This window comes from Sciurus vulgaris (genome assembly GCF_902686455.1).
Source record: "Sciurus vulgaris genome assembly, chromosome: 7".
NCBI lineage: Eukaryota > Metazoa > Chordata > Mammalia > Rodentia > Sciuridae > Sciurus > Sciurus vulgaris.
The window spans coordinates 53,957,399-54,513,188 of record NC_136467.1 but is presented as its reverse complement, the minus strand read 5'-3'; the positions used below and the strand labels follow the sequence as shown (position 1 = coordinate 54,513,188).

At 38.3% G+C, this 555,790-nt stretch overlaps 8 protein-coding genes and 2 long non-coding RNA genes across 15 annotated transcripts; 5 read left to right on the top strand and 5 right to left on the bottom strand.

Annotated features, from left to right (window-relative positions):
* Positions 1-10,557: 10,557 nt before the first annotated feature.
* DDO (D-aspartate oxidase) lies at positions 10,558-30,525 on the bottom strand. 4 transcript variants are annotated; one of them, XM_079146604.1, is made up of 5 exons: positions 30,396-30,525; positions 28,654-28,829; positions 23,892-24,000; positions 19,870-20,046; positions 10,558-12,440 (listed from the first exon to the last, which is right to left on the bottom strand). In XM_079146604.1, exons 2-5 carry the CDS (start codon positions 28,823-28,825, stop codon positions 11,873-11,875), a joined length of 1,026 nt encoding a protein of 341 aa, XP_079002730.1. In that variant the 5' UTR covers positions 28,826-28,829; positions 30,396-30,525; the 3' UTR covers positions 10,558-11,872. The 4 variants fall into 4 exon arrangements, with proteins under 4 accessions (XP_079002730.1, XP_079002731.1, XP_079002733.1 ...); XM_079146605.1 differs by having other exon boundaries at positions 28,654-28,850; positions 30,396-30,493; XM_079146606.1 differs by lacking the exon at positions 10,558-12,440 and adding an exon at positions 12,447-12,637.
* An 8,610-nt stretch (positions 30,526-39,135) lies between these two features.
* SLC22A16 (solute carrier family 22 member 16) lies at positions 39,136-103,752 on the bottom strand. 3 transcript variants are annotated; one of them, XM_079149126.1, is made up of 8 exons: positions 103,713-103,752; positions 75,175-75,654; positions 63,012-63,129; positions 57,039-57,567; positions 53,050-53,177; positions 50,386-50,504; positions 46,520-46,619; positions 39,136-39,416 (listed from the first exon to the last, which is right to left on the bottom strand). In XM_079149126.1, the coding sequence occupies exons 1-8, from the start codon at positions 103,733-103,735 to the stop codon at positions 39,216-39,218; spliced, it is 1,698 nt and encodes a 565-aa protein (XP_079005252.1). In that variant the 5' UTR covers positions 103,736-103,752; the 3' UTR covers positions 39,136-39,215. The 3 variants fall into 3 exon arrangements, with proteins under 3 accessions (XP_079005252.1, XP_079005251.1, XP_079005253.1); XM_079149125.1 differs by lacking the exon at positions 103,713-103,752 and adding an exon at positions 83,594-83,815; XM_079149127.1 differs by lacking the exons at positions 46,520-46,619; positions 50,386-50,504; positions 103,713-103,752 and adding an exon at positions 83,594-83,815.
* Positions 97,265-98,335, bottom strand: LOC306665850 (large ribosomal subunit protein uL10-like). The gene has a single exon (XM_079147450.1). The coding sequence runs from the start codon at positions 97,963-97,965 to the stop codon at positions 97,315-97,317; it is 651 nt and encodes a 216-aa protein (XP_079003576.1). The 5' UTR covers positions 97,966-98,335; the 3' UTR covers positions 97,265-97,314.
* A 93,297-nt stretch (positions 103,753-197,049) lies between the features above and the next one.
* On the bottom strand, positions 197,050-352,292 carry CDK19 (cyclin dependent kinase 19). The gene is given in 14 exon segments (XM_079149154.1): positions 197,050-201,445; positions 209,886-210,077; positions 210,079-210,153; positions 210,834-210,912; positions 211,624-211,721; positions 212,113-212,185; positions 216,618-216,687; positions 216,917-217,060; positions 221,402-221,533; positions 227,268-227,325; positions 257,434-257,574; positions 259,362-259,472; positions 307,649-307,724; positions 352,063-352,292. Coding segments are annotated over 14 exon segments (1,509 nt in total). The 5' UTR covers positions 352,191-352,292; the 3' UTR covers positions 197,050-201,313.
* LOC306666868 (dnaJ homolog subfamily B member 6-like) lies at positions 315,812-317,272 on the top strand. Its single transcript, XM_079149172.1, has one exon. It carries the CDS (start codon positions 315,911-315,913, stop codon positions 316,610-316,612), a length of 702 nt encoding a protein of 233 aa, XP_079005298.1. The 5' UTR covers positions 315,812-315,910; the 3' UTR covers positions 316,613-317,272.
* On the bottom strand, positions 350,202-351,722 carry LOC306666878. The gene is made up of 2 exons (XR_013765424.1): positions 351,441-351,722; positions 350,202-350,611 (listed from the first exon to the last, which is right to left on the bottom strand). It is a non-coding gene; the product is annotated as an uncharacterized lncRNA (long non-coding RNA).
* A 23-nt stretch (positions 352,293-352,315) lies between the features above and the next one.
* LOC306666877 lies at positions 352,316-422,786 on the top strand. The gene is made up of 4 exons (XR_013765423.1): positions 352,316-352,830; positions 361,374-361,442; positions 419,965-420,211; positions 422,413-422,786. It is a non-coding gene; the product is annotated as an uncharacterized lncRNA (long non-coding RNA).
* A 4,325-nt stretch (positions 422,787-427,111) lies between these two features.
* AMD1 (adenosylmethionine decarboxylase 1) lies at positions 427,112-447,993 on the top strand. The gene is made up of 9 exons (XM_079149164.1): positions 427,112-427,547; positions 441,014-441,100; positions 442,426-442,552; positions 442,757-442,859; positions 444,302-444,344; positions 444,449-444,593; positions 444,841-444,933; positions 445,015-445,170; positions 445,555-447,993. The coding sequence occupies exons 1-9, from the start codon at positions 427,438-427,440 to the stop codon at positions 445,693-445,695; spliced, it is 1,005 nt and encodes a 334-aa protein (XP_079005290.1). The 5' UTR covers positions 427,112-427,437; the 3' UTR covers positions 445,696-447,993.
* Positions 447,994-483,386: 35,393 nt separating this feature from the next.
* Positions 483,387-490,514, top strand: GTF3C6 (general transcription factor IIIC subunit 6). The gene is made up of 6 exons (XM_079149173.1): positions 483,387-483,590; positions 483,953-484,033; positions 484,577-484,640; positions 484,741-484,785; positions 487,101-487,214; positions 490,103-490,514. Exons 1-6 carry the CDS (start codon positions 483,528-483,530, stop codon positions 490,399-490,401), a joined length of 666 nt encoding a protein of 221 aa, XP_079005299.1. The 5' UTR covers positions 483,387-483,527; the 3' UTR covers positions 490,402-490,514.
* Positions 490,515-498,875: 8,361 nt separating this feature from the next.
* RPF2 (ribosome production factor 2 homolog) lies at positions 498,876-551,351 on the top strand. The gene is made up of 10 exons (XM_079149186.1): positions 498,876-498,999; positions 503,010-503,142; positions 506,171-506,208; positions 507,944-507,983; positions 511,123-511,204; positions 512,732-512,808; positions 537,822-537,921; positions 544,486-544,588; positions 548,874-549,018; positions 549,927-551,351. Exons 1-10 carry the CDS (start codon positions 498,977-498,979, stop codon positions 550,104-550,106), a joined length of 921 nt encoding a protein of 306 aa, XP_079005312.1. The 5' UTR covers positions 498,876-498,976; the 3' UTR covers positions 550,107-551,351.
* The last annotated feature ends 4,439 nt before the right edge of the window (positions 551,352-555,790 follow it).

Here is a 555,790-nt window from a genome sequence, read left to right as displayed (position 1 = left end):
TAAAACTGACCCCTCTCTTCAAGTTGCTTCCATATTCCACAATTTCTCACTTGTTATCAGCAAAAGATTTTGCTTCCCATTGTGCAGGGAAAAATCAAGGTCATCGGGGTCCTTACCAGCACCTATGATATGCACACATGGACTGCCTGCCCCCTTTGCCAGCTATATCAGTGGAGATCTCTCTACCATCCCCTCCTCTGCCTTCCCAGGAAACTTGTATATCAATCAACCTTCTGTGGCTTGAATCTCCAATTTTCCCCATTCAAAGGCCTATTGTTCAGCATTTGAGCATTTCAGGCCTCTCTCATGTTAAATGCTGTCCTCTGCCATACATCCTTTAGAGACTAGGAGACAAGCTTCTTGAAAGCATCGTCTTGTTTGTTGTCTCCATTTCCACACAACATATTCGCTCCTCAGTCCTTTCATTTTGATTCTCACTGGTAATCCCCCACTGAAATTGCTCTTAGCAAAGTCCCCAAAGTTCTCCTAAATATAAAAAATAGTGAATTCTTTTATTTTTATTTTATTCTTTTTGAGTTATTTAATTATAATATAAAATATCATTATAAGTCTATATACAATAAAAAATAAACATGCTCCACAATTCTTCCCTAAAACAATTATGGCTTACATTTTGTGGATATCCAAGGAGAAAATAGAATGGAAGAGAGGAAAATACTTTGATGAACATTGACAGAAAATCTTCTAGGATAATAGTGATATAAAAACCTTAGATTGTAACCAAAGAGGTGAAAGATCTCTACAATAAAAACTACAGAACATTAAAGAAAGAAACTGAAGAAGATCTTAGAAGATGGAAATATCTCCCATGTTCTTGGATAGGCAGAATTAATATGATCAAAATGGTCATACTTACAAGGCATTATGCAGATTTAACACAATTCCAATTAAAACCCCAATGACATTTCTCATAGAAATAGAGAAAACAATCATGAAATTCATCTGGAAGAACAAAAGACCCAGAATAGCCAAAGCAATCCTGGGCAGGAAGAGTGATGCAGGAGGTATCACACAATACCACACCTTAAACTATACTACAGAGCAATAGTAACAAAAATGGCATGGTATTGGCACTAAAATAGACAGGTTGATCAATGGCACAGGATAGAAGACACAGAGACAAACCCACATAAATACAGTTATCTCGTACTACACAAAGGTGCCAAAAACATACAATGGAAAAAACATAGCCTGTTCAACAAATGGTGCTGGCAAAACTGGAAATCCATATGCAGTAAAATGAAAGTAAACCCCCTATCTCTCACTCTGTACAAAACTCTACTCAAAATGGATCAAGGTTCTAGGAATTAAACCTGAGACCCTGCACCAAATAGAAGAAAAAGTAGGCCCAAATCTTCATCATGTCAGCTTAGGACCAGACTTCCTTAACAAGACCCCCATAGCACAAGAAATAAAAGTAAGAATCGATAAATTGGATGGATTATAATTAAAAAGCTTTTTCTCAGCAAAGGAAACAATCAATAATGTGAAAAGAGAGCCTAGAGAGTGGAAGAAAATCTTTTCCACACACACTTCAAACAGAGCACTAATCTCCAAAATTTATAAAGAACTTAAAAAACTTTACATCCAAAATACAAAGAACCCAATCAATAAATAGGCTAAGGAACTGGGAAGACAATTCACAGAAGATATACAGGTGATAAAAGTGCTCATCATCTGAGGTAATTAGAGAAATACAAATTAAAACCACCCTAAGATTTCATCTCACTCCAGTTAGAATGTCTATGATCAAGAACACAGGCAATAATAAGTGTTGGTGTGGATGTGGGGAAAAGGCACTCTTACATTGCTGATGGAGTTGCAAATTAGTGCAGCCACTCTGAAAAGCAGTATGAAGATTCCTCAAAAAACTTGGAATGGAACCACCATTTGACCCAGTCATCCCACTCCTCGGTTTATACCCAAAGGACTTAAAATCAGCATACTACAGAGATGTAGCCACATCAATGTTCATAGTTGCTCGACTCACGGTAACTAGATTGTGGAGCCAACCAAGATGCCCTTCAATTGACGAATGGATAAAGAAACTGTGGTATATATACACAATGGAATATTAGTCATAAAGAAGAATAAAATTATGGCATTTGCTGGTAAATGGATGGAGATGGAGAATATCATGGTAAGTGAAATAGGCCAAGCCCAAAAAACCAAAGGCCAAATGTTTTCTCTGATAAGTGGATGATGATACATAACAAGGGGGTGAGGTGGGGTGGGAGAAGAGAAGAATGGAGGAACTTTGGATGGTGTAGAGGAAAATGGGATAGAAGGGGGTGGGGGAAGGAAAGATAGTAGACTGAGACAGACAGTATTACCCTATGTACATGTATAATTACATGAATGGTGTGAATCTACATTGTGTACAACCATAGACATGAAAAATTGTACCCCATTTGTGTACAATGAATCAAAAAGAAAACCTTAGATTGAAGAATCAGGATAGAAAAAAAAAAAAAAGATGGATCCGCACCTAGACACATTAAATAATGTGAACTTCAGAATGAACACCAAAGACAAAGAAAAAATATTTAAAAATCAACCAGAATAGAAAAGTTCATTACCTACAAAAAAGACTGAAGGCGTACTTTTCTATAGCAATAATGGGAGCTATAACAAAATGGAAAATTATCTTCAGGATGCTGAGGGAAATAAATTCAAATTCATTACACTATTAATCTATCTTAGAAATGGTATCAACCAAAGAATTTTCAATGATCAAGCGAGTTTAACAGTCATATATCCCTGAAGAAAGAAGGATACACTTCAAGAAGGGCATTTAACTTGGATATAAGAAGCAATGAACATCACATATATATTTAAACGTATGTACTATATATTTTAAACATATATGTTTATGCATGTGTATATATAAGCAAATATATAATTATATCTTAATAGTTACTAATTTTTAAAATCAATAATAACCACAGAACTAGGGGACCTTAAAGACAAGTTGAAATAAAGCATGTTAGTAACTTAGAAGGTGGGAGAGGTGCTTGGAATTATAATATTCTGATTTTTGTATTGATTGGGAGAAAATGGTGAGGTTGATTTTATCATTTTCAAGTCAAATATGAATGCGAAAGATTTTAGGTTAATGCCTAAAAAAAGGAAGGAAGAAGGGAAGGAGAGAAACAGGAAGGAAAGAAGGAAGGAAGGAAGCAAGGAGTTTTACTACTGTATAAGGAAACCTTCCTATATAATGGAGGGATAAAAAGAACTAAAAAAAGTTTCATCAACCGAAGAAAATCGAGATAAGAGACGGAGGTTAAAAAAATAAGTACTTAGATAAATTCTATGGCATTACACCTCAGAGACTGTGGGCAAACCCCAGTGGAAAGGGGTGTGATTCATTGAGGTTGAATATCTGTTGGACTGGCAGTTCAGATGAGCAGTCTAACTGGTGCTGTATGGCAAAGGGGCTCTGGGTTTTTTGAGGTGGGAGGGAGAGTGAGGGAGGGGAGACTGGATCCAAACAGATAGAGGCAGGATTTCCAACCACCCCCTTTTTTTCTCATCAGAAATGCTTGCAGTTTTTTCAACATACCAATTTGTGAGCTCTGTTTTGGACCCAATAATCAGAATTTTGGGTGGTAGAACCTAAAATATATATTTCTAAAATTTCCTCTGGTGCTTCTCTGTACATGAAGGGAGTCTGAGTTGGAAACACCTAAGTAGGGACTCAAGTTCACAAAGGAACAAGCTGGGGTTCAACATGGCTCCTAGTTCTGGCACAGAAACAAGCAATATATCCGGACACTCAGGCAAAAGAGAAACCTCAGAGTGTGCCTCAGCCCTGCTGGCTGGTAGGAGCTCAGGCCTTCCACACACCAGTCTCATGGCACAGACTGGCTCAATGTCCCAGGCAGGGAGAGGGATGGGCCTCTCGCACACCTTCAGGTTTGGACAGGACTGGTTCTGGGACTAAGGCTGAGCATCCAAGTCAGAGGTCTCTGGGATCAAGCTGGGTGGGCTGGACTGCAACATGGGCAGGGCAGAGTTCACCATCCACTTTTGATCGGATCCAGATTTTCTTCCCTTATGGGCTCAGGTGGTTGCAGTTCCAGTAATGCTTATGCCCAAGTCCAAGTCACAGTATGTGCTTGGCATGGCCTAGAACCTGATACCCAGTCCTGGCTGTTCATCAGGAAGCTCCCAGAGAAAAATACCCATCCCTAGTTCCACACCCTTTTGACTTATGAAGGCTCAGTGTGTGTGTGTGTGTGTCTGTGTCTGTGTCTGTGTGTATATATGTGTGTGTGTGTGTGTTTATGCATGCGCACCCATTGAGAATGGAACCCAGGACATTGTGCATGCTAGGCAAGAGCTTCATCAACTGGAGTTAGAAATATAGATCTGTTGTCCCCCATCGTGGAGAGATATTTAAAGCATAAAGGGGTAAGCAGATATTTTTAAAAATACTGATACCTGTCATCCCCATCCTAAAGATTCTAGTCCTATTGGTCTGGGGGTAGTCCTAGATATCAGTTTTTGATTTTGCTTTTATCTCCCTGAGTGATTCTAATGCACAGTCAAGGGAGATCAAACACATGGCAAATGCTATACTGGTGGGCCAGGTGGACATCAGGACCCAGGGATCAATGTGGGAAGGACTGGGCTTAGACAGAATATCAGCTTCACCTGGAGGCTTTCTGGCCAAAGAAGTTTCCTGACATATTTCGGATATGTTTACCATTATTCTTATTCCTGGGGTAGTAGAAGCAAATACCAGGTACAAGAGGCCTAGAGGCTACAGAGGACACAAAAGCAGGAAAGAGGCATACCTTTAAGCTGCCCTTGTTCCAGAAGACAGCTGCACCTCATACTCCATGATCCTGACTTGGTAAACTACTCCCAGGATACGCAGCCCTGGGTGGGGCACGGACATGGTGGCTTTACTCCCAAGGGAGTCTTCTTTGGCCTGTTACTTCTACTTTGTTAGATAATTTAGTTGCCTGAGTCTAGGCCATGAAGGTGTTATTTTCTGTAGTATACTCAATCTATGAGAGTTTAGTAGTAGGTTGATTTTTACAGTTTTTAAGAACAATCAATCCGAAGGCCAATAAGAGATCTTATTGAATGGAACTCACTACTTTTTTATTATTAATTTTAAGCTTGGAGAATCCATCCATCGATATTTCATTAATAGTTCTTATTCAGTCATTTACCAAATGTTACCAAATGCCAGACTTAGTGCCTCCTGCACCAAGTGTTAAACAAATCAGACATATCCCCGCCCATATGAAGGCTATAGTCTAACATAGGAAAATTAGCCCTCAGGTCAACTATGGCCCTTTGTGTGTTTTTGTGAATAAAGTTTTATTGGAACACAACCATGACTTTTTGTTCACACATTATCTATAACTGTTCTTAGGCTACCATGGCAGAATTGAGGAGTAGAGGAGTAGAGTGATTGTAACAGAGACGTAAGACCTACTGAGTCTTAATTATTTGCTTAGTAATTTGCCAACCCCAGGTCTAATGGAAAACTGACCTCTGTTTTCCATCACAGTGATCACTTGTTTTTTTAACAAGCTGACTTGGACACAAGTTTTTGGTTGAAAGGAGAGAAAAGGAGAAAGATAATGGTGATAAAATATTTCTTCTAAAATTCATGGCAGGAAATTAAATACAGGTTTTACTCCTCAGGTATGTTTTGGCCATAATGCAATTCTATGAAAGAACAAAATCTGCATTACTAAGGTCGTCATTCCTTATAATAAGATCTTGACAGGAACTAATAATGTTCTCATGAGTTAACACCCATATAAGAAAACAGGCCACCCAAGCTGCACAAGGGCTTCATCAGGGTAGATGTGGCTTCGTTTACTCCTAACAGTGGGTGATAACAATCACAAGGAAGATAAGAGTAAAAGGATATATAAAACATCTCACTTTGGTTATAGGAAGAGAAGGAATAGATTTTTTATGCCAAAGTGGAGTCACCAAGTGGTGGATTTGATGTGTGATGTTTAGATTTTACTCTTCAATTATTGTTGACAAAAATACAACAATTTGGTTTAATGATCTTAATTAGCTTTATTTTCAATTCTAGAATCAGGCAACACTTCATTCCATGAAATGGAATAAGTATTCCAATGGGCTGAATAGAAAAGGTTGGTTTTATAGACAGAGAAAAACTGAAGAGAGTGGAAATAAAAGAACTCAAAGCCAATTGGTCATTTCATAGTTACTTTCCTTATAAGGTGAGGCCAGTGAGGCAGAACAATAGGAAACTGACTGATGGGTTAACATTAGTTTACTTTAGGGTATTCATTTTGTGTTAGGATTAAGGCAGAGGGAACTTCATTATCATGCCAGTTAAAACTGACCTGTCTGGAAACTTTGTTGTTCTTCTAATCCTGGTTTCTCTGAAGGTCAAATCAATATGTTTCAGCCTAGTGACCTGGAACTTTAGTGTAAGTGACTCCATTTTGATTTTCAGGGTCATCTGATGGGGTCTAGGGCAGGAGCTTAGTCCAAGACAATGGCCATCTGTAATTTTTAGTTAACACCATTTAAAAGAGCATTCTCATTATTTAAATTATTACAGGAAAAACAACTTCTTTGGGGGAGAATCTAAAATTCTTCAGCTCTCATTCCTTCTCCCTGCTTGAAAGATTTTTTTTATGTGAAGTTTCTGAGAAATGCAGAATTGACTGTCTGGTCAAACCTCCTGAGAAATGGGTCAGAGGCAGGACCTAAGGCTGTTCTTGATACCTCCTCTGACATATGTGACCCCTTGTTGGACTTCCTTTCTCTTGCCTGGCTTTATCTGCATAAACTTGGCAAATTAGACCATAAGCTCCAGTCTACATGTTTCTAGAGCCAAGAAATCATTGTAGAATCCTGAGCCAAGATCATTATAGGATTCATATTGAATCAATATGAAATTATAGTACGGATTCTTAATCTGACTTAACTCACTTTATAGTTTGATACTTTTAGCAGAGCTAAAAGCTTGACCTTTACATTGCCACCAAGCCAAAAGACTACATTCCCAGCTTCTCTTGAATCCCAGTGTAACCCTGAGATTAAATTCTATTCAATGATTTATCAGTGAAAATATTACATGAGTCTTCTGGGACATTTCCTCCTGGGGAAGGGGAGTGGTGAATGTGATGGCTGGAGCTCATACTGCCATTTTGAACCATGAGCACAAGGGCCACACTCTTGGGGTAGCAGAATATTAGCAGGAAGGAGCCTGGTCAGTGATGATCATGAAGTCCCCACATTATCCCTACACTGCCTATATCCAGGCTTATTTTATGTGGGAGAGAAACATATGCCTGTCTTAATTAAGTAAATATTTGGAGGGTTTCTATCATTTGCAACTGGAACCTAAACCTAACTGGCAGTTGTCTCTGTCCAAAGAGACCAGGACATAGGAGATACTGCCTATAAAATGAGCTTTCTCCACTAGGTTTCCCAGGAAAGACAGCTGGGCAGAGCAGACAGACCATTTGAAGTATCCACCACAGTGGCCAAATTCCATTGCTAGACAACATGTGTTTGTATGCAAGGGAAATATGAAGATTCATAAAAAGTTTGGGTCTGAGTTAATTCCATACAACATGCACCAGGGTAAAAAATATAATTCAAGTGGAACAAGGTCTGAGAGGTGGCATTGTGAGTACCATGGATGCGGGCCAAGTTAGCAGGTGCCCTGAGCAGATGAGAGCCAATTGTCCTGCTAATAATTGAAGAAACATTGTTTATATTTTTAAGGGATCTGGTTAACTCATTCCCTTTGGCCACTTCGGGCTGTGATTTATAAGCTGCAAAGTCACTTAAGATAATAAAGCCCCTAGGCCTGGTGGCAAACTGCTAGGATTTTTCAAGACAAAAGGCACTGTTTAAACATCTCAATCAGTTTTTCTCAAGTGAATGATATCCTAAGGAAACAGGTTTCAAACATATCTGCATTCCTCACACCCTCAGGAAGAAAGATGAGAGGAATCAAGAAAAAAATATCATCAGTGTTCTGCTCATGTCAAATATTTGACAAATTACGAGTGCCCTGGCACAGATTTCCAGGAACTACAACTCCCAGCAGACATGGGTCCCACCGTCCTTTTCTTCCTTCTCTGTAAAAGTTCTTAGTTGAGGGAGAAAAATTGGTTCAAATATTGACTTGAATGCATCTATTCCATTTCAAGGAAGAATATGTGTCATTTTTTGAAATAGCTTTTCTTCAACATGACCATGTCCAACTGTGCTATGGCCTTTCTGTTCAGTTTCTTTTCTTCCCAAGAGGGGAAACAATCCTAAAAATCTGTGCATAGCCTTTGTCTGTTGAAGAAGCGCCATGCTGGCAATGACAGTGCCTCAAAGCAGCCTCCTTCCCTGGGTCACAAGCACAGCAGGCGCGAACTTAGCCACAGAGACCACACACTTGAAAGCAGGGGTTTAAGAAGGAGATTGGTTGTTCTCCATGTTCAGGAAAAAAATAAAAGATGTTCCGAAATAGAAAACAAGACAGAAATTTTTAAAAGAAGTTCATTCTCAGGCAGTAGCACAGATCCCCAAGGAAGATCTTAACTTAAGTAAACATGAAATCTTTGTGGGAATAAACAAAGACCAAGTTTGATGGTTAATTTTATGTGTCAACTTGACTGGGTTAAGGGGTGCCCAGATAGCTGGTGACATGTTATTTCTGGATGTGTCTGTGAGGATGTCTCTGGAAGAGATAAGCATCTGAATCAGTCGATTGGGTACAAAAGATCGTCCTCCTCAATGTGGGTGACATCAGTCAATCTATGAGGGCCTGAATGGGACAGAAAGGTGAGATAGGGCAGATTTGCTCTCTGCTTGAGCTGGAGCACCTACTTGTCTCCTCTCCCTAGGCATCAGCATTCTTGACCTTTGCGCTCAGACTGGGACTTACTCCTCTGACTCTTGGGCCTTTGGGGTTGCACTAGAAGCACACCACGGCCCTTCATCTTGCAGATGGTGTATCACAAGATCCCTCAGCCTCCGTCATCATGTAAGCCAACCCTCATAATAAATCTCATTCAATATATCTGTAAACATCCTATTAGTCTTGTTTCTCTGGAGAACCCTTACTAAAATATGAGCCAAATGAGAAAAAGCAAAGCCTATTTCTTTAGAGCTTGATATAGCAGGGCCATTAGCCACATCACTAGAATTTGGCAAAAACTCGAAGCCAGGCAGAGGGTGGGATGGCTTTATAGGAGAAAAGAGGGAAGGCTTCTGATATGCCCTGATGGGAAATCTCTGGCATGAGGAGACTGTAGGCAGGGCATCCCAGTGAGGGGTGCATAATTTGCTCTCTCTGGTTGGTCTTATGTGGCCAAAAATTAGAGAAGCTATTGGATATTAATCATGTTCTGGCTATTTTGTGCCAATCATTACACAAGTTATCATTTAGCTTTCTGGATTGTTGTTAGAGACAGTGATTTAGCTTCCTGCAAGTCTGACATATAGCAGGTTGGTTTCCTGTATTGTTTATTACATATAAGGAGATGGGTTTCCTGGGCAGGATGCTGCAGGTTGTGGATCAGTGCTCTATTTTTATATATGGTCTGGCATTATCTGTCATATAGTCAGTCTCTTACGGTTGTGTCTTTCAGACAGACAGACAACTGTCTCTGGGCAGCTGACCTATAGCCCTCAAGGTGATTGCCAGTACTTCTGGAGAGACACTTTGGAAGACAGCTAATTCCTGTCAGCCACCTTGCCCAGAGTGTTGAAGAGCACACCTGCTTAAGTGAGCACATCCCTCTTAGCTCGATGTGCCCAGATGGCGAGGAAGGAAGGGGAGCGTAGCAGTGGAGCTCATGAGAAGTGGGCGGGTGGGGGGAAGCAGTGCTCAGTGGTTCTCAGCCAGGCTGTCAGAACCCTGGGGACAGCTCTGAACAAATACAGAAGCGGCAGCTCCCCGCATCCCCAAATATGCTGACTTAATAAAGCAGGGCTGGGCATCAGTATCTCTTCAAACTTCCCAGGTGATTCTAAGGTGCATCCCAAATTGACAGCTAATGACCAAAATGAATAACCTTTGAGAGACACTTGGAGCAAATGTTTAGCAATTAGTGAGAATGAAATCAGGGCATGCAGCCAGGAAGCCTCCAATCTTTCAGTCTTGTGATGTTGAGCTTTAGAAATATAAAATGCAGACTGAAGCTAATCCAGAGGAGCAAACAGGCAAAGGTCACAGCTTGTGGCCCTGCCTACACCCAAGGAGAATGCTGCAGCATTGAAACCTCAGGCAGAAGGAATAAATGATCATGCTTAGAACTGCTGTGCATCGACTGAGATGCTACCTATTCTGAGCAGTATTCTTTGTTTTTATTTTTAAGCATTAAAAAAAAACTTAAGTCCTCCTTTAAAATGCCAATTTATCATAACATTATTTTTCATGTATTTTACATGATAGGTACATGTGTTTTCATTCTATGGAAACTCAGCCATTTCTCACGTACTTTAAACAGAATAATCGAATTTTGACCATATAAACTCTGAAACCTCAAAAAATTGCACACACACTCCCCACACTTTGTATCTATTTTCTTATTTCTAGTCGTTTCTAAAATTTCCTATGTACCATTTGTCTGAACTTGATGCAACACCACCCCCTGGTGGACATTTTAGACAAGGTCTCATATTTGATTTAACTTGAGAGTTTTTAATAGACTACTGAATTCATGGGCACCTCTGTGCTTCCAGCAGAATGTTCATTTTGAATAAAATCATATGCAAAAACTCAATGAACAAAGACGTCAAATCATAGATTTCTCTTCTCTTTCCCGCATTTTCATGGCCAACTCCATATCTCCCCCACAATATCTAAAATAGAATTTATTATCACTAAATGTAAGACTTTCCCCCAAAATTAAAATTAAATTCATTTCTTCTCAATATTCCCCACCTTGATGAATAGCACCTCCTTTCACATCCACCCAAGCCAAAAGACTTCCTGAGGATTCACAGTACACACAGATCCATTAAAAGATCTGGGTCAAAAGTCAGGATACATTTATTTAACTCAGAAATTCCCAAACTCATTCTGTGACACACACTCCCCTCCTCCTCCATACTTTTTAAAGCCTGAAAAATACTTTTTGGCTTTATTTCATTCAGAATGATTATTCCATCTCAATTAGCAAATTAGCTCTTTGGCTGTATGTATTATTCAATCTTCAAAAATGCTGAGGCAAAGTGAACCATACAGTCTGGCTGTCAATCATGTGTGGTAATGAAACACACAACCCTTGGGTGATGGGCCCCAGGCAGTTACTGAACTGATGCCATATCCATGGGCAACTGCATCTGTCTTCCACCACCGTTACCAGCAGAGAGGAGGAGAGGTTGCCAAGTCCTAACAATAATCATGCTTTGTCTTCAGTTAAATGTACCAACTCTGCAGTGGATGATCACCATGTCATTTTATTTAGAGGGATTATAATGCTCACTTGGCTATAACCTAGGAGGATCATGTGCAGCTCTGCAATCAACAATGACTTGTTTTCCATACATTATCTCCTCTTGTGGATTTATGAGCCAAAAGATATCAAAATCCCTGTAACTTCTGACTTTCATGTAAATCAGCATAAATCCTTGAATATCGGTTCCAAAAATGATCTTAGCCTACAGAATAAGTACTTTTTAAACAAAAATAGTTCGGTGCCCTGTGTCGTTAGTGGTAGACTTCCTAAGTCTATGGATACATGCTGCATCCTTTCTAATTTTAAAAACAAAGAATGTCTAATTAAGCTTTGATGCAATTGAAAAGTTATTTGAACCTGTTCTGGAGTTCAAATTGTGCTTTGATCAATAGTCTCTGGGGCTATTTGCTGTCTTTTTGTGTCATCTATAGCTTTGATGTAGGAGATGGGGTCCTGAGGGCCTGAACACACTCACTGACCAGTCTGGTGGCCTCCAGAGCAGAGCCCCAGTGCATCGAAATGCCCCCACTCCCGTGGCCATAGTGGTGAACCACAGGCAACCTCCATCCCCCCTGGGCTAGGAGCTCTTTCTGCAGCCGCACACCCGGCCTGACGGGCCTCAAGCCCACCTTCTCCTTTATGATGAAGGCTCTGTGGAGGGAAGGCTCCAGCGCACAACATCGGGAGAAAATATGTCTGCTAATTTCTGCATCTGGGGACAAATTCCAGTCTCCTTTTTGCCTAGTTCCACCCAGGGTTACATGGGATGCACCAGGGTAAATATATGTCAGCCCGCTCCCATCTCGGATAAAATGCTTCACCCAGGGGGCCTGAACTTGGAGCACTTGGCCCCTTACAGGGGAAATCGTTGAGTCTCCTGCAAGCTGTTGGCTTCCCAGGCCTGAACAGTTGACCACGATGTCGAAGGACGGCTGAAGCTGCCACAGGTTTTCCACTCGTCTGGTGAGTAGCAGACCTCCACTTTCCTTTACCCTGGAAAGAAGAGACCACCAGGTGAGCCTCAGTAGCCACCTGCTCAATCACTTCCAGGAAATGGACAGAAACACGGGAACAAAAGAGATGCAATGATCTGACGGACAAACATGACAGCTTCAAATCGTAGCCATCGACAGTTGGATGCCTTACATCTTGGAAACCAGGGATTCCCATGGTTGATTTTAAGTGAAAACCTATTTCAAAAAATACACAACAAAGGAAATTATGTGCCTTGCCATTTTTACATTTTGTAGAGTTCCTATGTCATTCGAGATGCAAAATAAATACCAAGCTGATCTGGTATTTTAAATACCCATTTGTTGTTTATACCATATTTAACACCTAAATTTACTGCCTTTGAACATTTTAGCTCATATTGTTAGCTCTTGTATGTCCCTTGGTATTAGTCTGCCCTCCTTCATTAGAGGGTTGGTACTAGTGTGACATATACCCTCTCCTCCCACCCTTATGTTTACAGGGATGTCGGCACAAGAGGAACACAAAATATTTGCAGCTGATGAACTTAATGACAATTGTGGTCAGTAATTTTTTGGACCAAACATATCAATAATGGAAAGAGTTCATCCAGGTCCTATGATCCTTTTTAAACTGTGGTGACATACACATGACATGAAATTGACCATTTCTAAGTGCACGAGTCAGTAGCACTAAGCACATGCATCTGTGCATCCATCACCACCATCTATCACAGAACTTTGTTCACTTTGCAGAATAGAAACTCTGAAGCCATTAAGCAATAGCCCCCTGTAATCTTGTCATCTTAATCTTAATCCTTCATAATCCTGTAATCTTATTCATAGGTCCCTTGTAGAATATAAAAGGTTTAATATAAAAGACTCTCAGCAGTTTTGTTCACAGATTCAGGTTGAATATCTAGAAGTGAGGCAATGCTAAGAGGGACAAAGGTGGGGGGGGAGGCACAGTGTCCTTCCTCAAGGACTGACAGTGTAAATAACTGGCAGAAGGAAGTTCTAAACACACACACACACACACCTTCCATTGGTTCTCTTTCTCTGGAGAATCCTGACAAATACAAGGTGGTAGGGTACCACAAAGGAATCCTCTCTCTACAACTGCAACAATTCCAGCACATTCCAGGGAGAAGAGATGCCACCGGCAACAGAAGCCCAGGGCTTATTCTCTCCTCCTGCTCTTGAGAGAGCAGAAGCGGCCTTGCCAGCACTTCTGAACACCACCTGCCCTCGAGGTCCGATGAACAGGTTTCATGAGATGGAAAGCATAAGAAAAGACAGAGACTTCCACAGCACAAAGAAGACATGGCTGAAACCATGGTGAATGGTGGTGTGGTTTGACCACTGACTTTAATTGAGCCAGAAGGGAGTCTTTTGAAGTGATTCCAGTGTTCTGTCCCCAGTTCCTGGTTAGAAAGTTCAACTGAAACTTGTACCAAGAGCTGTAGGAAACTGGCCCTCTGACGCCGGTCCCCATTTCCAGAAAATGCCACAAGTTGATGAGGGTGGCACATTGCTGCCCAAGTGCGCCACAGACCCTGACCCCAGCAGCTCAGCTTCCATCTCTGTAAAATAGCGGCTTTTGTCAGTGGGTTCCAACTTCTCCTCAGAGGACCTGTCTCCATCTCCTCAGTTTTCACACTCCCACCCTCACAGAGACCTCTGAAGTATCTCCATGGAGCCACCTGAAGAACAGTTTGAAAACTCTGGATTAGATTTATTATTCAACAAATATTTGCAGAGCACTCTGCCAGGCTGGTGGGGCTAAAAGGCCACCTCTTGCTCTAAGATGCTCTGAACCTGCCGTATGCTTCCCTTTCAACACAAGCGTCTCCAGCGCCAGTGCCCCAAACGGCAGCATTTAATTAAATTCTAGTCACTGGCATTTTTACCCTATACATTCTCATTTGTTATTTGAAAATCTGTGACACAGTGTGTTCTTAACCTGAGAAAGCCAAAGGAAAGAATCTGGCCAAAACCCACCCTTCACAGCCACGGAGAGCGAATAAAGCCTTTGGTGTGACTAAAAGTGGTTACAAGTGGGAAGAATGAGGCCAGGGCTTTGTTTTTATCTATTTATTTATTTTGTTTAGTTTTGTTTTAGTAAAAAAGCTCATAGATAAATGTACTTAATATAACAAATTCTATGGGCACAAGTTTTCGTTTATTTCAGTGGAACAATTTGGGGGCTTAGGTGGTTCTTTAAGTGTTTAATGATACATGAGTATTTTCAAAGGTAAAGTGGCTCTGCAAAGCTTTTTTCCCCCTAACACTAGAATAGAAAGAAAAGTAAATTGGGATTTTTGTGACAATACTGAACAACACATTGCCATGTGTTTACAAGTCTTTTAAAAAGCAGACAACAAGAAAAAGTCTTTAAGGAAGGGTGGAGAGGAGATCTACCCTTTAGCTCCTCAAATTCTCTGAGCTATAATCCTTCCTCCATAATGTGGGAATGATAATACTTCAGAGGCTCATTGTGAAAATTAAATGAGACACCATCTGGAGAAGGTCTGACACAATGTGTAACACATTGCAGTTGTTCAATAGAGATTTTTTATAAAGAAAAATAAAGGGCTTGGGGCTTTGTCATGCCACTGTAAAACATAGGACCTACTGTGCCTACTCAGAGGATGTCAGACCTTGGCAACTACACATGGTCTGGGCTTAATTTTGACATTGGATTTTTAAAAATCCATCTTGGTTGATCATTATTTGGATGTTATTTTGGTTTTGCTCCTATTTCAACAGATTATAGATCCCAGGGCTGATGTTTGGACATAATGTTCTGTGCTCCAGTCATTCTGATTAGAATTCAGAATTATTGTCCTCATTCAGGGAAATAAGAGAACTTATCAGTCTTCGGACTGAAGCAAATTTCTTAAAGTCACTGGATTTGTTTCCTTAACTATAAGCTAGGGGTAAGAGTACACTGTTCATAGAGTTACTATGATATATAAGAATTCAATAAATGCAAATGTCTTTCTCTTCTATATCAATGGTCCCCTGCTGGAAGCTGCTGATGAAAGACTCCCTGGAGACTCCCTGGATGGTCTAGGCGAATGGGCTATTGGAAGCCCCTGTCAAACTTGATGTGCAGGGTCCCTCCCAGGCCTTGTATCCCAGGAAACCTCCTGAATATGTGCAGAGACTGGTCATCTCTACACAGTTGCAGTGATGACCAGTGATGACCAATCATTATTAAGCATTTCACCAGCACATAGGAGGAAACTATGCTAACTTAGCTGATCAGGAATCTACAAGGTGGCTTTCACAACCAGGTAAGGTAGCTATTCTGGAAGTTTGGCATGACATGGTTGGGGGATATAAGAAGCTCAGTGACTTTCCTCTCAGAGTGTCCTGCAACTAAGCAAGACCCCATCCTGGAGAGAGAGAATACTATTATTCCAGCCTCCCATAAGGAAATACAAGCTCGGTTTATTAAATAGCTCCAGCCCACCGTCCTCTGGTCTTCACCCTAAAACATAAAAGTGCCCATTTTTGCGAAGCCTAACAGTCAGTCTTCTGCTGCATGGCATCAGCCTGATCATGCATGATATAGGAGGTGACAGGCAAGGACCTTCCCTCCACTCTCTGGAAGTTTCAGAAAAGGGAGATTGAGTGGGCTGTGGCCAACAGGATGGACTCACTAAGTGCTTCTCTCTCTTTCTCTCTCTCTCCCCTCCCACAATCCCACCTCCCACCTCAATCTCCTCTGTGCTCTTGGGACTAAAGGTAATTCCCCCTCCCACCTCCCATCCCTTGCCCTGGTGAGCAGGGAATCCCTGGTGGCACTGAGCAGGAGGCAGGGTTCTGCTGTGAAGGCAACCTTGGGGACAGTGGGGACTGCACGAAGGAACACAGACCTTCCAGCCTAGGTGTCACGGCCAAGGCACAGCTAAACCAGTAGAGCCAGCATAGTGACCTGGAACACACAGACTGGGACCCATTCATTGGCTGAAACTAATTGTTTTGGAACTTAATGAATAGAAAGTGGACAAAAACTGTTTTTGTTACTTAAAATTTTGGAGAGGGCCAGGGCTTCTACAGTCAAAGGTAGACATTTTAACAGACTGCACCTGATTTTGAGAATATTATCCACATAGGCCTCAGGGGTATGCAAAAATAAAGTGAAAACTCCCTCCTAAGGACCTAAGCCCAAGCTGGGGAGAGAAGGTTGCTCCTCTGCAGACCAGAGACTTGGGAAACTGCCCTGTGGCTCAGCCCAGGAGGAGGGAGTGGCACCATGCCCTTCCCCAGCTGGCCTCTCAGGCCTGCTCAGCATCCTGCCTGAGAGATTAAGGGCACCCGAGCTTAGAGAATTGTTGAGGCCCCAGCAGGGCTGCTTGAAGCCAGGGCTTCAGAGCTGGAGGGGAATATTCCTCTCCATCCTCACAAGAAGCCAGCCGCACTCTGACCCCAGGAAGGACTGGCACCTACCAAGGTGCCTCTATATCCTCAAGTTGGTTGTAATGAGGAAAACAGCAAGATTTCAAGTCACTGTGCGAAGATGGGTTGGAGAGGGGAGGTGAGGACCACTGAGGGACTTGGAAGTCACTGCTGAAGACACAGAAAGATGCAAAGATGGCCAGCGCCAAGATCAAGGACTGAGATTGAGGATGGGAAGGGCAGGGCGGACTCTCTGAATTACTCATGTGACAACCATATTAGATGTAGTCATGTTGGCATGTAATGTAAATGTACAATTAGATGTAGTGAATTTTTAAGATTACTCCTTGCTTTCAACCTGAGGAATAACACCTTATGAATAGTGATCAGAAGATTAAAAATGTTAAGTCTATTGATCCAAAACCAAGAAAACTAATTTAAGATCTCAGTTTGCAAACAATACTATGCATACAGATTTACAGAGGAAACAAACACTGCGTCTTTAAGGCGACACTTAATGTAGCTGTGCTCAACATTACTTCTCATAGTTGGAATTTTTAAGTGTATTTTAAGTTCACAATGCAACTAAATGTGCATGGTGTCATTTTAACCCAACCAGCTTACCTCATCTGCTGATCATAGTCCTCACTTGTCCCTTCTCCAATAAAATAAATCATATTCAATTCCACACTTCTCTGAATACACATCCTGGCCTCATCTGCTGTGCACTCACATTGAACACTTCAAAACCCCATTCAGGCACAGCACAGCCTCTAGTGCCTTCAAGGAAGAGGACTCCGATGAGGCCCAGGGCTTCTACAGCCAGAATGGTCATGGAGGGGAGTGGCCACACACCCCTGGTCCATATAGCAGGTGGGGGAAGAAATTCACCTCTGCAGTTGCAGAGGTTCGTTTGCTACGGAAGCCCTAGTGGAAGTCCCAGGTTACTGCACCCCACACAGCCTCCATCTATTCCCTGGGAGCCTTATGGTTCATGAGAAAAAATAAACATTGTCCTTTATCTATCTTCTTGCATAATGCCCTCTCACCCCCTTCTTACCTAATCAGGGACAAAGGGGAGTGCTCCCCTGGGGCCTTTTGCCTCCAATTGCACTAGGGCCTGGGGTGGGCCTGCGGGAAGGGGATGGAAATCCCTAGGGGGAAGAAATGCCCAGGGCACTGGAAAGGAAGCCTGGCTCTGGCCGCTTAGTTTGTACGGAGCAGGAGGAATGGGGGTGCAGCACTGGAAGAGACCTTTGCAAGTCAGACGGGTATAAGGCTGGGACGACCTATCTGGCTGTCGAGGTACAGTAGGGATACATACTTCTACGTAGCTGTGGAGGAAGTCACAGGGGTCAGGGCAGATGAGAGAACACAGCACACATAAGAAGAAGACGGGAGACAGAGCGTTCTCCCAGAGAAAGTAACAGAGAGGCCTTATCAGAGAGTAGGAGGGAGATGTGGCCCACGCTGTGGTCAGCACAGGCCTCAGAAAGCGACGCTCCAAGTGGCAAGCTCCCAGGACAGGAAACGGCCACCCTGCTTTCTGGATGGCATCAAAGGCAGGATGACTCTGGTCCTTGCAGGATAATTTATTTAGGTTGACTGCCTAGTGGACTTACTGCTGCTATGATTCATTTCCTGAACAGAGCAAGTTAAAAAGCAGCAGAATACGACTCCACTGTCCAAAGATATAAAATATGACCTGCGTGGGTGACTAAACCTCTGTGGGTATTTTGTTTGTTGGTTTGTTCTGGAAATTAAAGGGCATTGTTTGAGCAGACGATGCTCTCTTCTATTCTTTGAAAAACACTAAAAAATCTAAGTTGTAATAAAATATACTTTTCCTGGAGTGGGTATAATTTCAAGAGGACTGTGCTGAGGTAGAAACCATTGCTGTGTGGCTTGCCAAGTGAAATGCTCATTTTCGAGTCAGAACACTGAAAGCTAAACACTTACATTGTGTGGAAGAGGCGTAGGAGGCAACAGAATAGACTCTGAGTGTGAGGAACAGGCAGGATTGTGCAGCTGCCCATCTGTGTCTGGCCCCAGGAGGCATGTGGTGGCAGCCCATGCCCACACCGCCGCCCCCGCCCACACCACCACCTGCCCTGCCTCCCAAGGAGGAAATCCTCACATGAATGCTTGTCTTGGGCCAAGAGTCCCTGCCCTGCAAAGCCTCCCCTGGGACCAAATGGGACAATGTGGCCTTCTTCCTCCACCAGGTTGGCCATCTGGTCAGATGCCAGGCATGTACACATTCCAAAAGTAAGAAAAAATCCAAAATTCAAAATGCTTCTGGCCCTGACCATTTCAGATCAGGGATATTCAACCTGTACACAGACTTGGGAAACAAAAGAGCCTATTTTTCACAACACTCCATCTGCCTGCAATGTCCAGGCTAAATGAAAAAGAGATTTATTGATGTGTCTTAAAAAAGACACTCTTGATGTGTTTCCTAACTAGAAACAGGAAATCCAAAATGCAAATTCAAGGTATGAAGGGCTAAACTTAGTAAGGAAGCAATTATATAATTTGGATGAACTCTCAATTTTAGAGATTTTACTCATGACAAAAGAAGATAATGAACCCTTTTTTTTTTAACTGCAAGTGAGAAAAAAAATTCAAAGATAAATTCTAATAAGTATAAGATATTCTCATCCAAAGAACTAAAGTAAATCATATGATGTTATAACTGAAAAGTAGTCTCCAAATTTCTCCAGGTTACAGCTCAGGAAACTAAGACACTGTTTGCTTTTACCTGGGAGTTGGAAGGACAGGGGACAAATTGGACACAGGCATCACAGTGCATGCTATAAACACAGAAAACACGTTACTAAGTGCATGGTGTGAACTTGGTCCTAGTGACTAAAACACTGTCTTCAGACTGTTTTACAAATCTCCAGACATTTGTGAGTAACAAGACACAATGTAAAAGAACCCAAGGGGACCCAGAGAATTCCCAGCATGTTTGCTGAAGAGCTATGCATTTACTTATGGAGGTGACAGATAAAGTCAGCTTCCCCAGAGCCATTTCAACCCACCTTTTCTCCAACCACCGGAGGTAGGCAGAGGTTTCACATTTCAGGGTTGTAAAAGCCTGACCAAACACATGCTGAGGGAATTTCTTCAGCTCTGCCTCTGTCATCTTTCGAAATCCCAGAACCACATCAGCCCAGAATGGCACTTCTTCGGTAGGAACGCTCCGAAATATCTGCCAACTAAAACATAGTAAGTGGAAATTTTTCCTGAAATTTTGCAAAAAAAAAAATATTTCCAGTAAACCCTATGTGACATCCTCTAAATAATTTAAACAATTTTCTTTCTATAAACACAAAGAAAAAAGATCTATTCTTTCATTCTCTTGGGTTCAGATAGTGAAGTAACTAAATTTCAAATGGTCATGGTCAGAAGAATAAGATGTTTTAGAAGTAATCTTCCAGGCAGAGGGTTTAGCTCAGTGGCAGAGATTCTGGGTTCAATCCTTAGCACCACAAATAAATCAACAATTAAAAAAAGTATCCTTTGAAGATTGAATTTAATCACTTTTTCTAAAATGCTTTCACCCAGATTTTCTTTACTTATGAGCATGCTTTTTAAAACTTTTTTTAAATTTTTTTTTTTAGTTGTAAGTGAATACAATTCCTTTATTTTATTTATTTCTATGTGGTGCTGAGGATCGAACACAGTGCCTCACATGTGCTACTAGCGCTCTACCACTGAGCCACCCTAGCCCCACGAGCATGCTTTCTTGAAGAAAGGTTTTTCTGTTGTGCACAATGCTTTACTAAGCAAAATGCCAAATTTTAAACCTTGCCAGGCATGGTTTGCATGCCTGTAATTCCAGTGGCTCAGGAGGCTGAGGCGGGAGGATTGCAAGTTCAAAGCCAGTCTCAGCAAAAGTGAGGCACCAAGCAACTCAGTGAGATCCCATCTCTAAATAAAATACAAAATAGTGCTGGGGATGTGACTCAATGGTCAAGTACTCCTGAGTTCAATCCCCAGTAAATTCCACCCCCCCCAAAAGTTTAAAGGCTAGCCTCAATTTGGAAAAGATCTCTAAATTGGAATAACTTGCAGCCCTTACTTCCTGCACACTCTACGAGTACAAATTATGAGTTAATTTTAGGTCAATCAAGTTTAGCTCTAGGACTAGCGAGAAGCCCGGAGTTGTCATTAGGAGTCCTGGTGGGTCACAGCGTGGTTAGGGCCAATGAGCCTGGAATGATATTCGTTGATAATGAGAAGCTTGAAATAGTGCTACCCATAGCTGCCCCACATAAATTTACATTTATAAATATTGGATTTTTTTCCATCAGTATATGCAACCATCTTTGCTCTAAAACAGCAAAGAAATATAAACTTAGTGCTAGTGATGGGGTCATTAATGTACTAGAATTCCTATCTGTACATAATGCAGTCAAAGCAGTTCCCAAGGGAGTACGTAAATGAGGCTTCCTGAGTGGCCATACACTGGTCCTCCCCCTGTGTCATTCTGTATACTCCCTCTGGACTAGAAAGCCCTCTTCCACAGCTCCACCACCATCTGTAGGCCAGACACGCAGAGGGCTATACCTCTAAACTTGCTCTCTCTCCTGAGCTCCAAAACCAGACGTAGACCCATGTTCAGGTCGCTTACTTACTCCTCGCTGGGTTAATTACTCAGAGCGCTCTCTCTCTCTCTCTCTCTCACACACACACACACACACACACACACACACACACGCACACACGCACACACTCTCTCCCCAGTGTTTCCCAATTCAGAAAGTGGCACCTATCCACATGAATCCTTACACCAGAAACCCGGAATCATCCTTGATTTTCTTTCTCCCCTCACCCACCACATGCCATCAACTATCAAATCCCAGCATATTTCCAAAGTATTCTCAAACCTGTCTACTCTCTGTCCCTGTTACCAAACTTAATCTATCCTACCATCATCAATCTTCCCACAAATCCATTCTCCAAACTACAGATCAAATACTTTATTTATTTATTGAGATTAAACCCAGGGGCGCTAACCACTGAGCCACATCCCCAGATTCTCTTTTCTTTTCCTCTAAATTGTTGAGATTGACTTTGAATTTATAATCCTCCTGCCTTAGCCTCTGGAGCCGCTGGGATCACAGGCATGCACCACCATTGCCTGGCCAGATAAAATACTTTTGAAATGCAAATATTATTGGTTATTTCAATGTGTAAAATCCTTACGTGACTTCCCGTTGCCCTGGACTTTCCTCAGTCCCTCCAGCACAAGACTCAGGTCTGTGTGTGCTGTTCCCTCTACCTGGAAGGCTATCTCTCTCTCCCATCTTGTCTCTGCCTCATTCACCTCTAAACATCACCAGACTAACTTAACACTCATTCTGAGGGCCCCAGACAAATCTCTTTTTTTCTGCATTGTTTGTTTTACCTTCCCAGAGCAAATCTCTTCTCCAGATATATGCTTCCATGGTTTATGTCTTCTGCACTCTTATTTTTGCCCACTCATATCTCATTTTAACTCATTGAACTTAATATATTCCCTGATGATCATAAGCTGTATGAGGGCAGAACTGTATCTGTCTTACTTAAAAATCTACTTTACTCATATTTATTAAGCGTCTACTATATGCCAAGCACCGAATTGTTTATTGCTATGTCCCCAATACCTAGGAAAACACTTGGTACTGGTGATTGCTGAATAAGGTGATTTCGCCTTATTCTGAAAGAATGAATACATGAATAGGGCTATATACTTATAACAAAGATGCACAGCTCATTTGTAAAGTCTTACCCTTGAAAGGACATAAGAATTGTGGATGTGGCTATTTCCAAAAAGTACTGAGAGCCAGAGTTTGTGAATTAGGCTGTGTTCATATTAGTTTTGGACAAAAATTAAGTATGACCATAACTCCTGAGAATAATTTTTCTATGTGGCTCATTGACTGATTCTGGAGAAGAAAGAATCGAGAGCTTGATAGAGAAGCAAAAGCTGCAACTCTGGATAGGAGCTTCTGGAAAATTAGTGATGTTGACATCATCTTGGCAGTTTCCATGGTGAGAGAAGGCAAGAAGAGGAAAAGGGTAGAAATCCTCCCAACAGAGGTGTCTACACAGAAGAAAATGTCAGTGAGAAGCCTGACATCAAAAGAAGAGATGGGCAATTTTTTCAACAGTCCTAATGGTACAAAGATGTAATGGTTTTGAGAATTAATAAAGGTCTTTGCCCTTCTGAAGGTTGCAGGGCATGAACCGTGTCTGTCCCATAGGACAACACAGACAACATGTCTTCTGTCACACAATGACATTAAAAAGGATAGCAATTAAAAGGGATAGAGTGCTTAGCGACCTTCGTTTAGGAAGATATTGAAAGACATTGTCATATGTACAATGCTTAGTTTGTGTTAGAAATGTTAGGATTCATTTTCAAACTTTCATTTAATTATGCATGTCTCCTATAATCAGATATTCAAAATCAAATAGAAATGTGCTGATTATTTCAGAAAAAAATTTTTTTTTCCCCAAATAGCTCTTGGAAAGGAAATTTCAGTGACTGACAAAATTAGCTCCTTTGTAACATCTCATTCTCCAAGGACACCAAATAAATATCACTTTACCTTCTGTTTCTATGTCTAGTATCATTCTAGTATCACACCTGTTTGCTTTCTATCAGGGATACCATATAACCCAAACGCAGGGTTTACCTGCTATGTGGACTTTCTGGTTTTGTTTCTGGTTTGGGAGGTTTTGTTTGTTTGGTGGAGAGTTTTTTTGGGGGGGGCTGGGGTTTTGGGGAGGCATATTTCCAAACCACTGCCTATGCCCTGAGGAAACTCAAAAAAGCTTTTGTGAAGAGAAACTGATAATTGTCACTTATTGTTAAAAAAAATCTAATACTATAACTTGTCTTTCTCGAGTTCCTTTGAGTGAAGCCTAGAATGTTCTTTCTAAATCCTCCTACTCTTTCTAAATCCTCAGCACGATGCTCACAGCAAAGATTCAATAAATGTTTTATGTCAAAACTCTAATATATGCCCAGATTATTCTCAATTCTAAAATAACTTCATGTTCTTTCTCTTACCCTGACACCAGATGAACACCAGCATCTACCGCTTCTGCAGAACAGGCGATTGTAGACAGGTGATCGAAGGTCTCTCTAAACCACTGCTTCAGGGTGTGAATAGGCGTGTCTGTAGTCATGGAGAAAAGCAGTGAAGAGCAGAAAGGAAAATGATGATTAGCAGCAACATTCTGATAAGCTCCTTTCTAGAAAGTGGGGAGGGGAAACAGGGAGCCAGGGAGGAGCACTAGTTAAAGTACCCCATGGTGGTGGAGGATGGGTCAGTGGTCAGAGGACAAAAACAAGTGTCCAGTGTAGGCACAAGAGCCAGCACAATCCAGAGGACAGAAACTCCAACTGTGACAGAGTATCAGGACATCTGATTCCTTTGGAAGGCTGACGAGGGAATGCCCAGGATCAGGCCAGAGACCAGGGAACAGTAATTGCAAGGGGCCACTACCAATAGCCACAGAGGACATGTGGACACTGAGGCAAAGAGGATATTGGGTGGATTCCACTTAAAGAGGGGTCCCTGGAAATCACGGAATAGATGGAAAGACCCTTGGAGACATCATGCTCCTCAGTAAAAGCCCCAGTAAAAGGTCAAGGAGGACAAATCAGTCACAGGATTTTTTAAATATTCACTTGTTATAGAACCAATAAATATTTCTTTAATAGTGGATCTATGGGCCTGGAGTTGTGGCTCAGTGGTAGAGCGCTTGCCTAGCATGTGTGAGGCACTGGATTGGATTCCCAGCACTACATAGAAATACACAAATTAAATGAAGGTCCATCAACAACTAAAAAATACTTTTAAAAAAATAGTGGATTTACACTGTCTTCATTAAACTTATGCCTATGTGAACTCGATACTGTATTCCAAGATTGCAGACGGGGTTGCTGGTTTAAAAATAGCAAGAAATAAATGATAAGCTGCAGAGAGAGCTATGGTAGACCTTGTTATGGCTTGGATCTTAAATGTCCCCCAAAGGCTCATCTATGAAAGTCTTTGTGGGGTGATTGGATCCGAAGCATCCTGACCTCATGAATGGATTAATCCATTTACGGATTCATAGGTTAATGGGTTTGGTGGGAGAGGCTTTGTTATAAAAGCAAGTTCTTTCTGCTTCCTGCCCTCCTTGAGGTGAGCAGCTCCATCATGTGGCTCTCTGCCAAGATACTTTTTGCTTTGTCACAGGTCCAAAGTGATAGGGCCAAGTGACCATGGACTGAAACCATGGGCTAAAATAAAACAATTTCTGCACTTAAAGTTGATTATCTCAGATATTTTGTCACAGTGATGAAATCTTACTAACACAGACCTCAGTTGAAGTATCCCCAATGATCTATGCCAATGTGGAGAGCTTCTGTGGAAAGGAGTCTCCCCTTCCCATCCCAAACCTTACAAAACAAAAAGGCGATTGAGATTCACATGTGCAGAGGTTATCCCAAAAGAACAGACAATTCCAATTGAACAGGGGTGAGCAAACCTGATAATCTGACTCAAATTCAAGTGTTGGTAAAACAAAACTCTAGCTGGAGTGGCAGGAATAACAGCAAATGCTGATAGAGTCCAACTGTGCACCAAGCTCTATTCTGAATGCTTTGTTTAATTCTCATAATAATCCCATGGAATAGATATGGTCCCCATATGGTATTGAACATTTGTGTGTAAAGGAGATATTTACAACTGGGGCTGATGTGAATGGTGTTTAGGGAAGAACCCCAAAAAGAAGACCAAAGTCTTTATCTAGCAGTACTAGAGAAAGACCCTGGCGCAGAAACCCAGACATCCCAGCCATAGAGACAACTCAGGCCTCAGTAGTCTGGAGGAATTCTCAGACGAACTTCCTTCTTTGAAGATGATTCCATGACTACCAGGCCTGATGCAAGCAAGAGGGCTCTGGAAAATGCGTATGACTTCTATTGTGATTGACTGACAGATCTGGCTCCATGAGAATGTTACAGGCCAGACTCTAAGGGAAATGACTAAACAGACTCCATTTTGCTCTGAGACTCCATGTTATGTAGGAAATAAGCTTCTCCCATGGGAACACCCCGCCTCTGTGCCCATCATCAGTTACTTGGTGTGACATGTTTAATAATATACAATGGCTACTCCTATGTAGTAAAGAATTGTTCTCTTTTGATTCCTATTGCTCCTAAACAATGTACCATGTGAACAGTGATTGTGTGGATGTTAGTAACCATTCTTTAGTTTGTACCTAGGTAAGGGTCATTCTGACCCACTTCCCCCTCTGTCGATGATCTCATGATGTTAATGTGTAATTTCAGATCATAGCAACAGACACTTATGATTAATGTGATTTTTGGTATAAGAACCCCTACAACCCTGTGGTGGGGGCTGCTCTCCCAATAGCCATTTTTTGGGGCACTGTGTGAGACAGTCAGCTGGCCAGCTTAATAAAGACTCTCAAATTTAGACTTCTCAGTGGTGATCGGTCTGTTCTTAAGTTGCGCCCCATAACACTATAGTCACAAGACCGACCCCTCTTGTGAACTAGTATCTAGCAAACTAGGCTCCTGCGTTTGTTATCTGTGAGGCAGCTCCCAGGGGTGTAGTGTCATGTGTCGACACAGAGAGTTCCTAGACCTATAACACCAAGGCCACTGTCTTCCCCACTTCTAGAAAAAGATGGGTTGATTCTCTGTTAGGTGAAACAGGTGTCCAGACCAGGAAATGCCAAATGCCGGCAAAGGGATGCCTTGCGGAAAAGAGGAGGGGAGAGGAAAACACATGTAAACCAGATGCTAAGGCCTGTCTCTTTTCCCTCACCTTCTAGAAGGCTAGTACTCAGGTCTTCACCTTTCCCAGGCAGAAGACTGGAAGCCTCTTTTCTGGGGAATATGACCCATTGAAGAATAAAGACTTAAAGATAACTACCTCAGAGCTTCCCCAACTAAATGTCCCTGTCTTCTCACTCCAGTGAGGCTCACAGATGACAAGCCCTGTGCAAGCCCTGAGAATCCCCTCCTGCTATTTTGAGTCCCACCCATAAACTGTCCATGAAAAGGAGAACATCAAACAGAAAAATCTGACTTGAAGCCAACAAAAACTACTCAGGGAGAAAAAATTTTAAAACTATTACGAGTATCTTCAGAAAGATAAGATACTGCAACCATATACTACAAATGGTAGCAAAGGAAAATTCAGAGAACAAAAAGAGTGCTGGAATAGTAAACCTGTTATAGTAGAAACAAAAAAATTCAATAGCAAGGTAAAAGGTAAACTTGAGAAAATCTTCTAGAAAATAAGTAAAATAAAAAGAGAGGAAGATAGAAACAGGGATGGGAGGAATAAAAGAATTGGAGACCAAGGGCAGGAGGCTCCCTAATAGCAATTCCAGAAAGAGGCAAAGTCATCAAAGGGGGGCAAATTAACAATTGAGTAACTGAAAGACTGCACCATGGACTGAAAAATATGAGCTTCAGGATTAAAAGGACAGGGAAATTTTCACATTCCAAATTGCTGAGTTTTAATTGTTATGGTTTGGATGTGAGGTGTCCCCCAAAAGCTCATGTGTGAGACAATGCAAGAAGGTTTAGAGGAGAAATGATTGGGTTATGAGACCCTTAATTAAACACCTGCTGGGATTAATTGAGTGGTATTTGAAGGCAGGTGGGGTATGATTGAAGAAGGTGGGACATTAGGGGCATGGATTTGGGGTATTTGTTTTTATTTGTCCGGGGAGATTTCTTTTCTCTCTCTCTCTCTCTCTCTCTCTGCTTCCTGATCATCATGTGAGCTGCTTCCCTCTGCCACATTCTTCCTCCATGCTGTTCTACCTCACCTGGAGACCCGAGGAATGGAGCCTACTATCCAGGGACTGAGGCCTCTGAAACCGTGAGCCCTCAAACTTTTTCTCCTCTACAATTGTTCTTGTCAGGTCTTTCAGTCATAGCAGCCAAAAAGCTGACTAAAACAGAAATCAATCTTATAAACTATTTGACTTCTTAAATGATGTGCATAGATAACTTTGATAAAAAAAAATAAAAGGGAGAAAAAAGAGAAGTGAGGAAAAGGAAACTGAGTATGAACCTCATTAGCTGCAAAGTGATTTGGGTTTCTAATGATAATCCCCCCCCTCTCTTTCTCTCATTTCGCATGAAGAAAACAGAATGGAAAAGAAGCATGAACATGTGCAAAAATTAGTGCATCTTCAGGCCTAAATCTATATTGCTTTTATACTGGCTTAGAAGCTAGGAGAATTTGAGTCCTGTTACAGGTCGTTTCTGAATTGATGATCACTACTTGTATCAGTGTCAAGACTTAGAATCACAACTGTGCAGTTTCTATTGCTACTCATTGACTAGCTCTGCTCTCCATCTTCTAGGAGCCTTGTAGAATTGCATCTCCTGGTGTCCTGCAGAGGGGTGGGGAGACGTGAATAGCTCTGCCAATGAACTGTCACGAGAAATCAAAGTCACTTCCTGGCTAGTGTTTGATCACAGAGGTAAGACCCTCTGGAGCTCTCCCGCTCCAATGTTTAGGTACTAAGGACAATCAGGGTGATGTCTAGGCTATTAGTTTAGGTCCCTGGGATGCATTGAACCCTTGCTGAGGCTCAGTGGAGACTCAGTGTAAGCTGCTGAGATTCAGAGATTGTTTTATTCTGCTGAGTAACTGAGCTCTTCCCAACAGATGAACAAATAGGACATTGAAATAGCACAAGACACTGACATACACAGCTAGACTTCTTGGTGGACAGAATTCCATGAACTTCCTTCATATCTGACTAAGGAGCTGAAGTCCCTCTCTCACCTGGATAAATATGAGGAATAAGCATCCCAGCCGCCACGTCACTGGTGGTATCAGGAGTAAACTTGTCTGAGATGACTGTAATGGAGCATCCGGGAACCAATTTGGAAATGCACACGGCAGTAGAAAGCCCTATCACGCCTGCTCCAATAACTGCAATCCGCACTGTGTCCATGGGCCTGCGAGGAGGGAAATGTGGGCTGCACACCTGTTTGTTGGATGATTCTATTCAGACGAAGTTTGGTCCTGAGGGGTCTTTCCCTTGTTCAGCAGTCTTTCATAATAAGACCTTTCTGATTGGTGTTTCTTGTGGGATAAAGTAAAAATACCTGTAAACTCTCTTTCCATTAAAAAATGGGGTCTGGACAATGAAGTGTCTATGGGCATTTAGATAGTAGTGTAAAATCAGCCTTGGTTTGCCTTCAGCACACACCAACAGTAAGTTAGGCTGTGTCTGGGGGTAGATTTCTGCTCATTCTGCCCTTTCCTGAACCATGGTCCTCTATGGGAAGACCAGAGAAGGTTGGTGAGGTCAGCAAGGCAGGAAAAGCAACAAAGTTTTGGTCTCTGCTCCCAGAATCCCATCCCATCCCCAGGAGCCCTCATGAGAGGGCAAGACTCCAAAGCAATTTAGAACTCAACTCTTGTTCTTTGCAGATTTGTTTTGAATGAAAATGACATTACAGGAACTCATCACCTCCTCTCCCACTCTTCACTCCTCCCAGAAAACCACCCTCTCTCACCCTTCACTGGAAATGCAGGAGGCCCACATTCCACAGCCTGAGCCAGGCATCCTGAGGCTGGTGCTAAAGAATGGCTGAGGGTCCAGCACCTTCTCACCCCTGGCCCTGGGCAGCTGGCCCTGGGCTGTAGGAGTCCATGGCACCATGCTTCCCATCAGCCTCTCTGCCTGCCTTGGCTTCCCTGTTCCTCTAACCATTTCTGCTCCTGCTGTCTCTCTCTCTCTCTCTGTCAGGTTCAGCTTCAGACTCCAGAAATGGAAAAAGCAATTGTTCCAGTTGATCATTTCCACCCCTCTTGGGCAACGTCCTGTCACCAAGCATGCTGATCAGTCTAAATCAGCCTATAAAGTTTCCCTTGGCATAATCACCCTTCTCTGTCCAAAGAGAAATGGCTGGGGTACCTGGTCACATGACACAAACCATGGTTACCTCAGATAGAGGCTCACCTTTACTCAGGAGGGGCTGTAAGCAGAGCAATATTTGTGAGACCCTGCTGTCAGTGGTCTCTGCTGTCTCTCCTGGCTTTCACACTATGACCGTTTAAAGCCTACATGAGGCTGGTTTAAAGCCAATGAGGTTAATTGGGTGTCCACATATGTCCACATATGTCAGCTACATATGTGGGCTGGCCAAGAAGGAGAAGGACTGCCAGAGCAGAGGGAGAGTCTAGGCAGTGCAGCAGGAAAGGCGAGGCACGTAGCCCTATGCTTGTTTTCAGAAGCAGGAGGCAGTCGCCTATGCCCTGACCAGCTTTGCTATTTCACACTGGCACCCCCATCCAGCAACTTTCTCAAAATAGCTCTAACAAATTAAGAGGGAAAAGTCATCTGTGGCTAAGGTTAACGAGCTGCCAGAGGGGAGAGGAGTGAGCCAGCAAGATAGGGCGTGTCCTGGCACAGTAACCCTTCAATCCCTGTCCCCTGACCCCCGACTAAGACACAGCCCCAAACTCAGGGTGTGGACAGAATGGACCCTGAGCCAGAAGCAGTAAGATTCAAGTACCTGTCTCTGAAAAGCAGCCTTTCAGCCCACTGAAGGCTCTGGCACCAAAACTTGTTTTCCAGCGACTGCTTGGTCTAGAGCCCTGAGACACAGAGGGAGAGCAAAACTGCTTCCCATTGGGGAATTTATTAAGGACATTCCTTCTAATCTTACTTGCCATTGGTCCATGTAACTGGGTGTTACTGATTTCCCAGGAGAAACGAGCAGGTGACCTCATCTTGCAAGCTCCGCAGAGCTGAGTGTCTGCCAAGACCCCAGGGGGATGGTCCACCCTCAGCAGCCCCTCCTGTCTGGTTCACAAGCCCTCCGTCTCACCACCAGCCTTAGATTCTGAAAGCTGATTGATGTGTGTGGTAAATAACGGGCGGCCCGTGCAGCTTACAGCAAGCTCCAGCCAGAAGCAAACACCCCTTATCTCACTGGGCTGCCCAGAGGTGGCCGCCATCTCCCGCGGGGTGCCTGGCTCTGCTAGTCAGCAGTGGAGGGAGACGTGAGCAGGGGGTGAGGGAGGTATAATGGTGTGATCACTAAGATGCCAGACAACCTGATGGCAGCTGGAAAACCGATTCCAAAGATAATCTTGGACAGAACTCAAATATTTAAAGGGAGCCAGTGTACACTGTGTGCAAGGCACTGGGCACTCTGCAGTCAGGTTTTTCCAGGGAGGCAATTTGATGTATCAAAATGTGGATAATAATGTTTAACTAATATGGAATATTAAGCATTAACCTTGTGCTGGACAGTATGTAACACAACTGCCTATAAGGTAGGAACTAGTTTTACTCACCCCATTCCATAGATAAGTATGTTGAGGCTCCAACATACACACACACACACACACACACACACACACACACACACAGAAAGGGCCCAGGGTCTCTTACGTAGTAAAGATCATTCCAAGTAAAGATCATTCCACGTATATCAGATTCCAAGGTCCGGGCTCTTAATTCGTACATGCACTTTGGTGTCAGGAATCCCATCTGTCTTACCTTAAATGAGTAACCTAACTTAGGAGTTTGTTTTCCCATCTGATAACTAGAAATGAACTAATGCTTGCGAGTTGTAAGCATCTGATGAATTAAGCTATGTAAAATTCTTTATAAGGTGGTCTTAAAGGTAGAGTTGTGGGGGCGGGGACGGTTTATCTCCTCCCACTCTCAGTACTCACACAGTCACTTAATACAGAACACGGCTGTGTGGGGTTATTTCTCCACACACCAAGCAATCAGTTCTGCAGATTCTCCAGCAGACGTCAGCTGTGTTCTCTAATTCAATTCAGTTCCATTTGGATATTTTAAACCTGGAGATTGCATTAGATTCCACAGGTGGAGGACTCAGTCTCCAGGACAAACACCCTAACATCCCCGCCCCCCCCCCCATACACACACACACTTCAGATTAAAATTGCAGATCTCACATTTTGCCCTGTGACCTTCTGACCATTTATCCCAATTCCCATGATTCCCTCCTCGAGTTCAAATAATTTTCTAGAGACATTCACAAACTCAGGGAAACACTTTTTTATTTGTGTTGATCAGTTTATTACAAAGGATGCAGATGAACAGGCAGATGGTTGAGATGCATGGGGCAAGCCACATGGAAAGGGGCATGGCATCTTTCTGCCTCTCTGAGCACAACACCCTCCAGGAGCCCACGTGTTCAGCTATCCAGAAACGTCACAACACTGTCCTTTGAGGGTTTATGGAGGCTTCATTACATCGGTGTGGTTGATTACCATTGATTGACAGCCTTTTGTTATTAGTTCAACCTTCACCCCCTCTCCCCTCTGTGGAAGTTGAGGGTTGGGGTTGAAAGTCTCTACCCTCTAATCATGTCTTGGTCTTTTCTGTAACCAGCTCCCAACCTAAAGCCACCTAGGGACCCTAGTCCACCCGTGAGCTCATCAGCATACAAAAGATACTCTTAGCCCTGCAGAGATTCCAAGGATTTTAGGAATTGTGTGTCTAGGAAAAAGACCAAATATATATTTCACAAATGCACAGGCAGTGTCCATATTTTATTGAGCATTACTACAAAATCAGTCAAAAAAAAATAAACAGAGCAGTCCCTCTGCCCACGGCACACTTCAAGGGTTGTTAGAGACTTAGGGATTTCTAAGATGGTGTGTTCTCTCTCCAGGACAAGACAGAGTGAGTTAGTCTTCTAATTAATAGCTGAGCTGTGTGCTCAGAAGGGACAGGGGAGAGGATGGGAAGTTGGAAGACTCCAAAGAATTAGTGGCATTGGAGGGTCAAAGAAGAGGAGGGAAAGAGATCTCCTGTCTAGGGGTACTGGGTTCATCGTCTCCATTCAGCAAGAATGAAGAACAAGACACAGAGATAGCAAGCAAGAAGTAGGTTTATAGCAACAGAGATATAGAGATAGACTTCTCCTAAGAGAAGGGGCCCCAGCGCTGGGAATCCAGTGGAGGAATTTTGACCTGCTCTTTTTCTGGTCTCTGGAGTGTCCTCCTCTCCTCTCCTCCCTGTCCACATGCTCCTCACTGTTATTGATTGGTGCCCTTTCAGTTCACACATCGGCTTTAGTTTTTCTAACGGATCCCCCACTTAGGAACATGAGTATGGAAGAGTCTGTCTGACTGGGTCTCCCGCTGGGTCCAGGAGCACTTTCATGGAGCGGAAAGTGGACCTTCTGAGAAGAACCTCTCTAAGCACCTTGGTTCTGCCCTGCCCCCCACCGCCTCACTGGCCATCTTGCCCTGGCTGCCTAAGCCCTTCTACATCTCCCTCCCTCCAGGGGAAGCTGAGGCAAGGGCGGGAGGCCACCTGGGGAGGTGTGTGCAGTAGCAGTGTGTGGAAGTGTGGGGACTCTGGCTAGGATAGAGGACTGTATTTGGAAAGTAGCGGGAGCCAAGGAAGATAACTAGAGTGTCCCTTCTTCCTCCTGTCCAGGTCAGAACTCTACTCTCCTGCGACAAGACGAGAAGGAAACATGTAGTTAGAAATGAAAACCAGAAAGTTGTATAAGACTAATAGGTCCTTTATTTTCTTCATCACTACAGAGTAGTAGCAATGTAACTTGAATGACAGGTCATTCAATAAACGGGTAGGAAAACCAACTTAGGTATCAGTGAAGGTGAGACTATAAAAGGAACCTCAGAGGCTCTACAGTGGGCTCTAATGTTAGATTTTAGAAGTGAGTGGCTGACTGCAGGTGAGCTCAGCTTTATTTTTCCCCAACACTTTTTCAGAAGATTTTACACCTTGGGTGGCAGAGGCCCCCATATCCTCACCCCTGCAGTGCAGGTAGGGCCTCCTCGCCTGCCCAGCCTCTTCTCCTCTGCTCTCCAGGAGTATTAATGTGGTGTGTAGGCCTTCCCAGGATGTCTGTTGCCAGTAAATGAAAGGCCTCCAACCAATGGGACTTACAGTCTTCAGAAAGCTGTTGAAGAAGCAAGGTTCAGGGGCCTTGCCTCAGAAAAAAGGTTGGGCAGGGAGGCAGGGAGGCCGGGAAGGAGTGAGCTGAAGACAACTCAAGTTGACAAGTTGGGTAGTAGCCCTCATTCCAGACTCAGAAGTAAAGGACAGAGCCTGTCCTTGAAACCTTTCCTCCTTGTGAACTAAGACTTTCAAGACTTACTTATTGGACATCCATATGAAACTCTCTAAGATTGGTACCTGTCAGGGTGGGCGAGCCCAGAGAGAGGAGGCAATGAGTGATAACAATTAATTTACTTAGATACCTAGACGTTCCTGGTAAAATAGTGTTGCACTGTGAACTTAGAGATAAAAATAGCAGCCATTACTTGACTTGAAGCAAATTCAAATAAGACAACAAACACCCACAATTCCCAGACCCTTCACTGGGAAAACTTGCAAAGTTTTTGACCTCCATCATAATCTTACATAAGAAAACATACCTTTTGCCATATACAAGAATTTATTAAGTAACCCTGACACATATCATTTTACAGAATGAACCCTTTGCCTTTAGTATGCTCTTTGATAGGAATGAAAAAAAAAAAAAAAAAAAAAAAAAAAAAGAAGACAGGTAACCCCTTCCAAACTGGTCATTCAATTAAATGTAATCTGAGCATATATTGACATGAATTTCTCTGACAGCATGCCTTTTGACAGTTATTCAGGGGAGCAAAGTCGGCTATGGTCTGACATTTATACAGTTTCGAAATCCCTCTTCAAAGGAAAAAAATTTAGAGAGAATTATGAAAGGAAAAAAAGGCCTATATCCACTGGATGCTGAGAGGGAGGTGAAATGTGATAAAAAGGAAAAGAGATGGGAAAAGACAGTGGTCTTAACTGATTGCAATGAATATGTCTTACTTTTGCAAAATTTTATAAAGACTTATGCCCAAGTGAACCCACTACTAAGGTCCCTCATCAGAGCCCATGCAAGTGAGGGGGCCTGAAGTTTATGTTTCGTTAGCTTTATGGTTAGTCTTCCCTGTAGGTCTCATGGGCCCAATGTAACCACCAGTGCATATATAAATTGCAAAGTCCACAAAGGAGGAATCAGTGTGTGTTGTAGGGCGAAGTCACTCAGGACAGTGACTATATGGTGGAACACTGGGCAGACTGGGCTCCAAATGCTCATTGGCCAAAAGCAAGACTAGTCAGGACACTTATCATACTCTCACTGATCAGGTGTCAGAATAGTATACAGAGTTAGGAGAATATCAGCTCTGCACAGAAGCATTAAGTGATGTAGATATGTTATTTCATGTAATCTCCACATTCCCATTAGAGACATTTTATTAGGGTCCTAAATTTTCAAATAAGAAGACAAAGGTATAGAGAGGTTGACTCACATATGTGGGAGGATTAAAGGCAGACTTTTTAAATCACAGGCCTTTACAACTTCACTTTTCCACTGCTTGTCAAGGTCAAGTTAGTTGACCTCGATTAAATAGGATTGAGTAACAAGGTTTTCAAACTGAAGTCTACTCACTTTCATGTGGTTTGGTCTCTGAGATTTACAATGCTGGGGCAAAGTACTCCTTGAAATATTTACAGAGATCCACCTGATGTGCTGCTATGGCTAAGTTCCAACTATTACAGATATCAAACATCACAATTTTCCAAGTATAAAGTCAAAAAGCTGCACATGCTATGAAATGCTCAAGCAGAAGAGTATGTTTGGCTTCTGCATAATGAATATTTGTGAACTGTTAAAATGAAAAGTCATTAAAGAAAAAAATTCCTTTTCAATTAAAACCACTTATCAAGTTGCTGGATATAAGATTAACATACAAAAATGAAACAAATTCCTTTATGTTAGCCATATGAATTTAGAAAACATTATTATTAGATGTTTGGCATCTCTAATTGTTGAGGAAATTTATACCCAGGAATAAATCCAATCAAAAATATGTCTGACCTTCATGGAGGAAATTATACTTCATTAAAACATATTAAAATTTATAATAGCCAAGCTATGGAACCAATGTAGGTGTCCTTCAACAGATGAATGGATAAAGAAAATGTGGTGTGTGTGTATATATATATATATATATATATATATACATACATACATACAGTGGAATATTACACAGTCATAAAGATAAAATTATGACATTTGCTGATAAATGGATGGGACTGGAGACTATCATGCTAAGTGAAATAAGCCAATCCCAAAAAACCAAAGGCCAAATGTTCTCTCTGATATGTGGATGCTAACACACAACAAGTGAGGATGGAGAGAAGGAGAATAGAAGTCCACTGGATCAGACAAAGAGGAAGGAAGGGAAGGGAGGGGGAGGAGAATAGGAAGGACAGTAGAATGAATCAGACACAACTCTCCTATCCTCATATTTGAATATGCCACCAGGGTAACACCACATCATGTACAACCACAAGAATAGGATCCTCATTAGAATAAGCTATACTCTATGTATTTTACAATATGCCAAAATACATTCTACTATCATGTATATTTAAAAAGAACAAATAAAAAATATTAAGGATGATTCAAGTGAATAGAGATCAACCATAATCATAGATTGAAGAGCCAGTTCCAGAATAAAGGGTAAATTTTCCCTCAGTTAATCTAAAAACTCAATTCAATTGAGGCTGAAAGTCTGCCTGCAGTTTTGGTAGCATCACCCGGTCAGCGGGCTCCTGGGCTTCTGGTCAGCAGCAGAAATGCAGCTTCAGCGTGGGCAGTGCAAGTACAGAGTGCAAGCTCGAGGGCGCCCAAGTCAGCAATGGTAGCAGCTTCCTGATCTCTGGGCAACCTCTGCTGCTCATCCTGTGCCACAGTCCTTTCTACACCTCTGTAACTGATTCCTCCATAAACTTTCTCTGTGCCTGAAATGTCTCAGATGATTTCTGCTTTTCTGACTGGTCATGGACTGATACAGAGATCCATAAGTGGACGATAAGGTCTGTATGTACCTTCAAATACACGGTAAAGCCTTAACCCCAGTGTGATGGCGTTTGGAGGTGGGCCTCTGAGAGGTGACTGGGGCTAGATGAGATGATGAGAAGGGGTCTCACGAGTGTCCTTATAACAAAGAAAAGCCAAAGAACTTACATTTGCTCTTGCTTCTCTCTCTCTCTCTCGTTCTCTCTCTCTCTCTCTCTCTCTTTCTCGCTCTCTCTCACTCTCTCTCTTTTTCTCTCTCTCTTGCTCTCTCTCTCTGTTCCCCGCCCCCCGCCCTGCATGTACACAAAGAAGAGTCCACGTGAATGCACAGTGAAGTGGCAGCCACCTATAAGAAAAGAGAAGGGGGTCTCATGATGAAACTTACCTTACCAGAACTTTGACCTTGGACTGATATATCCTCCATAACAGAAATAAATTTCTGTTGGTCAAGCCACCGATTTATAATATTCTGTATGGCAGCCCAAGGTCAACTAAGACTATGCACAGCAAAAACGTAAAGAAAGGCTTTAATAGCCATATGTTAAAATTCCAACTCTTAGAATGGAGATGAAATCTTTAAAGAGATGATTAAATTAAAAATGCAGCCATTAGGGCGGGACCATAATCCAATAAGACTGGTGTCCTTATTACAAGAAGGAGAGGCCCTGGGGTTGGGCATGCACCCAGGGCCAGTCAGGAGAAGGGCCCGCAATAGGGTGGCCACCCTACAACCAAAGAGAGGCCTTGGGAATCCAACCCACAGGTACCTTGACCTTGGACTTGCATCCTCCCCATCCTCCAGAACTGTGTGAAAATAAATTTCTGTTTAAGCCACCCAGTCTGTGGTACTTTGCTGTGATGGCCCTGGAAAACAAATGAAAAAAAAAAAAAAAAGTTTCAAGGAAATAACAAATATTAACTAAGAGGAGAAAAAAACGACAGTAGAAAAACAGGCTGATAAAGAAGGAAAAAAACGAGACAAAAATAGATGAGAAAGGTTGGAGAAATGTCACTGTTCTCTCTTCTCATACCCTCCTTTTATTTTGTTTTGCAAAAAGAGAAAAGTTGTTTTGTTTTGTTTATTTTACAAATGGAAAGACCAACTGAAGAACTGGAGCAATTACCCAGGGAACTAAATTAATATAAACAGTCTAAACAATTCAGGTCAAATGCCTCCTTTATTACTCTTAGCAGTGCTTTTTAAATTCACAGCATCTATATAATTGCCCTCTTATACTTGCCTCTGCAGATAATTCCTATATTTCATCAGTACGAGACACAAGATAATATCCAAAACCAAAATCCCAAGAGCAAAGGAAAAAAATAAAATAAAATAAACTTAAAATAAAACAATAGTAAGGAAAAACCCAACGCCTCCAGGAAACTTGTAAATCTGAAACACATGCTTCTGACATATTATGACATAATTTGCAGTTGAAACGATTGAGATATTAAACTGTCTTTGAAAGACTGCAGTTTTTAGTGAAGCTGGGAAAACAAAATTGAGTAAGAAAGAGTAAAACCTTCATGTGAAATATTTTTAAAAGACAAGAATCTTTGCTAAATACTTGAGATTTACAGACAGAATTTAAAATCAGTTTCCAAGAGGGTCTGCTAACTAGAAAAGTTTACAATGCACTAAAATTCCACAGCTTCTCTGTACGGCAAAGGAGGCTTATAGACAGAATTGAGTCAATTTGGAAAAAATAAGGTCAGACTAAAAACCTAATCCCTGGCCCCTGGCAGGCATGTGTCCATTAACTGAACCAAACACCAGTTCCCTGGTCTGCACATTCCAGCCTCTTGGCTCAGGGTGCTGGAAAGCAAGACATCTTTCTAGAAGCTCTAGTTTCTTAAGGGTTAATTATGCAGACAAACATCTTTTGACAGGGCTTTCTGAATAAGACTTGTATTTAGAGTTATGATTCTCAAAAGAAGGAAAAGATTATCAGAAATAGAACCTTCAAAGGGCTTTGAAAAAGAAACACTCTCCCACGTCCCCTTCCCAACTGACAGTCCCTGGGTGATGGGGAGGATGGGGCACGGATACCAATGGGAATATGAATATGTGGCACCCTTCTGGCCTGCCTCCACAGTCCCTCCCCTCCCTTCACTCCCCTCTGCTTAATCCAAAGTAACTCTCTTCTTCCCTAGCCACTACCCCCCTTATTGTGAATTAGCATTCTCAAAATCCCCATTATGAAAGAAAGAGAAAGAAAGAAAGAAAGAAAGAAAGAAAGAAAGAAAGAAAGAAAGAAAGAAAGAAAGAAAGAAAGAAAGAAAGAAAGTTAGTTTTAAAAAATGAGAATTCTCATCTTGCTTTTTATTCCATTTACTTTTACAAAACAATTGTTTAAATCTTTCTTACAAAATTTTTTGAAAGACACAAACAGCATGCAGGAGACGAATAATGGTCCTATAATACAAAGGCATTCACATAAACAACATGTCAGGTGCTGCGTGCACTGGGCACGCTCATTCAGCAGCAGCAGCAGAACCCTCAAGGTCAGTCGCTTCCTCTTTTCCCAGCCCAGTATCTTTAGTTTGGGGAAGTGATGTCTTTTCTGCCTCCAGTTGTGCCATTTCCTCCCAAGTAGTTACCAGTGGCTTCCCGACAGTTTCTGGAAGCTGTACGGCTAGTAGTAAACTCAGAAGGGCCATAATCCCAAGGGATAACTAGAAGGAATTAAAATAATAATAAGTGCTAGGCCAAGAAAGAAATGTGCCCTTCACAATGATCAAAATACAAGCAATAATAAATGTTGGTGAGGATGTGGGGGAAAAGGTACACTCATACATTGCTGGTGGGACTGCAAATTGGTGCAGCCATTATGGAAAGCAGTATGGAAATTCCTCAGAAAACTTGGAATGGACCCACCATTTGACCCAGCTGGCCCTCTCCTTGGCCTATACCCAAAGGACTTAAAATTAGCATACTACAGTGATGCAGCCACATCAATGTTTATAACAGCTCAATTCACAATAGCCAAACTATGGAACCAACCTAGATGCCCTTCAACAGATGAATGGATAAAGAAACTGTGGTATATATACACAAGGAATATTACTCAGCCTTAAAGAAAAATGAAATTATGGCATTAGCAGGTAAATAGATGAAACTGCAAAGTATCATGCAAATGCAATAAGCCAATCCCAAAGAACCAAAGGTCAAATGTTTTCTCTGATATGCAGATGCTAATTCACAATAAGGGGGGTAGTGGCTAGGGAAGAAGAGAGTTACTTTGGATTAAGCAGAGGAGAGTGAAGGGAGGGGAGGGACTGTGGAGGTAGGAAGGATAGTAGAATGAATCGAACATTGTTTATATGATTACACGACCAGTGTAACTCTCTACATCATGCACAACCAGAAGGATGAGAAGTTGTACTCCATTTATGTGTGGTGTGTTAAAATGCATTCTACTGTCATGTATGACTAATTAGAACAAATTTTTAAAAAAGGAATTACCATTCAGAGAATAGAGTTGAATTTGACATTTTATTCCCTGGCAAGACCTTGGGTTACTTGTGCTAGACCAGAGTTCTTTAACTCATCAACTAGGTTTAATCTAGTCACTCATTCATTCAAGGATGGTGGCAGACCATCCACCCAATAAATGCCAGCCTCTCCTGTATTATTCTTCTTGCAGGCACTCTTCCAAGAGCTATGGTCACAGTGGGGAGAGAACTGCACCATCTTCCCAGAGTCTTTGGAACTGACCCCTGAGCTGGAACTTGGCAGTCAACCCTATCCCTGCTCCAATAATTGATTCGCTGCCAGTATTCAGTAAATGATGGAGAACAAATGAATAAACAAAGAAGTAAGTGCAAGTTTCAATGAGCCTACAGACTTTATAGAGAAACAAAGCAAAAGAAATGGAAGCTAAATAACTACTTGGCAGTGGAGTAGGAGGTGTTGGGGGTGTTCATCTGATTTCCTATAAAAGTTCAGTATAATTTCTTTACTTTGTAGATTTTTGACACATAAAAGGCAAGCTTTCCACCTATGCCAAGGTGCTCTCTTTTAAAAATTCAAATCACATTAAAAATTAAAATCTGCATAACTATTCTGTCAATCATTATGAAGATGTTGGGTGGATTTTAAGAACTAAACCTGAAGATGGTCTGTATAAAATATGGTCCTTCCTTACACGATTTAAACTCCTTTAGAAAAAAGAAAAACTTGCTATAAAGACCCCATAAAAATAAATTATGGCATGGATTTTCTGATAAATCTACATATGTGGTATTCTTACAGTTCTGGGAATGAAAATTGTAAGATACATAGTGCAACTGTGAAGTGGTGCAAGACCTCATCCATAACAGATGAGACCTGGGAAGGCAGTTTCTTATTTTATTTTGCAGAATTCCGATGACCTAATTCTTAGAAATACATGAGAAAGCTTCATCTAGGAGCAGAAGCAGAATTTAAAGTGACATTCCAAAAGATTTTTAAAGGCTTTTTCTGGTGTCTCAGGACATAGGAGGTATAACCATTGATCAAGGAAAGCCTTATGTCAGGGTCTGAAAAACACTGAATATGTCTAAATGCAAAATAGAATCAAATAGAAGATTCAAGATAGAACTGAATTTTTCTCCTTGGCTTGGTAGTAAGAATAGTCAAAACAGTAAACAAGCCTAAGACTCCCCAGCTCCTACTTAATCCTGCTATCCTGGCCAGCTCCCCAAACCCCAAACCAAATATCCCAACAGGCCCCACCTGCCCCACCACCCCGACCTCTCAACCTCCTAGCCAGGCTGATCCCTTCCCTCTGGCCAGACCTCACGGCCTCCCACCCCTCCTCAGAGCCCTCCCTGCCTCTCTCCACCAAAGGTCTCCCTCCCTCTCACAGACTCGTGAACTTGACCTTTCTACTGGCTACTTTCCCTCAATAAAAACAAAAGTTCTTGAGCTCTGATAATCTCTGGAGCCATTCTGCCTGGGCTCTTGCCATTTGCTACCTGGGTGACCTTGGGCAAGTTCCTTAACATCTCAGCTCAGTGGAAATTTCTGGCACCTGCCTCAAAGGACTGTTGAGAGGCTGAAATTAAATAATAGCTTTAAGGCTTAGAACAGTGCCTCCCTCACATAAGTAGCCAATAAACCCTAGCTATCATTATTGCTAACATGTCTTGAAAAACAAGATGCTTTTAATATTCTATCGTTACTGCTGTGCTGTTTGATTTTTTAAAACAAGATGCTCGAACCTCCCTAGCCACCCTGTCCCTGACTCTCCCTGAGTCCTCCTTCTCGGCTCTCTGGCTGCCCTTCTTTAGCTTGACCCTCTCTCCTACCTCTGCAGGAGCTGCTCTCCCAGGCACAGCTCTCCAGCCAAGGGACAGTTTCCTGTCCTGCTCCTTCCTGGCCACTATCCTCTCCTGCCTTCTTCACCTCCTCTCCTCCTTTAGAATCCTGGTCATCCACCTCCCTGGCTGCTCCGAAGTCTCAGTCACAGATCCCTCCTTCCACCACACCTAATACCACTGCTCTAGGGCTCTGTTCCTCGGTCTCCCAGGGCTGCACCTCCTGCCCAAGCTGTTCCCTGAGTCCACACCTGGGGGAGTACTCCCTCCTCTATCCGTCCTACCTGTCCAGCAGGCGCCTGCCACACCACACTGATGGTACTGCCCTTCCCCTCCTCCAGCCTGTTCTTCCTCCTAGGATCCCTTCTGACCCCCACAGAATGACTCTCCCCTCTGTGCCACACCTATCAGGTCGCCAGGGCCTGTGTTATAACTTGCCCATTCTGTCCTCTCCAGCCCACTTTTGAATGCTCTTCTCTCCTGACCTTCTCAGATCCTTGCTCCTCTCTCCAGACTCCCCACAAGGAATGTCAGCCATACTGCCCGCATCAAGCCCTAACTAGACATGTTCCTCTTTCCCTTGGGGCCTTTGCTTTTCTGTGCCCTCTGCCTGAAGTTCCCTTCTCTCCTTCCCCACTCAGCACTTACTGGTCCCCAGATACAGAGGAAAGGCCTCCTCTTCCAGGAAGCTGCCTTCTGAACCTAGCCTGGGTGAGTATCCCTGGATAAGCTGATAACCCAGGGCTTATCCAGGGCTTGTGATGTTTGCTCTTCTGGCTGCCCCTTCAGAACTAGTGATCTCTCAGGACAGAAGCTGTTGCTTTCTTGTCAGCTCCTTAGCACCTAGCAAGGTATTAGTTCAAAATCAACACTCAAAAATCTTTGCTGGGTTGGGGAGGTAGCTCAGTGGTAGACCACTTGCCTAACATGTTGGAGACCCTAGCTCCATCCCCAGCCCTTCAAAATAAATTTTTAAAAATTTCTGTCAAAATTTCCTTGTGAACAAGGAAAAATGAATTCTTGCCTACCTTTTCTTTCCATTTAGATTATAATAATGGTTGATAATGAAAGCATCAAACAAATTATTTTCATGGGCTTCTTTTCAAAAAAGGAGGTAGAAACTTCTAGATTAATGTTTCCATTCCTCAAAATGAAAACACTGGTTCCCTGGGTAGTTTGACATTCACATCCAAGCTGGATGGGAAAATTAATCTTTACTTACTTATTTTTACTCATTAAAAACGACAAGGAACATCTGTTGCATCCAAAGGAAATACATTCGCAAACTATTTCTGCAAATATACAGATCCTGGGGCCGGAGGTTGTCCTGGAGACAGGGCCTGGACCGCTGTGGTCTTCAAGGAGCTGACTGCTCTACCTTCCCTACAGCACTGTCCAGCTTCTTTACCTGTTTAACCTTACATAAAAGGAGGCTTGTGTTTGTGATGGAATCTTAGCTCTGACATCTTTAAGGTGAAAGATCTGAGACTAATAATTACTTTCTGTACATCTGTCTCCCCATCTGTAAGTGCAGGAAACAATAGTGTTGGCGTTATATGAAAACTAATTTCTGCAAAGCACTTAAAATAGAGCCTGTTTAAGTGTCTGTTAAATAAAATAAATGATCCCTTTTAACTCCATAGTGCTTAGTGAGCCTTTATAGATATCCTTTAAAACATTTCTTTTAATTTGGTTTTAGTCAATTTATAGCAGTTTTCTTTTTATGGGTACATCTATTTTCTTTTGGTGAGTGTCAGTTTCTTCTTTTAAAGACCATCCGTCCAATTGTATCAGTTTTTTATTTTTTTATGAGGAACACAAAGTGCTAGTGCACTTTGGGAGGGAAGTGCTTCTAGAAAATCCCATGCCCTAAAAAGGGTGATAGACTTGCCCAAAACACCTCCTTGTGTAGGCCAGATAGCCCATGTTATCCCCCACCCTTTTTTAAAAACAAGCTCTGGCAAATCTGACTGGAGAAAAAAATTGCATATCTTACTTTTTCTCCAGTCTGCTTGGGCCTACTTCTAATGATTTGAGAATCAACTGGATCAATGGCAGCCAGGGTATATGCTCACTCTATAGTATTTTCTGTACACTGTGCACAATTCAATATCATTGCCATTGTCATCATGGACACCACCTTTGTCCAAAATGGCACAGTACTCTATTTCAAACATCCTGGCAGTTACTGGCAAGGATGACCAGTTTCACTTTGCCTCATCTGATTTTCTCCAGAATTCTCTTTGACCTGTAGCATGTACTTTCTGCCTTTCATAACACATTGGAGTCCAGAGTAGAATGACTCCAGGAACTTTTCCATCTTCTTTGTGACCTCCACCCTCTTCCATCAGGCACAGGATGGCCCCCAATTAAGAGCAGCTGCCAAGATGACGAGAGAGCAAGACAAACAAGCTACACAGATCAATAACACTTCTCAACTTGTGTCGGCCTGTGAAAGAGGCTGAGGCCCTCATGCCACAAAGAAGCAGGCTTTACTGAGCACCTGCTACTGGCTGTGGAGTCACTCTGGTAGGACACTGATCCCCAAGAGTAATCTGCACACCACTCACGTGGACAAGATGACTCATGCTGGGACCAAACACTTTGTTTCCTTCTTTGTGAGGTTACAATAGTGGATTTTACAGAAATATATAAGAAGTATGACACTCACAAATTCACTGATGCTATCCTTTAGGACAAAGCTAATTTCAAAAGGCCAACCTGATTGATCTAAGACACTAAGGCAACTATAGTAGAATTGCACACAAGGCAAGGGCATGTCCTACCCCATAGCAGTGCCACAGTCTAACAGGGCAGACACAGACACATGCAAATAATAAAGCCAGAATGTGTTGGCCCTCAAAAGAGACACAAGCTCAATGCTGTGCAGATGTGCGTGGGGAACGGAAAGGTTGGTCATGGGATCCGAGGGGACTCTTTGGAAGGAGGACACTTGGAAGATATGGGGCTGTTTGGTGGGGGAGGTGGGAGAAAGGAGCATTGTCTTTGTGGGGGGTGGGTTTAGGCAGAGACATGGAAGGGGAGTGGGAGGTGAGCAGAGGCTGGAAGGACTACAGTGGGTGATGGGGGTCGGGGTTGTGTGAGGAAACCAAACAGAACAGAAGATGGGCAGGTGGTCTGCTCTGCACATTGACTGAGTTTGGGTTTTATTCTGAAGGTGGCAGGGGTGGTTGGGGGTCACAGCTGTGGTGCCCTCTGGGCTCTTCTGATGAGGGGGTTGGGGAGCCAGGAGAAGAACCTCCTCTCAGTGGAATCTGGCAGGAGTTGATGAGGAACTAACTGAGTTGGGGCCCTGGAAGCAGGCAACCAGGGAGAATGTGAGGGAGAATGTGAGGAGCAAGAGGAAGAGGGAAGAAAAGAGCTGACAAAAATCCAGTGCTTAAGTGTTGCACTTGAGGCCATCCACTTATCCTTGACCAACTGTGGGAGACAGAAGAAGAAAATTTAAGCCACTGTCCAGTCCCACTTGGGGAAACATTGAATTTACTGTAAGACATTCAAGGACAATGACCACGAGGTTCAGCGGGAAGGTGGGTCTGCAGCTTGGGAGAGAGAGAATTTAGGTAGGGTCACTCAGAGAGCCATGCAGAGAGCAGAACAGAGTCAGGATGGAACCTTGGAGAATGAATCTGTTTAAGGGACAATCAGAAAAAGAGGAGGCACTGAAGGAGACCAAGAAGGTACCACCTAGAGGGAGCAATTGTAAAGAAATGGGAAAGGCAGATTGGAGGAGGAAGGAGAGGCTGAGGGGGCTCCACGAGTCACTGCTAGGAACGGCAGCACCACGTTCCACCACCACAGCCCTGTGCCTCTCCCTGGCTCCCATCTTCCTCCTGACCAGAGAGGTCAAACTAAACCCAAGAGTAACAGTGCTCCACATACCTTCCCAACCTCTCAGTCCCTGAATGAGGCAATGTGCAAACTAAGCATGAATGCTGTCCCTTGCTAAAACCAGGCAAATGGCTCACACTACCAGAGCCAGGGCTCCAGGCAGACTTGCCCACAAAGAACTTGCCCACAAGTTTCATGTCAGCCAAAGACCACAAATATTCAGTCTCCCCATCAGGCACCATGGAAAGGTACGGAGAGCAGGCAACCTCCAGACGTCACCCAGATCTGCAGACCAACACTGGGAACACACGGGGCCAGGACAGGGCCAGGTGATGGGCAGAGAGGGATAGCAACACTGTCTCCACCACTGTGCCGGTTTCATTCTAAGGGTGGGGAGAGGCCCTTTTCTGGCAGGTAGGATCAAAACGACATCAGCGGTGATGGAAGGCAACGGGCGGAAATAAAACAGTCGCCTCCGCCCCACTTGCTGCCTGATGAGCGCGTCTTGTTTCCCTAAATCCCCACGATTAAATGACAAATTGGCTTCCACCTAATAAAACTAGAGAAGGCAATTGGCTGCTGTGCCTCTCTGACATCCCAGGAAGGTTCCGTGAACTGATGAAGACCTGTGGTATGAGGATCCAGGTTTTGGAGATTTCTTTGGAGAGCGGAGACATGATGCTCACCACTCGGCACACCATGCTGCCACTGCCCACAGCCGTTGACCTGAAAACACCAAGAAGATAAGACAGCAGCAAGGACAGGAGACGAGCAGAGGGTGATGGGACTAGTCTCCAGAGCCCTCTCCCACCCTCCCAGAAGGAGGACAAATGACAAAACTTAATTTCAGAAGTAACTCTCATTTTTCAAGAATTGCCCATGATTTATATCTACAGTCTATGAAACCATGTGTAGACAAGCCTGCAGAGATAATTCAAGAAGAAGAAGAAGAAGAAGAGGAGGAGGAGGAGGAGGAGGAGGAGGAGGAGGAGGAGGAGGAGGAGGAAGAGGAGGAGGAGGAGGAGAGAGGAGGAGGGAGGAGGAGGAGAAAGGGAGCGGGGTAAACCATTTTTCTTTCTGTAGGTAGATGAAGCCAGGTGCCTACTAATCCAACTTAACATTGAGGATAAGCTGAGTCTCTGAGAGCAGGAATTAGTTTAGGGCTGGGAGTGGAACATTGAGAGAACAAAGTATTTGCATATTTGTGGACTATTTCATTTTTTTTTAAAGTCAAGGGATAACTTCATGTGCTTTTCTTTAAAGGTTATTTGAAGACTACTTCAAGTGTGCTTGTTAGTAAGGAAAGATTGCTTTCAGTATGCACCTCTGTAAGTGGGGTTGCATCATCTCTGTGCTGAGTCTAATATGTCCCAGGCATTGACTGGATCTTATTCAGTGTGGATTTGGAACTGGAAAAATCTGAGCTTCTCCAAACTGAGCATAAATCCACCCAAGAGCCCAGCAGGGCCCCACCAGCCATGGCAAAGTTATTTTCCCTGATTAACAGGGTGTTCATTGCCTGGGTATTAACAAGATCACAAAGCCATAGCCTGAGTTGGCGAATACACAACTTCCATGCTGTTGTGCTAGTCTCCCCTGTTGTCACCCTTTAAGTGCTGTTCTGTCAGTGTACATTTGCACAAGGCTGCCACTTTCACAATATGATCTGAGTCTAAAAAGCCCTTATCCAAAATACCTTATTCTACTCCTAAAGTTCTACTGCTAGTAACTCATCTCTTGCTAGTGTCAAGCACTGTCTTCCATGAAAATTTGTGTGTATTTCACTGAATGACAGAAAGAGCCAAAATATGTGGATCTGAGTTCTGATCTGGTGCCTTTGGCCAAGACCCTAATTCTATGGGAGACTCAGCTAACAATCTGCAATAATCTCAACAGAATTGTTTTGATGATTAAGGAAGATATATTTATTATTTGATTGCTCTCCCCTCCACATGCTCTGGATGATCTGGAGCAGAAATAGGGAAAAGAAAAAAATTCATTTGTACTCTCAGACAACTTGGCTGACAATGGCATGAGCAGATATTGTCAGTTCTGCTATTTTATATCCCTGGACACACAGTAATCTGGAATGTTTTTCTTAGATTTTTTTTCTATCATCTATCTATATCTATTTATATCTATATAACTATAAATATATATATATACCTTGCCTACCTATCCAGGCAGCTAACCATCTATCTACAGCCAGCACAAGAATATTTACCCATACTTGAATGCACAGGGCTACACTGCCCAGGCAGGTGTATAGTCATGATCAATTCCTAAAGAAGGACTTAAGCTTTCTCTTGACTAATGGATTTTCCAGGCCTTACATCCCTCTTGCTTATGGAGACAAGGAGAAACACCTGTGGGCTGGTGTTACGTGGACTTATCTCCACAGAAAGTTATTTGCCTTTCACTTCTGTAACAGATGGCAAATAATAGACTCTTTAAATGATGTACACCACTAGATGAGCAATTAGGTATTTAAAAACCAGCTCTTGTGCAAAGAGCTTGATACATTGTCCCTGTTTATTTGTTGCCATCAAGACTGGCTCTTTCATAGGCTAAAAGATTATCCAGCCTCACTAACTAAAAAATTCTTCTCCTAGAAAATAATAACTGCTGTTGGATTAAGTAGGTAGTAGGAAAGGACTTGGGGGAGGACTGTCAAGAGGAAACTATTACAGAACTTCAGAAAGGGAAATCTGGGACACAAAACTCTTGTGGCACTAGTGTGACACTAATCACTATTTAAACTTTAAAACACAAGGTCATTTTGCAAACAAAGAGCTAAAAAGTTGGCTGCAACACTGGAGAAAGGACCCCTGTTATCCCTGGGGTCCCAGCCGTGAGTCTTGCATGGGGTATTTGATCTCCCTGGTTCCAGCAATATTGTCCACACATGAGGGGCTGCAGAGAGAATCGCAGTTTCAAATGCTGCTCCTCTGGGGCCCTGAGGTTCTGCTGCAGCGAGAGGTGGGAAGAGGGGGAAACTGCAGATCTACCCACAGAGTTTCCAGAATACTTCTATCCTCTTCGCAGCATAAAGGGTTTTCAAGTGAAATGTGTTTGAAAAGGCTTTTAAAAGACTTGAAGTTCTTTCTTTCTTTCTTTCTTTCTTTCTTTCTTTCTTTCTTTCTTTCTTTCTTTCTTTCTTTCTTTCTTTCTTTTTTTTTTAGCTATGTAAAATACTTAGATTACAAAGCCAGGTAAAATTGGGTTAGAGAAATAGTTCTTAAACACCCCTGACTCTGGATCTCTTTATAATGTTAAAAATAATCAAAGACCCAAAGATTTTGTTTGCATATGTGGGATATTTGCCATCTTAAAACTGAGAACTTTAAAAATAAAAAATAAAAATAAAAGTAAAAGACTTGAAGCCCCTAGATCAGTGAGATTCACTTCAGAATTTCCCAATGATGGCCGGTGGCAACTCAAAATCACTTGTTAAAAATCTCCACTCTGGTCCTTAGAGTGACCCACCAGGTCTGTTGTGGGAAAGAGGACTAATATTCTGTACCAAATGTCTCAGGGATTCTGAGGAGCTTCCAGCTTTGGGACCCTTTGGATGAGGTGATCTTCTCGGGGAGTTTAATGACTACTGATGTTATGTGCATAATTGTGTCCCCTCCAAATGCTGGTTTTGAAGTCCCTACCCCTAATACCTTAGAATGGAACACCATTTGAAGATATAATCTTTAAAGAGATCATTAAGTTAAAATGAGGCCATTAGTGGGAGGCCCTAATCCAACAGGACTTGTGTTCTCAGAAAGAGAGAGAGAGAGACACCAGGGATGCAAACAGATGTAAGACCATGTGAGGACACAGTGAGAAGACTTCCGCCTGCAAGCTAAAGAGAGATAGCTTCAGAGAAACCAAACCTGACTTTTTTTTTTTTTTTTTTTTTTTTTAATAACCCCAGAGGCACTTTACCACTGAGCTACATCTCTAGCCCTTTTCATTTTTCAATTTGAGACAGGGTCTCACCAATTTGCTTAGGGCCTTTCTAAATTGCTGAGGCTGGCCTTGAACTTGTGATCCTCCTGTCTCAGTCTCCTGAACCCGCTGGGATTACAGATGTGCACTACCTCGCCCTGCAAATTTCTATTGTTAAGCCACCCAGTATGTGCTATTTTATTCCAGCAGCCCTAGCAAATGAATATAGGTGACATCAGAGCATTAAGAGACACCTTCTGAGAAAATTAGCCTTGACTCATACAAAGAGCCAGTGGGAGTCTATTGTATTTGAGATTTTAAATGGTGTTAGGATAATAGAGTGTTATTTCAAAATCATTTCTTTAATATCTTTGCTAAGGAGATAGAAACAAAGCCTCAGATTCAGAATTAGCATCATCAGTCAATATTCCCATATTTCAAAGTTTCAGATAATTTCTAGGGGAAGAAAGTATTTGTATTTAGGGGTCAAATATAATCTACTGACATGAAAGTGAAAATAACAAGAAAACAGCAGAACAATAGTAACCCTTACCTTATAATGGTTGGATACAGCTCTGCTGTATAAAGGTAAATGAGACCAAATGCTGACCCTATTGCAAATTTCCCAATCATAACTACCACTATTGTCCAGATAGTGCCATTCTGGTTTTCCTGGGGGGGGGGGAACAGTAAAATAAATCATATAAGTAATATTTTTTAAAGGAAAATATAAAGTCATTAAAATTATTATTTAAAACTTTCTAATTCTTTCAGTATTTTTCAAAATAATGAAGAGTTTTATTTTTATGTTTGAGCTTATTTTGCAAACAACTCACGATCTACAGAAGCTTTCCATCTTCATGAAATTTAAGAGGAAATAGTCTTGTGTCTCCCACTCCTCAGGAGGGTTTGAACTGTGAAATAAGAAAAACCCACTGGGAGGAGGGCTCACCAGGACAGTGCTGACTGCACCAGTAATTGACCTGCTCCTTCTGGAATTGATCCAGCAAGTGTGGAGCAATGGGCCATCCAAACAAATTGTGCCCTTAATGGCAGTAATTCCTGGCTTGTAAATTATCTCCAGAAAATAATTTGAAAGAGCTAACAGAACTACTTACTAACAAAGACCTTCCATATTCTGAAATTTTCTCTCTCCTGCCACATCTGCCAGCTGGATGCACAAACACTGACCTTGGTGTTCATGCGTTAAGGATGGTAGTGCTTAACATGGAGGCAGATACCCGCTCCCCACCCTCACTGCAGCCAACCAGCTCCACCCATGTGAACATTCTATGAGCAAGAAATAAACAACTGCTGTGTTAAGTTACGGAGGCGTTGGGCTGTTTCTACTGAAGTTGCTAGTGTTACCTTATTTGCTATTGCAGACAATATTTATGGCATGAATTAGTGTGTGCATTGTTGCTATTGTTTTGTTGTTTGCACTACCGAGAATCAAAACCAGGGCCTCACATATGCTAGGCAAGTGCTCTATCCCTGAGTTACACCCCTAGTCTCAATTAGTGTGATTTTAAAAAACATAAAAATTGTGTTGTTGACATTATCATTAGAGAAGAGAGATTTGTAGTTGTGAGTTAGTGTTCTATTTCTAGAATAGAGTAAAATAATAGAACGGAATGGAATGGAATAGAATAGGATACAATAGAAAGAATAGAATAGAATAGAATAGAATAGAATAGAATAGAATAGAATAATAGAATAGAATTCTCCATCAGCCATTCTCCTGTCTTTCCTATTACTGTAAAATGTGAAAGTCTCAAAGACACCTCCCATCAACTCAACTAATATAACTACAAACAACTTTGTTGCCTTATTTTTTAAACTGTGACTTCGCTTTTACATATTTCTGGTTGGTGAATTATAGTTGTACATAATGGTGAGATTTATTGTTGCATATTTGTAAATGCACACAACAGAGCAACACAATTTGGACAATATCCTTCCCAAGTGCTTCCCCTTTCCCTCTCCCCTTGTTCCTACTCCACTGAGCTCTCTTCATAAGACATTCATACACACCTCTTTCTTTTGCAAACTACATTTATAAAGGAATGAATGCAATTCTTTCAAATTGGCAGTCCTGAGTAGTTTCATCCATATTCATTTTACATGGATCACCTGGAAATTTCAGTGACATAAAACACTTGGTTCACCAAGCCTTGATATTTAAGTGAAGTGTGACTATAAAAGGAAGTCACTCATTAGTGTAAATTAAATTTCAAACAATCAACAAAACTTAAAATGGTTTGCTCTAAACATTGGTACACTATTGCTTAATAACTATACAAACCCTGGAGAAAATCACATACAATATTTTGAAGTATTGTTTTAGAAACCAAATTTTCCACATTGAAAATTAAAACATGGACTCTGCTAACAATTTTTTTTTCTGTTAGAGGGAAAGCTCTTCAGTGTTCCGGGTTGTATAGTTTGCCAAAATGTAGGAATGGAAAAGCTGCTTCAGTATTCACTGCGATGTTTCTAAGAAACTGCATTTTAAAAAACAAGCCCATCAGAAACTACTAGTCTGCAGCAAGGAAAAGGAACAGTATTTAAGTTGAAACAATCTGAATACTTGACTCATGATACCCTTCAGATGTTCCCATGGCTCCCTCCCTCAGCCAGGTTTCTGATCTTCTGATCCTGTCACCTTCTCTGTGAGAGGCACATCATCTTGAATCACACAAAATGAAACAGTACACAAGGCAAAGCCCCCTTTCTAATTTACACACTCCACACACACACCGAAGTCATTCTCCCCTCCTCACTCTGCTTTGTTTTTCTTCCTTGGCTTGTATTGGCTTGTAGAAACTTGATTCTCCGTGTGTCTTCAACCCCTGGCACATAACAGATGCTGGATATATCCTTGTTGAATGAATCCCTGAATGAGTGAATGTTCCATATGGTGATAATCCCTGGAAGTTGTGAACAACTTCTCTCACACAAGATTATTCGTTTTACAAGGCCATTTTTAGGAAGTAGAATTATTCTCTCTCTCCACTTTTTTCTTAACTTTTCTACAATGAAGATGCATTGATTACACAATAAAGATTTTTTTTAAGAAAACACATTTTAAAATATTATGTACTTTATCCATATATCCTAATTGGTCTTCATACTTACTGTGAGAGGCTTAAAGTCTTCCCATCAAACTGTTACCATATAACTAGCTATTCCTTAAATAAAACATAAAGTAACTCACCTGAGGGATCACCATCAACATACCACAGACCAGCACAGTGCAGAGAAGGGAGCAGATTAGAACTTTTCTTCTCCCCACTCTGTCTAGCACAATGGACACAAAGGAGGTGGCAGCAATTTCCAATGAACCTGTCAGTGAGTAAAGGGGCCCTCTATGAGGCTTGCTGCCCAACTGCACAGGGACCCCACTTTAAAACCCAAACCCAAAAGGAATGATCTTCCCTCTCCCTGCTTCCAGGAACTGTTAAGAGCTATCTACTTCCTGAGAGGCAGTGAGTCCTACCGTTTTTAAAACTCACTGGAGTGAGGACATACATTTCCTGTGAAATACACTACAGCTTACATAACCCACTCAGCCCTTACACCTGTCCTAGGAATGGTGCTCCCCAGGCAGGCCTCCTGAATGTATAAATAAGGAAAGTAAGAGACAACATTGTTTCTGATCTTAGGTTTCTTATCCTTGGCAGAACTAGGGGGAAATTTTAGTATCCATAACTTTGAACTTAAAAACTGATCAAGACCCATAAAAATGGAGACCATAGTTGAGGTAGACAACACTCACAAGGCCAACCATCCATAACCAAGTCACCAAAGCCTAAGCCATCCTGATTTCCCTGATCTATCTCTAATCATAAATGAAACACAAAAGGACAGCTTTACTTAAATTCTTGAAAGCATGATTCAGTAAAATTAACCAATCAGCTATGGATAAATCAGCTTAAACAGCTCTGCTTGCCCTAAAGAGAAGGTTGGTACATACCAACCAATCACAGAAAAGGTTGAGATGCTTCCTCTTTTATGCTTTATAAATGATGCTGCAAGGCGAGCTTCTGACCACTTGTTCTGAGGCCTCCCAGTTCATGAACTGTCCTTTTACATGCACAATAAGCTGTAATTTTTTAAAAATTTGATATTGTTTCATTTTTGACAAAACTAAAGTAGAAAGTTCCATATCAATCAGGCACATTAATCTAGTGATAATCAGTCAATAGATTGTAAGCCTAAGTAAACCATTTTTAAATCTTATGCAAATCCTCTAGAACAGGGACTTTGTCTTGAACCTCTTTTCAGCTCCTCCACAAGAAGGAAAAAAAGAGCTGAATTCATAATTCTGTAAATCCATTAACATAAAAGCCCTTCCCTTGTAGAATCAAAGTTTGACTCTTAGATCCAGAACAAAAGAAAGCCTTATAGCTATCAACCAGAACCAAATAGGAAGCAAGCTGGAAGATCTCCCAGCAGCACCCTAAGCAAACCCAGCAGTCTCTTCTGGGAATTTTTCACTGTTTTCCAACCCAGACGTTGGCCATCATTCACAGTTCTGTAGTGTTATAAGCACCCTGAGAGACAGGTCTTGGTATATATGTCTCACATATATATATATAGACTTATTTTCTGAGTAAACATTAAACTCAGTTGCATCTGCTCAAAAAAAAAAAAATTAGCTTAGGAAAAGGTAAGCATTCACACTTGAAACACCATTGGAAAGAAGGTCTCTCCTGCCCTTGATCAACTGAAAAGCTAACAACTCTGGAGGAAATGCCTCCCTGTTAGAGGTCTTCCACACTCCAAGATAGAACGTTTTTTTTTTTTTTTTTTTTTTTTTTGCGGTGCTGGGGATTGAACCCAGGGCCTTGTGCTTGCAAGGCAAGCACTCTACCAACCGAGCTATCTCCCCAGCCCCTACTCTACTTTTTAAAGAGTTTATCAAGCACTTTTCAAGATCGAATAAGACAGTTCAAAAGAACTTTCTCAATACAACTATGAATAAATGATTTGAGCCACATGAGTAATGATAGCTCAGGGCCTAGAAGTGAGGTCTTTGGGTGTCCAAATGCAGTCACCTCTATGTCTGGTTCCAGGTTTTTCCTCAAACAGCACTGTGTACAGGGTCACCCATCAACTTCCTAGAGTCTTGCAAAGCCGGGTCATGATTTGAACTATTTAAAGTGTACTACACTGGTTTTCTTGATTTGGTGTTCCTATACCAACTGATCCTATATCTGTATTGGGCCTGAATAAGCCTGGATATAAATGGTGCAAGCAAGGAGACCCAAACCTTTTGGGATTGGGACAATGTGCCATGAGTTCCTTCATTTTATGAATCACTTAGACCCCATCCTACTGCCCTTCTCATCACACAATTCCAAAAGTATGTATGTCTTGAAGCATCTGAAGTGTTTATCACCTGTAAATGGCAGAAAGTCACGGCTGAAATTTCCACCAGTCTTAATCCATCTCAGGAGATGGAAACTTGTTCAAAAAAATTTTGCAACAGAGAAACATTGACTATAAGAACCTGTGAGCAAGAATACTAACAGGAAGGGTAATGACATGAAAAATTGAAAGTAGTCAATGACATAAAAGATGCATATTTTGTCTTTGGAAACATTTTTATATTTATGAGATCCTCCAGTTAGTTGGTGGTTTTGTTTTGTTTTGTTTTGTTTTGTTTTGTTTTGTTTTAAGTCAGGGTCTTGCTATGTTGCCCAGGATGGTCTCAAACTTGTGAATCAAATGATCCTCAGCCTCCCAAGTAGCTGTGACTACAGGCATGCACCACAGTGTGTTCCCAGCTCAGTTTCTTGAGAATTTAAATTTCCATTTGCTATAGCTTCAAGGTTAAATGTCCCCCAAAGTCTTGATCCCCAGGTTGGTGCTGCTGAGAGGTGGTGGAACCTTTAGGAAGTAGGGTCTAGTAGGAGAAAGTTAGGTAATTGGGGGAGTGCCCTTGAAGAGGACTGTGGGATTCCAGCCCCTTCTTCTCTCTCTGTTTGCTTCCTGGCCATGAAGTGAATGGTTTTGTTCTACCACATGCTCCTGCCATGATATGTTTCACCATAGGCCCAAAGCAATGAGGCCAATAGTTCATGGACTAAAGCCTCCAAAACTGTGAACCAGAATAAACATTTTCTCTTTATAAGCTGATTATTTCAGGTATTTTGTTACAGTGATAGAAAGCTGACTTACACACCATCAAAATGTACCATGAAGACCTAGACCTCCAGCTTTCTTAAGCTTCTCCATACACACTCTATGCCACTTGCTTCTCCTACCATTTGCTGCTCTATTCTAGGAAAACTGCATCATTTCTCAAACTGATATAGAAAAGATGTTTGAAGTTAAGATGAGCTCTTTCTACATGTTATTTTTCTCTCCAAAAGACTAATTTTCCTTAAAACAACTTTTCTCATAATTCTTCCTGAGCCATAATAAATAAAAACAGACATGTCATCAGAACACTTTGATAAGAAAGGGATAATGTCAATGCACAAAATATAAAAGCAAGATTTTTGAGCATAATATGAAATTCAGGCAGCCTACACAAAAATAATCAGGAATTCAGACAGATGGATAAATGCAGATTTCTAACATTTCTCTCAGGTTTAGTTACATTTGGTTCACATAGTGAGTTATAGTTTAAGCCATCTAAAACCACTTTTAACCTGCACCTAAAATTAAAGAAGCATGTCAGCGTAAATTATAGTTGCTTGTATCAAAGCTATTTTAACCATCAAAACTTATAAATTAAGGAAATTTGAAGGTAAAAAGATTCCACACCTCCAAGATATATTAAATTGTAAAAGAAAAGCAACTTACAAAGAACAATATGTAGTGAATGATCTCATTCTGCTATAATATAGAATAATTAATATACACAAATATATGAAAATGCACAGAAAGAGAGTTGAAAGGGTACAAGCCAAACATTCTGTAAGTGATCTCTGAGAAGGATTCTAGGGTAGTAATAAATATAAAGGAAAGAAGCAAGTAAGGAGAGAGGAGAAGAAGGAGACACTAATTCTTCTAACTCTCGACCTTTTCCTCAAAATGTGTGTGTGTGTGTGTGTGTGTGTGTAATACCAAAACATATCATAATAATATGGCTAGCAGTATTGTTTCTGGTATAAAAAGACAATAAAAGCACACTAAAAAACTCCACAGAAATTTCACTTCACTGCCACATTTAAAAACATTTTAATTACTTACCCACTAGGATGAGCTGTAAGGATTCATTGTTTATTATATTGAAAGCATTCAGGTTGAGAGAGAAGAATCCCAAAGAACATGTAAACCAAATGATCCAAAGCATAAGTGTCCTTGACGCAATATTCCAGTCAAAAAACAGATCTGTTATATTGTGCTTCTTAGCTACAGAAGCATTACTGACAGGACCGTTTAGATCCAGTGAAAAAAGTTCTGACAGGTCACAGTGCCTACCATGATTACCCTCGGCCATAATATCAACTAGAATTTGTGCTTCTTTATATTTTCCTTTTGAGAAAAGCCAGAAAGGTGTCTCTGGGAGCATCCAACAGCACAGGATAAAGGGGACAGTCACAGTGGAAAGAATCATCTGGTAAATCCACATGGTTTTGACTAATTGGCTCATCAAAGACACTGTTATTATCCCAATAGCAAAGGAGGTATGTAAATGGATGGACACACACGTGCGAAACTTCATACCAATGAATTCCATCACATAGATGAACACTACCACATGATAGCCACTTGCACTCTGAAAGACAAAGAAGGGGCGGGGGTACATATTTAAGGTCACATTTACATCCACTGAGAGATCTTATCTCTTTGCAAATCACATTTAGGTAAGAAAGAAAATGATGATGGTTTTCTGAAAACCCTTTCACATTTGTAAAATGGCATTCAGTCTGATCATCTTTCTTCTTCAAATGGCTCCTTTTATCTTTCCACACCCTTCCCATCCCAAATGGCAAACTTGAGACAGTGTTATATCACTGCTGACACAGCTTCTTGTTTCATTTAAATGGCCAATCATAATGTGCATGTACTTCTCAGTTCTGTCTAGATGCACATATCTATTTATCTACATACATAAGGTCTTTATTGTTAAATTCTAATTGTTAAATAGGGACAAAAATTTATGGTAACTAGTGGGAAGAAAAACAGATTTGGTTAAAACTTTTTTTTGACAGGCAACAACAAAAAAAATTGACAAATTGGACTTCATGAAAATTAAAATTTCTGTGCATCTAAGGCTTCTATCAACAGAATGAAAAATATTCATTCATTCACTACAGAACAGAGAAAATATTTAACAAATAATTCAGTTCTAACAAAGGCAAAAGACTTGAGTAGACATTTCACCAAAGAAAAAAACCCAAGTAGTCAAATAAGCACATGAAAAGATATGCAACATAATTATTAGGGAAATGCAAATCAAAATCTGGAGCTACCACTCCATAATCATTAAGACAGGTACTATCAAAAATAAAAATTAAAAGACAGAAAATAATTGTTGGCTGGATGTAGAGGAATTAGAACTCTTGTGCACTGTTTATAAAGAGTGGTAAATGGCATGTAAAAAGGTATAGCTCATATGGAAAATAATACAACAATTTCTCAAAAAATTAGAAATAATATTACCATATGATCCAGCAATTCCACTTCTGGAAATATACCCACAGGAATTGAAAGCAAAGGGAGGTATCAAAGAGGTATTTGTACAGCCTTTTCAATAGCAGTTTATTAACAATAGCTAAAATGTGGAAGTAGCCCAAACATATTTCAACAAATGAATGCATAAGGAAAATGTGGTGTATATACATATATACACACATACCACTAGATAAAAGTCTGGCTATTCAGTCTTGAAACTGAAAGGAAACCTGATATTTCCACAACATGGATGAGCCTTAAGGACACTACACCTAGTAAAACCAGCCAGGCACAAAACAACAAATACTATATCATGGTTCCACTTAAATGTGGTACCTATAGTAGTCAAAATCATAAAGACAGAAAGTAGGTGGTGGTTATTAGGCAGTGGGGAGAGGAGGAATGGGGAGTTATTGTTTAATAGACACAGAGTTTCAACTTTGCAAAATGAAGAGTTCTGAAGATGCACAACAGTAATGGCTGTAAAACAAATGAAACATATTTACTCTCACTGAGCTGTACATTTTAAATGATTAAGATGATAAATTTTATGTTATGTGTATTTTATCACAACAACAACAACAAAAAGTCGAGGGTGAAACTTGTGGTTTAAAAATATACCTATCATGCCAGGTACACACCTGCAATCCCAGCAGCTGGGGAGGCTGAAGCAGGAGGATCACAAGTTCCAAGCTAGCCTCAGCAATTGAGCAAGATCCTGTCTCAAACTAAAATATTTTTAAAAGGGCTGGGAATGTGACTCAGTGGTTAAGTGCTCCTGGGTTCAATCCCTGGTACAAAAGTAAATAAATAAATAAATAAATTTTATATATATATATATATATATATATATATACATACACATATATATACACATTTTATTTATATATATATAATTTAGATTATAATAACCATATCTGATCACTCTTGGGATAAACAAAGAATAAACCAAACGATGGATATTGGGGGGATGCAAGGTTGAAGGAATTAGAATTTTTCCTACAAAATCATTTCACATTTGACTTTCACTGAACATATCACAAAGTAATTTTTTTGTGGAATTATCCCAGAGCACCACTGATTTGCCCAAAGACATCTCTTCATCCTCGGATACTTCAATCACACTTTTTGGAAGACTCATCATGTCATTATCCTCACAGGTGTTCATTTCTCCACATGTTAACTGGGCTCTGCCAGATCCAGAATCTGATCAAGGTTTGGGGGTAGGATTCAGGCATTTTTGCCATTGCTTCTGAAGACTTCTTGTTATCACACATGCCTAGTAAAAGCTGCGTGTTCACCTTGGCTCCATCCCACAAGGATTTTCCAGTGATGACAGAGGACTGAGTTACTAGGAAGCAGCAAAGTGCTCACTGGAGACTACTACATCAATGGTCAGTTTGATATTTTCATGACAACAACTTTTATTTCCCCATGCAACCTTGAGTTGGCAAGCCTCAGATAATAAACCTTGATCATCAGATCGCCTGTATCTAAGAACCTAGAAGTTGCTTGGTATTTGCTCAGTTACAGCAAACAAAGGTCATGGTAGCTACAAATACCACAAAGCACCCAGCTAATTAAGCTGTGACATCAGTCCCTGTCAGTTTTTCAGTGCTAATTATTTCTCGAGTCTATTCCCACTTCCTTCCTGGTTACTTCTGTCACTGGATTCACAAGATCCACACACAAGTGTCCAAATAATTTCAAAGTACTCCTTGAATCCTTTTGTACCCATCACCTCCACCGACAACGCTACTCCTCACATCTGCTCTGATTCTGTTTCCCCACAGCAACCAGTGTAACCACTTCACCCCCACCTACACCCCACCTTCAGAACCCATTTCTCTTATCTAAATTTCCATTGCCTTTCGGAGACAGACAAAAATCTTTACCATCCTACAAAGTCCTGTCTTGGACCCCCCAAGCCCTTTGGCATTATCAGTGCATCTCACCTCCTCTCCGTTCTCCACACATTCCACCTTTAATTCTTTCTCATCCCAGGACATTCTCACCTGCTGCTACCTTTGCTGAAATGTTCTTTTACCTTCCCTCAGAACTAAACGGCCCCTGATCTTATAGACTCCAATGGGATTCCTTACTATTGATGTTGTAGGTATATATGTAGGTATGTGTGTATTGTTGATTACATAGTATATTTTGTGGAAATTCAGCAATTATTATTTATTATTTGTAATTTGTGCACATTTTTGTATATTATTTAACTGACAGAAAAATTTCATATGCATGGGGTACATTAAGGTGACACTTCACATTGTACAACATGTACACATGTTCAAATCAGGGTGAGCCTATCTATCTCCTCATTTATCATTTCTGTTTTTGGGAGGTGGGGAGTACCAGGGATTGAACTCAGGGGCACTCGACCACTGAGTCACATCCCAACCCTGTTTTGTATTTTTATTTAGAGACAGGTCTCACTGAGTTGCTTAGTGCCTCACTGGCTTTGAACTCTCGATCCTCCTGCCTCAACCTCTGGAGTCCCTGGGATTATAGGCATGTGCCACCATGCCCGGATAACATTTATCATTTCTTTGTGGTAAAAACATTCAAAGTCCCTTCCAACTTTCTGAAGTATTCAGGACATTATTGCTATCTAGATGTTATTGCTATCTATCGTCACCTTACTGTACAACAGCATGCCAGAACCCATTTCTCTTATCTAAATACAACTTAAAGCCTGCTGACCAACCCTTTCCCATATCTGCCTCTGGTAACCACCATGCTACTTTCAACTTCTATGGGATCTATTTTATTAGATTTCACACATGAATGAGATCGTGTGGTATTTGTCTTTCTGTGCCTGGTTTATTTCATTTAATATTATGATGTTCCAACCATGTCGTCACATATGATAGGATTTCTGTATTTTTTTTTTAAAGATGGCTGGCTGATCAACATCTTTCCTATCCTCTCAACTGTAGAATGATTGACACAGTCAGGTCTGGTTTATTTAGCACTGTACTCTGTAGATCGATAAATATCTGAGTAAATGAATCTGTCTGCATCTCCCATACTTGCAATTCTATCACAGATTTATTTCCCATGAAAATCAAAGAAAAGAGTTCCAAAAATTAAGGCCACATTTCACAGATGTGTTCAACAGGTGCAGCCTCATGTTCTTGGTTCTGTGAACAAATGCAGGGTATTTGCAAGACTGAAACAGATACCTTTAGAATTATTCTCATAAGTCTTCCAAAAGGGACCTTCAGACCTTCTCGATACCTGTGCCTCTGCAGAGCCATTAGTCCCTCCAAAAGGTCTCTCTCAACAAATCTGACCCTGGAATTACAGATCCATGTCTTCAGTAGAAACAGAACTACTGGTTGCTATATTTCATAGGACAAACTCTTTATATTTCTAAATATATGCATTTACTTTTATTTAGGGTGCAACACCTTCAATTTTCCTATACTTGTACATCTCTCCAGCCCTTGACCATTCCTTTCTAGCTACCAAAACCAAACACACCACCTTGTTCCCTAAGGGTCCTGAGGACCTCTTCTGAGGCTGAAGTCCTTGGCTTGTCTCTGGACCCTCATCATCCACCCTGCCTAGAAGGGCTTTTATGCATACTCTGCTCTGATTTTATTAAGATCACAAATTCTTCCCCCAGATAAAAACTTCGCTCATTATTATTGATTAGCAACCTCAAATAAAAAAAAAATCACTGCTGCGGTTGTTTGATAGTTTGGAAGCCTGTCTGGAAGCCTCACTGATCATGGAAACAGCTTCCTTGCTTGCTGGCCCACTTCCGGTAATAATTGCCATTGTGAGGTATGCCTGCTCTGTGTATTGTAACTGCCAGTGTTTACATTGAGTCTCACCAAATCCTGATAACAACCCATGAAATGAGTATTATTTTCTATAGTTTGCAGACTAGAAACCACAGCTCAAAGAGGGCAGCATATTTGCTTAAGGACATACAGCTATCATACCAATATATGACAAAAATGGTTTTCAAACTTGTAATGTGTCCTCATGACATAAAGATTCAATGCCTTGGGCTGGGGGTGTGGCTCAGTGGTAGAGCTCTTGCCTAGTATGTGTGAGGCACTGGGTTTAATCATCAGCACCACATATAAATAAATAAATAAAATAAAGGTCCATCGACAACTAAAAATATAGTAAAAAAAAAAAAAAAAAGATTCAATGCCTCATTTTCATTCTTCTTTACATTATACAAACCACCTTGACAATACGTTTTGTTGGTTTGGTTTGTGTATACAGGCCCTGACTAGATCAGTGAAATGTCTCAGAAATAAAACAACATCTTTTTAATTTGGTGACATGGGCAGAGTCGAGCAAAAAAATTCTGCCTAGTAAGTGGCAATTTTTCATGTTAATGAGTTCCATTCTAAATGCAAGTCATTAATATGCCACAGTAAGACTTCTGCAGTAGCGTGAATAAAGATTAGCCAGTCCTCAATGTCTCTCACTAGATTCTAAATGAGCAAAACTAAATAGAGTTAAGGTTAATATGGAAATACTGCAGCAGAACTAACGTGGTAAAAAACAACTCACCACAGCAAGAAGAAAGCGTGAGGCCAAGAAGCTGTAATAATCAAACGTAAATACTGATGTTATTCCAAACAAAAATACGCCAATGCTTGTGCACCACAGGACCATTCGCCTTCCTATTCTGCAAAATAAGAATCACACAGTGGAAGGAGCGAAGTCGGGTTGTAACAGTTCAAGCATGCACTCCGGCTCATTAAAGACAGTTACCTATGTTTCTAAGAGCTTATGGTAGTTATTCATACATTTATTTTGGGCAAATCATGAGTTAACGCACGATTTATTCAAGAGACCAGCATTTCCGTGGGGAAGGGGGCTAAGCTGCTAGTCCACACACACAGTCACTCTGGGTCATCTCACACAATCTGCATCTGCATTCAGTCTCTCTTCTTCCTGCCTCTTTTCCCTCCAAAATCCATTTTGCAAAGAGGGTGCGGCCTTGTTTTCTTGGCTCTGTGAGGCTCTTGGATCATGCCTCTTCCCACCTCCTCTGAGATCTTAACCTACCCATTACTTCTTTTCCCTCTCTTTCCCTTTCCTTCTTTTCAGTTAAGTCTCTCTCATCCAAAAGATGAGAATCTTCTCTTGACCCCACGGCTCCTTTGCCACCTCACATTTCCTTCAGAAAGGAATACCTGCTTCCTCCACTCCTACTCTTCCTCGGCTGATGGTGGCCAGGGGCAATCAATTTTCCTAAGCTCACTTTGCAGTCACCAAGATCCCCAAATTGCCCATCTTGGTCCTCTTCTGCCTGTCTTTTCTGGTGGCACTGACCCTACCTATTCATCAGGGCCCTGTTGTCCCATGGCTTACAAAATATCACTCCCACTTGTGCTCATACCTCTCTGATGGCCCTGTCTCAAGGCCAGCCTCTCCTAATGCCCTCTACTTCCCACACTGCCCTTGTGGTTACATCTACTCCCTGGCTCGGATTCCTGAGCATGTGCTATTGACTCTCTTTCATGTCCTGCACAGCTGCAATCTCTCCTCACTGTTGTGGCTGGTATTAAGTTTGAATATATCCCTCTTTCCCCCCCATAATCCAGAGATAGTACAAACTTACTGAAAAATATCCAGACATGCTTCACTCTCTTTTGGAGCTGCTCTCTCCCTGTCATCCAGGCTCCTGACCCTTATCCTATACCTCTGCCGACTGCCCCTCATCCCCTTGCATACTGGTCACCCAACACGTCAGTTCAGAAATGCTTCCTAAATAGGTCTTTGTCTTTCTCTCCCCACTTCTCCTGCTTTGGCTCTAGCCTTCATTTCTTCAATGGTCTTCCACCTGGTTTTGCCACCCTCCCACCAATGAACCTCCACACGCTTCTGGGAAACAAAGTAAACCTGGTCAGGGTTTTGCCTCGTCATTTCCTTTACCCATCCTATACTTCCGTGGCTGCAGGCTTCTGTATACTTGCATTTCCTCTGCTGCACCAAGCAAACCTATTGGTTGGACCGATCATTTTGCCTGAAGGGTGCCAGGCTCTCTCAAGAGAGTTGGCTCCTTCCCCTTTGGAAAGCCATCTCTTCTGATGACTCACAGAGCTTTGAAAACTCAGGTCAAATGTGAAGTCCTTCCTTCATCTCCTGGGGGTTCATGGCAGGAATTAAGACACAGGTGGTGCAGTAGATATGCACACTGGCCTGGGCCCAAATCCCAACTCCACACCCTCCTTCCCAAGGGAACTTTCTATGCTTTCTTTTCCTCATAAGAAAAAAAATAAAATAAAAAAATAAAGACAATGCTGCCTACCTCACAGACTTCTTTAATAATACTGCACAAGATATTTAGAATAGTAGATCATACTTAGTTAATTGTCCATAAATGTCAATTGTTGTTATTATTATTTTTAAAGTATTAAACACATTTCACTAAAATTACCCATTTAAAAGCCTTGTCCTAGGGCTGGGGATGTAGCTCAGTTGGTAAAGTGCTTGCCTTGCAAGCACAAAGCCCTGGGTTCAATCCCCAGCACAAAAAAAGTCTTGTCTTTTCTATTGTTAGCTCCATAAGAATGAGATCAGATCTTGTTTCTTTCATTTTTTGTAATAATATATAATGCATGCATAGTATATATAAAGAATAGAGAATAACAAAGAATCAAACACCAAAAAATCACTACCCAAAACAAGTAGGAGATCACTGTCAGTCACTCAATAACTTCCTGTACCACCCTCTGAAATCACAAACCTCCTGCCCAATTCCAGCAGGAGCCTTAACGTAATTTTGATGATAATCAATTCCTCAATTTTCATTCCACTGAACCATTTTTATATGCAACACTAAATGATACAGGTTATTGTTTATAAACAATATAGGTTAGTATCACTTTATGGTTTTAAACATTCTATAGCAGAATAATACCATGTGTATTAATGTATGCTTTGCTTCTTTCTCTCAAATTGTTTGAGTAATTCATCTATGTTGTTTAATGTAGCTGTGGCTCATTCATTTTCATGGCACATATTCTTCCTACTCTAAGAATATACTATAATGCAGGCATCATGACACAGTTAAAGGATATTCTAATTGTTCACAGTGCAGGGCAGTCAGGAACAATACCGTCGGAGCATTCTTATGCATGTACCCACGTGGACATACACAAGAGCATGTCCAAGGTACCCACACTAAAGCAAGTGAACTATGCACATTACTAACTTCTCCACATAATACCAAATCGTTCTTCAAAGTTTTGCCAATTTGCATTCTTGATTTGCATTCAAACCAGCAGGAGAGGAGATTCCAGTATTCCATATCCTCACCAAAAGCATTAAAAGAACTCTTTCTTTTAGCAACTGGTCAAAAATAAATGGTGTGGTTATATATCACTGATATCCTTTTTCATCTTTTCATTAGCCATTTGGATTTTCTCTTCCATAAAGCAACTTCAAATCTTTTCTCCATTTTTCTAGCGGGTCTTCTTTTTCCTATTGGTATGAGTCCTTTGACTATTCTAGATAGTAATCCTTAAGTTATGTGTAAAGCATATCTCTCTCTCTCTCTCTCTCTCTCTCTCTCTCTCTCTCTCTCTTCTTCCCTCCCTCCCTCCCTCTCTCCCTCCCTTTTTCTTCCCCCTTCAAGAGTCTTTCCTCTTTCACGGGTGTCTTTTGATGGGTATAATGAAGTCAAATTTATCCATCTATTCCTTTATTGCTAGGCCTGTTTGTTTTAATGATTTCCCTTCCCTTAATTTCTGAAAATATTCTCCTGTATTATCTTCCTGAAGTTGTATAGTTTTGCCTTTCACATATGAACCTTTAATCTTTCCGGAACTCATTTTTCCAGATGTGAAGAAGGCAATTCAACTGTATTTTCTTCTTTATAGATAGATAGCTGTCCCAGCACCACTAACTGATACTTTTCCGATGAATATACAATGCCTTATTTGTTCCATACTCAATACTTATGAATGCAAAAATCTGTTTCAAGATTCCCTAAGAGATCACACACCTGTTTGTCTGAAAATATATCTATATACCTTAATAATTTGATTCTTAAATCCTATAATTTTCTCCATAGAGGAATTACTTTTTGCTAGATTTATCCATACGTTTCATATTTTTAGACTTCTATAATTTAAAAATGTTTGTATTTGTTATCAGGATATAAAAACACAACTAATCTTGACATTGATAATATGTACTACCTTATTGAATGCTCATTAATTCTAATAGTTCAAAGGGGTATTTTTCATACATAATTGTACAGTTGTAATGAATTCTTTTATTCTTCCTCTCCAATTATTTTACCCTTCTACCCTCCTTTCTTTTCTCACTCTTTCTCCCCTCCATCCCTCATCCTTATAGCACTGATTAGAATCTCCAGCACAATGGTAAGTAGAGGCAGCATTACACATCCTGGTTTGTTCCTGGAAAAGCTTTTGATATTTCACAATTAAGATGTTGCTATAAAGCCAGGCATGGTGGAGCACAGTCGTAGTCTCAGGTACTTGAGAGACTGATGCAGAATTGCTTGAACTCAGGAGTTTGAGGCCAGCCTGGGCAACATTTCAAGACCCTGTCTCAAAAAAAAAAAATAGGAGGAGGAATTGGAGGAGGAACCGGAGGAGGGGAAGAGGAGGAAAGAGAAAGGGGGGAAGGATGGAAGGAAGGAAGGAAGGAAGGAAGGAAGGAAGGAAGGAAGGAAGGAAGGAAAGGGGACAGGAAAGGGGGAAGGGAAGGGAAGGGAAAGAATGGGAAAGGAAGATAAAGAAAAAAGATGTTGCTAGAGTTTAGAAGTGTCCTCCAAAAGCCCATGTGTTAAAGAAGTCCCCAACCTGTGGCACTTTTGGAAGGTGGTGGAACCTTTAGGAGGTAGGGCCTAAGGGAAAGAAGTGAGATCACTGAGAGGGATGCCTTAAAGAGGATATTGGTACTCCAGCCCCTTCCTCTCTCTTTTGATTCTTGGCCACTACCAGGTAAGCAACCTCACTATAATGTATTATGCTGCCGCAGGCCCAAAGTAACAGGGCCAAGTGAATGAACTGAAACCTTTGACACAATAAGCCAAAATGAACCTTTATTATCTCAGGTTTCTTTTTCTACAGTAACAGAATGCTAACCAACACTTATATTCATGCTAAATCTTATTATGGTAACTTTTATGAGGTTAACAATATTCTTTTCAGTTTTTATCATGAATGGGTTTTTTAAATTTATCAAATGTTTTCCTGCATTTATTGAGTTAATCATATAAATTTTGTTCTCTAATCTGTTGTGGTAAATTGCATTAATTAATTTCTAGTATTAAATGTGTTTCAGGCCTTTTCTCTCTGCCTCCATGAATTTTAATTTCTCATATTTTCTCTTTGTCTGAGTTTTATTATTGATAATTTTTCTGTAAGCTACCATCCATTTCACTACAACTTTCTTTAGCTGTGTACAATAGATTGTTAAAATTATACAGAGGATTTTTCATTCATTTGGTTTTTATCTCTAGATATTCTGGGTATTCTTCAGTTTTAAGTCGTTTTTAATACAATTTTCAGTTTTTAGTTGATATTTTTGAGTTTATCTTCTGTTTCTTTAAGTATGCTCAATATATGGGTTTCATTATTTGCACATGATAATTCCAGTAAAGTCTTTGTATAGAAGTCCACCTCTGATGGGTATTGCTCATGCTGATTCTTACTCATAGTGCCTTTAATCATGTGTTCTGGTTTTGACTGAGTTATTTATATACCATGAAAAATAGTTCTAAGAATCCTCTCAGGCTGAAGACATACAAGCAAAGGGTGATAAGCAAAGAGTCTCAAATTTAATTTTGCTCTACCTTTAAATTAATAAGTTAATCTTTTGCTATTTAATGGATACTGGCAAAAAAAAAAAAAAAAAAAAAAAAAAAAAACCTCTGGATCAGAGGTTTTGCTTACGACATCACAGAAAGCAATCAAGCATTTGCATGTTTGTGATAGTTCCCTGACCTATAAGCCTTGCAGAGGTGACACCCACATCTCCCCACACCTGCATTAGAGAAGAACACTGGATTTGAGGAATTCGCTGCTTTTACAGTAAGCAGTTAGCAGCCTAGTCCTTGCGACAGAGAGGGAACATAACCTCAATTTTAAGGTTATAGACTGCATGAATAATTCTAAGAAATGGTCTCTGGGAAAGAGTGGTCACAGACCTGTAGTCTTGGCACACCCAGCAAGAGGTGCAGAAGTGGAGAAACCTGAGGAGGACTGTCCCTCTCAAGAAGTTTTCCTGGGAGTATATTAATTTCCTTCTTCCATTGGCCTTAAGACACTACCGACCTGGGGCCACATTTGCTGATTTCTTAATTGGAGGATTTGTTGGAGTTCCCAAGCAATGTTATTTTGAGCTACACATCCAAATGAGGACTGACTTGTGGTTACAACTTCCTAAGGACCTTTAAAAACATAAAGCCTGATCTAGCAAAGTAACTGGTGCACAGGAGGTGTTCAACATGTTTCTGTAACTATTCTAAGTTTAAATATGATGGAACTCAAATTTTCTTTCAGTTAGCATATTTTGTACTCCGAGTTCTTTTTTAAAGCATTTGTTATATCCTACTTTTTATCGGAGAATTATATTTATACATAGTAGTTGGGTTCATTTTGACAGAATCATACATGCAAGGAATTTAATTTCAATCCCCCGTCCCCTTGCCACCCACTTTTCCTCCCTCCTCTACTCTACTGATCTTCCTTTTGCTCTTTTATTTTTGATGGGTACTTTCTACATATACATATACATAAAGGTGAAATTCCCTTTGGTACATTTGGTACATTTATATATACAAATAACATGATTTTGCTAAATTTATTCCATATTTCTTCCCATTTCCCTTCCTCCCTCCCTCCCTCCTTCCTTCTATTCTCCTTCTTCTACTGCTACTTCTACTTCCATATGTATTTGTGATATAGAATCCTCTCCCACTGCCTTCTTCCCCTTATTTTGCTTCAGATTCCACATACGAGAGAAAACATTTGGGCCTTAGTTTTCTGAGTCTGGCTTATTTCACTTAGGATGGTGTTCTCCATTTTCATCCATTTCTTGGCAAATGCCATCACTTTATTCTTCTTTATGACCAAGTAAAACTCTAATTTGTTTACATGCCACATTTTCTTGGTCCATTCATCTACTGTTGGGTACCTGAGTTGATTCTATAATTCGGCTCTTGTGAATTTTGCTGCTATAAACATTGGCATAGCTGTATCACTGAAGTGCTAATTTTAGATCTTTTGGATACACACAAATGGGTGGAAAAGGTGGGTCTTATGGTGGTTTCACTCCTAGTTGTTGTTTTTTTAATGTCATTCAATTTTTATTTTGCTAAGGGGTCACCAAATTAATACATCATAAATTAATATCTCCAGGTACTTCAGTTCTCTAATTCTTATACTACTTACATATAAATACATGTTTCTGAAACTCTGTGATATTGTACTTAGATATGTTAGCTACATTTGCTAGTTCAGTTTACATGGTAGGCAATAGAAATAAAATGAAAAGAAAAAAGACTCCACAAAGTACCTTGATACCTTAAAAGAAAAATATTAAAATGCAATTATCATATAATACACAAAATTTTCTATTTCAACTTACATATTTTTAAATGTCTTGCTATGCAAAATTACAGCCTAAACATCCTCTCTTACCTAAAGATTCAATAATTCCTAAATGTATATCAACATACTCATCAATTAATAGGCAATCTTTTTTTTTTTTTCAAACAATCTTTTGGAAGATTTAATGGAAGAAAAGATTTCATATAACAGTAACAAAATATATTAATATGTTTGTCAATAGAAATGTGAGATCTATTATAATACCACTGAAGGCAAAAAAAATAGTCTTTCTAAAAATAGAAGGACCAGATTATTTTGTAAATTAACTTGTAAATTTAACAAAAAAATCAGTGAAAATGGTTTTAAGCTATATCACCTGATGCTACATTTTAGTAGAAAAAAATAAATAAACATAGAAGTGGGACAAGCACTAAAACACATTAAGGCATTTTTAAAAAACTAATTTAAGAATATCATACTGGTATATTAGCAAAACAGAATGCCCAGAAGTAAGTACACTCTGATACATATAGAAATTGAATGTATAAAGAGGACATCATCTCAAATCACTGGAAAAAAGAAGTAGTCAAGAAATGTTATAGGGATAAGTAAAGTAATATCCCTGCCTTACCTCATATACCATGATAAATTCCACATTTACCAAAAATATTTTTTAAATAACACAACCACTAAATAATAATAAGAAAACTTGAAAATTTTTTGTTTACAAAACTGGAGTTACAAGAACTATCTAATCTTTCATGACTCAAAACCCCAAGTCATAAATTATTTCACTGGTACTTATTGTTACATAAAAATATATTTTTTATGGAAAGAAGCCCCGTGAACAAACTTTAAAAAGACAACTAAGGGAGATAGTTACAGCTCATATCACAAAGAACTATCCTTCCTAACATGTAAATTGACAAAATCACACAAAACACAGAAAATGGAAATAAAATTTGCTATTAATAAACAAGAGCACTGGGGAGATAGCTCAGTTGGTAGAGTGTGTGCCTCACATGCACAAGGCCCTGCCTTCAATCCCTAGCACCACAAAACAAAACACAACAAATAAACAACAAGATAGTTAACTTCACTCATTAAAAAAAAAAGAAATATAAATTAAAACTGTGGATGAAAGACTGTTTTCTCTCTCTTCATTGGCAAAAATCCACAGTTAGCTAACATACTCTATTGATAGGACTCTGGAGGGAAAAGCATTTTCTCATGCATTCTGACAGTGGTGTGTTAAAGTCACCCAGAATTATTGTATTGTGGTCTATTTGATTCCTGGAATTGAGGATTTGTTTGACGTACTGTTGTACAATGTGCTGTTGTTGGGGCATAAATATTTATGATCATTATGTCTTCCTGATTCATGGTTCCCTTAAGCAGTATGTATGTCCTTCTTTATCCCTTCTAACTAACTTTGGCTTGAAGTTCACTTTATCTGATAAAAGGATGGAAACCCCCACATTTTTACTGAGTCTGTATGCATGGTATGTTTTTTCCCATCCTTTCACCTTTAGTCTGTGGATGTCTTTTTCTGTGAGATAAGTCTCTTGAAGGAAGCATATTGTTGGGTCTATCTTTTTAATCCATTCCACCAGTCTATGTCTTTTGATTGATGAATTTAGGTCATTAACATTCAGGGTTATTATTGAGAAATGATTTGTATTCCCAGTCATTTGGCTTATTTTTGGTTTTTAAGTTGGCTTAGTTTCTCCTTTGAGTGGTTTTTCTCTAAGGTAGTTCCTCCCTTTGCTGACCTCCATTGTTGTTTTTTATTTCCTCCTCATGGAATATTTTGTTGAGAACATTGTGTAGTGCAGGCTTTCTATTTGTAAATTCTTTTAACTTTTGTTTATCATGGAAGGGTTGTATTTCATCACCAAATCTGAAGGTTAGTTTTGCTGGATATAAGATTCTTGGTTGGCAACCATGTTCTTTCAGAGCTTGAAATATGTTGTTCCAGGCCCTTCTAGCTTTTAGGGTCTGGGCTGAGAAATCTGCCAATATCCATATTGGTTTCCCCCATATGTAATCTGATGCTTTTCTCTCATAGCCTTTAAAATTCTATCTTTATTTTGGATGTCAGGCATTTTCATAATAATGTGCCTTGGTGTGGATCTGTTGTGACTTTGTGCATTTGGTGTTCTGTAAGTCTCTTGTAGTTGATTTTCCAGTTCATTCTTCAGGTTTGGGAAATTTTCTGATATTATTTCATTGAATAGGTTGTTCATTCCTTTGTTTTGTATCTCTGTGCCTTCCTCAATCCCAATAATTCTTAAATTTGGTCTTTTCATGATATCCCATAGTTCTTGGCGGTTCCTTTAATATTTCTTACCATATTCTCTGTTTGGTCAACTTTATCTTCAAGATTAAATACTTTTTCCTCATTGTCTGAGGTTCTGTCTTCCAAGTGATCTAATCTGTTGTTGATGCTTTCCACTGTTTTGTTTGTTTGTTTGTTTTTTGGTTTGTTCTTTCCTTCATTTCAAGTATTTTTTTTTTTTTTCATTTCAAGTATTTCTGTTTGGTTTCTTTTCAGAATCTCTATCTCTTTGTTGAAAGATCTTTTGCTTCCTGCAGTTGCTTTTTCAACTGTTTATTGGAGTGATCATTCATTGCCTGCATTTGCTCTCTTATCTCATTCTTTGCTTCACAAATCATTTTAATTAAGTATATTCTGAACTCATTTTCTGACATTTCTTCTACTATGCTGTCATTCATTCCTAGTTTTTTGAGAAATCTCCACACTGCTTTCCAGAGTTGTACTAATTTGCAGTCCTACCAACAACGTATCAGTGTACCTTTTTCTCCACATCCTCTTCAGAATTTATTATTATTTGTGTTCTTGATAATTGCCAATCTGATTGAAGTGAGACAAAATATCAGTGTACTTTTGATTTGCGTTTCCCTGATTGTTAAAGATGCTGAGTATTTTTTCATGTATTTGTTAGCCATTTGTGTTCCTTCTGAGAAATTTCTGTTTGGTTATTTCACCCATTTATTGACCGGGTTATTTGGTTTTTTGGTATTGAGTTTTTTGAGTTCTTTACATATTCTGGATATTAATCCCCTGACAGAGGAGTAGCTGGCAAAGATTTTTTTTTTTCCCATTCTGAAGGCTCTCTTCATGTTCTTAATTGTTTCCTTTGATAAGCAGAAGCTTTTAATTTCATGGCACGCCACTTATTTTTTATTTTATCCCTTGAGCTTTAGGGGTCTTGTTGGGGAAGTTGGTGCCTGCACCTGCATGCTGGAGTATTGAGCCTATATTTTCTTCTAGCAGTTGCAAGCTTTCTGGTCTAATTCCTAAGTCTTCAATTCATTTTGATTTGACTTCTGTGCAGGATCTAATTTCATTCTTATTACAAATCATATGGATATCCAGTTTTCTCAGCACCATTTGTTAAAAAGGCTGTCTCTTCTCCAACATGTATTTTTGTCACTTTCATCAAGTATCAGATGGCTCTAAGTGTGTGGGTTTGTCTCTGTGTTTTCTGTTCCATTGGTCTTCATGGCTATTTTGATGTCAATACCATGCTGTTTTTGCTACTACAATAGCTCTGTGGTAGACATTCAGATCAGATATTGTGAAGCCTCCAAAAATCACTCTTTTTGTTCAGAATTGCTTTAGTTATTCTGGGTCTCTTATTCTTTCAAATGAATTTAAGGACTATAAATCCCACTTTTGTCATACAGTAAATGTACATTTATTTAGTACACTTAATTATGTGTATGAAATATTTTTGGTTTCAAGTGTTAAGCACTGAATATATTTCAACAGAAAAAGCCCAAGTAATTATTTGTGTGGTAACCTACGAAATGAAAACAGTGGACTGGGGATATAGCTCAGTTTGTAGAAGGCTTGCCTCACATTCACAGGGCCCTGGGTTCAATCCCCACCCAGAAAAAAAAAAAAAAAGAAGAAGAAGAAAATGAAAACAGTAATGCATAGCACCTATGAGCATTCTATGAAAAGCGTGGCCCTGATCACAATGAAGCCTATAACTTTTCCTCTGGACATGATTATGAGACTGGTATACCCCAAAGGTAAGAATTTCTAACCTAAGTTATTGTCTTTCAGTCCCCAGTGCCTAGCACCTATCTGTAAAATTCACAACTGTAGAGACCAAATAGATTAATCTCAGTGCTTTAGGTATTCAAAGTGTGGTCCATGTGTATACAGAGATGAACTTTGCTTTAAGAGTTATATATTTATTTTAATGTGACTGTTTTAAAAATATGGTCATATGGTTTGCCCAATGGTATTCCCTCCAAAATTCATGTTGAATCTTAATCCTCAATGCAACAGTATTAAGAGGTATGACCTTTGGGAAGTGAATAAATCATGAGGGAATCTCTTCTCATTGATGGAATTAGCATCCTTTTTAAAGGGCTCAAGATTGAATGGAGCTCACTCTTGCCCTTTTATCTTTTCTGCCATATGAGGACACTGCATTTGTTTCCTCTGGAAAGCACAGCAACAAGACACCATCTTGGAAGCAGAGATCAGTCCTCACCAGACACCACTCTTCCTGATACCCTGATCTTGGACTTTCTAGCATTCAGAACTGTGAGAAATAAATTTCTATTTTTTATAAATTACCTGGTCTGTAATATTTTGTTATAGCAGCATGAAAAGACTAAGATAAGCTAGTATATCATATCTTCAGATTTGAAGATATTATTTGGACCAGGCTACCCTTCTTTAAAAACAAGTCTGTATAAAGAAAATGAATTCAAAATAACAACCAGTATCTATTAAGTAGTTGTATGTTCCAGGATACCTTCTTCTATATTAATTTTGCAATAATCCTTTAAGGTGAGTGATTTTCTTTTCATCACAAGCTTATACACTAAAATTCTGAAACACAGATGATTAAGGCAATTTTCCCAGGGCCACAGTTAATAAGCAGTAGAACCAGGATATGTTCTTCAGAACTCTATGCTATTCTGTAAATACATATTCCCTAAATACATAATAATCAGCAAATAATGGATCAGTAAATTATTTAGACAGAAAGTATGAAAATGACTTAAGTTTTGGACATAATTCCCTGTCCCTAAGAAAACCATAGAAAAATAAACCCCACACTGATGCAACCATCCTAAGTATTTCCATTTACCTGTCAGAAAGGTAGGCAAAAATTATTGCTCCCAGCAGGACTCCAAACATAATGAAGGGCTGGATCACATCTGCATACCATTTTCGGTCACAGACTAGATCCCACCTGGTCACCACAGAGTTTTCCCACTTGCTCTGGTCATAAACGTAGCCATCAGAGCAAGGAATGTTATGCTTATAGCCACTGTATTCGTAGTCTAAATGCGACATGTTCTCCCTCCAGATCCTGCTACATCTTGAGAGCTCCCAGATCTCACCATCCTGCAGCTCCACTGCAATGTGATCTTTCTGGCCTGGGGACAACAGGGTCAAGATTTCTTCCAACCTCCAACTAGAGACATTCTGGAATACAGCACGTTTCACTTCTCCTGGCGGCTTGCAGGTATACACAGGGGTGATCAACATGAATATAGTAGACACGTAGTGGATACCACAGGAGACATTCTGGTAGGCACATATGAAATACAGGAGTATCTGTAATCTGTAAAGGGAAGAAAAGCTAGTTATTCTGTCTGGCCTAAGAGCTGAAAAAGAATACAAGTAAATATGAAGGATCTCCGGCAGGTTGATCTTATTACATATAGAAGGGCACATATAGAAATAATTGTAGGTACGTTTATATCTATGGGTCAATAAATGTATTTCCTAGATCTGTCTACAGAGAAAGCAGAGAAGCAATGACAAGCCAATAGAGACACACACAACCACTGCCCAGCTCTTGTTTCTAAATATCATTCTTTAATGAAAGGAGCCCGAAACAAAAATGGATGATTCTAAGACCAAGACAGGGAGACAAGCCTAGAGTATCTTACGGGATAAGAAAATAAGGAAGCACTCAGAAAACAAAAGGATGAGGACATGTGGAAAAGACAAAGGAAGAAACCTGAAGAAAGTGCTCAATGGCCAAGGCTGAAACAATCTGAGCAAACAAACAAACAGGGTAGTATATACCAAAGTATGCAATAAGTATGTATGAATCCATATTGTGATGGTTAATTTTATTCATCATCTCAACTAGGTTAAGGGAAGCCCAGATGGCTCTGTAAAACATTATTGATGGATGTGTCTCTAAGGGTGTTTCCAGAAGAGATTAGTATTTCAGTCAGTAGAGTGACAACAGGTGGGCATCATCCCATGCCTTGAGGACCTGAATAGATCAAACAGGCAAGACAAAGAAAGGGCAAATTCACTCTCCCTCCCTATGCTGGGACATTCATTTTCTCCTGCCCTGAGATAGCAGCACTCCTAGTTCTTGGACTAGGAGCGACCCTGACCCAGATTTATAACATCAGCCCACCAATTTTCAGGTCTTTGATCTGGAATTGATTTACACAATGGTTTTCCAGTTCTCCAGCTTGCCCACAGCATAGGAATTTTGGCCTCCATAACCATGTGAACAAATGTCTATAACAAATCCCACAGATAGTTACATAGATAGGAAGGCAGGTAGGCAGGTAGGCAGGTAGGTAGGTAGGTAGGTAGGTAGGTAGGTAGGTAGATAGACAGGTAGGCAAGCCAGCAGGCCAACAGGCAGACAGGCAGATAGATGGATAGATAGATGATAGATGAATAGATAGATAGATAGATAGATAGATAGATAGATAGATAGATAGATAGATAATAGATAGATATCTCCATATCCATAGGTTCTACCCATAAATCCAACCAACTATGGGTTGATAATACTCATGGAGAAAAAAACCTGTATCTGTACTGAACATATACTTTTTTTTCATTATTCCTAAACAACGCAGAATAACAACTATATGCATAGTATTAAGTATAATAAGTACAGATGATTTAAAGTGTACAGGAGGCTATACATAGATTATAAGCAAATTCTACACTATTTTATTTCAGGGACTTGAGTATCCACAGATTGTGTATCTTCAGGGGTTCCTGGAACCAACCCCCATGAATACTGAGAAACAATAGATACACACAGAGATATCTATCTATATCTTTATCTATATCTAGATATTATATATATATCCATCCCATTGGTTCTGTTTCTCTGGATAACCCTGATGAACACACCTTGCTGGTATAAATAAATGATTAAAAAGATAAATAAAATGGGAGAAAAGACCAATCTTTCTTACAGTAGAATTCCAATTTCTATCTGTAGATATTCCCCCTCTCCAGGAAGTAGAGCTTAATTCCCACAATGTACTCCTTGAGGGTGTGCTGGACATAGTGATTCATTTCCAAAGAATAGAGTAAAAAAGGGAAGGAAACAGTGACTTTACAGTGAGAAAACCTGGAATACACGACCTTCATCAAGTGATGATAGTTAACATCCCAGTGACATAAGGTGGATGTAATGGTCCCTGGCTCCCAAAGACTTCATGAGAAGGGCATTTCGCCTCTGTGCTTTTCTTTCCAAAAACCATAACCCTAGTTTAATATGAGAAAACCACCCCATATTGAAGGCCATTCTACAGATTCCCTGGCCAATATGCCTAAAGACTGTCAAGGTAAGAAAAAAAACAAAAGTCCAAGAATCTTTCCAAGACCCAAGGAGATGAGGATAAAATGAAAACTAAATACAACATACATGCAGTGGTACTCTGGACTGGATTCTGGAATAGGAAGAGGACATTCGTGGAAAAACTTGTGAAATTCAAATAAAATTTGTATTTCATTAATAGTAAACTGTTAAATACATTTGACAAATTGCCAAGTATGTCAAGACGCTAACAGTTGGAGAAACTTGGTGAGGGGCACACAGGAACCCTCCATACTATCTCTGCAGCATTTTTGTCTAAAATTATCCTAAAATAAATGTTTTTTTTTTTTTTTAAATCAACGTAAAGTTTCCAGATTTACAGATTCCAACCAATACTGACACATTTTCTGAAATAAAGATTATCTCACAAGAACAACTGTGACCACAGGACAGAAAGGTAGAATATATAAACTAGAAACTGTCCCAAAACATTCAAATCGCTGGAATTGAGCCAGACAAGCCCTTAAAGCAGGCAACTGAGTTATTAGATTGAAAACAGCTAAGTGGTAAACAGCTTGCTTAGCATGCACAAGGCCTTGGGTTCATTTCCTAGCACCCCCCAAAAAGACAACAGAACCAGTTCAGACAATGATTGATACTACCACAAAACAGGAAGCAGAAAATACTTCCTGTCAGATCAAACTGAAGCAAAATTGCACAGTTCACACATGTGGTCTGTATCACCCTTCCTACATGCTCCCTCTCAATGGAAGGTTCTTCTGAGCATCCTTCAGCCCAGCTGCTGTCAACTTATTTATTTATTTTTTATTTTTTGTCTAAGGAAGCTTTATATTTTTAGAAATTGTTTTTACACAGGTCATATCTACCAATATTTATGCATTAGAGGGCTGGGGATGTGGCTCAGTGGTACAGCACTTGCAGAGGCCCTAGGTTTGATTTCCAGCACCACAAAAATACGTGTGTATTAGAAATCAAAACAGAGAAATTCTAAAATATTTATTAAACCATTTAAATGTAACAATAATAAACTCATCACGTGTAACAGTAACATATAGTTGTCAAAACAAAACAAAACTCCCAGGATTAAAATAGAAGACATCTGGTTTCTCTATCTGCATCTGCATTCAATATGATGTGTTACTGACTGTCATCTGGCCTGTGGAAAATTGCACTGTACTTTCACAGAAGGAGAACAAAGAAGGGAGCTCATGTCTTGGTATTTGGGAAGAGAGCTTGGGCCTTGCAGACCCCAGAGCCCTGCCAGAGTTCTGCAGATCATGTCCAGAGACTTGCTGATCTAGTCTGTTCTTTCTGTCCTCTCCCTCCACTACTTTTTCCCCTTCACACTCATCACCTACTTTCAGCACCTCTTTATCTTTCACCGCCTGCTTCTTCTCTCAGTCCTACCTTTTCTATATGCTCCCCTCTTTTTCTTTCTCACTGACTCATTTCCTCTCTGTGTTTCCTTCTCTTCTAGTACCACAATATGTAACTACAGGTGACTTTTTTAAAGAACATCATATGAATGCTTTCTATTTCTCTACCAAACCAAAAAGAAAAAAAGCCCCATAAAAGGTTGACTCGAAATGCCATCAGGGTAGAAACTGCGGTTCTGTCGCTTTAGTATTTATTGTAGCTCCCAGCATGATGCACAGGCAGAGGCTGGAGTGTCAGAGAATACACCCTCAGGCTGAGGATGAGTAGCACTGAAGTTGATGCCTGCTCAGTTCCTCTGGTAAGGATAGATATTCAATACGCCATTGTATCCAAAACACTTTGACTGAGTTCTCCACCAGACAAATAAATATGTTGTGCATGCACCCACATGCGCAGACAGCAAATGAGCATTGAGATACACACACATTCATATCACTTTAAATTAACATATTATGTACATTGAAATATACATATACATCAATATACTGCTATACATGCATTCAAATGTAAGATGTGCATGTGTGTTTTTTGGCACTCCCATGGATCATCTTTGCGCACCGAAGGGGTGAACATAACCTACTGAGGAGACTTGCAAGAGACAATGCTAGGCAAGATCACAGAAATGGTGCTGGGAAGCTAGGAGCCTCACAACCTCCCCAAGCCCTCACGGACAGCTCCCCGGTGGGTCTGGCCTCCATTCCTCATTTCTCATAGAACCGCACGGAGGGAAATAATAGGTAAAGCGGAATCAGTTTAAAGTGTGGTGGCTATTGCCATAGTTTTAAAGTTGAACTCTGTATCTGGCAGAAGCCCTGGGGGCTAGTTCAGAGAAGACAGACAAAAGCAGGGAGGACACACCAAATACTGCTCCCAGGGTCTCTTTGGGATAAGTGGACGAGGGAAAAGCTTCAGCCTTGATGCTTGATTTCTCAGGACTAATGGGAGCTGGCTGTTTGTCCAGCAAAGGGGCTTCAGTCTGAAGAAAAATGGTCAGAAATCATACCATACAGGGGACTGGGCAGGGACAATAGACTGAGAAGACAGGTGTGAGTCACTGCGGTTCAAAACACACAGGGCTAAGATCCTGGCCTGAGAACATAGCAAGCCCTCACCACCCTGCTGAGAACACCAGGCGAATGCTTTCTCTTTCTCTTCCAAACCAAAAAGAAAGAGTCCCATATAAGGCTGACTTGAAATGCCATCAGGTAGAAACTGTGGTTCTGTCACAGAGCTTCATCCACACAGCTCTGCTTCCACCAGGCAGATTCTAGATGGGCCTCATCATCTCCCACTCCTCCCTCGGTTTACATGTCCCTGTGAGGTGGGTAACCCCTTGTGCAGCATTGGCCGGGTCCCAGGAGATTATAACACTTTAATTTAAGCTCTAAGGTTTAAGCACTTTCACAGTCGTTATCTCACTTAATCATCACAACATACTTTAATGTCTGTAGGCGAGCCAAAGAGTACTCACCAATCTTTGCTTTAATCAGTAATGTAAGTAAAACGGAAAGCTAATCTAACTTAACAAAACGGTTCATATTTTCTAATTTTTTGTAAATAGAGCGTCAGAATGTCTCTACTTTGCGACAAGATGTAAGACCAATGGGTTTACCAACTGTCCTGGAAGGTAGTAAAACTTGAATTTCCTAAAAGTAACCAGTAATCGACATCAATGTTCCAAATTTTATCTGTAGGTTAATTTTTAGTGCTTTATAACTGAAAACCATTGGGAACTTAAATGCCCATCAGCAGGAAACTGGTTAAAGAAATTGTGGGAAAAGCATGCATACTGCCTGGGAGATGCTAGAGAGAAGGGTGGCATGGAGTTTTCATTGCTAGGGTCTAAAACATATTGAGAGCCCTGATCCCGATCATCACGGAAGGTGGTAGACCAGCATCTAACTGCTAGACATCGCGGCAAGAAAGGCCTCTGGCCGTAGACCCACTTTAAAACCAAATCCCGTTCAGAACTAAGAGACATTCTGTAACCTATCTCACATGGATATACCTGAAACTGCAGGACAAATCATGTATGATGCCCATAATTATAATTTATAATTATAATTTATAATTTAACTCCCCCTCTCCAAATTTCAATTCAGCAAATAATGTACAACACAGCCCCTGCAAACTGCAGGCATGTATTGCTCGTCTGAAGTTTGCCTGAAGCATTTGGCTTTGTACCTAACTAGTAGCTCCATGCTGAGAAGTTTACTTTCTGCTTTCCTCTCCTAAAGGGGATTAAGACAGTGCCTCCTTCCCCCAGAAACACCTGCTGAGACATGAGAGGCAAGTAGTAGGGCTCTCCATTTAGCATTTTCACTAGGTTTCTCTAGGAGAAGACTAAATGCTCACACATGATAACCTCCCTGCTTATAAACAACAAAGACACAGTACTCCACAAATACATACAATGTTTTTATGCATTTATGTATCAGTTAAAATAAGCTTAATTTAAATTAAAAATAATAAAACAACCAATTAGAGCAAACAGAAATTGCATACCATGTTACACTCACTGATTTCACAGTCTGCTGTAAGCATTGGCTTGGTATCCTTTTCCCTCTTATAAGCCACTTTTCCCAGGTCAACTCTGCCCAACATTATGGGGACACAGGGAATAATAACAGACATGACCTATGAGAACAAACTGAATGATAAGACTTTTCCACACATTATTGCAGCCAGCTAAGACCTGTCTCCCCAAATTCATTTTACCCCTTCTTCCATCACATTGAGCCATGACTAACTTTGTGGGTGAGGACAATGGGAGCACTGTCCACAGAGGGAGCCCCAAGCTGTGGACAGCAGAGATGCCCCCTGCATGAATCCCTGAGTGACTCAGTGGAACAGATCCTGTCCTGGACAGTAACTGGAAGGGGACAAACTTGAGGATCTTTGATATAGCAACCTTAACCAAACACAAACTAATTTGATACCTTAGTAAATCCCTGGAATTCATGGGGAAAGGTATTATTAGTGCCACCTACCTCACAGAGTTACCATGAGAATGACAGACAGCATGTGGAATCCTCACAATAAACATTTCTACTATTATTTGGAATTATTTGAGGTACTATCATTATCCCCATTTTATAGATGAGGAGGTGGTCAATAAAATGCTCAAGACCATATAGTTAATATATGGTAGAGCCAGGATAGGAACGCAGATATTCAACCCCAGAATTGATCTCTTCATCTCCGTACTATTCTCAGGATAGCATCATGGTTGAAACTGTGGGCTATGAAAGACAATGCACTAGCCTCCAGCTCTGCTCTGCAATGATTGGATTAGTGACTAAGGCACAAGCCCTCGTTTTCTCATCTCTGGAGTGAGCGTGTACCAAACTCATAGGGCTGTGGTAAAGATTAAAAACCTTCAATAAGGTAACTATCAGGAGAGAGCAGGGAAGAAATGGGGCCTCCTCCTCTGCCCCCATGCTTCCTTTGTGCAGATACTGGGAACATAACCAACTCTAGGCAATCTTCTACCCTGAAGAACAGCCCACACATCTTTTCACAAAGCCTGGGAGGGAAGGAAAGCAGGTATTAGATGACTCCAGCTTTACAGACAGGAAACGGAGAAACAAAGTATTCCCAAAATCACATTTGAAGTAAACGGCAGGCCAGGTTTTAGAGTCAAACCCAAACCTTTAGCCATCAAATTGTGGGGCCCTTCACTAGCTGCCTCTCCTCTCAAAATATTCTGGGTCAGAGAGGAGCATTTTCGTCTAAAATTAATGAATGCATACACATACATACATACATACAGATATTTAATTTTTAAAAATCAACTTTAACAAATGAAAGAGAACAGATGAGGGTTAAACTGAGGTTTCACCACACGGTAGCTGCAGGTCCTTGATCCCCACCAGCCTGTTTCACAGTCAGTAAAATAAGGATTCCAACATTTCTTTTGCAGGGTTCCTATGGGACATCAAATAAGGAACTACCTGTAAGTATCCTGCACAGCGTACCTGGCACAGGTTAGGTTTCTATAAATGGCAACAATTAACCCTAGTTGCTGGGAAATACCTGCCTGCCAAGCACAGAGGGGACCCAAATCTACCAGGTAGGAAGGGGACAGCAGTCCTCTGTGAAGCGGAGGAGGAAACCGTTGCGCTGATTAGAAAGATGTGCAGCAGGAGCAAGCACTACTTCTGTGACCCGACCCCTCCTGCTGGGACTTCTGACTCCCCCACGAGGGAGCGACTCGAGGCCCACCTGCCCCGCTGCAGGCCAGCAAGCGCTCTGGCGGGCCCCTCACCCACCCCGCCCCAGGGGAGCCCAGCGCTTCTTTGTTCTCTATGGGAAGGTAAGGCCGCCAGGGAGCCAGCGGACAAGCCCTGCTCCGGGCAAGGCTTCTGGTCACCAGTCTTCCGACTTCCGGGCGGGAAAAGCGGGTGGAGAAGTTTCAGGTTTCGAGCGAGGAACGCAGCTGCAACGGAAAGAAACAGACCCCACCGGCGCCTCCACCCACGTGGCTCCCGCTCCCCCGCCCCCACATCCCTACCTGCCGAAGTGCCCCATGTGGTCAAAAATCAGCTCCAAGTTGAGGAACCTCATGTTGCAACCTTTCCCGGACACGCGTGGGGCCAGACTCTGGTCCTCACTGCGTGGCTCCATGGCCAGGTCCCTCCGAGCACCTCGGGCTTCTCCCCTCCGCCCCCGCCGCGCCTCCCGCGCAGCGCTCTGTGCTCCACCGCGCCTGTGGCCACACGCGTGCCCTTGCCGCAGTTCCGCGGCTTCCCGCGCCCTCCCCGCGCCGCGTGCCACTTGACACTCAGTGTCCACGTGGTCTCTATGCTGCAGGGAAGCTTGGTAGCCTAGCGAAAGGTTGTCATCCGACCTGTAGACCTGTGGTCCGGGGTGGGAACGCAGAGACCATGCGTGGATCGTGGGACTGCAAGAACGGACCCTTTCAGCAGGACACGCCTTACAACCTTGGCTCTCAAACCTTCGTGCTCAACCCAGTGAATCCAAAGTTTTCAATTCTGCGAGTTTTTCAACGAAATTGACACAGGTGCATTAAAGTAGGTTGGAAGTAATAATCTAGAATTTATTATATTAATTATATGATTTATGATCCTTGATATTAATTTTATAAATATTGTTATCACCATTCACCTATAACTTTTATCAAAAGAATAAAACTCTAAAAATATGAATATTTGTTTCAAAGTTACTACAAGTGGTGTATTTGCTGCTTAATTTAAATTGTCTAAGTGTCCCATAAATGAAATGATGGACATAATGGGTTAAAAATTTACCGCAGAACTTGATTTTAAATGCACATTTATTTCTAGGCTTCATTCCTGATGATTCAGGCTGCCTGAAATAGGGTCCAGAAATCTGATATTTTGATAAGCAGACACCTTGAAGTAGACTAAGGTTTGGCACACATCCAACCCAGTCAAAGGGGTAACATTCTGACTGGACGGAGTGTCAGGGGAATGAACTCTTGTGAAGAAATGTCCAATGGCTGGTCCACCAAACCAAAACAGAAAGTCCTGCCTCTAGCTCTGTCCACAGGGAGAGTGCCCTGGCAGTCACTGGCCTCCCTGTCAGGTGTCACTTTGCTTTATGTGACCACTAGACCATGAGCTCCTAGAGAACAGGGCTGCGTTCTCTTTGTCACTTTTATAGCTCAGCCCAATGACAGACGCTCTTGCCTCTGCACTTCTCTACCTCATCTTTAAAATCTGAGCACAAAACCATTTTCTCAGAGGTCCAACAGTTTGAGAGCCAGGATCCACCGCAGCAGAGCATATAGTGGATTCTGATGACGCTCAGAAGTGGCAGGATCCTGTAAGACTGTATCAAACATTTTACTTTTTTTTTTTTTTTTTTTTGGTTAATTCTTTTAGTTACATAATTGTAATTATACAACTTCCACAGTTCACTATTTTGTATAAAATCAGTTTCAATACACATCTACTGTGCATTTTACTATTAATAAGAGGATAAATTTAGGGAGCCCTCAGATAGGGTGACAAAGACATACTTGTACCTGAATAGGATTTGAAAAAGAGAGAAAAGCCTAGTTCCCTCACCTTTTTGTCAGAGTCTGAAAAAACACTATTAAAAATTTACTGAAACAAAAAAAAGATTTACTGGAAGGATGAATCCATTAAGTAATTAACAACTCTGAAGTCAGAACTGCACTTACCATGGGGTGCGTGATCCTTTGCAAGCCATTTAACTCTCCAAGCTTTCTCTTGAAGGTAATGATAGTGCCTCCCTGATGTGAGTATTGAAGGAGACCACGACTCCCAAGCTTCATCATCCAGCCATTAGTGACCACTTTTATGATAATTATCATATCTCTGTATGTTATGGTTTAGATAAGAGGTGTCCCTCCAAATTCTTGTGTTAATGCAGAAATAGACGTGAAATGTTTAGATTATGAGATCTATAACTTAATTGGTCCATCCTAGTTTGAATGGAATAACCAGGTGGTAACTGCAGGCAGGTGGAGCATGGCCGAAGGAGGTGCCCTGGGCATGTGCCTTCCCTGCTGCCCTTTCGGCCTTCTGGCTCTGCTTCTTGGCCTCCATGAGATGAGTAGTGCTTCTCCAGCACACCCTTTCACCATGATGTTCTTCTGTCTCACCTGAACCCAGAACAATAGAATCAGCCAACCAAGGACCAAACCTCTGAAACCATGAACCCCACATAAGCTTTTCCTCCTCAAAGTTGTTCTTGTCTTTTGGTCACAGCAACAAAAAGCTGACTAACATAGACATCTACCTTATAATTTTCTGAATATATTTTTGATGAAACAAATTGACTCCCATGATAAAACCAATTTTAATATTCTCATTTTGTGTATACTTTATGTGTTAGAGCTAAACACTGGAAATGGAAGCCTTTCTAGGTATTTCAAGCAGAAAGGGATATAAGAAAGGGAATTATTCATTTTCAATATTGTTGGAAGATCTAGAGGAAAAAATTGGGGGCCATACCCTGAGTAGGTCAGACCACCATAGTTTCAACCCAGAGGCCAGGAAGCTGCAGGACAGTGCTGTTGCCAGCCCTGTCACTTATAGGAGGAGCACTGGATGGGGAATGCTGTACAAGTTCAAAGGGAACAACAGCCTACACCATCAACTATCTCAGCTAGTGTACACCAAAAGAAATGGAGTGAAGGACAAGTGTGGGTCATATGAGGGGCAAAGCTAGTCCTGGGTTTTGTCTTCTCCAAATGAAATCACTGCTTTTGTGATAACCTCTCTTTAAAAAAGGGCTTTAAGGCTGGAGTTCTGGTTCAGAGGTAGAGCACTTGCCTAGCATGAGTGATGCACTGGGTTCGATTCCCAGCACCACATATAAATAAATAAAATAAAGTCCATTGACAACTAAAAAAAATTTTTTTAATAAATAAATAAACAAAATTGTGCAGAGGTCCAGGAACATTAATTGACAAGAATAAAAATAAAATCAAAATCAAAAAGGGCTTTATTTCCTGACCCTATCTTCCCCTAACCTGCCTTCCACCCTGCAGCTTCCAATTCTCTGGAGCTCCCTCAGGTAACTGCAATTGGTCACTTGCTATAGAAGCCTAGGAAGTTTCAGGAAGTGGATTTTTGTAATATTTGGTCCTTCATTTAATAAATATGTAAGTTGTTTGTGTCTACTCTGTGTGTAGAGGAAAAGAGTTAAGATATCATTCCTTACATATATCTACATCTGTATTTATCTATGCACGTGTGTGTGTGTGTGTGTGTGTGTGTGTGTGTGTGTGTGTGTGGAGAGAGAGAGAGAAAACCTGAGAGAGAGAGGGAGAGAGAGAGAGCACAACTTCACCAAGCCCTTAAATTCGTTACCTCATTTACTTCTCACGACTAAAATCAATACTGCACTCATCCTTATATCCAGATAAGAAAAATGAGTCTCAGAGAAAATGAGTAATCTATTTCAGGTTGTCCAACATTGAAAGTTGTAGAGCCAGGTTAAAACTTAGTCCTGTCCTACCCTAAATCCATAAATAATAACCATGATGTTGAAACTACTTATATAAAAAGTGTGATGTTTTACAGAGGTACCTTTGAAATGACTGCAACCTAAATCTGATGACTTTAAACCATCAGTTTCCCAACTTCCCTAAAAACGCCTACAAGTTCCAGAGCCATAAACTCTCAAAGATGACTACCTGGTCCAGTGTTCAAATCCTTAAAACTCAAAAGGAGGAAGTAACTGCTTGTGGTATGGTGTTGAGGTTTCTAGAAGGCTTTGATATTTGACTGAATATTTGAAAAGTAAATAAGTAAGGTCAGGCAGAGGCAGGGCAGAGAGCATGTTCTAGGTAAAGATCCAGATGCAGGGATATGAAGGACACTTTAGGGAGCAATAGCAGATGAAGTGAGGGCCAGTGTGTGGTATGCTCAGCCTGATGCCTGGCACACCAAAAATATGGACACTTTTCCTGGAGGGCCTTGGAACCCATTAAGAGCATAGGCTCAGGAGTTAAGCTGCCTGGTTAAGTCCACCACTTATACCTTGAGCAAGATGCTTATCAGGTGTCACTTTACCAACAAAATGGTAAACTAACAGTCCTACTTAAGGGGTTGGTGATGAGAACAGTGCGAAGCAGGCCACGTAAAGTGTTCTACTCATCCTTTCAGTTGAGAAGCAGCAAGCCTCACTCAATCTGAAGTAAGAAGTAGAAAGGGACATTTTGGACTCACTATGAGAAAGGTCCAGAGGTAGAGTTGGCCAATTAATGGTGGGATGCACAGGGACAGCACTGTCAGGTCTTCTGTTTCAGTCAGACTTTTTGCTGCTGTGACCAAAAGACCTGACAAGAACAATTTTAGAGGAGGAAAAGTGTATTTGGCACTCATAGTTTCCAAAGTCTCAGTCCGTAGATGGCTGACTCCATGGCTCTGGGCCTGAGGTGAGACAGAGTGGTGGAAAGCAGCTCAGGACACGACAATCAGGAGGCAGAGAGAGCGTTCTGCTCACTGGGGACAAAATATAAACCCCAAAGTCATGCCTCCGTGACCCACCTCCTACAGCCACATGCTACCTGCTACAGTCACTACCTAGTTCATCCCTATTGGGGGATTAACGCACTACTTAGGTTAGAATTCTCATAACCCAAACATTTCGCCTCTAAACTTTCTTGCAGCATCTCACACGTGAGCTTTTGGGGAACACCTCACACCTGAACCGTAACATCTCCCTTTTACTCTTTCTTCATCTCTTCTCCCTCTGCTTTTCTGGGTAGATGTCAACTCAGAAGCAGAAAGAAGCTGCTCTGTGGCCGGCTGCCAGCATCCCACCTCTAGGCCATCAAGAACCCTCCTTCAGGACCTCAGGTGGTGCGGGTGGGGTATCTTCCTAGAAAGGGGTTCCAGATAGACAAATAATGTTTAGAAACAGAGTGTCTGACACATGGTAAGTTCTCAGTGAAAGCTAATGCTATGAAGGGGGCTACAGGGCCTGGAACTTCAAGTTCTCGGTGAAGACTGTTGAGGGGCGTGGGGAGCCACTGCAGGCTTTTTCCCATGTGAGGAGCAAAGTATGTTGTGAGGAGACTGGTTGATAAAGGGGGCGTGGCAGAGGGCAGAGGAGGGCAGAGAGGTTGGTGGTAGAAAGGTCAGCTGGGAGCTCAGTGTTCAGGGTCCAGGTTAAAGAGGAGATAACGGAAACAGAGTGAAGGGGATTCCGTCAATAGGAGGAGAAGGAAGAATGGCAGGCTTTGGCAACTGACTGCCTGGGGAGGGCAAGTAAATGTGAGGAGATGAGGAGACCCTAAGCTGACAAGCCTGGGTGACAAGCCTGAGACTTCTCTGGCCCCTCTTTCCTCCTGCCCTCTTCTCCCTTCCTCTTTGCTGTCTTTCAGTAATGAGGCGAGCTTCTGTCACCCTGGACAGAACAGTCGTTCTCTGGTGTGTTTTACTTGCACACCTGCTGAGCACTCTACCTGGTGCAGCTTTGAAAGGATTGGTTCCTCAAGGCCTGTGGTATGGTACATTTGATTTGGGTAAATGAAATGTTTCCCTCTTATGATAAAAGAAAAGGAAAAAACAGAGAATGCATGATTTGTAGAATGTGCAACATGTTTAGATTAATAGCTGTCAGTCTCTTTATAAGAATGTGAAATGGACGAAAGTTTTAGCTGGGAACCTTGAGTATTGTAAGATGCTATGTTAGAATGTAGAGTAGAACTGAAGATGGATATCAGTAGAGAGATGAAAGGTGTGTGTGTGTGTGTGTGTTTACATGTCTGAGTGAGCTGGAAGGAGAACAGAGGGCACTTTAGAGGCAGTTCATGTTACAGAAACTGACAAAAGCAGTCAAAAAATACAAAGCAGGCAAAAGAGAGATTTTCCTTATTCTGCTTCTCAAGCTTCCTAAAAGATCAGGAATGGGAACTCTAGCCAGAGCAATTAGGCAGACTTGAAAGAAATTAAAGGGATACAAATAAGAAAAGAGGAACTTAAACTGTCACTGTTTGCTGATTACATGATTCCGTATTTAGAGGATCAAAAAAAACTCCTCCAGAAAACTTCTAGACCTCATCAATGAATTCAGCAAAACAGCAGGATATAAAATCAACACGCATAAATCTAAAGCATTTTTATATGCAAGCTACGAAACAGCTGAAAGGGAAATGAGGAAAACAACTCCATTTGCAATAGCCTCAAAAAAATTAAAATACTTGGGAATCAATCTAACCAAAGAGGTAAAAGATCTCTACAATGAAAACTACAACATTGAAGAAAGAAATTGAGGAAGACCTTAGAAGATGGAAAGATCTCCCATGTTCTTGGATAGGCGGAATTAATATTGTCAAAATGACCATACTACCAAAATTGCTATACAGATTCAATCCAATTCCAATTAAAATCCCAATGATGTACCTTACAGAAATAGAGCAAGCAATTATGAAATTCATCTGAAAGAATAAGAAACCCAGAATAGCTAAAACAGTCCTTAGCAGAAGAATGAAGCAGGGGTATCACAATACCAGAACTTCAACTATACTACAAAGCAATAGTAACAAAATGCCATGGTATTGGTGCCAAAATAGACAGGTAGATCAATGGTACAGAATAGAGGACACGGACACAAACCCAAATAAATACAATTTTCTCATACTAGACAAAGATGCCAAAAATACACAATGGAGAAAAGATAGCCTCTTCAACAAATGGTGCTGGAAACTGGAAATCCATATGCAACAGAATGAAATTAACCCCTATCTCTCACCCTGCACAAAAATCAACTCAAAATGGATCAAGGACCTTGAAATCAGACCAGAGACCTTGCATCTTATAGAAGAAAAAGTAGGTCCAAATCTTCAACATGTCGGCTTAGGATCAGACTTCCTTAACAGGACTCCCACAGCACAAGAAATAAAAGCAAGAATCAACAACTGGGATAGATTCAAACTAAAAAGCTTTCTCTCAGCAAAGGAAACTATCAGCAATGCCAAGAGAGAGCCTACAGAGTGGAAGAATATCTTTGCCACTCATACTTCAGATAGAGCACTAATTTCCAGATATATAAAGAACTCAAAAAACTCTACACCAAGAATACAAATAACCCAATCAACAAATGGGCTAAGGATATGAACAGACGCTTCACAGAAGAAGATCTACAAGCAATCAACAGATATATGAAAAAGTGTTCATCATCTCTAGTAATAAGAGAAATGCAAATCAAAACTACCCTAAGATTCCATCTCACCCCAATTAGAATGGCGATTATCAAGAACACAAGCAACAATAGGTGTTGGCGAGGATGTGGGGAAAAGGTACACTCATACATTGCTGATGGGGCTGCAAATTAGTGCAGCCATTCTGGAAAGCAGTGTGGAGATTCCTTAGAAAACTTGGAATAGACCCACCATTTGACCCAGCTATCCCACTCCTCGGCCTATACCCAAAGGACTTAAAATCAGCATACTACAGAGATACAGCCACATCAATGTTCATAGCCGCTCAATTCACAATAGCCAGATTGTGGAACCAAACTAGATGCCCTTCAATTGATGAATGGATAAAGAAACTGTGGTATATATATATATATATATATACACCACATATATATATATATGTGGTGTATATATATATATATATATATACACAATGGAATATTACTCAGCTATAAGGAATAATAAAATTATGGCATTTGCAGGCAAATGGATGAAATTGGAGAATATCATGCTAAGTGAGATAAGCCAATCTCAAAAATCCAAAAGGCGAATGATCTCACTGATAAGCAGATGATGACACATAATTGGGGGTGGGAGGGGGGCAAGAATGGAGGAAGGAGGGACTGTATAGAGGGAAAAGAGGGGTGAGAGGGGTGGGGGGAAGGAAAAAATAACAGAATGAATCAAACATCATTACCCTATGTAAATGTATGATTACACAAATGGTATGCTGTTACTCCATGTACAAACAGAAACAACATGTATCCCATTTGTTTACAATAAAAATAAATTAAAAAAAAAAAAAGATCAGGAATGAAGAGGAGGGTTGCAGAATGAAGTGCACCAAAGCTATCTGGAAGCAGCCTCCCTGCCCCACACTAGGGAGCCCCAGCAACAACTCCAACTTGCCCAGGTGGTAGCCTTGATGGGATTTGGGGTTTTCTTTAGAACTGTGAAATCTGTCAGATTTCTTTAAGCTAACTAGTAACACAGTAATTTTGGATGAGATCATCTCCAAGTCTTTCCCAATTAATCTGATAGAAATGATTGACTCTCTGTACCCTGGGTCTTGCATTACATATTAGAGAAAACTGTGCTGATGTTTGAGGAAACATTGATCCACTGTAAGTTCCAGCCCAAAGTCTGGTGGACTCGCCTTCATATAGAAAGCCTAGAATTCTCAAACCCACTGAGGTCATGAAAGCAGTCAACATCTTCAAAGAGGTAAGAGGGTAATTATAGCACATTGGAAAGAATCTTCAAACAGAAGAAAGGAAATCTGAGACCCAGCAAATTGCGTCAACTCAGGTAACTCTTTCTAAGCACTGCCCCACCGGCTGTATTTTAATGTGTGTGTGTGTGTGTGTGTGTGTGTGTGTGTGTGTGTGTGTGTGTGTGTGTGTGCTGTCGACCTAAAAGGCAAGTTGAAGCACACTGAGTATGAGAACAAAGTGTTTATTAGGGAAAATGAAGAAGGCCACCCACGGAGAAAACATGAATTGCCGCAGCCCAGAATAAGCACTCGCAAAATGGCATCCAAGAGGGTCTGAGTTTTTACAGATTTTAAAAAAGAACAACAGGAGTTTATATCAAACTGGTTGGACAATTGCATTGGTTGACAAGGACAGCACAGGATGTTGGTGTTGAGTCACTTATGTTACACAGGCCATGTAAGAATTTCAGCAAGAAGGGAAAAAGTGTTTACTGGGATTTTTATCTTTATGGTTCAGGGAGGCTGCAGAAACCATGCTAGGTCAGAATGTCCTGGCGAGGGTGGTCTCCTCGCGTGACCCATGTTTTCCTCAGACTAAAGAATTTTATAACTTCGTTTTTCTGACATTTTAAATCCTTTCTCAATAGGTAGCTCAAAATTTAAAAATTACTGTGATGTAATAGGAACTATATATTTGGTCTTTGTCCCTGTTTCCTGGTGCAGAGCTCCCAAACCCTTGGAATTTCCTGAGTCACAAGGGTAATAATGGGAGCATCTTCTGTTATTCATAAGTCCCTTTCACCCACACCTGAGTTTATGCTAGAAAGGCAACTCATAGAGGGCTTCTCAATTGCTTCCAGATGGGGCTGGTCTCCAGAAGAACCAAGTCTTAATTATAGGAGTGGAAATTTCATCCTGTCTCCAGTGGCCAATGATTTAATCAATTATGCTTTGTAGTAAACCTCCAGAAACCCCTCAATGGCAGGGTTTCCAAAGCCTCCAGGTTGGTGAAAACATCCACTTGCTGGGTGGTGGCACACCCCTAACTCCACAGGGACAGAAGCTACTACTGATCTCGGTCCCTTCCAGAACTTGCTCTGTGTACCTTCATCTGGCTCTTCATCTGTATCTTTTAAAATAAAGCAGTGTAACTAAAGTGTTTTCCTGAGTTTTATGAGCCATCTGAGCAAATTATTGAACCTGAGAAAGGGTTTCTGCAAACCACTAGTTTGTAGTTAGCTAGTCGGAAGCATGGGTAGTCCAGGACCCATGTGGGAATGGACTTCTAGGACTGAACCCCTAAACTTGTGGGATCGGATGCTCATTTCTGATAGATAGTATCAAATTTGAATTGTGAGACACTCATTTGGTGTTGGAGAATGGAGAATTACAGGCAGAGGTACTGTCCACTTTATGCTGTGAATACAGCCCTTGCTGCTCTGTCACTGCAACTTATTTTTAAAATGGACATGTTTCTTTCTCTTCCTCTCTCCCACCTCCTCCCTAATCTCTCCCCCTCCCTAATCTCAGCAGAAACAGGATTACCTTTCTTCCCTATCTTAAGCAGATTTGTCTATCCTTGAGTACACACCCACCATAGGAATGAAGTCATTTGGGGGTGGTACCAGAAGATCTCAGAATTGACTCCCCCAGATTAACAAGTGGATTACAACTCAGACAGAGAACATGTGGAATGTAGCCTTCACGTCACCTCTTTAAAAGCCCCTGTTCCTGCTGATGGACAGAGTCACAGCCTTTGGCACAGGAGTCCCGTGTTTCTCCTTTGCTAGCAAAGCAATAAACCTTTTTCCTTTCTCTCAAAACCATGTCCTTGTTATTGGATTGGCATGGGGTACAAGGACCAGGATTTTAGCAACACTTTTATGCCATTCCAATCTTTTTTCAGGGGTGGGAGGGTACTGGGGATTGAACCCAGAGGTACTTTACCACTGAGCTACATCCCCTGCCATTTTTATTTTTTATTTTGAGACAGGGTCTTGCTAAATTTCTTAGGGCCTCACTTAGTTGTGCTGAGGTTGATCTCGAACTTGTGATCTTCCTTTCTCCTCTGGGATTACAGGTGTGTGCCACAGTGCCCAGCCCATCCTAATCTCAACTACTAATATCTATTAGTCTCAAGTAAAGAGTCTTCCTGAGTCTGTGAGTTATTTTAGCAAACTTCACACACAATGAAGTGTGTGTGTGTGTGTGTGTGTGCGCGCGCGTGCGCAAAACACAGAAAGACTGACAAAGAGTTAGAGCAGCCACTGGTTATAAAGAGTCCATATCACCAGCAAAGTCACTGCAGGTGGTCAAATAAGAGTGTAACAACTGATCCAAGTCCAGTCCCAGAGCTGTCAAAGAGCAGAGCTGTCAAGGCAAGGGCTCAGACCACCCACCAGCAGTTTCAAAGTGTCAGCTTGCAGTGAGCCATGCCAAGAGCAGGAGAAACCTCACTGAGCGGAAGTCCAGGGACAGAGAAGTAGACGCTCACTGCCATAGTGATTGTCCTGGGATAGGCTCATGACAAGCAACCAAGTGACAGGTCAGCCTGCTGCTGTGGCACAATTTGAGGCACCCTCCCTTTAGGTGTGTTTGATAAGTTCACGTAGTTAGTGTTTCTGATGTGATTTGACATGCCCAATTGTGCATGTTCTCCTGATTGCATTTTATAAGTTCACAAATGCTAATTTTTATTAACACAAATTGTTTATCGGTTTATACCTTTTGGTTGTGCTGGGCAGATGGTGGTTGTTTACTAGTACAAACAAGTTACAGAGTCATTCTGTCTTGGTACTTGTCATCAAAATGCAGTAACTGATGGCAAACTGCTACTTTATAAGATAGAGTAACCTAGGGCTAGGCACAGCCTAAAACAGCTGTCCTACGCAACACGGAGTAACCCAGCGTACACAGCCTGCTCTCCACAAGTGCAAAGAGCAGAGAAAAATGCTTTCCTATTCCACCTGCTACATCCTGTTTCACTCCTTTGGGCCCAGCAGCAACTGCCATTATTAATTACCCAGTGCTATGGCCCCCACATATTCACAAGTTAAAGTGCTAATCCACAATGTGATGATATTTGGAGATGGGGGCCTTTGGTGGGAATTAGGTTAGATGATTCCATGAGGGTTACAACATTGCTCTTTTGTTTAAATAATTGCATTTTTTAATTGTTCTATTTAGTTATACGTGACAGCAAAATGCATTTTGATTCATTATACACAAATGGAGTACAACTTTTTATTTCTTAGGTTGTATACCATGTGGAGTCACACCATTTGTGTAATCATACATGTACATAGGGTAATGATGCTTGTCTCATTACACCATCTTTCCTTCCCTCTGCCCCCTTCCCTCCCCTCATTTCCCTCTATACAATCTGAAGTTCCTCCATTCTTCCCTTACCCCCTCCCCATTCCCCGAGTCCCATAATGTATCAGCATCTACTTATCAAAGAAAACATTCAGCCTTTGGTTTTTTGGGATTGACTTATCTCGCTTAGCATGATATTCTCCAACTCCATCCATGTACCTGCAAATGCCATAATTTTATTCTTCTTTATGACTGAATAATATTCCATTGTGTATATACACCACAGTTTCTTTATCCATTCATCTATTGAAGGGCATCTAGGTTGGTTCCACAATCTAGCTATTGTGAATTGAGCTGCTATAAATATTGATGTGGCTGTATCTCTGTAGTATGCTGACTTTAAGTCCTTTGGGTATAGGCCAAGGAGTGGAATAGCTGGGTCAAATGGTGGTTCCATTCCAAGCTTTCTGAGGAATCTCTATACAGCTTTCTAGAGTGGCTGCACCAATTTACAACCCTACCAGGCATGTGTGAGTGTACCTTTCCCCCCACATCCTCACCAACACCTATGGTTGCATGTATTCTTGATAATAACCATTCTAATTGGAGTGAGATGAAATCTTAGGGTGGTTTTGATTTGCATTTCTCTAATTACTAGAGATGATGAGCACTTTTTCATACATTTGTTGATCACCTATATATTGTCTGTGAAGTGTCTGTCCAGTTCCTTAGCCAATTTATTGATTGGGTTCTTTGTATTTCTGGTGTAAAGATTTTTAAGTTCTTTATAGATTTTGTAGATTCGTGCTCTATCTGAAGTGTGTGTGGAAAAGATTTTCTCCCTCTCTGTTTTTATTTGCATTTCTCTAATGGTATTTTCCATTTATAAATATATCACAATTCATTATCCAAACTTGTATTGCTAAACATTTGGTTGTTTCCAAACTTTCATGATTACAAGTAATGCTGTGATGAATATCTTTCTATAAAAATACATGCCACTTGCACATATGAGAGCTATTTGTTGGCTAAATTCCTAGAAATGAATTTCTGAATAATAGTATATTAATACCTGTAATGTTGATAGATATTGCCAAATTATCCTTCTTCATTACTATGCCAGTTTACATTCCAATCCATATGTATGATCATGTTTAATTTCCCCTTAATTTCATCTATACAGTATGTTAGTGAACTTCTGAGATTTACTGAACAGACATGTGAAAATGTTTCTTCTTTATAGTTTTTTTTTTTCATTTTCTGTGCATGAAATTGAGCACCTTTTCACATGTTTGAGAGCCTTTTGTGTTTTCCTTCTACACTTCACATTTTTTCTCATTTTTCTGTTGTTTGATATTTTTCTTAATGATTTCTAGGAGCCCTTTACATAAGAGAAAAACAAAATCTTTCTGAATAAGAATTGTATGCATTGCCTCAGTTTCTTGCTTGAATTTTAATTTCCCTTATGATGATTTTTGTCATGGTGAATGTCTTCAATTCTTTTAAGCCTTCTAGGTTTCCTATCATATTTAGAAATTCATTCTCCATTCTAAGATGAAAATATCTTCATGCTTTCTTCTTCTCTTTACTTCTTAAAAGTAAGTCTTTGTTGAAAATTTTTTTTTTATTAAGTATGAAATATGAATACAACTTAATTTATTTCCAAAGAGTCATCCAAATTGTCCCAATCCTGTTAACCAAAGAATCCATTTTCCCACTTCTGACTTGAAATGCATCTTTTTTGTATACCAGAACAACAGGAACCACCACGTACTATGACACATAATTATGTTTCAGGATTTTATATTCTGTTGCATTGATCTGCCTATTATATGCCAGCACTGCATGGTATGAATCATTATGACTTCATAATGTGTTCTAATATCCCACAGCCATTTCCATAATTTTCCTGGCTGTTCTTGCCCATTTATTTTTTTATGAACTTGAGAGGCATTTTATTTTATTTATTTATTTATTTATTTTAAGAAGTAAGTCTTTCTTTGTTTTGCATACAAACTGACGAGTTGTTGCTTTTTGGTGATCAGTCGAAGAGACCAAATCCCATATCCTCATCCGATTCTTCCGACTCTTCCTTGGCTTCAACCTTGGCTGGGGCCGCAGCAGCAGGAGCAACAGTAGTAGCAGCAGCCACTGGGGCAGCAGCCACAAATGCAGATGGATCAGCCAAGAAGGCCTTGACCTTCTCAGCAAGTGGGAAGGTGTACTCAGTCTCCACAGACAAAGCCAGAACCCTCTTGTACCCATTGATGATAGAATGGGGCACTGATGCAACAGTTGGATAACCAATCTGCAGACAAACACTAGCAACATTGCGGACACCCTCCAGGAAGCGAGAATGCAGAGTCTCCTCTGTGATGTCAAGCACTTCAGGGTTGTAGATACTGCCATTGTCAAACACCTGCTGAATGATCAGCCCAAAGGAGAAGGGGGAGATGTTCAGCATGTTCAGCAAGGTGGCTTCACTGGCTCCCACCTTGTCTCCAGTCTTTATCAGCTGCACATCACTCAGGATTTCAATGGTGCCCCTGGAGATTTTAGTGGTAATGCCTAAAGCCTGGAAGAAGGAAGTCTTCTCGGGCCCCAGACCAGTATTCTGGGCTGGTACAGTGACTTCGCATGGTGCAATGGCACCAGCACGGGCAGCAGCTGGGACCTTATTGGCCAGCAGCATGTCCCTGATCTCAGTGAGGTCCTCCTTGGTGAACACAAAGCCCACATTCCCCCTGATATGAGGCAATAGTTTCTCCAGAGCCGGGTTGTTTTCCAGGTGCCCTCAAATGGCCTTGCGCATCATGGTGTTCTTGCCCATCAGCACCACAGCCTTCCCTCGGAGGGACAAACGGATTTGCTGCATCTGCTTGGAGCCCACATTGTCTGCTCCCACAATGAAGCATTTTGGATAGTCATCCAAAAGTTGGATGATCTTAAGGAAGTAGTTGGACTTCCAGGTCGCCCTGTCTTCCCTGGGCATCACGGCGGTGCGTCAGGGATTGCCACGCAGGGTTTAAAGACGATGTCACTCTCACGAGGATGCCTGGCGAAAGAAGCGGCATTTTAATTAGTGTCAAAAAAATATTCTTTCTGGGACTGTGGCTGTGGCTCAGTGGTAGAGTGCTTGCCTAGCATGTATGAGGCAGTAGTTTGGATCCTCAGCACTTCATGTAAATAAATAAATAAAATAAAGGTCCATCAACAACTAAAAAAATATTTTTTTAAAAAAAGTGCTTTCCAATGATTTTTCTGAGATTGCTCTAAAGTCAGGAAAATTGAAATGAGTATGACGTTGAGTCTCTGCTCAAAGGCAGGACTTAATTTTCCATTTGTTCACACTAACTTTTTATCTCCCTCAGTAGAGTTTTGAACGTTTTATTTTGAACTTTCATATTTCTTAAAAAGTTAATCTCCTTTTTTCAGTTGCAGTGTAAGTAGGGTCTCCCATTACATTTTTCTAATTCATTATTGTTTTCTATTTAAAAGGCTATTTCCATACATTTATTTTTTTAACCAAGTCAAATTACTTTCCATATTGTTTGATATAATTTCTCAGATGATGCTTTTAAATTTTCCAGATATATCATCTGCAAATAGGGTGATCAACTTACCTCTGCTTTTTTATGTATCTCATTTCTTTTATCTAATTAAATTAGCCAGTGCCTGAAGAATTATGCTAATTTTAATGGTACAAGACATCTTTGCCTTATTTCTGATTCTAATGGAAACATATATTGTTTCTCCATTGTGCTCAATGCTGGTTACTAGATTAAGGTAAATATGTTTACTCATATTACAAAAGTATCCACCTATTGCTAGATGACACTTTTCACCAGAACAGCTATCGGATTTTTAATCATGTGCCATCTAGTACCTAGAGGAAAAACAATATTAATTTTTTCCTACCATAGTAATAGATTTCCTAATTTTGAATAACACTTGTATTCCTGGAATAATTCCTAATCGTTAATGTTGAAAATACTGCTGAAGTCGAGTTGCTAATATCTCATGTTGGATTACTGCACTGATATTAAAAAATGAGGTTAGTCTATGATTACTTGTTCAGTCATTGTTGCATATAGTTTTATTTATTTGTTATAAATAAATTTATTTATTATAAATTTTTCTTTATTTGTTATAAATTTGTTATAAATAAAAACTATATGTTGGCTTCATATAAAATAACATGGATACCTTTTTTTATGCTATGGAATTGTTTAAGCAAAGAGCATCGGAGTCATCTACATAAACTTCCTCTTTTTTTACAAGTCTGTTTTACCAACCTTTTCAGTTAATCAAGCATCCACCAGCCCCACTGCCTCAGATAAAGATATTTTAGTATTTCAAATTTTTCTTTAATAAATAGATGTTACCATTATAATCATAAGGATATGGAAATATTGTGAAAATGAGGAAATAACCAGAGAAATGTGCAAATGTCTTTGCATGCAAAATCTTTCACTATAATATTGTTAATAATAAAATCAAATTGAGGACTAAATGTTCACAGGGGACTGGTTAAATACACTATTATATTTTCTCTATAATAAAATATAATGGGCTATTGAAAATGATATTTTGATATGGGAGAATAATAATACACATTCCTGAACTGTCCGAAGTTTTGTAGTAGAAAATATTTACTTTGAGGGCTGGGATCGTAGCTCAGTGGTAGAGCACTTGCCTACCATGTGTGAGGCACTGGGTTCGATTCTCAGCACCACATACAAATAAATAAAGTAATCGTCCATTATGACTAAAAAAAATTTTTTTTTTTTTTTTTTTGTGGTTCTGGGGATTGAACTCAGGGCTGAGCTATCTCCCCAGCCCCCCAAAAAAATTTTTAAATACTTACTTTTATGATAAATAATATATTAAAATAAGATTTAAATTTTAAATAATGAAAATGATGGTACGGTTGTATATCTAGCAACACGGATAGATGTTCACAATGTATCGCAATGCAGGCGTCAGAGCAGTGTGATCCCACCTTTGTCTCTGTCCTGTGTGTCTCTACAGGTGTAAAGTGTAGGAAAAAAGGTTGGAAGTGATTTTCTTGGGCTTGTTGGATTTGGGGTGGCGGAATTTTATTTCATTTATATTTATTTTCCAGTTTCTTGAGCATGATTATGAAGTACTTAAATGAATGGATGAATGGATGAATAGGCAGGTGGATAGTTAAATAGGTAGATGAAATCACAGCGTTTCAAGACTAAACAAGCACCTTTATAGAATTAACGAGTTGACACTGGAGGGGTTATTCCACTAAGACATCTCCCAAACAAACCTTCGGTGAAAACCCAAACATTCTTGAACAGGCCCAGGTGAACAGCCTAACTAAAATACTTCCCTCCTAAGTAGCTTCACAATAACTCCTTCCAAAAAATGCATTTTCTAGATTAGCCTTTAAAACAAGCATGCTCCCAGGGACACTAGAAAACAGTGGGTCACGTTCATTAATTCCTAAATGAATGACAATCTTACAAGGGGCAAGATTTCTCACTGTACTTAATGTTCTATTTTGATAAACAGAAGAGACACGTAGATAATTATTTGAAAGAAGCAGGTCAGTAGCCAAGGTTTTAGGTCACTGTTCTGTCCTATAAATGTGGTTTTCTCTCTTTGCAATAGTATATTTATAGAGGGACTTTCAAGTCTATAACGTAACTCCTTCACAGAATTTGGACTCCTCTGTGAAACATCCATGTGTGTTGAAGTAAAAAGAAAACATAATCATTTTGGAATCACAATCCTAGAAAAGAATCTTAGTAAATCAGTATGTTTTCCTATACAAGCTGCTTTGCTTATCACTCAGGACACATCCTGTGAAGTTTAATACACAGCCTCTGCCTTTAAAGAGCTTAATTGCCAATAAAAACATTTATCGAAGTCATACAAGCAGAATTCAAAGCAAAGTTCAGAACAGGTTTACGACTCCACCGGTCATGTCTCGTTTTGCCATAAGAGGTCCTTCTACCCTCATTTTCACAAAATCTTTTCCTCTGGTAGTAACTGCACCTTCTCTTCATCAGGGACAAACACTTAGGAGATAAAAAATTATAAATGCAAAGTTATAAATAAGAAATCACAATATATTACAACTTTTAAAAAGCTGACACATGTGCACATATATAAAACAAGTCATATGTTAATTCATTCTATTTAGCCATTCAGTGGTAAACACATATTTCAAAACATGTACCATAAATATACAAGGTTTTTAATTTGCCACTTTTAAAATTGCATAAATAAATAATGTTTAACAAAGAACACAACTTGAAAATAGAGGCCCACACAGAACCCTAAAAGCCTTACAAAATCTCAAAGACTAACCCAGTATTTTTGTTAATGAATATTCTGATACCCTTTATGATATTTTTATACTATATGACATTGTTTGCTGGATCAGATCTTACCTGAAGCCAACTATCATTCAATTTTTCTGTTACATAAGCCAATATTTTTCTTTATTCTTTAAGCTCCTTTGAGTTATTTGCAACATAGGATTCTAATTCATACAAAGATATATGGTAATCTCATAATAAGCTTTAACTATAGATGGACCTACGGTCATGAAGAAAAGCAACTTTGCATTTATCTCAGTTTGCAGCACTTTGGAAAGCAGTGTGGAGATTCCTTAGAAAACTTGGAATGGAACCACATTCGACCCAGCTATCCCACTCCTTGGCCTATACCCAAAGGACTTAAAATCAGCATACTACAGTGACGCAGCCACATCAATGTTTATAACAGCTCAATTCACAATAGCTAGATTGTGGAACCAACCTAGATGCCCTTCAACAGATGAATGGATAAAGAAACTGTGGTGTATATACACAATGGAATATTATTCAGTCATAAAGAAGAATAAAATTATGGCATTTGCAGGTAAATGGATGGAGTTGGAGAATATCATGCTACGTGAAATAGGCCAAGCCCAAAAAACCAACATCCAAATGATTTCTCTGATAAGTGGATGATGATACATAACAGGGCAGGGGGAGGAGGTAAGGGAAGAATGGAGGAAGGATGGATTGTGTTGAGGGAAATGAGGGGTGGGGAAGGAAAGATAATAGAATGAGACAAACATCATCACCCTATGTACATGTATGATTACACAAATGGTGTGACTCTACTTTGTGTGCAACCAGAGAAACGAAAGTTGTACCCCATTCGTGTACAATAAATCAAAATAAAAATAATAAAAAAATTTTTTTTAAATGTGTCACAGAAAAACAACAACAGCTCTTAGAAAATTCTGTACGACTTGTTTTTTCTTAGAAAACTCTGTACAACTCTATGGAAACACAGAGTCGATTTGCAAGCATGTGGGCGGCTCAGTATGGTTCGGCTTGGAATAATGAAAGAAAATAGTCAAAACAATAATCGCAGATATGATTTGGAACAGAATCCTGCTGGGACTTGTGGTTTATTACTGCAGCTAAAGAGCAGAGGTGGCCCCGCACACTGAGTTTCAGTCTGTCTTTTATAAGTGCTGTTTGTTTAATGGTGACCTTCTTGGATGTACTTGGAACCAGTAAAGAGGAAAGGGGCAGGATGCTTTGAGAGGTTTACAAAAACAGTTAATATATGGGATGAATTTTCTTTACAGCCATTTGAAAAACCAACCTTTCCAGTTATTACTCATCATGAAAAACTAGGTCCCTTGGCAGAATCATGGCCCCATGGGGTAGAGCCTCAGAGAACATCTCATCCAGGACACACTCTGCACATTAAGCAATTTGTCAAAGACCACACGGCGTGCAGCAAACTCTGCATGACTTCAGTGAAAAGGATAGTCCAACCTAAGGAGGAATGTTGTGCCTGTTCCAAGTTATAAAATTATGCCCTCCGTCCCCAGCAAATAATTCTTCAGTTTCCCAAACTTCCTTCCATCTACCCACTTTCACCATATCCCGAGAATATCCTTGTTTCCCCCATTACTTCAATGACAAAAATGATATTTATTCTTAGAGAAAAATATACCTCCTTAGGTCACATGATCCATGAGGAGTGAGCCCACCCGTCTTGTGCATAATAACATCTCGTGCTCCCAGCCTGGGGTGCTCAGTCACTTGCTCAGTAAAGGATCCCCTACCAGCTGGCTTGACTCGACTGTGGTTCACTCAGACGGCTTACCAACCTGCCCTCAGTCCTCTTTCCTGGCAAACCTTTGATCATCCATCATCAGCTGAACTTCTCATTTACCCTTGCACACGGCCTCCCACCAACCAGCCCCTCAGTCTCAGGTGACCCTCACTTCTTATTGCACCAAGGACTCTGCAACTCGCAGAGAACACCCACCCACACACTCCCAGCACCGCTCTGTCCGCTCACCTGCTTGTTCTGTTTTCCCACTGCTGCAAAGGGCAAGCTCTTCGTGCTCCTAAGCCCTGCAAGTGTGCACTGGGTCCCATCGCTTCCTACCTGTGAAGAACGTTAGTGTCCATGGTGCCCTTGACTCCTCTCCTCCTGCATTCTTCCCCTCTGCACCTGGGATCTGAGCGCAGCCTACAAGAACACTGGGATATCTTGATCCTCCCTTGAGCCCACATGACTTCAAGCCCTCCTCCCTTTTTTCTCCTGTTCCCTTTAAAACAGAATCCCTGGGAAGAGCTGTCATTACAATCATCATCTCAGTTCTTCTCACATTCTCTCTTTAGCAGACTGCAGTCAGGCGTTTGCCCACCTCCCTGAGCTCCATTTCGCCAAACCCCATGGACAACTGTGAGTCATTATCTTATATCAGAAGCTTGACAAACTAGAACGCTTCCTTTTCCTGGACACCAGAACTCCACGCTCACGCCCCTGGTTTCTCTGGTCTCCCTGACTGCTCCTTCTCAGTATCCCCTGCTGGATCTTTCCCCTCTTTCTAGATTGTTGCTGCTTGTTTTGTTTTACTTTTTTCAACACCTGGGATCAAACCCAGGGCCCTGCACGTGCTAGGCAAGCGCTCTATCCCTGAGCTACCCCCAAGCCCTCTTTGCCCTCTTTCTGGTCTGTAAATGTGTTCATGCACCAAGTCCTCAGCCTTCTCTCTTCACTTTCTCGTGGGCCTCACAGTTTTAAATACCATCCTTACACCAATGACTCCCAAATTGGTATCTCCAGCCAGAGCTTTGCCCAGAATTCCAATTTCTTGACACCTTCCTGGAAAGTCTGATGGACACTCAACCTCAAAATGTCCAGAAGAGATTTGGTGACATTGACCTTCCCAAAGCTGTTGGTCCCACTGTGTCCTGTGTCCTGGTAGTTAGTATCTTCATTCTCCTGGTTGTTTAGGCCCCAACTTTGGAATCCTCTTTGATGCTTTTCTTCCACTCACCCTCTACATCTAAGCATTAATAAACCATGTCACTTTTCTCTCCAAGTGTACCCCATTCTAATCACTTGTCACTACACACTTGCCAACGCTTCCAAGTACAAGCCATTTATTTGGACTACTGCAGTGGCATCCCAACCAGTCTCTCTGTTTCGGTTCTTGCCTCCAGACCCCAAGTCTATTTTGAATACAATAGCCAAGGGTATCCTTTGGACATATGAGAATTGCTATCTTGGAGAAACAATGACAAGAAGACACACACAGTCGGGTACAGTGGCACACACCTGTGATCCCAGCAGCTGGGGAGGCTGAGGCAGGAGGATCAAAGCCAGTCTCAGCAATTTAGCAACACCCTAAGCAACTCAGCGAGACCTTGTCTCTAATCAAATATTTTAAAAGGGCTGGGGATGTGGCTCAGTAGGTTAAGCACCCCTGGGTTCAATCCCTAGTACCAAAAAAAAAAAAAAAAAAAAAAAAAAAAAGAATACAGACAAGAATTTCTATTGTTAGTCATATAGGAAAATTCGAAACTGTCAATGGATTAATATTGTGGTATATTTTTACAGCAGAATTACTATGTAACAGTGGGGAACAAGGTAGATTTAAATGGGAAATAGGAGAAGGCCTAGAAAATATTGCCATACAAGAATAATAATTTAGGAAAGTAGTTAAATAAATTTTGCTACATCTGTACAATGGAATAATAGGCAATCATTAATAATGTGTAGATAGAATGATATGTACTAATTGGAAAGATATTCAAGATATTTTGTAAAAAAGTGAATAGAAGATCCTTTGAATAAAAAGTATACATGTATATGCTTAAGTTTATTCAGACTGTCTCTGGAAGGATGCACAAGAAATTGATAAATTGGTTTCTCACTGGATACTCATTTTTACTTTATGCCTTTGGATGCTACAAAAATTTTATCATGAGTATGTATATGTTTATATAAGCACATGCAAGTACATACACTGGTACACACACATACATGTTTATGGTGTTTTAAGAGTGGTTTGTTTGTAGTTTTGTTTTACATATATAACTTCATCTGAAATTTATTGATATAAAGAGTAAGGTGTACATTCTTTCAGCAGAGCCTGGTGGCACATGACTGTAATCCCAGTGACTGGGAGACTGAGGCAGGAGGATCACAAGTTCAAAGCCAGTCTCAGCAACTTAGTGAGGCCCTGAGCAATTTAAAAGGGCTCAAAAGGGGTTGGTATGTTGCTAAGTGGTTAAGTTTCCCTGGGTTCAATCCCTGGTACCAAAAAAAAAGTTTTAAAAAAAAGTACATTCTTTAAGTAAGTGACAATTATCCCAATACCAATACTGGCTAATCCATTTTTTCTCAACTGATTCAAATGCCACCTTCACCATATACCACATTTCTATTGCTACCTTTTTTAATGGTGCTGGGGATTATACCCAAGGCCTCGCACACTCTAAGCACTCACTCTACCACTGAGCTACATTCTCAGCCCTACGATATGAATTATCATCCTCATCAGCAGAATTCTAACTCAAGTAATTACCAGTTCAAAAAAATATCCCTTGGGTTTGTACTGCAAAGTTATAAAAAAAATTGATTGAAATCAAGGTACCAATATATACGCTCTGCAATCATGTACTAATTCATTTTAATAAAAATGCATTCTGAATTGTAAAGACATTTGAGCATCGGTATTGCCCTTTCCTTTAAAATAAAAAATAAATAAATAAAAGCAAGGCAAAGCCTGTATTTCCTTCATAGCTGTATTATTAACCCTGAGAAACTGTGCTTACTGCCTGCTGACATGCTTCTAGTCCCCTCTGTGGGTGAGTAATTGTGTGTTTTACAAGCACTCACCTGGATTTATATAGCGGTTCTGTGGGAAACTGCCTCAGAACCAGCATGTGGTTAAGATTGTTCATCTCCCACTTAAATGCTGCTGCCTAACACTTCCCAGCTGGAAGGTGGGCTTAGTGCTCACAAGAGCTACATTTAACTATTGGAAGGACTTGGAAAATTCCAGGTTTCATTAGGGTCTGAGCACTTGTCTGCATAGTATTGTTCTATTTCTACTATCTTTCCAAATAAGATAGATCTGTGTTCTGCTTGAGATCACACTGCAGAGGCAATATATATATATTCTATAGAATTAATCTATGTCTACAGTGGTAACAGGAAGAAAAGAGCAGCAATGGGTTAGAAAATAATTTCCAATTTGTTTCTGGTAGCATTGCAGACTATATTCCCTGGACATCCCTCCCTCTGCAAAGCAACTAAAAATTCTAGATGAAATTATTTAAAGGTGTAACATTTAGATCTAAGTGTGTAATTAAATATTAAATTGGGAGTTTTGAGTGAGACACCAAGATATGATAAATATCAGACGCAAAGTAAGTTGTGAGAGAGACCAAGATGATTTTCAACACAGGTAACCAAGAATACAACCCAGGTGGAAGATACAGGCCCTCCCCTGGAGCTCCTCTGGGAGGGCTTGTGGAAAGAATTCCTTGTGAGAGCTGCTGCTACCCAGCATGGGGCCTGGCTCCTTCTCATCACAAGCCAAAAGCAGAGATTCAAGGAAATCTCCTACGCAGTGGGATATGTGTCACCTGAAATTGTGAGATACAAGGAACAGGTGAGTCAGGGCAGAGGAACCCAAAGGCTGGAGACTATGGCTCCCAGTTGTGGGGTATGGAGCCAGAGAGGGAGATGCTCTTACATTGTGCTAAATCTGCATTCTAAAATGTATATGGAAATGCAAATCACCTTGAATAGCGAAAAATCTTTGAAAAAAGAGACAAATTTGGAGGACTTATACTACATGACTTCAAAAATTATTATAAAATACTATAGCAGTTAAAACAATGCACATAAAGTTAGACATAGGCCAACTGAACAGAAAGCCCAGAAAGAGCCATACATGTTTATGATCAGCTATTTTTAAATTTTGACAAAGATTCCAAAACTATTCAGTGGACAAAGGACAATACAACAATTGGTCCTTGAGCAACTGGATACCATACACCAAAAATGGGGGTGGGGTTGGGGAGACAATCTCAACCCTTACCTCCATCATTAATTCAAAAATTAATTTGAAACGGATCGATTACTTAAACATGAATTAAAATTATAGCACTTTAAAAGGTAATTATTCTAGTTATCTGTCACAGAGTAACAATACTACTGCCAACAGAGTGGCTTAAAACAACATGAATTTATTATCTCATGGGTCAGGAGTCTGGACATGAGTTGGTGGGTCTTCTGCTTAGGGTTCCACAAGACTTCAGTCAAGGTTTCAGCCAGGCTATGGTCTCATCTAAGGCTCAACTGGGGACAGCTACTAGAAAAATTAAATTTCTTAACAGCTATAGGACTGAGGACTTCACCATATCGCCCTCAGCTCCTAGAGGTGGCCCACAGTTCCTTGCCACATAGCATTCCCCAAAATGATCACTTGTTCCCAGTTATAGTTCAAATACGAGGTGTCCCCCAAAAAACTCTAGTGTGAGAAAATGCAAGAAAGAGGTGAAATGATCAGGTTATGAGACTCTTAACCTAATCGGCTAATTAATCCTCTTGAATGGATTAACTGGGTGGTAACTGTAGGCAGGCAGGGTGTGCCTTTGGCATATATATTTTTTCCCTCGTGAGTGGAACTCCATCTCTGCTTCCTCATTGCCATGTCCTGAGCTGCCTTCCTCCATCATGTCCTTCTGTCTTAATGTTCTGCCTCGCCTTGTCCCCAGAGCAATGAAGTTAGTCATTTATGGACTGAGACTTCTGAAACCATGAGTTTCAAATAAGCTTTTCTTCCTCTACATTTTTCTCATCAGGTCTTCTGGTCAGTGGCAAAAAAGCTGATAAAACATTCTTTCACAGCTACTGAGAAAGAGACTCTAGCAACATGGGCTATATTGTCTTATGTATCATGAGCACACTCACACCTCATCGTGGACACCCCATCAGCTTGCATATTCTTTTGCTTGGAAGCATGCCATAGGTCCTGCCCATACTCAGAGCCAAAAGCAATAATAGAATAACTGAAAAAGGTTCACTCAGCCCATCGTCTCCATGGGTTCCGCACCTATGGATTCAACCAACCTCAGATCAAAAATATTCAGGAAACAGGGGTAGTGAAAGGGAAGGGGAAGGAGAAGTACTGGGGCCCTAATTAGAATAAGACGTATTCCATACTTGTATAATTCTATCAAAATGGATTCGACTGTCATGTATAACTAAAAAGAACCAATAATTTTTTTTTAATGCACGGAAAAAATCCCGAAAGGGAATACAACGTGTATTAAGTGCTTTTGTCAAAGAAAATTTTCAAACAGAGCTCTTTACTGTTAAAAAAAAAAAAAAATACATATATACAGGAAGAGAAAACTTCATCTCTACAGACTTCTTCTTTCTTGTCTTTCATTATTCTCTAAATAATACAGTAGAAAGCCTATTAGCATAGTACTCACATTGTATTTTGTATTAGGTATCACAAGTAGTCTAGAGATGATTTAAAGTATGTAGGAGTCTATGCATGGGTTATATGCAAATACTACACCACCATACAAGGAGCATGAGCATTCTGACCCAGGATTCTAGATATCAAGGAGCCACAATTATGGATTGTTTTCTTTATTGATGGACAAAAACTTCATTCAATCAAATGGATCTCTTGTTCCTTTATTTGTTTATTTTGTATAAAAATAGTCTGCAAACATATTCCTTGAATACTGTCTTACCTGGTAGTTTCTTTTCCGTGTATGTTTTTATTTCTCTAGGTGGACCATAAGTTTCTGAAACAGGGGAGGGTGTCTTACACTGCAAGTCCCAAGAGACCCTGCAGCAGGGCCACATATATGCTTGGTACTCGAGCTAGAATCAGCTTGGCACAACAGAAAGTGCACAGGCCTATAGAGCCAGGAGAAGATGCATTCGTATCCCAGCTCTTCCATTTACTAATTGGATAAACTACAGCAGGTGCTAAGCAATCCCCCATCCTCAGTTTCCTTATTTAACCTCATAGTTTTGAGATCAAATGAGCTAATGTGTATAACCTCCCTGATTCACTAAATGGTAGCAATTGCTATTATTTATAGTGACAAAAACTAATAATAAAATGTTGAAAATTTAACACTCAACAGAAAATTAAAACAGCTTTCTGTGATGGATATTTCTTTGCATGTATTAAAGCATCAGGATTCCTTTGGATTGCTGCTGCCCTGTGTAAGATTGGCCCCAGTCAGATGTGCATCCCCTGAATTGCTCCAACCCCTTCTCTTTGCCAGCTACCTTCTTCAAATCATCTTTCGCTCGCATGTACCTCCCCAAAATGAATGTGATTAGCAACTACATAAAAAAAAAAACTGACGTGTCTACTAATTGTAATAATGTTTCTGCCACGAGAGGGCACAGTGTGACTGTATATACTACGTGAAAAAAAAAATGACAATCATAAAAGTTCACATTACATTACAGGATACACTGTGCTCCTATTGTTGTTTTTATTTGACTTTTTTTTTTTTTTTTTTTTTGGTACCTGGGATTGAACTCAGGGGCACTCAACCATCTAACCACACCCCTAGCCCTATTTTGTATTTTATTTAGGGTCAGGATCTCCGTGAGTTGCTTAGCACCTCACCATTGCTGAGGCTGGCTTTGAACTTGTGATCTTCCGTCTCAGTCTCCTGAGCCACTGGGATTACAGGCATGTGCCACTTATCTGACTTTATTTTTTTCTTTTTTTTAATGTATTTCACTTAGTTGTATTCTTTAAGGAAATAATAAATGACAGTAGGATACTTCCACAATTTCCTTCTGACAATTTTTGTCTCGGACTGTAATTGGTTAACTTAGCATCATTATTTTCTGTTTAAACTGCTATGATTCATCTGTTTTGGGGAGTCATTTCCTGTAGGGCCTGAAGAAACCTTCTAGTTCCAAATTACTCCACGTTCCTAGTTCTTGTTTTGTTTCCTGCAGGGCATTAAGTTCATGGGTTTTATTACAGCCTTGCAAATTAGTAGAAAAAATTTACTAGCCCATAAACATTTTATCAGCTTCATCTTGCTCCTGGGGGCAGATTGGTAATGAAATGCTGAAAGCACGATTATTCATAACTCGTTTGGCTATAAAACTAATGATTGTTATGCAACCAGTCTCTAGCTTTCCCTCCCTTCCTCGTGAAAAGCATGTGTGTAAAATGGAAGTGGGCATAAGGGCAGTCAAGTAAGCTTGTTGGAACACGCAGCCCATGTGTGCGTGGCAAGATGTGGCATGGTGGCATGAGTGGCAAGGGTGATACACGCAGTCCAATCACTTTGACAGATGGAAGTCACCCTCTGCTGTGGTCTGAATGTTTGTGTCCCCTCAAAATTCATATATTGAAATCCCAATCCTCAAAGTGGTAGTATTAGGAAATGGGGCCTCTGGGGGTGATTAGGTCGTGAGGGTTGAATCTGATTAATGTCCTTATAAAAAGACATCCCAGGAAGATCCCTCCCTGTTCTGCCATGTGAGGCACAGTGAGGAAGTGGGACCTAACAGACACTGAATCTGCCAGGGCCTTGACCTTGGACTTCCCAGCCCCCAGCATCACAAGGAATCCATCTCTTTTGTTTATGAGCTATCTTGTCTGTGGGTTTTCGTAAAGCTGCCCTAACTACACTCTCCTCTGATAAATCCTGCTGGCTGAAGGGCATCACTGACCAAAATGTAACTGTACCTTCCTCCTTGTCCTTGTTCCTCCACACCCACACACACCCAGACAGGGAGACAGGGACAACCTCAGTGCACTGTTGACTAAGGTTTCTGATCTTGGGACTGAGTCAGATGCTTTGTGCTCAGGAAGCTGACACTCTGCCGTGTGACCCGGTTGTCCAAGCCACGGTCCACCCATCTTCCTTGCAAAGTCATAGGTGCTCTTTTGTGGATGCCAATTTCATTTCCACTTGGACTTCATATTCTATTCTAATCTTAATATGGCTAAGGTACATGCCCTCCGTCTGGTATTTTGAGAGTGCCTGCCCTTTCTGGAAAACTTGCTGTGGTTCACTATCCTCCACGCCATTATGGCTCTGGCCCACCCTGCTGGTTCACCCAGGACAAATGAACTGCATAGTCGTTAATAATGAAAGCAAATGCACCTCAAAGCAAAGCAGCCTCCTGAAGGCAAGAGGTGATGGTGAAGGAATAACAACAGCGAAGAGGAAGGTTTTTCCTCCCCCATCAGCTTCTCCTCTCTTGGTTCCACGCTCCAAGGAAGCACAGGGAGCCTGACTGGCCCCATTACTGGCAGTGGCTCCTGATGTGAATCCTACCCACAAACAAAACTGAGAAAGATTGGTGAGGACCAGTGGAGACATGGCCCCCGTAAGGGTGGGGTGGCTGAAACCAGGATCCCCAGGGGTTCCCAGGCCTGGGCTGCCAGGAGGAATGTGCCTGAGGATGCTGCCAACCTAAACTTCAAGACAGATCTCAGGACCAGTCTCTGCCTGTGGCTGTATTGAGAGAGGTTAATCGATGCCCTTGAAATCCCACTAAGGTTCTGTGCTCCAGGACTTCTTGGAGCCTTTAACAGACCAAACCTCTTATCTCCCAAAGGAAGATATAATTTTACAACAAATCCATTTTTGAAATAATGTCAGACAAACCTGCTGTTTTGAGTTACTATGGGACCTATTTTTCTAATTATCTCATTTGGGTCAATTATTCCAAAAGAAAAAAAAATCATAATGTGTTGTTCACTTATTAAGTAAGAACAAGATGTGTTTAACCACGTGTGACAAAATAAGATTGAGAAGTACCTCTAGGGGATTATTAGAGGATCAGAAGTGGCATTATCACTATATACATCATTATCACTTGGTACTGCAAATACCCTGGGTCCCAGAGAAAGGTACAAATGTTGTTTTTCATCTAGGTGTATCTGTATTTCAACAAGCTTGCAGTACTTCTCAGACATCTCTTTGTAAGGATTCTCACGTTCTAGAAACTAGTTTGAAGGTAGTCTGGCATATGGTATGACAATGAATGTGAAGGGACTCAGTGTTCTTTAGGCAGGATTTAAATGCCTGTTACCTCAAGAAGATGCTCTTTCTAAAAGTTGTGCTCTAGATTATTCCCCTACATTCAAGGAAATCAAATGCAAGTTGATGACTTCAGGGCTGGGGATGTGGCTAAGGGGTATAAGACTTGCCTACCATGAGCAAGTCCCTGGGTTCAATCCCCAGCACCACAAAAGAAAGAAAGAAAAATTAATTTTTTACAAATATATATATCTTCTTCCAAGCTCATGACCTAGAAGACAAATTGATTAAAAGAAGGCATTTGTGAAAAAATTCAATTTGAGGAAAACTTGAAATAATATATACTTGGTGTTGTTATCATCATCTTATGTAGTAAGGACTGCTGTGATAACACATGGCACAATGGTGCCAGAAAAGTTTTGGGTGGTTTCTTTTGCAGGTGAGGGAGTATGTTTTACTCATTTTCAAGACTTCCCAAAGCCCTGCTGATCTTGCTGCAGACTAAAATGTTTTTCTAGTATCTATTATGCAGTTTCCATGTGCATAGTATGACTAATGCATTAGTCACAGGTTACAATATGAGAGACCACAGAAAAGATAACCCTTATCTCTGGATCATGAGAGTAATGGAGAATTAGAATCCTCAGAGTGTGGCCAAGGACAGTGGGACTGGCAAAAATCATCTTCTGAATTCCAAAGAGAGAAAACCAAACCATCAATGTTCTGGGCTCAAGAATAGATGGCAATAACTAAGTTCACACCTAATTCTGCTTGTGCAATGTAGCCAAACCCGCCAACACCTGCACCTATAGGAACTTTCTCCAGAGTGTCTCTCATGATCACCTGTGTCAAGTTGGCCCAAGAGGTGACCCTCAGGGTTCTGACCCAGAAGCAAATTCAGTCATCTACTCTGAGAAACCGAAGTCTGACTTTAAGACCAAAAAAAACAGAAACTGAGAAAGAAAGAAAGAAGAAGAAAAATCTGAGTCTCCTCCAGAAGCCTTAGGAGCAGGAGGAGGCACATATAATACTCCTGGCCACATGGACAGAGGACTTAAATGGCCCTAGAAAAAAAAATGTGCTATTCTAAGTGGAAAAGAAAAGAACTATTGTCTAACACTTAAATAAAAAATACTGTATAAACAACTAACAGCTGTTTTTCAACCTTTGCTTTTCAGAGGAAAAAAAAATCAATAAAAGAAAAGACTCTTTCAAGTGTGGTTTTTGTTCAACTAATTTGCAACCCTGAATTAGGCCCTGTTTCAGATAGTTTTATTTTGAAGAATAGAGAAAACTACAGAGTCGAGTAAACCATCACAAGGTCCAGATGGAAGCTGAGCCAGACAGGCACGGCTGTGCCAAGAGAAAGGTCCACGTACGTCCCAGTGATCTTAGAGTAGAAAGATAGAAACCAGCACTCTGGAATCCCCAAATCGATAAGCGAGTATAGAAAGCACAAAATATTGACATGCAGAAGAAGGAAAGGAGCTGCATCTCTTTGATTTCAGCTCCTTGACCACAGTGATCTTCAAAAGGAGCAAATAACAGTCCATTCTTGTCCATGTTTAAATGCTACCTGATAAGGCTGAAAGGACTCTAATATTAGAGTGCCCATCTTGTAAATAGGGAAATTATAGGGGACTTTCAAAAGAGATGTTCACATGAAAAATGACTAGCTAAGTTCTATAATTACGAAGCCAGAGGGATAAATTAACAGTGAGGCAAGGACTTTTTTATAAACAGAGACTCAGGATGATCCCTGACTTATTCCCTCTGGGTGCTCTGCTAATGCTGTTTTCTCCACCCTGAATACCAGCTTTGTCCTTTAAAGTACATGATCTTACATGTACCTTAGATATGGATGTTTTACCCATCCCTCACTTTTTCATTATATATTAGGATATAGATACAACTATATAGAGAGAGAAACAGATAGAGCTTTGAAATGTTCTGTTTCCTGTCTTATTGCCTTATCTTTCTTATGAAGTTCAACTACATCTCTTCCTGCCCATGTACATCTTGTTGGTGTGTCTGTATTGGTTAAATATTAAGATCATATGACTATTATGGCAGAGGCAATCCTCTGAAAGCCCTCCTGCTACAAGTTTCTAAAATCCTAGGTACAACATGGTTTTTAATGTGCTGCTGGGCCCACAGAGAGCAAAGAAACAGTCCAAAGTCCAAAGAAACAAGAGCAGTGAGCTGAAATCCAGGGAAGAAGTCAAGGGTGGGGCAAAATCCAACACTCAGTCCTGAGTCTGTCGTAAGGTGCAAAAACCACAGTCAAACCCCCACCTTAACCCCTGACCCTTGAAGAGGATTAAACCAGTCCTCTAGATTCTGGAAGAAACAAAACAAAACAAAAAACCTCTTCTGGAGTAAATACCTTCAGGATTCTCACAAATCAAACAAAGTTCAGAATCAAAGATCACCAAAGAGCAAAAGAATAAACCACTATATGTAACAGAAATCAATAAGTTTATATTTTTAGGATTTGGTAACTTGAATTATCAAATGCAAAATATAAAGAATATGAAATATTTTTTAAAATCCAAGATGGAATTATAACTGTGTTGTGCTAGGACTGGGGATACAGTTCAGTTGGTAGAGTGCTTGCCTCCCATACATAAGGCCTTGGGTTCAATCCCCAGCACCACAAAAAAAAAAAAAAAAAAAAAGAATTATAACTGTGTAGATGCACCAAAAGACTGTAAAACATGACCAAGCATATTTGGGAAAGAGGCAAGTAAAACACTTAAAAATAAAAATATAGTTGTTGAAATTAAACACACAGTGGTGGGATTAAACACTAAATCAGACACAGTTGAGGGCTTGTGGGGAGCTGTATAGCTTAGTGGTAGAGTACTTGCCTAGCACGTGCAAGGTCCTGGGTTCAATCTCCAACAACATGAAAAAGAAGGAGGAGAAGGAAGAGGAGGAGAAGAAGAAAAAGAAAAAAAAAAAAAAAAACAGTTGGAAAGAGAATTATTTAACTAGTATGCCTGAAGAAATTATCCAGAATACAGCACAGAGAAATAGAAAGATAGAAATACAAAAGAAGGATTAAGACATGGAAGACAGAATGAGAAGGCTTAATGACCTTACAATAGGAGTTCCAGAAAAGGCTAGAGAGTATGAATGAATGGCAATATTCAAATGAATAAGAATGTTGCGAATTTCTATAACTAGTGAGAAATATCAGTCCACGGATACAGGAAGTACCACCCACCATGCAAGATAAATTTTAGAAATCTACTCCCAGACATATTACAGTAAAAATGAAGGATGCAAAAATAATAAATAAATAAATAAAACACCCTCAAAAGAAGATCTTTTTAAAGGAAACAAGAAAAAAGTAGATAATCAACAAAGAAACAAACAACTATTAGATCATAATAGATATCTTTATTCAGAATCCAGAATACTACAGAATATCTTCAAAGTGAAAAAAAAAAAAAACTTGAGAACTGCCTGTCATGCAAAAACTACCTTTAAGAATGAGTGGGAAATAGATTTTTCAAATAAACATTATTATGTATGAGCCAAAAAATGAGCAATATGAGGAATGTTATGCTTAAGCTTCTTTCTGAGCACACCCCAGGAATCCTTTTATGTGAAAAACAGATTTAATATGAGGTTAACATTTACTGAGTTGAGTGACAAGGACAGTTTTTCATGTTTCTTCACTCTGGGAATTCAAGAAACAATTGAGCTATTGGTGGTTTAAAATGTCAGAGAGCAGTAATCACAATGTGCTTCCCACTCTGAATTACTTCAACTATTCTCTGATTTTGAGACTATCCTTGAGAACTAAAATGTTTTTCTAGGAGACATTGTGTAGTTTCCACGTGCTCAGCCTGACTAATGCATTAGTCACAGGTTACACGAGAGACCAAGCAAAGTCAGTGTCTGACAAGCTTGCTACCCAACTCTTACTTCCTCCACTCCCACCCACTATCCCCCTGCCACCATCTCTGAAACTGGTTCTCTCACTGACAGGAGACAGTTATTGAGTTATTGAGACTTGATGCTTCTTGAAGCCTTTAGTTCAGTAAAAATGTCTATCCTCCCTCTTGTGCAGAATTTCTCCCTGGATTTCTCACCCCTTGTCTTATAACCTCCTGTCTATTGGTAAGAAAATGTGTGAGCCCAACTGTTAAGAGCACTGAGAAATTAGAGACCCATAAGAAAACTTAGGTGAAGTTGGTACAACTTGAATAAAGGTGTGCTTTTTGTAACATGGGAAAGAATGAGCCAACCCAAGATCCAACACTCAGAACCAGCTTAGCAAAATTTGGCAAAAGAAGAAAACAGACTGATGATAAATAAAGGGAATGTGTGAATAGTGGCTTCATGCAGATCATGGGGCCATCAAACTGTTTATATAAACTAATGTCAACTGATAAATATACAGACTCAGTATTGCAAAAGGGTTACAACTGTAATAACCATGCAAAAAGAGCTAAGAATTAAATCTAGAAGATTCTAACTTAGTACACTTATGAATGAAAGCACTTTTATATTGTTTTTTTTCTGCCCCAGTGATTCTTGTATGCTTTTCCATATAAAGGGAACGACATATTTGTTTAAAATGTTGGACTAAAAAAATATATGTGATGATAGAAATGAAGAAATCATGAAGAATACTTAAACTGTTTCAGATCACTGAACTTTTGACAAATTCCAGTCATCTTTGTCCTGGCTAAAATATGTCTGTAGAGGGATGGAAAGCTCTCTAGCAAAGGGCTCACTGTGCTGATGTTCAACCATTGGTATCCCAGCTCCACATATCCACTGCACCGGAGAGAGATCATGACATCAGTGCAGGTCCACAGGCAAGGCACTCCACTGCACAGACCTAGAGTCCAATGCTTAGAACACCCCAGTTGTGTTAGTTTCTTTTTTTGTTGTTGCTGTTTTGTTGGAATCAAGAGTCTCGCTATGTTGCCCAGGCTGGCCTCAAACTCCTAGGGATCCTCCTATTTCAACCTCCCAAATAGCTGGGACCACAGGCACATATTACCATGCCCAGCTCCTGCTTAAATATTATTCAAATGCTTTATTTTTTCACACTTATGTTTTATGTTGGGCATTCTTCTATAAAACAATAAAACCAGGTCATGGAAGGAAAAAATTAAAAATATAGAAGTAGAGTAGAATCCCAGAGGGATTCAGTTGCCACACAGTAACTTCTACAAGGAAAGTTAACTTTAAAGAGTTATTACCAGGGGACTGGAGTTGCAATGGATGGCTAGTGAGAAGTAAAGAGAGTCCCAAAGAATATAGTAATAGCAGAAATAGGGAGCAGTTACCATTCTTCCCTTAGAGCTTAAAATAGAGCATTCAAGAAAAGGCCACCTGATCCCAAGACTGAGTTCCAGGACTCATTGGGAGAAAGTTGGAATAAGGCTCTCTGGATGGTCATAAAGGACCTCACTGGCGAGACTTTCCAGAAACCTGCTCTCCAGAGTGCTGAAGAAGCCATCTACTGCAAAAGCACTCAAGGTTAGAGTTAGGGTTAGGGAGGGGGGCAAGTATGGAGGAAGGAAGAACTGTATAGAGGGAAAAGAGGGGTGGGAGGGGTGGGGGGAAGGGAAAAATAACAGAATGAATCAAACAACATTACTCTACGTAAATTTATGATTACACAAATGGTATGCCTTTACGCCATGTACAGAGAAACAACATGTATCCCATTTGTTTACAATAAAAAAAATACATTATTAAAAAAAAATAAAAAAAGCACTCAAGGTGGGACAGAGTATGTAAGTCAGTGGTAGAGTGCACAGCTAGCATGTATGAGGCCCTGTGTTGGATTCCCAGTACTGCAAAAAATAAAACTGCCCAAGGTGGTGCTAGGGAAGCCCTCCAAGGAGGGTCTTTAAGCACTCTCCTGCTAGGCTGAAGTGAAGAGGCAACGAACAGATGACTGTCACAGTGAATTAAGCTGTTGGGTAGAGCTTGGGTCATACCAATGTTCCTTACAGGGTGGGAGCCCTAGATTTTCCTATCAGAGGGCTGAGCTAGTTCCACACTTCCTTCTGTATAACATCTTTTATGGAAGCCTGTTGGCTTTCCATATTAATCATTAGGATTACACATCAGGCCCTAGAATATGAATATAGAATTTTTTTTTTCAAGCTACCAGGCAGCCTGGACTTTCAGACACAGTAAGGAAAACAATGAGTTAAGACTACTGCAAAAGTGTAGTAGCTAAATAAATGCCAATGTCATGGTTTTCAAGTTTCTGTAACATACCCTTCAACCATGTTATGATCAAGACCATGGTCTCTGAAGTGCTTGCTAATTGTATAACCTTGGACCAAATTACTTTCACCTCTCTTTGTCTCAATTTCCCCATCTGTAATGTGGGGAAATAGTTAATACCTTCTTCGAGGATTGTTGAGAGTTTTAAATGAATTGATACAAGGTTCTTAAGACAGAGCCTAGCATCTAGTAGGCACTGCATTTGTCACATAGTATTAATATTTGAGAATAGCAATATCTAACCCCACGTGCACCTATACCCCATGCGTCCCCTATAATCTCTCATGGTCCTTTCTTAGACTGTTAATCTTTTCACAAACACAGTTCTAAGGGTCACCTGGGTACAGTGCACCACAGAATACCCTGTGAGCCCATCACTACCACCAGTCAGTCATACAGGATAGCCAGTTCACTCTCTATCAAATGCTGGACAAAAAGGCTGAATGCCAAAACAAGTACTGGCTCCCACAACACCGATCCAAATAGCCTGGGGCCTGGCAGTGCCAGTGCAAGAGCTTGAAAAGAAAACAACCCCAAACAGTGCATAGGCTTGTCTTTGTCATGGCTGACCCTGCTCGCAGCCAGGCACGGAAACAGAGCAGCTTTATGAGAAAATGCCTTTCTTTCCACTCAGTAATTGAATCCAGTTGCGGATTGAGGTTGTACATTAATGGGGTTTAAGAAAGCTTTGCTTCTTAGACACATCCACTCCAGCGGAACGACCTCTTTCTTCTGTTAAATTCTAATTAAGCAAGGTACTAAACATCCATGGACAATATGTCCTTTGGGATCAGACCCACACATTCACCCAAGAAATATGCTGGGAATCCTTTAGGCTAACCTCCTGGGGGGAGTCCAACACAAATCTTCGGGATACTAGATTCGGCTTTGCAGCAAATAGCAAAGGGACCGCTTCACAGGGTGGCGAGTTTTTCAGATCATGTCAGTTGACTTCAACATAATTCCCCTTCAAGGGGGCTCTCTTTATCCGATGAACATACTTCTCCTGGAGATCCCTAATGAGGAAGAGTTTCATTTTGGCCAGGACAGGGTGTTTCAGAGTCAGATTTGGTTGCATCTTGGTCCCATGGCTATTGTTGCCTGCTGACAGCATGCAACCCTCTGTTGATGAAATGAAGCAGTCCCTGTTCTAGTGACTGCCACCCACGTCAGGACAGAAAGTCTTACACCACCCAGCTGGAATACTGCCCTGGAGCCTCAGGGGCACGGATTCAAAGGTCTTCGCCAAAAACTCTTCAGTAGAGCAGGCTTTTAAAAAAAAAAAATTTTTTTTTTAAATTACTTTGGTAGACTTGCAGAGATGAACTGTTCCACATGGGAAATACAGTGGGATATGGGTTCAATTAAAAAGAGTGAAGTTTCTTTTATAGACATAAAGCAAAGTGAGTCCTTGGGCATCCACTGTGCGCACAGGACTCTGGTTGGGTGGAAGTTACAAAGCTTGTAAAGGTCCTTCCTGTTCTCAGTTTCTTGCGCTCCCTCCTCCAGCCTCTCCTTGGAAGGCTTTTCCATTCATGTCAGTCAGAGTGCCGGGCAAGAAATGAATGGCACATGGAAAACACATGGCAGAGCCTCAGCAAAGGGACTGTTGGCAAAGGTGTGTAAGCAGGGTGTGGGAAAAGCCATAAGATGGAACTGTGCCGTTGATAACAGAGGGGCAGTTACCACCCCAGCCTGACTGTGAAGGGAAGGATCAAGTCCTAGACCCCAAGAGAAAGATGAGTGTGGAAAGGACCTCCTAACCAGACTTGGGACAAAACCACTGGAACAACCCCACAGCAGTCAGCAGACAAATAAATCCCCTCCCCTTTAGCCCCTGACCTCTGTTCTCCTGCAAGAGTTCCCCCTGGAGGAGCACACCAGAAACCAGAGGGCAATGGGACCTGTGCATGGTACCTTACAAGTCAGCCTGATCATTGTTCAGCAGCTCCCAGTATCTTCCCAGGTATATGTACAAACACATCCATTTCTCTTTTTTACATTTGTTCAGAAAAAAAAATGTATATCATATACCTATATGTGCCAGGTCCTAAAATATAAGAGTGAGTATAACCTAGTTTCTGCTTTCTAGCAGCTTCCAGATATACTATGTGTGCTAGGTACCTCCCACCAGCTCTTCCAGATCCATCCTCTGCCCTGCTTATGTCCCAAGAGGCTGACTATACAGTGCCATCCACAGGTCCCATTGCCCTTTGGCTTCTCATGGGTTCTTCCAGTGGGGAACCCCAGTAGGAAACAGAGGTCAGGGTAAGAGGGGTGGGGATTTGCCTGCTCCTTGCTGTGGGGTTGCTCCCAAGGCTGTACCTACATGCAGTGGGCAGGCACTGAGACCTGGACAACTCAACAGCAGTGGAAAGTTTGGGAGGGACAAAGACCAGAGGTTCCAGATAAGGATACCCTGACTAGCAGGGAGGAAAAGAAAGGACCGAAGTGTGACATGAGAAAGAAGCAAAGGATTTGGTGCCTTCCTGGCTGGCAGGGAAGATAAATAAGAAAAGAGGCCATTGTCACTGCAAGAGTCTGAGTCTGAAGCTGGAAAATTACAGCATTAATGGCACAGAGTTCTGCTGAGTAGGGCTTTGGTCTCTCCCAGGACCAACCAGGTGTGGAGGACACCCCTGTGGTACTAAACACTGTCTCCACATCTCCACAGGAGGACTGCGCTCCTAGAAGTCTTTCAACCTCCGAATCCCCTGGTGAAAAACTCCCTGAGTGCAGGTGGGCAGGAGGCATGCCAGCCCTCACAGACCAAGCCCCCCCAACCCTCCTCAGTCCTCAAAACAGAACCTCAGCCCTGGCCTGGGGTATTCCAGCTAAGCACCCATCTCCACTTAGCAGCCTGACTGAGTCAGGGTGAAAAGAGGTCAGAAAACTTGCCCTGAGATCTCCTGGCCAGCCCTGTCTCTATTGTTTGGGGAAGTGACACCTCATGACCCTCTGAGGGAAACCAGGCCTTCTCTGTCACTGGAACCAGCAGCTCATATGCACAACACGTAATGGGAGCATTACTTCCCTTTGCCACTGCTGCCCAGGTAAGTCACAGACCCCCTTGTCACTTGTCCTGTGTACCAAAAGCAGGAAGTATGCTCCCAGGGAAGATTTCCCCTAGAGCCCTTGGGACCACATTGGCTCTACTGTCACAGCTTGAAGGATGGAAAGTAGAAGAGAAAGACAGACATCGGCACTGAAATCTCTGTTGATTTTCCAAAATCCGGAGGTATGTTAGCTTTTCATCTCTGGGATAAATAGCAGAGGAAAAAAGGAAAGATTTCAGCTCACAGTTTCAGAGGTTTTGAAGGCAAGGCAAATGTCATGGTGGAGAGTGCATGGTGGAGCAAAGCTGCTCCCCTCGCTGGTGCCAGGAACAAGAGGAAGAACCAGGGTCCCACTATGCCTCCTCAGGGTACACCCCCAGAGAATAACTCCCTTCTGGTAGGCCCTAACTCCCCAGTGAAGCCATCAGCTGAGGACCAAGACTTTAACACATGAGCTTTGGGGGACATTTAGATCTAACCATAGCAGACGGGAATGAGCAAGGAAAAAATGAAGACAAAATTCTTTCTTTGAGTGAACCTCTGCCTCGACCATTGGAGCCCAAGTTTCTAAACTTGTAATAACTGAGCCCCTAGTTGTGCTGGGACTGGATAGGCTGTGAAGAGCTAAGATGCTGAGACACAGCACTCAGTGCTTCAGGGCCTCCAGCTGGGGCCCAGTACCCCTGAACCCCATATTCCCTAGGATGCTGTAGCAAATAACCATGATAACATGCGGGCTTAAGACAATGGAAACTAATTCTCTTACAGTTCTCGAAGTTCAGGAGTCTGAAATCAAGATGGTGCTGTGACACCCACCCCCCAAAGATCCTAGGGGAAAATCCTCCTTGCCCCTTCCAGAGTTTTCGATGACAACAGGAATTCCTTGGCTGGTGACTGTGTCACCTCTATTTCTGCCTCTCTTCCTATAGCTTCTCCTATTCTGTCTTCTCCTCTCCCATCTCTTATGAGGACCCTTTTCATTGGATTCAGGTCCTGCATGGATAATCCAGATGATCTCAAGATCTTTTGTTAATTACTTCTGTCAAGACCCTTTTTCTACCTAAGGTCACATTCATAGGTCCAGGGACTGGGACATGGACATGTCTTTCTGGGGCCAACATTCCATTCATTACTGGTCACCTCCCTCTTCATTCTCTCTCTCCCTGGGGTCTCACACTCTGGAAATAAACATGTTCAAGTTGCCTCATCAAAATAAATAAATAAATAATGAACAAACTGTTTCTACCCTGCCATCCTCTGGGGCTGTGCCACCTGTCCTTCTCTTAGCCTTCATTAAACCATCAGTTTTACTCATTAAACCACTCTGAGGAGTGGTTTGCACAGCTACTTCCATTTCTGACATACCACGTGCTCTTTTCTCCACTTACTTTTAGTGGCAATTTAGTATGTTATGTTTCAAACACACAGAACAATGTAAAGAACAGTATGATTTTTTAGTTCACATTTTTCTCCCACTTAATTTCTTGTAGTAAAACATAACCATTTGTCATTGCAACCATGTTGAAGGGTATGATGTTTCAGAGGCACTAATTACTCCCATTTGCCTTTTTTATTATTTAATTTTATTTTATTTTTTCAGTGGCTGGGAATCAAGCCCAGGGCCTCCTGCATGCTAGGCAAGCACCCATGTACTTTTTGAATGCTTTGTAACTTGGCTTTGACCCTCGCCATGTCATTAAGTTCTCTCAAAGGTTACCAGCTTCCATTTCAACTTCACAGTCCCTTTACCAAATTGGGCATGCCGATCACAAACCACTCCCTCCCTCAGCTTCCCAGACCCTGTTCTCTTGTTCTCTACTATTTCTCTAACCTTACCCCCCCCCCCCCCCCCCCCCCACACACGTTCTCTAAATAGAATTTCTTCAAGGACTTGACCTGGTTCCCTTGGCTTTTATTGCTTACTTGGAAACCTCTTCTGGCCTTTTCCAGTGCTATGGCTTCATCTAACTCCTCAATGCAGACCACTCTGTTTGGGGGTTTTGTTTTGTTGTTGTTTTGGTACCAGTATTGAACCCAGAGAGACTTAACCACTGACCTTTTTTTTTTTTTTTTTTTTTTTTTTAGTATTTTACTTAGAGATAAGGTCTTGCTAAGTTGCTTAGGGCCTCTCTAAGTTACTGAGGCTGGCTGGCTTTAATCTTGTGATCCTCCTGCCTCAGCCTCCCAAGCCTCTGGGAACATAGGTGTGCACCACTGCACCTGGCCAGACCCCTCACGTTTGACCAGGAAGCCAGCACTAGTCTTGGGGCCCTAGGTCCATATTTCCAGTTGACTTCTATCTACACCTCAATGTTCCACTGAGACTCAGGATGTCCACAAAGGGACTCACGATCTCTCCTTCACATGCATATTTCCTTCACATTTACCCACCACCCTCCCACCATCCCAGCTCAGAAATCTTGGTGCCATCTCTGACTCGTAGCTTTATCTCTCCAGTAGCTTCTCTCTCCTGAAGTCTTTTCCAATCTGAAGCTCCCGAGGCTAATGCTGCCTCCTCCCTTCAGCCGGGGAACTGTGGTAGACTTCTCACTGGCCTCCACCCTCTGTTTCTGTCCTGTTTCACATATTGCTAATGGATTGTTTTCCCAAAAACCTAGTTCTGATTCATCTGGTCAAAATTCTTCGTTAACGTCAATGACTTTGAAAATTAAACCTATTCTCTGTAGCTGAGCATCACTGCCCTCCCTGGGCTGATCCTGACCCACCTTCCACTACCACATAACCTTTGCTTAAGTCCAACTGACACGAACAGGATGTGTCCTTTGTACACATCACATCCTTCTTCCTTACATTTCCCCATTCAAAATATGGGTTTCATGGTTTTCTAAAAGATTACTGTTCTTTCAGTTAAAATATATGTAACAAAATAAGAGACACTGACTAAAGAGAAGTCTGCCAGAATCCATACATTGGAATCACCCAACTCTTATTCCCTGTACAGAAAAACATGCCCCAGATTATTCTTATCTGACTAGGTTAACAAACAGAGCTTTGTTTGCTCATGGAATTCACCAGCCTGGAGTGGAACCATCACCCGTTTGAAGATCACCCGTTTGCTTGGTGAGCTCACTTGTGGGGAAGGCATCAATTCCTGCTCCTAATTTCTGTAACAGAAAGGGTCTTTGTCTGCAGACAAGCTGGTAACAAACACCACTGCTTCAAGTTTCATGTTCTTGCGAGTGAGTTTTCCAGGAAGTCAAACAGTGTCAAAGATGTGAGGCACAGATTCAAATAATGACCTGCAGAAATAATGACCGGAACAAAGATTATTAGACTGTAGATGCTTCATTTTTTCTTGTTGTATTTTCAGGACCCAAGTTCTTGGCCTGACCAGGAGGTGGCATCAGAATTGCTTTTAAGAAGCCCCTCACAACCTCACAAGTCCCAGCTACACCAAGGAGGACAAACCTAGGTGTGGCATCCTTTGATCCTTCGAAAGGATACCAGCAGTCTTTCTTTATTTGTCCGATAGCTGACTTTCAGATCCTTTTGGTACCCTGCTCCTCTTAGTGCTGTCCTGTCTCCACAGCCATTGAGATGTTCAAAGGCAGCCAAAGTTGCAGCTTCTGAAGCAGCGGAGCACTGTCAGCACTATCAGCCCTCAGAAACAGCCAGCACTGCTTTAGAGAATATTCTGTTTTCTTCACAAAGGTGTTTTGGTATACACACCTGGGGCTGAACATTTGGCAGGAGCTACTAGATCCATCCCTCTGGAAAGTTATGTAACCTCTCTCAGCCTGTTTCCTTATCTATAAAATAAAGAGTTCTAAGATCATCTTGCAAGTGTTGTAATGATGTTAACAATAAAAAATGCAAAGGACCTAGCTCCCAGTTAATAAAAGAGAAAGAGAGAGAGAAAGAGAGAGAGAGAAATTTCTTACAGCACTGGGAATTGAATCCAAGGGTATTCTACCACTGCATCATATCCCAGGCCTTTGTTGTTCTTTCTTTTGAGACAGGGTCTCACTAAGCTGCCCAGATCTGACCTCAAACTTGTAATCCTCTTGCCTCAGCCTCCTGAATCACTGGGATTACAGGCATGCACCGCAGTACCTGGTTGTAAAATTATTTTTAACACCCTAAATTAGGGTAATAGAGAAGAGGATTAAGAATTAAGAATCCTTTTTGTGGGGCTGGGGGAGTTGTCATCGGTACAGCATTTGCCTGGTGCACCTGAAGCCCTGGGTTTAGTCGTTCAATCCTCTCAAACCCCATCACCACCACCAAAACTTCTTTTTTGTGTTACAAGAAACACACATGCATGGAGGAGGAGGAGGAGGAGGAGGAGGAGGAGGAGGAGGAGGAGGAGGAGGAGGAGGAAGGGGAGGAGGAGGAGGAGGAGGCCACTGCAGTATTGGATAAGTTAATGTATGCTCGTCAGGTCTATGTCCTAGGGACTATATTTAGAGTCATTTACTTTAATATTCTTATTTATTTTATTCACTCTTTTGGTATGATTCAGACAGTTACATCATTTTAAAAGCAAAATCTTAACATAATACATTTGTTATATTCTCCCCTGCCATGTGCAAGGAGCTTTTCACTATGGACTTGAGATAGATTTTCCAAGGATATTCCCATAGTCCCAGAACAGAGATCCATTTTTTATTTAATGATCCACCTTTCCCCTTCTCTTGGTGCCTGTGGGCTGGGTGAAGTCTCCCCAGGACTGCAGGACTCCAACAACTGGCCCAAAGGAGGTCAATCAGAACATTGTACTCTCTGGCTATAGTCATTGGTTCAGAGATGAGCATGTGACCTACACCAAGCCAATCAGGGAGTCCCTAGGGAATTGTGGAACCACTAGAAAAGACCATCTTTTCTAAGGGACGCACCACTGAGAAGGTGTGACAGCTGCTGCAACCACGTTGTTACCACAGGGTGCGCCGGGAAGCTACCCAAAGGCAGGTGAGGTGGGGAACCGAGGCAGGCTTCAAAGCCCTGAAGCAGAACAAGATTTGGGCAGAGGAGGGAAACCTTAAAAATGTGCACCTCTTGGGTTGGCATCCTGTGGGAACTTATTCAAAGGAAATTGTAAAGAATATGCACAAAGAGTTATGTGCAAGGGTGTTCACTGTCTTTATTTATGATAATAAGTTGTAAACAATATGAATATACTGATAAGTATACATGACACTTATCCATTATCATCCATTATATATACATACATAACTACTACTATGTGTGTGTGTGTGCATATATAAATATGTAGTTCCTGGTCCCTTCATTAATTGTAGGAAACCCCAGGCCCCCACCTTCCCCTTTCAGGATGGTTCCTCTAGTGTACTGAGCTGAGAGGTAGGACAGGGAGGGAGTCATACAGCAGGCCACTGCTGCAGAATTCTCTCTATGGTGGCCACCTTCCTGGATAGACTGCTAATGCCCTCTGAGAGGCAAGCATCCAGATGATGCCATTCTGTGGGGGGTATGTGTTAGAAGGACATGCAGGGCAGGCTCAGCCCTTCCGTGCCCTCAGCTCCTGTCCCTGAATGTAAAGTTACAGACTGAGCTCAAGCCCATTGGAAAATGGCAGAGAGAGCCCTCTCAGCTGGGGATGAAGGAAACCAGTGACTTTCTAAGTCCTTTTCCTAATCAAATGCTCAAGTGGGGGAACTAATTTACATACCAATATTTATTGTTGATTTTCTTAGAATCCCTTAATTGGGGACAAAGTACAGCTGCCTTCATGGAAAGGGGTCACTCTAACACCCACTGATTCCAGTGACTCACACTCACTTCTCGCTCCCCTTCCCAGACTTACAAGGCAGAAGGTGGTGTTGGTGCTAACAGAGTCACATAAGTCACCTCTTAGGAATCTCTGGCTCCTGGCAGTGTTGGCTCAGATGTGGAGAACTTCCACTGGTCTCACTGTGGGCTTCAAATAGCCCAGGGCAACAGGAAAAGTCCCACTCCAGAGCTTGTTACATGTTCGAATAGTTGAAGTGCCTCAACTAGAGCTCTTCATTCCTTTTTGTGAAGCTAAGTCTTTATCTGGTATCATTTTTCCTACTGCCTGAAGGACTCTCTTTTAGTACATTTCTTCAAATTCAGGTCTGCTGAGGATCAATTTTTTCAGCTTGAGAATGTCTGGAAACGTCTTTCTTTTCCATTTGTTTTGAAAGATATTTTTTGCTGAGCAGAGAATTCGGGTTGACAATAGTTTTCCTTCAGTGTTTTAAAGATTATTGTTCTCTGTTTTCTCACCACCTTGTTTTCTGACAAGACCTCCATTGTCATCCTTATCTATTTTTCTGTTCATAACAGCATTTTTTCTTCGCTTCAAGCCCTTATCATAGTTTTGAGCAACTTGAATATGATGTACCTTTGGTATCAGTTCTTCATGTTTCTTTTCCTTGCTAAGCACTAGGTATTCCCTTATGTTAAAAATATTCTAAAGTTGTTCTGGAACACAATTTAGTTACTTTGGAAATTCTGACCCTTTCACAAAGTACTTTAAGCCCTTTTTGGGAAGGGTGGGAACTGCCTCTAGTTAATAGTCTACATGTTAATCTGATGCTAATTAGGCCAATACCCTGAATGACCTTCCCAGTACCTTGCCCATAAGCACCTGGTGGATTGTAAGACTTTCCACTGACTGGTGGGAACAGGGACCACCCCTGTCCTGAGTGAGCTCTGGGAATTCTCCCCTCCAGTCATTTCAGCATGCGCTGATTAGTACCCAGCTGAAGACTCAAAGAGGACACTGTAGAACGAGTTCTATGTGCAGCGGTCGCACATTATTGTATCCTGGGGATTCCAGGTACGTGGTCTCCATAGGATCCCAGCCCCATCTCCTCTACTCAGGGAAAACAAAACAAAATCCAGGAATGAAGGCCATCCAAGTCTAGGAATTGGAGACCGCCCCTGGGAGATTGGAATGTCAATGTCTCCAGAGCCCTTTGGATCACCAAGGTTACCTGCCTATACTACCCCTCCCAAAAAGCTGCAGGCAGCGAATTGCTAATTAATGCCCCCTGGGCCCCTATCTGCCCGAATCAGTCCATTTGGCCCTTCCCCCTGCCCATCTGCTTCTCACCTTTTTGGCATTTCCTGGGTCTAATCACTGGGCAGGAAGGAGAGAGATAAGGTGTGGGTGGGGAGAGCAGGAGATATCTATAAAAACGGGCAGGGCCCTTGCTCACTTCTTGGGATTCCAGACCACCAGCCATGGCCCCCTCCTCCCTCCAGGGAGAAGTCTGTGTTACTACCTCTAAATAAAACCTGCTTCATATGCCTGCCTTGGTGTGCTTCTCGGGTTTTATACTTCAACATCTGAGGAACAGAGCTGATCACCGAAAAACGGTGGTATCGTCAGGAACCAGGTTCCTTCACTTCAGATGGAAGTTGTTTGGGAAGGACCACGAGGAGCTGGAGGAACCTCAAGTCAAGGTTTCTGTATGCCAGAGGAAGCAGGCTCAGTTGCTCACTGGGTCTCACTGTCCTCTCCACTTCAACATCTGCCCTGGTGTGCCTTCAGAGATGTTAGCCTCTCACCACAACTTCCGCAATGGTAACGTAGAGGCCTCCGCTTGCTTTGGATCCCTTCTACCAAGTCAGTCCTAGAATAATTAAAACATATTATGGAATCGCAGCACCAGGAAGAGGCAGACAGCAAAGCTGGGATTTGAACTGAGTCATGGAGAAAGTGTGGGGTTCATTGGCGCCTCCATATCATTTTACAGACAAGGATACTGGAACCAGGTAGGTGACCTGGTGTACTCAGCAAGGGCTAAAACCCCAGACACCCATCTGTGAAAGATCAGTTGCCCTAGCATTAAACAGCGCTTGATGATTTGTATATTTAGTGTATATTCAGCTCACTACATCATTTGCCCAAAAAAAAAAAAAAAAAAAAAAAAAAACCAGTCCAAAGCAGATGGAACTCTGAATCCCAACATTTCCCTGTGATCTGAATACTTTGAATGATCGGCTTGTTTGTTCACACAGTGGAGGGAGAATTCCCAGCAGAAGCCTGGATCTCTATCAGAGGAGCGTGGGAAAAGAGGACAAATGTTCAGTGAGAAGGAGGAAAAAGAAGGAAAGACACAATGAAAGTGATACCGCCGTTGACGGGTGACAAGTTCTGCTCCCTCTAACGTTGAAGTCTGAACACTAGAGAAGCACGCCAAGGCAGGCAGATTAAGCAGGTTTTATTTAAAGGTAATAATACAGACTTCTCCCAGCAGGAAGAAGGGGGCCATGGCTGATGTTCTAAAGTCCCCGGAAGTGAGCGCACCCTACATCTTTTGTAGGTTAAGGTCTCTTTTGTTCTCCAGTTCTCTCCCCGCTTATCTCTCCTTCCTGCCTATGTGACTCGGCCTGGTTTTGCATTAAGTGAGAAGACATGGGCAGGGGGAGGCCAAGGTGATTCAGGCAGGTAAGGTCCCAGGGGGCATTAATTAGCAGCTCCATGCTTGCAGTCCTTGATAAAGGCAGGTAAATCTGGTAATCAATGGGCTCCGGAGATCCTTGACATTCCATTCTCCCAGGGGCAGTCTCCAACTTCCAGAGGCAGATGGCTTCATGGCTTCATTTCCTCGATTTGACCCGATCCCCCATTTCTACACTAACTGCCTGTCCCCAGTTCTGGCTTCAAAAGCAATAAGCCCATTTCTCAGGTCATTTTAAGAGCCTCTAGTCAGAGACAATGAGCAGATAAATATCTCCTTTTCTTTGCTCTGAGTATTTTAAAGGAACCCGCCTCCGCCCCGTTTACTTAATACAATACTAAGCTCGCACTTCTCCAGCACGTAAAAAGCCGGGAGGTTCCCAGCTGCAATGCCCAGAGCAGACTTAGCTCTGCCTTGTTGACCAGCCATCACAATAGGGCCCTTTCATGGCAGGGCCACAGGATCCCCTGCAACGTGGACTGAGAGCTGGCAGACGGCCGGACAGCACAAAGGAGCGGAACCTGTCTTTGTGCTGTGGGTGTGCAAACCAGTGGACAGTGTTTGGAGTCGCCCGAACTCAGTTCAGAGCTCAGTGGCTGGACAGGGCGGCCCCCAGTTGCCCTCTGGACCTGTTTCCTACAACCCTGCAGTTCATGGGTGACCAGGGCTGGGCTGGGCTGCCCAGACCAGACAGGAGGCCTGGCCCAGGTGAAGTCACTCGGGCAACACACAATGTGTACATATAAAATTCTGCAGGGCTTCCCCATCTATACTGGTATAGTATTTAACTTCTGGACAAACTTGTACCTTTCAGAAAGCGTTCTCTTACACAGAGTGTGGAACAGTAAGGACATGAAATTGGGACATCAGGAAAAGTCTGCTGGGAAAATACTCTTTGTATCTAACTGACGGGAGAAATATTTCAAACATTTACCTCGAAGGCAAACTTACTGGGTATTATGTAACCTCCACACTGACCCTACAGCATGAAGTGTCTCCTGCAGATTTTTTTATCTGAATCCACAGGAAAAGGCTTCTGTGGGGGTGAGAGGGAGGGAACAGGGTATGGCTGGATTGGAGTGGTGTTCTGTCCATTGATTTGTCTTATTTCTTCATATGGGCAGTAAATGGTAGAAAAGGGCCTTTTCAAAACAAAAGCCCTAAAACACTGAGGGATCCTGATGTGCTTTCCAAACCATCAATGAATCTTATGTCAGCAGAGTTTGGGGGCCAGTGAAATGATACATATAGAGCCAGGCACAGTGGCACATACCTGTAATCCCCAGCAATTTAGGAGGCTGAGGCAGGAGGATTGCAAATTTGAGGCCAGCCTCAGCAACTTAGTGAGGCCCTAAGCAACTTAGTGAGAACCTCTCCCAAAATAAAAAGGACTGGGGATGTAGCTCAGTGGTAAAGTGCCTCTGGTTTCAATCCCCAGTACCCCTGCTCCATGATACAAAATGGAGTTTATTTAACATCTACTATATCTACTGTGTAGACTCAGTCATCCTTCATTGTCAATTTCCCTAAGGACTAATTACCAAAAAGATCTAGAGGACCGCAAGAATACTGGTAACAAGAATAAACACTGTTCCACAAATTCTTGCTGTATATTAGAGTCTTCACATCCAGATCTCATTTCATGTTTATACCAATCTCATGAGGAGGGGACTAGCAAATCCTCCATCTGCCAAGGGAGGAAACAGGCTCAGAGAGGTTATGGAACTGGCCCAACATAACACAACTAGAGCCGGATTCAAACTCAAGCAATGTGTCACCATTGACCACAATCATCCACAGCTATTACTGGTACACAGGGGGACAAGAGCAGGAAGGTGGAAAAAAGAAAGCAACATGGGTGGGCGGGGCTATGATACAGTATGGGGTCTGTCCAAGATGCTGCAGAGGGGGAAAAAAGAATCCTCTGGCAGATGAGGAGAGAGAAGAGGTAGGAGTGTCAGTGAGGTCCAGGTGGTGGAAGCTCTTTGTCTTCTCTCCGGCTCTCCTGGCAACAGTTAATACTAACATTAATGGAGTATGGCGCTGACGGGGTTGCCCACCAGGCACAGCATCGCTGGTAAACAGCATGCTCATATCGTTCAGCAAGGGAAACATCATTAGGGTCGCCCAGCAGGAAAGGACGAAAAAAAAAAAAACAGATGGAAAGATGTTTAAATTCTAAGGTTGTGTGAGAACTGAGAAACAAGAACAGTGGTAAAATTTCAAAAAATGTATCTTCTGAAATATTAAGCTCCTAACAAAATCTTAACACTCACCAAGACAGGCAACAGGGGAGGTGAAATCCGAGGAAGAAGAGAGTCATGATCGAGGCGTGTTGCCACCACATCATGCTGCCCACATTTTTTCCAGAGTGTCTGAAAAATACAGATGTATTATTTTTTGAGAGGTACGTCTCTGTAACCTTGGGGTTGAAAAATAAATAACTCTATTGCCATGAGCCCACTGGAGTCCGTGAAATTGTTTCCCCTCCTTGAGTATCATGATTCTAATTAGTGACTGTAAGGAATTTCCATGGAACCATGCTGGACACGGGAAATCACATAAGGGAGTTATTAAGCAAACAGTGTCTCCCTGCAGGGTAAGAGAGAAAATGAGAGGAAAAGAGAAGGAAAAAAAAGGGCGTTGCGCTAGAGAGGGTGGAAAGCCAGGAGGATAGAGAAAGTGTGTATGGAGAGACAGAAGAATGGAAAAAAGATGGCGGGAAGCTACAGTAAAACAGTTGAATTCTGCTGGGCTAACAGGGGACCAATATGGAGAAGGATACTTGCAAGCTGACTGATGAACCAATAGCTAGCCAGGATGTTCACAGATTGACAAGTGGTTGGGAGGCGGGCAAAATGGCTGTACCTGGTGGGCGGGGGAGCAGCTTTATACATTACAAGGACTATTATGGAGGATGAGCTTTGCAGACTATTGAATGGGCTCTTTGTGCTAATTGCAAATCTCGGGCTCTATGCCTGCCCTTGCTCAGGCTGACCTGCTTGTTAATGCCTCACTAGATGGGGAGGGTGACCCCCAGCCCTGCTCCATGAAGTCTGTAATCAGGGTTTATTCTCTCATGCTGGAGTGGTCCCTCTCCACACCTGTCATAAATAAAAATAAGACATTCTTCCAAGACGTGTGATTAGATGGATCACACTTCCATTCGCCCTTTGACTCCAAGCACAACTTCAACAAACAGAAAAGTCCATTTGGAAATGGTTTCTCTAAGACAGAGCTAGTGACCTAAAAGGAGTAGGGCGAACAGTAAGCCCTGACTCCTCCCTCTGCCGCAAGAATTTTAGAACTGTTCCAGTTCTTTTTTTTTTTGATTTTTTTTAATTTAACTTTTAATTTTTTACAGACTGCATTTTGATTCATCGTACACAAATGGGGTACATCATTTCGTTTCTCAGGTTGTACACAATGTAGATTCACACCATTTGTGTAATCATACATGTACTTAGGGTAATAATGTCTCTCATTCCACCATTTTTCAGACCCGCCTCCCTTTCAATTCCTTCTACATATTCTAACATTGTCTGTTAGGTGAAAGCGGAAGCAGGATGCTGCTCCCTGGAATCACTGAGGCCCCAGAGAAGGAAGGTAATCCAGAAGGCTGGAGTCTCCCTGGCTTGAGAATCAGCATCAACAGGTAAAACCTCAGGTAGTCTTTTAAGAAGTACTTTTTGAGGGGTGGGGTGGGGGAGATCTTGCTGATCAGGCCTCAAACTCCTGGGCTAAAGGAATCTTCCTGCCTCGGCCTCCCGAGAAACACAGTCTTGATATCAAGCACCGTGCCCCTCCCGGGGTAGCTGTAGGCAATGCCTAGAAATGGTGTTAGTGCTCTTAGAGGTCTCCAGATCCATGGTTTCAGGGGAACAAGTAAAGGTTCCTTGTTGACTTAGTAGGGTATCCCCTTGTGGGACCTGGCGTCTCCAGAGAGGAGCCAGCATTTCAAGGGAGGTGGACCCTGGTGCTGCAAAGTTTTCCCAGTGGCTCTGATAAGCTCAGGTGGGATGATGGCAGTGGTGTTGGGCAGGCTTCCCAGTGCATCAAGCTAGTTATATCACTGACTCTCGTCCAGGACTGCAGAGTCAGAATAGCCCAGCCCATAGTGCAGAAGCCACATTGGATGAAGTCCAAGCCAGGCCAGACAGCCAATGCTGCCAGAAAAGAGCTCTTCCTGGTGGCCCCAGGGAAAGCCCTGGATAACGGGAAGATTCTTCTGCATAGGAGCCTGTTGGCTGTGCCCTGGGGACTGGAACTGAACAGGGGGTAACCTTCCAAGGCCAGCAGGACTTGGGGTGCATGAGGGAAGCAGGAGACTACTAATCTGGACCACAGAGGTACTCATGCCATATACTTGGTGGCTTCTCAATGGACCTCCCATTCATGGGGGGAAATAAGTACAACAGTGAGTTTTTTATTAAGATAAAAATTTCTACATGAATAACCTATGCATACTTTCAAGTAAAAATGTGTGCAATTTCTATCTAGTTTCCTACCGACATGGTATTCTAGTTATTGAATGTATTTTATACCTTTTGACAAACCAATAAAAACAAAGCTATATTTTCAAAAAAAAAAAAAAAAAGAACTACCATTTGTTCTGGAAATTTGTTCTGATAGGAAAAAGCACTGACTTTTAAAAAGACACATGATAATATGAAAATAAAGTAGCAACATTTTGGGATGTCATTTTTTAAAAATATTTCTATATCAGAATAAAACATGGTAACACTATTAGTCCTCCATTTTATTTGCTTGCACATGTTTGTATATGTGTGTGTATGTGGCAGATTAAAGACAGCTACAAATTCTCAGGTACTTCTCCCATTAAGAGGTATATCTAATTTGTCTCCTCTGAGTCTGGGTTACTTAGTGACTTACTTGACTAATAAAATGGGGTGGACATGACTGTATAGGACTTCTGAAATTAGATCATAGGAAGACTTTGGCCTCCGCCTAGTCCTCTTAAGATCCAACTGCCATGCTGTTAGGAAGCCCAGGCAGCCAGAGGTAGAAGCCCAAAGCTCCTGGCTAATAGCCCAAGACAAGTGCCTAACTGACATCCAGTATTAACTCATCTATCAAGACATGAGTCATTCAGCCAAGCCCAGCTAGAACCCCAGATTGGTGAAAAAAAAAATACATATTTTGTTTTTGTTTCTTGTCTTAAATTACTACATTTGGGAATGATTTGTTACACAGATATAGATAACAAAAACATTTTTTTTCAATGGTCAGTGAATTTCAAAAGCCAGAGAACCACTGCCTTATGGTATCTACTTAATATCTTGTTAGGCAAAATAACAAACCCCCAAAGAGGATCAGGTTCTAATTTCCAAAACCTGTGAAAATGTTATGTCACATAGCAAAAGGCAATCAATATTACAGATACTACCAAACCTGGTGGAATGCACCTGTGTTCCTAGCAGTTAGGGAGGTTGACATAGGAGGATCTCTGCAGCCTACGAGTTGAGACCAGCCTGGACAACACACTGAGACCCAATCTCAAAAAACAAAAATACAGATAGAGTTAAGATTGCCAATCAACTGGCCTTAAAATAGGGAGATTGACCAGGTGTGGTAGTGCATACCTATAATCCCAGTGACTCAGTAGCCTAAGGCAAAGAGATTGCAATTTCAGGACCTGTCTCAACAATTTAGCGAGACCCTCAGCAACTTGGCAAGACTCTGTCTCAAAATAAAATAGGACTGGGTATTAGCTCCAGGGGGTAAAATGCCCCTGCGTTCAAACCCCGGTACCAAAAATAAAAAGTGGGGGTGGAGATTGATGATCCTGGACTATCTAAGAGTTACCAATGTTTTCACGAGGGCCCTTAAGTGTAGCAGAGAGGCAAATGGGGTCAGTGTGGTGCAATGTGAGAACTTGACCCACTGATGCTGACTCTGAAAACTGAAAGAAAGAGCTGCCATAGCATGAAGATTTATGTCTCCACAAATGTGTTAAAACCTGATCCTCAATGTGATGGTATTTAGAGATGGGGTCATTAGAAGTTGATTAATCTATGAGGCCTCATGGAGGAGAACGGATCAGTGCCCTTGTAAAAGACAGCCAGAGAGCTGCCTTTGCCCCTTCTACTATGAGGACCCAGGGAGAAGGCAACATATGAATCAGAAAGCATGCCATTGCCAGATACCACATCTGCCATCCCCTTGATTTTAGATTTCCTAGCCTCTAAAACTGTGAGAAATAAACTTCTGTTGTTTATAAGCCACCCTGCTTATGGCGTTTTGTTATAGCAGCTCAAACCCACTAAGATGGAGGTCACCAGTCAAGGAAAGACAGAGGTCACTCAAGACTGGAAGGGCAAGAAAACAGATTCTCCCATAAAACATCCAGAAAGATATGCAGCTCTACCAGCACCTAGATTTCAGCCCGTTGAGACCTGAGCCAGATTTCTCATTTCCAGTTATAAAATTATTTGTGATATTTTAAGCCACTAAATTGGGGGTAATTTGTTACTTAGCCCTAGAAAACTAATACAGTGTTCAACCTGTGCTATGATGTACTCTACCTTTCAGAGGCAGAATAAAGGATTAGATATCTAAGATCTTGTACAGCCCCTATTTTAGAGGTGGAAAGTTAAGCCCAGAGTTTCTAAGATCCAACAGCTAGATTGTGACATACCCAGGACTAGAAATTTAGACATCTAAACTTTAAACCCCAGGAGGAAAGGAAACTTGAGGGAGGAAGTTTCGGATTTGGTCTTCATTTGTATCCCCAGTATCTAGCATGATGCCTGGCACAGGGTGGTATTTGTCAAATGAAAAAATAAAAGCTAATTTCTAAAGGTTCAAATTTGGTCTCTTACTGTACTAAAGTTACTAAAGATGAAAATCCAATTTTTTTAAAGACAAAAAAAATGTACATTGCCTCTTCTATTTTACAACAGATTATGCAGTTTTTAACAATGTTCTATTTTAAATCTCATCAGTTGCTTCCTTTTAGTCATAAATAACTATATAGGTAATATGGTACAAAATTCAAAAGGTACTAAAAATAATATCCTGACCATGCAAAAAGGTAATCACTATAACCAGATTCTTAGACATTCTTCCAGCAATATTGAGCCAAACAAAAGCACATGAGCATTTGTTTTATGAAGGCCAGTCCCTAGACTTGACTCAACAATAGTGCTACCCTGTGACTCCTCTCCAGGAACAGCCAACCTAGCAGTCAGTCAGGCATGAGCATTTTTCCTTGAATGATATCTTGTCTGTGGAAATGGAAACATACCATACAAATGGTTCCACAAGTGGTTCCTGTTTTTTATCACAAAAAGCAGAGGAGCTTTAGAGAAACAAAGCCAGCCAGCTGAGGACATGCAGGGCCTGGAATGCCTGGTAGAATTCAGACTTAACCCAACAGGCAATGAGCAGTGCTGAAACTTATTTAGGTTGATGAGATTAAAGGAAGGGTAAGATGGAAAGGAGATGAAAGGCTAGGAGGGCAGGGGAGGAGATTGGAGCCAGGGAGAAGAAATTTTGGAATGGTTTGCCACCACTGAGATGTGGGGACCTAGAAAAAAAGAGAAGTGTTACCTTGATATAAGGGTCCACATTTCCCCAACTCCAAGCCAGCCTGACACCCACCTCCTGCCCAGGTGAGCACAGGTTCGGTGAGACTGGAGTGAAGAGCAGTTGGCGTTCCCACTGAGTCTGGATCAGAGGAGCTTAGCCCTGTGTGTTAGGATCACCCGGCAGCTCAGTCTGAAGCGGTTTATTTTAAAGGTCAAATGCAGAATCTGACAAACTGCCTGGGTAATTCCCCAGGGCCCCAAAGTCATCAAAACCTGATAATGAGAGGACCTACCATGTGGGTTACTATGGAAAGTGAATTAAAAAATGAAGAGCACTTAGAACATTAAGGCATGTGCTTGCGTGTGACTCTTTTGTTATGCAAGTGCTCTTTGACTGACCTGGGGTGCAATTTGGGTATCAGTAGTTTTTAGTTTCTTGGGTGCAGCCAAGATTAAGAATCACAAATGTATAGCCTCAAGAACGCATAGCCTCACTTTCCCCTTTCTTCCCTTGTGGGGCGCCATCCATGGCCAGCCAATAAAACCAGGCTTGGTCACACTGTAGACATGGAACTCTGGCTCTCAGGAACTGACAATCGTGAGAGATTGTTTCAGATTGCCTGGAGTATGTGGTTTCCGAGCAGTGACTCACCCTGGAATTTACAGGCCCTGCTGGGATGACCTGCTAGAACAAAATGGGTTGTTTAACTCCACCCCATCCTGTTTCTCACAGAAGAAGCTCCTCCAGGTCCCCCCTTGATCTGTACCACTCTAAATAAAGAGAACGTGGGCTCCTCCATTTTGTTAGAGCCAGACCCTTTAGCATGGCTCCCGCCACGCCCACATTCTGTTTCCCGTGGTTCTTGCTGTTAAATAAATTTCTTAGTGATTAATTTACAGCCAGTCCATCCCTCCACAGGAACCCTTTCCCTTGCCCATGCAGGATGTGTGGCGATTCTTGCTACCTTCTCACAGAAGAAGTTAAAACCATCCCCCAAAACACATTCCTTGACTCAGATAAATAGATTAGATTAGAATAGAATAGATTATGTCTTTGGCTTAAAACCATGAAGAATGTTCAGGATTTAGGAGGGTTATAATGGGAAACTTGAGAATGTTCAGAAGTTTCAGCTGAATTTGGCCCCAAGTCTTTGCAATCCCAAAACTCAAGGAAAGGAATTGCATGCTGTTGGCTCCAGACCCCGACACCCAGCAGGACACCCACACTTGCTGGTTCACTGGAAGGTACCGCAGGCCTCATTGAGGTCAGTGTATGGAGCTGACTATTTGCTGAAAGGCAAATTTTGGTGAAGTGATGACAGAGTCATAATGGAATGTGTATCTATTCAGGAATGCAAATTATATTTTTCTTCTTTGCTGGAAAATCTCACTGTTAGCCCTGAAATATTCAGATAACCACTTTCCATATCCAGTATAGTAGTCTTACATTACCTGAAAACTTGGAGGGAGATGACTGTTGGGTCCTGTGAGTTGGTACAAGGTAGATGAAGGTGTCCTATTCACAGCGCTCATTAAACAGAGGTGGGCAGCCTACCAACACCCATCAGATCAGTGTTTCTCCAATTTGATGCATTTACCACTCACCTTTTTCAAATGCAGATCCAAGTGAGGCCTGAGGCTCTGCATGTCTCCCAGTCTCCCAGGATATTGATGTCTGCTGCTCCTGGAACCAACCACACTTCAGAAGGTGAAGCATCAAGTCCATTTTTGGTAGGGAGCCTGCCCAGGTTTGGAGAATCAGTTGCTTTGGTTTCAATGATTTGTTTCCACCAAAACTCACGTTGAAACTTGGTCCCCAATTTGCCAGTCGTAAGGTGGGGCCTAGTAGGAGGTGTTTGGGTCTTGTGGGCAGACCCATCATGGATGAATGCCTTTCTTCTGTGAGTGAATTCTTGCTCTGATTGGACTGATTAGTTTCCATGACAGGAGGTTGTTATACAGTGAGGCTGCCCTCAACTTTCTCATTCTCACCAGCCTGTTTGTCCTTCCACTTTCTGCCATGAGTTGAAGCAGCATGTGACTCTCTCCAGAAGCTAATTAGATGAAGTCACCCAATCTTGGACTTCCTGGCTTCCAGAACCTCTATCTTTATACATTCCCCAGTCTCCAGTATTCTGAAACAAAAATAGACATTGGACTAAGAAACTTGTAGAATACTATACTGGATATGGAAAGTGATTATCTGAATATGTCCCAGTTAACAGTGAGATTTTCCAGAAAAGAAGAAAAACCTAATTTGCATTCTAGTAGCCCTGGATTAGGCTTAAAAGAATGAACAAGTCTCTGCCCATGAGTTACATATTAATTATTTTTCTACCTTTTAAAAAAAAAAACACCAAAACAAAATTGATCAAATTATGTTATGTACATGTACAAATATGCCATAATGAAACCCACTATTCTGTTTAATTATTTTGCACCAATTAAAAAAGATGGAAAATATTGAAATATAATCCCCAAAACAAAGTTAGAGTCTCTGGACAGCTTTAATTATGTCTAATAGGATCATTGGGTCTTTAAAATTTCTGATATAATTTGACATCTCTGATATAATTTGGCATTTTGGGATTGCTGACTCTGAAATAGTCTGGAATGCTCTCTGTATGCAGACAGGACCAACCTCTCAGTGCTGCAGAGATCAGGGATCTCCTCCAGCTCTAGAACTTGGACAGACCTCTGGGAACAGCATTGATCATTTAACTCCAGGGCTGGTTAATTGAGGTTCAGCCAATTTAGGGTTTTGCCCCATGTCCCATTGCTGGTGGAAGATTTAGGAAGATCTTCCTGGCAGGTTGTTTGGTGGTCCATGTTTGTAATATCCTGTTTCCATCACGGGACCCTTACTTAGTTCAAGGAGCTAACTAACTCCTTTCCAGGAGCCATAGTCCAAAGGCTGACCAGTGTTTATCTCAAGGTCCTTCTTTGGATATTTCACCCCACCCCAGGGGAGAGCTTTCTATTACACTCTCTGGTTCTGTACTCAGGTCTTCTGTAGACTGTTGCGGTGGTCCGAATATGGTTTGTTCCCACCAAAACCCATCTCAAGACTCGATCCCTCCATGCAACTGTGTTGGGAGGTGGGGCCGAGTGGGCCATCAGGACTTGAGGACAGAGCCTTACTGCATGAATTAATGCCATCTCACGGGATAGAGTGAGTATTTAGTCTCTTGGGACTGGATTAGTTACTGCAGATTGTTATAAAGCAAGTTCAGCTTCCATGGCTTTCTCTTGCTTCCTCTCCCACCATGTGATCCCTTTGTCCACACCTGCTGGCCCTTCTGCTTTCTGCCATGAGGCTTTCACCAGAAGCCAAGCAGAGGCCAGCAACATGTTCTTGGACTTCCAGAACCATAAGCCAAATAACACCTTTTCTTTATAAATTACCCAGTCTCGTGTGTTCCATTAGAGTAACAGGAAACAGATTAAGACTTTCCTGTTATGTACAGTATAATTATTAATTAAAGTCTAAATATCTCTCATTTAGTCTAGACAAGGTTGATGCTTCTTATCATTCCACATTTCATCTCCAACACCGAGCCCAGCATGTGGCAAGTAGCTGCTCAATAAATAAGTTTGGTATGGATAAGAGCCAACTCTTGTGCCCTATGCCAGCCATTATTCATGTGTCTATACATATTCACTCTTTCAATTCTTAAGACTTTATGAAAGCAAGTTGTGCTATTATCCCCTTTCACACAGAGGGAGACTAATACAGAAAGAGCTTAAGTAACTGGCCACAACTGCACAGCCTCTTGAAGTCTGTGCTTAAGCACTGCGTCACAGCGCCTTTCAATAAAATTCCATTGAGTGCCTGCAGAGTGAGGTTTAGAAGCCAAGTAAAGCAACACAAGCTTGCAGAGCCCAGGAGAGAGAATGTGTGGGAGACCAGGATCACAGGAAGCAGATTAAAACAGGCAAACCAACCTTGGGGCTGTGAACGGTGGCCCGGGTGCTGCACATCCCAAGGGACCATAGATAGCTTGGCTTTCAAGCGCAAAAGGGGTTTCAGCTGGGATTCCTCATGGGTGTTCTGACTGTGGTCAAACCCAGGGGGGTGACATAGGATGAAGATAGTATTTAGGGTTCATAGGGAGGCACCAGAAGGAAGAGTCAGATAGCACCTAGAGAGTCAGGGCCTCTCCACCAGTACAGCTAGCCTCCAGGAAACTGCTGGCCCACAAGCAACTCCACACCTGCTCTCCAAGGCTTCCATGGCCTTCTCGAGGGTCCCCGTCATCTGCTATCTGAGAGCAGTTCTCCCTACACGCTTTGCCTAGTCCCTGTCTTTGGTCCTGTAAGTGACTATGGCTCTCAGTTTCCAGTTCTTCACAATCAATCTCCAGCCAAGCCAGCATCAGCATCTTTCACATTGCTGTTCCGCCCCGTAAATCAGGTCTGACACATTCCCATTTTTAATTAGAGATGTTACCATTCCTCTAATGATTCTTGACATCTTTAGAAAATTCTTTGAATGAACAGTTGGCATTTTATTTAGAAGCCCCGACCAAGGTTTTTCTCCCCTGCACTTAGCACAGTAGAACTTCTGTCTCTACCGCAAGTGGTGCTTTTTGCTAAAGGAGTTGGGGAATTGTCAAAGAGGTGGGGAGGCATGTGGGGCCAGGGAGGGAGAGACCTCACACATTTTAAGCCCAGGGTTGTTCACGCCTGGCACAGCCAGTCCTCAGCGGCATCAGCACCAGTTCAGTGGGGTCTGGTCCTGACTCCAGACACAGTCTCCACACTTGCCCACGCTGGTCTGGACTGAGCAGGGGAAGGAATCTGTGCAACCAGAGTTGTGAGCCAGAGCTCTGGGGAAGCTGGAAGACCCACAAGAGAAGAATGACTGTACTTATATCATTCATCATTTCATTTTTTGCAAACTATAAGATAAAATGATAAATAAAATATCCCTCTTCTTGCTTTCAGAGGTAGACTAGTCCTGTTCTCCTGCCTGCAGAGATTGCCCTTCTAGGTGCATAATACGAAGGGTCCCCAACTTAACGGCATTCGGTCTTTGATTCTTTACTTTGTGATGGTGACAGTGCACCCATGTGTTCTGCACATGTTTAAAGTAGGCTGGGCTAAGCAATGATGGTCTGTGGGTTAGGTGTATTAAACTCCTTTTCCACTTAATGATATTTTCAATTTACAAAGGGTTTATTAAGCCACAGCCCCAGTCTAAGTCAAGGAACATCTGTATTCTCATTCAGTTTTTGGTGCCAGAGTAACTTTTTATAATACTGTCCAAGTTCCCAGATAAGAACGGAAAATGAAGGAGTGCTCTTTTCAGCACCTGCCACGCTCCTTAAAACACGGCCTCCTTGACGACGACGTCATCATCACATCCGTCCTTGACTTAGGCCCCACAAAACACAGTTCTAGCTCTTGTGCGAACTCCTGGATCCCGCAGGGAGGAAGGTGGCTCCTCTGTGAGGTTGGGGGCCTGAGGGGACCCTGCGTGTCCCTAGTGAGTCTGTTTGGCTCCTGCTTGTTTATGAAACGGGAAGAGCCATCCTGTTATGTTTACCATTTTTTAGCTTCATACTTTCTTTTTACCTATTCCTTGGTTGAAAGTGAGAAACATTGTTTCTTTGTAAATCTTTCATCCAGATCAGTTGTTTCTTTGCTCCCAATCTACCCAGGGAATACTGGAAGAAAGCTCTTCATGTTTCTCTTAAATCACAATGTTTAAATTCTCACTGAAGAAAGAAACCATGTTTCTTATTGAAAAAATTAAAGGAAAAGAACTGCTAACCATCCCAGCATCCAGATACAACCACTATTCACAATTTGGATTACCGAGGTAAATCCTTGTAAGTATAACGTATTATCTTTTCACTTATTTGGCGGGACTTGATTTGCAAGTATTTGATTAAGGAATTTTTCATCTGTGTGCCTGATTTTTTAATATCTTTGTCTTACTTTTGTATCAGGGTAATGCTGTTCTAATAAATTGAGTTAGGAGGTGAGCTTCCTTTTCTATATTATAGAAAAACTTAATTAGAATTGGTATTATTTCTTCCTTAAATGTTAGTAAGATTCACTAGTGGAAGTATTTGGGCCAGGTGTTTACTTTTTTGGAAGATTTTTAGCTACAAATTCAATTATATTACTTGTTAGAGATTTATACAAAATCTGTTTCTTCTTGAGTCTGTTTTACTAATTTGTATCTCTCATAATATTTTCTTAAATTCCTTTTGATTTATACCAAATTAGTGTGAAGTTCTCTAATTTTTACTTTTATGTATTTGTTATTTATTTATTTATTTATTGCCATTCTGGGTGTTAAACCCAGGGCCTCTATAATACTAGGCAACCACTCTACCACTGAGCTACATCCTTAGTGAGCTACGGGGTCTCATGAAGTTGCCCCGGCTGGCCTCAAACTTGGTGTCCTCCTGCCTCAGCCTCCTGAGTGGTTGGAATTTCAGGTGTGTGCCAGGTTCAGCTAATGTCTTATCCTTTTTTAAAAATAAATGTTTTCTAGACACATACTTTTGGTTTAACTAAATTGATCTATGTTGTTTCTGTTTATGTTTTATTGGTTTGTACTCTCACCCTTATTTCCTTTCTTCTGGTTACTTCAGATTTTATTTGCTCTTCATTTTCCTAACTGTATTTTAAGGTGAAAGTTGATGTCATTGATTTGAAATATGTTTTCTTCTTAAAATTAGGTATTCAGTGTCACAAATTTCCCCCAACCACCACTTTAGCCCTTACATTTTGATATGTTGGGTTCTGGTCACTTTAAATTCATAATGTTTTTAGTTTTCTTTATTTTTTCTTTGGTCCATGGATTATTTAGAAATAAAGTGTTTAACTGGCAAATATTTGAGTATTTCCCAAATATTTTTCTGTTGATGGACTCTAATTTAATTCCAGTGACCAGAAAACATCCTTTGAAGGATTTCAATTATTTTAAATGTATTTAGATTTGTTTCATGGACCAACACATGTTCTATCCTAAAGAGTGTACCCTACTATTATTAAGAGTATTTAAGTCTTTTCTACTCTTATTTATTATCTGTTCAGTTGTTTCATCAGTTACCAAAAGTTGGGTATTGAAGTCTCTAATTACGTGGAATTGTCTAGTTCTTCCTTCAGTTCTGTCAATTTTTGCTTCATTGTATTTTGCAGCTCTGTTTTCAGGTGTGTCTACAATTATACCCTCCTGCTATCTTAGTTTTTTTTTTTTTTTTTTTTTTACGATTATAAAAAGCTTCCCCATATCTCTAGTATATTTCTTGTCCTAAAGTCAATTTGTCTGATATTACTATAGCCAGCCCAGCTCTCTTATGCTTACCATTTACATAGTAAATCTTTTTCCACTCATTTACCGTCAATCCAGTGTGTGTGTGTGTGTGTGTGTGTGTGTGTGTGTGTGTGTGTGTTGTGCGTTGCTGGGGATTGAATCCAGGGCCTCATGTATGGTAGGCAAATGCTCCACTACTGAGCTATACTCCAGTTCCTGTCAATTCTATTTTTATCTTTGAATCTAAAATCTGTCTCTTGTAGACAGCATTTTGTTGGATCTTGTTTTGTCATCAGTCTAATTGTGTCTGACATAGAATTAGATGTTTAGGAAATAATATAATTTTTGATAAGCTTGTATTTTATCTATCATGTTGCTATTTAATTTGTGTATGTGGCAGATTTTTTTGTTCATCTGTCGCTTTTACCAAGTGTTAAATACCACTTGTAACATTTTTTTTTCCATTGATAGGTTTTTAGATATTTAAAATTTTAAATAAAGAAGAAAATAAATATATCAAATTATTAATTATTGCTCCATAGATGAAAATATACATCTTACCTTGTCATAAACTAATTCAAGTTCATACTAACTTAATTCCAATATAATATGGTAACTTTTCTTCAATATAACTCCATTTCCCCTACCTTTGTGCTGCTATTACTTATATGTACATATCTGTTATAAACTTAAAATACAATTATAATATTTTTACAAAATACTTCTGAAGAAATTAAAAGAAGAAGATAAACTAACAATCTTTACTATTTACCCACATACTGACCATTTCCTGTGTTCTTCATTTTTTTCCTTGGATTCAGGTTACCACCTGACATCATTTCCTTTCAGCTTAAAGAATTTCCTCTAGTATTGCTTGTAAAACAGGTCAACTAGCAAAACATTCTCTGATTTTGTTCATCTGAGAATATTTTACCTTCATTATTGAAGGTTAGTTTTGCTAGATATAAAATTTTCGGTTGACAGTTTTTCTTTTTCTTTCAGCAATTTTAATATATCATGCTACTGTCTTTTGGCCTCCATGTTTCTAATAAGACTGATTATTAATTATATTGTCCCCTTGTATGTTATTGGTTGATTTTCTTTTGCTAGTTTCAAGATTTTCTTTTTCTTTGCCTTCCTATACTATGATCTGTCTAGGTGTGGTTCTTTGTATTTATTCTACTTGAGGTTTGTTTAACTTCTTGGGTCTGTAGATATTTTTCATCAACTTGGGCAATTTTTATCTGTTATATCATTACACTTTTTCTGCCTCTTTCTCTTTTAGTCTTCTGGGGCTCCACTTACACATATGTTGATATGCTTGAGTTATCCCATCTGAGGCTCTATTTATTTTTCTATCATCTTTTTTTTCTCTCAGTTCTTCAGACTGAATAATTTCTTGTGATGTTCTTAAAGTTCACTGATTCTTCTGTGATCTCCTCTAGTAAATTTTTTAAATTTCTGTTACTATATATTTTAACTCAGAATTTCCATTAAACTAACCAGGTACAGTGGCACATGGCTGTAGTCCCAGGTACATGGGAGACTGAGATAGGAGAATTGCTTGAGCCCAGGAGTCTGAGACCAGCCTTGGCAACAAAGTTAGACCCTTTCAAGAAAGGAAAGAAGGTTATAAGGAAGGAGAAAGAAGGAATAAAGGGAGGAAGAAAGAGAGAGAAGAAGAGATAAAAAGGAAGGAAAGAAGAAAGAAAGAAAAGAAGGAAGGAAGGAAGGAAGGAAGGAAGGAGGGAAGGAAGGAAGGAAGGAAATTTCCATTAAGTTCTTTTCTAAAAAATTACTTCTACTTCTTTATTGAGATCTTCTATTTGTTGAATCATTATCATTACACTGATTCCTTAATTCTTAAGCATGATTTCCTTTATTCTTTGAATATATTTATAGTAGCTGCTTTGAAAATTTTGCCAAATCTAATTTCTTTTGGGCCCACTAAGAATCAGTTTGTGTTGTTTCTTTTTTTTCCTTGAGTATGGTCCAGATTTTCTGTTTCTTTACATTTCTGATAATTTTTGTTGAAACTTGACATTTTATATAATATAGTATAGCAATTCTAGACTCTGATTTTTTTCCCTGAGTGTTTATTGTATTTATTACCTTGACTGAACTTAATAAGCAAAATCTTTGTCTCCTGCAGTGTGTGCTCACTAATGCTTCTGCTTGGGTTTTTTGTTTTGTTTTGGGGTTTGTTGTTGTTGTTTTCAGGTTTTGTTTTGTTTTTTATCTTGTGTTTAATTTTTAGCCCGACTTTCTAAAGATCATCCCTGTATCTGCAGAGCTCAGTGGTCAGTGACTGGGTAGATACTGGGTTCAAATACTTTTAGCCTGTAAGATCCATCCTTTGTAATGTATCTCTGTGTGGATGGAGGAAAACATTCAAAATTCAGTTCATTTTCAAGTCTATCTAACTTTTAGCTTCTTTCAGGCTCTCTTTACTCTCTCCTACACATATGCATCAATCAGGGATGCATGGAGAACTTACATAACTTTTCTAGGGCGCTCTCATTTCTAGGATTTCCTCATTAAATTTCTGCTGATGAGCTCCTTAGTCCAACCAGGACTGCAATCACAGGCTAGGAGAGCTGCCAATTCCCCTTACAATCCCTACTGAGTTAGCTGCTTTTACAGTCAGTACTGGGGGCGGGTCTTCATCTTCCACCTGAAATCAAGCCTACTGGATTCTGACAGTGAGGCTGCTGATTTTCACAACCAGTGCTGCCCTGGTAAAACTGCGAGGCTGCAGGCTGTGTGTGCTCAGGGCACAGGGCAGGGGACAGCTCCAGGCATTAAGCCACAGACTCATCATTTTTACATAAAATGTTAGCAGGTTTCCAAGAATACATATTTTCCCATGTGTTGTTTTGTTACTGAGGAAAACCCTAAATAAACCTGTTATCTTCACTTGCCCTTAGTTGACTTAAAAATCACTAATTTTGGATCCAAGATGGCAGACTAGAGGGCGACTGCATCTCCCATCACTCCAGAACTCAGGATTCAAGAAGCAGAGGTATTGAGAAACTCAGACCAACATAGAGCCGCGGGGTGAGTCTCTCCCATCAGGTGAAGCTCGGCCCAGGCAGCAGGCCCAGACAGGGGGCAGCTTCTCAGAGCAGGGCAGGGCAGCGAGAGTATTCCCCAAGCCGCCCTGCTCCCTCCAACGTCAGGCACGATCCACAGCCAGCTTCTAGGAGCAGGCCCACCCAGTGAGAGCTTTTCTGCACAGAGCCAAACCCAAGCCCTGGACCCAGCGGTGGGCCCCAGCCCACAGGTGGCTTCTCAGACCAGAGCAGGGCAGTGAGAGGCTTCCCCAAGCAGCCTGGCTCACTTCGGCAGCAGGCGCAATCCACAACCAGCTTCTAGGAGCAGGCCCGCCCAGTGGGAGCTTTTCCCCACAGAGCCAATCCCAAGCCCCGGACCCAGTGGCGGGCCCTGGCCTGCAGGCAGCTTCTGGGACCAAGGCAGGACAGGGAGAGGCTTTCCCCAAGCAGCCTGGCTCCCTCAGGCAGGGGCAGGCCCTGTCTATAGCCAGCTTCTAGGAGCAGGACCGCCCAGTGAGAGGATTTCCATGCAGAACCAGCCCCCAGCCCTGGACCAGTAGCAGGCTAGGGGCAGCTTTCTTCAAAAGCACTGCATTATCAAGGTCCTCCAAGACTTCAGGATACTGAAGGCTGGGAGGTGATATACTGGAAATCTACAGGGACCTTATAAGCCAATAGAGGAAATCTGCAATATCTCAGGGTTGTACTGATATCTGACCAATATGAGAAAACAAGGGAAGAAAATGTCCCAAACAAACCTAGATACTATATCAATAAAACCCAATGACAGCACAACAAAGGAAATGTCAGAAAGGGAGTTCAGAATGTACATAATTAAAACAATCAGGGAAGCAAACGAGGAGATGAAAGAGCAAATGCAGGCATTGAAGGAAGAGATGAAAGAGCAAATGCAGGCATTAAATGATCGCACCAATGAACAGTTAAAGGAGCAAATACGGGAAGCAAAAGATCTTTCAATAAAGAGTTAGAGACACTGAAAACAAATAAAACAAACAGAAATCCTTGAAATGAAGGAAACAATAAACCAAGTTAAAAACTCCATAGAAAGCATAACCAATAGGATAGAACACCTGGAAGACAGAACCTCAGACATTGAAGACAAAATATTTAATCTTGAAAACAAAATTGACCAAACAGAGAAGATGGTAAGAAATCATGAACAGAATCTGCAAGATTCTGAAAAGGCCAAATTTAAGAATTATTGGGATTGAGGAAGGCTTAGAGAAACAAATCAAAGGAATGAACAATCTATTCAATGAAATAATATCAGAAAATTTCCCAAATCTGAAGAATGAAATGGAAAACCAGGTACAAGAAGCTTATAGGACTCCAAAAATACAAAATTACAACAGACCCACACCAAGACACATTACTATGAAAATACCTAACATACAAAATAAAGACAGAATTTTAAAGGCTGCAAGAGAAAAGAATCAAATTACATTCAGGGGGAAAACAATAAGAATATCAGCAGATTTTTCAATCCAGACTCTAAAAGCTAGAAGGGCCTGGAACAACATTTACCAAGCCCTGAAAGAAAACGGATGCCAACCAAGATTCTTATACCCAGCAAAACTTACTTTCAGATTTGATGATGAAATAAAATCCTTCCATGATAAACAAAATCTAAAAGAATTTACAAAAAGAAAGCTGGCATTACAGAACATTCTCAGCAAAATATTCCATGGGGAAGAGATGAAAGATAACGATGCCAATCAGCAACGGGAGGAACTAGCCTAAAGCAATAGCCAAATAAAGGAGAAACCAAATCATGTCAAAAAATAAAAATGAGTCAAATGACTAGGAATACAAATCATATCACAATAATAACCCTGAATGTTAATGGCCTGAACTCATCAATCAAAAGACATAGACTGGCAGATTGGATTAAAAAGAAAAATCCAACAATATGCTGCCTGCAAGAGACTCATCTCATAGAAAGAGATACCCACAGACTAAAGGTGAAAGGATGGGAAAAAACATACCATGCACACAGACACAGCAAAAAAGCTGGATTATCCATCCTCATTTCAGATAAAGTGGACTTCAAGCCAAAACTAGTCAGAAGGGATAAAGAAGGACATTACATACTGCTTAAGGGAAGCATAAATCAGCAAGACATAACAATCATAAACATCTATGCCCCAAACATTGGCTCATCCATGTCAAACAAATCCTTCTCAATCCAGAAATCAAATACACCACAACACAATAATACTAGGCGATTTTAACACACCTCTCTCACCACTGGATAGACCTTCCAAACAAAAATTGAATAAAGAAACCATAGATCTCGATAACACAATCAATAATTTAGACTTAAAGTACATATGTAGAATATATCATCCAACAAAGAACGAATACACTTTCTTCTCAGCAGCACATGGATCCTTCTCTAAAATAGACCATATTTTATGCCACAAAGCTACTGTTAGCAAATACAAGAAGATAGAGATACTACCTTGTACTCTATCAGATCATAATGGATTGAAATTAGAAATAAATGACAGAATAAAAAACAGGAACTTCTCCAATACCTGGAGATTAAATAATATGCTATTATATGATGAATGGATAACAGAAGACATCAGGAGGGAAATTAAAAAATTCTTAGAAGTAAACGAGAACAAAGACACATTATATCAAAATTTCTGGGAAACTATGAAAGCAGTACTTAGAGGAAGATTTATTTCATGGGGCGCATTCAACAAAAGAAGTAAAAATCAACAAATAAATGACTTAACACGACAGCTCAAAGCCCTAGAAAAAGAAGAGCAGACCAGCACCAAAAGTAGTAGAAGACAGGAAATAGTTAAAATCAGAGCTGAAATCAATGAAATTGAAACAAAAGAAACAATCAAAAAAATTAACAAAATAAATAGTTGGTTCTTTGAAAAAATAAAATTGATAAACCCTTAGCCACACTAACAAAGAGAAAGAGAGAAAACTCAAATTACTAAAATTTGGAATGAACAAGGAAATATCACAACAGACATGAGTGAAATACAAAACATAATTAGAAGCTATTTTGAAATCTATACTCCAACAAAACAGAAAACCTCAAAGACATCGACAAGTTTCTAGAGACATATGAATTACCTAAACTGAACGAGGAGGACATACACAACTTAAATAAATCAATTTCAAGCAATGAAATAGAAGAGGTTCATCAAATGCCTACCAACAAAGAAAAGTCCAGGACCAGATGGGTTCTCAGGCAAGTTCTACAAAACCTTTAAAGAAGAGCTCATTCCAATACTCCTCAAAGTATTCCATGAAATAGAAGAGGAGGGAACCCTCCCAAACGCATTCTATGAAGCCAATATCACCCTGATACCTAAACCAGACAGAGACACATCGAGGAAAGAAAACTTCAGACCAATATCCTTAATGAACATTGACGCAAAAATTCTCAACAAAATTTTAGCAAATCGCATACAAAAATATATTTAAAAGATAGTGCACCACGATCAAGTGGGTTTTATTCCACGGATGCAAGGTTGGTTCAACATCTGGAAATCAATAAATGTCATTCACCATATCAACAGACTAAAAGTTAAGAATCACATGATTATTTCAATAGATGCAGAAAAAGCATTTGATAAAATACAGCATCCCTTCATGCTCAAAACACTAGAGAAAATTGGGGTAGTGGGTACATTCCTTAACATTGTAAAGGCCATTTATGCTAAGCCCATGGTCAATATCATTCTAAATGGTGAAAAACTGAAAGCATTCCCCCTAAAAACTGGAACAAGGCAGGGATGCCCTCTTTCACCACTTCTATTCAATATCGTTCTTGAGACTCTAGCCACAGCAATTAGACAAACCAAAGAAATTAAAGGGATACGAATAGCAAAAGAAGAACTCAAACTATCCCTGCTTGCTGATGACATGATTATATATTTAGAGGAACCGGGAAATTCCACCAGAAAACTTTTAGAACTCATAAGTGAATTCAGTAAAGTAGCAGGTTACAAGATCAATGCTCATAAATCCAATGCATTTTTATACATAAGTGATGAATCTTCAGAAAGAGAAATTAGGAAAAATACCCCATTCACAATAGCCTCAAAAAAAAAAAAAAATACTTGGGAATCAATCTAACAAAAAAGGTGAAAGACCTCTACAATGAGAACTACAGAACACTAAAGAAAGAAATTAAAGAAAACCTTAGAAGATGGAAAGATCTCCCATGTTCTTGGACAGGAAGAATTAATATTGTCAAAATGGCCATACTACCTAAAGTGCTATACAGATTCAATGCAATTCCAATTAAAATCCCAATGATGTACCTTACAGAAATAGAGCAAGCAATTATGAAATTCATCTGAAAGAATAAGAAACCCAGAATAGCTAAAGCAATCCTTAGCAGGAAGAGTGAAACAGGGGGTATTGCAATACCAGATCTTCAACTCTACTACAAAGCAATAGTAACAAAAACGGCATGGTATTGGTACCAAAATAGACAGGTAGATCAATGGTACGGAATAGAGGTCATGAACACAAACACAAATAACTACAATTTTCTCATACTAGACAAAGATGCCAAAAATATGCAATGGAGAAAAGATAGCCTCTTCAACAAATGGTGCTGGGAAAACTGGAAATCCATATGCAACAGAATGAAATTAAACCCCTATCTCACCCTGCACAAAACTCAACTCAAAATGGATTAAGGACCTCGGAATCAGACCAGAGACCCTTCATCTTATAGAAGAAAAAGTAGGTCCAAACCTTCCACATGTCGGCCCAGAATCAGACTTCCTTAACAGGACTCCCATAGCAGAAGAAATAAAAGCAAGAATCAACAACTGGGATAGATTCAAACTAAAATCTTTCTCTCAGCAAAGGAAACTATCAGTAATGTGAAGAGAGAGCCTGCAGAGTGGGAGAAAATCTTTGCCACTCATACTTCAGATAGAGCACTAATTTCCAGAATATATAAAGAACTCAAAAATCTCTACACCAAGAATACAAATAATCCAATCAACAAATGGTCTAAGGAAATGAACAGACACTTCACAGAAGAAGATCTACAAGCAGTCAACAGATATATGAAAAAATGTTCACCATCTTTAGTAATAAGAGAAATGCAAATCAAAACTACCCTAAGATTCCATCTCACCCCAATTAGAATGGTGATTATCAAGAACACAAGCAATAATAGGTGTTGGTGAGGATGTGGGGAAAAAGGTACGCTCATACATTGCGGGTGGGGTTGCAAATTAGTGCAGCCACTCTGGAAAGCAGTATGGAGATTCCTCAGAAAGCTTGGAATGGACCCACCATTTGACCCAGCTATCCCACTCCTTGGCCTATACCCAAAGGACTTAAAATCAGCATACTACAGTGATGCATCCACATCAATGTTCATAGCTGCTCAATTCACAATACCCAGATTGTGGAACCAACCTAAACGTCCTTCAATTGATGAATGGATAAAGAAACTGTGGTGTATATATGTATACAATGGAATGATAAAATTATGGCATTTGCAGGCAAATGGATGAAATTGGAGAATATCGTGCTAAGTGAGATAAGCCAATCTCAAAAAACCAAAGGACGAATGATCTTGCTGATAAGTGGATGATGACACATAATGGGTGGTGGGAGGGGTTAGTGTTAGTGTTAGGGTTAGGGTTAGGGAGGGGGGCAAGAATGGAAGAAGGAAGGACTGTATAGAGGGAAAAGAGGGGTGGGGGGAAGGGATAAAAATAACAGAATGAATCAAACAACATTACCCAATGTAAAATTATGATTACACAAATGGTATGCCTTTACTTCATGTACAAACAGAGAAACAACATGTATCCCATTTGTTTACAATAAAAATAAATAAATTTTAAAAATCACTAATTTTGTAGGTTAAATTGCTGGGTACATTATTAGTCTCTCACAAGTTTTGTAGTAGTTAATACCTCTGATGTGAGGGTTATGATGATAATGGTTGCCTAGGTTGCTCTTCAGGGACCTGAAAGCCAGTTTTGCTGTAAAAAAAACTCTTCACTTAGTTCTATGGATGTCCAATGGGTGACTGGAATGGGATAAAAAGGCTTGGCATTTCTGCCTTCATACTGTGTCTAACTCCTTTGTTGTCTTAACCTTTAGGTCAGATTCTACTCAGTTCTGTATGTAGTCCTGTTGAACATTTGAGAAATGTGTTGACTTGACCTGGACTCTCCAAGCCATTCCCCAGGCTAAAGACACCTACCAGCTACCATGACCAGAAACACCAGATCAAGAAAAGAGTGAAAAAGGTGGCATCCAAGCTCCTGGAAGATCTTTGCCTATTCCCAGAAAACATATGAATATCCCTCCACTTTATTAGCCTATCCCTCCTCCTCATTATTCCCATCCTGTATCTGCAATGGCTTAACCAGAGTTGAGAAGCTGATTTGTGAGCAAAACTCCTTCTTCTCTGTTATTTGGCCACTGAATAAAGCCTTTCTCTTTCCCCAGCACTTGCCTCTCTGATGAGTGTTTTTCCATGGGATGAACTTCCATTTGAAATGTTTCCCTTTGAAATATCCAAAACTCTGACATCTTCTTTTACAATTTCACTCAGTTTTGTATCTATGCATATATATTTTGGCATGACGGATTTGGCCAACTCTTGATTCTGCCATAATCAAAAGCCTCACTCTATGTGTACTTTAAAAATGCAATCACACTGCACATCCTGTTTTCCACACTAGAAAGTTTATATTCAAGATTTGGTTTCACGCATGCATTTGATCATTTGACTTCTTTTAGTTGATTTTCTAATTTTTTCATATGGAACTTTGGGGTCAAACATTTAAAAATCTGGAAACCCACAAGTTCAAGATCAGCCTAGGCAACATAGCAAGACCCATTTCAGAGAAGATTAATAACTAACAAAAAGCTGGAAAGCAGTGATTGCAATGAGCAGCCTGGCTGACAATTGTTGAGGGCAAAGGTCAGGCAGGTCAAGAGAGCAATTCCCTGCTGGAGTGAGTAAAGTAGTCAGAGGGTGAAGAAGAGAACGCTTCAGATTAACAGTTTGGATAGATGTCAATTTCTTCGTATTTATTCTACTTGGGATGGGAAATTTTCATCAGATTTGGGAAAATTTTATCCATTTCATCATTAAGTATTATTCTGCCATTTTCTCTTTTGGTCTTTTGACCTAATTGAAATACTGTTGTGCTCTCTTCAGTAGCACATATTCTAAAATTGAAACAATACAGAGATTATCAAGGCCCCTGCACAAGGATGACATGCAAACTCATGAAGGATTCCATATTTTTAATAGATTCTACTGTCATGTAGAACTAAAAAGAACAAAGAAAAATAAAAGAAATATTGTTAGTCTGAAGAGGGGAAAAGTTATTTGAAAACTTGACCAAAAAAAAAACTACTGAAATAATCTGTAAGATCTTTGCATCCATCTGTTTATGTATATATCCATGTTGCTATGCGATGTTTTCCTATCTGGATGGTATTATCAAATTAATTTATAAAATTCCATAGAGGAGCTCTGTTTAATTGGCTTAAAGGAAAATAAGTGATTACATGAATTGAGTATTCCTTCAACTCTTGGAAGTACAGAGACCAACCCCAATGTTTTTCAAGTTCACATGATTTGAGTAAATCCTTGGTAAAGAAGACTAGTAATATTATTGGTTGAATAATGAAGAGCTACCTTTTCTGAGTTTTCAGCAAAAAGACATGTATTTGACTTTCAGTTCTTGCTTTGGTAACAACTGCATGACAAGCATGTGGTGTAAAAATAGTTAACAAAGAAATAACTCAAGATGGCATCCAGCCTTGTTTAACATCTTGCAATTTTTTTATGAACAACAATTCAAGCGTAATGGTTAAGTACAAGTAAATGAGGTGAACATAAATGGGATAAAAATTTATAAATGAACTTTCACAGTTTCAATGACCTTCTTTTGGGTAACTTAAAGTTATGAAACATTAAATTAAGTAATAGATATTCATTAAATCTCTAGTCCTTTCTAAGTAAGTTAAATACTCAATAACTGAACTTAAATTCATATATTTTTAGTATCCTTTTATATGGTAGAGAGAAACTAAAAATATTTGGACATGTTCATAAACACGGAAATTTATACAATAAATAAGTATATATTTCTAAATATTAAAGTTACTAGAAGTTCTCATTACTATATAAGATTTTAGAAACAATAAAGTAAATAACTGTGTGCAAAGAAAGTAAGACATATTCCTGGCAAGGAAAGTTATAAGTTATGAGAATGTGTTTTTTGGTTATCGTTTCATTGTCAAGGAAAAAGAATAATTTTTATCCTAAGGCAAAATGACTGGTTGTTCCACCAGTGGAACAGAGGAAAAGTACAGGACAAGCCATACGGATATAAGAAAGTGGTAGAAAGTTCATGGAAGAGAACATTTCAAAGAGGAATTTCATGTATGGTCATGAGATGGTTAAAATTGAATGAAGTTATTACAGGAATTTTTAAAATGATCCTTAATATCAAAAGCACATTGGTACAAAACCAGAAACTGGTTTCTCTGTTAAAATAACAAAGTTTTCTTGATGGAAGTTTTTCTTGACCTTTTAAACAATCTGCCTCGAAAACAAAGAACTTGTGTCTTATGAAACGAATTCCCTGTGGTTCACTTATCTTTTATTCCCCCAAAGTATGAGCAACTTATTGCAGGAATAAGATTTGAACACATGCTTGGAACTTCATGGATGTCCACGCTAACCCAGATTCATGCACCATTCCCTGAGTCTTTCCCTGAGCTTCTACAGGGGTTGGATTCCAGTACACTTTGGAGGAAAGACACAAAATCCAGAGCAAGGTATTTTCAGATCCTCTCCCCAGAGCTAGACTAGCTAGGTGTCCCCTCCAGTTTCTGGATCAAAATTCTGAAACTACACATGACTAAAAAATGAAATATTTTCTCCAATATTTAACTTGTCTTATTTGAATAACTTTGTTTATATGAGGCAAAATGTACTATTCCTCAAGAATTGATAAAGAAAATCTAATTTGGTTAAAGTGAACAGGGGAAATTTTTGTGAAAAGTCCACAATTAATTTGACTTCAAACTTGACAGAATTCAGGGATTTAAATCATGTCCTTATATATCCAAGTATCTAATATATCAGCTCTGCTGACTTCTTTCTTATATTCCACAGGGTTAGCAAGATGACTGGCCACTGTGCAGTTTCTTATATTTCCCTGTATATAATGCAAGTTCTGGACCTGAACGTTCTCATTAGACTATTTTGGGTCACAGTCCAGATGAATGTCATCTCTGGCCAGTCCGAATCACATGTCCACCCCTAAACTCAGGGATTGATCAACTCTATTTGGCAAAAGTTCACTTTAGCATTAACAAAAAGAAAGGGAAATATACACTGCACAGACAAAAAAGAGCCACGGTTATAAGCTTAAGTCTCTTGGGAGATAAGAATTTCTGTTTGTAAATGGGGTACTACAGCTGAAAGGGCTGTGGACTAGAGGTCAAATTTCCTTAGTTCAAACATTAGCTCAACTGGCCCTTGTAAGAAAAAAATGAGGATGCAGTGAGAGCATTTCATTAACATTTGAATAATACTTTGTGGTTAAAAAGTATGGTTATTACTCAAGAGTCTGAGAATGTATACCTTGGGGAAAATAATTTTTTTTTTTTTTTAAATCTGAATCCCATCAAATCAACTCCAGCAGCAAAGTATATGAACATAACGAAGTGGTTGTAGTAAATACTGTGTGTTGCTTCTAGTCTTTTATTAGGTCTTTTGGTTGCTTAAAAAAAAACTAAGTCTTCACAGTATTAAATGAGCTAAGGTTATTTTCAACCATGCAACTTCTCTGTACAGTCATCTCTTGGTATCTGTGGGGGATTGATTCTAGGACACTCCTTTCTCCCACACAGGTACCAAAATGCCAGATGTTCAAGTGCCTTATAAAATGGCATTGTATTTGCATGTAACTTATGTATATCTTCCCATACACTATAAATCATCTCTAGATTACTTATTACATTTCATACAATGTAAATACCACGTAAATAGTTGCTATACTATATTTTTTAGAGAATAATGACAAGAAAATGTTTATTCCTGTTTAGTACAGATGTAATTTTTTTTCTGAATATTTTTAATCTGCAGTTAGTTGAATCTGTGGATGCAGAACTGGTGAATACAGAGGGCTGGCTGTATTTGCCTTAGAAATATTTTGTCATTGTGTATTGTTTCATAATAATCTGTGATGTTGTTGCTTGTCTTTTATTTGTGTGGGGGGGTTGACTGAAAATAAAGTGATTTTTTTTAATCTATAGATAAATTCTCTAAATGATATTCAAGTTGTACCATAAGTTTGGCTTTAAAATAGATTTGAATTTGTAGTCCTTACAATGATTTCAATAAGTCAGGCATTCGAGAACACAATGTGGAGGCACAAAAATTGTGTAATGACTTCTTAATATTCCAAGGGCATAAGGATTTTTTTCAAATATGGAAAGTAGCTAGTCTTTCTACAATGTCAATCTCTAAGAGCTGTTCTCCTTTACAGACTACAATATTATGGTCCGTTTCATATACTTTTACCTTATAAAGAACTCCCTCAGGAATAAATTTCTGGAGGTTTTCTCAGGTACATACAGCAATATTTATTATTATGCTTGCAACATGCACAGGGTACAACACATCCATATCCAGATTCTTAGGATGGAAGGACTTCATAATCGCCCACTTCATATATTTTATGAGGTCTGTCAAATTCAAATTCATCCTTTTAACAGGATCAATCTCTTCATGAACTCTCACTAGGAGTTAATAATCGTGCCATTTGGATTGTTGCATTTCCCAGTTTCAGGTTTCCTTCATTACTCAGCAATTTGCTGTGCACCCAGAAGAAGACCAGGTGGGACACTTGGATCCAGCAGCAATTGCCTGATGCCACTGAGCTCCTATATTGCAGGCCTGGGCCTCAGCCAGCAGCAGAGCTATGTGATGAACCTAAAATCAAGTGTTTTAAGTCTTTTGATACTTTTTTTCTGCGGGTAGGTACGGGAAATTGAACTCAGGGGCACTCAATCACTGAGTCACATCCCCAGCCCTATTTTGTATTTTATTTAGAGATAGGGTCTCACTGAGTTGCTTAGCACCTCACTTTTGCTGAGGCTGCCTCAGCCTCACGAGCTGCTGGCATTACAGGCATGGGCCACCGCACCCAGCCGAGCCTTTTTTTTTTTTTTTTTTTTTTTTTAATTTTAGTTGTTGATGGACCTTTATTTTTTATTTATTCATATGCAGTGCTGAGAATCAAACCCAGTGCTCACACGTGCTAGGCAAGCACTCTACCACTGAGCTACAATTCCAGGCCCCCAGTCAAGTCTTTCTTTTGATATTTTAAGCAAACTTCCTGTCTCCCTCCCTCCCTCTCTCTCTCTCTCTCTCTCTCTCTCTCTCTCTCTCTTTCTCTCTCTCTCTCTCTCCATTTCTTTCCTCAAATTGACTTTGGAACCTTCTAGAGAGAACCTGGAAGGTCTCAAAAGAATCTATTCTCTCCCCTTACAAAAGAGATGATAAACTAATTAGGCTTATTTGACACATCAAATTTGCATGGGAAACATTGTCAAACAGTGATGTTTAAGAGTTCCAGAAAGTGTATGAAATTCCTTGAATTCTGATGTGTCCTGATATAATGTTATCAGTCATAATTCTATTATGTTGAAATGTGTGTCACAGAAATAACAAATTTCCCTATCAATTATGTGATTATCATGATGAACTATTATTAGATCTTTAATCATGGCCATTTTAAGTCTTGTCGCCCACAGATGACAAGTTAATTGTTTTACTCTGATGCTTTCCCCAAAGGCTTTTCAAGCAGCTATAATCCTAAAGTATTGTGTTTTCAGAGAGTCGTATAAAGGAATCTGACAAATACAAGTTTCTGATCACTTCAGAGAATTCCACTGGACTTGATAAGAACTTCCAAAACTCTAATGAAGAAAACAGTGGACTCATATGCTACTGACCCGAAGAAGAGTTAATTACTTGAGACTAATGAACTGATGAGAGAAAAATAATTAACAATCTAATAAATGTTTTCCAAATTTGAAGAAATTGTTTTTCTTTCTAAGGTATATGTAGTTTAAAGCAATATGATAAATTATACCTTATAAATAAAACTGAAATGTTTACTTTTTCTCCCTACTTCATTCCTTCAGAATTCAAAAACTGTTGGTATTTTTATTTTATGACAAATAGTTATTTGCAAAGTTTCAATAAAAATCTGTTCTAAAAGAATATAATCAAAAACTGGTTATATTACTAAAATTTTGAGTAGAATGTCATATTTGAGAATGTGCATAAAATACCTGCTTCAAGCATTCCCCGGCCTTATGAAAAGAAGACCCAGGGAACTTGAAGATATAATAGAGTTTTCAAGAAGAAAATAATTTGCCCAAATCCATAGGTATTGCCAGCATAGTCCCACAGTGAGTTCTGGGCTTGATTTCCTAGCCTAAACAAGATTTTAGAAGTCTGAGATTCCTTCTCAAAAGTCCAGCAAAGCAGATTCTAAAAGACCCTGCGTGGTCCATCACTTTTCTTACTACTCTGTGCAATGATCAGGCCACATTTAGTGGGATTAGACCCATTTTGCCAGCTGGTTGATCTTGCTGTGATTATCTTTGTTGGAGATAAAAGTGACCATAGCGAGAAAAAAATATCATGCACCCTTTTCATTGTTTTTGAGGTTTTATTTGCAAACTGGACTGAATCCTGAATTCTTTTAGCTTCCTCCAATATCTGGCTGCAACATTCCAAATTAGCATTTCCGATTTTTCCCCACCTTGCTCTCTTGGAATCTCTAAGAACCTCCCTTTTTCTGACACCCTGCAAGCTGAAACTGGGCTACTTGAAACAGACTTCAGAGAAATCACCACAGCAACTTCTGCAGGGCCTAGCGTCCTGCCTGTTGCCTTGTGGGCTGCTCAGACACCACTAGTGACATTTCCACTGCCAAAGGTACCTCGAGCCCATCATCGGGAAGTTGGCTTCCTGGGCTGCCCTCTGGATTCGGAGATCACATTTATATAGCCATTAGTCTTTGTCTTTCATTTGTTTCATTCACTTGGTTGGTTCATGAAAGCCCTGGCTGAGGAGCATACTCCAACCCTTAGGTATTATCTCTCCCACAGTCATCGTAGTCTCCTGCTCAAGAGGTCTGAAACACTCCTGTGCAGCCATCTGCCCAGCACCACATGGTCTCTTTCTGGGTAGGACAAAAGACTCAAGGAAAAGCATGACAACAAGGACTTCAAAACCTGGGAATGATGTTTTGAGGCCAAGAAGCCAGGATGAAGGTGACGAGAGCAGTGCTGGTTCCCTGAGTCCTGGTCACACCTTCTCCCCAGAAATAGCCTGACCAAAGGGGAGAGAAGTGTTCAGTAAAACACACCAACGATCTGTATGGTAGAAGGGCCCACAGACCAGACCAGAATGAAATCCCTCATTCTTAAATTTTGCATCACCAAACCGACTAAGCACCGGACCTAAGAAATCAGGAGAAAGCATCATTAGTAGCCAAATGCCCAAACAGGCCAGTTTGAGAGCATGGTAAAGTCTCCTCTGCTTTAGCCCTGATAAAGAAAGTAACTTTGGGGCTGGGGTTGTAGCCCAGTGGTAGAGTGCTTGCCTAGCACATGTGAGGCACTGGGTTTGATCCTCAGCACCACATTAAAAATAAATAAATAAAGGTATTGTGTCCATCTACAACTAAAAAATTATTTTAAAGAAAAGTAACTTTGAAAGGACAAATTGGATTCTTGGTCTTGTTTTTGCTTCTTCAGTCTTTTCTTGTCTATAAACTATTATTGTTTGCTAAGATAAATTCTGTTAAATTTGCTTTTTCTGAAGTTCTTCACTCCTTTGACTTAGAATCCCTTTAAAAATCTAAAGAAATCCTATATATATTCCTGTAGTCAGAAGACTTCCAACTTGGGGCCTTTAAAGTATAAGGTGGGGGAAGAGACGAGAGGAGAAATTAATAAGTTTTTCTTAAAATTTCAAAGATGCCACAAGGAAAGTGTAGAGTTATCAAAGATAAGGCTGCTAAGCTAAGCACAGTGTCCATTTCTAAGTTTGTACTGGAATGATGTCAACTCCATATGAGAATTCTGATTATCTTATGTTGATCAGAAGTTTTCTGTTGGTCATTATAAATAGACTTGGTTAACAAAAGTAGAAGGGTAAGCCAATTATTACCTAATAAAGCAGTTCATTTTAAACATGGGTGTGGGTCCAAGAGAACAAAGTAACAAAGAGATCCTTGAAGATAAAATAAATGGAAATCTTCGACTTCACTCAGACCTCTCTGGCACAACACAGGGTACGTGAAGCCAGTCAGATAGGCCACACAGCAAGTTATCAGCAGAACACAAATCTATAACTGTGGGCAACTCTTACCCTTGAAGCTTACAAACACATGACAGCCCAGAGCAGGCAGCCACTATCAAGTAAGTGCGACAATTTAAACAATATAAAATACAGACCAGCAATATCTAACAGAACTTCCTACAATGGTGGGAAAGTTTGTATCTGTGCAGTCCAAAATGTTAACCATCAGCAACTTGTGGTTGTTGAGTACTTCAAACATAGTACTTTTTTTTTTTTTTTTTTTTTAAATACAGGTTCTTGCTGTTGACCAGGCTGGGCCCAAACTCTGGGCTCAAGTGATCTTCCCTCCTCAGTCTCCCAGGTAGCTAAGATTACATATGCATGCCACCATGCCCTACTGAATTTTTTTTTATTTAGCTTAATTATAAAGCTTAATGTTCCAGATGATAAAGATATAGACATTTGTGTCATTTGTAAAATTAAATTCCTTCTCTGAGATATTAAAAGCACAAGGCAGTCGTTTCATTTAAATCACAGAATACCATCTTAAAAAAAAAAAGGAAGAAAAATTGTTCCCAAATCAAGTTAAATGTGGACTCACGGTATTAACATAGTGGGCCTAGAGTCCAGCTGCTCCCTCCCTCAATTTCCACCCTCACTTTCTCACCTGTCCCTGTCTGCTTCACCTCCTCTGTTCCATTGGGCTCTTGGGCACCTCCTCACAACTGCTAAGACTGTGCTGAACACAGCCTGAAATCCACCAACAAAAACTGCAAAAGAAGAGAGAAGCAGCAAATAATTCCCTGAACTGTTGTTTACTGAGCAGCAACCAGAATCCAGGACTAAATGTTCTAGTGATTACCTGGGAAATAAAGCTCCTGACACAGAGAGATAGGAAAAGACAATAATGTTTATCAATAACATCTTAGCATATCTTGTACATTCCTTATCTCATTTTGTCTTCTGTTAGTCCTGTGACAATTATTTCACAGTTCAGTATGGTAGGCTCCACGTGGATAGCTCACCCATGGGCTCATACCACAAGTCAGGAAGTTGCTGGCACCTACATGTTACCAATCAGCTGAGGATCCTTTTGCTCAATTCAGATAGAAATCATGAATAAGCAAAGTGCTGCATAAATCCTCTAGTATTAGCAGCTCTGAGCTCTGAATGCCAGTGGCTCCCAGCGCCCATTGTTAGCACCTCTCCTCATGGCTCTCCTGGCAGCCAGAGCTAGCAACTACCCGCAACTGTCTGGAACTCCACCAGCAGCTGGAGCTAGTGGCTCCTGGCAACTCTCTATTGCTCTCTGTAGTCCCTGACATTCTCTGGCTGCTAGCCACCCTTAGTGTTACCAACCCCAGCTACTGGCCTTAGTATTAACAACTGTTTTAGTCAACTTTTTGTTGCTGTGATCAAATACCTGAAAATAACAATCTAAGAGAAGGAAAGATTTATTTTAGGCTCATGGTTTCAGAGGTTTCTGTCCATGGTCAGCCAGTTCAATTACTTCGGGCCTGAGATGAGGCAGAACATCATGACAAAAGGGTGTGATGGAGGAAAGCTCCTCAGCTCATGGTGGCTGGGGACAAGACACCCTTCCAGGGCATCCTCTCACCCCTCCCAGGAACCTACTTCCTACAATTGGGCTACAGTGTACAGCACCTACAGTTTCCACCACCTGCTAATGACATCAGCGAAAGTGTAAGTCTCCCAGAGCAGCCATGAGGCATCTGATAGACCACGAGCCAGGAGGCATTTGGGGCAGCCACACCTGTCAAAAATGGAAGACAAGAAGACAAAAAGCACAGCTTGGGGAGTGTCGGCCCTTCTCTTCTGCCTCAGAGGTCTGCTTGACATGAGGTTGTGTCCTGCCCTTCAGAGTTCACCATTCAGATGGGGAGGTGGCCTGTACCTAGACATCAGAGTGTAGCTCCTTGGTAACTAGAAATGTGAGAAATGAAATGACTCTTTGAGGGTTAAACTGTCAAGATTCAAAGAGGAGATATTAACACATAGTTCTCAGACCCAGAGCCCTACTGTGACCAGTCTGAACGTATGCACTGTCTAAATAAATAGTTATTAGATGGAGTTTAGGGTGATCAGCCATGAAAGGACAGATGTAAACAAAGCAGATATGAGTGCAATCTAGGGAACCAAAACCTGGCTGAGGCTAAGTATTTCTAACCCAGTCCCAGGCTCCAGGGCATCCCAACCATGAGATGAACACACCAGTCTCCCAGGCTTGAAGCCAGAGAACCTTGTGTTCCTCCAGTGCCCCCGGTTCAGTGAGTCCAGGCTCACCATGTACTCTTTCATGGGTTGGCCTGTAAGAGGACATGCCAGCTGGAGGGCCTTCCTCTCCTTGGGGATGCCTATCACTGTAGTTCTTCCAGAAGGTCCTGACCACTAATCCAGGCCACACGGCCCCAGTTAATACTTCTTTCTGATCCCAGAGCCCTCTCTTCCTTAACTGTTTCATAGCTTCAGAGGTTTCTGTCCTTGGACAGGGATTTCTCATTGTGAATTTTTAAAGTAGTTACTGATAATGGTGTGGTTTCTTTCCCATGAAGTTTTGACCACAAGGAGAGAATGTGCTGCTGGAACCTTGATATGTGTAGATCAAGTCAAATTCAAAAAGTGCAAAAGTAAATAGCACTTTATCAGGAGTCTTGGGGATTTGAAGTTTTAGAGACATGGGTTCAGATAGTTCTGTATCAGTATTCCAAGGAAGGCAGAAAAAGTGGGGGCTTAGATGTTGAGAAGGAACAGGGGCCAGGTAACCAATAGAAGATAAGGAACACTATATAAATGGAATGGAAATGTTCATGTAACATGACTCGAATAACCTCTTGGTGTGCACCTTGAGCATGTGGCACAGTGTAATTATTATGGTTTAGATAAAAGGTGTCCCTGACAAGCTCATGCATGAGACAATGCAAGAAAATTTAGAGGTGAAATGATTATGAGAGTTCTATCCTAATCAGTGCATTAATTCCCTAATAGGAATTAATTGGGTGGTAACTGTAGGCAGGTAGGTTGTGGCTGGAGGTGGAGGATCACTGGGGGCATGCCTTTGGGGTATATTTTGTTTCTGGTCTTCAGTGTCTCTCTTTCTGCTTCCTGGTGTCATATTCTGAGCTGCTTTCTTCTGCCACACTCTTCCGCCATGATGTTCTGCCTCACCTTGGACCCAGAGTAATAGAGCCAGCAGTCTGTGAACTGAGACCTTTAAACCATGAGCACCTGAATGAACTATTCCTCTTCCAAAATTGTTCTTATCAGGTCTTTTGGTCATAGCAGTAAAAGCTGACTAAAACAGACATTTTCCAGTCTTTCCAGATACCTGAGGTCAAACAGGAGAGGTGACCAAAGTTCCAGTACAGCTGGAATCACACATAAGCCCTGTCTCCTGATGGCCTCCAGACTCCATTGCTCTTTTGCTGTGACTTCATTGTGATTTTCTTTTTATTTTCATAAATGTGAGAATCAGGTATGGGTGGTCAGCAGAGCCCATTGACTCTGCAAGGGCCCCAAAGCAAAGGCTTCAAAGCATTTACTACAAATATGTTCAAAGAATTAAAGAAAATGACTTTATATACAGGGATTCTGAATAGAGAAATAGCAACTATGAAAAGAACCAAATGTGACATTCACTTCTAGCATCATGTAGTGAGGAGGTAAACACATCCTGTCCCAGAAAGACAATGACAAAGGTTGAACACAACTATCAAAACATAGAACAATTCTTACAATCAAGGACCCACTTGTTCAAACTGGTATACATGGGAACTCAACTGGTAAATAAGTGGGCAAATGGAAACACTGAGGATGAAGTAGACTATCCTTTCTTCCATTTGCATTGCTGCCGTCTTTGGCTGGTCAGGTGCATGCCCTTGAGTACTAGGGCAGTGAATCAGTAAACCAACATTTTGGGTTTACCTTGTGCTCTCAGGGCCTGGAAAGCTGAGGGGCAAATTCAGGATTTTCTGCTCACAATCTTATTTCCAGTGAGCTTTGATTTATCCCAGTGGATCTCATTAGATCCAGTACCTCTCAGTGATCTTTCTAGAAATTTATGGCACTTGGGGGGTTATCTAATGAGCAGTGGGTGAGGGTTAGTATTGCCAGACATGCTAAAACACACAAGACTGTATCCTACAATGAGGAACTGTCCTGCATGCCTTGTGACTTTTGAAGACCCTTTCAGTCATTACTTAGGTGAAAAACCCGTTAACAATTACATAAACCTAGAAGCAAACTCATTTTGATATAAACAAAGTATTTTTGCATATTTTTAATACACTCTGAATTTCTAGGAGTTAGACTACCCTATAAATCAAGGTAAGCTGTACTTTGGCTATTTTGTGTTTTTAACTTTACCCAGTGGTCCCCATTTCAGGTCACATCACTAAGAACACCATGGCTTGTGGCATTTGAGTTGCTCATATGACACCTCACATCAGGCTGTTTTTCCTCACTGATTCACTGTGGCTTCCAAAGCAGACATGCCAACATTTACATCATGAGACGCTTACTGATTTATCATGAGTTTCTCTCCTTTCGTTCTCTTTTATAGTACAGATAGGGCATTGGATTGGTGTATTTTCAAACCATCTGTGTAGGTTAGTTATATTATCTATGATTTCATGATACAAAATAGAAAAGGGGGCATTACAAAAATATTTCTTACAAAAAGAAGTTGTGTGAGTCTGACAGAATTAAGAAAACATTGGCTTAGTATTCTTACCACATCTACCTTCTTTTTCCTATTTTCACATGAACTAATAAGAAAAAATACAGGGTACACACAATTAAATGACAAGCCATATGGCTCAGACAGGGCATCTAGGATGCTTTCTTTAAAAAGGTGGCTCAGAGGAAGCTTGGGTAAATAGGAAATGAGGCTTAAAGAGGACTTTTGGGGTGGGGGTAGGACTCAGAGGAAAGAGGAGGGGAACCTCTTCTAGTCCCTGGCACGTGCAACGGGGAGAACAGTCTCAGCCCAGACTCTAGGCGGCACATGCACAGACAACAGGGAGAGGCAGGGGCTGTTGCGCATGTTCTGCTTCCTAAGAGGTGCCCAGGGATTTCAGCAGTTAGTTATGGATCTCATTGTTACAGAGTTTTGTTGACTCTTTATCATCATAGCTTGTCACTGCTGCTAAGAAATAAATGTTTAATTTTCAAATTTAGCGATACTAAAAGTGGTAATATTAGAGTCATTCATTTAAATATAAAGAAAGCAGATCCAGTAATAATGGTAAGAGAGGCTCAGTTTGTAATCAGCCACCGCTTTTTAACAATAAACATTTCCAAACACAATACTTTGAACGTTCTGTGCCGGAGCCAATGACATTAAGTAACAAGGCAATCACCCTCTCCTGTTTATCTGGGTGACTTTGACTGCGAATATTGGGAAACCCAAATAAAATTGACGTTTTTAAAAAGGACATCCATAATCTTCCAGAAAAGAAATCCAGAGATACGGCTGGTTAAATAACTGATTTAATGCTGTTTTTTAGGTTCCAGCTCTTTCTTTCTTCTCACTGCTCCTCAGCATTTCAGCTTGGCCTATGAGTCTGGCTCCCTTCCTGGGTCCCATATGGCTGCCTCGTTTCCCACCTCATATACATAAATCCAGAGGTAGAAAACGGAACGTTGATATCTTTTATCTTAAAGTTTGAAACAAATCCTCCTAGAAAACCTCCAGCAAGTTTTGCCTCATGCTGGACTGGCTGGAATTGCATTTCAGGTCCATGCTTAAACAATAACTTGGCAAAGGACACAAGAGGAATGTTTTTGGTTGGTCCAACAAAAGTTCATCCTCTGAAGCTGAAGAAGGGTCCAGCCTCTGGGGAAGGACATTGCCACTGGACAGAATGAACAACTCAGGCTCTGACAGCAAAAAGGAAGACAGGGATGCAGAGGACACAATAGCATCTGCAACAACTAAAATCTCTAAATTCATTTCACAGATCATTCTTCAGAAAAAAGGACTAATTCAGTAAAATCATCTTAGAAGAGGGGCATTGTATCCCCTTCCTGGAGACTCACAATGTCATCAGCATAGTAAAGACTCTGACATTAATTGTTGTTTTAGTTAACTTTTTCATGACTGTGACCAAAAGACCTGACAAGAACAATATAGGAGAGGAAAAGTTTACTTTGGTTCATAGTTTCAGAGGTTACAGTTTCCATGGTCAGTCAGCTCCATAGCTCTGGGCCTGCGGTGAAGCAGAACATCATGGCAGAAGGGCATGGCAGAGGAAAGCAGCTCAGAATATGACAACCAGGAAGCAGAGAGAGTTCCACTCACCAAGGACAATATATAAATCCAAAAGTCATGCCCCCAGTGACCTATCTCCTCCAACCACACCCTACTTGCCTATAGTTGCCACCAAGTTAATCCACTGGGTAGATTAATCCACTGATTATGTTACAACTCTCATAATCTAATCATTCACCTCCAAAAATTCTTGCATTATCTCACACATGAACTTTTGGGGAACACCTCATATCTAGACCACAACAGTCCATCCCTGACCCCCAAAAAGCTCATGACCATCTCACAATGTAAAATACATTTAGTCCATTTTCAAGAGTTCCCATTGTTGTAACAGTTCTGGTATTGCCCAAAAGTCCAAGTCCAAAATTTCATCTGAGACGCAAGGCAAATTCTTAGCTATGACAGTAAAGATCAAAAACAAGTTATATTTATATATATATACTCGAACATAGTAACCATTTCCATTGCACAAGGGAGAAATTAGTCCAAAGAAAGAAGGTATAGGACCAAAGCAAGATCAAAATCCAGCTGGGCAAACAAGTCTGTTAGCTCCACATCCAGCATCCAGGGCACACAGCATTGTGATGCTCTCTCCAAAGGGCCTATAATTCTTCCCCATGGCCTTGCTGGCTGCAGGTCACTGGCTTCTCTCTTGGTTTTTGTCTGCTTGATTCCTATAGTCTTCCTTGGCAGATGTTCCACATTACTGGCATCTCTTAATCTTGGGGATCTCCACTGCAGTTTTGGCTTCCTTATTACTTCTTCATACATTGTCCTCTTAGGGACAGCCTACAGGGACTCCAAAACTGTTTCACTTTGCCTGGCCTCCCAGATCTTCCTTTGAAATTTCAGTGGAAGTCTCCACAAGCCCCTAACTACAGCATCCTGCCATCCTGAAAAACCACCACCATGTGCTTGACATCAAGATCTGCTGCCAATTCAAGCAGTAGCCACGCCTCTTGGGACCATGGTTACAGCAGTCTCTGAGTGCTTGGATGAATGAACACAGTAAAACAACTTCCTAGGCCTCCCTGTGCAAGAAGGGTAACCCCAAGGTCTCTTAAAGGAATTTTTATTTTTACACCCTTGATCCTGAGATGGATTGATCTTAACAATTCCTGAGATGCCCTCAAGCCATCTTTCTCTGTGCAAAGTACTTAATATCTCTTTAGTGACTGTAATAACTTTAACAACCACCATTTCCTTAGTCCCAGTTTTACTTACACTTTCTGGCCAAATTGCAAGTTTTAAAAATATTTCTATTTTGATTTCTGCTCCTGATTATCACAGTAAATTTTGCTGAAAGTCACTAGCAATATCCATGCCACCACCTGATTGCTGTGTGGCCTTGAAATTTCCTCCACCAGATTAGTTAGTCCATCACCTTTAAATTCAGCTTCACAAAAAGTCTCAGGATATGGGCAAAGTGTAGACAACTTCTTTGCCAGAACATAGCATGAATGGCCTCCACTCCAATTTCCAATATAATTCTCCTTCTCTGAAACCTCATGAGACCAATCTTTACTGTCCACAGTCCTGTCAACATTCAGGTCTTCTAAGCTCCCACTAGAATCATCCATTAAGTTCTGCTTACAATATTCTAAAGCTTTCCCAGCTTTCATCTCTTAAGTTTTTCAAAATTCCATACACATGATCAGATTAGTCACAGTAATGATCCCACTTCTTGTTAATTTCTGCTGTAGTTAATTTTTTCATTGCTATGACTAAAAGACCTGACAAGAACAACACACAGGATGAATAGTGTATTTTGGCTCACAGTTTCAGTGGTTCAGTCCACAGTCAGACAACTCCACAACTCTGGGCCTGAGGTGAGGCACAACGTCATGGCAGAAGGGCACAGCATAGAAAAGCAGTTCAGAACATGGCAACCAGAAAGCAAAGAGAGTTCCACTCACCAGGGACAAAATACAAATCCCAGTGACCTCCCTCCTCCAACCATACCACACCACCCAGTTAATCCGTATCCGTGGTTTAATCCACTGATTAGGTGACACCTCTTATAAGCTAATCATTTCACCTCTGAAAATTCTTGCATTTTCTCACACATGAGGAGGACACCTCATATCTAACCATAACAATTGTATTTAGCCCAGATATATATGACCATGTAAACTTTTGTTTGTAAAAATATGTGAACAATCCAATATTATTTCATTTAAAAATGTGTTTATGTGATGCTGGGTTGGTTAGTGGACATTTGTTTGGCTTTTTTCTAACAATATTTCAAGTTGGATTTAAATGTTAATAAGTTTTAACATGCAGATATAATGAGAATTGTAGGCATGAGATGCCTAAACTTAACTTGGAATGCCTTGCTAATTTTTTAAACAGTGTAAAAATGTTGCAAAAATAAAAATAAATAAAAATGCTGCAGAATTCATATTTTTCCTTCTTTGAATAAGAAAGGGTGTGGTGATCTGAAGACCAATTTGTTTGCTGAAACTAGATCTGGTAAAAAGATCTGCAGTTTCTAGATCCAATGTTTTTATTGCTTAACCTTCATAGCAAACAAAAATTAATTCTGTTGGCCAGGGTAAGTTTCAGATAAGATCTCTAGATTTGCTATTATTTGTTTTTCCACAGAACACAAGGAGAGGAACAAACCAAAGAGATTATCCAAAGCCACAAGGTACATGAAAAACATCAAGCCTAATAAATTGGTTAATGGTTTTCAACAATGAACTTATGTGGTCTTACTGAAGTTAGTAACCAGTTAGAAAAATTTCACCTTAAGAAGTGATTCCATATCCCCACCTAAATTTCCTATACTTCACTCAACCAATGTAATTGAACATTTATTAAAAGTACAAAGCACTGGGGAGATTCAAAGGAACAAAAACAGAAATACAGTACTTGTTCTAAAAAGTACACAATATAGTTTGTGTCAAGACAGAAACCTAAATGTTAGGTAATAACATAAGAGCTGAATAATGCTGAATAACTTCACAAGAAGTCAGTAGGCAGTATTATTAAGACTCCATGAGACACACCCTGAATTTCTTTTTAAAAACATATTTTTCTTGTGTAGTTCTTGCTAGAAATAAAATACATGTTACAACTTTGTACAGGAACTTTTCATACAATTTGGTCAGATTTGCACTAAATCTTCAGTGCTCTTTTGTATTGTCTTCTTCCTATGAAAGCTCTTATAAAGCAAATAAGCCATTGTTTATGAAAATATGTATGCACCTATTTACAATCAATGCTAAGTTCTGTGTCCAGACTGAAAGAGCTTTTATATATATAGTGTGGGCAGAGAAGCAAGTACAAATCTATTACTTGTTTATGTGGAAAAAATGTATGGAATTGTGTAGGCCACTGGAAAAATGAGAAGATGTTTTTCAGGAGATTTGCAAATATATGGGTAGACACGAAGTATTCTTGGTTAGAAAAGCTTTAGTAAGTTTCTAGGGGAAATGCCTTCAGATTTTCTGGATCTACCTCTTGCTCCTTCCCCCACTTGCATTTGAACCTTCTCTTTCCTTTGCCCCTAGAGTCCATGTTCTGCTCAGTTTGGATGGTTCTTCCAACAGTTTCTCCTAAGTGAAGGACTTTGTCTGCAAAGAAGATCTATTGTCTTGTTTGGAGTTCATGGGCCCAGACTGGTGCAGTTCCATCAGGCCTTGCCAGGTGCACCTCAGCAGACTGGAGCCTGAGAACACACCCCACCACTCTCCACTCTGGGTGACTCTTCTCAGAGGGACCCTTTGTTCTATCTACTTGAAGACTGAAGATCTCTTTATTTCCCTCTCTTCCCTCCCCTTAACTTAGTGGTCCAGACCTTCAAAACCTGGCCTGTTATATAGGGTAAAAGACAAAATTTCAGAGTGATTTTTGTTTTTGACTTTCTCATTTAAACAGTACTGAAGTTTTGGTGGTAGAGGAGTTGTGCAAATCTTTGGTCCATGTGTGGAAGATATATGATCCCTTAGGAGATGGAAGCACAGATGGTAATTTATGTGAACCACAGTATAGAAATGGAGGAATTGAATGCTCTCTGGACCTTCAGATGGAGTTGGATCCAGACTTGGTGGATGGCTTCTGCTTCATGTTCTTATTGGTATGACTATAGCTATAAATAGTACAGAAACACAGTTTAATGAACTTCTTGAAATGGGAAAAAAGAGATAATGGGTGATGTCAACAAAACATAACAAAAGAGTATCTCATTTCTTATAGTTTCACTGAAAAAGATGGACCCATAGCCCTCTGCTTGTGGGGTGCTCCCAGGAGAGAGGGTGGTGTCCTTGGCATTCATCAATGTAAATGGTTGACCTACAAGTCTGAACAGATGTAGATGTCATCCTCTGTATAAAAAAAAAAAAAAGAGTGATCATCAAATGAAGAAGCTACCTAACAATCAACATCTAGTTTTTACAAGAACAAGAACATTAAATTTCTTGTTTCTAGTTTCAAGCATGTAAAAATCAGACAGGGAAGAGACAATCAAAGGAAACCACATTTATTGAGAGTATGCTTTGGGAAAGGCACTCCACTCAGTCCATCATATCATTATTTCATTTATTCCTTAAACTCTATGAGGTAACTGATGCTTTATACAGTTTGCAAATATTAAGACAAGATCAGAGAGGTTCAGTACTCTATCTAAGTCCACACAGCTCAAAAGTAATAGGACTGTGTTTCAAGCCCATTTGTCTCCAAAACACCCATACTTTCATACTGTTGTTGTGGTTGATAACAACAACAATTCAATAATTATTGAGAACTATAAATGGCAATTAACTTTGTGTATTTAACCAGTTCAATTTTTTTCTATTTTTTATTTTTATTTTTAATTTTTTTCATATATGTATATAGGGTAATAATGTCTGTCTCATTCTACCGTCCTTCCCATCCCCATGGCCCTACCCCTCCCCTCACTTCCTTCTGTATAATTCAAAGTTCCTTCATTCTTCCCTACCCACCCCCCACTATGAATCGCATCCACTTATCAGAGAAAACATTTGACTTTGGTCTTTTGGGAGTATCTTATTTCACTTAGCATGATATTCTCTAGTTCCATTCATTTACCTGCAACTGCCATAATTTCATTCATCTTTAAGGCTGAGTAATAGTCCATTGGGTATATATACCACATTTTCTTTATCCATTCATCTGTTGAAGGGCATCTAGGTTGGTTCCATAGATTGGCTATTGTGAATTGAGCTGCTATAAACATTGATGTGGCTGTGTTACTGTAGTATGCTGATTTTATGTCCTTTGGGTATAGGCCAAGGAGTGGGATAGCTGGGTCAAATGGTGGCCCCATTCCAAGTTTTCTGAGGAATCTCTATACTGCTTTCCAAGGTGGTTGCACCAATCTGCAGTCCCACCAACAATGTATGCATGTACCTTTTTCCCCAAGTCATTGTCAACACTTACTATTGCTTGTATTCTTGATAGTTGCCATTCTGACTGGAATGAGATGAAATCTTAGTTTTGATTTGCATTTCTCTAATTGTAAGAGATGATGAACATTTTTTCATATGTTTGTATGTTTCTTCTTCTGTGAAATGTCTGTTCAGTTCCTTAGTTCATTTATTGATTGGGTTATTTGTTTTTTGTGTGTGTTAAATTTTTTGAGCTCTTTATATATCCTGGAGATTAGTGCTCTATCTGAGGTGTGTGGTAATGATTTTTTCCCATTCTGTAGGCTTTCTCTTCACTTTATTGATGGATTCCTTTGCTTAGAAGAAGGTTTTCAGTTTGAATCCATCCATTTATTGATTTTTAATTTTACTTCTTGTGCTTTAGGAGTCTTGTTAAGGAATTCAGGTCCTAAGCCAACATGATGAAGATTTGCACCTACTTTTCTTCTATTAGGTGCCAGTTCTCTGTTCTAAGTGCCTAAGTCTTTGATCCACTTTGAGTTGATTTTTGTGCAAGGTGAGAGATACGGGTTTAATTTCATTTTGTTGCCTATAGATTTCCAGTTTTCCCAGCATCATTTGTTGAAGAGTATCTTTTCTCCATTGTATATTTTTGGCACCTTTGTTTAGTACAAGATAACTATATTTATGTGGGTTTGTCTCTGTGTCTTTATTTTGTACGATTGGTCTACATGTCTATTTTGGTGCCAATATCATGCTCTTTTTGTTACTATTATTCTGTAGTATAGTTTAAGTGCTGGTAGTGTGATGCCTCTGCTTCACTCTTCGTGCTAAGGATTGCCTTGGCTGTTCTGGGTCTCTTATCTTTCCAAATAAATTTCATGATTACTTTTTCTAGTTCTGTGAAGAATGACATTGGGATTTTAATAGGAATTGCATTGAATCTGTATAACACTTTTGGTAGTATGGCCATTTTGACAATATTAATGTCTATCAAGAGCATGGGAGATCTTTCCATCTTCTAAGGTCTTCAATTTCTTTCGTTAGTGTTCTGTAGTTTTCATTGTATAGATCTTTCACCTCTTTTGTAAGATTGATTCCCAAGTACTTTTTTTTTAAGGCAATTGTGAATAGGGTAGTTTTTCTAATTTCTCTTGCAATGGATTTATCACATATGTGTAGAAATACATTTGATTTATTGGTGTTGATTTTATATCCTGCTACTTTGCTGAATTTATTTATGAGTTCTAGAAGTTTTCTGGTGTATCCTCCAAATATAGAATCATGTGGTTGGCTAATAGTGATATTTTGAGTTCTTTACTTATTCATATCCCTTCAGTTACTTTAGTCTGTCTAATTGCTCTGGCTAATATTTCAAGGATGATATTGAATAGAAGTGGTGAAAGAGAGCATCCCTGTTTTGTTCCAGTTTTTAACAGGAATGCTTTCAGTTTTTCTCCATTTAGAATGATGTTGCCTTGGGCTTAGCATAGATAGCTTTTACAATGCTGAGGTATGTTCCTACTATCCCTAGTTATTCTAGTGTTTTGAACATGAAGAGGTGCTGTATTTTGTCGAATGCTTTTTTGTCTATTGAGATAATTATATGATTCTTGTCTTTAAGTCTATTGATGTGATGTATTGTTTATTGATTTCCATATGTTGAACCAACCTTGCATTCCAGTGATGACCCCACTTTATTATGGTGTACTATCTTTTTAATATGTTTCTACATGCAATTTGTCAGAATTTTATTGAGAATTTTTGCATCTATGTTCATCAGGGATATTGGTCTGAAGTTTTCTTTCCTTGGGTCTTTCTCTGGTTTTGTTATCAAGGTGATACTAGCTTCATAGAATGAAGGAAAGGGTCCCTCTTTTTCTATTTCATGGAATAATTTGAGGAATATTGGTGTTAATTCTTCTTTGAAGGTCTTGTAGAACTCAGCTGAAAATCCATCTGGTCCTGAGTTTTTCTCGGTTGATAGGCTTTTGATGGTGTCTTCTATTTCATTACTTGAAATTCATCTGTTTAAATTGTGTATGTCCTCCTTCATCAGTTTGGGTAGATCATATGTCTCCAGACATTTGTCAATGTCTTCAAGTTTTTCCAATTTGTTGGAGTACAGATTTTCAAAATAGCTTCTAATTACGTTTTGTATTTCAGTAGTGTCTGTTGTGATATTTCCTTTTTTCATCATGAATTTTAGTAATTTGAATTTAGTAATTTTAGTAATTTTAATAAATTTCCCTATGTTAGTGTGGCTAAGGATTTATCAATTTTATTTATTTTTTCAAAGAACCACCTTTTTGTTTTGTCAGTTCTTAAAATTATTTCTTTTGTTTCAATTTCATTGATTTCAGCTCTGATTTTAATTATTTCCTGTCTTCTGTTGCTTTTGGAGTTGACTTGTTCTTCTTTTCTTAGGATTTTGAGATGTAATATTAGGTCATTTATTTGTTGACTTTTTATTCTTTTAATGTATGAGCTCAAAGCAATGAACTTTGCTTAGCACTACAGCTTCATAGTGTCCCAGAAATTTTGATATGTCATATTGGTGTTCTCATTTACCTCTAAGTATTTTTTTTATTTCCTTCTTGATTTCTTCTTTTATCCATTCATCATTCAATAGCATGCTATTTAGTCTCCAGGTGTTGGAGTAGCTTCTATTTTTTAATTTTATCATTAATTTCTAGTTTCATTCAGTTATGATCTAATGGAATTCAGGGTAGGATTTCTATTTTTTTGTATTTGTTGAGAGTTGCTTTGTGGCATAACATATGGCCTATTTTGGAGAAGGATCCATGGGCTGCTGAGAAGAAAGTGTATTCACTTGATGATGGATAAAATACTCTGTATATGTCTATTAAGTCTAAATAATTGTATTATTTAATTCTATAGTTTCTTTGTTTAATTTTTGTTTGGAAGATCTATGCAGTGATGAGAGAGGTATGTTAAAGTCACCTAGTACTATTGTGTTGTGGTCTATTTTATTCTTGAAATTGAGAAGGATTTGTTTGATGCCCATAAATGCTCCATTGTTTAGGGCATATGTATTTACTATTATTATGTCTTGTTGGTGTATGATTCCCTTAAGCCATATGAAATGTCCTTCTTTATCCCTTCTGACTAACTTTGGGTTGAAGTCTACTTTGTCTGATATGAGGATGGGAACCCTTGCTTGTTTCTGCAGTACCTGTGTTCAGTCTGTGAATGTCTTTTCCTAGGAGGTGAGTCACTTGAAGACAGCATATTGTTGGGTCTTTTTAAAAAATCTAATCTGCAGTCTATTGTCTTTTGATTGATGAGTTTAGGCCATTAACATTCAGGGTTATTATTGAGATATGATTGTATTCCTGGTCATTTTAGTTTATTTTTGGTTTTTAACTTGACTTAGTTTCTCCTTTGATTGACCTTTCCTGTAGTTCCTCCCTTTGCTGTTTTCACTTCCTCCTCATGGAATATTTTGTTGAAAATGTTCTGTAGCACAGGCTTTCTAGTTGTGAATTCTTTTAACTTTTGTTTGTCATGGAAGGTTTTTATTTCATTTTCAAATCTGAAGCTTAATTTTGCTGGATATAAAATTCTCAGTTGGCATCCATTTTCTTTCAGAGCTTGATATGTTATTCCAGGACCTCCTGGCATGGAGGGTCTGGGTGAGAAATCAGCTGAGATCTGAACTGGTTTCCCTCTACAGGTAATTTGATTTTTTTTTCTCTCACAGTCTTTAAAATTCTCTTTATTCTGTATGTTAGTCATTCTCAGTATAATGTGCCTTGGTGTGGTTCTGCTGTAATATTGTACATTTGGGGTCCTGTAAGCCTCGTGTAATTGCTATTCCATTTCATTCTTTAGATTTGGGAAGTTTTCTGATATTATGTCATTGAAAAGATTGTGCATTCCTTTGGTTTGTATTTCCATGTCTTCATCTATTCTGATAAATCTTAAATTTGGTCTTTTCATGTTATCCATCAACTTTCTTGGAAGTTCTGTTCATGGTTTCTTACCATCTTCTCTGTGCAGTCAACTTTATTTTCAAGAGTATATATTTTGTCTTCATTGTCTGAGGTTCCATCTTCCAAGTGGTCTAATCTGTTGATGATATTTTCCATTGAATTTTTAATTTGGTTCATTATTTCCTTCATTTCAAGGATTTCTGCTTCATTCCTTTTTATAATCTCTGCCTCTTTATTGAAGTAAGCTTTCACTTCCTGTATTTTCTCTCCAATACCATCCTTTATTTTGAAGATCAGTCTAACTATGTATTCTCTTAACTCCTTCTCTGATATTTCTTCTACTGTGTTGTCTGTGGATTCTATAGTTAAAACATCTTGGCTTATTTGAAGCACTTTGTTCCCTTGTTTTTTCATGCTGTTTGTGTGTCTTCCCACTATTGGTATGGAGTTGAGGTGGTATGGAGTTGAGACAATACAGATTCTAATATGTAATCTTATAGGTCCCTGAAGGCTTCCAGTACCTCATCTTTAAGGGGGAGACCAATATTAACAGCACCCAATGCAAATGATATACCACCTTAAACCAAATGGCTCCTATTATGGCATTTGCAGTTTTGTCACAACAGACAGAAATGGTGTTCAATTATTGTCTACAATATAAACAATAAGTGGATAATGGGGTTTACCATTTCAAATGATGGACAATGAGGGAAGAGAAGTAGTTTAAGATGTGATGTTTATGAGGGAGAAGAAGAGAAGATAGAGGTAAAAATTTATAGTAAGAGTGAGGGAGGAATTAATAGAGGTTGGCTGTTAGTTTAAGAGAAGTGAGAAAGAGAATCCAGGGAGACAGGTAGGCGAGTGAGAAAAATATGTACACATTAAAAAAAAAAAAAACTAAAATACACAACAAAACTGTCATATACTATTCAGACATTCCATTTCTCAATAATTTGATGCATGAAAAATATTTGGATTCAAAGATGGTAGAGGTGAGAGAGAGAGCATGAAAAAAAAAATAAAAGAAGGAGGCAAGTCTCAATGGAAAATTGAATGATTTCTTCCCTGACTTTTGAAAAGTTTCTCGCTTCCCTTCTCTACCAATAGGTGGGGTTGTCTGAAGTTTGATGTTAACTCCAGTCCAGTGGGTGCCAGATGAATTGGGTGGGTCAGCCAATAGCAAGATGCTCACACCCTCTTCCAGTCTTCCCACCTATTGTAGCTGGCCCCGTCCATCCCTGCACACTTCAGGACTCACTGAGCTGGAGACAGCCCAGTTTTCTCCAGTGTCTCCAACCTGCAGTCCCCCCAGGGAACTGCCCCTAGTCTCAGACTTTCCACAGGCTTGCCAGACCCTGACTGGCCCACGCAAACCCAGCTGCAATCTGATGGACCTGGGCTTCAGCTTCTCCAGGCTCTGCCTTGCTGCAGTCCCAAGACCTCAATGCCCTTTCAACTTGCAGAGAGACCACCAGTGAAGTGCTCACACAAAGGATTGACCCTGCAAAGAGGCAGCCAGATGGTGACCACTACCACAGAGGAGAAAGACCGCAGGTGCAACCAGACCTGCAGATACTCCAATATATTTCCAGGCCCTGACCTGAGTCCCCAGACCAAGGTGACTATGCCTTGAGATGGTGGTTGCTGCGGCAGCAAACCTTGGCTGGTGACCCAAGATGGTGGCAGCTGTGTGTAACCAAACCTGTGGGTACTGTGACAATGGACTTTCAGGCAACAGCCAGCAGTAGGTGATCTGCTGGTGGTCTGTGGGTGGTCTGGAGGCTAATGGTGATGATGGTGGGTGGGTGGGCAAAAGGCAGGCAAGAGGTGGGCAAATAGGCAAATGGTAGATGATAGTCAGTGGTCAGTGAGCAATCTATACTCAAAAGGCCTAACCAGTTCAATTTTCTGTAATTTTTTCTGCAGTGTGTGAAAATATTAGGAAATCAACTTAAGGGACCTCTTAGTCAATGTTTTTCTGATCTTGGCCATGAGAAAGACACCCCTCTAAAAAATGTTGGGATCAGGGATCACCGAACATTTCTATGGCTATCACCTGGAATAACTACAAATCTGTGTTGCTGTATCATTCTTGTTAACTTTCAAATAACTGTTCTCAAGACGTACAAAATTCCAGAGTGATTTTTGTTTCTGAGAGTCAAAGGAAAAAAAACCAAAATCACAGAAACATGGTTCTTGCTCTAACAAGTGCACTATTTTGCTGGTGTCAAGATAGAAACTTAAATGTTAGATGATAAAAGAAGAGCTGAATAATGGTGAGCAATTTTAGAAGACTAGGTCCAACAACAACAAAAAATGTATATTTTAGAATAGAATTTTCATTAACAAAAAGTTTTTTCATGAACTGCAAACTATTTGCTTCTTGCATCTTCCTATTTTCAAAGATGAGAAGAAATTAGGGCTCAAGCACCCTGTTTGCCAGTGTTAAGACTGGATGTGGAGGGCAGGGCAGCCAGAGACCTCTCTGGGCTACTCCCACATGGCCAGCTTCTCGGAGCAGGCCCCCCAGCGAGAGCCTTTCCACACAGAGCCAGCTCCAAGCCCTGGAACCAGTAGCGGGCTAGGGACCCCTTTCTTCGGAAACACTGCATTATCAAGTTACTCCAAGACTTCAGGCTACTGAAGGCTGGGAGGTGATACACTGGAAATCTACAGGAACACTATAAGCCAATAGAGGAAATCTGCAGTATCACAGAGTCCCACTGACATCTGACCAATGTGAGAAAACAAGGGAAGAAAATGTCCCAAACAAACCTAGATACTATATCAATAAAACCCAATGACAGCACAACAAAGGAAATGTCAGAAAGGGAGTTCAGAATGTACATAATTAAAACAATCAGGGAAGCAAACGAGGAGATGAAAGAGCAAATGCAGGCATTAAATGATCACACCAATCAACGTTAAAAGAGCAAATACAGGAAGCAAGAGATCATTTCAATAAAGAGTTAGAGATACTGAAAAAAACAAACAAACAGAAATCCTTGAAATGAAGGAAACAATAAACCAAGTTAAAAACTCCATAGAAAGCATAACCAATAGGATAGAACACCTGGAAGACAGAACCTCAGATATTGAAGACAAAATATTTAATCTTGAAAACAAAGTTGACCAAACAGAAAAGATGGTAAGAAATCATGAACAGAATCTTCAAGAACTATGGGATATCATGAAAAGGCCAAATTTAAGAATTATTGGGATTGAGGAAGGCTTAGAGAAACAAATCAAAGGAATGAACAATCTATTCAATGAAATAATATCAGAAAATTTCCCAAATCTGAAGAATGAAATGGAAAACCAAGTACAAGAGGCTTATAGAACTCCAAATACACAAAATTACAACAGACCCACACCAAGACACATTATTATGAAAATACCTAACATACAAAATAAAGACAGAATTTTAAAGGCCACGAGTAAAAAAGATTCAAATTACTTTCAGGGGGAAACCAATACGGATATCAGCAGATTTTTCAATCCAGACCCTAAAAGCTAGAAGGGCCTGGAACAACATTTACCAAGCCCTGAAAGAAAACGGATGCCAACCAAGAATCTTATACCCAGCAAAACTTACTTTCAGATTTGATGACAAAATAAGATCCTTCCATGATAAACAAAAGCTAAAAGAATTTACAAAAAGAAAGCCGGCATTACAAAACATTCTCAGCAAAATATTCCATGAGGAAGAGATGAAAAACAGCGATGCAAATCCGCAATGGGAGGAACTAGCCTAAAGGAATAGCCAAATAAAGGAGAAACCAAATCATGTCAAAAAAACAACAATGAGTCAAATGACTGGGAATACAAATCATATCACAATAATAACCCTGAATGTTAATGGCCTGAACTCATCAATCAAAAGACATAGACTGACAGATTGGATTAAAAAGAAAAATCCAACAATATGCTGCCTGCAAGAGACTCATCTCATAGAAAAAGATACCCACAGATTAAAGGTGAAAGGATGGGAAAAAACGTACCATGCACACGGACGCAGCAAAAAAGGTGGAGTATCCATCCTCATTTCAGATAATGTGGACTTCAAGCCAAAACTAGTCAGAAGGGATAAAGAAGGACATTACATACTGCTTAAGGGAAGCACAAATCAGCAAGACATAACAATTATAAATATCTATGTCCCGAACATTGGCTCATCCATGTACGTCAAACAAATCCTTCTCAATTCCAGAAATCAAATAGATCACAACACAATAATACTAGGCGATTTTAACACACCTCTCTCACTGCTGGATAGATCATCCAAACAAAAATTGAATAAAGAAACCATAGATCGGTTTTCAAGATGGCGGACTAGAGGGTGGCTACATTTTATGTTGCTCCAGGACTCAGGATTCAAAAGAGGATATATTGAGAGACTTGGGACCAACTCAAAGCAGCTGGGTGTGTCTCTCCCGTTGGGGAGGCGTCCCGGATGGGGCGGTCGTCCTGGAACGCAGGGAACTTTGTGAAGTAGAGCTGCCCAGCGAGACACCCCTCCCCCCGCTGGAGCAGTGAACTTGGACAACTGGGAGCATCATAGAGGAGGCCGCTCAGCACAGCGCTGGGACTCGGAGCAACCACTGGGGCTCCGGGCGGCGGTCCAGAGGAGGGGCTGCGAGGAGAGCTGTTTGGACTCAGAGCAACCACCCCTGAACACTGGGGCCGGCCCGGAGGACGAGGAGGAGGAGCAGCGTGGTGAGGCGCTTGGACTCGGAGCAGCTGCACCAGAGCTACAGGTGGTTGCCAGAGGAGGAGCTGCATGGTGGCTGTCTGGACTCACAGCAACCACTCCTGAACGCTGGGGCCTACCTGGAGGAGGAGGAGGAGGAGCGTGGCAGCTTGGATTCAGAGTGACTATACCAGAGCTACGGGCGGTTGCCAGAGGAGGAACTGCGTGGCGAGCTGTTTGGACTCAAAGCGACCATTCCTGAACACCGGGGGGGCTGCCTGGAGGAGGAGGAGGAGGAGCGCGGCGGGTCGCTTGGACTTGCAGTGACTGCGTTGGAGCTCCAGATGGCTGCTCAGAGGAGGAGGCAAGTGGTGAGTTGTTTGGACTCAAAGCAACTGCTCCTGAACACCGGGGGGGCTGCCTGGAGGAGGAGCGAGGTGGGTCGCTTGGTCTCGAGTGGCTGCACCAGAGCTCCAGCCGGCTGCCCAGAGGAGGCGTGCAGTGGGTCATGTGGACTCAGAGCAACTCACAGCGACTCAGAATGACTGCTCCTGAACACCCGGGGGGCTACCTGGAGGAGGAGGAGGAACGGGGTGGGTCACTTGGACTTGGAGTGACTGCCCAGGGCTATGGGCAGTTGGCGGGAGGAGGAGGTGCGCAGTGAGTTGCTTGGACTCCTAGTGACCACACTGGAACACTGGGCGGCTGTCTGGAGGAAGAGGCGTGCGGCGGGTCTCTGGGACTCAGAGCGACTGTACGGGGCTCCAGGTGGCTGCTCAGAGGAGGGGTCGCATAGCCAGGCGATTAGGTGCAGAGCAGGGTCCCGGGACCTAGGAGGCTTCTTGGTGGAAGAGCCGCACAGAGATACGCTTAGAGGCGGAGCAAAGGTTCCAGGACTGCGGGCAGATTCTCTGAGGAGAGGCAGCCTAAGGAGACTTGACTTATCTGCGAAGGGTGAGGCTCCCAGGCCCAGGAGGTAGGTCCGGGCCTCTGGGAATGTTGCAGAGGAAGGCAGCCCAGCCCAGGCGGTAGCTGTAGATTGAGGGGAACCTCTAGGAGGGTAACTGACCAGCGAGACCTCCCCAAAAGGTGACTCTTCCCTGCCGGGTGTGGTTTTCCCACAAGGACGGTAAAATTAGAGACACAGGCCCAAACAGGCCTTGCCTCAGCCCGCAGCCTAGTTCCCCTTTGGATGACCATTGGTCAACAAGTGGAGGTACCTCGGCCCACTAGAAGGAATATACCCCAACCTGATGGCCACCACCCCTAGAGAGGCAGCTTCCTTGGGGAGCACCGCGCTATCAACTTCCTCCAAGACTTCAGCCTACTGAAGGCTAAGAGGGGATATACTAGAAATCTTCAGGGACATTATAAGTCAATAGAGGAAATCTGCAATATCTCAGCGGTCCACTGATACCTGAACAATATGAGAACAGGGAAAAAATGCCCCAAACAAATCTAGATGTTACATCAATAAAACCCAATGACAGCACAAAAAGGAAATGTCAGAAAGGGAGTTCAGAATGTACATAATTAAAATGATCAGGGAAGCAAACGATGAGATGAAAGAGCAAATGCAGACACTGAATGATGAGATGAAAGAGCAAATGCAGGCATTGAATGATCGCAACAATCGACAGCTAAAAGAGCAAATACAGGAAGCAAAAGATCATTTCAATAAAGAGTTAGAGATATTGAAAAAAAACCAAACAGAAATCCTTGAAATGAAGGAAACAATAAACCAAGTTAAAAACTCCATAGAAAGCATAACCAATAGGATAGAACACCTGGAAGACAGAACTTCAGACATTGAAGACAAAATATTCAACCTGGAAAACAAAGTTGAACAAACAGAGAAGATGGTAAGAAATCATGAACAGAATCTACAAGAACTATGGGATATCATGAAAAGGCCAAATTTAAGAATTATTGGGATTGAGGAAGGCTTAGAGAAACAAACCAAAGGAATGAACAATCTATTCAATGAAATAATATCAGAAAATTTCCCAAATCTGAAGAATGAAATGGAAAACCAAGTACAAGAGGCTTATAGGACTCCAAATACACAAAATTACAACAGACCCACACCAAGGCACATTATAATGAAAATACCTAACATACAAAAAAAAAGACAGAATTTTAAAGGCTGTGAGAGAAAAGAACCAAATTACATTCAGGGGGAAACCAATACGGATATCAGCAGATTTTTCAATCCAGACCCTAAAAGCTAGAAGGGCCTGGAACAACATTTTTCAAGCTCTGAAAGAAAATGGATGCCAACCAAGAATCTTATACCCAGCAAAACTTACCTTCAAATTTGACAATGCAATAAAATCCTTCCATGATAAACAAAAGCTAAAAGAATTTACAAAAAGAAAGCCAGCATTACAGAACATTCTCAACAAAATATTCCATGAGGAAGAGATGAAAAACAACGATGCAAATCAGCAAAGGGAGGAATTATCCTAAAGGAATTGTCAAAAAAAGGAGGAACCAAGTTGTGTCAAATAAATAAATAAATAAATAAATAAATAAAATTTAAAAAATGAACCAAATGACTGGGAAACCAAATCATATCTCAATAATAACCCTGAATGTTAATGGCCTGAATTCATCAATCAAAAGACACAGACTGGCAGATTGGATTAAAAAGAAAGATCCAACAATATGTTGCCTGCAAGAGACTCACCTCATAGAAAAAGATACCCATAGACAAAAGGTGAAAGGATGGGAAAAACATACCATGCACATGGACTCAGCAAAAAAGCTGGATTATCCATCCTCATTTCAGATAATGTGGACTTCAAGCCAAAACTAGTCAGAAGAGATAAAGAAGGACATTCCATACTGCTTAAGGGAAGCATAAATCAGCAAGACATAACAATCATAAACATCTATGCCCCAAACAGTGGCTCATCCATGTACGTCAAACAAATCCTTCTCAATTTCAGAAACCAAATAGATCATAACACAATAATATCAGGTGATTTTAACGTAACATGCCTCTCTCACCACTGGACAGATCTTCCAAAAAAAATTGAACAAAGAAACCATAGATCTCAATAACACGATCAATAATTTAGACTTAACAGACATTTATAGAATATACCATCCAACCAAGAGCGAATACACTTTCTTCTCAGCAGCACATGGATCCTTCTCTAAAATAGACCATATATTATGCCACAAAGCTAATGTTAGCAAATACAAGAAGATAGAGACACTACCTTGTATTCTATCAGATCATAATGGATTTAAGTTAGAAATAAATGAAAGAGTAAAAAACAGAAACTATTCCAACACCCGGAGATTAAACAATATGCTATTATATGATGAATGGATAACAGAAGATATTAGGAAGGAAATTAAAAAATTCTTAGAGGTAAATGAGAACAAAGAAACATCATATCAAAATCTCTGGGACACTATGAAAGCAGTACTTAGAGGGAAATTTATTTCATGGAGCGTATTTAATAAAAGAAGTAAAACTCAACAAATAAACAACCTAACACTACAGCTCAAAGCCCTAGAAAAAGAAGAACAGACCAGCACCAAAAGTAGTAGAAGACAGGAAATAGTTAAACTCAGAGCTGAAATCAACGAAATTGAAACAAAAGAAACAATACAAAAAATTGACAAAATAAATAGTTGGTTCTTCGAAAAAATAAACAAAATTGATAAACCTTTAGCCACACTAACAAAGAGAAGACGAGAGAAAACCCAAATCACTAAAATTCGGAATGAACAAGGAAATATCACAACACACACGATTGAAATACAAAACATAATTAGAAGCTATTTTGAAAATCTATGCTCCAACAAAATAGAAAATTTCGAAGACATCAACAGGTTTCTAGAGACATATGAATTGCCTAAACTGAATGAGGAGGACATGCACAATTTAAATAGACCAATTTCAAGTAATGAATTAGAAAAGGTCATCAAAAGCCTACCAACAAAGAAAAGTCCAGGACCAGATGGGTTCTCAGGCAAGTTCTACAAAACCTTTAAAGAAGAGCGCATTCATTATTAACTCCTCAAAGTATTCCATGAAATAGAAGAGGAGGGAACCCTCCCAAACTCATTCTATGAAGCCAACATCACACTGATACCTAAACCAGACAGAGACACATCGAGGAAAGAAAGTTTCAGACCGATATCCTTAATGAACATCAACAAAAAATTCTCAACAAAATTTTAGCAAATCGCATACAAAAACATATTAAAAAGATAGTGCACCATGATCAAGTGGGTTTCATCCCAGAGATGCAAGGTTGGTTCAACATCTGGAAATCAATAAATGTAATTCACCATATCAATAGACTTAAAGTCAAGAATCACATGATTATTTCAATAGATGCAGAAAAAGCATTTGATAAAATACAGCATCCCTTCATGCTGAAAACACTAGAAAAAATAGGGATAGTGTGAACATTCCTTAACATTGTAAAGGCCATTTATGCTAAGCCCATGGCTAATATTCTAACTGGTGAAAAACGGAAAGCATTCCCCCTAAAAACTGGAACAAGGCAGGGATGCCCTCTTTCACCACTTCTATTCAACACTGTTCTTGAAACTCTAGCCACAGCAATTAGACAAACCAAAGAAATTAAAGGGATACGAATAGGAAAAGAAGAACTCAAACTATCCCTATTTGCAGATGACATGATTATATATTTAGAGGAACCGGGAAATTCCACCAGAAAACTCTTAGAACTCATAAGTGAATTCAGTAAAGTAGCAGGTTACAAGATCAATGCTCATAAATCCAATGCATTTTTATACATAAGTGATGAATCTTCAGAAAGAGAAATTAGGAAAACTACCCCATTCACAATAGCATCGAAAAAAATAAAATACTTGGGAATCAATCTCACAAAAGAGGTGAAAGACCTCTACAATGTGAACTACAGAACACTAAAGAAAGAAATTAAAGAAAACCTTAGAAGATGGAAAGATCTCCCATGTTCTTGGACAGGAATAATTAATATTGTCAAAATGGCCATAGTACCTAAAGTGCTATACAGATTCAATGCAATTCCAATTAAAATCCCAATGATGTACCTTACAGAAATAGAGCAAGCAATTATGAAATTCATCTGAAAGAATAAGAAACCCAGAATAGCTAAAGCAATCCTTAGCAGGAAGAGTGAAACAGGGGGTATTGCAATACCAGATCTTCAACTCTACTACAAAGCAATAGTAACAAAAACGGCATGGTATTGGTACCAAAATAGACAGGTAGATCAATGGTACGGAATAGAGGACATGGACACAAACCCAAATAAATACAATTTTCTCATACTAGACAAAGGTGCCAAAAATATGCAATGGAGAAAAGATAGCCTCTTCAACAAATGGTGCTGGGAGAATTGGAAATCCATATGCAACAGAATGAAACTAAACCCATATCTCACAATGCACGAAACTAAACTCAAAATGGATTAAGGACCTCGGAATCAGACCAGAGACCCTGCAGATTATAGAAGAAAAAGTAGGTCCAAACCTTCAACATGTCGGCCCAGAATCAGACTTCCTTAACAGGACTCCCATAGCACAAGAAATAAAAGCAAGAATCAATAACTGGGATAGGTTCAAACTAAAAAGCTTTCTCTCAGCAAAGGAAACTATCAGCAATGCGAAGAGAGAGCCTACAGAGTGGGAGAAAATCTTTGCCACCCATACTTCAGATAGAGCACTAATTTCCAGAATATATAAAGAACTCAAAAAACTCTACACCAAGAATGCAAATAATCCAGTTGACAAATGGGCTAAGGAAATGAATAGACACTTCACAGAAGAAGATCTACAAGCAATCAACAATCATATGGAAAAATGTTCAACATCTCTAGTAATAAGAGAAATGCAAATCAAAACTACCCTAAGATTCCATCTCACCCCAATTAGAATGGCGATTATCAAGAATACAAACAACAACAGGTGTTGGCAAGGATGTGGGGAGAAAGGTACACTCATATGTTGCTGGTGGGGCTGCAAATTAGTGCAGCCACTCTGGAAAGCAGTATGGAGAGTCCTCAGAAAGCTTGGAATGGAACCACCATTTGACCCAGCTATCCCACTCCTTGGCCTATACCCAAAGGACTTAAAATCAGCATACTACAGAGATACAGCCACATCAATGTTCATAGCCGCTCAATTCACAATAGCCAGATTGTGGAACCAACCTAGATGCCCTTCAGTTGATGAGTGGATAAAGAAACTGTGGTATATATATACAATGGAATATTACTCAGCCATAAAGAATGATAAAATTATGGCATTTGCAGGCAAATGGATGAAATTGGAGAATATCATGCTAAGTGAGATAAGCCAATCTCAAAAAACCAAAGTTCGAATGATATCGCTAATAAGTGGATGAGGACACATAATGCGGGGAGGGAGGAGTTAGTGTTAGGGTTAGAGTTAGGGTTAGGGAGGGGGGCAAGAATGGAGGAAGGAAGGACTGTATAGAGGGAAAAGAGGGGTGGGAGGGGTGGGGGGAAGGGAAAAAATAACAGAATGAATCAAACAACATTACCCTATGTAAATTTGATATACACAAATGGTATACCTTTACGCCATGTACAAACAGAGAAACAACATGTATCCCATTTGTTTACAATAAAAAAAAAACCATAGATCTCAATAACACAATCAACAATTTAGACTTAACCGACTTATATAGAATATACCATCCAACAAAGAACGAATACACTTTCTTCTCAGCAGCATATGGATCCTTCTCTAAAATAGACCATGTTTTATGCCACAAAGCTACTGTTAGCAAATACAAGAAGATAGAGATACTACCTTGTACTCTATCAGATCATAATGGATTGAAATTAGAAATAAATGACAGAATAAAAAACAGGAACTTCTCCAATACCTGGAGATTAAATAATACACTATTATATGATGAATGGATAACAGAAGACATCAGGAGGGAAATTTAAAAATTCTTAGAAGTAAACGAGAAGAAAGACACATCATATCAAAACCTCTGGGACACTATGAAAGCAGTACTTAGAGGGAAATTTATTTCATGGAGCGTATTTAATAAAAGAAGTAAAACTCAACAAATAAACAACCTAACACTACAGCTCAAAGCCCTAGAAAAAGAACAGACCAGCACCAAAAGTAGTAGAAGACAGGAAATAGTTAAACTCAGAGCTGAAATCAATGAAATTGAAACAAAAGAAACAATACAAAAAATTGACAAAATAAATAGTTGGTTCTTTGAAAAAATAAACAAAATTGATAAACCTTTAGCCACACTAACAAAGAGAAGACTAGAGAAAACCCAAATCACTAAAATTCGGAATGAACAAGGAAATATCACAACACACACGATTGAAATACAAAACATAATTAGAAGCTATTTTGAAAATCTATGCTCCAACAAAATAGAAAATTTCGAAGACATCAACAGGTTTCTAGAGACATGAATTGCCTAAACTGAATGAGGAGGACATGCACAATTTAAATAGACCAATTTCAAGTAATGAATTAGAAAAGGTCATCAAAAGCCTACCAACAAAGAAAAGTCCAGGACCAGATGGGTTCTCAGGCAAGTTCTACAAAACCTTTAAAGAAGAGCGCATTCATTATTAACTCCTCAAAGTATTCCATGAAATAGAAGAGGAGGGAACCCTCCCAAACTCATTCTATGAGTCCAATATCACACTGATACCTAAACCAGACAGAGACACATCGAGGAAAGAAAATTTCAGACCAATATACTTAAAACATCGACGCAAAAATTCTCAACAAAATTTCAGCAAATCGCATACAAAAATATATTAAAAAGATAGTGCACCATGATCAAGTGGGTTTTATCCCAGGGATACAAGGTTGGTTCAACATCTGGAAATCAATAAATGTCATTCACCATATCAACAGACTAAAAGTTAAGAATCACATGATTATTTCAATAGATGCAGAAAAAGCATTTGATAAAATACAGCATCCCTTCATGCTGAAAACACTAGAAAAAATAGGGATAGTGTGAACATTCCTTAACATTGTAAAGGCCATTTATGCTAAGCCCATGGCTAATATTCTAACTGGTGAAAAACGGAAAGCATTCCCCCTAAAAACTGGAACAAGGCAGGGATGCCCTCTTTCACCACTTCTATTCAACACTGTTCTTGAAACTCTAGCCACAGCAATTAGACAAACCAAAGAAATTAAAGGGATACGAATTGGAAAAGAAGAACTCAAACTATCCCTATTTGCAGATGACATGATTATATATTTAGAGGAACCGGGAAATTCCACCAGAAAACTCTTAGAACTCATAAGTGAATTCAGTAAAGTAGCAGGTTACAAGATCAATGCTCATAAATCCAATGCATTTTTATACATAAGTGATGAATCTTCAGAAAGAGAAATTAGGAAAACTACCCCATTCACAATAGCATCGAAAAAAATAAAATACTTGGGAATCAATCTCACAAAAGAGGTGAAAGACCTCTACAATGAGAACTACAGAACACTAAAGAAAGAAATTAAAGAAAACCTTAGAAGATGGAAAGATCTCCCATGTTCTTGGATAGGAAGAATTAATATTGTCAAAATGGCCATACTACCTAAAGTGCTATACAGATTCAATGCAATTCCAATTAAAATCCCAATGATGTACCTTACAGAAATGGAGCAAGCAATTATGAAATTCATCTGGAAGAATAAGAAACCCAGAATAGCTAAAGCAATCCTCAGTAGAAAGAGTGAAGCTGGGGGTTTCACAATACCAGATCTTCAACTCTATTACAAAGCAATAGTAACAAAAACGGCATGGTATTGGTACCAAAATAGACAGGTAGATCAATGGTACAGAATAGAGGACATGGACACAAACCCAAATAAATACAATTTTCTCATACTAGACAAAGGTGCCAAAAATATGCAATGGAGAAAAGATAGCCTCTTCAACAAATGGTGCTGGGAAAACTGGAAAACCATATGCAACAGAATGAAATTAAACCCCTATCTCTCGCCCTGCACAAAACTCAACTCAAAATGGATTAAGGACCTCGGAATCAGACCAGAGACCCTGCAGATTATAGAAGAAAAAGTAGGTCCAAATCTTCAACATGTCGGCTTAGGATCAGACTTCCTTAACAGGACTCCCATAGCACAAGAAATAAAAGCAAGAATCAACAACTGGGATAGATTCAAACTAAAAAGCTTTCTCTCAGCAAAGGAAACTATCAGTAATGTGAAGAGAGAGCCTACAGAGTGGGAGAATATCTTTGCCACTCATACTTCAGATAGAGCACTAATTTCCAGAATATATAAAGAACTCAAAAAACTCTACACCAAGAATACAAATAATCCAATCAACAAATGGGCTGAGGAAATGAACAGACACTTCACAGAAGAAGATGTACAAGCAATCAACAATCATATGGAAAAATGTTCAACATCTCTAGTAATAAGAGAAATGCAAATCAAAACTACCCTAAGATTCCATCTCACCCCAATTAGAATGACGATTATCAAGAATACAAGCAACAATAGGTGTTGGCAAGGATGTGGGGAGAAAGGTACACTCATATGTTGCTGGTGGGGTTGCAAATTAGTGCAGCCACTCTGGAAAGCAGTATGGAGAGTCCTCAGAAAGCTTGGAATGGAACCACCATTTGACCCAGCTATCCCACTCCTTGGCCTATACCCAAAGGACTTAAAATCAGCATACTACAGAGATACAGCCACATCAATGTTCATAGCTCCTCAATTCACCAAAGCCAGATGTGGAACCAACCTAGATGCCCTTCAGTTGATGAATGGATAAAGAAACTGTAGCATATATATGCAATGGAATATTATTCTGCCATGAAGAATGATAAAATTATGGCATTTGCAGGCAAATGGATGAAATTGGAGAATATCATGCTAAGTGAGATAAGCCAATCTCAAAAAACTAAAGGACAAATGATCTCGCTGATAAGCAGATGAGGACATATAATGGGGGGTAGGAGGGGTTAGCGTTAGGTTTAGGGTTAGGTTTAGGGTTAGGGATAAGGAGGGTGGTAAGAATGGAGGAAGGAAGGACTGTGTAGAGAGAAAAGAGGGGTGGGAGGGGTGGGGGGAAGGGAAAAAATAACAAAATGAATCAAACAACATTGCCCTATGTAAATTTATGATTTTTAATAAAAAAAAAAAAAAAAGACTGGATGTGTTAGGATTGAGAACCTCTAAAAAAGGAAGATCAGTGGAACCAGAGACTGCACAGAAGAGGCCCAAGCAGGAGTAGAAGGGACAGTGACAGAGTCCAATGACTCCCTCACTGGAAGGAGGATTGAAATGTTCTTTTAAAGGGACAAGACACTACCTTTTGCCTATTAGAATGGTGCATAATTTGGTAAGGCCAATGGATATGGACACTCATCCACTGTAAATGGGTGTAAACGATAGCCTTTTGGGAAGATAATTTGATAGTGTGTTTGAGAAGGACATAAGACAATGGTTCTCAAACTTTAGTGTGTCAGATCACCTGGAAACTCATTAAAACACAGTTTGTACATAGGGTAATGATGTCTGTCTCATTCCACCATTTTTCATACCCCCTCCCTCTCATTTCCTTTTACATAATTCAAAGTTCCTCCATTATCTCTCACTCCCCACACCCCTCACCGCCATTATATATCTTTCTCCACTTATCAGGGATAACATTCGGCCTTTGGTTTTTTGGGGATTGGCCTATTTCACTTAGCATGATATTCTCCAATTCCTTCCATTTATTTGCAATGCCATAATATTATTCTTCTTTATGGTTGAATAATATCCCATTACCCTATGTACATGTATGATTACATGAATGGTATGAATCTACATCATGTACAACCATAGAAGTGAAATGATGTACCCCATTTGTGTACAACGAATCAAAGTACAGTCTGTAAAAATATTAAAAAATAAATTAAAAAGTATGTTGCTAATAATAAACTAGTAGAGATAAAAATAAAAAATAAAAACACAGTTTGTCAGGCCCCATCCTCAGAATTTCTGATTCAGGAGTATGGAGTTGGACCTGGGAACTGGCATTTCTAAGAAGTGCCCATGTGATACTGATGTTGCCGATTCATGGACCACACTGAGAACACCTGGCTTAAGAGGTTGGGAGCTTGTCTCTGAGAGTTGTCAGGTGTATGACTTATACAAGTTATTTAACCTGTCTCAGTCATATTTCTTCATTTGTAAAAAATAGGGACAATAATAGTGACCAACTCATATAGTTATGAGAATGAAATAAATCGATCCTTGCAAAATGCATAGTACTCCATAAATGTTAGCTTAGTAAATGTTATAATTTAAGTTGTTTATTCCCTAGTTGGTAATTTCATGTTTGAGTATACCTGAGAAATATTTGCATTATGGCTTGGATGAAATAAATTCATCGAAAAATACAACTTAAAACTGACTCAAAACAAATAGAAAATCTGCATATCTCTATATCCCTTAAAGGTATCAAATTTATAATTAAAATCTTTTTCACAAAGAGAATTCTGTCAAATTTGTTGGTGTATGCTACCAAATACTTAAGGAAGAAATAGCATAGATTTTGTACAAGCTCACATTACAGAAAAAGAGAAACTTCCTACATCATTTTATGGTACTGCATGCCCCTGATATCAAGCCTGACAAGGACATTACAAGAAAATTACATAGCCTTCATGAGCATAGTTATAATTCTTTAACAAAATATCAAATAATTCAACTGTGATATCATGACCAAAACTTCGTTAGTTTCCTGTGCTTGTTAAAACAAATCGCTACAAATTTGATGGCATGAAATAACAGAAATTTTCTCACAGTTCTGGAGGCCAGAAGTCTGAAACCAAGGAATAAACAGGGCATTTCCTCTGCAGGAGAACCCATTTCTTGCCTCCTCCAAGTTCTTGTAGCTGCTGGCATTTGTTTGTGGCCACATCACTCCAATCTCTGCCTCTATTTCACCACTGCTTTCTCCTCCATGTTTATGTCAGGACTGCAAGGTTGTTTTAGCAACAATGCTCCTGAGGCAGGAGCATTGCTTGAACCCAGGAGTTCAAGACCAACTTGGGAAATATAGTTAAGATCTTGTCTCTGAAAAAGGGGGAAAAAAATCTGCAAAAACAAAAATCATGTTGGAAAGACAGGACATCGAAAGTAAGAACTGTCTTTATCAGTTCAGAAACAAACGATCTCTTTCTACAGAGGAAGGAGGCAAGTTAGAAATCTAACAAGCAGGATGAGTTCCAGTTCTGGAGGCTGGAGAGTCCAATATTAAGACCTGGCAAGATGCATTTCTGGTAAGGGCTCTCTTCCTAGTTTTTGCAAATGCTTGCTTTTTATCCTGGAGAAGAAAGAGAATGTGAGCTTTCTGGCATCTCTTCTATAGGCACTAATCCTGTTACATCAAGGTCCTCCCTTTATAACCTCATTTAGCTTTACTTCTGTAAAGGCCATCTCCAAACATCACACAGGGGGCTAGAGTTTCAACATTTGAGTTTGAAGGGAGCACATTTAGTTCATTAAAAAAAAAAAAGAAAAAAAGAAAAAAAACCTAGCTGCACTTTTTGAAAAAAAGTTTAAGTAGCAAAGAAGGAATGTGCTGGAGTTACACTTTGATGTTTTTAGTCAATATTTTCATTTGTTTCCTGTATTATATTTTCGATTAGATAAAATGAATGCTTTTAAGTTTGTGTTATATGTCCAATTCAGCTTCCTATTGCCTATTACACAAAATGACCCTCTGCCAGTCTTTAAAATGCTTACCCTCAGGCAGCAAAGATGGTTTCTAAAGAAGATTGGCAAGTATGCTTTTTAATTTAAATGTAATTTGAATTTGGGGGCAGGGTACCAGGGATTGAACTCAGGGGCGCTCAACCACTGAGCCACATCCCCAGCCCTATTTTGTATTTTATTTAGAGACAGGGTCTCCTGAGTTGCTTAGTGCTGTGCTTTTGCTGAGGTTGGCTTTGAACTCACAATCCTCCTTCCTCAGCCTCCCGAGCTGCTGGGATTACAGGTGTGCACCACCATGTCTGCTTGCAATCTGAATTTTATTTGTTCCCTTGAGGTGATGTTTTCCCATGACTTTGTAGCCAAAAATATAAGAAATCAATCTATTTTACAAAAGCAACATTTCTAGTATTTTCATTATTCATAGAAAACTGTGTCAATCCCTGTCCATATACAAACATGGCATACTATGTGATCCAGGAATTCTGTGCAAGGGTACAAAAGCAATGCTTGACCTGCCATATTCAGCATCTGCTCTGTGGTGGGCATCATGTCAGCCGCTGGAAGTGCAGAAGGGAATAAAGCCCAGGCCCTATCACCACAGAATTTACAATCTGCCGGAGAGACTGTTTCCCTGGAAGTGGTAAGGGGTTTGTGGAGTCATCTACTTTTTCTTACCTACATGGCTGGTTAGAAAGGCAAGGAAGGTCAAAGAACAGTTTGCCAAAATAAGATCTATTCTACAGACAGCACAGAATTGAAGGCATTCATACCAATAGCCAAGCTGGACATGTGCAGTGTCTATTTTAAATATGTTTTATATTTATGTCTTTTAAAAGTCTTTGTGTTGTTTTCCCCCCCAGTGCTGGGGATTGAACTAGAGCCTCAAGCAAACTAGGCAAATGCTCTCCACTGAGCTACATCTGCAGACCCTTTTCAAAAAAAAAAAAAAAAATTCATTTTGACGGGGTTTCACTGTCACTTAAAATTCAATTCATTCTACGATGCCTTTGACTATTGGAGTAACCACAGAAGATTCATCGGTTAAATTACAGAAGAGCAGTCATGTTCAAAAGAATGCTCTTATACAAGGAGAATCCCCCAACCCGACCCCATCCACAAAATGTTGCTTGTTTTTTCTAAAACATCGTGATAATTTTCATTTAAAAAAAAAAAAAATGTTTCTCCTAGAGGCGTTTAGAGAGCTGTGATTTCACTTGTGAGCTATTTGTGAGTCTTGCTTGCTTCTGTAGTTTTGTGATATCATAATCACACTGAGCAAAATAACATTGCAATTCACAGGGAGACTCTGCAGGATAAGTGTAACCATAAAAGCTTCCAGGCACGTAGATGACATTTTAACATTTAAAACTTGGCACAAGCGTTGTCATGTACTTAAAAAACCACACAGAAACAAAGTCAATTAAATTTTATTTCGACCAAGAATATAAAATAAATGCAATGTAATTTATTTTAGTTTTAACAGTCATTTCAAGAAGAATGTCAGGACAACTCAAAAGTGGGAAACACTCGGCTCCAAAGTGGCAGCTCATCCTGCACCCATGGAGGGAGCCAGCCTTGCTGAGGCGCGGCCAGCGCGGAGCACACAAAATCGCAGTGGGGCATGGAGAGCTATAGTCGTCTCTATAATCATACAAAGAGGGATGCGTGCAGAAAATGACTGGAAAAGAGACAAGGACAGGTGCACTTCACAAAGAGGAATTATCGGAAATACAAACTAGGCAGTTTAGAAAGGATATACTACATAACATATATAAAAAGTACTTTCCATTGTTGTTAAAAAGGACATCTTCAGTCCAGATTTTGCGTAATACTTTTAGTGTCTACACAGACAAATCTTTAAAAAAATTAAATAGTATTAATTTACTAAATATTTAGGAGATAACAGTGCATTAAGATTTTTTTTTTCATATAATACATATCACTCCTTTGCAGTGATAGCATAGAAGAGTAAGTATGGCCTTAGGAACACATTTTTTTTTAAAAATTCTAAAATAATGACCTTTGCTTTATGATATTTGTGACAATTCTTGAAGAATATGGGGACCTAAACTGCTATGTTTTATATAAAACATTACTTGTACTTGACTCCTTCAAGCTTCTTAATCTGATGGCGATTTCACTGCCTTTCTCCACCTCCTAAGAAGATACCAGTAGAGTTTAAGATTTGCAACTTTCATAGAATTCTTCCTTCATTGAACAGTTTCTGCTACATAAATTTACTCAAAAGTAGATCAAGCTGCAAGTCTTATTCTCCACCTAATTTTTCTCTTCTTTTGCCTTTGGTAGAGAAAACAGCATCATTTTAGAGGCATAGAGAACAACTAGCAGTTGCTCTACCAGGACTGAGGCAGTGAACAGATACATAAATGTCGTCCCTTTCCATTCTTAAGAGTACACTGTGTTTATAAGAGCAAAAGATAGTGCATAAGGCCAAAATTCTAAGTACTAAAGTTTCAAAACCACACAGATATAAAAATATACATGTCCTTGGTTTTTGCATCTCACTGCATGATCTACTTCATCATAAGGATTGTTTCAGCCTCACAGTATCAGCCCTGCCGCCAAGCTACCTTATTTTGAGCTCGTCTGTCCTAAACCTTTGAATTGCTTTTCCCAAACATACACCTCATCAGAAAGCTAACTCTAAAACTGACCTATAATATCAAGAGCAGAAAATCTTCAATTCATTCTTTCAATCATCTTCCCTGGTTTGGGCGTTCCTAAAGGCTGAGGGATCTCTCTCCCCACTGCATCCTCAGGAGACATAACAGTATCTAATAATCTTTCAAAGAGGAACGCAGTCATTTGGGAAACAAAAAGTTTCAATTTTGCCTCCCAAAAGCTTCATAGGTCTCCTTAGAAGCCCCACAGTCTAGGGCCCTTATGTGTATGCAAGGCTTTGTTCCCCTTTATAAAGAAAGGAAAATATGAACCAAAATTATTCCGAAAGGTAATGGGCACGGGTGGGCATCACTGACCCTGAGGCAAGAAGAGAGGAGAAAAGGGTCAGAACCAGTGTAGTGATAAGCCCAGTCATTCATGTAAAGGAAATCTCTGGCTATATCCTGGAGAACACTGTACTGGAAGCAACTGACAAAATTCCCTTATAGCTGATGTCAGTTCTACCAGTAAAATTCATTATGTACAAGGAAAGTAGGATGGTCCTGTGAATGTATAAACACAAATCCTAAGAACTGAACTGTATATCAAAGTTGCTAATTAAGTATCAAGAGGCATGATATTTGGGTTGATGTACATATCTGGGGTTGTCTCCTTTTATTAAATGTAAGCTCTCCTCTCCTTGGGCGCAGGATGAAAGCTTCTATTTTCATTGTAATTTCCTATAACCACTTAGTAGAGTGTGTTCTGCCTACGGGAGTCATCCAATTATTGAAGATTACTGTGAACATTTCAAATATACATTGTCTTTTCTGATATTAAATCACTGGTTTTCACCTAAGTTGGACAAAGAAATCCTTCCCTAACACCACTTACTATGGAATTTGGAATAATACCTATCCAAGTGGGTTTAGAGTAAACCAAAGGGCCTTCATATTATAAGACAGTTTCACTTTCAATTCAATTACATGGCATAGACATCCCAAGAGAGCTTATTGTCACTGAATTGACCATAAGCAACAGGAAGTATGTTCTGTTGTGTTTTCCACCCAGCAGAGCACTGGACACACGGCAAGGGTGCAGTGAGCATCTGAGGACCAGTAGCTCTAGACAGTGAGACTTCACGCCATAGGACAGAACTTTACACAGGTAGCAACTTCATGCAGGAAGGTGCTAATTTCTTATTTTAAAAAATGACAGTGATAAAATACCATGAAAATGATCAGAAATTCCTTCAAATGGAGCATGTCAACTGTATCATCTGCAGTCTTGATGAATGTCACTATACAGTATTATTATTAATAGCATTATTATGCTGAGATCAGTAAGGTCCTGGCTGGCTACAGTATCACTTCAATAGTGCAAAATGTATACTGGCTTCTGTCTAAAAATCTTATTTCACTTGTATATGGACCCAGAGTATCATAACCAGGTAGATAAGTTCACAAAGAATAGTTTTAAAAATGCATATAATTTGCATATATGACAATCAGCTATTTCTTCTAGCTCAAGAAAACATTTAAAACAAGGCTGGTGCTGCTAGTAGCATTCAGAACACTTTTTTTTTTTTTTTTTTTTTTTTTTTTTTTTTTTACCCCTTACATTACAATGGGAGCTCTGTCTTTACATTTCCTTTTGACTCTGGAGAATGAGGGGCTCCTTAAACTGGCTAAGAAAGAACTTAGCCTCTAATTCATAGATAATGGAAATGCAAATATTCACCTTATCTAGTATAGTCTTACACTAACTGCCCATAGTTTTTAGGCACGATTATTAAGTTTTCTGCTAGGGGCAAAAGAAAGCATTCAGTGCAATGAAAAGATTCTTGATAGAATTAAGTTTCAGTAACAAAAGCAAAAGTATGCATACATAATACACACTTTAAACATGAATAAAACCTACATTTTTAACATGCTTTAAAAATAGTCACTATGTCTAATGCAAATACAAATGGAGAACACTGCTCTTTACTTTAAAAGCAGATGAATCTGCAGGCTTAATTTGAATACTCTTGATTAAGTAAAGTTACTCACACCTACCCAGATGTGAAGAAACAAGAAAGCAAAAGTTCCTTTAGAGAAGCCAACTTTACATACAATACACACTAAAAGCTTTTCCTTCAAGGGGAAGTAACCAATCCTTTGATCAACATTACTCCTTAAAGAAATTCTAGTGCAGTTAATATTCTCTTTAGCTTTCTGGTATGGGTCACCAGGACTGTATTTCATCAAAGCTCTTGAAACCCTTTTTAAGGTAGACTTAACTACATGAAGGTTAAAATCATAAATTCTTAATTACTGAACACTATTCAGAATGATGATTCTAGGAACTAAGTTCTGTATGAATGAATATATAAAAATCACCACACACCTCTGTTTTTCAGAGCATAAAGCATAGTAACTGCAAAGATCTAGGCTGTTTTTGGTTGTAGGTTCCCTCTGTCCCTCCACTTGTTTTTTACTAGGCCTTCCCTGAAACTAGATAAATAAAAAAATAATAGTAAAGTACTTTGGGACAGTAACAATTTTTGTTTAAGACTTCCATGAGCAAAACAGAGTCTGTGAAAAATGTGTAGCGCTCTAAAAGGTGCATTGTTACCTGTGTTGCTAAATCAGTTCATGAAGTATAAAACTATACACCACTGGAATCCTGTTTCTAAAACATTAAAATCCTATTAAAAGAACTTTGAAAAGATAAATCATAGTGATTGCTACAGCATGAGAAAGGTGCACCAGAAAATCCTTCAAAAAAAAATGCTGAAGGTTACAGAAGTGCTGGAATTAGATCAGACGTTTTATCAGAGAAGTCACAATGGAACACATGCAGGGAAGGGGTACTGAGGAAACTTCACAAGACTCTTCCATAAGTCAATAAAGAAGAGATATCAGTCCTGAAAAATACTCAATATATAAAGTTTTCTCCCAAACATGTGAGTTATAAATGGCATTGTAGTTTGCATGTTGGGGGTTCTTTGCAGACATCATATTGCTGGAGTCTTGCTTTGTGCTGGACTGGGCCAAGTCAAGGGCTGCAGATCAGTACCGGTGGGCCTGGTGAGATGGGTGGTACTGTGCACTCTGTTGAGACGAGGAGGAGTAGCCTAGAGTGCTCTGGGACTGAGAGGATCCCTGAACGCTGCTTTGGTAATTCAGGCGAGAACTGGAGTGCTAGAAGGAAATAGGAAAAGGAGGTTACTGATATAAGAAGATTATGGCTTGAGGCTGGGGTTGTAGCTCAGCTTTCCTAGCATATGTGAGGTACCAGGTTTGACCCTTAGAACCACATAAAAATAAATAAAGTTATGGTGTCCACCTACAATCAAAACAAAAAATAAAAATAAAAAAAAGGAAGAGTATGGCTCAAGATGTCAATCACAGTAGGCTGGAGATACAAATCATTATCATTATTAGGCTTCGGGTTCAGATCCATAGTAGCTGACAGCTAACTCAGTTTGGTAATACATTTACTTCTCTGAAATCACAGCCTGCCACCACTATAACCACACATTCTGACAGGTATGATATTCGGATGGATTTCTTTGGGAGATGAGCAACACTGGCAAAGAAAGGTAGAGGGGAAATGCTGACCCACTGCTCTTCATACAAATACTGGGTACAATTTAACCTTTTCATAACTGAGATTTACAAACAAGAATGATCAATTTGGCATATGGAAATCAATGGTATTTGCAAAGTATACTGATATACTGTTAATTTTCTCATTATAAAGAACAAAGCTGGGGCTGGGGTTGTGGCTCAGTGGTACAGCACTGGCCTAGCATGTGTGAGGTACTGTGTTCAATTCTCAGCACCAAGTGTAAGTAAATGAATAAATAAAGGTCTATCAACATCTAAAAAACAAACAAAAGACTAAGAAATCACTATTTTGGAGAAAATAATTTTCCAAGGTAGAAGCTAGTCCAACCCAGAAGATGAAGGAAGGAAAGGTTGAGCAGGGCATGATATGAGTTTTAAAAACTTCAGATATTATTAGAACAAAGTCTGCCCACCAATATATCCTGCTTCCTATCCAATAAGCAAAAAAAAAAAAAAAAAAAAAAAAAAAAAAATTTCATGCATGGTTGCCTATAAGAGTAGACACAAATGACACAAATGCATTTCTTTGCTTTCTGAGACGAGGGGGTCTCACCATATTGCCCTGGCTAGTCTTGAACTCCCAGGCTCAAGTAAAATTCCAGTCTTAGCATCCTGAATGCTGGGACACAGGTGTGAGCTGCAGCTTGTACTTCAGCTCAATGTATGTTTATTAATTTAAATGAAACTTTCATAGAAAATATGAAGAAAATGTATAAAAGAAAATTTCACCTACAGAAATAAGAACATTGTACCTGATTAAATGTTAAGTATAGCTGGCACCTAAGCCTCTGAATATAGTGTCTTTGCCTACATTCTGAAGATTAGGTTTACCTATAAGCAAAGTGAGAAAGAATACATGCAATAAAACTATTAGTTGGAGTTAAAAATGTAAATGACCAAGGGGTGACATAGGAAGTTTAAGAAGGAACAGGGGCTGGGGAGATAGCTCAGTCGGTAGAGTGCTTGCCTTGTAAGCACAAGGCCCTGGGTTCAATCCCCAGCACCAAAGGAAAAAAAAAAAAAAAAAAAAAAAAAAAAAAAAAAAAAAAAGGAATAGGTTGGGGGTAGAGCAGAGCATGTATGCACATTGCATGCCCTAGGCCCTGGTTTCAATCCCCACCACCAAAACCAAATAAACAAAAAAAGAAGAAAGGAGAAATCAGCAAGGTCCATCCCTCAGTGTGCACAGACTACCAAACCAAACTTGCAATATGTGCCCAAGACAAAAGGGCAGTAATACAGTCTTGGTCAAAAACAACTTGGCTTTATATATCCTGGAGATTAGTGCTCTATCTGAAGTGTGTGCAGTAAAGATTTTCTCCCACTTTGTAGGCTCTCTCTTCACTTTGTTGTTTCCTTTGCTGAGAAGAAGCTTTTCAGTTTGAATCCTTCACATTTATTGATTCTTGACTTTATTCTTGTGTTTTAGGAGTCTTGTTAAGGAAGTCAGGTCCTAAGCCAACATGATGAAGATTTGGGCCTACTTTTTCTTCTATTAGGCACAGGGTCTCTGGCCTAATTCCTAGATCCTTGATCTACTGTGAGCGGACTTTTGTGCAAGGTGAGAGATACAGGCTTAATTTTATTTCACCACATATGGATGTTCAGTTTTCCTAGCACCATTTGTTGAAGAGGCTATCTTTTCTTCGTTGTATGTTTTTGGCACCATTGTCTAGTATGAGATAACTGTTTTTATATAGGTTTGTCTCTGTGTCTTCTATTCTGTACCATTGATTTACATGTCTATTTTTGGTGCCAATACCATGCTGTTTTTATTACTATGGCTCTGTAGTATAGTTTAAGGTCTGGTACTGTGATGCCTCCTGCTTCACTCTTCTTGCTAAGAATTGTTTTGGCTATTTTGGGTCTCTTATTTTTCCAAATGAATTTCATGATTGCTTTTTCTAGTTCTGTGAAGAATGATATTGGGATTTTAATAGGAATTGTGTTGAATCTGTATAACACTTTTGGTAGTAATGGCCATTTTGACAATATTAATGTTGTCTATCCAAGAGCATGGGAGATATTTCCCTCTTCAAATGTCTTCAATTTCTTTCTTTAGTGTTCTGTAGTTTTCACTGTAGAGGTCCTTCATCTCATCTCTTTTGTTAGATTGATTCCCAAATATTTTACTATTTTTTTGAGGATGTTATGAATGAGATAGTTTTCCTAATTTCTCTTTAAGAGAATTCATCACTAATGTATACAAACACATTTGATTTATGGGTGTTGATTTTATATCCTGCTACTTTGCTGAATTCATTTATTAGCTCTAGGAGTTTTCTGGTGGAATTTTTTGGATTATCTAAATATAAAATCATGTCATCAGCGAATTTTGATAGTTTGAGTTCTTTTTCCATTCGTACCCCTTTAATTTCTGTCATTCAATTGTTCTGGCTAGTTTCAAGGATGATGTTGAACAGAAGTGATGAAAGAGGATATTCATGTCTTGTTTCAGTTTTTAGAGGGAATGCTTTCGATTTTTCTCCATTTAGAATGACACTGGCCTTGGGCTTAGAGTAGGTAGCTTTTACAATCTTGAGGTTTGTTTCTACTACCCCTGGTTTTTCTAGTGATTTGAACATGAAAGGGTGCTGTATTTTGTCAAAAGCTTTTTCTGAATCTATTGAGATAATCATATGATTCTTATCTTTTAAGTCAAATAACACCAAAACAACAAATAACAAATCAATAAATGGGCTAAGGAACTGAACAGACACTTCACAGAAGATGATGTACAATTGAACAACAAATGTATAAAAAAAAATGTTCAACATCTCTAGCAATTAGAGAAAGCAAATCACAACTACTCTAACCATCTCATTCCAGTCAGAATGGCAATTATCAAGAATACAAGCAATAATAAGTGTTGGTGAGGATGTAGGGGAAACAGTATGCTTACTCACACATTGCTGGTGGGACTACAAATTGGTGCAACCAGTCTGGAAAGCAGTACGGAGATTCTTAGATAACTTGGAATGGAACCACCATTTGACCTAGGTATCCCACTCATCGGTTTACACCTAAAGGACTTAAAATCAGCATACTACAGTGACACAGCCACATCAATGTCTACAGCAACTCAATTCACAATAGCTGAATTCTGAAACCAACCCAGATGCCCTTCAACAGATGAATGGATAAAGAAAATGTGGTAAATATACATAATGGAATATTCCTCAGACTTAAAGAATGAAATTATGGCATTTGCAGGTAAATGGGTGGAGCTGGAGAATGCCATGCTAAGTGAAATAAGGCAATCCCCCAAAAATCAAAGGTCAAATGTTTTCTCTAATATGTGAATACCGAACCATAACGGGGGACGGCCAGGGAAGAATGGAGGAATTTTGGGTCAGGCAGAGGGAAGTGAGGGAGGGGAGGGGGAGGGGGAGGGGGTGTGGGGTAGGAAGGAAGGTGAAATGAAACAGACATTATTACTCTATGTTCATGCATGACTGCACAAACACTGTGACTCTGCATCGTGTACAGCCAGAGAAATGAGAAGTTGTGCTCCCTTTGTGTACAATGAGTTGATGCATTATGCTATCATGTGTAAGTAATTAGAACAACAACAAAAACACTTGGCTTTACCTCTTCCAAAATTACACAGCGAACAAGTTGTGTTGGTAAAAGGTGGCTTTCAAAATTTTAGTTATGTTTTATTTTGAAGTTTTTTAATGAAAAAAAAAGTTCTTTCCACTTAGAATTCATCAGTGGCAATTCTGTTGGTAAAATATAATGTAAACATATAAGAATCTAATGTGCTGAAACAACTTTTTTTGGGGGGTGATACTTTTTTTATTGGATATAATTTCAAACTTACAGAAGAGTTGCAAAATGAATACAAAGAAACCTCAATTCACTGATTTCTAATACTTTCACATTTGCTTTATCATTCTGAGTGTGTGCGCATATGTGCATGTATACATACATGTGTACTTATGTGTACTTATGTGTAAGTATACTTACATACACACATATATATAGTGAGAGGTATATTTTTCTAAATCATCTCAGAGAAAGATTAGGATATTCTTACATAACAGAGTACATTCATCAAATTTAGGAAATTTAGCACTAATATAATTGATAGACCATATTCAAAACTCACCACTTTCTCCAATAATATCTTTTGTTGCTCTTTTTTTCCAGTCACAAATCCAATCATGAAGATGACACATTTTATTCAGTTGTCCTGTCTCTTTCATCTTCCTGGATCAGATTTTCATTAACTTTCTTAAACTTCACATTTTCAAAGAGTTGGGCTGGCTATTTTATAAAATGTCCCTCAATTTTGTCTTGTCTGAGGTTTCCTCATAATTAGATTCTGGGTGTACATTTTGGACAGGACTGCACCAAGCAATATGTACACACAATATCACATCAGGGGGTGTGCAAAGTCAGTCTGCCTCAGTATTAGCAGTGAAACCTAACTTTTTTAAAGAGAAGATTTAATTTTTAGACCGAGAAAAAGCCAATTTCCCTCTTTTCAAAATACTAATCAGATTTGCTTACACTGGAAGCAGCCCCAAAGCCTTGAAACTCTACTAATGGAACTCACTGAAGAGTAAAGTAAAAGTTCTCCCTAATGGAAAAGTTAAGTCTGGCCTTGAATAAACTGAGATAAAAGTAATAGGGAGAACCAAATACAAAAAAATAAAATATCATATTAGCTGACTTAGAGATTATGAAAAATGATTCATTCAAGATTAAACTGAAATATACATATAAAAACGTTTTATTGGGTTGGGGATGTGGCTCAGCTGGTAGAGTGCCTGCCTCACAAGCACAAGGCCCTGGGTTCAATCCCCAGCACCACAAAAAAAAAAAAAAAAAAAAAAAAAAAAGTTTTATTCTGAGAAGTCCTAGAACCAGAAAATATAAGAAAAGAAGAAAATTATAAAACGAATGCCCTATGATTGTTAGAATAGTTATGATTACTGTTGGGTTAGCAGATTGCACTTGGCATAATACCTCTTCTGTAGTACATAAACAAACATGATGATTATGTAAGACTTGCAAATGGTTCTACTCTTCCAACTAAATCACTGAGATAATTATCCATTCTGTGGATGTGAGGTAAGGCTTACTTATAGGTGGAGAACAATTTGGATAAAGAAAATCACTTTGAAGAATTTTTGAATTTGCCAAGAACAGGAGAAAATACAGTAATTGACCTATAATTATCTATCACTAGGTGACAAAGAGGCTGTCCTTTTGTTATGGTACGTGTGTCAGGGGAGTAGAACCACCCCAACCAGAGGTTCAACTCTGGAGGTCCCAACAGACTAGATTCAGTCACCAATAGCACTAATTAACAAAGAGAAAAATGATGGTGAAGCATGAATGAATTTATTTGCAATTTGGCCCAAACTGGGAAGACAGCCAGTCTAGAAATCTGTCTCCCGTCACGGACAACATTTTAGGTTTACAGAGGAGGAAGACAAAAGTAGTGAATCAAGAGGTATGCATCAGAGTTATGTTTCATTGGTGCCTAGCTTGGGACAGTTTTTGTTTTCAGCATGAGATGGAGCTAGGAAGGAAGTAAACTATTATTAGTTAAAAGGACAATGTCTAGGTGATTCTTTAATTTTTTGATTTTAAAGGAGTCCCTCTGTCAACCAAAACTTTAGTTAAGCTCTTCTGAGTCCTCTACTTGACTAGGCCCAACTGTGCGCCTCTCTCTTTGTCCTTACTGAATCCTATTAACAAGAATCCTGCTAAGGTGTGTTAGAAAAACCCACCACCCTTGGTAACGGATCTCCCTGGCCTGCCTTCAGCAACAATCCTCAATCCTATCAAGTCAGAAATCTTTTATCCTTGATGTTTCCTCTTGGTAATTTTCCATTCTCCAACCCCCACCCTATGTCTTGGTACTGAAACTCTGCTTGCCATTGTTAGTGTTGGAGTTGAGTCCCATCTCTCTTCCCACTTCAAGACTCTGACACAGTCCCCCTTGAATAAAGTCTACCTTACATCCATTATGACTTGGATCTATAATGTTCCCCAAAGAATTAATGTTGAAGGCTTGGTCCATAATAGAGTAATGTGCAGAGGTGGGGTTTTTAGTAAGTGCCTGGATCATAAGGGACTAATCCCCTGACAGGGTTGTAATTGAATGAACTACGGGGAGATGGTGAAAACTGTAGGAAGTGGGGCCTCCTTAGAGAAGTTGGTCACTATGGGTGTGTCCTTTAAGGGTATATCTCGTTCCAGGTCACTCCCTACCCCCTCTCTCCCTGATTCCTGGCCAGGTGTTCCCTGCCATGCATGATATTCTGCCTTACCACATTGCATAGTAATGGGGCCAAGAGACTATGAACTAAAACTTGTGGAACCATGAGCCAAAATAAATTGTTCCTCCTCTAAGGTGATTTTCTCAGGTATTTTGTCATAGCAACAGAAAGTCAACTAATATACCATGTTTAACAAATGTTTACATAAACTATTTCCTGTAACACAGGTTAATATAATCTGAGGCACAAAGATAAGAGTATACAGTCAACATTTGTGGCTCATATTATAGGGATAAACTAAAGTTTGGGAAAAGGTGGAATTTATAACGAAATTCAAATATGTTCATGACTACTGACCAAATTGCAAACTATTTTTAGTGGATCAAAATGAAGTTTTGAGTGGTTTAATTGGAACTGAAGGTATGTATTCTCTATTCTTATGTTAATAGGAAATCTGAAGAGTTTTTAGAGAAGTAGTTGTGTGAAAACACATTAGTTTGCTGAGATATTCAAAATGTAAAGCCAGTTTGGGCTGCTATTTATTATGTCTTTCTTGCTGCTTCTCTTTATTCCAGTTCCTTATCAGTGAGTTTATAGCTCCCTTGCTAGAGGTTTTGTTTCCTATTATTATCTCTATCCTAAGTGCTCCTCTTCTGTGATTCCCTGAGGGACCACGGTTCTAAACTTTCTTTTTCTTTCACTTAAGTTTTACCTTCTATTCAGATCTTTTCTTAGCTTCTTGCCACCTTGAAAGAAATATTTTTGCAACATCCTCCAAGGTATCATAATAGGTATTTTCACCTCTCTCCTTAGACATTTCTCCTTTAATTTCCTAAATTAGTGATATAATTGTAGCTTTTCTTTATACATATTTACATATATGTATACATACATTTACATATGTATACAGAGTATATGTCTGTATATACATATACACATATATATGGTATATAGAGTTAACTACTCAACTCTAACTACTTAACTCTCTTTTTAAGAGATCCTATTTTGCACTTCATAAACCACATTTCATAAAACACACACATTTTTACATATGCATATTTTTTTTAGTTGTCAGTGGATCTTTAATTAATTTATTTATATGCAGTGCTGAGAATCAAACCCAATGCCTCATACATGCTAGGCAAGTGCTCTACCATTGAGCAACAACCCAGCCCCTCCTTTTATCTTAAAAACAAAAAGTACTGTCTAGTCTCAAAATTATTTCTTGTGAGACTTTAACAGTTACTTCTGAGAAGTCCCAGTCTTCATTCTTTTCTCTTCTATAACTATTCGGCTACTACTTTCTCCAGTAAGAGCACATCTTTCTAGAAAGTAATTAATTTTTATCCATTGTAAGCCACTACTCCCCTCCCTTTCCAATTGCTTATCTAGGTATTTTCTTCTTCAGACCCAAAGCTGATAGGCCACTACATGAGTAGAAATACAATTTTCTTTAAGGAGGAAGCTGCCTACCTCCCTACTTTTTCTCTTCCAAGTATTAGAACAAGTAAGTCAAGATACAAAATATCTCACAATTACATGGAATATGATAAAAGTCTTCATTTTTATATAATGCCCTAGAAACAGAATTACAGAATTTATACACTGAATGTTAAGAATTAAGAACTATTTAACTCTATTTAACTATTTAACTCTCTTTTTAAGAGAACTATTTTCCATTTCATAAACCACATTTCATAACACACACACACACACACACACACACACACACACACACACACACTCATTAAAAAGGAGAAAATTCAGGGGAATACCTGATAATCTGACGGCATAACTGGCCCCCCTGAGTTTGTGCCTGAAGGCCCCAGCCGTGGCTTCTTGTTTGGAGGCACCTGATTCAGGCCGGAGTCCTGGCTGTGCTGCAGCCCAGCTCCAGCGCCTCCGACACCAGTCGCAGCCCCTCCTGTCGTCCCATTGGTCTGAGTGTTGTTCTGCTGTGGCGGGGGGTGCCTGTGGAGGGGCTGCTGCCTGTTGTGGAGGGGCTGTAGGCTGCTGATGCTGGTTCTGCTGCTGCTGCTGATTCTTTAATGGCAGACAAAAAAAGTGAGATATGAAACTAAATTCACAGGAAATTCTATTACTTGATATGCACATGTGACTGCTGACCCACCTGGGGCACAACCTGTACGGGTCACCAAGTGACTAGAATGACTGAAGAACAGGGCAGCCAGAGAATATAGCATCCCCTAAGTTCAACATACCAGCCCTGGAACAGAATGCATTCCAGAATGCACAGTAATCCTCCAAAATCAGTCACAGACACTTCACTGGCCATTGGGTACAAAAAAAATGGTTTGTACCCATTAAAACAGCTGTAAGAAATCTTTTCAATCATGATTTTGGAAAAGAAGAGCAGTGTGGGGAGGAGGCAGATATATCCAGTTAAGATGAAAGAAAAGAGTGATGCCTGCAAAAGACAGTCCTATGTAATATGATGGTAATGACACTGAACAAAAAGCAAGAATTAGGAATTGGATTAGAATAAGCTATTAGACAAACCAGGAAGTTCAATGATCTGTAAGCTTATTATATTTCATACTTCAAGCAATACCTACAATCACCAAATTTCCACAGAAAATAAAAATCTATTTAATTAAATAAAAGGTGGATAAATAAATACAATTTATCAAATTATGCTCCCCTAAATTATCTTTTTGCCACCCTTACCCTCAAAAATTCAATGTGTGTCATGCAGTTTATACCTTGTCACCTTTCTCTTCAGGTTCATCTTCATTAAGGAATTCTCGTTTGGGGTATGGAATCTGGCAGCCAGCAAACACACTAAAAATTATATTTAAAAAAATACATATCAAGGCCTAAAATCTGTAATATCATTATCTTATTAATTTAAAATTCTACTTTTTCTTTTGTAACTTATTTCATACTCTATCTGTGGCTGATATCTGCTGAATGTCTCCCAAAACAACTCAATTTGAGCAGTAAGAAAACACTCAACTGATTTTTACACTGATTGTCATTTTCAATTGCAAATTTTGACTGCTGCTTGCTAGTTGACATATATGACAAAGAAGTTTCTCCACTCTGACTTCATGAGCACCAAAAACAAACTAACTTTGTATTTGCTTCAACAGTAACAACAACAAAATATTGTCTCCTCAAGAAAAAATGCACCTCTAATAAATACAAGCATGAAAGACATATTGGGGTGAAGGAGTAGAGGGGATTTGTAGCACTGTGGACATGCTCTGGAAAACAGAATTTTAAGTTATCCATCTCTGATCTGGCTGACTGGTCTATAAGTATCATTTGTTTTCAGTTTTAGTTTTCATTTGTAAACACTTGTTTTCATTCACACCTCTCTCTCCAGCTTGGTCTGTTTTAAAATGTGGACACTTTTTCTTCAGGAGTTTTTCTCTGAGGCTGTATAATGAAGTAAAATACTTCAGTAATGAGTACTTCCTTGCTTTCAGGCACCATCTGATATCCTCAACCTGGAGTGAAGGATATCAAAGAGGAAGGGAAGATACATACTCTAAAGTTGGCAAGGGGTCCTCCTGAAAATAAGGGTCCTGCAGAGCCTGCTCTGAGGTAATTCTCTTGGTTGGATCCATAGTAAGGAGTTTCTGAAGCTAGAGAAACCACAAGAAATTGATAGCACATGAAAAGGTTGGTTACAAATCAATGTCCAGACTTTTGTAGTAAATGTGCAACAGGATTACATCAAATGTATTTTGTATAACTCACTGCATAATCAGTATACGATATACTCATTTATGTGAACGAGGCAGAAAACAGCATTAAAGCATCTTTAAAATTCTTTTATATGCTAATAAATCATTTTAAAATTTAAGGCTATAAGGGTGACATTTCAAAAGAAAAATACTTAAATTTCACCTCAGCATCCTCCAATTTCTTTTGTTTCTAAAGGGGGGATAGCTGGGATAATTCCACAGTAAACAAGAGGAGATGGGACGAGAACTCTGTTAAGATCAGATTTCAGTCTGGGAGAGAAGCACCTACCAAGAGGAACACTTTGCTGTCAGGCTTGACCTTGTGTTTCTCCATGTACTTTATGAGGCTACTGTTGGCGTACCTGCAAGCACACGAACATTCACATGTCAATGGTAACACTCACACAATTAACATTTTTTAATGAAAAGTTCCAAGACTGGTTTTCTTAGAAGATACATGCTTAAGTCCTTGCTTTTACTGATTAAAAACAAACACATTACCAAATATTGGCAAATGTGTTAAGAAAGATAAATTGTTACATATTATACTTGAGATTTTATATTGGAAAATAAATATGTATTAACCATTAGAGTTAAAAATTAATATATCATTTGATCTATCAATTCCATTTCTATGTACATACCTAAGTGATGTTTGTATATATGCATATTGGGGTACTTGAATAAGAATCAGCTTTTTTAAAATTTGAGGTACTAGGGATTAAATCCAGGGATCCTCTACACTGAGCTACATCCCCATTCCTTTTTATTTTTTGAGACATGGTCTCACTAAGTTGCCCAGGCTACCTCAAACGTGCAACCCTCCTGCCTCAACCTCCAAAGTAGCTGAGATTACAGAAGTGCACCATCACACCCAACTTCTTATCAACATTTTTGTAGCAGCAAAAAAACTGTAAACAACATATGTCCGTAAACTGAAAAAACTGGATAAATTGTTAAACTGTCACAGAAAGAAATGCTACACATGAATATATGTATGTATATGAATGCATATGATTGAGTAGGAAACAGAGCATGTTGCTGCAGAAAATACACAGATAAGCTGGATGTAGTGATACAGGCCTGTAATCCCAGAATCTCAGGAAGCTGAGGCAGGAGGATCACAAATTCAAAAGACATCCTCAGCAATTAGTGAGGCCCTGAGCAACCTAGCAAGACCCTGTCTCAAAATAAAAAATGATGGGGATGTGGCTCAGTGGTTAAGCGCCCCTGGGTTCAAACCCTGGTACCAAAAAAAAAAAAAAAAAGAAAGAAAGAAAAAAGAAAAATACATGGATGATACTAGTTATATAAATTTCAAAGAAATATTAAACTTAACAAAAAATTTTAGAGATACATACATGAAGAATAAAACTATGATAAAAAAATGTGGAATGATAAATTCAGAATATTCTGTTTCTGAATATTCAGGGAGGGTACTTCAGTAATCTTAGCAATGTTCTATTTCTTAGGTTGAGAGGTGAGCGGAGGGAAATTCATTTGATTTTCCTAAATACACTGTGTATATTTCACCATATATTGTCTTTCCCACATATGAAATATTTTAAATTAAAAAGGTCCAAAAATAGGTCTAAAAATATTTATGGTAAAAGAAAAGAGAATATATAAAAATATAAAGAAAAAATTTCAAAATCATTCATAATCAAGCCATTCAGTGAGAAAGAACCACCAAAGCTTTGATAATTTTCCTTTGGCTTCTTTTTCCTATGTACATGTACATATGTGTATATATGCATATATGTGTGTGTATATACACATATAATTCAAATATACATACGAGGGCTGGGGATATAGCTCAGTTGGTAGAGTGCTTGCCTCTCAAGCACAAGGCCCTGAGTTCAATACCCAGCACCGCAAAGAAAAACAAAAAAACAAAAAACAAATATACATATGATTCGAACAGCATGGTTTGTGCTTTGTTTTCATAAAACTGGAAACAGTACATAGTATGTTATCGTCTTTAATTTCATTTTGCTTCATGAACAGTTTGCTTTGTTAAATGCTCTTCAAACTTTTTGAGTAGTTGAACATCTCCTACTGGTATGATGCTGTTTCATTGTAGCTATGAAATGCAAGTCCTTGTAGGTAAATCTGGTATACATGGCCAGGAAACAATACTATACAGCAGATAAGAATCAAACACCTGCAGTAGGTGCTGACACAGTTATTTATCTAATTGAATTTATCTTTCACAATTTCTTTCCTCTTATTTCTGGTTATTATAAACATAATCATTTTAGGTAGAAATTTTCATTTTATCTTTAAATGCTAAGTTAACTGTTAAGTGCATTCATTTTCTCCATCTTTCATATTATTAGAATATCTTCAGTTACTGGAGCCACTTTCATTCAATATTCATTTGACAAATAATTAATGAGCACATACTATGTGCCAGGCCCTGGGGACAGATATAATGGTATATAAAATAGAGATGATCCATATTATCTAGATGGAAAGACAGGATTCAAAAGCTAGCTGTAGCACATAGTGATGAGTACTGAAAGCAGTAGCACAGTATGCCATGGGAGTACAAGGGAGAACAACCTAACTTAGACGTGGCAGATCAGAGGAGGCAAAATCCAAAGGATAAGGAGAAAAAATAGGAGTTAATCTGATAAAAGGGGTGGGAGTAAAAGTACGTCCTAAAGAGGAAAATGCACATGTTAAAATTCAGAGGTCAAAAAGAAAGCTCAGAATACTTAAAAGAAGTTCATGATGTTTTGGCTAAAGAATATAGAGAATGGTTAAGAAAGGAACCTGGTGATATAGAAGCCGAAGCATTATAAACCAATGTGTATATTTTGGGTACCAGGAATTGAACCCAGGGGCACTTAACCACTGAGCCACATCTCCAGCACTTTTTATATTTTATTTAGAAATAGGGTCTCACTGAGTTGCTTAGGACTTCGCTCAGTTGCTGAAGCTGTTTTTGAACTTGCAATCCTCCTGCCTCAGCCTCCCGTGCCACTGGCATTACAGGCGCGTGTCACAGCGTACAGCTTATAAACCATATTAAGGAACTGAAAGCAATGGCAAATTAAGAGTAACCAGAAGTGACATAATCAAATTTGCTTTTGATAATGACTGCAGTGTAGACAAAGAATTGGAATAAAGAGTAGAAGTAGAAATATCACTTAGGAGGCCACTGCAGGAGTCCAGGGGAGATGATGTTGTTGGTTAAGACTATAACAGTAGTAGGGTGAATGGAGAAAAACAGACAGAAAAACAGTTCTAGAAGAACTGACTAGATTTGCTAATCAACTGGATGCAGAGAGTGAATGGAAGATTGTGAGACAGAAGGATCACGGGGAACTCACAGGTCTTTGGCTTGAACAATTAAGTGAATCATAGAGTCAGTTCCTACAACAGGAAATATAGCCTGGAGAGGTTTAGAGGATAGATGATGAGTTCTTTTTTGGACACTTAAAGATTTTAAGAAACTTTGAAGTTGGGATTCTATAAAGTATTTTAATAAACAGACTCGAAATTTGGAAAAGAGATCCAAGGGGATACACAGGCTGAACAACCCTAACACAAAAAGCTGAAATCTAAAATGCTCCAAAATCTGAAAAAATCCAAAATCAAAAAAACTTCTCGTCCCAAGAACTTATAAGGGATACTTAAGCTGTATAAACTGAGAGTTACCAACACAATTGATGGTAAATTGTGGCCACTGGAATTCTGGAGTCAGTCTGGGAAAAATGTCTAGAGGAAGAAGGGAGTCTAAACAGCAACTTAGTATTAGGGCTATCTTAAGGCAAATACCCTAACAAGGACTCTGCAAAAGAAAGACTGGAAATGATCAATGCCATTTTCATACTTTTAGTATGTCTGCTTTCATTCCTACAAGTCATCCTGTTTTGAAATTTTCTGGGTAAACTGCCCAAAGAGAACCTCTTCTACAGCTTTCTCTAAATGCGCATATTACGAACAAACTCCTTTCATGCCTTTGGTGTTCTCTCATTTCTACTCAATATACATGTCTTCACCAGTGTGTTTTACTCATGTTCTGGACAACGTGTTCTTCCTTCTGGTATCCCTCCAGGTTTCTAATCGAGCATTTCAGTCACCAGTCACTCAGACAAAGATTAAACAACAGTTGTAGCCTTGAACTGAGACTTTTATTATGCTAAAACAGAAGAGATTAAACTACCTACTGATCCTGAAATTTTTAAAAGTTTAAAAATATTAACAGTCTAAATTGGACATATATATTAGCAGCATTTAAAGCATCCTTTAAGTCATAAGCATAGGCACCTGCCTGGCACGCACAAGCCCCTAGGTTCAAGTCCCAAGGAACACACACACACACACACACACACACACACACAAACTAAAAAAAATGTGTCTGGTTTAAATAATAATCTACATCTGTATTTTAAAAACACTAAATTTTCCTATTGGAGTCGCTACCTATAATTAATAATTATCATTTGAAAGTTTGTGTTCCCTCCAAAATTCATACTGAAACGTAAGCCCAATGCAACAGTATGAGAAGGTGGTGCCTTCAGAAGGTGCTTAGGTCATGGAGGATTCTGCCTTCATGAATGCAATACCACCTCACAGAAGAGGCCCTTTTTACCCTCCCACCATCAAGGACAAAGCCACAGCAGGAAGCACAGTGCTTGCCAGACATCCAGTGTGCTAGCACCTTGATCTCAGACCTCCCAGTCATCCAACTATAAGAAAATAAATTTGTTGTTTATGAATTACCCAATCTACTTTTTCTCTTCTAGCAGCATAGATGAGCTACAACAATATAGAATTACTTACGTTGTTCTTCTAAAGTCTTTTTGAAGTGTAGGGTATTCTGGCATCTTTCTAATATCTTCCCAGTCTTTATCTTACCAAAAAAAAAAAAAAGATTATTGTTATAGAAAATAACATGTTAGTATCACTAAAAATCTAACTGGTTTAGTCTTAAAATAATTATTGTTATAGAAAATAACATGTTAATATCACTAAAAATCTAACTTAGTCTTAAAATATACATAAAATACAATTTATCTTTTGAAAAGGAATGATTTTGAAATATGATTCAAAATCCTCTTTTGAAAAAGAAAACAAATTACCTGCAGGAAACCCCATGACACTAAATATTCGATCAAGTTGATCATGATGAAAGGGATTGCTTGTTTTAATATCTTCCTGACGACAGTGAAAAATAGGTTCTGAAGTCAATAATTCAGCAAATATGCAACCTATTGCCCATATATCTATGAAGAAAAAGAATCAAATTTTTGTACAAATGTATTACATTTACTTAGCTAAAATTCCTGGGTATGATTCCAACATACATGTAAGAATACTTTCCAATAAAGCAATATACAAAGAACAATAAGTGTATGAAGAGAATACATTATGAACAATTATAAATGTGACATGAAATAACTGTATCATGTGACAAATTGGAGGCTAAATAAAGAACATTTACTTATAAATTTCCTAAAAGATAAGCTAAGAAAGAAACAATTTGGCAAGCAATAAATTTTTAGGATTTAGACAAAAATCTTTCTAGCCACTATTAATGATTAAATCATTGAAGCATTCATTGATAATCTAATACCAGGCACGATACTCAGATCTGATAGAATGACACCATTATCAGATATGGTGATATAATTCTTTTAATGCTATAAATGCATAATGACTGGATCTAGGCAGATAGTAAAAGAATTGGAAAAACTCAACTTTTGTTTGAAAGATTACCAGCTTCAGTTTTTTTTCCAACAAATTACATGGTCTATGAGCTGATAAATAATACAAGAATGACTAGGTATGGTGGCACATGCCTGCAATCCCAGCAACTTGGGAGGTGGAGGCAGGGAAATTATAAGTGGCCTCAGCAATTTAGTGAGAACCTGTCTCAAAACAAAAAATAAAACGGGTTGGGGATGTAACTCAGTGGTATCTAGTACTACAAAAACAAAACATCACAAAATCAACAACAAATATATATATTGTAGGACATCACTAGCAATAGATCTTATCTCGACAGATCTGCTTAGATGCTGCCCCACCCCTATCCCTAGGACAAAGTTAAGAAGCTTTAAAAGTTTTATGAGGGGCTGGGAATGTAGCTCAGAAGTAGGGGGTTTGGCAGCATGCTCAAGGACCTGGATTTGTTCCTCAGCACCATAAAAAAATTTTTTTTTTTTTTAGTTTTATTAACTAAAGTCACCAATTATAGATTATTCAATTGGGCTTTATATATTCAAAGACTAGAATTTATATTCTGGGACCAAAATATTATATTTAAAATGCTTTGCCAAATGCATGTGAATTATGTGAGATGTACATTCCACATTTGTCCCTTTAAATAAATGCCATTTAATAAGTATTTTTAAAACAGATAATAATGCTAGGAATATGGTATAGTAAAAAAGTACAGTGTTTAGTATCCTATCAAATGTGAGAATCACATTCTGTAGAGAAACTAAATAAGAGCTAAATAATATTAGCTAGAATAATTGTCAGTGTGATATTTTGTAAAAAAAAAAAAAAAAAATGCCAAATGCAAAAAAAATATAGTAATGTCTCTTTTATGTGACCCAATTCAGGAATGGTTTCCTTCCACCTAAGTTAGCCTCTGGATAATGGGAACATATCCCTTCAATAGCCATTTTTTATTACACCATTACCTGCCATCATAAAAGGCTATAAAACATAATTTAATCTTCCTTAATGATGCAGCCAAGGTCATCAACATCATAAACATTCATCACACACAGTATAGTAATAATACTGTTCAGTGTCTACTTTTAAATTCTTCTCTTTCCCACGTCATGTTGGCTATCACTCTTGCCCCTAATAGTCCCATCTCTTCTTCCTGGCTGCCTTTATCATACAGTCAACTAAATGACTACTGTATTGTTGCTGGTCATGTCAATCATGACCATGGTTTGTCCTTTATTTAAAACAGGAATCTGGGTCTACATTTCTCTGAAAACTGCTAAGATAAGGAACCTCAGAATATATTCAAGTAGTGTTAAATTCTACTACATTTTCTGCCACATATTAGCCTATAATTTTAAGTGGTCATCTGGCCCCCTACATCCATCATCTGTACCTCCTCCTCAGATCTCTTTCCTCAGTCAATGGTTGTTCTCCTGATGCCTGTCCCCAACACACACCACTGATGTGGCCATCACTGCCACTCCCTTCCCCACTAAATGTCATTCTGTAAACCTCTATTATTATCAAATCATGAAACTCTTTTTCCTATTCTCTGAATAGAAACACTCATTTCTGACATGGACTGGTATGGAGAAGAATGAGAATGAGTGAATATATATATATATATGTACTTGTATTATATACATATGCTATAAATATATTTCAAGGCCAATGATAATGATTCAGAGAATTATTCTTTTCTCGGTCTTAATGTCCTAACTCCTATTGAGAATGAATAATTAGGACTCGACTAAAATTATAAACTAGTGATTATGTTTTTGTCTTTAAATGATAAATCTCATTTACTGAGCAAGTAAGTTGCAAGCTTAAAATTCAATTTTAGTTCTCCTTACTCTGAGGAAATAAAAACAGAGTTGGTTTTTGATTCATACCCAATTACTTTTATTTCCAAAAACAATTGTTTCAACAGAAGAAAAGTTAATCAGAAAATAACCATAAAACTGCATTTTCAAAATATCGGTTCTCAAAGTGTGTGGGGCACACACAACAAAACTGTGTGAAAGTGCATGATAAAAATGTGTTTCACCATGAGCTGAGAATTAAACAGACGTTAGTGGAGCATCATTTAGCTGAACTACAGGTATTGGCTGAATATGCCTCTTCTTAAAGGGAAAACTCCCTCTAGATATAGACTGTAATGGTAGTACTTGAAAGCTAGAGGCATATGGATTTCTACTGATACTGCATCATCTACCCGCTCTCTCGCTAATGCCCCCTGTGTTATCCGCCATCAGCCTGTTGGTTTCAAGGAACCACCTGTTACTTCCAACTAACATTCTCCCTACCCTGGTTTATTTTTACTCACTCATTTCCTATCCTCTGGTACCTTCTTAGATTGCCTAAGGAATCTAACTGCTTCCAACAGTTGGTAAGAAGAGACCTAAATAACATAAAAAGTAAACATCATTCTAAAAAAGTCTCAAAAATACAGTGCTACTTTAAAAGTCATTTGTTGACATTTATTGGGTCACTTCATCCCTTCTATGTGTTTTCTGTAGTTCTTTCTTTACCCTCTACAGACAACTGCCACTGTCCTGCATGGTTCACGTGGCCTCAACTGTGTGGATAAGGGCCTCATATCAATCTCACATTCCTCTACTGCCAAATACACACTGGTTTCCTCACAGCTTTGGGGCTACTGAGAGGCTTTACCACTAATTTAACAAACCCACTTGACAGTATTTGAGATATTTACAATATTTCCGTGCCATGCTAGAGTCTCAGTCTTTGGGCAAAATATAAATATATTTTAGGTGTTTGACTTTTACAGAAATCAGACCTCCTGATGGATGAGGATATTCATGTGTGTTTGCTTTTTTACCCATAAGCAGGCTAAGTGTCAGCCTAATTTGTCCAAATAAGAGAACTTCTTTGCAGTTCTTTGGATGCCACCAGGTTTTCATAAGTAATGATTGGGCTTCCTGTCAATTTTTAACATTTTAACTTTTAGTATCCTTGTTAAATAGCACTCAACAGTATAATTAAAGATAGTCCAAACTGATTTAAGCCTAATACCAACAAACAGAAAATCCGGAAATAAAGAAAATTTTAAAAAGTACACTTGGGAATATAGGCACTTTATAGAAATAGACCTCCTAACAGCTACTGTTCATTCTCATGACCTTTTTTTTTTTTTTTAATTGCTTTTAGAAGAATCTCCAAGTTTGAGGATGGCTCTCTCCAGCTGACTCTCATCCTATAGAGAGACATTGTAAGGATACTATAGTGACCAGGTAGCAAAGTCTCTGAAGTCTCTATTCTAAAGCAGACTTAAAATGCCAGCAAATATGTTTATACTAGGATTTCTTAGTGCCCCACTCACACAGCAGTGAGATGACAAGATGCTGAGTACAGCTAATCTAGCTTGACTGTATTTCCTACCTTAGAGGAGAAACTGCATTCTGATAACTAAATGCAAGAGAGAAAGATGAGTCATACAGTTCTTGCTAGGAAACATGGTGACTAATTTTCCCCAAATAAGAGTTCTTGCCAACACTGTACTACTCCTGTTTTTCTATTTTTCATTGTGAGAAGAAAACAATCTTAAACTTCTCTCCAGTTCTTCTGGTCAAGAGTTACATGTGAGTATAAAATAAAATTTGCATGTTGTTATTTCCATAGCAACTCAACAGGATCAGATACCTCTATTCTCTAAGAGAAAATGCATTCTTCTTTTAAAATGATCATATTCTCCTATACAGTTTTAAAATCCAAATCTACTTGAATGCAATAGGAACAGAGGATATCAGGATTTTAACAGAGAGATATAAGGTGGTTTTACCAAATGGTTTTATTATTATACCATTTGGTATCTATGAAAGCTCTATGCCAAGATAGTAAATCATTTTAGACCAACTTACCAATGGCCTTTGTATAATGTCTCGCACCAAGCAAGAGTTCTGGAGCCCGATACCAAAATGTCACAACTACTGGATCCAAATCTGCTAGTGGCTTTAGAGGAGAATTGAATAATCTGGCAAAACCCATGTCAGCTAAAAAATAAAATAAATTAATATAAAACTCAGTTTGACATGTATTAGAACCATGCAAAGGATGATAAAATGGTCACTAACCTTATGAAGTGGTACTTTTCCTCTGGAAAAAACCACAGGTCTATACCAAGCACTGAATGGGAATCACTTCATTTATTTTTAGTATCCCCGCCCCCACTGGAGATAGATACTACTGTGGTACCTGTTTTACTGCTGAAGAATCTGAGGCTTAAAAGACTTGGCCAAGCATCACAAAACTAAGTTCAGTCAGAATTAGAATCCAGATCTGACTTATAATTTCTGGCTCTCAGAAATAATAATACTCTTAAATGCTTTTTAAAATATAGAATAAGAGTCTCCATGATCAGTCATGACTTCTGTATACCTATACATCCAAGAATTGACTGTCACTTAGTTTAGTATGTACTGGACCAGCTCCTACATGCTCACACAAGTTGATTTGTACCCATCACTTCCTAACTCTGCATTAGGTGACAGAGTATTGGTGACTTGGAATTGGCTATGACAGGGTATTTTACATTATGGAAAGCAGCAAATGTCACAACTGAAGACTGGAAAAAGTTACTAGTTGAAGGGTAACCAAAATGTCACATGTGTTTCCAAGAATATGCCCAGAACACATAAGAGATAATTTGCTATAATTCAGCATGTAACGAAGACCTAAATCAAAGCTAATTAATTGAAATATTAGGGGCATATAAAACTGAGCTAATAGTAAAAGAATATTTATAACTATGATAAAGTTCTAGAGACCAAATTTCTTAAGATTTCATAAATAACAAATACCTTATATCTAAAAACACTTTACAGTTTACAACTTGTTTTTATATGCATCATAAACCACTCTCATTTAATCATCATGAGCACCCTAGTGTAGTATTTTGCTTCCCACTTCTAAGATGAAGAATCTAAGGCCCAGAGCAAGCTAAATGTCTTTCCCAGGTTATTTTTCACAGGGATAATAAATAAAGATGTTCACTGTTGAAAACCCATGTTATAATTTAGTAGCTACTTGTTTTTTCTCTTTTTGCAGTACAGGGAATAAAACTCAGGGGCTCACACATGCTAGGCAAGCTCTCTACCACTGAGCTACATCCCCATTCCTTTTTGAAACAGTGTTTAAGTTGCCCAGGCTGGCCTCAAACTTTTGAACCTCCTGCCTCAGCCTCCTAAGCAACTGGAATTACAGGTGTGTGACACTATGCCCAGCTAGTATCTACATTCTTATCCACTAATCTGACATCCAATAAATTATACATATAATAAATGCAAGCCACAGAGGCAAAGTTCCAAGAATGATACACCTCTGATTTGAAATATATAATATACACAGTGTATATTATATAATATGCCCCAATAGAAAATATACAATTATATAATGTACAAATATTATATAAATGTACAACTATAATATGCCCCAATATAAAATGTACAAAAGCACATAAAAGATTTAACTAGAGTATCATTTAACCTAAAACTAATGTACTATAATATACACTGAAATCTTAATTTACTGTGATTTTGTTTCCTTAGAGTTTGAATAAAATTTACAAGAACTTTCTGAGAATGCTTCTGGATATCCACGTCTTTAAAAACAAAGCTATCAAAGGAAGCCTGTGCTAGTGCCTATTCTTGTTTAACTAAATTTCCCTATAGCAAACAAAAACATTCAAGCATTTTACCAATATTACACCTATTAATCTATAATATTACACAAGTCAAAGTACTGTTTTATATATTTAATAGATGTTATTATTGATGGTAAGTGTGTCATCACACAGATGAAATGATTATATATGATAAATCAGATTAAACAACCAGATGCCAATTATTGTTGATGGCAAAGTATAATGGAATATTGTTTTATCCTTTAAAAGCATTTTAAAGTAAAGGCTAAAATCAGTATTTCTCCTCCTATTTTCTACCTCCTTAGTTTTATCTAAGCCTCATCCAGTCACTGTCAGAAGTCAAGTCCAGAAGGAAACAATAGTCTTAACAATTCCTGCTATTGTATTAACTTCAAAGAAGCTTCAAACCACTTTTCAAATAATTACTAATTTAGACAAAAGATAACTAAGTCTAACCATTACAACAACAGTTGGCTTAATTGAATTCTTCAATTAAACAGATAGGGGTTGCAGAATTCTTGTGTATTAATTAAGCAGTGTCAAATGACAGAAAATCAGAAAAAAAATCAGATGTAGCACACAAAGAGTTTACATAACAAAATACATGGAGAAGATAAAATTAACAGAGGGTTGGAGGAACTGAAGAACTGTGAGAATAAAGGAAGTTGCCAATGGGGTTCTACTAGGTGCTAAATCCCTTGAGGGGAGAGTCTCCTGCAACGTGTTATGTGGAACAGTGTTTAATAAACACTGGTGAATGTGGACTAAACTGAGAGTGGATCTTGAGCTGGATCCTGAAGGAAAAATCTTTTTAAATAGCAAAAAAGGAAGATAATACACATTTTAGCCTCGGAAGACTTTAGGTTGCTGGGGGAGAGAAGATTCAGATACAGGAAAGGGTATAAAATGTTTTCCATTCAACCAGGCATTTTTTTTTTCCTTTTATGAGCCAAAACAGAACTGTATTAAAGCATTAATCATAGGCACTAGCATTACTAATTTTTTTCTTTCCCTGCAGAGCTGGGAACTGAAATCCAGGGCCTTGCACATGCTATGCAAAGCGCTTTACCATCCCTAACCCTTCTCATTTTATTTTCAGAGAAGGTCTCCTTAAGTTGCTCAGGCGGGCCTGGAATTTGTGATCCTCCTGGGATTACAGGTGTATGCCATTATGCCCAGCAGTTACTTGTGGTTTTTAAAAAATAATTTGCAGACTGGGGACATAATTCAGTGGTCGAGTACTTCCCTAGGATGTGGGAGGCCCTGGGGGTGGGGGCTCCCTAGCACTAACAACAACAACATGTTATTAAAACAAAATTTGTGTCAGGTGCAGTGGCATACTCCTATAATTCCAGTGATTCACAGGCAAGGCAGGAGGATCCCAAGTTCAAGATCCTCAACAACTTACCAAGACCTTACCTCAAAAAATAAAAAGAACCAGGGAACATAGCTTAGTGGGAATGTGCCCCTGAACTCAATTTGCAGCACCGAAATAAATCAAAACAAAATTAATAAGTAATTTAATCAACTAGACCAACTATTCATTAAACCTTTATTATTTCTTACTTTTGATTTTATCCCTAATCTTGACTAAAATTCAGTCCTAACCTCTTAACATTAAGGTTATTAACTGTCGACCAGAGAATGGAATTTTATATTAAGGAGTAGTAAAAAAAAAAAAAAAAAAAAAAAAAATCAGATTTGGGTGACTGGGATGTAGTAAATGGCACAAATAAGAGAGAGTATAAGAAAATACCGATGAATTTGATTTGGAAAAATGGAGTATAGATTGCCAGATGGACACCCAAATAAGAGAGAAAAGATGTCAGGTAGGGTGATAGAATAGAATCTAAGATCCAGATCTTAAAATCATTTTCATAGAATCAAGATTTTGAGGTCACAATTTATCAATTCCCTACAGAAGTAACTGTAGAAGGAGGCCATCTCTCAAACCAATACTTAGGGTATCTTAAAATAATAGGTAAATAAGAGTAAGAGGAATTAATGAAATGCAGAAGTAACATCACAAGTGGTACATGGAAAGACAGAATTTTAGATGATGTCATACAGACCAAGGGAAAAGATAGTATCAAGGCCAGGTAGGTCAGAAGAACAAATGGTTTATTACAGTCAAGAAGAACAGTGAGTAAGGCAGGCCATTGGGTTTGGCAAGCCCTTAGGTGGTCACAAATGTCTTTTCATAAAGCAGTTTGGATAAAGAGATGCAATTAGAAGCTAACTGTAACAAATTAGGGTGAGTGGAATCAAAGAGTGAATATCAAGGGTGTTCCAGAAGCATAGGAACAAGAAGGGAACAAAAACAGAACAAACGCTAAAGAAAACAACATGGATGTAAGAGTTCTTTTAAAGTCAGGAAAAGGACTGTGAATGTTTGAAGGAAAGAAGAAACTTGAGAAAGGGAAAATGACAACACTATTATATAAGGAATTTAGGCAGGACAGGGTGATATTTATAAGATAGAAAGGACGCCTAGGTAGGACTTAGGAAGGGAAGAGTCACTCTTTATCTGAGGTTGTTTCATAGGCAGAGTTGTGTTGACAAAAAGTGGAGATGAGTGAGGTCACACCAGACAGTTCTGACATTAACAGACAGCCATATCTGCAGAAAGAGTCTCAGGACTAGGAATCCAAGTCCTAGCTTTGAAAGACTGAATAAGCTATAACCTGTCTAAATCCAGCTTTCCTTATGTGTGATATGCTTTAGAGAGCTGTTGTATAAAATAAATGAAATAACATTGAAAACACCTACTACACTGTATAGTACAGTTTATTTTACTGTCACTCACAAGGAGAGACAATCCCGTTTCAGTCTTCACCTGTATCTGGTAAAATGTAGGTATTTTTAAAAAATGCCTGTAAGAGTGAGTGAGTGTAAAATAAAAACAGAAACAAGTGAGGAGTAGAAAAGGGAAGGGGAGGGAAGTGAAGGACAGCAGCCCCCAGGTAATTAATTAACATTAACTCATTTTTTTGAATGAAGCTGAATGTCAGCAAACTGAGAGTGTTAAAGAAAGTGAAGTTGTTTTAGAGTTTCCTCAGAAATGGGTTAGGGAAGTAATGGAAGAAGTAGAAAAGTAAGCAGCAGGACAGACTCAGCTGAAGCAGGAAAGCCTGAGCTTGTTGTAGGTCAACTTAGCACAATGTTACATTGTCTCTAGCATAGTATATTCTAATAGCAAAGAAACTAAGGTTAATAAAACAAATTTATTTTAAAGTCTGTTTAAAAAACATTGAACATAGGCTGGAGTTGAAGCTCAGTGGTAAAGCGCTTGCCTAGCACATATGAGGCACTGGGTTTAATCCTCAGTAACACATAAAAATAAATAAAGGTATTATGCCTATCTACAACTAAAAAAAATTTGAACATCCAATAAATATAATTTCTATGAAAATAAATTAATAAAGTATTTCTTAGCTCTTTTTTTTTTTTTTTTTTTTTTTGCAGTACTGGGGAATCAAACTCAGGGCCTTGTGCTTGTGAGGCAAGCACTCTACCAGCTGAGCTATCTCCCCAGCCCGTCTTAGTTCATTTTTTAGGTATAAATGATGCTGATTTCTTTTAGAATTTTCAGGTAAGTATGAGAGGCTATAAACATATTCATTTGGAAAAGATATATGAGTCCGTGGCACAGGATATGAAGGCTAGGGGTGGGGAGTGGGGAAAACATGTGAGGGTCTCTGTGTATTAAGTCAGAGGGGATATATTCAGGGAGTGTACATTTGGTAAAGTTAAGGAAAAAGTAAGATTTAGGGGATTATGTTTAGGGTAACTATGCAGGACAGTGGTGGTAATATAAACACATGCTTGGGACACCGTATGGGAGTAAATGTTTTCATGGGTTTGCCTGTCAATTCCCAGTGATGTCTCAACTTAGAATTATAGAATCTTACTGGTGGGGGAACACTTTGGGTTTTAAAGATTACTATATTTTCCAACATCTTTTCTAAAAATAATATGCAGAAGTAATTTTAAAATTAACTTCTTAAATAAAAGTATTAAATAGGGAAACCATATCTGTAGGAATTTCAGTTTCTTAATAAATTATTTTAGGCATAATTACCTACCTATTTTGACTCTCCCTCTCTCAGGACCTTCTCCCATTACTAGGATATTTGCTGGTTTCTAGAAATAAAAATAGAGCATTCAAAATTACTATTTATTCCTTTGACATGCTCTACAATGGAAAATTTTCTTATAATATGAAAATAGCATTTGTGTGTTTTCATCAAAACTTAACTTAAAATCAAATAGTAAGCACCTGCTACATATTTAAAGCACTTAACACACTTAAAGTTAGCACTAAATTTACATAAACATTCCTTGTCATGGAAATATAACTTATTTTCAAAATTATGCCATGCAAATCATTATAAAATAATTAAAGTTATCACTTATACTCATCCCATAGAAAAAACTAGTAATAACAGTTTTAAAACTTGTATAAATTATATAAACTGATTACTGTCCAGAACAAGTTTGTGTAGATGAAATTTTTTTTATACAAAAATTTCGAACCACAATAAAATTGCCTTCACTTAAGTAAATCAAATGGAATATTCCGTGCTAAATATTCCTAACCTGCCGTAGGAAAACATCATCAACATTTAACAGACTCCACTAAAATTCATATGTACATGCAAAAGAACTCTGAAATATAATTTCAAAATGTAGCAAAGTGAAAAACCAAGGTTAATACAGAGCTATATAAAGAAAATGAGTAGGCTGCAAATGTATCTACCATCTTTTAAGTTATCCTTATCTACAGACATTTGGAAAAAGAAACTGTGAGATAGGTTTGGGGGTGGAAAGAGGCAAATCAATCTCCTTTGTAAAGTCTTTGGAAGAAAACTTGTATTTTAAACTTATTAGATTCATTTATTTAATCAATGAGTATGTTTTAATGTCTTCTAGGGACAAAGAACCATACCTAAGCATTAAGAGGAAAAACTAAAGCATCATAAAACCAAGATCCCAAACTCCAGATGCTCGCTATGTAGAAAGAAAAATTGGAAGCTTTTTATATTCAAAGCTTGTGCTCTGTAGAAGTGAGAGGCCTCAGGTCTTTCTTCCATTAGAGAAAAGTTACACAAGATACTTGTTTGGGATAGGGAACAACAAAGAGTAAGTGACATCGAGTTTGAGTTACAGAAGATTCCTAAGTCATACTAGCCAGGGGAGTGGGAAAACGAAAATTTGGATTTGAAAGTTATTGCCACTAGAGTGCAACAACTAAAAACATGAAATAGGATTAGTTCACCATAGCCCAATAAGAAAAATAACATCAGATACAAACTGAACCTTCCAAATTCAAGTGTGGAAAAAGAATCAAGTTTGGTAACTACTTATCAAAGATACATTATGTATAAATTATTGTACTACAGACTTTCAGGAAAAAAATTTTAAAGACCTTCACTTTGTTAAAGTGCTTAAGTCTAATAGGGAAAGTCGGGACAGACAGCTTTTAGAACACAAAGCATATTATGAAAAGTGAAAAGATAGAAAAGTACCAAAAGAAGGATTCTTTTTAGTGAATTTCAGAATAGTCTTTAGGGAGATGATTTTAGATGACTTCAAGTAAACAGGACTAAGGTTTTGATATACATTAATAAAAGAATGACTTTTTAGGTTAATGGAATCTGACAGGTAATATAACACAGTCATATAAAAACACAGACATACCATATTATGGATGTGAGTAGAGCACAGAATGCTTTACTTAGAAATAAGACTAGAAAACTATGTTGGAAATAAACTATTACATTTAAAAAACTGGAATCTATTCAATAGGCAAATCAAAACAGGACAATGAAATAATCATATCTATATGAAGAAAGTCTGGTAATAATAAGAAAGATGAATTGGAAAGGATAGATGAATCAATGACCAATGAACCATGAAGTAGAGGCAGACCAGTTGGAAATGGGCTAAAGTAGTCTAGGGAAAAGCACAACTTAATCTGTGGCACTGGTCACAGAGGAACACAAAAACATTTCAAGGTAAAAGGTCAAGACTTGGCATATTATACATCATTCTCTCCATTCTCATTTACTCAACAAATACTGATTGCGTGCAACTAAGCAACAAGCAATGGTTTTGATGCTAGAAATATGGCAGAAAAAAAACAGGAAAAATTCTTGCCCTTTTGGACCTTATGTTCTAGTGGAAAGAGAATATAAACTAGTATATAGTAAATCACATATTGATAAGTACTGTGGAAATAATCAAAACAAGGAAACTACCATATTTGGTGTTAAGACTGACCAAGTGTTCTAAGGGACCCTGCCCTTACAGAACAACTGTATGCTACATAAGAAAATTTTCTCAAAGTGTCCCTGATCTCAAGGGTTCAGGGACATCTACAACAATTTTCAGTTTCTGAATAATATACTTTTATGGATGGAGAGATAAGGAAAGGCAGAGTGGACCTCAGAGCAGATATCAATTACACAATGCGCTGGGGACATGGAACCTGGGTCATCAACAAGGTAAGGAAGCTAAGTCTTCTATTCTACAATCACCAAGACCCTCAGGGGAACTAAACCTAGATACTACCAGAAGAAACAAAAGCAAACCCTTTCTGGACGAAAAACTTCCCAACTTAGGCCTGAGGAGTAATGTTTCCATAGTGAATTAAAAACAAGATCCATTTGCATGCTATTGACAAGAGGTAACCTAAATGAAGGACCTTAAAAGCTAAAAGTTAAAGGATGTTTAAAAATATATTAACTGCTGAAGGAAAGCTGAGTCAAGTACAGAAATGTCAAACAAAATAACTTTGAAGACAAAAGCATAATTAGGTCCAGAAATGGTCGCTATATAATGATATAATGATACAAAGTTCAATTTACCAAAAAGAGACAACAATCCTACCCTTGTTATGTTTTACTTTACACACACACACACACACACACACACACACACACACATATACACGCACACACAAGCACACATATGTATGTATGTATGTGTATAAAGACTTAATATAACTAAAGGGAAAAAGAAGACCAATGATAATATACATTTCTCAATTACTGTTATGTCAAGCAGACAAAGATAGTTTTGTGGACTACCCAAAGGATACAATTAACAAGGATGAACTAGTAGGCATATACTCAACTTTTTACCTAAATATTAGAGATCCAAGATGGCGGACTAGAGAGAGGCAGCATTCCTTGTGGCTCAGGAACTCCGGTTTCAAGCAGGGGATATCTGTTTCTTGATTGCTCACTGTCAGGCACCTATCATCCGCCATTTCCCTGCCTCTCGCCTGTCCATCGCCTGCCTTACACCTATCCATCACCCAACGCACGCAGTTCACCTCCGATAGTCCAACAACAGTCAGCAAACTGATCACCAACCACCAGTGGAGCACCAGCTGCCTGCTGTTGTCTGGAAGTTCACTGTTACAGTACTTGCAGGTTTGATTACATGTGGCTGCTGCCATTTTGAGACAACAGGCCCCGTAGGACCCCTGCCGGACTGACTGAGCCTCATTTCCAGGATCCAAATATTAGAGAATATACATTTTCCCCCCTCCGGCATATTTACAAATGTCGATTACATACTAACAGGTCTCAAGAAATCTCAAGGAATAACAATTAAATGGGCTATGTTCTTTGACCACAATTCAATTAACTTAGAAGTCAGTTATGAAAATATAAATTTAGAACTTCACTATTTGGAAATTTGTAAATACTTCGAAAGAACTCAGAGGTAAAAGGAGAAATAATTAAAAAATTAAAATATTCAGGACTGAAATATTTAAAATTCTTCCTATCAAAACCTGTGAAATGCTGCTAAAGCAGCACTATAGTATAAGGGAAATGTATAACATTAACTATGTTAGGAAAAAAGTAAGCCTGGATATAATGAATTAAAAGGACAAGAAAGAAAGAAAAAAAGGAGGAAGAGAGAAGAAAAAAGGAGAGGAGGAAGAGGAAGTAGTAGCAGTTGCTGCTTGAGAGAATAAACAAAGAGAGGAAAAGTAAAAAGACAAAGATAAGGACAGAAATTTATGAACCGGAGAGCATTTATGAAGCCTGTGGGACAACTGGAGCAAGAAGAGAGAAGGTATAAGTAAATATTACAAATGACAAAAAGAAGCATAACTATGATCCAGTGGAGGACAGAAAGATAAAAGAGTCCTATGAAGAACTTTATTAATTTGAATATGTATACATAATAGATAAAGTCAAGAAAATATAACCTATGAATTGATTCAAAATGAATTAGAAAATCTGAGGAAATTAAGAAGAACTAAATTAAGTTGACACTGTAGTTTTTTTTTTATTGTAAACAAATGGGATACATGTTGTTTCTCTGTTTGTAACACTGTAGTTTTATTAACTATAGTTTATCTGTGTATTCCTATTAGATCAGTTTAATCTTGATAGCAAAAGCAGACAGTGAAAAAAAGAAAAATTTCAGGATAATTTCACTTGGGAGTATATATGCAAAAAAATATTAAACAAAATATTAGCAAATCAAATCCAGGAAACAAGAATACCAATATGGTCTAACATGAGAAAATCCATACAATTTATCTCCATATTAATATATTAAAAATGAAAATGATATAATCATTCTTATAGATGCTGAAAAAGCAGAATTGATAAAATTTAAAACCCATTCATAATAAAAATTCTCAGCAAGTTAGACAAGAAAAAATTTCCTTAATCTGATAAAGGGCATATACCAAAATCTAAGAAGGAAACATTGGAAATATTCCCTTTAATATCAGGATTAGCACATGTCTGTAATCCCAGAAAATTGGCAAGCTAAGACAGAAGGATCCCAAGTTCCAACCTAGGCAATTTAGTGAAACCCTTCTTCAAAATAAAAAATGAAAAGGGCTGAGGATGCAGCTCAGTAGTAGAGCACCTCCAGGTTCAATCCCGAGTCTCTCACACACACACACACACACACACACACACACACACAGGAATTCAAGGATGTTCACTATCTTCACCTCTAAAGTCAACATGTATTGTAAACACAATGCTATAGAACAATATCAAATGCACATGAATTATAAAGACAGAAATAAAACTATTGTTAATTTCAGATGATTTAATTATCTACATAGAAAACTGAAGATAAATTATTAGCAATCATAGGAGGGTTTAGAAAGATATCTGGCTAATTGAATTAATATAAAAAGTCAATGCATTTCTATATTCCAGTAAAAACAAGACCTAGGAAATACGTATTTTTCAAAGTCAACACTTCTATAGCAACAAAAACTAGATAGTGTCTAGGAATATATTAATAAAGGATGTTACGGTTTAGATGTGATGTCACCCAAAAACTCATGTGAGACAACGCAACGTTTGGAAAAGAAATCAATGGGTTATAGACTTAACTTGATCAGTGAATTAATCCCCTGATAGGGATTAACTGAGTGGTAACTGAAGTGGCAGGGCGTGGCTGGAGGAGGTGGGATTGGGGTGTGGCTTTGGAGTATATGTATCTGGCTAGGAGTCTCTCTCTGCTTTCTGATCACCATGTGAGCTGCTTCCTTCTGCCACAGTCTTTCACCATTATGTTCCACCAAACCTCAAGCCCAGAGGAAAGCAGCTGGCCTTCTGTGGACTGTGAACCCTCAAATAAACTTTTCCTCCTCTACAATTGTTCTGGTCAGATCTTTTAGTCATAGTGGAAAAAGCTGACTGAAACAAAGGATATACATGATTTGTATGAAACTTTATTTTAAATGACATAAAGAAGCCCTAAATGAAGACCTCATGTTTATAAGTAAAGAGACTCAATGTAGTAAAGGGATCAGTTCTCTTCATATTTATTTTTAAATTCAAGTGATTTCAATTAAAAATCCAATCAATTTTTGTAGTGGGGGAAGTAAGACTTGAAAAGCTGATTTTAAAAAGTATGTGGAAGAGCAAAGGGCTAAAAATAGACAAGATACAAAGAAGATTATACAGGGGATTAAGGGGTGGGAATAGGAATCTGACTCAGAATCAGATACCAAAGCTTGTTTTAGAGCTATGAAAATTAACAGTGTAGTGGTAGTATAGGACAAATAAACTGACTAATGATGGAAACCATGATACTGATAGAACAACAACTTGAGATCAATGGAAAAATATTAACTATTTAAAAAATGGTGCTGGAACAACAGATGAGGATTTGTGTAAGTGTGAAAAAATAAAATGAATTATCACCTTATATCACACACACACACACATCAATTTTACTTGAAGAGCTAAATGAAAAATAAAACTTTAGAACTTTAGGAGAAAAAGTCTGAGAATATCTTTTTGATACTGAGGTAGGTTAAAATTTCTTAAGGCACAAAAAACTCTGATCATAAAAGACTGAGAAAATTTGCTATGTTAAAATAACTTCCAATCATCAAAAAAATAGAGAAAATTTAAAATCAAAGCACAAAATGGAAGAAGTACTTGTAACACATATAAGCAACAAAGATTTTATATCCAGATTAAAGAAATAATACAAGTCAAAACAACCAAATAGAAAAATGCGCAAAATGTCCAAACAGATAATCAACTAAAACAGAAATGTTTAAATGATAAGTATTATGATAAGATGTTCAATCTAACCAAATGTAAAGTAAAATCACAGCAGACACCTACTAGATTGGTTAAATAAGAACTGATAAGTAGGAAGTGGATCAATGGAAATTCCCATACATTGCTGGTGGGAGTATAACGGTATAACTTCTCTAGAAAACAATTTGACAAAATCTTGCAAAAGTGAACAAATGCATACCCTTTGACTCAGTAATTTCATTTTTAGATACACTAGAGAATGTTCATAACAGCACAGGTTCTAATTTTTTTAAAATTGTGATAGAGTCACACAAAGAATTTTAAAACAGTAGTGAAAAAAGTCACTGAATTATAAACAAATGTAAAAACATGTTCAAATTATAGAAGCACTGAGTGAAAAAAGCAGGTTTAGAAGACTGTATACATAGAACAGGATACCATTTTCAAAAAGCTTAAAATCAGGCAGAGCTAAATACACTAAATGAGATAAATCTTTTCTCCCCACCACCTCCCCCCAGGAGGAGATTGAACCCAGGAGTGCTTTACCACTAAGCTACATCCACAGTCCTTATATATTCATTTATTTGTTATTTTTGAGACAGGATCTCACTAAATTGACTCAAACTTGCAATCCCACTGCCTCAGCCTCCTAGGGTCTCTGGGATTACAGGTGTGTGCCACCTTACCCAGGAAGATAAACCTTATTTTTAAATAGAAGAGAATAATTGATTCAAAATCAATGATATTTGTTCCCTCTTGGGAGGAAGCAGGAGAGTAGGACAGGGGAACAACAACTAGAAGCATACTATTGGTAATCCAGTTACTGAGTTAAGTGACAAGTTCTTGATAACTCACTGTATTTTTATGCCTTATGACAAACATTTTTCAGATATTCTTTTGTATGTATATATTAAGAAGATAACAAAGACAAAAAATAAAGTAAGGAATAGGGATAGGTACTGTTGTGAATGGATTGGTAAGGTGTTATCTTCAACATTATTTTCCTCTTCAGAGAAAGCCTTCTAGAGAAGGTAACATTTGACATAAAACCTGAAGGAGGTGCAGTAGTGAGCCAGCTGGGTGTTTAAAGGGAGAGTAGTACAGGCATAAGAACAAGTTGCAAGGTTTGAGGAAAAAGAATGCCTGGGATGAAGTAGAGATGGGGCTAAGGAGAACCACGGCCATTAGGAAGGACAGAATGATACAGTTGTGATGATTATAGAGAGAGGAAAGGAAGAGCTTGCTTGCTGTTTTAAATATTCAGATTTTAGCTCAAGTCGCTTCAGTAACTGGAATTGGCTTTGTTCTTGAGCACATCTAGCCCATGCTCTTAGAGTTGGTAAGAGCTGCCAAAAGGTCTGCAGATGGGCAAGAGCAAGGACATGATGTCTGTAGCAGTTAGGGAGAATTCTGATGAGCCAGCAGACTGGCCAGCTGGAGAAAGAGTAGAGGTAATTAGCTGAAGTCAATGTGAGAGAAGAATAAGTAGTAGGAGAAACAGTGGAGAATTAAGGTGAAGATCGGAGGGTGGGGGTTTTAATCATAGTCACACAGGAACTAGGAAAGATTTTAGGTTTTACATGACTAGAATTAGCATCATTCTATTATTTATCTTTCTCTATTACCCATAACTTTTAAATAGTTGTATAACATAGATGGATGAATGGGTGGATAGGTAGGATAGATAGGAAAGTGGGTTGATTTTGATATTCTGCCCAATCTCTGATGGCAGGATTTGGAAAGACTGTCATTTACTACAACATTAAATATTTCTATAATGTTTGATTTTATATAATTCAGTTACTCACTATGAGAGAAAAGTATTTTTAAAAATAAATAAATAAATAATGCTGAGGGAAATAAATGGATGGGGGGAAGCCAATGAAACAATCTGTGAAGAAAAATCAAAGGTAAGAAAACCTATGTAGACAATAAGAGAGTTTAAAAAGGAAGAAGTGCTATCAAGTACAAGTGGAATGGACAATTAGAAGGTCACTGGCAACTCAGTGAAAATAATTTCTGTGCATTTACAGAAGCCAGGCTTAGTGAATGTGACCCAAATAAGAGGAAAGAAGGTAACTACAGATTTAGAATATAATTTAAAGATCCCAGTGAAAATGTGATTTCTAAGGGGACATAATTTTTAAAGTTGTAAGCTTATCAAACAAATCACCTTATATACCACTTGTTATACAGTATTTGTAATACCTAAAGTTTGAGTTTAGGCGCTTTCAAAATAAAGATAGTAAGATAAAAGTTAAGTATGAGATATGAGAGCAAAAGTTGTTTCATAAAAGAAATGAAAATACAATAAGAACTGCTAAAAGGCCAGACAGTGGCATATACCTGTAATCACAGGAGTTTGGGAGGCTGAGGCAGGAGAATTTTGAGTTCAAAGCCAGGCCCAGCAAAAGCGAGGCATTAAGCAACTCAGTGAGACTGTATCTAAATAAAATACAAAATAGGGCTGGGATAGTGGTCAAGTGTCCCTGAGTTCAATTCCTAGTACCAAACAAACAAACAAAAAAAACCCAAACAAACAAAAAACCTGCCAAATGTAAGAACTGTGGGAATCAGGTTTTATATCACTTAACTCTTATTAGAAGTTCTTTCAATCACACTGTTGAAACAATAAGAACAATAAATGAGGATACAAAGAGGAGAGAGAGTCTAGCTAGCATTGAAGTTGGTGGAGAATAGCTTTAGGATAACAACATACTTAAAGCCTATCCTATGGAAGCTCTATGTACGAGGTCTCCACACAGAGTCTGAGATGAGGGCAGAAGGCAATGACATGGTTTAGGGGAACAGTAGTCTATGAGTTCTTCCGTAAAGTCTGAGAAAGAAACTCAGGGCTTGGACTGGTATCCAAGGGAAAGGGTTCCTGCAGCTGCATTAAGACCTAGAATTGGGGAATAGGGGAATCATTTTAAAATATGTATCCCTTCACTGGGATTACTTGTTCCCTTCAGAACAAGTAAATAAATGCTAACAAGATACTTGATGTTTCAAAGTAACTAGCAATAAAATAAACTATATAATCAATATTAAAGTGTGTTTAACTTTTCAAAACATTCATTTTTCTTTTGTGTGTGTGTGTGTGTGTGTGCATGTACTCATAGTGGTGGTGATTTAACCCAGAGTCTTCGTCTCATGCATGCTAGGCAAGTGTTCTACTTCTGAGCTACAGCACCCCTTTTTTTATTTGAATTTCAGATATGATCTTAAGTTGCCCTGGCTGGCCTTGAACTTGAAATCCTCCTGACTCAGTCTGCTGTGTGGCTAGGATTATAGGCATGCGCCACTATGTCCAGAAACTTCATTTTCTACAGGGTCTATGGGGCAAGTCTCAGAGTATCTCCATCCAATCAAGATTCATGCTGAATTATATTAACACATATTATGTTTAATTTTCAAAAAACGAACAATAGTGATTAATTTCAGTGAAAGTACATGCTTTTTTTAAAAAAGGAAACTGCGGTTCACACACATACACCCATACCCACACACAAATCTAAAAGAATGAAGAAAGGATATCAAAATTGTTCTGACCTAGTTACATCCCAATTAACATAGACTATGCTTTACTAAAACTCCTATTCTTCCTGTGAGCACAAAAAGCCAGCTGTGAAAGAAAGTGATACTGCTGGGTTTGCACACTTTGGTTACCATAGAAACAGTAGAAATGGCAGTAGTTGGATGTCTCACATTTAAGTTATCAGCAATAAAATCAGACAGAAAATCAATGCTACAGGGTTTGCTTTACTTCAATTGTATTTTCAAGGCAAAAGTTAAGGAAATAATGGGATAAATAAAACAATCACTCAGAAGACATCCCTGTAATATCTGTGTTTTCGCAGAATTTAGTTAATTCAATTTATATTCATGATGCTTTACATGCAGTCCAGATTTGCTTTTTCCTTTTATAGAATCAATTTTTTTCCACAGGGTTGAATTTATTTCAGTTAATTGGCACATCATAAATAGAACAGCCTTAAAGATACATAGTCATTCTACTACATTTGCTTTGCACTCCCCACCCCAGGACATTTAGAACTAAAATATGAAACTCACAATATGACTCTTATCAGCACCAATCAGGGAAGACAAAAAAACCCAAACACAATTGTCTACAATCCTGAATAATAGGAACAAGAACAATTGAATACCAATTGGATTGGTTTCTAAAAACAATGAATAGTACAGGCCTGATATTAATGAATGCAACTATACTTTTATTTAAATACAGTGTTGGCACAATTCCCTTTACATTTGATACAGAAGAACATTCCCAGAAAAAAAACCCTCAGTTCATGTTCCTTTCTGTACACTGTTCCTCATTGTTCACCCCAAACAAGATTCTGTTTTGCAGCAAATAGGACTATTAACTACTAAGAGTTAATAAGATATATGCTTTCTTTTTTTTAGCAAACACAATGGTCATTTACAAATAGAATTAGTCTATCGTAACTGTTTAGCCCTTAAAACAACCTCATTAATTGGATAGTAGAGAATTTTTAAATATAGAGAATGTGATCATTGTGATTGCAACTTCTTAGAGGGCAGAGAGGACAGACAGTTCTGTCACTGTATATATTTGTTGAAATCTAAATATATCCTAAATAATTTAAAAAAAACTTTTGTTGAATGAGTAAACAAATAAATGAATGAACTAAATTATTAATGGTCCTGTGATAGTGGACTTCCCAATTTTAAGTGTCAGGAAACTAGAAAAAGCACTTACCCCAAATGACACCAAGATTACTCCTGAACATAGTTTTTTTGAAAACTCTGATTGTGGTTTATTTGAGGGTTTCAGAAGTCACCTATATGCTAAGACTCTCAAGTCAAAACTTCTAGGGTTCTAACCCTGCACTGTACCTTAGAGTTATGTCAGCTGTATGTTGTCCATCTCCACAGTCATCACAAATACACTTTGTCCAAACTGAATTACCTTTTCCAATCAAAACTGCCTCTTTTTATAGTATTGCCTTCTCAGTCAACAAAAGCAGAAGTCTGAACTCCATTCTGTCCTTTATCCCTCAAATCTAATCAATTCTCAAATATGACTTAGGTCCTAAATATTGACCTATTATCTTCCCTCCTCTTTATGCTGATCACCTCTGCCCTAGATCTTCATGACTTCTTTTTTTTTTTTTTTTTTTTTTTTTGGGGGGGGTGCTGGGGATTGAACCCAGGGCAAGCACTCTACCAACTGAGCTATCTCCCCAGCCCACTCTTCATGACTTCTCTACCAGCTGACTTGAACAACCTGATAAAGCTGCTCTCCCTGAATCCTTAAGTCAACCCTCCATAACTGTCTAAGTGGTCTGTCCTTAAACCCTGACTAGCTCAGGAAACTGGTCAACCGGAAAAATCCATACTTCTAAACAGGGCAATTAAGATCAACCATTACTGGTTCCTACACCTTTCTCTCTCTCTTTTTTTAAATTCTTTGTTATGGTATGGATATGAAGTGTCCTCCAAAGGTTCATGAATTGAAGGCCTGATCCCCAAAGCAACAGTATTCAGAGGTGGGATTCTTGGAATGTGATTGGGTCATGCAGGTTCTGACCTCATAGGTAGACTAATCCATTGATGGTACAGGCTTTCTTTCTTCCCCAAGCTCCATCTCACAATACCCCTCTCCCCTCTCTTTTAAGGCTTTCAAATGAAGTTTCTGCCTTGGAGCTGACTGACCATAAAACTGAAACCATGAGCAAAAATAAATCTTTCCTCCTAAGTTGTTTCTTTTGTCCCAGTAACAAAAAGCTAACACATCCTTATAGTTTCTTACCCTGTGTCCTTAATACAAGCTGTTTCCTCTACCTGAAATGCCCTCCTCATCTTCTCCTTTTTACCTCATTAATTTCTACTCACCCTTTTAGGTTCAGCTCAGTATGGTCCTTCAAGAGAGTCCCCATACAAACTAGTTAGGTGTTCTACTCCTGCACTCTCAGTATCTTATGCTTATTAGTTGATCCTTAAATGTATCTCATTATTTTTTAAAAACCTTGGTGTTTTATGATTATCTGTTTTATTAAATCTTCCCCACATACACCCATTGAGGGAAGCAACTGTATTTTATGAATTCCTGTATTCCCAGTGCTCTAGTACACGGATTTTTGTTTTGTTTGTTTAGTACTGATGATTGGACCCGGGGGTGCTTAACCAATGAGCCACATCCCCAGCCCTTTTATATTTTTTACTTTGAGACAGGGTCTCACTAAGTTGATCAGGGTCTTGCTAATTGCCGAGGCTGGCTTTGAACTTGGGATCATCCTGCCGCAATCTCCCAAGCCTCAATGATTACAGACATGCACCACTATGCCTGGCTCTGGTACATGTTAAGAAGTCAAAATATGTTGGTAAAGCAAATACTTTTAAGTCTGTAAACAAGTATCCCGCCATAGGAATCCAGTTAAAAATAGATAATCTAGTTAAAAATTACAGTTAAGTTCTAAAATTCTATTAGTGTCATATTTTAAGTACTCTTGGATTAAATATGTCTTTCTATTCAGAGAACCTAACCACCATTTAAGGTGTTTATATCTAAGTAAAAATGTATTTCCAGCTGGAAATTTCATATTTATAGCTAGGTACAGGCTATCTTACATCAGAAGAGCATATACTATTAAATGCTGTGATTAATTTAATTTTACCTTGAACCAGGCTGGGAATATCTGTAATACAACACTTATGTTAATCAAACTTTGATACTCACAGGACACAATGCCTGCCAACCCAGCACTGCCAACAGTTAACAATGCACTTCTTTGTCTGCCTTTTAGAAGTGGTTACAAGCCTGAACAGCAGAGATAAGGTTTTCTTTTCTCTAACAAAAACCAAGAAAATACAACCATTATTAAAAAAGGGGGGGGGGGGGACTCAATGCAAGACAAACACACGTATTTAGCAGGCTATTTGCCTAACTAACTTCAAGGTCACTAAGAGAATACAGTCAAGATATAGTCCACATTGACATCAGTGGCAAGAATAATACTACAAAAGCATTCAGATTCTATCCTGTTCATTAAGAATACAGTCTACCCTCAGAGAAGTTAACACTGTTAGGCAGCAGTTTTCTATTTACACTTATGACATTCACATTCAAATCAATCAGTCTTATTATCATTGAGAAATTGTCAGAGACCGAGAGTACCAGACTAAGCCCACTTGATTTACTGGTAAAGAAAGAGGCCCAGAGAGGTGACCTATAACCTTGACCAAATTCATTCTCTAAGGACAGTGGCAGATCTAGGTTAGAATCCACATCTCCCAGAGATGTACTTAAACCCAGGATTATGAGAGCAAAAGTACATTGGGCAAATGAACCACACATACTTATTTGATTTATGGCCCTCACTCTGGAAGTCTTCTACCTAAGATATGTCCTTAGTTGAGAATATGATCTCACAAAATAACTATCATATGTCATCTCCTGGTAAAATAAATCAATCTTTGCAGGTTTCCCTTACTCTCAATAAGGGATCTTTGCTGCTAGTTAAATAGAACTCCTGTGTTTTCCCAGGCAAACATATATGAAAGCCTATCAATTTATAAAAGAAACAGGTGCATCTTATTATATATGTTATCTCAATAATATTCATTTAATATGATGGCATGCCTGAAATGAATTCTTTAAACCACAGCCCTCAAAGTACTGGGGTTCTTATCTACAGCAGCCTTTGGTTCCTGACCAGTTCCTAGAAGCAGAGTATATCTTGATTATGTTCTCCTACTACCTGCTATGGTTTGAATGTGTTCCCCAACAAAAGCCTGTATTAAAAACTTAATTCCCAATTAAACAGGTAAGTGGGGGGACTTTTGAGAAGTGATTTGGCCCTGAAGGCTTGGTCCTTATGACTTGATTAAAGACTATTATAAAAGGGCCTGATTTCCACGTTCTTATATATGAATACACCACCAGTGAAACTCCACATCATGTACAACCACAAGAATGGGATCCTAATTAGAATAAGTTATACCCTGTATATGTATATGTCAAAAATATACTCTACTGTTATATATATCTAAAAAGAATAAATTAAAAAGAAAAAAGACCTGATACTGTGAGTTCGATTTTTTGCGCGCATGCGCACTCTCTCTCTCTTTCTCTCTCTCTCTCCCCCATCCCTTTTTCTTTTTTCTTTTTCTTTTTCTTTTTTTTTTTTGCGGTACTGGGGATCGAACTCAGGGCCTTGTGCTTGCACTCTACCAGCTAAGCTATCTCCCCAGCCCTCCCCCACCCCTTTCTTTGCCCTTCCCCTTCATACCATGGAATAACACAACAAGAAGGCCTTCGAGATGCAACCTCTTGCATCAACCAGATGCAAGCTCTTATTGTTTATAAACTATCCACTGTGTGATATCAGCAGAAGAAAGATGAAGAGAGTGACCTTGAAATTAGGTTGGTAGATAGCTTTCTAAATACATGAGTTTGTCAGTACAAGCAACTAAAATTTTATGTAAAAATCATGAGTCACTGAAAGAGTCTTATTCCTGAGCTAAATCTTAAGGGACCTCGTATATCACTGTGATTTAACCCATGTCCCTGTAAAGCTGGTCTTCTTGGAAATAAGCTTCTTAGCGCATCCTCTGACTGAGGAACAGATAGTAGAGCATTACATTCTAACCTGAACTGACAGATATATAGGACTCAGAATCTCTAGTACTGATCTGTGGGTGTAAACAATGGAAAAAACTGCTATGCCAAAAAGAAAAAAAAGAAAAAAATCAAACCCCTGTCTAGAAAACCCTCAATAATATCTACATATATACAAGAGGTTTTTGCTACAGTATTTGGAGTACTATTAAAAAATACCTTACCTGTTTTTCATAAGATCTTAAGTAGAGGGAAGAAGACAGGAATCCTGTGCATGGATGATATCACTACCATCAAAGGCCTCCAGACTGCACACATGAAGGGCCAAGACATAGACTATTGAGCACACCACTTTAAGGAACTAGCTAGGAACCACCATAGTCAGGGTTTCCAGCAGGAACTCTAGGGGGATTCTTCAGCATGACAAGATTTATAATTGTCCAAAATCACCTAAAATTATAGGTTTGAAGAGATCCAAGCTATACTTCGCTTTTCAATTGTTAGCTTTGCATTAAAAAAGAAATTAGAATTATTATGTCATATTAAAATAAATATTACTTTCTGTAATAGCTCTCTAAGTGGAATGTTAACTCAAATGTAAAATAATAGATGGTAATTGGACTATCATGGGATTGTTACCTCCAAAGCCTCTCTCAGTAATATTATTCAAGAAGGAAGAATGATTGGACGTGGGGGGAGGAAAAAAAATAACAGAATGAATCAAAAACTATTACCATAGGTAAATGTATGATTACACGAATGGTATGCCTCTACTTCATGTACAGAGAAACAAGATGTATCCCATTTGTTGACAATAAAAAAAAATTTAAATATATATATATATATATATATTTTTTTTTTTTAAAAAAAAGGAAGAATGAAAATAAGCTATTTGAACTGGGTGTGGTGGTACAAGCCTGTAATCCCAGCAACTCAAGAGGCTGAGGCAGGAGCATAGCAAGTTCAAAGCCAGCCTCAGCAACTTAGTGAGACTGTAAACAACCTAGGGACACTCTGCCTCAAAATAAAAAATAAAAAGGGGCAGAGATGTGGCTCAATAGTTAAGTATCCCTGGTATCCAAAAAAAAAAAAAAAGAAAGGAAAATCTATTTGAAGCACTTACTAATTCTAATATCAACTAATCAAGTTTTTTTTTTTTAATTTTCATGTTTTTAAATATGAAGACTTGGCAAGAATATTTGGGACATTTCATATAAACAGGATGAAACATAGACTAGTTTTAAATTTAATACCAAAAGGCATGTTTTACATATTTATACTAGTTTTCTATTTTGTAAAGCAGATGGGGTTAGGATGAGTATCAGGCTAAAGGAGTTCTGGGGAAGAAAGAGATTAAAATAAAGGGCACATTTGGATTACTGATAGGATCAAGATAGATTGTCCAGTAGCATCTATAGAAGGGAAATAAGTAAGAAACCAGAAACTTTATGGAGTTTAAACTGGGGTTCAACAGTCATTTAAATTACCTATCATGGGGCTGAGGAGATAGCTCAGTTGGTAGAGTGCTTGCCTCGCAAGCACAAGGCCCTAGGTTCAATCCCCAGCACAGAAAAAAAAAAAAAAAAAATTACCTATCATGGTCCCCAGTTGTGAGTAAACTGAGATTTAAGGATCAAGATGAGCTATCTTTAAAATAACTTTTTAAAAGCGTAAGATCTCAAAGCTTCCATATCATAAGAACTCAGTAAAGCTAAAAGCTCTTATAAAAGGATTGTTCAAATGCCTCCAAAATGCTGGCATGAAGGGTACAGTAAGATTCTACAGATTTCTTTTGAGATGTAAACTATTTGTCTTATCAGGCGCTTTTTAGCAGAGACAAATCTAAAGATTTCAGGGATTTCCTTGTCAGAGTATAAAGAAAAGTTATGTTGCACACATTTATTTCTAGATAGTTTGCAACAAGCACTTATTTTAGTCAAACTTTCGCAAATACTAACAGTACAGCCAAGAAATTTTGCTGAGGGTTATACAAAGGGTGATAAACCATTTAAGAGGAAATGAGAAACTAAGGCAAGAACAAAGAAACTCAAATTCCTTAAAACTTCCAAACTCTTTAAGAGGTATCCCCTTCTCCCTAGAGGTGGTCAACCTGTTACCTGTACTGGGCATCCATACTCTCACTTTGTCTAATAAACTCCTGTCTGTTAAAACAAAACAAAACAAAACCTCTTCTCTTGGGGTATGGTCTGCACCTCATGACTTGCTTCTAAAGAATAGCATATAGGAAAAGTAGGGAATGTCACTTTCATTATTAGGCTACAAAAGACTGACTTCCATCTAGTTAAGCCACACTCTCTTTTGCCCTCTTACCCCAGTAAAACAAACTGCTATGTTGTGAGATGCTCTATGGAGGACTCGTGGGCAAGGAGCCAAGGTAGAACTCCACCTATCCACTCATAAGGACCCAAAAAGCAACATCTGGATTTATGTGCCACAGAAGCTATGAGATAATAAATGTTGTCTTAAGTCACTAAAATTTGGGTTAATTTGTTGTGCAGCAGTGATACAAACTTAAAACTACATAAACAGCATGTAACAATCTAGAAGGAAGCCCTGCCACCATCTTTAGTTGGGGCAGCTTCCATCTTGGGACATCTGCCAGGAGACTAGACGTTCATTATCAAGGTAGCTATGGGTTAGCCCCTGCTGCCACCAACAACTTGGGACATGGCCGCTTATATCCAGGGATAACAGCTAGGACCTGAAAGATCATCACCAATGGCCCTGCAGGTTTAGTTACAGCTGAGGTATCCCTGCTAGGTGTGCTAACAGCCACCATCTTGGTGCAGAAGTAGGAAAGACCCTTGCAAAGGGTTGGTAGGTGGGAAAAGGGTGTATGGGCATCTTGTTCCCACCTTGTCCAGTCAACTGCCTAGCATCCACCCAGATCCCAGAGATACGGGCAGCACTTGCTGGAAACCAACATCAATCTGGTCCACAACTCCACCAACCACCTGGTCCGGCAATCGACAGGGCCCTCTGGCTCCTCAATCCCTAGTCTCCCAATGATTCCCTAGTCACCAGCCCAGCCCAGTGCCTGCAGCTACGTGGCTGGCCCACAGCTTTCAAAGCCTGGTCCTGATTTACCCAGTAGAGAACAGCTTTCCGAGACAGGTGCACCAGGTGCCAGCACTCAGCCCTCAGGGAGAGAGGTTCTTAATTGGGAAGTCAAAAGAGCAGGGGGCAGAAAAGATAAAATTTAGAGACAAAATTATAGACCAGGAATTGTGGGGTCCACAAATGAAGGAAGGGGCTAAGACCAGGCTCCTGCATCATATGAGAGGACCCCAAAGGAGAGTCCTGGGGTGCAGTCTTCCAGAAGGACTGGCAATTGCTGTACCCTGCCTCCAGGAGTCCCGCCTCCAAGTCTAATCCTATAATGCTTATAATCTTAGTAACTTTCATCATCCTCAGGGTGGAGTTACCAGCAAACTCCAGACAACCCCACCTATCAGAAAAGAAGCAAAGAAGATTTTGAACTCCACAGGAAATAAGTGTTCAATTTTCCTTCAAGACTCTTCTTTCCCCCTATATTTTTTTCTTTTTTCTGTTCTTGCTCTCACATCCCCATCATCTTTGAAATTAAGTACCTTTCATGCATTAGGCTATTGAAGACTGGGAGGATTGAATATTATATTACACTTTTGTTGTAGATTTTTTAAAATTTGCTCTATTTTCCTCTTATTTATCTGTTTCCTCAGGGTCTCTTTCTCCCTTTTCTCCTGCTAACAACCAACTTCTTGTGATGCCTCTTTCACTCTGCCTATAATCTAGTACCTCTATATTCTCACTTCTTACCTCATTAATATCACATCCTACACCCCTTCCCCCATCTTCTCTTTGTCCACCATTAGAAATTGTAGAACTTATTGCAAGCCTATTGTTTATGTCGTCAATAATAATTGAACACATCATCTCCGTTTATTATGACAATACTGTTAACATCTTAATAGGGCCTTATTTGGTTTATGGCTGCATATTATTTGCAATTGGTGCTGTTCATATTGATCTCACCCTTAAAGGCAAGGTATTGGAAACCTGCAGGGACACTATATAATCTGTAGGGTGGAAACTATAATACCTGGGATCTCCACTGCTAGAGGGGAAGATACACAAACAACATGAAAAAACAAGGGAAGAAAGTACCCCAAACAAACCAAATTGCTATATCAATAAAATCCACTGAGAGCACAGTAGAATAATTGTCAGAAAAGGTGTTCAGAATGTACATTAAAAAAATTAAAATGATCCGTGAAGTAAAGGATGATACAAGAGAGCAAAAGCAGGCAACAAAAGATCACTTCAATAAAGAGTTAAAAGAGCAAATACAGGAAGCAAATGATTACTTCAATAAAGAGGTAAAGATTCTGAAAGAAAAAAAAAAACCAGAAATCCTTGAAATGAAGGAAACAATAAACCAAATTAAAAACTCAATAGAAAGTATCACAAACAGACTAGATCACTTAGAAGGCAGAACCTCAGAAAATGAAGACAAAATAGCTAATTTGAAAATAAAAAGTTAACCATACAGAGGAGATGGTAAGAAATCATTAACAGAACCTTCAAAATTTTGGGATACCATGAAAAGACCAAATTTAAGAATTATCGGAATTGAGGAAGGCACAGAGAAGGCACACAAAGGAATGAACAACCTATTCAATGAACTAATATCAGAAAATTTCCTAAACCTGAAGAATGAAATGGAAAACCAAATACAAGAGGCTTACAGGATACCAAATGTACAAAATTCCAACAGATCTATACCAAGGCACATTATAATGATAATGCCCAGCATACAAAACAGAGAATTTTAAAGGTCACAAGAGAAAAGTGTCAGATGACATATAGTGGGAAACCAATATGGATATCAGCAGATTTCTCAATCCAGACTCTAAAAGCTAGTAGGTCCTGGAATAATATATACCAAACTCTCAAAGAAAATGGATGACAACCAAGAATCTTACAATGCAGCAAAACTAACCTTCAGATTTGATGATGAAATAAAATCTTCCATGATAAACAAAAGGCAAAAGATTTTACAAATAGAAAGCCTGCACCTATAGAACGTTCTCAGCAAAATCATCCATGAAGAGGAAATGAAAAACAACAATGAAAGTCAGCAAAGGGAGGAACTACCCTATAGGAAAAGTCAACTGAAGGAGAAACCAAGTCAAGTTAAAAAAAAAAAAAAAAAAAAAACTAAAATGACCAGAAATACAAATCATATTTCAATAATAATCCTGAATGTTAATGGCCTAAACTTATCAATCAAAAGATAATAGACTGGCAGATTAGATTTTTTAAAAAGACCCAACAATATGCTGCCTTCAAGAGACTCATCTTATAGGAAAAGACATTCACAGACTGAAGGTGAAAGGCTGGGGAAAAAAAAAAAATCACATATATGGACTGTGTAAAAAAAGCAGGGGTATCCATCCTCATAACAGATAAAGTGTCATGCCAAAGTCAGTCAGAAGGAATAAGGAAGGACATTTCATACTGCTTAAGGGAATCATACATCAACAAGACATAACAATCATAAATATTTATGCCCCAAACAATGGAGCATCTATGTAAATTTAACAAACCCTTCTCAATTTCAGGCATCAAATAAACTACACACATTAATACTGGGTGACTTTAACACACATCTCTCACCACTAGATAGATCTTCCAAACAAAAACTAAACAAAAAGAAACTACAGAACTCAATAATACAATCAATAATTTAAACTTAGACATACATAGAATATTCTATCCATCAATGAGTGAGTATAATTTCTCCTCAGCAGCACATGGATCCTTCTCTAAAACAGACCATATGTTATGCCACAAAGCAACTCTTAGCAAATACAAAAAAAATAAGACCTATTACCTTGCATTCTATCAGATCATAATAAAATGAAATTAGAAATCAATGATGAAATAAAAAATAGAAGCTACTCCAACATCTGGGGACTAAATAATAGACTACTAAATGATGCATAGATAGCAGAAGACATCAGGGGGAATATAAAAAAATTCTTAGAGGTTAACAAGAACGCCAATACAACATATCAAAATTTCTGGGACACTATGAAAGCAGCACTATGAAAGTTCATTGCATTGACCTCGTTCAATAAAAGAATAAAAAGTAAATAAATAAATGACCTAACATTATATCTCAAAGCCCTAGAAAAAGAACAGATCAACATCAAAAGTAGAAGAGAGGAAATAATTAAAATCAGAACTGAAATCAATGAAATTGAAACAAAAAAATTGAAAAAATTGACAAAAGTTGGTTCTTTGAAAAAATAAACAAAATGATGAACCCTTAGCCACACTAATGAAGAGGAGAGAGAAAACTCACATTACCAAAATTCATGATGAAAAAGGAAATATCACAACAGACACTACTGAAATACAAAATATAATTAGAAGCTATTTTGAAAATGTGTACTTCAACAAAATAGAAAATCTCAAAGACAATGACAAATTTCTAGATACATATGATCCACCCAAACTGAATCAGAAGGACATACACAATTTAAACAGATCAATTTCAAGCAGTGAAATAGAGGATACCATCAAAAGTCTATCAATCAAGAAAAGCTCAGGACCAGGCGGATTCTCAGCCGAGTTCTACAAAACCTTCAAAGAAGAACTAATACCAATACTCCTCAAAGTATTCCATGAAATAGGAAAGGAAGAAACCCTTCCAAGCTCATACTAGGAAGCCAGTATCACCTTGATACCAAAACCAGACAAAGACATATCAAGGAAAGAAAACTTCAGACCAATATCCCTGATGAACATAGATGCAAAAATTCTTAACGAAATTCTGACAAATCACATACAAAACATATTAAAAAGATAGTGCATCATGATCAAGTGGAGTTCATCCCAGGGATACAAGGTTGGTTCGACATCTGAAAATCAATAAATGCAATTCATCACTTAATAGACTTAAAGTTAAGAATCATATGATGGGGCTGGGGATATAGCTCAGTTGGTAGAGTACCTGCCTTGCAAGCACAAGGCCCTGGGTTCAATCCCCAGCACTGCAAAAAAAAAAAAAAAAAAAAAACAAAGAATCATATGATCATTTCAGTAGACACAGAAAAAAATTTTGATAAAAATACAGCACCACTTCATGTTCAAAATACTAGAAAAATTAGGGATAGTAGGAACATACCTCAACATTGTAAAAGCTATCTATGCTGAGCCCAAGGCCAACATCATTCTAAATGAAGAAAAACTGAAAGCATTCCCTCTAAAACCTGAAACAAGACAGGGATGCCCTCTTTCACCCCTTCTTTTCAATATCATTCCTGAAACTCTAGCTAGAGCAATCAGACAGATGAAAGAAATTAAAGTGATACAAACAGTAAAAGAAGGACTCAAACTATCACTATTTGCTGATGACATGATTCTATATTCAGAGGATCCAAAAAATTCCACAAGAAAATTTCTAGAACTAATGAATGAATTCAGCAAAGTAGCAGGATATAAAATGAATACTCATAAATCTAATGCATTTCTATTCATAAGTGATGAATCCTCTGAAAGAGAAATTAGGAAAACTACCCCCAATCACAATAGCCTCAAAAAAAATAAATACAATACTTAGGAATCAATCTTACAAAAGAAATGAAAGACCTCTAACAAACTACAGGACACTAAAGAAAGAAATTAAAGAAAACCTTAGAAGATGGAAAGATCTTGCTTGTTCTTGAATAGGCAAAATTAATATTGTCAAAATGGCCAGACTACCAAAAGCGCTATACAGATTCAATGCAACTCCTATTAAAATATCAATGACATACCTCATGGAAATAAACAAAGCAAACATGAAATTCATTTGTAAAAATAAGGGACCCAGAACAGCCAAAGCAATCCTTAGTAGGCCTTAAACTATACTACAGAGCAATAGTAACAAAAATGGCATGGTATTGGCACCAAAATAGACATGTAAACCAATGGTACAGAATAGAAGACACAGAAATGAGCCTTCATAAATACAGTTATCTCATACTAGACTGTGGAGGTTTCAGTTATGTCCTATGTGGATGAGGGAAGGGTTAACTACCAAAGGACAGTGGTGCCGGCAATAAATCAATTAATTACCAATAAACTTATCTAATCAATAAACACACAAGAGTCAATACTCTTTTCAAAAGGAAGTGGGTGTGATGGATAGGGCCATACCAGATCTGGTCTCCAACAACATGGACAACCCCACCTTCACCTTAATTTATAGTTACACATGTAAAAGGGGCCCTGGACCAGGAGGGGCTTCTTCTGTGAGGAACAGGATAGAGTGGAGTTAGGGAAGCCATTTGCTTAGGGAAACTAGCACATCCCCAGATGGTAAGCCACTCCCACACAGGGCCATTTACTCCCTGGTGGTCTGGAATAGTCTCTTATGGCAGACAGTTCTGGGAGTCAGGCCTCTGTATCCCATGGCTCAATCAAGTCTGATTCTGCTAGATATGGATGGCTCCCCACACTAGACAAAGGTGCCAAAAACATACAATGGAGAAAAGATAGCCTCTTCAACAATGTGCTGGCAAAACTGGAAATCCATATGCAGTAAAATGAAATTAAACCCCTATCTCTCACCCTGTACAAAACTCAACTGAAAATGGATCAAGGACCTAGGAATTAGACCAGAGGCCCTGTACCAAATAGAAGAAAAATAGGCTCAAATCTTCATGTCAGCTTAGGACCAGACTTCCTTAACATGACTCCCAGAGCACAAGAAATAAAAATAAGACTCAATAAATGGGATGAATTCCAACTAAAAAGCTTTTTCTCAGCAAAGGAAACAATAAAGTTAAGAGAAAGCCTTCAGAGTGGGAGGAAATCTTTACCACACACACTTCAGATAGAGCACTTTAATCTCCAGAATTTATAAGGAACTCAAAAAACAACACTGAAAATACAAATAACCCAATCAATAAATGGGCTAAGGAACTGAGCAGATACTTCACAGAAGGTATACAATCAACAAACATATGAAAAAATGTTCGACATTTCTAGTAATTAGAGAAATGCAAATCAAAGCTACTCTGACTGGGGATATAGCTCAGTTGGTAGAGTGCTTGCCTAGCATGAACAAGGCAAGGCCCTGGGTTCAATTCCCAGCACCACCACCAAAAACAAACAAACAAACAAAAAACTACCCTAAGACTTAATCTCATTCCAATTAGAATGGCTATTATCAAGAATACAAGCAACTACAGGTGTTGGCAAGAATGTGAGGGGAAAAGGTACACTCATACATTGCTGATGGGATTGCAAATTGGTGCAGCCACTCTGGAAGCAATATAGAGAATCCTTAGAAAACTTGGAATGGAACCACCATTTAACCCAGTTATCGCAATTCTTGGTCTATACCCAAAGGACTTAAAATCAGCATCCTACAGTGACGTAGTTATATCAATGTTTACAGCAGCTCAATTCACAATAGCTAGATTGTGGAACCAACCTAGATACCCTTCAATAGATGAATGGATAAAGAAACTGTGGTATATATATACAATGGAATTTTATTCAGTTATAAAGAAGAATGAAATTATGGTATTTGCAGGTAAATGGATGGAGCTGAAGAATATCATGCTAAGTGAGATAAACCAATCCCAAAAAAGCAAAGGTCAAATGTTTTCTCTGATAAGTGAATGCTGATACATATTGGGGGGCGGGGGGGAAGTTCTAAGGGAAAACTGGATTGTGTAGAGAGAAATGTGGGAAGAGGCAGGGGGTAGGAAGGATGGTGGAATGAGACAGACCTCATTATTCTATGTTCACTTATGACTGAATGGTGTGACTCTACATCATGTACAACCAGAGGAATGAAAAGTTATACTCCATTTGTGTATAATGAATCAGAATGCATTCTGCTGTCATGTATAACTAAATAGATCAATTTTAAAAAAAAGAAAAAAGAATACTATAAGTTAACTGAGGAGCTGGGGAATAGGAAAGCTAACATTTCACTGTATATACCCTTTATTTATTTGGTTTTAAATATATGCAAATCTTAATTTAATTGAATAAAATTTAAAGTTCTTTTTTTAAAACAAAATCAAAAAAATAATAATCTAGAAGACTGCTAAAAATCCAATAAGTATTCTGCCCAAACAAGCAGATACCATAAGCAGGAAAAGAACAATCCAAAACTATAGTTCATATCAGTTAGTACCATATCATATAAAATGTACTTTTTTCTAGAGCTAGACTATCTATTGCATCATTTTCTTTAATCAACTGAAATCACATCTCATTCAAAGTATTGGTGGATTTTTTTGTTTTTGGTTTTTATTGTATTTTATGGGGGGGGTGGTACTGGGGATTGAACCCAGGGTCACTCAACCACTGAGCCACATCCCCAGTTCTTTTTTTTTTTTTTTAATTTAGAAACAGGGTCTCACTGAGTTGCTTAGTCCTTCAAATTGCTGAGGCTGGCCTTGAACTCTCAATCCTCTTGCTTCAGCCTCCCAGGCCGCTGGGATTACAGATGTGCACCATCACATTCAGCTGCTATTTGGTTTTTGGTTTTGTATTGCTATTGCTATTTTAGTAGATCTCTAATTAAAGTCTCTGATACAAATAACTTTTTGACAACCCAAAAATGTTTAAAATATGTTAATTAACAACAAAATCCAGAAGATTCCTGGAAAAAACATTATTTTGTCTCTCAGCTGGATCTTACAAAATTTCCATATACCATGTTTGCCAACCATATATTATTTTTGCTTATAGTCTTGAAAAGACTGCAAATTTACCCATTAATGTGAAAAATAATTATTATTCAAAACCCAAGTTCAAGTTTTGGGATAGAACCTCTACAAATATTTTCTAAAAGATAGAGCAAGGTTGGGGCTCTGATACATTAATTTAAATTCTTCATTTAATAAAATCCTCAATACTATTGTGTGCTTGGTTCTGGGATAGGATAGTGAAAAAGATAGTCTAACTCGTAGTTCAATTATGTCACTGATCCAGTAGCAATATTCTGAAATTAAGGAACCATGAATCTACTTAATGATACTATCACTGAGCGGGCATTTCTCCATCTTTGCTAAGAATCATGTGAAACTACCAGATGCTTTACTGAAGTTACTCAAGTAACATGAGCACAAACAATATGTCAACACCAAGACTACAAAAATTAGTGAGGTACAAACCTTGCTCTCAAGAAACTCATAATTTCGAAAAAGAGATAAATTATATCTTGACATTCCTCCCACCTACCAGAATAGTAATCCCATAAAATGAGTCATCCTGTATTTCATCTTCTTACTCTTAGCTACATCCTACTGTAATATTAAAAAACATCTTTTCTTCCTTAGTGTTTACAAGTTACAAATATTTATAGACTTATGTCTCTTCTTCACTGTTTCTCAGCCAAGATGAATATACTTAACAATCTTTCTTTCCTTTTAAAAGCAATCCTTTATTTAAGTAATCTTTTGGGGGATTTTATTTAAATTCTCTACTATTGCATTAAATTAGAGGATCCAAATCTAATAATTAAAACATTGCTCTAGATATGAAGCCAATCATGATGAAAAACATCAACCTTTTTAATGAAGTAATGCTTCTATATGTGAAATCCAAAACACTGGCTGTAGTTTTAGATTATTACACTGAAAATTTAAAATTTTACTTGTTTGGATTTTTCCAGGTTTCTCCTATCAAGTGAAAATTTAGAAATGGTAAGTATTCTGACACAGTTGTGACTAACAAATAGTAAAAAAAAAACCAGATTTCTTTTAGCAATAGGAAATGGTGCATAAAAAAAAAAAAAAACCTCTCCATTGACTAAAATAGCAACTCTACTCTTAAACTCATAAATTTTTTTCAAATATTTCCATCATTCTCCTTTTAATATTATATTCATATTTTATATTTCTTTTATCTACAGAATAACAAATCTTCTACTTCTGAAAATTTTGGCAAAACCATGACAATATGGTCCAGATATCAGGATTTCTGATGGGTGAAAAGAATTATGGAGACTATCCCGCACTAGATGGTTCGAGGTTTCAAGTGAGTTACTTACTTGAGCAGCAGAGTCATTCAGTTAATGTATGGATTAAATATAAATAAGCACTACACTAAGAAAGAATCACACTCAAAACACATTTTCAATATTTCATCCATCCTATGGGCAAGGCAATAATTATCATGGGTGATGTTTAGCAAAAGGAAAAATTCCATTCTGTTCTTCACAAATCTTTTGATGACTTAAAATAAGTCAACAGACTCCCTCAAACTCCATATTCTGGTATTTACAGCCTGTTTTAATCAGGTTCCAAACAACATATTTCCAGTCTTCTACTACTCCAATTATCCACATGTGAGCCAGACAGAACTATTACAGTTCCAAGACATTACAAGTGCTTTCTTGCTCAGCTATTTTGTATCTAAAACTCCTCTAAATCTCTCAATTCTATGCATCCTTCGAAGTCTAACTCAAATGCCACTTGCTTTCTAAAGCTACCCCTATCACCCAACTAGAACCTCTTCTGATGCTGAATAGCATTTAGTCTGTCCTATTGTGTAGCCATAATCACATTCTCACACTGATCTCATAGTGTAATTGTGTGTATCTCATATTCCTTCTCTTGGACTATAAGCACTTAAGAAGGTCTTTGATGCAGTCATATCTGTACTGTCCCTATCCCTTTCTATTTTACACAAAAAAATAATAAATATCCACTGAGGACAGTGTGTTCAAATACTTGATCAAAAATGCCATAATAATCAACATTCTCACTGGTATTCATTCTCTGAGAAAATATTTCCTCAACACCTATTGTGTACAGGGATAGTGACATACAAAAAGGATGAGACAACAGATCCTGCCCGCTCAAGAAGTTTACAATCTAGGAGGAAATCTAAGAAATCTATATATAAATAATACTAAGAGAATACAGATAAAGAATAATAAGAATCAATAACAAGGAGAGATTATGTCTAAGTGAAAATAAATATGAGGTAAGTTTTAAAATTTGTACTAAGCTCTGAAAGACAGGTAGTATTTGGATATGCAGAGGAACAGCAAAGAGTTTTAAGAAAGGGGAATAAAAGTCATCAAGGCAGGAAAACTCAGAAGGATACAGAAAACAACCAATAATTCAATAGTACAATATATATATAAAATGGCAGAGACAGAAAAATTTTAAAGGCAGTTAGAGCTACATGTGGTAAGACACTGAAAGACAAATAAGAAACTAGAACTTTAATCTACTGATAAACTATTTCAAAGTTCCTGAACAGGGCTACATAAATAGTGAGTGGGTCAAATACAGACTTGAGGGGAAAGAGATTATTAACAAGGAAATAAGCTAAGAGGCCATTACCATAATACTAGAAAAGAATGAGGTATTTGGGATGGTAATAGATAAATGAAAGAGATAATTTAGCAATGACACTAAAATAACTTGACAAGTTTTGAATGTGGAATGCAAAGAAGAGTTTGCAAAAAAGGTAAAAGATGTTGCTCGTCTAGGAGGTGGGTGTTGCCATAACCGTAAAAGAGGATACTAAACCAGCAGCAAGTATGGATGGGAGAAAAATTAGTCCTAGTCATAGTGAATTTTATCAGGTGATATCACAAATAAAATGTGTTAAACTATGCTGTTTAAAACAAAATACGTAATTTCAAAAATGAAAGAAAACTCAAATTAATTACTCCTCAACAAAAGGATTCCAATCAATGATTTAAACATAATTAAAACCATGAAAATATAACTTACAGAGGTTAAATTAAGTGTATAGCAAATTAAAATCTTAACACCATCTATGAGATTACGAGAACTTCATATACCTAAGAACCATTTTTAAACATGATCATTTATGGATAATAGGTGGAAGTCTTGAAGAACCTTACAGTTAAAAATGATACAGTGAAATGCTTCTGTTAAAATAGTAAATGCATATTTTGTAGTCACTATCATCTAGAAGAGACAGTCAAGTTAAATGTCTAGGCCTAAGTGACAGAGTACCAAGAGATATTCACCTATCTCTTTATATTTTCATTCCTTTCTGTAATAAATATGTCTCCTTGGTTAATAAAACTGAAACCTACCTAGATTTATCCCTAGCACATCCCTAAAATTCTCAAAAGTCTAAAAAATAAATGATCACAAATTCATTCTTGGAGTAGGGGTGCCAAATAAAATCTCCAGTGATCAACTCATGAGGATTTTAACTATTCATTACTCTTATGGTCTTAAGAAAAAACAAACAGGATTCGTCTGGTCCCTGTCCAGACACCAAAAACCAAAAAGAAAAGAAAGTGCTCGGCATGGTAGCACAGACTTGTAATCCCAGCTATTGAAGAGGCTGAGGCAGAAGGATTGCAAGTTCAAGGCCAGCCCCAACAACTTAGTGAGACTGTCTTAAAGTAAAGTAAAATAAAGGACCAGGGGTGTAGCTCAGAGGTAGAGAGCCCCTAGACTCAATCTTTAGCAAAGAAGGAAGAAAGGGAGGGAGGGAGGAAGGAAAAAGAGGGTGGGAACTCATCAATATAAATTAACAATGTAAAAATGAATATCTAGCATACAATTTGATATTAACAAATGTTTGCTGTGGGTACACTGAATAAAAAATCAAATTTGAACATTTGAATTGTGGCTAATTTGTCTAATCATATTTTGCCTGTTAGGTATATTTATTCATTTCTTTTTTATTAATGATAATTACAACATTCTTTTCATAATTTGCAATTTCCTTATTTCAGTTTAGGTCTTAAGGTAAAAAATGAGAACTCAGTCTTATTAATGTTTCTCTGATAATGAGCAATAATATGAAGAACAACCTGAACTGAAATGTACTTGTCTCACATATAACTACTCCATTAAAATTATACACTAATCATTTGTTAAAAATCACAGTGAAATAATATATACCAAATGTTAATAAAGGTAATATTTTTAGATTTACGTGTAATTTTTATTCCTTCTTTTTCTGCTTATGTATAACTTCGAAATTTTCTATAGTTAATTATATTACAATTATACCAAGAAGAAAAGATTTTGCTAAAAAAGGAAGAAAAGACATATTGATGAATTTTAAAGAAGCACTTACCAGGTCTCTGTGAAGCACCCAGTTTGCATGGAGGTAATGGATACCATCAAGAATCTGGTAAAGTAATGATTTAACCATAGATCTTGGCAACTGCATGGGCTTTTTATTTGCTTTTGATGCCCGGTGAAACTTAATAATATGCTAAAAATTAAAAAAATACTATAATGATATATAGTCTTTAAAATATCTATGCTAATAAAACACAATTGAGGCTGTAATAAATGCTCTATATTTTACAATTACTTTTTAAATAGCCAAGAACACAAAGAAAAAAATTTGAACAACAAGGTCAAGCAAATAATCTATTTTGAGGGGGTAAATGTGACCATGTTAATGGCAGGTTATAATGTCTAGATTTACTGAACTCATTAAAAAGGACCAAAAGGTTAAAATACTGATATTTAAACACCTGCCTAAAAACAGTATTAGTCATATTCTCTGCAGACAGAATGCAATATTAAAAAGAAGAAAAACTAAAATCTGTTTTATTCTATAAAAAGTTAGTACTTGTGAATTTGGGTAATGTCACTGAGTATGTGTATATTGGAATTATTGGGAAAAGTCCACCTCCTTTTGGCACAGAATGAAGATGTATTCCTAGGAGTTAATATTAAATAGGAAATAATTAGAAAGGAGGGAGGAAAACAGGGAATTTAACCCTATTAAAACAAGTACAACCAGATCATGATTTTCAAATTTTTACAGCCACATTATATTGCAGTTTGCAATAACACTGCAATGGAAGAGCAGGACTTCTACTTGCCACCACTAACCCCTACCTCCACTTTCATCCCCATTCCACTCCACCATGCCAAAATGGACACTGAGATAATTTAAAATCCCTCTTCAGACAACACTGGTGAAGTTGTCAACAGTGTTCCACTAACTTTAAAATAACAAATGGTATGTAAAATTCTTTTTAAGCTGTTCAATTACATTCACTTGACTTTAATAAATAATCAAAATTTTGGTTTCATACTAAAAATCAGAGATTTTCAGTACAGATATAAGGGGAACTGCATACATTCTACTTTTTAAAAGCTACATTTTAAGAAAGAAAAAGAAACAGGTAAAATTAAATGTGCACCATATTGGACAGTACATACATTAACAAGTAAACCTCAGGAAAAAAAAAACAGGGAACATAGGAAAATGGAGAAAATACAATTTATGTCATTATCCATAAAAAGAATTATGAAAAACATGAGGTTCTAGTCAGTACCTGCTGTAATAGCATGGCCTCTGGAAGTTCCTTCAACACCTGTGAATCTGTTAAAGTTATTACTAAACAGATTTTTAATTTATATAGATGACAATGCATACCATATTAAATCAAAATTTAATTAGCCAAAATTTTACTGAACTTACTACCAAATTTGAAATTTTTTCCTTCAGTGGTTATTTAGATAAAATGTTTAAATGCTCTGATTTCTAATTTAAAATGTTAGAAATTCTAATTTTTTGCTTTTTTCACATATTGATAAAAACATCCTTAAAATCTACAAAACCACACATACATGTCTATATAGTGGACCCAGGTTTAATGGCAAAATGCTACAAGAGGTTGACCTTAACTTGGAAACTATTCACAAGTATATACCTTATTAGATCTGAACAAACATACACATAAAGAGTAATTTTCACTACACATATTAGTAAATTGTCAATAATTATTTGCATAAAAATACAATCTCACTCATTAAAATTTTCTTAAGTAAAACTTCTGAGCATTACAAATACTGTCTTCTCAATAAATGTTAGTTTATTGCTCAGCTTCTTTAGAAATCAACATTTATATTCGTTACATTTATTTTGAACTCCCATTAACAGCAAGTTTACCTTTCTGTGTATTAACAGTATGCTATTGCTTACATATGTTCCATACCTATTATAAAACAATCCTAAGTAAAAAGTGAGTTTAGACTTACCCACAAGTCATGTTCTGCATAATCAAACAGCAGCCACACCTTCCTGTCACTGTGAGAAAGGAACACCTTCTGCAATGCGATCACATTAGGGTGCTTCAATTCTCGCAAAAGCTGAATGCAAGAGAAACAGAGGGATCACTATCTTGTTAGAACAGAAAATTGTGTATTTCTTATAACATAAGAATAAAATTTCTGAAAATTTGGAAAACCTAAGTAAGCAAAATGGAAATAAAAAAATAGTGCCCCAAATACCATTACTCAGAGATTAGCTTTATCAACACCTTATTGTATTGTTTGTGATCTTTTTTCTGCATCTCTATTTAAAATTCAATCACTTTAAATAGTAAAACATAATACTGTGAATGAAAGTAATACTGTATCACAATATATTTTGGTACATGTGTATCTTTTCTTACTAGAGGAACAGCTACTTGGGAGACAGAAATCATATATTTATATTGTTTGTATCCACACTAACACAGTACTAGTGTACAACACATATTTAACAAAGGGAGAGAGATTTAACAATTCCTATACTTATCCATGTCTAGAATATGTGGTTAAGGATTTTGAAAAGAGTATTGAGTATAAAGGAATGATTCTCATGCCCATGGATAAAAATTGGATTTGATAAGTTACTACAGTTTGGATTCTGAATGTGCCCCAAAGTCCCATGTGACTCAGACCCCAGCCTACAGCATTACTGGAAGAGTAGCAGAACCTTTTAGGGATCTAGTAGAAGGAAGTTAAGTCATTGTGGGTGTGCCCTTGAAGGGAATATTGAAACCTTGACCCCTCCACTCTCCTCTCTCTTCCTTGGCTTCTTGGCAGCTACAAGATAGGCCTCCTCTGCCATATGTTCCTCTATAAAATACTGGGCCACCAACCACAAGCCCAAAGCAACAGGACCAAGCAACCATGGAACAAAATTTCTGAAACCATAACCCAAAATAAACCTTTGCCCTTATTAAGTTGATTATCTCAGCTGTTTGTCACATTGACAGAAAGATAACACAGAAGAGATCCTATAAACAGAAAAAAAAAAAAAAAAGAATAGGTCTTCACAGTGCAAGCTTCACAGCTATGTTCTAACAGTAACAAGGGAAGATAGATCAGATTATCAAGTGAAATTTTAGCATTTGGCATATAACAGGCAGTTGCTTGATAAAATATTTAGTAATGATGACATTAACTGCTCAAGGTAAAAGCCTTATAAATATGCCCTCCTCAGATTGTCCATAAATCAGAGTTCAGATTTAATAAGGTAGACAGCAATTATATTCAATTTGATAAATATTTTTATGTCTTTTAAATACAAACCTCTGGGAAAGATAAAAAAGGGAAAAGGAAGAAAACTTCTATTGAACTTTTTCTTTTTTTGTTTTGTTTATTGACCACTTTTTATATACAAGACGATTATCTACAAATGTTTTTATCATTAAATTCTAATAACAACTCTACTTCACAAAGAAGCTGAGGTTCAATATGATAAAAATAATTTGACCAACAGCTAGATGAGAAGGGGTTTAGATTTAAACAGATCTGCCTGACTCCCAAGTCCATGTTTTTTTCCACTAGAACAAAGTCTTTATCTTCAATTCCCACAATGCAGTAGGAAAGACAGACATAAATAGATCAATGAGGCAAAGAAAAATAAATTGCTTACCTATTCAAATAACTTGAAATGAGTAAAATGTACTTTAAGTGCCTGTACTTGAATCATTTTAAAAAAACATCTGAACTCCCTCTCTGAAATTTTTATAAACTTCCCAGTATTTATTTCTTTACTATTTTCAGTGACAGATTAACTATTATCTCAATTGTCTCATTTTGGTTCTGTACTTGAGCTCTTTCTGATCATCTATATCTCAACAACCTTGCCTGAAAGTGCTCTGCCAGTTTTAAGTTGGGCATGATTCCAGGATATGACTCCCCAGGTTCTGCCTCCAACCCACATGCCATCGGACACAACTAACTGGTAAGAGCTCAGGTGTGCTGGGCTAGCCCTAGTCCATCATCCACTTTTCACAGGCTGCCTCAGGGTTCTATCCATATTTCCTTTTGGGTCTAGGTGGGAAAGGAAAAGCTGGAAGGGAAATGACCAGGGAAGACATGAGTAGTCCTACTCCCTTGGGTATGGAGATAGGGAAAGCAGGTGCTCAGCTATCAGCTACTACTGCCTAAGATATGTTATGCAATCCTGCTTCTTACTTCAGAAGCAAGTGTTAGACAAATATGCTCCTAACTAGTTGCATTTTGGAAGGATGCAGACGTATACCCAGAAAGTTTATTAGTTTTGAATGCTTTAAGCTTTCTGACTCTGTCAAGTAACATTTAATGACCCCATTATGGTGGCCAGCTTTGGAGCCGCTAGGCCCTGGTAAGAGGTCTTATCCCAGTCACTTTCTTTGTGACTCCTTGGTATTGATAAAGTGTTTGCCTTTAAGTCTCTACCCAAAATATGTTCTCTTTGTAGCCTGAAGTATAATGGGAAGGTGAAACTCCACTTCTGCACCTAAATCAGACTCCCGAAACACCAAACACTGGCACAGACCCCTGAGTCCTGGACCTCACTTGTCTGGTAGAGGTGGTATCACATGTAGCAATATTTAACCATGGCTTCTAAAAGATTGTTTCTCTGTAACTACAAATTGTTGGTCTTTCTACAATAAATCCATTTTAAGTCCCATGTTAAAAATTATTTTGAATAAATAGTACATTTATGTCATTCAAAAAATCAAAAGTGCCAGGCATGGTGACAGCAGCTCGGGAGGCTGAGGCAGGAGGATCAAAAGTTCAAAGTCAGCCTCAGCAAAAGCATGGCAACTCAGTGAGACTTTGTCTCTAAATAAAATACAAAATAGAGCTGGGGATGTGGTTGAGTGTCCCTGAATTCAATTCCCGGTACCACAACCCCCCAAAATCAAAAGCACATAAAGGATATATATGGAGATATCTCACTACTAATCCTTGCATTTCCTCAGGGTGAAAACTTTTACTAGTTGCTTGTTAATCTTTCCAATGTTTCTTTATGCAAATAAAAGCAAATATGAATATATATTTTATCCTCAATTACATAAGAGATATTATAAAATATGCACACTGTTCTGTACCCATTTTTATAGACTTCTCTCACTACCAGTACAGTATCAGTATATAGAAATCTTTCTTGCTCATTTTTATAGCTGCATGTTATTTCTTGGTCACCTTTTTCATTGTGGTAAAATGTGTGTAACATAAAATTCACCATTTTAATCATTATTAAGTATATGATATAGTGCGATTAAAGTACATTTTCCATTATCATGCATCCATCACTATACATTTCCAGACTTTTCCATCACCCTGAACTGAAATTTAGGACCATTAAAACCTTCCTGTTTCCCTCCTTCCCAAGACTGTGGTAGCCATATTCTACTTTGTGTCTCTGTTTTCAACTCTTCTAGGTACCTCATGTAAGAAGTATCATATAGAATTTGCTCTTTTGTATTTAGCTTCTTTCCCCTCATATAATCTTTTTGAGGTTCATTCATGTTATAGCACATATAAGAGTTTCAGTCCACTTGAAGGGTACATAATTGCATTGTACATAGGTACATATATAACTATCCCTCATTGTACATTTAGGTCATTTTCACCTTTTGGCTGCTTTGAACACTGACATACATATATCTTTCAATCTTCACTTTCAATTATTTTTTATTTACACCTAGAAATGAAATTGTTAGATCTATTTAATTTTTGAAGAACTGCCATATACGTCACCTTTTAATATGACATACATGGAGGAAGAGTATTTTCTTATTTAGCAATATCCTTTCCATGCCTTGTTATGCTTTTTCTACTCTATAGGCCTATAAGTCACTAAATATCAATGTCACCAAATGCATTAACTCCCAAATGTTTATTTCTAGCCCTTGTGTCCTCCCTAGACTCCAGTTGTGTATCCAACTAGACCAACATCTCTACATGAAGATCTAAATGCCAAAACAGAAGTTGTGATCTCTACCTCACTTACTCACTATTCCCTTTTAATAGCAACCCCATCATTTCATTTACTCAAAAACCTCATCTGTTTTATTTTTAGTGTTACCTCTTAAGACTTTCTTTGCCCTTCTATTTAAAAGTGTAACCACTCTTCTGAACCTTTTCTTTGCAGCACATACTACCATTATCAAATATACTACAGATTTATACCCCTTATCTACAATCCTAAAGAACTCAGAAAACCAAAGCTTTCTATTAACTCAAATAGGAAGATTTCTACTTTAATGGAAGAAAAATACTTTGTCAAGGACTCATGTCAGTTTTAGATACTTCTGATTCCATGGAAGCTACTTCACAACCCGTATATTATAGGTAACTGGAAGCAATGCAGAATAATTCTTGTCTATAGGCATGCAAATTCTGTGCTGTTCAGTAGAGGTTCACTGGGTCTCCCCTTCATGGAAGAAGCAAGTTTTGCCTCAATTTTGCATATTAATTTTAATATTCCTGATCTATGTCTGTTCTAAGAACTCTCCTTTGAAGAAGTTATAAAATTGGCTTGGTTCCTTCATTTAAAAAGTTAAATAAAATTTTTTAAAATGTGTTCATTCTGTACCTGTATAATGTAACTTTACATTTTCAAATATTATCCTTTAATACTCATTAAACAAATATCTCACTTGAACTGACATGAAATAGTTCACAAGTTATATACTGGCCGTCTCTCTTCATCTACATTTAAGCTTGACAAAGACAGAATTTTGTGCTTTTTAAGTTCTCAGTGCTTAAAATGATACCTAGCACTAATTAAGTACTCGCTATTTGTCAAATGAATTAAATCTACTGAACGTACCTTACAAAACAAACCAGTAAATGGCTTGTAACAAAATATTGCTACCCTTTCAGAAATTAGTTGCTTTCAAAAGATGTTCTGAATGATTTTGCTTTTAACAGTTGAATAGATTACACTCAAAATAGTAACTGCAAGGACATTTAATTATTCACATTTATTTTAGGTCTAAAAAGGAATAGCTCTCTCAATTAACACCTCCTCTACCACAAATGTAATACATAAGATAATCAACTTAAAAAGTGGAAAGTTTATTTTGCATTATGGTTTCAAAAGTTTTGTCTCTGGCCATGTTGCTTTGGACCTATGGAAAGACAGTATATTGTGGCAGAAGCACATGGCAGAAGAGGCTTGTTTATCTCATGCTGGCTGGAAAACAAAAAGAGAGGAAGATGTTGTGGTCCCCATATCCCCTTCAAACGGATGTCCCCAATGACCTAACTTCCTCCTAGTAGACTCCATCTACTAAAGATTCCACTCCTCCCAATAGCACCACAGGTTAGGGACGAAGTCTTCAACACAGGAACCTTCGAGGGGTCCAAACTATAACAAGAATATATTCATTATTCCTATTTACTTAAACAAACAACAAAAAAGCAAACTTTTTTACCATAATTACTAAAACAAGTGAACAATAAATAACCTACATGTTCAATATAAGAAAACTGGTAAATATTGTATATCCAATATTGTAGCCTTAAATACAGCCACTTAAAGTTTTCAATTACATAAAAAAGTCTCATGCTATAATGTTGTGATGCAATATAAAAGCTATAAAATGTAAAATGGGAAGCAAACCGAAATACTAATAGTAGTTATTTGTGTGTATAAAATATGAGATTTTTATTTCTTTCATTTTTTTCTGTTAACAAGCTTTCTACCATGAACATTACTCCTGATTCTAAAAAACACAAATGCACACCCCAAAAGAAAGTCTTTCCCTGCAGAAATGCACCCACCAAAGAGGATACCATCTTACTATCTCAGTGTGTCATGCAGTTATCTGAGAAGGTTCACAATGCAAGGTCATGATGAGTTTCCCTATCTTGGCAAAATCAAATTTTACATTGGACTTTAACCTCTTGTCTCTCAATATTTGTTCAACGTGACATCATACAACTACAAATAGGTTTAATCCTATTTAAACAGCAGTTAAGTAGACCATGATTTTCCTGTAACCCACACTAAATGCTAACATTTTCCTGTGCCAGAAACAGCATGGTAGCATATCCCAATGAAGTATAATGAAGAATATTCAATGTACATGCCAATGTTTTATTGACCCCCTTTTCAAGCCATGTAAGAGAGTATAAAAAATACAGTAATGTAACATATAATAATGTAAAGTTAGAATCCTAAAACTTTTTTTTCTCTAAGGTACTATTTAGGATCCTAATTCATTAGAAATTCTTTTGCTAAACTAAAAATTCCAGAATTTTATTTTTATCCACTCATCTTTCTTCCTCTTTTATTCTCCACTTTCTGTTCTCCAAGTTTATGATGCCCCCATGGGTTCCAGATTCCTTTTTCAAGGGGATTCTAAATCCATTTACACTTTAATAACTCACCTCAAAGTAATTCAATTTTCTATTCTTGTTTAATCTCTTAAAAATAACAGTATGATTCATATGACCATCAATCTTTCCCCCTGGTGAGAACAGTGTCAATGACTTTATTTTAAAGTAAGCACTGAGTATATCCTTTTTTTTTTTTTTTTTAAATGTAGAACACCCTCTCTTCCCCTCCCAAAGAACTAAAAAATAAATGAAGTAAGGTATTTTACTGTATATTAGGATATCTTCCTAATTCTTAAATGCCTCCGTAATCCTAAAACTGTAATTTAAGAATCGGCATTCTGTAACTTGACATTTTCACCCGACAGGTCTTTTAGAAGCTGGTCATTACAAGTACAACAGATACATTGTAACCTTCCAGCAGGTGGCACTCATACTCTGAAAAGGGGTCTATAAAGACATTAACCCAGCCCTGGTTCAAAGTGGCTCCAAATTTTTTGCTTTATTTTACTTCAGTGCCACTACTAAGCTCCAGAGAGGTCAGTGTTCCCCACTGCCACCCAGTAGAAGTGATACTGTAGCAGCACACAAAATGCAAAAATAACAGATTTTAGAATTCACAGATAAGTTTAGAGTCCTGGCGTACAGCAGTATGACGGAAATCAAGTTACCTTACAAACATACACACAGATTCTGTAAGGAATAAATGAATATAAGGAGATAAGCATATAACTCAATGCTTGAAACAGATTAAGCACTTGACAAATTACAGTTATTACTCTGATAATCATCACTATTTATAAGACTATTAGAACTAAATGAGATAATCTACATCGAATGCCTGGCTTACGGTAAATTCTTGATAAACAGTAGCTATTCGACTTAAGTCAAGAAAGTTACCCACTCGAGGCAGTCAGAGATACTCATCAGAAAGAAATGGACTGCCATAGAAAACAGTATAGCATTTACCTAAAAAGTGCCCCTGAAATTCTCCTTTAATATACTGTATAATAATATTATAGCTATATAAAAGCTATTTATATTTTGCAGCAATCTAGTTTTCTCTCTGACTTCAAGTTCTGCATGTACTTAACGAGATGTATTAGATAACTGTATAATAAATAATAAACTATATTTATTATTATCCATAGATTCAAGGTTGAATATCACTTTTCACCCTTTTATCCAACCCACCCTCAACCAATCTTTGTCTGCTTTTTACTTCCTTTGTACTTTTCCATTCATTAAGGCCTTGCTCTTAATGATCTCTTTCTCTCCAAATCCTATAGCACTCATTTAGAATTTAGTAAATGATCTCTTATATCTTTTTTGGTACATATACTATTGTTTTTACATATATAAACTTTATTAAAACTTATATAAAGTGCATATACATTTACATAAAGTGTATATATAAAATTGTAAACTTATATAAAGTATACATACACTTATATAAAGTATATGTAAATTTATATAAAGTATATATACACTTATATTAACTATTTAGTAAATTGTATGGTCATTCCATATATGAATATCATCAACACATCAACAAATCCTTTTAGTTGTCTTTTTAAGTCCTCATGTTACCCCAGAAGTCAAAAGTTGCTCAGTGGTTGAGTGCCCCAGAGTTCAATCGCCGGTACCACCACCACCCCCCAAAAAAAAGTTATTCAGGAAGTAGGTTGACCACAGAAAAAGGCTAATTCTGGAAGCCAGGTGGTCAATATGTTTAAGACAGAAAGAGAAGGGGGAGAAAAGATAGCACCTAATATGGTCACAGCAATAAGGAAAGAAAGAGGGCATGGGGGGTGGGGGGAAGAGGGAAAAAGAGACCAATAGGATTTACGAATTAATAGAGGGCCAATGATACTGTATGACAGAGAAGTAGAGTTGAGAATCAAGGATAAGCATTACAAGGTTTGAGGTGGGGAGAAATGTTGATTTTAGTATCAGACATGATGAATTTGAGATGTTCATGGGGCATACTGATGGTGGTCCTGGTTATCTGGATCTGGAGTTCAGCAGAAAGTGATTAACTGGAGGTAAATATAGAGAAGAGATTGCCCAGAAAGTGGTTTTACATGAGAAGGGCAATTAGTACAGATCTCTATGGGAAATGAAAACACTAAAGGGCCCAAAGAGACCTTTAAAAGAAAAAGGATCACACAGTCTCAGAATAGCTGCTCAGAGAAGTAGAAGACCCCTTCTCTCAGGAGAGGCTATTGTAATGAAAATGAAGGAAAGTATCCTTTCTCCAAGAAGGGAGAACAGAGAATTTCAAGTGTTAAAGAGAAAGACTAATTGGATTTGTCATCCTTTGTTGGAGGTATTTAGGAAGCTTAGAAGATTTCTTGTCCCTGAAACCTTAAATTCCAGGAAGATAGATATCATGTCTGTCTTATTCATTGTTATTTTTTGTACTCAACAAGCCTGGCCATGTATGGGCACTTAAATATTTTTTTAACTAATCTGAAAGTAGAAACAAAGCCACATTTAGAAGAAAAGCTTAACTGCCCTTGATAGTTAATGGTGAAGAGAAACCACCTGGCTACAAATGCAAGGGCATTATGGGCTCATGGAGGTGGTTTTATATTGTTTTTCTTTATCATAACAGGAAAGACTTCAACATTTGTTAAATATGGAGACAAAAGAACCCATAGAGAAAATAAGATTTCACATATGACCCTTCCAAGATTTGCTAGTTTTAGCCCAAATGAATATCTAATTGATGGAAGGTTTTTTAAAAATTTTTTTAAATGAGTAGAGAAAAAAAAAATCAAGCAATGTAGGACTAAGATTTGGAATAGAATGGCCTCCATATTAGCAAGAAAGTAGAATAAAATAGCTACTAACCTGCCATCTTTTCCCAGCTTTCTCCCTTCCTTAACTGTTCAACTCACAAACTCTTTAAAGAGGTTCCTTGTAGCAGCGTCAAAATGACACTGTAAAAGTCAGAGGACGGTAAAGGTAAGGTGATAAAGAGAGGGCAAAACTGGGAATGGTGAATGAAGCAGCAGCAACAACTGAAAGATCCCTCAAAAGACACTGAGATCATAAGCATGAGCCTCCATGCCTGGCCCAAGAGGATGTTCTTTAAATCAAGGGTTACGAACATTATCAGTTGGTAAGTAAGCAATATGGTAAGATCCACATCATTAGAAACCAAACCAAACCATGATCTCATATAAATACCCATGGTTTGGAACATCTCAATTCTAAATCTATGGAATCAATTGAAATGTGAGCACTTTTTAAAATATATGATCAAACATAATAATGGCACCGTGTCAGAAGTTGCTCCCCCTCCCCCAACCTCTCTTTTTGTAGGGACAGGATCTCACCATGTTTCCCAGGCTGGTCTTGCACTCCAGGGCTCAAGGTGATCCTCCCACCTCAGCCTCCCAGGTAGTTGGAGCTACAGGTGCGTTGCCACCACACCCAGCTAAAAGTTTCTTTTAAAACTAAAAATATTTTTCAAAGTATCAACACTGAAGGTCCTTGACCTAATCTTCCAGTATTCACACTGGCTGACTTTGCTTGCATCCTACCTCAGGCAACATCAAATCACCTCTAGGCTGCCCAGTGCACCAGGCTGCCTCATACTTACCTGCTCTGCTGCCAAAAAGGCTTTTAACTCAACCTGCAAATACCTTTAAGCTTCAGTTCAAGCTTCCAGTCTTTTATGAAGCCTTTTCCTATAGGCCACTTTTCACTCTCAACTTCAACTAACCTCTCAAAATACTGACCAGGTATTCACTGATATCCCACTGTCACACAAATATAACATCTGAGGTTTTAGTTGTTTACTTCTCTCCCTGACCAGACTACATCTAAGGGTTGGAACCCTTTTAAAAATTTATCTTATTGTTCTCCAGTGCCTAGAACCAAACTTGACATATACTGTAGACTCAAAACAAAGTCAAATTAAAAAAAGACTACTGTCCTAAGTTTTAGAAATACAAAACCTAAACTATCTACCAAAGTAACACTCCAAAGAGATGTTTACAGCTTTTCCAATTACTGAAATCACTATTAAAAAGAGCTACTGAATTTGAACCACAGAAATAAGCAATCATAAAACAAAACAAAATAGTCCAAATAGCAATGTGTACTGTCTTTGCCCAAAACACCAAGGATGCAAGTTAAAACAGAACTCAGTGTATATACTATGTTGTCTTCCCAGATGTAAATGTGATTAAAACTATAATTCTACTTGTAGGAATTCTACTTGTAATAGTTTTAATTACACTACTGTGTTTCTATTGGCCTTAACTTTACAGATTTCCTATATACTCAAAAATGGTGGTGCAACTCTAAACGGAATGATGAAATTTATATTAGAAGTCATAAATCTTTCATTTATTATGAGTAATTTTCGCTTAATTGGTATATCTTATGTTAATGACTTGCGCACACAGAAAATTTTAAACATTTTTAAATTATTAAAAAAAAAGTGTTCAATACATGATCAGAATCATAAATACAGGAAACCACAAAGAAAAATACAAATCACCTGTAATCCAACCAACCTAAATATCTCCAAAACTTTTGCATATGCATATATATATATATATATATATAAAATAATAGCAATCACTGTGACAAAAGAGCTACTATTTATTATGTTTTTATTACCAGATTATATAGGCACCATGCTAAGCAACACAGACACATTATTCCATTTAATCTTCAAAACAACTGTGGTAGGTACTTTCTTTTTAACAGCACAGGGGCTTTTATTTATTTATTTTACACCCATTCTGTCATGAATTCACAGGGTATAGTTTCCAGCAGCACAGATTTCTTTCTTCTGGTTCTCACAAAATGCACTTCTCTGTGGAGTAGGTTGGTACTTCAGCTAAACCGAGGTATCTTTCTCTTCTGTCTTCCTTCTTTTTCTGATCATTTTCCTTCATGTGTTTCAGGGAGCAATCCTGGTTTTAAAGAGTACTTAATATGCTCAATACATACATTAATTCTCTTGGCAAGAATCCTGCCTTTGTTTATTTACAATGCTAACCACACACTGGACAACACCTTAGACTCTTCCATTCCTGCCATGGTAACAGTTGTGGGACAGTTCTTTTTGAACAGTATTCATTCCCTTTATGTCAACAATATCACCTTTTTTGCAGATTCATATGTATGTGGCCAAAGGAAAAATTCCCACTCTTAACGGTCTGAAGAACAAATAGCAGATGCCTCTCCTCTTTCCCTTTGTGTTGTCAATTTGGTAAACTACTGGAAGGCTGCAGTTCCAGCCAGAAGGCACTATTTTTTTAAAAAATTAGAGCATTACAGTTACACACAGTAGCTGGATTCATCTTGACAAAAATCATACATGCATGGAACTTGATATCAATCGCTGTCCCCCACTTTCCTTCCCTCCCTTCCCCTGTTTTCCTTCCTCTACTCTATTGATCTTGCTTTTGCTCATTTATTTATTTTTGATTGGTACATTTTACATATACATAAAGATGACATCTCCTGTGGCATAGTCATATATGCATATAATGTGATTTTATTAAATTCATTGCATATTTCCTTCCCCTTCCTATTCCTCCTCCCTCCCTCTCAATCTCCTTATACGCCATTGATCTTCCCTATATCTTTGTGATATCCTATTTTGCCCCACTCCTGCCTTCTTTCCCTTATTTTGCTCTAACAGAAGGCACTATTTTACATCTCTCTCACAGTGGAAAAATTGAGGAGGCTAAGAAGTTAATTAACTTATACAAAGTCAGACAGCTAATAAATGGCAAAACATGGATTAAATAAATCTTTTTGATGCCTCAGTTTCAAATCGCATCTACGTATGTATGTGTACAAACATAATATTTCAAATAGGAACACAAAACTGTACAGTTTTGAAACCAGCCTTTTTTCTACTTAACATAATGTCAACTTTTCTATTAAACATCTGCCACATCAGCAGTATTCACGGATGCCTAGTACTGCATTGTCTGAGTATAAAATATACTTTAGTATATGTATGTTATTCCAACATTATATGTGCTTTTTAATATTATGAACAATGCTATAATGAATAGTTTTATATATTTGTCTGATTAACTCCTTAAGATTAAAATACCCCAAAAATAAGAAAGCCCTCTTTTTGGTCTTCTGATAGTTCTTCAGTTCCTAGCTACTTTTTGATTACTCAACCTCTCTTATCCATTCACTCCTAAGGTTCATCTTCCACGGTGACTCCTGCTGACCCTGCAGATACAGCACACAGGATACACCCGGGAGAGTTGGCTCCCTCCTCCTTAACCTCCACCCATGCTAAGAGACAGAGACATTACCTACTGACATTGTTGTTCCTATTCTTGTCTCCAGTCCCACCAATCAGCCTGAATATGTTCCTAGATATACAGAAAGAGGGACAAATTCTCTGACCAACCTTCTAAGCAAGTTTTCTGCAATTGTGCTGGCTGGCAACTAGCAAGCTGTCACCCTCCCTCTGCTTTTACCTTTACTGTTTCAAAGCTCTTTAACATGATGACATTGTGAATGAGACCTTTCTTTCATTCCACAAGGGTAATATAAATTTTGTGCCTTCTTAGTTCTATGATTTGGAACTAAGAATATATTTGGAATGTTTCAACAACAACAACAACAACAAAAAAAAACTGGTAAGAAGGTGCAAGGTGAATCACCACCTTGGACTGAGAAGTTCAAACTTTTAAACTTTATTTATAATTAAAAGTTTTAATGAACAATTTGATATCCCAACTGGCTCTCTTTATCCTTCCATTTGAAATCTGCTTAAGAAATAAGTACCTAGGTCTGGAGTTGTAGCTCAGTGGTAAAGTGCTTGCCCCTCATGTGTGAGGCACTGGTTCAATCCTCAGTACCACAATAAATAAATAAATAAATAAATAAATAAATAAATAGTACTGTGTCCATCTACAACTAAAAATATTTTTTTAAAAAAGAAATAAATATCAAGATTTGACTTACTTAAGAATCAGTTCACGTTCTTGATTTTTTTTTACTGTGAAGAAACTTTGCAGTTTGATACCATCCCATCTATTGATTCTTGATTTTACTTCTTGTGCTTTATAAGTCTTACTGAGGAAGTCAGTTCTTGAGCTGACATGTTGGAGAGTTGGGCCTACTTTATCTTCCAGTAAGTGCAGAGTCTCTGATTTAAAGTCTAGGTCCATGATCCACTTGGAGTTGATTTTGTGTAGGGTGAGATATAGGGGTTCAATTTCTTCTATTACATATGGATTTTCCAGTTTTCCCAGCACCATTTGTTGAACAGGCTACCTTTTCTCCAAAATTTGTTTATAGCACCTTTGTCTAGGATGAGACAACTATATTTATGTGTGTGTGTCTCTGTGTCTTCTATTCTGTTTCACTGGTCTTCATGTCTGTTGGTGCCAGTACCATGCTGTTTTTGTTACTATAGTTTTGTAGTATAATTTAAGGTCTGATATTGTGATGCCTCCTGCTTCACTTTTCTTGCTAAAGCCTGCTTTGGCTATTCTGGGCCTCTTATTTTTTCAAATGAATTTCACAATTGCTCTTTCTATTTCTGTCAAGTTTCTTCACAGCAAAGAAAACAAGACCGTGAGCAGAGATCCTACAGAACGAGAGAAAATCTTTACCATTAGTACCTCAGATAAGGCATTAATTTCCAGGATATACAAAGAACTCAAAAAACACCAGAAAAATAAATAACCCAATCAATAAATGGCCAAAGGAAATGAACAAATACGTCACAGAAGAAAAAATGCGAATGGTCAAAAAATACATGAAAAAAGTTCAACATCTCTAGCAATTAGAGAAATGCAAATTAAAGCTACACTGAGGGGCTGGGGATATAGCTCAGTTGGTAGAGTGCTTGCCTAGCATGCACAGGGCCCTGGGTTCAATCCCCAGCACCACAAAAACAAAACAAAAACAAAATCAACTACACTGAGATTCCATCTTACTCCATCAGAATGTTAATTATACTGAAAACAATAAACGTTGACAAGGATGTGGGGAGAAAGTACTCTAATACATCGTTGGTGGGACTGTAAATGGGTTCAACAAAGCAGTATAGAGATTCCTTAGAAAACCTGGAATGGAACCACTATTTGACCCTGTCATCCCACTTCTCAGTCTACACCCACAGGACTTAAAAACAACATACTATAGTGACGCAGCCATATCAATGTTTACAGCAGCTCAACTCACAATAGCCTAGCTATGACAACAACCTAGGTGTTCTTCAACAAATGAATGGATAAAGAACACATGGTATATATACACAATGGAATATTACTCAGCCATAAAGAAGAATAATGGCATCATGGAGAATATTTTGCTAAGTGAAATAAGCCAATCCCCAAAAAACCAAAGGCCAAATGTTCTCTTTGACTTATGGATGTTAACCCAAAACAAGGGAGTTTGGAGAGGGGAATAATAGAAATCCATTGGATTAGACAAAGGTAAACAAAGCAGGGTGGGGGGAGGAAGAAAGAGAGTAGGATTAATTGACATAACTTTCCTAGCCTTGTATTTGAATACACAACCAGGGTAAATCCGAATCATGTACAACCACAACAGTGGGATCCTAAATAGAATGTTATACCTTATGTATGTATAATTTGCCAAAATATATTCTACTGTCATGTATTATAAAAAGAACAAATAAAAAAAGAGAAATGAAAAATAATCAGAATGTAATAAGAAATAGCAGATGGCTTTAAATTATGTGAATAGCAACCACACTTCACATAGGATTTTTTTCAGTGCTAGAGATTGAACCTAGGGCCTTCTACATGCAAGAACTCTACCACAGAGCTACATCCCCAGCTCTACATAGAATCTTTATTCATGAAAATTTAAATCCTTGGAAGTAGGTAAAGAGACAATTTTCCCATTGTCTACACAATAAAATAACAATCCCCCAATAATTACAGAATAAAAAAGCAAAGACTAAAAAGCAGGAATTCTAATTTAATTCACAATTCTAATTCTATTTCATCATCAGGCTAGAAATTACTTTAAGAAGCTATAGAATTCTTGAAATTTTTACACATATCAATAATAGCTCTACATATATAGGGATACATATGGTAGAATCTGACCAAAAACAATATTAAAGACAATATTTCTTATGCATAAATTATCTAATTGTTAAAGGATACACACCAGAATATCATTATGTGTTACTGTTTCTCAGAGTAAATAAATAGAATCTTGACTTTAGAGATTCACCATCACAAAAAAAAAAAAAAAAGATTCTGGTATCAATTTTAATTTCTCTCCTCCTTACAGCACTAGGATTAAACCCAGGGACTCAGGCACACTAGGCAAGCACTCTATCATCGGGCTAACCCCCAGCATTTTTTTTTTTTTTTTTAATTCTGAGATAGATTCTCACTAAATTGCCCAGTCTGGCCTTGAACTTGTGATTCTCCTGTCTTAGCCTCCCAAATAGCTGGGATTATAGGCATGTGTCACTGTACCTGGCCATATGAATTCTAATTTCATGCTTTCAAACTCGAAGTTTTTGTTTTTTAACCCAGGGCCTCAAACATGCCAGAAAAGTACACTACTACTGAGCCATATTGCCAGTCCTTTCTAATTTTATTTTGAGACAAGGTCTCCTTAAATTGCTCAGGCTGGCCTCACACTTTCAATCCTCCTGCCTCAGCCTCCTGAGTCAAACTTACTCTTTAATTCAATAAACAAAATATGTACACAGTTGAAAATACTACATATACAACTAGATCACATTCAATAATACAACGTACTAGATACCATTTGAAAGGAAAGAATACTTGTAACTAAAGAAAGCAAAAAACAACAGAAAAACATTAATTTCTAAACTAACAAAATTCATTTTGAAGCCAACTCAACTTAGATATGCTTTGTCTAAGTGCCAAGACTCGTGACAAAGGATCTGTTCTGGTTCTTCAGCAACTCACCTGGGAGAAACTCTGAAACCACTGTGTTCTATCACTGCCAGATCTAGCTGACTTGATCACAGGATCAGAAGCCAACCACACAGAAACAACTCTGAACAAAGCCCTGAGCCGTCAGTCAAAAGACATAGCAAGTCTAAATGGAAATAAAATACACCCCTCGTCTCAGGTCACTTAGGCTGCTATAACAAATTGCCATAAACTGTGTGGCTTATAAACAAAAGAAATTTCTCACAATTCTGGAGACTGAGAATTCTAAGATCAAGGTGCTGGCAGATTCAGGGTCTGGTGACCAACCACCTCCTTAAAGACTACCCCTCCCCTTACCATAATCTCTCATAAGGGAAGTGGGAGGGATCTTGCTAAGGTCTTGTTCATAAGGGCACTAATCTCACCTTCACCTTGAGGGTTAGGATTTCAATATACAAATTAAGGGGGAACATAGACATATCATAGCACCTGTAAAACACGTAAGAGGAATAAAACCTAACTACAAACTTCATTTCCCCATTAGTTTAAAGCCCTGCATATATAAAACAACAACAAAGGAGGGAATAAGCCACAACTAATCTAATCTTACACCAATTATAATAACTAGAGGCTTACAAACCATTTATAACTATTAGATATCCATTATAAAGTTTTCAAAAAGAAAATCAGTGTAATAAGTAATTTTATAGAGAAAAAAATTCAAGTACATGAGAAAGCCAAAATCTTATACTAATTAAACCTAATGAAAAAAAGAGATGATACCTATTATAGACTTCTTAGGAATATATTATGATTTACAATATTAATGTCTACATATTTATTTGTTAATAATGGATAAATACTGAATAAAAGCTGTTTTCTATAAAGATTTAAAAAATAATGGGCTGAGGAGATAGCTCAGTTGATAGAGTGCCTGCCTTGCAAGCACAAGGCCCTGGGTTCAATCCCCAGCACTGCAAAAAAAAAAAATAATAATAATAATGAATTGTGCTTATTAATTATGCCTTCAATATCCAGGCTAATTAGTCATGCGCTGTATGACATTTCAGTCAACAATGGGTCACATGTGTGATGGTCCCACAAAATTAAAGTGGAGCTGAAAATTTCCTATCACATAGTGACACCTAAGCCACCACAACATCAAAGTGCAGGATGGACCTTACTGACGTGTTTTGTGATCATGCTGAGGTAAGCAAACCTACTGTATTTCCAGTCATATCACAGTACAACAGTAAAAGTATGAACAGTACACAGTATTTGATAATGATATTAAATAACAATGTTACTGGTAGATGTATTTACTATAATACGCTTTTTATCATTTTTTTAGAAAGTATTCCTACTTATTTAAAAAAAAATCATTTTCTAACTTGGAATGGAACCCATTTGACCCTGATATCCTACTACTTGATCTATACTCAAAGGACTTAAAATCAGCATTCTACAGTGACGCAGCCACATCAGTGTTTACAGCAGTTCAATTCACAATAGCTAAACTATGGAACCAAACTAAATGCCCTTCAACAGATGAATGGATAAAGAAAATGTGGTACATACACACAATGGAATATTACTCAGCCTTAAAGAGGAATGAAATTATGGTATCTGCCAGCAAATGGATGGAGCTAGAGAATATTATGCTAAGCAAAATAAGCCAATCCCAAAGAACCAAAGGTCGTATGTTTTCTCTGATATGCAGATGCTAATTCACAATAAGGGAGAGGGGGCTAGGGAAGAACAGAGGTACTTTAGATTAGACAGAAGGGAGGGGAGGGGGTATGGGGGTAGGAAAGATCGTAGAATGAATTGGACATTATTGCCCTATGTGCATACATGATTACATGGCCAGTGTAACTCTCCATCATGTACAACCAGAAGAATGAGGCGTTATCCTCCATTTATGTATGATGTGTTAAAATGCATTCTACTGTCACATATAACTAATTAGAATTTTTAAAAAGGGACAAAAAAATCATTTTCTATAAAACAGAAAGCCATGTTATGCCAACAGCCGCCTCATTCATCTCATGTTTACCATATCTCTTGTGCTTGATTTACCTCATGCTGTCTTGTTCATCATGGCCGTAGGAGCAACAGGTTATGTCACATGTTTACACCCGAACTCAGCTTAGGTGTGTAGTAAGCTATACTATCTGGGTTTACATAGGTACATTGTATGATGCTCACACAATAACTAAATTGCCTAATGACAGATTTCTCAGAACACAGCCCAGTCATTAAGTGGCACAGGACTGTGCTTTTTAAAGGAAGAGTTTGTCTTGACAAAACTCCTTAATAAATGAAAATATAATGTGGAGTTCAAATTCCAGTACTGGGATTTAACCCAGGGGCATCCTACCACTGAGCTTATATTCACAGCCATTTTTTAATTTCAAGATACGGTCAACTTAAGTTGCAGAGACTGGCCTAGAACTTGTGATCCTCCTGCCTCAGCCTCCTGAATTGCTGGGATTATAGGTGGGTAGCACCGCACCTGGCTCAAAAGGGTACTTGAATTATACGTCTTACTTTTTTTTTTTTTTTTTCCTTTTGGTGCTGGTGACTGAACCCAGGACCTTGTGCATGCTACATACACTAAGCTATACTCCCAGCCCTAAGTCTTACATCTAATACCAGGCTCAACAAATATACTTTGACAAGCTAAGATTTAACAGAGGTAGATAAATTTACTTATCAATTAAAACCAAGAATGTTTCAGTGTTTTGTTCATCCCTCAAAAAATACTTTTCTAGAACAAAAAAAAAGTCACTAAAAACATTTTGATACTTGGAAGTTTAAGAAAAAGCTGAAGTTTACATTAACAGAAAATATACACTAATCTATATATAAATAGATTCTATGAACCACAGATAGCCTTTAGAACTAACTGGTTACCTGTAGCACTTTGCAGTCTAGGTGCATTTGGACTTAGCAACAGGTAAGAAACCTTTCCAAAATATATTTAATCATGGAATCCTCCCCACCTTCCAAAGCAGAGCTTCAACAAACATTTCCAAGTCCTACTACTCTGAGGAACATAGTGCACAAAAGAAACACTATTCTCAAGACAGCCTATATTTTTTTATTAAACAGAAACATAAATTTACTAGACAAAACTAGATGATATAACACTAAATAATGTTTGACCTTTAGAAATAGCAAAACTATATGAGACATAATTTTAACTTCTAAGGACAATTTCTTTTCTAACACATCTCACAAAAGATGACAGGGCCTTTGCCTTATTAGCTTGTATTCCCACTCCTTCATTCCCTTTTCCCTATTTTTTGGGTCCTTGCTGTTCAGGTTTCCTTGGTAAGGTAGAGAAAGCAGGGATGATGAAAGATTAAAGGATCTAGGTACATGAAGCAGAATAAATAATGTTTACCCATAAGGTAGCTATAGACCATGTCATTCAAGGAGTAGGTTAATTAAAGAAAGCCGAAGTCAAAGGTCAGCACTAACAAAGCAGAATAAAAATTTTGGTTAGTTTTTTAGTCCGCTTTTACTGCTGCAACTAAAAGATCTGACCAGAACAATCAGAGGAGAAAAGGTTTATTTGAGGGCTCAGGGTTTCAGAGGTCTTAGTCCACAGAAAGCTGGCTCCATTCCTCAAACCTAGAAGTGAGACAGAACATCATGGTGGAAGAGTGTAGCAGAGGGAGGCAGTTCACATCATGATCAGAAAGCAGAGTCAGTCTCCATTTGCCAAATACAAATATATACACCAAAGTCACCCCCTAATTCCCACCTCCTCCAGCCTCACCCTACCACTTCAGTTACCACTCAGTTAATCCCTATTGGGATTAATTTACTGATTGGGTTAAGACTCAATCCAACCATTTCTTCTCTAAACCTTCTCGCACTGTCTCACACATGAGCTTTTGGGGGATACTTCACATCCAAACTATAACAGTTAGAAAGGCATATGTGAAGTCAAAAGTCAAAAGTCAAAAGGATCCAGAATAAGATGCAAGGGAAGTATGAAAAGTTTAATAAAACACTGTTCATGACTGAAAAGAGGGCCAGTCAATTAAAAAGCAACACAAAAGGCATAATACCCTGTAAGAGACTGCCTTGTGATTTATCCTAAGGTTTGCTCTTTAGCAGGAAAACTCCTTTGAACAGATATGCCTTGTATTGAAACTCTAAAGGGTGTTTATTTGACCCCTTCATATTTTACCAATTTTTTTTAATTTTTCTAAGCACAAAACAAAAATGTGACTAAAGTTTCTTTTGACTTTAAAATTCTTTGTAATATTACTAAGAAAAGGGATATAATCTTCCTGAGTACTCTTTTTTTTAATTGAGGTAAAATTCATATAGCATAAACTTCACCATTTTAAAGAATACAACTTGGTGACTTCCAATACATTCCCTATGTTGTATAACCATCACAACTACATAATTCTAGAACATTATCATTAGCCCAAAAGAAACTCCATATCCATGAAGCAGTCACTCTCCATTGCCCCTCATCCCAGCCCCTGGTAACCAATAATCTGCTTTCTGTCTCTATGAATTTGCCTATTCTGAACATTTCATATAAAAGGAATCATACAATATGTGGCATTTTGTGTGTAGCTTCTTTTATCTCCCATAATGTTATCAAGGTTCATCTATGTTATAGTAAGCATCAGTACTTCGCTCATGTTTATGATTAAATAATATTCCATTGTATGGATATACCATATTTTGTTTATTCATTCATCATTTGATGAGCACGTGGGTTGTTTCCACTTTTTGACTACCAATGCTACTATGAACATTCATGCCTATGTTCTTATTTCAACACTATTTTCAGTTTTCTTGGATATATAACTAGGAGTGAAACTGCTGGGTTATATGGTAATTCTGTCCAACCAAAATATTTTCCATAGCAGTTGTACCATTTTACATTCCCACCAGCAATGTATGAGGGTTCCAATTTCCCCCATTCCTCACCAATAGCTATTATCTTCTTCTTCTTCTTCTACTTCTACTACTACTGTTACTACCACCATTCTAGTGGACATAAAGTGGTATCTCACTATGGCTTTGATTTGCATTTCCATAATAACTAATGACACCAAGCATCTTTTCATGTGAATGGCCACTTGTGTATCTGAAGAAATGTCTGTTTAAGCCCTCTGTACTTTTTTAAATTAGGTTGTCTTTTTTGTGAATACTTATTTTTTTTTTTCATTTTTATATTTTATTTATTTATTTCTATTGTAAACAAATGGGATACATGTTGTTTCTATTTGTACATGAAGTAAAGGCACACCATTTGCGTAATCATACATTTACATAGGGTAATGATGTTTGATTCATTCTGTTATTTTTCCCTCCCCCCCACCCCTCTTTTCCCTCTATACAGTCCCTCCTTCCTCCATTCTTGCCCTCCTGATACCCCCCATTATATGTCATCATCTGCTTATCAGCGAGATCATTCATCCTTTGGTTTTTTGAGATTGGCTTATCTCACTTAGCATGATATTCTCCAATTTCATCCATTTGTCTGCAAATGCCATAATTTTATTATTCTTTATAGCTGAGTAATATTCCATTGTATATATATATACCACAGTTTCCTTATCCATTCATCAACTGAAGGACATCTAGGTTGCTTCCACAATCTGGCTATTGTGAATTGAGCAGCTATGAACATTGATGTGGATGCATCACTGTAGTATGCTGATTTTAAGTCCTTTGGGTATAGGCCAAGGAGTGGGATAGCTGGGTCAAATGTGGTTCCATTCCAAGTTTTCTGAGGAATCTCCATACTACTTTTCAGAGTGGCTGCACTAATTTGCAACCCCACCAGCAATGTACGAGTGTACCTTTTCCCCACATCCTCGCCAACACCTATTGTTGCTTGTATTCTTGATAATCGCCATTCTAATTGGGGTGAGATGGAATCTTAGGGTAGTTTTGATTTGCATTTCTCTTATTACTAAAGATGGTGAACATTTTTTCATATATCTGTTGATTGCTTGTACATCTTCTTCTGTGAAGTGTCTGTTCATTTCCTTAGCCCATGTGTTGACTGGATTATTTGTATTCTTGGTGTAGAGTTTTTTGAGTTCTTTATAGATTCTGGAAATTAGTGCTCTATCTGAAGTATGAGTGGCAAAGATATTCTCCCACTCTGTAGGCTCTTTCTTCGCATTGCTGATAGTTTCCTTTGCTGAGAGAAAGCTTTTTAGTTTGAATCTATCCCAGTTGTTGATTCTTGCTTTTATTTCTTGTGCTATGGGAGTCCTGTTAAGGAAGTCTGATCCTGGGCTGACATGTTGAAGATTTGGACCTACTTTTTCTTCTGTAAGATGTAGGGTCTCTGGTCTGATTTCAAGGTCCTTGATCCATTTTGAGTTGAGTTTTGTGCAGGGTGAGAGGGGTTTAGTTTCATTCTGTTGCATATGGATTTCCAGTTTTCCCAGCACCATTTGTTGAAGAGGCTATCTTTTCTCCATTGCATATTTTTGGCCCCTTTGTCTAGTATGAGAAAATTGTATTTATTTGGGCTTGTGTCCGTGTCCTCTATTCTGTACCATTGATCTACCTGTCTATTTTGGTGCCAATACCACGCCGTTTTTGTTACTATTGCTTTGTAGTATAGTTGAAGTACTGGTATTGTGATACCCCGTTTCATTCTTCCTGCTAAGGATTGCTTTAGCTGTTCTGGTTTTCTTACTTATTTTTAAATCACAACTACCTTTTAATTCTTCAAGTCTACAGAGTGGTTTTTATCAATATTTTGATGAAATGTTTCCAATTTTCCTTCACTATTTCACTACTCCTCCCACTCTGACCTTACATCTTACAATATCTTTTGGAGTACTGAGAACCTGTTCATTGATAGATATCCTGCATATCTAATAATAGCTTAATTGCTATGTAAAAAATACAATATTTTGCTAATAAGTTAACAGGGTCAAAAATAACTTGATCATTTAAACTCAAAAAACATTTTCTGAACATTCATTCAAGTGGCTGTATAGGGTTTTGTTTAAGTAGTTAATTAAGACTGATGGAAAATGAATATTTAAATGTCTTTACACTGGTACTATCATTAATTTTGTGTTCAGCCTTTTGATCAAAACTTTATTTAAACGGTCATCAAAATCTCTGAACCCTGAAATGTCATGCAGTTTGCTTTTCATAGTGTTTCTATATGATTAAGAAATAAACAAGGGCTGGGGGTACAGCTGGGAGGTACAGCACAAGCCTAGTAGGCACAAGATCCTAGATTCAATACCCAGCACCAAACAAACAAAAAGATTAAAAAGATTGAAAGATCTTTCTTTCATAAGAATCATTTAAAGTATTTTGGGATTGGAAATATTTTTATTTTAGTATCCTTAATTAGTTTGATACTAGTCAATGACATTCTTCATGAACAAAAGTATACTACATTTACTAAGAAAGCATACATTTTCTCTATGGAAGGAAATGAAACAATGCTAATTATGTTTTAAACCTACAAGGCTCCATGAAAGGAATTATATAATATTATAATTTCTCTTCTAAGTTTGGGATAGTCAGATTATGAAGGGAAATGAGATAATTAATTTAAAGATAAAAAACATTTTCTTAATTCCCACATTCAACACTTTTTTATTTTAAATAATAATTAGATATATTTATGGAATATAATGTAATGTTTTGATATATGCTTCATTACAGAACAATTAATGTAATTAATATATCCATCACCTAACATAGTTATCATTTTTCATAATTATTTTAATTGCACAAATGGGTGAGGTACAATGTAATTATTCAATACATGTGTATAGTGCGAACAGGCCTTAAGAACACTTTTAAAAATAAAATGATTCTCAAGCATAAGAAAATCACAAATATACCAAAGCAGATATTATTTGTATCAGTATTTAATATGATACTATAGAATTAATTAGTAGTCCTATATTTTTTTAAAAGCAATAAATAAAACTAATACTTTATTCTTAAAGAGTGTCAAATCATTGAATGCTATGGTATGGATGTGGTTTGTCCCCTAAGAGCTCAAGTGCTGGAGGCTTGGTATACAATGTTGGGAAATGGTGTGGGACCTTTAAAAGTGGGGCCTACTGGGAAACTATTAGGTCAGTGGGGTTGTGCCCTCAGAAATAATTAAGGCAGTTCTCATGGGGACATTATTAGCTCTTATTACAAGAATAAGCCTGTATTACTCTCTAGTTTCCAATCTGGGAATGTGATCTCTTGCTTCTACATGTGTTTGCACTTTGACGCCACTGCCAATAGGCTCTCAGCAGAGGTCAACTTTCAGCCTCCAAAAATAAGAGCTAAATAAAACTCTTTTCTTTATAAAGTTACACAATCTTAGGTATTTTGTTTTGGTAATGAAAAATGAACTAACACATGGGACCATTTATGAGTTAAAATATTTTAACACACTTCAAAGATGTTGACAAAAATATCTAATGAATGACTTGGGAACAGTGTACACTGTGACACTCATGCTGAAGATTCAGGAACCATACTTTGAAAACCACTGCCTTAGATCATGGTAAAGAATCTTTTTCCAAAAAGATTCACTCATACATTGCTGATGGGAATGCAAATTGGTGGAACCACTATGGAAAGCAGTATGGAGATTTCTAAAACTTGGAATGGAACCACCATTTGACCTAGTATCCCACTCCTAGGTTTATACCCAAAGGACTTAAAATCAGCATACTACACTGATGAAGCCACATCAATGTATACAGCAGTTCAATTTATAATAGCTAAACTATGGAATCAACCTAGGTGCCCTTTAACAGATGAATGGATAAAGAAAATGTGGTATATATACACAATGGAATATTACTCAACCATAAAGAAGAATGAAATTATGACATTTACCAGTAAATGGATGGAAACAGAGACTATTATGCTAAGTGAAATAAGCCAATACCAAAAACCAAAGGCCAAATGTTCTCTCTGATATGTGGATGCTAACACACAATAAGCGGGGGAGGGAAGAATAGAGGTATTTTGGACTAGACAGAAGGAAGTGAAGGGAGGAGAGGGAGTATAAGGGTAGGAACGATAGAATGAATCAGACATTATTACTCTATGTGCATTTATGATTATATAACCTGTGTAGCTCTACATCATGTACAACCAGACAAATGAGAAGTTATACTTCATTGATATATGTGTCAAAATGCATTCTACTGTCATGTATGACTAAATAGAATTTTAAAAAATTTTAAATCTTTCTCCAGAAACATTATTAGTCTAAAGAAGCATTAAATGATCCTTCTAGAAGAATCAGTCAAACATTACCTGGACATGCCTAGGACAGTCTCAGGCTTTGACGAATTAAACATGAAACAGGGGTCCAAGTGTATCACTATATGTATAACACTTCAAATATCTTTATGGAATAAGCAAACAGTCAAGCAATAAGAATTTAGAGCTCTGGACAAATTACATACTTGAACTAACATTACAATGGCTTTCTAAAAATCTCATGGAAAGTAAGTTCTTATTTCAAAGAAATCTAATTATATTACAACTAATCTTTTTAAGACTATCTTATTTTTCTTAATTCTTCCATTAAACATATTTTAAATAGTAAATCTGAACAGAAAAAAAAGGAAGATCTGCAAGCACTATGGTCTAAATGTTCGTGCCCCACCCCCAAAATTATAAATTGAAGTCTACTCCCCAACATAATAGTATTAAGAGGCAGCACCTTGAGGAGGTGATCAGGTCATGAGGCTGCAACTCTCATGAATGGGGAAAAAAAGTCCTTGTAAAAGAGGCCCAAGTAGGCTTGTTTTCCCCTTTCCACCATGTGAGGACACCATGAAAAGGCTCCATCTATTAAAACAGAGCAAACCTCATCAGACAAGCCATCTGCTGGCACCTCAATCTTGGACTTCCCAACCTCCAGAACTGTGAACAATATATTTCTGTTATTCCTAAATTCTCCTTTCTAAGGGATTTTGCTATAGCAGCCTGAATGGACTTAAAATATCAAGTGACAGGAACAAAAGAAGAAATCAAATCAGAGCCAAAAGAATAAAATGAGCAGATAAATGTAAAGCCCATGGGGATTAGACTCCTGGATATAGGCCCTAGGAACTGGTGATCTAAATTCCCACGCAAAAACAAAAGACAGTGCCTTAGATGTACAAAGTTGAGGTACGGAATTAGCACACAAGAGTGCAGAGGTTAGGAAGAGCTACCATGTCAGTGAAAAAAGGGACTAGAAAAACTATTCATTGGCCTAGAGAAGCAGTAAGGAAGCTTGCTATATGTCCTGGGTACTATATTATATAGTATGCAGAACATCAAAGGTAACTTTAAAATCAAACAGTGAAAACACATTATCTAAAAAGGTCAAATATTAATTATACTCCTCAAAATATTCAGCATTAAACAAGACCAAGGACCATGGAGAAATCTTTAAAGTACTGGGGGTGGGGGAACCTTATAATCTATATCCAGCTAAATAATATTTTTTATTGTTGTTATTTTTTGAGATGGTCTCACCATGTTACCCATGCTGGCCTTGAGGTTGTGATCCTACTACCTCAGGTTTCATAGTAACTGGGATTACAGATGGATGCCGCTACACCTAGCTTAAACTAAATTTTAAAATGGGGCAATAAAGACACTTTCGTTCAAAGACTGAAAACAACTGCCCTTCACAGGTCCTCGCTTAAATAATCACTAAAAAATATACCTAACAAGGAGGACATAGTATATGCAGGGGAAAAAAAAAAAATCACAAAAGTAAATCTAAATAAGTCTTAACTGTAAAGAAACTAAAATGTGGAGGGGAGGGGGTAGATAAGTGAAAACAAGATAGAACTAAAATAATGAGGAAAAGTAGAACATTAGGGAGAAATCTGAAGTAAAGACTTCTAAAGTTCTTGTACTAGGTAGAAGCTGGATGAATGATAACTTAAAACAAATGGGCATATAAAACTATAAGAGTAATTATAGTTACTAAGAAGAGTATAAATTATTTTCAAACCACGAGTTAAGGGGAGAAAAGGACTAAGGAAAACTCAATGTTACAGAAATCACAAAAGAAGGGAAAAGCAAAGCATGAGACACAGGAAACACTCAGAGAGCAGAAATAAATCTAAATACATAAAAATACACATTAGTGTGATCAAATTAAAATCTCCAAACTTGAAAAAGATGCTTAGATCAGAAAAGGTAAAAAATTCAAAAGAAAATAAACTTCACAAATACCTATTTCAGTTAGAAAGTTACTACAGTTTCTCCTGAATGCAGAGATAGAATAATAAGCAGTATGGCTTTTAACATGGTAATGGCTTTAAATAATCAAACAGATTGCCAAAAGTCTTCTAAAAATTCTGACTCACAAAGTTATGTGACAGCAAATGAAATCAGAATTTCCAGTGCTTTGAGACTTATTCTTTGGAGAATTATGAGCTTCTCTACAAAAGAAAATAACCTCATTCCAGTCCCATTTCTTAAGAGAAATTCTCCACAAGGCAGTGATTTGTGACCCTGACTAGGATTAAGTATGATTTTCAAGAACCTGGACAAGACTTCTTTTACAATCTTTGGCAGTCTTAGATGCCAATGTAATAGCAATGATTCATAGCAACCTGCAAAGCTTCTTCTGTCCCCAAGGTGTTACCAGGTACTCGATCAGTTTTGCTGACAAAGCACTTTTCACTGTTTCATATCTCAATGGTCTTTCCAGTTTCCAAAATGAGTTCACATAACAACAGTTCTTTGGGGCTGGGGTTGTGGTTCAGTGGTAGAGCACTTGCCTAGCATGTGTGAGGCACTGAATTTGATTCTCAGCACCCCATATAAATATAATAAAAATAAAGGTCCATCAACAACTAAGAATATATATATATAAAATTCTTTGATGGCATCAGCATGCTCTTATAGAACAGAAAAGCTTGATTTACCACAAAATATCAAAAGTTACCTAGGTCACCTCCTGAAAGGAAACAGCACAGTTGCCAATACCTTTAAAATCCTGATTTGAGAAACTGCAAGGGAAAACATGTCAACCATTCTAGAGGAATATGTAATCTAAAAAGAGGCCACACTGTTCTCCCGTGCCTAGCCATAAACTAGAGTTCAGAGGGCTTCACCAAGGCCTCTCCAAACATTCCACTTCTCCCTTCCTTCTTTTCTTCCTTCCTATTTTTTGGTACCAGAGGAATTGAACCGAGGGGTGCTTAGCCACTCAGTTATGTCCCCGGTGCTTTTTGTATTTTGAGACAGGGTCTCTCTAAGTTGCTTAGGGCCTCACAAAGTTGCTGAGGCTGGCTTTGAACTTGAGATCATTCTGCCTCAGGCTCCCAAGCCACTGGGATTACAGGCATGCATCACTGCACTTGGCATACCACTTCTTTTCCTTAGATAATTTTCTAAGATAAGACTTTTGCACTGGGGTAAATTCAGATTTAGGTAAGTTTCCCAGTCTTTTCAAGTTAAGTTACCTTGTAATCAAAACAGTTGCACACTGTCCAAGATAGTTTCTGTTAGGGAATATATAAAAAGGGCTTCTTCAGCCTTGACTTTCTGCTTCCATTAACAAGAACCTTGACAGAAAAGAAAAAACATGCCTTTTGTGTCCCCACACATTCACTCTTTACAGTAAGATCAAAGCACAGATAAGTTTTGTCCTACTTTTCTTTATTTGTGTGTGTGTGTGTGTGTGTGTGTGTGTGTGTGTGTGTGAAAGGACAGAAAGAAATAGAAAAAGAAAGGGAAAGATCTTTTTTAACTTAAACTAGATCCCACAAAAATAAAGATGTCATGGCAAATTTTCATTGGTTCTCATCAATGGGAAACTATTTTATGTAAGTCCCTACAGTAGCAACAATAAAAACTATATATAACATAACTGGATACGCTAGTGATCCATAACAGCCTAACCCTTATTTTTTAAAAGGGGAAGTAAACAAATACATAAGCAATTTTGACTTTAAGAAAAAAATGTTTTTAAAAAAGTAATTTTCAAATTAATAGAAAAATATATTTTAAAAAAACTTTTTAAAAGTGTTTTAGCTTTAGGTTCGCACTCGGTAAAGTCCTAAACTCCACTTATGGATTAGGTAAAGAATTCTGATCTGTTATCTCAAATGTCATTATAAAATGCTGATGTGAAACACAATAGTAGCAAATATAGACTCCATCACTGTGGCAGAATGTATTTTCTAAAGATGGTCACAATGGTATGACTGTACCACACACTCTTCCAGAATCTTGCCATCCCCTGGTCTCATGCCCTCCCGTATCTGGATGTGTATGTGCTCCCTTGTGACTAACAGAAAGCAGCATAAATGGCAATGTACAACTGGCAAAATTTTATCCAAAACACAAAACAAAAATATAGCTTCTTGTTCATTTTAACACTTGAGCTCGTTACAACCATCTGTTGTGCAGAAAAGAGGACACACGTTGGCATTCTAGTCAAAGGTCCTCATTTCTTCAATTTATCATAGCCCAGTTACCAGATATGTTGGTAAGTAAGCCATCAAATTAGTCCAGCCCCCAGCAGTATGATCAAGTTCACCACCAAAAAAGTTAATAAGTAAATCACTTACACTAACTACTCTTGATTTTCACAATGGCCTTAAAGCCTTTTTAATACTTAATCTCTTAAACATAAGTCTTGGCCACAGGATGAAATGCTATCTAGTTAAATTGCTTTTATAAATTGTGATGATTTGTCCCCTACTATTTGAATATTCCCTTTCCATTATTTATACAGAATGATCAATAAAATCCAATAACACCAATTTATCTTTTACATGCAGTCTACAATTGATGGTAATCAGTTACTGTACAAGCTAAGAGACTATAAAACAGAAGTAATGGTGTAGGCGAGGATGTGGGAAAAAGGTACACTCATACATTGCTGGAGGGGCTGCAAATTAGTGCAGCCACTCTGGAAAGCAGTATGGAGATTCCTCAGAAAACTTGGAATGGAACCACCATTTGACCCTGCTATCCCACTCCTTGGCCTATACCCAAAGGACTTAAAATCAGCATACTACAGAGATGCAGCCACATCAATGTTCATAGCTGCTCAATTCACAATAGCCAGATTGTGGAACCAACTTAGATGTCCTTCAATTGATGAATGGATAAAGAAACTGTGGTATATATATATATACAATGGAATATTACTCAGCTATAAAGAATAATAAAATTATGGCATTTGCAGACAAATGGATGAATTTGGAGAATATCATGCTAAGTGAGATAAGCCAATCTCAAAAAACCAAAGGACAAATGATCTTGCTGATAAGCAGATGATGACATAATGGGGTGGGAGGGGGCAAGAATGGAGGAAGGAGGGACTGTATAGAGGGAAAAGAGGGGTGGGAGGGGTGGGGGGGAAGGAAAAAATAACAGAATGAATCAAACGCCATTACCCTACGTAAATGTATGATTACACAAAGAGTATGCCTTTACTCCATAAAAGAGAAACAACATGTATCCCATTTGTTTACAATAAAAATAAATTTAAAAAAAAATAACAGAAGTATTGTTTCAAAACTAATTTGGGGGTGCTAAGAGAAGGCAATAGGGAAAGTAGATCAAATCAAAGTATATGGTATGCATGTATGAAATTTCACAATGAAACCCATTATTTTGTACAAGTAATATGCACTAATAATTACTTTTAAAAATTAAAAGGAAATAATTCAAAGATAGCCATTATAAATACAACAAAGTACATGAAAATGAACCCTGCCTTATAAAGGTAGGCTGTTCAGATTCCAGTCAAGATTCAGAAAGAAAAAAGTCCACTCAATGCAGGTATTTTGCTACAAAGTAAAGAATATTCACTACTAGGTTCTGAAGAGTAACATAAATACAGTGGAAGGGTTAATAACAATAATTCTTTGCATTTTCATAATTCCAAAGCCTATAGGACATTCTCACATAAATTAAATCATAAACCATATTTTCCCTAAGATATCTAGCTGGAAAGGACAACTAAAGTGGCACATCTTTATAACATTCTATAAGGGAACAGTATTAATAACCACATTATAGGTCAAGACAACACTGGGCTTAATAACATGAACTCGTCAATCAATAGGAAAGGTAGAAACATGATACAAAATTGTATATATGGAACCAACCTAGATGCCCCTCAACAGATGAATGGATAAAAAAATGTGATACATATACACAATGGAATATTACTCAGCCTTAAAAAAAGAGTGAAATTATGCATTTGCCAGGTAATGGATGGAGCTGAAGAATATATGCTAAGCAAAATAAGCTAATCCCAAAGGACCAAAGGCTGAAAGTCTTCTCTGATATGCAGATGGTAATTCACAATGGGGAAGAATAGAGGTACTCAGGATTAGACAGAAGAGAGTGAAGGGAGAGGAGGGGATATGAGGGTAGGAATGATAGAATGAATAGGACATTATTACCCTATGTGCATATATGATTACATGACGGGTGTAACTCTACATCATGTACAACCAGAAGAATGAGAAGGTATATTCCATTTATGTATGATTTGTCAAAATGCACTCTACTGTCATGTAAAACTAATTAGAATGAATTTTTTAAATTGTTATATAAGGTAATTTTCAAAAAGGAATATAAAAGAACATTATAAAGGTCAACTTATTGTCTACAAAAGATATGTGGTTGAGCTCCGATGAATTCCAAATTATTTTATAACTAGTAACTAGGCACCCAGACCCTTGACATATCCCTCTTTCACTACCTATTTTTCTACTTTACTGTTAGAATGCTTCTCCCTCCCTACTATTTATCCTTTAAAACCCATCTTAAATATCTCCTTAACATAAAACTTTGACAATATCATAAATTGTTTACTCTCCTACTGATGAATATTTGGGTTATTTCCTGTTTGAGGCTATTATCAATAATGTTGCTGTGAACACTCTACAAGTTTTTTGTGGTCATATGCATTAATTCCTCTTGGATATATACAACTAGAAAAGAACTGATGTGTCATACAATAGGTATATGTATAAATTCATCAGAAACTACCAAGCTCTTTATCAAAATGGCTTAACCAGCACCAGTACTCTAGAACCTCACTGAAAATGGCATAACCAATCTTCTCAATTCTAGTCATTTTAGTGGATTCATATTTTTAGTTTATATTTTTAGTTTAATTCCATCAAATTATTTTAAAATATATATTTATATTACTAAGAGACAAATTACATTAGAGAGATTATAATTAAATAATCCTCTGATCCATCCTTCCCCTCCCCATAAGCAACTAATTTTAACTTTCTCTGGTTTGAGTTCTTCTGATTATTTCATATCTTTAAGTGCTTATACCACTATATTCTTGATTTACCAACTTTAACCATTATTATGATAAAATGGATGAAACTGTTATCTCATTTATCTCCCATCTTCGCTTTTCCTCTCCTTTGCATTTTTAGATTATCTATGACTTTAAATATCATTCTTAACAGCAATTTTTTGTTTGGGCAACTTTGAACAGTACTTGTATTTTCCGCATATTAGTGAGAGTCACCCTAGCTGTAGCAGTAAATAAATCCCACAATTGCAGTTGTTCAGCAGTAACAACTACTCGATCTGGTGGGTTTAAAGGGAATTAAAGGGAATTAAAACACTCCTCCATAGTTAAGCTGAGAGAGCACTGTGTTCCTTCTCACTTCCAGGCCTTCCCACATACACGTTATTTCCTCAGGCCAAAGGTCCTTTCCAAGCTCTCTCCCTTCTCCTTCACTCAGCTAGCTCCCATTTGTCTTTCAGATTTATGTCACCACAGAATCCAAGGATCTTCCCAGCACTTCCAGCATTCAGTGCTTAACTCTATCGCAGAACTGATTAATTACATGGTGTTGACAATGTTTTTCTCATCTGTTTCCTCTATAAATGTCTTGAAAGAAGGGGAACTCAATACTGCATCTTAAAGCATTTGGCACAATGCCTGGATTATGGTAGATATTCAAATATTTAGTGAAAAATTATTTGATTATTCTTCAAATGGTTATATTCCACCACTTATTCATAAAGCATATATGGTTATAGGAAGGAGAATCAGAATGAATCAAAAATTTTATATAATGAAAACCAATAGTACACAAATTTTATTTTAAATAAGAATGTACCTGAATAGAAAATTTAAAATCTAGTACTAGAAAATTTTTACAAGAAAAACATCACAGCCTGCTGTTAATATTGTAAAAATAACAATTTCAAATAGACGGTTGTATTTTTTCAACAATTTATTAAAAATCCACTTTGTTCCAAGCAGTGTACTAGACAAATTGCAAGGACTCAAGAGTCAGTATCAGACAGAATTTCTTGAGCTAAATTTTATGAAGGCAGAGTAAGTCGATACTAAAAATAGATGCTAATTAAATTGTTAACATAGGACCCCCAAATCTCCAAAACTATGAGAATCTCAACTCCATAGAGCCTACTCTGAAGTATTAATTCTTGTTTTAGAAAAAACTAAAGACTTCAGAATCATTTAATTAACTTAATTGAGCAAAATTTATATAATAAATGATCTCCCTGTGCCCTTTGGGAAAATCCTAGGTAAGAACTTACATAGCATGTTTAACAGGACAGACAGACCCAGCTGGACAGGGGTGCATGTCTGTAATCCCAGCCACCTGGGAGGCTGAGGCAGGAGGACCACAAGTTTGAGGCCAGCCTGGGCAACTTAGTAAGACCCTGTCTCAAAATAAAAAGAGTGAAGATATAACTTAGTGGTAAAGTGCACCTGGGTTTAATGGACAGGAAGGAGGCAGTCTCAGATAAGAAAACAGATGAAACAGGTGTAAACAATGTTTGTGGAATCACAAACAGCTGCAGTCATAAAACAAACTCTTGGCAAACAGTAGAGGAGGGAAAATTTTTTTAAGTACATAAAGCAAAAGAAATAAGAAAAGCAACAACAAACAGGATAGGCAATAAGAAAAATAAGAGAAGTGAAAAATCAAATGATAGGATAAAAATATTAGTAACATACTAATAAGCTTCACATATTCTGAAATGATAAGAATTTTAGGTACAACTGATATTTTTTGGTAGAATCTTCTATTTAATTGTGAAACCCATAAATCAATAGGCTCACATATACCACAAAATAGGTTTATTACAACACAAAAAACAACAGTAACTCAAATCTACTCGTAACAGTATATGAGCTTCAACTCAATTACATATTTCATAATTAGGTGTATATCTGTGACTTAATAATTGAATATTTTAATTAAAATATCTGATTCTTATATATGTATTTTATTAGATATTGCCTTTTCATAATTTTAAAATGGACATATGCATGAATCCAATGATCTGCAAAAAATAGCTGCTGCATGAATGCAACAACAACAAAAAAAGAAACCTCCTTTTATTTTTCTTTGTAATAAATTAAGGGATTATAATGGATTTTTAAAGTGTATATATAAGAGCTTTTGTAATCTTTAAATTTCATCTCAGGATAGTAAAGGGGACTATAGAATAAGTGTTATAAAAGGGGCAGTTGGGTCAATTGTAGTTGAGAAGCATTGCTACAAGCATCTAAATCTAGGAGTGAAGTTACTGGTTATCAGATATGTAAATCTTTACTAGATAAACAAATTGTTTTACTCAGGGCTGTGACATCATTTACAATTCTACTAGCACTACATGCCAGTCCCAGTATTCTGTACCATTGCAATATTGGTACTGCTACCATATGATAGGTTAAAAAGTATATCTAATGGCATTATTTAATATTTCCCTAATTATTAATATGATTCAGCATCTTTTTTATTTATTAGCCATTAATATTTCCACTCCTTTGCAAGTTCCTATTTAACTCTTAGTCTATTTTTTATTGGATAAAAATACCTAACTTTACCTAACTGAGAAGGGGGATAGAGCTCAGTGTTCAGGTAGCATTTTCAGGGTATGCCTGTAATCCCAGCAGCTTGGGAAGCTGTTGCAAGAGGATCACAGGTACAAAGCCAGTCTTGGCAACCTAGTGAAAACCTGTCTCAAAAAAAAAAAAAAAAATTAATTCTAAATACATTTTCCCATTGGGGGATGTAGCTCAGCGGCAGAGCATGTGCTTACCATGTTCAAGGCCCTGAGTTCAATCACCAGCACCAAATAAAGAAATAAAATTTTAAAAATTAGAAATAAACAAATGTATTTCACCATAGAAACAAGTTACGGGTTGGGGATATAGCTCAGTTGGTAGGGTGCTTGCCTTGCATGCACAAGGCCCTGGGTTCAATTCCCAGCACCACGAAAAAAAAAAAAAAGAAAGAAAGAAAAAAAGAAAAGAAAAGAAATAAGTTACAAGTGGTCCTTACAAACTATGACCTACCAAAACTTAATCACCTAAGTGACTATATAGGTTTTGGTAGGGCAGACTGATAACCTGGGTACCATTTATATCCAAGTTTCCTGAGGGAGAAGGCACTGCATGTTTCAAAAACTGACTTAAAACAACTTCCATATTCCTGAAAATAATGTTCTGTATTGCCTCAGCAAGGGCAAAAAAAATTCATAATCAATCTCTGCTAATCTACTGATGTATTTGGAGGAGACAAATGTACTATTTTCTGCTATGGCATGTTTAGAAACTAATTTATCAGAGCAGAGAGAAGAGGGAAGTGCTAGGGAGTGATACTGGTCAAATTATATTGTCTGTATATGCATGTATGAATATTTAACAACAAATCCCATCATTATATGCAACTATAATGCACCAATAAAAATGTAGGAAAAAACAACTTAGCAAAGACAACAAAATATTTGAATTTTTAAAAGAAGTATATACCAGACCTCCATTTATTACTTTCATCTAAGCCCATCCTCAATTTTTCTTTCTATCACACTAACAAATTCAACTTCAGAGAAAGGAGAAAAACTAATCTTCAGTGAGAACTGATTATAATCCAAAGGCTTATGTACTTGAATTTAACCTTACTACAATACTGTGAAGCTAGATGCTATTTATCCCATGTCAAACATAAATTTGAGTTCTCAGAAATTAGATAAGTTATACTCAGAATTGACATATGGGATTAATAATTCTTATTAAATAAAAAAAAAAAAACAGTAAAAAAAGAGACAACACATAGAAAGATACTTAACTCCAAACCCAAATAATCAGAAAAGTAGTCTAAAAAATAAAAGTAGAAATTATCGACATTACAACCTAGGGGGTTAGCTGTATTATATACTGCTAAAATATATGCAAATCAGACTCTGCTCACCCAGGCAATTCTCCCTTCTAAGCACTTATAGGATCCCCCCTTTTTTTTCTTCTCTGTACAAACGATTTTTTTTTATTTTATTTCTTTTTCTCTGCTAAGAACAAGAGCACTGGACAACAGTCAAGACAGAAGTCATTCTGTTTGACAAAAACAAAAATTTTCAGTAGCATTTATATGACAACAGGTCCCTAGACAGAAAGTGTTTACAACTAATCTCAGACTATCCATCTTGTTCCTCCAGCTGCAGAACATTTATAGAGTTGTAAAGTATTCAGAAGAACTACTGGCTGCTTCAGGGTCAAGAACAATGTCTCAGATTCATCCCTCAAGTGTGCAAAGAGAGTGATAAGGCTACCTGATATAGTGCTTGTCTTCTTAACTTACAGAACATGTATATGGGTACGTGTGTCCACATGTCAGGAACATAAAGTCCAAGATAATCATGGCAAGTCACTGGTTTATTAAAGATTTTCTGGGAAGAGTGTGCACATTTGTAAATTTTTGACACATAATATTTGTACATGTTTACAGAGTACAACTTCTAAGCTTCTTGAACATGTTTGGAAAGAAGTGATTTGTCAAAACATTTCATGAGATTCAGCTGATATTCTGGTTATACGCTAAGAATGATCTGGAACATTAGCGAGAAAAAAGAAGCTCACAGAGGCTGAGAATCTGGTCAATCTATATACACTGTTACATGGCCTGCTTCCCCAGTAATGCCAACTCTGCAAGTAAATCAAGATATACATGATTCCCCTTTAAAATCTTCATCTCTATAGCTACATAGAAAATGGGTCCTGGGAATAGTAACAAATTGTCTAAGATGTGCAGGAGTAATGATGGAGTCCAACAGAGCCCCAAGTCTACTTGAATCCAAATCCAAGTTCTTTCCCACATTATAATCTGAAACCAAAGGCATATATCTTTTTTAAAAAAATTATTTTTGTTTTCCCATTTCAGTGTCTCTACAATTATCAGTTCCTATTAAATTTTATAGCTTAGTGTCTTCTATAAGAATACATTTTTTTTAAAATTTGAATAGATGAATAGACCAATAGGTTAACAGATTAAGAAAATGTGGAATATACACACAATGGAGTTTTACTCAGTCATAAAGAATGAAATAATAGTATTTGTTGGTAAATGGACAGAAATGGGAGAACATCATGCTAACTGAACTATGCCAAACTCAAAAAATTAATAGTCAAATGGTTTCTCTCATATGTGGAAGTTAGAGCAAAATAAGGGAAAGAAGGTGGCAGTGGGAAGAGGTGTGATCAAATATTCTAAATATTTAGGGAAGATGAGTGATATAGAAGGTAGAGAACAAGGAGGGAGAAAGGAAGGACAGGAATGTGAGGAAATATGGAATGAATGTAGCAAAATCATGTACGAAAGGGAACTTAAACTTTACATATATGTCAAAAGTACCAATCAAAAATACATAAATGAGTGAGTGAAAGGAAAGTGTTCTCCTTCCTTCCTGTAGAGGAAGGAGAACAGGGGGAGGGAGAAGGAGAGGAAAAGGGAAAATGGGGACTGAAATAAAATTCCTTACATGTATGACTTAGTTAAGAGGAATCCAACTACTATGTAAAACTATAATGCTATAATTAAAAAAATGTTATACTTAATTAAATTTATAGTCTTAAAAATAATTTACTTAGACCACAGGGGAAGCACATTCAGCTAAAACTTGTATTTGATTAGAGTTCAAATAGGAAAAGATTATTACCAATAATAATAGTAACAACAATCGTTTATTGCACATTTATGCTCAGGTTCTAAGTTGAGCCCTTCACATAACAGTATCAGATTTATATTCAGTCTATCGCTCTGCATTTATAAAACTATTACAATTTTACTTCAATATTATTCAAGAGAAAAATAAGCTCAAAGTAGGGAACTGATAGCCAATTAAATCTAATTGCTTAGAGCAAGAATGTAATTTTTAGAAAAACTCCATTGATTTTCCTTAGTAGGGAAGGACACTAACACAGCAGAAAGCCAACTCCTCAATAAAAACTCACCAATTCTTTATAGAAGCAATAAGTTGCAGTAACCACACACAGGTGCCTAATGTCACTACCTACAGCCAACTAGTCTATTACCCTAAAGTAGGGGAAGAAAAAAAAAATTTCAGCTACATCTATGAATGAGTTACCACACCATCTCAGCTTCCTTCACCATAAAACACACACACACACACACACAAATTGGTGAGCAAAGCAAGTATCTCTTTTAAACTGTTCCTTCTCACTTTTGTCACCTTTGTACAAAACCCCATAAATCTATATGGCCTACCTCTTTTCCACTAATGGTAGCAATAAGTATTTACATCAACTTCTGAAAATATAAACACTTACCACTTAGTCTTCTCATAGGAAACATAGATTGAAATATACTACAAACACACACACACACACACACACACACACACACACACATTTCAAGAAACACATGATCCACCATACAGTAAATCAGACAGAGAAACCATAGGACTAGTAATTCCATTTGCCTCCTGGTTCTCCATATCTTTTCAGCTGTTAGGAAATGAAAAATACTAACACATTGTTCCTCCCTATGCATTTGTTTACCTTGTATCAGTTCCCAGAATTCTAAGAAAACAACAAACTCTAACCCCAAACTCTTCAGGATTTCATTTTTCATTATAAATCTTAAAATAGGCAAGGAAAAAACTCCTCATGTACAAGAAATTCTCAAACTTAATAGTTGATTTGTCATCAGAAACCATGAAGTCCTGAAGGCAGCAGGATGACAGTCCAAATGTTGGGCGGGAGGCGGGGATGGAAATACTCTCCAAACATGGACTTGTTCCAGCTAAGTATAAAGAAAAGAATAAAGAAAGACACCCCAACATAAAAATAAAATAAAAACATAATTCATTTCTAGTACGCCTGCTCTATAAATACCAACAGGAGACTTTCAGTTAAAAATGAGAACTTTGGATATTCCATGCATTCCCTGGCATTCTCTGGAAGGGCTGTTCTCCCTGTGGCCCTTTCTCCTCCCTCTCTCTCTGCTTCCCGACCCCACCATGAGTTTAGCAGCTTTCCTACTCTGGGCCCTTAACTCACAATATGGTGCCTCACCTTAGACCCAGAGCAATGAAACCAGCCATCTACAGACTGGGACCTCTGAAACTGTGAGTCCAGTATGAACTTCTCCTCCTCTAAGCTTTTCTTCATCAGTTATTTTGGTCACCGAGACACTAAAGCTAACTAAAACATGGAGATATGCATAAAACAATCATTATACAACTGTTAGTGGGTTTAATGTATAAGATGTATGTGCATAGCCATGTGCAGTAACATCCATACTAAACTTGTGTCAAAATTCCTATCACATTGGGACTAAATAGTTCAAGTTGTGATAAAATTCTATTTAATGTAGAATCTGCACACTTTATAAAGTTCTATTAGGCAAACTCGCAATAAAAATATGAAGGCTGTGAATGACTAATAGCTTAGTTTCTCCATAACACTCCAAATTTACATAAAGACTAACACCTATGGGTTCCTCAGTACATAGAAGTATCTGTTCAAAAAGGACATCTACAATTCAGTTTTCATTTCTCATTAATGAGTACCTTAAATTCTAGCTATTTGCCAAACTGACTCATGGAAGGAAAGGCTGAAAAATGCTTTTCTAAACTATAATACTGTAACACAGCAAAATAACATACCAATGATATTCATATTGGTTGATATGGTAAGAAGTTTAAAGAACTACAAATCACTTATCAAATGTTTATTCTGGTAAGACATTAAAAAAACACTTTATAAGTAATGGAAAACCACCAAACTGAAAGTTTCCAACAATAAATTTATATTCTAAAGTCACCTTAGCATCATGGACAACTAATAGAATTTTTAAAATTCTGTTTATTCATTTCTTTATTTATTCAAGAAACATTTATGGGTCACTATGTGCCAGGCACTATGCTAAGCAGTAGGGATTAAAAAGACAATGTTCCTGGTTCCTCAAAATTTGCACAGTCCAAGGAGAAGCTATCACTTTAAAATTTAAAAAGTTATGACTTGGAGGGACCTTATAGTTACCTTACTTCACAGATAAGGAGACCAAGACTCACCACTAACTTAGCTAGCTAGACAAACAGACATCTAATTCTACAGACCTTCTGCCAGACTAAGAGTGAAGGAGTGTTTCCATAAGAGTAAAGCAAAAATGTGGGCTATGGGAAATATATGCAAGAGTTATTAGAGATAAAAATTGCTAATGAACACAAACAATATAAACAATTGTTGAAGAACTATTAAATAACAATTAAATATTTAAGTATTTAACAATTTAGAGACAAAAGTTTCTAACATGTAATATCACAATAAAGCCCTAATTAGCAAACTCTGCTGAAGAACTAAAATAAGATTTTATAACAGTATGCCTTCTACACTATAAATATGGTTTGCCTATTTTCTGATTTGTAAAAAGGGGATATTAAAAGTGCTTATTTCACAGGAAATATTTCATAGAAATATCAAAAACTACAGGTAAATACTTTAATTAAATTATTAATTAAAATAATCATGTTCTAGGGTAATTTTAATTAAATCATTATTTTGTTCAGTATTTCTAAGATTATAAAATCCTGGGGGGTTTTCAAGATGGCGGCCTAGAGGGTGGCTGCATTACGTGTTGCTCCAGAACTCAGGATTCAAGAGAGGAGATATTGAGACGCTTGGGACCAACTCAGGGTAGCCGGGTGACTCTCACCCCCTGGGGGGGCATCCCGGATGGGACGGGGGTCCCGGAACGCAGGAAACTTTGTGAAGTAGAACTGCCGGCGAGACGCCCCTCCCCCCGCTGGAGCGCCATAGAGGAGGCCGGTCGGCACAGCGCTGGGACTCGGAGCAGCCACTGGGGCTCCGGCGGCTGCCCGGGGGAGGAGAGGCGGGGAGAACTGTGTGGACTCAGGACACCGGGGCCTGCCCTGAGGAGGAGGAGAGGAGCGTGGCCACTTGGATTCGGAGAGACTGCGCCAGAGCTGCAGGCGGTTGCCAGAGGAGAAGCCGCGCGGCGAGCTGTTTGGAATCAGAACGACGCTTCTGAACCCCGGGGCCTGCCCTGAGGACGAGGAGGAAGAGGAGCAGCCGCTTGGATTCGGGCGACTATACGGGAACTACAGGCGGTTGCCAGAGAAGGGGCTGCATGGCGAGCTGTTTGGACCCTGACCACTTCTGAACCCCGGGGCCTGCCCGGAGGAGTAGGAGAAGGAGGAGAAGGAGCGCGGCGGGTCCTTTGGACTCGCAGTGACTGCATTAGCGCTCCAGGCGGCTGTTCAGAGGAGAAGGCGAGTGGTGAGTTATTTGGTCTTAAAGTGACAGCTCCTGAACACAGGGGGGCTGCCTGGAGGAGAAGCGTGGTGGGACGCTTGGTCTTGAAGGACCACACCAGAGCTCCGGGCGGTGGCCCAGTGGACCCGTGCAGCGGGTCACGTGGATTCAGAGCCACTCAGAGGGACTGCTCCTGAACACCCGGGGGGTTATCTGGAGAAGGAGGAGGAACGGGCAGGGTCACTTCGACTCGGAGTGATTGATTGCCCCGGGCTACGGGTGGTTGGTGGGAGGAGGAGGCACGAAGTGAGTTTCTTGGACTCCTAGTGACCGCACCGGCATACTGGGCAGCTGTCTGGAGGAAGAGGCCTGTGGCGGGTCTCTGGGACTCAGAGCGATTGTTCGGGGCCACAGGTGGCTGCTCAGAGGAGGGGCCACGCAGCCAGGCGATTAGGTGCAGAACAGGGTCCCAGGATCTAGGAGGCTTCTGGGTGGAAGAGCCGCACAGAGACAGGCTTAGGGCGGAGCGAAGGTTCCAGGCCTATGGGCAAATTCTCTGAGGAGGGGCAGCCTAAGGAGATTCATCTGCGAAGGGTGAGGCTCCCAGGCCCAGGAGGTAGGGCCGGGCCCCTGGAAACTTTGCAGAGGAAGGCAGCCCAGCCCAGGCAGTAGATGTAAATTGAGGGGAACCTCTAGGAGGAAACTGACCAGCGAGACCTCCCCACCGGGTGAGTCTTCCCTGCTGGGTGAGGTTTCCCACAAGGACAGTAAAACCAGAGGCTCAGGCCCAAACTGGCCTTGCCTCAGCCCACAGCCTAGGTCCCCTTTGGATGACCATTGGTCAACAAGTGGAGGCACCTCTGCCCACTAGCAGGGAATATACCCCACCTGAAGGCCACCACTCCTAGAGAGGCAGCTTCCTTGTGGAGCACCGCATTATCAACCTCCTCCAAGACTTCAGCCTACTGAAGGCTAAGAGGGGATATATATAGAAATCTTCAGGGTCATTGTAAATCAACAGAGGAAATCTGCAATATCTCAGCGGTCCACTGATATCTGAACAACATGAGAAAACAAGGAAAGAAAATGCTGCAAACAAATCTAGATGTTACATCAATAAAACCCAATGACAGCATGGCAGAAGAAATGACAGAAAAGGAGTTCAGAATGTACATAATTAAAATGATCAGAGAAGCAAACGAGGAGATGAAAGAGCAAATGCAAGCATTGAATGATGAGATGAAAGAGCAAATGCAAGCATTGATTGATCGCACCAATCGACAGTTAAAAGAGCAAATACAGGAAGCAAAAGATCATTTCAATAAAGAGTTAGAGATATTGAAAAAAAACCAAACAGAAATCCTTGACATGAAGGAAACAATAAACCAAATTAAGAACTCCATAGAAAGCATATCCAATAGGATAGAACACCTGGAAGACAGAACCTCAGACATTGAAGACAAAATATTTAACCTTGAAAACAAAGCTGAACAAACAGAGAAGATGGTAAGAAATCATGAACAGAATCTACAAGAGCTATGGGATATCATGAAAAGGCCAAATTTAAGAATTATTGGGATTGAGGAAGGCCTAGAGAAACAAGCCAAAGGAATGAACAACCTATTCAATGAAATAATATCAGAAAATTTCCCAAATCTGAAGAATGAAATGGAAAATCAAGTTCAAGAGGCTTACAGGACTCCAAATACACAAAATTACAACAGACCCACACCAAGGCACATTATAATGAAAATACCTAACATACAAAATAAAGACAGAATTTTAAAGGCTGTGAGAGAAAAGAACCAAATTACATTCAGGGGGAAACCAATACGCATATCAGCAGATTTTTCAATCCAGACCCTAAAAGCTAGAAGGTCCTGGAACAACATTTTTCAAGCCCTGAAAGAAAATGGATGCCAACCAAGAATCTTATACCCAGCAAAACTTACCTTCAAATTTGACGATGAAATAAAATCCTTCCATGATAAACAAAAGCTAAAAGAATTTACAAAAAGAAAGCCAGCATTACAGAACATTCTCAACAAAATATTCCATGAGGAAGAGATGAAAAACAAAGAAGGAAATCAGCAAAGGGAGGAATTATCCTAAAGGAATTGTCAAATAAAGGAGGAAACAAGTTGTGTCAAACAAATAAATAAACAAAATTTTAAAAATGAACCAAATGACCGGGAAACCAAATCATTTCTCTATAATAACCCTGAACGTTAATGGCCTGAATTCATCAATCAAAAGACATAGACTGGCAGACTGGATTAAAAAGAAAGATCCAACAATATGTTGCCTGCAAGAGACTCACCTCATAGAAAAAGATACCCATAGATTAAAGGTGAAAGGATGGGGAAAAACATACCATGCACATGGACTCAGCAAAAAAGCTGGAGTATCCATCCTCATTTCCGATAATGTGGACTTCAAGCCAAAGTTAGTCAGAAGGGATAAAGAAGGTTATTTCATACTGCTTAAGGGAAGCATAAATCAGCAAGATATAACAATCATAAACATCTATGCCCCAAACAGTGGCTCATCTATGTATGTCAAACAAATCCTTCTCAATTTCAGAAACCAAATAGACCACAACACAATAATACTAGGTGATTTTAACACGCCGCTCTCACCACTGGACAGATCTTCCAGACAAAAATTGAGCAAAGAAACCATAGATCTCAACAACACAATCAATAATTTAGACTTAACGGACATTTATAGAATATTCCATCCAACCAAGAGTGAATACACTTTCTTCTCAGCAGCACATGGATCCTTCTCTAAAATAGACCATATATTATGCCACAAAGCTAATGTTAGCAAATACAAGAAGATAGAGACACTAGCATGTATTCTATCAGATCATAATGGATTGAAGTTAGAAATAAATGAAAGAGTAAAACACAGAAACTATTCCAACATCTGGAGGTTAAACAATATGCTATTATATGATGAATGGATAACAGAAGATATTAAGAAGGAAATTAAAAAATTCTTAGAGGTAAATGAGAACAAAGAAACATCATATCAAAACCTCTGGGACACTATGAAAGCAGTACTTAGAGGGAAATTTATTTCATGGAGCGCATTTAATAAAAGAAGTAAAACTCAACAAATAAACAACCTAACACTACAGCTCAAAGCCTTAGAAAAAGAAGAACAGAACAGCACCAAAAGTAGTAGAAGACAGGAAATTGTTAAACTCAGAGCTGAAATCAATGAAATTGAAACAAAAGAAACAATACAAAAAATTGACAAAATAAATAGTTGGTTCTTCGAAAAAATAAACAAAATTGATAAACCTTTAGCCACACTAACAAAGAGAAGACGAGAGAAAACCCAAATCACTAAAATTCGGAATGAACAAGGAAATATCACTACAGACAGGATGGAAATACAAAACATAATTAGAAGCTATTTTGAAAATCTATACTCCAACAAAATAGAAAATTTCGAAGACATCAACAGGTTTCTAGAGACATATGAATTGCCTAAACTGAATGAGGAGGACATAAACAATTTAAATAGACCAATTTCAAGTACTGAAATAGAAGAAGTCATCAAAAGCCTACCAACAAAGAAAAGTCCGGGACCAGATGGGTTCTCAGCCGAGTTCTACAAAACCTTTAAGGAAGAGCTCATTCCAATACTTCTCAAAGTATTCCATAAAATAGAAGAGGAGGGAACCCTCCCAAACTCATTCTATGAAGCCAATATCACACTGATACCTAAACCAGACAGAGACTCATCAAGGAAAGAAAATTTCAGACCAATATCCTTAATGAACATCGACGCAAAAATTCTCAACAAAATTTTAGCAAATCGCATACAAAAACATATTAAAAAGATAGTGCACCATGATCAAGTGGGTTTCATCCCAGGGATGCAAGGTTGGTTCAACATCAGGAAATCAATAAACGTAATTCACCATATTAATAGACTTAAAGTCAAGAATCACATGATTATTTCAATAGACGCAGAAAAAGCATTTGATAAAATACAGCACCCCTTCATGCTCAAAACACTAGAACAAATAGGGATAGTGGGAACATTCCTTAATATTGTAAAGGCCATTTATGCTAAACCCATGGCTAATATCATTCTAAATGGTGAAAAGCTGAAAGCGTTCCCCCTAAGAACTGGAACAAGGCAGGGATGCCCTCTTTCACCACTTCTATTCAACATCGTTCTTGAGACTCTGGCCAGAGCAATTAGACAAACCAAAGAAATTAAAGGGATACGAATTGGAAAAGAAGAACTCAAACTATCCCTGTTCGCTGATGACATGATTATATATTTAGAGGAACCTGGAAATTCCACCAGAAAACTCTTAGAACTCATAAGTGATTTCAGTAAAGTAGCAGGTTACAAGATCAATGCCCATAAATCCAACGCATTTTTATACATAAGTGATGAATCTTCAGAAAGAGAAATTAGGAAAACTACCCCATTCACAATAGCCTCGAAAAAAATAAAATACTTGGGAATCAATCTCACAAAAGAGGTGAAAGACCTCTACAATGAGAACTATACAACACTAAAGAAAGAAATTAAAGAACACCTTAGAAGATGGAAAGATCTTCCATGTTCTTGGATAGGAAGAATTAATATTGTCAAAATGGCCATACTACCTAAAGTGCTATACAAATTCAATGCAATTCCAATTAAAATCCCAATGACGTACCTTACAGAAATAGAGCAGGCAATTATGAAATTCATCTGGAAGAATAAGAAACCCAGAATAGCTAAAGCAATCCTTAGCAGGAAAAATGAAGCAGGGGGTATTGCAATACCAGATCTTCAACTCTACTACAAAGCAATAGTAACAAAAACGGCATGGTATTGGTACCAAAATAGAAAGGTAGATCAATGGTACAGAATAGAGGACACGGACACAAACCCAAATAAATACAATTTTCTCATACTAGACAAAGGGGCCAAAAATATGCAATGGAGAAAAGATAGCCTCTTCAACAAATGGTGCTGGGAGAATTGGAAATCCATATGCAACAGAATGAAACTAAACCCATATCTCTCACCATGCACGAAACTAAACTCAAAATGGATTAAGGACCTCGGAATCAGACCAGAGACCCTGCAGATTATAGAAGAAAAAGTAGGTCCAAATCTTCATCTTGTTGGTCTAGGACCAGACTTCCTTAACAGGACTCCCATAGCACAAGAAATAAAAGCTAGAATCAACCACTGGGATAGATTCAAACTAAAAAGCTTTCTCTCAGCAAAGGAAACTATCAGCAATGCGAAGAAAGAGCCTACAGAGTGGGAGAATATCTTTGCCAATCATACTTCAGATAGAGCACTAATCTCCAGAATCTATAAAGAACTCAAAAAACTCTACTCCAAGAATTCAAACAGTCCAGTCAACAAATGGGCTAAGGAAATGAATAGACACTTCACAGAAGAAGATCTACAAGCAATCAACAAACATATGGAAAAATGTTCAACATCTCTAGTAATAAGAGAAATGCAAATCAAAACCACCCTAAGGTTCCATCTCACCCCAATTAGAATGGCGATTATCAAGAATACGAGCAACAACAGGTGTTGGCGAGGATGTGGGGAGAAAGGTACACTCATACACTGCTGGTGGGGCTGCAAATTAGTGCAGCCACTCTGGAAAGCAGTGTGGAGATTCCTTAGAAAACTTGGAATGGAACCACCATTTGACCCAGCTATCCCACTCCTTGGCCTATACCCAAAGGACTTAAAATCGGCATACTACAGAGATACAGCCACATCAATGTTCATAGCTGCTCAATTCACAATAGCCAGACTGTGGAACCAACCTAGATGCCCTTCAATTGATGAGTGGATAAAGAAACTGTGGTATATATATACTATGGAATATTACTCAGCCATAAAGAATGATAAAATTATGACATTTGCAGGCAAATGGATGAAATTGGAGAATATCATGCTAAGTGAGATAAGCCAATCTCAAAAAGCCAAAGGACGAATGATATCGCTAATAAGTGGAGGTTGACACATAATGGGGGGGAGGGAAGGGTTAGAGTTAGGGTTAGGGAGGGGGGCAAGTATAGAGGAAGGAACTACTGTATAGAGGGTAAAGAGGGGTGGGAGGGGTGGGGGGAAGGGAAAAAAATAACAGAATGAATCAAACAACATTGCTCTATGTAAATTTATGATTACACAAATGGTATGCCTTTACGCCATGTACAAACAGAGAAACAACATGTATCCCATTTGTTTACAATAAAAAAAAATAAAAAAATAAAAAAAATAAATAAATAAAAATAAAATCCTAAATATCATTAAGAGAATGTCCAAAGATGACTTTCAAATAATTTTAACTTTATGCAAATTTTCTTATCTTAATATAAAATATCCTTAAACTAACATCTGTGAAATAACTATGTTGTATACATCATACTCATATTAAAACAAGTCATTACCCAATATCAATAATAAAATAAGCAACTATATTTATATTCACTTACTGCAATCTCTCTACAAGCTGACATGGATATTCCTGTGCCTTCGATTTGCTTCAATGCATATTCCTTTTCATCTTTTCTGCACATGAACAAAAAAAATTTTTTTTACTTTTCCACATATTACTTTCAGATTCAAAATTATAACTACAAAAACAACAGGAATGCACATAGTTTCTCAGAGATATGTAAACATTATGCCATGCATCGTTTATTATTTTTGATAATATTTCAACTACAGAAATATGAAATACCAAAAGAATTGTCACAATGAAAATATCAGACAGAGCCAAAACACAGAATTCAAAACTGAACAGAATAGGATACTAAACACAGCACTAGTTTTGAAGAATAAACAAGCATAAATATAAACTCAAACATATTGCAAGATAATTCCACTCCTGTCTTAATTATCTGTGTTCTATGAAAGCATTCTGTTATAAACATTCACTACAAAAATAACTGATAGACATAAACTCCCAGAGTCACTGAAAGTAATATCATAGTATAAGAACATTTACAGGAAAGAGAAATTGTTCTCACCTATATAAGAAGTATTCAAATGCTAAGACCCCAACCAAAAGCCCTTAAGACTTCAAAACTTAGCCACCAACATCTCATTCTCAGGAAACTCTAAGAGAAACTCAGTAGTTACAGTGGGTTTTGCAAACAACAGAGAAAGGACTAGAGATCTGGGAATTCCTAACAGTTACCAGGGAAACTAGCAATTCAATAATGATGATACAAGCTCACAGAACCAACATCAGATGAGTGGCTGGTGTAACACAGTAAGCATCTTCAGGACACTGACACCAGAAATACACAAGGGTCCCAGCTGAATGCTGGAACTGTGGATCATATCACTGGTTGTTCTTATAACAGGGGCATAGTCCATGCCCTCCAAATTGTCTTTGATTAGAGCTTCAGCAAGGTATCATCAGGACATGATGGATGCATTAACATGCTGAAATAATGCCACATCTGTCCTACTTAACTATTCTTCCTCTTCACCATTCTGTGACTGCTGGCAGATAAAGCAGTTTGAGATGCCTTAAAAACCTAGCATGCTTTTAAAACATCTTTTTTTCATGCCTTTCTAAAGATTATTCACAATCATCTATGTTTTGGGCAAATGATTTCATTGTATAAGAAATAATAAAATTATGATTTCTTTCTCTCTAAATCAACTTGAAAATTATTGACATTTTTCTTCCAAGACATGCCATTCAGCAAATAAGCAGCATTTTAACAGAAAATAAAACAGATATGTCAAAAGGACGGACTGTAGCCAGGTGTGGTGGCACATGCCTGTAATCCCAGTAACTCAGGAGACTGAGGGTCTAAGAAATTCATCAAAACCCAATCTCAAAATAAAAAATAAAAATGGCTGGAGATGAACCTCAGTGGTTAAGAGGTCCTGGGTTCAATCCCCAGTACAAAAAAAAAAAAAAAAAAAAAAAAAAAAATGGACTGTGATGCATTATTAAAATGATAGCTGTCATTAGAAACATGGAAATGTCTACCATACATCACTAAGAAAATGCACAATTTATGCTATGTAGAAATATATATACATCTATACATATGTTGAAGATAATACAAAAAATTTAAAACAATTGTGTTAAGATATAGGAAGTTAAGTCAACTCAAGTGCTAATGTAATATTGTCTTTTAAATTAGAATGGAGGAATCAAAATAATTTGATATTCTAGAAATAATCACCTACTAGAATAATCTCTTCAAAGTGAGAGCTTAGGCATGTTTTAAAGAGCAAAGTTAAAAATCAGGGAAAGCTTAAGTGATCATTTTTTTTCCCTTTTTCTCCATACTGATTCCTATTTCTTCACAACACTCATAAGTCACTAAAAAGCATTAACAGCATGTAACCAAATGTAATGAAAGCCAGTGTCCACTTCTACCACATAAATGTATGTATGGGTACATGTATGAAAGCACATGTGCCAGAGATGCTCTGACACAATGCTTACAATGTACATATTATACATTTAACAAGTAAATTAAATACCAGATAACTATTATTAAGTAAATTAAATAAGTTCTTGAAACAAAAATTATAAAAGCTTTCTGACAAATTTTTCACAAGTGATCCCATTTTTCAACAGAAATATTTCAATTCCCAGTTTCCCTAAATGAAGTGCTCCAGAAGCTCATGTAATTGCATAGTTTTATTTTTAATACTGTAAAGAATATTACACAATCTGGATAGGTTAGCGTTGCTATGGAAACTATAAGATTTTTTTTTGCAGTAAGTCAAAAAGTGCAAAATTAACACATCACATTAATGGCTTTTGAATTTCACATCCAGACTGTCAAAGGAATCTGAAAGCTTGAGCAGAACAGACTGAAGAATAGGCCTCTTACTCTGAATTATAGGGACAGGAACAAGAAATAAACCCAGTAATTATTTCACTTAATAAGTTTAAATATAACTTCCATCTGTTAAATTAATACTCAAAAATCTGCAATTTTAAGTTCTGCAGCTTTTAAATGGAGAATGAAATAAAGTACATATATCATTACTATTTCTCTTTTGTACACTGCCAGATGGTAAATAGTGATGTGGCACCTCTGAAATTCACCGTATGAAATAGCAAGGTCCCAGAGGGCGTATGGAACTCCTAGTAGAAACATCTCCTGAATGAATCATGTTAACGCCAGTTTCGCTAATACTTTGGTATAAAGACTAAGGATGTGTCCCCTTTACCACAATGTCCAGACATATTTCAATGACTAAGGCACTTGGGGCAGGGAAGCTTTGCAGCTCTCATCCAATGTCAGTGTCCTTTTCTAGGAGTTCCTTCATGTGGTTGTAGTAATTCATACCCCACAGCTTGGATGTTTCGGTACATGTAATATTAAGTATCATAAAAGTACAATGTTTTCTTTTAAATGACAGTGTTGAAAAGCAGCAAACCCGTCCTGCCCTGCCTATGACAGCCTGGTTTTCAGAGGGCAGCTTAGTTCTCCCACTATTTTATTTCTAAAAAACAAGAAAAGACAAAGTGAATCCAGTTTTAGGGAAATTGCTTTCTACATTTTAATGTTCATTAAATAGCATGACTACAGAAAAGGCATCCTAAAAATAATAAATTTAATAAATAAATTCACAGGATAAAAAATATATATAGACACATGTATATACGTATATATTTGTAATAAAAACAGATATATACTATACAGAATTTTTAAAATTTAAGGCATATGTCCTATTTCTCCATAATGTGAATCAATACCATGCAAACTTCACCCTGTAATCACAATGAAAAAAAACAAAAATAAAGCAAAGACTGTGATTCTATTAGGTTTTCCATCTGAGACAGTATGTTCTAGAAAATTCTTGATGCAAACAATTCTAAAGACAACAGAAAAATAAGAAGCACATATTTATATCTGCACAAAGTAGAAATTATTACCTTAAATGAAAACAATCCGAGAAAGAGAGAAAGGGGGGGGGGGGAATTTGTCTGCAAACTAAAAGGATTAAAATCCTTTTTTGTTTCTAATGGAAAGAGAAGAGCCTCATTACTTTATACCAATTAACAAACTACTGAGTTCATTTTGTGTGTCCCCAATACTGTGCCAAACTCTAGGGATAAACAAAATTGGAGAGTGATGACCCTAGATATGAGGGAGCTCATAATCCAACTGGAAAGAAATTCTGAGTAAATAAGAAATACAAACAAGTATTAATGATATGCTGATATGCTCTCTACCCACAAGAGAGGTGCAAGCAGGAATAGAGATAACAAATAATTCCTTTTGAGCTTTAAGAAAGGTAACTCCATAAGTCATGCTTTTAAGGGAGGGGTTCCTCAGGCAAAAAAGAGATGAGGGTCAGAAGATTCCAGGCACATACCCATGATATAAGAAAAACAGCAACATATTCAGGAAAGAGCTGGTATTCAGTAAGACTGGAGGTCCGAAAAGTAAAGAAAGGAAAGGAATCATGAGAGCTCTGGAAAAAATAAAAAAGTTTGTACTTCTGTAAATAGTGTGAAGTCAAAGGTTTTTAAAACTGAGAAGACATATTCACAAAATTCCTGTTCAGAAAAAATAACTGGTAATAATTACAGAGAAAAACTGGTAGCAGAGTTAAATATTTGATAGGTTGAATCACATGTCCAGATAAAAAAAGAAGAAAGGTTAATTTACGATAGTGGCAGAGGAGACGAAATAATGGATTAAAAAGAAATTTCTGGAGCTGGACATGGTGGTGCATTCCTATAATCCCAGTATACAATCCCAGCAACTCAGGAGGCTGACACAGGAGGATCATAAATTCCTCAGCAATACCCTGTCTCAAAATAAAAAATAAAAAGCTAGGAATGTAGCTCAGTGGTAAAGCATCGCTGGGTCACACCCCCCTACCAGAAAGGACCTTTCTGAGTCTTCTGTATGTGAAAGAAAGAATGGCTTTGAAGATGGGTGAAGTTTCCATTTTGTCTAAAGGTTAATAACACCATTAACCACAGAAATGGTAACATTTTTATGCAACCATCTTTTAAATTTTTATTTATTTTGGGTAGGGGGATTGAACCCAGGGACACTTTTATCACTGAATTACATCACCAATCCTTTTTATTTGGGGGCAGGGTCTCACTAAATTGACCAGGCTGACCTCAAATTTGCAATCCTCTTGCCTCAGTCTCCCAAGACATTGAGATTACAGGTGTGTGCTACTATATACAACCATATATTGACTGGAGAGCTAAAATTCATTTTAAAGAAAAACAAATCACTGAATTGAATTCATATATCAATGTATCTCATCAGTGGTTCAATAACACTTCAATCTTATTAGGATATGCTGGTATTTCCCCAAACTTCTTACTTTTCAGTCAAAAACAATTTGAATCATCAATGTAATTCTAAAATACCAAATTTAACACTGTATTGGTAACCACATTACAAATTATCAATGATTTTTCATTTTTATTCTAAAAATGTCAAATTCTTAATTCTCATAAATAAATGCGATTACAATAAATTTATTTGCACTAATACTTAAGACTTTGGGCATCCCAAGCATTAAACTTGAAACAAATAAGGATTTATTTTTAACAGTATATAAATCATTAGAAAATATTTAGTATAAACCAAATTTTTATATAAAATATCTAACTTCGAGAATTCATGAATCTCAAATCAGACCTACTTGCTATAGACGGTGATACAACAAGAGAAGTCAGACATTTATTTCAGACACATTTTACTCAGCACACACTGTGTGCCAAGCACTGGTGCTGGGCTCTGAGATCAGGAGAAAGAAGGAGGCTGACTCCCTTATGAATCTTTACACAGCGACACACACAATAAAGGGGTACTCTGATAGGTGCTATATATATATACACACACACACACACACACACACACACACACACACACACAGAGTACATCAGATTAAAAAATGGAGAGAAGGGCTTAGTTATGGTGGAGGGTGTAGAAAGAAAGGGCTATCGGATAAATAATTTTCAAAGAAAATATCCAAGTGGAACTTAAGAGATGAGCAGAATTTCTTAAACAAAGAAGAGGGGACAGGACAGATATGTACAAAGTCTTAAGATTAAAACCTATGCTATACTCAAAAAACAGGCAGAAGACAAGTATAGCTAGAACACAAGGATGGAGAAAAGAGCAAAGAAAATAAGCATAGTTTTGTGTGGAATGCTGACAAATTGGCATTTTTCCCATATAACAGGAAGCCACAAGAGAAACATACAATTAAACAGATACTCTTGATAAGCAGATAGTACGCAGGATGGATCAGAGGGAACCACTGTAAAGGTTTAGGGAGGGTTGATGAGAACCAAAAATGAGGATCAAAAATTAAAGGCTATGTAGTAGGAGTGGAAGGAATGAATTCAAGGCACATTCCAGAAATGGAATAATCTACTATGGTCAAATAAATTTAGTCACATTGTAGACATTTGAAAAATATCTGACAAACCAATGTTAATGTACATGTGTACCTTACATGTTTCTATGGCAGAGAGCCAGCTGAACACCTTAAGATGACTAAGTTTTGCAGGGTATTATCTCAGTGAAATTAAGGTCACTTACCCCAAAAAAATTATGTCGTTCGGGGGAGGGGAGCCGGTAGACAGGGAAGTGGAGGGATATACTAAGCCAGTTTGCAGATAGTTTCCCAAAATTCTAGCCAGGACAATCAGGCAATAGAAGAAAATTAAATGGATACAAATTGGAAAAGAAGTCAAACTATCATGTTTGCTGATGACAGAACCCTATAAATGAAAGACACCAAAACTCTCACCAGAAGACTTCTAGAAGTGATAAATGAATTTAGCAAAGTAGCAGGATATAAGATCAATACTCATAAATCAATAGTTGTCTATAGTTCAACAGTGATTCAGATAAGAAAGAAATCAGGAAAACCACCCCCTTTTACAATAGCCTAATAAATAAATAAATACCTGGGAATTAATCTAACCAAGGAGGTGAAAGATTTCTATTATGAAAACCATAGAACACTGAAGAAAGAAATTGAAGAGGACCTTAGAAGATGGCAATACCTCCCAAGTTCTTGGTTAAGCAGAATTAATATAGTCAAAATGGCCCTACTACTTAAAGCAATAAACACATTCAATTTGTCCTCATCAAAATACCTATAACATTCTTCAAAGAACTAGGGAAAAAAATAAAGAAAAAAAAAAAAAAAAACAGTCCTAAACTTCATTTGGAAGAAAAGACCCAAAATAGCCAAAGCAATTCTGAACAAGAAAAGTGATGCAGGAGGGATCATAATACCCAAACTCAAATTATACTACAGAGCTATAGTAACAAAAACTGCATGGTACTGGCATCAAGAGAGACATGAAAACCGATGGAATTAAATAAAACAAACAAACCCAAATTTATGCAGCCATCTGATACTTGACAAAGGTGCCAAAAAATACAACCTATTTAACAAATGGTGCTGGGAAAACTGGATATGCATTTATAGAAGAATAAATTTTGATTCCTATCTTTAATGCTGCACAAAAAGTCAAATAAAAATGGATCAAAGACTTAGAAATTAGATAAGAAAACACAGGGTCAACACTTCATCATATAGGTGCAGGCACCAACTTCCTCAAAAAGATCCCTACACCAAGAAATAAAACCAAGAATAAGTAGGATGCCATCAAATTAAAAACCTTCTACACAGCAAAGGAAATGATTAAAAGAGTGAAGAGAGAGCCTATGAAATGGGAGAAAAATCTTTGCCAGCTATTCCTCAGACATATCCAGAATATATAAAGAACTCAAAAACCTAAGGAACTAAACACAAATTTCTCAAAAGAAGAAACACAGGTGGCCAACAAGTATATGAAAGAAATACAATCGATCAACAAATACATGAATAAATGCAAATAAAACTAAGATTTCATCTCACTCCAGTCAGAATGGCAATTATCAAGAATACAAACAACAATAAATGTTGGCAAGGATGTGAGGCAAAAGTCACACTCATACATTGCTGGTGGGAATGCAAACCGGTACAACCATTTTGGAAAGCAGTATGGAGATTCCTCAGAAAACCTGGAATAAAAACCATTTGACCCAGCTATCCCACTCCTAGGTTTATATCCAAAGGACTTAAAATCAGCATACTACAGTGACACAGTCACATCAATGTTTATAGCTGCTCAACTCACTATTGCTAAACTATGGAACCAACCTAGGTGCCCTTCAACAGATGAATAGACAAAGAAAATGTGGTACATATACACAATGGAATATTACTCAGCCTTAAAGAAGAATGAAATTATGGCATTTGCTGGTAAATCGATGGAGCTGGAGAATATCAGTTAAGCAAAATAAACCAATCCCAAAAAACCAGAGCCAAATGTTTTCTCTGATATGCTGATGCTAATTCACAATAAGGGGGGGTGGGGTGGCTAGGGAATAACAGAGGTACTTTAGATTAGGTAGAGGGGAGTGAAGGGGGGGTAAGAAGGATAGTGAATGAATCAGACATTATTACCCTATATACACATATAACTATATGACTGGTGGAATTCTACATCATGTACAACGAAAAGAATGAAAAATTATACTCCATCTATATAAGATGTGTCAAAGTGCATTCTATCGTCATGTGCAACTAATTAAAACAAAAAATAATTTTAAAAAGTATACTAAGGCTGCCGCCGCCACCAGCGCAGCCGTGCCGGACCGCGAGCACCCGGCCGCCCGCCCCGTCCCGTCCGCCGCGTCCTCGGACTTGTTCCAACAATCTGTTAAAACATGGTGGATTACTATGAAGTTCTAGGCGTGCAGAGACACGCCTCTCCCGAGGATATCAAAAAGGCATATTGGAAACTGGCACTAAAATGGCATCCAGACAAAAATCCTGAGAATAAAGAAGAAGCAGAGAGAAAATTCAAACAAGTAGCTGAGGCGTATGAGGTGTTATCAGATGCTAAAAAACGGGACATCTATGACAAGTATGGCAAAGAAGGCTTAAATGGTGGAGGTGGAGGTGGAAGTCATTTTGACAGTCCTTTTGAGTTTGGCTTCACGTTCCGGAACCCAGATGATGTCTTCAGGGAATTTTTTGGTGGAAGGGACCCGTTTTCGTTCGACTTCTTTGAAGACCCATTTGAAGACTTTTTTGGGAACCGAAGGGGTCCCCGAGGAAGCAGAAACCGAGGTGCAGGCTCATTTTTCTCTGCTTTCAGTGGATTTCCATCATTTGGAGGATTTACTTCATTTGGGTCACTAGGTCACGGTGGCCTTACTTCATTCTCTTCTACATCATTTGGCGGCAGCGGGATGGGTAACTTCAAATCTATATCAACTTCTACCAAAATAGTAAATGGCAGAAAAATCACTACAAAAAGAATTGTCGAGAATGGTCAAGAAAGAGTAGAAGTTGAAGAAGACGGCCAGTTAAAGTCTTTAACAATAAATGGTAAGGAGCAGCTGCTACGCTTGGATAACAAGTAATTCAACGCACGCATTTAACAGAAATGTTAAAGTATAACAAGCACCATTTGAGGATTAACAGGAACATTTTTTTGAAGATTTCAGACGAACTCGACTTTCAGTATAATTGTACCTAATCTAAAGTATTTATAAACAGCTCATCGGAGCCCCTATTTGTCATAGACTTTTGAGTTTATTGTTGGGACCACACAATAGGACCATTTTTTTTTTTTTTGTCTTTAAAATTGTTGTAATCTCTGTATGCACTTTGCTTTTTTATTAAACGTAATCCAAGGTGAGCCTTGACTTTGAGTAGTGCTAGGACAAGATTGTATTCTAACACCAGCATGGATCTGCTTTCCATTGTGTTTGACATGTGAGCCAAGTAGTGTCAGCCTGCTGTGAGCTAACATTGCCAGGATGAATCTCCTGTAGAAATAATTTGTTCCTCCTCCCCCCCCCCCCCAGTATTTAGTAATGAAAGATATTAATGCATTAATGGTAATACATTTCTGGTTTAATATAAACTTAAGGATGTTTTCTAGTTGTGCATGAATGCTGGCAACTTAGTAAAGTTTTGACAATTGTTTAAATATGTAATGTTAAGCTTAGGTTTAAAAAAGCTGGTAAACTGGGTCTTTGTCATTTGCTTTTAAAAAAAAAAAAAAAAAAAAGAAAATAAAAAAAAAAATAAAAAAAAAAAAAAAAGTATACTAAGATTTCCTCTCACTCTAGTCAGAATGGCAATTTTCAAGAACACAAATAATAATAAATTCTGGCAAAGATGTGGGGTAAAGGTACACTCTCACATTGTTGGTGTGGCTGCAAATTAGTATAACCACTCTGGAAAGCAGTGTGGAGAGTCCTAAAAAAACTAGGAATAGAAACATATGACCCAGCTATCCCATTCGTTGGTGTTTTTCCAAAAGATCTAACCTATGAGAGTGACACAGTACTTCAATGTTTATAGCAGCACAACTCACAATCCCCAAATTATGGAATCAACCCAGATGCCTGTCAATAGATGAATGAATTAAGAATATGTGATGTATATACACAGTGGAGTTTTACTCAGTCATAAAGAAGAAAGAAATAATGGCATTTGCCTGTAAATGGATGTAAATGGAGAAAATCAAGCTAAGTGAAATAAGTCAGACTCAGAAAATCAAAGGTGGAATGTTTTCTCTCATATGTGAAAGTTAGAACAAAATAAAGGAAAGAAGGTAGGGAGGATATTAGAGACCATAAAGATACAGGGAAGCTCAGTGGAGTAGAAGATGGAGAACAAGGAGGAGGAAGGAAGATAAAGGGGAAGATAAATGAAATGAATTTAATAAAACCATGTTATATTCATATACAAAATACCAAAGGGAATTTTACTTTTATATATATGAAGAAAAAAGTTTAATAAAGTAGAGGAGGGAGAATGGGGGTGGGAAGGCTTGGCACTTGAAATCAAATTCCTTGTATATACGATTTTGTCAAAATGAACCCAATTACTTTGTATAGTCATGAGGCGTAAATTTAAAAATACATAAAAAAGAAATCCATTTAAGACATGGTGACTCTCAACTGGCTACTAGATAGGAAATAACAGAAATGGAGTTTAGAAAGAAGACAACATTATACCAGTGACTGTTAAAGACATATAAGAGTAGGGTGATGTATACCTATAATCCCAACCACTCAGGGAGGTTGAGGCAGGAGGATCACAAATTCAAGGCCAGCATGGGAAAGTCAGTGAGATCCTCTCTTAAAATACACTTTTTTTTTTAAAGGACAGAGGATGTAACTCACTGGTAAAGCACTCCTGGGTTCACCAAAAAAATTTTTTAAAGTAGAAGTAAATAAATGTGATCATAAAGACAAAGAACAGAAGAAAAGAGTGAAAAATGGTGGCCAATGCTCTTAAACCTCTTTCACATGATATCATTATCTATACCTGAACATGAGGGTAAAAAGACCACAGTATCCATAGACAGAGGTGATGGGATCCATGGGTTTCTATTGCCCCAAACCCTATTAGCAAATGGGATAAGGTTATTGATCACTTATGAGTGTAACTATTGTTACTCATAAGAAGCAAATTGGATATGGGTTACTCTATTAGAATTGGTTTGGCCCCTTGAAAAAAAGTGGGCGGGGGGGCAGTCATAAGAAAAGAGAGATGTGGAGATAATCTAGATCAAGAGACTCAAAACATATAACAACAAAAGGCTATGCATCAAAATCTTGAATGGAAAGGGAAAAAAAATAACAGAATGAATCAAACAACATTACCCTATGTAAATTTATGATTACACAAATAGTATGCCTTAACTCCATGTACAAATAGAGAAACAACATGTATCCCATTTGTTTACAATAAAAAAAAAAATCTTGAATGGATTGTGGTTCAAATAAATATAGCTATAAAAGTTTATTTGTAGGACACCTAAGAAGATTTAAATATGGACTAGATATTACATAACATTATGATATTGTGGTTAATTTTATTTCCTAGTATTGTGGTTAATATTATTTCCTAATTTTTATTCTATTGAATATCCAAATGTAGGATAATATGATTATAAAGAATGTTTATTCTTATAAATTCAAGTACTTGGAGATGACATCTGCAACTTAATTTCAAATGGTTCAATAACAACATAAACCTTCTCATATACTCAGAGATATAACACAAATAAAGATAACAATAGTTAATCTAAGCAGAGGGTACATGGTTGTTCATTGTCTGAAGTTTAACTCTTCTGCTTTAACGATTTTAAAAATTGAGGGGGAGGTAACAATTAAAATAAGCAGCAATAGAAGAGTTAGAGGGAAAAACTAAGACAAAGGTATGCAGAAGTCAAGGAACAAGTATTAAAGGGTAAGTGGGAAAATACATCAAATGAAAAAGCAACCCAGCACTGGGTATGGATAGGGGGAATAAAGGAAGCCATTTATATAACCAGAAATTTGGGATTGGGGATGTAGCCCAGTGGTAGAGTACTTGCTCAGCATACACAAAGCCTTGGGTTCAGATCCCCATCACCTCAGCAGGTAGGAGAATGTAAAATCAAAACACAAGGTCAAAAAAAAGGCAAAGCGAAATAGAAGAGAATGGAAAAGAATTCATCAGATTTGAGAGCTAATAACATTTTGCAAGACCATCACTCGCATCACTAGTAGAGCAAATAATTTGCTCAAAACTCTGTAAAGGACCTTCCATACTCTATTTTATTATAATTACTTGGAATTGAACCACGCCCCTTACCCCATCCTCAAATGACGAAGGGGACTTAATTCATTTCTAAATATTCTGTAGATGCTAACAAAGTACCTTGTAATTAGTAGCATAAATATCTGTTGCACTGAAATTTTTTTTTAGTTTTGATCAACCTAAAAAATGATTCCCAATAAGAAGAAAATCTGGAAAACTTCCTTTTTAAAACACATACTTCAGCAGCAAGAAGTGGAAGTGACTGCCTAGTTTATCTTAACAACTATGATACCATCTCTTTGCTAATACAGTAAGTATCCTTTTTAGAACCCAAATCATCTAAACCTTTACAGTCCACAGTCTCTGAAATAGGCAGAAAGATTTCTTGAATGACTTGTAGACTATGCTGGGCAACATAGCCAGACCCTATCTCAAAAAATATCTTTATCTATATAGATCCATTTTCTGAAAAATAAAATCAAGATGACAGTGACAATGTTACACTAATATTTTTATTGGAAAAGTAATTGTATCTAAAAATTCACCAAAAGAAGCAACTATTTCCTTCTGGAGGGAAAAAGAAAAATATATTTTGTTATTCTCAAATCTAGCACAGTCAGATCAGCTAGAACTAGATTATCAGACTGAACAGTACTGAATCAATAACCTTGATTCCTCAGGTTTGGTTCCCCCCCAACAAACACACACACACTACCTTTGGTGATGGGAATAGAACCCAGGGCTAAGCTTAGCACACACTCTACCCTGAGGTGTACCTCCAACCCAGCTCCAAGTTTCATTTTTAGATTTCAGTATCCATGAAATCACCATATTACATTACAAGCATCAATGAAAAATAAATGCCCATAAAAAGAGAATAGTGAAGATATCAAAATTAACACTTCTAAATTTGAAATATGTATTAATTTTTCATCACTGAAGATCCTACCAAACTTAGACCACTGAGGTTTTCTGATAAAATGTAATTTTTGCATGTTTTGTCCTAGTTTATCTTAACAACTATGATACCATCTCTTTGCTAATAGAGTATCCTTTTTAGAACCCAAATCATCTGAACCTTTACAGTTCACAGTCTCTGAAATACACTAGAATGAAAAAAGTGAATTCCTTTAGAAGACTTTGCTTGGAACCTTAATCAACAAGGCACAAAAATCAGAACATCAACTCAAAAAAATCAGCTATCAGCTATTATTATGTTGTATGAAGTATCCTTCATTATAATATTTTAAAGGCAATTATAACACCATTTACTCATTTTTGTAGTATAAAATATGTGCATTAGGAAGTGTACCATATATGCACTAAAGTATCAACAATGAAGGTATCCTTTTTCCTTCTTTAAGTTTATCTATGCTTCCTGATTTTTCTATGATTTTTAAGTCATTATTTCAAAAATTTCCATATAGATTGACCAAATAAATTTGTCTATATAAAATTCAGGTAAACCTAACCTTGTCAAATTATCCATTATATAGAAAGATCAATCCAAAAATCAAATTCTAATTACTAAAAAGCTGAAAAACAAGGAATTAGGAGGATAAAGCTGCTGCCCAACTAAGATCAAAGGTAAAAACCAGCAATAATGAGCCAATCAACTCACAACTTACAGTAGAAAAGAATATTTTTTCCTCTACCATTAAATCAATTTTGAAACAAAAGGGAACACTAATCCAAAATGACAATGCATGTATAAGAGTTATTAGCAACAGTTACACTTATAAGGCTTACTACATGTCAGGGACTGATCTAGGAACTTCAAATATTACCTAGTTTAATCCCTACAAGATGGTATAATGCAAGTACAGAGAAGGACACTGAAAGTTGAGAAGGTAAATGATTTGCTCTAGATGGCAAAGCTAATAAAGTAGTGAATATCACAAAGGCTTGTGAAGTGGCAGATAGTTTTTACAGGTTAGTGATCCGACTCCAAAATCTGCACTTTAATCACTACAGCAATTAGTTTCATTTCTTCACATTCCTCTTCTGAGAAAAAGGAATGGGGAATAGTATGTTTTAAGGTTCAGAAGCAAAAGAACAATATACATCTGAAGTTCAGTAAGGATGATTCAGAGTAGAGAAAAATAAAGTTGAAAAAGAAACAAGCAGGGCTAGAAGAAGAACAGGTAATCCAAATTAAGATAACTAGATGTCATCCTGAGAAACAAAGATAAGGATTTGAAGCAATCTGTGTTTTTGTGGATAGTATGGAGGGGTGGAAATGGCACAGGGAGACTAATTAAGAGGTCTTTGAAGTAATTTAAGTGTATAGTCATTATAGTCTATATTAGTACAGTGGCAGAAGAAAAAGAGGGTGGATCTGAAAGATAATAAGGAAACTGTCAAAAGAACATGTGGTGAAAAAATAAAAGAAAGAAAAGCAAGAATGATTCCCAGTTTCTAGCTTAGGAAAAGGGTGACTGATACCCTTCACTGAGTTACAAAGAACAATCCAGGGAAGTTTAAATAAGAGGAAGTTGAGAGAACTGTGGAAACAAAGAGGACTAAAATGCCCTTGGACAAACCTATAGATAGAGATGTGAAATTAAAAGTTACGAAAACAGGAGGGACGACAGAACCCTAAAGAACATCACTGAAGAAAAATGATTCCATGGTATTTAAAATGTATATTACATAATTTGGCGCTTAATATTGCTAAATGGTTTCTAATCATTTTACTTTACTCATCTTCTCAACTAAACATTAAGTTCATTGAAAACAATGTTTCCTATAAGCATTTGCAGCTCATAGCTTTTAGCATATTAATGGGTATTTTCAGGATAGTCAGGCAACTGAGACGTGGGAAAGAGATAAAAAAAAACATATTTGATTTTAAGAAAATCCTTAACATAGGGTTCCTTTAATCTTCCATTTTTCCCTCAGGGTTTGTTCCCTCAGTACTACTAACAAATCCAGGACAAAGATGAGCTTGAGGATTGGTAATTTGGAAGTTATACAACAGTCTAGTGATCTACTCTCATAAGCAAATCAAGAAGAATTACTTGAAGAGAAAAGCAGAAGAGAGGGATCTTTGTTCAAAATAAAGAGATTAAATTTGTTTTACTGCACTTTACTACTATAGTAGACATTTTTATACTGTCAGTCATGAAAGTACTCACTGTTTTTGTCCCTCAGTCTTCTCAACACTGATTGATCTGATCTCCCCATCTCTCTTCTCCTTTATTCTTCCCATTCATCAGACCAGTTCAAGCTTTCCAGATATTTTGTGAACATCTGAGGCCAAGTCAAACCTCTTTTCTCTGCATTCACCAAGCATACCTCTGCACTATACACACAGCATTCATCTTATACCACTTTCTACGGTAACTTTTTCACAATGTGTTATATAAAGAGCTTGCATGGGGCTGGAGTTGTAGCTTGGTGGTGGAGTGCTTGCCTGGTATGTATGAGGCCCTGAGTTCGATACTCAGCACCGATATAAATAAATAAAATAAAAGATCCATTGACAACTAGAAAATATTTTTCAAAAAGAGCCTGCATGACTGATGAGCTTCTTATACCCTCATTTTATCAGTTTTTACATCTGTAAGTTGGGAAGAATAATGTGTAATCTGCATAAATGTTTTGAAGATAAATGAGGTCACGTATGTAAAATGCCTAGAAATGTCCAATACCTACTACAGCCTCAATAAATGTACATCAAAATTGTAAACTCTTTTTGAGAGACTATAGATGAAGCCCACAAATAAGATACTTCAATTAGAATGCTCAGAATGGGATGCAGGACTAAGTTTTTGGCATATATGAATCAGTAAAAATGGAAAACAGTATTTGAAATTAATATTTCTTACATGGATAATAAGTTACCAGAGAGGTGGTATCATTTTTATGAGTATCTTTGCAGCTAACAACAAAGTATTGGATGGACTGACTGATTAGATGACTAACATCATTGGCCATCTGCCTTTTCTAGTAAGATGTAGGCTGACAATACGAGTTCAGAATTAAGTAGTTATGTGTACTATAGCACACACTGAACACTACAAAGGTTACAATAACAAGAGCAGAGAAACTAAGTAATATGCACATTACACACAAGGTATTATGTTGAAAAACTGCCTAAATCCCATCATTTAAGATACTTTTTTTGTTTGTTTGTTTGGGTACTGGGGATTGAACCCAGGGCCTTGTGCATGCAAGGTAAGCACTCTACCAGCTGAGCTATATCCCCAGTCCCATTTAAGATACTTTTAAACAAAAATTTAATTTATCTTCTCATAGAAGATGAGGTGAAGGGAAGGACAAGAGGGCCAGAAGATGGAATCCTATAATCTGATATTATGAGTATTTTGCTTTTGTGTATACTACTGAATAGAATAATCTGTGGAAATTTAAAACAAAATGCATTTACATTACATACAAAGAACAAAAAACTTAGCTATAAAACCTACAAAATATGTATAAGATACACATAAGTAAAATTATAGGGCTGGGTTGTGGCTCACTGGTACAGCGCTTGCTCATCATGCATGAGTCCCTGTGTCTAAGCCTCTGCACCACACAAAAATAAATAAAATAAAGGTATTGTGTCCATCTGCAACTGAAAAAACATTTTTTTTAATTATAAAACTCCAATCAAAAAAGAGCTAAATGGACCTAGCACACGCCTGTAATCCCAGCAGCTTGCAAGTTCAAAGCCAGCATCAGCAACATAGTGAAGCCCTAAACAACTCAGTGAGACCCTGTCTCTAAATAAAATACAAAAGGGGGGGGCCAGGGGGGGACCTGGGGATTTGGCTCAGTGTTGTGTGCCCCAGTGTTCAATCCCTGGTACCACCAAAAAAAAAAAAAAAAAAAAAAAATCTAAATGGAAGGATATTCCATGTACAAGACTATGAAGACTCAACATTGACAAGATATCATTTACTTCTAACTTTATATATATATATATATATATATATATATATATATATATTCAACACAATCCCAATTCAAATCCCAGCCAGTTATTTTGCAGACAATGACAAACTGAGTCTAACACTCAGTCTTTTGGAACACTCAAAATAGTCAAGGAAATATTAAAGAAGAAAAACAAAGTAAGAAGACCAACATTACCCTATAAAAACTTACTATAAGGCTACAGTAATGAAGACAGTATGGCACTGGTAGAAGAAAAACTAAACGGATCATTGGAACAGAAATAGCCCAGAAATATAGACTCACACAAATATAACTTGTCACTAACAAAGGAACAAAAGACAGCAACGGAGAAAGGACAGTCTTTTTCAACAAGTGGTGCTGGAACAACTACATATATACATGCAAAAAAAAAAAAAAAAAAGAATTAGCTGGGGTATAGCTCTGTCATAGAGCACTTGCCTAGCATGCTGGAGGCTCCATCCTCAGCACTGCAAAAAAATAAACAAATTTAGACACAGACCTTATGGCTTTCACAAAAATTAACTCAAAATAGATTGCAGACTTAAATACAAAATGCAAAGCTATAAAACTCCTATAAGACAACATAAGAAAAAAATCTAGATGACTTTGAGTTTAACAATTAATGAGTTTTAGATGCAAGATTAAATTCATTTTTTTTAATTTGGCCTACTGGACTTGACTAAAGCTAAAAAGTTCTGCTCTATGAAAAACATAAGAAAATAAAAAGACAAGCTACAGACTGTGAGAAAATATTTACAAAACAAATATCTGACAAAGGAATGGTATTCAAAATATACCAAAAAAAAAAAAAAAAACTCTTAAAACTAAACAATAACAGACAACCCAATTTAAAAAAGAGCAAAAGCCAGTGTGGTGGTAGCTCCCAGCAACTCCAGAGGCTGAGATAGAAGGATCACAAGTTCAAGGCCACCCTTGGCAATTTAGCAGGACCCTATACTCAAAAAGTAAAAAGGGTTCAGGATATAGTTCAGTGATAGAGTGAAAATATGTTCAATGTCATCATTAAATAGTTACAAATAAAAACAATAGTGAGGGTTGGCTATATAACTCAGTGGTAGAGCATATGTTTAGCATGCAAAACACCCTGGATTGATCCCCAGCACCAAAATGGAAGAGACAGACAGAAGCCACTACACATTTACTAGAATGACAAATCCAAAACATTGACATTCATTCATTGTTCATTCACTGATAGTGGGGAATGCAAAATGGTAAGGTCACTTTGGAAGACAGTTCCAATATAGTTCCAACTATATGTTATTCGAGAAAAGACAAAGTTCTAGAGAAAGAAAAAGATTAGTGATTGTCAGGGGCTTGGTGGGAAGGAACCAGAAATGAAAGAGAGAGAAAGCATAGGGGAAGTTTAGGGGTAGTGAACTATTATGTATGATAATACCGAGTACATGTCCTTATACCTTGTCAAAAAAAAAAAAAAAAAAAAAAAAAAAAAAAAAAAAACATTAAATACACAACACAAAGTATAAACTCTAGAGCTGGGGATATAGCTCAGTTGGTAGAGTGCTTGCTTTGCAAGAACAAGGCCCTGGGTTCAATACCCAGCACCACAAAAAAAAAAAAAAAAAAAAAAAAGAGTAAACTCTAATGTAAACTATGAACTTTGGTTAATAATGCGATACTGGCTCATCAGTTGTAACAAATGTTATCACATTAAAGCAAGAAGTTAATAATAAGGAAATTGAGAAAGAATTAGTGGGGATGAAGTGGAAACTACTTTCTACTCAATTTTTCTGTAAAACTGAAACTGCTCTAAAAACTAAAATCAATTAATTCTTAACATACTTTTATTATCATCCATTTAATCCCATCTTTCTCAAAGAAACTGAGGAGGGGTAGGAGGCTGGATGGGAAATCTTGATAAGGATAATCTATTGAGATTCTCAAGTGATAATAAAATATACCAGAGTCACATTAGCTAAACTAATATAAGTGTGCATAATTCAATAATGGCGAAAAGAGCCTGGCAATGAAGTACAAAAACGTATTGAAGAAATTCCAACGCATTATTAGTAAATTTAAAATGGCTGCTGAAAAGAGTAAAAGGTAAAAGGTTTTAGGAGGTAAAATGTAGCTAACCCCAATAAACGTGAAACTCATCTATCTCCTCTAGTTAAGAATGTGGCTTCTCTGAATAGGAGGAAGTGAAATAGTAAAACTCTGCAAAATAGAGTGATCCTGTGTTGGGCAGATAGCAGAGATTCAATAAATACATACTATCCAACTTCACATAATAAGGAGTATATCCTGAATATAAGGTATAATATCTAGTCACTTACTTGATAATCTAAACAAATATAATTTCTAGAAGACAGAAGAAAACAATTCCTCCAATTCTCATGCACAATCAAAAAACTAGTCATATTACTAACTTTATGTCTAGGATATATTATGTTGACCACTATCAATCTTTTAAAAAAACAACATTCTATTCAATTATAAACTTAAAAAAGCTCATAAATGATTGTATAAATTCACAAAAAGTAAAATCTATAACAAAATGTTTTCTTTTTCTTTAATCAAAGCAGCATTATCCAGGAAAGGTATGTCAGAATTTCTGTTTTCTAGTCATATTATTTTCTTAAAAAGTAACTCATTAAGAAGATCTCTATAAAAACACATTTTACAAGTGTGTGGGATGTGTTTGTTTCTATACCCAAACAAGAACTAACTTGAGAGAAGAGCATATTAACAAGTTCGGGAAGAGAGGTAATTAGCATATTGGAAACTAACGTTCTGGCACATGGAAACTACAGCAAGAATGTCTATCCTCCAGTCATGAGTCACGGATTAGGCTGCCTCTCTATTTATTGTGAAGCAATCTTTCAGTAAAAGGAGCAGCAGGAAAGAATACAACATATGAATAATGACTTGGACAAGTTCCCAGGAAGAAATCACAATGAAGCCAAGTCTGAGAAAATTACACAATGCATATTATACATTATACTAATGCTCTCTTTTCTTAATCACTCCTACTCTTTGTTAATGGCAAAGAAAGTGAAATTTAGAGTCTTCAGTTCTATCTAAAGTTTTCTATTTTTGCAGACTGTAATAATAATGAACAAAAATTGTACAGGTATTAACTTGGTTTTAAATTTGGTGAAAAGTGAATCACTTAATGCAGCATTACAAATTATTTTGTGATGACACAAAAAGCTCTCACCTGTCATATGCCCACCCCAGCACACACACACAATGACACCAGAAGGCAACACTCTGATTTACCTTCTTCTGAAAAGTCTGCTACCTCCAACGCTTGAAGTCCAAACACGAAGCCCTCCTGGAATCTATGAACACAGCAGAGGCAAAAGGCAGAGAAGTTTATGTAGATTTAAAGTTACACTGCCCAAAACAAAATGCCAAATGCCTATCACAAGTCTACATATCTGCCAAGGAAATCAGATTACAGATTTGACAAGTAAGTAAATCAACAATGTATTGCTAACATGCACAGTTCATTGAATATTATGCAGCTAATTATACAAAAAGGACAAAAGTTAAGCCTTAACTAACTTATATTCTTACCAAAAGAAATTATTTACGCTATCAGAAAAATTAAAAGAGCAATAAAGTATGAATTTATAAATGCTGAAAGTAACAAATCAATTTTTTAAACTACATGAGAGCAAATACATGTGAGAAATATGAAAGAAATCAAGTAGAAGAACATACTTCACAAAATGTAATATGGAAGGTTCTACAGTTCAAGACAAATGTCTTTTTAGAACCAGAATTATTGGGAATATAGGAGAGAAACAATAAAAAACACACTTAGAAGGAAACAAATATAGAAGGGTAAAGGTAGAACTGTATTCCAATGGCAAGATGTAATTCTGACAGTAATGCTGAAATAAGCAGGGCTGGGGATGTGGTTCAGTGATACAGTGTTTGCAGAGTATACACAAGACCCTGAGATTGATCCCCAGCAGAGGAAGAGGAAGAAAGAAGAAAGAGAAAAAAATGGGTAGGTAATACATATTAGGCAGTACAGGGAAAAATCTACCTCTTTCCAATATTATGAAATAAAAATAAACATGAAAAGCTTTTCAGATAACATTCTTATAAAATATTAAGGATTTAATCTGGTAAAATATTAAGATCTTGGATTTTACTTTATTCTTTTCTGGTGGTAGGGCTAAAAGACTCTAAAATATAGCTGGTCTATGAGAAAAAGTAATCAGATAAATTTTAAGCTGGTTCACTTATTTGCTTTGTGACACCAAGCATTTAATCTCTTAGTATAACCAGAGTTGTTCAATAAGGATTCCTTCACTATCTCTCAGATGTATACTGAATATCAAATGAATAAGGTATTAAAAATACTGTCAATCACAAAATTCTATATTATGTAAAAAAATTTTGACTTATATTAGCAACTTAATTCGAGTTATTAACTAAGAACCAAGAGAAATATAGCGTCTAGCCAAGAAACTTAGGGAGCTACATGAGGAGGCTCAAAGAAGCAAAGCAAAAGACTAAACTGGCCAGAAGAGACAAGATCAGTTTTCAAGGCTAAATGGCAGGCAAAAGAGCACAGTGCCCAAATGATATTTATATTATATTACTAATTTGGCAAATTGATCAGCCCTACCTGCCTCAGATACTATCTTCTCTTAATTCTCACAACCTTCTAGACTGCACCGTCCTCATCCACTAAAGCAGTGCTTGTGATATTCTAAGTTCTTATGACATACTGTGTTCAAAACAAAGTAACTACTTGAATATCCCATATGTTTCTGAAAACCAAAGATATAAAAATCCCATTCAAAAAACAATAGCAGAGCTGGGGACACAGCTTAGTTGATAGAGTGCTTGCCTCACATGCACAAGGCCCTGGGTTCAATCTCCAGCACCACATGCAAAAAAATAAAAGTTAAGATGGTAAATATTAAAAAAAAAAAAAAAAAGCCAGCAGAAGGCTCAGGTTGTAGCTCAGTGGTGGAGCACTTGCCTAGCATGTGTGAGGCACTGGGTTCAATTCTCAGCGCCACATATAAATAAATTAATTAAAGAAGGTCCATCAACAACTAGAAAATATATATTTATTATATATTTAAAAATATATATAATTTAAAAATATATATTTAATATATTTTTTTTAAAAAAGTAGCAGAGCCGGGCACAGTGACACACACCTGTCATCCCAGAAGCTCAGGAGGTTGAGGCAGGAAGATTACAGGTTCAAAGTCAGTCTCAGCAACTTAGCGAGGCACTTAAGCAACTCAGAGACCCTGTCACTAATAAAATATTTTTTAAAAAGGCCTGGGGATATAGCACCCCTGGGTTCAATCCCCAGTACCCAAAAAAACAAAAACACAATAGCAGCAACAGCTTATACAGGATGTATGATGTGCCAGTAAGTTTTAAATCATTTGGACTTTGCAAACCTTGAATAGGTACTATTATAATTCTCACTGTGCAGATGAAGAAATGAGACACAAGGAATTTTAAAAACTTGCCTAAAAGTATGCAGTCAGAAGTAACAATTCAAACCCAGACCACTTCAGAGCCCTGCTTAGTCACCCATATCATCCAGTTTATAAAATTCAAATCACACAAACCAGGCATTTATATATATGTAAGAAGCCAAACAATTACAAATGTTCTTATATTTTAATTATGCTATATTATTCTTCTGCATTTGCAACATTATCTTGGAATTACTGTTGTACAAAATGTATTTAAAAAAAAAAAAAGGAAAATACTGGGGCTGGTACAACACTTGCCTAGCATGCTTGAAGCCCTGGGATCAATTACCAGTAAGTACCACAAAAGGAAAAAGAGGAAGGAAATACTTATAAAATTAAAAGAAGACCTAAAAAATTTAAAGAACATGTATCCAAATAATGCTTAATAGTCGGTGTTAAGAGTAACAAGATTGAGCCGGTCCCAGTGGCACATGCCTATAATCCCAGAAGCTCAGGAGGCTGAGGCAGGAGGATCGCTAGTTCAAAGTCGGCCTCAGAAAAAGCGAGGCACTAAGCAACTCAGAGAAACCCTGTCTCTAAATAAAATACAAAAAAATAGGGCTGGGATGTGGCTCAGTGGGTCGAGTGCCCCTGAGTTCAATCCCTGGCACCCCTCCCCTAAACTCCCCCACTGCCCCCCCCCCACAAAAAGAAAATAACAAGAATGTCTTCTAAGGCTGGGCATATAGCTCTGTTGGTAGAGTGCTTGCCTCTCATGCACAAGGCCCTGGATTCACTCTCTAGCACCATAAAAAAAATAAAATAAAAAAATATATATTGTTTTTTCTACTCCCCGCCCACCCACGTCTTTAACTTATTTAACAAAATTGGCCACTTCTTTAAAGTACATAATTCACTTAGCCTAACTTCAATTTCTTCAACTATTTAACAATCAAATGAAAACTTCAGAGATTGTATGTAACTTAAGATCTTTTCTTTTGATTGAAAATCACTTATAATTCTCTATTTCAAGTAAACACAGAAACAAATCCCAGGGTTTTAAAACTACAAACCAAACATATACAAAAAACTCCTTATATATGATTGTATGAGTGAAATTAAATCAACAAGCTGCTATTCTCAATGCAGATTTCTATCTAAAGAAACGAATCAAGGAAAGGATAGGGAAAGGTGGCCAGGAATAGAAACAGTTCAGTAGGTTAACTGTTAAGGAACAACTCTAAGGATTTTCATGCTTTTTGTACATTATATAATTATAATATATATATAATATATATAAAATATATAATAATTATATATTTTATTATATATTTTAATTACTAGACCAACATTATATAATTATTATATATTTTATATATATTAGTATATAATTTATATTATATATTATAATTATATATTTTATATATATAAAATTATTATATATTTTATATAAATTTTATATATTTTATATTATTATATATTTTATATATATAATAATTATATAATGTTGGTCTAGTAAAAAACAAAATTATCACTTTCTTAGCTGTAATAATGGTATTAACAGGGCTGGGGTTGTAGCTCAGTGGTAGAGCACTTGCCTAGCACATATGAAGCACTGGGTTCGATCCTTAGCACCACATATAAATTAATTAATTAATTAGTTAATTAAAGGTATTGTGTTCATCTACAACTAAAAATAATTTTAAAAATAATAATGGTATTGGTATTATGGTTATACAGGAGCATATGAATAGTCTTAGGAGATACATGCTGAGACATTAAAAGGATAGTGCCATGATGATTGCAACTTATTTTTCAAACATTTGAAAGAAAATACAGCCACTTGCTCTTTAATCTGTACCAGGAAAGGCAAACTGCAGCCTGGGCCAAATTCAGTTGCCACCCATTTTTGCAAATAATGTTTTACTGTAACACTGCCATTCCTGTTTATATTGTCTATGGCTGTTTTCTTAATGCAGCTGCAGAATTCAGTAGTTGTAACAGAGATAATATGGCCTTCAAAAATTAAAATATTTACTGGCTCTTGGCAGAAAAAGAGAAAATACCTGACCCTTTATGGGGGGGAAAAAATGACTAGATTCACTGATGTGGAGAGTGGATACACAGGTGATCATAGGAGTAGGTTTTTAACATGTTTCAGATTTTTCAAAATCAAGTTAGGAAATATATCATTTTATACATGAATCCTCTCATTTATTAGAAAGATTAATACAGAAACAGATCATTGAAACAGAGAGCTTGAACATAATCTTAATACTGAAATAACACCAAACAGTTATCATGCACTTTTTTTTTTTATTGTAAACAAATGGGATACATGTTGTTTCTCTGTTTGTACATGGCGTAAAGGCATACCATTTGTGTAATCATAAATTTACATAGAGCAATGTTGTTTGATTCATTCTGTTATTTTTTCCCTTCCCCCCACCCCTCCCACCCCTCTTTACCCTCTTCATGCACTTTTTAATGTAAAAGAAACATTTTTGGTGGTGGAGGTGACCAGGGATTGAACCCAGGGGTGCTTAATCACTAAGCCACATCTCTAGCCCTTTTTATTTTTTGAGACAGGACCTCATTAAGTTGCTTAGTGCCTCCCTAAATTGCTGAGGCTGGCTTTCAACTTGCAATCTTCCTGCTTCAGTCTCCTGAGCCACTAGGATTATGAGTGCACCACTACACCAGGCAAGAAGCAATTTTTTAATTAATTTTTTTATTTGTTCTAATTTGTTACACATGACACTAGAGTGCATTTTGACATACTGTTCACAAATGGAGCATAATTTCTCATTCTTCTGGTTATACGTGATGCTCAGTCACAGTGTAATCATACATGTATATAGGATAATAATGTCTGTCTCATTCTACCTCCTTCCCATCTCCATCAACTCACCCCTCCCTTCACTCCCCTCTGCACAATTTCAAATTCCTTCATTCTTCCCTACATGCCCCACACACTATGGATCAGCATGATATTCTCTAGTTCCATCCATTTACCAGCAAATATCATAATTCCATTCTTCTTTAAGGCTGGGTGATATACCACTGTATATAAGTAACACATTCTCTTTATTCATTCATCTGTTTGTTGAAGGGCACTTAGGTTAGCTCCATAGTTTAGCTATTGTGAATTGAGCCACTATAAACATTGATGTAGCTGCATCACTGTAGTATGCTGACTGTAAGTCCTTTGAGTATAAACCAAGGAGTGGAATAGCTGGGTCAAATGGGGGATCCATTCCAAGTTTTCTGAGGAATCTCCATACTGCTTTCCACAATGGCTGCACCAATTTGCAGTCCCACTAGCAATATAGGAGTGTACCTTTTCCTCACGTCCTTGCCAACACTTCTTTTTGCTTATATTCTTGATAACTGCCATTCTGACTGGACTAAGATGGAATCTTACAGTGGTTTTGATTTGTATTTCTCTAGTTGGTAGAGATGATGAACGTTTTTTCATGTTTGTTGATTGTATTTCTTCTTCTGTGAAGTGTCTGTTCAGTTCCTTAACCCATTTATTGATCTGGTTGAGCCAGAGCAATCAGACAGATGAAAGAAATTAAAGGGCCATGAAAAGGAAAAACTCAAACTATCACTACTTACCAATGACATGATTCTATACTTAGAAGATCCAAAAATTCCACCAGAAAACTTCTACAGCTAATAAATGAATTCAGCAAAGTAGCAGGATATAAAAATCAACACCCATAAATCAAATGCATTTCTATACATAAGTGAATCCTCTGAAAGAGAAATTAGGAAAACTACTCCATTCATTATTGCCTCAAAAAAATAAAATATTTGGGAATCAATCTAACAAAAGAGGTAAAAGACCTCTATAATGAGAACTACAGAACACTAAAGAAAGAAATTGAAGAAGACTTTAGAAGATCTCCCATGCTCTTGGATAGGCAGAATTAATGTTGTCAAAATGGTCATACTACCAAGTGTTATACAGATTCAATGCAATTCCTATTAAAATTTCAATGTCATTCTTCATAGAACTAGAAAAAGCAATCATGAAATTCATTTGGAAAAATAAGAGACCCAGTATAGCCAAAGCAATCCTTAGCAAGAAACGTGAAGCAGGAGGCACCACAATACCAGATCTTAAACTATACTACAGAGTTACAGTACCAAAAATGGCATGATCCTGGCACCAATATAGACATGTAAACCAATAGTACAAAATAGAAGACACAGAGACAAACCCACATAAATATGGTTATCTTGTACTAGACAAAGGCACCAAAAACATACATTGGAGAAAAGATAGCCTCTTCAACAAATGGTGCTGGGAAAACTGTAAATCTATATGCAACAAAATGAAATTAAACCCGTATCTCTCACCCTGTACAAAAATCAACTCAAAATGGATCAAAGACTTAAAGAGCCTGCATCTAATAGAAGAAAAAGTAGGCCCAAATTTTCATCAAGTTGGCTTAGGAACTGACTTCCTTAAGATTCCTAAAGCACAAGAAGTTAAATTAAGAATTAATAAATGGGATGGGTTAAAACTAAAAAGCTCCTTCTCAGCAAAAATTAATGTGAAAAGAGCCTACTGAATGGGAGAAAATCTTCCATACACACCTCAGATAGAGCACTAATCTCCAGGATATATAAAGAACATAAGAAACAATTTGTTTTAATAAAGCAATTTGCTGGAATTAGGAGGGGTTGTTTCGTTGTTCTATGTTTGTTTTTTCTTTTATTATTTGCAATACTAGGGATTGAACCCTGGGCATTGAGCATGCTGGGCAAGCATTAGAGCTACATCCCCAGCCTGGTGATATCTATTTTTATATCTACCTTTTAAGAATTTATTCTAAAGAAATACACAATGTGAAAAAGATTAATAGTAAGAAGTGCTTGTTATCTGCCATACACTGTTCCAAGTACTTTATGACATTACCTCATGCAATTCTAAAACAGCTGTGAGAGGTAGGTACTATTTCCCTTTCCACAGATGAGAGAAACTAAGACACAGCTAATTTGCTCAAGTCACACAATTAAGTAGTATATCCTGTATTATAAATTCAGATATTATAACCTCAAAGCCCAATCTTAACCATCATACAATGCTGTTTAAAAAAAAAAAAAAAAAAAGACAGGAAATGAATGAAAAATACCCATAAGGTGGATACAAACAGTCAATACACAAATGGAGACATTCAATCTCCCTTGGCAATAAAATAATAACAATAAAGGCAAAAGATCATCTGTCAGCTTAGAAGGGAAGTCAAAAGCTAATGTGGGCAAGATAAAGAGGGGCATACTGTGTTCTGAGTAGAAGTATAAATTGGCTCAGCTTTCTTGTAGGAAAGAGAAGAACAGTATATTACTAACATTTAAAATGGCATGCCCTGGGGCTGGGTTTGTGGCTCAGTGGTAGAGCTCTTGCCTAGCGTGAGTGAGGCACTGGGTTTGATTCTCGCACCGCATTTAAATGAATAAAATACAGGTCCATCAACAACTAAAAATTTATATAAAAATACTTTTTTTAAAAAAAGGCATACCCCATGACTTAACAATTACACTTCTAAGAATTTATTCTAAAGTTATCTCAGACAAATGAGCAAACATGCTAAACATTACTTACTATGGGGGGGGGGGGGGGGACTGCAAGTAGCCTAAATTTTCATCAGTCTGTATCAATATGACCAGATAATGAAATACCATAAAGTGGTTTACAGGATTATATAAATTTGCATTTCCTAAAACAAAAAATGACAATCCTTAGTTTTTTTTTAAAAAAAAAAAAAGGTTAGAACAACATATACAGGATGGTCTTATTTTTATAATTTTTTACAACATGTGAAGATGTGTATTTGTGAAAGCCATAAATTGCTGGAAAGATGTCAGGAAAGACCAAAATATTAAATATTTATCTATGGATGATGGGATTTTGAGTACTTCTTACTTTTCCCTTTATATGTTTCCTTATCATGTAATACTTTTGCAGACTGTATAACTTCTATAATTTTTTAAAAATCAGTAAATATTAAATATTTGCTTTTTACATTTCAAAACTCCAACATTTCCTTCTTTTAATAATAATCTAGTATACAGTATGTGTTTAATTAAGGAATTAAAAGCAATTTGTTCCTAACCACTTGCCACATCACCAGCTCTTTCTTTGAATTTTTAGACAGTCTTGCTAAGTTGTTTATGGCCTCACTAAATTGTTGAGGCTACTCTTGAACTTGTGATCCTCCTGCCTTAGCCTCCCTGGGAGATGAGCCATTGGGATTTTAGGCAAGCACGACCACGCCCAGCAGAACAATTTGTTTTTAAGAACTTCCTGGCCCTCTAGAAATAGATACGCCAATGAATATCAAAATTCATGTCAAAAATTAATAATAGGATTAATACTTACGTTAGAGTATATAAACATCATCTCCTTACAATTCATAAGAAAACAACATCCCCATTTTCCACATTTCTGTTTTCAGACCCCAAAATCCTTTCCAGTTGCTCCCATGTAATACAAAATTTTGTATATACATTTAGAATTCATCTGGCCCAATCAAGAAATGAAATCTCTTTGAGATTTCTGAGTTTATTGCTTTTACCTCTACACTATGTATTTATCATCCCTCAAGAATAACTGACTACAATTAAAGACACTGTTGGAAGGGTTATACATGTGAAAGGCATAGATATACTGGAGGAAAAGAAAAAGAATAGCACTGCTGGATAGGTTTAATGAAATGGAAAAACATGTCCATTACTTATAGTGAAACAGAAAATATAGGTTATCAAAATTTCCGTAGAATATGATCACATTTTGGAGAAAATAAAAATGCATTAGGCCAGAAAGAAATGCAAAAAGATAAAAACCACACAATTCATAATGACTACTTATAACCACTCTCTGCCCCAACTCTTCAACCCCACCATCCCTAGTGCTAGCGCTCAAACCCAGAGACTCATGCATGCAAAGGCTATACCACACCCCAACTTTACTTTCTTTCTTTTTTTTTTTTTTTTGGTACCAGAGATTAAACCCTGGGGCCTTAACCACTGAACCACATCCCGAGCCCCCCCTTTTTTTTTTTTTTTAATATTTTGAGACAGAGTCTTGCTAAGTTGCTTAGAACCCCACTAAGTTGCTGAGGCTGACTTTGAACTTGCAATTCTCCTGCCTCAGCCTCCTGAGCCACTGAGATTACAGGTGTGCACTTGGCATTATATTTTCTGTATTACTGTTGACATTTTTAATAAGAAAAATTTTAAAATAAAGATCTTTCTCTTTTACTCTTCTTTATTTATATGGTTTAAAGTAAAATACTCCATCACCAAACCAACATTTTTTCCCTAATAAACTTTTTAAATGATAATTTGTTATGAATATAGATAAAATTCTCCTGAATATAACCAGGTTAATCCTGGCTCTCATAACTAAGGTGAGTATAATTTTCACTCAAAACTAGCCTATCACGCAAATTAATCAGGTATTAATATATTAATACATTGTTAACACATTAATCATGTATTGTATACATACATATATGAATAAATAAGCTAATATTTTGCTGAGGACTTTTATACATTATTGTGTAAAACACAAATTTTACAGAGATTATTTTACTAACAAAATCCTATAACCAGAAAGTATTTAGTAATCCAGATCTGAAATATGGCTTTCAAAATTCAAGGTCTCCTACCACAATTTGCTTTTCATTGTTTGCATTATTTACTAAGACTCAAAAAATCATCTCTGAGAAATAAAAATGTAAGTATTTACTTAAGAAGGAAAATCTTTATTTAAATCATTTATACTCAAAAGGATTATATTTATTAAAGTGCTGGGATGGAAAATGTCTTTGTGGTAAAGGTACTGAAATTATGACCACAGTAAACAAAGACCCTTAGTTGGTCTAGAGCAAAGATTACACATAAAATTTAACATGACTAAGTTCTACTCTCTATTATAAATACCAAATTTCTGGGCTGTTTTCTGATCACTTATGTAAAAAGATACACTCCCATAGTTATCTATCATATGACTCTACTTAAAAGTCCATCTTTATCCACCTACATTTTAAACTTTTATACAGACCTGAAGGTCAACAGTATGTTTAATTATTAAAAGTCTTTATACAGTGTGAGAGACAGTGACAGTTCATAATTGTACTTAGCATTAAGCACTTGGGTTTTAACTGTTTAAAATTAACTTGAAAAGCTTTTTCTCCTTTCCTATCTTTACTGAAACCCTTTGTTTCATGCTGTGGATGAGACTATTACTAACCACCTTCTCTAAAGAGAAGTCATTCACCATGGGTTTTCCTTTGCCTTCTTTTGGAGAGAAGGCACAGCCCCTTTGCCTTCCAGCCTCTTCCTCTTCACCTTCTTCCTGCCCATAATATGGAAGCAATACATGGAGGTACAACAATGTGTACAGAAACCACAGGACAGAGGGAAGGAGGTAGACACCTGTTAACATCTTTCAGTGATGATTCTAGTCCAGCACTGTCTGAATTTTTTTGCAAGAAGAAAATTAGTCCCTTATTTAAGATATTGATCAGTTTTTCTGTTGCATGAAGCCAAAATGACAGGTCAACATACTATAAGCAACTTAGTGTGTGTTCTCTTAAAGACAGCTAGATCTACTCTGCTTCCCAGTAACTTTGTAATTACTTTAAATGCCATTAATAATTTCTATATCAAAATATAACAGGGAATGCCATTTATGACTAGAAAACTTTCTAATTATACTTCTGTACATATCTTTAACATGAAATCAGAAAAAAAAGTAGGTGAAAAGATTACATAAGTATGTAATTTTCCAAGGAAATCTTACTGTTTTAATAATCAAAAAACGGTTTGTCAATTATAAAATTGGTAAAGCATTGTTGGGAGAGGTACCTAAGTCATGAACTACTATTCCTAGGAGCTAAAGAGAGATGTAAATTGTAAGGACAGCCAGGAAAGCTTTAAACTTAGCTTTAGGGAAAGCATAGAGACAACAGCTGTAACTCCTATCAGGGTAAGACAGAAACTATTTCATGTATCAACAGTGATAAAGAACTGAGATAAGAGTCACTTTTATATGCTGTTAGTGAAGGCGAATGCAACTATATATTAAATTAGAAAGTTTGTACAAAGAACCTTAAAACAACTAACACTCTTTAACATAGTAAATCAATTTCTAAGACTTAATTATAAGAATCAGACATGGGCTGGGGTTGTGACTCAGTTGGTAGAGTGCTTGCCACTGGGTTCATCCTCAGCACCACATAAAAAATAAATAAAATAAATGTATTGTGTCCATCTACACCTAAAAAAAAAAAATTTAAAAAAAAGACACATGGACCAAGACAAGAACACCTATTAAATATAAGCAAATATAATGCTAAATATAATCAAAATACTACGACAGAAACCTTAAATGTTCAACAAGTAGAAAGTACTAAGTACTGTATATCCATATCACAGAAGAATATAGAGCCAATGAATATCAGTCTTCTGAAGGAAAATTTAATAATATGGATAAACACTGATCCTATTTAAGGTTAGAGGATCTCAAATTCATTCACAGCACCCTGAGGATCTTAGTAATTTGTTCACAGCATCCTAGGTCAAAAGGAATACCTAACAATTCAATTTATTAAGCAATAAGGCAATTTAAGAATGTATATCCAAGCATCATTTAAAAATCAAATACACATAAACCAAAATAAAACATGGTATTTTTGTTTCACTCTTAAATAACTACAATTTACTTAAGGGGATTCAGTTTCTAAAATCTTAAAATCAAATAACATTACTATTGACATTTTCTGTTCTACATGTTATTTTGCACAGTACTTACTTTTTATCACAGCAACCTTAAAAATCTAGATTCCCCAAAATATGACATCATCAAAAGGAAAGTACACAACCTAATACTGAAACTGTGAACTACTTCAAATGAGTATTTCTTACAGATTCTCCATTTCTCTCAAAAAATCCAAAATGTTGATAGTACCCCATGTGAATGAATATGCTGCGGTGCCCTAGGAAACCTCAGTGTACAATTTGGGAAGCACGATGTTAAGTGAGAAAAGCATTGTATACAACCAAAAAATAATCTTTGTATAATAAAATAGTTTTTAAAAATAATGTTAACAAAAAGATAATTCAACTTAAAAACAGGCAAAGAACTTGTACAGACATCTCTCCAAAGAAGATAAACAGACAATAAGAACATGAAAAGATGTTCAACATTATATACCAACAGGAATAAGAACCACAACAAGAACACCATTTCCAGCGGTGGTATACTCCCAGGAGCTAGGGAGGCTGAAGTAGGAGAATTGTGAGTTCAAAGCCAGACTCAGCAACTTACCAAGGCCCTAAGCAACTAAGAGAGATTCTGTATCTAAATAAAATATTTAATAAGGGATGGGGATGTGGTTCAATGGTTACACACCTCTGATTCAATCCCTGATAAGACACACACACACAAAAAAAATTCAACTAGAATAGCTATGATTTTAAAAAAAGAAAGCAAATAACAATTGTTAGGAAAGATGTGGAGAAACTGGAACACAAATACTGTAGGTGGAAATGTAAAATGCAGCAGCCATTAAAGAAAACATTATGTTAGTTCCTCAAAAAGTTAAATATGGAATTACCATATGACTCAGTAATTTCACTTCCTAGGTGTATACTCAAAGCAGATGAATACATATGTTCAAACAAAACCATGTACACTCACGTTCACGGAAGCATCAGCATAGAACCAAAAAATGGAAGGAAAAAATGGAAGGAACACAAATGAGTAGATAACACACATAAACAAAATTTGAAACATCTATACAATGGAATATTATTCAATCATAAAAAGAAATACTGATACATGCTGAAACATGGATGAATCGTAAGAACATTACACTAGTTTAAATAAACCAGTCACAAAATGCCATATGTTGTGTGATTCCATTCCTATGAAATACCCAGAAAAGGCAAACACACAGACAGTAGAGTGGTTCCCAGATCCTGGAGGGAGGGAGGGAAGACAGAAGAGTAACCCTAAAAATTTAGGGCTTATTGGGGGGTGATGAACATGTTTTAGAACTAAATAGTTACAGCTGCACAACACTGTGAATGTATTAAAACTCACGAAGTTATGCACCTTTTTAAAAAGATATTTATTCAAGGATTTCTTTTTTCTTTTAAATGGCCTACGCAAGCCTCAGTCCCCTTGCCTCAGCCTCCTAAGTAGCTTGGACTGTAGGCACACAAGTATAAAATAGACTTTTGTGCTTTTCTTCCAAAAGTATGTTACACATACATAATAGAATGTATTATTAATTAAAATATACACATAATAAAATAAGTGAAAATATAAAAATGTTTCCATTATCTTGGTGTAGCACTAAGATTTTTAAAAATCATTAAAGAAAATTTTAAAATAGCATATAGTGAAAACAAAAAAAATTTACTTAAGAATTATGTATAATGAGTAAACAGGAGAAACAATCTAAATAAATAGGAAATTTATTTATGTTATTAAGTCAATTATCAATTTCAGGCAGACTCCTAAATGCAAGTCATGCTTAAAAAAAAAAAATCACAGCCTCTACTGAAAATGAAATTGGTAACCCGGAAAGTTTATATTAAATAAGGGAAACACCCCCAGAATGTAGAGGTGCTAAGGGAGTTGAAATATATTGAGAATGAAATTAAGTGACAGGGAAGACAGAGTCAACATTTGTTAACAGGTATACATGAAGAAGAAAAGATGAGAGTCAACAAGAGGAAATAATAAATAATAGGAAATAAAAATTTCTCCAAACCAAAGATAAAAGACCCAGCAAAGGATCCATAAGGAATTGGAAGGATTGGAACCAGGGAAGTAAAGGAGTAGAGGATGAGGATGGAATGAGACTAAAGCTACTGAATATCACTTTTAACCTCTGAAGTACAAATTAATGTGCAAAGGCTATGTATTCAAAAAAATAATAATAATGTGTTAAAGACACAGGAGATAAAGTCAGATTAATTTAAAACAAAGACCTACATCTTCTGGACATGCTCTTGTGAAATTTTAGAATGCACAGATAAAGTAAAAAAAAACCTAAGAGGGAAAAAACAAATTTCAAAAAAAGAAACTTATATTAAGATCATTCATTAGGCCTTAGTATCTAGAACATTGTTTCAAGCAGCACTTATTTAATACTCAAGATTACATTTCCTTCCTCGTGGGTTTCAACATATTAACTCCAATTAAAAAAAAATTATGATCATAATATTTTAATGTTGGTGAATGGTTTCCAATATTCATCTTTTAGAATCAACCATGGACAAAAACCATTGAATAAACCAGGATACTATAAAAATTATCTTTTGGGGGAGGAACAGTTGAACCTAGGGTCTTGAATATGCTAAACATGCAATCTACCACTGAGCTATACTTCCAGCCCCAAATTTATATTAAAATTTGAAGCCAGAGACAAAGAATAGGAAAGATGTATACTTTAACCTTCATTTTTGGAAGAATAGAGATAATACATGTTAATAAGAAATTTAAGTTTATATCTTAAAGCCGTAAAAGTTTTATCAGAAAAAAATTTAAATATAAAAGTAATCACTTTGAAGGTTAGGATGGGAAAAAGGAAAATAAGACACAGTGGGATTTCACAAAACTGCTCAGTTTTTCTTATGGAAAGTTAACAGAAACTATCTAGTTGATACATCAACAAAGAATTCAGGCTGAGAATGTAGCTCTATGCTAGAGCAAGACCCTGGCTTTACTCCCCCAACACCACACACAATGAATTAAATGGATATCAATTAAAGTTATACTGTTAAGGCTTGTGATATAGCTCCATGCCTGCCATGACAAAACTCAAGGTTTGATCCCCAGCACTACTCAAAAAAACAGTAAGGGCTGGGATTGTGGCTCAGTGATAGAGTGCTCACCTGGGTTCGATCCTCAGCACCACATAAAAATAAATGAGTAAAATAAAGGTACTGTGTCCATCTACAACTTAAAAAAAATTTTTTTAAAAAGACTGGTGAGACCCAACAAAACTTAAAACACAAATGGTTAACACTGATTACCTCTGAGAAGTAAAGAAAGCTTGGGCAGGGAGAGTAAGAAGGAAAGCTTTTACTTTGCATTTTAAGTACAATTATAATGTAAAAGCTTTTTAACATGCTAAAATAGTATGAAAATAAAATATTTACCCTTTAATACAAATACACTACAAAGATTAGCAGATTGTGGAGAAATTAAAATTAATACACTTCTGGGTTTGGAAGGTTGGTGTTCTTGTGGTACTGGGGATTAAACCCAGGTGTATTCTATCACTGAACCACATCCCGAACCCTTTATATTTTTTTTAGGCAGGGTCTTGCTAAATTGCCCAGGCTGGACTCAAACTTGGGATCCTTTTGCCTCAGTCTCCCCCATAGCTCCATCCAGCATGATTTTTTTTTTTTTTTAATACCGGGCATTGAACCCAGGAGCACTTAACCACTGAGCCATATCCCCAGTCTTTTTTTTATATTTTATTTAGAGACATGGTCTCTCTAAATTACTTAGGGCCTTGATAAATTGCTGGGCCTGGCTTTGAACTCACGCTCCTCCTGCCTCAGCCTCCCAAGCTGCTGAGACCACAAGCGAGTGCTACCATACCCAGCACAATTTTCATTTTATAAGCTACACAAAATCAAATTAGTAATGTGCCGTATGACATTTCAATAAATAATAGGCCATATGTATTAGTGGTCCCATAAGGTTATAATGGAGCTGAAAACTTCCTACTACCTAGTGACATCACAAAAAGCACAACAAATTACTATGTGGCAATGCAGATGTAAACAAACACTGTGCTGTCATATAAAAAAACACATACATGTAGTATATATTTCATCATAATGACTTGTTTATTTGCTATACTTCTATCATTATTTTAGAGTATACTCCTGTTACATTTTTTTTTTTTAAGTTTTAGGCTTGTGGTGTAAATCAATTGTAGAGCATTTGCCTAGTGTGCATGAGGCCTTGGATTCAATACCCAGCACCACACACACACACAATTTTTTCAGTGAGGTTTTGTTCTGGATGATCTCAGTTACTAAGATGAACATGGGTAGGGAACAGATTTAATTACCAAGTAGTTCAGTTCACTTTGTGTTCTGTTACCACTGGTCAAAACTGAATCTGACAAACTGCTGCAGGTATTTACAGATATCTACATTTGAACATGGTCGCTGGAAAACTAATGTAAAACTTTTACTTTCCAAGGGGTTTGTTATGCTCTTCTGTAGGAAAGTTATTTTTATTAACTGTCAAATAAACTCACCAGTAAAGCTGACAAGTAGAGTTGCTTTTCACAAAGGTTAGTTTTATTTATTCCTTCCCCTTTTGTGGTGTAAACCCCCCCACCCTTTTTGGAGGTGCTGGGGATAGAACCCAGGGCCTTGAACATGCTAGGCAAGCAGCTCTACCACTAAGCTATATCCCATGCCCTGAAATAATGTTTTTAAACAGAAAATACACAACAGGTTTAAAATCTTTGTGAGGGTACATTTTTCCTTTACAAGACTTACTGCATTTGTTTGATTCCCAATACCATTAAATATATATACATATATCTGAAATTAAAGATATTTCATATGGACACCAATTATTGGAGGGCTTTAAAGGTTTTTCTTTCTCTTGGATCCATCACTCACTTCTGGATAAGAATTCAAACCCTCAATAAAAAAACCTACTGCTGCACACTTGTATCCTGAATTACATCCTGTTATCTCTCTTGAGACTCTCTTTTATCCTGCACAGTGCCTACTCAAAACAGCTATTACAGGAAGTGTTGGACTATAAGCTATTTATAAATGGCCAAAAATCCTTAAATAGCTTGGTCAGCTACTTCTTTATGATTGTAGATCTGAAACACTATTTTTAAGAAATGGTCATCTTATTCAAAACATTTCTTGTCCCTTTTAGAATACTAAAGCAGTATTAATATCATACAGTCACATTACAAGATACCAAATTTATCTTTTAAAACACATTAGTTCATTAAAAAATACTCCCAAAAGTTTACCAAGAAAATCTGAAAATGTAATATACTGTCTTATCTTCTACACTGATGCCTAACCCTCACTGTACTGTGAGCATTTGTTGCCAACAAACTCACAATTTAACATCACATCTTATCCAGCATATCGAGTTCAAAAATACATTACACAAAAGTCCTTAATTCATCAACATTGATATATTATTATATTTTAAAATCTTTCCATAGACGTACTCTATCCAAAATTCAGAGGCTTGCTTTTCCCATGCTGCTGAAACAGCAATGGGGAAAGTAACTTGCATTTCCTATAGCAAACAAATTACTTACAACTCTTCATTTATTAATTATCTTCAAAGTCTTTTTGTGTGTGTGGGGTGGTACTGGGGATTGAACCCAGGGTCTTGTGCATGTGAGGCAAGCACTCTACCAACTGAGTTCCCCAGCCCTATCTTTAAATGATTTCAATTCATTGCTTACAAAGGTCAACAATTTCTAGGAATTAATTTATATTAATATGTACAAAATACTGAGATATTCATTGCAGTATTAATACTGCCAAAAGACTGGTCTAAATGTCCATCATGCAGGATGGTTAAATAATATGCCATGTCAATAAAATGGAATGCAATAAAACTTATATTAAGAGGAACAAGATGGGGGCTGGGGTTGTGGCTCAGCAGCAGCACGCTCACCTAGCACGTGTGAGGCCCTGGGTTCGACCCTCAGCACTGCATAAAAAAAAAAGTAAAATAAAGGTATTGTGTCCACCAAAAGTTTAAAAATTATAAAAAAAAAAAAAGAGGAACAAGGTGTCTCTGTACATAAGACACATAATGATCTTTAAGTTATATTTAATATTTAAAAGAATATGTACAGTACTCTAGCATTTGTCATATTTAATATATACAAGAAAATCCTTAAAGGTCAACCAAGCATGGCTGCCTACAGAAAGGAGAAAAAGTGGCTGGGAAAGGGAAGACTTGTTACATTGTGTATCTTTTAATGCACTTGCATGTATTACTTAACTGAATACACACTATTTTACAAAAACTTTTTTGAAAAAGTAATTATCTTTGATTCCTTGCAAATTAGTTACTCTTCACACACTGGTTATCAATACTTATTTCAGGCTGAATTCTGAATTAAGTACAGAAGACAGTATGACCCACAAAGCCTAAAATATTTACTATCTACCTTTTTACTGAAAGTTTGCTCACTATTGCTTCTAACAATCAAAAAACATTGTTGCTTTTGGTTGCTTTTTTTGTTTTGTTTTTGTTTTCTGGTCACAGGGATTGAACCCAGGAGCACTTAACCACTGAGCCAATCCCCAGTCCTTTGTACTCTTTGAGACAGGGTCTCAATAAATTGCTGAGGCTGATTTTGAACTTGCAACTCTGCCTCAGCCTCAAACTGCTGGGATTACAGGCACACACCATTGTGCCCAGCTCAAATTTTGGGAGGGAAAAAAAAATTCCTTAAGTCTCAAAATTAGATTTGGAAAGTTTGCATTGCAAAATGACAAACTAAATATAAACCAACGTCCACTTCATTTACTAAGTGCTAAAGATACTTTCACCATAAATCCTCATCAATTTTTTTCCAAAAACATATTTGAATGCTGACATTGTCTAAGCATTTCTGCAAAATATCTATTAAAAGCACAGAGACAGATTACTAAAACCTAACAATTCTAAAAGAGCTGACCTAAAGGAGAAAAAAATTTAATATTTAAAAAAAGAATTTACCTATATTCCTCATTAATATCTATTAAAAGAAACGTTCTTGAAAAGCATCATATAATTTTAGAAAAAAAACACATTAGGCCTAGTTACTGCTATAAGAATACACTTAACCACCTATCTCACAGAATACCACTGTATTTCAGACTCTCAATTACTAAAAATACTGCTTTTTAAGAAAAGTAAATAAACGTATTTTAAAAAAGAATTCTGACTGGTTTTTAGGATCAGTGAAGCATGCTTACTAATTTAGGGCGTATTTTAAAATTCAATATAGTTTCTGATTGTGTTACATGGCCAATCCTGTACAAAGCACTGGAGATAGAATAATGAGCTAATCATTCAAGAGAGATATTAATATCATTTATTGTAATATTTCACACATAAGAACGAGGGATAGGAGCATAGCTAAGAAATATACTAAATGAATAAAGGGAAGGCTCTGGAAGAAAAGCTGTTTCAGTTGGGTATTGAAGTATGAGCAGGAGTTTGCCAAGTTTATGAGGGTAAGGGAAATGGAAAGGGAGAAATGGTACAGCAATACCATTCTAGTTTGAATGTAGAAGAAAATGAAAAATGAAAGAATACAGACCTAGAAAATACAAGCAATGATATGCTGCAGAACTATATGATTTGCGTGCATTTGTAGCAAGTATAAAAGCACTGCACTACCAAGATCTGAAGGCAAATGTCTTTAGATACCAACTATAAGACTGGATATGATAATATAAACTATAGCAAATGTACAATTTTCCAAAAAGAGGTATGACCAATTTTATTTTGTAGAAAAATGACAATGTCAGCAACATGAACTATAGTAAGGAAAGATTAAGGGCAGAGACCAACAATGGCCAAAATTAGTGACAGTGAAGATGAAGAGAAACAGCTACACATAATACAATCTGCTGACCTGTACACTCTATCTTTCTGGCAGGGCTATGGATTAAACCCAGGAGCTTGCGCAATCTCTGCCCCTTGTACTTCTTTTATACAATGTACCTTTTAGGGAGGGAGGAGGAAGGGAAAGGGGAAGTACTGGAGACCAATTAGAGCAAATTATATTCCATGTTTTTATAATTGTCAAAAATGAATTCTAATGTTAAATAACTAAAAAGAACCAATAAAAAAATGATGAATCCAAAATAAATAAAATTTCCCTTTTAATGTGGTATTTCCCTTTTCCATATTTTTTGGTATAGATGTATTTTTTGTATTGAAAAAAGTTGTACGATAAGATTATCAAGACTAGAAGCAACACGGCCTTTTTAGTTTTCTTCCCATATTAGGAAGAAAAACATACTGGAAACCACAAGAACTCAGAGATCTATATTTCTGGTTTCATCTTTGTTATGAGACAATGGCATTACAATTAACCTCTCAAAGCTCCAGATCTCTCGTGTAAAAAGAGAAAGTTGAACTAGATCTAAAACTCTTCAAAGTCCTAATATGCTATGATCATACTAATACATCTTTTAACCTTCTGGAAATAACTGATAAAAAATGCAAATAAAATGATCTAACTAAAACCAATTATGAAATACCCATCAAAAACAGGTACTATAGGACCTATTATTTACCATATGTGTGTACTAGTACTTAAATTTGTGAAGGATTTCATAACGCATTAAAATATCCAATCACCAACTACTCATTCGAAACCCTAAAGCTAATTTGGAACTGTTAGATGTCTGTCAACCATTTCACTTTCAATTACTACGTTATCTTTCAAAAACAGACCCAAAATGGAACATTCTTTTTATTGAGGTGATTCAATAGACTAATTGAATGTCTAAGAAGTTAAACAGCATTGTTGGATACAACAATTTTCAGATGTTATACTCTGCTATGGAGTCATGTTTTTCTGATCTCTTAACATAAGAACTTTAAAAAAAATTTTTTTTGTAGTTGTATATGGACAGAATGCTTTTATTTATTTCTATGTGGTGCTAAGGATTGAACCCAGTGCCTCATACATGCTAGGTAAGCACTCTGCCACTGAGCTACAGCCTCAGCCCCAGAACTTTTTAACAATATTCTTTTATCAATCAAAACTAAAAATGTTTCCAATTGGAGAAACATAGCCTTGAAATTTGTAACCATAATTGTTATCTAGGAATTTTTACTAATGAAGAGAAACTATTCTATGAATTCATACTCACACTAAAAAGTTTAGAAATACTCTGAACTTGTTTCTCTTCAAGATTAACTTTCAAGGTTGGGGGTATATGGCTCAATGGTAAAGTGCATTCTTACTGTAAGTGACTCTGGGCTCAATACCCAGCATTGATAAAAACTTTTAAGCCTGATTTTTTAAAAAGGGGCCAAGACCCTTCAAAACAAAAAAGGAAACAAATAACATTTTTATTAAAGGTGAAAAGCTCTTAGAAGTAATGAATTCTGGTGTTTTACTTACAGAAAAAGGTAACTATAGAGAACAACAATGTACTGTATTTCAAGTTACATATAAGGATTATAAATGTTTTCACCACAAAGTGACAAATGTAAGAATATATGCTTACCCTGATATAAACATTACACAATGTACACTTGTATGGAAACATCACATGGCACCAAATGTGCACAATTTTTATGTGTCAATTAAAAATTTTAAGGAGAAAACTCATTTTGTCTTAACATTTTCAGTCTGTCGAAAATTTAACATAATATTGCCTAAATTAAAGTCCTATTTCAAAGAAAATTACTTTTTACAGATTTATAAACTACTGCATAAACTATAGGCAGAGGCTTTTCTACTGATTGTTATTTACTCCAATTTTCCTTCTAAAGACTTTGCTTGTTATATATGCTACATTATATACACCTGAATGATTTAACATATCCTCTTACTTCCTAAAATACCAGTATTCTCCTGAGCAAACCAAAATAAACTCTGGGAAAAGCTAAACTTCCATGATCAGAGTGTAAAATTCTTTACTAGGCAAATCTGCATCACAGTTTAGAACCACCATTAAAAACTTTTTGTTCTTGCAGTTTGCTGATTGTCAATGACTATAAAACTAATCTTTCTGCTAACCCACAAAAGATGTGGGTATTTACTGTAAAATAACAAATCTCAAACAGACTCTTGGTCCAAGGGAGGGGAGGATTTTTATTATGGCTTTCCTTACATGTGATTAAGTAGTCTGAACCAATGCTTTCAGATTGTAAATATTAAAAAATTTAAATTCTAGTTTCAAGATTCACAAACTAATCTTATTAAAGAAACTTTATTAATCCTAATTAACAAATTTCACTCAAGAAGGAAGTGTGTTCGAATCAAAAATTTTATTGGAGAGAGAAATATTCAAAAATAACAAACAGAAGCAGGAATTAAATTGGGTTTTGTTGTAAGCCCAGAATATTCAAATGCAAATCAGAAGAATTTTTTAAACTTTTCTCAAAAGTTGCCCGCTGAAAGAAAACTACTTTAACAAAAATACATTTAAAAAATTCCATATAAAGCATACTACAAAGTTAGCATGAGGAGTATGAAGGGGGAAAAAAATCTCAATTACAGTGTAAGGACAATGTCCAAACAGTAAAACTGGATGTACTTTCCCCAAATATATCTAATAAGATTTCCACAGAAACACCAGTATAACAGATAGAGTGGATATTCCAAAAACAAAGTATAAGTCAATTATAGTAGCTTACATTCCATGATGTGCATTCTGGAACACCTGGTAATTAAGAGTTATGAGAAACAACTGAGTGTTACTGGCCCCTGTAGTTATTACAAGAGAAAAAAATTATCTGCAATAATCCTTTAAATTAAAATAGTACTTTGTAATTTTCATGATACTTTATAGTACACTTAAAAGGCTGTATTTTGCTGTTCCTTTTATGAAATTAGCTCACACACCACCTGTACTTTGATCCTGAAGTTCTTAAACCAACCATATCGAATTACAATAGTGCATGCAGAAAGATAAGTAAGCACTTCAGATCTTACTGATGTCATAGTGGCTAAAAATTCGTTTATTCAAAAACGTTGTTACAACCCTAAAAACTCTCTCTTCCCTACAGTGGACCCTCTTGAGAGTCTAAGAGGAGTAGCAGGTTTTCCAGAGCTCCCGAACCCTGGGGGAGCGGAATTCCTGCCAGAATGGGGCAGAGGTGACGGCTGGTTTAATTCCAGCCTGCCCAAGCAGGGAGCTGATTCCACCTGTCCCGCTCTACGAGATCATCTGCCCTCCAAGACGAATAGGCGTTTTCAATATATTATCTAGCTCGTCTGAGCTACTACGACAACCATCGGGAAAAGGTTCCCAAGGGGTTCCTACACTTCTCCCTCAACTCCCAGGAAAACAAAGGTGCAGGCCCAGCTCTGTCATTCGTATTGCGTTGATAATCCAGGTCCTCGATAAACCCTAGCACGGAACCACTGATAGAGGATGGAGTGGAGGGCTCCAGAATATCTAAGATACCCGAAGGGGAGAGGAGGAAGGCACCAGAGCTCTGAGCGAACTCTAAAGTTAACCCTGGCGCCAAAAAAAAAAAAAGTCCCACCTTGAGGGGGAAGATGCAGAATTCAGAATGTAAGACTGCGAGACTGGGGGCAGATGAGGAGGGGTCGAGAAGTCGCCAGGTATACCGTAGGAACCGTGCTGAGGGGCCAGCGGGCTGGCGGAGCCCAGGAGTCAGAGCTGTGGGCCCGCCAGGACCCCAGCGCTCGTCCGCCCGACCGACTCCCGGGCGAGGTTTCAAACCGCCGCCCCCGGGAAGCACTCAGCCGATTGGAAGTTCCACGACGACCGTCACTACCCCAGGGCCGGAGCCGCAACTCATCAGCGGAGCCCTCGGCGTCTCCTTAAGAGACCAGACCCCACAAACTCCACCTCCAACCGCGTTCCCAACTCAAGTCCCACAGCCGCTCTCAAGCTGTGGGCGCCCACCGCGACCGGACCGACGCCCCGCACTGGGCTGCGCTGCGGGAGTTCGAGGGGCGCGACGGGGCCGCGCGGGGGCGGGCAGAAGGGCGTCCCTCAGAGTCCGCCACAGGACGCGGCCCGCGACCCCCTCAGCCTCGCCCCTCTCGTTCGGCTGGATTGGGCTCCGACCCACCCATCCCGCCCAGTCGCGTCCGGGGCGAGGACCAGGGCGAGCCCACTCCCCCCGCCCGTGCTCTTACCCATCTTTCCGCCTCGCCTTGTAGACGTGCCCGTAGGTGCCGCGTCCCACTTTGCACCCTTCGTACTCAAACAAATCCTCCACCCGCTCCCGCTCAGCCGCCAGCTTCGCCTTGAAATCATAATCCATTGTCTGCTTCCCCCATAGAGGCACCGGGACGCGGGGGCCGCCGCCGCTCAGTCCCTCCTCCTCCTCCTCCTCCCCCCGCGACCGCCGCTCCACTTCTCCAACAGCCACCTCTCGGGCGCGCGCGCGCCGCCCGCCGCTCCGAGGTCCGCGTTCAGCAAGGGACTCCTTGGCGGCCGCGGCAGCCACCACCTCCTTCTCCACCTCCTCCTCCTCGGCGGCGGCAGCAGCGGTGGCTCCCGCTGGCACCCCCGGTCCCGCCTCCCCCCTTCATTTCCTTGTTTTGGAACCTGGTGGGCCGCGCCGCGGCTTCCTCGAACTCTTTAACGAACCAGTCCGCCCGCCCCAAGGTCGCGGAGACTCCTGGGAAATGTAGTCCCGGAGGCCAGAGGACCAGCGGAATTTTCTCCGACTGGAGAAATACAGCTCCCAGGTTTCCTTGGGACGCCACAGCCTCGCCCCCACAAGGCATGCACGCCTGCGCACTGGCGCCGCCGCCACCCCAGGTAGCGCTCGGATCCCAGTTCCTGTAAAGGTAAAAAAGGAAAAGTTACAGTGAGCTTTCTGCTAGTGTGAGGGAGCGAATGGAAAGAACGATCTGACTCTACTACAAAGGAGGTATTCCTGTTCTAACCGTGCCTAGGTGAGGAGGAGAGGGGAAAGCATCTAACCGCCTTGCCCAGTAGTCTGCTCCGGTGGCTTGAGAAGCAGGCACTACGGTTAGGAGAGTTGTGCTGAGGATTGTTTATTTTCCACAGCAGTTGGTCCGCCTATTGCCCCGCCCCCAGCCAGCCGCTCATTGGTGGAGACTGAAGAATGACGTCCTCGTTGGTGCGTGGGTATCCCTAGGCTTTGGCTTCTTTCCCGCTCTTGATTGGTAATTGGAAGTACTCGGTTCTTCCTGATAGGTTAATCTTTTTTCTTTGCGATCAAAAATCGTATTTCAAAAGCTGAACGTTCAGCGGTTTCCTAGTTCTTGCGTTGGTCTGAAGGGAACATGTAATTTCTAAGCCCCAGCAGCCAATCATCCTTTTCTTAGCGTTCTAGTGGGTTTTCTCCTAGCATATGCGTTTCCCGTAGCCAAGCTTTAGCCATCTGTCTAAGGACAATGAAAGTGTCTGGAAGATGCTGCGTTTTTAAAGCAGTAATTTTGCCTTAAAATTTTTTGTGAAGGTCTTTTGACGTCTATTCATAATTAGGAAATTATCCTGAAAAGAAAGACCCTTTAATCAGGGTGAACATTGATTCATTATGGTGTTAGGACTTGGGATATATCACACCAAAACATGACTTTAGGAGACCAGATTGTGCCTTGCTAAAATATGCCCCTCTTGCATATTGATTACTTTGAGCTAAAAACCTTGAGAACCAACCAACACAAGAAAAGCTCGTCGGCACCTTTCCACTACCTAAAATAAAGTATAAAACAACCCTTTTGTAAAGAGAAATGTACACTTACAAAGGAAACCTTCATTAATAAATGTATTGTCAGGAAGACAGCTATTCCTAGACAACTTTTATCACCTAGGAGACCATCTTCGAAACAAGACAACTTTTATTCACCTTTCACTTCCTCCCCTCATCTTCCCTTAATTTGTCTCCTCTATCCCCCAAAACTCCAAATCTCAGTTCCTTTCTGTAAGTGAGGATGTTGCATAAGTTTCACTCATGTGGCCCTTGAGTCTTCTTTGGTGGGATTCCATATATAATTAAAATTGTTCTTTTGCACCAGGCATGGCAGCACAGCCTGTAGTCTCAGCGACTTGAGAGAATGAAACAGGAGAATCTCTTGAACCCAGGAGTTCAAGGCCAGTCTAGGTTGTACTCCTGTTAACCTGATCAATTTAATTCTTAGACCAAACCACTAGAAGGGTAGAAGGAGGTCATTTGTCCCTACTTTCAGTGTCATGACTGATGTCTCAGATGCTTAGGGTACCGACTTACATATGATTGGTGCTAAGGTAGAGCTTATATACTACAATCAAGAGAATGAAGGAGGGGTGTGGTCAATTCTACCTGAAATGATAGGAAAGTAAACAATTTTTAAAAAGTAGACTACTGGGCTGAGGTAGTGACTACTGGTCTCAGTGGTAGAGCACTTGCCTTGCATGTGTGAGGCACTGGGTTTGATTCTCAGTACCACATATTAAAAAAAATGAATGAAATAAAGGTCCATCAACAACTAAAAAATATTTTTTTAAAAAAGTAAACTACCTGCTAGGTTTTCAAAGATCTTGGAAAACTAGAGAGAGGGGGCAGGATTTTTTTTTTTTTTTAACTACAATAGCCCCTTCCTGAGAAACTGCAAATCTTGAAGTTATCTTCAGTCAAGAATCTGAGTTGCTGTCATTGATAGGGTTGATGATATATGCTGGAGATAGCAAGAAAAAATTGGTCTTTTTCCATCAGAGAACTAAAACTACTAAATAAACATGCAAGCAAGTTAGAAATAAACTATGTGCATTTAAAAAAAAACAATGGCAGACTGAGTTCTAAGTGAGTCAGGGTAAACTTCATGAAGGAGGTAAATTCACAAGTAATAGGACTTTACTTGAAGGGCAAGTTGGGGAGGAGAGAGCAGGAAACTACTTTAGGTAGAACATTTTTTACATATTTTTCTTCTGAGAAATGCTACTTGTCTAAATAATATAGATTAAGTCAAGGAAAAGAAATGGATAAGAAAAGACTGGATGGGGAGCTAGGGTTTTGGCTTAGTGGTATAGTGCTTGCCTAGGATACATGAGGCACTGGGTTCAATCCTCAGCATCACATATAAATAAAATAAAGGTATTGTGCCCATCTACAACTAAAAATATTTTTAAAAAAAGACTGGACAGATAAGCAAAGCTCAAATTATAAAGAACTATAACAGCAGTTTTATATTTCATCATTCTATCGGTAATGGGAAAGACGTTTGCACTAAGGAGAAATATAACCAGTCTTGCCTATTTTAAAAAAAAAGTCTTCTGACAACAGTATTCACAATACATTGGAGGAAGGTAAGAATGTAACTGAATCCAGTGGTTCACATCTTGGTGAGTGCAAAGCCAAAAATACAACCAGGATATAAAAGAATGGAGAAAGATTTATTACTCACAGCAAGTAAAGAGAACACAGGTTGTTGCAAAGTTATATTCTCCCAGAGGGAAAGAAGCATGGGAATTTTGTTCAGGGAGATTATCAATGTTCATTCAGAAAAGTACATGCAGAGGCAGGCACATACCTGTGCATGCTCAGTTTAAAATGTACATTTCTGGGCATGCTTAGTTTAAGGTTGTAGTTTTAAAAAGGAACCATGACGGACACATTTCTGGACATGCTCAGTTCAAGATCATAGAGCACATGTTTAAAAAGGAAAGATATGGCCAGTTACTGTGGTACTTGCCTGTAATCCCAACTACTCAGAAGACTGAAGGCAGGAGGATGGCAAATTCAAGGCCAGCCTGGGAAATTCAGCCAGACCCTGTCTCACACTTAAAAAGGGGTGGGAGGCCCACGGGGGATGAAGCTCAGTGGTAGAGCACCCCCTGTGCACAATTCCCAGTAACAAAAAAAAGGAAAAATGGGGGTTGGGTATGCTGATTTCAGTATCTACAATGAGCCAAGTTTACTCTAAGTGCCTGAAAGATTGTGTCACAGTAGCCTAGTGACCTTGACTTGTTCTTTGAAAGTTTCTCCCAGAAATTTTAGCTGAACAAAGCAAAAGGACACTTCGAAGTTTGATTAATATAGGAGTTTTGTTCTAAAGGTGGTTTTTTCACTGAGCAGCTAACAAGAGGAGTGAAAAGCTATCACATTAATACTGGTTAAAGAAAGAGATATGAACCATGGAAAAGCAGTGGTGATTATGAGAAAAAGCCAGATACTGGAATTATTTAGGAATAAAATTCATCAGAACTTGGTGATTAATTAAATTAAGCATAGTTTTAAGGAGATGGAAGAATTCAAGATGGCTTCAAGTTTTTGACATCAGGAGTATGATAGAAACTTTGGAAAGCTAAGAAATACTGGAATGAGAGCAATTTTTGAGAAAAACATGATGAATTTGGTGGAGCATATTGACTTTGAAGTGTCCACAGGGCATCAGGAAAGAAATCACAGCCTGGTGAGATGGTGCACACCTGTAATCCAAACAACTCCAGAGGCTGAGGCAAGAGGATCACAAGTTCAAGGCAAGCCTCAGCAATTTAGTCAGGCCCTAAGCAACTTAGCAAGACCCTGTCTCAAAATTTTAAAAGAAAAGAAAAACCAGCTGGAGATATAGCTCAGTGACAAAGCACCCCTGGGTTTAATCCCCAATACCAAAAAAGAAAAAAAGAAAAAGAAAAATGACAAGTACAAAAATTTTTATTTGCAGTAAGAAGTCTGGCCTAAATGTACAGGTTGGGAAGTCATGGTACATAAGGGTAGGGTGTGGAGGACAATTTTTTTCTTTTTTTTTTCCAGTTTTGGGGATCAAACCCAGGGATTCATTCATGCATGCTAGGTAAGTGCTCTACCACTGAGCTACAAGCACAGCCCTGAGAATATTTTTTTGATTAGTTGCTATTTACACATGTGGAATTTTGTATTCATTATTTCGCTAAACTCTAGAACATCCCTATATGTTCTATTATTCCCATTTTACATATAAACAAATGAAACCAGCTAGTAAATTGAAGAACCAGGATTGAATGAATATGTATTTGAAGGTAAATAGAAAGTGAAAAAAATATCAATTAAAAAATTAAATATAGGGGCTTAGTCGGTAGAGTGCTTGCCTTGTAAGCACAAGGCCCTGGGTTCGATCCCCAGCACCCAAAAAAAAAAAAAAAAAAAAAAAAAATTAGATTATAAAAAGCTTAACAGAAAAATTTAAAAGTTTGACACCTTGTGTTACAAAGGATGGGGAGGAGGCTGCTGATGTGGCTCAGTGGTTGAGCACCCATGGGTCCAATCCAAGGTACCAAAAAATAAATAAATGAATAAAGGATGGGGGGGAACTAGATACTATCCTGCATTACCAGGAGAAGTAAAAAGGCAAAATATCTGCCAAAATATACATTGTACTTTTTATTTTGGCAACATTTTTTTAACTTTCATTGCCAAAGTGGTGCATACCTGTAATCCTAGCAGCTCAGGAGTCTGAGGCAGGAGGATCGTGAGTTCAAAGCCAGTTTCAGCAACTTGGCAAGGCTCTTAGCAACTTAGCAAGACCCTTTCTCAAAATAAAACAAAAAGGACTGGGAATGTGGCTCAGTGGTTGAGCACCCATGGGTCCAATCCCTGATACAAAAAAAAAAAAAATTTTTTTTTCCAAAGGTATATATTCTAAGACCTAGCAATACTACCTAGGGGTTACCCTACAATCATACTCCTCATTTTGGATGTTATGAAAATGCCAGGTGCTCTTAAGGACTAAAGAATCTGCCGGGGGCTGTGGATATGGTTCACTACTTGCCTAGCATGTGTTAGGCCCTGGGTTCAATTCTCAGCACCGCATAAAGATTTATCAACAACTAAAAAACATTAAAAAAAAAAAAAAAAAAAAAAAAAAAAAAACCTGCCAGGTATCATGTTGTACACCTATAATCTCAGTGATTTATAATCCCAGCGGCTTGGGACACAGAAGGATCCCAATTCAAGGCCAGCCTCAGCCACTAAGCAAGGCCCTAAACAACTTAGCAAAACTGTGTCTCAAAATAAAAATAAATCAATAAATAGAGCTGGGGAAATGGCTCTGTAGTTAAGCACCCTGGGGTTCAATCTCTAGCACCAAAAAAACCCGCAAAGAATCTATTCCCCCAACAGCTGCTGAGACTGCTGTTACAGCCTTAAACTGTCAGCCCTCTTCTGGAATTGCCTTGGCCTAGGGCCATGTCATTTTCCTAGAGTAACCTACATCCAGTGATAATCAATTCAGAGATATAAGAATTCAGATCTCTCACACTACATCAGATGTTCTGAACCCCTTGTGGGGTAAACTGAGGCCATCAGTAAGAGTACATTGCACATCCGCTTCTCAAATTCCCAAATCCTGCTTGCTTTCTTCCCTTTCCTTCCAACAGATATTGATCACAAGAACATTTCCCAACTGACTACATGTTAATCTATCTTAGAGTCCACTTCACCAGACACCCAACTTGTAAAACTTGATGTGTGCAAGATGATATAGTCCTGTTTATAATAGGAAAGGACTGGAAACAACAAAAATGTTCAATAGCCCTGAGTTCAATCCCCAGCACCAAAAAAAAAAGTTAATAAAAAAGGATAAATTATAACATACCCATCAATAGATTATTATGTAACCTTAAAAGTAACATAAAGACTGTGAAAATAGTACTCTCAGATTTCCTTCTGCAAGAGGTCCCATGTGCTAAGCTCTGAATATGCCACTGCATTTGTACCAAGGCCATCCTTCCAATGGACTGCTCCTAGCATGACTGAGCATAACATAGATGCTAAGGCAGGCCCATTCCAGTAACATGCAGGATTCTAATGAACTTTGCTTGAAGATTCCCTGTATCCCCTGACTGAAACTTTCCTGGAATGGTGTTTCAGTCTAAGTAACTTCCTACCCAATCTCTTTCCTTCTCTCTCCTCTTCACAGGGGTCAAATCTACATCAGAATCTGATGGTTCTCCCAGCTCCCTTTCCATTCTCCCTCACAGACATTTCCTCCAATAATCTCCTGCTTGTCTAATCCTATCTTGGTATCTGATTTTCTGTAGACATAAACCAAGACGAAATTATTATGTAGTGGTATTAAAAAAAAAAAAAAAAACTCAAATATATTTTAAGCAGAAAAAAAGAATTAGAAGAGTACATATAATATGCCAACATTTTGTAAGAAAGAAAAAGAACACTGCTTGTAAATGTGTAGATTTATCTTTAAAAGGATGCAAGAAACCGCTCAATGAAAGAGAACTGTGTACTTGAAACTCAGTGGTAGGCAATATAATTTTACTACACGCATGCCTCTGAATTTTGATCCATGAGATGTTTCCTTTTTAAATAAATAAACTGTAAAAGGAAAAAAAAAAGTAGGAGCATGGCTAAAAAAGGAAGAAGAAAGATATGATTGAAGCTATCGTGGTAAATAGATTTTGGGAATTTTGTTTATTTATAAAAGGAACTTTTCATATATTGAGTGAAAACAGCTGGTGAAGGGGGAAAAAAAAGTGAACCCTTAGGAAATACTAGGACTAAAGTATGGAGCATCAAGAGGACCCAGGCACATGTAGCTTCACCTGTGAAAGGTCTTCAGAAGGTGGATGGGGAGAGTAAGATTACACACATGAAGAAAAGGCAGTTGAGAAGCTAAGAGAATCTTAGCCTCATTAAAATAAAAATAATAACTTTTCCATATGAAGAAGGAAGCTTGAAAACATACAGAAGGTTAAAAAAAAAAAAAAAAAAGCATTGGGACCTAAGGAAAGAATATTGGTTTGGGTACATTTCTTGGAAAATAAGTGGAATGACGGGAGGAAAAATAGAAGTTCATTGGATTAGACAAAGGGGAATGAAGGAAGGGAGGGGAATGGGAATAGGAAAGACAGTAGAATGAATGGGACATAAGTTTCCTACGCTCATATATGAATACATAGCCAGGGAAACTCCGCATCATGTACAACCGAAGGAATGGGATCCTAATTAGAATGTAAGCATAATATGTTAAAATACACTCTATTGTCATATATACCTAAAAAGAACAAATTTTAAAAAATTTTAATAAAAAAAAGTAGAATGATCATGAGAGCTAACATTTATTGAATCCCAGGATTAAGTTAGCTAATATGTACTCATTTCTTATATTATGAGAAAGGTATGTTTAATCCTCGTTTTACTGATAAGAAAACTGAGGCTTTACGGGGATAATTTATATAGTGTTACCATTGGTTGGTGACAGGATTTAACCCCAATTTTCTAAGACTATAGAGGATTTTTGCCATTTATCAAGATCAGATGATCCCACTGAAACATTCCATCCTCTGATTAGTCTGTTTTCTATTACTAAGATGAAATATCTGAGGCAGGTGAGATTTTTTTTCTTTTTTAGACTGGGGGGTCTTGCTGTGTTGCCCAGGATGGCCTTCTGGGCTCAACCAACCCTTTTGTCTCAGCCTCCTGAGTAGCTGGGACTCTGGGCACATGCCACCATACAGAAAAGAGTTAACTTTTTAAAGAAAAGAGGTTTGTTTTTGCTCATGGTTCTTGAGATCCAAGGTCAAGGGGCCACACTGATGATATGCTTCTTTTTGTTTATTGTTTGTTACTGAGAATTGAACCCAGGAGCACTTTATCTCTGAGTTACATACCCAGCCTTTTTTCTTTCTTTCTTTTTTAATTGAAACAGGGTCTCAGTGAGTTGCTGAGACTTGCCTCAGACTTACAATCCTCCTGCTCAACCTCCTGAGTCACTTGAATGATAGGCATGTGCCATTTGTACCCAGCTTCTCCTGCTTCTTATAAAGTTATATTAGCTTTCTGACACCATAATGAAAAGTTTTATTTTGGCTTACAGTTTTGGAGGTCCCAGTTCATTATTGATTGTTTGCTTTGGCTGTGACAGAGCAGCACATCATAACAGCAACACGTGGTGGAGCAAAAACCATTCATCTCTTGGCCAGGAAGCAAAAGAGGAAGAGGAAGAGTCCAGAGTCCCACAGACCCCTCAAGGGTATGCTCCCAGTGACCTGAAAACCTCCCACATGGCCCTACCACCTAAAGATTTTACCATCTCCCAACATTGCCACCCTGGGGACCAAACAGAAGCCTTAGCAAAAGGCCTGACAACAAAAGCTGTCAGGATGCAATCATGGGGGTCACCCTGATGATTATCTAATCCCAGTCACCTCCCAAAGGCCCTATTCTCAACACCATAGATTAGGTTTCTACCCTCTTAATAAATACATCACAATGAGGATTAAATTTCAAAACATGAAAACTTTGGGGATAACACTCAAACCATATCCAACCCATAGCACTGTCATAAATTCTGCTTCACATATATTAGAATTACTAACCTTTTTTTTTAATATTTTGTTTTAGTAGACACAATACCTTTATTTTTATGTGGTGCTGAGGATCCAACCCAGGACCTCATGCGTGCTAGACAAGTGCTATACCACTGAGCCACAAACCCAGTCCACTAACCTTTTTTCCCTTCATATTTGGTTGATATCAGTCATTATTTTCCCTTCTCAGTTATGCAAGAGTCACAGGGCTTATGAAATACAGAGAATTGCCATTGCTGTTGAGATGTTCATTGTCTTGGTAAGTGTAAGAGACCTTCCTTGCCTTTTCTCTTTCCACCCTACCAGCAACAGTTCTCTGACCAGTCAGGTTTCAGTTCGCTAACTACCATGTAAATATCTGCTACACTTCTGGGAGGGATAATTGTACCACTTAAACATTTATTCTAAAAAAAGGAATTGTTTTTAATAAGAATGGACTAATCTTACAGGCTAATGGAGAAACATTCTAATCTCCTTAGTACAGTTAATGTCAAGGCAGTTGAGTAGACGGAATGAAAGTCAGTAGGATCTCTGTTGGTTGAAGATGCAGACCAGACTAAGAATAGGCTGCCCACCTGCTACTGATAGGGTATAGGGGGAACTTGATTGATGGTTGGGTTCCTTTCCTGGGGCTGCTGTGCTAAATTACCACAAACTGCTGCCACAAAACAACAAGAATTAATTATCTGACAGTTCTGGAGACCAAGAGTCTAAAATCAAGATGTCTACAGGGCTATGTTCTCTCTAAAACTTGGAGGAGAGAATTTTCCTGACATCTTCCAATTTCTGGTGATTGCCTTCAGTCTTTGGCATTGCTGGCTTTATGGATGTGAAACTCCAATCTCTTTCCCTGTCTGCACATAGCCATTTTCCGTCTGTGTCTGTGTCTGAATTTCCTTCATATAGGGATAACAGTCAAATTGAATTTAAGACCCATCCTAATCCAGTATAAACTAATTTTAGCTTAAGAATATCTGCAAAATCCCTGTTTCCATAGTATGACATTTATAGGTTCCAGGTAGACAAATTTGGGGGCTAAACATTCAGCCCACAACTGTGCACAAGTTTTGACTCTGTCACTGAATAATAGGCCATCTTTAAAAACTGGGGGTGGATGTTGCCCTCATCCTATGCCATGTTTGGTGGCAGTAGTAGGGAATCTGGTATCTCCAAACTGGACTTTCTTCTATTTTCTTTCCATAAAGGAGCTAACTACAGAAATGTTAATGAAGCACTCCCTCTTCCTCTTTTAAAGGTATTACTTTGATGACAAAAACATAACATGGTAGACAAATATGATCCTTAAAAATTGGACTTGTTGGGGCTGGGATTGTGGCTCAGTGGTAGAGCACTTGCCTAGGATGTGTGAGGCAATGGTTTTGATCCTCAGCATCACATAAAAATAAATAAATAAAATAACGTTATTGTGTCCATCTACAACTAAACAAATTGGACTAGTATTTTTTTCTTTCCTTTTTTTTCTTTTTGGTATGGGGGATTAAACCTAAAGGTGCTTGACAAACAAGCCACATTCCCAGCTGTTTTTATTTTTTATTTTGAGACGGGGTCTTGCTGAGTTGCTGAGGCTGATCTCAAACTTGGAAACTGCTTGCCTCAGCCACTGGGATTATAGACATGAAGCACCATACCCTGCTTGTTCTTTTTATTATCACATTTTAGTACACTGTGTGTGCAAAATACAGGATGTCCTCCTATATACACGAAATACATTGTGCTACAAAACAACAGAGTACATTAATGCTACTGTCAAGCTGATAGTTATTTTAGAGAACTGGTGGACATTTTTCTTTTCATTCAGAAAAAAAGAAAAAACAATTTTTTTCAAAATTGTAGCAAGACTACATAGAAACATAATTTGTCTCTTAATATGTTTTCAGGGGGAAAAAAATCCCACAAATCTAACATTAGCAGCCGTTCTTGCACTCTTTAGTCCCAATTCTAAACTTTTTAGTCCCAATTCTAAACTTTCTAACTCCAAAATAGCAGGAACTGTTCCCTGATGCCAGCTTATAGCCTTCCCTATGGTTTAAACAAAAAACAAAACAAAAAAAAAGAACAACAAAAAAAAGGATAATCCCACAAATAGTTAATAAGGCCTAATCACATACCAGTAAGAAATTTTGTATAAGTCTAGTTTGGGTTAGGTGCAGTGGCACACAACTGTAATACCAGTGGCTCTGGAGGCTAAGGCAGGAGGATCCCAAGTTTGAGGCCAGCCTCAGCAACTCAGTGAGACTCTGTCTCAGAATAAAAATAAAAAGGACTGGGGGTTAGTTTCAGTGGCAAAATGTCCCTGGGTTCAATCCCCAGTATCACACAAAAAAGAAAAAGTTGAGTTCATTTGCCCGAGGTAGACAACCATAATGAAAGAAACAAAGAGATGGTTTCAAAATTCATTCAAGTCAATGAAAGGAGCATGTGCCCAGCAGCCAATGGATTAATCAAATCTTGCAAATCTTGCAAATCAGGTTCACTGCATATGTGATGGAAATAGTAGGCAAAATTATGGCTATTTGTTCATGCTTATGTCCTTAGTCATCCTGTTTATGATCTATATAGAAGTCAAATTTGCATATGAGGATAAAATTTCTCTTACCACAGTCTAATCTAGAGCAGGGAAATTTGTTGAAGAGATTTGCCACGTTGTTTCCCTGTGGTTTAAGGTTCAGCTCAGGATTGTCTTCAGGAATCTCTTGACTCCTCTGTGCCGAGTTGGGTGCCCCTCATCTACCCATGCTGTTAACACCCTGTGCAGACTTCTTTACACTTCTCTTATTTTCATGTTTATATGTTTCTCCTCATTGGGGTCATGAGGTCCTCAATAAGCAAAAATTAAACTGGTTGCATTCTAAACCTTTACACTTGAATTTTTTTTTTTTTTTTTTTTTTTTGGCAAAGCATACAATTCTAAATAGGAAATGAATTTTTCTCAGAACCCTGAAGACATTCCCCCATTATTTTCTAACATTAAGTAGTTCAGATATATAATAAATCTGTTTTGGTTTTTTTCGTTTTTTTTTTTTTTTTTTTTTTTGGGGGGGGGGGGTGCTGGGGATGGAACCCAGGGCCTTGTGCTTACAAGGCAAGCACTCTCCTGACTGAGCTATCTCCCCAGCCCCATAAATCTGTTTTTCCCTTTTAAGCATTTTATTTTTTTCCCATAGAAATGTTGTAAGTTTGTTTTGCTCTATTATTTTCTCTTCTCTTCTCCACTGTTATTATTTCTCACTCTTTACCACTCTATTTGCAATTATTATAGGGACTCTCACTAATTATATGTTAAACTTCTGAGGTCGGTTTTTTTTTTTTTTTTTTTCCCCATGGGGTGGGTGCTGGGGATTGAACCCAGGGCCTTATGCATTTGAAGCAAGCACTCTGTGAGCTGAGCTATATCCCCAGCCCTGAGATTGATTCTTATTACCAACTCTCTCTTTTGCTTTCCTCTGAGGAGCTCACATTTACATTATGAACCTTAGTATTTCTCTTCTTTTAGTGCAGACGATATAGACCATCCCGTAGGGCGCTGCTTTGCAAGCAGAAAGGCTGGGGTTCAAATCCCCAGTCCCTATGGGTTTGGAAAAAAGAAAAAAGCAACCAGAAAAGACACTTTGGAGGGTGCAAACCTCCTCTCCTCTCTTCTTTTAGAGAATAGGACTCCAAGGCTAGGGGCATGGCTTGGTGGTAGAGCTCTTGTACAACATTTATTTATTTATTTGTTTGTTTGTTTATTGCGGTGCTGGGGATTTGAACCCAGGACCTTGTGCATGCGAGGCAAGCACTCTACCAACTGAGCTATGTCCCCAGCCCTTGTGCAGCATTTGTGAGGCCCAAGGTTTTATTCCTAGTGGAGGGAAGGAAGAAAGGGAGTAGGGAGGGAGGGAAGGGGAGAGCACTCCTGTTTTTGACTTGATGTTAAATGTCTGAAACCTGTGCTCTGACAACATTTTACCTGTAGAGGAATGAAGTAGTCAAGGGAAGATTGCCATGGTTTGGATATGATTTGTCTCCCAAAGGTTCATATGTCAGAAGCATGGTACCCAGTGTAATGGTATTAAGGGGTGATGGAACCATTGAGAGTTGGAGCCTAGTGGGAAGTAATAGGTCATTGGGGGTACCACTCTTGGAAGGCATTAATGTCCATCTCAAGTAAGTGGATTAGGTTTCATGGAACTGGATTAATTACTGAGAAAGCAGGTTGTTATAAACAAGTTCAGCTTTCTAGGCTTCCTTTTTCACCATGTGACCTCTCTCTTTCACACATGTTCCCCCTAAGGTTTCCATTCACTATGACACTATGATATAACCAGATGGCCCTCACCAGATGGGACTGCCTGGTCTTGGACTTTCAGCCTATAAAAATTGTGAGCTAAATAAGTCTCTTTCCTTTATAAAATACCAAACCTCAGATATTTCTTATAGTAACACAAAACAGACTAAGACAAAGATCAACTGTTTTATATGTAATTCTTCCATTAATGTCCCAGCTCTGCAGACTGTTGTCATACTTCCTTGTATGCTAACTGCAGCCCCAGAACTTCTGAAAGGTTTGCGATCTGTATCTCTCTAGCCTTATGATTGAGACCTGCAGCTCTATTTCCTCTGTCACCACAGTCTTAAGTTTCAAAAGCTCATTCCCAATTTCTTTTCTATTATTTTGCCTCTCTTTGTACTTCTGAATCTTTATTTCAGTGGTCTTTTTTTTGTTATTGTTGTTGTTTTGGGGGGTTCTGGGGATTGAACCCAGAGGCACTTTATCACTGAGCTACATCCCCAGTCCTTTTGATTTTCTATTTTGAGACAGAATCTTGTTAAGTTGCTTAGGCCTCACTAAGTGTCTTAGGGCTTCATGTGTCCCACTGCACCTAGCTCAGTGGTGTCCTTTTTTGTTTTTGTTTTTTAATCGGTTGTAGATGGACACAATACCTTTATTTTATTTATTTGTTTTTATGTGATGCTGAGGATGGAGCCCAGTGTCTCACACATGCCATGAAGGCACTCTATCACTGAGCTACAACCACAGCCCCATCAGTGATGTCTTGAGAGCAACAGGAGACAGGCATGGTGGCACACTGCTACTTGGGAGGCAGAGGGAGGAGGATCACAAGTTTGAGGCTAGAATGGGTTTTTTTGAGAACCTCTCAAAGAAAAAAAAAAGTAGTTGAGGTAGTAGCTCAATGATAGAGCACCCCTGGGTTCAATTTTTAGTACCCAATAAAAGAGAAAGAGAGAAAGCATATTTCACCAGAAGCAATAATCATAGCATGAGTGCAAATGCCCTGTTTTTTTTATTTGCCAATATCCAGTGTCTGGTACTCCATGACACTCAATAATTTGTGAAGTAGGGCTGGGGATGAAGCTCAGTAGTAGAGCACATGCTTAGCTCTACCAAAGATTTCTCTCTCTTCTGTTGAATTTCATCTACAACTGCCAAGAGAATGTGGTAATAGAATTGGGATATAGTAGTTTTAATGATGCAAGTACATCTAAATAAATTAAACAAAAAGGATTTTATGCACTAGGGAAAAAAAAAGAACTTACAATTTGCTTCAGAAAGTCAAATTTCAAAAACGAATTAAACTGAAACTGAAATTGAAACCCACTGTCAGAAAGTAAATCTGCAGAAAGAAATGTGTTGATTTAATAGTCTCAGGAATGGTTTAGTTTAATTTCTTCTCATTGAGTTTTTAAGTATTGATCAATAAATATCACCTAATCTATATACTGATTTCCTTTTGTAAAAATTAATTCATAAAAGTAAAACATCAGGACTGGCATTGTGGCTCAGTGGTAGAGCATTTGCCTGGCACATGTGAGGCACTGGGTTGATCCTCAGCACCACATAAAAATAAATTAGCAAATAAATAAATAAAAGGTATTGTGTCCATCTTTAACTAAAAAATATTTTTTTTAAAAAAGAATCAAGTATCTTAAGTTTCACTTGTTATTTTTAAGATACTTTTATTTAATATACCTTTATTTTACTGGGAATGAATCTAGTAGGAAGAGCAAGTTGATATAATTTATAGGCTATGAAGAGTTGGTACAAGAAAAAGGCATTTCAAGATGACAGAATAGAGAAGGTTGCTTTCCTAGCTGCTCAATGGTGTGAAACCAAGAAAGCAAACCGGCAGCTTCTCACAAGGTGGGTGAATGAAAAAAAAAAAAAAAAAAAAAAAAAAGCTGGGAGGACTTTACTGGAATTTAATACTGGACACTCAAAGCAGATCAGGGACTCAGGAGATTGGAAATAATAAAATAAGGAAGAAATCCCCAGTGCCATAGCTGCTGCCTGGCCACAGGCACCACCCCAGAGCAGTCCCCCTCAGGTGAGTAAAGTGGAGGGATAAGGGAATTAAAGAAATTCATACTTTTAGGAATTCTGAGGCATATCTGGGTACAGAGAGTTTAGAGATCAAAGACACTGCCCAACTAAACTGAAAGGCATGCTGCACAATATCCTTGTACAGGAAAGAAACTGCATCTCTTCTGGCAATATGCAGGGGACAGAGGAAGGAACCATTTTGCAGATACAGCATAGGGTCCAGCAGCTGAGAGAGCTGATTCCTGACAAACCTGAGTTTGGCCCCAAATACAAGCCTGACAGACCCCACACTGCACAACACAGAGTGTGCCTAAGTGACCAGGAGAAAATCAAACATGGGGCAAAGATCCTGGCTGGGAATTCAGAAGGGTGGAGGTTGGAGAGATTGAATTTGGAAACTGAACCCAAGACCAGGAAATGTGTGGCCAGCAGGTGATGTAGTAGACCATGAATTGGCTCCTCCTCCACACAAATGGAACCCAGGGGAAATCCCTGGGGCCCAGCAATTGCTAGGCCCTAAAGGTGTGCTGATTTGAAATCTTCAGACCAATTGACATTCAGCAAAGATCCTAGAGCCCACCTAAGCCCAAACCCTGCCTCCAGGAGTTCTGCCTATAAGATTACCTCTCTCACTCCGACAACCCCACCCAGAGGGTAGAGCAAGCATCATACTCCAGACAACCCCAACTAACACTTTTGAGAAAGGAAACTGAGAATCTTTGAAACTCCAATGGAAACAATTCTTTAACTTTTCATAAAGATCTCTTTTTTTTTCTATTTAATTATGAACTTAATGGTTCATGGACATTTATACATATTTGTATTTTTCTTTCATTTCTAGAATTTTTGAAACCAGTTATTTTTCATGGATCAGTTTTTTGAGGACTATGATGCTCAACTAGTATATTTCAGTTTTGTTTTGTATTCTTTTATTTTTTATTTTTAAATTTTTTACTTTATGTTTTCCCTCACCTATTTGTTTCCCTTGATTCTCTTTCTCTCTTTTCTTCTGTCAGCAGCCAATATCTATTGTTCTCTCTTTCACTTTTCCTTTAATTTTTTTCTATCTTTTCTCCTCCTCCTCATAATCAGCACATCCTACCTCACTTCTGTTCTCTCCCTGTCTACTATTCAAAACTGTAAAACCTTTTGCAAGGGTTTACTTACTATTTTTATTGTAGGCAATAACTGATCATATCATTTCTATTTATTGTGACAACATTGTAGAATTCATCACAGGAACAATTTGGTTTAATGCTGTATATTGTTTGCATTGGTTGTTGTAATTATTTGTCTCTCCTAAACAGTGAGGTACTGGAAACATTCAGGAACACTGTAAATCTACAGGATAGAAACTCTAAGCCCTCAGATCAATCCTATTAAATGGGTAGACAAACAATATGAAAAATCAAGGGAAAAAATTGCCCCAAACAAACCAAGATGCTTCAGTAACAGAATCCATCAACACCACGTGGAAGAAATGTCAGAGAAGGAGTTCAAAATGTACAAAGTTAAAATAATCTGTGAGGTAAAGGATGATGTAAGGAATAAAATCCAAGAGAAAATACAGGAAATGAAAGATCACTTAAATAATGAGATAGAGATTCTAAAGAAGGAAAACCAGAAATCCTTGAAATTAAGGAATCAATAAACAAAATTAAAAATTAAATGGAAAGCATCACCGACAGACTAGTCTACTTGGAAGACAGAGTTTCAGGCAAGGAAGACAAACTATATAATATTTAAAATAAAGTTGACCATGGAGAAAAGATGTTAAGATACTATGAACAGAACTTCCAAGAAATATGTGATAACCTGAAAAGACCAAATTTAAGACTTACTGGAATAGATGAAGGCTCAGAGATACAAACCAAAGGAATGAACTATCTTTTCATGAAATAATATCAGAAAATTTCCCAAACCTAAAGAATGAAATGGAAAATCAAAAACAGAAGGCTTAGAGAACGCCAAATGTACAAAATTACAACAGACCTGCACCAAGGCACATTATTATGAAAATGCCTAACACAGAGACTAAGGATAGAATTTTAAAGATTGCCATAGGAAAAAAAAACATGACAAGTCACACTTAAAAGGAAACTAATCCATATCACAGCTGATTTTGCAACCCAAACCCTCAAAGCTAGGAAATCTTGGAATAATATGCCAAGCTCTGAAAGAAAAATGGTGCCAGCCAAGATTACTATACCCAGCAAAATTAAGCTTTAGAATTGATGATGAAATAAAAATCTTCCATGGTGAACAAAAATTAAAAGAATTCACAACTAGAAAGCCTGCACTACAAAACATTCTCAATAAAATATTTCATGAAGAAGAAAAATAAAAGTGAAAACCAACAAAGGGAGGAACAACATTAGAAGAATAATCAAAGGAGAAACTAAATCAAAAACCAGAAATAAGTGAAAATGACAAAGAATAAAAATAATTCTCAATAACAATGAATGTAAATGGACCAAACTCATCAATCAAAAGACATACACTGCAGATTGGATTAAAAAACAGGACCCCTATTGCAATACCAGAACTTCAACTATACTACAAAGCAATAGTAACAAAAACAGCATGGTATTGGTACCAAAATAGACAGGTAGATCAATGGTACAGAATAGAGGACATGGACACAAACCCAATTAATACAATTTTCTCATACTAGACAAAGGGGCCAAAAAATATGCAATGGAGAAAAGATAGCCTCTTCAACAAATGGTGCTGGGAGAATTGGAAATCCATATGCAACAGAATGAAACTAAACCATGCACAAAACTAAACTCAAAATGGATTAAGGACCTCGGAATCAGACCAGAGACCCTGCAGATTATAGAAGAAAAAGTAGGTCCAGATCTTCAACATGTCGGCTTAGGACCAGACTTCCTCAACAGGACTCCCATAGCACAAGAAATAAAAGCAAGAATCAATAACTGGGATAGATTCAAACTAAAAAGCTTTCTCTCAGCAAAGAAACTATCAGCAATGCGAAGAGAGAGCCTACAGAGTGGGAGAATATCTTTGCCAATCATACTTCAGATAGAGCACTAATTTCCAGAATATATAAAGAACTCAAAAAACTCTACACCAAGAATACAAATAACCCAATCAACAAATGGGCTAAGGAAATGAACAGACACTTCACAGAAGAAGATCTACAAGCAATCAACATATATATGAAAAAATGTTCAACATCTTCAGTAATAAGAGAAATGCAAATAAAAACTACCCTAAGATTCCATCTCATCTCAATTGGAATGGCAATTATCAAGAATACAAGCAACAATAGGTGTTGGCAAGGATGTGGGGAAAAAGGTACACTCATACACTGCTGGTGGGGTTGCAAATTAGTGCAGCCACTCTGGAAAGCAGTGTGGAGATTCCTTAGAAAACTTGGAATGGACCCACCATTTTACCCAGCTATCCCACTCCTCAGCCTATACCCAAAGGACTTAAAATCAGCATACTACAGAGATACAGCCACATCAATGTTCATAGCTGCTCAATTCACAATAGCCAGATTGTGGAACCAACCTAAATGTCCTTCAATTGATGAACGGATAAAGAAACTGTGGTATATATATACAATGGAATATTACTCAACCATAAAGAATAATAAAATTATGGCATTTGCAGGCAAATGGATGAAATTGGAGAATATCATGTTAAGTGAGATAAGCCAATCTCAGAAAACCAAAGGACAAATGATCTCACTGATAAGCAGATATGACACAAAATGGGGGGTGGGAGAGGGGCAAGAATGGAGGAAGGAGGGACTGTATAGAGGGAAAAGAGGGGTGGGAGGGGTGTGGGGGAAGGAAAAATAACAGAATGAATCAAACACCATTACCTATGTAGATGTATGATTACACAAATGGTATGCCTTTACTTCATGTACAAACAAACAACATGTATCCCATTTGTTTACAATAAAAATAAATTTAAAAAAAAACAGCTAGGGAAAACAAAAAACATAAACCACTACACACAAGAGGATAATGGTTTGAATGATAGCTGAATTCTCCTTGGAAATCATGAAGGCCAGAAAACACAAAAAACATTTTTAAAAACATTTTCTAAAAAACATCAAAACCCGGAGGTTTTCAAGATGGCGGCCTAGAGGGTGGCTGCATTACGTGTTGCTCCAGAACTCAGGATTCAAGAGAGGAGATATTGAGACGCTTGGGACCAACTCAAAGTAGCCGGGTGACTCTCACCCCCTGGGGGGGCATCCCGGATGGGACGGGGGTCCCGGAACGCAGGAAACTTTGTGAAGTAGAACTGCCGGCGAGACGCCCCTCCCCCCGCTGGAGCGCCATAGAGGAGGCCGGTCGGCACAGCGCTGGGACTCGGAGCAGCCACTGGGGCTCCGGCGGCTGCCCGGGGGAGGAGAGGCGGGGAGAACTGTGTGGACTCAGGACACCGGGGCCTGCCCTGAGGAGGAGGAGAGGAGCGTGGCCACTTGGATTCGGAGAGACTGCGCCAGAGCTGCAGGCGGTTGCCAGAGGAGAAGCCGCACAGCGAGCTGTTTGGAATCAGAACGACGCTTCTGAACCCCGGGGCCTGCCCTGAGGACGAGGAGGAAGAGGAGCGGCCGCTTGGATTCGGGCGACTATACGGGAACTACAGGCGGTTGCCAGAGAAGGGGCTGCGTGGCGAGCTGTTTGGACCCTGACCACTTCTGAACCCCGGGGCCTGCCCGGAGGAGTAGGAGAAGGAGGAGAAGGAGCGCGGCGGGTCCTTTGGACTCGCAGTGACTGCATTAGCGCTCCAGGCGGCTGCTCAGAGGAGAAGGCGAGTGGTGAGTTATTTGGTCTTAAAGTGACAGCTCCTGAACACAGGGGGGCTGCCTGGAGGAGAAGCGTGGTGGGACGCTTGGTCTTGAGGGACCACACCAGAGCTCCGGGCGGTGGCCCAGAGGACCCGTGCAGCGGGTCACGTGGATTCAGAGCCACTCAGAGGGACTGCTCCTGAACACCCGGGGGGTTATCTGGAGAAGGAGGAGGAACGGGCAGGGTCACTTCGACTCGGAGTGATTGATTGCCCCGGGCTACGGGTGGTTGGTGGGAGGAGGAGGCACGAAGTGAGTTTCTTGGACTCCTAGTGACCGCACCGGCATACTGGGCAGCTGTCTGGAGGAAGAGGCCTGTGGCGGGTCTCTGGGACTCAGAGCGATTGTTCGGGGCCACAGGTGGCTGCTCAGAGGAGGGGCCACGCAGCCAGGCGATTAGGTGCAGAACAGGGTCCCAGGATCTAGGAGGCTTCTGGGTGGAAGAGCCGCACAGAGACAGGCTTAGGGCGGAGCGAAGGTTCCAGGCCTATGGGCAAATTCTCTGAGGAGGGGCAGCCTAAGGAGATTCATCTGCGAAGGGTGAGGCTCCCAGGCCCAGGAGGTAGGGCCGGGCCCCTGGAAACTTTGCAGAGGAAGGCAGCCCAGCCCAGGCAGTAGATGTAAATTGAGGGGAACCTCTAGGAGGAAACTGACCAGCGAGACCTCCCCACCGGGTGAGTCTTCCCTGCTGGGTGAGGTTTCCCACAAGGACGGTAAAACCAGAGGCTCAGGCCCAAACAGGCCTTGCCTCAGCCCACAGCCTAGGTCCCCTTTGGATGACCATTGGTCAACAAGTGGAGGCACCTCTGCCCACTAGCAGGGAATATACCCCACCTGAAGGCCACCACTCCTAGAGAGGCAGCTTCCTTGTGGAGCACCGCATTATCAACCTCCTCCAAGACTTCAGCCTACTGAAGGCTAAGAGGGGATATATATAGAAATCTTCAGGGTCATTGTAAATCAACAGAGGAAATCTGCAATATCTCAGCGGTCCACTGATATCTGAACAACATGAGAAAACAAGGAAAGAAAATGCTGCACACAAATCTAGATGTTACATCAATAAAACCCAATGACAGCATGGCAGAAGAAATGACAGAAAAGGAGTTCAGAATGTACATAATTAAAATGATCAGAGAAGCAAACGAGGAGATGAAAGAGCAAATGCAAGCATTGAATGATGAGATGAAAGAGCAAATGCAAGCATTGATTGATCGCACCAATCGACAGTTAAAAGAGCAAATACAGGAAGCAAAAGATCATTTCAATAAAGAGTTAGAGATATTGAAAAAAAACCAAACAGAAATCCTTGACATGAAGGAAACAATAAACCAAATTAAGAACTCCATAGAAAGCATATCCAATAGGATAGAACACCTGGAAGACAGAACCTCAGACATTGAAGACAAAATATTTAACCTTGAAAACAAAGCTGAACAAACAGAGAAGATGGTAAGAAATCATGAACAGAATCTACAAGAACTATGGGATATCATGAAAGGCCAAATTTAAGAATTATTGGGATTGAGGAAGGCCTAGAGAAACAAGCCAAAGGAATGAACAACCTATTCAATGAAATAATATCAGAAAATTTCCCAAATCTGAAGAATGAAATGGAAAATCAAGTTCAAGAGGCTTACAGGACTCCAAATACACAAAATTACAACAGACCCACACCAAGGCACATTATAATGAAAATACCTAACATACAAAATAAAGACAGAATTTTAAAGGCTGTGAGAGAAAAGAACCAAATTACATTCAGGGGGAAACCAATACGCATATCAGCAGATTTTTCAATCCAGACCCTAAAAGCTAGAAGGTCCTGGAACAACATTTTTCAAGCCCTGAAAGAAAATGGATGCCAACCAAGAATCTTATACCCAGCAAAACTTACCTTCAAATTTGACGATGAAATAAAATCCTTCCATGATAAACAAAAGCTAAAAGAATTTACAAAAAGAAAGCCAGCATTACAGAACATTCTCAACAAAATATTCCATGAGGAAGAGATGAAAAACAAAGAAGCAAATCAGCAAAGGGAGGAATTATCCTAAAGGAATTGTCAAATAAAGGAGGAAACAAGTTGTGTCAAACAAATAAATAAACAAAATTTTAAAAATGAACCAAATGACCAGGAAACCAAATCATTTCTCTATAATAACCCTGAACGTTAATGGCCTGAATTCATCAATCAAAAGACATAGACTGGCAGACTGGATTAAAAAGAAAGATCCAACAATATGTTGCCTGCAAGAGACTCACCTCATAGAAAAAGATACCCATAGATTAAAGGTGAAAGGATGGGGAAAAACATACCATGCACATGGACTCAGCAAAAAAGCTGGAGTATCCATCCTCATTTCCGATAATGTGGACTTCAAGCCAAAGTTAGTCAGAAGGGATAAAGAAGGTTATTTCATACTGCTTAAGGGAAGCATAAATCAGCAAGATATAACAATCATAAACATCTATGCCCCAAACAGTGGCTCATCTATGTATGTCAAACAAATCCTTCTCAATTTCAGAAACCAAATAGACCACAACACAATAATACTAGGTGATTTTAACACGCCGCTCTCACCACTGGACAGATCTTCCAGACAAAAATTGAGCAAAGAAACCATAGATCTCAACAACACAATCAATAATTTAGACTTAACGGACATTTATAGAATATTCCATCCAACCAAGAGTGAATACACTTTCTTCTCAGCAGCACATGGATCCTTCTCTAAAATAGACCATATATTATGCCACAAAGCTAATGTTAGCAAATACAAGAAGATAGAGACACTAGCATGTATTCTATCAGATCATAATGGATTGAAGTTAGAAATAAATGAAAGAGTAAAACACAGAAACTATTCCAACATCTGGAGGTTAAACAATATGCTATTATATGATGAATGGATAACAGAAGATATTAAGAAGGAAATTAAAAAATTCTTAGAGGTAAATGAGAACAAAGAAACATCATATCAAAACCTCTGGGACACTATGAAAGCAGTACTTAGAGGGAAATTTATTTCATGGAGCGCATTTAATAAAAGAAGTAAAACTCAACAAATAAACAACCTAACACTACAGCTCAAAGCCTTAGAAAAAGAAGAACAGAACAGCACCAAAAGTAGTAGAAGACAGGAAATTGTTAAACTCAGAGCTGAAATCAATGAAATTGAAACAAAAGAAACAATACAAAAAATTGACAAAATAAATAGTTGGTTCTTCGAAAAAATAAACAAAATTGATAAACCTTTAGCCACACTAACAAAGAGAAGACGAGAGAAAACCCAAATCACTAAAATTCGGAATGAACAAGGAAATATTACTACAGACAGGATGGAAATACAAAACATAATTAGAAGCTATTTTGAAAATCTATACTCCAACAAAATAGAAAATTTCGAAGACATCAACAGGTTTCTAGAGACATATGAATTGCCTAAACTGAATGAGGAGGACATAAACAATTTAAATAGACCAATTTCAAGTACTGAAATAGAAGAAGTCATCAAAAGCCTACCAACAAAGAAAAGTCCGGGACCAGATGGGTTCTCAGCCGAGTTCTACAAAACCTTTAAGGAAGAGCTCATTCCAATACTTCTCAAAGTATTCCATAAAATAGAAGAGGAGGGAACCCTCCCAAACTCATTCTATGAAGCCAATATCACACTGATACCTAAACCAGACAGAGACTCATCAAGGAAAGAAAATTTCAGACCAATATCCTTAATGAACATCGACGCAAAAATTCTCAACAAAATTTTAGCAAATCGCATACAAAAACATATTAAAAAGATAGTGCACCATGATCAAGTGGGTTTCATCCCAGGGATGCAAGGTTGGTTCAACATCAGGAAATCAATAAACGTAATTCACCATATTAATAGACTTAAAGTCAAGAATCACATGATTATTTCAATAGACGCAGAAAAAGCATTTGATAAAATACAGCACCCCTTCATGCTCAAAACACTAGAACAAATAGGGATAGTGGGAACATTCCTTAATATTGTAAAGGCCATTTATGCTAAGCCCATGGCTAATATCATTCTAAATGGTGAAAAGCTGAAAGCATTCCCCCTAAAAACTGGAACAAGGCAGGGATGCCCTCTTTCACCACTTCTATTCAACATCGTTCTTGAGACTCTGGCCAGAGCAATTAGACAAACCAAAGAAATTAAAGGGATACGAATTGGAAAAGAAGAACTCAAACTATCCCTGTTCGCTGATGACATGATTATATATTTAGAGGAACCTGGAAATTCCACCAGAAAACTCTTAGAACTCATAAGTGATTTCAGTAAAGTAGCAGGTTACAAGATCAATGCCCATAAATCCAACGCATTTTTATACATAAGTGATGAATCTTCAGAAAGAGAAATTAGGAAAACTACCCCATTCACAATAGCCTCGAAAAAAATAAAATACTTGGGAATCAATCTCACAAAAGAGGTGAAAGACCTCTACAATGAGAACTATACAACACTAAAGAAAGAAATTAAAGAACACCTTAGAAGATGGAAAGATCTTCCATGTTCTTGGATAGGAAGAATTAATATTGTCAAAATGGCCATACTACCTAAAGTGCTATACAAATTCAATGCAATTCCAATTAAAATCCCAATGACGTACCTTACAGAAATAGAGCAGGCAATTATGAAATTCATCTGGAAGAATAAGAAACCCAGAATAGCTAAAGCAATCCTTAGCAGGAAGAGTGAAACAGGGGGTATTGCAATACCAGATCTTCAACTCTACTACAAAGCAATAGTAACAAAAACGGCATGGTATTGGTACCAAAATAGAAAGGTAGATCAATGGTACAGAATAGAGGACACGGACACAAACCCAAATAAATACAATTTTCTCATACTAGACAAAGGGGCCAAAAATATGCAATGGAGAAAAGATAGCCTCTTCAACAAATGGTGCTGGGAGAATTGGAAATCCATATGCAACAGAATGAAACTAAACCCATATCTCTCACCATGCACGAAACTAAACTCAAAATGGATTAAGGACCTCGGAATCAGACCAGAGACTCTGCAGATTATAGAAGAAAAAGTAGGTCCAAATCTTCATCTTGTTGGTCTAGGACCAGACTTCCTTAACAGGACTCCCATAGCACAAGAAATAAAAGCTAGAATCAACCACTGGGATAGATTCAAACTAAAAAGCTTTCTCTCAGCAAAGGAAACTATCAGCAATGTGAAGAAAGAGCCTACAGAGTGGGAGAATATCTTTGCCAATCATACTTCAGATAGAGCACTAATCTCCAGAATCTATAAAGAACTCAAAAAACTCTACTCCAAGAATTCAAAACAGTCCAGTCAACAAATGGGCTAAGGAAATGAATAGACACTTCACAGAAGAAGATCTACAAGCAATCAACAAACATATGGAAAAATGTTCAACATCTCTAGTAATAAGAGAAATGCAAATCAAAACCACCCTAAGGTTCCATCTCACCCCAATTAGAATGGCGATTATCAAGAATACGAGCAACAACAGGTGTTGGCGAGGATGTGGGGAGAAAGGTACACTCATACACTGCTGGTGGGGCTGCAAATTAGTGCAGCCGCTATGGAAAGCAGTGTGGAGATTCCTTAGAAAACTTGGAATGGAACCACCATTTGACCCAGCTATCCCACTCCTTGGCCTATACCCAAAGGACTTAAAATCTGCATACTACAGAAATACAGCCACATCAATGTTCATAGCTGCTCAATTCACAATAGCCAGACTGTGGAACCAACCTAGATGCCCTTCAATTGATGAGTGGATAAAGAAACTGTGGTATATATATACTATGGAATATTACTCAGCCATAAAGAATGATAAAATTATGACATTTGCAGGCAAATGGATGAAATTGGAGAATATCATGCTAAGTGAGATAAGCCAATCTCAAAAAGCCAAAGGACGAATGATATCGCTAATAAGTGGAGGTTGACACATAATGGGGGGGAGGGAAGGGTTAGAGTTAGGGTTAGGGAGGGGGGCAAGTATAGAGGAAGGAACTACTGTATAGAGGGTAAAGAGGGGTGGGAGGGGTGGGGGGAAGGGAAAAAAATAACACAATGAATCAAACAACATTGCTCTATGTAAATTTATGATTACACAAATGGTATGCCTTTACGCCATGTACAAACAGAGAAACAACATGTATCCCATTTGTTTACAATAAAAAAAAAAAAAAAAAGTGACAACTTAAAAAAAAAAAAAAAATAAAAAAAATAAAAAAAAAAAAAAAAACATCAAAACCCCATTAAAAAAAAAAAAAAAACAGTACCCAAAAATATGCTGTCTCTAAGAGACTCACCTCACAGACGAAGACATCCCCAGATGGAAGGTAAAGGGATGGGGAAAAACATATCATTTACATGGATCTCATAAACAAGCAGGAATTTCTGTCCTCATCTCAGATAAAGTAGACTTCAAGCCAAAGTTAATCAGAAGGGACAAAGAATGATATTTGATACTACTTAAAGGAATTATATATACATCAACAAGTCATAATAATTGTAAATATTTATGCCCCAAACAATGGAGTATCTGTGTTCATCAAACAAACCCTTCTCAGTTTCAAAAATCAAATAGAACACAACACAATAACACTGGGTGACCTAACACACCTCTCTTACCACTGGATAGATCCTCCAAACAAAAACTAAATTAAGACACTATATAACTAAACAATACAGTTAATAATTTACACTTAACAGACACATAGAATATTTCACCCATCAATGACTGAATACACTTTCTTCTCAGTACCACATGGATTCTTCTCTAAAATAGACCATATCTTAATTGCCACAAAGCAACTCTTAGCAAGTACAAAAAAGGAGAGATAATATCCTGCATTCTATCAGGTTATAATGGAATGACGTTAGAAATCAATGATAAAATAGAAGACAGAAACTACTCTTACACCTGGGGACTAAATAATATGCTATTGAATGACCAATGGATAGCAAAAGAAATCAGGGACAAAATAAAAAAAAAAAATACTTAGAGATAAATGACAATACTACATATCAAAATCTCTGGGACACTATGAAGGCAGTTCTAAGAGGAAAGTTCATTGCATTGAGCTCATTCATTAAAAGGGTGGAAAGTCACCAAATAAATGATCTAACATTACATCTCAAAGCCCTAGAAAAAGAAGAACAAACCAACACCAAAAGCAGCAGAAGGCAGGAAATAATTAAAATCAGAGTTGAAATCAATGAAATTGAAACAAAAAAAAAAATCAATGAAACAAAATGTTGGTTCTTTGAAAAAATAAAATTGATAAACCCTTCATCAACAAATGAAGAAAGAAAACTCAAATTACTAAAATTTTTGATGAAAAAGGAAATATCACAATGAACCCTACTGAAATACAGAGGATAATTAGAAACTATTTTGAAAATTTATACTCTACTAGAAAATCTTGAAGACATCAACAAATTTCTAGAATAATATGACCTACCCAAATTGAATCAGGAGGACATAGAAAATTTAAGCAGATCAATTTGAAGCAATAAAATTAAAGATGCCATCAAAAGTCTACTAAGAAAGAAAAACCCAGAACCAGACAAATTCTTAGCCAAGTTCTACCAGACCTTCAAAGAAGCACTAATACCAATCCTTCTCAAATTATTCCATGAAATAGAAAAGGAGGGAATCATTTCCAACTCATTCTATGAAGCTAGTATTACCCTGATACCAAAACTGACAAAGACATATCAAGGAAAGAAACTTCAGACCAATATCCCTCATGAATATAGATGCAAAAATTCTTAATAAAATTTTGGGAAATCACATCCAAAAATATATAAAAAAAATTGTGTGCCATGCTCAAGTGGCATTCATCCCAGGGTTGTAAGTTGTTTCAATATACAGAAATCAACAAACATAATTCATCATATCAATAGACTTAAAGATAAGAATCACATGATTATCTCAATACATGCAGAAAAAGCATTTGACAAAATACAACATCCATTCATTTTCAAAACACTAGAAAAACTAGGGATAGTAGAAACATACCTCAACATTGTAAAATCTTTATATATTAAACCCAAGGCCAACATTATTCTAAATGGAGAAAAATTGAAAACATTCCCTCTAAAAACTGGAACAAAACAAGGATGCCCTCTTTTATCACTTCTATTCAACATAATCCTTGAAACTCAAGCCGAATAATTAGACAGAAGGAAGAAATTAAAGAGATAAGAACAGGAAAATAAGAACTTGAACTAGGGGCTTGAGTTGTAGCTCAGTAGTAAGCACTTACCTGGGTTCATATAAATATAAGTAAATTAAATACAAAGATACATTGACAACTAAAATATATATATATGTATAAAAGAATTCAAACTATCCCTATTTGCCGAAAACATGATTCTATATTTAGAAGACCCAAAAAACTTTGCCAGAAAATTTCTAGAATTTATAAATGAATTCAGCAAAGTAGCAGGATGTGAAGTTAGCACCCATAAATCATTTGCATCCCTATACATCAGTGATGAATCAACTGAAAGAGAAATTAGAAAAACTATCCCATTCATAATAGCCTCAAAAAAATAATTAAATATTTGGGAATCAATCTAACAAAAGAAGTAAAATACCTCTACAATGAACATTACAGAATACTAAAGAAATTGAAGAAAACCTTAGAAGATGGAAAGATGTCCCATGTTCTTACATAGGCAGAATTAATATTGTTGAAATGGCCATACTACCAAAAGTGCTATACAGATTTAATACAATTTCTATTAAATTTCCAATAACGTTCTTTATAGAAATAGAAAAAGCAGTCATGAAAATCATTTGGAAAAACAAAATAATAAACCAAAGCAAATAAATCAACCAAAGCAACCCTCAGTGAGAAAATTGATGTAGGAGGTATCACAATACCAGACCTTAAATTATACTACAGAACTATATTAACAAAAACAGCATGACATTGGCACAAAAACAGAACTAAAGACTAATGGTACAGAATAGAAGACAGAGACAAACCCACATAAATAACAGTTATCTCATTATAGACAAAGGTGCCATAAACATACATTGGAGAAAATATAGTCTCTTCAACAAATGGTGCTGGGAAAACTGGAAATCCATATGTAGCAAATGAAATTAAACCCTATTTTCATCTTGCACAAAACTCAAAGTGGATCAAGGACCTAGGCATTAGACTAGAGACCCTGCACCTACTAGAAGAAAAATTAGGCCCAGATCTCCATCATGTTGGCTTACGAACTGACTTTCTTAACAAGACTCCTAATGTGCAAGAAGTAAAATCAAGAATCAATAAATAGAATGTTATCAAACTAAAAAGCTTCTTCACAGCAAAGGAAACAATCAAGAATGTGAAGAGAGAGCCTACAGAATGGGAGAAAATCTTTGTCACCTGCACCTCAGATAGAGCATTAATCTCCAGAATTTATAAAGAACTCAAAAAACTTAACATCAAAATAATAAATAATAATAACCCAAGCAATAAATGGGCAAAGTAGCTGAAAAGACACTTCGCAGAAGAAGAAATACAATCAGTCAACAAATATAAGAAAAAATGTTCAACATCTTTAGCAATTAGAGAAATGCAAATCAAAACTACACTGAAATTTCATCTCACTCCAGCCAGAATGGCATTTATACATAATACATGTAACAATAAATGTTGGTGAGGATGTGGGGAAAAGGTACACTCATACATTGTTGGTAGGAATGCTAATTGGTGCAACCACTCTGGAAAGCAGTATGGAGATTCCTCAGAAAACTTGGAATGGAATCATTTGGCCAAGTTATCCCACTCCTCAGTGTATGCCCAGAGGACTTAAAACCAGCATACTCTAGTGACATAACCGCATTAATATTTAAACAGCAGCTCAGGTAACAATAGCCAAGCTATGGAACCAATCTAGGTGACCTTCAACAGATAAATGGATAAAGAAAATGTGGTATATATACACAATCAGCTCTAAAGAAAAATGAATTTATGGCATTTTCCAATAAATGGATGGAACTAGACACTATCTAAATAAAATAAGCCAATCCCCCAAAAAACCAAAGGCCTAATGTTCTCTCTGATATATGGATGCTATCACACAATAACTGCGCAGGGGAGGGAAGAAGAGAAGTTCATTGAATTAGACAAAGGAATGAAGGGAAGGGAAGGGGGATGGGAATAGGAAAGACAGTAGAATGAACTAGACATGACTTTCCTGTGTTCATATATGAATACATGACCAGTGTAACTCCACATCATGTACAACCACCAGAAGGGGACATTATCCTCCATGTATGTATAATATGTCAAAATACATTGTACTATCATATATAACTAAAAAGAACATTTTTTAAAAAGCAAAGGTTAAAAAAAAAGAGTTGGTTCATATTGGTATATACAAAAGAATATTTTCTTTTAATGGTCTACATGCTTTCTGTACAGATAGAGTAATTCTGGTTTGTTTTACCATGTCTATAATTGACACATCAAATTTTCCTCTGATAGGTAAATTAAGTTTTCTAAGAATTAATCTATTTCTAGAGAACTTATTAAGCAATTTTCTTTCAGCCTCTGTTGGTTTTTAGTTATCAGAAAAGAAGGAAAATTCAACCTGTATTCCATCTGTTTAGTCTTTTAGTATAAAGAACCAGAGAGATCTTTTACAAGTCAAATTTCTTATATTAACAACTACTTTCCAATTGAATCATTAAAATATGTCCCATTAAATTGCTTGATGTTCCTTGGCCAAGGACCTATGCAATACATTCCTTTTGGAACTTAATAAGAAAGAAGTTTTCTCTGGAATAATTCCCTTATGTAATTTACTAAGCTTTCCTTTTAGCTTTGGTCATTAGGAAGCTGAGTGTTATATTTCAAATGCATTTATATTAACTGTGTTAACATATATGGTAAATCTCTTCCCCTGTTCAACTTTAAATTATTTTAACTTCTAATTCAAATCTTTTTTGTGTGTGTCTCCTGTAAAGTATATTTTATCCTTTTTGGAAACTTCTGTAATTTGTATCTCATCTATAAATCAATGCTAATTATTTTAATATTTGATATCTCTCATGGATTCACAAAACACCATGTTCTACACACTTGAATGATTGGGAAAAATCATTTTATTCTCCCTAGGCAGAACATAAAATGGAAAAGAAAGTAACCTAACAATCACTCCTACTATGTGATAGGCACTGTAATGGGCACTTTTTTTTTTTTTTTTTTTTTTTGTAGACAGACACAATACCTTCATTTTTATTTATTTACTTTTATGTGGTGCCTCACACATAGTAAGCAAGCATTCCACCAGTGAGCCACAACCCCAGCCCTCATGGGTACTTTTTTACATTATTTCTTATTATTGCCTTAACAAGATTGTGAAATGCGAACATTACATTTGGAAATGTTAAGTGAAGTTACACTGTTGAAGTCACACTGTTATCTAGGAGTGGACCTCAGGTTCTGATTCTTAAAACCATGATTGCTCTATTATATCACACTACTTCCAAATTCTGTCTCTGCTAAAGTCATCAGCAATAACTGCAACCTCTTCATTTTTTTTTCTAGAACAGCATCTCTCAAATATTAATGTGTTTATGAATTTGGGGATATTGTTAAAATGCAGATTCTGATTCAGTAGAGCTGAGGAGGGGCCCAAGAGTCTGCATTTCTCACTGCACCCAGGTGTTGCTGCTACTGCTGAACATGGCCATACTTTGAGGAGCAAGTTTTCTGAATGTGTTACTATTACAGGGGCTCAGGTAGTTACTATTGTCGGATTATGAAATTTGAAATGTGAAGAATTCCTAAAGTTGCCAATAAAAAAATCAACTAGTACAACTGTGTGTAGTGACTATATAACTTAAAGAATTTTGAGAACCTGTTTCCTGTGCATAGCAAGCAGCCTAATGTGGAGTAGTACTAATCCTAAAACAGGCAAATCTTTAGTTAACTGGGGGGAAAAAATCCAGTGAGTTGGAAAACCTCATTTTACAACCATGTTGGTTAAGTCTATTCTTTTCCAAGAGTGACAGCCTTCTAAATAAACTCATTATTTATTCATGACACCCTAAGCTCCAGTTATGATTACCTCCCTGCATATCAGCCCCCCGGCAGTATGGCAGATTAGATACACACAATATCTAATGAATGAATGAATAAATTAATTAAAATGCTGGATAGAACATCAACAACATATGCTTAACAACTGTAGATCCAGCTAGAGAGGCTGAGGCAGTAGAACTGCTTGGACGCAGGAGCTCCAGGACAGCCTAGGCAACATAGTAAGAACCTGTCTCAAAAAGGAAAAAAAATCTGCTTAAATACAAACATGGTATCCACAATGCCACAAAATAAATACATACATACATATGTGCAAATACACAGCATGGGTCCAGAAGCCTGTTTTAAACTATCCATTGGTAACAGACAATTCATAAATCTCTCACATTACTGCCCAGCATGTGAGCAAAAACTGACTGCCATTGTCCCATACTCTTTTTTTGGGGAACTGGGGATAGAACTCAGAGCTTTGCAAATGTGCACTGAGCTACATCCCAGCCCCCATACTCTTTTTACTAGTTTGTCCAAGTATACCTTGTTTTACTGTGCTTCACTTTATTGTGCTTCAGAGATAGGTTTAGTTTGATTTAGTTCAGTTTGGGCGCTGAGGATTGAACCCAGAGCCTCCAGTATGCAAAGCATGTGTTCTACCACTGAGACACACCCCCACCTGAGTGGTTTGCAAATTTAAGGTTTGTGGCAACACTGAAACAAAATATCTGTAGGCTAGGCACCACTTTTATTTTTATTAGCTATTCTTTTTTATCTTTATTATATTTTTTGCTTCTTTAAAATTTTTACATAATGTATTTGTACATAAATAGGGTACAACTTTTCATTTCTATGATTGTACACAAGGTAAATTCACACCTGTCACTGGCTCTTTGCGGTACCAAATCCATGATATTTGTCACCGCCTGCAGCAACAATTTGCACGGGTCTTATGGGTGGTGGACTGGAAACTGAGCTACTTCTATCTCTGAGCTGCTTCCTTACTTGCTTGTTCATTGAGGATAGAGAAAATGAGGCTTACTTCCTTTGAGAGGAGAGAGAGAAAGAGGCTTTGCTTATCGGAGAGAAAGAGAGACTTTGCTTAAGAGAGACTACACTTTCAGAGATCCATATCTTCTTAGTTCTGCTTTTTCTTAAAGGTGCATCCTGCATCCTGTGAACTAAGGGTGCGTCTACCTAAGGTGCTTTAGTGATGCGTCCCACTTACTGCGATCTGTGGTCTGCAACCTAAAGATGTGTTCTCAGCTCTCCGCTCTACAATCTGCCTTCCGCCACTGCCCCTACTCGCTGCTTCTATCTGCTTGCTGCCTCTTCTGGTAGCTGCTGCTGCTCTTTCTTTCTGCTAGTGGCTTCTCGCCGCTTCTTTCTGCTAGCTGCTGCTCTCACTGCCTTTTCTTTCTGCTTACCACTTCTTTCTGGTAGCTGCTACTGCTGTTGCTTTCTGCTAGCCAGCTTATATCACCTCCAGGAGGCGGAGAGCAGGGCCACACCTCTTATGCAAAGATTAAGCAAGACGCTAGATGTCCGAGCAGGCACGATTAGAAGTGCTCGAGAACATATGTGCATACATTGTGTGCGTGGATGATAAATCACCTGAGTGTGCTTATGTCAATTAACCTCCTCGCTGCCGATGTGATCAGGCACCATTCTGGCGCCGTCCGCATGGCACAGCCCCCAATACACACCATTCATGTAATCATACATATACATAGGGTACTACTGTCTGTCTCATTCTATCTTTCCTCCCCCACACCCTACCCCATTTTCCTCTACACCATCCAAGGTTCCTTCATTCTTCTCTCCAACACCCCCTACCACCCACCCCCACCCCCACTTCGTTATGTATCGTCATCCACTTATCAGAGAAAACATTCAGCCTTTAGTGTTTTAGGCTTGGCCTATTTCACTTAGCATATTTTCCAACTTCATCCATTTACCCACAAATGTCATAATTTTATTCTTCTTTATGTAGGCACCATTTTTATAACAGCATGTGCTCCCTTCTTGTCTGTGTCACATTTTGGTAATGTTTGTAATATTAAATATTTTCTATTATTATTATTATATTTGTTATATGATCTGTGATCAGTGCTTTTTGTTTGTTTGCAGGGCTTTTTGGTTGGTTTGTTTGTTTTGAGACAGGGTCTTGCTACCTTACCCAGGTTGGTCTCCAATTCAAGATCCTTCTGCCTCAGCCTCCTGAGATGCTGGAATTATATACATATGCCACCCTCCCTGTCCAGCATTGTGATTGGTGATTTTTTGATGTTACTATTTTAATTGTTCTGGGGCACCTTGAACTATATCCATATAAGAAAGTGAATTAATTTATTTTTATATATTTATTTTTGGTACTAAGGGTTGAACTAAGGGGTACTTTACTACGGAACTACATCCCCATATTCTTTTACATTTTATTTTGAGACAGGGCCTTGCTGAGTAGCTGAGGATCATACTAAATTACTGAGGTTGGCCTCAAACTTGCAATCCTCTTGCTTCATCCTTCCAAATCACTGGGATTACATGTGTATGCTAACACATCTGGCCTCAGTCCGTTTTTATTTTGCAACAGGATATCACTATGTTATTGAGGGTCTCACTAAGTTGTTGAGGTTCACCTTGAACTTGAGATTTTCCTGCCTCAGCCGCCTTAACCCCTGGGATTACAAGCAAGCACCACTATACCTGGTCTAGAAAATGATTACTTGAAATGGAATCTGCTTCTTGTGATTTTATTGTGAACATTGTTGATATGACAACAAAATATTTTAAAAACATAAATTTAGTTGATAAGCAGTGCTAGAGTTTGGGAGGATCAATTCCAATTTGGAAAAAAAAAAAAGTTCTACTGTGGGTAACATGCTATCAAATAGCCAGGTGCAGAGGTGCATGCCTGGAATCTCAGCAGTTTTGGAAGCTGAGGCAGGAGGATCAAAAATTCAAAGCCAGCTTCAGCAACTTAGTAAAGTAAAACGACGTGGCAAGACCCTGTCCCAAAATTTTTTAAATGGGGAGAAAAAAAAAAAAAAAAAAGGTCGGGCATGTGGCTAAGTGGTAAAACACCTCTGGTTTCAATCCCTGGTATCAAAAACAAACAAATAATTTTAGCCAGTAGCATTGTATGGCACAGAGGAATCTTTCATGAAAGGAAGAGTCAATTGATGGAGCAAACTTCATTATGGTTTGTTTGTTTTTCAGTGCTGGAGATCAAACCCAGGGCCTCACACATACTAAGCAAGTGCTCTACCACTGAGCTACATCCCCAGCCCTGGTCTTATTTTAGAAATTGCCATGGCCACTCTAACCTTCAGTTACTACTACCTTGATCAGCCAGAATTCATCAACATTGAAGTAAGACTCTCCACCAGAAAAATAGATTATGACTCTCTGATTTCTCTCATGGTCGATACTATATTTTAGAAAAATGGGGTTTTGTTTTGTTTTGTTTTGCTTTTTTGGTGCTGGATTGAACCAGGGCCTTACAAATGCTAACTAAGCACACACTCTACCACTTAGTTATACCCGAAGTCCCAATAAAGCACTTTTCAATCAAGGTATGTACATTGTTTTATTAGATGTTATTATACACTTAATGGACTGCAGTACGGTGTAAACATAACTTTTTAATTTATGGGATTGAACCTAGGGGCATTTAACCATCAAGTCACATCCACAGTCCTTTTTTATGTTTTATTTTGAGACAGGTCTCACTAAGTTGCTTGGGGCCTTGCTAAGTTGCTGAGGCTGGTTTTGAACTTGGGGTCCTGCTGCCTAAGCCTCACTGGCTGCTGGAATTAGAGGTGTGCACCACCATGCCCAGCCCAAACAGATCATTTTTAAAGTTAAAAATTATCACAAAGTATTTGTATTCTTGCATTTGCCAGGAACTGAGGTTGCTTTCAATTACACTGATTGAAAATGCTGTTGCTGAAAGTATAGATTTGGATGATCTAATAATGAATGAATTTGCAGAAAAGCAAGTCACAAAAACTTTATGATCTAAGTATCACATTAATACAGTATTGTTTATTTTTATGCAAAATTACGACACCAAAATGTTTTTGCAAATATATTTTTCCTTGTGTAGCATTATTAACCATATTACATTTTATAAGTAATAAAATAGTTTTAAAGAAGATTTATATTTTAGTACCTTTAATGGTACTATTTCCTGCTTTTTAAAAAAATTTTATTTTTTTCATACATGGTTATAGGGTAACAATATCTGTCTCATTCTACCATCCTTCACATCCCTATGGTCCCACATCTCCCCTCACTCCCCTCTGCATAATCCAAAGCTCTTTTATATTTATTTAGAGGCAAGGTCTCACTGAGTTGCTTAGGACCTCACTAATTTGCTGAGACTGGCTTTGAACTCCCAATCCTCCTGCCTCAGCCTCTTGAGCCACTGTGTCCAGCTTGTTTTTCAATATTTTTGACTGTCTCTTTCACAGAAATATGAAACTGCCTCATTCCCTCACAAATTCAAAAATTCATTTTAATGTTTTAATATGGTTTATGACAAACAGTTGATTTAAATATAGAATGTTTTAGAAGTATTTAAAATGTTACTTTTAATATACTATTTAAGAATATTAATCACACATGCTCATGTTTGAGAGACCCCAATAAATCTTATCCTTCTTCCCCACCTGATTCTGAACTAATTGAGAGAAAAGACAAACAGTGGGTATATGAAGAACTAGAAAAGATCTTCTTTGTTCATCACAAAAACCGAATTTAGAGAATATGGCTTACATCTGTGGGCCTGTGGGCTTTCTAATTCTCAACTCCAAAAGGCAGATTTGCCCATCTTGTTAAAGGCAGGGCTGGAAAACCGCAAGCTTCCTGTGAAGAGATGGGCCCCTTTCCTCAAAGGCAGTGCTCAGACCCTCCTTGAGGCTGCCAGATCTCCTGAGGAGTGGGGGAGCTGAATATAGGAACCCAGTTTCCTCCCCCAGCTCACTAATCAGATTGCTTGCATTTGCTGGGCGGCTTAGCAGAGGGAAGTTGGATTGTTAGGTAGCTCAGTTTCCTTCACTTAAAAAGAAACATTTCCTATTTCACAAGAGACATATGCTGTTTAATTTACTTCATATTCATTATGTTAAAGCAGGGAGGAATACAGTTTGTTGACTTATTAAAATCCCTGTCATGTTTTGTTTTTAGGATAAAATGTGTATAAATTTGAATTGACACATTCAAACCATAGCATTCTGCTCCTTCATGTTCTTCTCACATGCAAAATACATTCACTCCATTTCTTTTTTTTTTTTTTTTTCTTTTTTTTTTTGGTGCTGGGGATTGAACCCAGGGCCTTGTGCTTACAAGGTAAGCACTCTACCGACTGAGCTATCTCCCCAGCCCCTCACTCCATTTCAATAGCCCCCAAGTCTTAACTCTTTCCAACACCAACATACAAGTCCAAAGTCCAAAGCCTCATCTAAATCAAATATGGAAAAAATAATAAATTAGGTATGGTTGTAACATGATTCATTCCCCTTCAAATGTGAGCCTAGGAAATTAAACAAGTTATCTAGTTCCAAAGTCCAAGGGCGAGACAAGCATAGGATAGACATTTTCATTCCAAAAGGGAGAAAGAGGAGAGAAGAAAGGAGTTTAGGTTCCAGGCAAGTCCAAAACCCAAAGGGCAAAGAATACTAAATCCTAAGAATTGAGAATAATCTTCTCGGACTCCATATACATTACCGGCACAGTGGAGTAGGGTTAGGGACCTCAAGGCCCTTTATGTGGAGCCCAGCCCACGTGGCAGGTCTCCTGGGTCAGAGTCTCACGAGTTGGAGTTTTATGGCTGAGTTTTCCCAGGCTGGTGTTGCACTCTGACAGTTCTATAATTTGGGGGGGTCATATAGAGCAGTCTCAACCCTAATGCAGCACTAGGCATTGCCCTAGTGGGGACTCACTGCAATGGCTCCAACCCTGTGACAGTCTTCTGCCTAGGCCCCCAGGCATCTATTTAACCTTTGAAATCTGGGTGGAGGTATCTTTGCTCCCTGCAGGTTACAAACTCTGTGTATTTGTAGAATTATCACCACATGGTCACTTCCTAGGCTTATTGCATTTGCCCTCCAGACCAGCGGCCCAAGCCATACCCAGCCTGCTTGGACCACAGCTTGGTCAGCCAAGGAGCACTGGGCTGGAATTCGGGTAGCAGAATTCTACAGTCCTGGGCCACAAGTTCATGGAGGGTACCCCCATCTGGCCATCCAAAACCATTCTGTCTCCCTAGAGCTCTGGGCTTGTGATGGGAGTGGCAGCTTCAGAGACCTTGGAAATGAGCCAGGCCAGTGAACACAACTGTAGTCCCAACTACTTGAGAGTCATAGCAGAAAAATCAGTTGAGTCCAAGAGTTTGGGACCAATGTTGCCTGGGCAACATTGTGAAACTTCTGTCTCTACAGAAAAAAAGAAAAGATCTCTGAAATACCTTTGGGGTCATTTACCCATTGTCTTGATGAATGCCACTGGCGTTTCTTCTGGCCATACTAATCTTATCATCAACTTATCACCTTGACACAGACTTGGTTTACACTCTTTTTTTTCTTTAATTTTTTTTTTATTTTTACAGAATGCATTTTGATTCATTGTATACAAATAGGGTACAACTTTTCATTTCTATGATTGTACACATTGTAGAGTCACACCATTCATGTAATCATACATATACATAGGGTAATACTGTCTTGTCCCATTCTGCTATCTTTCCTTCCCCCACCCGCTCCTGCACCATTTTCCTCTACACCATCAAAAGGTCCTTCATTCTTCTTCTCCCTCCCCTGCCACCACCCTCCTCATAATGTATTGTCATCCACTAATCAGAGAAAGCATTCGGCCTTTCGTGTTTGGGCTTGGCCTATTTCATGTAGCGTAATATTTTCCAACTTCATCCATTTACCAGCAAATGCCATAATTTTATTCTTCTTTATGGACTGAGTAATATTCCATTGTGTATATATACCACAGTTTCTTTATCCATTCGTCAATTGAAGGACATCTAGGTTGGTTCCACAATCTAGCTATTGTAAATTGAGCTGCTATGAACATTGATGTGGCTGCATCACTGTAGTATGCTGATTTTAAGTCCTTTAGGTATAAACCAAGGACTGGGATAGCTGGTCAAATGGTGGGTCCATTCCAAGTTTTCTGAGGAATTTCCATATTGCTTTCCAGAGTGGCTGCACCAAAATGCAACTCCACCAGCAATGTATGAGTGTACCTTTTTCCCCCACATCCATACCAACACATTATTGCTTATATTCTTGATAATAGCCATTCTAACTGGAGTTAGATGAAATCTTAGGGTGGTTTAATTTGCATTTCTCTAATTACTAGGGATGATGAGCACTTTTTCATATATTTGTTGATCACCTATATATCTTCTTCTGTGAAGTGTCTGCCCAGTTCCTTAGCCCATTTATTGATTGGGTTCTTTGTATTTTGGGTGTAAAGTTTTTTAAGTTCTTTATAAACTTTGGAGATGAGTGCTCTGTCTGAAGTGTGTGTGGAAGATTTTCTCCCACTCTGTAGGCTCTCTTTTCACATTGCTGATTGTTTCCTGTGCTGAGAAAAAACTTTTTAGTTTGAATCTACCCCATTTATCAATTCTTGCTTTTATTTCTTACACTATGGGGGTCTTGTTAAGGAAGTCTGGTCCTAAGCCAACGTGATGGAGATTTGGGCCTACTTTTTCTTCTGTTTGGTGAAGGGTCTCAGGTCTAATTCCTAGATCCTTGATCCATTTTGAGTTGAGTTTTGTACAGGGTGAGAGATAGGGGTTTAGTTTCATTTTACTGCATATGGATTTCCAGTTTTGCCAGCACCATATGTTGAAGAGGCTATCTTTTCTCCATTGTAAGTTTTTGGCATCTTTGCCTAATGTAAGATAACTGTACTTATGTATGTCTCCGTGTCTTCTGTCCTGTACCATTGGTCTACATGTCTATTTTGGTGCCAATACCATGCCGTTTTTGTTACTATTGCTCTATAGTAGAGTTTCAGGTCTAGTATTGTGATACTTCCTGCATCACTCTTCCTGCCCAGGATTGCTTTTGCTATTCTGTGTCTTTTGTTCTTCCAGATGAATTTCATGATTGCTTTCTTTATTTCTATGAGAAATGTCATTGGGATTTTAGTTGGAATTGTGTTAAATCTGTATAGTGCCTTTGGAAGTATGGCCTATCTGCCTATCAAAGAACACAGATCTTTTCATCTTCTAAGGGTCTTCTTCAATTTCTTTCTTTAATGTTCTGTAGTTTTCATTGTAGAGATCTTTCACCTCTTTGGTTAGATTGATTCCCAAGTATTTTTTTTTTTTTTTTGAGGTTATTGGGAACAGAGTTGTTTTCCTCATTTCCCTTTCAGATGATTCATCACTTTTGAATAAAAATACTTTAGATTTATGCTGGTTTATATATCCTGCTATTTTGCTGAATTCTTTATGATGTCTAGAAGTTTTCTGGTGGAGTTTTTTGGATCCTCTAAATATAGAATCATGTCATCAGCAAATAGTGATGGCTTGATTCGTTCTTGTCCTATTGATATCCCTTTAATTTCTTTGGTCTGTCTAATTGCTCTGGCTAGTATTTCAAGGACGATGTTGAGAATAAGTGGTGAAAGAGGGCATCCCTGTCTTGTTCCATCTTTTAAAGGGAATGCTTTTGGTTTTTCTCCATTAAGAATGATGTTGCCTGTGGGTTCAGCATAAATAGCCTTTATAATGTTTTTTCTAATATTTTGAGCCTAAAGGGGTGTTGTATTTTGTCGAACATCTTATTTCTATTGAAATAATCATATGATTCTTAACCTTAAGTCTATTGATGTGATGAACACATTTATTGATTTCCGGATGTTGAACCAACCTTGCATCCCCAGGATGACCCCACTTGATTGCGGTGCACTATCTTCTTAATATGTTTTTGTACACAATTTGCCAGAATTTTGTTAAGGATTTTTGTGTCTATACCCATCAGAGATATTGGTGTAAAATTTTCTCTCCTTGATGTGTCTTGTCTGGTTTTGATATCAGAGTGATACTAGCTTCATAGAATGAATATGGAAGGGTTCCCTCCTCTTCTATTTCATGAAATATGTTAAGGAGTATTGGTATAAGTTCTTCTTTGAAGGTCTTGTAGAACTCGGCTAAGAATCCATCCAGTTCTGGGTTTTTCTTGGTTGGTGGCTTTTGATACCTTCTTCTATTTCATTGCTTGAAATTGATCTGTTTAAATTGTGTATGTCCTCCTGGTTCAGTCTGGGAGGACCATATATCTCTAGAAATTTTTTGATGTCTTGATATTTTCTATTTTGTGGGAGTATAGATTTCTAAAGTAGCTTCCCATTATGTTATGTATTTCAGCAGTGTCTGTCTTGATATTTCCTTTTTCATCAGGAATATTAGTAATTTGAGTTTTCTCTCTCCTCTTTGTTAGTGTAGCTAAGAGTTTATCTATTTTGTTTACTTTTTCAAAGAATCAACTTTTTATCAATTTTTTGAATTGTTTCTTTTGTTTCAATTTCATTAATTTCAGCTCTGATTTTAATTATTTTCTGTCTTCTACTTTTGGTGTTGTTCTGTTCTTCTTTTTCTAGGGCTTTGAAATGTAATGTAAGGTCATTTACTTGTTGACTTTTCATTCTTTTCTTGAATGTGCTCCATGCAATAAATTTTCCTCTTTGTACTGCTTTCATAGTGTCCCAGAGATTTTGATATGTTGTACCATCATTCCCATTTACCTCTAAGAATTTTTTTTATCTCCTGCCTGATGTTTTCTGTTATTCATGCTTCATTCAATAGCATATTATTTAGTCTCCAGGTATTGGAGTAATTTCTGTATTTTATATTGTCATTGATTTCTAATTTCATTCCATTATGATCTGATAGAACACAAGGTATTATCTCTATTTTTCTTTTTTTGCATTTACTAAAGGCTGCTTTGTAACATAACATATGGTCTATTGTAGAGAAGGATCCATGTGCTGCTGAGAAGAAAGTGTTGATTCACTTGTTGATGTATGCAATATTCTATATATGTCTGTTAAGTCTAAGTTATTGATTGTGTTACTGAGTTCTATGGTTTCTTTGTTTAGTTTTTGGAAGGTCTATCCAGTGGTGACAGCTATGTGTTAAAGTCACCAGATTATTGGTTGTGGTCTATTTGATTCCTGGAATTGAGAAGGGTTTGTTTGACGTACATGGATGGGCCACTCTTTGGGTCATAGATATTTATGATTGTTATGTCTTCCTGATTTATGGTTCCGTTAAGCAGTATGAAATGTCCTTCTTTATCCCTTCTGACTAACTTTGGCTTAAAGTCCACTTTATCTGATATAAGGATGGAAACCCCCCGCTTTTTTACTGGGTCCATGTGCGTGGTAGGTTTTTTTCCCATCCTTTCACCTTTAGTCTGTGGATGTCTTTTTCTATGACATGAGTCTCTTGCAGGCAGCATATTGTTGGGTCTTTCTTTTAATCCATTCTGCCAGTCTATGTCTTTTGATTGATGAGTTTACGCCATTAATGTTCAGGGTTATTATTGAGAAATGATTTGTATTCCCAGTCATTTGGCTTATTTTTGGTTTTTAAGTTGGCTTGGTTTCTCTTTTGAGTGGTTTTTCTCTAAGGTAGTTCCTCTCTTTGCTGACCTCCATTGTTGTTTTTCATTTCCTCCTCATGGAATATTTTGTTGAGAACATTCTGTAGCGCAGGCTTTCTATTTGTAAATTCTTTTAACTTTTGTTTATCATGGAAGGATTTTATTTCATCTTCAAATCTGAAGGTTAGTTTTTCTGGGTAGAGGATTCTTGGTTGGCAACCATGTTCTTTCAGAGCTTGAAATATGTTGTTCCAGGCCCTTCTAGCTTTTAGAGTCTGGGTTGAGAAGTCGGCTGCTATCCGTATTGGTCTCCCCCTATATGTAATCTGATGTTCTTCTCTCGCAGATTTCAAAATCCTATCTTTATTTTGTATGTTAGGCATTTTCATTATAATGTGCCTTGGTGTGGATCTGTTGTAATTTTGTGCATTTGGTGTACTGTAAACCTCTTCTATTTGGTTTTCCATTTCATTCTTCAGGTTTGGGAAATTTTCTGATATTATTTAATTGAATAGGTTGTTCATTCCTTTGGTTTGTATCTCTGTGCCTTCCTCAATCCCAATAATTCTTAAATTTGGTCTTTTCATGATGTTTCATAGTTCCTGGAGATTCTGTTCATGATTTTTTACCATCTTCTCTGTTTGGTCAACTTCATTTTCAAGATTAAATATTTTGTCTTCATTGTCTGAGGTTCTGTTTTCAAAGTGGTCTAGTCTGTTGGTGATGCTTTCCATTGAGTTTTTTATTTGGTTTACTGTTTCCTTCATTTGAAGGATTTGTGTTTTGTTTTTTTTTTCCAAGACTGTCTCTTTGTTGAAATGATCTTTTGCTTCCTGCAGTTGCTCTTTCAACTGCTTATTTGAGTGATCGATCAATCATTGCCTGCATTTGCTCTCTTACCTCATCCTTTGCTTCACAAATCATTTTAATTATGTATATTCTGAACTCCTTTTCTGACATTTCTTCTACCATACTGTGACTGAATTCTATTAAAATAGAATCTAGGTTTGTTTGGATCATTTTCTTCCCTTGTTTTTTCATGTTGTTCATATATCTTCCCCTCTAGCAGTGCAGATCTGGTGTATTGCAGTTTCCCCTCTATAGGCTTATAGAGACCCTGCAGGTTTCCAAAACCTCTACTTTAAGGGGGAGATCAATAATAGCAGCACCAAGTACAGACAATATGCAGCCCAAAACCAAATAGCCCCTATGAAGATGTTAACAATATTGTCATAATAAACACAGAGGATGAGTTCAATTATTATCTACAGTCTAACAAATAGATTTGCAATAAGGTCTGCAGTTTCTAATGGAGGACAAAGAGAATGGGAAGGGGTGTAGAATGTAACTGTTAATGGGATAAGAAAAGAGTACATAGAAGTTCTAGATCATAGAAAGAGTGAAGGTGTAATCAAGAGAAGTTAGTTGTTAGCATGAGAAAAGGGAGAAAGAGACTCTGAGGGAACAGGTAAACAAAAGTAAAATAGAGCCAGAAAATAAGGAAATAAAAACTTTAAAATTTTCAAAAAGGAGAAAAAAAAATTACACTATAACAGTCATATAGTATTCAAACCTCCCAGTCTTCAGTAGCCTGATGCATGAGAGGTACCTGACAATGAGCTTCCAGTCTCCAGCAGGCATCTCAGGATGGGATTTGCCCCACCTGAAGATGGGAGCTTCCACTTCTAGGATAATCCAAGATGGCTATACTGGCTTCCAAATGTGTTGGCAAATGGGGAGCCGCAGCTCGGGAAATGGGTATGCTCAGTCGGAGGGTCCTGGAGGTGGGGTGTGGTCAGTTGGACTGAGGGGTCCTGGAAGAGGGGCTTGGTCACTCCTGCCTAAGGTCCTTTCTCCTTTTTTTGCATGCTAACATCCAATTTCTTTTGATTACACTCACCCTTTCTATTATCTAGAACTTCTGTATATTCTTTTCTTATCCCATTAACAACCACATTCTACATCCTTCTGCATCCTCTTTGTCCTCCATTAGAAACTTCAGACCTTATTGCAAATCTGTTTGTTTTATTGAAGATAATATTTGAACTCATTCTGTTTATTATGACAACTTGTTATTGTCCTCATAGGGGCTATTTTGTCTAGGATTGCATAGTGTCTGAATTGGGCACTGCTAATATTGATCTCCCCTTAAAGAAAGGGTTTGGGAAACGTATAGGGCCATTATAAGCCTATAGGGGGAAATCTGCAATACCCCAGATCTGCACTGCTACAGGGGAAGATACATGAACAACATGAAAAAACAAGGGAAGAAAATGATCCAAACAAATCTAGATTCTATAGTAATAGAATCCAATGACAGTATGTTAGAAGAAATGTCAGAAAAGGACTTTAGATTATACATGATTAAGATGATTCACGGAGCCAGGCCCTGTAGGACCCCTGGCCCGACTGACTGAGTCCCGTCTCCAGGATCCCTCAGCCCAACTGATCACTCCCTGCCTCTGGGGCCCTCACATCAACTGACTGCACCCTGCCGCCAGGACCCCAAGATCAACTGACTGTGCCCTATCACTGGGACCCCAGACCGACAGATTGCACCCGGCCTCCAGGATCCCACAACCACACCAAACACACTGGACGTCGAGGACCCCTTCCGGACCAACTGCATCCTGTCTCCAGGATCTCCAGCTGACCACATCCACCCCTGAGCTGCAGCTCCCCATTTGCCAACACATTTGGAAGCCAGAGCAGCCATCTTGGATAATCCTGGAAGCCGTAGCTCCAATCTTCAGGTGGGACAAATCCCATCCTGCGACGCCTGCTGGAGGCTTGAAGCTCATTCTCAGGTACCTCTCATACATTGGGCTACTAAACACTGGGAGGTTTCATTACAATATGACTATTATACAGTAGATTTTCTTTTTTCTCCTTTTTTTAAAAAAAATATTTAAGTTTTTATTTCTTTACGTTTCTTGCTTTCTTTTCCTTCTGTTTACCTGTTCCCTCAGAGTCGCTTTCTCCCTTATTTACATGATGTTATTGTCCGCATAGGGGCTATTTGGTCTAGGATTGCATAGTGTCTAGTTTGGGCATTGCTAATATTGATCTCCCCTTAAAGAAAGGGTTTTGCAAACCTATAGGGCCACTATAAGCCTATAGGGGGAAATCTGCAATACCCCCAGATCTGCAGCGCTAGAGGGGAAGATACATGAACAACGTGAAAAAACAAGGGAAGAAAATGATCCAAACAAATCTAGATTCTATAGTAATAGAATCCAACGACAGTATGTTAGAAGAAATGTCAGAAAAGGATGTCAGATTATACATGATTAAGATGATTCGCGAAGCAAAGGATGAGATAAGAGAGCAATTGCAGGCAATGAATGATAATACCAATAAGCTGAAAGAGCACCTGCAGGAAGCAAAAGATCATTTCAAAAAAGAGATAGAGATTCTCAAAAAAAAAAAACAAACGGAAATCCTTGAAATGAAGGAGACAATAAAACAAATAAAAAACTCAATGAAAAGCATCACCAACAGACTAGACCACTTGGAAGACAGAACCTCAGACAATGAAGACAAAATATTTAATCTTGAAAATAAAGTAGCCAAAACAGAGAAGATGGTAAGAAATCATGAACAGAATCTCCAAGAACTATGGGACATCATGAAAAGACCAAATTTAAGAATTATTGGGATTGAGGAAGGCACCGAGATACAAACCAAAGGAATGAACAACCTATTCAATTAAATAATATCAGAAAATTTCCCAAACCTGAAGAATGAAATGGAAAATCAAATACAAGAGGCTTACAGAACACCAAATGCACAGAATCACAACAGATCCACACCAAGGCACATTATAATGAAAATGCCTAACATTCAAAATAAAGATAGGATTTTGAAGGATGCGAGAGAAAAGTATCAGATTACATATAGGGGGAGACCAATATGGATAGCAGCCGACTTCTCAACCCAGACTCTAAAAGCTAGAAGGGCCTGGAACAACATATTTCAAGCTCTGAAAGAACATGGTTGCCAACCAAGAATCCTCTACTCAGAAAAACTAACCTTCAGATTTGAAGATGAAATAAAATCCTTCCATGATAAACAAAAGTTAAAAGAATTTACAAATAGAAAGCCTGCGCTACAGAATGTTCTCAACAAAATATTCCATGAGGAGGAAATGAAAAACAACAATGGAGGTCAGCAAAGAGAGGAACTACCTTAGAGAAAAACCACTCAAAAGAGAAACCAAGCCAACTTAAAAACCAAAAATAAGCCAAATGACTGGGAATACAAATCATTTCTCAATAATAACCCTGAACATTAATGGCGTAAACTCATCAATCAAAAGACATAGACTGGCAGAATGGATTAAAAAGAAAGACCCAACAATATGCTGCCTGCAAGAGACTCATGTCATAGAAAAAGACATCCACAGACTAAAGGTGAAAGGATGGGAAAAAACCTACCACGCACATGGACCCAGTAAAAAAGCGGGGGTTTCCATCCTTATATCAGATAAAGTGGACTTTAAGCCAAAGTTAGTCAGAAGGGATAAAGAAGGACATTTCATACTGCTTAACGGAACCATAAATCAGGAAGACATAACAATAGTAAATATTTCTGCCCCAAACAATGGTGCATCACTGTACATCAAACAAATCCTTCTCAATTTCAACAATCACATAGACCACAACACAATAATTCTGGGTGACTTTAATGAACCGCTGTCACCACTTGATAGATCTTCCAAACAAAATCCAACCAAAGAAACCATAGAACTCAATAACACAATCAATAACATAGACTTAATAGACATATATAGAATATTCCATCCATCAACGAGTGGATACACTTTTCTCAGCAGCACATGGAACCTTCTCGAAAATAGACCATATGTTATGCCACATAGCAGCCCTTAGGAAATGCAAAAATATAGAGATACTGCCTTGTGTTCTATCAGATCATAATGGACTGAGAGTAGAAATCAATGACATAGTAAAAAAAGGAAATTACTCCACCACTTGGAGACTAAATAATATGCTATTGAATGAAACATGGATAACAAAAAACATCAGGGAGGAGATTGAAAAATTCTTAGAGGTCAATGAGAATGATGATACAACGTATCAAAATCTCTGGGACACTATGAAAGCGGTACTAAGAGGAAAATTCATTGCAAGGAGCGCATTCCAGAAAAGAATGAAAAGTCAACAATTGAATGATCTAACATTACAGCTCAAAGCCCTAGAAAAAGAAGAACAGAATAACAGCAAAAGTAGTAGAAGACAGGAAATAATTAAAATCAGAGCTGAAATCAATGAAATTGAAACAAAAGAAACTATTCAAAAAATTGACATAACAAAAAGTTGGTTCTTTGAGAAAGTAAACAAAATAGATAAACCCTTAGCCACACTAACAAACAGAAGGAGAGAAAAAACTCAAATTACTAAAATACATGATGCAAAAGGAAATATCACAACAGACACCACTGAGATACAGAACATAATGAGAAGCTACTTTGAAAATCTGTATTCCAACAAAATAGAAAGTACCAAAGACATTGACAAATTTCTAGAGACATATGCTCCTCCCAAACTGAACCAGGAGGACATACACGATTTAAAAATATCAATATCAAGCAATGACATAGAAGAAGCCATTAAAAATCTACCATCCAAGAAAAGCCCAGGACCAGACATATTCTCAGTCGAGTTCTAAAAGACCTTCAAAGAAGAACTCATTCCAATACTTCTCAAAGTATTTCAGTAAATAGAAAAGGAGGGTACCCTACTGAACTCATTCTATGAAGCTAATATCACCCTCATACCCAAACCAGGAAAAGACACATCAAGGAAAGAAAATTTTAGACCAATATCCTTGATGAATATAGATGCTAAGATCCTTATCAAAATACTGGCAAACCGTATCCAAAAACATGTTAAGAAAATTGTGCACCACGATCAAGTGGGGTTCATCCCTGGAATGCAAGGATGGTTTAACATCCGTAATCAATAAACGTAATCCATCATGTCAATAGACTTAAGGATAAGAATCATATGGTTATTTCAATTGACGCGGAAAAAGCATTTGACAATATACAACACCCCTTCATGCTGAAAACACTGGAAAAAATAGGGATAGTAGGAACATACCTGAACATTGTAAAGACTATTTATGCTAAGCCCATGGCCAACATCATTCTTAATGGAGAAAAACTGAAACCATTCCCTTTAAAAACAGGAACAAGACAGGGATGTCCTCTTTCACCACTTCTATTCAACATTGTCCTCGAAACTCTAGCCAAAGCAATTAGGCAGACTAAAAAAATTAAAGGGATACGAATAGGAAAAGAGGAACTTAAGCTGTCACTATTTGCGGATGACATGATTTTATATTTAGAGGATCCAAAATCCTCCTCCAGAAAACTTCTAGACCTCATCAATGAATTCAGCAAAATAGCAGTCTATAAAATCAACAGACATAAATCTAAAGCATTTTTATATGCAAGCAATGAAACAGCTGAAAGGGAAATGAGGAAAACAACTCCATTTGCAATAGCCTCAAAAAAAATACAATACTTGGGAATCAATCTAACCAAAGAGGTAAAAGATCTCTACAATGAAAAGTACAAAACATTGAAGAAAGAAATTGAGGAAGACCTTAGAAGATGGAAAGATCTCCCATGTTCTTGGATAGGCAGAATTAATATTGTCAAAATGGCCATACTACCAAAAGTGCTATACAGATTCAATGCAATTCCAATTAAAATCCCAATGACATACCTCACAGAAATAGAGCAAGCAATCATGAAATTCATCTGGAAGAATAAGAAACCCAGAATAGCTAAAGCAATCCTTAGCAGGAAGAATGAAACAGGGTATCGCAATACCAGAACTTCAACTATACTACAAAGCAATAGTAACAAAAATGGCATGGTTTTGGCACCAAAATAGACAGGAAGATCAATGGTATAGAATAGAGGACACGGACACAAACCCAAATAAATACCATTTTCTCATACTAGACAAAGGTGCCAAAAATATGCAATGGAGAAAAGATAGCCTCTTCAACAAATGGTGCTGGGAAAACTGGAAATCCATATGCAACAGAATGAAACTAAGCCCCTATCTCTCACCCTGCACAAAAATCAACTCAAAATGGATCAAGGACCTTGAAATCAGACCAGAGACCCTACATCTTACAGAAGAAAAAGTCGGTCCAAATCTTCAACATGTCAGCCCAGGATCAGACTTCCTTAACAGGACTCCCATAGCAGAAGAAATAAAAGCAAGAATCAACAACTGGGATAGATTCAAACTAAAAAGCTTTCTCTCAGCAAAGGAAACTATCAGTAATGTGAAGAGAGAGCCTACAGAGTGGGAGAAAATCTTTGCCACTCATACTTCAGATAGAGCACTAATTTCCAGAATATATAAAGAACTCAAAAAACTCTACACCAAGAATACAAATAACCCAGTCAACAAATGGGCTATGGATATGAACAGAACAGAAGAAGAGCTACAAGCAATCAACAAACATACGAAAAAATGTTCACCATCTTTAGTAATAAGAGAAATGCAAATCAAAACTGCACTAAGATTCCATCTCACCCCAATTAGAATGGCGATTATCAAGAATACAAGCAACAATATGTGTTGGAGAGGATGTGGGGAAAAAGGTACACTCATACATTGCTGGTGGGGTTGCAAATTAGTGCAGCCACTCTGGAAAGCAGTGTGGAGATTCCTAAGGAAACTTGGAATGGACCCACCATTTGACCCAGCTATCTTACTCCTTGGCCCATACCCAAAGGACTTAAAATCAGCACACTACAGAGATACAGCCACATCAATGTTCATAGCTGCTCAATTCACAATAGCCAGACTGTGGGACCAACCTAGATGTCCTTCAATTGATGAACGGATAAAGAATATATATATATATACACCAAAGTTTCTTTACACAATGGAATATTACTCAGCTATAAAGAATAATAAAATTATGGCATTTGCGGGCAAATAGATGAAATTGGAGAATATCATGCTAAGTGAGATAAGCCAATCTCAAAAATCCAAAGGATGAATGATATCACTGATAAGCAGATGATGACACATAATGGGGGGTGGTAGGGGGGCAAGAATGGAGGAAGGAGGGACTGTATAGAGGGAAAAGAGGGGTGGGAGGGGTGTGGGGGAAGGAAAAAATAACAGAATGAATCAAACAGCATTACCCTATGTAAATGTATGATTATGCAAATGATATGCTGTTACTCCATGTACAAACAGAAACAACATGTATCCCATTTGTTTACAATAAAAAAAAGTAAAATTAAAAAAAATAATTGATATGGGATACTAGCAGGGGATCAATAAGCAGCAAAGACTGCCCCACAGAGAAACAGATATCCTCTGCTTTAAACCCTACTCATGAGCGACAAGGAACGCAGCCTCCCTCTAGTCCACCATCTTCAGTTTTCACTCTTAAAAATGTTCTTTCCTTCTCTAAAAACTAGGATTCTTTCAAATTCCTAAGGTATTTTTCCTTTTTATTTACAATTTCCATTTTACCATAAATTTTCTCTCTTGTTTTATTCTGCCATTAAAATAAATCACACAGCTCTTTCAATATTTGGTTAGAATTTCTTCTGCCAGATATACTAGTTGTTTGATCTTTAATTCTGCATTCCATAAATCCCTCAGGCATGGACATATTCAGCCAAGTTCATTACCACTGATAACAAGGATGGCATTTATTCCAGTTCCCAATAACTCTTCCCTCCTTTCTGTCTGAGGCCTTACCAGAAATTGCCTTTATTTATTTTTTTTTTATTGTAAACAAATGGGATACATGTTGTTTCTCTGTTTGTACATGGCGTAAAGGCATACCATTTGTGTAATCATAAATTTACATAGAGTAATGTTGTTTGATTCATTCTGTTATTTTTTCCCTTCCCCCCACCCCTCCCACCCCTCTTTACCCTCTATACAGTCCTTCCTTCCTCCATACTTGCCCCCCTCCCTAACCCTAACTCTAACCCTAACACTAACCCTTCCCTCCCCCCCATTATGTGTCATCCTCCACTTATTAGTGATATCATTTGTCCTTTGGATTTTTGAGATTGGCTTATCTCACTTAGCATGATATTCTCCAATTTCATCCATTTGCCTGCAAATGCCATAATTTTATCATTCTTTATGGCTGAGTAATATTCCATTGTATATATATACCACAGTTTCTTTATCCACTCATCAATTGAAGGGCATCTAGGTTGGTTCCACAGTCTGGCTATTGTGAATTGAGCAGCTATGAACATTGATGTGGCTGTATCTCTGTAGTATGCAGATTTTAAGTCCTTTGGGTATAGGCCAAGGAGTGGGATAGCTGGGTCAAATGGCGGGTCCATTCCAAGTTTTCTAAGGAATCTCCACACTGCTTTCCAGAGTGGCTGCACTAATTTGCAGCCCCACCAGCAGTGTATGAGTGTACCTTTCTCCCCACATCCTCGCCAACACCTGTTGTTGCTCGTATTCTTGATAATCGCCATTCTAATTGGGGTGAGATGGAATCTTAGGGTGGTTTTGATTTGCATTTCTCTTATTACTAGAGATGTTGAGCATTTTTCCATATGTTTGTTGATTGCTTGTAGATCTTCTTCTGTGAAGTGTCTATTCATTTCCTTAGCCCATTTGTTGACTGGACTATTTGAATTCTTGGAGTAGAGTTTTTTGAGTTCTTTATAGATTCTGGAGATTAGTGCTCTATCTGAAGTATGATTGGCAAAGATATTCTCCCACTCTGTAGGCTCTTTCTTCGCATTGCTGATAGTTTCCTTTGCTGAGAGAAAGCTTTTTAGTTTGAATCTATCCCAGTGGTTGATTCTAGCTTTTATTTCTTGTGCTATGGGAGTCCTGTTAAGGAAGTCTGGTCCTAGACCAACAAGGTGAAGATTTGGACCTACTTTTTCTTCTATAATCTGCAGGGTCTCTGGTCTGATTCCGAAGTCCTTAATCCATTTTGAGTTTAGTTTCGTGCATGGTGAGAGATATGGGTTTAGTTTCATTCTGTTGCATATGGATTTCCAATTCTCCCAGCACCATTTGTTGAAGAGGCTATCTTTTCTCCATTGCATATTTTTGGCCCCTTTGTCTAGTATGAGAAAATTGTATTTATTTGGGTTTGTGTCCGTGTCCTCTATTCTGTACCATTGATCTACCTTTCTATTTTGGTACCAATACCATGCCGTTTTTGTTACTATTGCTTTGTAGTAGAGTTGAAGATCTGGTATTGCAATACCCCCTGTTTCACTCTTCCTGCTAAGGATTGCTTTAGCTATTCTGGGTTTCTTATTCTTCCAGATGAATTTCATAATTGCTTGCTCTATTTCTGTAAGGTACGTCATTGGGATTTTAATTGGAATTGCATTGAATTTGTATAGCACTTTAGGTAGTATGGCCATTTTGACAATATTAATTCTTCCTATCCAAGAACATGGAAGATCTTTCCATCTTCTAAGGTGTTCTTTAATTTCTTTCTTTAGTGTTGTATAGTTCTCATTGTAGAGGTCTTTCACCTCTTTTGTGAGATTGATTCCCAAGTATTTTATTTTTTTCGAGGCTATTGTGAATGGGGTAGTTTTCCTAATTTCTCTTTCTGAAGATTCATCACTTATGTATAAAAATGCGTTGGATTTATGGGCATTGATCTTGTAACCTGCTACTTTACTGAAATCACTTATGAGTTCTAAGAGTTTTCTGGTGGAATTTCCAGGTTCCTCTAAATATATAATCATGTCATCAGGGAACAGGGATAGTTTGAGTTCTTCTTTTCCAATTCGTATCCCTTTAATTTCTTTGGTTTGTCTAATTGCTCTGGCCAGAGTCTCAAGAACGATGTTGAATAGAAGTGGTGAAAGAGGGCATCCCTGCCTTGTTCCAGTTTTTAGGGGGAATGCTTTCAGTTTTTCACCATTTAGAATGATATTAGCCATGGGCTTAGCATAAATGGCCTTTATAATGTTAAGGAATGTTCCCACTATCCCTATTTTTTCTAGTGTTTTGAGCATGAAGGGGTGCTGTATTTTATCAAATGCTTTTTCTGCATCTATTGAAATAATCATGTGATTCTTGACTTTAAGTCTATTAATATGGTGAATTACGTTTATTGATTTCCTGATGTTGAACCAACCTTGCATCCCTGGGATGAAACCCACTTGATCATGGTGCACTATCTTTTTAATATGTTTTTGTATGCGATTTGCTAAAATTTTGTTGAGAATTTTTGCGTCGATGTTCATTAAGGATATTGGTCTGAAATCTTCTTTCCTTGATGAGTCTCTGTCTGGTTTAGGTATCAGTGTGATATTGGCTTCATAGAATGAGTTTGGGAGGGTTCCCTCCTCTTCTATTTTATGGAATACTTTGAGAAGTATTGGAATGAGCTCTTCTTTAAAGGTTTTGTAGAACTCGGCTGAGAACCCATCTGGTCCTGGACTTTTCTTTGTTGGTAGGCTTTTGATGACTTCTTCTATTTCAGTACTTGAAATTGGTCTATTTAAATTGTTTATGTCCTCCTCGTTCAGTTTAGGCAATTCATATGTCTCTAGAAACCTGTTGATGTCTTCGAAATTTTCTATTTTGTTGGAGTATAGATTTTCAAAATAGCTTCTAATTATGTTTTGTATTTCAATCCTGTCTGTTGTGATATTTCCTTGTTCATTCCGAATTTTAGTGATTTGGGTTTTCTCTCGTCTTCTCTTTGTTAGTGTGGCTAAAGGTTTATCAATTTTGTTTATTTTTTCGAAGAACCAACTATTTATTTTGTCAATTTTTTGTATTGTTTCTTTTGTTTCCATTTCATTGATTTCAGCTCTGAGTTTAACAATTTCCTGTCTTCTACTACTTTTGGTGCTGTTCTGTTCTTCTTTTTCTAGGGCTTTGAGCTGTAGTGTTAGGTTGTTTATTTGTTGAATTTTACTTCTTTTATTAAATGCGCTCCATGAAATAAATTTCCCTCTAAGTACTGCTTTCATAGTGTCCCAGAGATTTTGATATGATGTTTCTTTGTTCTCATTTACCTCTAAGAATTTTTTAATTTCCTTCCTAATATCTTCTGTTATCCATTCATCATATAATAGCATATTGTTTAATCTCCAGATGTTGGAATAGTTTCTGTGTTTTACTCTTTCATTTATTTCTAACTTCAATCCATTATGATCTGATAGAATACATGGTAGTGTCTCTATCTTCTTGTATTTGCTAACATTAGCTTTGTGGCATAATATATGGTCTATTTTAGAGAAGGATCCATGTGCTGCTGAGAAGAAAGTGTATTCACTCTTGGTTGGATGGTATATTCTATAAATGTCCGTTAAGTCTAAATTATTGATTGTGTTATTGAGATCTATGGTTTCTTTGTTCAATTTTTGTCTGGAAGATCTGTCCAGTGGTGAGAGAGGCGTGTTAAAATCACCTAGTATTATTGTGTTGTGGTCTATTTGGTTTCTGAAATTGAGAAGGATTTGTTTGACATACATAGATGAGCCACTGTTTGGGGCATAGATGTTTATGATTGTTATATCTTGCTGATTTATGCTTCCCTTAAGCAGTATGAAATGACCTTCTTTATCCCTTCTGACTAACTTTGGCTTGAAGTCCACATTATCGGAAATGAGGATGGATACTCCAGCTTTTTTGCTGAGTCCATGTGCATGGTATGTTTTTCCCCATCCTTTCACCTTTAGTCTATGGGTATCTTTTTCTATGAGGTGAGTCTCTTGCAGGCAACATATTGTTGGATCTTTCTTTTTAATCCAGTCTGCCAGTCTATGTCTTTTGATTGATGAATTCAGGCCATTAACATTCAGGGTTATTATAGAGAAATGATTTGGTTTCCCGGTCATTTGGTTCATTTTTAAAATTTTGTTTATTTATTTGTTTGACACAACTTGTTTCCTCCTTTATTTGACAATTCCTTTAGGATAATTCCTCCCTTTGCTGATTTCCTTCTTTGTTTTTCATCTCTTCCTCATGGAATATTTTGTTGAGAATGTTCTGTAATGCTGGCTTTCTTTTTGTAAATTCTTTTAGCTTTTGTTTATCATGGAAGGATTTTATTTCATCGTCAAATCTGAAGGTAAGTTTTGCTGGGTATAAGATTCTTGGTTGGCATCCATTTTCTTTCAGGGCTTGAAAAACGTTGTTCCAGGCCCTTCTAGCTTTTAGGGTCTGGATTGAAAAATCTGCTGATATGCGTATTGGTTTCCCCCTGAATGTAATTTGGTTCTTTTCTCTCACAGCCTTTAAAATTCTGTCTTTATTTTGTATGTTAGGTATTTTCATTATAATGTGCCTTGGTGTGGGTCTGTTGTAATTTTGTGTATTTGGAGTCCTATAAGCCTCTTGAACTTGATTTTCCATTTCATTCTTCAGATTTGGGAAATTTTCTGATATTATTTCATTGAATAAATTGTTCATTCCTTTGGCTTGTTTCTCTAGGCCTTCCTCAATCCCAATAATTCTTAAATTTGGCCTTTTCATGATATCCCATAGTTCTTGTAGATTCTGTTCATGATTTCTTACCATCTTCTCTGTTTGTTCAACTTTGTTTTCAAGGTTAAATATTTTGTCTTCAATGTCTGAGGTTCTGTCTTCCAGGTGTTCTATCCTATTGGATATGCTTTCTATGGAGTTCTTAATTTGGTTTATTGTTTCCTTCATGTCAAGGATTTCTGTTTGGTTTTTTTTCAATATCTCTAACTCTTTATTGAAATGATCTTTTGCTTCCTGTATTTGCTCTTTTAACTGTCGATTGGTGCGATCATTCAATGCTTGCATTTGCTCTTTCATCTCGTCGTTTGCTTCTCTGATCATTTTAATTATGTACATTCTGAACTCCTTTTCTGTCATTTCTTCTGCCATGCTGTCATTGGGTTTTATTGATGTAACATCTAGATTTGTTTGCAGCATTTTCTTTCCTTGTTTTCTCATATTGTTCAGGTATCAGTGGACCGCTGAGATATTGCAGATTTCCTCTATTGACTTACAATGTCCCTGAAGATTTCTATATATATCCCCCCTTAGCCTTCAGTAAGCTGAAGTCTTGGAGGAAGTTGATAATGTGGTGCAACACAAGGAAGCTTCCTCTCTAGGAGTGGTGGCCTTCAGGTGGGGTATAATCCCTGCTAGTGGGCAGAGGTGCCTCCACTTGTTAACCAATGGTCATCCAAAGGGGACCTAGGCTGCGGGCTGAGGCAAGGCCTGTTTGGGCCTGAGTCTCTGGTTTTACCGTCCTTGTGGGGAAACCTCACCCAGCAGGGAAGACTCACCCGGTGGGGAGGTCTCGCTGGTCAGTTCCCTCCTAGAGGTTCCCGTCAATTTACAGCTACCGCCTGGGCTGGGCTGCCTTCCTCTGCAAAGTTCCCAGGGGCCCGGCCCTACCTCCTGGGCCTGGGAGCCTCACCCTTCGCAGATGAATCTCCTTAGGCTGTCCCTCCTCAGAGAATTTGCCCACAGGCCTGGAACCTTCGCTCCGCCCTAAGCCTGTCTCTGTGCGGCTCTTCCACCCAGAAGCCTCCTAGATCCTGGGACCCTGCTCTGCACCTAATCGCCTGGCTGTGTGGTCCCTCCTGTGAGCAGCCACCTGTGGCCCCGAACAATCGCTCTGAGTCCCAGAGACCCACCACAGGCCTCTTCCTCCAGACAGCCGCCCAGTATTCCGGTGCCGTCACTAGGAGTCCAAGAAACTCACTTCGTGCCTCCTCCTCCCACCAACCACCCGTAGCCCGGGGCAATCAATCACTCCAAGTCGAAGTGACCCTCCCCGTTCCTCCTCCTTCTCCAGATAACCCCCCGGGTGTTCAGGAGCAGTCCCTCTGAGTGGCTCTGAATCCACGTGACCCGCTTCACGGGTCCTCTGGGCAACCGCCCGGAGCTCTGGTGCGGCCACTCAAGACCAAGCATCCCACCACGCTTCTCCTCCAGGCAGCCCCCCTGTGTTCAGGAGCTGTCACTTTAAGACCAAACAACTCACCACTCGCCTTCTCCTCTGAGCAGCCGCCTGGAGCACTAATGCAGTCACTGCGAGTCCAAAGGACCCGCCACGCTCCTCCTCCTCCTCCTCCTACTCCTCTGGGCAGTCCCCGGGGTTCAGAAGTGGTCAGCGTCCAAACAGCTCGCCATGCAGCCCCTTCTCTGGCAACCGCCTGTAGCTCTGGTGCAGTCACCCGAATCCAAGCGGCTGCGCTCCTCTTCCTCCTCGTCGTCCTCAGGGCAGGCCCCGGGGTTCAGAAACGTCGTTCTGATTCCAAACAGCTCGCCGTGCGGCTTCTCCTCTGGCAACCGCCTGTAGCTCTCTATTAACCCCACTTGAGCGATCAGTGATGCTTTAATTAAGCAGCGGAGTTGATCAGTCAGTCATCAGAGGGCTTATTGTCAGGGGAGAAAATGGTGGGGAGGGGAGAAAATGGTGGGGGCCAGAAATTGCCTTTATCAGAGCCAGGTAAAATGGCACAGGAGCTGTAATCCCAGCTACTTGATAGGCTGAGGTGGGAGAATCAAGAGTTTGAGTCCAGTGTGGACAAAGAAAGGGAAGAAGAGAGGAAGAGAGAGAGAAAAAGAGTGAACAAAAAGGGACTGCAAAGAAAAAAAAAAAAAAAGAATGGAGGAAGGAAGGACTGTACACAGGGAAAACAGGGTGGGAGGGGTGGGGGAAAGGGGAAAAATGGCAGAATGAATTAAACAACATCACCCTATGTAAATTTATGATTACACAAATGGTATGCCTTTATCCATGTACAAACAGAGAAAGAACATGTATCCCATTTGTTTTCCATAAAATAAATTAAAATGTAAAAAAAAAACAAAAAAGGGACTGAACTTGTGCTTTCACAAGGAACCCACTCTCACATAATAGCATTAATCCATTCATAAGGGTGATGCTCCCCATGACCTGAATCTCTCGTTAGGCTTCACTTTCTAATATCACCACACTGGGAATCAAGTTTCCTACACATTAACTTTGGGCAACACATTCAAACGCAGAAAAAGTGTAGACTAAAATTTAATGTAATGTCATGGTGTCAAAAATCAATTTTAAAACAAAGAGATCTGGGTAGAGTGGTAGAGTACTTGCTCAACATGTACAAGGCCCTGGGTTTGGTCCCCAGCACTGCAGAAACAAAAAAGTAAATGAAAAAGAAACAGACACAACAATAATGAAAGAAAGAACAAGTAAATAAAAATGAAAAATAAAAAGAAACAGATTTGCTTTTATGTTCTCATATATGAGTTCATATATTTGCATTTGCCCTTAAAAAGTAATATAGTATAAAAATAACAAAAGAGTAATTAAGTTAATTTTAGCTATTTTACTTTATTGTGGTGCTGTGAATGGAACCCGGGTCTCATGAGGCTAGGCACCCACTCTACAGCTGAGGTACCCACCCAGCACACTATTTTATTTCTATTTCTAACTGCTATAAGAGAATAAGATTTCGATTGCTAATTTGAAACACTTCTCTGTGATTAACACACAGATTTTACTCCCAGTAAATAAAAGGTCATACTGTGTTTGTGTGTTTGTTTGCTTATTGTCGTGGTAGGGATATAGCACTTGCCTACCATGGGCAAGGCCCTGGGTTTGATCCCCAGCATCACGCCCACACACAAAATGTATATAAATTGCATTTTTAAAGAAAAATCAAGAGTTTCAAATGGAATTCTAGCAAGGTCTTCAACATAATTACTTTTCAATATATATTATACAGCTATTTGTGCTCCCTCAACAATTGGGAAACACTTGTCTTGGAACCCATGGTCACATAAAGACACATTCTCTAGCCTTATCTTAAAAATAAAATGAATTAATAAGAAATAATTCAAAGAACTGATGATTTTAATCTGTAAGTTTTTTTTTGTTTGTTTTTTGTTTTTTTTACTTTAAAACAAACTTGTTTTGGGGATCTCATATCAACATTTCTCAATTGTGTTCATTTATTGTGGTGCAAAAGATTGAACCCAGAGCCTGGCATATGCTAGCCATGTGCTCTTCCACTTAACTCAGCCCCAGCCCCAGTATCTCAATTTAATACTTACCCAGTGCATTTTAAGTAATTAATAAATACCTGTTAAGTTATTAGGGATATGACTCAGTAATAGAGTACTTGACTAGCATGTGTGAGGCCGTAAGTTTGATCCCTAGTGCAGCAAAAGGAAGGGGAAAAAAAGTTTGTTCAATGAATGAAAGGCTTAATTAACCAATTAGACATGAATTAAGCCATTAATTCATGAAAAAGATCATATCTAAACCTAAGCATATTCTGGTAGATGGGGAAGACTAACAAAGTTCAGAAGATAAATAACCATATCATTTTTAAACTACCTGACCTTTTGGAACAAACAATAAAAGTTAGGAATTTTCTGTTCTGTCCCTCTGGGCACCCAACAGTGACTGCAATCCTGCATTTGTCTGTTTAATATTACAGCTCTTCAGTTTTATTGTGGAATGACTATGAACAAGCATAAGGTTCAACATCCGGTCATTAGATAGACCTGTCACACCACTATCCCCTGAATCACTGAGCAACATTTTCCTCTCTGCTCTCTCAGTTCCTGTGGGGAGACCTACTCTGAACTGTGGAACTTGATAGGGGTGAAGGAAAATTCAGTGACTGATATTTTATGTCCAAGAATTTTCAGAAACTAGATGACTTCTGGTTTGGGATGGTGGTTTTTGTTTTTCTTTGTTGCTTCTCTTCTTTATTTAAGACTTAGAACTTTAGAGAGTTCACTGCACAATGGAAGATGAAGAACAGAAACATGTTTGACTGGAATAGTGTCCTTTACCATTGGTGATGCCACACCTTAGTTGCTAAAGACACTACTGCTGGGAAATGGTGACAACTCCCCATCTCACACTCCAGCTTTCAGCCCTGTCAAGTTAAGCAATACACTTCTTCACACTGGAAGCCTGAACTTAAAGAGTTACAACTAACTTTTATGTAGGTCAGGAAGGTGCTTGAAAAGGAAAATAAGTGAGTTCAAGGAGAAAGGACTCACTCCTTTCCATACAACTCCTTGGGTATAATATAGTTCTGAGTAAATAAAGTAAATACATCAATACCAGGCCATTTTAAACAAAGCTAAACTAAGTTACTGCCACTTCGTTGACATAATTGCTTTCTTTTTTTTTTTTTTTTTTTTTTTTAAATAGCATTTATTTTTTAAATGTTAATGTGTGCATTACAGGAAAAACAAAAACACAAGCAAAGAACAAAGTCATCCAGTCACAAGCAGCTTAGTTGGACGTATCCCTCCAGGTCGTGCATGTACATACACAATATCCCATTTTGTGATTGAGATTGTAGTGTGTATCATGCTTTTCCACACATCATGAATATTCACCAATTCAAAATCCCAAAGCTACATGAGTATTTTTGATAACCAAGAATACACTATACCAACTCAATCTGTTATCCTTTCTTGGGGACACATAATTGCTTTCTTTAAAAAAGAAAAACGAGTGCTGGGGTTGTGGCTCAGTGATAAAGCATTTGCCTAGGATGTGTGAGGCACTGGGTTTGATTCTCAGCACCACATATAAATAATGAATAAAATAATGGTCCATCAACATCTAAGAAATATTTTAAAAATGAGGGCTGGGGCTATAACTCAGTGGCAAAGCACTTGCCTAGTACATGTGAAGCACTGAGTTCAATCCTTAGCATCACATAAAAATAAACAAATAAAATAAAGGCATTCTATCCCTCCTTACAACTGCCAAAAAAAAAAAAAAAAAAAAAAAAAGAAAGAAAGAAAGAAAGAAAGAAAGAAAGAAAGAAAAAAGGAAAGGAAAGAAAAATAAGCTTTAAAATGTCCACTGGAAGCCAGGTGTAGTGGTGCATGCCTGTAATCCCAGCTGCTGAAGCAGGAGGATCACGAATTCAAAGCCAGCCTCGGCAACTTAGCGAGGCTTTAAGCAACTTAGCAATAACCTGTCTCAAAGTAAAAAGTAAAAAAGAGCTGGGATGTTGCTCAATGGTTAAGGGCCCCTGGGTTCAATCACTCATAACAAATAAATAAAATAAAATAAAATATCTATTGGAGGACTGTGGATATAACTCAGTAGTACAGTGCTTCCAGACTATACTTGAGACCCTGGGATCAACCCTCAGTGCTGAAGGAAAAAAAAAGAAGAGGAGAAAAAGGAAATAAACAAGAAATCTATTGGCTATTAATTAAGGTAGTAGTTAGATAAACTGATGATCTCCTTAAATATAATTTTTCTTAGAAAATGCTTATATTCTTTCTAAGGCTTAGTAAAAGTAAAGTGAAATATGAAATAGGCTGTAGAAATATCACAGTGAATGGAAAAAGTTTTCACTCTGGGTGTGAAACTAAGTAAACAAATGTTATGACTTCACTATTCAAAGTAGATAAGAATTAAATAGCCATACATAAACTCATAAGATATTCTAATTTTTAATTACCCAAGACAGAAACAACTTATTCGCTTTCATCCAAAATGATTTACATTTTTTATCTACCATTCTTTTGTAAGTATTTAATTGTACACAGTGTGACTGACATAAATAAATGTATGTTTTTATGTCAGAATTGAATTAAAAGTCATTTTTTTAAAGAATTGCTTTGGGCACATGCACAAGGCCCTGGGCTTAATCCCCAGCACACACACACACACACACACACACACACACACACACACACACACACACACAAACTGCTTTAAAAGTGTGTGTGTTGTGATATGAACAGATACCAAAGGGTTCATAATTATCTTACATATGCCCATTTTAAAAACTCATCTACTTTACCACTGATAACAATGTTAACATTAATCTCCTCTTTACATTTTTGAAATTCTTACATTCTATGGAATAAAATTCATTAATTGAGTTTATATTGGAATGCATAAATTCCTGGTGCCATTGCATTTTATGTAAACTCCTTTGAAGGGATCTAGGTCTTTGAGTTCAAATTATCAAGCAAAAGAATCTGACTGGATTAGGTGTTCTGACCAATCCTGTCAGCTGTGGCTAGGAAGCAAGGTCTAAAAGTAGTAGGGCTGTCCCTTCTATGGACTCGGGAGGGCGGATTCTCCAAGAAAGAAATGTGAATAGAGATAAAAGATCTAGCATATCAAGTTCTCAGGTACCAGATAGGTTAAATTAGACTTTCTGAGTGGGTCTTTCTCAATCTTTATTATTTTCAAGTTGAAGGTTAAGGATCTGGAGGAAGAAAGTTCAAATCATTATATGATTTATAATCACTGTAAAACAAGGCAGGATTTTTGGTGTGTATGCGGCAAGTATATCTGAATCTATTAAAAAATGGACGTGCTAAGGCTCCTTGGTCCACATTTACCAAGATGTCAAGGTCTCTGGTTTCCAGAATGAGTGGGAGCTTTGAGTGATCAACTAAAACCTGTCACCAGATACCAGAATAGCTTTTGTTCTTCAGTTCCACATAAGGGTTCTCTGAGATAACACATTGATAATGAAAGTTTATTGCTCCAGTTATTAGCTTTCTCAAATAAGAACCACATAGGAGAATGACCCAGTATTAGAACTTAAACAATTCTTTAACCTGTGTGATTGAAAAAACAATGACTATTAGGCTGAGGATGTATCTCAGTAGTAGAGCCCTTGCCTAGTGTGCATGAGGACCTAAGTTCAATATCTAACATCCCAAAAAGGATGAAAAAAAAAAAAAAAAAAACTAGACAATCACATTTTACTTCTGATTTTTGAAACCTGTTGCTTCTATTGTTGCTGTGACAACTTGCATACCTTCCCATGTATATTGAGCTTATCACAGTGCCTAGCAAAAACTGTAGATACTGCCCACAGCCAGGTATAGAGTTATCAGTTAAAATAATCAGGCACACACCTGTAATCCCAGCAACTGGGGAGGCTGAGGCAGGAGGATCTCAAATACAAAGCCAGCCTCAGCCCACTTAGCAAGGCCCTGAGCAGCTTAGTGAGACCCCATCTCAAAATGAAAAATAAAAGTGGTTGAAGATGTAGCTCAGTGGTTAAGCATCCCTTGGTTCAATCCCCAGTACCAAAAAAATATAATCAGACTAGAGGTATGGTTCAGTGGTAGAGCTCTTGCCTACCAGGTGCCAGGGCCTGGGCTGGAGTCCCAGCACCTCCAAAAACACAACACAACACAACACAAAACAAAACAAAAAACAACGTTAGTCCATTATCTTTAAGATTTTAATGTTGCTATTCAAAGGTCCCATATATTATGACCTTTTTTCCCTTCTCTCTCTCTCACTCTCACTCTCCTTCTCACTCTCACTCTTTCTCTCTGGAAGCTTTTAAAATCTTTATCCCAAAGTGTTCTGGAAGTTCACAATTATGTAATTTGGTGTGGGTCCTCCCCCATTCATTGTCCAGGGCACTAGTTGAGCCCTTTCAATCGAGAAATCCATGTTCTTCTGTTCTGAAATTTTTCATGTACTATTCCTTGATGATTACCTTCTCTTTTCTTTCTTAAAATTCTTAATACTTGGATATGGGGGCTCCTTCGACTGACTGATTATTCAATCATTTCTCTCCTGTTTTTATCTCTGACTTATCCTACATTCTCATACTTCTTCAAATCTTTCTGCCACTTTTTTTTTCTATTTCTCCCACTTTTTTTTAAACCGTAGCTAACTTATCTTTAATTTCCAAGCACTCCTTTTTTGTTCTTTGAGTGCTCCTTGTTTATAGCATTGTTTTTATTTTCTTTTGTTTTCATGGGTAGTGTTTTCTCTTATCCTTGCAGAGTTTCATTATTACTATTTTATGCCTGAGACATTTGCTTTCACTTCCTGCATTATTTCTGTTTCCTCTGGTTTCCTTTTTTCTTATCTATTTTGATTTCTTTCTCTTTAATGTCGAGGGCTTTCTTCAAATATCTAATACTGCTTATTAGTATTTAAACTCAAAGCATCACAAAACAGATAAAACTTCTGGACTTTCAGTCCTCACCATAGGAAATCCAAGGTACGTTCTTGTTGTTGTTTTGTTTTTTATTGGAATAAGCCTCAAATGTGGATGTAGGACTTTGGAGCTACTGTTTCTACAGAGTAGAAGCCTCCCAACTCTTGATCTGAGCCTGCTTTCTGAAACTAGATCTAAGACTTGGAAGGTAGGGTAAAAAGGGCTGGTTTTCCATAGTAATTTATAAGTTAAATATTCTAAAAAACTTACTTCTCGTAATGCTTGACTTAAAAACTTACCATAGGGCTGTGGTTGTAGTTCAGTGGTAAAGTGCTTGCCAATGGGTTTGATCCTCCACACCACATAAAAATAAATTAATTAATTAATTAAAGGTATTGCATTCATCCCCAATTTAAAAAATTTTTTAAAAAACCAAAGAAGCAAACTTAATAAGCAGCCAGGCACAGTGACCCATGCCTGTAATCCCAGCAACTCAGGAGGCTGAGACAGGAGGATTGCAAATTCAAGGCCTGCTTAGCAATTTGCAAGGCCCTAAGCAACTTAGTAAGCCCCTGTCTCAAAATAAAAAATGACCTGGGGATGTGACTCAGTGGTAAAGCATCCGTGGGTTAAATCCCCAGTACCCTGCAACAACAAAAAAAAAGAAACAGGAAAAACTTACCATTAGCAATGGGCTAATAACTGAATTTCTATAAACAGCTGTCCTCAGAAAACACAGGCTTTTAAATTTCAGTTTAAAATTTTTTCGAGAGTGACTGACCTAATCCTAACCTACTGATTAAAAAATCTACTGGTAGCATAGGAAGATTAGGGAAGTGTTGGGAGTTTGGGACTTCAAGCTATAAAAGATTATTTAGAAATAGCAGTAAAGAAATAATAATTCTGGGCTGGGGTTGTAGCTCAGTGGTAGAATGCTTGCCCGCATGTGTGAGGCACTGGGCTTGATCCTCTGCACCACATAAAAATAAAATAACATAAAATATTGTATCCATCTACAACTAAAAATATTTAAAAACAAATAACAGTTCTGCCTATTATTATATTGTGTGCATGTATGAACATGTAACAACAAATCCCATCATTATGTACAAGTATAACACACCACTAAAAATGTGGAAAGAAGAAATAACAGTTCTGAAAACTGGAAATGTAGCTCAGTATTTGCTTAGCACATGTGAGGCTCTGAGTTCAATCCCCAGCACTACCAGAAAAAGGAAAGAGAGAGAGAGAGAGAGAGAGGGAGAGCACTCATAAATACTGGGGAATCAAAGTGCATTCTACTCTCATGTATAACTAAAACAAATAAAAATTTTAAAAACATTAGTGGGGGAAAAGTGCAAAAGAAAAAAGAATATTAAAAACCTTCAAAGGGACTCTTTGTTTAAATAGTTTAAAACTGAAACTATGATCTGTAAATGGTGGTGCATGCCTATAATCCCAACTACTGGAGAGACTGAGTCAGGAGAGTCACAACTGAAGGCCAGACTCAGCAACTTAGCAAAATAAAATAAAAATAAAAATAAAAAATAAAAAGGACTTGAGATGTGGCTCAGTGGTAAAGTGCCCCTGGGTTCAATCATCGGTGCCATTGAAAAAAAAAAGAAGAAAAAAAAAAGCATTCATGAACCACATAAAATTTGCAAATAGCACATCACCAATTCTTTGCTTATTGAACATTTAGTTACTGATAAAATGAGTAAGAAAATTATGTTAGCATATTTTGCTAGGACAAATTGTTTATAAATGACTTTGTCCATTTCCATTAAGTTCATTGTCTAGCTTTTATTTCTTTTGTCTGCTGTTAAATATTTAATTCACCATCACAAAGTTTATGATATTTTGAGCCTCTCAATCTCTCATATTAGTTTCACTTCCATTTCTTATCCTTCATCTTATAAGCTAAAATACTATACAGAACATTAAGGAGAGTCATTCCAAATAAAACTGCATTCTCACTTTTGGCATTATCTCCTCTCATTCATATTTGTCACACCAAAGAAGTCAAACAGCTTTGGGGATAGATTATATCTGGGCACTTTTGTTTCACAATTTTATGTAAAATACCTCAGGCATTACAGTGTTGTTCCTTTCTTCATTAGTTTCCCTTTTATTACTTCTGTACTTTGCAGTTATACTGCCATATTTTTATGGTGTTGTGCACTTGCCAAAACACTTTTCTCAGTGAAGTCCCAAATAGCCTTGAGTACTAGAACTCACATTTACATTGGAAAAAAACATATTTTCAATGCCAACAATGTGACAGATTTATGACAACTAGTAGTTTGCTAGTAAATAAGCCCTGACTGTAGAGTTTGACAGTTTCATTGAAGTAAATGTTTCCACCATGATCTCTTTCATGCCACCAATATGACATTGACTGACTGAAAATTTCTGAAAATGTAACAATCAACTTTTATATAAGGAAGAAGCCAGCTCCAGGACTTAATCAATTTAAATTCAATCTAAAAGTATATGAAGGGTGGAGTATAGCTCAATGGTAGAACACTTGCCTGGCATGCATGAGGACCTGAGTTCTATACTCCACACTGAAAAAAATAAATAAAAGTACATGAAAAATCACATATGTGTCTTGTTTTGAGATTGAGGATATCAAAATAAAAGACATGGAAATTTCAACTTAAATGATATATTAAACCAACAATGCAGCTACTTGGTGATGAATTATGTGGTCTGAATGGCAAATGCTTTCAGAGTTCTCAGAAAGTATTGGGTGTGATCAGTAGGTTCCAGGATGACCCTTCTTGATCTTTGAGTCCTAGTCATCATGACCTGTGCAAACCACTCTCCTTTGATGTAATTTGCTCCTAATCTGCTTAACCAAAAGATTATGTCAGGGGTGAAAATGTGGGGAACTGCCATTTCTGTGATTATGTTATATTAGAGTGTAACTTCTGTCATATTAGCAAACTCTGTTTTTTTTTTTAATTTTTTTTTTTTAGTTGTCAATGGACATTTATGTATATGTGGTGCTGAGAATTGAACCCAGTACCTCACACACGTTAGGTAAGCACTCTACCACTGAGCCACAACCCCAGCCCTCTTTCTGGTTTTGATGAAGCAAGTTGCCATGCTGGGAGCAGACGAATGGAGAGGCCCATATGGTAAGGAATTGAGACCCACCATCCAACAGCAAGAAACTGAATCCTGCCAACAATCATGTGAGTTTGGAAGCAGATTCTTTCCCAGGTGAATCTTGAAACTACAGTAAGGACTGTGTTATGGACTGAATGTTTTGTGATCCCCCCAATTCATATGTTGAAATCGTACTCCCAATGTGATGGTATTATGTTGGGGTACTGGATGTAATTAGGTTAAAAGGGAAGAATCTTCCTGAATAGGACCAGTATTCTTACAAAAGGGACCTCAAAGAGCTCTCTGGATCTCCTTTCTCCATGTGGGGATGCTTGGAAGAGGATTCTCATGGGAACCCAACATACTGGCACACTGGTCTTGAACTTCCAGTATACAGAACTATGAGAAATAAATTTCCATTGTTTACATATTCATGCATGTACACAATGTGACAATATAATTTGGTGAATATTGATCCTCAGTGTTTACCCTTTTGCTCCCCACTTTCTTCCCCCTGGAATTCCTATGTCTTAAGAACCCAGTTTATGGTACTCTATTATAGCAGCTTAAGCTTACTAAAACAAACTGATAACTTAATTGCAGTCCTGTGAAGCAAAAGATCTAGCTAGACCTTGTGGGAACTGCTAACCCACAGAAAGAGTGAGATAGAGTCTGTGTTGTTTTAAGTTACTAGGTTTGTGTAATTTGTTATGAAGCAATAGGTAACTAATAGCATGTGCAGGAGTATTGTTCTAGAGAATGTAATGTGGAATTTTAACTTTTGCTGCTATTAGAAGTTAAGTAAGATTTTGATAGTGGAAGGCATGGAATGGGGGGCTTTGAGAAAAGTTGGCTGACAAGATTAGTTGAAATAGTTGGACATATTAGGAATGTAGTTAAAAATTCATTACTCATTTATTCAATTAATAATGACTGAGTACCAACTTATGCCAACTTTTTTTTGAGTGGTGCTATAGAATATTTAGCAAAAACAAACAAGCATTTCATGTGGCTTAAAAGCAAACTGAAAGCCAGGTACAGTGGCACAACACCTGGAATTCCAGCAACTTGGAAGATTGAGGCAGGAAGATTGCAAGTTCGAGGCCAGCCTGGGCAATTCAGTGAGACTCTCTCTCTGTATTAAAAAAAATAAAAATAAAAAGGACTGGAGATCTAGCTCAATGGTAGAGCACCGCTAATTCCAACAAGTAAATATAAGAGAACAGTAAGAAATATGTAGAGGGTTGGGGATGTAGTTTCAGTGGAATCTGGTAATTCAGTGGTAGAGCACTTGCCTGGCATGTACAAGGCCTCAGGTTCCATCCCCAGCACTCCAAAGATTAAATAATTATGTACAGAATTAAAACAGGATGCTGCTCTAAAGAGTGACTAGCTGACTACTGTAGATTAGGTAGTAAGGAAGAGGTGGGACAGGACTGCAGATTCTCTCCTTCCTTCTCTTTAGAAATAGAATCCTCTAAGTTTTGACTAGGTGACTTGCTACCCAGCTGTCAGATGCATTTCTCAGTCTCTTTTGCAGCTTGAAGCGAACATGAAATGAAATGAACTAGCCTGTTTTTTTATTTTTGTGGTGGTTTTTGTAATGCTAAGGCATCATCTCGGGGCCACATGCACACTAGGCAAACGCTCTACCACTAAGCTACATCCCCACTCTGTCTTAGTCATTTTTTTATAACTGAGACTAGGTAATTTATAAAGAACAGAAATTGATTTCTCACAGTTCTGGAGCCTGGAAAGTCTAAGATTAAGGCACTGGCATCTGGTGAGAGCCTTCTTAATTTGCCCTCACATGGGAGAGGGCAGAAGGGCCAGAGGACCAACTTCTTAAATTGAGCTCCTTTATAAGGCCACCTAATCCCATTCATAAGGGATTCATAAGCCTCCATGGCCTAATAATCTCTTAAACGCCCCACCTCTTAATACTATCACATTGGCAACACCTGAATTTTGGAAGGAACCAATTTTTCCCCCCTTTGGTACTGGGGATTGAACCCAGAGGTGCTTAACCACTGAGCCACATCTCCAGCCCTTTTTTTTTTTTTTTGTATTTTATTAGCGACAGGATCTCGCTGAGTTGCTAAGTGCCTTGCTAAGTTCCTGAGACTGGCTTTGAACTCATGATCCTTCTGCCTCAGTCTCCCACGTGGCTGGAATTACAGGCATTCACCACGGCCCTGGTGGAAGGGACCAATTTTGTTCACAATTAGCATGAACAGAAATGATGGTACAATTTCCAGATCCTGTTTTCATAACGAAATTCTTTTGTCTCCACTCTTATTTTCCTCTTCTTCCAGGCTAGAAAGTGAACAAATGTAAGCAAGCTTCAAGCATAAGAATGAAGATTGCGTCCTATGGGAAGAACAGATTAGAAAAAAAACCTGTTCTCCATATGATCTCTTGGAGCAGAGATTTTCACTCACCCTGAACCACCTGCCTAGCTCAGAACTGTTACGTGTGTGAGAGAGATAAACTTTAATCTTTTTTGAGTTATTGTATTTGGGAATCTCTTTGTTATAATAGCTTAGCCTGTGCCCTACTACCAGAGATGATCTTGCAGAAGAAGGCACATTTGAACTAAGACCTAAATGACAAGAATGAACAAATCATACAAAGAAAAGAAAATGCATTTTCCATAAATAAAAATGACCTTAAAGGAGAAAAGTCAGTATGGCTAAGGCACAAGTGAATGGTGAAGATGATGTTGGAGGAAAGTTAATCAGGACCAGATCACGTAAGGATTTGAAGACTAGGTTAAGAAAGTTTTAAGTATGATGGGAAACCACTGGAAAATTTTACTGCTTGTCATAATTGGGCTTACGTTTTAAAAACATCACTCTGGCTGCTCTGTAGTGAATCAACTGAAGTGGCAAGTTAAAGGCAAAAAGACTATTAAGAAAACTATTGCAATAATCCTGGGGCACTCATTTTAGTGTTCAAACTAGGTGATGGTAAAGTGAAGATAGAAAAGACAAATTCTTCAAATGTCTGAATTTAGATGTATTAACAAGGCTAATGATGGATTGGATGTAGAGGAATGCAAGAAAGAGTGGGATAAAGGTTGCCTTTGGGGTTGAGCAACTACTGTGTAATGAGATGATTATGGTGTGAAGGGGAAACTATCAAGAGGCAAAGTAGAGGCAGTAAAGTCGGCCAGGGAGCTTCAGTTGAAGACAGCTTGGCTTTTGTTTCTCTTGTTTTGTTTTTGTTTTTGTTTGTAGGAAGGAGGCAGATTTTGTTTTGAAAAGGAACAACTCGTTTTAATCATGTTAGTTTCTATATGCTCATTTGGCATTTCAAGTAAGCAAATGTTCAAAAGCATGGACTAGATGAGGAAGGTCATCTAGGGAGAAAGTGTGCATTGAGAAAAGCACAGAGGTGAAGCCAAGAGCACTGCAGCACAGAGAAGAAAATCCAGATGTAGAAGGAAACTCAAAAGGGAAAGATATCATAAGAACCTGGAGAATTGTTTCAGGAAAGAAGATGCAGGGCTGGGGGTAGAGCTCAGTGGCAGAGCTCTTGCCTGGTATTTATGAGACCCTGGTTCCACTTCTACCCAGCCTCCCCACACACAAAAGGAAGGTATGGGTAGTTTTTTTGTTTGTTTGTTTGTTTTTTGTTTTGTTTTTGTTGTTGTTGTAGGGATTGAACCCTTGGGGGTACTTAACCACTGAGTAACATCCCCAGCCCTTTTTATGTTTTATTTTGAGATGAGATCTCACTAAAATTGCTTAGGGTCTCCCTAAATTGCTGAGGCTGGTTTTGAACTCTCAATCCTCCTGCCTCACCCTTTGAGGCACTGGGATTACAGGCATGAGCCATCACGCCTGGCTAAGTACAAGTAATTGTACCACAAGCTACTGAAACTGAATATGCTCAAGAGACTGAAGCAGGAGGATCAAGGATAGCCTGGAAAAATTAGCAGACCTTGTCTCAAAATAAAATTTTAAAAAGAGCTGGGCATGGTGGCACACACCTGTAATCCCAGTGACGAGGGAGGCTGAGGCAGGATGACAGCAAGTTCAAAGCCAGCCAGTGAGGCCCTGAGCAACTCAGCAAGACTTTGTCACTAATAAAATATAAAAAAGGCCCAGGGATGTGGCTCAGTAGTTAAGTGTCCCTGGGTTCAATCCCTGGTACAAAAGAAAAAAAAAAAAAAAAAAAAAAAAAAGGCACGGTGGCAAAGGCCTGTAATCCCAGCACTCTCGAGGCTGAGGCCTGACAGAGGATTGCAAGTTCAAAGCCAGTCTCAGCAATTTAGCTAGGCCCTAAGCAACTCCGAGAGACCTCGTCTCTAATAAAATACAAAAAAGGAAAAACAGGGCTGGGGATATGGCTCAGTGGTAGAGTATTTGTCTAGCTTGGGTGAGACACTTTGTTCCATACCCAGTACCACATGAACACACACGAAAAGACTGAATAAAGTGACAATTGAGACCAACCACCGAACCACTGGGTTTAGCAAGATGTGGACCTTGGTACTGGAAATGGAACCCAGGGGTGCTTACCCATAGAGCTTTTTTGTCAAGTGCTAAGGATAAATATCCATTTGGAGGGTTCGACGAAGCAATGAGGAGGTAGAGATTGCAAGTGTGGACTTGTCTTTTTATCTTTTAGGAAGTTTTACTGTTAAGGGGAGCAGAGAAATTGGGTGACAACTCCAGGGAAAAGTGGAGTCAGGTAAGGAGTTTCTACAAAAGTTAGGTTAGAATGAGGCTGAGGATGTGGCTCAGTTGTAAAGAGTGTACTCTGTATGTGGGAGGTCCTGGGTTCAGTTCCCAGCACACATGTTGGGATTCTAATAGGAATGATTACTAAAAAGAGTACGGGGTCGTGACTTTAGAAGACCTGTGGGATAAAAGTCCTTTAGCAGTCTTATATATACAAACTGCTGCTCAATAAGCATTTTTTTAAAGAGGGGGGGAAGTTCACTCTAACAGAAAGAGGTTGATGAGAAAAGAAGCCAGTTTAGGAATGATGATAAATGTTTTAGACATGTTGAGTTCAGTGAAATATTTAAGTTAAGATTAGCTAACTTAATAATGAGTACAAGAGCTGGGCATGGTTGGCATACCTGCAATCCCAGCAACTCAGGAGGTTGAGACAGGAGGATTGCAAGTTCAACACCAGCCTCAGCAGTTTAGGGAGGCCCTAAGCAATTTAGGAAGACCCTGTCTCAAAATAAAAAATTATAAGAGCTGTAGATGTACCTCAGTGGTAAAGCACCCCTGAGTTTAATCCCCAGTCCCAAAGGAAAAAAGTACAAGGGATTTTGAGCTTCAAGACAATAATGATGCCTAAGAAAAATTATATATTTTACAAAGAACCAATCCAATTCATGGACACCATTTTAAGCTATCCTACATCAAATTAACAAGGATTTACCTTGCCAAGATTCTTGGCACTTTTATATTGACTTAAATTGCATTGGGAAAAAGCATAATAGTAATTGAAAAGCAACTAATTATGAGCAATTATAAGCTAAATTATGTTTATACCACAATTAGTGTTTGAGGTGGTTTAGTAGGCAGATTCATTTCAATAAGCAACCATCAAATAATTGAATAGCTTGTAAAACAGAAATGTTCCTTTTATCTTTATTCCAAGCATAACAACTACATCCTCTTTTAATTATTATTATAATAAAATAAGTAACATTTTATTATCTTTTGTCCCAATCCTCAGTTTGAGTTGGAGGCTTTTAAAAACATGGCACAGGTTTCATGGAGACAAGTACCATCCTGCAGGGTATCTACAGGACAAATTCCCACCGTGCCTTTTTCAGTGGATTTTTCATGCTGACATTCTCTTATTTCACTTTCAGGAAAGTTTTTCTTTACGAATAAAAGGAGAAAGTCACTTTGTCTTGTGACAATGGTAGTTTTTATGTCAAGTTGCTTTTTACTCCAGTATTTCCAAGTCATAATAACTTGGTTACAATTTTGCCACCTCGGGTTAACCTGAGGACGACTTGACAACTATTTTTATACTTTACGTTGATTAGTGATATGTTAGATGGATAGTTCTTTAAATTGCCTCAAGTGATAGCTCTGGAATCCCTGTTATATCAATTTACATGTAAATCCTTCTTAAACAGTGAGATGACTGCGCTGCAAATTTAGGGGATTGGGAGGACACCCATTCAATCAGTTCATCAGTTTAAGAAAAACATTAACAAATAAACTAAAGTTATGTTCAACAAACCTAATTTCTAAAAATAGTTTTGCTGAATAAATTCCCTACAAGGGCGATTGTTGCGCTCGGCCAACTCTGAGTCTCGACAAGTCACATGGTGGGAGATAGGTGCAGTAGGAGCCCTCCAAAGCTGGACGCCACGTTGCTTTTCCCTTTTGAAAGGGAGACAACGCTTCTGGCTATTGTGTAAACGGGTCGAAAACTACATTCATTTGCACGTCAGAAACGCGTGAGCTGAATAAAAGCGCCTTCTAATTCGACCCAGGGCACAGTGTACGTCACGGACAAATGTTGAGTTTTAATGCCTGATTGCGTTCGTTCGCTTCAAGGAAACACACTTTAAAGAATGGCCAAGTACCTCAGCAGTCGCGGGAAATTGTACAGAATCAAAACCACCACGCCAACCTAGCACTGGCCACCGCCCCAGTCAAACCCGCCAACACCCCTAAGGACGCACCCATGTTCTCTACTAACAAGTTGTTTTATGCAGGGCTGCACAGCCTTTCCTTACTCTGTTCCCGCTCTCCCCACCCACTCTGCATTCAACCCCAGTTCCTGGTCCCCAGCCGGACAACACAGCGGCCGCTCCGGCTCAGGCGACAGTGATAGTTCCATCTGCAGCGCAGCTGGTAGTTCCCAGCGCTCCCTGTCGGCCCACCGCCAGCCAGCCGCAACTCAGTCACGAGTGAGTGACAGGGAGACGCTCCTATGAGTCGTGGGGGCGGGACTATGCGTCATTTCCTGGCCTTTCAGACACCCGCAGTATATAAGGTCTGCACTCACGCAGCGCCCTCGCTTACACAGTATGGCCGGCGACATTAGCTAGCGCTCGCTCTACTCTCTGTAACGGGAAAGCAGCGGACTACAAGAGACTGAACTGTATCTGCCTCTATTTCCAACAGACTCACGTTCAACTTTCGCTCACACACACACATACAAAGCCGGGAAAATTTTATTAATCCTTTTTTAAAAAAATTTAATATAAAATTATAGCAAAAAAAAAAAAAAAAAGGAACCTGAACTTTAGTAACAGCTGGAACAATCCGCAGCGGCGGCGGCAGCGGCGGGAGAAGAGATTTAATTTAGTTGATTTTCTGTGGTTGTTGGTTGTTCGCAGTCTCACGGTGATGGAAGCTGCACATTTTTTCGAAGGGACCGAGAAGCTGCTGGAGGTTTGGTTCTCCCGGCAGCAACCCGACGCAAACCAAGGGTCTGGGGATCTTCGCACTATCCCAAGGTAGGTGCCAGTAGCTCGCTTCGGCAGATCCGGGCCTGAGGGTCGTCACCGCTTTCAAAGCACCAGACCCTGGCCCCTGCCGGGGGCCCTCAGCCTTCAGGTGGGGCCGAGGCCGCGAGCGGGGGTCGTTTTGACTGCCGTGGAGGGCGCGGACTCTTGTGGGGAGCAGCGCGTCCACGCGGGGCGGGAACCGGCTTCTCCCGCCGCCGTTGCCGGGCCGGCACAGCCCTGGGGGAGGGGAGGAGGCCGGCATGGCCGCGTGCTCAGGTAACGTCCCCGGCGGGGCTTGCGGGGCGGCGGGCGACGCCGCGCGGCGTGGTTTCACGGCCCGTGCCTCCCCACTCTGCAGTCGGTCGTTGGCGGTCCGGGCGCTGAAGGGGTGCGGGCGCCGGGGTGGGAGGCTGCGCGGGCTCCCCGGGGCAGGTGTGGCTCCGCTGGCTCAGGCACTAATTCGGGCGTGCCCGCCTCGGGTATGGGCGGAGGGAGCGAGCGGGACGGGAGCGGGACTCTTTTTCTTTCTCCGAGCGCCTAGAGGAAGGGGCCCTCTGGCCCCGGCGGAGGGGCTGGCCAGCAGGCCTCCCGCTGCGGTCTCGGCGGACAGCATGTGGCGCTGGGGCGGCGGGGATTGGGCGGGAGCGGCCGTGTCGCAGTGGCTGGGCCCCACCGCTGCCCTAACGTGTTCTGTAGCACAGCGTTTTCAGGGCGGTGGGTGGGTTGTGATATTGTTGGAGAGGCCATTGAAGACTCCGTGAATTCGCCAAGGGTTGCCCCTCGAGTCTCTTGACCTTGGGTTGTATAACCTGTTACTGAGACGGCAGGATCCGAGAGACCGCAATGGGGCAGAGAAGTGCAGGGGTAGGGAGGTTTGCCCGCATTTGCGGGATGGAGGCTCGTCTGTCCCAGAACATAATACCTTTAGCTTAAGGAAAGAAATCGGGTCCCCACTCGTACCGCGGGAGGTCACGCGCGAGAGCGCTGAGCTGATCGCGCGGTAGTGACCTTTTTGTAGTTTTCCTAAGAAAATTGAAGCACAGATAAACGAACAGGCGATGCCTGGATATTTGGGCCCTGTTCCTGGGGGCGGTCACACCAGTAGCCACCCGCCGCCCTCCTGGGCCCCTCCGCTGGTTTCCCGGTCTGCTGGGCGCGCTAGTGAGGCCAGGGTGGCGGTGTGGCGGAGGAACCGGCGTGTCCCGTTTCATTGAGATGCGGCGACCAATGAGCTCCAGGACTCCTCCGAGAGCCTGGCCCCAGGGTGTGGGCCAATGGGCGTTTTAGGAATGTTGGCTGCGTTTGCAGCCGTCCTTTGACAAAAAGCAACTGGAGAAGAGAATCCAGGCGGACACGTGCTGCGAGACTTTAAGGCACATTGGGAAACGCAGTTCTTGAACGCTTCCACCGTAGGGGAAAAATCTTGGTTACTAAAATGCCACAGGCCTAATTTTTCAAGCTTCATGTGACACTTATAATGTCTAATATGGCGCTGTGTGCCAGGCCCAGTTCTAAATAAACACACACACATATATATATTACAGGAAGAGATTACTTTTTTCCAATATAACCGCGGTGAAACTTAGAATTTTCTTCATTTTTCAAAAGTGGGAAAACTTGTTTGTGATAGACATTTGGAAAAATTACTGGCATTAGCATTATCACCTAGAAAATCTTGGCAAGAACAGGCCTGGAAAATAATTTTAAAAATTATGTTGATGTAGTTATTCACATATGTGAACCCTTAAATAATTTGTAACACACCTTCTTAACAAGGGGAAGAGTTTTCTTTTCTCCACATTCTTAGGCCAAAAGTGCCAGAATTTGTGCTTGGATTTTTTTAGTTAAGTGTTCCCTGAGTGAAGGAGAGGGAGAAAGCCTTTTTACAAGGCAACCTGTTTTCTTTAAATTTTTAATAACCACTTTTACTTGGTACTTACCACATTTGAAATAGTTTTACTGCTTCAGTGTAGCTCATAAAACGATGGCAAAAGTTAAACCTTTAAGGACAGAATATTCTGGGTTTTGTCTTGTTTTTTTTTTAGATTTCTTGACTTGGTGCCATATTTGTGGGTGTTTAACATTCGTTAAACTATTGGAAATGTAGCACATCGCGGATGCTTTACATAAAGCAAGTTAAATAACTGAAAATTTTCTGTGGTAATGAATTTAAGAGTTCTTTTGCTAGCCTTCTGTAGGAACATTTTCAGTAACCAGTCAAGCAAGGATGCACTGATTGGTTTAAGATAAAAAAGTATCTGCAAAATAGTGACTAATTGCCTAAAATCAATGGCTTCCAAGAGAGGAATCATTTGAAGGAGTCTAGTCTTTGAGGAGGTGGGGTACAGGCCCCAGAAAACCCCCCTAGAAGAATTGTCTGTCAGAATAGTAATGCATAATGAGGTGGTTTAAGTTCATGGCCTCTGGAATAACAAGATTTGAATTCAAACTGCACTAAATAGTATGAGTCCTTTCCTCACCTTTAAAATGGAGACAATAACGGTATATTTCCAGGTAGTGTGAGGATTTAAAAGGTCAATATTTTCTACAATAAAGCATTACCTTTGTTTTAGATTTCTTAAGGACAAAAATATTTTTCTTTTTTTTTTATAGAGTTACCAGGGCTAGAGAAGAATGATACCAGGTTGTAATCAAAAAGACTGTACTTTAGAGGTGCCTTACCAGTTTGATGTGCAGCAGTTACTTTTTTTTATTCAAAGAGGAAATATAATCACTGGAGAGTTTTAGATTGCTTCAGTACATTCATCCTTCCGCAGAATTATCTTAGTAGCTTTGTATTTGTTAAATGAGAAAAACAGAAAGTCCTTGCTTGCCCTTGATTCACAGCCTGCCCTCCATGTCCATTAAAAGGTGAAGAGAAGAGAGGTCGTGACTAAAAGACAGATTACCAGCCTGGGTTAAAGTAAATAAGTCTGTTTGTGAGGCATATTAAACATAAGGATACAGAACTTAATAAGAGCTTAAGAATGCGCAAGTGTCCAAAGAACCTTATTACACATGCCAAAGACATTAAAAAGATAAGGGTATTATGGAAAATTTTTCTGGAAAAATGCCGTTCCAAAACTGATGCAAGAAGATAAAACCTAAAATAGTCCTATACAATTGTTACAAACGTTGAAATAGTCATTAATCATCTCAAAGAAAACTAGGCCCTTGAGCTGGGATGTAGCGCGCTGGCAAAGCATGTGCTTTGCATTCCAAAAAAAAAAAAAGAAAACTAGGCCCAGATGGTATCACTGGAATATTGCATTCAAGGAAGAAATGATTACAACCTTTTCCACATTTTCCCGGGATGTAAGTGGAACATAATACCCAGATCATTTTGTGGTCAGAATAATTTTGATAACATGACAAGTTGTGAAGGACTGGGACAATCATACTCTGCTGACAGGATGGAAAAGGGTACATAGCCATATCGAACCCAGGACCTCATGTCAGTACTTACTCCACCACTGAGCTACACCCCAAAATCTGGCAGTGTTTAAAGTTAAAACGTCTGTCGAGAATCCAATCTATTCATTTGTATTTATCAAAAAGAACAATAAATGTGTCTTCATACAAAGACTTCTACATGAATGTTCATAGTAGCTTTGTTGATAATAGCCCCCAAGCTGGAAACAACTCTATATTAAACAGGAAAGTGGGTGAACAAATTGTTTTATGTTCCTACAATAGAAAACTACCTGGCCATAAAAGAATCAACCCTTCATATTCAAGAACATGCGTGATAATGTAAAAGTAATTATACTGATTAAAAGAAGCCAGACAAAAATACATATTAAAACTCTTAAAAAGTGCAAACTCATCTGGTATAAGACAGATTGGTGTTTGCCTGAGGATAGGGTAAAAGGAGAGATGTTTTACAAAGCATCGTGAGGGACCATTTGGGATACATTCCTGACTGATGAACATCTCTCCTTGGTGCTGGTGATTAAACCCAGAGTGTTGAGCAGCCTAGGCAAGTGCCATTTTCTTTTTTTTTTTGGCTCTTCTTATGAAATATTCATTCAGGTCTATTCGCCTACTTTCTTTTGTCAGATGTATATTAGAAATATTTTTTCCCTCTATATTTCCTTGTATGGTATCTCTGAGCAGAAGGTAAGAAAGCTTATTAATATTTTCTCTTTAATGGTTAACTGATTTTGTATCCCATTTAAGACATGTCAAAGTCTGGAAGACCCCTCCCCCCAAAAAAATATTGTTTTACCTTCCCTATTCAGATTTTGTTTTTTTCATTTTTATTTGTAGATGGACATAATACCTTTATTTTACTTATTTTAATGGGGTGCTGAGGATTGAACCCAGTCCTCAGGCATGCTAGGCAAGCGCTCTACCACTGAGCCACAATCGCAGCCCCATATTCAGATCTTCAATTCACCTGGGATTGATTTTGGGAATGAGGGAATAGAAAGCACTTGAAGCAAAATTTGCCCATCTTTTTTGGTACAGTAGGATTGAACCCAGGGGAACTCTACCACTGAGCCACATCCCCAGCCCTATTTTGTATTTTATTTAGAGATAGGGTCTCACGGAGTTGCTTAACACCTCGCTTTTGATGAGACTGGCTTTGAACTGGTGATCCTTCTGCCTCAGCCTCCTGAGCCGCTGGCATGTGCCACTGTGTCTGGCAAAATTTGCCTATCTTTCCAAGCTTTAATGCCAAGTCAAGCTGGAAACTTCTTCCTGAATTTTCACATTTTTTTCTTAAATATTTCTTACCCTTTTGTAGGGTGATTCATTTTAAGTGTAATCTGAAAAAATTATATAGTAATGAGAAGTTTTTGTGCTAATTTCTCAAATGAGAAGTGGATATGTAGGGTTTATGTTGTTAACAAAAGAAACTTAGCTGGTAGGTTGGGTTAAAGAGTATTAATATATGTTGAAGAGCAGCAATTAGGCATATTCAGATGATCTGTAGGTTTAAAAAACTTATTTCCTATAGTATTTGAATTTGAAGTATTCAAAGGGAGAGACAACCTCTTAGTGTTAATCTAAAGTTTTCTCTAATCTTTAAGATCTTAAAAGTACATTGAGGGACTTCGGATTGTAATTGTAGCTCAATGGAAGAGCTCTTGCCTGCTGTGCAAAAGACCCTGGTTCAGTTGCTAGCACCATGAAAGAAGAATGTTGAATAAAAATCACTGGCCATATAGAAAATGCCTTAGAGTTCAACTTTGGTCAGAGTGGAAATATTCTTAACACCAAGAATACAAATAACCCAATCAGTAAATGGGCTAAGGAACTGGGCAGACATTTCACAGAAGATAAAAGCTTAAAAATGCATGGGAAAAAAAAATGTTCAATATCTAGTAAGTAGAGAAATGGAAGTCAAAACTATCCTGAGATTTCATCTCACTCCAATTAGAATGGCTATTATAAGAACACAAGCAACAATAGGTGTTGACAAGGATGTGGGGGAAAAGGTACACTCATACATTGCTGGTGGGATTGCAAATGGGTGCAAATGCTCTGGAAAACAATATGGAGATTCCTCAGAAAACTTGTAATGGATCCCCCCCCCCCCCATTTGACCAGCTATCCCAGTCCTCAGTTTATACTCAAAGGACTTGAAGTCAGCACGCTACAGTGATGCAGCAACATCTATAATTATAGCAGCTCAATACACAATAACTAGATTGTGGAACCAACCTAGATGCTCTTCAGTAGATGAATGGATAAAGAAACTGGTATATATACACACAATAGAATATTGCTCGGCCATAAAGAAGAATAAGATTGTTTTTTTAGGTAAATGGATGGAGTTGGAGAATATGCTAAGCGAGATAAGCCAATAACCAAAGACCAAATGTTTTCTTGATAAGTAGATACTGATACATAACGGGGGAGATGGGGAGGGTAAAGGAAGAATGGAGGAACTTTGGATTGTGTAGAGGGAAATGAGGGGAGGGGCCAAGAGAAGGAAAGATGGTGGAATGAGACAGACATCATTACCCTGTGTACATGTATGATTACACGAATGGTATGATGGTGTGACATTACACCACCAGAAAAATGAAGTTGTACTCTATTTGTATGCAATAGAGTACAATAGTTGAATGAATCAAAATGCATTGTTATGTATAAGTGAATAGAATAATTTTTTAAAAAGATTGTTAAAGATAGTTTAGTCCTTTTTTCCCCCCTCAGGATTATAGGATCCTTTTTGCTTTCAAATTGGTAATAGTCCTCAGGTATGCTTAGTAACCAGGTTGAGTTTAGCTGGGAAATTCTAGTAGAGGTGAAGAGGATAAATGTTTTAATTTTGGGAGTGTTAGAGGTATTTTTAGTTCATAAAAATATGAAAACTAGAATCTCATGTTGAAAGTGACATTTAAAATCGGTGGGATATCCTACTATTCTGTGCTCTACAAATTTTATAAACTATAAAATTTTTGAGTAAAGGGAAAGGATGGTTGTAAAGGTAAATCACACCTCAGCATTAGCCTTCTCTGAACTCATGCCTTATTTGACTACATAATTGCATGATATTGGAGTTTTAGTCATTTACACAGAAGGAATTTACAACCTATTGCCAAGAAACCTTTTAGTGTAAATGTTCTGGAGCTGAAAAGCTTCCTATTGAAGAGTTAAGCTTCTCATTGCATTCCTCATAGTTTAAATACTTAAAATTTTTTCAGAACCACTTGTCTTTAAGGGAGCATATGTTGAAAATATTAATAAATGGAGAAAATGGAAGTAACTGTACCGATAAAAGACGTACACTTTGGTAAAATTATGAGATAGAGAAACAACTCAATACTGTGATTATAATTAGCAGTGTTACATTCTGGGTTTGTTTCCTTTTAAACAGTTACTGAGTAAATTGAATTTTAAAACTAACTTTACTGTAGGAAGTAATTTTTAAACACCTGGAAGCTTTTTTAAGGATACAGTTCAGTAGTAATTATACTTACTATTGTACAACATGTCTCTAGAACTGTATTTCGTCTTGTAAAATGAGACTTTGCAAAGATTTCAGTATCCACAGGAAACTGATTTTGGCACACACAAATTCTCATGCCAAAACCTATGGAGTCAATTATATAAAAGTTCTGATATGAAATGGTGCAGTATTTACATGTGATCTATGCACATCCTCCCAGATAAAGATCTCTAGATTACTTATACTTAATGCAATGTAAATGGCAAGCAATAAAGATTTGTACTTGTTTAGTAGAGATAATTCTAATATTTTCCATCTGCATTTGGTTTCAGTTCTCAGACACAGAGGGCCAGCTGTACTCATTAAACATTAATTACCATGCCCCTCAGCCTGTGTCAACCACCTTTCTACTTTGTTCTCATGATTTTGACTACGCTAGATAATTCAGATGGGTGGAGTCATATATTTTTGTACTTTTGTGACTGGTTTATTAATATTCTTAATTCATCCATTTTGTAGCATGTGACATTCTTTTTTAAGGCTGATGATCCATTGTACACATGTACCATATTTGGGCTGCTTCTTCCTCTTGGCTATTGTGATTAATGCTGCTATGAACATGGGAGGACAACTTATCTTCTAGATCTTGTTTTCAATAGTATTAGTTACATATCCAGAAGTAGAATTACTAGATAATGATGTTGGGCATCTTTTCATAAACTTCAATACCCACTTGTAGATCTTACAATTGTTGGATCCTTTGTGTTTTTTCCCTCTCCTTGTAGTCCTGGGTATCAAACCCAGGGTCTTGCACTTGGTAGGCAAGCACTCCACCACTGAGCTACATCTTCAGGCACTTTGTTGATTGGGGGTGGGGGGGGGGTCATTATTAGCAGTCTGTCTACCTGGTTAGATTCGGGCTTCAAGATTTAGCCAGCATCATCTGTGGGTTATATTATGGATTCCAATATCAAGTTAGTAATGAAAGCCTTTGTCATATTATCCGTATTTGTCTCACTTAGTACCATTCCAGGACTGGGGAGGTAGTCTACCCCGTATTTCAGTTTTAATAGCTTCAATGTGCTGTGAAAGGTCAGATCCATGAAAAAAAAGCTAGGGGGGTATTCATATAAAACTTCATGGCAGTCAGAGGAATAGCTAAGTGGTAGAACACTTGACTTAAATGCACAAGGCTCTGATTTGAGCATTGAAAAAAAGAAAAAACAAAACTCTTTGGGATTGCTTTATTTGACTCTTCTCTCCAGTCTGTGACTGTCTTCCTCTGGGACCAAGTAGGAAAAGGAGGAGGAGGAGGAGGGAGATAAGTAACAGGGATCTCTGTGGTGCTCTTTGTTCTTGGGACCACAGTTTTGTTTTAAAAAGAACTCTCCTGTGCTGGAGTTGTAGCTCAGTAGTAGAGTGCTCGCCTAGCACATGTGAAACACTGGGTTGCATCCTTAGCATCACATATAGATAAGTAAATAAATAGAATAAATAAATATATTGTGTCCATTTACAATTAAAAATATTTTTAGAAGAAAATAAAGGATTCTCCTGCCTAATAGGTGATAGTTGTAGGGATCTTCCTAGCCACCCAGCTACTAGAGGACTTCATGTGTGCAAGGATAGGATAAAATGGAGCCAAACCAAGACAGGTGGGATTTCCCCACATTATCTGACCCAAAAGAGCTTCCTTCTTTGCAGACCAGAACTAAAAGGCCTATTTTGGAACTCTGTTTGCACCAAGCATGTAAGGGTTTCTGACTGCCTGAAACCAATCCAACAGATACCAAATGGGAAAGGGGGGGGGGGGGGAGGACACTGCTGGTTCAGTAGCATTTTGATTTTCTTCTTTAGTTCACTGTTTTACTTTTGTCCAGTCTTGCATTTTGTCCAGGGTTGTGTTGCTTTGTTTCGAGGTGATGGGAATTGAACCTAGGACCTTATGTATGTTGTCCCAAGTGCTCTATCACAGAACTTGAAACCCAGGGCCTTGTGAATGCTAGGCAATTGCTCTATTGCTGTGTTGCCCAAACTGGCCCCAACTTCTGGTCTCCAGTGATCCCTCTATCTCAGCTTCCCCAGTAGTTGAGTTTAGTAAAAGATGATGTAGCGTACTTCTATCTTGGCAAGACCAGAATACACTAGTACTCATTCATTATTAATAAACAAGTGTAATTTAGTGTTAGAGTACTTGTCAAAGTAATAATGTATAGATAAGTTTTTCAGTTGTATGAAAGAAAGCAATTGCTTTAAGCATTAAGACAGTTGAATAATCAAGGAGCAAGAAAGGTGAAAAAAACTGAAGAGGTCCAAATAATGCTGCTGTACATGAACATATATAAGAAAGGTTAAAAAAAAAGAAACACAATTGAAACATTGAAATTGAAACCTGAAACATTATTTTATCACATTTCTGTGGGGACAGTAAGCCTGCTTTTGTAAATAAAACTTTATTGGAACCTAGCCACACCCATTCATTTTTATTTGGATATTTTCTTCCTATAAGGGGCAGAGCTGAGTAGTTTAAATATTGACTGTCAGCCTTGCAAAATTCAAAATTTACTCCGTAGCTTTTTACAGAAAGTTTGCTGGCTCCTGTTTTAGAGGAAGGGTTTTCACTGTCCTGCTTTCTGTCCACACAAATAATGGGGAAAGACAAAAGTGTTTAATGCAATTGGCAGAGGCATTTTCAAAATTACATATCTATGATTAGAATATCAAACTCTAATGATGGTGGGAGTGTCTGTTTTGTTCACAAACCCACTGCAATGAATCATTGGTCTATATTATAAACTTTTTACAATATGATCTCTTTGGTAATTCTTGGTATCATAAATTTTAAACAGTGGTTCAGTAAATTATACTGATAGCTACAAAGCTGATTGAAGAGATGATAATTTTGGAATGTGTTCATATAGGACCACATAATACTGATTTGGTGATTGATAATTATACACAATTCTTGGGTGCTTATAAAACACAAATATGGATAAAGTGTTTTCTGATTGAATTACTTTTCCTGTTTTTAAACACTATGTCAGCGTTTCTCAGCTGTGGGTAATAATGCTATCAAGGAGACTATTCACAATGTTTAGAGACAATTTTTATTATCAAAACTGGGGGTGTTGGGGATACAGGGTGAGCACCTGTAATCCCAGCAATGCTAAAGACTGAGACTGGAAGATCACAAGTTCTGAGGCCAGCCTCAGCAACTCAGTGAGGCTAAGCAACTTAGTGAGACTGTCTCAGACAATAAAAAGGGCTGGAGTTGTGGCTCAGTGGTCAAGTACCCCCAGGGTCGAATCTCCAATATCAAAAGGACAAGACATGGGGAAGCTGAGTGCATGCTGCTACACAGTATACGAAGAACAGTGAATTCGCACCTGTCGCCCACCCCCCCCACCCCCGCACACAAAAAAGAATTGTCTTAACTGAAATGTAAAGGATGCTGAGGTTGAGAAATTAATTTACCTTTAATAGTAGGTATTTAAATATTCAAAAATATGCTCAAAGATCATGATAAATGATCCCAAAGAAATAGATGCTCTTTATTAATAATAGTAGATGAATTGAATGATTTTTAGTCACTGTGAGTGAAAAGCAACACTTTAGTATGTCACAATTTATAAGTCATTTTAAGGTGCTGGGAATATAGCTCAATAATGTTGCTTAGTGGTTGAGCACTTGCCTAGCATACATGAGGCCCTGAATTCAATCCCCAGGATTTCTATATATATATATATATATATATTTTTTTTTTTTTTTTAAGAGGATGAGGCATAAATAAAAATGGATTTTGGGGTGTTTATGAAGGATAGAAGACTTCCTTATCACCTATTCAATAAAAGTTGAAATGACACCCCCCCCCCTTATTTTTTTAATGTAAAAAGGTACTATTGTCTGTTGGTATCTTTTGGCATTTATTTCAGAATGCCCCAGAATACCAAAATTTGCAGATGCTCAAGTCACTTTATATAAAATGGCATAGTGTTTGCATAAAAACTGCTGTTTGCATTATCATTTAAATGTTTAATTTATTTGTATTTGAGATGGGGTTTTGCTGTTACTCTGCTGGCTCTGAACTTCTAGACTCAAATAATCCTCTTGCCTCAGCATCCCATGCAGCAGTTTTGCAGGTGGTCATGCATGTAGAATCCAGTATATTTTAAATCATCTTTAGATTATCTACAATACTTAGATAAGTGCTATGTAAATACTTAGTACTTGTTGTACTACATTGTTCAGGGAATTAAAAGTATGCATGTTTGGTAGAGAGACTTGCTTTTTTTGTGTGTTGTTACTACTTTTTTTCTCCAAATATTTTCAATCCAAGATTGGTTGAATCCACATGGAACCCATAAGTACAGAGTTCACTATATTATTTTTTTCTATACGTACATATTTTTGATAGTTTAACTTACAAATTAGTCACACATTAACAATAATAATTAATAAAAGAACAATTTTAATAATGTACAATAAAAGTTATGTGAATGTGATCTCTCAAAACATTGTACTGTATTCACCTTTCTTGTGATAGTGTAAGATGAGACCAGGCCTATGTGATTAGATGAAATTATGTGAATGATACATTTTGATGTATCATTAACCTGATCTGAAGATACCTAGAGTCATGACATTGTTGGTTGGATGTACAGCTTCATTTGATGGCATGGTTGACTGAAACCATGGATTGTGCTTGACTAATGTATTACCAAGAATGGAGTAATAGAAAAGAATTTGTCAGTAGTGTTTCTAATACTAAAACCAGAGAATGTTTTATTTATTTACCTCCATTTTCCATTTTTGAATTCTTAATGTCTAATAGGTAGTTTTTAGATACAGTAAGCAGGTTAATCTTGATCAGTTAAGTGGAATAGGATTTCTTACACTCTAGATAAATAAGTCAAGCCAGGAGCAATGATACACACCTGTAATACCTGTAATCCCATCTCCTTGGGAAACTGAGGTCAGAGGATTGCAAATTTTGGTAATAGTGATACCCATCTCAAAAAAAAAAAAAAAAAAAAAAAGGAAAGAAAGGCAGAAAGACCAAGGAAAGTTGTATCCTTCCCTGAGGTCTGGGTTGGTTTGTTTCTTTGGGGTTTTGTTTGTTCTTTTTCTTCCCCCACCCCTCAGCTCCTGATTATTACTTTTTGCACTAAAAGCATATTGTTTGTAGAATTTGGGATACTTCTTGTGGGTTTTAAAGTAGTACATTGTGAGCTTTTGAATTAGAAATATGAAGCTCAAAGCTACTGCCTGACTTTTTTAAGCAGATTTTTTTTCCCCCATTGTAAGTTGCCTCAAATTTTGAATCCTCCTGCCTCAGCCTCCCCGGTAACTGGGGATTACATGTATGTGCCACTGCAGAGGGCAAAAAAAAATCTTTTAAATTTACATTGCTCAGAACTTTTTCATGCCTAGACAACAGATTGCACCTTTCTAATTTTAGAGACAGGATCTTGCTATGTTACTTAGACTGTCCTCTGTTACATAAGTGGGGCTCAAGCTGCTGCCACCTCCCCAGTGCGTGATTGGAACTACAGATGCATGTGCCTGGCCTCCTCCCCCATAGAATCATACCTTTTTTATTGAAAAAAGCAAAAACATAACCCAATAAAATGAGTTCTTTCTTATATGTGAAGAAGTCATTGCATAGTATTCCCCAAATATTATGGATGTGCTTACAATTGCCAGAGGCATTCCAAATTTTTTGTGAGCGCCTCTAGACTTGATTGACTGCCAATTGATGGCAGGAAATAACAACTACACAATACAATACAAGTAACAGATTGCTCCATTGTTCAGGTTTTTAAATGTCTGCTAATTTGATGAAATATGTATTTATTTTATGTATCTTACTGGGGATTGAACCCAGGAGTGTTCTACTACTGGGCTGCATCCCCATCCCTTTTTATTTTTTATTTCAAGACAGGGTCTCACTAAATTGCCAAGACGGGCTGGAATTTTAACCATCACATCTTCCTGCCTCAACCCCTGAGTAACTGGGATTATAGGCGCATGCTAGGCAAACACTCTACCACCGAGCCACTAGTCCAAATGATGCTCTTTTTAAAAATGAGTTTGGGGCTGGGGAAATAGCTCAGTCGGTAGAGTGCTTGCCTTGTAAGCACAAGGCCCTGGGTTCAATCCCCAGCACCACAAAAAAAAAAAAAAAAAATGAGTTTGATGTTGGGGCTGGAGTTGTAGCTTAGTGGTACAGCACTTGTCTAGCATGTGTGAAGTACTGGGTTCAATTCTCAGCACCACATATAAATAAATAAAACAACCATCCATCAACATCTAAAAAAATATTTTTAAAAAAAATGAGTTTGACAAAGTATATCAGATTTTAACTTGAATTTCTTTAACCAATAATGATTCAGTGATATCCCTTGGTTTGAATTTTCTGGATAAATGACTTATTCACATTTTTGCTTGTTTTTCTTTTAGTGATTTGTAGATATAAAGTATAGGTTAAGTGTAGTATAAAGTGTAGGTTAAGTGGGGAGCATTTATGAATAGGCATGAACTGTTACTAATCATATTTTTTGTTAAATAATAGATCTGAGTGGGATGTACTTTTGAAGGATGTGCAATGTTCAATCATAAGTGTGACAAAAACTGACAAGCAGGAAGCTTATGTACTCAGGTAAGTACTGTAAAACAGGTGTTAATGTTAACTAGCCAATTTCAGTTCTAATCATAACTTTATGTGAAATATTATTGTTCCTTTTAGTTGTGTGGTAACTTTTACCATAGTTTTAAGAATATGGTATAAAATAAAAAGTTAGTAATCCTGGCATTTCTAAGCAGATTTTGAAATTTAACAGCTCTTCAAGCTGGTTATCATCTTTGCCCCTGGTAGTTGGCAGAAGTCATGTGTACCCTTATCTCACCGCACCAAACCCCTGCCCTAACTTTAGGGAAAGGTTTCATATAAATATGGTTGCTGTATTGGTATACAAAGCCATTCAACCTTTTTTAGGTAAAAGTTAATTATAAGTATTTTGACTAGTTAGCTTATATTACAATGGCCCTTGGGTTAAACAAGGTACATAAGGTCTCTACTTTTTACTAAGCTTATGTTTGGGGTGTTCAGGTATTTATCAGAATACTTTAGTTTAGTATAGTATCCCATTCCCCAAGGATGTGGTGAGTGAGAAGAAAACATTCCTTTCCTTGTGGAGCTTATTGTCTATCTAATAAAAGAAATATTGGGATGGTTGCAGAAATAGGATGTGAGAATAAGTAATGCAAGATGAAATTATGTAGTTAGTAAATAGTTTAAATAAATTAGGCATACACCAGTGACAATTTTTAGACTATTGTATATAGTTAGCCATCTGGAGGCACAGGAGAGAGAGTGAGCCAGGAACAGTGGTGCATGCCTGTAATCTTAGCAGCTCAAGAGGTGCAGACAGGAGGATCACAAGTTCAAGGCCAGCCTCAGCAACATAGTGAGACCATAAGCAACTTAATGAGACCCTATCTCAAATTTAAAAATCAAGAGGACGGGGCGGGGGTGGGCTGGGGAGATAGCTCAGTTGGTAGAGTGCTTGCCTTGTAAGTACAAGGCCCTGGGTTCGATCCCCAGCATCCAAAAAAAAAAAAAAAAAAATCAAGAGGACTGGGATATAGCTCAGTAGTAAAGTGCCCGAGGTTAAATCAGGGGAAAAGAAAGAAAGAATGAACCCTGTCCCAAAGAGACAAAGTGTTCCAAGGATACTGCTGAAGAGAAGAGGAAGGTGACGATGTGTAATGAGCTGATTCAAGATTCTAGAGCCTTAAACTGTTTTGTTTCTGTTTGTTTTAATAACAGAGAAAGGCTTCTGTAATACGTTATTTGCTTTCTTTGGATACTAACATTTTTAAACTACTAGCCAAAAATCAGAAATGATGATCTAGTAATAAGTTAATTATACCATCAGCAGTACATAAAAATTATAATAATCCTTTGACTCTTTTCAACTGCAGTGAGAGTAGCATGTTTGTCTCCAAGAGACGTTTCATTTTGAAGACATGTGGTACCACCCTCTTGCTGAAAGCACTGGTTCCCCTGTTGAAGCTTGCTAGGGATTACAGTGGGTTTGACTCAATTCAAGTAAGTAGTCAGAAATATTGTTTAAGCCTTATAATAAAGACTGTATTAGTGTCACTTCATTAGCTAATTTTGCCTCAAAAGTAAAATATTGGAAAAAATATTTTTAAGAGTTTTAATTTTGCAGATTTTTGATGTGCAGTTTATTTTTTTTTTTCCTTAGAAGTTCTTAGTATCTGTCTGTCTCCTCTCTTTTTTTTTCCCAAGAGCTTCTTTTATTCTCGTAAGAATTTCATGAAGCCTTCTCATCAAGGATACCCACACAGGAATTTCCAGGAAGAAATAGAATTTCTTAATGCAATTTTCCCAAGTAAGTTTAAATAGAATTTAAACATTTTTCTTCTTGAATTTAGAGGGGAGGACCTTTCAGAGATTTCTTTTTTCTTTTAATATATGAGGGGATATGTTTGCAAATACAGCCCCATATATAAACTCTTCCATCCTTTCTTCAAACTTTAACTCACCTGAATGTTTTATCAGTATAATAGTGATTGATTGTTTTTGTTTTATTTTTGAGATAGGATCTCCATAAGTCATCAGGGTGACCTTGAATTTGAATAACACAGCTATAATGTTGACCTTTATAATAGCTTATATTATTCAAAAATATACAGAATTTGTCAGGCATGGTTGTGCATGCCTGAAATCCTGGCGACTGGGGCAGCTGAATCAGGAGGATTGCAAGTTCAAAGCCATCCTCAGCAACTTAGCAAGTTCCTAAGTAACCTAGGGAGATCTCAAAGTAAAAAATGAGAAAAATGGTCTGGGGACATGGCTCAGTGGTTGACTGCCCTGGTGGTTCAATCTGTGCTACCAAAAGTATATATTTGTATATGCAGAATTTATAGAGTATAAAAATATGAGCACCTGTTAAAAATTTTATCTCATGTGTATGTGCTCTTATAAAAATAATTATGCATCTCAAATCAGTGCTGTTGAAACACCAGAATAAGAAAACCATGGAAGCTTGACACTGGCATGAGCCTATGGTTTCAGACACTCAGGAAACTGAGTTAAGAAGATTACTTTAACCTAGGAGTTCAAGACCAACTGGGCAATGGAGCAAGACCTCGTCTCTTAAAATAAAAAAGAAAGAAAGAAAAGGAAATCATGGAATTGAATGCTTGTTCCCTAGTTTCTGAGTTTTTTCTTAGAGATTAGAGAACTAAGGTTATCTAATTCAACACCTTGACTTGCTAAATGAGACTGAAAACCTAGGGTAATTTGATAACATCACATAGTCCCCAAAGGTATGATTAAAAAGAAAATCAGGAATCTGAGGATGTATCTTAGTGGCAAGAGCGCCTACTGAGCGTGTGCAAGGCCCTGGGTTTTTGATTCCCACCACCATGAGAAAAAAAATCTGACTTTTCTTAGTAACTTATCACATCTAATATGAAACCCTAGTAGGCCGGGTCACAGAGTGGTAGGTACTTAGTTCTAATAGCTTCCATGTGTTGATTATTTGTATTTAGTTGGGAAAGTAGATAACTGGTGACCAAATTCCATTTTCTATAGGAAAGTAAGCCATAGTTTTCTCAACTATTTAAACCAACCCATTAGCCTAAGTGTACTTTTCAAAGACAGAATTTGTTTTGGGTAATTTTTTTTTTTTTTTTTTTTTTTTTTTTTAAGGACAGGGTGTGTAGTAATCCTGCCTATCTTGGCAAAAAGTATAATCCCACTTATTAGATAGGTGAAAATAAGCTGTTAAAATGGATTTGTTATATTTATCTTCTCTTCCCTCAACAGATGGAGCAGCATATTGTATGGGACGTATGAATTCTGACTGTTGGTATGTTCGATATCATTTTTTGGATATTTTTTTTTCTGTTGTCCATATAAGATTTATTTTAAACGACCAGTTGTTTTTAAGAACTATTTTATACTTTCATACAGGTACTTGTATACTCTGGATTTCCCAGAGAGTCGGGTAATAAGTCAGCCAGATCAAACCCTGGAAATTTTGATGAGTGAGCTTGACCCAGCAGTTATGGACCAGTTCTACATGAAAGATGGTGTTACTGCAAAGGATGTCACTCGTGTAAGTAATTTTTTTTTTTTTTTTTTTTTTTTTTTTTTTTTTGTGGTACTGGGGATCGAACCCAGGGCCTTGTGCTTGCAAGGCAAGCACTCTACCAACTGAGCTATCTCCCCAGCCCCCTTGTGTAAGTATTTTTAAATAAAAATTGTTGCTGAATTGTTCTGCCTCAAAACTGCATTTTTAAATTTATCTCAGTCTTGGTTTGTTTTTCAAAGTCATGTTTAATTTGGTCTTTGGTCTTTTCCAGGAGAGTGGAATTTGTGACCTGATACCAGGTTCTGTCATTGACGCCACACTGTTCAATCCTTGTGGGTATTCAATGAATGGAATGAAATCGGATGTAAGTAAATTACATCTTGATTCAATAATTATCTTAATACTTAAATATTTTCCATTACTAATGCAAAATTGTTTCTCTAAGGGAACTTATTGGACTATTCACATCACTCCAGAACCAGAATTTTCTTATGTTAGCTTTGAAACAAACTTAAGTCAGACCTCTTATGATGACCTGATCAGGAAAGTTGTGGAAGTCTTCAAGCCAGGAAAATTTGTGACCACCTTGTTTGTTAATCAGGTAATTTGATTTCTTGTTGACAATAAATGTCTAAAAGAAAATGATAGTGAGGACTGTCATAGGATGTATTTTAAGATGGCACACATAGTCACTCAAATACCCAGAGGTGCTACTGATAGATCAGACTACTTATATTTCATTAGACTTCTATGTGTCCTTGTTTTATATTGAGCCCAATTGATGGACTCCTCCCATCACATTTATTTTCCCTGTTGCCAGGCCTCGTGGGGGACCATAAGATGTTCCACTCCCCCAACCCATTAGAGGGAAGGTAAACTAAAAATTCCAGTTTCATTAAGATAGGAGGGTACTTATTGATAACTGTTTTGTTTGAAAATACCTGCAGATTGGAAGCACTAATGATTATTTCAATTTTTCCCCCAGAGTTCTAAATGTCGCACAGTGCTTTCTTCACCCCAGAAGATTGAAGGTTTTAAACGTCTTGATTGCCAGAGTGCTATGTTCAATGATTATAATTTTGTTTTTACCAGTTTTGCCAAGAAGAAGCAACAACAGCAGAGTTGATTAAGGAAAATGAAGAAAAAACGCAAAAAGAGAACACACATAGAAGGTGGTGGCTGCTTTATAGATATTGATTCTGGGGGCCATGCTTTCCATAACCACCACCTTGTAGATGCAGAAAGCCCTAGATGTAATGATAGTGTAATCATTTTGAAGTGTATGCATTATTATATCAAGGAGTTAGATATCTTGCATGAATGCTCTCTTCTGTGTTTAGGTATTCTATGCCACTCTTGCTGTGAAATTGAAGTGCATGTAGAAAAAAACTTTTACTATATGAAACTTTACAACACTTGTGAACACAATTCAATTTGGTTTATGCACAGTGTAATATTTCTGCAGGTATCGTCCAAAATTCCCCACAGACAAGGCTTTCGTCCTCATTAGGTGTTGGCCTCAGCCTAACCATCTGGGACTGTTCTATGAAATTGCTGCCAGAATTTTACATCCAGTTACCTCCACTTTCTAGAACATACTCTCTACTGATGTTATTGAAACCAGTTTCTACTTCATACAGATGTTTTTTGCAATAGCAATTAAATTTTTCTTTCACAAGACAAGTCCTTAAGAAAATGATTCCAATTACTCATTTTGTGTATTACTATTTTAATAATTGTTTCTGCATTTGTAGTCCTTTGATTTCTTCCCTCAACCTGGTGTCTTTTCCTCCAGCGCCCCCAAATGAAGCAATACACTTACACTGTGGGTTTATATACTAATCTTACACCCCAGGTCAGGGAATGGGGAAAAGTCTCTGGGCTTAGTTTTCTTTTAAGAGCATATTAATTTGGACTTTTTAATGGCATGGGCTCTTTTGGAAGGTAAATGACAAAGTTAAATATCTCACACAAAAGAATTTTAAGCATATCCAATGTCGAGTAGCAAGAAGGACACATAGAGTTATAGGTTGAGATTATGGTGTGCTGACTGATCTGTACACCGCATGCTATACTGTGCTCTTTAATAAATGAGATTAGCTTCTAATGGAGTACCATGCCTTTACTAACTTGCTAAGTAGTGGTATAAAAGGATTTTTATCACTAAGTAGCTAGTAGGGAGATTTAGCATATAGATAGTCCTGGATTCATTTAAGTCCTGTCAACTTGGATCATCCACCTTAACTTTCACTTTTAGTAGCCATTGCCACTAGTTTCCTTTAAATAGTGTATTGTAAACTTTGGTTCAAAGCAGAATCAGTTGGTTTTCCATCTTAAGACTTAGAAGTTCTGTGATTAAGTAACATGTGCGTGTTCTGACTTCATCTGTTCCTGTATCATCTTCCTTCCACCGTGGTATTCACAAGATCAAATGAATGACTGCCCAGAATGAAAACTGTCTAGGTTATTCAGATATTACCATGTAGCAGAATGTATGGCTAGATTTAATTTAAAAAAAAAAAAAAGTTCTAAAAATGTTCAGTGGGAAATGACTAGTAACATAGGCTTTCAAGAGTTGGGATGTTTTAGCTATAATTGCAAATACTGTGGTATTTAAGCAACTAAGAGAATAGCAAAATGACTACATTTTGTATTTCTTGAACTCACAATAGTTTCTTGATAATTTCTGGATTGATGCAGTGATGCTTTGTTCCTTCCGTAATTATAAACGAAACACGTTTTTCAGTGTTTCTAAACTTAAAATCTACTTGGTTTGAAATCAAGTGGTTGGAACACTGTTTTGACTTATATCTCAAGCACGCTGTTGATCGAATGTTTCATTGAGGAAGCTTTCAATCAACTTGATCTGTTTGATTCTGTAATGAGCACAGCACCTAATGTTTTGACTTGCTCTGATGTGAGGACCTGTACTCAAGATGGATTTTGTTTTGGAGCAGTACCCCAGTAGATTGGTAATGTTTGTTGGCTTGAGGTTTGATTTTTATTTTGTTTTTAAAATAATTTTTTTCTTTCCCCTAATAGTCTAAAGACTTCTAATGTTGAAAACTTGCACAAATTTGTGTGGAACAAAGCCTAGAGAAATGAAAACTGTAGATTGAATAGAATCTATCCTAGTGTGATAGAAGAGAGAAAATTTTGGTGCCATAATTCCTCTCTTCATTGGTGTTGGACTTAAATCAGTTGAAATGTATTTCTGTATCACAATTTAAGCTTCAATAAAAGTTTGCTTACTTAATTGTCTAGTGACATTCAGAAAGTGTTGATCTGTTTTATGTCTACTTGACCAAATACTGTGGACCTTTTATAGTTTATGCTTTTAAACCATTGGGGTGTAGGGGATTTCATCTGTGGATGTTTCTATTAAACTAGAACAGATTTATAAACATGATCATTTTTTCATGGAGGTAATTTTGTTATGTTTTGTTCTGTGTTTATTTTGTGATGATACTGGGGATCAAATCTACCACTGAGCTATTCACCCAACCCCTCTCATTTTCTTGAATTAACAGAATTTCCTTTCTAGTTTCCTGTTTCTAATAAGCTAAAAATAATTTTATGAAAATGTATATATTCTGATCTTTCTCAGAATAAACTTAAATTGAAAAATACTTAGCAAATTTTCCATTAAGAACAAATCCATAAACCAGGCTTGGTAGAGTATACCTGTAGACCTACCTGGAAGGCTGCTTTTTGCCCAACATAGGCAAAAGAACTTGACCCTGTCTGTTAGATGATCTTAGAAAAACAAAATACTGCATTGGTGTGCAGTACCTGTTTAACCAGGTAAGTAAATTTTTATAATCAACAATGAGCAGTCATTGTACGTAGGTGGTACTATTCTTACAGATAAATTAAGTGCCACCAATTATTTCATTCCTGGTCCCCTACCCTTCAAACTTGTCATTCTCATCTACCATTCTCTTGCTGTTAAAATGGAAGAGGGTGCTTCTCATTTGGATTCCATGCTCTCCTGCCTTCAAAGACTATTCAATGAATTCTTCATATTTCTGCCTGATACTGAGTTGTGAGTTCTGCAGATATTCTGTTGTAATGGTACATTTTCATTAGTTTACTTTCTCAGATGCCCCCCAATCTTTACTTCAAACTTCCCCTGGTTTAATCATTACTAAGGCAGTGCATGATACATCTTTTATACCCAAAAATGGAGATGTAAGAACAGACTGTCCAAAATTCCACTGCTGATGTATGATGGATATAAGAAAAAGTGAACATACAATGACTTGGGTAGTTGAGGCAGGAGGATCACAAATTCAAGGCCAACCTCTTAGCAACCTCATTAGACTCTGTCTCAAAAAGTAAGTGCCCCTGGGCCTGGTTTCTTGGAGGATACTGAAAACCTATGAATATAATGAACTTAATACAAAGTCAAAGCTAGAGTCCTTTGACTTCTAAATGGCAAGAAAACTATTAAAGGCACTTGCCAATGGATGTCTAGTACCCTGTGAGAGCTTAGGCCTCAAGGGTGGAGAGAATAGATTGAGATACAGATTTATAACATCTTTTATGGAGGGGGGTGTGTGTGGATTTTTGGTTTGGTTTGACAGTATGGGGGTTTGAATCCAGGGACATTCTAACACTAAGCTACATCCTTAGACCTTATTTTTTTATGATTGAGACATGGTCTCAGTAGGTCTCACAGGCTGGCTTTGAATTTGTTAATGTGGGATCTTTAAACATACAAAGTAAACAGAACAACAATGAAGCATTATATGCCAACTTGAACAACTCAACAGTATTTGGCGCCATCCACTATAACTTTGATTTTAGTAAAAGGATATAACTTGTTCATCCTCTCAGGACAAATCTCCCATAGTCCCTTCCTAGGGAATTAAAATATTAATCCCTTCTTTCACCCCTTACCTAATTAACCACTTGCAACTTTTACATCATAAACTAATATTGCCTTTTCAAGTTTTTCTTGGTGCTTTGTATAATGCTGTAACTCAGCAAAAATATGATCAAGCAACTCTTAACTGCTGAATAATAAGTACTCTATTATATGAATACATCCATGATTTGTTTTTTAGTGGATGTTGTTGGTTTCCAGCAAATATGTGTAAAGGTGCTATGAACATTAGCACAGGCATTTTTGTGGTTTCCATGTGGATAGTGGTATCTCAGTGTGATTTTAATCTGCATTCCTCTGACTAATGAACATTTCTCATGTTTGTTGGTCATTGTATCTTTGAATTTAAATGTCATATACTTAAAAAATACGGTTGGCTGTGTTTGTTACTCAGTTATAGGTGTTTTTTAATTTGGATATGAGTTGCTTGTCAGTTACTCTGCAAATACTTTCCCATTGTGTCTTGACTTTGTTCCTTATAGTGTTAATAAGTTATTTTTAATCTTAATTCGTCAATTTTATAAGTGAACTTTTTTATCTAAATAAATTTGCCTACCCCTGATGTAGTAAGGGCATTTTGTTTCCTCATAAGATGTAGTTCAGTCTTTTATGTCTAGGTCCATGATCAATCACAAATGAAATTTTGTATGTGGTAGTGATTAGTGTTTGATGTTCAATTTCTCCATCAAGTTATTCTAGCATTATTTGTTGAAATGACGTTTTCATTCTTCACTGAGTTACTTTGGTATCTTTCTAAAAATTCTGTTGACCATATAAGTATGATATGTTTCTGGACTGTAATTTCATTCATCAATACACTATAATTTATCCATGTGCCAATATCACTGATTTCTAAGTTTTTTATAACTCTCGAAGTCAGGTGGTCTACTTTTATTCTTTGTCAAGATTACTTTGTTCATTATATTTCTGTGTAAATATTAAAAATAAGTGTCAGTTTCTATTCTAAAAAGACTGGTATAATTATGGTTAGTATTGATTGAATCTATAGGTCAAAATGTGGAGAACTGTTAGTACTGAATCTTCTAATCCATGTTATATATCTCCATTTAAGTCATTGCCCTCAATACTTTGTTTGATTTCTCCCTGGCAACTTGGGAGGCTGAGGCCACACAGGATGACAAGCTCAAGGTCTCAGCAACGAAGTGAGACCCTATCAAAATAAATGGGAAGGACTAGGTAGCTCAGTGGTAGAGTACCCCTCACTTCCACCTCTAGTACCGAAAAGAAAAAATTGAAAAGCTGAGCATGGTGGTGCAACCTGTAAAGCCAACCTCAGCAACGCAAGACCCTGTTGCAGAATTTTAAGTGTGGGTATGGGGCAGATGTTACTCAGTGATTAAGTGCCCCTGGTTCGCTCTCCTTTACCAAGGCAGAGGTTGAGGGGAGAACTGAAACAGGCCCCCAAACATATGATACAAAGAAGGAATTAATGATAAGTTGTTTAAGGTGACTGCGCAATTTGCACAACTAGAAATGATAGAACCCACATTCAAACTCTAGCTGTCTGGTTTTAGTTCATAGTGTGTTTGTGTGTGTGTGCGTGCACACGTGTTGTGCTGGGGATTTAAACCAGGGCCTTGTGCATGTGAGACGAGCACTCTACCAACTGAACTATATCCCCAGCCCCATCATAGTTTTTTGTTGTTGTTTTCCCTTATTTTTCATTTTTTAGTTGTCAATGAATTCTTTATTTATATGTGGTGCTGAGTATCGAACCCAGGACCTCACACATGCCAAGCAAGTGCTCTACATCTGAGCCACAACCCTTGCAATGCCCCATTATAGCTTTAATCACTATGTTGTCTCATTGCTAAATTGCCTTTGCCAAGTCTTTTAGTCTACCTGAAATTTGGGGATTGAGTTATTTTACCTCCTGCTTGATTCAAGAATTCCTATTTTGTAGCCTGTCTAGTTCTGGTGGCTTCAGCCTCACCTTTAGCATTTTAATGGTAAAGGATGTTGATGAAAACCCCTAAAAAGCCTGCAAAATAAATTCAATAAATGTAACCCAATTCTACTGAGACTTTCCATAGATTGGTTTTATATATGTATGTGTTCATATATAAAACTGAGTAAAACTACTTTTTTTTTTCTTTTTTTGTAAGTATTTAGTTAAAAATGGGCATGGTGGTGCACTCAGTAGTAAAGCACCCCTGGGCTCAACCACCATTTCCACACACAAAAAAAGAGTAAGCAGGGCAAAGTGGCTCACCAAAGGTCTGAGGCAGGAGAATTGCAAGTTAAAAGCCAGCCTGATGATTCAGCAAGATCCTGTCTCAAAACTAAAATGTGCTGGGGATGTACCTCTGGAGAGCATTTACCTAACACGTGCAAGGCCCTGCCCTCAGTTCCCAGTACTGCAACAAAAGATCTTCCAGGAAGGAGGCATTCCTTTAGTTACCAGGAATATTGGCTACTGGAATCTCACAGTTGAGTCCTTTTGTAGAACTTGTTTTCAGCAAAAGATCTCCATATAATATGAAAATTTTTTAAAATAGTTTCAAGTATTTGAAGCAATTTGTGCTGGTCATAGTTTCTTTATGTACTTATTTGGTACTAGGGATTAAGCCCAAGGGCACTACCACTGAGCTGCATTCCACAGCCCTTTTCATTTTTTTATTTTTGAGATGGGAGTCGTGCTAAGTTGCTTAGAGCCTCACTAAATTTCCTGAGGCTGGCCTCAGATTTGTTAATCCTGCCTCAGCCTCCTGAGTCAATGGGATTACAGGTGTGTACCATTGTCCAGTGGCATTTTTTTCCCAAAAGAAATTATAAAGGGCCCTAAGGGCTGGGTTCAACCACCAGCCCCCGCCCACCACCACAAAAAAAAAAAAAAAAAGGAATTACAGAAAATTAGGATGAAAGCCAGGAGACCAGTTAGATTGGAGACTTTTTAGAAATTTTAAGGTTAACATGAAGTGGCAAAACCAAATGAGTAAATAGAAAGCCAAGAAGATTATAAAAGTTCTAAAGTTTTCTGGTTTTCTTCCACTGACAACTCATGAGACAAAAGAATTGGGATAGACAAGAATAGATTTGGTTTTGGTTTTAATGAGGCAAAAAGTGCCTAGGAAAGCTAAATTTACTATGCTAGGATCGTGCAACTGTGGGCACTTTCAGAATGTTTAATCTTTTATTTAAATTTATTTGTGGTGCTGGGGATTTAATCCAGAGGTACTACATGAATTCAAAGTCTGCCTGGGCAATTTGGTGAGCCCCTGTTTAAAAAAAAAAATAACCTATCCCTCAGTTTCTGCTTATCATCTCTTTGCACACTGGTAATAGGAATTGGAACTGTTTCCGAAGTCCTAGCCAAAGGTGTGGAGTGGATATGGTGGAGGTTGAATAGATTGGGTCCTGCCACTTCCCTAAGAAAATTCAAATGGAAGTAGGAAAGAAAGCTTTATGCTCATTGTGACCACAACAGGAAGACAGGTCTATGGGCTATCTTTGGGGTTGTCAACAATAGCTTTGAGATGTATAGGGAAATCTTGATCTGATCAATTATTCTGGAACAGGTTCTGGGTCTTAACAGCTTAAGGCTGCTACTAGAATGGGGGTGCAATTCTGTTGCAGAATGTTCATGAGTCCTGTGGTCCTGGAATTTAGTATATATTAATTGAGGTCAGAAAAACAAAGTGGGGTTAGGTTAATGATTGGTCCCCGTGTTGATACTAGTCACCTGACTACAGTTTGCAACACTGCTCTAGACCTGCACACACTTCAGAGTTATAGAGATGGAAAAGAGACACCATTAAGGTCATTTTCCTCTTTTGAGCAGGTCCTCAAAAGGAAACAGTCAAATACTATTCCGGGCTAGATGCCACCCCCACTACAGCTAGCGCTCTCATTCAGTTCTAAAAAAAATTGAATGCCAGTACTACTTGTCTTAGCAGAACAATTCTGGGTAATTTTTAGAGATTGTATTAACTATTTCAAAACATAAAGTTCATGTGAAAATAAAAGTATGGCAACGCCCACTTTCTAAAAGAACACTTGGTTTCTTGGAGCTGAAGTGTAGTAGGTCATCTCATGTAAAGCTAATTTGTGGGGCCGAGGATGTGGCCCAGTGGTAGAGCCCTTTCCTAGCATGTATGTGTCCCTGAATTCAATCCCCAGCACCACAAATCACTTTGGTTTGGTAAGTCCCTAATCTAGTAATGAAGTGTTGTATGCTCTGAAAGAAAACTTGATATAAACATTAGGTCCCTGTACATTTTGTTTTGCAAAGTATACTTTGTGAATTATTAATGGTATTTTTCATTTGTATTTAGTTATGTGATGTAGTCTGAAGCTTCCACTGTGTTTTGCCTGCCTCAAAGCATCCCTCTTCTGGCTATCCTGGGGCCACCAAATATTGTCACTATTGGTGTATACCTTGTTGAGTTGAAGCATTTTCACATAGGGTTAATTAATTGAAATCAATTAATTCACAAATATTTACTGAACAGAAGTATAAGAAGGAAGGGAAATTGCACATAATAATAAAACTCAACTCAAAATCTAGTATTTGCCCATTTAATTCAATTTAAGGACCAAAATCATTACAGTGGTTTATAAGGTCCCACAAGACCTGTCTCATCCTCCTCCCTCTAACCATCTGCTTTCTCCTTGCTCAATCCTCTACAGGAATGCTGGCTTCTTGCTCTTAGAAGAAGAAACCAGGCAAAAGTCTTATCTCAGGAGCTTTATGCTCTTCCTTTAGAAAGCTACATAGCTCACTTCCTTACCAGCCTGTCTTTGCTCAAAATCTCAGTGAGACCTATCCTGACCATCCTATTTTAAGTTGCAATCTGATCTCCAGGCATTCCTAATCCCCCTTAATCGGGGTCCAGCGATTGAACTCGGGGCATTGAACCTCTGAGCCACATCCCCAGCCCTATTTTGTATTTTATTTGGAGACAGGGTCTCACTGAGTTGCTTAGCACCTCCCCATTGCTGAGGCTGGCTTTGAATGGAGATCCTCCTATCTCAGCAGCCTCCCAAACCACTGGGATTACAGGTGCATGCCACTGTGCCTGGTCTCCCTTAATCTTTATTAGGTTTTTCCTTTAGATACAAAGTATTATGTTTGTTATTGTGTAGCTCCCTTTACCAGAGTGTGTTTTATGAGAGTAGGGATTTATATCTTTTATTTCCCACATGATGGCTGTTATAGATTCCTATATACTATGTTAACACTGTTTTGTAGTCTTTAACATGACTGATAGGGTGTTAAGAAATTATGGAGCATGATTTCTAAAGATCATAAGAGGCATCTTAGAAGTAAGAACACTAAGCCAGGTGCAGCGACAACCTCCTGTAATCCCAAAATCTTGGGCGGCTGAGGCAGGAGGATTGCAAATTAGAAGCAAGCCTCAGCAATTTAGCAATGCTGTCTCTAAAAAGGGTTGAGGATGAAACATGGATAACTCTTGGAAGAAAACCTAGGCATGAGACAAATACAGAGCAAATAAATTTTAGGAAGGGAAGAGAGCACAGTGGCACACACCTGTAATCCCAGCAATTTGGGAGGCTGAAGCAAGAGGATTGCAAGCTGCAGACTAGCCTGGACAATATAGACCTTGTCTCAATAAAATTAGAAAGGGTTGGGGTGTAGCTCAGTGGTAAAGTGCCCCTGGGTTCACTCTACAGACCCCAAAATAAGAGTTATAGCTATTTCAAATGTTAAAGAATCTAGAAGCAGCATTGGATAGACTAAGTAGAACTATGGAGTGAAATATTTCCCTAAATTAATTTATTTTAAAGAAATTTTTAGTAGTAGATGGACACAATACCTTTATTTTACTTATTTTATATGGTGCAAAGGAGCAAACCCATGGGTGCCTCACCCATGCTAGGCAAGCAGTCTACCACTAAGCTACAACCCCAGCCCCTAAACTTAAAGAGATAAAAACTACAGTTTGAAGTGAAGACAACTGAAAGGGATAACAGCAAACTAAATATTGCTAAACAAAAAATGAGTGAACTTGAAGATAACAGCAATAGAAACAAAAAAGACGGGAAAAAGGAATCCATAAGACAACTTCAAGTACTCTCCCCCCCACCCTCTCACAAGGTCTTGATGAGTTGCTGAGTTTGGCCTTGAATTTGCAATTCTGTCTCAGCTTCCCAAGTAGCTGGGATTATAGGTGTGTGCCCCAATACCCAACAGAACAACTTTAAACAACTGAAAGAAAAGGATTGTCAACCTAAAATTCTCTGTCCAGTGAAAATATGTTTCCCAAACCTAGGTGAAGTAAAGACTTTTTCAAAAGACATAATAGCATCATTAATAATTAGGGAAATGTAAATGAAAACCACAATGAGATCACTACATACCTTTTAGAATGGTTGGAGTGTGGAATCAAATGTCCGTCAACTGATAAATGGACAAAATGTGGTAACATGATCTCAATACTGAGCAAAAGCAGAAGCAGCACAAAATGTATGATTCCATTTACCTAAAATTCTAGAAAATGCAAACTAATCAATAGTGACAGCACAGAGCAGTGATTGCCTTTTCAAGGGAAGAGGACTAGAGAGACAGAAGGGAGGAATTAAGAGGAAATTTTTAGAAGCAGTGGTATGCCCATTACCTTGATTGTGGTGATAATTGTATACATATACCAAAATTTATCAAGTAACACACCTTTGAGTATGCATGACTTACTGTGTGTCAGTTGAACCTCAGTAAAGCCAGTGCTGTGGTGCATGCCTATGATGTCTGACTCTGGAGGCTCAAAAGCCAGCCTCGGCAACTTAAAGCAAATTGAGGAGACCCCTGTCTCTAAATGAAATATATAAAAGGACTGGGGATGTGGCTCGGTGGTTAAGCACCCCTAGGTTCAATCCCTGGTACCAAAACCCATTTTTAAAACCCTGAAAGTTAAAATAATTTCTGCAACAAAACAATTTTCTAATTAAATTGGCCATCCTTGTAACAAATTTTGTTTGGGACAGTGTGGATCTGTTTAGACTTAAAACAGTACAAGCTCTTGGGACAGGGTTAGTTCTACCAGAAAGCATGAAACCCGTGAAGCCTATGGGTGGAGGGCAACCATCTGAACCTATTTCAACACAGTGTCTATTGTATGCAGTGAAACTGCCTTAGGCATTTTTTGAAACCTTATCTTGAGAATTTTGATAGCTCAGAGTTTCCCACATTAGCCAAAGACCAAAATATTTCAATTCCTTTATTTTCACAAACGCCAAAGTTTTGGATTTATTGGTTCCCCTGCACTGCACACAGGCATGCACACTGCTTTTCTTTGTTAATTTTAGTAAAAGTCACAACTTGGGGAAAGCACACCAGTATATAAAATATTAAAAACTTGTGGAATTGTCTTTCTCCATAAAATCTCTATTCATTCCCGAGGTTTCTCCTTACTATTTTTAAAACTCATTTAATATTTTAATTGGGTAATACTTGTTCATAGTGTATTCAATAATTGAATTCATAAACATGCAAATGATACAAAAGGATATAGAGTGAAAAGTCACTTACCACTGTTTCCCACCTACACGAAGCCTATTTATACAGGCAAGGGTGTGTTTCTGTTTTTCTTAGTACACAGTACTGTCTTGATTAAAAAAAAAAAAAAAAAAAGTAGTTTTATTTTTGGTGCCAGGGATTAAACCTGACAACTTTTGAGTACTTGCCTAGAATGGATGTGCCTCAGGGTTTGATCTCCAGCATCACACACACACAAAAAAAAGTTATTATTTTTAAAGTTATCATGTTCATGGTGTTAAAATTCAGTAGGTTTCTCTTGCATCCAAACTCCTGCTTCCATCTTGTTCTCCTTCTAAACAACCAGTGTTACCAGTTTGTTTTCTTCCAGACAGAGTTTATGCATAGATAGCCTATTTTCCACTAACAATTTTGCTCCATAAGTGCAGGGAATTTGTCTATTTGGTCTACTGTTTCCTAACACAGCAGCTTACACAGTTCCTAGCACAAAATAAGTGTTCAATAAATATTTTTGGAATGAAATAATATAAACACAGACATCATCCTTATCTCCCTAATCTCTTATCTCCATTTTCAAATACATCCAATGTGTCTGATTGAGTCTTCCATGGGAATTTTTTTTTTTTTTTCTTTTGGAGACGGGTTCTCACTAAGTTACTTGGTGCCTTACTGCATTGCTGAGGCTGAAAATAACTTGCTATTTTATAGTCTACTGAGGCATGCCCCATACATCCAGCCCTTCCTTGATTTTTCTGTGCAGTCCAAGCCCAGAGTATAACACTACATGCATTACACTACTAATACCCTCCTAATAATCTCCTGTCTCCCACACAGGTAAACAGCTCTATGTAGAAAGACCATGTCACATAATAATAGTTAGGAACAATAGGTTTAGAATCAGACTGTCCAAATTCATATTTCAGATTTGCTTTAAAAGTAATGGGGGGCCAGGTGCAGCACACACCTATAATCCCAGCAACTCAGAAGCATAAGTCAGGAGGATTTCAAGGTCAAGGTCAGCCTCAGCAATTTATCAAGACCCATTCTCAAAATTAAAAAAAGACTGGAGATGTGGCTCAGTGGTAGAGGGCCCCTGGGTTCAATCCCCAGTACGATGCGGGGGTAGGGGTGTATTGGAAGAATTCCGGGGGTTTTATAAGCAACTGGTATAGACCTTTAATGGTAAATCCCTTAGTATTGATCAGTGTGATTGCAATGGCAAAACCAGACCTGGCTGTGAAATGAAATTACAAAAAACGTTATGGGAAGAGTCCAGTGCCTGGGGAAGGGGTCAGTTCCCTTCCCCTCTTCGCCTTTCTCCAGGAAACCTAATTAACTATACACCTACCTTTTGCATTGTCAATAACTGCCCTAAGAGTCTGACTAATCCCTCCTGAAATGTAATAGATGTCTGTGAAAAGAGCTGTTCTTATCTGTTCTGCGAGCATGCTATATATGTTAGAGACTCTGTACAGGCATTCAGCCGCAAAGATTAGGATTTTTTTTTTTTAAAGGAAAAAGCTCCAATGATAGGATCTAAGATGATGTCAAATAGGTCTAAGATGATATCAAATAACCTATAAACAGGGATGCAAGGTTGGTTCAACATCAGGAAATCAATAAATGTCATTCACCATATCAATAGACTTAAAGTCAAGAATCACATGATAATTTCAATAGATGCAGAAAAAGCATTTGATAAAATACAGCACCCCTTCATGCTCAAAACACTAGAAAAAATAGGGATAGTGGGAACATTCCTTAACATTGTAAAGGCCATTTATGCTAAGCCCATGGCTAATATCATTCTAAATGGTGAAAAACTGAAAGCATTCCCCCTAAAAACTGAAACAAGGCAGGGATGCCCTCTTTCACCACTTCTATTCAGCATCGTTCTTGAGACTCTAGCCAGAGCAATTAGACAAACCAAAGAAATTAAAGGGATACGAATTGGAAAAGAAGAACTCAAACTATCCCTGTTCACTGATGACATGATTATATATTTAGAGGAACCTGGAAATTCCACCAGAAAACTCTTAGAACTCATAGGTGAATTCAGTAAAGTAGCAGGTTACAAGATCAATGCTCATAAATCCAACGCATTTTTATACATAAGTGATGAACCTTCAGAAAGAGAAATTAGGAAAACTACCCCATTCACAATAGCCTCGAAAAAAATAAAATACTTGGGAATCAATCTCACAAAAGAGGTGAAAGACCTCTACAATGAGAACTACAGAACACTAAAGAAAGAAATTAAAGAACACCTTAGAAGATGGAAAGATCTTCCATGTTCTTGGATAGGAAGAATTAATATTGTCAAAATGGCCATACTACCTAAAGTGCTATACAAATTCAATGCAATTCCAATTAAAATCCCAATGACATACCTTACAGAAATAGAGCAAGCAATTATGAAATTCATCTGGAAGAATAAGAAACCCAGAATAGCTAAAGCAATCCTTAGCAGGAAGAGTGAAACAGGGGGTATTGCAATACCAGATCTTCAACTGTACTACAAAGCAATAGTAACAAAAACAGCATGGTATTGGTACCAAAATAGAAAGGTAGATTAATGATACAGAATAGAGGACACGGACACAAACCCAAATAAATACAATTTTCTCATACTAGACAAAGGTGCCAAAAATATGCAATGGAGAAAGGATCGCCTCTTCAACAAATGGTGCTGGGAGAATTGGAAATCCATATCTCTCACCATGCACGAAACTAAACTCAAAATGGATTAAGGACTTCGGAATCAGACCAGAGACCCTGCAGATTATAGAAGAAAAAGTAGGTCCAGATCTTCAACATGTCAGCTTAGGACCAGACTTCCTTAACAGGACTCCCATAGCACAAGAAATAAAAGCAAGAATCAATAACTGGGATAGATTCAAACTAAAAAGCTTTCTCTCAGCAAAGGAAACTATCAGCAATGTGAAGAAAGAGCCTACAGAGTGGGAGAATATCTTTGCCAATCATACTTCAGATAGAGCACTAATCTCCAGAATCTATAAAGAACTCAAAAAACTCTACTCCAAGAATTCAAATAATCCAGTCGACAAATGGGCTAAGGAAATGAATAGACACTTCACAGAAGAAGATCTACAAGCAATCAACAAACATATGGAAAAATGCTCAACATCTCTAGTAATAAGAGAAATGCAAATCAAAACCACCCTAAGATTCCATCTCACCCCAATTAGAATGGTGATTATCAAGAATACGAGCAACAATAGGTGTTGGCGAGGATGTGGGGAGAAAGGTACACTCATACATTGCTGGTGGGACTGCAAATTAGTGCAGCCACTCTGGAAAGCAGTGTGAAGATTCCTTAGAAAACTTGGAATGGACCCTCCATTTGACCCAGCTATCCCACTCCTTGGCCTATACCCAAAGGACTTAAAATCAGCATACTACAGAGATACAGCCACATCAATATTCATAGCTGCTCAATTCACAATAGCCAGACTGTGGAACCAACCTAGATGTCCTTCAATTGATGAGTGGATAAAGAAGCTGTGGTATATATATACAATGGAATATTACTCAGCCATAAAGAATGATAAAATTATGGCATTTGCAGGCAAATGGATGAAATTGGAGAATATCATGCTAAGTGAGATAAGCCAATCTCAAAAAGCCAAAGGAAGAATGATATCGCTAATAAGTGGATGATGACACATAATGGGGGGAGGGAAGGGTTAGTGTTAGGGTTAGAGTTAGGGTTAGGGAGGGGGGCAAGTATGGAGGAAAGAAGCTCTGTATAGAAGGAAAAGAGGGGTGGGAGGGGTGGGGGGAAGGGAAAAAATAACAGAATGAATCAAACAACATTACTCTATGTAAATTTATGATTACACAAATGGTATGCCTTTATGCCATGTACAAATAGAGAAACAACATGTATCCCATTTGTTTACAATAAAAAAAATAACCTATAAATATTGTGAGAAATTGTGGATCAGGGCTCAGAATTTGGAGTTTTTGTTTTCCTCTGGGCCCGCTGGGCATAAAATAAAGTTTTCCTCTCTGAGTGCTGCTTGCTGCTTGGCGACCAGTCTGTTTCCTGTAACATGATCATCATCAAATGTTAATTTAGCACCTTTGTTGTAAAGGCACCATGTTTACAGGGTGCAAAGAAACATTAAGTGTGTCCTTTTTGTGCCAACTAAAAATCTAATGTGGCAAGAAAGACTTTGCCCAATAGGTTAAGCTATCTGAGTAGCACAGTAAAAGAGAAAGCCATCATTAAGGCTTTCAACAAATTAGTGCTTTATAGAGAAGAATGAACCTGATCTGGCACTTGAATAAAGGGTCAAATGTTTAATGAGCATAAGGAAAACTAAATATTTTAGTGATGGATACTACATGAATGTTAAATGATTTTATGTGAAATGTCATTTAAAAACTAGGCTTCAAAATTTTGTTACAAAAAGATGGTCAAGGGGCTGGGGAGATAGCTTAGTCGGTAGAGTGCTTGCCTTGTAAGCACAAGGCCCTGGGTTCGATCTCCAGCACCCAAAAAAAAAAAAAAAAAAGATGGTCAAATGACACTTCATTGAGTCCTGCTATGTGCGAAGCATTGTGCAAGGGGAAGTGGAATAGGAATAGGGGTATCCCTACCCTACAAGAGATTACAACATAATGGGAACTACAAACATGTAAAATAATGAAGGAAGCTCAGAGAGCCAGAACTCCAAGACCAGAGCAAAGCCGCCCAACTGCCACTCAATGTTCTCCACTCCAGTTTTCTCATTTTATAAGTGAGGCAGCTGAGGTCTGTTAAAGAACTTGATTAAATAATAGGACTTTTTTTTTTCACTCATTTATTTAATGAGAAAGGCACTTACATGTACATTTTATTACAATTAATCTTTTTAGACATTTCTTAAACTTCATATTTTATGACTAATGCAGGATGTCACATCTGGAGCAGAAAGTGAGTACAGATGTAATTAAATGTGAAATTTCTGCTACTCATCTCGCATCCCCATTCTGAGGGTAAAAATTTCATTCATGCTAGTTAAAATGAACCTTTCTTTTTAAAAGAATGTTAACACTTTCAAATACAACAATACATAAGAAATTTTAAATTACTGTTTCTTAGTATATCTTACCCTTTTTCCCAAGCTAATTTTAAATGATACCTAACTGGATTTGGTAATAAACTTTTGAATAGAGATATGTGTGGTTTTATAGTTCAGAAACTTAGAAGAACTAAAGCTGTTCTGTTTTTACCAAGTCAACATTATTTTGCCCCTAACATACTGAAGTTTTACCTACAAGCCAGATTTTGCTTCAATTTATCAAATCAAGCTTCTACGTGGGTACGGTTTCATGCTTGATACCAAAGCACACAATAGTAGTAAGGCCTGGTCTTGTGCTCTCATGTTGCTTATCACACAGTAGAAAGTAGCTAGCTATTTAAGAGGTGGACAGGGGAGGATCACAAATTCCAGGCCAGCATGGGCAAGTTAGACTCAAAATTTAAAAATAGCTAGGCAGACTTGGTGGTACACACCTGTCGTCCCAGTGGCTCAGGAGGCTAAGGCAGGAGGATTGAAAGTTGAAAGCCAGATTCAGCAACTTAGCGAGGTCCTAAGCAACAAAAAAGGGCTGGGGATGTTTCTTAGTGGCTAACCTCCCCTGAGTTCCATCCCTGGTACAAAAAATAAATAAAACGAATTTTTAAAAAACATTTTAAAGGGCTGGGAACGTACCTCAGTGTTAGAGCACTTGCTTAGAATGTGGTAGGCCCTGGGGTCAATCTTCTGTACTTGGTAAAAGAAAAGAGAAAACAAATTTCATGAAAGACAAAGAGATCTTGTTAACTTAGTATAATGCAAATAAAAATTTTTCTTCTTCCTAAAGTGCCTCTAAAGTTATTAGGAGCTTATATGAAAAGCCATTGGTGATTCCCATTTGTTCTCCCAAGTTAGTGGAGAGACTTCTGTATAGAAAATTATGTGATAAATTATTACAGGGGTTCTGTGGCACTTAGGCAAGCATCTCCCTCTTGAAAAAATAATAACAAAAACATCTGTGTAACACCTAAAAAAAAATAAATGTAAACTAAAAAACCAAGCATGAGAGAATCTGGTTAAGAACATAGCGGTGTTCACTGCATACAGTACAAATGGCATTTTTTTAAAACATGAAGTGAAAATAAAGGGAAGACCCAATGACAGCGACTTAAGTTTTGCTTTTGTTGTTTGTTGTTATTTATGGTACTGGGAATCAAACCCAGGACCTTGCACATGCTAAACTTGCTCTACCACTGTTAGCCCCAGCCCCAAGAGCTTTTTTATTTTTTAAATACTGGAAATTTTTGTTTAATATCAGGTGCTCTCATCCTTAACTAGTTGCTGCCCTGCATCAATAAAAGTATGAAAAGAAATATCGTGAGAAAAAAATCACAGCTTTGTAAATCATAATGTAATCTAATCAAATTGTATCATCAACTTTTAAATTTATTTCCACATTCACGAATACATACAAGAGTATTATGTTCCCAATGACTTAAAAGACTGAGGTAGGAGGATCATAATTTTGAGGTCAGCCTGGTCAACATAGCGAGATCCAGTCTCAAAATAAAAAGTAAAAAGGGTTGGGGATATAGTTGTGGTAGGGCACCCCGGTTTCAAGTCCCAGTACCATGAATTTTAAAAAAGTATCATGCATTAGCAATACTTGGTAAATATTAACCAGCACTATATTCCTGCACTAGCAACAAGTTTAGTTTTTACCATTAGTCTTTTGACTATCGGTACAACAAAAATGAAGTGGGTTTTACTTTTGTTCACATTGTATTTTTCTTCAGACCTTAACCAAAACTACCTTGGCACCAGAAAGATGATGGTAACCTCACCATGGTAATATTAGACATTACTAAAACAGAAGTCATGTTCTATTCATCTGGTAGGAAGCCAGTTTCACACTGAGAAGCACAGAATGATGATGTTATAGCTGAGGTTTAGGCGTGTTCACAAATTTGTCCTCTTAACTATGAGAAATAGGTGTGTTCCAAAGGTTTATGCTTAGAAACAGGAATAAGAGTTTAATTGTTGCTATTAAATTGTTGCTATAAAACTCTTGCTCATAGAAACAAGTTTGGCTTACAGCAGGACATTTTACATCTGATTATATTATGCTGATCTGTATAGTGATGAGAACTAACTTCCTACACAAGGGTGCAATTTCATACAAGATAGCACTGGAAATCCAGTGTGCTTAATAAATGCCAATTTATTATAATTGACTATCTTTCCTCATTTGCTACTCAGAGCTCCTATGGCAGTTTTAATATAAGAGCACCTGTGTTAAATGTCCACTGTATCCTTAATATAATCTCACAAGGCTTATGGCTATTGATGCTAGCGGAATCAGGATTCACAAAGACATCTGCATAGAATGTATTCAAGGTTAAGGGTATTGCAAGTGTCCATTGCACCAGACAGCCAACTGGAAGAAAAACTTGTACTTAGTTCAATGCCTATTTGACACTCTCCAATCTCATTACAGTTTAACAAAATGAAAAACAGCTAACAAGGTAACATAGTAGTGAAACTACAGAAGACAAAACTGAACTGTTAGTTCAGAAGTCGTCGTTTTAAGTCTTTGAATTGGTCTTTGGTTCCTTCATCTATAAGCAAATGCAATTTCTGTTTAATTCTTCTCACTCTAAAAGAAAATGCTTCAGGGTATAAGAAGAAAATAAGGAAGGAAAAAAAGGTAACTTTGTTGAGTTTGGCAACTCTCAAATGCAAAATATGAACATGTTTTCTTTTTCCATCCACTAAAGCATCAGGGTACTCTTAAGCAAAATATCTATTGAGCTAAAAGACTATATACTAATTGTTCTTGTGGCTAGATTTTTATCTACCATTGTTCAAGTCAGAAGATGCTACAATTTGAAAATGATGCTATCAACAACGATTATTATCTGAGTGGGTGTTGCTGAAAAGACTGATACTAGATTACTCTACAGTTACTTGGGTTACTGGGTACAATATATTTTTTCCAGTTAAGAATTAAAGTTAGCCCAGTACCAAAATAATAATAATAATGTTAGAAGGACATTATGTCTGAAACTTGCTCTCAAATGGTTCAAAAAAGTATACAAATATAAATAATTAAATGTGTATATATATGCATTTATGTACATTACATATACATATATATGTTGTAAATAGGTATATATGTTATATATATATACATATATTTGTTGTGAAGATTACTTGAGGAAACTTTGAACTATTTTGCAACTTTTCTGCTTACCTAAATTATCTTTAAAAGTCTTCAAGTAGATTTAAAGTTTATGCAAGTAAAATATACTTTTGGTGAGTGAAAGAATTATTTTAGTTGATATATAATTCATATACTATCATGGAGTTATTATTTTAAAAAGAATCAAGATTAATTAAAACGTCAAAATGATTATGATCTGAAATTAATTGTATTGATCTTTTTATTTTTTCACATTTTTTGTTGGTGCATTATAGTTGTACATAATGGTGGGATTGGTTGTAACATTCGTACATACACACAATATAACAATATAATTTGGCCAACATCATTCCCCAGTATTTACCCTTTCCCCCCTCTCCTACTTCTCCCGGTCCCTTTTCTCTACTATCTCCCTTCAATTTTCATGAGATCCACCCCACCCAACTTTCTGTTCCTTTGTCCTCTGTAGCTTCCACATATGAGAGAAAACAACCCTCGACCTTCTGAATTTGACTTATTTCACTTAACAGTGTTCTCAAGTTCCATCCATTTTCCTGCAAACAGCATAATTTCATTTCTCTTTATGGTTAAATAAAACCTCCATTGTGTACATACCTCACATTTTCTCTATCCATTCATCCATTGATGAACACCTAAGTTGGTTCCATAGTTTGGCTATCTTGAGTTGAGCTTTAGAATAAATACCAAGGAGTTATATAGTTGCATCATGTTGTGGTTCCATTCCTAGTCTTTTTTGGTACCAGGGATTGAATCCAGGGGTTCTTAACCACTGAGCCACATTCCCAACCCATTTTATTTTTTAATTTGAGACAGGGTCTCACTCAATTTCTTAGGGACTCCCTAAGTTGATGAGCCTGGCTTTTAATATTCGATTCTCCTGCCTCATTCTCTCAAGCCACTGGGATTATAGGCATGTGCCACCATGACCAGCACATTCCTAGTCTTTTAAGGAAACTCCATAATGATTTCCATAGTGGTTGTGCTAATTTACAATACCACCAACAGTGTAAAGTGTTCCTTTTTCTCTTATATTTATAAAAGATTCTATTATTCTCTCATTAGATGAAATGGGAGAAAATAATACTTTGTGTTTTTTTATCCACTAACTAGATTGCCAGAGAAATAAAGCCACAAAGTAAAATACCATTTAAATGTTTGGCCTTTAAGCAAAAATTTCAGTAATTTCCCTATTTTAGACCCTAGTTAATACCAAAATTAACTGAGTTCTTCAAGTGTTATTTCTGGACAGATGACTTTTCAAGTTAATTGACCTTGAATAAGTTTCTCAACCTCTCTGTATTCATCCTCTTTAGAAAACTTAAGCAGTTACATTAAATTGTCTTAGAAGTTCCTTCTAACACTAACATTCTATTTTAAGTTCCTTTTTACAAACAGGGTAATAGACATTCTAAACTTAAGTAACATTCCAGAAATCATGTGGCAAGAAGAAAGCCTAATTTTAAGAGTCAAGTAATCATATCCAGCCTAGATTCACACACCAACAAGGAATGCATTGTAGAAAAACTCTCCTGAGCTTCCCAGGCACATCTGCTCTCAAGGACCCATCCTTGAGTGATCAGTTGCCAACGCTCACCTCACTCTATGAAGGGTGGGGAACAGGAGTTATAAACTCTCTGGTTTGGTCTTGGGAATGTTTTCTATCTATCAGAAGCTAGCACACCTCCTGGAGATAGGAGGAGGAAGGAAGAAGAGGCCCTGGAATTAACATACTCTCCACAGACTTGGAACAGGAGATGACTTGGCCAAAGGATTGTTGCTACAATAGACTTTGTATTTTGTTATCCTTCATAGCTACCAAACACTTTCTGGTAAGTGAGAAAACACGGTGAACTCATTTGAATCCCTGCCCTTTTTATGTGATTTTTAATTATGGGGAAGCTGTACAAAAGATTTGAGTGCTGATCCTCTGGCTCATCAGCATGTGGCAATGATCTTAGTTTTCTTTGTGCTGTTTTACCCTATAATAAGGCAATAGCTTCATTTGAAGTGTCTACTCCTCAAAAACAGAAAAGAAGAAAGGACAAACTCTGTGGGATGAGTTTGCTACAATATATCAGGCTTTATACAGAAATGGACTTTTTTTTTTTTTTTTTTTGGTACCAGGGATTGAATCCAAGGGTGCTTAACCATTGAGTAATATCTCCAGTCCTTTTTATTTTATTATTATTATTATTATTTTATTTTTATTTTTATTTATTTATTTATTTTTTTTTTTGAGAAAGAGTCTTCCTAAGTTGCTTAGGGCCTTGCTAAGTTGCTAAGGCTAGCTTTGAACTTGTGATTCTTTTGCCTCAGCCTCCCAAGCTGCTGGGATTACAGGCATATGCCACCACACCTGGTAGAAATGAACTATTTTGTCAGAGAGTAGTTGCTGAGGCTGGCTTTGAACTCGAAATCCTCCTGCCTCAGTCTCAGCCTCCCGACACTGGGATTGCAGGTGTGCACCACCGCACCCAGCTCAGACATTTTTATTTATTTTGAGACGAGTTCTCGCTAAATTGCCTAGACTGGTCTCAGACTTGCAATCCTGCTTTAGTTTCCCAAGTAACTGGGATAATAGGCATGCACCACCATGCCCAGCTCTAATCTATATGTATATATATGTATTTTTTAATTGTTTTTAGTTGTCAGTGGATCTTTTTTTATTTATTCATATGTGGTGCTGAGTATCAAATCCAGGGCCTCACACATGCCAGGCAAGCACTCTACCACTGAGCCACAAATCCAGCCAATATATATGTGTTTTTTATACCTTTATTTTACTTATTTATTTTTATGTGGTGCTAAGGATCGAACCCAGTGCCTCACATGTGCTAGGCAAGCACTCTGTCACTGAGCTACAACCCTAGCCCTCCAATCTATATTTTTAATGTGAACTTCAAGTGTTTTTATTTATTATAGAAGATCTAGCACTACACTGAGAAATACTGACTTAGGGAAAAACATATTTCTTCCTATTTATTCATCTACTCAAGAAGCACTTATTAAGTACCAACTGTAAACTCACAATTGTATTAATTCTTTTTTGTGTGGATATACTACTAGGGATTGAACCCAGTGTGCTTTACCACTGAACTACATTCTTAGCCCTTTTTAACTTTTATTTTTGAGACAGAGTCTTCCTAAATTGCCAAAGCTGGCCTAGAACTTGCAATTCTCTTGCCTTAACCTCCCAAGTAATGGGAATTACAGACATGTGTCTCCATGAACAACAGAACTGTATTAACCCCAAGGTCTATGTGTGTAGACTGAAAGGAATTCAAGGCTGGAAGTATAACTCAGTAGCAGAGTATGTGCTTAGATGCATAAGGCCCTGGGTTCAGTCCCCAGCACCAAAAAGCGGGTGGGCTCAAATATTGGGTCTTGCTCTGAAGGAATTTCAACTTTTGTGAAGAGTTGAAATAATACACATAAATTCATTTTAATAATTCAATGACATTTATTAAAATGTGTCAGTTGTAGGGTCAATTTCATTTTATGAGAATAAGGTAAACAGTGAGCAATTTCAACCAATAATAGGAAGGAGTATATAGTACAAAGATAAGCCACTCAAATTAACCCTTTACAACATAAACCTCCAAACTGTTTAGACCTAGCATGGCTTTTTTTTTTGTTTGTTTGTTTTTGGTACCAGGGATTGAGCCCAGGGATACTTAACCACCGAATCACATCCCTAGCCTTTTTATTCTATATTTTGAGACAGTGTCTTACTAAGTTGCTAAGACTGGCCTTGAATTTGTGACCTGCCTCAGCCTCTGGAGTCACTGGGATTATGGTCATGTGCCACCATACCCAGCCTAGAATGACTTTTAAATTCTAGTTAAGCATTTTCCTCAAATTCTTCTGAGTTAAACCAGTTTAAAATTATTTAATTATTTCATCTATCCATTCATTTGATATTCTTAATGATCACACAACACTTTACACAGAAACTACACACAAAAAAAGTTAACTGAAGGCACTTAAAATCAAGTCAAGAAAAAATATACATACACAAACTAACAAATATAAAACAGGATGCAACAATATGATTTTAAGTGGTGGGTTTCATGAATGAATTTTTGATACATTTTTTGGAGCAAGAGAAGTAATAGACAAGGGCTAAGGAGCAAAGGTCAGCCTGATGTAGCAAATGACAGTGACAAAAAGAAAATAAGGCAGTTATGTAATGCACCAATAAAATATGTGGAGAAAAAATAAGAAGACAGGATGTAGAGTTTCAACAGATCAACTTGGTCGGAAAAAAAGGGTTAGTTGGCGGGTGAAAAGGAAGGGTGTGAGGTTTGATAAGGTATGGTAGGTTCTGATACGAGTCAAACTGTCATAAAAAAGTAAAACATTTGTAACACTCCTAGCACAACAGTTTCTTCCCCCTTGGTGCTGGGGATTGGACCAAAAGCCTCCCAGCACATGTTCCACTACTGATCTACACCCCTGGCCCCGGAAGTTTTGTTCTTAGGACTTTTACTTCCTTTCTTGCAATGTATTGATAATAAAAGTTTAATTTTACAACACCAAGCTATTTAAATAAGCAATATTTTAAAAATAGGATAAGGGTAATGTAATTAAGATGATAACACAAAATGGCATAGGCAATGTCAGAATGAAAAGGAATGTAGAGATGTCTCTTCTAATTCAACCCCTTTACCACAAGAACTGTTAGGGCTCCTGGCTAAGGTCACTGAAAGGACAATAGGCAAGGCTGCTGCCTCATTTATTAACAGTTGATGGAAACTATGCTTACAACTCTATTTGAATTGAATGATTGTTATTAGTTTAAAATCAATATCAAACGTAATAAATAAAGACATTCTATACAGAAGACATTGGAATTAAGGGTGGAAAGTTTAACCGTGGATTAAGGCAGGGCGTGGTGGTGCATGCCTATAATCCCAGTGGCTCAGGATTATAGGCATGAGGCAGGAGGATCATGAGTTCAAAGCCAGCCTCAGCAAGAAAAAGTAGGGTGCTAAGCAACTCAGTGAGACTCTGTCTCTAAATAAAATACAATATAGGGCTGGGGATGTGGCTCAGTGGTTGAGTGCGCCCGAGTTCAATCCCTAGTACCAAAAAAAAAAAAAAAAAAAGTGGATTAAGACAATGGCTGAGGACAACGAGAGATCAAGAGACATTCCAGTCACCACAAAATTGTTCTGTCTAGTGTGGTGGCACACACCTGTAATCCCAGCTACTCCTGAGGCTGAGGCAGGAGGATTGCAAGTTTGAGGCCAGTCTGGGCAATTTCCCTGCCTCAAAATGAACAATAAAAAGGCTGGAGGTATAGCTCAGTGGCAAAGCACCTCTACATTCAATTCTCCATACAGAAGGAATCAAAAACTAAGACATTAAATCTTATTTATTTTATTTATTTTTTGGTACCAGGGATCAACCCAGGGACACTTAACCACTGAGCTATGTCCCCAACCCTTTTTATTTATTTATTTATTTATTTTGCGGTGCTGGAGATCAAACCCAGGGCCTTGTGCTTGTAAGGCAAGCACTCTACCAACTGAGCTATATCCCCAACCCTATTTTTTATTTTGAGACAGGGTCTTGTTAAGTTGCTTAGGGTGTCACTAAATTGCTGAGCTGGCTTTGAACTTTTGATCCTCCTGCCTCAGCCTCCTGGGATTACAGGTGTGCACCACCAAGCCTGGCATTAAAAAATATTTTTAAAAATGTTCGTAATTTTTAAAAAACATAATTCTTTTATTAATTTAAACTTTTGTGTAGTCTACTTTGGAGCTATATCATCTTTTAATGCTTTGGGAACTCAGATTCACTCAGGCTACCTCAAGTACTGGGAAGTCTATTTTAAGGGTATACATGAGAATAAAGGAGATAAGAGGATCATAAAACCCTAAGAATAGCAACATGGTTGAACTTCAGTTGGGAACAAAAATGAACATGGCAAGTGGACAGGTTCCATTCACAATTAGGAACTGGGTTGATGTGTCACTTCGGGCTGCAGCAGGCATACAGTACGCCCCAATCACAAAGGTGTGTGTTACCATTCCTCTGTCTCTGTGACTACCAGCCAAAGACCTCATTTAGTCATAGCCTCTGCTTACTCATAATTCCAGCTTACTCATAATCTCTTTATAACCAACTTTCAGCTTCTCTCACCTCAATCAACAGACTGATTCTCTCTGTATATCCCAGAGCAAATTCTTGAAAGGAAAAAAAAAAAATTGGATTGGCCTAGATGAGTTTTCAAACTTAGATGTACATCAGAATCACCTAGAGAGCTTAAGCCACAAATTGTGGCCCTTCCCAGGGTTTCTGATTCAGTAGTCTTGGGTAGGACCTGAGAATTTGCATTTTTAACAGAATTCCAGATACTGCTGACTACAGTGGTCTGGGAACCACACTTGAGAGCCAGTGGCCTGGTTAATCATTCCTTTATCTGTTTGGACAGAGCACCTGGGGCAAGCTACCTCATGTTGCCAACACCATACTTCTGAACTGACTCTCAGGCTCATAATTAGATTTTTTTTCCCAGTTTCCTTCTCTTACTGGCCTCTTCGTTTGGGCAATCACCCAAGTCCTATTACTTTTTCAACTGGAATGTCTCTGACCTCTCCTTTTCTTTTCCTCAGTTACCGCCTTATCCAGGGTCTCATGTCCCCATACCTGAAGATTTGTAGAAAAATTTTCTGTTCTGTCACCCCATGTTTACACAGCTGCCAAAATATCTTTTTCCCAAGACAGCCCTCAAAGATCTTATGGTTTCCCTGAAGAATTTCCGTTGCCTCTCTTTCGTTATCAGGTTAAACTAAACTTTGGGACACTTCTAAATGGTTTGGCGTCAAGTTCATGACATTTAAATATTTGTTTTTCAACATCGATCTTTCCTTCCTACCCTTTCCTTTGAGAAAGCTACAAATCTGAAACCTCATAGGACTAGTTTTTGGGATAAAGCTTCAACCTTTTTTTGAGAAGATGACTCTGGGAGTCAGGTGCAGTGGCCCATGCCTGTAATCTCAGTGGCTTGGGAGGCTGAGACAGGAAAATTGCAAGTTTGAAGCCTGCCTCAACAACTTAGCAAGACCCTGTCTCAAAATTTAAAAAATAAATAAATAAAATGGGCTGGGTATGTGGTTCACTGGTTAAGGGACCCTGGTTCTTTAAAAAAAAAAAAAAAAAAAAAAAAAAAAAAAAAGACTCTGGAACTCTGGAAATAGAACTTCTAAATTCTCCTTGGTTCCATGACTGCATTTCAATTAGATCCATGTGATTCCTCCCAGGAACTCACATTCAGTGTTCAAAGCCAAGCTCAGCACTTATCCTCTCATACCAGTTTCTCTTCATCTTTCTTTCTCTCTTTCTTTTGCTCGTTCTCACTCTCTTTTTTAAAAATTCCATTCTGGGGATTAAACCCAGGGCCTCTCACATGGTTTTCTTCTTCTTATTTTTTCTCTCTCTCCCTTTCTTTCCTTTTCTCCTCCCCTCTCCCTCCCACTGTGCAGTACTGGGAAAAGAACCTGGGTGCTTTTACTGATCTACATCCCTAGTCCTTTTTATTTTTTATTTTGAGACAAGGTCTCACTAAGTTGCCAAGGCTGGCCTCCAACTTGTGATCCTTCTGGTTTAGTTTACCCAGCAGCTGGAATTACAGGCATGTGCCCATGCTTGACTGTATGTTTTTTGTTTTGTTGTTGTTGTTGTTGCTCCTTACAAAACAAAAACAAAAACCACTTACCCAGTCATCCAGGCAGTTAATCATAGTAATTTGGATTTTCCCCCCTTCATTTATTCCTCCTCTTCTCTCTTTTCACTTCATCCTACTCCATCTAATTAGAAGCCAAGTCCTGTTGTCCGTGGTAGCACATGCCTGTAATCTCCACATCTTTAGAGGTTGAAGAGAGAGGATCACAAGTTCGAGGCAAGCCTGGGCAATTTGATGAGACCCTTTATCAAAATAAAAAATGAAAAGGACTGAGATATAGCTCAGTGGTAGAACACCCTGATTTCAATTTCCAGTACTGAAAAAAAAAAAAAAAAAAAAGCCAAATCCTGTAGATTCTAGGACATATCACAGGGACTACTGATGATGGGCACTTTTTTTGACTGCAAGTGTGACTAGGATGTTTCAAACTTCCTTCTTTTTTTTGCAGTGCTGGGAATTAGAACCCAGGACCTTCTACTCGCAAGTGAAGCACCCTACCAACTGAGCTATATCCCCAGGCCAAACTTTGTTTGCTTTTGACAAGTATTTCCCAAGTATTTCCACCAAAGTACCTCTAACAGCAGAAAAAAATTAAAAGGGTGGGAAGGAGGGCACCTTCACAAATAAAACTCTAAATAGCTTTTAAATCTTTTTCCAATCTTTTTCCACTTCAAAGAAATTTCCTAGTAGACTCTGGCATCTTAAACAGTTTTGCAGATTTTGCAATCTCCTCCACCTTTTGTGTTTCCCCTTTTTTGGTGTGGTATTGGGGATCTAATCCAGGGCCTCCTGCATGCTAAGCAAATACTCTTATCACTGAGCTATATCCTCAGCCCTCCTCCATCTATTTTTGTCTTAACATAAAAAGAATGCTTTCTGTTACTTGTCAGTGAACCAAACTGATGGTTTGGGAACACTTTCTATGTCTATCAGGAACTTCATATAAGGTTCCTGTTCCCTGATTGAGGACTCTCATAGATTGCATCTTGGTCTTTTCACCCTCAGTCTCTCTCTACGCCATTTTACTTCACCACTGCCTCAACACAGCTCCAGTAGTTTCCAGTGATAATACATGCTATGAAATGCAGTATGAAACACTTCCTTGTGAATTCGAGGCCCTCAAAAAAAAAAAAAAAAAAAAAAAAAAAAAAAGGATTATTTCAGTTTTATTTCTAATACTAAGTTACTTTCTAGCAAACTACAATACATTGCTTAGTATGTTCTTAGTACTTAATTGAATCTGGCTGTTGTCATATGTTTGCTTCTATTGTCGTCAAACACAGTGAACTTCAAAGTGCATTTCCTAGATCAGAGCATCAGTTTCACCTCAGAAATTATTAGAAATGCACATTTCCCACGGGGTGCAGTGGTGTACTCCCTGTAATCCCAGTGGCTTGGGAGGCTGAGGCAAGAGGATTGCAAGTTTGAAACCAGCTTCAGCAACTTAGTTAGGCCCTAAGCAAGTTAGCAAGAACCTGTCTCAAAATAAAAAATAAAAAGGTTGGGGATGCAGCTCAGTGGTTGAGTACCATTGGGTTCAATCCCCAGTACCAAAGTAAAAAAAAGAAAAAAGAAAAAAGAAATGTGGGGCTGGTAGGTCGTTTGCCTAGCACAGAAGGCCCTGGGTTCAATTCTTAGCACCACATAAAAATAAATAAGGTAAAGGTATTGTGGTCATCTACAACTAAAAAAATGTTAAAAGAAAAAAGAAATGCACATTTTCTGTTCTGTCTTATGCCAGACATGCTGAATCACAAACTCTGGGTATGGGGCATTCTGTACTTTCTTTGTTTTCTTTCTTTCTTTCTTTCTTTCTTTCTTTCTCTCTCTCTCTCTCTCTCTCTCTCTCTCTCTCTCTCTCTCTCTCTCTCTCTCTCTCTCTCTCTCTCTCTCTCTCTCTCCCTCCCTCCCTCCCTCCCTCCCTCCCTCCCTCCCTCCTTCCTTCCTTCCTTTTGTAGGTACTGGGTATAGAACTCAGGGGCGCTTTACCACTGAGCTACATCCCCAGCCCTTCAGAAATGTTTTGAGACAGGGTCTCACTAAGTTCTTAAAACCTCCCTCAAACTTGTGATCCTCCTGCCTCAGCCTATGGAGTTGCTGGGATTACGGGCGTGCACCACCTCGCCCAGTGGCCTTATTATTCTTTTTTTGTGAGTATATGTATGTAGTGCTGGGGGTTGAACCCAGGGTTTTGTGCATGCAAGGCAAGAACTCTACCAACTGAGCATATCCCCAGCCCAATCTTATTCTTCTTGAATGGAATATAAACTATTATGTGAGTGTAAAAGAAAAAAACAATTTTTTTTTTTGTTTTTTTGGGTAGTGAGGATTGAACCTAGGGGCGCTTAACTACTGAGCCACATCCTCGGCCCTTTTTATTTTTTATTTTGAGACAGGGTCTTACTAAGTTGCTTAGGGGTTCACTAAATTGCTGAGGCTGGCTTTGAACTTGTAATCGTCCTGCCTCAGCCTCCTGAGTCATTGGGATTACAGACGTCTGCCACAGTGCAGGGCTAGTGTTTATGTTTTTAAAAAAACAAATGTTAATACTAAAGACTCTTTTACCAAAATTCTGCTACTAAAGACATTTTTCATATAGGCTTTTCTTAATTTAGATAACATGTTCCAAAGGAATAAGAGCAGATTAAATGATTTTTAATTCATTTGTCTCCTCCTAGTGGTAGGCTTTTAAATATTGTGCCCAACTCATCCCTCTTGTATTTGTCAGCAATTATATTTCTGAATTTTTTCGTGATTCTTCTATTGACTACAATTAAAATTAATTGCCTGTCCCCAACAAATTACAGATTTTTCTCTACTAGCTCCAACTGTGCCCACAAAAACTATTCAATTTGTTTCTTACATGGTTCTTTTAAGTCTGATTTATTAATGTTCTCATTTTGTTACCCATAACTTCTTAGCTGTTGTGGTTTGGATATGAGGCATCCCCCCTAGGCTCCTGTGTTAATGCAGGAGATGAAGTGTAAGAGTAAGAGAGCCATAACCTAATCAGTGGGTTGATCCATTTAATGGATTAATAATTCGAATGGTGCTGGGTATAGTGGCACATACCTGTGATCCCAGCAACTTAGTGAGACCTTGTCTTAAAATAAAAAATAAAAAGGGCTGGGGGTGTGGTGTGACTCAGTGGTTAAATACCCATGTGTTCAATCCTCACTACCAAAAAAAACAGATTAAGGACTGCTTAGAGATATGATAATCATATCAACAGTCTGGCTATTTTAAAAATGGCAAATAGGGAATCTAAATGAAAGTTATAAAATCTTTGTTTTCTGTCTATATTTTTATGTATATATGTGTATTGAATGTTGTGTCTGCATGGTATCAAATTGGTTTATAAATTTAAAAAGACAGTCAGGAGCAGTCATGCACGACTATAATCCCAGAGGTTCAGGAGGCTGAGGCATGAGGATTGCAAGTTCGAGGTCAGTCTCAGCAATTTTTTTAAAAAAATTTTATTTGTTCTTTTTAGTTATACATGATAGTAGAATGTATTTTGACATATCATAAATACATGGAGTATAACTTCCCCTTTTTGTGATTGTACATGATATGGAGTTATGCTGGTTGTGTATTTGTATATGAACGTAAGAAAGTTATGTCCAATTCATTCTACTGTCTTTCCCATTCCCACTCCCCTTTCTTCCCCTCCACTCCCCCTGCCCAATCTGGTGGAATCTCCCCCCATCCCTATTGTGAGTTAGCATCTGCATATCAGTGAGAACATCTGGTCTTTGGTTTTGTGGGATGCACCTCAGCAATTTAGAGAGACCCTGTCTCAAAATAAAAAATAAAAAGAAGATGTGACTTAGTGGTAATGCACACCTGAGTTCAATCCTTAATACCAGAAACAAAAGCATAAATTTAAAAGGACATAAATCCAAATGGCTTTAGTTCAAATTACTTAAATAAATCTTTGACAAATAGGTTTATTTGAATTTGTCTTCCTGACAAATTCAGGAAGTAAAAAGTAAATGTGTCTTCAAAATTATTAATACACATATTTTGGTTAGGTTACTAGCCAGTCAGGATTGTATTTGATTCAATTAAGATGTTTAAAGTATAGTGTCCATCTGGGTGTGATGGAACACACCTATGATCCTAGCAACTCTGGAGGTTGAGACAGAAGGATTGCAAGTTTGGGGCCAGCCTCAGCAACTCAGCAAGGCCCTTAGCAACTTAATGAGAGCCTGTTTCAAAATAAAAAATTTTAAAGGACTAGGGATGTAACTTAGTGGTAAAGTCCTCCTGGGTTCAAACCCCAGTACTCCCGTACAAAAAATTAAAAGTACGATAACTCTTTGCTTTTAGGATTTTTCTTTTGCAGGAAAAAATGGCTTAAAATATTAACTAGTCTGATATCCTGGTATTCACGGTTAATCTTAAAATAGCTGTTAAAGATGGGTAAGTTAGGTTTGCTGTAAATGGGATAAACATTTATAAATTTATTTGGTGGAGAGAACATCTGAGTCATTTGTAAGTTAAATATAAAACATCACTGGGCAAAGTGGCTGTGGCAAATGCATATAATCACAGCAATGGGGGAGGCCAAGGCATGAGTTCAAGGCCAGCTTCAGCAATTTAGCAAGACCCTGTCGCAAAGTAAAAAAGTAACAAAAGGATTTGGGATGTAGCTCAGTGCTAGAACACCCTGAGTTCTACTCCCAGTGACAATAAATGAATAAATTAAATTAAATACTAAAACATCAATTTTTTAAATGTTTTTACTCTTGCAAATTTTGTTTTGTATTTTCCTTGTAAAACTATAACCATTGTCTGTGTTTTTCCAGAAGTACACTAACAAAATAACCTGTGTTAATTAGAGATAAAAAGCCATTACCTACAGGACAGGTAGGATATGAAACTGACTCCCAGTACTAATATTGATCCCAACTAAATGGAAGGGGTAACTGTAAAATTCCAAAAGTTAAAATTAAAACACACTACTCCCCCTTCAAGATTGGTGGACCTGACTGGGCATTGTGGTACACACATGTAATCTCAGCAAGTAGGGAAGCTGAGGCAGGAGGTTTGCAAGTTCAAAGCTCTAAGCTACTTAGTGAGACCCTGACTCAAAAATAAAAGCTGGAGATGGAAATGTGGCTCAGTAGTTAAGTCCCTGGGTTCAATCCTGGTGATAAAAAAAAAAAAAAAAAAAAAAAAAAAAAAAAAAAAAAAAAAAAAATTCTGTGTTTAACGACCAAGATGTGGCGACCAAAGTCAAAGAAAATAGAAGGTCTAAGAAAAAAAACAAAAAAGAAAAAAAAAAAAACACACCAATAATTTGACCCTTGCCCTCACAGGTCACCCAGGACTCAGGGAAAATGGGATACCTCTAAGGAATCTACAAATACAGTGAGTCACCCAATCTCCCACTTGGGGGGATTCTGAGGACCCTAGAGAACAGGAAACCAACCAGTACCATTCTGCAAAGAGGAGGGTCACTCTAGAGGGAAATGTCTCCAATGCTTCCAAGGGAAGCCACATGTGGTCATCAGTCAGCAAGACCCTGTCCCATCCTGGCAGATGGCACAACTGGTAGAGGAAAAGACTAAAGGATGAAGAGAGGCATCTCACAAGTTTGTAAAAGTAACCTTGAGGGGTCTTAGCTGACCTAAACAGTGGGAAGGAAACAGGTAACTTTTTGGCCACCATAGGGATTACCTTCTTGGTCTTGACCCCCCTGCAAGATATTATAACCAACGATACATGTACTAATGTTAGGGTAAAGTAAAAGTCAAAGAACAAGTTATGCATGGACATTTAAAAGGGAAAGAAAATGGTCCTTTTTTTAAATTAAAATATTTTTTATCTTTACAGAGACATTTTGATTCATTGTATACAAATGGGGTACAACTTTTCATTTCTATGGTTGTACATAATGTATATTCACGCCATTCATGTAATCATACATATATATAGGCTAATACTGTCTGTTTCATTCTACTGTTTTTCCATCCCCACCTCTTCCACCCCTTTTTGCTCTACACCATCCAAAGTTTCTTCATTCTTCTCTTCTCCCTGCTACCCCCCATTGTAATATATTGTCATGCACTTATTAGAGAAAACACTTGGTCTTTGGTTTTCTTGGGCATGGCCTATTTCACTTAGCATGATATTTTCCAACTTCATCCATTTATCAGCAAATGCCATAATTTTATTCTTCTTTATGGCTGAGTAATATTCCATTGTATATATATATATATATATATATACCACAGTTTCTTTATCCATTCGTCAATTGAAGGGCATCTAGGTTGGTTCCACAATCCAGCTATTGTGAATTGAACTGCTATGAACACTGATGTGGCCGCATCACTGTAGTACGCTGATTTTAAGTCCTTTGGGTATAAACCAAGGACTGGGATAACTGGGTCAAATGGTGGGTTCATTCCAAGCTTTCTGAGGAATCTCCATATTGCTTTCCAGAGTGGCTGTACCAATTTGCAACTCCACCAGCAATGTATGAGTGTGCCTTTTTTCCCACATCCATGCCACTTATTATTCCTTGTGTTCTTGATAATAGCCATTCTTATTGGAGTTAGATGAAATCTTAGGGTGGTTTAATTTGCATTTCTCTAATTACTAGGGATGATGAGCACTTTTTCATATATTTGTTGATCACCTATATATCTTCTTCTGTGAAGTGTCTGCCCAGTTCCTTAGCCCATTTATTGATTGGGTTCTTTGTATTTTGGGTGTAAAGTTTTTTAAGTTCTTTATAAACTTTGGAGATAAAGTGCTCTGTCTGAAGTGTGTGTGGAAAAGATTTTCTCCCATTCTGTAGGCTCTCTTCTCACATTGCTGATTGTTTCCTGTGCTGAGAAAAAAAACTTTTTAGTTTGAATCTATCCCATTTATCGAATCTTGCTTTTATTTCTTGCACTATGGGGGTCTTGTTAAGGAAGTCTGGTCCTAAGCCAACGTGATGGAGATTTGGGCCTGCTTTTTCTTCTATTTGGTAAAGGGTCTCAGGTCTAATTCCTAGATCCTTGATCCATTTTGAGTTGAGTTTTGTACAGGGTGAGAGATAGGGGTTTAGTTTCATTTTACTGCATATGGATTTCCAGTTTTGCCAGCACCATATGTTGAAGAGGCTATCTTTTCTCCTTTGTAAGTTTTTGGCATCTCTGCCTAATATAAGATAACTGTACTTATGTGTGTATGTCCCTGTGTCTTCTGTCCTGTACCATTGTTCTACCTGTCTATTTTGGTGCCAATACCATGCCGTGAATTTTCCTCCTCCTACTGCTTTCATAGTGTCCCAGAGATTTTGATATGTTGTATCGTCATTCTCATTTACCTCTAAGAATTTTTTTATCTCCTCCCTGATGTTTTCTGTTATCCATGCTTCATTGAATAGCATATTATTTAGTCTCCAGGTGTTGGAGTAATTTCTGTTTTTTGTCATTGATTTCTCTTGTCATTCCATTATAATCTGATAGAACACAAGGTAGTATCTCTATTTTTTTGCATTTCCTAAGGGCTGCTTTGTGGCATAACATATGGTCTATTGTAGAGACGGATTCATATGCTGCTGAGAAGAAAGTGAATTCACTTGTTGATGTATGGAATATTCTATATATGTCTGTTAAGTCTAAGTTATTGATTGTGTTATTGACTTCTATGGTTTCTTTGTTTGGTTTTTGTTTGGAAGATCAATCCATTGGTGATGGCAGTGTATTAAAGTCACCCAGGATTATTGTGTTGTGGTGTATTTGATTCCTGGAATTGAGAAGGATTTGTCTGATATACATGGATGCACTGTTGTTTGGGGCATAAATATTTACTATCATTATGTCTTCCTAATTTATGGTTCACTTAAGCAGTATGAATGTCCTTCTATATCCCTTCTGGCTAACTTTGGCTTGATGTCCACTTTATCGGAAATAAGGATGGAAACCCCCGCTTTTTTTACTGAGTCCATGTGCATGATAGGTTTTTTTCCCATCCTTTCACCTTTATTCTGTGGATGTCCTTATCTATTAGATGAGTCTCTTGAGGGAAGCATATTGTTGGGTCTTTCTTTTTAATCCAATCTGTCAATCTATCTCTTGTGATTGATGAGGTCAGGTCATTAACATTCAGGGTTGGTTATCATTGAGATATGATTTGTATTCCCAGTCATTTGGGCTTGTTTTTGGTTTTTAATTTGACTTGGTTTCTGCTTTGATTGGTTTTTCCTTTATGGTAGTTACTCCCTTTGCTGACCCCCATTGTTGTTTTTCATTTCCTCCTCATGGAATATTTTATTGAGAATATACTGTAGTGCAGGCTTTCTATTTGTAAATTCTTTTAACTTTTGTTTATCATGGAAGGATTTTATTTCATCTTCAAATCTGAAGGTTAGTTTTTCTGGGTAGAGGATTCTTGGTTGGCAACCATGTTCTTTCAGATATGAAATATGTTGTTCCAGGCCCTTCTAGCTTTTAGGGTCTGGGCTGAGAAATCTGTTGATATCCATATTGATTTCCCCCTATATGTAATCTGATGCTTTTCTCTTGCAGCCTTCAAAATCCTATCTTTATTTTGTGTGTCAGGCATTTTCATTATAATGTGCCTTGGTATGGATCTGTTGTGATTTTGTGCAATTGGTGTTCTGTAAGCCTTTTTCTATTTGATTTTCCATTTTATTCTTCTGGTTTGGGAAATTTTCTGATATTATTTAATTGAATAGGTTGTTCATTCCTTTGGTTTGTATCTCTGTGCCTTCCTCAATCCCAATAATTCTTAAATTTGGTCTTTTCATGATGTCCCATAATTCTTGGAGGTTCTGTTCATGATTTTTTACCATCTTCTCTGTTTGGTCAACTTCATTTTCAAGATTAAATATTTTGTGTCATTGTCTGAGGTTCTGTCTTCCAAGTGTCTAGTCTGTTGGTGATGCTTTCCATTGAGTTTTTTATTTGGTTTACTGTTTCCTTCATTTGAAGGATTTGTGTGGTTTTTGTTTTTGTTTTTTTTTAGACTGTCTCTTTGTTGAAATGATCTTTTGCTTCCTGCAGTTGCTCTTTCAACTGCTTATTAGAGTGATCAATCATTGCCTGCATTTGCTCTCTTACCTCATCCTTTGCTTCACAAATCATTTTAATTATGTATATTCTGAACTCCTTTTCTGACATTTCTTCTACCATACTGTGACTGAATTCTATTAATATAGAATCTAGGTTTGTTTGGATCATTTTCTTTCCTTGTTTTTTCATGTTGTTCATGTATCTTCCCCTCTAGCAGTGCAGATCTGGTGTATTGCAGTTTCCCCTCTATGGGCTTATAGTGACCCTGCAGATTTCCAAAACCTCTACTTTAAGGGGGAGATCAATAATAGCAGCACCCAGTACAGACAATATGCAGCCGTAAACCAAATAGCCCCTATGAAGATGTTAACAATATTGTCATAATAAACACAGAGGATGAGTTCAATTATTATCTACGGTATAACAAATAGATTTGCAATAAGGTCTGCAGTTTCTAATGGAGGACAAAGAGAATGGGAAGAGGTGTAGAATGTAACTGTTAATGGGATAAGAGTATAAAGTTCTAGATCATAGAAAGAGTGAACGGTGGGCTGGGGATATAGCTCAGTTGGTAGAGTGCCTGCCTGTCAAGCACAAGGCCCTAGGTTCCATCACAGGCACCGCAAAAAAAAAAAAAAAAAAAAAATAGTTAATGTTTTTAGACTTGTATATGGAGAAGTAAATCTAGGGGCTGGAGTTGTGGTAATAAATAAAAAATACTAAAAAAAATTGTTAAAAAGTCTAGAAATACGTATGTGTGTGTGTGTGTGTGTGTGTGTGTGTGTGTGTATGTATCTGTAGATATAGGCATGGTGGCACATGCATGTTGATCCCAACTAAGCAGGAGGATCACAAGTTCAAGGTCAGCCTGTGTTGTTCACCCCGCCCCTGCTTCAAAATTAAGCTGGGGGAGGGGGGAAGCAGGGCAGGCACATCGAAGATTATTTCAGTAATAGAGCACTTGCTTGTTGCCCTGGGTTCAACGGTGGTGGTGGTGGTGGTGGTGGTGGTGGGGTTCTCTTTATAGGCTCACAAAAATTTGATGCACTGGATGGATTCACTTACATACTCTTATGGATTCTATGCTCTTGCAGGATTGAAATCCAACTTAACATCCGGTAAAATAAATGCGCCTTTAACTTGGTTGGAGGATCCTGTATTTTTAACGCTCACCGTTAAAAATTATTAAGAATTTAAGAATTATTAAGATATTAAGAATTTCTTTTCCAGAAACGTAGAGGTGAGTCAACACTAGGTCTTTGTACACTTCCGCGCACACCCTGGTTTTCTTGCTTCACCTTCTTTCTCCCCTCTGCCTCACCCGTCCTCTCCCACTAGCTGGGCTAGGAGCCCAGCAGCTCCCAATCGCATGGGTCCCAACACAGCCCAGGGATCACAGCGGCGGACATCATAACGCAGCTCCAGGCTCGGAGGCGCAGGAAGGGGCGGGGCCGACGCTGCCCACGTGAGCCCCGGCGCTCTAGGCGCGTGAGCGGGCCTTCGGCCGAAGGTCTCCATCTCGCGTTCTGGCAGGAGCTACCCGTGGGAGCCGCTGCCCATTCTCAAGATGGCGGCGCCGGGCGGTCCTGTCTCTTGACCCAGGCGCCGAGGTGTAAGACTCATGGCAGCGGCCGAGGAGTCGACCAGGGAGGACAGAGAGGAAGAAGAGGAGGAGGAGGCGGCAGTAAGCACTATGTCGGAATCCTGCACGGTGGTCGCCGTGATGGGTGTACAGGCTGGGCGTGGGGAGGGCGTAAGGGATGCCGCGGGCGGGCGGGAGGCCCCCTGGCGCTTCGGCCGCTTCTCCGCCCTGGGCGCGGAGCTGGGGAGCGTGTGGTCTTAATCTTGATTGCCCCACCATAGTAAGAATGCAGAAGTGCTGGGAAGTTACCCCAGGTAACATCGCGTTTATCTTTTCGTTGAAAACCGGATCCAGTTTCCACAAAGGTGGACTCATTACAATGGGAATTTTTGGCTTTTTGTGTTTATTGCTTCTTCTCGCTCACTCACATGCTAGCTGGTGAACTCTTTGTTTTCTTCCACCAGGAGCAGTTCGTTCTGGTCGAATTATCGGGAATCATCGATTCAGACTTTCTCTCAAAATGTGAAAATAAATGCAAGATTTTGGTGAGTCTTCTAGAATTGGGGGATTGTTACAGATTTTCTTAAAACAAAAATGGTCTGCAATCCCATCTAGGCTGGAGGCTAAGGCAGGAGGATCGCAAGTTCCAGGCCAGCCTGGGTAATTTAGGAAAGGATTTCAAAGACATCACTTGTTGTAGATTTGAACTATGACACCATAAATTATTATCGGCTCCCCGCCCCCCAGTGTTAGGGATTGAACTCGGCCTTGTGCATGCTAAGCACACCTGTACTACCCAGCTACATCCTGAGCTCTTATCCCTTTACCTTAAAATCCCTTTATCTTAAAATACTTCTCACAAAACTTTGTGTTCTTATTATTGATTGAAACAGACCTTGCTACTTGGGTATTAATTAAGTAGTCTTCAGGTTGGAGCTCCTGGGATGAGAGCAGTGTTTAACTTGTGCTTGCTAGAACTAATTGCTCTTTAGGTTTCCCACTTTGGGAAATCATTTTCTTTGGTAGCAAGGTCACACAGTGAAGGCTTTTTCTTTTGATGTTATTTATGATCCTTTATACTGTTGTAGGGGATTGACACTGAAAGGCCCATTCTGCAATTGGATAGCTATGTCTTTGCTGGAGAGTATGAAGGTAAGAAGATGTCATATAGATCAAACTCCTTTTCATATTTCAGAGAAAGTACCTGTGTTATTTCTTAATTTGCCTTTGATTTTTTTTTTTTTTCCTGCAGATACTCTTGGAACCTGTGTTATATTTGAAGAAAATGCTGAACATGGTACGTAATTGATAGGCAAGCAAAATTAATTCCTTTTTTACCCTCTGGGAATTGAACCCAGTGGCACTGAGCTACCTCCCCAGTCCTTTTTATTTTTTATTTTGAGACAAGATCTCCCTAAGTTGCCGAACTGACTTCTAATGTGATCCTCCTGCCCCAGTCTCCCAAGTTACTCAGATTATAATAATGCCTGGCTCCTGTAATTTAACTCCTGGCTAAATTTTGTTTGTTTGTTTGTTTGTTTGATCTAAATTATTTGTAACAAGCGTGGTGGTGCACTCCTGTAATCCCAGCAGCTTGGAGGCTGAGGCAGAAGAATTGCAAGTTAAAGCCAGCCTCAGCAACTTAGAGAGGCCCTAATCAACTTAGTGAGACCCTGTCTCAAAATAAAAAAAATAAAATGAGCTGGGGATGTGGCTCAGTGGTAAAGTGCACTGGGTTCAATCCCTGGTACCAAAATTAATAAATAAATTGTAACATACCACATATGGTAAGTTTTAAAATTAAACATCTTGTGTGTGTTTGCCTAACTGCATCATATTCTATCATTTTGCCAAGATTGACTCAGATTACAGTTAAAAAACTTTCAAAGTACAATTGAAATCCCTGTATATCCTTTTTCCCTGTGTCTTCATAGGTAATTGCTTTCCTGAATTTGTTATCATTTCTACATTTAATTCTATATGACATATGTATGCATCTACAAACAATAACAGTTTTATATATTTTCAAACTTGAGCTGGTGTAAATCAGTGGGAAAGCACTTGCCTAGCATGTGCAAGGCCCTTAGTTTGATTCCCTGGCACTGAAAAACAGAAAGAAAAAATGGATACAACATGCTAGGACCAGGTGTGGTGATGTACACCTGTAATCCCAGCAACTCTGGAGGCTGATGCAGGAAGATCACAGGTTTGAGACCAGCTTCAGCAACTTAGCAAGGCCCTGACCTACTTCTTGAGACCCTGTCCCAAAATAAAAAGGGCTGGGGATATGGCTTAGTGGTTAAGCACCGCTGGGTTCAATCCTTGGTGCCAATTAAATAAATAATAAATAAATAAATTATAACATGCTATGCACATCATTCTTTTAACTTTTTTCTCTCAATATGTTTTAGAATTCATACATGTTAATATGTATAGTGCTAATTTATTTGTTTTCCCTACTGCATGGTATTTTGTGACTACCACAGTTGATTTCTATTTCACTGCTACTGTGAATGTAAACGGTTATTGTCCTTTTTGTTGTTGTTTTTTTGGTACTGGGGATTGAATGGATGTTTTGCCACTGAGCTCCATCCCCAGCCCATTTTAATTTTTTATTTCGAGACAGGGTCTTGCTGAGTTGCTGAGGCTGGCCTCAAATTTGGAATCCTCCTTTATCAACCTCTTAGGTTGCTGGGATTATAGATGTGCACCACCTTGCCCAGTTAGACTGATTACCTCACTATAAAAATGCTTCTAGCTGGGTGATCCCAAATATCCCCCAGCTACTCAGGAGACTGAGGCAGGAGAATTGCAAGTTTGATGCCAGCCTGAGCAACTTAGCAAGACCATGATTCACATTAAAAACAAAGGTTTGGGGGTGTAGCTCAGTGGTTGAGCATCTTTGGGTTCAATCCCCAATACCCACCCCCCCAAAAAAAAAGAAAGAAAAAAGATTAAATGTGTCATCTTCAACTTTAAGTTGAATCAAGTAAAATTATTTGGCCACATAGCAACAGTTTCATTTTCAAATTGTTAAATATCACTAATACCAGTTTACACTCAAAGAGCAATAATGTGTAAGTTTTTCATTGCTTCATATCTTTGACTCAGAGCCTCCTCCTCCTACCTAGATCCACACAATTCTAGTAGCAGATTGTCAGCAGTTTTTTCCTCAGCCTTCTTTTATAAATGGAAACGTCTCCACGCCAGCCTCTGGTGTCAAGTAATAAGCCTGATTTTGGTCCTCCATTTTGAATGGTACAATTATAAACCCTATTACTCTATGGGCCAGAATTCCTAACCCCAGTGTCCCACTTTAGGACTTGAGCCTATTAGACCTATGGCTTTAATCTCACTCATAGCTTTGCATTTCTCTCTCTCGGAGGTGGGTGTTGTTTTTGAATCTAGCTAGTGTCTTTAAGTGGTAATATTTTATCTATCATTTCTCTGTGCTTGGAACAGGAGAGGTAAATTGTACTTTGAACTTACTGTACCATGGTAATAGAAATGGTTTAGTCAAACTCCATAAACTGAAAATTACCAAGGCTTAACATCATTATTTTATTTGCTGGCATCAAACAGTGTAATAATTGAGTTCATTTTATGTTCCAGTGGATGCAGAAGGCAATAATAAAACAGTGCTAAAATACAAATGCCATACAATGAAGAAACTCAGCATGACAAGAACTCTTCTGACAGAAAAGAAGGAAGGAGAAGAAAACATAGGTTAGTTCACTTCATTCCCTAAACAGAGGTGATACAGTGTTATATCCTATAATGACATATTGCTAGATGAACATGGTGGCAGACCCCTGAAATCTCAATGACTCAGGAGGCTGAGGCAGGAGAATTGCAGATTGGAGCCAGTCTTGGCAACCTGTTGAGACCCTGTCTCAAAGATGAAAGGGATTAAGAATGTAACTCAGTGGTGGAGTGCTCGCCTAACATTTGTGAGACCCTGGGTTCAATTTCCAGGACTATGAAGAAAATGAAACACGTTGCTGCCAGGATATTCCCTGTATTTTGCAGTAATAACTGTATGTAATATGTTCAATTTTATTTATTTTTTGGTACTGGGGATTGAACCCAGGGGCACTTTACCACTGAACTACATCCCATCCTTTTTATTTTGACAGGATCTTGCTAAGTTACTGAGACTGGCTTTGAACTTGTAATCCTCCTGCCTCAGCCTCCCAAATCACTGGGATTTCAGACATGTGCCTCAGAGCCTCACTGTAATGAGCCTGTTTATGAGCTAATAGCAGCAAAATCTAGAGTTAATAGACATTCGTTTGGGCTGGGGTGTAGCTCAGAAGAAGAGTGAGTAGCATGTGCCCTGCATTCAGTTTCTAGCACCACAAGAAAAAAGTAAATAAAATTAAGAGTGCTGCATGAAAAGTACCAAACATTTAAAATTCAATCAAACTCGAATATAGGTGAGGAAATTACAAACTAAGAAGTTTGTCAAGAAAGGTGATACGATTTCCAGGCCTTAGGGAATTCAGCAGTGTCTGTCTGTCTCTCTCTGTTTCTTTCCATTTCTTTCTTCACTAAAAACCAACTTCGAAATGCATTGGTTATGATGCTAGTGTTTGGCATTTTCAAGGTGTAAATAAATGCAGGGCATCCCTGGGAACTTGGCAGCCTCAGCAACCTTCCCCAACAAACTCACAGTTGGAGGAAGTTGGCTTTATATGACAGGGAAACTCTAGGACAGTAATTGTTCAACCTGAGTCTAGTTCGTAGTTAGTGTCTATTTAGTCTTCTCTAGTTGCTGACATCATAGTCTAGAAACTGTAGAGCAGAGTGTCTTGCCCCATTCAGGCACATCTGTGGAGCTGAACAGATAATCACTCCATGGTTTAAAATTTCACTGTTCAATGACATATTTGAAATTCTAGTAAATTAGACTCTACTCACATGGCTTAATTAGATTTAGTATGTTTTAGGCAAGAAATAAATATTTGAAGGTACATTGATCATATAGAAATTAAGTGTACCGTTCTGTACACAACTACATAGAAACCTTTGTTTTTATTGTGTATATCCCAAAATTATTTTTTTTTTCATGCATCCTGAAAAATAATAGGAAGGAGAAAATACTAGGTTCAAGAATGAGTTTGGAAGGGAAGGACATATCATAAGCTTAGCTATTATTTACATTTTCTTATTAAAGGAAGTTCAGAATTTCTTATTCTCATGGCATTCATTATTAGATTATTAATGTGATAGTTCTTTGGGAGGATTTGGAAATTATGTTCTGTCAAGTAAGCAACCATCTGTGCAAGTCTGGATTCTGTCAATTGCTGCATAACAAATACCCCTAAGCTTGATGGCTTGAAACAACAAAAACTAGTTTCTTAACACTCAGGAATCAGGAATTTAGGAAGAATTAGGTAGATGGTTCTGATTGAGGGTCTTCCTGTGATTTTGCAGGTAATATGTTGTTTGAGCTGTAGTCATCTTAAGACTTTCATGAGATGGTTTATTTGTATCACTGGTAAATTTATTTTGGCTGTTGTGAGGAGGCCTTGCTAGATGGACATCCCCACAGGACAAATTGAAAGTCCTGCTAGGATGGCAGTTGATTTAGTATTGAGGAAGCAAGCAGTACCTTCAGAAAAGTTACTTTATGGTGGGGAATGGGAGCAGATGGAAGAGTGAACAAGGCAGGAAGATGAGGTATCTTAGAGATATCTAGTGGAATTCAGTGGATCCTTTTAATTTCTGTGGCAAGCTCAGACTTCTCATCTGTTGAAAATATTTGGCTGGAAAGGTAATAGGGACAAGAGAAAAAAAAATGATTAGCATTATTGGAACAAACTTTGTCGGGGCTTAATTGAGAGATGAGGAAATAAGTATGGAAAGGAACAAAATTTTTTTTCAAGGTGATTTTTTGTTTGAGACTGTCTTATTTCATTCACAATTGAATGTTCCAACTCAGAATAATATGAGAATGAGGAGGGTTGGGGGTGTAGCTCAGAGGTAGAGCATGTGTGTAGCATATGTGAGGCCCTGGGTTCAATCCCCAGCATCCACCTCTACCACAACAAAGAAAGCAAGAAAGAAAGGGGAAAGGAGAGGAAAGATAAAATGATATGAGAGTCCTGACTTGGAAGGTGAGATAGTAGTATTATATATTAAAATTGTAGAGGTCTGGGATTGTGGCTTAGTGGTAGAGTGCTCGCCTAGCATGTGTGAGGCACTGGATTCGATCCTCAGCACCACATAAAAATAAATAAATAAAGGTATTGTGTCCATCTACAACTAAAAAAAAATTTTTTTTTTACTTTAAAAATAAAATTGTAGGGAAGTAACAGTTTTCTTTAAGGCATGAGATGGCAGCTCAGTTTCTCAGAATGAGTTGTGAATTTAACTGGGAAAGGTGCATGGGAACAATAATTGAAGTTAATTGCTTATAGTGATTGTGATGATTCATATACTCCATTCCAATGCCTGGAAATTACATAATTATTTTATTGATATTTATAGTTGGTTTATGTTGGGATTTTGCTTTGACATAACCATAGGATGAAAATTTAAAGAAAAATAGACAACTAAAATTTCTTTTTCATATTTCTTTCTTGGTTTGCCCCTTACCCCCGCTTAATTAGGTGGAGTAGAATGGCTACAAATGAAGGATAATGATTTCTCCTATAGACCCAACATGATTTGTAGCTTTCTACATGAAAATGAAGATGAAGTTGTAGCTTCAGCCTCAGAAAAACCTTTGGAATTGGAAGAGCAAGAGATTCAAATGAAAGACAGTTCAAACCTGATCTATGAACAGGAGAAATCACTGCATTTGGATACAGAGGAATCGGGTCCTCTTGTTGACATCCCTTCTTCTGAGACGGAGGGTTCTGTTTTTATGGAAACTCAAGGTGCTGCCTTAGAAATCACTCCTAGATGAAACAATTTTCATATTGTTTTTGTTGACCATACATTTCCAGTTATAGCACAACTTAATATACTAGAATCATTCAGAACCAGACTGAATTAAATTTTTAAAATATTGTTTAAATGGCTGTAGGGTCCTTTCTCTTTTCTTTTGATGAGTACTTCAAACTGGAAGTTTACTAAGGTAAGAATAAATTTTCTATAGCAGCTATCACAAATTACTACAAATTAAGTGGCTTAAAACACAAATGTATTATCTTACAGTTTTATAAGTCAGAAGTTTGACAGGGTCTCTACTGGTCTAAAATATAAATGTTGGCAGGTCTCTGTTCTTTTCTGGAGGCTAGGATGGAGATGAATCCATTTGTGTGCTCATACATTTGTTGGTAAAATTCAGCTTTTTTAAAAAAAAATTTTTTTTTAGTTGTAGAAGGACACAATACTTCATTTAATCTATTTATTTTTATGTGGTGCTGAGGATTGAACCCATTACCTCACACATGCTAGGCAAGTGTTCTACCACTGAGCTACAACCACAGCCCCAAAATTCAGCTTTTTGTAGATGAATAATCACGGTCCCATTTCCTTGCTATTTGTTAGATAAAGGGCCTTCAGAGGCCACCATGTTCCTTGGCTCTTGGCCCCCTTGTCTTCAAAGTTGACAGTAGCGGGTCAGGTCCCTTCTCATTTTGAATCTCCTCTGCTACTTCTTTCATCTATCTCTCTGATCTAGCCTTCTGTCTTCTACTTCCACTTCGTATATGTATATGTATGTGTGTACACGTGCACACACATGTGCTGGGGATTGAACCAAGGATTTGGGTATGCTAAGCAAGTGCTATGCCACTGAGTTACGTCTCTAGCCCCTTCTAATTCCATTTTTAAAGGCCCATTTAATTTCAGTGGGCCCACCTGGATAATTTAATTTCCCTCTTTTTAAGTTCTGTTATCAGAATTATGTCTACCATCTGGGTACAGTGGTACATGTTTGTAATCTCAAGTGATTTAAGAGGCTGAGGCAGGAGGATTGTAAGTTTAGGGCCAGTCTCAGTAATTTAATGAGGCCCTAAGCAACTTAGCAAGACCCTGTCTCAAAACAAAAGGGCTGGGGATATAGCTCAGTGGTAAAGTATCCCTGATTTCAATCCCCAGTACCAAAAACTAATAAATATTGAAGTCCTTTTTGCCATGTATCTCTTTTTTTTGCGGTGCTGGGGATTGAACCCAGGGCCTTGTGCTTATGCGTCAAGCACGCTACCAACTGAGCTATATCCCCAGCCCTGCCATGTAACTTAAACAGGAATAAAACCACGGTAATCTTTGGGATCCATTTTCAGTTTACTACAGTATTTTAGGAACAGATTTAAGTGCCTTAAGCACTTGAAAAAATAAAGGCATCCTTAAGTTTTACTGGAATTCAGCCATAATCGTCATCTTTATTATAGCAGTTACCTAGATTTGCTCCACTCTAATTTGTTATTTGTTTTTAGGTGTATGTATTGTGCTGGGGATTAAACCTAGAATATTGGGCGTGCTAAGCACATGCTCTGTCTACTACTGATCTATACCACCAGTCCCACTATTTAAAGTAAATTATTCACAAACTTTTATACTTCTTTATAGGTTGAGATGTATGGAATTGCTGATACTTGATTGTTTCTGACTATGAAACCAGCAATTTGTACATTTATCCTAATACTAATAAGTTAAAACACACTTTATTAATTACATCTCAAAATTGATGGAAATATAATTATTGACAGGGAGACTGCTAATTGCCTGAGCCAATATCTGTTCCCCCCAACCCCCTTCTTTGTGTGTGTGTCTGTGTGTGTTACTGAGGTTGAACCCAGGGCTTTGCACTTGCTAGGCAAGTGCTCTACCACTGAGCCACATCCCTGACCCTTTTTTTGTTTGTTTTGAAACAGTCCTGCTAAATTACCTAGGCTGGCCTCTGGAATAACTGGGATTACAGTCTCCCTTTTTTTCTTTGTAACAAAATCCCAGAATTTATTCAGACTAGCCGTGTCCCAGCTTTCCTTGCAGATACATGTAGTCATATGACTAAAGTCATGGCCATTGACTTGGACTTGGAAGTTTTCAGTGATATTTTGACTCAGGCATAAAGGGAAGTGTGTAGGTTTATCTTTTTCTTCTTGCTGAAACATAGCTGTGGTGGCTTGAGCCCCAGCAAAGTTCTTGGAAATAGAAATCATTAGGGGCAAAGAAACAAGATAGAAACTGAGATTGGGTTTGGTAATGCACACCTATAATCCCAAGGACTTGGGAGGTTAAGGCAAAAGGATCATGAGTATGAGGCCAGCCTCAGCAACTTAGAGAGACACCATCTCAAAAAAATAAAAGTATTAGGGATGTAGCTCAGTGGTAAAGTGCCCCTGGGTTCTATTCCCCAGTACCAAAAAAAAAAGAAAAGAAACTGGATTCTAATACTATGGCACTGCCCTCAACAGTTATGATTAAAGGGTGACTAAAACCATTTCGTTTCTCCCTGGAAAAATAAATTTGAGTTTACCTTACAGCACTCTTTTTCTGGACACTCACAAGACAAGATAATAATTGAATGTCAGCTGTGATATTTGGTAATATTATTTATAATTAAAAATGACTCCTTGGCTAGGAATTTAAGTGGTGGAGTGCTTACCTAGCATGCATAAGATTTGACCCACAGCACTCCAAAAGGAAAAAAAAAAAAGACTACTATTGGTAAACTATATCGGGACAAGGAAGACTGACAAGTACTATAAATGCCCATTGTAAAGGGCTCAGTTGGTAGAGTGCTTGCCGCGCATGCACAAAGCCCTGGGTTCAACCCCCAGCACCACACAAAACAACACACACACACACACGCACACACACACAAACACAGGCTTTGGGATTCCTTAATTGTGGTGTTTCTTATTGCAAAGATCTCAAAGCTACACTTATGATCCGTTTCTGTTATTACTGGAGTGCCTTAGTCCCTTTTCTGTTGCTATATCAAAATACCTGAGACTTTAGGTGAGGCTGTCATTTCCAATTTGGAAAGGTGTCTGCATCTCCTTTTTGGGGTACTGGGTGTTGAATCTAGGGCGCTTTACATGCCCAACCTTTTTAATTTTTCAGTTTGAGATAGGGTCTTGTAAGTTGCTTAGGGTCTCACTAAGTTCCTGAGGCTGACCTTGAAATCTGATCCTTCTGCCTCAGCCTTGAGTTGCTAGTATTACAGATGTGTGCCACCATGCCCAGCTCCAGCTGTCTGCCTTTCTTATCTTGTCCCTTCCTCTGTATTTAAAGCTAGTAATGTACATTTAATCTCTCTCACTGTGACCTTGGCTTCTTTCACATTTTCTCCTTTTTTTTTTTTGGTAGTGGAAGGGTACTGGGGATTGAACCCAGGAATGCTCTACCACAGAGCTACATCCCAACTCTATTTAATTTTTCCATTTTGAGATTGGATCTTGCTAAGTTGCTGAGGCTGACCTGGAAATTGAAGTTCTTTTGCCTCGGCCTCCCCAGGTTACTGGGATTATAGGCATTCTCCACAGTGCCCAGATTCTTCTCTCTTATGAAGTCCTTTGTTGTTGGATTAGGGCCCACCCACCTGGGAAAGTCAGGGTAATCTTATGTAAAGATCATTAATAACATCTGCAAGTGTTATATTCACTTAATTAACATACAGGTTCTAAGGATTAGGATATGGACATTTTAGGAGGCTTTTGTTGTCTACCATACTGTCACATCTGAGGCTGTTTTAGTCAGCTTTTTCACCACTGTGATCAAAGACCTGACAATAACAATTGGAGAAGGAAAAGTTTATTTGGCTCATGGTTTTAGAGGTTTCAGTCCATTGACAACCAACTTCATAGCACTGGGCCCAAGGAGAGACAAAGGACCACTGTGGAAGGGGAAGTGACAGAGCAGAACATGGCAATCAGGAAACAGTTCCATTCACCAGGGACAAAATATAAACCCCAAAGTCATGTCCCCAGTGACCTACCTCCTCCAAGCAATCCCCACCTGCCTACAGTTATGCCCATTTGATCCATATCAGTGAATTAATGCATTGATTAGGTTCAAGCTCTCGAAACCCAATATTTTCACCTGAACTTTCTTGCATTGCTTACACATGAGCTTTTGGGGGAATACCTCATATTAAAACCATAACAGATGCTTAAATTAGGGAAACGAGATGAGCCATATGCCTGCGTCAGCATACTGCCTATAGTTTCCAAGCCACAGTGTAGGGAGGGGCAACCTAGATGAAGCCCAGTGATTTCCTCGAGTTGAGGAGATAGAACAGGAATTCCAGAAAGACCAAGAGAGTTGGAGTTTACAGAGCAGAATTCAGAAGAAAGAAAACTCCAGAGGTCTGCAGAAGGTTCTAAACTCCAGTAGAATTGATGACCTGTTTTTCGGAAATCACCAGAGCAGGGGAAAGGGCCATGTGAACAATCCCTGGAGCTTAACAGTTTTCAACCAGAGTGAAAAACCTAATTCATGAGCATGGGATAGAACACTTAGAAGGGTTTTGTTTCAGTAGTGAGATAAAATGAGCCTAAATGTGGCTCTTGCCCCATCTAACAAAAACTTAAAAATAAAACCTGAAAGGATCAAATTGTTTCCAAATAACTGCATTCCAGAACACTTGGAAATGTTTTTTAACATATCCAATACCCAATAAAATTCAAAATGTCTAACATTCAATAACAGGTATAGAAAGAAATAGATAAAACCCATTATGAGAAGAAAATTCAATAATTCGAAATTGATCCAGATCTACAAACTCAAGGGTGGTAGTAATGTTTGTATTCCCACAGTGCCTTGGATGTAGGAGGTAAAAGTGTTTGTTGACTTTATAAGAATGTAGTCCTTTGAAGTGGATTTGTGATTAAGGAAGTTATTGGAATTGGAGAGTTAGGAAGAAAACCAAGTTGAATAAATACAAATGAAAAACTTTTAAAGTGCTAAGAGTGGTGGTGATGGTATGGTTAAGGCAAAGTACATGATTGGGCTGGTTTGTCCAATTAACTGAGATCAATTTTTTTTTTTTTTTTCTCTCCAGGATTCCTTCCCTAGATTGCTCTGCTGGTAACCAACCAGGAAAGTAGTTATTGCCAGAGAGGTGACCTGGCTTTCTGTTTCATTGAAGATCAGAGAAAATGACCAGGGTTAAATTTTAAGATTTCAAAGGAGAGACTTAAGGAAAGGGATGTTTATTTTTTTCATACTGGAGCCAGGAGCACCTTACCACTGAGCCACATCCCTAGTCATTTTTATTTTTTATTGTTGGGCAGGGTCTCACCAAGTTGCTGAGGCTAGCCTCCAACTTGTAATTCTCCTGCCTCAGCCTTCCAAGTTGCTGGGATTACACATGTAAAATTTAACTCAGTTCTGATACTGTCCACCTGAAATTAGTGTCACATTCCACAAGTTAAGAGCTGAATCCTATAAGACTGCCTCCTCCTCACTTTAGATACCAATCCAAGTGATGGGTCCCTACAACTTCTGTCTGACTTGGCTATTAATTGAATATTCCCACTGCCCCCTCCTCAATTTCAATTATTTGCTTAAATAGCTCACAGAAATTACTTGAGAAAGTTTATTAGTTTTATTATAGGTTTTTTATAGAAGGACATAACTCAAAAACAGCCAGATAGAACAGCTGTATAACAAGAAGCAAAGTGGAACCTCATTTCCTCTCCCGGCCACTCTCCCATTACCTCCTTGTGTTCACCAACCCAGAAGCTCACCAACCTTGTCCTTAGGGGACTTTGGGGAGGCTTCATTAGTAGGCATGATTGACTAAATCATTGAACGTAGGCAATTAAGTCAGTCTTCAATCCTTGGAGGTCATAAGGTTGGTTTTTGTTCTTGAGGTGGGGCCATGGGGTCTTGCTGTATTGCCCAGGCTGGTCTTACTGAGTTGCTGGGATTATAGTCATGCCATGCTTAGCTGTCTTTTTGTTTTTTACTTTTTGTTTTGCAGTGGTAGGCATTGAGCCATAGGACTTACATGTGGCAAGTACTCTACCACTAAGCTACATTTTCAGCCCTGAAAGTTTCAAACTTTTAGTCACATTTATTTCCTTGGAAACTATCCCCTATCTAGAGGCTGCCCAGGAGCCCCCAACCACTACTTACTTATCTTAGCATACCAAAAGAAAAATTACTTCACCGATGACAAGGATTTGGGGAACTGAGTGCCAAGAAATGACAGAGATCAAATACTTACACCTATCTATTCCTAAAGACACTCATTGCTAAGCTCTTCTCACCTTATGACATCCAAACCCAAGTAAATTCCTCCCTCTCACTCCATGTCAGAAATTGCCACCAATCCAGAACTATCCCAGATTCCTTCAGCCCTCCACCAAATCCTGCCATATTTTGTTTGAATATCTTGTGACAGACTTATTGTTTCTGGACTTTTAAGGTGACTGCCAGAGAAAATGACTGAGAGGAGACAGGCAAAATGGAACCAGAGACAACAAAATTTTATCCTGCTTTTAGGTTTGGTTTGGTTTGTACTGGGGCCTGAATTCAGGGATGCTTTGCCATTGAGCTGCACCCCCAATTGTTGAGTGTACTTAACATCATTAACATAGATGAAATACTTTGTATCTTTCCACGGTGTCAGAATTTATTGAATAACAAATTCACAGCCTACCTCACTTTCATCAAGTGGTAGTTCACTGAATACTAGTGGGTCACCTGGTAGTTATAAGCTGGGCAGTCAAGTTTTTTAAATTCCAATCAATTTCTAATATCTATCCCACCTAGGGATGTGTGATTTAAGTGTTATGGATATTAGAAGTTAAGAATTAAGGGTTAAGGCAACCACAGAGGTTCAGAAGGCTGAATCTCAGGAGAGCAATGGCAGAGAGCAGATATGAATACAAGTAGTCTATGTAGGTGGTTAGATAAGATTGTGAATCAGCCAAAGAACTTGTTCGGGGTGCAGAGCTGTTAAAACAGAAGAACTTATTCTAGGCCAAGGGCAGTTGCATAGTATCATGTGTAATGGAACTTGCATGGCCATCATGGGCAGGAGAAACTACACTCTGCTAAAACCCAAGGAGAAATTCAGAGGTTTGGTTGCTGGTGGTTCTCCTGGGCAAGACTCATGAAGAGTGACCAGGTGATGGGGTCAGGGTGCCATTGCCACAATGTCCAAGCTGAGGGTGCTTCTCCTATGGACCTCAAGTAAGGGGGTTGTATTATTTGGTGGTCTGGTGTGTTCAATAAGCACATGTACTCATTTTTCCAGTATTAGTTTTATATCCCATGCATTCATGTGCTTCTGATTAGTTCATTAAGTTCACAGGTGGTCATTCTTACTAACACAATTAACTTAGCAGATTGTGCCAAGCAGATGGTGACTCTTCTTGTACAGACAAGGTGTAGTCAGCACTTACGGCAAATTACTACTTTACAAAGTGGTGTAACAGGTTTAGATACAACCTGAAAACTGCTGTTCTATATGTCACGTAGTAACTCAGAGCAAAGCACAGTCTGCTTTCCACACAGCTCTTTGAGACAGGGTCTCATGCTGGCCTCAAATTTGCAGTCCTCTTGCTTCATTCTCCGAAGTCCCTGAAATTGCAAGCTCACAAAGGCACATTGTATAAGTACATTTACACACACACTCTTTGTGTCTAGACATATTTATATTAAGAATAATCTAGGGCTGGGGATGTAGCTCAGTTGGTAGAGTGCATGCCTTACAAGCACAAGGCCCTAGGTTCAATCCCCAGCACCGGCACTGGAAAAAAAAAATCTAATTTATGGAACACAAAGTGAATTCAGTGGTTCCCAGGATGGTGGAAGGGGAAAATGAGTAGTGACACTACTGGGTGGGTGAGGTGGGGTTCTTTTTGAGGTGATGAAATATTAGTGGTGATGGTCGCACATCTTTGTGAAGGTAACAAAACTCATTTAATAGTACACATTAAGGCGTGAATTTTATAATAATGAAAATATTTGGGGAATATATACGGCCAGCAGTATGTTGGCATGCATTTTATATGCTAGGCAACTACTGTACTCGCAAACCGGTTGTCTTGGGGACCACGTGTCATAGCCAGTAACATAATTGACAAAGGAGGCTGAGGCAGGAGGATGGCGAATTCCTGGCCAGCCTCCGTAACTTAGTGAGACTATGCCCCCCGCCGCCAACACGACAAAACAGAAGCAGGAAAAAACTGCCTTATTTGAGCTCAATATTTTATCAATGGTATTTCACATTAGCTTTTTGGTTACTACATGAGTATCCACATGCTTTCAACCTTTTTAGTATCCTGTGTTCCCTAAATACTTGACTCCAGGTATACACACGAGCGTGCACATCAAGCTGAGGGACAAGACATTTTAAGTATCACTTCACACCTGAAGTTTACCGGAAAGAGCCGAAACAAGGGATCCAAGGTAACAGAAAGCGACCTAATCCAAGATGGCCGCCAGCGCCCCCGGAGGGGCTGCCTCAGGAAGTTACGTCACTGCAGTTTCCGGTTTCATCTGCTCCGGTGCACGCGCCTATCTGGCGTAACCGCGCCGTTTCCATCTTTCAACAGTTTGGGGCTGCGGTAGCCATGGACGCCTTGGATCGAGTTATGTAAGTGCGTTGGGACCCTGCCCCGAGAATGTTGGGGAGAGGCTGTCCTGTTAGGAGAGTGATACTGCCTGTGCTTCCCTCTCTTTTTGGTGAGCGCTCTCTGAAAGCGCTTTGCGTGCGGTGCCTGGATGGGGACCGGTGGGTTCGCCAGCCCCTCTCGGCTTGTTCAGCCTCCGGGAGACCGAGCGCCCGGAAGCCCCCACCGAGAGCGGCAGCATGAGAGGAGGGACGGAGACGTTGGCCGCTTTTATTCCGGCCACCTAAAAACGGCTGATTCGTGAAGTGTGAGGAAAATGGTAGAGGAAGGGGGTTAAGAACCCAGGCCTCAGAACCTGCCAGATCTAGGTGACAATCCGGGAGCGTGCATAAAGCTTTGTAACTTTTGCCATTAAACCTCCTAAATCTCGTTTTACTCTAAAATAGCGATCGTAATCGTCGCGCTTCGTAGAGTTGTGAGTTTGGCGAAATGTATGTAAAACCTTTGCTACAGCACGTAGAAAATGTTCATTAGCGTTTTCTTTTTCTTAAAATATTTTTTAAGTTGTCAATGGGTCTTTTATTTTATTTATTTATATGTGGTGTTGAGTATCGAACCCAGGGCCTCACAAATGCCAGGCAAGAGCTCTACCACTGAGCCACACGCCAGCCCATTAGCGTTTTCTTTTCCTTCCCACTTTGCATGCTTGTCTGAGTTATCCTGGAGTGATATCTATTATAAATTCTTACAAAAATGTGTATTGAGCTCCTAAATATTCCTGCTGTTATTGGCAATGCTTTTCTTGTGATTTGCCTAGGTTAAATGTGTAACCTAAGTGATTTTCTTTTTAGTCATTGATTTAGACATTTTGCACACCTACTAGAACTTTAGATGTTGGGACTACAATGATGAGTAAGACTAGCTTTTAATGTAATAGAGGGACAAACAACTAATAAAACACGTGCGGTTTTTTGCATTAGTTGCTGATTAGTGAGAAGTAACGAACCATATAGAATGTAGAGCATATACCACTTGTTGCCATAAAGACACAGTGCACATTTTTCCTTTCCTTTCGTTCCCCTTCCCCTCCCCTTTCCCCTTTCCTTTCCTTTCCTTTCCTTTCCTTTCCTTTCCTTTCCTTTCCTTTCCTTTCCTTTCCTTTCCTTTCCTTTCCTTTCTTCTTTTCCTTTCTTCTTTTCCTTTCCGATATAGCTCAGTTGGTAGAGTGCTTGCCTCATAAGCACTAAGGCCCTGGGTTCAAATCCCCAGCACCGCAAAAAAAAAAAAAAAAAAAAATTTACCTTGTCTTTTCCTTTCCTTTCCTTCTCTCTCTCTTCTCTTCTCTTCTCTTCTTTTTTTTTTTTTTAAACCAGGAATTAAACCCAGGGGAGTTTAAACACTGAGCCACATCCCCAGCCTTTTATTTTTTGAAACAGGGTCTCACTGAATTTCTGAGGATCTTGCTAATTGCTGAGGCTAGCCTTGAACTAGCAATCCTCCTGCCTTAGCTCCCATATCACTGGAATTACAGGCATGCGTCACCATGCCTGAGTCACACTACATATTTCTTGATTTAGTAAATAATATGTATGTTTATTAACCGGTAAATGATTAAAAAGGTATGTGACATTTTATCTTATCTGGAGAAAAAAATTTAAATTTTTTTTTTTTTTTTTTAACCAAGGGTGGGGAGGGACTAAACCCAGGACCCAGTGCATGGTAGGCTAAATAAGCTACTCTCCACTGAGCTACATCCCCAGTCCCTCCTATGCAACTTTATAAAAGATTCACGACCTGTAATCCAACAACTCTGGAGACTGAGACAGGAGGATTATAAATTAAAGGCAAGCCAGGGCAACCTTTTTCTCAAAATAGGATTTTCTTGGGGCAGTGAGTTCCGGGGATTGAACTCAGGGGCACTCAACCACTGAGCCACATCCCCAGCCCTATTTTATATTTTATTTAGAAACAGGGTCTCACTGAGTTACTTTGTGCCACGCTTTTGCTGAGGCTGACTTTGAACTCTCTGTCCTCCTTTGAACTGTCTCCCGAGCCGCTGGGATTACAGGTGTGTGCCTCTGCAAAATAAAAATGAGTGAACTGCTTCTGGATTCAATTCTCAGTACCAAATATAAGAAAGGATTCATTCATCATACAGCTCCTGGAAATTTTATTCTCTTAGTCTCCTGAGACCTGTTAAGAGACGAAGAGTAAGTAATATATGAAAGAATAAACTTTCACATAGCTTTAAACAACAACAAAAAAGCAAATATTTTCTAATCCTGTTCCGAACTTTTGTATGTAAACCTGGTCTCACTATGTTGCCCAGGTTGGTCTCTTATTCCTGGGCTCAACTGTTCCTCCTGCCTTAGCCTTAATTTTACATGAGAATTTGAAGTTATGTATGTTCTTTGTTTCTTTTTCTTCCTGAAGTATTCATAGTACCAGAGGAGGGAGGGTCATAGGTATTTAAGAAAGGAGGAATTCTTTCAGTGGATGGCACAGAACTGTTTGAAAGCAAGATGCTCACCTCTGATGTTCACCATTAAAGGAGGCAAAGGTGAAAACACTTTTTTGAAAAAAAAAAACGTATAAAAACATGGTACTCCTGGGCTGGGGTTATTAGCTTAGTGGTAAAGTGCACGAACGAGGCCTTGGAATCAATCTCCCATACCACAAAAAGCAAAACAAAACATGGTAGTCTTATTGTCACACCATAAAATCAGAATAAGGAATATATTTTCCCTTCTTGTTTCATAGGTAATTGTCTTAGATGAGTTTTTAGTCTAGTTCATTTTGAAGATGGACCTAATTAATAGCTGCGTGGCCTTGGGAAGATGACTTATCAAGTCTTTGTTTTATATGTAAAGTGAATGTCTAAGTGTACCTGTCTCTTAGAGTTGTGGTGAAGATTGTCTTAACATATAAAGTTACTCTATAAAAAGTGTCAATGATTATTCTTTGGCAGTAGTAATGTAGACTTTCTCAGCAGTGATGTTGGAGTGAGACAGTATATACTTCCTGATAGGCACTGTGATCTTAAGCCTGGAAGAAAAATAAGCAGTAATTAGCCTATCTAACTTTAGTAAATATCCACAGGTTGATCAGCAGTTGATATGCAGTTAGGGTACAGGGTATAGTTTGTCTACCTTAAATTTGGGGCGGGGGGAGGAGTAAAAATAACATTGTTTGCTTGAGCCCATTATTTACCAATTTATTTTTAATTGAGTTGGGGTATTGCTGTGTTGCCCAGGCTGGCCTCAGAAACTAGTAATCCTCCTACCTGGGATTACAGGTATACACTATCATGCCTGTCTAGTCTTTTATTTTTTAATTAAAAACAAACAAACAAAAAAAAAAAAAAACAAAAAACTGGGATTGCAGGTGCATGCCTGTAATCCCAGTGTCTCTGGAATCTGAGGCAGTATGATTTCATGTTTAAATCAGCTTCAGCAATTTAGAGAGGCCCTTAGTGGGATCCTGTCTCAAAAAGGGCTGAGAATGTGGCTTGGTTTTTAAGCAACCCTGGATTCAATCCCTGGTACCAAGAAAATAATTAATTAAATAAATAAATAAATAAATAAATAAATAAATAAATAAATAAAAAAGATTTAGGACTGGGGTTGTAGCTCAGCGGTAGAGTGCTTGCCTGGCACGTGTTAGTCACTGGGTTTGATCCTCGGCACCACATAAAAAAATAAAGGTATTGTGTCCATCTACAACTAAAAAAATTTTCTTTAAATTAAAAAAAAAAAAGATTTAGAAAACAACAATAATAAAAGAATTCTGGGGATATTGAAATAAAAGAAAGCTTTTTAAAGAAAACCAAAAGCTAATAAAGCACTTGTTTAATACTAATAGAATATTTTTTACTAATAGCTCTTTAAAATATGAGATTTTGTTTAATGGTGGAATACTATTAATGTATGAATGTAATGTCTTTATTGACTTTTTAGAATTTTCTCATTTAAGTCTTGATTTTGCAACATGAGGAAATTGTTTGCATTGTTATAATTTATGCTTTTCTGAACAGAAAACCCAAAACAAAAAGGGCCAAGAGATTCCTTGAGAAGAGAGAACCGAAGCTCAGTGAAAATATTAAAAATGCCATGCTGATTAAAGGGGGAAATGCAAATATAACAGTGACACAAGTACTTAAAGATGTGGTATGTATTTACACTTAATGTTTAAATGGTACCGAAGTCATTTTAGAAACTTTGGGCATACTGGGTTGGGCTTCTGGAGAAATACGTAGGTAAGTTTGCCTTGTCTTAAGATCTACTTGCCTTGGAGAAAATCTGAAATTGGAGATTATGTGCCTTGCCACTTCACTGACTACTGGTTTTCCTTAAAGTAAGTAGTTCCCTTAGTAAATTTAAACTAGTTTTAATTACAAGAATTTGGTTTACACACATTTTAGGAACATATCTTAACCCTGTTTTCTTTTTTCTTCATCTCACTGCATTAGAAATGGAATCTGGGATTATACACGATAGGCAAAGAGTACTCTATCACTGAGCTACAACACCAGCCCTTTTAGGAACACGTTTGATTTGCAAAGTGAAACAATTGAACATCATTATGTATTTATTCATTTAACAATGCCATTTACTGTCCTGGGTACTGGGAATAATAGGTAAAACATAGTACTTTTTTTTTAGTGAACTTAGTGGGAGACATATGTGAAAAATTAAAATATTGTGAGTTAAATGCTGTGCTGGAGGTATGCACATGGTAGCAGGGGAGATAGTTCATATCACTTGGATGGACCCACATATGAAATGTGCTTCCCAGAAATAACACATAAGCTTTATTTTGAAGGAGCAGTTGGAGCCAGAGGGCAGAGAGGGAGAGTCTTGTGCAAAAGTGGGTGTGAAAGGAACATGATGCATTTGGTGCACTGCAAATAATTGGACTGGCTAAAGAGATATACTGTGTGAAGCCGTAAGAGTCAGGGATCACCTATTAACATGGAGCTTGAATTTTATTCCAAAAGCCCTGTGGAGTCATTGAAAGATTTTAAATAAGAGAGTTAATCAGTTCATTTTCTTGACTTGATTAGAAAGGCCTGAGAGCAAATGTGGGCAACCACATCATTGCTATTAGCCTCTAAAGAGGACCTGGAGTCTGGTGGTAGTGATAGTGAAAATGAGGATTGATCACAGAATAGATGTTGAGGGTGAAAGAGTCTGGGCATTAGTGAGAAGTACACCTTCCCAGGTTTCTGGTTTGAGCGCTTGTTGAGCAGTAATGCTAACTGGAGAATGTAAAAAGTGTGGCAAGTTTGCAGGGAAAAGTGATAATACTCATTTTGTAACAGCTAATTTAAATAGGGAAGATAAAAAACTTTTTCCTGTCAAGTGCAGTGGTGCACACCTGAAATCACAGCAGCGTGGGAGGCTGAGACAAGAGGATCGTGAGTTCAAAGCCAGCTCTTGCTGAGGTGCTAAGCAACTCAGTGAAACCCTGTCTCTAAAGAAAACACAAAATAGGGCTGGGGAATGTGGCTCAGTGGCTGAGTGCCCCTGAGTTCAATCCTTGGTACTGCCCGCGTGTCCCCCCCCCCCCCATGTATTGGGTATTTCATCAATGAAGGAGGCATACCACATGGAGATACCTGTAGGTAGTTGAGTATTTAAGTCTGAATACAGCTGATAGATTCTTTGAGTTAAATCAAGTAAGTAATTGAACATGTTTTTGAAATTGACTAAACTTTCTATGCATATTAAACATGATAGTCAATTCAGATATCTAAATCCTAATTTGTGCTCATCCTTTTTTGATATGTTTCTGAATGTCATTTTTTTAACTAATGTCTTTTATATGCATTTTTTAGTTGTTGATTTATCTTTATTTTATATTTATTTATATGTGGTGCTGAGAATCAAACCCAGTGCCTCACACATGCTAGGCAAGTAAGTGCTCTACCACTAAGTCACAGCCCCAGCCCCCAAATGTCATTGTTTTGGTAGAACACTATCCTGTCAACCCTGTGATCCCTACATATTTAAGCTCTAATAGCACAGTATTACAGATTATTACAGTAGTTACCATGCATAATGATGACTGTGTAGTCAAGAAAAGATAGTAATGTTCATTACTCTGAGACAGGGAAACATTTGGATAAGAAGAATCTTCAAGAGTTTTGGTACTTCAGAAGGTCTATTTCACTGGTGAGTTTCTTTTCACTCTAGGCAAGTGCTCTCCATTGAGCTATATCCCCAACCCATGTGAGTTCTTTATTTACTAGCTCTTATAGCTAATGACTAATCATTTCCTTTTATTTTCCAATGTTTTCCCTCACTGATCCCTTTTTCTAATGCAAGGCAGTGCTTTATATCTTTGCTATTCTTTTTGATAGAGTAGTACTGGCCATACAGGTAATAAGTGATTATTAGTGAATTGGTGGAAAGAAGTGGGGGGAACAAGGAAGAGAGTTGGATAACAGCAGTTTTTTGTTTTGTGTTGTTTTTTGGTCCTGTGGATTGAAGCCAGGGATGCTTAACCACTGAGCAACATTCCCCAGGCCTTTTTATTTTTATTTTGAGGCAGGATCTCACTAAGTTGCTGAGGCCGACCTTGAACTTGGGATCCTTCTGTCTTGGCCTCCTGAGTTGATGGGATTACAGGTGTGTGCCATAGCACTTGGCAGCAGTAATTTTTTAATGGCTGTGTTTAAGGGCTGGGTACATAGCCTAGTGGTAGAGCACTTGCCTAGTGTGCAAAAGCACCAAGCTTTAATCCCCAGCACTGCAAAAATAAATGAAATAAACTCTGGCTAGTATTTTGATTGTCATAATTGTGATTTTGCTGAGTTCTTATATCTCCAAAGTTATTTCAGTTGTATCAGTGCTTTAAGATGGGATTTATTTTTCTGTTATCTTTTGCTCTTCTACTCCAGGTTGTTTACTTAAAGAGAGAATAGAGTAGGTAGAGTTTAAAGAAATGAAGGAAATTATTTAAGTTGAATCGACTATTGAAAGGGATGGATACCTTGAATAAGGAAAATCTAGTTTAAGAATATTAAGCTCATGTTACAAGTTATTCTAAGTGATCAAAAGGGAGCCAAACAAAAGACAACAGAATAGAATTCAGTGACCAGAGCAATCTTGTAGAATGCATGTTACAACGCTTTATTTTCATTTCTGCTTTTCAGAATGTTTTGTTTTAAAAGCTATAAATTATGTTTTACAGTATGCACTGAAAAAACCGTACGGCGTTCTGTATAAAAAGTAAGTCATGATCTTTAAAAAATTTATTTTAAATTATTTTGTTCCATTGTAAAAGTAACAACCACTTTATGAAAGATTTGGAAGGGAAATTTTTTTTTTTTTTTAATGTAAAAAGACACTGTCATTCCAGCTGAGCATGGTGCCCTGTGCCTATAATCCTACTATAATCCTAGTGACCTGGGAGGCTGAGGCAGGAGAAGTCCAAGTTTGAGGACAGCCCCAGCAATTTAGCAAGGCTGTAAATTAAGTGACTTATATTTCTTTCTGGTTTGTTTTCTCATTTGTGTCAAATGTGCTTATACAGTTGTAATCATAATCTGTGAGTATATAGCATATGTATATTTTTTATTTTAAAATAATTACAGATTTACAGAAAAGTTGCAAAAAGAGAGTTTCTATATATCTTTCACCCAGCTTTTCCTTTCTTGCATAGCCCTAATGCTAAGAAATTAACATTGGTATGGTAATGTTAATATATCCCTTTTCTCTTCTAGGATCCACATTACACTGAGTTATCACTTGCCTGTCCTCTCTAATTTGTGATGTTCCTCGGTCTTTTCTTGGTTTTGGTGGCCTTAACTTTTTTTTTTTTTTTTTTAGTTGTTGATGGATTTTTATTTTATTTTTCAAATTTATTTGTGTATGGTGCTGAGAATCAAACCTAGTGCCTCACGCACGCTAGGCAAGCGCTCTACCACTGTGCTACAACTCCAGCCCTACCTTAACACTTTTGATGAGTACTAGTCAGCCCTCAATTTGGGTTTGTCTTGGGTTTTCTTATCAGTAGATTGAGGTTATGTTTTTTTGGTCAAGAATACCATGAAAGTGATATGCTTTTCTCAGTAAATAAAATACTAGGAAATACATATGATGTCAATATGTCTTATGCTGGTAGTGTTAACCTGGTTAAAGTGGTGTCTACTGGGTTTCTCCACTATAAAGTTAACTATTTTTCCCTTTGTAGTTGGTAAGTATTTGAAAGAGATACTTTGAGACTAGGTAAAGACTGCAAATAGAGTTAACTGTCATTATTTGTTGGGGACTAGTTCCAGGACTCCTTTTGGATATTGAAGTCTGTTAATGTTCATATCCCTTATATATTAAATGGTGTGGGTTTTGCTCAGAATCAACATACATGCTCCCATGAGCTTTAAATCATCTCTAAGTTCCTTATAATACCTAAAACAATGTAAATACCATGTATGTGGTTGTTATGAAGTAGTGTTTAGGGAATGATTTTTTTAATGTTTTTTGAGACAGAGTTTTGCTAAGTTGCTTAGGACCTTGCTCAATTGCTGAGGCTAACCTTGAACTTTCCGTCCTCCTGCCTCAGCCTCCTGAGTTTCTGGAATTATATGCATGGGCCACTGCGTCTGGCCCCTCTTAGAATATTTTTAACCTTAAAAGTTCTGTGCCTAACTCACTGATCATGTCTCAGCTGAAATTGTTGTTCCACTCTTCACACTAACACAATACCCTATTTTATTTTTGTTATAATAATTATTACTTTTTGAACCTATTTTTCTACTAGAATATTTGCTCCGTGAAAGCAGGTATCTTATTTCATGTAATATTTTAGCATCCCTAAATCCTGGAACACTGCCTGGCATGTAACAGACACTAAATAAATATGGATACCATTCTGTTTTTTAAATCATCTTAATATATATTTTACATATTAATTAGATTTACTTATCAAGATTATTAAATTTTGGGTCACTTTTAATATTTTTAGGAAAAATATTACAAGACCATTTGAGGATCAGACATCACTGGTAAGTACAATATTTTTTCTGATTCAAGAGAATATGTAAATGATTATTCAAGGCTAATTGATGTTATACCCCTAATTTGAGAGTTTTTTAAATTAAATCATCCTTTGTAAGATAATTTTGATATGGGGGAATAAGAACTTTATTGTTTCATAAATACAACTATAACCGAGCACAGTGGTGCACACTGGTAATCCTAACCACGAAGAGGCTAGAGCAGGAATATTGCAAGTTTGAAACCAGCTTCAGTTCCAGTAATAGGGATGTAGTTTTATATATATATATATATATAAAATATTATTTATATACACACACATATAATAAAGTATATACATATATGTGTGTGTATATAATCTCCATCCTTTTTTTTTTTGCAGTACTGGGGATTTGAACCCAGGGCCTTGTGCTTGTGAGGCAAGCACTCAACCAACTGAGCTATAGCCCCAGCCCTGTTTATTATTTTGAGACTGGGTCTCTCTATGTTTCTCAGACTGGCTTTCAACTCTTGACTTCAAGCTATTTTGCATCAATCTCTTGAGGTCTTATATTCCACTATTGCTAATAAATGTACAAGTATATTGATAGAATTTTTTTAAAATTGAATTACATGTTAAAGCACATGATTAATTGTCAAATGGAGGCTTGCTTGTTTCAGATCTCTTTTGTTTTTGTACCAGGGATTGAACCCAGGGGCACTTAACCACTGAGACACATCCCAGCTGGGGTTTTTGTTTTTTTTTTTTTTTTTTTTTGAGATCTATAGGATTTTGCTAAGTTGGTAACGGCCTCACTAAGTTGCTGAGGCTGGATTTTGAACTCATGATTCTCCAGTCCCAGCCTCCCAAACTATTGGGATTACAGGCATGTGTCATTGTACCTGCTAGATCTTTTCTTTTACCCCTCTGTGGTTAAGTGACTTTCTCTAGCAGTGTGCTTTGATTTTTTGCCTTTTTATTATTTTTAGTGTATTATAGGCTTCCCTTGTGATTTCTAAATTATTGTTTTGTGATTGTTTTGTTTTTGCAGTACTAGGGGTTGCGGATTGAACCCTGGGGTATTATACCACTGAACTACATTCCCTTTCTTCTTATTTTTTTATCTTGAGACAGGATCTTGCTCAGTTGTTGAGGCTGGCTTTGAACTTGCAGTCCTCCTGCCTCAATTTTTCAAGTGACTGGGATTAATGTGTGCCACCATTCCTGACCATAAGAACATTCTTATTTTTTATATTTTTGGTACCAGGGATTGAACCCAGGGGCCCTTAACTGCTGAGCCACTTGCCCAACCCTTTTTATTTTTTATTTTCAGACAGGGTCTCACTAAGTTGCTTAGGACCTTGCAGAATTTCCGAGACTGGCTTTGAATTTGTGATCCTCCTGCCTTAGCCTGCTAAGCCACTGGGATTATACGTGTGTACTACCATGCCTGGCTATAAGAATGTGTTTTAAATTTTTAAGAAAACTATTTCCATTGATGTAAAAAATTTTTTTAAAAATTCTTCTTGTGCCAGACACTGTACATGGTTTACTCACATATGACATAAAGCCCTTGCATATTTTCGTAGGAGGTTTTATTGTCTCTGATGATAAAAGTCTCAGAAAAGTTAATTTGTGCCTGGTACAGTGGCACAGGCCTGTAATTCAGGCAGCTCAGGAGGCCAAGGCAGGAGGGTTGCAAGAACAACCTCAGGAACTTAGTGAGATTCTGTCTCAAAATAAAAATAAATCAGTAAGTAAAAAGGGCCAGGGGTGTGGCTCAGTGGTTAAGCATCTCTGGGTTCAATTCTCAGTACCAAAAAAAAAAAAAAGAAAAGAAAGGTTAATATGTCCAGATGCCATACTAAGTGGCAGACCTTTTGTTCTTGAACTTTGTGATTCTATGTCCTTCACACTGGGAGTGGATATGCAGGTGTAGCTTTTTGCTCCATTGTTTCTGCTTAGGTACCGAACTGAATGATAACTAAAGTAGGGTCCCATTATCTCAGAGAGTCTTAGAACCAGTGAAGAAAAATTGAGGATTATGGCTGTTTCATCTGATCTTTAAATTTTTTCTTTATTGATTTTGGAGGCCTTCCCACTGATTTTTGGACTCGAACAAATCAAATCTAATTTTTGTGCTAAGATTGGTGATCTCAGTGAATTGAATCAGTTGGGATATATAGGAAATGTAGGTAATACTAGAAAAGAATCTGTACAGGATTGAAACTCCATAACTATTGTCCCACTCCTCTCCATCCTGCAATGGAAGCCAGTTACTTCTGAGAGCCAAACAGAGAGATAGCTCTCATACTGGAATATCATAGATGTGTCAGTCAGCCCTGTCTGTGTACACAATATTGAACCATTTCTCTTTGGGGATCCATGGAGATACTAGGGCTAGATCCCTGTGTGGTTGCAGTTTGTAAGCTCATGGATCCAATTGTAAACATCCTCCAAATACCATATTGATAAATTCATATGTCTCCTATATATTAAGATGTGCTATTGATGATAGTAATGTTTTATGAGTAAAGGAATTTGTTTAGCAAATGAAACCTTTGGTGTTCTACTACAAAATGACTACATCAACTAAATGACTGCTACTTTTTTTTTTTTTTTTTTTTTTTTTTTGCGGTGCTGGGGATTGAACCCAGGGCCTTGTGCTTAAGAGGCAAGCACTCTACCAACTGAGCTATCTCCCCAGCCTGACTACTACATTTTTATTGTTGCTTTTTTGGTACTAGGAGTTAAACCCAGGGGCACTCAAACACTGAGCTGCATTCCCAGCCCTTTTTTATATTTTATTTTTACACAAGGGTCTCCATGAGTTGCTTAGGGCTTTGCTAAATTGTTGAGGATGGTTTAAACTCATGATCCTCCTGCCTCAGCCTCCTGAGCCACTGGAATTAAAGGAATGCATCATTGCGCCTGACCATAAATGTTCTTGTTTTACTTATTAACCTAATAGTCTTCACATATTTTTATTTTTGAAATCTTTCCCTTAAGTAACTCAAAACAAAATTTGAAGTAAAATGCTAAAAATGAAATATTTGCATATTTCTGTGTAGTTCACTAATTCTGTATTAACTTCCGCTGAAAAGAAGTGAAATGTTAAATTCACAGGTAAGATTCTCAAAGTTCTTATTTTTTATTTGCCTTTATAGGAATTCTTTTCAAAGAAGTCAGATTGTTCTTTATTCATGTTTGGTTCCCATAACAAGAAGCGGCCAAATAATCTAGTAATAGGTAAGTATCATTTACTTTAAAAAAAAAAAAAAAATTTTTTTTTTTGTGGTACCAGGGATTGAATCCAGGGGTGCTTCACCACTGAGCTACACCTCCAGCCTTTATATTTTTTGAGACAAGATCTTACTAAGTTATCCAAGCTGACCTGGAACAACTCCTGAGGAGCTAGGATTACAGGCATGCACTGTAATCATACCTGCGTGGTTTATTTCTCAATGTTTTTATTTGTAGAATCAGCTCTGTGACTCATAAACTGATCGTTCAGGATTCAGGAGTAATCATTAAGCTTTACAGTAATTTTTTTTTTACCTTATAACATTAAATACAATTATTTTGGAGGTCCTAGGTATAGCTCAGTGGTAGAGCACTTTCCTAGCATGTGCAAGGCCCTGGGTTCTATCCCCAGCACAGCAGAAGAAAAGAAATGAGACAATCTTCAGGTAAAGGACAGGGCATATATATTTTTGTGTGGATGTGTGGTGCTGGGATTGAGCCAAGACTTTGCATGTGCAAAGTTATAATCTTCAACCTGGGCATATAAATATTACCCTGCCAGTACATGGAAATTAACACAAGTTAAGGAAAAATATGAAAGAGTTCCTTATTTATTAATTTTTCTTAGAATGCCATTCTGCCTCTGTGAAGTTTTGGTTTAAATAGGAAGTATGGTCTCTTAGGTCTCTCAGCATCCTCACTCAGTTGTAGATGCAACACTGTTACCTTCTACTTGCATTGGGTATCCTTGAGCTGTCACATAGTATGTGGGGGGAGATCACCCTATTTCAAGTTGTAGGTATTTTTATAATATGAAATATATATGTGTACTTAATCAGAATTATATTTAGAAAAAAAAATAGTAGTATATCTGTCCCCATAAATTAACCCTTCCCTAATTAATATCCATTAGATAAATACATTTAAAAAGAATTCTTGCCTGGGTGTATTGAGGTTTGATTTGGCATGCCCACTGGTATAACCATGCCATTTATTCTCTGTGGGCCTTCATTCTTTTAGTTCCTGAGAATTGAACCCAGGGCTTTACACATGTTGTGCATACATTCTGCCTCGGAGTTACACCTTTAGCCCATATTTATCCTTCTGTAAAATAAAGGAGTTGGGCTAAATGCTTTTTGAGGTCCTTTTTATGGTTAATATCTTAACAGTCTAATTTAGATAGAAAGAGGAAGTGTATTTGGATAGTCTAGGGAGAAAGAAAAGAGAAATACTAGGGTGTTTTGTGCATGCTACAAAGTGGACACATAGCTGGGTGTGGTGGCATGTGCCTGTAATCCCATCAGTTAGGGAGGCTGAGGCAGGATTGCAAGTTCAAAGCCAGCTTCAGCATTTTAGCAAGGTCCTATCTCAAAATAAAATGTAAAAAAGACTAAAGGACTGGGAATGTGGCTCAGTGGTTAAGCACCCCTGGGTTCCATCCCCAGTACCCCACCCCGCCACAAAAAAGGAAAGTAGATACATATAAGGCTACTGTTTAGGGAAAACAGTACTTAAAAATGCATTTTCTTCTAGGTCGCATGTATGACTACCATGTGCTGGATATGATTGAATTAGGTGTTGAGAAGTTTGTGTCTCTCAAAGATATTAAGGTAAGATACTAATCATAAAAATAAAAAGCATTTTGTAATGTTGCTCTTGGGCAGTGGTGATCATAGGTGAAGAGCACTGATAGAATTTTATAGAGAACTTCATGTTTTTATTCTGGCATGCTCTAAGAAATACTATTTTATTTTACAAATAGGATTCTTTAAAGCATATCACACATGTGGGTATTGTGGCAGATAGACTTCAGACTGTGGTCGCTAATTCTTGTCTAGGCCCATGGTTTAAGTGCTATCCTTGCCCTCTGAATGATCATGATGCCTGTGTTATAGAATCTCAGAGGTTAGAATAAAGGCCTATTCTTTTTGTTTGTTTGTTTTTTGCGATGCTGGGGATTGAACCCAGAGCCTTGTGCTTGCGAGGCGAGCACTCTACCAACTGAGCTATCTCCCTAGCCCATAGAGACCTATTCTAAATCCAGGAAGTTCTGGCTGATCATGTAGTATTTTGGCCATCAAATTTCTAGCTTGATATTTCTAATCAATTGCTAAAGATCACCTTGTAACTGAATGTTAAGATAAACTCAGGTTGCACCTGGCTTCAGTTGAGAGCGACCTGGCTTCAGGTTGTGATGATACTGTGGTGCTGCATATTTAAATATAAGTACCTGCAAGAATAAAAAAAAAAAAAATTTAAAAAAAATTTCTAGCTTAATCCCCCCTTGGACTTGGTATCTTTGTATCCCCTTTGTTTGAAAGAGATTGTGAAGTAAAAAGCAATGAGGAAGAATTGCACCTCAGCTCCTAGATGCAAATTGGGCTCTTATTCTCTCAAAACTCTGCTTCTGGCTTAGTCTACCCATGAAATGTATTATTTCACTTAGAATTCATAGCCATCCTGTGCTTAGCCAAAATAATTTTCCCTATTATTTATAGATTTGGCATTTGAGACCCAGAAGTGTTTCATTGGTTATCTGGAGTCATACATATAATAAGTGGAACCAAGATTAGTTCTCGAGAACTTATCTTTCTTTTGGTACTGGGAATTTAACCCAGGGACTCTTTAACCCAGGGGATCTTTACAGCTGATTGCATCGCAGTCTTTATCCCTCTCCCACTTTTTTTATTGATGTATTATAGAGTACATATCGATGAGATTTGTTGTTAAATATTCATACATGCACTCACTATAACAATATAATTAGACCAATATCACTCCCCAGCACTTTCCTCTCCCTCTCCACCTTCCACCCCTTGGTCCCTTTCCTCTACTGATCTCTCTTTGATTTTTAGGAGATCTACCCCCCACCTTTGTTTTTCTTTTTCTTTTCTAGCATCTGCATATGAGAGAAAACATATGACCCTTAACCTTCTTTTATTTAACTTATTTCCCTTAACATGATGGTCTTTAGTTCTATCCGTTTTCCTCCCAGCTCTTGTTTTGAGAGTGCACCTGGCTCTCAAGATCTTTAAGAAAAAGGGTATTGTCATTTGTAGTGGAAAATTATGTAACTATTCTTAGTTATGAAGTTTGTTATAGTTGAAAAAATTTTAGATTGTATGTATTAATACCTTCAGTCAGCCCTTGTCTAAAAAGGGTACACACCTTCCAGGTTTAGTAGAATTTCTAAACTAAATATTCCCTTATTGTGCAGATTTGAAAGAAGGCTCTTATAAGATCCCCATTTGGTCAGCTTCCTCAGGTACAGGACAGACAATGGCCTGGAGATTGGATTTAGAGGCAGAACATGAGGTTTTGAGACCTTTCTTTCCATTAAAGTGACATTTGTAGTACGACAAATTAATGATTTCTTGACCCTCAATTGCAGCCAAGTATAAAATAAGTGTAGCAACATCAAATGAGATAGTATCTGTGAAAACACTCATCAATGAAAATAATATATTGGAAGGTGTTTTGTAAAGTACATAAACTAATGACTTGATTATTGTGGAAGCCATCATATTATTAGTTTCTTTGGGGCTATGCACAAATCCCTGGAGATGAGCAGCATAAGCCAATTTTATCTTTACTATTACTGTTTACTTGGTCACTAGTTTGGTGGGTGTGAGTACTGACTGATAGGTGGTTATCAATCTCCCTATTCTTTCTGTTTCATTCCAAAGCAATGAAATCCTTGCTGCTTTTAAACTGGAACACAAGCCTGATGTGGTGATGCATACCTGTAATCCCAGCTACTAGTGAGAGGCAGAGGCAGGAGGATTGAAAATTTGAGGCCAGCCTGGGCAAGTTTATGGCACCCTGTCTTGAAATGGAGTGGTGTGACATGTAGTTCTAGTGTGCATGAGGCCCTGGGTTCAAACCCAGTACACACACACACACACACACACACACACACACACACCACAACTAAGTTTTCATTTGTGGATTATGTGAGTTTGTATGTACGTGTGTGTGTGTACATAAAAAAACCCCACAAATTTCATTATTTGATAAGAAATGTGCTTACACTGACAATTCTGGCATACACTCAGATTTTTTTAAATAGTTCTCTTTTCATCCCAATTTTAGGTTACAAGCTTGTATTTTTAGTTTGTTTTGGAATTGTATAATTTGTTACATTTTTCCTTCAGAATATTAATTTCCTCTTCTACCACCTCATTTTTAAGACATTTTTCATTGGTATTTCTTTTCTTTTTTTTGCCTATTGTGTTTACCATGCCTCTTCCATTAATGAATTCTTATGCAGGCACAATAAGAATAAACAGTTTAACAGGTGATTATACTTTACCAAGAAGTTCAGTGAGTATTCTAGGAGCCTGTTTCTAAGATGACATTATATCAAATAAACCTTAATGAACAAGATGATTGAATTTTGAGGCAAGTTGATTTTATTTTAGATAAGATAGCTACACTGCAACTGCCTGAGAAATTTTGAGAAGTTTTTGGAATGTTGTATAATGCATAAGAATTATTTCCTTGTTTTTTCTTTATCTAAAAAACTCAAGCTGGGCCTGGTGGGTGCACAACTATAATCTCAGCTACTCAAGAGGCTAAGGCAGGAGGATCTCAAGTTTGAGGTCTGGCTGAGGAACTTAGTGAGACCCTTTCTCAAAAAATAAAAAGGTCAGGTAAGGTAAGCTCAGTGGTAAAGTGACCTTGGGTTCAATCAATCCCCAGTATTAAAAAAAAAAAAAGACCTGAAAAGGGTTGCCCAGAAGTAAATTCCACATACTTACAGTATTTTTAGTATACCTGTTTATAATATTTTTAGAATTTTGAATATTTAGTTCCTTTCAGAATATTAAGGTGTAGATCATCTGTTGTATTCTTTTTTTTTTTTTTTTGTATTGTCTTTTAGTTCAAGATTTTCATGAAATGGTTGTGACTCTTTTTAATAGAATAACATTCTTTACATGTTAACTATTGTTTCACATAACTTTTGTTTTCTTTTTTTGATGTGTATACTGGGTCATGACTTAAAATGTATTTTTTATTACTATGCATTGTGACGAAAGCCAGAACTGTGGGATTGGTGTTGCCACCTTTTCATACCTACTACATACCTAAATAGTCCCTATAGTCCTAGGATCAGGTAAGTACAGATGGAGCATAGAAGATTCAGGCTTTCCTTTAGGCAGACCTTCAGCATATCTTCATCCCCTAAGTACAGATAGTTGATACTCAGGGTTTGGAGGCAGAGAATGTCAACAGCAATGGTCAGGATGAGCAGGAAACAACAGGTGACCTCTAGTCCTAGGGCAAAAGATGTTTTTTTTTTTTTTTTTTTTTTGTCCTATTTGTTTTTCTGCTGGATTTGGATAATCCCTGATTACCTGTCAGAGTGGAGGTACTAGAATTAATGGGAAACTCAGACCAACAACCATTCACCTTCCTTCATAAGTTAATCCTTCAGTTAAAGAATTTCTTCTGGGGCTGGGGATATAGCTCAGTTGGTAGAGTGCTTGCCTCACAAGCACAGGGTCCTGGGTTTGATCCCCAGCACCAAAAAAAAAAAAGAATTTCTTCTTTACTTGGTAGCTTCTAAATCTTCTTCACGTATCCTTAGTATAGAAAATCTAGAGTTAGACAAAATACTTTTTTATAGCAAGCACTTCAAGACTATGAAGTGAGAATTGATCCGTATTTTCTACAACTTGTATAAAATTACATTGTTTTCCATGTGAATGTTTGGGTAGTGGTTTAAATTTTTAAGTCTCCCCTGCCCTTTCCTATACTGGGTATTGGGCCCAGAGTGTTACCTGTGTTAGTCAAGAGATCTACCATGTTAGCACATCCCTAGTCCTTTTTTTTTTTTTTTCCTTTGGTACCAGGGATTGAACCCAAGGGTGCTTAACCACTGAACCACATCCCCAGCCCTTTTTATTTTTATTTTGAGACTGGCTCTCACTAAGTTGCTGGCCTTGAACTTGAAATCTTTCTGCCTCAGCCACCCTTTTAGCTGGGATTGCAGGTAGGTATCACCATACCTTGTTCCTAAAGTTGCTTTTAATGTAACGCAGTAGGAAAGGCACAGTGGTACAAATAATTCAGAGAAACTGCAGTTAAATTTATTTTGATTCTGGAATGCTGGCTATGAGAGGGCAATTTTTAGTTTTTTTCAGTTGGTTTTGTTTTTCTCAAATGTAGCTTTTAATTTTATTTTCTGTATAAACTAATGTTAAAAAGTAGTTTACATCATTCTTTGACCTCCTATTATATGATAAATGTAAATGAATGGAAAAAAGAATTTTATGGGGGGATACGGGGCATTGAACTTAGAAGCACTTGACCCTGAGGCTGGCTTTGAACTTGTGATCCTCCTATCCCAGCCTCCCCAGCTGCTGGGATTACAGTGTGCACCACTGCAACTGGCAAGAATTTATTTTTTATTATTATTGTTATTTTGAGATGTGGTCTTGCTGTGTTGCCTAGGCTGGTCTTGGAACTCCTAGGCTCAAGGGATCCTCCCCAGTCCGCCTCCTAAGTAGCTGGGACTATAGGCATGCCATTGTACCTGGCTCAATTATTTTTCAGTCTAAGTGTCTATAAGCCTAAAAATCTAATCTTTTTTTTTTTTTTTTTAACTATAAAATCAGTATTTGCAGACATAGCTTTAGAATAGTTAATATAATCTAAAACAAATTACCATATGTATTGACTGCCTAAAAATCAGCATATTAACAGTTTAGACTTTGATAGTTGAATAATTACCTTTTTTTTTTCCCCATTTCACAGAATAGTAAATGTCCCGAGGGAACAAAACCCATGTTAATATTTGCTGGTGATGCTTTTGATGCAACTGAAGACTACAGAAGATTAAAAAGTCTTCTTATTGGTAAATATTTTAATATATTTTATTTGTAGGGTAGTTGAGGTAGGCAATTTGACTGTCATTGATGGCACTTTGTTTGGGTGTACAATTTTTTTTTTCTTTTTTCAATTTCATTGTTACTTAATTATCTATCTAAATAGAGCTAAAGGGAATATACATTTTATGGATGATTTTTTTGATGTTATGATTGAAGTATCATCCTATTTATACAGTGTTTTATACTTTACAAAATGCTTACACCCCTATCCTGTCATTAGTAGTGTTGTTAGGTTAAACTTAAGTTGTGAACTTCAAATTTCACGATTGTTAAACATCATCCACTTTCACCACTTTGATCTCTGAGACCTCTTAGTTTGATACACAAGCACTTTCATAACCACCTCAGTATAACTTACCCTCTTGATCTTCAGTTTCCTTTTATTTTTCTTTGAAAAAGTGGTTTGTTGAAATGTGTTTTGCACATCCCTCTTATATTTCCTGATGTCGTTCTTATTTTTTCAATTTCTAATGTTCTTTGAAGTTTCATATCAGGTTTTGTTTCCAGGAAACCCTCAGTGACCTCCCCAGCTTATTTCATTGTCATCAGCATTCTCAGTGCCAAATATTTGTTAGGTACTTTACATTGATTGCTTAATTTTCACAAGAAACATACAGAATCGTTTTATAGATGACTTACTCTACCACCACCCTGCTGCCCTTGCTGGGGATCAAACCCAGGACTTTTGGCATGCCAAGCATGTACTTACCATTGTACACCCCCGCCCCAGTAGATGACTTACTAGTAGTGAAGTAATATTACTTTATTTTTTCATTTATTTTTATGCGGTGCTGAGAATTGAACCCAGTGCTTCAGACATGCTAGGTAAGCACCCTACCACTGAGCCATAACCCCAATCCCCACGTTTTTCCTTTTTTGATAAATTGGTATTATTGTTACTGTTCTTCCAGTTTTCTTTTTTTTGCAGTGCTGGGGATTGAATCCAGGGCCTTGTGTTTGACAGGCAAGCACTCTGTGAACTGAGCTGTATCCCCAGCATTCAAGGGCTTTTTTTTTTTTTTTTTATTATTTGTTTGTTTGGTTGGGTTTTTTTTTTTTTTTTTTTTTTTCTTTTCTCTCTCAGTACTGGGCATAAAACCCAGGGGGTCTCATTCGTACTTGGCAGTTGATCTACCACTGAGCTATATCCTCATTCTTTCTCTTTTTTTTTTTTTGCGCGGTGCTGGGGATCAAACCCAGGGCCTTGTGCTTATGAGGCAAGCACTCTACCAACTGAGCTATCTCCCCAGCCCTTTCTCATTTTATTTTAAGATAGGGTCTTGTTAAATTGCCTAGGCTAATCTTGAACTTGGGACCCTTCTGCCTCAGCCTCTGGAGTAGCTGGGTTTTTAATTGTGCACCACCATGCTCAGCTACATGTTTAGTTTTGATTTTAATAATTTTTGTGATGCTGAGGATTGAACCCAGGGCCTTGTGCATGCTAGGCAGGCACTCTGCCAACTGAACTATATTCCCAGCTCTCCGTGATTTTTGAAAGGTTGGTAATCTCAGTGTCCTGTGACCATAGTTGCCTGGGGGGGGGGGGGGGTTTGTTTGTTTGTTTTATAACCCTGGAGAATAATTTTATCAAGAGATTTGAACTCATTTAAAGGGTCTGGCGAACTTTTTGATGACTCTGAGCAGCAGTCTTCTTCACCTCTTTTTTGACAGCCTCAAGGTCCCTTATTGATGTGCAGCAACATTTTCTCAATTTTCAGTAATTTATTTTACTTCATTTGAGCCTTTTTTTGTACCATTTTTATAAATTTAGGCTTGTTACCCTAAATTACCCTTTTAAAAACTTTTTATATACTTTGCCCTAGATTATCATTGGAAAGTTGGTTGCGTACAAATTAAATCATATTCTTGCACTTTATAAATCTGAGCCCACTAAAAAAGATTTGGGATAGATACATTGAGACACATTGGTTTTATTTTTTCTTGTTGGTACTATTAACAGTGTTATTGTTGGGATTACAATTTTCAGAACTTCTCGTTTCTCTTAATAAGCCTTGGGGCAGGGGAGTTGTTTGGTTTTGGTTTTGGGGGCTTGTTTTAGTCAGCTTTTTCACTGCTGTGACTAAATGACCTGACCAGCATAACTGTAGAGGAGGAAGAGTTTATTTGAGGGTTCACGATTTCAGAGTTCTTAGTCCATAGCCAGCTCCATTCCTCAGGACTTGAGGTGAGGCAGAACATCATGGCGGAAGAGTGTGGCAGAGGGCAGCAGCTTACATTGTGATCAAGAAGCAGAGAGAGACTCCACTTACCAGATACAAATATATACCCAAAGCCATGCCTCAGTTCCCACCTCCTCCAGCTTCACCCTACCACTTCAGTTACCACTCAGTTAATCCCTGTCAGGGGGATTAAATCACTGTTTGGGTTAAGACTCTTACAGCCCAATCATTTCTCCTCTGATCCTTCTTGCATTGTCTCACATGATCTTTTGGGGAACACCTCACATATAAACCTTAAGAGGGGTGGGGATTGAACCCAGGGCCCCCTAAATGCTAGGCAAGTATTGTACCACTGAACCATACCCCTGGCTGAGCATTAGTATTATCTGTTTAATCCTTATAAAAACTCTGGAATTTGGTGACATTCATTGCAGAAATGGGAAAACAAACAGAAGCTCATAGAGGTTAAATAAGGGGTATTAAATAGGTAAAGCAGAACTGAGACCCAAAACGTGAGCTTTTCTGCCTGTTAGTCCATTTTCTCTTGCAGAATCTTTGTAGGTTCTTACCTATATTTTCTATGAATTAAATTCATACATAAATGGCAGTGATTAATATTTCCTATTTTCTATAGTAAATCCCAAAAATATCAAGAATTTTTGCTTGCTTATTTGTTTGGTACTAGGGTTTAAACCCAGGGGCACTTCACTACCAAGCTACATTCCCAGCCCTTTTTGATTTTTATTTTGAGTTAGGGTCTCACTGTTTCTTAGGGTCTTGTTAAGTTGCTGAGGCTTGCTTCAAATTTGTGGTCCTCCTGAGTCGCTGGGATTACAGGCATGTGCCCTGTGCCCAGCAGGAGTATTATTTCAGCCAGATTTTCAGGCATTTCTATTACTTGTACTCCATTGACCCAGATTTCCCACCTTTCCCCACTAGGTTCCCATATGATTATGTTGGGTGAGGTAGGCACTTATAATTTCTTAAAACAGACAGGGCTTTTGTTTGCCTTTGTTTTGATGGCCTTTTAAAGCCCTGCCTTCTCATTTTGTGTTTCCACTAGGTGGCATGAATGACCACATAATGTAGCGATGAGGGAAGGGAGTGAAAACCTAATGCAATCTGGGGACCGAAACAGACAGGTGGAAGAGGAATGGAATGCGATAGTAGGACACAAAGGGAAGTGGGTTTTCAGTGTAAATATGAAGTAAAATAATTGTTCCTTAGTTGTGTGTTCAAATGAAATACAGTGATGTGTCATTTAATGATGCACATATAGCCTGAAAAATGTGTCAGGTGAGAGTTGAAGTATCAAAGTGTATCTACACAAACTAAATTGACTCTGACATTACTGGGTGATATATATATGTGTATATGTATGTGTGTTTGTGTGTGTATATATATACACATTCATATAATTTTTTTTCCAGGCATGGGGAGATACTGGAGATTAAACCCTAGAGTGTTTAACCACTGATCCACATCACCAGCCCGTTTTCTTTTTTATTTTGAACAGGGTCTTACTAAGTTGCTTAGGCCCTCACTAGGTTGCGTAGGCTGTCCTCACCCAAACCTTCGATCGATCCTACTGCCTTAGTCTTCTGAGTTGCTAGGATTACAGACCTATGCCACTATGGCTGGCTTAGATGATATATTCTTATGGAACCATTGTCATCTATGTGGTCTATCACTGAAATGACTGTATGGAAGATCAGTGAGGAAAGAAATTAATGAAGGGCTTTCTTATAGGAAGTTTCTTTTTTGCTTACTTAAATAATATAGTTTTTTTGTAAAAAGTATTCTATAAATCTAGTGGAAATTGCTTTCTTATTTTTCCTTTTTTAAATTGCAGTGCTGGGGATGAAATCTAGGATCTCATGAATGCCAGGAATGTATTAAGTTACATCTTCAGCCCCGGAACTATGTGGGTTTTTTTTGTTTTTTTTTTTTTGGTACTGGGAATTGAACCTAGGTTGCTTAACTGTTGAACCCAAGTTGCTTAACTACTGAACCCAGGTTGCTTAACTACTGAGCTACATCCCAGCCCTTTTAAAAAAAAAAAAAATGATTAGTTTTTATTTCGAAACAGGATCTTGCTAAGTTGCTGAGGTTGGCTTTGAATTTGTGACTTGCCTCAGCCTCCCTAGCTGGCTGGGATTAAAGGTGTATGCCATCATGTCTGGCTAGAACTGCATCCTTGATAGAAAACCAGCAAATAATCTTTTTAGATTCAGTCCTTCCTAATTTTTATTGTTACTGTTTTTATGTGACTGTTCATTGAACATTAAGCTGATAGTAAATCAAGAAATGGGTTAATTTTAATAAGTATTTCTTTAAGACCTGTTATTTAGCTACCTAATAAGATTAATTCTTCTTAATGCCTTTATTTATATCAATAGCTACATTGTCTTTCTCATTTCCTAATTAAAAAAAAAAATTTTAGATGTTGATAGACCTTTATTTTATTCAATTATTTATACGTGGTGCTGAGAATTGAACCCAGTGCCTCACACATGCTAGGCAAGCACTTTACCACTCTGCCACAACCCCAGCCCACATTTCCTAATTTTTAATCTGTTTGAAAAATGTGCAGTTAGGTGGGTGTGGTGGCACATACCTGTAGTCCCAGCAACTCAAGAGGCTGAGGCAGGAGGATCTCAAGTTTGAGTCTAGCCTCAGCAATTTAGTGAGGCCTAAGCAACTTAGCAAAACCCTGTCTCAAAAAATAAAAAGGACTGTGGGGACGTGGCTCAGTGGTAAAGTGTCCCTAGAGTCAATCCCTAGTACCCCAAAAAAGAAAAACGTGCAGTAATGAAAATAACTGCTATAGGTTTGATTAGGTAATTTATTAATCTTTTCTATAGCCTCACAGAGGTTGTTGAATCAGTCTTCTCAGGTTGCCATAGCAAGATATCATTGACTTGGTGGCTTAACCCACAGAAATCTGTTTTCTTGTAGTTCCAAAGCTTAATGCCCAAGATCAAAGTTGCTTCCAATTCTCTTTCTGGTGAGGACTCTCTTCCCTGGCCACCTTCTTCCTGTGTTCTCACATGACCTATCTTTAATTTGTGCCCAGGGAGGGAGGGCACAACAGGCTTGCTGATTTTTTTCTTACTAGGACATAAATTCTGTTGGATTAGGGTCTTTAAACTTCATATTATCCTCAGAGGCCTCCTCTCTAAATATAGCCACATTGATGCCTAGAGCTTCAAAGTATAAATATTGAGAGAATATGAGCATTCAGTGCCTAAGAGTAATATTGTTCCCAGGTTATGGATAAAGAAATGGAGACCAGTTAGCTTGATTGCCCAGTATGAAGAGATACTAAGTAGCAGATTCAGGATCTGATTATATTCCCTGACTACAGATCCTATGGCTTTTCTGTAAGTATGCAGATTGGCCTCCAGTCTCCCTTTCCACTGTATTGACTTGTGGACACAGACACATTTAAAATATTATTTTTGCCTGTAATTAATCCACTGAAAAATATCAAACTGAGCTTTCCATCTCTGACTAAAACCAATTAATTTTCAGCCCCTTCTTTTTAACTGAAGTTTTATCTTCATCTGTACCCTCATAATATCTTTTTCCTGAACTATCATTCCTGCCCATTTGCAGGCCAGCTTTTTGTCAGCATTTTTAGACACATTTTAATCTATCACACCTTTGTTTTAGACTCATCTTGAACTTTCCTTGATCAGGTCCTGGACTCTTCAGCTACTTATTAGTAATTTAAAAATTTATGCCTTGACTGACTTTTTTTAAAAAGTTAATATCCATGGTAAATATGATACTCTGATATGGAACATTGGCTTTAAAAGAATTTCAAAATTGAAAAATTATGTTTCGGTGAAAGAGTCATGAGATTAAATGATTGAGAGGTGAAACTTACACACATTTTTCAGGGATCATTTTTGTACTGCCTATCTTTTTAGGTAAATATTAGAGCAAAATGGGGCATTTAGAATAAAGCTCTTGGAAATTGGATTTAAAAAGTGTGTTGAGGGCTGGGGAGTTAGCTCAGTTGGTAGAGTGCTTGCCTTTTGTGCACAAGGCCCTGGGTTCAGTCCCCAGCACCAAAAAAAAATAAAGTGTGTTGAGATTTTTTGGTACTGGGGATTGAACCCATGAATGCTTAACCACTGAGCTACATCCCCAGCCCTTTTGAATTTTAATTTTGAGACATGGTTTCACTATGTTGCTTAAGGCCTCACTAAATTCCTGAGGCTGGTCTTGAAATTGTAATCCTCCTGCCTAAACCTTCTAAGTTGCTGGGATTACAGGTTTATTACCACCTCACCTGACATGTATTGAGTTTTTCAAAAGTAATTTCACATGTGCTTTTAGACTTTTTCAGAGGCCCCACAGTATCAAATATTCGCCTGGCTGGATTAGAGTATGTTCTGCATTTCACTGCACTGAATGGGAAGATTTACTTTCGAAGCTATAAGTAAGTATGTTTCTTAGCATGGTTTTTTTTTTTTTTTTTTTTTTTTTGGTGGTACTGGGGATTGAACTCAGGGCCTTGTGCTTGTGAGGCAAGCACTCTACCAGCTGAGCTATCTCCCCAGCCCTAGCGTGTTTTTCTTAATTCTCAGGGTTAGCATGTTAGTGTGACTGTTTTATAGGGCTCAAGCAAAATTGGCATCTGCTCAAGAATTTGGAGAGTTTGCTGAATAGTAGTGGCAGCAGCACTGTGCTGACACACCATCAGAATTAGATTAGATCCTGCTAATCTTTGCCTCTGAAATTCTAGTTTTTCCAGGGTCCGGGGGCATTTAATATTGTATGCTTTCTGAGTCTGGAACACTAATTCAAGAATGATCTGCCTTAGCTTTATACAGTATCTCTTTATTTGTTTTGTTGTTTGTTTGTTTGATAGGTACTGGGAAGTGAACCCAGTGGTGCTTTACCACTGAGCTACATACATCTCCAGCCGTTTTAATTTTTTTGTTTTGAGATGGAGTCTCACTAAGGGCCTGCTTAGGGCCTGACTAAATTGACAAGGCTGACCTTGAAATTACTATTCTGCCTCAGCCTGCAGGGTTGCTGGTTTATAAACTTGCACAGCTGCACACATTCCTATTTTTTTTTTTTTTAATCTCGAGACAGGGTCTTGCTAAGTTAATTAGGGCCTTCTAAGTTGCTGAAGCTGCTGGCTTTGAACTTGTGATCCTCCTGCTTCAGCCTCCCAAGTCACTGGGGTTATGGGTGTGCACCAAGGTGCTCAACTTTTTATTGTTCTAAACTGCATTTAGAGTGCATAGCCATAAGTCAGACCAGCCAAAACAAATCTCAGAATTTTAACCACCCCCCAACCCTGGCCAAGGCACAGACAGAGGTTTAAATAGGAAAAATAGATAGCTTTCAAGAAAATGGGGGGGGTTGGTTATCAATCTCAAAAGATGAGAAACCTTTGGGGTAGAGCAAGGAATACACACTTGAGGGAGAATGCATCCTATCTCCAGAGGGCGAGAGAGCCAAAATCCTAAATCTTTTAAAAAACTGTAGTCCCGCTGGGTGCGGTGGCACATGCCTATAATCCCAGCAGCTCGGGAGGCTGAGATATGAGGATCACAAGTACAAAGCCAGCCTCAGCAAAAGCAAGGTGCTAAGCAACTCAGTGAGACTCTCTCTGTCTCTAAAAAAATACAAAATAGGACTGGGGATGTGGCTCAGTGGTTGAATGCCCCTGAGTTCAATCCTGGTATCTATCCCCACCCTCAAAAAAAAAAAAGAAAAGAAAAGAAAACTGTAGTCCTAAAGGAATAACAAAAATCAGTGGCTAGATTCATTTTACCTTCTGTCTAGCCTAGGCCCTCTACCCCTAATCCCAGCACAATGTAAATATAAGCTCCCCTCATCGTCCCCCTTTTTTTGAATTGCAGATTGAATGCAGGAGTGCTTTGCCACTGAGCTGCAACCTCGGTTCTTTTCTTTCTTTCTTTTTTTTTTTTTTTTTTTTTTTTTTTGGTGCTGGGGATTGAACCCAGGGTCACTCTGCCAACTGAGCTATCTCCCCTCTCCCCAGCCCCAACCTCGGTTCTTTTAATTTTTTTATTTTGAGGCAGGATCTTGCTAAGTTGTTGAGTCTGACCTTGAACTTGTGATCCTTCTACCTCAGCAACCCCTGAGTTGCTAGAATTACTTTTATGCACCACCAAGTCTACCTATAAGTATAAATCCTAACAAGCAGATTCTGTTTTTATTAAAGAGCTTAATAATGTGCTGTAATTGTCTTTTGAAGTAAGCATGCCTTTTTTTCTTTTTGAAAAATAAAACATTGGCACTGGCTGGTAGAACCCCGCTTTCCTAGAGATTACACTGATCTTCCAAACTACCTTTTTTTGTACATTGAGTTCAGTCTCTGATGGACATTTTAAGCAATGGCTTGGCAATTCAACATGTGAACTAGCAGCAGAGTGTTGATAGTGTCTTCTGTTCAGTAATACTGTTGTACAATCATTTGTGTCCAGATTTCGTAGAGGTTTTGGTTTGTTTTGGTTTGTATTTTGGGAGATGGAGTCTTGCTGTGATATCTAAGCCGGCCTTGGGACTCCTGGCCTCAAGTGATCCTCCTACCTCAGTCTCCCAAGTGTTGTGACTTACAGGCATTCACTGGCACTCCTGGCTCAGATGATTTTCATTTTTATTCATAACAAAAGAGAGAACTGACCAACTGTGCGTCTAATGACATATCTAAATGAAAATAAATATTCACCTCTTTTGTCAGTTAGTGATTTTCATCATGAGCTCAACTGAACTGAGTCACAAATGCTTAATTTTCCTACTATACGATTAATAGTACCATTTATGCTTTTTCCTTTCATCGAAAGTAAAATAATTGGAACTGTGGATGTAGTCAAGTGGAATAGCCCTTGTCTAACATTTGTGAATCTCTGGTCTCAATCCCTTCCACTACATACACACACAAAAATAATAATATGGCAAAATACAATAAAATATTGATTGCAGTGTGTAATTAGGAGGTTTTTTTTGTTTTTTTTTTTTTTTTTTGGTAGTGGGGATTGAAGTCGGGGGCACTTAACCACTGAGCCACGTCCCCGGACCTTTTTATATTTTCCATTTTAAGGCAGGGTCTTGCTAAATTGTGTAGGGCCTTACTGAGTTGCTGAGGCTGGCTTTGAATTTGGAATCCTCCTGCCTCAGCCTCCTGAGCTGCTGGGATTACAGTCGTGTACCACTGCACCTAATGGAGCTTTACAATTATTTTTTAGCTAGTTAAAATTCAAAGTAATTTGCATTTCCTTACTTGGTTTGGGGGCTTTCATGAATGTATTATAGGTCTGGGGCTGTGGCTCAGTGTTAGAATGCTTGTCTAGCATGCAGAAGGCCCTGAGTTCAATCCCCATTACTGCCATAAAATAAGAATGTATTATGAACCAGGCTCAGTGGCACACACGTGCAATCCCAGCAACTCAGAAGATTGAAGGAGGAGGATTGAAAGTTCAACTCAGCAACTTTGAGAGGCCCTGAGCAACTTAGTGAGACCCTGTCTCAAAAATTTAAAAGAACTAGGGATGTAGTTCAGTGGCAAAGCACCTCTGGGTTTAATCCCCAGTACCCCAAGAAAGCAAACAAAATTTTCCAGTAAGGGAGTTTACTCAATGAAAACAGAATGTTGGTTAAAAAGAGGTGTTTGAGAGGGAGAAAATTACAATCTGAAAAGAAATGGGCAGATATTTAAACAGTTACATTTAGCATGTCTATAGCCTGAGCCCATCTGAAAGAGAAGTAACAAGGTTCTGTTTGTCTTTTGTCTCTGTATTTTGTACCATACTGTCTTGCAGAACTGAATGTTACTTTTGATTTAGAGAAAACCAAGTTAGGATCTGAGATGGATATTAAGTGTGTGGTATAAAAGTTATGGTCAGTAGATCCTTGGCTGAAGATATGAAGGCTTGGAATTGAAGCATCTCTTTTAAGAAAATAGTACAGTGTATTTGATGGGATAAGGTAAAGGAAGTGGTTTTAATTTGGGTTTTGTGCCAGGCATTGTGGCACACCCCTATAATCTCAGTGACTCAGGAGGCTGAGGCAGTTCTAGGCCAATCTCACAAAATTAGGTCCTGTCAGGGGATTTAAAAAAAAATTAATAAGAAATGAAAGACTAGGGATATAGCTCAGTGATAAAGCACCCCTGGCTTCAATCCTTGCTACCCCCTGCTCCAAAAAAATATTTTGGGCTTTGTTTTTGTTTTATGTTTTTGTGGTACTAGGAGTAAATCCAGAACCTCACACATGCTAGGCTAACACTACCACTGAGCTACATCCCCAGTCTTTTTTTTTTTTTAATGAGACAGGGTCTTGCTGAGTTGCCCAGGCTGGCACTGAACTTGTGATTCTCCTGCCTCCCAAATATATTTCTGACTTAAAAAAAATTAACCAAAGGATGTACTTGATCTGATGTCTAAAGTGTTTAAGAAGCTTGGCCTCACTGGATGCAGTGGTACACATGCCTGTAATCCCAGCAGTTTGAGAGGCTGAAGCAGAAGGATCCCAAGTTCAAAACCAGCCTTAGCAATTTAGCAAGGTCCTAAGCAACTTAGCATCTCAAAATAAATAGACCAAAAAATCATCTCAAAATAAAATGTAAAAAAAAAGGGGTGAGTATGTTATATCACTATATGTAAGTATAAATCCCTTGAACGAGGAGTATGGGGGGGGGAGAGTTTTATAAAACATCAAAGCAACATTTCTTTTTTTTCCTATTTCATTAAGGTTTGCAGTTGAAGAAATCTGGTTGCAGAACACCACGGATTGAATTGGAAGAGATGGGACCTTCATTGGATCTGGTTGTGAGGAGGACACACCTGGCATCAGATGACCTTTATAAATTATCTATGAAAATGCCAAAAGCCCTCAAGGTATATGACTTAAAATTTGGTGCCACATTTATTTATATATTGCATCCTTCTTTCCAAAAGGATATGCAGCGTATTAAAGGACATACACAAAAAAGATAAATAAATAAAGCTAGAGTCACAGATCCAGGAAAGGAAAAAAGAAACAGAAGGGCAACCATAAAGGATAATAAAAAGAGTTACAGAAACCAAGCATCAAATTGTGGCACACACCTGTAATCCAGCTCCTTGGAAGGCTGAGGCAGGAGGATAGCAAGTTTGAGATCAACCTTGGAAACTTAGACCCTGTCTGAAAAATAAAATAAAAAAGGCCGGAGATAGAAAGGTAGAGCCCACCCCTGGGTTCAATCCCCAGTTCAACATACAAACAAAAAACAGGCATCAAGTTTGGCTTAGAACTTTCTGATAGTCCAAACTGTCATTTTCAGCAAAAAAGAATCATTAAAGGCATTGCGAAGACTGGGAATTTAGAGAAAGGATGTATAAACCATATGTGCATAAATGTTTTGATTTTTTTTTTTAAGTGGTTTTAGAAAGTAGACATGTTACCTCTGGAATAACATTAGAGATGGAAATGATAGGCACAATTTCTTAAACTCAACAAAGGATATTCTCTTGATATACGACATTGGTTAGTGTCTTCTCGCAGTGTGGCCTGACAGTTTGCCTGGTGAATTAGAATCTACATTTTAACAGGATTCCCAGGTGATGGGTTATGGATAGTTAGGTTCGAGAACAAAGATATATAGTGCTATACACTATAGCATTGAGGGAACCCTCATTGATGGAAATTGTTTTAAAGTAGTTGTTGAGTATTTGATTTTTAGCAGTTCATGATAGTAGAATGCCATTTTAAAAAGAAGTAAAAGATATACACACACTCACCAATTTTTTTTTCCCTTTGTTTTGTAGCCAAAGAAGAAGAAAAATATCTCCCATGATACTTTTGGTACAACTTATGGAAGGATTCATATGCAGAAACAAGACCTAAGCAAACTACAAACTAGAAAAATGAAGGGGTTGAAAAAGCGACCTGCAGAAAGGAATAACTGAAGATCAGGAGAAAAAATCAAAGAAAATGAAAAGAAATTAGTGGAACTTAGCAGCCCCTGCAGTTTTATTCTGTTCTCTTAAAAGAGTTAGTTGTCAAGCTTTAGTTCATTCAGTTTCTTACAAGATTTTATCATAGGGCTGGGGATTGCAGTTCAGTGGTAGAGTATTTGCCTAGCATGCAGGAGGTTCAATTCCTAGCACCATACACACACACAAAAGATTTTATCATATATTTTTATAACTATGATAACTTACTATATATTATTATGAGCAGTAATATAAATATAAATATACTTGTACTGTTAAATTCTTTTGTACTGTTTTCTCTCTGGTGTGATAGCCCCAGCCTCCCAAAACTTCTCTCTCAATGGGTGAATGAGGGAGAAGGGATCTCCCCCAAAAAATGGTGTTTTTTAAAAGTTTCTAGGTTGGGTATTAGATAAAGGGAGAGAAAGTCATGGAAAGCAGAAAGGAATCAAAGCCATACATATACATTCTCAGTATGAGATACCTGGACAGTCATACCCCATCTCTGTGATTTTTATTTTTTACTTTTCTGTAATTTTTTGTCTGAAATTCACTTAAAATTTTAAAATATAGATCTTTGAGAGAGATGTCCATTACCTGATCATTGACACATTACTATGTAATTAATTATTTAACATGATTGTGGGACTGGGAGTGTAGCTCAGTTGTAGGGCAGTTGTATAATATGTGCAAGGCCCTAAGTTTGATTCCCAGCACCCCAAAATTAATGTTTTGACTTAAGTAGAGGACTGGGGATGTAGCTTAGTGATAGGGTGCTTATAGCATGTATGAAGTGCTGTGTTCAATTCCCGTAAAGAAAAAAAAAGAAGAAAAAAACCAGAAACGTTAACTCTAGAATGCTACTAGAGATGGAAATGATAGGCACTGTGTGTGTGTATTGGGAATTGAATGCAAGCTTGCTTTACCACTGAGCTACATCCCCAGCCTTTTTTAATGTTTTATATTGAGACAGCGTCTTGCTCAGTTGCTGAGGCTGGCTTTGAGCGTTAGATACTCCTGGCTCAGCCTCCCAAGTCCCTGGGATTACAGGCATGTGCCACTGTAATAGTCGTAATTTCTTGAGCTAAATACAGGAAATTCTCTTGATGTATGACAATGCTTAGTCTGGTATATAGTCTTGCTTCTCAGCGTAGCCTGACAATTGCCTAACCCAAAAAGATATACGCTGCTATTATGTGGAATCCCACCCCTCTTCTCTGAGACAAAGGAAGGTTTTTGGGTCTTTTTTGTGGTGCTGGGGATGGAACCCAGGGCTTTGTGCTTGCAAAGCAAGCACTACTGACTGAGCTATCTCCCCAGCCCCAAAGGAAGTTTTTGAAAGGCAAGAAACAGGTGAATGAGTTTTAAGGCACAGGCACTTTAGGGAACCAGGTAACCCTCAGTAGCTAAAGGTTGCTTGAGGGGCCTGGGTATTTATAGACAAAGTAGAGGTAAGTCGGAGCCTAACTAGTTGTGGTTTTTTTTGTGTGTGTGGTGCTGGGGATCAACTGAGCTATCTCCCCAGCCCCTAACTGCTTGTTTTGAAAGTTTCTTGAAGATCATCGCTCTGCCTAGACAAATGGGAAGATGCATTCTATGTCCTCCCTACTAGCATTGCATGCGTGTTATTCCAGAATGGGGAATTTAAGCTTCTTTGAGTCCTTTGCAAACAAGCTCCTTTATACAAGTACAAGCCAGTTATATTGTTAAAAAAAAAAAAAAAAAAAAAAAATACATAAACTAATTGGTTACATGATAGACAATTATTTTTGTTTTCAATTTCTTGTCAGTTTCTCCATGCCTATGTGTGCATGTGCTTTGTGATCCTGCTTAGTTACTAGTCAGCAGTGCAGACACTAGGCAGAGGCTGAAGTTTCATTTTTAACCTTCTGTGTGCATTCCCTTCTCTTGTGAACCCATTCTTTGCCTATACCTTTCTCTATCCCTTTCCAGATGGTGAATGCTCTGTCCCCCCCTAAATGAGGGTGCTGATATTGCTTATAACTCATTGATTGATCATACATTTAGCCAAACACTACACAAGCTTATATCTAAAGCAGGCATTTGCATTTTGTCAAAGGAAAAGGGACTAAATGATTGATTTGCTACTGTTTGCAAGTAGATGAACAATAGCTGGGAAGAAGGGCATCAGGAACAGGACCACATAGTCCTTTTCCAACTTCTGACCCCTGATTGATTAGGCAATGCCAATCAATAGTGATTAAGGAGGTAAACAATGGTCCTCAACCAGCTGTATAAGGGACCCTGCCATGCCTTGACCCCTCTCCATCAGCAAGACCTACCATACCACTTACTGTATAGTAACTTCAATTTCAATCCACAGATGATGGTTTTCTATAATAGGACATTGTCTTAAAAGTGTTTGTAGCTGAGTGTGGTGGTACATACCTGTAATCCCAGTGATTTAGGAGGCTGAGGCAGGAGGATCACAAGTTCAAAGACAGAACTTAGCAACTTAGTGAGACCCTGTCTTAACATTTAAAATTAAAAATATAAAGGACTGAGAATGTAGCTTAGTGGTAAAGTGCCCCTGGGTTCAGTTCAACTTTCAGCAACGCAGTGAGATCCTGTCTTGAAATTTAAAAAGGGAGGGGAACTGGGAAAGTAGCTCAATTATAAAATGCCCTTGGGTTCAGTCCCCAGTACCTAAATAAATGTTTTCATCAGTAATCTAACCTCATTTGAGATTGTTAATACATCCCTCCATTTACTGTGTAAATTGTGGGGAAAGACTGGGGATTGAACCCAGGCATTTGCCCTCTACTATGAAAAGTGCTCTATAGCTGAGCTACCATCCCCAGTCCCCTCCCCTTTTTAAAATTGTCTTGTGAGGCAACATCTCACTAAATTGCCAAGGCTGGCCTCGAACTTGTTATTCTGCTTCAACCCTCCCTAAGCTGGGGACTGTAGATATACCTTCTATGTAATTTTTATTTCTGTTGACAGAGTTCTACTATATAATTAGAATGTATTCCCCTACTAGTAGACGTATATATAATACTACTGAAACCTATCTGTAGTTTTTGAACCATCTGGAACCTTGATCACTTCTGCAGGGAGGGGTCAAAATTTTAATTTTCCAGTTTTCCTGAACTTCAGAATACAGCATATATAAATGAGGAGGACTGTATTCATATCAGTGGAGGTAGTAAATTGCCTGACTAAAAGTTTACTTTAGATTTTGGTCGTTGAGGAAAGCAGTTTAATTCTCCCCTCCCATGGAACAATCCAAAACAGGAGTACAATTACCCAATTCAAGAAAAGGATGGACAGGTGTGTTGGCACAACCCTGCAATCCCCACACTACCAAGGATGTTGACAGCAGGAGGATCACAAGTTTTGAGGCTAGCTGGGCACTTTACCAAGACCCTAGCTCTAAATAAAAGGTCTGGGGGGGTATAGTCAGTGGGTAGAGTACTAACCGTGAGGCCTGGTGTCAACCTTGTACTGCAAAAAAAGGAAGGAGAAGGGAAAATCTTACGTTAAATCAATGTTAATTTTCTGATAATCTGCTTCTGATTTCTCCTTCCTTTATAGTTTTAGTTATTTCCGGCTCATTATCCCCTTGAGAGGGTGGGAACAGAAAATGATTTAAAAAAGCTTTAAGATGAAAGAAGTTAAAATCACTACTCAAATGTGAACAACAAATTTTTTATTCTTTCAGAAATTGGTACTTTGTCCATCATAAAATTAAGAGAGTGCAAAAATACAGTCTTCATTATGTTCTTTTTAGGGGGATTGAACCCAGAGGTACTCTACCACTGAGCTTCATCCCCAGCCCTTTTTACTTTTATTTTTTTTTTAAATTTTGAGATAGTCTCCCTAAATTGTAGAGACTTTCCTCGAACTTCCCAATCTTTCTTCTGCCTCTGCCTCCCAAGTTTCTGAAATTATAGGCTGGTGACACTACCTGGCCCAGCATAGTAATGCATTCTTTTTTTTTTTTTTTTTTTAATTAAGTTGTTGATGGATACAATACCTTTTTTATTCATTTATTTTTATGTGTTGATGAGGATTGTACCCAGTGCCTCATACATGCTAGGCAACTGCTCTACCACTGAACCACAATCCAGTCCAGGAATGCATTCTTAGTGCACTTCTTTCTTTATTTTAGATTGGTGCACTATAATTTTACATAATAGTGGGATTCATTAGGCCATATTTATAATGCACACTATTTGGTCAATCTCATTCTCCAGTACCTTCTCTTTCTCTCATTCCCCCAATTCTCCTGCTCAATTCTACTGATCTCCTATTATTAGTAGTACTGTTTTAATTAGTGCATATATATATATATATATATATATATATATACACCCACACCACACACACACTTCACTTTTAATCATAGAAATGGTCAAAACATGTACTAACCACACTTAAGGCTAATGTATCCTAGCAAATACAAATGAAATTGTATAGAATATTCTGTATCCACTCAAATAATCTCTAAGAAGGTGAAATGGGCTTGCTGGCTTGAAGTTTGTGCTAGCTATGAGAAGTCAACTTGCTTTCCAATGTTTTTTCCTCTCATTCCAAGAACACAAGTTGTTCAAGTTGAAAAACTGAAAGGATGACACTTTTCCTGTACCATTCAGAGTGTGCCAGTGAGGCCATTTAAGGAATTTTAGCTGGGCCTTAATTGTTCATGTTCTGCACATTTTGCAGTTCAAAGCCTTTTGGGGTAAAGTTCTAAAATGTGACAATGCATTTCAATGCTATTCTTGCATTCCTTCCTTTCAATAACTTCTTGTCCTTCCTTACGATACATTTTACCTTACTCCCTAGGAATCAGAAAATAGAAGAAAGGTTTGGCTCTGTGTAGACCCCTGAACAAGGCTGGGGCCTGTATAAAAGAAAACAGATAAGGGGGAAATGGCAAAGCATCTAGAACTCAGCGATTAGGGCTTTTGGTGAACAATGATCAAAAGCACCTGAGCTTTGCTAGGTGTGGTAATGCACATCTATAATCCCAGCTCATCAGGAGGCTGAGGTAGGGTTGCAAGTTTGGGGTCAGCTTTAGTAACTTGGTGAGACCCTATCTCAAAATAAAAGGATGGGGCTGGGCATGGTGGCACATGCCTGTAATCCGAGGGGCTCAGGAGACTGAGGCAGGCAGAAGGGCTGCAAGTTCAAAGCCAGCTTAAGCAGTGGTGAGGCACTAAGCAACTCAGTGAGACCCTGTCTCTAAATAAAATACAAAATATGGCTGGAGATGTAGCTCAGTGGTTGAGTGTCCCGAATCTCCCCAGTACCCCTGCCCGCCCACACAAAATATAAAGAATGAGGATGCAACTCGGTAATAGAGTACCCCTGGAGTCAATTCCCAGTACCATTTTCTTTTTTTTTTTTTCTTTTTTTTTTTTTTTTTTTTAAGCAACGGAACCTAAGCACTTTACTAGATTGAGATTGATTCCTCAAGCTCAAAATGGGCTCAGACAAGCAGAACGCCAGATGTTGACCCTGGAGTCATGCCTTCCCACCAAGCTGGGACCCAGAGCTGCACACACACATACCTCTGGGTGCAGATCAAGTAGGGAAGGACTCGCAACCAGAGTTGGAGCTGAGCCAAAGTTGAGTATTATGCTCAGGCTTAAAGGTTCTTGGAAGGCAGAACACAACATATAAGTGCAGGAGTTGAAACAGACTGAAGATTCCCATTCATCAACCTGAGCAAATGGGGAGGGGGTGGTTCAGTGATAGAGCACCTACCCAGCATGCATGAGGTTTTGATCCTCAGCACTGAAAAGAGAAAAATACAATCTTGAGAGGTTTATTTTCCTACTCATATTTGCTTCCCCTCAGAGTGACTTACATGTGGAAGGAAATGGCCCAGTGACTTGACTGAATAGAGATGTCACTTCAGATGACACACTTGTAGCAGTACATCCTGCTTGGCCTCTCAGAGGCAACCCGGGAATGACGGCACTGAGGGAAAGCACACAAGATTTTGTTGGCACTTGGACCCCATTTTCATTCATTTCTTGTCATTTTGTCTGTGCCACAAATACATCTTGAGTTGTAACTTCAGCACCTTCTTTCATTTAGGAATCCTTGGGGAAGGTTCAGATAGAATCTTGAAGATCCGGTAAATAATGCTGGAGTGACATTTTTTTTTTTTTTGTTCCTATTTGTTTTTCTGCTGGATTTGGATAATCCCTGATTACCTGTCAGAGTGGAGGTACTAGAATTAATGGGAAACTCGACCAACAACCTTTCACCTTCCTTCATAAGTTAATCCTTCAGTTAAAGAATTCTTCTGGGGCTGGGGATATAGCTCAGTTGGTAGAGTGCTTGCCTCACAAGCACAGGGTCCTGGGTTTGATCCCCAGCACCAAAAAAAAAAAAGAATTTCTTCTTTACTTGGTAGCTTCTAAATCTTCTTCACGTATCCTTAGTATAGAAAATCTAGAGTTAGACAAAATACTTTTTTATAGCAAGCACTTCAAGACTATGAAGTGAGAATTGATCCGTATTTTCTACAACTTGTATAAAATTACATTGTTTTCCATGTGAATGTTTGGGTAGTGGTTTAAATTTTAAGTCTCCCCTGCCCTTTCCTATTACTGGGTATTGGGCCCAGAGTGTTACCTGTGTTAGTCAAGAGATCTACCATGTTAGCACATCCCTAGTCCTTTTTTTTTTTTTTTCCTTTGGTACCAGGGATTGAACCCAAGGGTGCTTAACCACTGAACCACATCCCCAGCCCTTTTTATTTTTATTTTGAGACTGGCTCTCACTAAGTTGCTGGCCTTGAACTTGAAATCTTTCTGCCTCAGCCACCCTTTTAGCTGGGATTGCAGGTAGGTATCACCATACCTTGTTCCTAAAGTTGCTTTTAATGTAACGCAGTAGGAAAGCACAGTGGTACAATAATTCAGAGAAACTGCAGTTTAAATTTATTTGATTCTGGAATGCTGGCTATGAGAGGGCAATTTTTAGTTTTTTTCAGTTGGTTTTGTTTTTCTCAAATGTAGCTTTAATTTTATTTTCTGTATAAACTAATGTTAAAAAGTAGTTTAACATCATTCTTTGACCTCCTATTATATGATAAATGTAAATGAATGGAAAAAAGAATTTTATGGGGGGATACGGGCATTGAACTTAGAAGCACTTGACCCTGAGGCTGGCTTTGAACTTGTGATTCCTCCTATCCCAGCCTCCCCAGCTGCTGGGATTACAGTGTGCACCACTGCAACTGGCAAGAATTTATTTTTTATTATTATTGTTATTTTGAGATGTGGTCTTGCTGTGTTGCCTAGGCTGGTCTTGGAACTCCTAGGCTCAAGGGATCCTCCCCAGTCCGCCTCCTAAGTAGCTGGGACTATAGGCATGCCATTGTACCTGGCTCAATTATTTTTCAGTCTAAGTGTCTATAAGCCTAAAAATCTAATCTTTTTTTTTTTTTTTTAACTATAAAATCAGTATTTGCAGACATAGCTTTAGAATAGTTAATATAATCTAAAACAAATTACCATATGTATTGACTGCCTAAAAATCAGCATATTAACAGTTTAGACTTTGATAGTTGAATAATTACCTTTTTTTTTTCCCCATTTCACAGAATAGTAAATGTCCCGAGGGAACAAAACCCATGTTAATATTTGCTGGTGATGCTTTTGATGCAACTGAAGACTACAGAAGATTAAAAAGTCTTCTTATTGGTAAATATTTTAATATATTTTATTTGTAGGGTAGTTGAGGTAGGCAATTTGACTGTCATTGATGGCACTTTGTTTGGGTGTACAATTTTTTTTTTTCTTTTTTCAATTTCATTGTTACTTAATTATCTATCTAAATAGAGCTAAAGGGAATATACATTTTATGGATGATTTTTTTGATGTTGTGATTGAAGTATCATCCTATTTATACAGTGTTTTATACTTTACAAAATGCTTACACCCCTATCCTGTCATTAGTAGTGTTGTTAGGTTAAACTTAAGTTGTGAACTTCAAATTTCACGATTGTTAAACATCATCCACTTTCACCACTTTGATCTCTGAGACCTCTTAGTTTGATACACAAGCACTTTCATAACCACCTCAGTATAACTTACCCTCTTGATCTTCAGTTTCCTTTTATTTTTCTTTGAAAAAGTGGTTTGTTGAAATGTGTTTTGCACATCCCTCTTATATTTCCTGATGTCGTTCTTATTTTTTCAATTTCTAATGTTCTTTGAAGTTTCATATCAGGTTTTGGTTTCCAGGAAACCCTCAGTGACCTCCCCAGCTTATTTCATTGTCATCAGCATTCTCAGTGCCAAATATTTGTTAGGTACTTTACATTGATTGCTTAATTTTCACAAGAAACATACAGAATCGTTTTATAGATGACTTACTCTACCACCACCCTGCTGCCCTTGCTGGGGATCAAACCCAGGACTTTTGGCATGCCAAGCATGTACTTACCATTGTACACCCCCGCCCCAGTAGATGACTTACTAGTAGTGAAGTAATATTACTTTATTTTTTCATTTATTTTTATGCGGTGCTGAGAATTGAACCCAGTGCTTCAGACATGCTAGGTAAGCACCCTACCACTGAGCCATAACCCCAATCCCCACGTTTTTCCTTTTTTGATAAATTGGTATTATTGTTACTGTTCTTCCAGTTTTCTTTTTTTTGCAGTGCTGGGGATTGAATCCAGGGCCTTGTGTTTGACAGGCAAGCACTCTGTGAACTGAGCTGTATCCCCAGCATTCAAGGGCTTTTTTTTTTTTTTTTTTAATTTGTTTGTTTGTTTGGTTTTTTTTTTTTTTTTTTTTTTTTTCTTTTCTCTCTCAGTACTGGGCATAAAACCCAGGGGGTCTCATTCGTACTTGGCAGTTGATCTACCACTGAGCTATATCCTCATTCTTTCTCTTTTTTTTTTTTTGCGCGGTGCTGGGGATCAAACCCAGGGCCTTGTGCTTATGAGGCAAGCACTCTACCAACTGAGCTATCTCCCCAGCCCTTTCTCATTTTATTTTAAGATAGGGTCTTGTTAAATTGCCTAGGCTAATCTTGAACTTGGGACCCTTCTGCCTCAGCCTCTGGAGTAGCTGGGTTTTTAATTGTGCACCACCATGCTCAGCTACATGTTAGTTTTGATTTTAATAATTTTTGTGATGCTGAGGATTGAACCCAGGGCCTTGTGCATGCTAGGCAGGCACTCTGCCAACTGAACTATATTCCCAGCTCTCCGTGATTTTTGAAAGGTTGGTAATCTCAGTGTCCTGTGACCATAGTTGCCTGGGGGGGGGGGGTTTGTTTGTTTGTTTTATAACCCTGGAGAATAATTTTATCAAGAGATTTGAACTCATTTAAAGGGTCTGGTGAACTTTTTGATGACTCTGAGCAGCAGTCTTCTTCACCTCTTTTTTGACAGCCTCAAGGTCCCTTATTGATGTGCAGCAACATTTTCTCAATTTTCAGTAATTTATTTTACTTCATTTGAGCCTTTTTTTGTACCATTTTTATAAATTTAGGCTTGTTACCCTAAATTACCCTTTTAAAAACTTTTTTATATACTTTGCCCTAGATTATCATTGGAAAGTTGGTTGCGTACAAATTAAATCATATTCTTGCACTTTATAATCTGAGCCCACTAAAAAAGATTTGGGATAGATACATTGAGACACATTGGTTTTATTTTTTCTTGTTGGTACTATTAACAGTGTTATTGTTGGATTACAATTTTCAGAACTTCTCGTTTCTCTTAATAAGCCTTGGGGCAGGGGAGTTGTTTGGTTTTGGTTTTGGGGGCTTGTTTTAGTCAGCTTTTTCACTGCTGTGACTAAATGACCTGACCAGCATAACTGTAGAGGAGGAAGAGTTTATTTGAGGGTTCACGATTTCAGAGTTCTTAGTCCATAACCAGCTCCATTCCTCAGGACTTGAGGTGAGGCAGAACATCATGGCGGAAGAGTGTGGCAGAGGGCAGCAGCTTACATTGTGATCAAGAAGCAGAGAGAGACTCCACTTACCAGATACAAATATATACCCAAAGCCATGCCTCAGTTCCCACCTCCTCCAGCTTCACCCTACCACTTCAGTTACCACTCAGTTAATCCCTGTCAGGGGGATTAAATCACTGTTTGGGTTAAGACTCTTACAGCCCAATCATTTCTCCTCTGATCCTTCTTGCATTGTCTCACATGATCTTTTGGGGAACACCTCACATATAAACCTTAAGAGGGGTGGGGATTGAACCCAGGGCCCCCTAAATGCTAGGCAAGTATTGTACCACTGAACCATACCCCTGGCTGAGCATTAGTATTATCTGTTTAATCCTTATAAAAACTCTGGAATTTGGTGACATTCATTGCAGAAATGGGAAAACAAACAGAAGCTCATAGAGGTTAAATAAGGGGTATTAAATAGGTAAAGCAGAACTGAGACCCAAAACGTGAGCTTTTCTGCCTGTTAGTCCATTTTCTCTTGCAGAATCTTTGTAGGTTCTTACCTATATTTTCTATGAATTAAATTCATACATAAATGGCAGTGATTAATATTTCCTATTTTCTATAGTAAATCCCAAAAATATCAAGAATTTTTGCTTGCTTATTTGTTTGGTACTAGGGTTTAAACCCAGGGGCACTTCACTACCAAGCTACATTCCCAGCCCTTTTTGATTTTTATTTTGAGTTAGGGTCTCACTGTTTCTTAGGGTCTTGTTAAGTTGCTGAGGCTTGCTTCAAATTTGTGGTCCTCCTGAGTCGCTGGGATTACAGGCATGTGCCCTGTGCCCAGCAGGAGTATTATTTCAGCCAGATTTTCAGGCATTTCTATTACTTGTACTCCATTGACCCAGATTTCCCACCTTTCCCCACTAGGTTCCCATATGATTATGTTGGGTGAGGGTAGGCACTTATAATTTCTTAAAACAGACAGGGCTTTTGTTTGCCTTTGTTTTGATGGCCTTTTAAAGCCCTGCCTTCTCATTTTGTGTTTCCACTAGGTGGCATGAATGACCACATAATGTAGCGATGAGGGAAGGGAGTGAAAACCTAATGCAATCTGGGGACCGAAACAGACAGGTGGAAGAGGAATGGAATGCGATAGTAGGACACAAAGGGAAGTGGGTTTTCAGTGTAAATATGAAGTAAAATAATTGTTCCTTAGTTGTGTGTTCAAATGAAATACAGTGATGTGTCATTTAATGATGCACATATAGCCTGAAAAATGTGTCAGGTGAGAGTTGAAGTATCAAAGTGTATCTACACAAACTAAATTGACTCTGACATTACTGGGTGATATATATATGTGTATATGTATGTGTGTTTGTGTGTGTATATATATACACATACATATAATTTTTTTTCCAGGCATGGGGAGATACTGGAGATTAAACCCTAGAGTGTTTAAACCACTGATCCACATCACCAGCCCGTTTTCTTTTTTATTTTGAACAGGGTCTTACTAAGTTGCTTAGGCCCTCACTAGGTTGCCTAGGCTGTCCTCACCCAAACCTTCGATCGATCCTACTGCCTTAGTCTTCTGAGTTGCTAGGATTACAGACCTATGCCACTATGGCTGGCTTAGATGATATATTCTTATGGAACCATTGTCATCTATGTGGTCTATCACTGAAATGACTGTATGGAAGATCAGTGAGGAAAGAAATTAATGAAGGGCTTTCTTATAGGAAGTTTCTTTTTTGCTTACTTAAATAATATAGTTTTTTTGTAAAAAGTATTCTATAAATCTAGTGGAAATTGCTTTCTTATTTTTCCTTTTTTAAATTGCAGTGCTGGGGATGAAATCTAGGATCTCATGAATGCCAGGAATGTATTAAGTTACATCTTCAGCCCCGGAACTATGTGGGTTTTTTTTGTTTTTTTTTTTTTTGGTACTGGGAATTGAACCTAGGTTGCTTAACTGTTGAACCCAAGTTGCTTAACTACTGAACCCAGGTTGCTTAACTACTGAGCTACATCCCAGCCCTTTTTAAAAAAAAAAAAATGATTAGTTTTTATTTTGAAACAGGATCTTGCTAAGTTGCTGAGGTTGGCTTTGAATTTGTGACTTGCCTCAGCCTCCCTAGCTGGCTGGGATTAAAGGTGTATGCCATCATGTCTGGCTAGAACTGCATCCTTGATAGAAAACCAGCAAATAATCTTTTTAGATTCAGTCCTTCCTAATTTTTATTGTTACTGTTTTTATGTGACTGTTCATTGAACATTAAGCTGATAGTAAATCAAGAAATGGGTTAATTTTAATAAGTATTTCTTTAAGACCTGTTATTTAGCTACCTAATAAGATTAATTCTTCTTAATGCCTTTATTTATATCAATAGCTACATTGTCTTTCTCATTTCCTAATTAAAAAAAAAAATTTTAGATGTTGATAGACCTTTATTTTATTCAATTATTTATACGTGGTGCTGAGAATTGAACCCAGTGCCTCACACATGCTAGGCAAGCACTTTACCACTCTGCCACAACCCCAGCCCACATTTCCTAATTTTTAATCTGTTTGAAAAATGTGCAGTTAGGTGGGTGTGGTGGCACATACCTGTAGTCCCAGCAACTCAAGAGGCTGAGGCAGGAGGATCTCAAGTTTGAGTCTAGCCTCAGCAATTTAGTGAGGCCTAAGCAACTTAGCAAAACCCTGTCTCAAAAAATAAAAAGGACTGTGGGGACGTGGCTCAGTGGTAAAGTGTCCCTAGAGTCAATCCCTAGTACCCCAAAAAAGAAAAACGTGCAGTAATGAAAATAACTGCTATAGGTTTGATTAGGTAATTATTAATCTTTTCTATAGCCTCACAGAGGTTGTTGAATCAGTCTTCTCAGGTTGCCATAGCAAGATATCATTGACTTGGTGGCTTAACCCACAGAAATCTGTTTTCTTGTAGTTCCAAAGCTTAATGCCCAAGATCAAAGTTGCTTCCAATTCTCTTTCTGGTGAGGACTCTCTTCCCTGGCCACCTTCTTCCTGTGTTCTCACATGACCTATCTTTAATTTGTGCCCAGGGAGGGAGGGCACAACAGGCTTGCTGATTTTTTTCTTACTAGGACATAAATTCTGTTGGATTAGGGTCTTTAAACTTCATATTATCCTCAGAGGCCTCCTCTCTAAATATAGCCACATTGATGCCTAGAGCTTCAAAGTATAAATATTGAGAGAATATGAGCATTCAGTGCCTAAGAGTAATATTGTTCCCAGGTTATGGATAAAGAAATGGAGACCAGTTAGCTTGATTGCCCAGTATGAAGAGATACTAAGTAGCAGATTCAGGATCTGATTATATTCCCTGACTACAGATCCTATGGCTTTTCTGTAAGTATGCAGATTGGCCTCCAGTCTCCCTTTCCACTGACTTGTGTGACTTGTGGACACAGACACATTTAAAATATTATTTTTGCCTGTAATTAATCCACTGAAAAATATCAAACTGAGCTTTCCATCTCTGACTAAAACCAATTAATTTTCAGCCCCTTCTTTTTAACTGAAGTTTTATCTTCATCTGTACCCTCATAATATCTTTTTCCTGAACTATCATTCCTGCCCATTTGCAGGCCAGCTTTTTGTCAGCATTTTTAGACACATTTTAATCTATCACACCTTTGTTTTAGACTCATCTTGAACTTTCCTTGATCAGGTCCTGGACTTTTCAGCTACTTATTAGTAATTTAAAAATTTATGCCTTGACTGACTTTTTTTAAAAAGTTAATATCCATGGTAAATATGATACTCTGATATGGAACATTGGCTTTAAAAGAATTTCAAAATTGAAAAATTATGTTTCGGTGAAAGAGTCATGAGATTAAATGATTGAGAGGTGAAACTTTCACACATTTTTCAGGGATCATTTTTGTACTGCCTATCTTTTTAGGTAAATATTAGAGCAAAATGGGGCATTTAGAATAAAGCTCTTGGAAATTGGATTTAAAAAGTGTGTTGAGGGCTGGGGAGTTAGCTCAGTTGGTAGAGTGCTTGCCTTTTGTGCACAAGGCCCTGGGTTCAGTCCCCAGCACCAAAAAAAAATAAAGTGTGTTGAGATTTTTTGGTACTGGGGATTGAACCCATGAATGCTTAACCACTGAGCTACATCCCCAGCCCTTTTGAATTTTAATTTTGAGACATGGTTTCACTATGTTGCTTAAGGCCTCACTAAATTTCTGAGGCTGGTCTTGAAATTGTAATCCTCCTGCCTAAACCTTCTAAGTTGCTGGGATTACGGGTTTATTACCACCACACCTGACATGTATTGAGTTTTTCAAAAGTAATTTCACATGTGCTTTTAGACTTTTTCAGAGGCCCCACAGTATCAAATATTCGCCTGGCTGGATTAGAGTATGTTCTGCATTTCACTGCACTGAATGGGAAGATTTACTTTCGAAGCTATAAGTAAGTATGTTTCTTAGCATGGTTTTTTTTTTTTTTTTTTTTTTTTGGTGGTACTGGGGATTGAACTCAGGGCCTTGTGCTTGCGAGGCAAGCACTCTACCAGCTGAGCTATCTCCCCAGCCCTAGCGTGTTTTTCTTAATTCTCAGGGTTAGCATGTTAGTGTGACTGTTTTATAGGGCTCAAGCAAAATTGGCATCTGCTCAAGAATTTGGAGAGTTTGCTGAATAGTAGTGGCAGCAGCACTGTGCTGACACACCATCAGAATTAGATTAGATCCTGCTAATCTTTGCCTCTGAAATTCTAGTTTTTCAGGGTCCGGGGGCATTTAATATTGTATGCTTTCTGAGTCTGGAACACTAATTCAAGAATGATCTGCCTTAGCTTTATACAGTATCTCTTTATTTGTTTTGTTGTTTGTTTGTTTGATAGGTACTGGGAAGTGAACCCAGTGGTGCTTTACCACTGAGCTACATATATCTCCAGCCGTTTTAATTTTTTTGTTTTGAGATGGAGTCTCACTAAGGGCCTGCTTAGGGCCTGACTAAATTGACAAGGCTGACCTTGAAATTACTATTCTGCCTCAGCCTGCAGGGTTGCTGGTTTATAAACTTGCACAGCTGCACACATTCCTATTTTTTTTTTTTTTTAATCTCGAGACAGGGTCTTGCTAAGTTAATTAGGGCCTTCTAAGTTGCTGAAGCTGCTGGCTTTGAACTTGTGATCCTCCTGCTTCAGCCTCCCAAGTCACTGGGGTTATGGGTGTGCACCAAGGTGCTCAACTTTTTATTGTTCTAAACTGCATTTAGAGTGCATAGCCATAAGTCAGACCAGCCAAAACAAATCTCAGAATTTTAACCACCCCCCAACCCTGGCCAAGGCACAGACAGAGGTTTAAATAGGAAAAATAGATAGGCTTTCAAGAAAATGGGGGGGGTTGGTTATCAATCTCAAAAGATGAGAAACCTTTGGGGTAGAGCAAGGAATACACACTTGAGGGAGAATGCATCCTATCTCCAGAGGGCGAGAGAGCCAAAATCCTAAATCTTTTAAAAAACTGTAGTCCCGCTGGGTGCGGTGGCACATGCCTATAATCCCAGCAGCTCGGGAGGCTGAGATATGAGGATCACAAGTACAAAGCCAGCCTCAGCAAAAGCAAGGTGCTAAGCAACTCAGTGAGACTCTCTCTGTCTCTAAAAAAATACAAAATAGGACTGGGGATGTGGCTCAGTGGTTGAATGCCCCTGAGTTCAATCCTGGTATCTATCCCCACCCTCAAAAAAGAAAAGAAAAGAAAAGAAAACTGTAGTCCTAAAGGAATAACAAAAATCAGTGGCTAGATTCATTTTACCTTCTGTCTAGCCTAGGCCCTCTACCCCTAATCCCAGCACAATGTAAATATAAGCTCCCCTCATCGTCCCCCTTTTTTTGAATTGCAGATTGAATGCAGGAGTGCTTTGCCACTGAGCCGCAACCTCGGTTCTTTTCTTTCTTTCTTTTTTTTTTTTTTTTTTTTTTGTGGTGCTGGGGATTGAACCCAGGGTCACTCTGCCAACTGAGCTATCTCCCCTCTCCCCAGCCCCAACCTCGGTTCTTTTAATTTTTTTATTTTGAGGCAGGATCTTGCTAAGTTGTTGAGTCTGACCTTGAACTTGTGATCCTTCTACCTCAGCAACCCCTGAGTTGCTAGAATTACTTTTATGCACCACCAAGTCTACCTATAAGTATAAATCCTAACAAGCAGATTCTGTTTTTATTAAAGAGCTTAATAATGTGCTGTAATTGTCTTTTGAAGTAAGCATGCCTTTTTTTCTTTTTGAAAATAAAACATTGGCACTGGCTGGTAGAACCCCGCTTTCCTAGAGATTACACTGATCTTCCAAACTACCTTTTTTTGTACATTGAGTTCAGTCTCTGATGGACATTTTAAGCAATGGCTTGGCAATTCAACATGTGAACTAGCAGCAGAGTGTTGATAGTGTCTTCTGTTCAGTAATACTGTTGTACAATCATTTGTGTCCAGATTTCGTAGAGGTTTTGGTTTGTTTTGGTTTGTATTTTGGGAGATGGAGTCTTGCTGTGATATCTAAGCCGGCCTTGGGACTCCTGGCCTCAAGTGATCCTCCTACCTCAGTCTCCCAAGTGTTGTGACTTACAGGCATTCACTGGCACTCCTGGCTCAGATGATTTTCATTTTTATTCATAACAAAAGAGAGAACTGACCAACTGTGCGTCTAATGACATATCTAAATGAAAATAAATATTCACCTCTTTTGTCAGTTAGTGATTTTCATCATGAGCTCAACTGAACTGAGTCACAAATGCTTAATTTTCCTACTATACGATTAATAGTACCATTTATGCTTTTTCCTTTCATCGAAAGTAAAATAATTGGAACTGTGGATGTAGTCAAGTGGAATAGCCCTTGTCTAACATTTGTGAATCTCTGGTCTCAATCCCTTCCACTACATACACACACAAAAATAATAATATGGCAAAATACAATAAAATATTGATTGCAGTGTGTAATTAGGAGGTTTTTTTTGTTTTTTTTTTTTTTTGGTAGTGGGGATTGAAGTCGGGGGCACTTAACCACTGAGCCACGTCCCCGGACCTTTTTATATTTTCCATTTTAAGGCAGGGTCTTGCTAAATTGTGTAGGGCCTTACTGAGTTGCTGAGGCTGGCTTTGAATTTGGAATCCTCCTGCCTCAGCCTCCTGAGCTGCTGGGATTACAGTTGTGTACCACTGCACCTAATGGAGCTTTACAATTATTTTTTAGCTAGTTAAAATTCAAAGTAATTTGCATTTCCTTACTTGGTTTGGGGGCTTTCATGAATGTATTATAGGTCTGGGGCTGTGGCTCAGTGTTAGAATGCTTGTCTAGCATGCAGAAGGCCCTGAGTTCAATCCCCATTACTGCCATAAAATAAGAATGTATTATGAACCAGGCTCAGTGGCACACACGTGCAATCCCAGCAACTCAGAAGATTGAAGGAGGAGGATTGAAAGTTCAACTCAGCAACTTTGAGAGGCCCTGAGCAACTTAGTGAGACCCTGTCTCAAAAATTTAAAAGAACTAGGGATGTAGTTCAGTGGCAAAGCACCTCTGGGTTTAATCCCCAGTACCCCAAGAAAGCAAACAAAATTTTCCAGTAAGGGAGTTTACTCAATGAAAACAGAATGTTGGTTAAAAAGAGGTGTTTGAGAGGGAGAAAATTACAATCTGAAAAGAAATGGGCAGATATTTAAACAATTACATTTAGCATGTCTATAGCCTGAGCCCATCTGAAAGAGAAGTAACAAGGTTCTGTTTGTCTTTTGTCTCTGTATTTTGTACCATACTGTCTTGCAGAACTGAATGTTACTTTTGATTTAGAGAAAACCAAGTTAGGATCTGAGATGGATATTAAGTGTGTGGTATAAAAGTTATGGTCAGTAGATCCTTGGCTGAAGATATGAAGGCTTGGAATTGAAGCATCTCTTTTAAGAAAATAGTACAGTGTATTTGATGGAATAAGGTAAAGGAAGTGGTTTTAATTTGGGTTTTGTGCCAGGCATTGTGGCACACCCCTATAATCTCAGTGACTCAGGAGGCTGAGGCAGTTCTAGGCCAATCTCACAAAATTAGGTCCTGTCAGGGGATTTAAAAAAAAATTAATAAGAAATGAAAGACTAGGGATATAGCTCAGTGATAAAGCACCCCTGGCTTCAATCCTTGCTACCCCCTGCTCCAAAAAAATATTTTGGGCTTTGTTTTTGTTTTATGTTTTTGTGGTACTGGGAGTAAATCCAGAACCTCACACATGCTAGGCTAACACTACCACTGAGCTACATCCCCAGTCTTTTTTTTTTTTTAATGAGACAGGGTCTTGCTGAGTTGCCCAGGCTGGCACTGAACTTGTGATTCTCCTGCCTCCCAAATATATTTCTGACTTAAAAAAAAATTAACCAAAGGATGTACTTGATCTGATGTCTAAAGTGTTTAAGAAGCTTGGCCTCACTGGATGCAGTGGTACACATGCCTGTAATCCCAGCAGTTTGAGAGGCTGAAGCAGAAGGATCCCAAGTTCAAAACCAGCCTTAGCAATTTAGCAAGGTCCTAAGCAACTTAGCATCTCAAAATAAATAGACCAAAAAATCATCTCAAAATAAAATGTAAAAAAAAAAGGGGTGAGTATGTTATATCACTATATGTAAGTATAAATCCCTTGAACAGGAGTATGGGGGGGGGAGAGTTTTATAAAACATCAAAGCAACATTTCTTTTTTTTCCTATTTCATTAAGGTTGCAGTTGAAGAAATCTGGTTGCAGAACACCACGGATTGAATTGGAAGAGATGGGACCTTCATTGGATCTGGTTGTGAGGAGGACACACCTGGCATCAGATGACCTTTATAAATTATCTATGAAAATGCCAAAAGCCCTCAAGGTATATGACTTAAAATTTGGTGCCACATTTATTTATATATTGCATCCTTCTTTCCAAAAGGATATGCAGCGTATTAAAGGACATACACAAAAAAGATAAATAAATAAAGCTAGAGTCACAGATCCAGGAAAGGGAAAAAGAAACAGAAGGGCAACCATAAAGGATAATAAAAAGAGTTACAGAAACCAAGCATCAAAATTGTGGCACACACCTGTAATCCAGCTCCTTGGAAGGCTGAGGCAGGAGGATAGCAAGTTTGAGATCAACCTTGGAAACTTAGACCCTGTCTGAAAAATAAAATAAAAAGGGCCGGAGATAGAAAGGTAGAGCCCACCCCTGGGTTCAATCCCCAGTTCAACATACAAACAAAAAACAGGCATCAAGTTTGGCTTAGAACTTTCTGATAGTCCAAACTGTCATTTTCAGCAAAAAAGAATCATTAAAGGCATTGCGAAGACTGGGAATTTAGAGAAAGGATGTATAAACCATATGTGCATAAATGTTTTGATTTTTTTTTTTAAGTGGTTTTAGAAAGTAGACATGTTACCTCTGGAATAACATTAGAGATGGAAATGATAGGCACAATTTCTTAAACTCAACAAAGGATATTCTCTTGATATACGACATTGGTTAGTGTCTTCTCGCAGTGTGGCCTGACAGTTTGCCTGGTGAATTAGAATCTACATTTTAACAGGATTCCCAGGTGATGGGTATGGATAGTTAGGTTCGAGAACAAAGATATATAGTGCTATACACTATAGCATTGAGGGAACCCTCATTGATGGAAATTGTTTTAAAGTAGTTGTTGAGTATTTGATTTTTAGCAGTTCATGATAGTAGAATGCCATTTTAAAAAGAAGTAAAAGATATACACACACTCACCAATTTTTTTTCCCTTTGTTTTGTAGCCAAAGAAGAAGAAAAATATCTCCCATGATACTTTTGGTACAACTTATGGAAGGATTCATATGCAGAAACAAGACCTAAGCAAACTACAAACTAGAAAAATGAAGGGGTTGAAAAAGCGACCTGCAGAAAGAATAACTGAAGATCAGGAGAAAAAATCAAAGAAAATGAAAAGAAATTAGTGGAACTTAGCCAGCCCCTGCAGTTTTATTCTGTTCTCTTAAAAGAGTTAGTTGTCAAGCTTTAGTTCATTCAGTTTCTTACAAGATTTTATCATAGGGCTGGGGATGCAGTTCAGTGGTAGAGTATTTGCCTAGCATGCAGGAGGTTCAATTCCTAGCACCATACACACACACAAAAGATTTTATCATATATTTTTATAATATGATAACTTACTATATATTATTATGAGCAGTAATATAAATATAAATATACTTGTACTGTTAAATTCTTTTGTACTGTTTTCTCTCTGGTGTGATAGCCCCAGCCTCCCAAAACTTCTCTCTCAATGGGTGAATGAGGGAGAAGGGATCTCCCCCAAAAAATGGTGTTTTTTAAAAGTTTCTAGGTTGGGTATTAGATAAAGGGAGAAAGTCATGGAAAGCAGAAAGGAATCAACGCCATACATATACATTCTCAGTATGAGATACCTGGACAGTCATACCCCATCTCTGTGATTTTTATTTTTTACTTTTCTGTAATTTTTTGTCTGAAATTCACTTAAAATTTTAAAATATAGATCTTTGAGAGAGATGTCCATTACCTGATCATTGACACATTACTATGTAATTAATTATTTAACATGATTGTGGGACTGGGAGTGTAGCTCAGTTGTAGGGCAGTTGTATAATATGTGCAAGGCCCTAAGTTTGATTCCCAGTACCCCAAAATTAATGTTTTGACTTAAGTAGAGGACTGGGGATGTAGCTTAGTGATAGGGTGCTTATGGCATGTATGAAGTGCTGTGTTCAATTCCCGTAAAGAAAAAAAAAGAAGAAAAAAACCAGAAACGTTAACTCTAGAATGCTACTAGAGATGGAAATGATAGGCACTGTGTGTGTGTGTATTGGGAATTGAATGCAAGCTTGCTTTACCACTGAGCTACATCCCCAGCCTTTTTTAATGTTTTATATTGAGACAGCGTCTTGCTCAGTTGCTGAGGCTGGCTTTGAGCGTTAGATACTCCTGGCTCAGCCTCCCAAGTCCCTGGGATTACAGGCATGTGCCACTGTAATAGTCGTAATTTCTTGAGCTAAATACAGGAAATTCTCTTGATGTATGACAATGCTTAGTCTGGTATATAGTCTTGCTTCTCAGCGTAGCCTGACAGTTGCCTAACCCAAAAAGATATACACTGCTATTATGTGGAATCCCACCCCTCTTCTCTGAGACAAAGGAAGGTTTTTGGGTCTTTTTTGTGGTGCTGGGGATGGAACCCAGGGCTTTGTGCTTGCAAAGCAAGCACTACTGACTGAGCTATCTCCCCAGCCCCAAAGGAAGTTTTGAAAGGCAAGAACAGGTGAATGAGTTTTAAGGCACAGGCACTTTAGGGAACCAGGTAACCCTCAGTAGCTAAAGGTTGCTTGAGGGGCCTGGGTATTTATAGACAAAGTAGAGGTAAGTCGGAGCCTAACTGCTTGTGGTTTTTTTTGTGTGTGTGGTGCTGGGGATCAACTGAGCTATCTCCCCAGCCCCTAACTGCTTGTTTTGAAAGTTTCTTGAAGATCATCGCTCTGCCTAGACAAATGGGAAGATGCATTCTATGTCCTCCCTACTAGCATTGCATGCGTGTTATTCCAGAATGGGGAATTTAAGCTTCTTTGAGTCCTTTGCAAACAAGCTCCTTTATACAAGTACAAGCCAGTTATATTGTTAAAAAAAAAAAAAAAAAAAAATACATAAACTAATTGGTTACATGATAGACAATTATTTTTGTTTTCAATTTCTTGTCAGTTTCTCCATGCCTATGTGTGCATGTGCTTTGTGATCCTGCTTAGTTACTAGTCAGCAGTGCAGACACTAGGCAGAGGCTGAAGTTTCATTTTTAACCTTCTGTGTGCATTCCCTTCTCTTGTGAACCCATTCTTTGCCTATACCTTTCTCTATCCCTTTCCAGATGGTGAATGCTCTGTCCCCCCCTAAATGAGGGTGCTGATATTGCTTATAACTCATTGATTGATCATACATTTAGCCAAACACTACACAAGCTTATATCTAAAGCAGGCATTTGCATTTTGTCAAAGGAAAAGGGACTAAATGATTGATTTGCTACTGTTTGCAAGTAGATGAACAATAGCTGGGAAGAAGGGCATCAGGAACAGGACACATAGTCCTTTTCCAACTTCTGACCCCTGATTGATTAGGCAATGCCAATCAATAGTGATTAAGGAGGTAAACAATGGTCCTCACCAGCTGTATAAGGGACCCTGCCATGCCTTGACCCCTCTCCATCAGCAAGACCTACCATACCACTTACTGTATAGTAACTTCAATTTCAATCCACAGATGACTGGTTTTCTATAATAGGACATTGTCTTAAAAGTGTTTGTAGCTGAGTGTGGTGGTACATACCTGTAATCCCAGTGATTTAGGAGGCTGAGGCAGGAGGATCACAAGTTCAAAGACAGACTTAGCAACTTAGTGAGACCCTGTCTTAACATTTAAAATTAAAAAATATAAAAGGACTGAGAATGTAGCTTAGTGGTAAAGTGCCCCTGGGTTCAGTTCAACTTTCAGCAACGCAGTGAGATCCTGTCTTGAAATTTAAAAAGGGAGGGGAACTGGGAAAGTAGCTCAATTATAAAATGCCCTTGGGTTCAGTCCCCAGTACCTAAATAAATGTTTTCATCAGTAATCTTACCTCATTTGAGATTGTTAATACATCCCTCCATTTACTGTGTAAATTGTGGGGAAAGACTGGGGATTGAACCCAGGCATTTGCCCTTACTATGGAAAAGTGCTCTATAGCTGAGCTACATCCCCAGTCCCCTCCCTTTTAAAATTTGTATTGTGAGGCAACATCTCACTAAATTGCCAAGGCTGGCCTCGAACTTGTTATTCTGCTTCAACCCTCCCTACAGCTGGGACTGTAGATATACCTTCTATGTAATTTTTATTTCTGTTGACAGAGTTTCTAATATATATTAGAATGTATCCCCTACTAGTAGAAGTATTATATAATACTACTGAAACCTATCTTGTAGTTTTTGAACCATCTGGAACCCTTGATCCACTTCTGCCGGGAGGGGTCAAAATTTTAATTTCCAGTTTTCCTTGAACTTCAGAATACAGCATATATAAATGAGAGACTGTATTCATATCAGTGGAGGTAGTAAATTGCCTGACTAAAAGTTTACTTTAGATTTTGGTAGTTGAGGAAAGCAGTTTAATTCTCCTCTCCCCATGGAACAATCCAAAACAGAGTACTAATTACCCAATTCAAGAAAAGGATGGACAGGTGTGTTGGCACAACCCTGCAATCCCAACTACCAAGGAGGTTGAAGCAGGAGGATCACAAGTTTGAGGCTAGCTGGGCAATTTTACCAAGACCCTAGCTCTAAATAAAAAGGTCTGGGGGTATAGCTCAGTGGTAGAGTACTAACCGTGAGGCCTGGTGTCAACCCTGTACTGCAAAAAAAGGAAGGAGAAGGGAAAATCTTACGTTAAATCAATGTTAATTTTCTGATAATCTGCTTCTGATTTCTCCTTCCTTTATAGTTTTAGTTATTTCCGGCTCATTATCCCCTTGAGAGGGTGGGAACAGAAAATGATTTAAAAAAGCTTTAAGATGAAAGAAGTTAAAATCACTACTCAAATGTGAACAACAAATTTTTTTATTCTTTCAGAAATTGGTACTTTGTCCATCATAAAATTAAGAGAGTGCAAAAATACAGTCTTCATTATGTTCTTTTTAGGGGGATTGAACCCAGAGGTACTCTACCACTGAGCTTCATCCCCAGCCCTTTTTACTTTTATTTTTTTTTTAAATTTTGAGATAGTCTCCCTAAATTGTAGAGACTTTCCTCGAACTTCCCAATCTTTCTTCTGCCTCTGCCTCCCAAGTTTCTGAAATTATAGGCTGGTGACACTACCTGGCCCAGCATAGTAATGCATTCTTTTTTTTTTTTTTTTTTTTAATTAAGTTGTTGATGGATACAATACCTTTATTTTATTCATTTATTTTTTATGTGTTGATGAGGATTGTACCCAGTGCCTCATACATGCTAGGCAACTGCTCTACCACTGAACCACAATCCAGTCCAGGAATGCATTCTTAGTGCACTTCTTTCTTTATTTTAGATTGGTGCACTATAATTTTACATAATAGTGGGATTCATTAGGCCATATTTATAATGCACACTATTTGGTCAATCTCATTCTCCAGTACCTTCTCTTTCTCTCATTCCCCCAATTCTCCTGCTCAATTCTACTGATCTCCTATTATTAGTAGTACTGTTTTAATTAGTGCATTATATATATATATATATATATATATACACACACACACACACACACTTCACTTTTAATCATAGAAATGGTCAAAACATGTACTAACCACACTTAAGGCTAATGTATCCTAGCAAATACACAATGAAATTGTATAGAATATTCTGTATCCACTCAAATAATCTCTAAGAAGGTGAAATGGGCTTGCTGGCTTGAAGTTTGTGCTAGCTATGAGAAGTCAACTTGCTTTCCAATGTTTTTTCCTCTCATTCCAAGAACACAAGTTGTTCAAGTTGAAAAACTGAAAGGATGACACTTTTCCTGTACCATTCAGAGTGTGCCAGTGAGGCCATTTAAGGAATTTTAGCTGGGCCTTAATTGTATCATGTTCTGCACATTTTGCAGTTCAAAGCCTTTTGGGGTAAAGTTCTAAAATGTGACAATGCATTTCAATGCTATTCTTGCATTCCTTCCTTTCAATAACTTCTGTCCTTCCTTCCACGATACATTTTACCCTTACTCCCTAGGAATCAGAAAATAGAAGAAAGGTTTGGCTCTGTGTAGACCCCTGAACAAGGCTGGGGCCTGTATAAAAGAAAACAGATAAGGGGGAAATGGCAAAGCATCTAGAACTCAGCGATTAGGGCTTTTGGTGAACAATGATCAAAAGCACCTGAGCTTTGCTAGGTGTGGTAATGCACATCTATAATCCCAGCTCATCAGGAGGCTGAGGTAGGGTTGCAAGTTTGGGGTCAGCTTTAGTAACTTGGTGAGACCCTATCTCAAAATAAAAAGGATGGGGCTGGGCATGGTGGCACATGCCTGTAATCCGAGGGGCTCAGGAGACTGAGGCAGGCAGAAGGGCTGCAAGTTCAAAGCCAGCTTAAGCAGTGGTGAGGCACTAAGCAACTCAGTGAGACCCTGTCTCTAAATAAAATACAAAATATGGCTGGAGATGTAGCTCAGTGGTTGAGTGTCCCCGAATCTGATCCCCAGTACCCCTGCCCGCCCCACACAAAATATAAAGAATGAGGATGCAACTCGGTAATAGAGTACCCCTGGAGTCAATTCCCAGTACCATTTTCTTTTCTTTTTTCTTTTTCTTTTTTTTTTTTTTTTAAGCAACGGAACCTAAGCACTTTACTAGATTGAGATTGATTCCTCAAGCTCAAAACGGGCTCAGACAAGCAGAACGCCAGATGTTGACCCTGGAGTCATGCCTTCCCACCAAGCTGGGACCCAGAGCTGCACACACACATACCTCTGGGTGCAGATCAAGTAGTGGGAAGGACTCGCAACCAGAGTTGGAGCTGAGCCAAAGTTGAGTATTATGCTCAGGCTTAAAGGTTCTTGGAAGGCAGAACACAACATATAAGTGCAGGAGTTGAAACAGACTGAAGATTCCCATTCATCAACCTGA

Excerpts from the sequence above, each read along its gene's own strand:
- DDO (XM_079146604.1), bottom strand. The coding sequence starts at position 28,825 with ATGGACACAGTGCGGATTGCAGTTATTGGAGCAGGCGTGATAGGGCTT. Across the intron at positions 24,001-28,653 it reads TATTCCTCATATTTATCCAG|ACACGCCTATTCACACCCTG; the intron begins GTGAGAGAGGGA and ends CCATGACTACAG. Across the intron at positions 20,047-23,891 it reads GGTGTTCATCTGGTGTCAGG|TTGGCAGATATTTCGGAGCG; the intron begins GTAAGAGAAAGA and ends ACTATGTTTTAG.
- SLC22A16 (XM_079149125.1), bottom strand. The coding sequence starts at position 83,706 with ATGGAGCCACGCAGTGAGGACCAGAGTCTGGCCCCACGCGTGTCCGGG. Across the intron at positions 63,130-75,174 it reads TTTGCCTACCTTTCTGACAG|AATAGGAAGGCGAATGGTCC; the intron begins GTAAATGGAAAT and ends CTTATTTTGCAG. Across the intron at positions 50,505-53,049 it reads TGTTGATGGTGATCCCTCAG|GAAAACCAGAATGGCACTAT; the intron begins GTGAGTTACTTT and ends CCCCCCCCCCAG.
- LOC306665850 (XM_079147450.1), bottom strand. The coding sequence starts at position 97,965 with ATGCTGCTGGCCAATAAGGTCCCAGCTGCTGCCCGTGCTGGTGCCATT.
- LOC306666868 (XM_079149172.1), top strand. The coding sequence starts at position 315,911 with ATGGTGGATTACTATGAAGTTCTAGGCGTGCAGAGACACGCCTCTCCC.
- AMD1 (XM_079149164.1), top strand. The coding sequence starts at position 427,438 with ATGGAAGCTGCACATTTTTTCGAAGGGACCGAGAAGCTGCTGGAGGTT. Across the intron at positions 441,101-442,425 it reads CAGGAAGCTTATGTACTCAG|TGAGAGTAGCATGTTTGTCT; the intron begins GTAAGTACTGTA and ends TTTCAACTGCAG. Across the intron at positions 444,594-444,840 it reads CTGCAAAGGATGTCACTCGT|GAGAGTGGAATTTGTGACCT; the intron begins GTAAGTAATTTT and ends GGTCTTTTCCAG.
- GTF3C6 (XM_079149173.1), top strand. The coding sequence starts at position 483,528 with ATGGCAGCGGCCGAGGAGTCGACCAGGGAGGACAGAGAGGAAGAAGAG. Across the intron at positions 484,641-484,740 it reads CTTTGCTGGAGAGTATGAAG|ATACTCTTGGAACCTGTGTT; the intron begins GTAAGAAGATGT and ends TTTTTCCTGCAG. Across the intron at positions 484,786-487,100 it reads TGAAGAAAATGCTGAACATG|TGGATGCAGAAGGCAATAAT; the intron begins GTACGTAATTGA and ends TTTATGTTCCAG.
- RPF2 (XM_079149186.1), top strand. The coding sequence starts at position 498,977 with ATGGACGCCTTGGATCGAGTTAT. Across the intron at positions 506,209-507,943 it reads TACGGCGTTCTGTATAAAAA|GAAAAATATTACAAGACCAT; the intron begins GTAAGTCATGAT and ends TAATATTTTTAG. Across the intron at positions 544,589-548,873 it reads ATTTACTTTCGAAGCTATAA|GTTGCAGTTGAAGAAATCTG; the intron begins GTAAGTATGTTT and ends TATTTCATTAAG.